The sequence below is a fragment of the Odocoileus virginianus genome, chromosome 24 (genome assembly GCF_023699985.2).
Source record: "Odocoileus virginianus isolate 20LAN1187 ecotype Illinois chromosome 24, Ovbor_1.2, whole genome shotgun sequence".
Classification (NCBI taxonomy): domain Eukaryota; kingdom Metazoa; phylum Chordata; class Mammalia; order Artiodactyla; family Cervidae; genus Odocoileus; species Odocoileus virginianus.
In genome coordinates, this window is record NC_069697.1 from 378809 (window position 1) to 955524 (window position 576716).

Below are 576716 nucleotides of genomic sequence, written 5' to 3' on the forward strand. Positions count from 1 at the left end.
TTACAGACTTAAGATGGCTTACAATGTTTTGTATATTTTAAAAGCACCTACATTGCCTGCTTCATTTGTACCATTCCTCTCCTTATTTACCTTATATTAGCCATTCTGGCTTTCATTCATTCATTCCACAAATATTTATTGACATACTATAAAAATGTCCAAAAAGAATAAGGACCATGCCCCCAATAAAACAAATGAATATAGAATCTGTAATACAGTGTCAGGTAGAGACAAATACTATAAAGAAAAATAAAACAGGCAAGAAATTACAGTTGGCAGCAAGGTATGTTTTTAGTTGGAGTGCTCAGGACATCTGAGATGTTCTGGTTTTTTGTTTGTGTTTTGGTGATTTTTGTTTGTTTGGTTTGTGTGTTTTTTGTTGTTGTTTGCCACAGAGCTTGTAGGATCTTATTATAGTTCCCCAGCTAGGGATCAAACTTGGCCCATGACAGCGAAAGCACTGAGTCCTGACCACTGGACCACCAAGGAGTTCCTGAAAAGGTGATTTTTGAAAAGACACCTAAGTGAGGTGAAGGCACAGCCATGCACAGACCCTGGGGAACAGCATTAAAGGGAGACCTTGGGGTGTGCACTGCACGTTGTGAGGAACAAGATGACTGTTGGGGACAGATGAAGAAAGGAGAGAGTGGCATGAGATAGTAAATGAAAAGTAGGCAGAGCCAAAAAATGTAGGACAGAGTGTGAGTTGGGGTTCAAATGTCACAGGAAGTCATTCCTGCTGAACGGTTTTGAGCAGGGGCGTCCCAGTATCTGATCCATGCTTAGAAGTTACACTTCACTCCTACTTGCAGAACAGATTGAGACAGTACAAAGGTAGAGACAGAGAAGTCAGAAAGCTCTTGTTTTGGCCTCAAGGTGGTGATTTAGACCAAGACAGCTGAGAAGAGCTGTCAAAAAACAGCTACACTTACATGCACAGTATAAATGCATATCCAACAGAATTTGCTAAGGGAGAGAACTAAGACATGAGATCAAAAGAAGAGTCTAACACCCAAGATTTGGGGGACTGAGCAATAAAGTATCTGTGATGCTAAAATGCCAAACACTGGAGGAAGAACAAGTTTTAGGAGAAAAAGTCAAGAACTCTGTTGTATCCTTGGTGAGTTTGAGCTTTCTATTAGACACCCAGGTGGAAATATCACATTGACAACTAGATGGATGAGAATGGATTTCATGGGAAAATGGGGACTGTGTTGTAAATCTTAGAGTTATCTTCTATGTTTTAGTCCCTCACATGCAGCAGCTTCTGCCTCTACTCCTTTGGACTTGCTGGTCTCTCTGTCTGAACCTTTTCTCACTTACCCCTCATTTCACTGGCTTCCATTAGTCTTTCAGGAATTTTGTTCAAATGTCATTTTCCCCTGGAAGAAATCTTCCTGGATTCCGCAGGCCAGATTTAACCCCTCTGTAAAATGATCTCCTAATACCTCATAACTTTTCAACATAGTATGTGTAATGCAAAGTCGCTTCAGTTGTGTCCAGCTCTTTGTGACTCTATGGACCGTAGCCTGCCAGGCTCCTCTGTCCATGGTGTTCTCCAGGCAAGAACACTGATGTGGGTTGCCATGCCCTCCTCCAGGGGATCATCCTGACCCAGGAATCGAGCCTGTATCCCTTAGGTCTCCGGCATTGACAGGCGGGCTCTTTACAACTAGCACCACCTGGGAAGCCCTCAACATAGTAGGGATCACAATTATTGGCAAATAGTTATTTTGGAGACTAATAATTGTCTTGCCTTTGCCTTGTTTCTGTTATTGCAAGGATATCTATCTTATGCACTTGTAAATTATCAGCACCTAGTGTAGTGTATGTTATGTAGCAAGCACTCAATAATGTTTGTGGAATTAATTAATGAGTTAATTAATTAGTTCCAGAGAAATCTTCCTCCATGACCACTTCATTGGCCCTCCACCTTTTCTCCAACATATGAAAACATATGTTCTTACTGCCAACCACACTTGAAGCTTACTCTCAAATATTTTTAAAAAGCCTATGAAGATGTAACTCACTGGGAGAAGAGAAGCCAGATGTGCAGAGTTGCTTTTAGGTCTAGAACTACATTTAAGGCCAATTTTTTGGAAATGACTGATAGGATTGTTTTTCAGAAAACAAAAGTTCTCATTGATGCCAAGAAATAATCAGAGAGACAGATTATCATGTTTCTTTAGTACCATAAAGTACTTTTACAATTAAAAGTAAATTGTGAAACTGAACCTGTAACCATACAAAAGCTTTCTGACAAATGAAGTATAGATCGGTGTTTTTCTGCTTCATCATAATGAATTGCAGCTAGAAAGTTCAAAGACCAATCAAGTCATGTGTAATTTACTACACTGCCTTAGCTCATGTTGGGGGAGAAGTGTTCAACTGGAAAACTAAAGCATTTAAACATGAAATTGACTTTTAAAAAATCTGTTCAGAAATCTTTTTAGCATCAATTTAGAAAGGGATCTAGAAAAAGCTGACTTTGTCCATCCAACTCAAATATAAATTTATTTTCAGATGAGAGTGTTTGAATATATTCCCCTGTTTTTCCACTTTACTTTCCCCATCTTTTACCTGAATAAGTCATTTATTTCCTTGGAATTTCAAATAAAGTTCTGGGAACATCTGAAAGAATCTTACGAAGTCATGCACATGATAAACTTTGAGTTTATATCTCTCCTATAGTGCTTGTTTCATTATAACAAATAGGTAAAACACACCAGTGGAAGACTACTGTATATATTTGTCTCTTGGAGAGGACATCTCCAAAAGGACTTAACTTGAGAATATTAGACTTCCTGTTCTCCTCTTCCTAACCTAACTAACTAGCTAACACTTTTCTCAATATTGTCACCTAACACTGCTGATAGATAAATAATTTAAGGTGAAGTTGTTGCTAAATGAGATGATGCAACATCTCATTAGAAATATTTTTTTACATATCACATTGCATCCAAGTAAATGAAACAACAAGAGCAAAATTACTACCCAGATACTAGGCAACCACATAACCATAATTGCATGATTTCAAATAGAATTTTTTCTAGCAATCATGTACCTGAAAAAAAATAGTTTATCTATTGTTTACATTGCCTTTACTAGTTGACAAGCATTAGTAAGTGAGTTTAAGCTAGACTGAAACTATGAGCCTAGAGTCCATAAATGCCATGTTCACTGCAGTATTTTTAAGGCCTAACAAAGTGCCAGGTAGTTAGTACATGTTCAGTAAACTACCATTATTCACACAAATAAAAAATGGAGAAAATATAAAGCATGGTTGGAGACAGTTGTAAAGCCTCATTTATTTTTTAAACCAAGTGACCTGAATTATAATCCCTGTGTTTCTTTGGATGAGATTTAAGAAAGTAACTTTACCTCCCTGAGCTTCTACTAACTATACCAAAGTTCTCTTTCAGGTCTGCAATTTCATTACTGTTTAGTCGCTAAATCGTGTCCAATTCTTTTGCAACCCCACGGACTCTAATCTGCCAGGCTTCTCTGTCCATGGGATGTCCCAGGCAAAAATACTGGAGTGGGCTGCCATTTCCTTCTCCAGCAATTCCACTGTATTAGATGCCATTGTCTACAAATTTCTTAACTTTATTTATGGGACCAAAATATTACAAAAGCAATGGAAGTTCATTGTGTCAAATTAAACGATATTGTCACATGAAGAGAAAAGTAATACTCCCCCTCTTCTCTTCTTCCTCTCCTAAACCCTGGGGCCACAGCACGAATTCTGAGGAATAAATTCTCCCACATCTGCCTGTATTTATAAGCATAATTTTCTCTGGGTCACTGTCTCTCCAGCCCAGAGCTGAAATACAGACACATCATCACCCTTCTCCTGGTCTGTTGCCTCCTTTCAGATGTCACCTCAGTTGTTAGCTCCTCTGTGCATCCTTTCATGCCTCCCTGAGTAAACTCCTGTTTGTACTGGACACTGATAGTTGTTGATCCAACTCTAGTCTCTTTCTAACATGGTCTTATGATGACATGGCTAGGAAAAGCCTTGCCCAGCTCCCAAGATGAGTGAGGTGTGCCCAGGTGACTACACTTTCTCATATGCAAGTTGAAGCATAGTGGAGTATATGATCCCCCAGTCCTCATCTCCACCCCTCAAACCCACCCATCTTTTCCATCTTTTGAGGTTACAACTATTCCTTCATAGACTGCCATCAACTCTTTGGAATATCTTTGAAGCCCTGTTGCTTTTGCATGCCCAGCATTCAAGTGCACTTATTTTAATAACCCTGATTTTCATTTGGAAAAATATTTCTCTCCATGATCTGGATGGACCTGACTCTACCTTTTGGGGTCCAGAGAAGTGGTACAAGACATAAACCTCAGTGATAAGCCTTCTCCATCAGTCTGACAACAAAAATTAATTCATGGTTGGGCACTTTACCAAAGTTATTCCACCAAGAGGACATGCCAAGAGTTCTGCTGGGGTTCTTAGGAAGAGGTGCTCTTTTGCTGCCACTGTTACTCAGGTGGCACAGCATAAATAAAAAGCTGACTGCCAAAGGTTACTTTTGCCACAGTGTGGATAGACTGTCCCAACTCCCAAGAAGGCAGAGCCAAAACAGTGCAGAAGGACACTCATGATAAGTCATTTGAGCATCTGATCAGCCTAAAACTAGTAGCACTCTTTACTTTGCAGTGGGCTGAGCCAATAAATTCCCATTCCATTGTAAGCAAGTTTGAGTAGAGTTTCTGCCGTTTGTTATTGGGAGCCTGATTCATAGGCTGCTCCAGCCACCTCCACCAGTAAGTCCCACATCTCTTTGATTTTACCTTACTGAGGGCAGATATTACATTCTATCTGTTTTACCCTCTTTCCCAAAATTTTAAGTTCCATGAAGGTAAAGATGCCTTATTCTTCTTTGGTATTTCCCAATGCTTTTGTGTACTACCTAGTACTTAATAAATTTAGAAAAACTAGATGGACAAAACAGATTCTATGGCACCCAGGAGACTGACTGAGGAAGGAGAAAACATGGATCCTTTCCTTAAGGAGTTTATAAACTACTATTGATTATTCCCAGATGGAGGCATATTCATGCTAATTCATTAGCTTCAGTTATGAATTTGAGAGCTATTACTTATGTATTTCTACGGGATGGTTCTACAAATATGTCTTCTATAAATGATACTAACTCCATTCACCCTTAGATTTTTCCATCACTTTATCTTTAGGGGCTGGCTTGCCTGCTTAGTTGAATTCTCTCCAGATATCCTTCCAGTCACATGATATTAATCCACCAGTATCAGAGAAAGGCTTCAGGGGAAGGGAGAGTGAAAGAGGAGGGAGGAGAGAAGACAGGGAAAGTGAAACCACATGAAATGGGCACAGTACCAAAAACATTTTTGAAGTCTCTGGTGAAACTTTTTCTGGCATCACTACATAACAATAGCACATCATTTTCATTAACTTGAACAAACAAAACCAAACAGAGATTAAAAACCAGTGCAGATGTGATATAACTCTCCACTTCTAGCCTGGTCTGGGTAGCCGCAGGGAGACACTTCCCTTAATAAGGCGGGACGTGTCCTTCCAGTCCATCCCCGGACAAATAGCACCAGGCAGCAGATTACAGTCACAAACACACGGGTCTGCACTGGGTCATGTGTCCTCATCCTGCTTCTCCCCACAGCACTCCTTTCTGATGGCTGACGCCATCCTGGTGTGCCCTCTTCCTCCCCCACCTTTTCATTCTTTTTGTTGCTGACCTTCATGATGCTCCCCATACCTGAAACGTGTCTTGTTCCTTCAGTGCCAAGCAACTTTCCCTCCTTCCTCTCCTATCAAATATTTCCTTTGACTGAGCCTTCCAAGGCTGATCTCATGGCAAACCATGTTCGCACACCCTGAGTAGCTTTATTGTTATGTCATGAATCATGACCATCTGAATTTCATTTCCATTTCCTTGGGGGAAAACCTTGTCTGGTGTGTGTTCCACACAGCCCCACATAAAAAGATGGCACTCAATAAATAACAAATTGTGATGATAACAACACCATGAGCATACACTCCAGAAATAATCCATAAAGAATAAATGACTGTTGGACCTAGCCCTTGGTCCAAGAGCTGAACTCATCTGACTGTGATGGGCTTTGGTTTGAGGGTGTCTCTCATGCTATTTATCAGTGGATTACCAACTGCTAGTAAGTAGCACATGGCTCTTCAGGATCCCAGGAACTACAGAGTAAACACCTAACAAAACACCTTCAGGGAATCTTGGAGATGTTATTTTCCTGATAAAGAGTAGGAAATCCAGGGAGACTACACTGCTCTTAAAAGACAGAAGATCTCATGAATACTATACCAGAAGATACTGGTTCTAGGTCTGCTTCTGACATTCACCACGCAAGACCTCTGAACCTGGGAAGTGCTCCCAGTTTTTAAAAAACTGTTTCTTTCATATGAAATGAAAATAACCTTTTCCCTCATCTATAGGGTTGGATGTGAATCAAATAAGATAACTAGTGTGGAAGAGAAACAGCAGCTAGCACCTCACATTTAATTGTATAGTCATCAAATGCCATGTACTATTGGTAAAAAGTTTATATGGATTATTTAATTCAATTCTTATAACAATCCTAGAAATCAGTTATCATTTCATCTCCAATTTTAGAGATGAAAAATACTGAAGCACAGAGAAGACCAGTAATTTTTTCAGTGTTTCACAGCTAGCAGGTGATAAACCAGTTATTGAAGACCAGTTAGTTTGAATTTAGAGGCCACTCTATGATATATTATCTAACACAGAAGTATGGCAAAGTGAAGCAATTCAGAGGTGGAAAACATTATTTAAATGACTCTGGAATTGTGAAGGATTGTTATTTGAACTAACAAGTGGTGTTATAAAAATAATTCATGAGTATACATATAATCAATTCTATCTTCATCTTATAAAAGAAAACATCTTATTGGGATGCATAAGATAAACATGATCTATGGGATGGTATCCTTTGTACTTAGAATATACTCTACTTCTATTAATTGCACATAGAAAGAAAAAGAAAAGAAATAAAAGATCTAAATACTGCATGTGACTCACCTGCCTTGTACTGAAAGAGCACATGCCTTTGCAATGAGAGACACGGATTTGTTACTTTTGCATCAGCCTTACCCCAGTGAAAGCATCTCTCACACTGTGTGTGACTTTAGGATTTAGAGATATGCATTTTTCATGTTCATGGCCCCTAAATATATGCCAATTCTTTCACCTGGTGTTCGTCAAAGGAAACCATGACCTGTTCCTACCCTAAGGGAAAACTTGGCTATTGCTTGAATTTCTGAGAGATATTGTTATTTTTCAATATGGAACCTTCCTAGGGGATTCCCCAAGGTATTTCAGCTATGTGCAACAGTCACATGACTCACTGAAGCTAGACTATAACCCCAGGTGAAAGGGAGGGATAAGCCATGTGTGGTGGTGGCGGTGGTGAAGAAGGGAAGTGCTCTGTACTGGTAAGCAGTGGAATAAACAAAATATTTTTGAGTAAGAGAATTCATTTAGGAAGAATATCTTTTTGAATGAATGACAAAGTACCAAATACACCTCAGTTTCTTATTCTCTTCTTCCTTCACTCTTGTGTACAGGAATAGTCAGTCATCAAACAGTACTCTTCTAGGTCTACACTGTCCTAGAAAAAGATAGCCATGAAAAAGGCAGGCAAAATACTTGCCTGCAAAGAACTTAAATTGTTGAGGAAAGAGAACAGAAAATTGATGTAATAAACAAATAACATAATTTCAACTTCTGACAAATGCTACTAAGAAAATAAAATACTGTATTTCATCAATTTTAAAATTGAATTTTTCCCATTTCACCATTTCTGAGATTTGAAGGCATCTTACAATCTGATAGTATATCTGAGTTTTATAGACAGCATTTTTTCTTTCTTGGGGTACATAAATATGTCACATTTTACAACCAATGACAACTTAGATTCGGTGAAAACAATACAAAATGTGGGCACTTTTGCAGAACCATTTTTTATATCCATGATCATGTAACAAATTAATAATTTGACTATTTCCAACATTAAATAGGTAAAGTGTGCCAAATAACCCTGACAATGAAAGGGGAATGTTTCAAATTTTTAGAAAAATTTGTACTTCCTTTTAACCTTTTAGTTTTTGGTGCGCTTCTTTCTAGCTTGTGTTAAACTTTCCTTAACTTTTCTTTTGAAATACCTGTGTGTGTGTGTACATATATATATATATATATATATACACTCTAACCAAAAGATTGTCTTTCCTTACATTTAAGCTTTTTATCTTTAAAAGTTTCCTTTCATAGTTTAGTTTACTTTTAAAATAGAAATTCCACTCAACCTTTTTTTTTTCTTTTCCCTCACTTCTTTTAGTCAGAGTTTATTTCCTCTGGACTTTTCTGAATGCGTATCTCTCCTTCTCACAGACTTACATGCAAATCTTCTTATCTGTCAGTCTTCTCAGTCTGCCTTTAACGCATCCCTACTCCTCACTTTCCCTCCCAGCGACCTGTGGTGACGGAGGTCTGACGCCAGCGGATACTGCATGGCCAGAGTAGCTCTGTGTGCTCCCGGACAGTTTCAGGCTTCCCTTCCTGACTTACATTGACATGTCAGCACATGCTAGGCCTTGGCATTTTTCTTCAACTATAAGTCACATATTTTAGCAATTGAAGTTACAGCTAGAGAAATCCTTTCTCCCTTCTCCTAATGTTTCCATGTGGGAACACTTCTCTGGAGCATGAAAGGTATTATTTAATGTCTAGCCCTCCTTCCCCACCCTGCTTCCCTCCCTCCTCACCAAAGAGAAGAAATGGTTTAACTGGATAGCCAGTCAGGGAGGGAGGACTGTACATGCTCAACGCTACCCTGCTGGGTTTCCCCTGAATTTCCTTACAGAGGGCTTACCTTGGGTCTGTTCCCGAGACAGCCTCTGACTCTGGGTGGGGAAGCTTGTAACCAAGTGGTTAGCCCGTCCAGTTGAGCATTGGAAATCCAAGCAGGTGCCGCATCACGCGGCCTTTACCAGTGGAGCTGATGTTTCGATGTGTGTCTGACACATGTGCTTTATTTTTCAGTTGGTTTGGAAGTACGGCAGATAAGAGAGGGTTTGATTTTTGGTCCCCAGACACCCCTTCTCATACTGCCAAGAGGTTTAAGAACACAGATGACGTAATCAGAAGAAAGGATTTTGGAAAATCAGAGGTGTTCAGCCCGAGGGGATGGTAGGTCCTCATTTCTGGAGATGTCCAAGCAGAGAGAAAGGAAGGCTAAGGTAAAATTTATTACGTCTCTAAATGAGCAATTTTTCCCATCCAATCCTTACAGCTGCTCTTGGAGTTGGATGGCATTTAGACTGTTCCACAGTTGACAAAATGGTGGCTCAGAAAGTTTGCTTCTTTAAATCCTACAGATGATAAGGAAAACGAGATTGCATCAGTCAGCTCCGGCTGCCATAACAAAATATCAGGCTGAGTGGTTTAAATAGCAGAAATTTATTCCCACAGTTTGGAGGCTAGAATTCCAAGATTAAAGTTACACTCAACTTGGTTGCTGAGAGCTCTCTTCATAGCTTGCAACTGGCTGTCTTCTTCTTATACTCTCACAATGCCTTTCTTCAGTATGTTCACATAGTTGGGGGGACTAAAGGAGTGAGGACAGAGAGAAAGATGGAGAGAGAGAGAACAGCAAATCTCTGGTGTCTCCTCTTATAAGGACATTAATCCTATCAGATCAGGACTCCACCCTTATTACCTCAGTTAACCTTCATAACTTATTCAGAGGCCCCATCTTCAAATACACCCACATTGAGGTTAGGGCTTTAACATACGAATTTGGGGCGATACAAGCATTTGATTCATAACAAAGATTCCAAATATCTCAGATTCCAAAACTAAAGAGGAGAAAGTAATTTGAAAAAACAACTAAGTAGAAATTAAAGAATTTCTTTTAATGAGATCTGAATATAAAAAAGAAGGAAGAGGTGGAATGGCTCAGAAAAGCTTGAAGGTTCTTTCAATTCTGCATGTCTCTCTATTTTATAATAAAGAAATCCAAGGTCCGAACAAACCTGTATCTCACTAAGTGAATTTGCAATTCCTAGTTCCAGGAGCCCAAGAAGAAGTCCATATCAAATGGACTGACTATGAGGAATCCATTCTTCTGCTGACAGGATTCCACACCCATATTTCATTTAAGTCAGTCTTGGCTTGTTCCCTTGGCTACCCCTCCTCTTCTGTGGCAAACTCTTAGCATTTGAAAATAGATAATGCCTCTTAAGTGGCCTAGAGTCCTTTGACCTTTTGTCAGAAAAGCTCTGTCCCTCCTGTAAGAGTGAATGTCAAGTATTCCTTGAAAGACCATTTCCCCACATTCAGTTACCTTCTAGGGGCCTTTCAGACTTCAATAGGTTGAGCTCACGACTTTCCCTTTGTGACTACTTCAAATGACCTTTTCCTTTTTATAAACTGAATTTGCAAGTAAGTAAATTCTTGATTCCTCTCCTCCCCATTCCCTGTGAATTAACAGTTTCACTCTAAGAATTTTACTTGTAAATTTCCTCACCCAAGGAGTATTTGTTTCGTGTTTCCATTTACAAATTAAAATTTTAATTTACAAATTAAAGTGAGGCTATTAAGGAAATGGGCTTGCCTGGTGGCTCAGAGGGTAAAGCGTCTGTCTGCAGTGCAGGAGACCTGGATTCAATCCCTGGGTTGGGAAGATCCCCTGGAGAAGGAAATGGCAGCCCACTCCAGTATTCTTGACTGAAAAATCCCATGGACAGCGGAGCCTGGTAGGCTACCATCCATGGGGTCGTGAAGAGTCGGACACGACTGAGCAACTTCACTTTTAATTTCACTTTCATTAAGGAAATAGACTGAAAGAACCAGCTGAAGGAAATGTAAAAGCTCTCAAGAAATGTCTTGCGGCCTGAGAAGGGAGTAACTAAGAGATGATGCAGATAACAGAGCAGAACCAAACATCACTAGCAAAAACGGTTGTGGGAGTAAATAAAATGGCTTAGAAAAGGGATTAGGGAGTTTCCCACAGCCTAAGCAAGCCCATTGCCAGCTACATCTAAGTGTCCTTGGTCTTTCCTGAACATATCTATATGTGCTTGCTAGTTGTTAGCTGCTTTCTGGTAAGGGACCTTGATTTATTATAGGTCCCTTCTAGAGCAAGCTTTATTTCAAAACTTTTCTCCTACTTCCTTCTGCCTTAGGTAGTCTAACTATTAACATACCCAGAAACATTTGAAGAGACTCTGAATTCCACTTATCCCTCTCTCCCCTGGACCAGATCCTGGCCCAGGTCTGTATGACTCTAGAATCTACATAAACTAACAAAGATCTAAATATGCTCAGGGGGTCCAGAATTTTCCTAGAGCTTACAAATGGAATTAGAAGATGTACTCCTAAAAATTCTGAAAGACCAATACTTTCTGCAGTAGTTTTAAATATACTGACCTTCTGGGACAATTTTATTTAAAACTCCTTGTTTGACTCTTATCTTTAAAATAATGAGCTCACCAATTGTCTTAAAGTCCACATATCTGTAGCTTCTCTGGCTGAGTAAAACGGATGGAAAGGGTACCATTAACCAACTCAGCCAGTCAATATGTTAATATTTCTGGGGGCAACAGTACGCAAGAGCATGAATGTCTTTGAAATCACTCACACCTGGACCCTAATCCCATAACACACTGGTAGTACCATCTCTGAGCTCTGGGACTTGGGTTTTAGTTGTAGTAATATCATTATCTCACAATAACCCTTTTATTTATATTTTATTGTTATCCTCTTTTATGTATGGAAAATAAAATTAAGGCTTAAAAGAAACCACCCCAAAATGGTTTCATGAAGAAGATTAGAATTGAGTATTGAGTAATGAATAAAATAGAAAGAAAACACTTGCCTAGAATTATTATGAGCCAGAGCCCAAAGACAGAACCCAAGAAAGTATGTTGGGAACATCAGATTGCATTTGTTGGTGCATAGGGCTTGTATAGAATAGGGGAGCTCAGCATTTAAGGTGTATAAGTATTACTTGAAGAACTTGAGTTTCAACTTTAATAAGCATTCAGTTTTATTTTGGGACATGTGATCCAAGGACCATACTTTAAGAATGGGTGATAATATTAGGAGATAAGAATGGAAATTTCGATTTTGGAGGCTCTTAAATGTCAGAATGAGGAGATTGAGTTTATTCTCAAAGATAGAGAAATCAACTAAATAATTTTGAATAGGAGAATGGCATGAGTCAAGCATTCGTTTTTACATAGGCAGATACCTCTATGCTTCAGACAAAGTCTTATCTGAAACCTTCTCAGCACAAAGAGAAAATCTGAAGTTAGCATTTTCTCAGATTTATGATCGAATCTGGGCTTCCCTGATAGCTCAGATGGTTAAGAATCTGTCTGCAATGCAGGAGACCTAGGTTTGATCCCTGGGTCAGGAAGATCCCCTAGAGAAGGAAATAGCTACCCACTCCAGCATTCTTGCCTGGAGAATCCCATAGACAGAGGAAGGAGCCTGGCAAGCTATAGTTCATGGAGTTGCAAAGAGCTGGACACGACTGAGTGACTAACACTAGTACTATGATCAAATCTATCTTCTTTAATTCTCTAGTTACCTTAAAGCTTGTTTTTAAAATAAAATGACTGAAAAGCTAGTTTAAAATTGTCTGATTAGATCTCTATGCTGTGAGCATTATAAATGGAAGACATGATAAAAATGGTACATTTCAAGTAAATTATTCCTCATAATTATGTGTTTCTTTTTTATTTATTTTTTCTAATTTGAAAAGTTCTTTTTCAAATATAGTCAATATTGGTCTTTCTGATCCATCTTGTTCATATAATTATCATACGTAAGGGCTGAAATTCATGCGTAGACAGGCAGGAAGCATGATTAGAAATAATGACATTGTTTCCACAAGCCACTCATGAATACCAATCTTATAACAAAGTATTCTCTTATAAAATGTTATAAAATATATCTAGAAAAATTTGTCTATTGAACAAAGAAAAATAACATATAATGCTATAATATTTTCCTTCTTTGTTTATACAACTTCAAAACAGACGATACTTTCATTCCAGCCCAAGAATCTAAAATACCTGATCTACTTATATCACTTAGAAATCATTTCAGTCCTAGTTAAATCACACAGAGTCTGCACTGATCTCTTCAATAGGATACTTTTTGTTAATTTGGACCTCACTCTTCTTTTCTTGATTTATTTTCTTTCTATAATAAGTCCCAGAACGATAATGCTGGGTCATGTGCCTTGATCTTAAATTGATGATCATAGGTCAAAAGTTCATTGAAGAAAGAAAGGCAACATTTGCAGATGAAATCACACAAGTTGATGAAATTCATAAAGAGCAGCTGTTCTTCAAATCATCAGCATTTCCCCTAAGAGTCACCCTCAATTTTTTATCCTGTGGGATGGATGGTGGCCCAAGTTTTGTGCTTTGGTGTGTATTTAGAAAGTTTCCTGTGTGAACTTGGGTAAGATTTCAGAGACATGTACTTAATAAGGCACTGATTACCTCAGTGAGTTCTGTGATTTCTTTAGGAAATTCTTGATGAGACCAAAAAAAAAAAAAAAACAGACACACATACACACACCTCTGTTCCTTCATTGCTTGTTTACATGGCCTCTTATTTGACTTTTATTATCAATTTAAAATATCTTTCTTTTTTTTTTTTTTACCTTTCCACAAACCAGTAAAAATTGCTCTGCTCTGCAAGAAAGAAAAAGAGACTGAGAGTAAAGCTAGATGTGCAAAGATTGAGCACACACTCTAGAAGATCTCTTTGTTGTTGTTTTTTTTTGAAGTAATTAAATTGTTTCATTTATTGTAAATTTTATTTTAAACCTTCCCAATTATCATCTTCATTGACAATATAAACAGGACTTAATGCTGAGTTGTTATTAATTTTTTGGAGGCGGGAGTGGGGATCGGGATGGGGAACACATGTAAATCCATGGCTGATTCATGTCAATGTATGGCAAAAACCACTACAATATTGTAAAGTAATTAGCCTCCAATGAATAAAAATAAATGGAAAAGAAAAATTAAAAAAATTTAAAAATAAAATAGAAGATCTCTTTGGTCTTATCTCTACAGGATACCCTTTCCTAATGTTTTGAAGAGTGCCTAATAGAAGCTCACAGCACATTATGTTTACTAGTATTTGATGATGATCCTTTCACAGCTAAGAAAGTAATGAACAGTCTTGCACAGTAGTTTGTCTGATCCAAAGTTGATGAAAGTTGTACAATTTGTAAAGATTTTTTTTGGAAGAATGCCCAAGGGAACTAGTGAGTGTCCACTCTACTTAACTCATTTTTTTCCCCCTAGCCATTCCCCATGGCTTGTAGGATCTTAGATCCCCAATGAGGGATTGAACCCAGGCGCTCAGCAGTGAAAACAGAGTCTTAAACACTCAGTTCCTCCATTCTACTTAACTCTTAATGACAACCTTTTTTACCCACAGAATTTATATCGTATAGGCTTAAAATGGCATAGAGTTATTCTTTTCTTCAGGAAAGAGGAATATTATGGCCCTTGGCATGCATGCTGTTGTGTCAACTCTGCAACCCCATGGATTAGAGCCCATAGATTATCCCAGCAGGAATACTGGGGTGGGTTGCCATTTCCTAGTCCAGGGGATCTTCCTGACCCAGAGATCAAACCCATGCCTCTTGTGACTCCTGCATTGGCAGGTGGAGCTTTTATCACTGAACCCCTGGTAAGCTCTCTTATGGCCCTTAAATCCACTTTATTTCAAAAATAAAAATTGGTACAGCCTACAGTGTTTAGAATAGTTCTGAGATGGAGAATATGATGTTTCCTGCTTTTTTTTTTTTCCCCCTTAAAAATGATTTTAACTTGTGGATATTTACACCTGGGAATGCTTTTCCCACTAATCAGCCGCAAAAGACTATGAAGTTGGTATTTCCAATTTACTGTCAGACTCCGAACTGAAGTGGCATTTCACACATAATGTAGCGGTCTTCCTTGATGCAAAGCCTCCAAGCAGAGCTTGGAAACAGGCCAGCACATCTGCTATATATCCCTGGATATATCATCACCATCTAAGTGGAGATACATTTTGAAACTTGAGCATTTTTAGAATAAGTTTTTTCTTCATCTCTTCTTTAGAGATTAAAAATTGTTTCCTTGTCATTATACTTCCAGATTGCCAGACTGGAACATTCATACAATTTGATTTTTTTTTAATATTTTTAAATTAAATATCAGGACAAACATCTATATTTTTGCATCTTGTTTCAAGTTCTATGAGACATCAGGAATTTTATAGAAAGTGTTATTTTCAAAATTTTGTGTCAGAATTAAAATATGCTCTAAAATATAAAGTAAATCCTTTTGGTTCTCTTCACATGACAGATTTCCCTTTTCCTTGTGTGAATTCAAGGGACTATCTCTTCTTCCTAGTTCATGACAAATGAAATATTTGTGTAAGTCACTCAGTTTTGAAGAGGATCTTTAAACAAAATGTTTAACTCCCTCCTATAAACCAGTAGGAAAAAGACAGAAAGCTTGTTAGAAAAATGGGCAAAATTTTGAACAGATATTTCACAAAAGTAGATTTTCAAATGGCCAATCATTGAATACACAAAAAAGTGCTTATATTAGCCATTAGAGGGGGGAAAAAGTGAGTTAAAGCTACAATGAAATACCCATGCACACTAGCCAGTATGGCTAAGACAGATGTCACAAGTAATGATGTGAAGCAACCAAAATTCTCACATTGCTGTTAGGAAGGTAAATAAATAAAAATACTTTATAAAATGGTTTGGCAGTTTTCTAAATCTGAATATTTGTATTTCCTACAACCCAAGAGCTTCCTACCTAGGCATATGCCTAACAGAAATTCCTACATATGTTCACCAAAAGACAGGTACTGAGTCTTTTTAGTGGTACTATTTGTACCAGTCCAAACCTGCAAACTATCAAGGTTTTTCAATAGTAGAGTGAAAAGATAAATTGTGGTATTGTCTTACAATGAAAGTCTAGCAGGAGTGGAACAAACTGTCCTCAACTATATGCCATGATATGGATGAACCTCACAAACAATGAACACTCCATAACTCCATCTGCATAAAGTACCAAAGATGGCAAAATAATCTAGGGTCCTAGAAGTCAATGTAGTGGTTACCCTCGGAATTTTATGACTAAAAAGGAACACAAGGAGAGACGCTTATGGTTTGTGTACTTTTTACGAGTTACTTAAACTCCAACATAAATTTCTTTAAGTGCTCTGATTGTTTTTCCTACCAGGTCTTGTTCTAGGAATTTAACCTGAGGAAAAACATTACAATAAAGTTCGAATATATATCCTACAAAGGTGTTCATTATGACATTAATTTAAATTGAAAAGCTAAAAACATTCCAAATATCATATAATAGGAAATTCCTTTAAAATTGTGACATATTAAAAACTGAAATACAGTTAGCTTTTTAAAAATATGTTTGAGATAGCTATTTATTATACATAAAATATCTTGAAATATTAATTAGTGAAAATAGGTTGTATGAGTACATTTGATATGTCAGTCTAATGGTATATGACCATCCTTCCAGGCATCTACTAAGTGTTTCCCTTAAAAACAGACAAGGAGGGAGAACAAGATAGTGGAGGAGTCGGTGGAAGTGGAGTACATCTCTCTCCATGGATACATCAGGAATACACCTTCAGACACAGAAGTGCATGCAGAACACCAGCTGAGCATGGACAGGAGGACCTGGCCAGTGGGAAAGAGTATACAGAACCACGTAAAACGTGGTAGGAAACAGGAACGGGGGGAAAAACAGGAGTGTTAGTAGGACTGGACCTGCCCTCAGTGGGGGGGAAACTGAAGCAGGAGTCCGATCCCCACATCTGGGCAATTGTCTGAGTCAGAGAGAAACATTTAGGGCTCGGAGTGAAACAGCTTATCTGAAGTGGCATAAATAGAATGAGAATTAAACATTCCTTGCTACAGTCATACATACCCTGGACAGGGACACAGTTCCCCTGGAAGGCGCAGCAGCTGGGAGATGGAGTTTAAGAAGCACAAGGAGCAATCCCAGGGTGAGGGCTGCTGTTGACTGTGAAGAGACAGAACAAGGGGATGTTGTGGGTGGGGGACAGATTATGGTGGGACATACCTGTGGAGGGAAGCCAGGCCGCTATGGAAGCAAGGCGATACCGCTGAGTCACGTGTAGGGGTGGAGCCATCACCATAGTCTCTCTCTCCCCATGCACCAACCTTGGCAGCTGAGCAGTAGGGAGGCTGGCCCATCAGACGCCTAACACACTGAACCACGGAGTAGGACCCCTCCAGGGTGTCCCTTTAAGTGCCTGATGCGCTAATCCTCAGAGTAGGACCCCAGGCAAGGGGGCCGTCTAAGTGCCTGAATGGGCAGAGCTATGGATAAAGACTGGCCAAAGAGGCCTTCTGATCGTCAACTACAAGAGGCTTGCAAAAAGACTGACAGGGCCATGACTCCTGAGGCAGAGGCAGTCCGTGTCGCCTCACACTTGGTGCTGCCAGGGTCCATGCAAGCCAAGCAGCTGCACCGCCTTCATTCTCAAACCTCACTGGGGCAGAGCTGCCCCAGGAAAAAAAAGACTTGCATCCAGGCACACAGGGTCACTTCGGTCATGTCCAACTCTTTGTGAACTTGTGGACTGTGGCCTTGCCAGGCTTCTCTGCCAGGGTTCTCCAGGCAAGAATACTGGAGTGTTTTGGCCAAAACTGATTGCCACACCTTCTAGAGCACTATATTTCCTGCTGTCCTAGCTGCCAACTCCTCTGAGTACCTGGTGCTGACAGAACCCCTGCAACCCAAGTTGTTGCACCAATTTCACACCTGGCCCTCACTAGAGCAGACCCAAGTTCTCCAGGGCAGTCTCAGGAGCAAACCCTAGTGGATAACCCACATGCACAGGTGGAAATAAAACCACAGTTGAAACCCAAAGGCAGTGTGGCTAAGGAGGAAGACCCAAAACCTTCCCACCAGCTGTACAAGTTGCAGATTAAATCCACACAATCAACTAGGCAAACTCTGTGTCTATGGAATATATAACGATAACCCTATATGCAAAATAGAAAAAGAGACACAGATGTACAGAACAGACTTTTGGACTCTTTGGAAGAAGGCGAGGGAGGCATGTTCTGAGAGAATAGCATTGAAACAAGTATACTATCAAGAGTGAAACAGATCACCAGCCCAGGTTGGATGCATGATACAAGTGCTCAGGGCTGGTGCACTGGGAAAACCCAGAGGGATGGGATGGGGAGGGAGGTGGGAGGGGGGATCGGGATGGGGAACACATGTAAACCCATGGCTGATTCATGTCAATGTATGGCAAAAACCACTACAATATTGTAAAGTAATTAGCCTCCAACTAATAAAAATTAAAAAAATAAAAAATAAAAATAAAAAAAGGACATTGAAAACTCTCACAAAAGAAAACACAGTAGTTCTGATAGATGTGGAGATTTTAGGCAAGAACACACAGGAAAAGGACCAGGTCAGAATCTGTGCAGCCCCCACAGCAGGTCCATAGACAAGTGCAGTGTTGGAGGGCATCCTAGGGAGGTCAGGTGGACCGTGACTCCCAGCAGGGAAAGGACTCTGACAGCACTGACTCAAGGAAAACAAAGGCAGAAAAATGCTACACAAGTGAAGGAGCAAACTGGAAACACAGAAGTCCAAATAAATGAAGAAGAAATAGGCAAACTACCTGAAAAAGGATTCAGAATAATGATAGTAAAGATGATCAAAAACCTTGAAAACAGAATGGAGAAAATGCAAGAATAAATTCACAAAGAACTTGAAGAATTAAAGAATAAACATACAGAGACAAACAGCACAATTACTGAAATCAAAAATACTCTAGAAGGAATCAATACCAGAATATCTGAAGCAGAAAAATGAATCGGTGAGGTGGAATATAAAATGGTGGAAATAACTTCAGAAGACCAGAATAAAATAAAAAGAATGCAAAGAACAAGGATAGTCTCAGAGACATCTGGGACAATATCAAACACACTAACATTTGAATTATAGGGGTCCCAGAAAATGAAGAGAAAAAGAAAGGGTATGAGAAAATTTTTGAAGAGATTATAGTTGAAAATTTCCCCAACATGGAAAAGGAAGTAGTCAATCAAGTCCAAGAGGTGCAAAGAGTCTGATACAGGATAAACCCAAGGAGAAACATGCCAAGACACATACTAATCAAACTAAGAAAGACTAAACACAAAGAAAGAATATTAAAAGCAGCAAGGAAAAAGCAACAAAGGAAACCCCATGTATTTAATAGCTGATCTTTCAGCAGAAACTCTGCAGGCCAGAAGGGAATGACAGGATATATGTAAAGCACTGAAAGAGAAAAATCTACAGCCAAGATTACTGTACCTGGCAAGCATCTCATTCAGAATTGATGGAGAAATAAAAAGATTTTCAGACAAGCAAAAGTTATAATTCAATACCACCAAACCAGCTTTACAACAAATTTTAAACGGACTTATATAAATCTTGACTATATAGTCAAGAAATACAACAGAAGAAAAAAGATCTAGAAAATTCACCCCCAAACAATTAAGAAAATGGCAATAGGAACATATATATCAATAATTACTTTAAATGTAAATGGATTAAATGCTCCAACCAAAAGACACAGACTGGCTGAGTGGATGTAAAAGCAAGACCTATATATATGCTGTCTACAGAAACCCACCTCAGACCTCAAGACACATTTAGACTGAAAGTGGGAGGATGGAAAATATATTCCATGCAAATGGGAAGCAAAAGAAAGCTGGAGTAGCAATCCTCATATCAGACAAAATAGACCTTAAAATAACAAAGAGTACAAAAGATAAGGAAGGACACTACATAATGATCAAGGGCTCAATCCAAGAAGAAGATATAACAACTACAAATATCTATGCACCCAACATATGAGCACCTCAGTACATAAGACAAACACTAACAGACATAAAAGGAGAAACTGACAGTAACACAATAATAGTAGGAGACTTTAACACCCCACTCACACCAATGGATAGATCATCAAAACAAAAAATTAATAAGAAAACACAAGTCTTAAATGAGATGGACCTCATTGATATCTTCAAGACATTCCATCCAAATGCATAAGAATACACCTTCTTCTCAAGTGCACATGGAACATTCTCCAGCACAGGCCACATCTTGGGTCACAAATCAAACCTCAGTAAATTTAAGAAAAATGAAATCATATCAAGCATCTTCTTCGACCACAATGCTATCAGACTAGATATCAATTACAAGAAGAAAAAAAACTGAAAAACACAAACACATGGAGATTAAACAACATGTTTCTAAATAATCAAGAAGTTACCAAAGAAATCAAAGGGGAAATCAAAAAACTTCTAGAAATTAATGACAATGAATACATGACAATGTAAAACCTATGGGATGCAAAAGAACTGCAAAAGCAGTTCTAAGAAGGAAATTTATAGTAATAAAATCTTACCTCAAGAAACAAGAAAAACATCAAACAGACAACCTAACTTTACACCTAAAGCAACTGGAGAAAGAAGAACAACAACAATAACAAAATAATAGAAGGAAAGAAATCATAAAGATCCAAGCAGAAATAAGTGAAAAAGAAATAAAAGAAACAATAGTAAAGTTTAATAAAACTAAAAGCTGGTTTTTTGAGAAAATAAACAAAATTGACAAACCTCTAGCCAGACTCATCAGGAAAAAAGATAGAATAATCAAATCAACAAAATTAGAAATGAAAAAGGAGAGGTTACAACAGACAACACAGAAATACCAAAGATTATAAGAAACTATTATGAACAACTATATGGCAATAAAATAAAGAACCTGGAAGAAATGGACAGATTCTTAGAAAAGTTCCATCTTCCAAGACTGAACCAGGAAGAAATAGAAATTATGAACAACCCAATTACAAGCACTGAAATTGAAGCTGTGATCAAAAATCTCCCCAAAAACAAAAGCCCAAGACCAAATGGCTTCACAGGAGAATGCTATCAAACATTAAGAGAAAAGCTAATGCCTATCCTTCTAAAACACTTTCAAAAAATCACAGAGGAAGGAACACTTCCAAACTCATTCTATGAGGCCACCATCACGCTGATACCAAAGCCAGACAAAGACAACACAAAAAAAGAAAACTACAGGCCAATATCACTGATGAACATAAATACAAAAATCAACAAAATTCTAGAAAACAGAATTCAGCAACACATCAAAAAGCTCATACACCATGATCAAGTTGGGTTTATTCCAGGGATGCAAAGATTCCTCAACATACAGAAATCAATGTGATACACCATATTAACAAATTGAAAGGTAAAAATCATATGATCATCTTAATAGATGCAGAAAAAGCCTTTAACAAAATTCAGCACCCATTTATGATTAAAACTCTTCATAAAATAGGCATAGAAGGAACCTCAACACAGTAAAAGCCATATATAATAAGTCTACAGTGAACATTATTCTCAAAGGTGAAAAACTGAAAACATTCCCCGTACTATCAGGAACAAGACAAGGGCGTCCACTTTTACCACTGTTATTCAACATAGTTCTCAAAGTCCTAGCTACAGCAATCAGTGAAGAAAAAGAAATAAAAGGAACCCAGTCTGGAAAAGAAGTAAAGCTCTCACTGTTTGTATATGACATGTTACTGTACATAGAAAACCCTAAAGGTAGTTATCAGAAAGTTACTAGAGCTAATCAGTGAATTTAGCAAAGTTGCAGGATACAAAGTCAATACACAGAAATCACTTGCATGTCTATATACTAACAATGAAAAATCAGAAAGAGCAATTAAGGAATCAACCCCATTCACCATTGCAACAAAAAGAATTAAATATCTAGGAATAAATTTACCTAAGGAGACAAAAGAACTGTACACAGAAAATTGTGAGACACTAATGAAAGGAATCAAAGATGACATAAACAGATGGAGAGATATACCATGTTCCTGGGTGTGAAAAATCAATACTGTGAAAATGACTATACTACCAAATGCAATGTACAGATTCAATGCAATCCCTATCAAATTGCTAATGGCACTTTTCACAGAACTAGAACAAAAAATTTCACAATACATATGGAAACACAAAAGACCCTGAATAGCCAAAGCAGCTTTGAGAAAGAAGAATAGATCTGGAGGAATCAGCCTTCTGACTTCAGATTATACTACAAAGCTACAGTCATCAAGGCACTATGGTACCGGCACCAAAACAGAAATATAGACCAATGGAACAAGATAGAAAGCCCAGAAATAAAATAGAAAGTCCATATATGCATACATATATGCACCTATGTGCACCTTAATTTTTACAAAGGAGGCAAGAATATACAATGGGGAAAAGACAGCCTCTTCAATAAATGATGCTGGGAAAACTGGACAGCTACATGTAAAAGAATGAAATTAGAACACTTCCTAACACCACACACAAAGATAAACTCAAAATGGATTAAAGACCTAAATGTAAGACCAGAAACTATAAAACTCTTAGAGGAAAACATAGGCAGAACACTCCATGACAAAAATCAAAGCAAGATCCTCTATGACCCACCTCCTAGAGTAATAGAAATAAGAAGTAAACAAGTGGGACCTGATTATACTTAAAAGCTTTTGCACAGCAAAGGAAACTATTAAGCAAGGTGAAAAGACAACCCTCAGAATGGGAGAAAATAATAGCAAATGAAATAGCTGACAAAGAATTAATACCCAAAATATACAAGCAGCTCATACAACTCAATACTAGAAAAACAAACAACCCAATCAAAAAGTGGGGAAAAGACCTAAACAGACGTTTCTCCAGGGAAGACGTACAGATGGCTAACAAACACATGATAAGATGCTCAACATCATTCTAATAATGCTCAACCATTATTAGAGAAACACAAATCAAAACTACAACGAGATATCACCTCACACGGGTCAGAATGGCTATCATCAAAAAGTCTACAGACAAATGACCCAGCAATCCCACTTCTAGGCATATACCTTGAGGAAACCAAAATTGAAAAAGACACATATATCCCCTTGTCCATTGCAGCACGTTTTGCAGTAGCTAGAGCAGGGAAGCAACCTAGATGTCAACTGACAGATGAACAGATGAAGAGGTTGTGGTACATATACACAATGGAGTATTACTCAGTGATAAAAAGGAACGCATTTGAGTCAGTTCTAATGAGGTGGATGAACCTAGAACCTATTATACAGAGTGAAGTAAGTCAGAAAGAGAAAGGTAAATATCACATTCTAACACATATATATGGAATCTAGAAAAATGGTACTGAAGAATTTATTTACAGGGTAGCAATGGAGAAACAGACATAGAGAATAGACTTATGGACATGGGGAGAGGGGAAGAGAGGGTGAGATGTATGGAAAGAGTAACATGGAAACTTACATCACAATATGTAAATAGTTAGCCAACGGGAGTTTGCTGTGTGGCTCAGGAGACTCAAACAGGGGCTCTGTATCAACCTAGAGGGGTGGGGTGGGGGGAGACAGGAGGGAAGTTCAAAAGGGAGGGGACATATGTGTACCTATGGCTGATTCATGTTGAGGTTTGACAGAAAACAAGATTATGTAAAACAATTATCCTTCAGTTAAAAAATAAATTAATTTTTTAAAAAACAGACACAGACTCACAGATATCGAGAACAAACTAGTGGTTACCAGTGCAGAGACAAATGAAGCAGGGTGTGATAGGCAAAGGGGATTAAGAGGTACAGACTATAGTGTATAAAATAAAAAGGCTAAAGATTTCGCTGATGGTCCAGTGGCTGAGAATCTGCATTGCAATGCAAGGGACACAGGTTCGATCCCTGGTCAAGGAAGTAAGATCTCATGCCACAGGGCAGCTAAACCTGCGTGCTGTAACTACTGAGCCCTTGAGCTCTGGAGCCCAAGCAACCACAAGGAAAGATCTCACATGGCACATCTAAGATGTGATGTGGCCAAATAAATAAATATTTTTAAATAAATCAATAAGCTATAAGGTTATATCAAGTAGCATAGGGAATACAATCAATATTTCATAATAACTTTAAATGAAGTGTAATTTATAAAAATGAGTCACTATGATTATAGGCATTTTTATTTTCTTCTTTGTAAATTTTCTGTTATTTTCAAAAGTGCATTTTTGTTTCTTCTTTTTTAAAAAAAAAAAAAAATTAGAATAGTACAAATCCCAGAGCACTTACTTGCAATGTTATAGAAGACAGATAGAAAAAGAAATTTCATTATTTATTATTTTCACCAAGCATATTCATCAGTGCTTATCAAAAAGGATTAAAGAAAATTTATTTTTTGCATCCTGGAACCTATGATCAGAGCCGGCTGACAATAATGTGATGGATATATGGATGTAAAGTAGAAACATATAGGAAAATGGACACTGGACATAGAAACCATGTCTGAAAAACATACCTCCACAAAACTCTCCCCTCTCCCCTTGGAACTCTGCACACTCTTCAAAGGCCAGTTTAAGTTCCAAACTCCTTTATGAAGGACTTCTGGACCAAGCTACCCTGAATGATCTGCTCTCCCTTTTCCAAACTCCAGCTTCATTGTAAATCACTACAACTTGTTCAGTTCTTCACAAATTCTACCTAAGCTGTCTTCCCAATTAGACGTTAAGCTTTTTGTGAGCAGGGAGGGCCAAGGTACACTTTGACTTCTGAGTATCTTCTTGCCTCCCTCCGCAACCCCCTGTCTCAATGCTTCATTTTACAAACAAATTATGTGTTAGCATTAGTGCTCATTGGTGAATCTTAGTGAAGTCTTCCATTAACACTGAGTTCTTGAGGGGGAGAGCTGCAAACTCAATAGGAAGGAAAGGATGTAAGAAGATCATCAGGATGAATTCTCACCATAGTTCTAATAAAGCGACTGCTTCAATAGAGCAGGACCAAGAATAGAGGCCATCAAATCATTTTAGAGAGAGTACTGCTCTTTCCATTGACAGGAAGGGCTGAATACTGTGGGAAGGCCTTGAGAGGCTTCTAAGACTGTGTGCCTTCATGCAGCACTGAGCCCTACACCCAGCCTGTAGGTGACAGAAACTAAGAGAACAGCTTCAGATGGAGGGAATCCATCCATAGTAGCTGGATTCCAGCTCTTTTACCTAAGTCACTCCAGGTGGATTACCATAAAGGAATAGTCCTAAAGAAAGTCAAAGCTAAACTGTCAGGTAAGGTGTACAGGATCATAAGTCTGGGTGAAGTTGCTAATATTAAAAACTCTAGACACCATGGCTAGGAAAGGTAGGAAACAAGAAATGAACCAAAAGAAGAGTCCTTCAGACAACTGAATTTCAGGGGAGGAGATTCAGGAAAACAAACAAAATCAGGTGTTAACTAGTCAAAACAACTACATATACAGTGTAAGTATCACATTAAGCTTTAATGCTGAAATTAGGCTCCAGGAGAAGTGAAGAGGGGACAGGGATAGAAAATGAGTGGGGGGTTTGGAGAGGGGCTCAACATGAGGCTAGACCACTGGATCAAAGTTCCTGGGCCTGAAATACAAAGTTCTTCCAATAACTTTCTGCCTGACCCAGGTTCTGTTTCACCTGTTCCCCTTCTTTTGTTTCCTACATTTCTTTATAACCAAGAGCTATCAATTTGCTTGTGTTGTATGAACCCAACCACTGTTGGAATTTTAAGAGAATAACGAGAAACCTTTTCTGATTTCCATGGTTCAAGGTCACAAGCTTTTTTTTAAAAAATGAGAATTTCAACGTGATTATGCTTGTATTTGCCCATTCCAGTATTCTTGCCTGGAGAATCCTGTGGATGGAGGAGTCTGGTGGGCTGCTGTCCATAGGGTCGCACAGAGTTGGACACGACTGAGGCAACTTAGCATGCATTCATGCATGCATTGGAGAAGGAAATGGCAACCCACTCCAGTATTCTTGCCTGGAGAATCCCAGGGATGGAGGAGCCTGGTGGTCTGCCATCCATGGGGTCTCACGGAGTCGGACACGACTGAAGCGACTTAGCAGAAGCAGCAGCAACATGCTTGTATTTCTTCACTGAAAAAGCTGAGAAAAGAAACTCATGTGTTTCTTTTTCTTTTATGGCTGTTTATTGATCAAAGTTCAGCTCCTATTCCACTAAAAATAAAGTCAGCCTTCCTAAAATCTTTATCACTTGCAGGTTCTGCAAGTGACCCACAGTGAACCAGTTAGTAAGTGCGGATGGAGAATTGGAAGAGAAGGGGTATAGGTTTATAAAAGTGTCTCTTGGACTTTAACTAGCATCAGGCTACAATAAAATGTTAATGAAAATGCATTAGAAGTAACAGGACAGTAATAATTAGCCACATGAAATGACACTGAGTTATCTAAAACAGTGCCCACCCTGATCCATCATTACACCTGCACAGAGAGAATAAGTCAGATGGAAAAGACCTCAAAGCATTGCTGAAGGTCAAGGTCCTAGGGTAAACCACAGAGAGCAAAGAATTCCAGAAGATAGTGTGGAACATCTGCATGAGGTCAGATCTGGGGAGGTTACAGAAAGCACATTTCCTTGGATCCTGTCTTCATTTCTTTGTTCAGATGCCCCTGAAAGAGAAGTGTTTGGAGGATGATCAGAGTAACACAGGCTCTGCTGAAGATGTAGAGGATTTACTTTTTAGTAAAGTTCACCAAAATAATAGGAGTAAGTTGATGATTATAGTTTTCTCCCATCACTGTGCATTTCTATGTTTATCCACCACCATACTGCACACAACACTGACTTTTCAAACTCTGAGAAGCAGATTTTTGAAATCATCTTATCTGAAGTGAAGGCATGAAATGAAATGCTTTTGTAGCACAGATGAGAAAAGTAAGATGCTTTTTCAAAGGCACTCATGCTCTGGTCTGTCACAGTCATGTTCAAGAGTTCAGGACTCTTCATATAAGAAAGTGACATTTGTTTTCCTAACCACAGGAGGAAAAATCCTAAAGATGGGAAACTGTCCCCAGGGATGCCAAGTACCGGTAAGGCAACATGGCAACACACATAATGCAAAAAGCAGGTTAAATTTAGTAATGGATGAACATCAAACATTTTCTAGCTCTGTTTCAATTTAGATACTTACTCAAAGCATGTCGAAATGATATAAACCTTGTGAGCCTACATAGTTGACCTTAATTTTTTTTTTATTGAGCAGTTTTTCTTCACAGCATTCACTCTGTCTCTGTCTGTTTCTTCTTTTCTCGCCAGTCTTTGCTTCTCTGTATATAAATCTGGAAAGTAAAAGTCAAGGACTACACAAATATGAAAATAAACATTTGCAAAGTTTATAAATATGGTTCTGTTACATGAAAGTGGGATTCAATTTACATTTGGCCACTTTTTCTACACCATTGTATTAAACCCATTTCTCCTCATGCTCACAAGGTGGGGAGCCAACATGCCCAAAAAACATCTCAATTGTCTGCCCAGGACACTTTGTGGGTAACAAGGAAATATAAGTCATTATATTTGATAAAATAATACCTTCTTTTCAAATTTTTCAAAGTTTAATTTGCTTATTTTTCCAATATTACAGTCATATGTATAAGAACACATATGCATGCTCCTCTTAAGAGTAATGTGAAGAACAGAAGTGGAGAAGGAAATAGCAACCCACTCCAATATTGTTGCCTGGAAAATCCCATGGAAACAGGAGCCTGGTGGGCTACAGTCCATGGGGTCACAAAGAGTTGGGCGTGATTTAGCAACTAAATGATGAAAGGACAGAAGATTTGAAATCAGTTGCCACTTAGTTTCTATCTAGTAAAGTGTTCCCTTCAGTAAATTTGGAAAAATGTTAACCATCAGATGCCCTTAAAGTTAAAATAAGAATGTAGAAATGCTAGAACCTGAAAGTCGAACTGGAAAGTTTTGAAGAAAGTTGTTATGCCAAGTTTAAATATAAAGACAGAGAGTCTCAAGGATTTTCTCTGGAATCATAGTCCCCAGAAAACCTAGACAAAATCCTCCAAGCTTTTGAACTTCTAATCCTGGGCCCTCATTCAATACCTAATGCCAATGTTTTGAAATGTGCCACATGAATTATTTACTCAGTATAGTTCACTTACTAGAAATTACCTACCAAGAACAGAATCAGAAACAGAAGGAAGAAAGGAAAAGGGAAATCAAAAAGCAAGTCTCTGAACAACTCAAAACCAAGATTCTAATTTCATGCACATTTCTTAAAAGAGAGCCCCTAAAGCCTTCCCTAAGACTATTTATCCTTATTATAGAAGTCTAACAACATTAATGATATAGTTTGCCCACTCAGACTAAATTAGAAAATAGAAAAGGAACTCCTAGACACAAGGAACTTAGAGAAGATATTCACTATTCTTTGACAGCTGGGGCAAAGCTGAGGCTCAGATGTGCTTGATTTTTAGGTGATGCTATCACTGGTATCTAACAGAATTCCAAGATTTCAACTGTATAAAAGTTTGTCATAGGAAGAACAAAGGCTCTCACATAATTTGAGATTATGTTAAATGTGAAAGAGAACAAGAGTGGATGCTCACAGAATTAAACTTGCATGGGACCCTTGCATGGAAAAAAAACTATTCTTTTCAAAGGAAGTTTAGAAACAGAACATGATGTGTTGATAAGAAGCAGTTATTCCGGGGTAGGACATGAGAACTGCATCTAATTCCTCCCATTCTATCCCTGAAAGGTTATAAATTCAGAGGTCCTAGCATCTCTGCTATAGGAACCCCAGGAGATGGCTGCTAGTTAAAGACAGAAAGTTAAGGGCCTGAGATCCAGAGGCCCATGAACCTGCAAGGTACTTAGAGGAGTAATAGTGGAGAGACCATCCCAAGGAGATTCATATCAACTATTGTTTGACTCTGCTGACTTGATTACTTCAGGAGAGTGGGATGTTTGTCTGTTTTGTTTACTATGTAGCCCAAGTCTATAGAAAAGTGCCTGGTGAGTAGTAGGTATTTAATAAATGATGATTTTGATGGATGACTCAATTAACAGACCTGTGTAGGAAATACAGGCAATGAGTAAACCCACAGCAGACAATCAGCACAAGAGAAAGTGACAGCAGCTGGAACAGTGAGATGAAGAAGCCGGGAGGAGCATGATGCTATCTAAGACATCCCTCTCTTGAGGGAAAGAGCTGAGATTGGCCGACTGTCTCAGCTGACAAGTGGGAACTACTGATTCATCAGACTTGGATACAAATGATTAGAATGACCTCATTTAAGATCTACTACCTTGTGGGATTCAGGGGACATTCAGGTTATAATTACAAACAGCATTATGCATATCAAATGTTCTTAAGGCTTTACTTCATAAAAATTGAATTTTTAAAAAATTTTCTTGATGCTACATAGATTATAGAGTATAGAAAATATCTATTGTGCTCATGTTGCTTTCGAAAATCCGTGATGTATTTTAGAGCTATTTTCTTCGAAAGTACCTAAAATGTAAAGATAGTAAGGCTAGGTTTTTGTTTCTTCTTCCTTCTATGAATATATCAACCATATACAGTAGAGAAGGGGCAATGCAGAACCATAGAATCAGTTCTCTGTCTCAGTCAAAATGCACGTTGCAATTAAGCATATTCAGCCCAGAGGCACCTAGAATGAAATCCTCAGGAAAGAAAACATGCTTAACAGTCAGACACAGTGGACCCAGGAAGGATGAAACAAGGAGATAACTTCAAGATCTTGCCAGAAAACTGTAAAGGTAAAGGCAAAAAAGCTGCAAACACTGCATTCTAGTAGCTTCCAAAATCCAAAACTAGAACAACTTGAACAAAAAATAATGATGGGATTGGACAATATGTGAAAGAATAAAATTGACATTCATAAGTCCACACTGATATAAATACATGATTGATTAGATAAATAAAAGACAGTAAATATATATTCTAAAAGAATTTAAAATACCAAATGTAAAAAGAGTGAGGAAAATAGAAAACCACCATTAGAATACCACAGTATAATTGCTGCAGGCAAGATTCATGGATGAATGCTAAAATTAGTGGGTGAAACTTTTAGGAGAAAGAGGATGTTTGAATAGCCTCAGTGTGACTCCCCCAAAATATATATTAATTACTGTGGTGGTTTTAACATATGTCCACAAATTCTTTGATACTCCTCTCTCCAGATGTGGAGCTTAATTTCTCTCCCCTTGAGTGTGGTCTGAACTTAGTGACTTATTTTCAAAGAATAGAGTATAGAAAGGGAAAAAAAATAGAAACTTCTTATTGGAGAAGGCTGACAAGCACCATTTTCACAACATTCGTTGCTGTTCAGTCATTAAGTTGTGTACAACTCTTTGCAACCCCAAGAACTGCAGCACATCAGGCTTCCCTGTCCTTCACCATCTCTTGGGGTTTGCTCAAACTCTTGTCCATTGAGTCGGTGGTACCATCCAACCATCTCATCCTCTGTCACCCCTTTCTCCTCCTGCCCTCAATCTTTCCCAGCATCAGGGTCTTTTCCAGTGAATTGACTCTTCGCATTGGGTAGCCAAAGTACTGGAGCTTCAGCATCAGTCCTTCCAATGACCATTCAAGGTTGATTTCCTTTAGAGTGGTCTGGTTTGGTCTCCTTGCTGTCCAAGGTCAACATTACTAGTGATGAGCCATGTTGCCATGTGAGAAGGGCACTTCACCTCTGGTATTCTTTCCTAAAGTGCGTTCAGTTCAGTTCAGCTGCTCAGTCATGTCCGACTCTTTGCGACCCCATGAATCACAGCACACAAGGCCTCCCTATCCATCAGCAACTCCCAGAGTTTACCCAAACTCATGTCTGTTGTGTCAGTGATGCCATCCAGCCATCTCATCCTCTGTCATCCCCTTCTCCTCCTGCCTCCAATCCTTCCCAGCATCAGGGTCTTTTCCAATGAGTCAGTTCTTCGCATGAGGTAGCAAAAGTATTGGAGTTTCAGCTTCAGCATCAGTCCTTCCAATGAATACACAGGGCTGATCTCCTTTAGGATGGACTGGTTGGATCTCCTTGCAGTCCAAGGGACTCTCAAGAGTCTTCACCAACACCACAGTTCAAAAGCATCAATTCTTCAGCACTCAGCTTTCCTCACCGTCCTACTCTCACATCCATACATGACCACTGGAAAAACCATAGCCTTGACTAGATGGACCTTTGTCGGCAAAGTAATGTCTCTGCTTTTAAATACGCTATCTAGGTTGGTCATAACTTTCCTTCCAAGGAGTAAGCGTCTTTTAACTTCATGGCTGCAATCACCATCTGCAGTGATTTTGGACCTCAGTCTAATCATGAGAAAACATCAATCAGACTCAAATTAAGGGTCATTTTATGAAACACTTTTTAAAAACACCAAGGTCATTAAAAGCAAGGAAAGACTGAAAAATGGACACAGATTAGAAGCAGCTAAGGAGATAAGAGTAGTAAATGTAATTTGATATCCTGGTTAGGTTCCTAGAGCAGAAAAAAAGGACATTAGTGGAACAACTGGTGTAATCTGAATAAAGTTTATAGTTTAGCTAATAGTCTAACATCAATGTTAGCTTTGTTCATTTTGATAAATATAGCATGGTTACTTAAGATGTTAACATTAGAGGAAGCTGGGTGAAAGGTATATGGAAACTCATTCTACTATCTAAAACTTTTATGTAATTCTAAAATGATTCCAAAATTAAATGAGTGTTTTATAATTTTAAAAGATTAAAAATAAATGCCAGGAATCAGAATAAAAAATAAAAATCATTCATGTAGAAAAATGTGTTAAAACAAGTAATAAGAACCTACTGTGTAGCACAGAAAACCCTGCTCAATGCTCTGTGGTGACCTCAGTGGGAAAGACTCAAAAATAGCGGGAGAGAGGGGGGATATATGTAAACATATAGCTGATTCCCTTTGCTATACAGCAGAAACTAACACAACATTGTAAAGCAACTATACTCAATAACAAAAATTTTAAAAAAGAAAAATAAATAGGCTCAGCTCTAACATTAGAGAATTGAGGTTGAGAAATCTCAGAGAAGGCAACGGCACCCCACTCCAGTACTCTTGCCTGGAAAATCCCATGGATGGAGGAGCCTGGTGGGCTGCAGTCCATGAGCTCAGGAAGAGTCAGACACGATTGAGCGACTTCACTTTCACTTTTCACTTTCATGCATTGGAGAAGGAAATGGCAACCCACTCCAGTGTTCTTGAGTGGAGAATCCCAAGGGCGGTGGAGCCTGGTGGGGTGACGTCTATGGGGTCGCACAGAGTTGGACACGACTGAAGCGATTTAGCAGCCGCAGCAGCAGTAGCAGCAATCTCAGATAGACTCTCAGGCTTTTGGCTTTTTGTTGCCAAATAATTATTTACATTCTGAACAAAGGCTAGGACAGGCTAGAGAGTGGGTCATAAGTCTGCTAAATCCTTATTATATGCCTATAATGTTGAGAAAGGGCTTCCCTGGTTGTTTTGTGATAAAGAATCTGCCTGCCAAGCAGGAGATGTGGGTTCAATCTTGGGGTCAGGAAGATCCCATGGCAAAGGAAATGGCGTCCCACTCCAGCATTCTTGCTTTGGAAACCCCATGGACAGAGGAGCCTGGCAGGCTTCAGTCTATGAGTTCACCAAAAGAGTGAGACACGACTTAGGGACTAAACATAGCAATGTTGAGAGAAGAAGCCAACATCCAACTGATCTAGAGTGTTCTCCTACCTAGCTCATTTGTCACTCGAAAGAATGGTAAAGTGAAAAGATCACATCATTTAGAAATACAAAAAATGGGTTCAAATCCTAACTCTCAGTAGGCTTTCCTGATAGCTCAGTTGGTAAAGAATCTTCCTGCAATGCAGAAGCCCCCAGTTCGATTTCTGGGTCGGGAAGATCCCCTGGAGAAGGGATAGGCTATCCACTCTGGTATTCTTCGCTTCCCTTGTAGCTCAGCTGGTAAAGAATCCACCTGCAACGTGGGAGACCTGGGCTCCATCCCTGGACTGGGAAGATCCCCTGGAGAAGGGAAAGTCTACCCACTCCAGTAAGCTATTTAGTTAAGTCAACAGACTTAAAGCACTATCTATATTTTTCTCATCTGCAAAACTTAAATAATAATAATATCTATTTTATTTACTTCTAAAGGTTTGAGGAAACTTTAAAGAAACTATGTAAGTCAAAAGACTTGGCAAAATACACCAAATATAGTCCTACAGAACCTTCTGCATTCTCTAAAAAGATTAAATTATAAACTGTATACTTTTAATGATCAACATATTTTAGTCATACTATGGGATATGGGAAACTTTCCCATAATAAAGAGATTAATTAAACATAAAGTCTTCCTTTTCCATGATGCCTAAAACAGAGAGCTTCCTAAACTGGGTTCCAAGTAGACTAGAAGAACATACAAGTTACACTACATTCACTTCGTTTCCTGGGATTTCATCATCTCAGTATATAACAGGCAAAATGATAAGTTCTTTTCATTGCCTCACCTGTAAAACATAGAGATTGGTAGGTGATCTGCAAAAATCTTTCCAGTTCAAGAGTTTTTAGGATGTCTATATTATTCCAAATGAGTGATAATTCAAGAAAATGCTTCCCAGGAATATAGTTGGGTATAGGGAAAGAAATTTATACCATCTGTAAGCTTGCTGTAGTTTTCAACACATTACCCATAAAAAAAAAAAATAGTCTTTGTAGTGAACTAACACACCCCAAGGAAATCCTGAACCCAATAATCTTTTTATCATAAATTACAGTTTCCTGCTCAGATTTTTGGAGAACTATCATCCACAATGGTCAACCACCAACTGTCAATATTCTAACCAACTATTAAGCCAGGATAAAAAAATATCAGTGTGTTTGTTCTTGCCTCAGATATTACAGCTGAATTCAGTACATTCAAAACTTCCATTTATGTAATTGAATATGTGTGTATGTGTTTTCTTCATGTTAAGGCCTCTGAATTAGGTGAAATTCTTACTAATTGTCTTCAGGCATAAAAAAATTGCCTAATTGACTCCAAATAGGCAAAACTCAAAGCAATCGACTCATTTTTTTCCAACTTTGACTACTTCATAGGAACGGAACTTGCAATAAATCTAGTCCAAATAAATCTATTACATATCATTCCAAAATAATTACCCAAGCCCAGCTCAAACTCAGTTCAATTGACCAATTCTTTTATCTCTGTGCTGTTTACACAAATAGTATCACAATCAGTACTCAGGGTTTGGCTTGAAGGCTGCCAAAAGAATAATAATTTTTTTTTAAGGTAAAAATTCATATTTGACTCCACTTTTACCAGCTCTGGAGTGCTAAAAAGAACCTTCAGGATACATGACTAGATGTTGCCTTCTGTTTTGTGAATTAGAAACCATTTAACTTGTAAAAGAGTCTTTCTACTCTGTTCAGACTAGCTCAGAGGTATGTATCCCTGTAAACAGCCACTTTTTGGCATGGTAAAAAATAAACAGATAAAATATTTTTTGGCATGGTAAAAATAAAAGTATCAGATGGGGCATCTCCAATCCATCAACCTTAGGGAGCATTTCAATTCATGCTAATTCATGAGCTTGGGCCTATTCCTCACTTAAGTCAGATATACTTTAGGATTCATGTTTTTCAGATTTGGGAAAGGTAATAAGAATCATACATGGAGTACCATCCCCAGGGAAGTCAGGAAACACACAATCAGTTATATGATTATGACTTCAGTGAAATACATGAATAACCACATTCAGTAGAATAAAGACTATTAATAGCTTCAAGTCAATTCAGGACAAGTTTTGTAATAAAATTAATTATGAAAACAATTCACTTTCAAGAATTTTTTGGATTTGAAAATTGGGACTCATGATTATGGACCTGTAGTGGAATTAGGGTTTGAGTGTAAGAAAGGAAGAAGGAAAGAAAAATCAGTTTGTTTTAGTGTCTTCCTGTCTAGAAAAGAAAAGACTTCTCCATTTTCAATAGTTAAAAGAATTTTTTGACAGTTCATCCTCTCTAACTGAGACCTCAGCTTCTCACCTTCAAAAGGATCCTTGCAAGTAGATAGCAAGCATCTGTGCTTCCAACGTAGACTCTACAGTAATTTACTGCTTCCAAACTCCATCCAATTTCTTTTATGATGTTCACAGTTTCAGAAGACAGCTCTGCTCAGGCCTGAAATAGCAGCCCACCTGGCTCCATTTATCCCCCTTTCATACTAAGGACAACGTAACCCAAAACCTTTATCTTCAAACTTTAAAGATTTCACACAGGCCATTTGGGAAATTTATTGTCATCTTACAGAGACTTGTCTTTTTCATTCAGTGTACCCTACTACAGAAACCAGCTCAGTACCTGTCGGCCATCTGGGCTCTGTGTACATACCAGGCCAAAATTTCCAGATTTCCTTCTTTGAGTTTGCTCTGTAGAAGACAAATCCGATTAGGTAAAAAATAGTGCTGGAAGATTTACAAGCCATTATTCTGAGCACAGATGACATTTTCTTTAATAAGAGTTCCCAGTCTAAATAAGCTTTGAACTTCAGATCTGCCTGGGTGCTGGGGTTTGTTTGCAATAGTCTTGTAATCAATATGACGACACCTTTGGCTGAGACCCAGATATTTTTAATCAGTAAAGCTGTAGTGTATGAAACCAGATTCAAATGGCCCTTCCTTTTCTATGTCAGAAATTTCCAGGAACTTAACCTAGTGATTTTAGGACAGAATAAATAAAAGTAAACCAAAGTTTATTGTATCATTATAGTCAGCATCTACTAGCAACTTGAAATCTAGCAGATTCTTCTAACAATAAATAAGGAAATGTTTATTTTTTGAGAATATATAGGGTTATATGATGGTGATAGATGGGGAGAGTTCAGGTTCTGATCAAGCCATGTTATTATTTTATTAACAGTTATTGTTTCCTCCTGGCCACTGTTTCTCATTTCTACCTGTTTATCAGTATCTTTGGAGAAACTCTAAAAAATATCAGTGCCTCACTCCACAACAGAAAGTAAACCAAACACTCTAGGTGTGGGTTTCAGGAGTCTTTACTTTTTAAAATTTTCTTGGTGATTCAAATGTGTTGCCGATTTTGATAACAGCTACTCTGAACCATTCGTTCATTCAATTACTCAACAAGTGTGTATTGACTACCAAATATATCTTGGGACTATTCTGAGCACTGGAGATTTAGAGGGAAAAAAAAGGCTAGAGGACTGTCATCAAAGGTCACAGCTGATGTTTAGACAGAGAATAGGACCCAGGTCATATAGAATCTTGAAAAACTTTGGATTTTATTCAAGGTGCAATGGAAGGCCATGGATGGGGTGGGAAGGGAGAGGGTTAAGCACAGAAGTGACATGATCTGATTTATATTTTTCAAAGATCACTTTGGCCACCCCCTTGGAGAATATCCTTAAAATGATGAGGTTTGAGGACAAAACAAACCATGAGGTTTTGAGGACATGACAATAGAAACTATTAGACATTTGCTTTTATTATTGCCTTTGTCTCAGACCAACAGAGTGGTATACCTGCTGTTTTAGAGTTATCATTCCTCTGGGCCATGTTTACATGAATTACTCAGACACTAGCCCATTCAATAAGCTCCCAGTATTTAGAGGAGACTACACATAACTTCCTCAGCTACTAGACAGAACTCATTTTCAGAGCACAGCTCACATTTCTCATCTTGATTGTGCATGACTGACTGCTTCCCAGCCCAAGCGTTCACTCAGTAATAGGAGGGAAAAAAGCATCTAAGAGATAACTCTCCCCAGGTGAGGCTTTATATGCTCATAGACTAATGATTTCTCCTTGCCAAATATTGTTCAGATTATATGTTCATTCAATGATATCACAGCAGCATCATCTTTCTAATTTTTGCAAAATGGAGTTGTGTTTACTCCATTATACTATATCCTTAAAAGCACTTTAAATTTTAATTATTTAAAATAAATGCTTAAAATATGTATTATTGTGATCATAAGAAGAATAAGCCTCCTGCCTAGTTTGATTCTATTTTCATCCTAATTATATAGAATGCTTATTAAGCAAAATATCCATGCAAACTAGCTTTAGCTGGCTGCCCAGTGAGTATACATTTACTTACATTTATTTACTACTTTTATCATTCATTAATTTATGCTTTAACTTATGAATAAGTAAGGAGAAAGTCGATATGTTATGGAATGTGAGCCCCCAAATACCTCCTTTAAGCATGGTGCCAAAAACACTAGCTATTCGTTTGTCTGGGTCTCAGTCAAGTATTCACTCCACTTTGTAGAGCTCTCAGCTTTCTTTTCTGACACCTTAAAAGACAAAAACTAACAGCTGATTAAAAGCAACAAATGTACATCAGGCTCAAACAGCAGATGCATACAGCTACAGGGTAAGGGGACAGTGGGGGAAAGGGCACTGGAGAAAGCGTTCTGAAAGAGTATGGAGAGCAGTGCAGATGAGTGAGATTTCCAACAGAAGAATGAGATTTCTGATCTCACAGTTATGTCCAAGAGGATCCCTATAGTCCTGCATTTCCGTTGTGAGTCAGAGCATAATGTTTCAATTCTTAAAAATATTAGCTTGTCTTTTCATCTGACGCCACCCATTGATAAGACTACTAAGGGAATTAATGGAATTATTCTTATTTCCTGAGCTTTTTGTCCCCTCTCAAAGGGTCAAGTTCCTAGAGGATGGTAATAAATGAACCATGATAGAGCAGTTTATGGAAATTTTTACTTGACCTGTAACTTAGCTTTATAAATAATTCTAAATAGTCATAAAATGACTATGCTTGAAGGATAATTGCTCATTGAAATAGCAATTCAGCAAGAATATAATATCTAAAAAAAGACTTTCATCTAAAATTATGGTTTCTAGCTATCATTTTTGTATGTTTGGCTAATTCTATAACTTGATTTTTTAGAAAGTATACATTTTGCATATTTTAAAGGAACAGGAAAAAAATATTTACTTTAGTGATCCAGGATTTTTAATTTTATTTTTTATGAGACAACATAGGAAGAGGACCCAGGGAAAGAATTATTGAATTGGAAGATAAATGTAAGATTTTATAGTATAGCTCAGAGAGTTAAAAGCAGAGAGCTGTAAGAGATTCAGTTATGTGGAAGCTATGCTGAGAAAGCAAATATATATATATAGATATAGATGTATACACACACACATAAAATAAGAATCATAGAAGAAAGATGACTTGATAATTTAATATCTGAAGCAGGACATATTACAGAGTGAGATGAAAGATGCAATGAGAAAATTAAAATTGTAATCTTGAAACATGTATTTATTAACCTATAAATTGAAGTGAAGTGAAAGTAGCTCAGTCGTGTCCAACTCTTTGCAACCCCATAGACTAGACAGTCCATGGGATCCTCCAGACCAGAATACTGGAGTGGGCAGCCTTTCCCCTTCTCCAGGGGATCTTCTCAACCCAGGAATTGAATCCAGGTCTCCTGTATTCTTTACCAGCTGAACCACAAGGGAAGCTCAAAATTCATTTCTCTTTAATTACTGGTCTACACACTAGTTCTATTCAATGTATTTTCAAAAATAAAACTCCTTTAAAAAACTAAATAACATATAATAAAGAAACAACATACAGCTGAAACCATCTTAAAAAGTCAAAAGAACATACTTTTGAGGGGATATGTTCAGAGAACTCTCATCCTAATTCTTTTCCCTCCGCTTCCCTTCCATACTCTCTATGGGCAATCATTTTCATTAGTTTCTATTTTATCCTTTGGTCTCCTTTTCCACAAATGAGTGAATGTGTATACATATCCCTATATATCCTTATTTTTTATACACAGAAGTATGACATCGCAATACACACTGATTTTCCCTTAACAAGATAGCCTGGAAATCAATTCATAGCCAGGAATCAGCTCACAGAGATCTTCCTCATTCTTTCCTTACAGCTGCATAGTACCTCATAAGTGGACCTAGTTTATTTAACTCACCTCCTTTATTTGGACCCCCAATCTTTTGCTATTGCAAATAACACCAATGCACAAGCTTTGTGCACATGGTTTCACATTTGTGGAGGTGGAACTACAAGGTAGATTGCTAAATGTTGAGACTACAAGGTCAAAAGTTAATCAGAGACATAGCTTTGTCAGATATTTCTAAATTCCCATCTGCAGAGGTTAGACATTTTTGCAAGCCTAAGCATTATATAAAAGGGCCTATTTTTTATAGTGCTGCCAACAAAACACATTATTAAAGCTTTCAGATATTTGTCAACCTGCAAGGTGAGGAATGATTTCTTCAGTTCAATTCAGTTCAGTCGCTCAGTCATGTCCGACTCTTTGCAACCCCGTGAATTGCAGCACGTCAGGCCTCCCTGTCCACCACCAACTCCTGGAGTCTACCCAAACTCATGTCCATTGAGTCGGTGATGCCATCCAACCATCTCATCCTCTGTCATCCCCTTCTCCTCCTGCCCTCAATCTTTCCCAGCATCAGGGTCTCTTCAAATGAGTCAGCCCTTCACATGAGGTGGCCAAAGTATTGAAGTTTCAGCTTCAACATCAGTCCTTCCAGTGAACTCTCAGGACTGATCTCCTTTAGGATGGACTGGTTGGATCTCCTTGCAGTCCAAGGGACACTCAAGAGTCTTCACCAACACCACAGTTCAAAAGCATCAATTCTTCAACGCTCAGCTTTCTTCATAGTCCAGCTCTCACATCCATACATGACCACTGGAAAAACCATAGCCTTAACCAGATAGCCCTTTGTTGGCAAAGTAACGTCTCTGCTTCTTAATATGCTGTCTAGGTTGGTCATAACTTTCCTTCCAAGGAGTAAGCGTCTTTTAATTTCATGGCTGCAATCACCATCTGCAGTGATTTTGGAGCCCAAAAAAATAAAGGCCGCCACTGTTTCCACTGTTTCCCCATCTATTTGCCATGAAGTGATGGGACCAGATGCCATGATCTTAGTTTTCTGAATGTTGAGTTTAAGCCAGCTTTTTCACTCTCCTCTTTCACTTTCATCAAGAGGCTCTTTAGTTCTTCTTCACTTTCTGCCATAAGGGTGGTGTCATCTACATATCTGAGGTTATTTTTATTTCTCCCAGCATTAGCACTTTTAAGTTGTAAATATTTTCTCCAGCTTATTCTTCATCTTTTGACTTTAATAGTGGCTCACTTTTTTATACTACTTCTTACATAGACAACAGTATGGGTATCTCTCAGGCCAAAATTCTTTACTTTTAAGCAAAAATTAGATGTATTAATTTTTACTGCTTCTGTATTTTATGAAATAGTTTAAAATTTTTTTTTTTACTTCTAGATTATTAAAGAATGGAATGCTTCTTTTTGCTGCTTATGCTTTCTTTTTTAAGATTCACTTAGAATTATTATGATATAGTGTGAAGATATACTTTTATTCTTTATCAAGTGCTGTCCAATTGCTCCAACAGAATTTACTAAAACTCATTTTTCCCCATAAACTAGTCAGATGGACTTCAGGGTGTTTATGGAATTTCTATTCTATTTGCATCATATTATCAATTGTTTTAATTATTACTCTTCATTTTGCTGCATAGTTATTTTTTGCATATGAATATTAGACTAATTCATCAGCTCAAAAAAATGCTTTTTGATATTCATATTCAGATTGCATTAAATGTGCCTACTAATGAGGTAATTGACATATTTATAATATTGAATCTTCTACTCGAAGAACAAGAGTTATATATTTTTTCAAGCTTTATTTGTGTTTTTCAAGCATTTTCAAGTTTCTTCATACAGACTTTAAACATTTCATGTGAAATTTAGCCTTAAATATTTTATCTTTTTTGTTTCTATTATAAATGCAATCTTTCACTCTATCTTTTAACCATATTTGTTATTGTTGTTGTTTAGTTTCTAAGTTGTATCCAGCTCTTTTGCAATCCCATGGACCATAGCCTGCCAGGCTTCTCTGTCTGTGGGATTTTCCAGGCAAGAATACTTGAGCCGGTTGCCATTTCCTTCTCTAGGGTATCTTCCTCATCCAGGGATCAATCTCTTGTCTCCAGCATTACAGGTGGATTCTGTACCATTGAACCACCTGGGAAGCCCCTTTAACTACATATTGTTTGTTAATATGAAGACTAATGGTTTCTCTATTCTCACATTTTATAGTCTGTTTCCTCTGCAAATTCGGTTACTGAGTATGCTAGCTTTAGCACTGATTTTCTTGAGTTTCTTCATTAAGTAAGATATTGAATTGAGGGTACCAGCTAAGGGAATATCCACAGACTTCTATTTTATTATGTTCTGTTTTTTTCAGGAAAGGGTATTTAACTTTACTCAAGGAATTTTTTGGTGTCTATGGAGATAATTATATGATTTTTCTCATTATTCCCTTTGTAGATTAAATATTTGTATACTGTATACATTCATGCATAGACTTACGTGTATGTCTTTCGTTAACCTGATCAAAAGCACACACATACACACACAAAGGAACTGACCAAATTAAATATCAAAGTCGGATCTGTCTGAATCAAAAACTAAGAGAAAACATCTACCTCTCCAGATGGGAAAGAAAGTGGTGATTACAGGCAGTTATATTTCCAAACATAAAACTTTATTTTAAAATGCAGCTGTAAAAATTATTAAATAAAATTAATAAACAATATATGATTTTTGATAAATAATTTTGTATGTATACAATGGAAAACTATAAAGCAATGAAAAATAATCATCTACAACTACACTAAAAAGTGTGACTTAATTTTATAAATATAATATGGAGTGATAAAAGGCAGACAAAAAGTAGTATATCCTGATAAATTCCATTTACATCAAGTACAAAAAAGGGAAAAATGAATTATGCTGTTAGAAGTCACTAATAGCATCACCTTCATGCTGATGACTCAAAAGGAGCAGAAAAGGAGCTTCTGAATTAATGGAAGTAGTGGAGTAAAGTTCTGTGTCCCAATCTGAGTACTGGGGTGTTCAGTTTCTAAAAATTCTTTGAGCTGTACACTTACTGATTTTTTTGTCTAACAAAGTACTTAAAAGGTAGAGACTTAAAAGAGCAATGAACAATTATTATACAATTTCTTTGGGCTAGAAATTGGCAAAAGGCTTAGCTAGGTAGTTCTGGTTCAAGATCTCTCATCACGAGAGTTAAGCTTGAATGCAATAGTCGTCTGAAGGCTGGATGGGGCTGAGGGATCTGCTTCTAAGACAGTTCACTCACAGACTGTTGGTGAGAGGCCCCAGTTCCTCACCACACAGGTGTCTCCAGAGAGATGCCTGAGTGTCGTCAGAATCCAGCACCTGGCTTCTTCCGGGTATAGTTCAGGGGCAAAGAGAAAACCACCGTCTTTTTACAGTCTGCTTTCGGAAGTCACACACTGTCGCTTCTACAGCTTCTATTCATTAGAGCTTTCTATTCATTTCTATTCACTACATCCCCACAATCAAGAGGAGCAGAATAGGACTTTACTTTTGGAGAAAGGAGTAGTAGAGAATCTGTGGACTTGCTTTAAAAGCCTCACACTTGTAGGGACTTTGGGAAGGTCATATAGACACCGCCATATTTAAAGTGGAGAACCGACAAGGACCTGCTGTGTAGCCCTATGCCCCGTGGACTCTGCTCGATGTCATGAGGCAGCCTGGACGGGAGGGGAGTTGGGGGAGAATGGATCCGTGTATATGTATGGCTGAGTCCTTTCATTGCTCGCCTGAAACTACCACAACATTGTTAATCGGCTATACTCCAATATAAGACAAAAAGTTTAAAGTTTGGGGAAAAAAACAAACTTACACTTCTAGTTGTTATTTTTTGTTTTTTTTTATATATATATACCATTCTTTGAGTAGATGGTAAAACAATACAATTTTAAAATAAATACTTTTTCAACTTATACAAGGCTGTATGCCAATTATATCTCAATAAAACTGGAAATATAAAGGCTTTAAGCCTAAAAAACAAATAAAATTTTTAAATAAATAAAAAGCTTCTTTCAAATGAGCACTGTTACGGAGAAGCGCTTCTTCCCCATATCTGATATTTCTTTCATATTTAGGGACCCGTTAGTTTAACTCTGGAGGGCTCTCTGCATGCCATCCCCAGCCCCTCTTCAACATCAAGCTATCCTATGCCATCCCCTCTCCAGAGAAGGTAGAGTGATTCATCTGGTGGTAAATTAGAAAATAATACACTGGGCCTCCTTGGCTTAACTCCTCCTTTTCCCCTTCAGAAGCCAGCATTCATCTCAGCTTACTTCATGGCTGTATTTTATAGTTTGGGGAATGTTACCTCAAACCCAACTTTTGGTGTATGTGCTTTGAACACTGAGAAATAAAACTGGGAGTAGAATTTATAGACCCAAATAGCACATTAGAAGTTTTCTTATAGGGCTTCTATTAATGGGCCATGGATTGAAATGTGTGGGGAGAGAATGCTCCTTTGGCAGTTCATAAAACCGTATTACAGTATGCCAAGAGGGTTTTTACTACGGCATGACTGGAATTCAACTGCTGCAGCTTGACCTTGGCAGGTGGTTACCACTTTTGGCAATATTGTCCACAGGTTAGTGGCTGTTTCATAGAGGCAGGACAAGTCTTTGGACCATGGAGGCCTCAGCAAAGGCGTGGGGGTGGAAGGACCTGGTATGGGCTGAGGAGGTGCAGTGTGGATCTCAGAAGAGATGTTTGCCATCAGCCCATCCTAAGCCAAATGGTGGAGGTTTTATAACACAGGCTGCTGTGCTTACTCCACAGGCACACCTGAGACAAGGATTCAAGTCTAAAGAAAAGACCGTCATTCCACGTTAGACAACAGAAGCCAGAATAATGTTTGCTGCTTTCTTCGTTATTATTTATTTATTTTTGTCTGTGCTGGGTCTTCCTTGCTGCAGGGGTTTTCTCCAGTTGTGGCCACTCCCTAGTTGTGGTACATGGGCTTCTCATTGTGGTGGCTCCTCTCGTTGTGATGCACAGGCCTCAGAGCTGATGGGCTTCAGTGGTTGTGGGGCATGGGCTCACCTGTTGCAGCTTCCAGGCCCTAGAGCACAGGTTCAGTAGCTGTGGTACAAGGGCTTAGTTGCTCCGAGGCACATGGGATCTTCCCAGACCAGGGATCGAATCCACATCTCCGGCATTGTCAGGTGGAGTCTGTACCCCTGAGCCACCAGAGATGCCCTGCTTTCAATGCAAGATTTCTTAAGTTCTTTGAAAGCTACCAAACACTAAGGAGATTATAGCTATGAATTATTAGAGTGTCTGTAGGAAGGCAGTCATTCCACATTAGACAATAGAAGACAGAATAATATTTGATCAGCTACCCCAACTTTCACTCTGAAATAAAGCTGAGATGGAACCCATGGAAAAACTAATGTTGAATTTATAAAGCTTATCCACAGGCTCAAGAGCAGAAAATATTTAGAAGTTACTGGGCACATTTCAAGGTGACATTTAGAAGTTACTGGGCACATTTCAAGGTGAGGTGACATTTAGGAGTTACTGGGCATATTGTAGGTGCATGCAGGTGCTCTGATGGGAACGTGCTTGACAAAATTTTTGGAATTCAACAGCACACAGAAAAGATACTGAGCAACTAACACTTTCTTTCACTTTCCCTACTTGTCAAGTGATTAAGAATTCACCTTCCAAAGCAGGGGACAGATTTGCTGTCTGGTCAGGGAGCTAAGATCTCCACAGACAATGGAGCAACAGAGCCCACCTTCTAGAGCCTGCAGTCCACAACCCAGAAAGCCCCTGTCCTGCAGTGACAAGCCCTTGTGCCTCAACTAAGACCTGATGCAGCTGAATATATAAATAAATAATTTTTTTTAGAAAGGATACTAGGAGCAGAAACTGGTTTTCGCTGAATTCCTCTAAGGACATGGCTCTCAACTGCACTGCACATCAATTAATTCAAAATCTCAAGGGATCGCAGCCAGGCATTGGTACTGAGATATCAACTTGGAATAAAGTCTGCAAAGTGCCTAGCCTCGAACCTGACAAATAGCTGGTGTCTACTAGATAGATGATGGTGCCTGTCCCAGTTTCCACCTCTGCATGATGTTGTCTTTACTTTTCCTAGGATGATTGGGTAAGTTTCCCAAAGAATTTTAATTATTTTACCAACTTTGTTTTCACAACAGGTAATTCAACACTTCAGTTTAATCCAACCATCTCAGAAAAGCTTATTTGAATAACTATTTTTCTTTGGAGATGTAGCACCATTCTTTCTTTTTCCCCTTTCTCAGTTGTTTAACCAGGACATACATTACTACCATTTAACCATAAAAATATAGGATAATTATATATAAGAGTAATCTGAGCATAAGGAAATAGCATGTCTGCTTTATGTGTCTCAAATATTTCTGTTTCCAAGATATTTTTAGACTTTATATGGCTGGATGCTGCCCAGGAAAGTTGGTTATTCCACCAGAAATTTGCTCTTTCTATCTAAGGATTTTTAGATCTTTAGATCTTTGGGAAGTACTTTCCAAAATCCAGAATTTTAACCACTGGGGGATAATAAATGAGGATAAAAATGGTATTGGGATTTTATCCAGCATCACACAAAGCCAGGCCCACAGCCTCACAGCTCCAGCTTTCAGACCTATGAGACTGTGCTTTTCCCAGGTCACCTAGTCTTCACATCTTAATGCTCTTTATACACATTTGATACTCATTTTAATTCTTAGTACTTATTGGGCTTAGTTTTCTTTGACTTGCCTGTCTCTAGATAAGGCTTTCTCTTTTGGTTATGAAAAAAAAGAGGTTCAATTGCCAATTATTACAGCTTCCAGGTATGAACTTATTAATGATTTCTTGCATGTTTATGACATTCCTGACCATTTCCATTTGAAATGTTGCTGTGACACTAACCTGTTTTCCAAAATTGCAATTTCTTCAGAGAACAACATGTTCTGTTGGAATCACTTGAAATAATGTCACAAATTACTCTTGGAGCCAGGTGCAATGTCATGTTCACCTCAGTTTGTTATTGCTCTTGGCTTTGCCACAACTGAGGCTCAGATCATATTAAATAGACACAACTTATTCAGGTCTCGCCTTACCAGCAAAGCTGACTGAGGTTTCTCTCCATTTGATGCATGCCGTTTAACATCACGATGAGTGCTGGATTACATCCCTTTTCATTCACTGTCTTTCATTCCATGCAGCTCAATTCGTGGCCTATTATTCCTTCCTTGTTTTCTTGGTTCTGTAATTTAACATGATCACTGGATAGCAGTCTTGGAAAAAGATTTTGAGCAAATTTATCATTCTGTGGAGGAGCTGGTGTCAAAATCCATTTCAAAAATTCAGATCTTTGAAGACGAATTCCATGATGGCTCCAAACTTTCTTTGAAGTGTAAAGAAGCTTCATAATCAAAACCAAAACTTGGTAAGTGAGTATTTAATGATAATGCTAGGTTTACTTATTCTTATAATGATGATATTATAGCTACTAACACTTACTGAGTAGTAACTGTAACATATGTTCGAAATATTTTGTATGCATTGATTGCCTCATTTAATCTCACAATAGCCAACTCCATGGCTTTCAGATGAGGCACAGAGAAAGTAAGTAACATGTTCAAAATAACTCAAAGACTAGACATTGAAGCCATGATTGGAACTTGGACATACCTGATTCCAGATTCTATAGTTCTTAATCACCACTCATTGCTATAAGAAAGAGGAGATCAAAGTGATCAACTAAACAAACTCTTCTCAGGAAAGAGGACAAGATATTTTAATCTCCAGGTATCTTTTGGAATCAAGTTAATTGGTTGTAAGTCATAGGATCTGTCAACTTTCATTTATGTATGAGGCAACTTTAATGTTTTTAAAAATGCAAACACTGTATCTTATTCTTTCATTTAATAAACATTAGTTGGATAAGTGTCTGTCAGGAGGTACCATGCTATGTGTGGGTAAGTCATAAAGTTAAAAGACACATTTATTGCCTCAGTTGCTTCCTATAAGATAAAAGTAGCAGGCACGGAAACAGAACCTTGAAATACAGAGTGATAAATGTTATGATGGGGGTGTTCACAAAGCATAAAGCTGAAGGAAAGGAGACCACTCCATCTGGCTTTGTGGTAATATGTCAACATACTCTGATGTTCACTAGTTACCCTCAACAATGTAAATACTCTGGAAAGAATCTAAAACTCTGTTTCTTAAACAAATGAGTTTTCCAAGAGATATACCATAGTGTTGTAATTTAAGAATGTAGACTGTGGAGCCACGGTAGCTGGATTTGAATCCTGACTCCATTAATTTTAAGCAACTTACTAAACCTCCCTGTGGTTCAGTTTCCTTATCTATAAAATGAGGATAACAATTTTAATAATGGAATTGTTGTGAGAATTGAATGAGTTTTTAATAATATATGTGAATTCTTTAGAGCAGCATCCCCCAACCTTGCTGGCACAAGGGACTCGTTTCATGGGAGACACTTTTTCCAGGGACAAGGTTGGGATTTCCAGGGACCATGGTTTCAGGATGATTCAAGCACAATGCATTTATTGTACACTTTATTTCTATTATTATTATTACATTAGCTCCACCTCAGGTCATTAGGCATTAGATCCCAGAGATTGGGGACACTTGCCTTAGAGCATTACCTAACATATGATAAGCACTGTATTACTAACTATTTTTATTATAATTATAAATAAAATTGATAAATATAAAAATCTTTATAAAGTAAGAATGGATAACTTTCTTCAAATGGACTGGTGCTATTAGTGACAGTATGTACTTCAGTTCAGCTCAGTCATGTCCGACTCTTTGCGACCCCATGGACTGCAGCACGCCAGGCTTCCCTGTCCATCACCAACTCCCAGAGCCTGCTCAAATTCATGTCCATTGAGTCAGTGATGCCATCCAGCCATCTCATCCTCTGTCATCCCCATCCCTTCCTGCCTTCAATCTTTCCCAGCATCAGGGTCTTTTCCAGTGAGTCAGTTCTTCGCATCAGGTGGCCAAAATATTGGAGTTTCAGCTTCAACATCAGTCCTTCGAATGAATATTCAGGACTGATTTCCTTTAAGATGGACTGGTTGGATCTCCTTGCAGTCCAAGGGACTCTCAAGAGTCTTCACCAACACCACAGTTTAAAAGCATCAATTCTTTGGTGCTCAGCTTTCCTTATAGTCCAACTGTCATATCCACACATGACTACTGGAAAAAACCATAGCTTTGACTAGACAGACTTTTGATGGTAAAGTAATGTCTCTACTTTTTAATGTTGAGACTGTAATATAATCTAGGTACCTTGCCAGGGTCTGGGGAACAAATTCAACTCAGGAACTTGGGAACACTCAATAAGCTTATAATAAAAAGAAGGGAAAAAAACAAGGTAAGTGATATATAAATAAAATGTGCGATGGGAAAATGCAGATGAATGGGAAAATTAATTCAGTCCTGATAGATCCATAAATGCTTTGCTGACATTTGAGCCAGACCTTGGAAGGAATCTGTGGGCGTCCCTGATAGCTCAGTGGTAAAGAATCTGCCTGAAATGCAGAAGACCCCAGTTCAGTTCCTGGGTCAGGAAGATGCACTGGAGAAGGGGAAAGCTACCCACTCCAGTAATCTTGGGCTTCCCATGTGGCTCAGCTTGTAAAGAATCTGCCTGCAATGTGGGAGGCCTGGGTTCGATCCGTGGGTTGGGATGATCCCCTAGAGGGAAAGGCTACCCATTCCAGTATTCTGGCCTGGAGAGTTCCATGGACTGTATAGTCCATGGGGTTGCAAAGAGTTGGACATGGCCGAGCCACTTTCACCACACTTCACTTTGGAAGGAATCCAACCAAAGAGTACTGAGCTCATTCCAGGATTAGGAAGCAGCATGGCAAAGAAGTGAAAGCATAACAGAAGAACAAAGTTGAAGGCTTATGGGCTACTAATGAAACAGTGTATGGAGATGAGCAGGGAAAAGGGGAATTAGTTTTTACCAAAAGACTTGTAGTCATGTCCAAACTAGGGAGAGTGCAATGAAACATGATAACATCTGCATTTTAGAAATATTATTCCTGTGGCACAATGAGGAATATATTTGAAGACAGTAGAAGGTAGAAAAATTCATCAAGAGATTGCTGCAATGGTCTTAGTGAGAAATGATGATGACTTCAACCAGGGCCATGACTAAGGAAAGAGGAAGAGAGAAGATAGAATAAAAGTACCAACAAGGCAGAGGGACCGATTAGACATGGTAGATAAAGAGATGCACTGTAGGGTGTCTAGAAGCACCCCTGTCTTCTGCCCACCAGATGCCAGTCACACTCCCCTTCCTACCCAGTTGGGGAAGCCAAAAACTGTCTTCAGGCAAGTGGCCCCTAAGAAAAACTGCTCTAAAGTCTTCTCTGTCTCTAAAACACAATGAATATTTATCGAAACAGAAAGAAACCAGGGAAATTTGTGTAATTTCACATGAAAATTTTAAATCTTAGTTATAATTTCCACAATTCTCATGCCCTTTATCAAAAAGTTCAGCACCCATGTGCTTGCTTTTTAAATCTCCTATTGCTATAGTAGTCTTCTCAGTCCAATCCTTACCTTGCAAAGACTAGGTTTGTATCTGTGGAAACTACAATTCCCAAGCTCCCTTGCTTTCTGGCTTCACAGTAAGGGAAGAAACCAGGGCACTTCCCTCTTTCTCTGTTCTGACAGCAGCTGTTGAGTCACCTTCATGTCTCCTACTCCTATCAGACAGTCCTTTTTCTATGTCCCTGCCATGGTTCCATCTTCCACCAGGTAGCCCAAGATTCTGGCTTCTGGTTACAATTTCTCCATCCCTCTAGGTCTACAAGTGGTAGCAATATCCTACTGTTCTGAGTCTCTGGTTTGCCTTGCCATCCCGTTTGACTTCTTACTTCTATCACCCACCTGTGCAAGCAGTTGCTATGCACTAAATTGTATGCCCCTCCAACCCCAACTTCGTATGTTTGTACCCTAACCCTCAGTGTGGCTGTATTTGTAATAACAAAGTAATTAAGGCTAAATGGGGGCTTCCCAAGTGGCACTAGTGGTAAAGAGCCTGCCTGCCAATGCAGAAGATATAAGAGAAACAGTTCCAAACCCTGGATTGGGAAGATTCCTTGGAGTAGGAAATGGCAACCCATTCCAGAATGCTTGCTGGAAAATCCCATGGACAGAGGATCCTGGCAAGATACAGTCCATGGGGTTGTAAAGAGTTGGACGCAACTGGAGCGCCTTAGTATGCATGCACAATGTTAAATGAGATTGTAAGGGTGAAGCCCAAATCTGATAGGACTGGTGCCCTTTGATGATGAGACACTAGAGAGATCACTCTCTCTTGCTGTCATGTGAGAAAAAGTAAACAGGTGGCCAATTGTAAGCTAGAAGAGAGATCTCACCAGGAACAGCATTTGCCAAGAATTTGATCTTGACCTTCCAGAATTGTGAGACTATTAATTTCTGCTGTTTAAGTCACTTAGTCTATGGTATGTTGTTGTGGCAGCCCAAGTTAACTAAAACAGAAGTTCCCATATTATGGGAATATTTCCATTCTTTAAAATAGCTGTGCCTACCCTGACTGATTATGCAATGGAAGTGACAAATAGATATAATGGACTAGATCTGATAGAGTGCCTGATGAACTCTATGTCACGGAGGTTCGTGACATTGTAGAGGAGACAGGGATGAAGACCATCCCCAAGTAAAAGAAAAGCAAAAAAGCAAAATGGCTGTCTGAGGTTATCTCTGAAATATTTCTATTTCACAAATAGCTGTGAAAAGAAGGAAAGCAAAAAGCAAAGGAGAAAGATATACCCATTTGAATACAGCATTCCAAAGAATAGCAAGGAGAGATTAGAGAGCCTTCCTCAGTGTCAATGCAAAGAAATAGAGGAAAACAATAGAAAGGGAAAGGCCAGAGATCTCTTCAAGAAAATTAGAGATACCCAGGGAATATTTCATGCAAAGATGGGCTCAATAAAGGACAGAAATGGTATGGACCTAATAGAAGCAGAAGATAATAAGAAGAGGCAGCAAGAATACATAGAACTATACAAAAAAGATCTTCATGACCCAGATAATCACGATGATATGATCACTCCTCTAGAGCCAGACATCCTGGAATGTGATGTCAAGTGGGCCTTAGAAAGTATCACTACCAACAAAGCTAGTGGAGGTGATGGAATTCCAGCTGAGCTTTTTCAAATCCTAAAAGATGATCCTGTGAAAGTGCTACACTCAGTATGTCAGCAAATTTGGAAAAACTCAGCAGTGGCCACAGGACTGGAAAAGGTCAGTTTTCATTCCAATCCCAAAGAAAGGAAATCCCAAATAATGTTCAAACTACCACACAATTGCACTCATCTCACACACTAGTAAAGTAATGCTCAAAATTCTCCAAGCCAGGCTTCAGCAATAGATGAACAGTGAACTTCCAGATGTTCAAGCTGGTTTTAGAAAAGGCAGAGGAACCAGAGATCAAACTGCCAACATCTGCAGGATAATCAAAAAAGCAAGAGAGTTCCAGAAAAACATCTATTTCTGTTTTATTGACTATGCCAAAGCCTTTGACTGTGTGAATCACAATGAACTGTGAAAAATTCTGAAAGAGATGGGAATACCAGACCACCTGAGCTGCCTCTTGAGAAACCTGTATGCAGGTCAGGAAGCAACAGTTAGAACTGGACATGGAACAACAGACTGGTTCCAAATAGGAAAAGGAGTATGTCAAGGCTGTATATTGTCACCCTACTTATTTAACTTCTATGCAGAGTACATCATGAGAAATGCCAGGTTGGAAGAAGCACAAGCTGGAATCAAGATTTCCAGGAGAAATATCAATAACCTCAGATATGCAGATGACACCACCCTTATGGCAGAAAGTGAAGAAGAACTAAAGAGCCTCTTGATGAAAGTGAAGGAGGAGAGTGAAAAAGTTGGCTTAAAGCTCAACATTCAGGAAACTAAGATCATGGCATCTGGTCCCATCACTTCATGGCAAATAGATAGGGAAACAGTAGAAATAGTGGCTGACTTTATTTTTTTGGCTCCAAAATCACTGCAGATGGTGACTGAAGCCATGAAATTAAAAGACACTTACTCCTTGGAGGAAAAGTTATGACCAACCTAAGCAGCATATTAAAAAGCAGAGACATTACTTTGCCAACAAAGGTCCATCTAGTCAAGGCTATGGTTTTACCAGTAGTCATATATGGATGTGAGAGTTGGACTACAAACAAAGCTTAGCACTGAAGAATTGATGCTTTTGAACTGTGGTGTTGGAGAAGACTCTTGGGAATCCATTGGACTGCAAGGAGATCCAACCAGTCCATCCTAAAGGAGCTCAGTCCTGGGTGTTCATTGGAAGGATTGATGCTGAAGCTGAAACTCCAATATTTTGGCCACCCGATGCAAAGAGCTGACTCACTTGAAAAGACCCTGATGTTGGGAAAGATTGAGAGCAGGAGGAGAAGAGGATGACAGAGAATGAGATGGTTGGATGGCATCACTGACTCAATGGACATGAGTCTGGGTAGACTTCAGGAGTTGGTGATGGCACGCTGTGGTTCATGGGGTTGCAAAGAGTCGGACACGACTGAGCAAATGAACTGAACTGAACTGACCCTAACCGACAAAGTTCTTTGTATTGTTGATACCATAAAATATTTAATAATAACTATCTTAATATGTGTCTAACTATGCAAAAGGTATATTCATATTCATTTACTAATATATTTCTTCCAACAACACTGTAAGGTAGGGCAAAATGATATAACGTGAGGAGCACAAGTTTTGAGACACTTAGATTGAATCATTACTCCTCCATTTATCAGCTGCATGACCCAAGAAAAGGTAGTTAATCTCATTAGGCCCTGGTATCCTCCTCTGTAAAATGGGTCTGATAGTAATATTGTTACTGAAAGTGGGGTCCAGCTGCTCACCATTCAAAAGCCAATAACGAGGCCAGGTTGGTGGAAAGGGAAGTTTACTTTATTTTGGATGACAGCAACTGGAGTAAGGGGAGGTCAGATAACTGTCCAAAGGCCAACTCCCTTCCACCAACTAAGAAAGGGTAAGAGCTTTTATGTACAGAGGGAGGGAACTACATTCAGAAACAGGATAGTCAGCTCTGACAGTCATCTTTAAATTGGTCATCAGTAGTCTGACCAGTATCATCTTGATTGTTTTAGATACAGTTAATCTTTAGTTTCAGCATCTGTTTTTTTCCATTTCTTGAGACCAGTACTTGGAATTGTGGAGGCTTATGTTGTGGCTAGGGTTTCCCCAGTGGCTCAGCGGTAGAGAATCTGCCTGCAGTGTAGGAGCCACAGGAGATACAGGTTCAATCCCTGGGTCAGGAAGATCCCCTGGAGGAGGGCTCTCTAATATTCTGGCCTGGAGAACCCACTCTAATATTCTTGCCTGGAGAATCCTATGAACAGAGGAGCCTCAGTCCATAGGGTCTCAACGTGTTGGATGAAACTGAAGTGACTTAGCACATAGCACATGTCATGGCTACAGTCTAGTCATCACATAGTTAGTTTCTTCCACCTGGTGGGGGTTTCAGTATCCAAAGACAGCTTTCAGGATATGGCTTAGAATATTACCTATAGCCCTTGAAAAGGAACTAAAGTTCCTTGACTTTTTGCTTCGTGACTACATTATTATTATTATTATTTGGTCTCCTTTGACTGTTTTCCTTTGTTTCCACGTGTTCTCATTTCTCTGATTAAACTTATTCTTTGACTAAAGTTTTCCACAGACAAAATGTAGGCAGAAGAGATGGGGGTCTTCATCCACTTCAGTACTAACCTAAGAATATTTTTAGGCAAATATTTTTAGGTGTATAATAAGCTCTCAATAAAACTATGTATTATTTTTAGGGGCTTCCTAGGTGACGCTAGTGGTAAAGAACCCTCCTGCCAATGCAGGAAATGTAAGAGATGTGAATTCAACCCCTGGGTTGGGAAGATTATTTTTAGCTACAATTTGTTGAGTGCCTACTATGTGCTAAGCACTGGGATAGGTACTAGGGACATATAGACAAATAAGAAACAATCACTGCCTTCAAGGAGCTGCAGTATAATTCACAAAGGCAAACACATGAACAGGTAATCATAATAAAATATGACACTTTTTTTTAGTAGAAATACAATAGGAAAGCCAAATAGAGCATGATCTACCAACAGGGTTTGAGAGACAATTGTCAAGACAATTGAATCCCAGTTCTGCCAGTTCCTAATGGTCTGGATCTGGGAAAATTACCTAACTACTATAAGAATATTTTCTTACCTACAAAATGAGGATGATAATAGTATCTACTTCATATGGATTTGGTGAGAAGAAAGAGATAATAAAAATAGTTTTTGGTGTATATAAATAAATATATTCATATAAATAAATAAATTATATATATATATATGAATATATATATATATATATATATATATATATATATATATATATATATTCATTCCTGGGAAATGGCCTGCTCAGAGGAGAGTTACAATTGTCATCAATAGGGAAGCAAACAATTGGGCTGCCTAACCCAGACCAGGGCTCTGCCAAGATCCTACACCTTGCTGGCTACTCTGATCTAGTTCATCTACTTCCTCTGCCTCCTCCTCAGAATAGGAGACTAAATCTATCATATTTTCCCACTGTGAGTATAGATTAGTATAACCACTTAGAAAATATCTTGACAGAGTCTATGAAATCTAATTACAATATTTGTATGCAAAGCAATTCCACTACTGCATGTCTACCTAGAAATGAACATATATGTATCAAAAGACGTAAAAGAATGTTTGTGCTGTGCTTAGTCACTCAGTTGTGTCTGACTCTTTGAAACCTCATGGGCTGTAGCTTGCCAGGCTCCTCTGTCCATGTAGATTCTCTAGGCAAGAATACTGGAGTGGGTCGTGATGCCCTCTTCAAGGGGATCTTCCCAACCCAGGGATCGAACCCAGGTCTCCTGAATTGCAGACAGATTCTTTATGGTCTGAGTCACCAGGAAAGCCTAAGAATACTGGAGTGGGTAGCCTATCCCTTCTCCAGGGGAACGTCCGCACCCAGGGATTGAACTGTAGTCTCCTGCATCACAGGTGGTTTCTTTACCAGCTGAGCTTCCAGGGAAGCCCCAAAGGAATGTTTATAGCACCTTATATGAATATATCACAGTGTATTTATCCATCCTCACATCCACAGTGTATGGGCACTCAGTTTGCTTCAGATTTGGTGAATAACAACTTTAGTCACAATAGCAGCAAACTGGAAGCAAACCCAATGCCCATCAACAAGAGGACAGACGAATACACTGTGATATATTCACATACCATGAGAAACTACATAGCAATGAAATGTTGTTGCTGAACCACGAAAGACGCTGGGATTCTTGGCCTCCGGAGGAGAATTCAATCAGGAGCCAGTGATGAGGTTTGATCACTCAGAACTTCTGTGTAATAAAGTTTTATTAAAGTATAAAAGAGATAGAGAAAGCTTCTGACATCAGAAGAGGGCAGAAAGAGTGCCCCCCATCCCCACTAGTCTTTAGCCAGATGTTATATAGCTACTAGCAAGTTGTTAATTACAGAAAGGAGATGTCTCAAAACTCAGAGTGGCACCAAGCCCCTCACCCACAACATGAAATTTGAGATAACATTGGTGCCAGGTGAGTCATCCTAGGCCATTAAACAATTGTTATGAATCTTGAAGAAAGGCAGGTTTCCAAGTAAATATAGTTTCATTAACATAGATTAGGAGAACAATGTATGAGTAAAACATACTGGTTTGTTAAGTAGGTTCTGAGTCTTTAGGAGGAACCCACTTGAAGACAGGGTCTAGGGTAAACACATAGTTCATTAACATAGCTTAAGACAAACATTTCTATAAGAAAAACTGGTTAGCTCAAGGTTTGAGAAAAGTTAAGTTCAGGTGAAGCCGGGTGTCGTCATGGCAACACAGAATTTTAAAAGAAAACTCTTTTTGAATTTGTATAGAGAAGGGGGAAAAGTCTTAACACTTGTAATTTGTTTCCTCCTGCCACTTAAGAGAGATAAAAAAAATGCATAACACTTGTAGCCTGTTTCCTCTGTTTGGAGACCCCTGGCCTTCCTGCCTATTACCCTCTCAGCAATGAGAATAAACTGTTAGGTAGTTAGAATAGGGAAAAAGAGTCCAAAATGGCGTGGCTAAAAGACCTGGAAGGGAAAGCCCGCGAAAATAAAACAAAGGAAGGTCCGAGGACCGGAGTGAGAACCTCAGGTAAAACCAACAATGCTCCTGCCTAAGCCCACTTTACATAAGACAGGCCCAGGGACAGAGAAACATTTAAAAAGAGGAGCCAAATCCCTCGTCGCTCTCTTTTTGCTCCCTCTCCCCCGCGCGATGGGGCGATCTTCTCTTCGCGTCTTTGGATCGACGTGCCCTCACGCCTCACAGATGGATTTTCCTGCTATTATCCAAATAAACAGAGCTGTAACACTGAGCTGTAACACTGATTTATTTAAGAGCTATAACACGGTCCGTTCGAGACCTGAGAGCTATAACATGGTCTGTCCTCCGAAGCTGTGACCCGCCAAGGGGCTTTAATGTCCGTCACTCCAAATTTTTGTTGTGACGAGACAAAGAACCGAAGAACATACACTCGTGTGACAAAACTAAAGTGACATGAAACAATGTAGACGAATCTCACAAAATGTTGAGCAAAAGAAGCTAGAATGCAGACTTTACTTTCTATTTGTAGAAAGTTCAAGAAGGAGCAAAATAAATCAATGGTCATAGAAATTAGAAGAATGGTTACCTTTGGGGAGGCATTTGCTGAAGGGTGGTGGTGTATTGATAAATGTTTAACAACCAGTACTCCAAAAAAATGCCCTGATCTTACAGAAATTCTGTGATGTAAATACTTAAATACTCCCACAATGGTGGATTTCAAGGTGCTAATGTGATGTTACTAAGCATGAAGATGGGAAGAGATGTATATGTATAGATTTTGCTCTGACAAGTGAGTTGTCAACTACAAACTGGCACTTACCAAGAGCACTGCCAACGACTGAACAACAAAGGCCTTAGCCATCTGCCTCCATGGAGAGTGAACCCCGGCTGCTATAGCTGTTGACCTTCAACAATCCCTGAGGGAGTTCAGGGTGGAGTGAGGCACTCTGTGCTCCAGGGAATCTGGTGGGACACGTCTTTAGATGGTTGGATGTTTTTAGGAACAGATTTTATGATCTCAGTCCTTGCATCTCCTCATATCTAGAGAAGCACTAAATCCCTTCATGGTGATATCAGATCCTCATGACTAACAAAAAGCCTTTTGTAAAATGAGTGCTTCATGGTATTGAACTCCCCCTTCACCAAAACCTTATATATTGACTTTCCCCCACTGCCGATTTGGAGCAGTCTCTCAGAGCTATCTAAGATGCTGCCTCCTGGGCTGCAGTCCTCATTTTGTCCCAAATAAAACTTCACTCACAACTCTCAAGTTGTACATCTTTTTTAGTTGACAGTTATGGTGACCACGAAGGGACCCAGAGTGGACTTCCTTCCTTCACTGGACTCCACGAGGAACTGGAGCTTTGGTACCAGCAGTGGCCGCTTGTGCCCATCCGCCTCTTCAGGGAGTGCAGACAAATTTGGGTAAGTCTCTCCTGGTCTTGAATCTCCTGTACTGGTTGAAATTCAGAGTTTTATTTGTCAGTGGAGCAGGTTACCTGCCCCCTCCTAGTAGGAAAGATACTGGGGTGGGGGGGGGGAACAGGTGAAACATCCGGGCCATACCCACACATGGTCTAGACATTGAGTGGGGTTCGGTTGGAAGATACTGAGGAATTCCCACCTAGTCCAAGGAAACTGGTAAGGGGCTGGCTGAAAGATGCCAGGAGAATTGCCCACCCAGTGGAAAGGTACTGGGTAGGGGGGCTCGATTGGGAAAAAAATCAAGAAATACCTGGGGCTCAGCTGAAAGATGCCAAGGTCTCTCTGTTGGAGGGGACTGAATGGTCTTGGCTGAGTAGTTAAGTAAGAGGCTGATCTGACACTTCTCCCCAATTTGACTGCCTTTATAGAATTTGTCAGGATAAAAGTGAGGAAAATACATGACAGCTTTGCTCTGAAGAAAAGGGACAAGGCTCCTCCTGGCCGGTTTCGGTTTTCTCAAGTGACTGAGAAATTTACGGGTGTGATGGAGGCCTCGTCCTCATACCGTGCAGTGGTCCCATAGGGAAAACCATTCATTAATTAAAATACTTGCTCATCCTGGGGTCGCACATAAGAACTGGCCATTCAGCGACCTGAGCAGCCACAGTGGTCTTAGATTGCTGGAGGCAGAATCCGAGACACGTAAGATGAGCTGAAACGACTCTGGGGTGACTCCTGGAGGAGTTACACTAACAAGCAGCACATAGGCCCACTACACAAGTTCACTGTTGACTTGTATCCCTGACACATTCAACTTAAAATAGGAAACAGAATCTCTCAACAGAAACAAACTGGTGTCAGAAAGCCAGTCTCTGACTAACACTCTAGCCAGATTCGTGTACAATACATACAGAGCTCATACTTGCAAGTACCTAATTAATTGGAGAAATTATACAAAAAGAGATTTCAACCTAAAATGGCCAAATTGGGGTTGTTTTGATATTCTAAAATTGATATTTTTGCGTGCACAATTAGAAAAGGCCGGCCGTGCTTTGACTGGTATCTAGAAGCTTCTAAAACAGGAAATGATAGAGTACCTTCTTCACAGAAAATCAACAAGAAATTGCTTAAAACTATCAGAACTAAAAAGGCTGCTAGCACTGACTTTGCCAGGTCACAGGTCTAGTCGAACTGAGAAGTCACGTTTGGCATTTATGCCACTTGGCTTTTGATTTCTTGGCATCACTTTACCATCTTTTGGGGGCACTCTTTCCATTTGGCTTTTGAGTGCCAAATTTGGGGCATCTCTTTGCCTTTTGTTTCATTTGGAGTGTGACTCCTGGCTGGTAAAGTTCTGGTTTGGTTTGGTTTGTTGGTTTGGTTTGAGTGCACAGACATCTGGTACAAACTGTTCGAGCTAATTGCTCGCTCAAAGGTTGTACACGCCACCTGGGAACCCCTTGGGGAAATTTTTAAATGACTGGTCAATCTATAGCTATGATCCAATGACAAGAAAAATGGCCTAAAAATATTAGATCTTTATTGACATAGGATGGGAAAATGGACTGAAGTTCCCTTACGTCCAGGACTTCCTCTTGTAATCAACAGCCAGGGGCTGATCCAACTAAGACGCCCTACTTCCCCAGAGGGATAATCCCTGCTGGGACCAATCTGCCCTTGTTATTAGGGCCAAGTTGAGCACTATCTGGTCTAAATTTCGGCTATAAAACTATGGTCACAAAAAAATACAATTTTTGACAATGTGGTCACATTATTTTTAGACTCCAGAGGAAGCTTGAAGAAAAAATTCTCTCTCTAAGAATTCTTGCCCTGAGGAAATAACTCCTCTTATACCTTTAGACCAGAGCTCTCTGGATCACTATCTAGACCATATCTAATTCCTGAAACCAAAAGGAACAAAAAAGGGGAAGGAAGTCTTTTAAAATCTTACTCCAACAATTTTTTATTCATAACTAAATTTGGGAAACAAAGCTATAGGATTTCTTGTGTCTTTGGATGTACGTATGTCTCAGTGTGTGTCTCTCTTTTTTTTTTTTTTATAATATTGCTGATTGTTGAGATCAGTTTGTAAATGAGCTCTAATCTAATTGGCCTTTTAAAAAAAAAAGTAAGCCCTTACAAATCAAATAATTCTAAATACAAGAGAAATTAACCTAAATGAATTTCAGGTTCATGTGAAATAGGAAATATTTAGTGTTAAATACCTGTTATTAATGTTTATTTGTTGATCTAAATAATGTAGACATGTCTAGGAGTAATTAACATTAAGCAGAATATTTTCATTGTACCTAGGTTTAATATAAGTTAAATATTATTACTGGAGAAGGAAATGGCAATCCACTACAGTATTCTTGCCTGGAGAATCCCAGGAACAGAGGAGCCTGGTGGGCTGCCATCTATGGGGTCACACAGAGTCGTTCACGACTGACCCGACTTAGCAGCAGCAGCAAATATTACTTTACCTGTTAAAAGTTTGTCAACAAAGAAATTACCTCAAGTGAAGAAACTTCTAAAAGAAATGTAAATGAGATTTGAGCCTTTAGATACTCTATTAAAAATAATTATGCTCTTTAGGAATATGTGTCTAAAATAGTCTCTCCAGATTGGGGTAACTTGAACTTCTAAGGGTTGTGCTTAACTAAAAGTTGGAAGTCTATTGAATAGCTAAGTTACTGACACATTTACTACTAAACACTGATTACCTCTTACAGAGAAACTAAAGAGATTTGGGATTAAAAATAAGTGATGCTTGGTGCCATCCTCAAATGTTCTAAGAAGACCAAGGTTTTAGAAATTACCACTGGTATTTATGCTCACCAATCTATAAAATGCTAATATAAAAGTCAGTTCTTGGTTGCTTAAGGGAAGTAGGAAGTGTGTTCCCAGTAAAGAAAAAGACTTTGAGAAGGGGGGAATTCACTTAGATCTTTCAGTCTGAGACTTCTACAGTCTCAGCAAAGCAAAAAAGTCTATGATCAATTACGGTTATATAAATCATCAGGCCAAGTTTATTGTGGCCAGATCTATATTACAAACAAGTCTTAGTTTGGTTATATTTGGTAAAAACTATGGTGATTTTAGGGAGAAAAAGATGTTTCAATGAATGTTAAATCCCAGTTAGTTAATGGAGGATAGTTCTATGTTGTTAAGGTATATTAATGTAAATTTAATTGCATTATTAAAGGACACTCAGGGTTGTTTCTTTTTTTTAATTTTAATAAGCTATTATATTTTAGAGTAGCATTTTTTTCTTTTTTTAATTTATTTATTTTTTCCTCATTTATTTTTATTAGTTGGAGGCTAATTACTTTACAATATTGTAGTGGTTTTTGCCATACATTGACATGAATCAGCCATGGAGTTACATGTATTCCCCATCCTGATCCCCCCTCCCACCTCCCTCTCCATCCCATCCCTCTGGGTCTTCCCAGTGCACCAGCCCCGAGCACTTGTTTCATGCCTCCAACCTGGGCTGGTGTTCTGTTTCACCCTTGATAGTATACTTGTTTCAATGCTATTCTCTCAGAACATCCCACCCTCGCCTTCTCCCACAGAGTCCAAAAGTCTGTTCTGTACATCTGTGTCTCTTTTTCTGTTTTGCATATAGGGTTATCGTTACCATCTTTTTAAATTCCATATATATGTGCTAGTATACTGTATTGGTCTTTATCTTTCTGGCTTACTTCACTCTGTATAATGGACTCCAGTTTCATCCATCTCATTAGAACTGATTCAAATAATTCTTTTTAATGACTCAGTAATATTCCATTGCGTATCCAGGGTTGTTTCTGAAGCTTATCATAGTAGTCTTTCTTTAGATGAAGACCAGATGCCTCACACATCACCTGCAATCAAGACTGGAAGATGTAATTTAAGGAACTGTTTCCAACCTGAATGGGAGGACCTTTCTATCAGGCACCCTTAATTAGCTCATGCCCAGTGAAATCGAAGGGAAATTGACTCTTGGGTTAATTCCCACTTCCAAAGACCCCTAAGCTGGACTGGGCTATAGAGAGGCCTGCTGGCATCAATCTCACCTTAAAACAATGCTCAGAGGAAACTACACTACACAAGGACGAGAAGATGACATCAGAAGTAGACAGCTTGCCCAAGATGCTGGTCTGACTTTTATGATCATTTATAATGTTTTCTTGATTCCTTGGACCTAGGCCTATCAATCAAATGTTTTCTATCATGGACACGATTCTATTCTAGGATAAACTCAATCCAATTGTTTGGTTGCGTCCAATTACCTATGTCTAGTACTTCTAGGATAACCTTGGTGGATTTCTGTTCTCTAGGGATACCCACTAGGAAATTTATTTTAGATGAATGTTCAGTCCTGTTCTATCTTCATGATATTACTAGATGGGATTCTCTCACCTGGCCAGTTAATAATACCCGCTCTGGGAATGCTGGCCATAGATTTAACTTTTCTCTTACTGTCATTTAAACTCAGTTGGAGTGATGAGGTAAGTCTCAATAAAAAATTAACTTCTTATTTATTTAAAGGAAAACTTCCACAGCTATGGGGAGAATCTACATAGTCAACACCAGGCTATGGTCATTTAGGTTTAAAGTTTCCTCTATGTTGGGAACAGTTAAATCATACTAAAAATGGTCAACCTGGTAATTATGAGACAAAGGTGGGTGCTTTATGAACTATACCTATTATTACCCTTAGAGTGGTTGGTAGGAAATTCAGTGGATTTGTGGCACTAATTCATGGCCTTCACATCTACAGGGATGGATACAAAGGTGTAGCCTGGGATTCCCATGACTTTAAGGTCAAACATGTTAACAAATTAGAGGTGACCCTAGTCAATCTACCACTGGTATGATCCTAATGGGTCAAAGTTCTGTATTCTACTAGTATGACCACTTAGCATCTTGTGTGTATGGTGTGCCTTTAGTGGTCTTGGAGGATGTAATTGACCATATCTAAGTCCATCTCATGCGAAGAGTTGAGTCACTGGAAAAGACCCTGATGCTGGGAGAGATTGGGGGCAGGAGGAGAAGGGGACAACAGAGGATGAGATGGCTGGGTGGCATCACCGACACAATGAATGTGTGTTTGAGTGAACTCCGGGAGTTGGTGATGAAAAGGGAGGCCTGGCGTGCTGTGATTCATGGGGTCGCAAAGAGTCAGACACAACTGAGCAACTGAACTGAACTGAACTGAAGCCTTAACAACTTTCATAAGCTTTAAATTATAGTAACTGGGCTATTAGCCTATTGAATTCTGTCTCTATAAAGAGAAAGGTAGTGCTATGCAATTGCAAGACCCTTGACACCTTAGAGCATCTCAGGGAGATATCTGTGCTATAATTCAAAATGAGTGCTGTATTTTCATACCTAATAAATCCTTTAATGTAAAACATTTGAACCACATAAAAAATCAGATTTATGCTTTAAGTGACCCATTCCCTAGTCTTGATGATCTTTTAAAAAAAAAAACTGGTGTGGGAGGCTCATGGCTAAAATATTTATTTTTAATTCCCACTAGTGTTATTAACTATGCCTTTTGTATTTTGCTTGTTTCACAAGATTCTTATTGTATTACCAAGTGTGTGACTGAGCCTCCAATGAAAATGATGACTAGACTTGAAGCAATTGATCAAATGTATAGCTCGATATATGATGAATGATTGTAATAGTGTAACTCTAGGTATGAAAAGATGCAACAAGAGGGAATACTTTCCTGGACCATAAGTAGAAGACAGTTGTCCAGAGATCTTTGACTACTAAGACCTAGTCCAGTAATAGCACACTGAGTGTCTTATCAACAAAAACCTTCTTCAAAACTGGGAATGAGCCTTCGCAGCAACGTGGGACAAAATGGTCATGAAATGCCCCCCAAAGTATGGTTGGATTTCAGACCACAAGGGAGCTGTGTCAACTAGAAATTGGCACTTACCAAGAGCACTGCCAATGACTGAACAACAAAGGCCTTTGCCATCTGCCTCCATGGAGATTGAGCCCCACGCTGCTATAGCTGTTGACCTTTAACAATCCCTGAGGGAGTTCAGGATGGAGTGAGGCGCTCTGTGCTCCAGGGAATCTGGTGGGACAGGTCTTTAGATGGTTGGATGCTTTTAAGAACAGATTGTATGATCTCAGTCCTTGCATCTCCTCATATCTAGAGAAGCACTAAATCCCTTCATGGTGATATCAGATCCTCATGACTAACAAAAAGCCTTTTGTAAAATGAGTGCTTCATGGTATTGAACTCCCCCTTCACCAAAACCTTACATATTGACTTTCCCCACTGCCGCTTTGGAGCAGTCTCTCAGAGCTATCTGAGATGCTGCCTCCTGGGCTGCAGTCCTCATTTTGTCCCAAATAAAACTTAACTCACAACTCTCAAATTGTACATCTTTTTTTAGTTGACACAGTGAAAGCCGGCTTTAGCATGCCCCAAAGTGGAGGGTAGCATGAAGGGCGTCTGGGGTGCTGGAGATGTTCTGTATCTTCATCCGGACAGTGCATACTATACAGGTAGTGAATACTTGAGATTTGTACACTTCGTTGTGTATATGCACATGTGCATGCATGCTAAATTGCTTCAGTTGTGTTCAATTCTTTGAGACTCTATGAACTTCAGCCTTCCAGGCTCCTCTGTCCATTGGATTCTCCAGGCAAGCATACTGGAGAGGGTTACCAGGCTGCCTCAAGGAGATCTTCCTGACCCAAGGATCGAACCCACACATCTCTCATGTCTCCTGTATTGGCAGGTGGGTTCTTTACCACTAGCACCACCTGAGAAATTCTTATTGTGTGCATATTATACCTCAATATAAAATAAAATGCAAAAATGCTCATGACAATTAAAAAGATAAAAGCACTTGTAACTATGTCCCAGAGGAAAATCCACAGACATACCAGCAATTCACTGGCTGGAAAGGAAGCATCTTCTTGTCCTCAACAGAGAGAAAAAGAGACCCCATCAGCAAACCCTGGCAAGACTAGCAAACTAATGGCAAGACACCATTAGGAAACATAGACAAGATGTGATGACTTTTTGCTTGGCCACTCTCAACCTTCCAACATAAGGCTTAATTCAATCTTACCACCAATGGTTAATACATCTCGAGAGAGTGTTGCTTCTAAAAAGCCTAGACACACAGCCCTGACTAACTATGGCCCTGTTACTCAGAGATTATTATTCCACTGGGTGGCTCCAGATGAATGTTTTAAGCTGTATTCAGAACCATCTGAACACAATAATCAGACAGGATTGCACCACAGTAAAGAATATTACTTTTATTTTGGGGGGAAATGCACAGTCATATAATTTCCTTGTGTCTCTGAAATTTTAAATATGTTCAATATGACAGAAAGATATCTGTGATCCAGCTAAAAGACACATTTTAATAGGAAAGCTGCTCTTAACATTGCACTCATATATTTAAAGTAACAACTCCACAGTAAAACTTTAAAGGGGTTTGACCGATGATGGCTTGACACATCCACAGTTTTATTTCTTCCTCATCTGGCAGTACAGAACAATAGAAAATATCAGACCAAGTACCTAGAAAATAAAATGACAGGAGGAATGTGGAATTTAAGTGAAACACTAGAGATATTACAAATAAAAAGAACACTATTTATGAAAAAATTCTGGCTACTGACAATTCTAATATTATTAATCTAAGTCATCTCTTGTTGGGAGTCTAACATTGAGAAAGCTTCTGAGTATTTTTTGTCTTAATCAGGGTTTTCAGCTGGCAGTCTGCCTCTATCTGGCCCTATTTGATCATGCAATAGCACTGCCACTGGAGCAACCCAACCTTCTGAAACACACACCCTTCTGTAGGTCATGGCCCTGGAACTCCAGGGAGCTCAGGCATCTGGGGCTAAAGACACCGACTGCTTCTATCATTTGGTTTACATCATCCACCTAAAAATCAAGGAGTCTAGAATTTCTCTTGCTACATTTTTAGGCATCTCCAAGAAGAATGGGGTGGGGGGGGATAACTTTTTTTTCTTAAAAAGCTTCTAAATCTAAGGGGAATAGCAACATTCGGGAATTTCTCTTGAACTGAGATTGCACAGCTGAAAATCTGGGGCACAATTTCCATCTTATTAAGTGCTTCCCCCAAGAATAAGGGACCTCAAAACAGTGCCTAATTGGCTCTGAAGTTGGTAAGTGGCATGCTGTGGCTTTGATGCAGAAATGACAGAAAGGACCTGTGTGTACTGTGGATGGAAAGTTTTGGCTCCACCAGCCTCCTCCTCCGAGAGGCAGAGAGAGGGTGAGACACAGCTTTTGCTGAGTCATCTCCAGTGCTCCCACTGTACTAAGATGTCCTGCTCACTATTCCTTTCCTGGAAATGCCCTCCAAATGAGAACTTTTGCCCAATATATTTTTCATGCAAAAAAAAAAAAAAAATCAACACCAATTCTCTGCTAGGTTAATAACTTTCATTCAGAAAGTTCTAAAAGTCATTCTTTTAGAATGACTTGAGAAAATGTTACAATGTTACAATTTAGTCTTTAGCTTTGCTCCCAAGCCTTAAATCTGGGAGACAACTACCAAGAAACAAGAAAGAAAATGTCCAAAACACTGGGATGAGGCAGCTATCACATTTTGCTGTTGCAAACTTGACATAGAAGCTGACCATGCATCAGCAAACTAGACAGTTAAATCACACTTTCTTGCATTTCACTGCCTCTGAAAAGAAAACATATCATTGTTCACAAAAATAGGCAATAATTAGGAGATTCATCCTACAGTAATGTACACTAAGACTCAGGATAATCTTGTTAAGTAATAGGCACAAGCTCCTATATTCTGAAGTCATCTAAAAAATGTAACATTATTTTTTGCTCTTATTTAACTGCTCCATTCCTGGAACCTCCTGTTGGTATAGCTTTTAGCCAAAAGTGGTGACTATCAGTGTCAATGGATTTTTTTCTTTTCTTTTTTCTTTTCTTAATTAAAGTGAAGAGAGAAAGTGCTGATTTGTATGTGTGTGTGTGCTTGTAAGTTGCTATAGTCAAGTAAGGAGAGATCATAGTTTGGCTGTTTTACTCAATAATGAGAATTCCAATGTCTAGTGGGCCTTAGGAAGCATCACTACAAACAAAGCTAGTGGAGGTGATGGAATTCCAGTTGAACTACTTCAAATCCTGAAAGATGATCCTGTGAAAGTGCTACACTCAACATGCCAGCAAATTTGGAAAAACTCAGCAGTGGCCACAGGACTAGAAAAGGTCAGTTTTCTTTCCAATCCCAAAGAAAGGCAATCCCAAAGAATGTTCAAACTACCACACAATTGCACTCATCTCACACACTAGTAAAGTAACTCAAAATTCTCCAAGCCAGACTTCAGCAATACGTGAACTGTGAACTTCCAGATGTTCAAGCTGGTTTTAAAAAAGGCAGAAGAACCAGAGATCAAATTGCCAACATCTGCTAGATCATTGAAAAAGCAAGAGAGTTCCAGAAAAACATCTATTTCTGCTTTATTGAATATGCCAAAGCCTTTGACTGTGTGGATCCCAATAAACTGTGAAAAATTCTGAAAGAGATGGGAATACCAGACCACCTGACCTTCCTCTTGAGAAACCTGTATGCAGGTCAGGAAGGAGCAGTTAGAACTAGACATGGAACAACAGACTAGTTCCAAATAGGAAAAGGAGTATGTCAAGGCTATATATTGTCACCCTGCTTATTTAACTTATATGCAGAGTACATCATGAGAAACGCTGGGCTGGAGGAAGCACAAGCTGGAATCAAGATTTCCAGGAGAAATAACAATAATCTCAGATATGCAGACGACACCACCCTTATGGCAGAAAGTGAAGAGGAACTAAAAAGCCTCTTGATGAAAATGAAAGAGGAGAGTGAAAAAGTTGGCTTAAAGCTCAACATTCAGAAAACTAAGATCATGGCATCTGGTCCCATCACTTCATGGCAAATAGATGGGGAAAGAGAGGAAACAGTGTCAGACTATATTTTTGGGGGGTTCCAAAGGCACTGCAGATGGTGATTGCAGCCATGAAATTAAAAGATGCTTACTCCTTGGAAGGAAAGTTATGACCAACCTAGATAGTATATTAAAAAGCAGAGACTTTGCCAACAAGGGTCCGTCTAGTCAAGGCTGTGGTTTTTCCAGTAGTCATGTATGGATATGAAAGTTGGCCTGTGAGGAAAGCTGAGCACTGAAGAATTGATGCTTTTGAACTGTGGTGTTGGAGAAGACTCTTGAGAGTCCCTTGGACTGCAAGGAGATCCAACCAGTCCATCCTAAAGGAGCTCAGTCCTGGGTGTTCATTGGAAGGACTGATGCTGAAGCTGAAACTCCAATACTTTGGCCACCTGATGCGAGGAGTTGACTCATTGGAAAAGACCCTGATGCTGGGAGGGATTGGGGGCAGGAGGAGAAGGGGACGACAGAGGATGAGATGGCTGGATGGCATCACCAACTAGATGGACATGAGTTTGGGTAAACTCTGGAAGTTGGTGATGGACAGGGAGGACTGGCATGCTGTAATTCATGGGGTGGCAAAGAGTTGGACATGACTGAGCGACTGAACTGAACTGAACTGAACTGATAGATAAAAAATAAATCATCTTAGGGACTTCCCTGGTGGTCCAGTGGCTAAGACTCAGGGCTCCCAATGTAGGGGGCCCAGGTTCAATCCTTGCTCAGGAAACTAGATCCCACATGCAGCAACTAAGACCTGGCAAAGTCAAAGAAATTAATTTTTAAAAATACAAAGAAAAGAAACAAAGGAACTTTTCCAATAGGCAAAATAGAGAGAAATAGGCTTATTGCCAGCATCATTTGGTTTTGGTCATATATTGGATGTAAAGAAAGACAGCTACATCTACCCACCAAAAATGCTTCATATATGGACCTACTCATTTGGGCTAGAAGGAGGTCTGGAGGAGGGTATGGCAACCCACTCCAGTATCTTGCCTGGAGAATCCCATGGGCAGAGGAGCCTGACGGGATACAGTCTGTTGAATCACAAAGTGTCTTACATAACTGAAGTGATTAGCACGGACAAGGAGGTCAGGCTTAACAGCCCAATTTGCTGCTCATAGTTCCAACCCTGTGTCTTATGCTTTGGCTGGGAAAGTCCACCAGTAACCCAAATGACAATCTAGGATACTAAATTGCTTCAATCTCTGCTAAAATTCCTCTCAGATAGTGATGTGGCACAAGAGAGGTAAAAACTACCAGAAAACCCAAGGAGAACATTGGGCAGCATTTGTGAGAGTGAAGCAGAAGTCACTTCATTGAGCAAATCAGCCTGCAGAAGTGTTAACTAGGGAGACACCTTACACCGTTAGGATTCTTGCCAAGACCCTGACCTGGGTTGTGAGTGAATTTGACTCACTTGATATCTAAATTAGTAAGATCTAATAATTGATTCCAAAACACTTCCCTGAAACAGTTTTATTTCATCTTTTTGCAAAGAATTTCAGGTCACATAAAAAAAAAAATTCCTTCAGTTTCTGCAAAAGTCCTGCCAAGAGGGCCCATCAGGATAAAAACCTATACAGAATTCTTTTTTTCAAAGTCAATAACCAAATTGATGAGAGCAAATGCAGTCATCTCAAGCAAAGCTTCCTCAAAAGCTTTCTCCAAGTGAGTCCATAGTCCTTACAGTGAGAAAATCAAAGCCAACTGTCTAATTTTTAGAACTTGTTAGATTTCTCTATAACAGAATAGCAGGAAAATAGCTCTCCACACTTCTGAGCTCAGTTAATTTTCTGTTTCAAAATCAGGAAGAGAGATTAAAGAATTGTCGTTTGTATTTTCATTTTGTTTGGTGCTATTTCTTCAAGTGAAGAAACATTAACTCTGTGCTAGTTTTCAATGGGAAAAGAATAGCTGGGACTAAAAACTGTGTGGAAACTAATTCCATTTTCTCCCCCAGGAGAGAAATCATTCAAAAATAATAGCTTCAGCCCTGCTGAATTCCTAAGACTATAATCCCCTCCCCAGACCCAAGGATGATAGATGCAGCTGCTGGGCCTTAGGCACTTGGTACCCAGTGCTTTTCTGGAGCACCTGGTTTGTATTTGGCTCTTCATACATTTGTTAGAAAAATTAATGAACAAACAAGGGAATAAACAAAGAATGAATAATGCAAGATAATACTGTACCTCAATAGCCGCCAGTCCAAATGCTAGTGCAATAACTATGAAAAAACGTCTTGAAAATATGTGGCTAATCGAGGCAAAGCATGACTGTTAAAAACAAAATATGAAAAATTACTTTTTGCCAAATTTTGACCTTGTTTTAATATGTACAGATTTTTATTCATTGGGTTGACTTTTTATGTGACTACCAAGGAATATACTCAACAAAAAGGAATTGGATTATTCCTATTACTCCAGCTCCTACTCCGTGCCCCTAAAAGGTTGTGACTGTTGTAATTTGTTGATACATTGGGAAGCATTTGAGGAACAAAGTTATGCTTCAACTTCCTAATTGCTGAATCTAGGACTATTTAGCTATAAATATTAATTTTATCCTAACTTCTGATTGTTCATTTCAGAGCTATTATCACCTTGACAGTGTATCTTTTAGGTTTGTAACCTGCAGCAGAGAGTTCCCTAGTTGAGGTCTCAGCTATTTATAGTGTAGATTTTCATTTTTAAAACAAGTTCTTTTTCAAAAATTCCTTAACATGTCTCAGGGTTATTTTTACCTTAAAAAGGAACAAAAAAAAGTCATTATATCTACTGTTACAGTCTTGCCTTAGACAAAAAAAAAACGAATTTAGACAATTGTCTCTCTGCCACATTTTTAAACATTTATTCAGAGCAGCATGAAATATCAAACCCAAATTATTTTAGTATAGTTTTGAGTCAGGTTGATTGCTCTAGCTTCACTCTTCTTTCTCAAGATGCTTTGGCTACTCAGGGTCTTTTGTGTTTCCATACAAATTGTGAACTTTATGTTCTAGATCTGTGAAAAATACCATTGGTAGTTTGATAGGGATTGCATTGTAAAGCAATTATCCTACAATTAAAAATAAATTCACTAAAAAATATTTTAGGCCAGACCTAAAATTTTCAGCAATTGTAAATTATGTGAATAATTTCTAAAATGGAAAAATAATATGCAATATAATAGTGGGATTGTCTGTATTGCTAGAAAATATATTATTCCTATGATAGTCTTATAAGTGCAAAGGGTTAACAAAATATTGCTGTTTGTTAAATAAAATTTCTCCATGTGGTTGAGTAAAACAGTTTTTTTCCCTGCATTCCTGAATGTAATAGGTTTCTCCATTCTCCTCTGATTCAAAATGGTAAACTTTAGAGGAAATTATTATATCATTCAAGATAAACTATGAGATTAATGATATCTACTGAGTCACATTCATTATATTTTAGGTGTTTTCTCCCTCCTTCCCCTCTAGATAATCAGGTTATCTTGGCAAAAGGGAAGAGGGAAAATGTGAATTATGGACATTCCAGATTTCTTAGTTTTCCAGACTTCTTTCAAATGACACAAGGCAGACAAAAGTATTTTGTGACTTTATGATCTTCCTTTTGGGAAACTGGTGCAACCATAAGCCTATCTTCAGCTGAATTATGTGTGAATTTGGAGGGAATATCTATTATTTTTCAGGATAATACTAGGGCTTTTCAAAATCTATCCTCAGGAAAGATATCTTTAGTTGAATCTTTAACAGGACACAGATAGCAATCTACAATTTAATTTACTAATTCCCTCACTAACCTAAGAGGAAACTGCATTTGTTAACATCATATTTATTCCCTCTCTTCCTTGTGGAGATTTTGTCACTAAAATTATGTAGAGGGAAGGAGAACAGAGAGGAGTATAAAAATTAATAATAAAACACTTTAGTCAGATCACTTTGGTAGCTCTGTAACCTGATGGATAATTTATCCCCCAATATGTTACTTCAAATACTTGGAACAGCAATTTCTCTTCAGAACAGTCTCCTTAATTTTGATAGAATTATTGGGTTGGCCCAAAAGTTCATTTGGTTTTTTCATAACATCTTGCAGATGTTACAGAAAAACTGGAATGAACAGTTTGGCCAACCTACTAGTAAAAGGGCTGTGATAGTCAACAGGTGAGATGTTTCCCCTGAGATACTTTTTATTTCCTAATGTATAATTAACCTCAGTAGCCAGTACTCAACCAATGCTAGATTGAAAATAAATCTTTAGGTATTACAGAAATTAGCCCATTGAAATATAATATCTTCCATGTATGTCTTTCCCAACTAGACCTTAATCTCCTAGAGGGTCCAAAAGCATGTCCAATTCTAGCAAGGGTCTATCTGACACATGGTGGTGGTGGTTTAGTCACTAAGTTGTGTCTGACTCTTGTGACCCCACAGACTATAGCCCACCAGGCTCCTCTGTCCATGGGATTTTCCAGGCAAGAATACTGGAGTGGGTTGCCATTCCCTTCTCCAGGGGATCTTCCCAACCCAGGAACTGAACCCGGGTCTCCTGCACTGCAGGCAGATTCTTTACAAACTGAGCTATGAGGGAAGCCTACCTGACACCAAAGAACAATAACAAATAAATGAAACATTAATATCAACTGTCATTTTTGTACACATCCATCCAAAGTTTCTTCCAGGAAGAAGGAATAAATTATGTAAAACTCTATGGTGAGGGGTAGATGTCATGTCCTCCAGGAAGCTGTATCTTGAACCCCAAAGACTGAGTTAGATGGGGTTAGATGTCTTGTGCCTGTCCCTATCTAAGAAATACCAGTAGTTCATTGGATTAAAGTTGCCTATTATTTTTCTCTCTTCCCTATGAGAGCATTCACTTCATGAGTGCAGACACTGCAGCCTATTCAGGAAAGGATATCCAGCAGCTGATAAAAGGCCAGCATATAGGAAGTGGTCAATAAATATTTGATGAATTAAGCAATAATAAGGAATATGACATCCATGTATTAACACCTACAAGTAACATAAATATGTCATCTATAACACATGAAAGACAAACCCAAGTTTTCATTGACTTTAAAGGTATGAAGCAACTTCTCAACTGGAATAATAATTAGGCAAATTGGTAGGTACACTTAATATTCAGAGCTGAAATTTCTAAAGCCCAAGTTATTTTTCTGCATTCAATACAATTACTTGAGAAAGGCAAACTTTGATTAGAGAAAGAAAGCTTTACTTTGGAAATTAAAGTAAAAATATACATTTCTAAAGCATATGTTAAAATAGAAAAAAAAAATAGTGGAGAAAAAATGATTAAACTCACCAAAGAGAGGACAAATGAATTTTATCTGTTAGCTTGTACTTTGCCTCCCCTTGTAGCAAATTGATTCTTTGATCTAATAAAGTTGAGTTTAAATGATGCCAAACTTATAGAAGAAATAAAATACTTTTATTTTTTATATCTGCTTTTATCTTTTAAAAAGGATTTATTTTTTATTTCCCAGGGAAATTCCTGGGACTTTTATATCAAGATTCCCATTGTAATTGCTGCAACATAATATTTTATAGAGACTTTCATTGTGAATAAAATAACAGAACCACTTACTGTGCCAAACTGAATTTGTTCTCACCTGTTTGTAAATAGTTTTTCCACTATACTTTGTACAAGAAGGATCTGATTCACCTGAACATTCACATGTCTTGTAATAGTGTTGAAAATTACTTCCCCAATCAGAAGCTCCATTGACCAAACCACAACATTTTAACTGTTTGATGAAAAGTAAATGTGAAAAACAGTCACTAGAGAGGATAAAAACACTATCAACACATTGAATCATATTCTTTTGAAATCATTATAAAGATGTTTCTTATACCAGAATATTATGTGAGTAACCTCACCTACCTCCCTGAATGTAGAAACAAGAATGAAAGAATATTCCATTTTGGACTTCATATCAACAGAGGAAAAATAAAGTTTCAGGTCCAAAAGTCTGAAGAATTTGGAAAAAAATATTAAGCACTCACCTTCTACTTTTTAATGACAAAAGAGATGCAGAATCAGATTTATGTTTCTTATATCTTAGGAAATAAGCTTCTAGAGAACTCATAAGAAAGTTGAAGTTTCTTTAAAGCACTTTTACTTAAAAAATATGAGAGGTTTATAAGGTGAAATTCCTATCTCATGACCTTTGATCACCTTTGGAGGAAAGAGGGAGAAGAGTGAGAGGCATCTCAAAACCCAAAGAAGATGCTCACTTGGCCTTCCATGAAGTTGAATTTTACATAGACATTTGTAAAACAGCAAAGAGGGGGAAATGAAGAATGAAATTCTTAGAATAATGTCAGGAAGGGTAAGGCTTAAAATAAACCAAACATTTGGTTGTTTTTCAGTCGCTCAGTCATGTTCAACTCTTTGCGATGCCATGGGCAGCAGCACGCCAGGCTTCCCTAGCCTTCACCAACACCTGGAGCTTGCCCAAACTCATGTCCATTTAGTCAGTGATGCCATCCAACCATCTCATCCTCTGTCATCCCCTTCTCCTCCTGCCTTCAATCTTTCCAAGCATCATGGTCTTTTCCAATGAGTTAGCCACCTTCATATCAGGTGGCTAAAGTATTGGAGCTTCAGCTTCAGCATCAGTCCTTCCAATGAATATTCAGGGTTGATTTCCTTTAGGACTGACTGGCTTGATCTCCTTGCAGTCCAAGGGACTCTCAAAAGTCTTCTCTAACACCACAGTTCAAAAGCATCAATCCTTCTGCACTCAGCTTTCTTTAGAGTCCAACTCTCACATCCATACATGACTACTGGAAAAACAATAGCCTTGACTAAACAGACCTTTGTTGTGAAAGTAATGTCTCTGCTTTTTAATATGCCATCTGGGTTGGTCATAACTTTCTTTCCAAGGAGTAGCAAAAATAAACAAATGGGACCTAATGAAACTTAAAAGCTTTTGCACAACAAAGGAAACTATAAGCAAGGTGAAAAGACAGCCCTCAGATTGGGAGAAAATAATAGCAAACGAAGCAACAGACAAAGGATTAATCTCAAAAATATACAAGCAACTCCTCCAGCTCAACTCCAGAAAAATAAATGACCCAATCAAAAAATGGGCCAAAGAACTAAACAGACATTTATCCAAGGAAGACATACAGATGGCACAAAAACACATGAAAAGATGCTCAACATCACTCATTATCAGAGAAATGCAAATCAAAACCACAATGAGGTACCATTATACGCCAGTCAGGATGGCTACTATCCAAAGGTCTACAAGCAATAAATGCTGGAGAGGGTGTGGAGAAAAGGGAACCCTCTTACACTGTTGGTGGGAATGCAAATTAGTACAGCCACTATGGAAAACAGTGTGGAGATTTCTTAAAATGCTGGAAATAGAACTGCCATATGACTCAGCAATCCCACTTCTGGGCATACACACCGAGGAAACCAGATCTGAAAGAGACACGTGCACCCCAATGTTCATCGCAGCACTGTTTATAATAGCCAGGACATGGAAGCAACCTAGATGCCCATCAGCAGACGAATGGATGAGGAAGCTGTGGTACATATACACCATGGAATATTACTCAGCCATTAAAAAGAATTCATTTGAATCAGTTCTAATGAGATGGGTGAAACTGGAGCCCATTATACAGAGCGAAGTAAGCCAGAAAGATAAAGACCATTACAGTATACTAACACATATATATGGAATTTAGAAAGATGGTAATGATAACCCTATATGCAAAACAGAAAAAGAGACTCAGATGTATAGAACAGACTTGTGGACTCTGGGAGAAGGCGAGGGTGGGATGTTTCAAGAGAACAGCATTGAAACATGTATATTATCTAGGGTGAAACAGATCACCAGCCCAGGTTGGATGCATGAGACAAGTGCTCGGGCCTGGTGCACTGGGAAGACCCAGAGGGATCGGGTGGAGAGGGAGGTGGGAGGGGGTACTGGGATGGGGAATACATGTAAATCCATGGCTAATTCATTTCAATGTATGACAAAAACCACTGCAATGTTGTAATTAGCCTTCAACAAATAAAAATAAATGGAAAAAAATAAAAAATAAAAAATTGGTTGAGGAAGCAAATAGAATACTATTAATATTGAAGTTCATGAGAATGGGTATAGAAAAGTGATTAAAGATACTGATGCCTAAAAAAAAAATAATAATAATAATTTCATGGCTGAAGTCACTATCTGCAGTGATTTTGGAGCCCAAGAAAATAAAGTCTCTCACTATCTCTCATTGTTTCCCCATCTATTTACCATGAACTGATGGGACCAGATGCCATCTTCATTTTTTTAATGTTCTGTTTTAAAACAAATTTTTCACTCTCCTCTTTCACCTTCATCAAGAGGCTCTTTAGTTCCTCTTCACTTCCCACCGTAAGGGTGGTGTCATCTACGTATCTGAGATTATTGATACTTTTTCTGGCAATCTTGATTCCAGCTTATGCTTCATCCAGCCCAGCATTTCTCATGATGTACTCTGCATGGAAGTTAAATAAGCAGGGTGACAATATACAGCCTTGATGTACTCCTTTCCCAATTTTAAAACAGTCTGTTGTTCCATGTCCAGTTCTAACTGTTGCTTCTTGATCATACAGGTTTCTCTGGAGATAGGTAAGGTGATCTGGTACTCCTGGCTCTTGAAGAATTTTCCACAGTTTGTTGTGATCCACACAGTCAAAGGCTTTAGCATAGTCAATGAAGCAGAATAAGATGTTTTTCTGGGATTCTCTTGCTTTTCCTATGATCCAACAGATGTTGGCAATTTGATCTCTGGTTCCTCTTCCTTTTCTAAATTCAGCTTGAACATCTGGAAGTTCTTGGTTCACGTACTGTTGAAGCCTAGCTTAGAGAATTTTGAGCATTACTTTGCTAACATGTGAAATTAATATAATTGTATGGTAGTTTGAGCATTCTTTGGGATTGCCTTTCTTTGGGACTGGAATGAAAACTGACCTTTTCCAGTCCTGTGGCCACTGCTGAGTTTTCCAAATTTGCTGGCATATAGAGTGCAGCACTTTCACAGCATCATCTTTCAGGATTTGAAATAGCTCAGCTGGAATTCCATCACCTCCACTAGCTTTGTTTGAAGTGATGTTTCCTAAGGCAACTAAACATGGGCAAACACTAAGAGAAATTGTGGTCATGTTTGGGAAAGGATAACAAGAAAGCAATAAGCCCAATGACTCTTAGTAATGGGTTATAGTATTATTAGATGAAAGTGAGAGGTAATTCTCTCTCATCTTGTCATATTTGCTCTAATTAGAGACTAAACTTTTCATGCAGAAAAGAAGAAAAAAATGCTTAAGAAAATAGAACCAAGACTGGGTGGTTTTCTAAGGCTCAGATGTATTGCCATACAAGGATATCAAAAGGACTTTCACTTACTGAGTGACTATGTTACTCACGTTCCTTAAACCTCTCTATGCCACAATTTCTTCATCTGTAAAATACAGATAATGATAGTTTTTAATGATAGTCTAATTTATTCATAGATTTGTTGTAAAGATAAAATTAGAATATCCATGTGAAGATATGAAGTGTTTAGCCCAATGCCTGGGCTAGAAAGTACTCAACATATGTTGTCATCACTGTTGATTGTGTTTTGCGGTGGTTGTTGTTATTGCTTCCTTTACACTCTCACATGAACAGGATCTGTTCAACACCAATATGAATACTTTAGATAACATTATGGAAAATACCTTTTCAACTCTATAGTTGATATAGAGATGGGAATAATGATTAATACACTTGAGTACAAACTGGAGTTCCAAAGATATTTCACACAATGGCCTTCAGCAGGTCCAAACTGTAGCAGATATAAAGCCTTATGATTTGGCTCAAAGATTCACTTGCACAAATATATGACTCATTAGATATTCACATGACAAAGAGTTGGAGATTTCAGGTTTCAAGGTCAATCAGTATTAACAAAGAAAGAAATCTTGAAACACCTTCTTTCCTTGCTTCCACAGTAGACACAATCAATTGCTCACTCTTTCTGATTAAATAAACTTGAATTATATTAACTGATACAGACACAGCAGATCAAAAAGAATATAAATCCCACTATAGACACTCACAGATCAATCCATTTTTGGAATACAGTATCCCTTAAGACAGCATAGAGATACACAGGAGACAGAGCAGGAGGTAGAAAGGCTAGACTTGGTTTGGAATCTAGTCATGAGATCAGGTGTGGGAGCAGCTGGGGAAGAAGTTGGTTGGGATGTATTGAAATTGTAATAGCATTGGATGAACAAGGCACTTCTCAGTGAATGATACAAATAGCCATTTCCAAGAATCCAAGATGGGCATGTTCTACTAGTATATTAGCAGAGAATTTGTGTGGGAATTCCCTGAAAACCAAAAAGAAAGTCACTTAGTAACTACAAATTATTTCTGTGTGATGGGACCCCAGGCCACCCAGCCAGAGTTTTCTTTTTCCAAAGAAGCATTACTGAAAAATAGAAAAGAAAGTCCTGGTGGATATATGTTGTAAAACAAACAAAAACCAGAATAGACAATTCTGTAAAAGAGAACCACAGTCCTGTGAACCCAAGAAGCTTCAGGCACAGAATTCATGCATGGAAATAAGTCAGAATTGTGCTCCACACAGGGAGCTCAGCTCAGTGCTCTGTGATGACCTGGAGGGATGAGGGGTGTGAGGGACATGCAAGAGCGGAGGTATGCATACAAATAGCTGATCCACTTCACTGTACAACAGAAACTAATACAGCATTGTAAAGCAATTATTTGTTGTTGTTGTTCAGTCGTTAAGTCGCGTCCAACTCTGTGCAAGTCCATGGACTGCAACACCCCAGGCTTCCCTGTCCTTCACTATCTCCCAAACATGAGTTTGCATAATCTCATGTCCATTGAGTCAGTGATACCATACACCCATCTCATCCACATCACCCCTTCTCCTCCTGTCCCCAATCTTTCCAGCATCAGGGTCTTTTCCAGTGAGTTGGTTCTTCACATCAGGTGGCTGAATTATTGAAGCCTCAGCTTCAGTATCAAAATATCTGACAGTAAGTGTATTGTCTTCAGAAGAAAAGTATAAATGTACATATATTTTTTAAAAAAGAATTGTGCTACAACAAACAGAACATTTAGAATCCCATGGATGACACTAAGACCTTGGATACCAGGGACAACATGCGCCAACCCAGAGACCCCGTGGTTACCAGTAGTATATTTCATCCTAGATTAACAGGGAAAATCAAGGATGCTTGGCCCCTCCCAGTGGAGAAGCTGAGTTGCCTAAATTCTTCCTGCTTTTAAATCTGGATTAATCTGGACTCTAAAGTAGGAATTATCCAGGAGGAGAGAGGATCAAGGAATGCAGCTCTGGCTGAGCTAGGAGGAACACAACACAGAGGAAGATAAACAGGGACTAACTCATATCAGGTTTCAGCTCCTGGAAATGATGCTTTAAGCAGAATTTTTACAAGCTGGAGTCTATCCAAATAGGAACTGGGGTCTGGGGGAAATGTCATCTGATAAATAGTTCAAGAAACCAGGGATGTTAGGATGCTTTGACTTGAAAATCAAAGCTCTTAGAAGTCATACAAGAAGCCAGTTTCAAAGAAAAAGTTGCAATATGTAGAAGTAGATTTTCTTTTTCCTCTGAAACTCCATGAGGAAGAACTAAAACTAAATTATATAAATTCTATATATATAGAATTAAGAAAGAACACACTAATCATCAGACTTAGATGCAAAGGGAATGGGATGGGATGGGCAAAATGGGCAAACTGTTGGCTCTTCCATACTTAGTTAGAAGGTGGATGGACATAAACACAAAATACTTCAGTTAATGATGTGTGTGCTCAGTCACTTCAGTCATGTGCGACTCTTCGCGTCCCTATGGACTGTAGCCCAACGGGCTTCTCTGTCCATGGAATTCTCCAGGCAAGAAAACTAGAGTGGGTTGCCATTCCCTTCTCCAGGGGATCTTCCCGACCAAGGGATGAAACTCACACCTCACATCTACCTGCATTGACAGATGGGTTCTTTACCACTAGTACCACCTGGGAAGCCCCAGTTAATGACAAGTCAGCTTAAATGTCCTGTAAAATCCTGCTCTACTCTGAGATTCTGAGGGTTTCTATGATATACATGAAATAAATGCTACATGTCATTAATATGATGGAAATTCTGGGTAAATAAACTGTAGAGGGGAGGAGTTTCACAGAGCGATATTTCAGTGAAGTCTCAAAGTTCAGGTAGTATTTGTAAAGAAAGAACAGACTTTTGGACTCAGTGGGAGAGGGAGAGGGTGGGATGACTTGAGAGAATAGCATTGAAACATATACATTAACATATGTAAAACAGATAGCCGGTGGGAGTTTGATGTATGACACAGGGCAGTCAAAGCCAGTGATCTGCAACAGCTGGGGGGATAGAGGAAAGAGGGGGATTCCAAAGGGGGGGACACATGTATGCCCATGGCCAATTCATACTGATGTACGGCAAAAACCATCACAATATTGTAATTATCCTCCAATTTTTTTTTAAAGAAAGCAAGTCAAAAAAAGAAAAAGAAAAGTAGTAAGTACATTCCAAGGATGAGGCAGAATTATTTAAGACATCCTGAGTAGACAAGCCTGGTTGGACCACAGTGCTTTCTGGAGTTGTCTTTAGTAAAGTTAAAATACAAGGTAGGAGCCAGATAGTGGAATATCTTCACCTCTGTCCAAATCTTGACTTTACCCTGAAGACAGTGAAGTAACCAAAGTAAATACATACATACATACATACATACATACCTAGGGGGAGGGTGCTAGCCTACTGATTAAAAAGAATTAGTGAGTCAGAGAGATCTGCATTCACATTCCAACCCCATCACTTGTTAGCTGTCATGCCTCTCTAAGTTCTAATCCCCTCATCTGTCTATTAAAGATAATGCTGCTGCTGCTGCTGCTGCTAAGTCCCCTCAGTCGTGTCCGACTCTGTGCCACCCCATAGACGGCAGCCCACCAGGCTCCCCCGTCCCTGGGATTCTCCAGGCAAGAACACTGGAGTGGGTTGCCATTTCCTTCTCCATTGCATGAAAGTGAAAAATGAAAGTGAAGTTGCTCAGTCGTGTCCGACTCTTAGTGACCCCATGGGCTGCAGCCCACCAGGCTCCTCCGTCCATGGGATTTTCCAGGCAAGAGTACTGGAGTGGGGTGCCATTGCCTTCTCCGACAACAAACAATAGCTATAATTGTTTTTAAAAGAAGTGGGGCATGGAGGCAGAGAAAGAGAGAAGGGAAATTCCAAGCATTCAAAACACACTATCCTTTGAAATGGTAAATAATAAAGCAATTATTGATTTCACTCAATCAAGACTTAATCTATCATAAACATATCCTCTTAATATCTGTCCTAAACTGCCTCAGAACTTCATAAGAAGCTGGGGGAAAAATTAGAAATAGTCCCAGATTCTTCTTATTGCATAGTGACAGAATAATTGGTCAAAGTATGCAAAAGGGAGACATTTTTCCAATTCTTAAGGAACACACCTGTCAAAAATTAAGTAAAAGGAAAACTGTGTCTACTCTCCAAATAACCCACAAGTTCTAATTACCTCTCCTTGAAGTTCAGAAAAGACTTTCTGGAATACTCTTTCATTTTCATTTGTTGAACTCAAAAGACGTGCATTAATCATGAGAGTCTTATTCAGAGTTTGTTCAGTCTGAAAATTGAAAAGTGCTGCTAAATGATTCATGCCAGGAGGTAGCATGTCAATTTTTCAGACTTTTCCAAAACTGTCAGGTATAATAAGTGTACACACCTTAGATTTGCTAGTAGTTGCTAGGATACCTGCTGCCACCTGCAGGAGTAGGATCATAAGCAGTCCTATGAAAAACTGGAAAAAAAAAAAAAAAGGAAAGGAAAATATATTCAATATTATCTGCATTACATTCTGAAACCATGTGGGGATATTTTGGACATGATGCTTCTTTCTGCAGTAGGGATCCTAATTACAGTAGGAGTATTAACCATGCTCTTCATTTATTCCACTCTCCTCCTCAAGAATCAAATTTGGAGCCATTACTGCTCAGAAACATTTGCTCCAGAGACTGACTAAGGAAAATGATTAAAACTAAAATTGAATCATAGGATTGTAGGTATCAATACGATGTTGAATGGAGAGAAGTTCAAAAACTGAAATGAAGTTATTTGAATATGATTTTTTTCTTCATCAAATACAAACTCAAACTTCAAGACAAATTTCAAAACTGACTTCAAAACAATGTCTCTATCACTATGAGAATCACCTGCAGTCTTTTTACAAATATAGTCCTGAAACCTGCCTCAGATATACTGAATTCGAATTTCAGAGGTTCCCACAAATGAGTTTTTCATAAAAAGCTCAAGTAATTAAGTTCTCAAAATGCAAATAAGGCCTTATTAATCAAAAAGCAACCACCAAGGATGATATTAGAGTTCCATTAAAGCTCTTTCATTGTAAACGCTAGAGAGTTCCAGAAAAACATCTACTTCTGCTTTATTGACTATGCCAAAGCCTTTGTGTGGATCACAACAAACTGGAAAATTCTGAAAGAGATGGGAATACCAGACCACCTGACCTGCCTCCTGAGAAATCTGTATGCAGTTCAGGAAGCAACAGTTAGAACCAGACATGGAACAACAGACTAGTTCCAAATCAGGAAAGGAGTATATCAAGGCTGTGTATTGTCACCCTGCTTATTTAACTTCCCTGCAGAGTACATCATGAGAAATGCCAGGTTGGATGAAGCACAGATGGAATCAAGATTGCCAGGAGATATATCATTAACTTTAGATATGCAGATAACACCAACCTTATGGCAGAAAGTGAAGAAGAACAAAAGAGCCTCTTGATGAAAATGAAAAGAAAGGAGTGAAAAAGCTGGCTTAAAACTCAACATTCAGAGAACTAAGATCATGGCATTCAGTCCTATCACTTGATGGCAAACAGATGGGGAAACAATGGAAACAGTGAGAGACTTTATTTTGGGGGGGGGGGGGGGCTCCAAAATCACTGCAGATAGTGCCTGCAGCCATGAAATTAAGAGACACTTGCTCCTTGGAAGAAAAGTTATGACCAACTTAGCATATTAAAAAGCAGAGACATTACTTTGACAACAAAGGTCCATCTAGTCAAAGCTATGGTTTTTCCAGTGGTCATGTATGGATGTGAGAGTTGGACCATAAAGAAAGCTGAGCACCAAAGAATAGATGCTTTTGAACTATGGTGTTGGAGAAGACTCTTGAGAGTCCCTAGGACTGCAAGGAGATTCAAATAGTCTATCCTAAAGGAGATCAGTCCTGGGTGTTCATTGGAAGGACTGATGCTAAAGCTGAAACTCCAATACTTTGGCCACCTCATGCGAAGAGTTGACTCATTGGAAAAGACCCTGATGCTGTGAAAGATTTAAGGCAGGAGAAGGGGTTGACAGAGGATAAGATGGTTGGATGGCATCACTGACTCGATGGACATGGGTTTGGGTGGACTCCGGGAGTTGGTGATGGATAGGGAGGCCCTGGTGTGCTGCAGTCCATGGGGTCACAAAGAGTCTGATATGACTGAGCAACTGAGCAGAACTGAACTGAAAGCTCTTTTACTGTGCCTCATAATAAACCATCAGTTAAAAAATATTTGTTCAGGGACTGACACAATACTTCTTTTATTAGAGAAGAAACAAGTTCAGATGAACTCTGATAAACTCTTATGTCAGATTTCTATCTAATAAATACTTGAATTTAAAATTTTTTGTTCTATATCCACTTATTATTGTCTACTGTGTAAGTGTTCAAAGTGAATTATCTGTTGGTTATCTCAACCCAAATTATCCTTGAAGATTTCTAAAGGACAAATCTGATTATCTCATGTCCTTACAATTTTCTTAGCATGGACTGTGATTTGACACTAGTCCACACTCAGACCCACCTTCCATCATTTACTGAAAACAGTCCTTACACACTCTAGCGATACCCAAGACTTTTCAGTTCCCCAAAGATGCTAGCACTGTACTGCCAGGCTCTCGCCATGGAAAGCTCATCACACCCTTACCCATACAAACACCTTATCCATTTTCTGCTTCCAGCTTGAAAGTTCCCTCCTTTATCATTGCTCTTTTCTTCTTGGACCACCTTGCCTGTAGCTAATTGTTTACTTGTTAGTCTTCCTTAATGGGTTCCATGAAGTGATGGGACCAGATGCCATGATCTTAGTTTTCTGAATGTTGAGCTTTAAGCCAACTTTTTCACTCTTCTCTTTCACTTTCATCAAGAGGCTCTTTAGTTCTTCTTCACTTTCTGCCATAGGGGTGGTGTCATCTGCCTATCTGAGGTTATTGATATTTCTCCCAGCAAACTTGACTCCAGCTTGTGCTTCATCCAACCTGGCATTTCTCATGATGTACTCTGCAGAGAAGTTAAATAAGCAGGGTGACAATATGTAGCTTTGACGTACTCCTTTTCCTAGGACTGCAAGGAGATCCTAACAGAACTAGTCCTAACAGAATCAGTCTGTTATTCCATGTCCAATTCTAACTGTTGCTTCCTGACCTGCATACAGATTTCTCAAGAGGCAGGTCAGGTGGTCTGGTATTCCCATTTCTTGAAGAATTTCCACAGTGTGTTGTGATCCACACAGTCAAAGGCTTTGACATAGTCAATAAAGCAGAAGTAGATGTTTTTCTGGAACTCTCTTGCTTTTTCAATGATCCAACAGATGTTGGCAATTTGATCTCTGGTTCCTCTGCCTTTTCTAAAACCAGCTTGAACATCCAGAAGTTCATGGTTCATGTATTGTTGAAGCCTGACTTAGAGAACTTTGAGCATTACTTTACTAGCATGTGAGATGAGTGCAATTGTGCGGTAGTTTGAGCATTCTTTGGCATTGCCTTTCTTCGGGATTGGAATGAAAACTGACATTTTCCAGTCCTGTGGCCACTGCTGAGTTTTCCAAATTTGCTGGCACATTGAGTATAGCACTTTCACAGCATTATCTTTTAGGATTTGAAATAGCTCAGCTGAATTTCCATCACCTCCACTAGCTTTGTTCATGGTGATGCTGCCTAAGGCCCACTTGACTTCACATTCCAGGATGTCTGCTTATAGGTGAGTGATCACATCACTGCGATTATCTGGGTCATGAAGATCTTTTTTGTACAGTTCTTCTGTGTATTCTTGCCATCTTTTCTTAATATCTTCTGCTTCCATTAGGTCCATACCATTTCTGTCCTTTATTGAGCCCATCTTTGCATGAAATATTCCCTTGGTAGCTCTAATTTTCTTGAAGAGATCTCTAGCCTTTCCCGTTAAATTGTTTTCCTATCTTTGCACTGGTCACTGAGGAAGGCTTTCTTATCTCTCCTTGCTATTTTTGGAATTCTGTATTCAAATGGATACATCTTTCCTTTTCTCCTTTGCTTTTTGCTTCTCTTCTTTTCACAACTATTTGTAAGGCCTCCTCAGACAACCATTTTGCTTTTTTGCCTTTCTTTTTCTTGGGGATGGTCTTGATCTCTGTCTCCTGTACAGTGTCACGAACCTCCATCCATCGTTCATCGGGCACTCTGTCTATCAGATCTAGTCCCTTAAATCTATTTCTCACTTCCACTGTATAATCATAAATAATTTGATTTAGGTCATACCTGAATGGTCTAGTGGTTTTCCCTACTGTCTTCAAGTTAAGTCTGAATTTGGCAATAAGGAGTTCATGATCTGAGCCACAGTCAGCTCCCAGTCTTGTTTTTGCTGACTATATAGAGCTTCTTCATCTTTGGCTGCAAAGAATACAATCAATCTGATTTCAGTACTGGCCATCTGGTGATGTCCATGTGTAGAGCCTTCTCTTGTGTTGTTGAAGAGAGTGTTTGCTACGACTAGTGCGTTCTCTTGGCAAAACTCTGTTAGTTTTTGCCCTGCTTCATTCTGTACTCCAAGGCCAAATTTGCCTGTTACTCCAGGTGTTTTTTTACTTCCTACTTTTTCATTTCACTCCCCTATAATGAAAAGGACGTCTTTTTTTGGATATTAGTTCTAGAAGGTCTTGTAGGTCTTCATATAACTGTTCAACTTCAGCTTCTTCAGTGTTACCGGTTGGGGCATAGACTTGGATTACTTCTCTCATGGTACCCTCTAACTTGAGATAATTATATTAGCTTCCACAACCAAACTCTCTAAATAAAGTGAGAGAGTTACGTCAATCTTCACAAGTCCTTCTGACAGATAATGGGAATGGGAGATAATCCTCCAAAGTCTGAAGGTTGGGTATTGGGACGTGCTGGGAAAACTCACCAAAATCATCATGAACTGGTTTTCTTTTATGGCACCACAGCATCCCAGGAAACCCAGAATCATGATGACAGCACCCACAAAAATTAGCATATTCACAGCAATAAAGGGGCTAAGGTTAGCATCCCCAGGAACAAGAATCTGAAAATGAAAAAGAGATTAATGACAGAAAATTCCTTTTCTTGATGTTTGTTATTCAACAAATATCCACTGGGGAACTACTATGTGCCAGACCCTGTTATAAGACATGGAGATGCCATAGTGATGTAAACAAGCAAAAATTCATGCCTTTAAGGAGCTTACCTTCTATTGAGGTGTTACTTATCCAATGTTTCCAATTTTATGCCTTTTGAAGCTTTATATTGGATGGTGGATAAAAGAAATGCAATAGGCTTTTCAAACAAAAATTTTTTAAAGTTTAGAAGGATCAGTAGTTTTATCCATGATGTGATCTTTGATTTGTGTAGTTTGTGTTTTATCGGAGAAGGCAATGGCACCCCACTCCAGTGTTCTTGCCTGGAGAATCCCAGGGACGGTGGAGCCTGGTGGGCTGACATCTATGGGGTCGCACAGAGTAGGACACAACTGAAGCGACTTAGCAGCAGCAGCAGCAGCATATATATGTTTTTATGGTAGTTTAGTTAAATTATAAAGCCTAAGTTCCTCAAACTACTGATAGACTCAACAGTATGAATAAATCTCTAAAACATTATGTTCAGCTAAATGTACCATATTCAAAAGAGTGACTGCTGTATAATTCCATTTATATGGCAATCAAGAATAGATAGATCTACGCAAAAATAAACAAATGGGATCTCATCAAACTTACAAGCTTATGCATAGCAAAGGAAACCATAAACAAAACAAAAAGACAATACAAAATGGGAGAAAATATTTGCAAATAATTCGACCTACAAGGGATTAATTTACAAAAGATACAAATAGCTCATGCTATCAATGGCAACAACAAAAACAACCCAATCAAAAAATGGGCAGAAGAACTAAATGGACATTTCTACAAAGACATAAAGAAAGCTAACACGTATGTGAAAAGGTGCTCGATATAGCTAACTATTAAAGAAATGCAAATCAAAACTATAATGAGTTATCATCTCATATCAATTAGAATGGCCATCATGAAGTCTACAAAAAAGTGAGGGAGAGGGTGTGGAGATAAGGGATCCCTCCTACATGGTTGGTGGGATATAAGCTGCTGCAGTCACTATAGGAAAGCGTATGGAGGTTCCTGAAAAACTAAAAATAGAGTTGCCATATTACCCAGCAATCCTAGTCCTAGGCATATATCCGGGTAAAACTATAATTCAAAAAAATATGCATCCTTATGTTTAAAGCAATTCACAATAGCCAATACATGGGAACAGCCTAAATGTCCATCAACAGATGAATGGATAAAGAAGTTGTGATGTATATACAAAATGGAATATTATTCAGCTATGCATTCAGGAATGCATTTGAGTCAGTTCTAATGAGATGGATGGACCTAGAGCTTATTATACAGAGTGAAGTAAGTCAAAAAAAGAAAGACAAATATCATTATTAATGCATATAGAGAGAGTCTAGAAAGATGGTACTGATGGTCCTATTTCCAGTGCAGCAAAGGAGATGCAGACATAAAGGACAGACTTTTGGTCACAGTAGAAGAGGGAGAAGGTGGGATGACTGGAGAGAGTAGCAGTGAAACATATACATTACCACATGTAAAATGTAGAGTCAGTGGAATTTGCTGTAGGAAACCCAAAGCCAGCACTCTGTGATAATCTATCCTTCTAGAGGGAGATAATCTAGCCTTGGAGAGGGAGGTGGGAAGGAGGTTTAAGAGAGAGGGAGCGTATGTATACCTATGGCTGATTCATGCTGATGTATGGCAGAAATCTTCACAATATTGTAAAGTAATTATTCTCAAATTAAAAATAAAATAAAATAAAATAAATTTTAAGATATGCTCTGTGTGTGTATATACACACACACCCACATTCATACAATGCTACACACAAATACACACACACACATACTCACGATAAGGAATACTACTCAACCATTAAAAAGAATAAAGTAATGCCATTTTCAGTAACATCAAAGAACCCAGAGATTATCATAGTAAGTGAAGTAAGTCAGAAAGAGAAAGATAAATACCATATCATACAACTTATATGCGGAATCTAAAATATGACACAAATGAACTTTTATGAAACAGACTTAGAGACATAGAGAACAGACTCGTGTTTGCCAAGGGGGAGGTGGGGTGGGAGGGAATGGAGTGGGAATTTGAGGTTAACAGATGAAAACTACTATACAGAGAATGAATAAACAACAAGGTCCTACTGTATAGCACAAGGAACTGTATTCAATATTCTGTGATAAACCATAATGGAAAAGAATATTTTAAAAGAATGTGTATATATGTACAGTATAATTAAATCACTTTTCTGTACAGCAGAAATTAGCATAACATCATAAATCAACTATATTTTGATTTTTAAAAAAATATCCAGATGGGGAATTTAAAAAAAGAGTAGGTAAATCCAACCTATGATGATAGAAATCAGAGCAGTGATGGACTTTGAGCAGAGTATCAAGTAAAGAGGGAACAGACTGCAAAGGGATATGAGGAAACTTTCATGAGTTAATAAAAATTCTTTTCATTTTGATTGTAATAGTGATTACAGAGGTCTATACATTTGCCAAAACAAACCAACCATATTTTAAACTAAGAAAATAAGTCTAGTTCCTGATATTCCATATCAAGTCTATCTCGTTCCCAGGAAGTATAGTCTATAGAGTCTTCCAGAAACTCTTTTGCCTGACTATTTAGAAATGGGATATTGAGGAAAATATCTTAGGTCTCTTTATGATGGGCCGGACTACCAATCCTACATAATTTGGTCTTCTCTTCTCCACATCCATAACCTTCATCACTATCATAATACCTAGCCTCAATCTATCTCTTGCTCTACAGATATGACCAGAAGCAAATCACAATGAAACAATGAAACTCTGTGCCTGTGTTACATATGAGTGCTGTGCACAGCCCATTCATCTCTCAGGAGCTTTATCTGCTGGGTTATTTCTAGGCAGACCACTAGTTATTACACTAGTTAAGAGGCTGCCTTCTGGGATCTGGGGCACAGCATGCAGATGTGTGCCTTTAACAGGAAATATGAAGAAACAAACAAACACTACTACTCATGATCTTTACATTTTTGAAGACTTTTAAAATCAATCCATAGCCTAGACAAAGCCTTTGTTTGACAATCAGAAAGAAGGAATGTGCTGAAGATTTAAGTACACTAAAAACAAAATCTATATTCTATTCAGTCTTTATAAATTAGTTTCTAACCATGAATTAGTTTCTAACTTTACTGGGGTCAAGTTTCTCGCTTATGAAAGGAATTAGGCCAGCCTCTGTGAATACCCAAAGCTTTCTTTGAAATTAAGAGTTGATGCTTACAAATACTGTTTCAATTTGCATACTTAGAAAGCTTGGTTATGTCCTAAAGATTTTTTTTTGCCTCTTTTTCAGGCTTTTCTGGTTTCTTTTTCTTTTTTTTTTTAATTGGTTTGCTTGTTAAGATTGGAGCTAAGAAGTCAGTTTTGTAGTAACCAGGCATGGCACCTGAGTGAAGACAGATAACAACCCAAAAAAGCAGCACCAGGAAACCTGGTCTACCCACTCACCATCAAAGTTTGCTTCATGACATTGTAGCCAGTCAAGAAAACCTTAAGCTATCCAAGACAGTTGAAGCTTCACCAGCTGTTATCGGTACTTTGGTCAGACAACACAGATACAGAAACAGTAGGTCAGATAGCTGCCAGTGAGACGTGAAGAGCGTGCTGTTGCCGTTGTTCAGTCATTCAGTTCTGTCTGACTCTTTGCGACTCCACAGACTGTAACCTGCCAGGCTCCTCTGTCCATGGCGTTTTCCGGGCAGGAATACTGGAGTGGGTTGCCATTTCCTTCTCCAGGGGATCTTCCTGACCCAGGGATGGAACTCACATCTCTTGAGTTTCCTGCCTTGGCAGGCGGGTTCTTTACCACGGAGCCACCTGGATAGTGTGGCCAGCGCTTATGTGGCAGGTAATGAAGCACTTCTACGAGCCTGATCTGGGCACAGTGACCCACGGCCAACGTGGCCAGAAAGCAATGTGCTGGCTACCTGATGATGACTGCTTTAAGACCAGCCCAACAAGTGGCTATTCTTATTTAGAAACAAAATGAACATTTGAGTTCAGGTGTTTGTTTCGGGGAGAGATGTGTGTTCACGGTGGCTCAGTCGTGTCTGACTCTCTGCGACCCCATGGACTGCAGCCCACCAAGCTCCTCTGTCCGTGCGATTCTCCAGGCAAGAACACTGGAGTGGGTTGCCTTTTCCTCCTACAGGTGATCTTCCTGACCCAGAGATTGAACCTGCATCTCCTGCATTGATTAGCAGGCAGATTCTTACCACTGTTCCACCTGGAAGCAGTCAGGGCAGAAACAGTAGAGTTTTAAAAGCTGTCTTGGAAGAACACTGTCTCTGTGTGTCTTTGGATGAGGGGGGATTTCTATAGGAAAGGACATGACAGAACCTTGAAGAAGAAGGCTAAGGGTCCTCTTTCAATTATAAGGGATCTCCTAGGATGGCTGCATGTTACACTTTGCCTCATGCAGGGCTGAGTTCATCCTGAGGGAGAACAAGGCATCTCTAGGGGACACTTTAGCACCCATGGCTTTGCTAAAAGATGTGCACAAAGACATCCTGGTGTCCTTCTTTTCTGTGTTTGCTCTCAGGTCTCCCCTTCTAAAACTTTTCCTGTTTTTCCACTAGTAAAATTTGGTTCTCTGCACAGTCTTGATTCTTTGTCACTGACTTTGAATAAATATACGTCAAGCTGGTTAAAGTTGTCCTGGAAGATACTGCCTTTTGTTTAGGGATAGAGACAGAGTGCAAGAGTCAAAATATAACTCAAGATGATGTCTAGCTCTATTAGCTCATTCCTATCCCCAGATTTGGAGTAACACTGTCTTAAGGACAGCTCTTTAATACATTCAGTGTGTGTGATTTCTGAGACTAAACACCAAGTTTGTTTACCAGAAGGACTGGGGGGAAATACAGCATTTGCATATCTACCAGAAACACAACAAAATTTTAAAATAAAAGACAGGTTGCACACACATCTTTAAAAAAGGCCAAATCACCCTCTAAATCAATGGGTGTTCATGTCTAAGCTTATTTATGAGTTCCCAAGTCAGACATCAGCTTCTCAAAGATTCTATGCATTTTTGAATACTGTTCTTGGCTCAAATTTCAGAATCCTAGGACATAAAGAAGTCACCATTATATTTATCAGCATAAAACAAAGCCCAGATGGAATCAAATATTACCGACTCATTACCACAGTTGTCTCCCTCCCAGTGTCCTCACCATGGCAGGGCTCAGGACGAGCACGTGCCTAATCACCACTGTGCTTTTCTGGGTTCTCTAATGGTAGAAAGCAAATTTTAAAGGAAAGGAAAGAAAGGGAAAAGAAAGAAAGAGGGAAGGAGGAAAGAGAAAGAGGGAAAGAAAGAAAAACAGGAGAGAAACAGTGAGAGAGAGAGAGAGAAGGTGAGAAAAAGAAAAGGAAAGAAAGGTCCAGAAAACCCACCCATTTTAGGAAAAGAATCAGAAGAGATGTCAACCTGCTTTTTCTTTCAACTAGGTTATTATGTCTAATAGCATATAATTGCACCATGGTCAAATAAGTTTTAATAGATAATGCATTACCTGAATTTTTGTTTTAAGAATATCTTAATACTTATTAGATAGGAACCGATATTCCTCTTAAAGAGGAAACTTTACTTGGGCAAACACTTTGAAATGGCCCTAGAAGTAGAAAATGTGAGATTGAACAGTGGCGAGAATCCAGATAACAGAGCACAGGGTAACTGCCCTGCAAGATGTAAGAATCATAATCTCAAGGGTGGAACATCCCTAAGAAGAAGGGAGACAGGAGAAAGGAAGCAGGGAAGTCAGGAAATGGTGCTGGCACCTGTGCTGACTAAAATTGACAGAACAACCCCACACTCTTTCCACACTGTGACACTGGTACAAACAGAAACCATGTGTATGGAAATCAGACTAGAGCCAGAATTAACTGTATGAACTAAACTTCCTCCAGACCTGCAGAAATCCTGATAAGTGCTTTGGCAGCCATGGAATGGCATGTGGTGGGAGAAACGGGATCCTGCTAATCTTATCTTGATGTCAGAAAGTGGGACATCACCAGTCAACTGCTCTGTTACATGGCTATGACCAGCCTTTTACTGTTATAAGGGATTACCCTCAACACCAGCTGCCCCAAGTCATTACAACTATCTTTGAATTTTGCTGCCTTTAAAACAGTTTAAAAAAGAAATAAAACAGATTCAAGTAATTCTTCTCCAAGAGGACATCTTACCATCTTTCCTTTTGGAGCAACACCTCACCCTGGAAATCAGCCAAATTAATTGTCAATATCTTGTACAAAAATTTCTCTTGGTTAGACAGGCAAAGCAATCTATATCCTGCAGATAATTTCAGGCCGCACTTTAACAAATAGCAAAGCAGGCTGATTCTACTTTGGCCCCTTCTCACCTCTCCTGTCAATGCAATCTTCCTGTTTGGGGAATAACACCTTCTCCGTTCTCCAGAAGGACTCATTAATGCCTAACACAGTGCCAGGCATAGAGTGCATAACCTTGATTAATTAATTATAAAGTCATTTAGCACAAATAATTCTGTGAGGCAGTTTGGAAAATGCCATAAAAACATTTTATTATTACTATCGTTACTTTCCTCACTATATGAGAAATAAACTACTTTGTCAGTGGTGTAACATAGTTATTTACCTCTTGACCAATTTTCCCTGCTCGTATCGAAATAGCTATGGAAAGGATAATGGCACCACATAGCTGCAGGAAAAAAAGGGGAAAAAAATGTTAGAATGTGTCTAAGATAAACTAAAACTCCAATTCCATACAAACCTAGCCATCTGGTTACAATGGTTTATCATTAATTCTACCATTATAACCTAAAAGACATAAATGAGGAATATTCATGTATAGATAGTTGCTTGAATGTTCCATGTAGTTGCAAAGTTTGATAAGAATAATCTGTTTCCCATCCACAGTCATTCATAGGTCTAGGACAAGAAGTCATCTTCACTATGGGGGACAGGAAAGATGGTTTTCCATATTTCAACTCTGTTTTTGCTGGATTTTAGCATGCAAAGGGCTACCAGGTGGCTCAGTGGTAAAAAAAATAATCCACCTGCCAAAGCAGGAGACAGAAGAGATGTGGTTTCAATCCCTGGGTCAGGAAGATCCCCTGGAGTAGGAAATGATTACCTGCTCCAGTATTCTTGCCTGGAAAATTACATGGACAGAAGAGCCTGGTGGGCTAGAGTCCATGGGGTCACAGAGAGTCAGACATGACTGAGCACACACAGGCACACTCACACAACATACAAAAGTTATGCCATAACAATTTTAAGAAAAAATATCCTTATTGGACCTCTGGGCTTGTCTCTCAGAAGCTGTCTTAGACCTAAAAAGAAGGGTGTAACTGATCATCACCAAACATTCCTACAAGATTCAAGCCAGATATACAGGTGACAGTAGAACATTTGACAAAATTTGCAGTTAAGCAACAACAGTTTACAACACTGTACCCAAACAAACTCTTAAAAATAAGCTCTTTTAGGTAGTAAAGCTTACCCAGAGAAGAGGAACAATGAGGAACAGTATTTAAAGTCTTAAATTCCTATAATGACTGTACCAGATTATTTAATTTGGACCAAGGCCAACACATAAAATGTGAAACACATTTTACTTTAGTGTAAGAAAAAACCTTGTCTTTTAGGTTTGGGTTTTTTGTTTTGTTTGTTTATGATATAGATGTTGTAGCCTTAAAAAAATCAAAGATCTATTATTAGACAGAAATGTTAAGAACAAGCTTGATAACCGACAGACACAGCAGTAGACCTTAGAGGAGTTTCCAGACTATTCTGGCCTCAAGGTGCTCTGACAGAGAAATGTCTAAGTCCTCCAAACCCTGTGACCTGGTAGCATCATTGTTTTCAGGCACGCTTGGGCTCCAAACCGCCAAAGAGCTGTTTCACTTAATGGCTTCTCATTACATTTGGTGTGGAAGCAGACTCAGGGCTTTGTGAAAGCAATAGTAAGTGCAATGAGTGGCTAAACCTATGCTCCCTAATAGATCTCAAAAATCATCTAGATTCAAACATTTCATTTCAACAAAGAAACTGGAATCTCCCAAGAGATAACTGTCGCATGGCGAAAATCTAGCACCACTCCAAATTTAGTCCTGCCCTTACTTCAAAACAACAAACACAATGGAAAAACCAAAGCTTTCTACTAAAGAACTCTTTGCCAAAGCCCCAAATAACCTATACAAGTTAAGTATCTTATAGGTGTGCACACGCACACACTGTAAAACACTAAACATTGAGAAAACAGCTTTAGAGTCTGAAAACCCTTCTTACTGCTTTTCCTTCTCTCTGCTAAATCCTAATTTCATTTGCAGATGAAGACCAATGCTCATTTTAGCTGTTCTCGTTAATAAATAAATCTGTAAGAATTTATGTCAAATGATAATGAGACCCTCTGGGATTTTTAGTAATTTTATAACAGTTGGATTTTTGTTTGTTATTTCAATTTGTTGACTGATATTTTTCTTTCTTTCTCTTTTTCTCCCTTTCACAGGTAGATTTACATTAATGGTCTTAATAGTCACTCTGACTTTCAGCTTTAACTGAAAATAACATTAATTATATGAATAGTTATGATTAGATTTACTTGACTTTTTAAGGAAATTATGCATGAGAAAATTTTAAGAACTGTGTCATAATTTATTAATTAAATTAATTAAATGTAACTTTTATATCAAGAACAATCAATCTAGAGTCATGATTGATACTAACTTGTTTTACCCCAATTGTTATAACACTGACCTTAAGGTTCTTAGAGCCCTTTCTCCAGTTTGACTTTAAGCATTCACTCTTGATCTTTTTATAATGTCTTAAATAATTTGGAGTATGAACTAAAAAATAAGCATCCAGGTCTGTCCTCCTGTCTGTTATTAAGGTTGTAAAAGGAAATGAGGTGATATGTTGGGCCCCCAGGCCCCTGAAGTGGACACTGCAGGACTTACTAGGCCTTCTTCACCCACCTCACCCTCCTTTTTGGTTTCTCTCTGAAGAAAGTCATTTTTATTGCCACTCAGCTCTCCTGAGACATCTTTCTTTTTATGAAATTAGGATGCAGTTGGTCTGAACCAGCATTCTAAGAGATTAGGTAATTGACACTTGGTTACAAGTATGCTATGGACTGAGTTATGTGCCCCCTAACTTTCTGTGTTGAAACCCTAATCCCCAATGTGGCTATATTTGGGGTATGTACCCAAAGTGGAGTGAACACCTCCCTCTAGCCCCACAGATTCCTTGTCCCATGAGGATGGAAAAGGGTAAGAGTAGGGCTAAAATACCATCACCTCAGATTCCAGTATTTTTAAATTAAAAAGCAATTTGATTGCTGGAGTTGGAAAAACAGCATTAATTGAATTATTATTGTGTGTCAGTCCTTAGTCACAAGCTTTCATAGAGTAGATTAGTTAATCTTCACCACTGATCCTACCACATAAAATTACCGTCATTGAACAAGTGCAGAGACTGAGGCAAAGAAAACTCAAGCATAGGTCTTTACAACTGTTGCTGTTACACAAGATATCTCATCTAGAGATTATAGGTCCCACCACTATGCTGATGGGAAGAAAAAGGCCTTTTCAGGGAAGTTAGAAACATCTAACTGAAATCCATAACTACAGAAAGACTTCAATATCAGGTAAACAGGCCACAAAGCAATGTTGATTCAAGATTTGCATCTCAGTCTGTTAGTTTCTTCAAAATCTACTTTCTTTCCATTCTTCTAACTTATGATAAAAGAATTTCTGCCTTACCATAATTCTTGCCATCTTATTTCTTCTTCTGTTTCAAAATCCAACATTAGAACTTACTTCTCACTATGCAGAGTGGTTTCATATCGCTATCTCATAAAAATGCCTATATGATAATGGCTGAAATATCTGTTCCTTAAACATTTATTCAGCATTATTCTGAGTTCCTTGTATATATGAACCCATCTAAACTTTACAACAACCCGTGAAGTTAAAACTATTACTATTCCCATTTTATAGATAAGGAATTGTAAAGCTCAGAGCGGTTAAACAATTTCCCCAGAGTCACAGAACCAGTGATGAAAAAATTGAGGTTCAACTCTTGACCTCTGGGTTCCAGGACCTTTGTCATTGTTATAGTTCCAAGCTAACTGCATAGTGGTAGGCAACCATTATATTTTCAAAGTTCACACGTTTTCGTCATGGTCAAGTTGTAACTTGGGGGACTTCATCAATCAGAATGAAATATAATCGCACCTTATTTTTCAGGGATCTCCTCTCATAGTTACGTCTATTCTGCTTTGTTGCTGTTTAGTTACTAGTCATGACTGACTCTTTGCAACCCCATGGCCTATAGTCCACCAGGTTCCTCTGTCTATGGGATTTCCCAGGCAAGAATACTGGAGTGGGTTACCATTTCCTTTTCCAGGGGGGATCGTCCCAACGCAAGGATCGAACCTGCATCTCCTGCATTGGCAGGCAGATTCTTTACCACTGAGCTACCTAAAGCCCCTACTCTGCTTTAACTGTTTTAATGGCTCTCAGCACATCCAATCTACAGGCCCAGGTACCATAAAAAATGCAACAATGACATTGAAATGTTGGTTTCTGAACTCTCTCAATTCCTGACATCCTTTTGCTCTCTCCAAAACTTTTCTTGTGTCAACTTCCTTCAGCTGCTAACACATTTGGTTTTACAACCTGGCTCCTCCTTCTCACCTTCCCCCATTTGGGTTTAGTAAAGTTACTTCACTCTGCTTTCTTTCATGAAAAGCCAGCCTTTATACAATCTTTGCCTCTGGCAATAATTTCACCGTATCTGTGTGCTACAGGCCCTGTGTTCCATGCTTCTCGTCATTATCATTGTTTAGTCACTAAGTCGTGTCCAAGTCTTTTGTGACCTTGTGGACTGCAACCTGCCAGGTTTCTTCTGCACCAGACCCATAAGATACTCCAAGCATCCAAAACACTCCTAAGCCAGACTTATCTAAGAGGGCCATAAGAAAATGTGGGCAGTTTATCTGTTTCAACACAAGACTCAGAGAAATAGGTTTTATACCTATGATTTACGTATTCTCTACCATACCTCTCATTCACTCTAATTTGCATCAAACTCTAGCATGAGTGATTAAAAATGATTTTTACTTTCACTTATTTTTTCTTCAATTACATATTCTAACCAATAGAAATCACTGCCTACTTACGTGACATATCTCAAGTTCTCTTACAAAAGAAAGTGGTATGTTAGCTTAAATGACCATATGCATATCTTGGAGATATTTCAACATCTGGCCCTGCTTTACAAAGGCTTAGCTTAGTGAAAGTTACACCAGAAAGAATGCATTTGAAAACACAAGGTCATGGATATCTACAAGAAAACCACATCAGTGGGACTGTAAAATATTTGCTGAAGTAAACATTAGAAATGTGACAAATTGCTAATTTCCTATGAAGGATTGTAAAACTCCAGCTGAGAACTCTGGGTTGGGAGTATGGGGAAGACTAGAATAGGGATAGTCCCTAACCTCACAGACTCCTCCTGCTCCAACTTTTGAAAGAAAATATTGATGTCACCTGTTGGCTGACAAGTTATTATCAGCCTTTATGACTGTTGGGAAGATCCCCTGGAGAAGGGAAAGTCTACCCACTCCAGTATTCTGGCCTGAAGAATTTCATGTACTATAGTCCATGGGGTCACAAAGAGTTGGGCATGACTGAGCGACTTTCACTTTCACTTTTCATGACTGTTGCTCTTACTCAAGATACCTAAAGATTATAAATCCCACCACTATGCTGATGGAAAGAACAAAGACTTTTAAGGGAAGTTAGAAACATCTAACTTAAATTCACACCATCAGAAAGACTTGATTATCAGGAAAGCAGAGATAGAGGTAACCACAAAATAATCACAGCTTTCCAGGAAAGCAGTGACAATGTTCAGGTACAGCATGTACAGATGTCTACAGCCCACCTTGTACACTCATCTTAAATTTATAATCCTGAAACTGTAACATATCCATTTCCTAGACCGTCTTTTTCATTTCAGTTTAAAATTCAGATCTCTTTCAAATTCCTGATAAGCAGTTTAATGAAACACTGACTGCTATGTATTTACACTCGTCATCAAAATTTTGTGTGCTATTTTTATACAACAGGGATATATTTTGACTATAAAATTTTGACTTTATAATTTGAGGACTGCTACTAGTTTGAAGACTCTGAGACATGTTATTAAAATAGAAGCATATTTATTAGCATATTTCTACTTCAGTTTGTTTAAATGGCCCATATATATTGTGTATCATAAAAAGACAGTGGTTGCAGCTTTTTAAAAACAGGTATCAGGACTTCTTGGAGAAATAGCTGATTCCAGGTCTGGGGCAGGAAACAAGAAAGTGAGCCTGGAACATCTCATCATCCTAAATAGTGAAGAAGTTATCAAAGATATTAGGGCCATGTAGAAAGGACTCAGGAGCCAAACTGAAGATGCTCCCATTGCCAAAAATGGAATAAATTACACATCAGTGAGGATAAGAATGGTGATAGTATTTAACTCTATTATTTTTTTTTAAAGTCTTTATTGAACTTGTTACAATATTGGTTCTGGTTTATGTTTTCATTTTCACAAGGCATGTGGGATCTTAGTTCCCTGACCAGGGATCGAACCTGCACCCCCTGTAGTGGAAGGTGAAGTCTTAACCACTGGACCACCAGGGAAGTCCCTAACTCTTATTATTTTTAAGGATATTTAAAAAGCTACTTGCTTATTACTGCTGTATGATACCAGAAAATTAACTCATCATTTTGAAATCTGTTGAGTAAAGAGTAAAAACATTTATGCTGCCTTTCTTAAAAAATAAAAACTGGGCACTAATGTTAACCAATTAGTAAATGCTAAATCTCTCCTTGTTGAAACTATTCCAGCTAATAAATAAAGGGAATAATAGATATAGAATATCACCATTCTGAGACGGTTAATGAACTGACAGGTTTAGGTTCTTAAGCACCAATAGTTACTAACATCACAAAAAGTGAGATGGTCAGACAGTATATACCTTTTGATGAAAGAACAAAATATCACTTATAAATTAGTTATCCCCTATATACCCCAAATAATAACCTGAATCTTATCAAATTGCCAAATGCAACTACTAAGTTAGAGATAATATAGAAGACAAGGGAACACATTAAATTATATCATGGATATGCAAACAGCAAAATCCAGATCATGGAAAATATAAGACAAACCAAACACGCAACTATATAAAATTTCTGGGAGAGGAGGGGGGGAGATGAACCTAGATGGAGAACCTAAAGATGAAAACTGACATAAAAGATATATCAACCCATCACAGTGTTTGGACTTTGTATTCAGATTCAAAGAGGAACATTTGTGAGGAACTGGAAATTTGAATCTTGAATAGATATTTGATAAGCAATTTTAAAACTCTTATTAATTTAGTGTGATAGTTGAATTTTTTTAAAAAGGGAATTCTTTATCTTTTAGAGATATACATTAAAGTATTTACAGATGAAATGGTATATCCAGGATTTGCTTCAAAATAATATGCGGAGGGGAAAGTACTTGAGAATATCAAGGGGCAAAGGCTGGCCATGGTTTCATGGCTCTTGGGCTTGGCTGATGGGATTGATTACCCTTTTCTATTTTGTGAATGTTTGAGGTTTTCCATAATAAAAACTTAAAAGCAAAGCCAGCCAAAGTACATAGGCATTTCTTTGTTTATATTCTGCTCTCAATATTTAATCAATTTTAAATATTTCAAAGGGAGGAAATTGATCAGAACAAACTTCTAAAATCTGGCGTATATTCATGTGCCTTGTTTAGTATTTGCAAAAGCAGCCCATTTTTCTAAAGCAAAGAGGAAGCACAAAGAACAAAACTTCTTTATTCTATTTATCTATATTCTCTCTTATTTACTTTACCAATATATCACTTGTACTCATTAGGACTACTGACACTGAAAGTCATTCTGGGCAGTGAGACTGTATGCCTCTACTTAAATTTAATTAAGAATATCATTATTTTAATAGGAAATAGAAATTTACCAACATGTAGCTACCAACTGCCTATTTACCAGGTGAAAAAAAAAAACAGAACTTTCTTCTGCTTATACTGTATAAGTCATTTTTTAATACAGTACACAAAACAATTATTTAATTTAAGCATTTTGGGCTATTTATACTGACTTCAGTTAGTTAGTTCAATTTCTCAGTCATATCCAGCTCTTTGTGACCCCATGAATCGCAGCACGCCAGGCCTCCGTAACCATCACCAACTCACGGAGTTTATTCAAACTCATGTCCATCGAGTCGGTGATGCCATCAGCCATCTCATCCTCTGTCGTCCCCTTCTCCTCCTGCCCCCAATCCCTCCCAGCATCAGGGTCTTTTCCAATGAGTCAACTCCTCGCATCAGGTGGCCAAAGTATTGGAGTTTCAGCTTCAGCATCAGTCCTTCCAATGAACACCCAGGACTGAGCTCCTTTAGGATGGACTGGTTGGATCTCCTTGCAGTCCAAGGGACTCTCAAGAGTCTTCTCCAACACCACAGTTCAAAAGCATCAATTCTTTGGCACTCAGCTTTCTTCACAGTCCAACTCTCACATCCATACATACATGACCACTGGAAAAACCATAGTCTTGACTAGATGGACCTTTGTTGGCAAAGTAATGTCTCTGCTTTTCAATATGCTATCTAGGTTGGTCATAACTTTCCTTCCAAGGAGTAAGCATCTTTTAATTTCGTGGCTGCAATCACCATCTGCAGTGATTTTGGAGCCCCCAAAAATAAAGTCTGACACTGTTTCCACTGTTTCCCCATCTATTTCCCATGAAGTGATGGGACCAGATGCCATGATCTTAGTTTTCTAGATGTGTTGAGCTTCAAGCCAGCTTTTTCACTCTCCTCTTTCACCAAGAGGCTTTTTAGTTCCTCTTCACTTTCTGCCATAAGGGTGGTGTCATCTGCATATCTGAGGTTATTGATATTTCTCCTGGCAATCTTGATTCCAGTTGTGTTTCATTCAGCCTGGCATTTTGCATGATGTACTCTGCATATAAGTTAAATAAGCAGGGTGACAATATACAGCCTTAACGTACTCCTTTTCCTATTTGGAACCAGTCTGTCGTTCCATGTCCAGTTCTAACTGTTGCTTCCTGACCTGCATACAGGTTTCTCAAGAGGCAGGTCAGGTGGTTTGGTATGCCCATCTCTTTCAGAATTTTCCACAGTTTATTGTGATCCACACAGTCAAAGGCTTTGACATAGTCAATAAAACAGAAATAGATGTTTTTCTGGAACTCTTTTGCTTTTTAGATGATCCAGCGGATGTTGGCAATTTGATCTCTGCTTCCTCTGCCTTTTCTAAAACCAGCTTGAACATCTGGAAGTTCATGGTTCACATATTGCTGAAGCTTGGCTTGGAGAATTTTGAGCATTACTTTACTAGTGTGTGAGATGAGTGCGATTGTGTGGTAGTTTGAGCATTCTTTGGCATTGCCTTTCTTTGGGATTGGAATGAAAACTGACATTTTCCAGTCCTGTGGCCACTGCTGAGTTTTCCAAATTTGCTGCCATGTTGAGTGTAGCACTTTCACAGCATCATCTTTCAGGATTTGAAATAGTTCAACTGGAATTCCATCACCTCCACTAACTTTGTTCATAGTGATGCTTTCTAAGGCCCACTTGACTTCACATTCCAGGATGTCTGGCTCTAGGTGAGTGATCACACCATCGTGAAGATTAAACAAACTTAATGGCACCATTTATATTAAAATGATGACATCAGTTTTCTAACATCCCAATCCATACCTCATTTTTCCATTTTTTAATGTTAGATGCTGGTTATCAATCTGTTATTTCTTATGTCAGTAGATTTTCAAGAGAAATGTAAGAGTTGGCTAAAACGCAAACTTTACTGATTAAAAGATGAGGTGATAATACATCAAAATACTAGCTTTAAATTTCTGATTCAAAAGTAGTGAGGTAGTTTAATCTTTCCATGAATAAATAATTTTATTGTTTCTCTCTCAAGTTTAGAAAGACCATTGTTTCTTCTTTGGACCTTTGAAAATGATCCTCTTCTGATGTCTTTACACTCTACCATTCACCTGTTTCAACCCCAGGTGTAAAGGTTAGAATTATGGAATTGGGCTCCAGGCGGAATCAGATCAGATTTTTCACAGAGTCCTTAAACTGAGGATGACTGTGTGATGTACAACTAAGAACTGTCCTTTAGTTAAGGGATATTTTTTCCTCTGTGATTGTTTTATAACAATATCAAGACATTTATGAAATGTTTATCCCCACAGAACCTGAGGTGCATTTTTTGGGGTCATTGTCTCATTTTCAATTACTGAAATAACCAAAGAAAGAACAAACATGTTCAAACAAGTAAATGGAAAATATATTCTCCTCCTCCTCTTATTTCTCTAGTGCAGTCTGTTCTCATTTATGCAATTTGTATCAAGATCCTGTTTCTTGCATAAAATTGACAATTACAAGAAAAACACTTACCCAGAACACAAAGTTGAAGATAAACATAGAACATTTTATACAGACGTTTACACCTGCCATGTTGGAAAAGAATCAGGAATCCTGATTCTGTGAGTTTAACTCTTTCTTCTAGGATTGTTCTGTGATGGCTCTGGAGTAATTTGCCAACAGAGATTTCTGCACTCACAGCTTCAGAGAAAAAACAGAAAGCAAAGAAGTGGAGAGGGGAGAGTGATAATCTGGTTATTAAAGTGGATAAAAAAAATTAACCCACACATTTAAATATCACAAGGATTATCTCTAGGCAGGTGTGTTCTTTTGCTTGCAAGGCTCCTGGGGTATTAGGTCAGAATATTTATGATCCTTTCTCCAAAACTGCCTCCCCTAAAGTAACTGCTAGGATAAGGGAGAGGGGCTGGAGCAGGGACAGAAGGGCACGGCCATGCCACAATGCTGCTGGGTTCAGACAGCACAGCCTGACTTCCCCTGCCCCTACTTCCACTACCGTGAAAGCAGGTCATTTTGCCCTGAGATAAAGGGACATTGTGTCACCTCATTTTTGCACTGCCTTTTCTCAAGAGTACAAAGCTTGTTCTCGATGTAACAAAATGCATTTAGAAATCTGCAAAGTCTTCAGGCTTAGCTACAGCAATCCTTTATCCTTAACCCCAGAAGGGTGAGAACAACCGTTACCTAGACCTGCCTTCCAAATCTTCAAAATTTAATTCAAAACAATTCCATGAAGCTGCCTTAAATGCATTGCTGCTAAGGGAAATGGCGGGGGGGGGGGGGGGGGGGGGGGGAGAAGCGGCCCTGTCCATCCTAAGACTGTTCAGCTTTTTAATTTTTATTTCTTTACAAAGTAAAATGGAAAAAGTTCTCTGACTGTCACTACTGTGGTCATTTTCCAACATGTAGCCATTCTGATAGCTCAGTTGGTTTTAAAGGTGGGACCTATACTTCTCTTCCTCTGGAAAACTGTATCTAACAACACTTCTCTCCACTAACTCAGTTCTGTATACCCTGGTCCTCTTGAACAGAAAATTGAGAGTAAGAAGGGAATCATAGTTCAGTGATCATAGATTGTACAATTTGTTTCCAGTACAATATAAAAGGCAGCTGTCACAGGTAAAAGCAAAATTGCCTGCCCTAATCAGGGAGGTGTAGACTGCTTTTGTGTAAATAGTTTGGGTCATGCTAATTTCCACATCCTGCTTCTAAAGGGGAGTTCTTTCTCCCCCCAGTCAAAGAACTCTATACTTCAAAAGATTGTTGGGGAAAATTATTCTTTTAAATCTTTGTGAAGTTCTGTACATTAAGCAAGCATGGACTTCTTAAAATTTTGATGAGCTAAAAGAATATTTTTCTAATTTTTCAATGACATACAAAGATGCCTTTGAAAAATCACATTTCCTAAATATCAAATCTTTAATGTAATAGTGGCAATAATATTTGGAGTTAAGGCCAAATTTAGGGTTTCTTAAAAAAATAATGAGGGCTTCCCAGGTATACCAGTAGTAAAGAATCTGCCTGCCAGTGCAGGAGATGCAAGAGATGTGGGTTCAATCCCTGGGTTGGGAAGATCCCCTGGAGGAGGAAATAGAAACCCACTTCAGTGTTTTTGCCTGAGAAATCCCATGGACAGAGGAGCCTGGCGGGCTACAGTCCATGAGGTTACATAGAGTAGGACATGACTGAGCAACTGAGCACTCACACACGAAAATGCTGGCTTAACATTCAAATGATCATGAAATTATTGGTGTCCTGAGCTGTTTTCTCCTAGAAAATAAAAATAACTTCACAAACTTCTACTGAGATACAAATGTATACAGAACTATCCACGGCTGAAAGAAGAGAGTTGTTGACTGAATGAAAAACAAATGGATTTTAGTCCTAGAAATGATTATCTATCATTTAAAGGTAAAATCAAAAGAAATGTATAGATTAAAATGCTGTTTTGTTGACAAGAATGTATTGAGAGTACCTATCAACTTTCAGTTTGAAATGGATTTTTCTGTGGATGCTGAATCTCCTTTAATATGTATATGTATAGATAGTCTTTGGTTAAATTGCTACTGAACCCTGAAACAAAAAGAAAATTTATGTGTGTGTTTATAGGAAAATTACTCTGTGTAATAGAATCCTCAGTCCAATACAAAATCTATATGAAATAACTCACTGTTTCTGTCTTAGTAAATTTGATAATCACCATTTGCCCAGGTCAAATGCTACACAGTCATTTTGTATTCCTCTTTTTTGCCTCATATCCAATCATTTCCCACAGTCCGTTGCACTCCTAAATTACCTTCAAACCTGTTTCTTACTTCTCATCCTTTGCCACTGTCATTCAACTTTTTATCATCTCTTACTTGAGACATTTCAATAAAATCATAATTTGTTTTTCTATCAGTCTCATCCTTCTCCAATCTGTCTTAGCATGCCAGAATTTTTTCTCTTGTCTTTCCATAATTCCCTTTATAAAATACGTATTGCCATGTACTTTCCCTGATTAAAAACCATTCTAAGGATGGCTTCCTGTTACCTACAGGATACGTTTCAGACTTCACAGAATGAGACTTTCTCCTGCTCCTCTCTCCCTAGGTAACCTGCACTCCTAGACTCCATAGCCTCAGAATTATCTCACAGACCTAGTATATACCTGGGGATGTTATGCCTCTGTGCATGTTGTTCCTTCTGCCTGGAATATTCTTTCCTACCTCCTCTACTTGATGAGGGCTTCCCTGATGGCTCAGATAGTAAAGAATCTGCCTGCAAGGCAGGAGATTCAGGTTGGGTCCCTGGATCAGGAAGATCGCCTGGAGGAGGGCATGGCAACCCACTTCAGTATTCTTGCCTGAGAATCCCCATGGACAGAGGAGACTAGTGGGCTACAGTCCATGGGGTCACAAAAGAGTCAGATACGACTGAAGCAACAGCATGCAGGAAGCCCTACTCGGTGAGTTATTGCAGCCACCTCTTGGTGCTCAGCTTAAATGGCATTTCACCTATGGAAATCTCTTCTTTATCCACTGCCCCTACTCTGGGAAGACCTCCTTGCTTCTCAGTTGTTATGCCACTAAAATTTGAACAAATCTTTAGTCTAAAATCACTATCCTTTATAACATTGATTTTTATGCATGAAAGGCCAAGATCCTGACATTTATCTCTATGCCCACAGCAACTAGCATGGAAAATAAAGGGATGTGTGATTACAGCCAAGACTTCTAGAAAGTTCAACTGGGACTCCTTCATAAATTTCAAAGGAACTACCAAGATGCTTCCTCTCCTCACAATGAAAGTCAATTACCAAGTAAATTATTTCCTTTATTTCAGGACTTGTCAGCATCTCAACTTGCTAATGTTCAAGTAGGTGATAAAGTGTGTGTGTGAAGGGGGGTGGGCGGGTGTGTGGGGGTATGTATAGGTGTGCTCAGTTGCTCAGTTGTGTCCCACTCTTTTCAACCCCCTTCTCTGTCCATGGGATTTTTCCCAGGCAAGAATACTGAAGCGGGTTGCTGTTCTCTTCTCCAGGGGATCTTCCCGACCCAGGGATTGAACCCATGTCTCCTCCATCTCCTGCACTGGCAGATGGATTCGTTACCACTAAGCCACCTGGGAAGCCCCACAAAGTATACACATAGCAATTCTCAAATGAATGTGACCTCAGAAAATATTTTTGAAAGACATATATGTAGATCTATGTAGAAACAATGATCTAGATAAATCCTCACATGAGAAAAGGGAATCTCAGAGAGACTGAGTAGCCCAAGCTCACAAAACTGGCAGAGCTCTTTCTAGAAGTGAGGTCTCATGGTGATCAGATCAGTATTCTGTCCACTTGCATAAATCATCTCTTGGGTTACATAGAGTGATTATGAGTCAGTTAGCACCTTCGATCTGGAGAAATTGTCATATAACACAGTTAACAGTGACAAGCAGTGGGTGCGGGAGGGGGTGGGAGTGTCACTAGTAACTCTCAGACCCAGTGAAAGGCCAGGTCTGAAAGGAGAAGCAATGAATAGTGGGATATCACAAGAAACAACGGCTGTAGGGCAGAAGGGAAAGTCTCAGTAAATTTAGATAAAGTTTTCCTAACACTCTAATCATGTCAATTATTATCTCATACAGTGACTGCATAGAGTAAAGCAGGATGAGGATTGAAATCTGAATAATCATGAAGACTCTCCACAAAGCAGTTGTATTAAACTAGGTTTTCATAGCATTATGGGAACCCTGGCACAGAAAAAAGAGAGATTCCCTGTGTTCAAAGCAGAGAAAAGGGCATGAATAGAACAGTCAGATACCCTATACAGCATTTCCTGTAGGTCATCAAGCAAATTAGGCCTACATTTGGGATGTAAACCAGAAAATAGACATTGACAAGAGGTCCATAATTTTATCACTATGTTTCCTCTACAACATATGCCTAATAATTCATTCAACCAATGTTTTGAATGTCTTCTATGTCCCATGCATGATACTAAGAGCTGGAAGCACTGCAGCTTACTAAAAAAGATAAAAATCTCTGCCTTCATGGAAGATTATATAGATATATGTATGTATATATAGATACACATATACACATATATATAATCTAGTATTATATATATTATATATGTAAGTATATATATTAATATATATACTGAGTAACTAGATATTTTGGTAACAATAGTTTAAAAAGAAAGTTTTTTCCTCATTATGATGTGAGCAAAAACAGATGCTCTTTGTTATTATTTTTAAAAATAAATTAGCATATTCAGATAACTTACTATCTAGTCATTCTTTCAGCAAATATCTGTTGAATACCCACTATATTCTGAGTTCTGGGGGGTGGCACTGAACACAGAAATGCTCCGATCTCTTGGATTTTACACCACCAGAGAGGAAGACAACTTCCTCTTTACATTTTTGCTTCAAAAATCTAGTTAATCAATACATCTGTCAGTGGAAAGTGTGAAAGCGTTAGTTGCTCAGTCATATCTGATTCTTTGGGATTCCATGAACTGTAGCCCACCAGGCTCCTCTGTCCATGGGATTTTCCAGGCAAAAATACTGAAGCAGGTTGCCATTTCTGCTCCACAGAATCTTTGCAACTCGGTGATCGAACCTGGGTTTCCTGCATTGTTGGCAGATTCTTTACCATCTGAGCCTCCAGGGAAGCCCCTGTCAGTGGGGTGGGTACTGAAAAACCAAACCATGTGTTGTAGATAAAAGATTACATTATTTTCTTCATCTTATACAGCCTCCCATTATCAACATCACTCTATACTACAGGGTCATATTTGTCATTGTGAGTATTCAGTTCATTTCTCAAAGGCTGATAACAGTAGCAAGAAGAAAAACACTGAATTTTCTCTTCCTTGTGACTGTGCTTAGGTGTGAGTGTGCAAGTGCATGCGGTGATGAGGTCACGCATTCTAAAAAGAGTGAAGAGAAAGTTTTGGTACTCTTTAGCACTTCATTTGAAAAACCTTTTTTCTTATTTTTGGAAAATCGAGGTTGCTCATTTATGGGTTTTACGATCCCTTTTATAGGAGCAGAAACTTGGCTCTTGTCCTCCGATCTGATTCCAGCATTCTAGAGACCAACATTCCTCTTATGCTTTCATTTGAACACAGTGCTCTATGCTTCCTATCCTGTGTGCTTATGGAGCCTGGCTTATAAAAACATTCTGCATATTCTCACCAGGAACAAGAAGCATCTGGAATTAGAATAATCCCTCGTCTTTGTAGGACCTTCTGAAACCACCATATCTACTTGCAGTATTAATTCTAGCTCAAAAAAAAAAATCTAGTGAAACTGTCATTGTGAAGTAGCAATATGGTTTATGAAGAATGGGTACTAATATTCTTCCTCTTTTATGGGTATTTTTATTCTAAAATATTCTGGATTTTCACCTGGACATAAAATTAATAACCAATAAGGGTCACATAAAGAAAAATATGAAAGTATGTATTAGAATACAGACTTTGGATCACCAAAATCTATTGTTTTTAAGTAAAGATTGAAGCAAAATGGTACTGTAATTAAAAATATGTTTTCTGACCATGATGGATTAGAGATGCCTATGATTTCTTATTCACAGAGGATGAGATGATTGGATAGCATCACCAACTCAGTGGACGTGAGTTTGGGCAAACTCCAGGAGACAGTGAAGGACAGGGAAGCCTGGCGTGCTACAGTCTATGGGGTCGCAAAGAGGTGGACATGACTTAGCAATTGAACAACAACAACAACAACAATGAATTCTTATTAATCCTCACTGCAGTGTTTTTATTCCTTTTATATTTGTAAAAATTACAGCACATTGACAAAAAGGCCAGCTACTGGGTGGGCTTGGGGTCTGGTCTTTGGCCTGGCAGCTCCCTAAACTTTGCCAGCCTTTCCTTAAGTGATCTGCTTCTTAGAGCAGATTCCCTTTAAATTATCTCACAGGAGTCAGAATGCCAATTTCTTAGTTTATCGTAAGAAATATCCCCCATCAAGCCATCTAGCAAGAGATACAGGCTGATCATAAAATCCTCTCCCATAAAGAAACAGCCTTACAGATACAAAGAACAAACTGGTAGTTACCAGTGGAGAGAGGGAAGGATAAGGGGCAGTGTAGGGCTAGGGGGCCAAGTGGAAACTACCAGACATAAAATAAATCAGCTGCAAGGATATGTGTGCAGTGTAAAAATATAGCCAATGGTTTGTAATGACTATAAATGAAATATGACTTTTAAACATTGTGAATCACTATATTCTACACCTGAAACATATAATATTGTGCATCAGCTATTGCTTGCTGTTTATTTGCTAAGTCATGTCTGCCTCTTCTGTGATGCCATGGAATCTAACCTGCCAGGCTCCTCTGTCCATGGGATTTCCAGGGCAAGAACACTGGGGTGGGTTGCCATTTCCTTCAGAAAGCAACAGAGAAGCCAGAGCACACACAGGGGTTTTCATGGGGGAAGGAGGAGACAGTAAATTCAGTAAAGGAGGCAGTAGACATATTGCCAAGATTTGGTAAGCTGATGGTGAGTCTAGAACCATCCCAGGAATCCAAAAACTAAATCCACTGAAAGACACTCTTCTCCCACAATATGGCAGTAATGCACCACCGTATTCCTTCTCCTCCAGGTGGCTTGCCCTATACTCTTCAGTTCATGCCCTGTCTTGTGATCACAGTCTATCCCTAGATTAAAAGACATCAAAATTGACTAGGTATCTATTTACCAAACTGGCTTCTCAGATCATGCTAGTGGTAAAGAATCTGCCTTCCAATGCAGGAGACATGAGACTTGGTTTTGATTCCTGGATGGAAAAGATCCCCTGAAGGAGAAAATGGCAACCCACTACAGTATTCTTCCCCGGAGAATCACATGGACAGAGGAGCCTGGCAGGCTACAATCCATAGGGCAGCAAAAAGTTGGATATGACTGGAGCAACTTAGCACTCACTCCCTCAATTACAATTCAGTCCAGCTTCCAAGATCACCTTTCCATTGCATTTTAGATATTTCAAAAATTCATTTAAACATGACTGCTTTCTTGGTCCACTTCTATAGATTTTACTAGCGGATTTCTCAGAGGTCTATCTTATCATTCTTCTCTCCAACCTGGGATGTAGGCCCTTGTATGGATGACATTCAACAAGAGAATAAAGAATGCAAAGCACAGCTATGTAATCACCAGCCCAGGATCCCTGGATACTCCATTTTTGTGCTGAATATTTGCCTGGTTGTTTGCTTTTTAAATGTATAGTTTAAATGCCAACCTACTTTCCCATGAGGTCTTCCTGAATCAGCCTTTGTGTGGACAGTTCACAGGTACACATTAGCTTCCAGTATAATTAGGCTCTTGGGGTAACAGTGGTTAAGAAGTAGGGAAGTTACTGGAGGCCACCAACACAGAATTTAAAAAGAAAAAATAAAATAAAATAGGGTGGGGATAAAAAAAAAAAAAACAGAATAGGCTGTCTGATACCAGCATATTTAATGCTGGTATCAGACACCAGATTCTCAAACTAAAGGAGCCAAGAAAATGTGACACAGGCTTCTTTTATGACTAGTCAGAAATAAACATAGACATTTTACCACATTAGGATCTCACAATTAACTAATTCCAAATTAGAAAGGTTTATTCAACCTCACACAGTGGGAATGAATTGCATGTCTATTCTGCTTCCTAGGAGGCAATACATAACAGGAAATAACTATAAGAAGTCATTTATCAGGAGATCTCAAACTTCCATTTCACGTCTTTATAAGAGGCAACAACATGTATCCCTTATAAGCACAGGTAGAAAAGAATTCAGACTCTGGTTTGAATTTTTTTTACCCATGGAGAGTCCTATTTAGATTTTCCTTGTACACTTGGAAAGCCTTTCTTAATGTAAGAAGGCAAACAAAATAGATATCCCAGGAATTCTATGGCCTAACACCTAGAAACAAGAGGGCCTGGCTACGTTTTCCTTACTCTTGGCCCATATGAATGGATCACCCTAATTTCAATCCATATCAAATAAAAGTACACTATTCAAATGCTATCTTTAAGGATACAATAACCAAATGAAATCTTTCCAGAAATGAGCATGGAATATGCCATTTCTCCTAGAAATCTCCTCTAGCTCCTTTTTTCATTTATACTCAGGTTGTACTGTGTCCTTCCTTGAACTTCCAAGTACTTCTCTTATTTATTAACAAAGTGCCTGATTCAAAAAATGCTTCAGTCATAGGCCACCCATGTGAGGAGGTCAAAACTTTTTTAAATAAGCTACTCTTGGGGTCACGCGAGTGCCTGTGGATAAAACAAAATCAAGGGACTGCTTCACTTTACGTGAAGTCATCATGCCAGTGCTCAGTCTCTAAATCGTGTCTGACTTTCTGAAATCCCATTAACTGTGGCCCACCAGGCTTCTCTGTCCATGGATTTTTCCCAGGCAAGAATGGGTAGCCATTCCCTTATCCAGGGGATCTTCCTGACCCAGGGATCAAACCTGCATCCCCTGCACTGGCAAGCAGATTCTTTATCACTGACCCACCAGGGAAGCCCTACATGGAGTCAAATTGACTCCTAATTCTACCTACATTAATCACTAAACTTCCAAAAATATTCCAAAGGAAAGGGTACTGATTGTTTTTAATGGTGGAAAGGACCCAAACCTTCTCTGCATGCTCTACTGGAAGCTTCAGTGAGCCAGAGAATTACTGTAAGTGTTCTGCTCTCTTTCCTCTTCACTCTTCATGCTTTCTTGGATGTACAAGTGTGAAGAGGTATTGTTAAGCCAAAAACCCTGGCTTAGCCAAGGCCCATCTGAAAGGAATGTGCAAATCTGGGAACATATTCCAGTATTTCTAGCTACCAGTACAGGACCTGATGTATATGCAGTATCAGCCAGAAATATCAAGTTTCTCAAGAACCACTGAGTCGCAGCCAATCCCGTAAAGAGCTTTCAGGAAATAGTTCATAAAACAATTCTCTGTGCAGTAAAAGATTATGTCATCCCCAGGCTTTGAACCCTCTAATGGATTCCCATCACAACTAGAATGAAATCCAAAGCCACACAAGATGGGCCCTTGGCTGCCTCGTTGGCCTCATTTCCTCCTCCCTTTCCCCCTCACTCAGGCTGCTCCAGCCACAGTGGACTCCATGCTGGTCCTTGGGCTTGCCAAATGTGCTCCCAACTGAGTGCCTTCCCACTTCCTCTCCCCTCCGGGGAATCCTCTTCATCTGCAGAGTGAGATAGCTCTCCTCTCTACTCACTGGATTACATATTTCTTTGTCTGATTGAAATTTTCCTTTCTGGAATGGAAACTTCAGAATATCGGGAACATTTCTGTATGTATTGTTTATTACATGTCCCTGGGGCTCAGAATACAGTTCAGTTCAGTCTCTCAGTTGTATCCGACTCTTTGAAATTCCATGGACTGCAGCACACCAGGCTTCACTGTAATCACCAACTCCCGAAGCTTGCTCCAACTCATGTCCATTGAGTTGGTGATGCCATCCAAATCATCTCATCCTCTGTGGTCCCCTTCTCCTCCCACCTTCAATCTTTCCCAGCATTAGGGTCTTTCCAAATGTGTCACTTTTTCACATAGGGCTTCCCTGTGGTTTAGTAAAGAATCTGCCTGCAGTGTGGGAGACCTGGGTTCGATCCCTGGTCTGGAAAGATCCCCTGGAGAAGGGAAAGGCTACCCACTCTGGTATTCTGGCTTGGAGAATTCCATGAACTGTATAGTCCATGGGGTCACAAAGAGTTGGACACAAGTGAACGACTTTCACTCTCAGACTATAGTAGATGTTCAGTAAATATTTATTGAGTGAATGACTAAACAGCAAGTTACCTGAATACACTAGCTTATTTTTTAATAATAACAAAGATCATCTGTTGTATTCACCATTACCTTCTTACTACCTAGCACAGTGACTGGCACATTTTAATACCCATATGTGCCAGGATACAACACTGCAAAAGAAAAATGAGGCTGCTCTTATGAACCTTATATTCCACCAACTTGAGGCTGCAAACAAATACACAAATACATCCAGGGATCAAACCAGTGTCTCCTGTATAGGCAAGAGGATTCTTTATGGCTGAGCCACCAAAGAAGTCCCCTTTAAAGAGGTAGTTAAGGTAAAATGGGGTCACTAAAGTGGACCTTAATCCAATATGATTAATGTCCTTGTAAGAAGAGGAAATTAGGACACATACATGGACCATATGAAGATGCAAAGAGAAGACCACCTACAAGCCAAGGAGAGAAGCCTCAGAAGAAATCAACATACCGATATCTTGACCTTCGCCTTCTATCCTCTAGAATTGTAAGAAGATTAATTTCTCTTAAGTCACCTGGTCTATAGTACTTTGGTATGATAGCCCTAGCAAGTTAACATGAGAAGTTTTAAGCAGTTAAAGTGACATGATACAGTGATCCAGGAAGAAAATGATGGTGGTTTGTCTAGGTTGAACATGCAGAGGAAGAGAAGCAATTGGATTCAAGATTTGCTTTAGAGCTAAAATCAGTGTTGAAGGTGAGAAAAAGAGAGGATCATAGATGCCACTCAAATCCTACTGTGAACAACTTGGTGGTAGCAATGTCACCAAGATGGAGAAAACCCCTGACCCCACCAGTTTCCCCTATTAACAGCATCTTGCTTTAGTGTGGTACATTTATTACAATTGATGTGTTAACTATTAACACATTGTTAATAAGTAAAGCCCATAGTTCACATTAAGGTTCACTCTTTGTGTTGTACATTCTATGGATATTAGCAAAAGTATGACATATACCCAAACCACTGTTCAAGTATCATGCACAATAGTTTCATGGCCCTAAAATCCCCTGTACTCCACTGACCCACCCTCTTTCTCTCCCCCACTCCAACTCCTGGCAACCACTGATTTTTTACTCTGTGTATAGTCTTGCCATTTTCAAAATGCTTCAGAGTTGGAACTATACTGTCTGAACCTGTGGCATAATAAGAAATATGTGCTTAACTTTTGTCCCAGTTCCTGGCAGACAACTTCCAAAACCCCTAGAACCTTCAGAAGAATAACAATGTCTTTTGTATGCTAATAAAATGACTGGTGACTGGGGGGCCCTAAATAACTTCAGGATGGTAGCTGGTTGCCTGAGAGACTAAGGCTTGATTGCAACTTTCAGCCCCGCCCCTGACCTCTGGGAGGGAAGAGAGGCTGGACACTGAATTGATCATCAATAGCTAAGTATTTAACCCATCATGTATATCTTATGAGACCTGCGTAAAAACCCCTAACTAATGATATTGAGAGACTCTAAATTAGTGAACACATTGAGGGGCCGGGTGGGTGACTAGAGCAGGCCTGGAAGCTCTGTGCACAGCAATCCCCTAGCACCTTCTACTGTATATCTCTCCCATTTGGTTGCTCCTGGGTTGTATCCTTTATGACAAACCAGCCATTTTAAGGAACGTGCCTTCCTAAGTTCTGTGAGTCACATAAGCAAATTATAGAACCTGAAGAAGGCATGTGGGGACCTCTGTGAGACTGTGTCCTTAACCCCCAGAGTTTGTGCTAACTTTGAGTAGTTGATGTCAGAACTGAACAGAGTTGTAGGATATCTCTGGTGTCAGGAAAGTTGGAGAATTGCTTGGTGTGGGGAAGAAAAAAGACCATTATTTTGTAACAGAAGTGTTGTGAATAAAAGCAATTCAGAGTACCCTTTTCAGAATGACCTCTTTCACTTAAGAATGTGCATGTACATTTCCTCCATGACTTTTCAAGGCTCAATAATTAATTTCCTTTTAACAGTAACTAATATTTCATTTTAGTTACCATTAAAAGGACAAAGCTAGTGGAGGTGATAGAATTCCAGTTGAGCTATTGCAAATCCTGAAAGATGAAGCTGAGAAAGTGCTGCACTCAATATGCCAGCAAGTTTGGAAATCTCAGCAGTGGCCACAAGACTGGAAAAAAATCAGTTTTCATTCCAATCCCAAAGAAAAGCAATGCCAAAGAATGCTCAAACTACCACACAATTGCACTCATCTCACATGCTAGTAAAGTAATGCTCAAAATTCTCCAAGCCAGACTTCAGCAATACGTGAACCATGAACTTCCAGATGTTCAAGCTGGTTTTAGAAAAGGCAGAGGAACCAGAGATCAAATTGTCAACATCTGCTGGATCATTGAAAAAGCAAGAGAGTTCCAGAAAAACATCTATTTCTGCTTTATTGACTATGCCAAAGACTTTGACTGTGTGGATCACAATAAACTGTGGAATATTCTGAAAGAGATGGGAATATCAGACCACCTGATCTGCCTCTTCAGAAACCTATATGCAGGTCAGGATGCAACAGTTAGAACTGGACAGGGAACAGCAGAGTGGTTCCAAATCGGGAAAGGGGTATGTCAAAGCTGTATATTGTCACCCTGCTTATTTAACTTATATGCAGAGTACATCATGAGAAACGCTGGTCTGGAAGAAGCACAAGCTGGAATCAAGTTTTCCAGGAGAAGTATCAATAACCTCAGATATGCAGATGACACCACCCTTATGGCAGAAAGTGAAGAGGAACTAAAAAGCCTCTTGAGGAAAGTGAAAGAGGAGAGTGAAAAAGCTGGCTTAAAATGCAACATTCAGAAAACTAAGATCATGGCATCTGGTCCCATCACTTCATGGGAAATAGACGGGGAAACAGTGGAGACAGTGTCAGACTTTATTTTGGGGGGCTCCAAAATCACTGCAGATGGTGATTGCAGCCATGAAATTAAAAGACACTTACTCCTTGGAAGGAAAGTTATGACCAACCTAGATAGCATATTAAAAAGCAGAGACATTACTTTGCCAACAAAGTTCCGTCTAGTCAAGGCTATGGTTTTTCCAGTGGTCATGTATGGATGTGAGAGTTGGACTGTGAAGAAAGCTGAGTGCCAAAGAATTGATGCTTTTGAACTGTGGTGTTGGAGAAGACTCTTGAGAGTCCCTTGGACTGCAAAGAGATCCAACCAGTCCATCCTAAAGGAGATCAGTCCTGGGTGTTCATTGGAAGGACTGATGCTGAAGCTGAAACTCCAATACTTTGGCCACCTGATGCAAAGAGTTGACTCATTGGAAAAGACCCTGAAGCTGGGAGGGGTTGGAGGCAGGAGGAGAAGGGGACGACAGAGGATGAGATGGCTGGATGGCATCACCGACTTGATGGACATGAGTTTGAGTAAACTCCAAGAGTTGGTGATGGACAGGGAAGCCTGGCGTGCTGCGATTCATGGGGTCGCAAAGAGTTGGACATGACTGAGCAACTGAACTGAACTGACTGAATATTCCATTGTGTAGATATGCCAGCTTATTTATTCATTCTCCTATCAAAGGATGTTTTGATTGTGTCCAAATTTTGGCAACATGAATAGAGCTGCTATCAACATTTATGTACAAGTGTTCATATGGACAGGAGTTTTCAACTCAATTAGTTAAATACAAGGAGCATGATTGTTGGATCATATGGTAAGAGTATGTTTAGTTTTGAAAGAAACTGCCAACTATCCTCCATAGTAGATCTACCATTTTACATTCTCAGCAGCAATGAATGAGAATTGCTGATTCTACACATCCTTGCCAGCACTTGGTGGTGTTATTCTGGATTTTGGCCATTCTAATGAGTGTGTTGTGGTATCTCACTGTGTTTTAATGTCCAGTTCTTTAATAACATATGAGTCCTTTTTCATACCTCTATTTACCATCTGTAGATCTGTTGTGAGGTGTTTTTCAGATCTTTTGCTCAGTTTCTCTTTGGGTTGTTTGTTTTCTTGTTGCTAAGGTTTTAGAGACAGTCATTTGTCAGATAATGTGTTTTGCAAATACTTTCTCCCATTCCATGGCTTGTGTTTTCATTCCCTTAATCCCATTTGCCTTTTTTAATGAAACAAGCATCATTGCATGGGAAACCGAGACTCAAAAATATTATTCTTAATTCTTTCTTCCAGTTTACTGACACATTTTGTTAATTCCATCTCTGAAAACTTCTAGCCTCAAGTCCACTGCCAAAACCATATCATACATTATTAAATTACTACATTAACTCGCTCCTGGGATCTTAACATTTCAGTCTGTGAAGGTTCTGGTGTTTTACCCTACTTTCAAACTAACAAACTAGCCTATTGCAATTGAATGGTTGCTGTCAGAAGACATGAGACTCCTGAATCAGAGACAAATGTCTTTATAACTCATGGCACAGCACCCTCTATGAGCCTCTTTTTCATTGGTTCTTTTGGATCCCCAAGTCCCAAAGGAGAAATGCCCAGCAGTCTAGGTGGATGTTGAGGATAGTTAGTTTATATCACACTGAGAGCCTCAGGTTACGATATCCCAATTTCTTAAAATCTTCCTCTTTAAAATCTCTCCGCCACAGGGGAAATACAGTATCTATTTTCCAAGGACATTCTTGAAAACCTATCCAAAATAAAAGTTTTCAGTGTCTGCTCAGAAGATATGCAGCACTGTGAGAGACCCGTGGAGAATTTTCCCACAATGTAATCTTCATCTCTCTACTTTATGGTGAGCAGTCAGAACAAGTAATCAATTAAAAATTCCTTACATTTAACAAAAATAGCTTTGATAGTTCTGTTTCCTAAATAAAATATAAATTCCTCATATTCAAGGCCCTTCAACACCTTGAAGAGCATTAAAAACCCTTCAACACCAGTCTCCCAATCTCCCCTTCTAACCTTAATTCCTAAGACTTCCCAATGTGTGCCATCCATGCCAATCAATAAGGACTTTTTCTGACTTTACCAGCTCTATATATCCTTTTATTCCTTCCATTCTTCCTGCCTCAAACATTCTCCCCATATCAATAATCATTGATAGAGTCAGGTCTGTTCAACTTTTAACTCAAATGATACCTCTCACATGACATGTTTTTAAAATGGATCTTTTCCTGTGAGGATGTGGAGTAAAGGGAACCCTCTTGCACTGTTGGTGGGAATGTAAACTGATACAGTCACTGTAGAGAGCAGTATGGAGATTTCTTTAAAAACTAGGAATAAAACTACCATATGGCCCAGCAATCCCACTACTGGGCATATACTTTCAGAAAACCATAATTCAAAAAGGCATGGTACCCCAAAGTTCTCTGCAGCCCCATATACAATAGCCAGGACATGGAAGCAACCTGTCATCTGTCAATGGACAGATGAATGGACAAAGAAGTTGTGGTACATATTAATATATACAATGGACTATTGCTCAGCCATAAAAAGGAATGAATTTGAGTCAGTTGAACTGAGGTGGATGAACCTAGAGCCTATTATACAGAGTGAAGTCTGAAAGCAGAAAACAAATATCATGTATTAACACATATATATGGAATCTGGCTTCCCTTGTGGCTTAGATCATAAAGAATCTGCCTGTAATGCAGGAGATGTGGATTCAACCCCTGGGTCAGGAAGATCCCCTGGAGAAAGGAATGGCAACCCACTCCAGTATTATTGCCTGGAAAATTCCATGGACAGAGGATCCTGGTGGGCTAAAGAGCTGGACATGACTGAGTGACTAACACTTTGTGGACTCTAGAAAAATGGCACTGAAGAATCTATTTGAAGGGCAAGAATAGAGACACAAATGTAGAGAACAGACTTGTGGACCCAGCAGGAGAGAGAGAGGGTAGGATAAATTGAAATAGATGCATTGATATATATATACACTACCAAGTGTAAACTAGATAGCTAGTGGGAAGTTGCCTTAAAAATAGGGAGTTCAGTCCATTTCTCTGTGACAACCTAGAAGGGTGTGATGGGATAGGTGGGAGAGGCCTAAGAGGGAGCTGATAACCATATACTTATGGCTGATTCACATTATTATACAGCAGAAATCAACACAACATTGTAAAGCAATTCTTTTCCTTCTCATCCCTTACAGCATTTTCCCCCATAACTCAATTTAAGTATTCTCTCTTAGAGTTAGTAGTCCATTTGCATTTTCTTTCTACTAGCATGCAAGCAGCTAGGGTTTATATTCTTCAACTTCATGTCTCTCATACAATGATCCATATCTACTGAATATTAAATGCTAATCAATAAATAGATATTGTGATTTTTGCTTTTCCCTAAGTAATGGGCTTCTGCTGTGGCTCAGATGGTAAAGAATATGGCTGCAATGCCAAAGATCCAAGGTTCAGTTCCTGGGTCAGGAAGATCCCCTGGAGAAGGGAATGGCAACCCTCTCCATTATTCTTGCCTGGAGAATTCCATGGACAGAGGAGCCTGGCAGGCTACAGTCCCTGGGGTCTCAAAAGAGTCAGACACAACTTAGCAAGTCAACAACAACAATGAAGGAAAAGGACAAGTTGTCGAGAATGTCAATGATAGTAAGAATCTACTTTGAAGGTATTTCTTGGGAGGTAGTGTTTCAGTTGATGTGAAGAAATAAGGAGTTAGTCATACAAAGAGTTGACAGGGGGATTATTCAGGAAAAGGAAAGTTGTTTTACTTCTTTCACAAGATAGCTACATATAAAGTGCTCAGCACAAGACTGCTTTTTGTAAATTCTCAGCAAGTGATCATATTTGTAATTCCTAAGACTATTGATCTTATTCTCTTGGTAGCCAGTCCATAAAGACCTGCAGAACACTGACTAATCTTCTAAACCCTAACAGACACTCAAAAAATAAGCACTGGCAGTTACATCTTTAAACAAGAGGGAAATACATAGAAAATTTTACAAAACAAAATCTCATGAGAAATTCAGCTTCCTTTCTCTCTTTTTTCCTTCATTAATCATTTTCTAGATTTCTATATTATGAAAAACCTCACTAATGAATACAATGATAATTAAGGAATTCACATTTGTCCTGTAAAGCAAATGAATAATGTAATCAAAATATAAGGAGGTAGAATGTTTAATTAAGGAAACCTTTTGTTTCTGAGTATTTTGCAACCACATACATTTGCATACAATCAATGTGTTGATTACAAATGATAAACTTTTTCCTTAAAGCAAGTACATTAAGATCTTACTCTTTAACTCTTGACCTTCTTAAACTTATCTTTCTTGTCAAAGTTTGCCATAAGTAAGGTATATCACTGAGACAGATTCTTTTCTTTGATTAGTCCAAATTATTATTTGTGTGGCCAGTCCTAAATTGACCTGCTTTCCTTTCATAGACTTTTGTAATCCATATTTTGTCATTTTCCAGAAGTTAGTGGATCTAATTAAGGTATACTCTTTTATGGTTAAATGATTTTTTAAATTGTTATAATTTGATGAAGATTGAAAGGGTGTTCAAGATGTAATTTTCCTTCCTTTATTATTCTGCCAAATCTTCCTTTCTATAATCCTCAAGACTATTTCCACATCTCTAATTCCATATGCCCAGAGCCCCATAAGGGCCCCATATAGTACTCTACATACCTTAAAAAAAATTGTCTTTGTTCCCAGCCTCATGGCAGGAGATGAATTGCTAAGTTTTAGCACCAAGATCCTGAAGTCAGGCCTCTCCTTGGACAAAAGGTTTTAAACTTGACCTGAATGACTAATGTGTTCTATTAATCTTAAGTGATAATATTGATGTCCCATATGAAGGACAGCTTCAGATCATCTCTAGAGTGTGTCTTATTCAGACCATCATGTAAACTATTTTAAAATATCCAAGATCATCATTAGATAAGACAATCATCCAAGACAACTTTTGGTTACTGTTAGAGCATTTTTTAAAAAATAATGATGTCATGACATTCATGTAGCTATCAAATAAGCATGCATTTAGATTTCAATTAATCACTAATGAAGGAGTTGGTAAGAGGTTACAAGCAGCTTAAAAAAGACTCCAAAGACCATATGTAGGTCAAGAGCATTGAAATGAATGTGCAAATGGAGGCAAAGTTAGCTACTTTCACAGTGAAGGACAGGAAGGTAAGAAAAAAACAGTTTCGGAGGAAAGATGAGTTTAGTTATGAAAATTTTAAAGTTGAGGCTAAAACAAAGATCAGAAAGTTGGATACCAAAGACTAAAACTCAAGAGAAAAGTCAGCAGTGATAGAGATTTATGAATCTCTCATTGTAAGGAGATAATCAAAACCATAAGAAAAAATAAAATGACCCCAGACAGGTAAAAAGTCAAAAGAGAAAAAACAGAGGTAAGAATGTTGGGATACTTTAACATTAAAAGTATGGACTAGGAAAGAGGACCCTATGAAAGGATGAGGGATGAGGAGAAGTAGGGGATTCAAGAGTGAGAGAGTTGCAAATCCTAGGGAAAGGGATGGTTTCAAAGACAATGCCTGCGTGCATGCTAAGTCACTTCAGTCATGTCCAGCTTTTTGCGACCCTATGGACTATAACCCACCAGACTCCTCTGTCCAGGGATTCTCCAAGCAAGAATACTAGAGTGGGTTGCCATGCCCTCCTCCAGGGGATCTTCTTGACCCAGGGATCGAACCCATGTCTCTTAGTTCTCCCGCATTGGCAAGTGGGTTCTTTACCACTAGCACCACCTGGGAAGCCCTTCGAGGATGATAAAATGGCTCATTTCAAATGCCACTTGTAAGACAAATCCTGTGGAGGTCTGAGTCATCAGTTTCCTTACCAGGGAGGTTTTGGTAGTGAAAAGTGTGGTTAGAGAAGTTACTTGAAAGGCAAATAGGGGACTTCCCTGGTTGTCCAGTGGTTAAGACTCTGTGCTTCCACTGCAGGGGCATGGGTTTTGACCCCTGGTCAAGGAATTACGATCCCACATGCTACATGCCACGAGGCTCAGACAAAATAAAAAATAAATAAAGAAAGATGAGTAGGAATACCTGGTTAAAGGTAGCAGATAGAAAATATTCATGTACTCTTGTTCTTTCTTGAATTCACCAAGATAACAATAAAGAAATTTTGAAACCCATTAACCTGTGGAGACAAACCCAACAAGCAAGGAGGGAACAAAAAATTTTGGAATCTGGAAAACTGATGGATGAGTGGCAAATGGCTACATGATATCAAGAAAGCTGAATCCTAAATCAACAGTGAAGACAGTTAAGAAGCCAATCATTTCTTTCCACAGACCCCCTATCCAAGTATTCTGGAAGTAGTGGCACCAGATTCTAATGCTGCTGAAGTTTGTCTCTTCCCAGGTGGTACTAGTGGTAAAGAACACCTGCCAATGCAGGAGACACAAGAGACATAGGTTCAACTCCTGGGTCAGGTCCAGAAGATCCCCTGGAAAAGGAAATGGCAACCCACTCCAGTATTCCTGCCTGGAAAACTCCATGAACAGAGAAGCCTGGCGGACTACAGTCTATGGAATTGCAGAGTCGGACACAACTGAAGCAACTAGCATGCACATGAGGTTCAAAAGAGAAGAATCATTTGAGGATTTGTACAGAAAAGACTCCAAGGTGGCTACTCTCTCCAGTAGACAGACTTCACCTCTTACAGAAGATTAGAAGTTTATAGTCTGTAGAGGGTGAAAAAGTTCTTGCACTAGAAGATGCCAACTCAGTCATTGGAAGTGTACCCATACTGAATTCCAGGTGAGTGGGAATTGGGACTTAAAGGAGGACTTTTGAATACCAAATATTGAAATCTTCAGCCCTCTTTGACAAGTCTGTCCCCATAAAACTGGCAGCTAGAATTACAACTTCCATGCAGGAGATTAGAAACAGCTTTCCCAGAGACTCCAGCCAGCACAAGGGAAAAGTCCTAAAGTATGGATATCAGGAATTCCTGAGGAAACAGGCAGCCACATCTCCACCATTAAGCTTATTGTCCATGATGCAGAATGCACACCACCCTTTCAGATACTTTCATCAGCTTTTAAGTTCTTCAACTTAAACATAAACATATAGTGGAGGATCCCCAAACAACTAAGGAAAGCCACTAACATGAAAGGCAGAAAACAAAACAAGCAGCAAATAAATCAGCTGTGCAGGGAGGTGAAAACCTGAAAACACTAATGTTCACATGTCAGAGAAGCAAGACGTGTTACCCTGGAACATGAACAGAAATGCTGCAGATAATCAAAAAATGAGAAAGAACTCTTGGAAAAATAGAAAAATGTTTGCAAAAATGAACAAAGGGAAATCTTAGAAAAGGAAAAACTAAGAAAAATGAGGAAATCTCCTAATAAGTAGATCAAAAGGTAACAATAAAATAAATTGGACAGTCAACAAGAGAAGTTCAACATCCAAATAATAGAAGTTTCAGAAAGATTGAATAAAGAAAATGGAGGAAAGAAAATCATCAAATAACAAATTCAAGAACACGTCCTACATTGAAAGCATCCACAGAGTGTCCCCCCAAAATACAACAGATAAAATATTCCATGTCAAGGCATATCCTGAGAAATTTTAGGACACTGTTCACAAATATATTCCTAAAAAGTAGCTGTAGAGAAAAATAAAATGAAAATATAAGCAGGGAAGATGAAGAGGGCATAGAGGAGGACGCTGAGCTCATTTCCCCTGAAAATACATAAAGAATACGACCATATGAGGAGAATTCTCACTGAAAACAATCTAGAGACTGGCAGAAACTCTTCTACAACCAAGGCTGGAAGGAAAGATCCAAATAGAGTATGTTGGGAAGCATGGAGAAGTGACCTAGTCAGGACCCACACACTTAACAGGGGATACGGAAGAGGAGAGAAGTATTAGGGTATCAGATATCCTTCCTTGTGTGTGAGAAGTTTGAGTCACTTTTTCAGTTCAGTTCAGTTGCTCAGTCATGTCTGACCTTGTGACCCCATAGACTGCAGCATGCCAGGCCTCCCTGTCCATCACCAACTCCCAGACTTTACTCAAACTCATGTCCACTGAGTCGGTGATGCCATCCAACCATCTCATCCTCGGTTGACCCCTTCTCCCACCTTCAAATCTTTCCCAGCATCAGGGTCTTTTCCAGAGTCAGTTCTTTGCAGCAGGTGGCCAAAGTATTGGAGTTTCAGCTTTAGTATTAGTCCTTCCAATGAATATTCAGAATTGATTTCCTTTAGGATGGACTGGTTGGGTCTCCTTGCTGTCCAAGGGACTCTCAAGAGTCTTCTCCAACACCTCAGTTCAAAACCATCAATTCTTTGACACTCAACTCTCTTTATAGTCCAACTCACATCCATACATGACTATTGGAAAAGTCATAGCCTTGACTAGGCGGACCTTTGCTGGCAAAGTCATGTCTCTGCTTTTTAATATGCTGTCTAGGTTGGTCATAACTTTGCTTCCAAGGAGTAAGAGTCTTTTAATTTCATGACTACAATTACCATTTGCAGTGATTTTGCAGTGTGTCACTGTTCCCATTGTTTCCCCATCTATTTGCCATGAAGTGATGGGACTGGATGCCATGATCTTAGTTTTCTGAATGTTGAGTTTTCAGCCAGTTTTTGCACACTCCTTTCACATTCATCAAAAGGCTCTTCAGTTCTTTTTTGCTCTCTGCCATAAGGGTGGTGTCATCTGCATATCTGAGGCTATCGATATTTCTCCCAGAAATCTTGATTCCAGTTGGTGCTTCATCCAGCCCAGCACTTCTCATGATGTACTCTGGAGAGAAGTTAAATAAGCAGGGTGACAATATACAGTCTTGACGAATTCCTTTGCTGATTTAGAACCAGCCTGTTGCTCCATGTCCAGTTCTAACTGTTTCTTCTTGACCTACATACAGATTTCTCAGGAGGCAGGTCAGGTGGTCTGGTATTCCCCTCTCTTTAAGAATTTTCCACATTTTGTTCTGATCCACACAGTCAAAGGCTTTTTCATAGTCAATAAAGCAGAAGTAGATGTTTTTCTGGAACTCTGTTGCTTTTTCTGTGATCTAGCAGATGTTGTAAATTTGATCTCTGGAGCCTCTGTCTTTTCTAAATTTAGCTTGAACATCTGGAAGCTTCCAGTTCACATACTGTTGAAGTCTGGCTTGGAGAATTTTGAGCATTACTTTGCTAGAATGTGAGATGAGTGAAGTTTTGTGGTAGTTAGAGCAGTCTTTTGCATTGCCTTTATTTGGGATTGGAATGAAAACTGACCTTTTCCAGTCCTGTGGACACTGCTGAGTGTTTCAATTTTGCTGGCATGTTGAGTGTAGCACTTTAACAACATCATCTTTCAAGATTTGAAATAGCTCAGCTGGAATTCCATCACCTCCACTAGCTTTGTTCCTGGTAATGCTTCCTAAGGCCCACCTGACTTCGGGCTCCAGGATGTCTGGCTCTAGATGAGTGATCACACCATCACGGTTATCTGGGTCATAAAGATCTTTTTTGTATGGTTCTTTGGTGTATTCTTGCCACCTCTTCTTATTATCTTCTGCTTCTGTTAGGTCCATAGCATTTCTGTCCTTTATCGAGCCCATCTTTGCATGAAATGTTCCCTTGGTATCTCTAATTTTCTTGAATAGATCTCTAGCCTTTCCCATTTTATTGCTTTCCTCTATTTCTTTACACTGATCACCAAGGAAGGCTTTTTATTCTCTCCTTGCTATTCTTTGGAACTCTGCATTCAAATGGGTATATCTTTCCTTTTCTTCTTTGCCTTTCACTTATCTTCTTTTCTCAGCTATTTGTAAGGCCTCCTCAGACAACCATTTTTCCTTTTTGCATTTCTTTTTCTTGGCAATGGTCTTGATCCCTGCCTCCCCTGTAAAATTTCATGTACCTCAGTGCATAGTTCTTCAGGCACTCTGTCTAACAGATCTAATCCCTTGAATCTATTTCTCACTTCCCCTGTATAATCATAAGGGATTTGATTTAGGTCATACCTGAATGGTCTAGTGCTTTTCCCTACTTTCTTCAATTTAAGTCTGGATTTGGCATTAAGGAGCTCATGATCTGAGCCACAGTCAGCTTCCGGTCTTGTTTTTGCTAACTGTATAGAGCTTCCCTATCTTTGCCTGCAAGGAATATAATCAATCTGATTTCAATATTGACCATCTGGTGATGTCCACATGCAGAGTCTTCTCTCATGTTGTTGGAAGAGGGTGTTTGCTATGACCAGTGAGTTCTCTTAGCAAAGCTCTAGTAGCCTTTGCCCTGCTTCATTCTGTACTCCAAGGCCAAATTTGCCTATTACTCCAGGTATTTCTTGACTTCCTACTTTTGCATTCCAGTTCCCTATAATGAAAAGAACATCTTTTTTGGGTGTTAGTTCTAGAAGGTCTTGTAGGTCTTCATAGAACCATTCAACTTCAGCTTCTTCAGCATTACTGGTCTGGGCATAGACTTGGATTACCATGATATTGAATGGTTGCCCCAGAAATGAACAGAGATCATCCTGTCATTTTTGAGATTGCATCCAAGTACTGCATTTCAGACTCTTTTGTTGACCATGATGGCTACTCCATTTCTTCTAAGGGATTCCTGCTCACAGTAGTAGATTTAATGGTCATCTGAGTTAAATTCACCCATTCCAGTCCATATTAGTTTGCTGATTCCTAAAATATTGATGTTCACTCTTGCCATCTCCTGTTTGACCACTTCCAATTTGCCTTGATTCATGGACCTAACATTCCAGGTTCCTATGCAATATTGCTCTTTACAGCATCAGACTTTACTTCCATCACCAGTCACATCCACAACTGGGTGTTGTTTTTTCTTTGGCTCCATCTCTTCATTCTTTTTGGAGTCATTTCTCCACTGATCTCCAATAGCATATTAGGCACCTACCAACCTGGGGAGTTCATCTTTCAGTGTCCTATCATTTTGCCTTTTCATACTGTTCATGGGTTTCTCAAGGCAAGAATACTGAAGTGGTTTGCCCTTCCCTTCTCCAGTGGACCACGTTTTGCCAGACCTCTCCACCATGACCCATCCAGTTGAGTGGCTCTACACGGCATGGCTCACAGTTTCATTGAGTTAGACAAGGCTGTGGTCCATGTGATCAGATTGGTTAGTTTTCTGTGATTGTGGTTTTCAGTCTCTCTGCCCTCTGATGGAGAAGGATAAGAGGCTTAAGGAAGTTTCCTGATGGGAGAGACTGAGGGGAAACTGGGTCTTCCTCTGATGGGTGGGGCGATGCTCAGTAAATCTTTAATCCAATTTTCTGTTGATGGGTGGGGCTGTGCTCTCCCTATTTTTTACCTGAGGCCAAACTATGGTGGAGGTAATGAAGGTAAATAGCGATCTCTTGCAAAAGGTCCCATGCAGACACTGCTACACTCAGTACCCCCAAGCCTGCAGCAGGAGACTGCTGACCCATGCCTCCACCAGAGACTCCTGGACACTCATGGTAAAGTCTGGGTCAGTCTCTTGTGGGGTCACTGCTCCTTTCTCCTGGGCCCTGGTGCACATAAGATTCTATTTGTGCCTTCCAAGAGTCTGTTTCCCCAGTCCTCTGTAAGTTCTGGCAGCTCTATGGTGGGGTTAATGGTGACCTCCTCCAAGAGGGTCTATGCCATACCCAGGTCTGCTGCACCCAGAGCCCCTGCCCCTGTGGCAGTCCACTGCTGACCCATACCTCCTCAGGAGACACCCCAAAACAGTTCTGTCTCAGTCTGTGTGGAGGTCTCTGGGTCCTGGTGCACACAAGGTTTATTTGAGCCCTCTGAGCATCTCTGGCAGGTATAGGGTTTGATTCTAAATGTGATTTTGCCCCTCCTACCATCTTGTTGGGGCTTCTCCTTTGCCCTTGGATATGAGGTATCTTCTCAAAGTCACTCAGCACCATGAAGCCACTTATTAGGTACCCAATTTAAAAATGGGCAAAAGACCTGAATAGGCATTTTTTGGAAGAAGGCATACAGATGGCCTATAATTACATGAAAATATGTACAACATTGCTAATCATCAGGGAAATGCAAATCAAAACAATGAGATATCAGCTTTCACCTATCAAGATGGCTATTTTCAAAAAGACCATAAATAACAAATGTTAGCAAAAAGGTAGGGAAAAGGGAACCCTGGTACCCATGATGGGAATTTAAACTGGTGTAGTCCCTGTTAAAACAGTATGGAAGCACCTCAAAAAACTAAAATAGAACTATGATATGATCCAGCAACTCCACACTTGAGTGTATCTGAAAAAAAAAAAAAAACCCACTAATTCAAAAAGGTTATTTGCAACTCGATGTTCAAAGAAGCATTATTAACAACATCCAATATATGGAGGCAACCTAAATGTCCAATCAACAGAAGAGTGGATAAGGAAAATGTGAGGTATACACACATATACATATATGCATTATATACACATAAAATGTATATAATGGACTATTATTCAGCTGTAAAAAAAAAAGAAGAAAAAAAAGAGAGAGAGAGAGAATGACATATTGCCATTTACAACAACACAGATGGACCTGGAGCATATTATACTCTGTAAAAATAACACAGACAAATTCTGTATGTTTTGACATGTATGTGGAACCTAAAAAAATTGTTTTAAATAAATACAGTATAACAAAACAGATGCACAGTTACAGAGAAGGGAGAAGGAAGCAGGGAGGGTCATATAGGAATAGGGGATTAAGAGGTACAAACCACTGTGTATAAAATGAATGAGATACAAGGATGCACTATACAGCACAGGGTGGATAGCCAATATTTAATAATAACTTTAGATGGAGTATAATCTATAAAAATAATGAACATAAATGCAAAAATCCTTAACAAAATTCTAGCAAACAGAATCCAACATCATATTAAAAAGATCATATATCATGACCAAGTGGGCTTTATCCCAGGAATGCAAGGATTCTTTAATATCTGCAAATCAATCAATGTAATACACCACATTAACAAATTGAAAGATAAAAATCATATGATTATCTCAATAGATGCAGAAAAAGCCTTTGACAAAATTCAACATCCATTTATAATAATAATAAAAAAAAGAAAAACCCTCCAGAAAGCAGGACTAGAAGGAACATACCTCAACATAATAAAAGCTATATATGACAAACCCACAGCAAACATTATCCTCAATGGTGAAAAATTGAAAGCGTTTCCCCTAAAGTCAGGATCAAGACAAGGGTGCCCACTCTCACATAGTTTTGGAAGTGTTCGCCACATCAATCAGAGCAGAAAAAGAAATAAAAGGAATTCAGATAGGAAAAGAAGAAGAAAAACTCTCACTGTTTGCAGATGACATGATCCTCTACATAGAAAACCCTAAAGACTCTGCCAGAAAATTACTAGAGCTAATCAATGAATACAGTAAAGTTACAGGATATAAAATCAACACACAGAAATCCCTTGCATTCCTATACACTAACAATGAGAAAACAGAAAAAGAAATTAAGGAAACAATACCATTCACCATTGCAACAAGAAGAATAAAATACTCAGGGGTATATCTACATAAAGAAACAAAAGACCTATAAATAGAAAACTATAAAACACTGATGAAAGAAATCAAAGAGAACACAAATAGATGGAGAAATATGCCGTGTTATGACCCACCTCCCAGAATATTGGAAATAAAAGCAAAAATAAACAAATGAGACCTAATTAAACTTAAAAGCTTTTGCACAACAAAGGAAACTATAAGCAAGGTGAAAAGACAGCCTTCAGAATGGGAGAAAATAATAGCAAATGAAGAAAGAGACAAAGGATTAATCTCAAAAATATACAAGCAACTCCTGCAGCTCAATTCCAGAAAAATAAATGACCCAATCAAAAAATGGGCCAAAGATCTAAACAGACATTTCTCCAAAGAAGACATACAGATGGCTAGCAAACACATGAAAATATGCTCACCATCACTCATTATCAGAGAAATGCAAATCAAAACCACAATGAGGTACCATTACACACCAGTCAGGATGGCTGCTATCCAAAAGTCTACAAGCAATAAATGCTGGAGAGGGTGTGGAGAAAAGGGAACCCTCTTACACTGTTGGTGGGAATGCAAACTAGTATAGCCACTATGGAGAACAGTGTGGAGATTCCTTAAAAAACTGGAACTAGAACTGCCATATGACCCAGCAATCCCACTCCTGGGCACACACCAAGGAAACCAGATCTGAAAGAGACACATGCACCCCAATGTTCATCACAGCACTGTTTATAATAGCCAGGACATGGAAGCAACCTAGATGCCCATCAGCAGACAAATGGATAAGAAATCTGTGGTACATAAACACAATGGAATATTACTCAGCCATTAAAAAGAATACATTTGAATCAGTTCTAATGAGATGGATGAAACTAGAGCCCATTATACGGAGTGAAGTAAGCCAGAAAGATAAACACCAATACAGTATACTAACGCATATATATAGAATTTTAAAAGGTGGTAATGATAACCCTATATGCAGGACAGAAAAAGAGACACAGATGTATAGAACAGACTTTTGGACTCTGGGAGAAGGCGAGGGTGGGATGATCTGAGAGAATAGCATTGAAACATGTATATTATCAAGTGTGAAAGAGATCGCCAGTCCAGGTGGATGCATGAGACAAGTGCTCAGGGCTAGTGCACTGGGAAGATCCAGAGGGATGGGGTGGGGTGGGTGGTGGGAGGGGGGATCAGGATGGGGAACACATGTAAATCCATGGCTGATTCATGTCAATGTTTGACAAAAACCACCACAATATTGTAAAGTAATTAGCCTCCAACTAATAAAAATAAATGGAAAAAAATTTTTAATCTATAAAAATATTAAAACACCAAGTCATACACTTGAAACTAATATTGTAAATCAACTATTGTTTAATAAAAGTAAATAAATAAACAAAATTAAGTCACAAAAAATCAAGGATTAGAATATCTTTGGATTTCTTAGCAACACAAAAACAATGGCAGAATGGTTTCAAAATTCTAATAGAAAGTGACTTCTGATTCAGCATTCTACATAGAGACATACTACCAACCAAGTGTAATGAAAGACTACAGAGATTTTTAGACATGCAGGAAACCAAAATATTTACACACATCCCCTATGTACCCTTTCTCCGGAAGTTACTATTCTACCAAGAAGAGGGTATAGAAACAGGAAATCCACCTCAAGGGTTAGGCAGAGGAAATCGTGAGTGATGAGCTAAGATGACAAAAGGACAGGCATGTCACAACCAGTCAAAACTGGAGCAGGTCAGAAGTTGCAGTAAAGAAGTCTGCAAAAGGTGAAACTGATAAAATACCTGGTGTGTCTTGAGGGATTAAATCAGTTCATAGAAAAACTAAGCAAATGAAGACAAGAGAAATTAACTCCATGGAATATTTAAAAGAGTGTGCAGGAAAGGACATCTAATCATGTGAGTCCCCTGTGAATGACATTTAAAAGTCATAGCCATGTGACACCAAAATTGGTCTTTAACTATATAGGAAAGGGAATTCTTGGAAGTACGTGTGTGAAGAACAGAGTTAGCAATAGAAGAAACCTCATTTTTCATAGAAGTGGTCAATAGATAGAGCCTACAATGTAAAAATCAAGGAGTAGTATGCTACATAAAGATATTAAGAGTAAAAAACAAAAGAAATAAAAGTGTACTGCCTATGGTCTGTCAGAGAGGCAAAGTCTGGGGTTTTGTTATAAGCTTTGGAAAACTATCTGACCCCTTAAGCTGAAATTTTAATCAAATTTTACATTTTGGTAAAAATGTAAATTCAATTTTTTTAAAAAGTGAGTTGAGGACATTGAGATAATTACACATGAGTTTTGGATGAATTCAGTGGGGGAAGAAAAAGTAAGAGGGGTAGGTAGGTAAAGAAAGACATGAGAAGTTTTTTTAAAATATGGAGGAAGTGAGACTTCCCTGGCTGTCTGGTGGTTAAAACTTTGTCTTCCAATGCAAGGGGTGTGGGTTAAATCTCTAATCAGGGAACTATGATCCCACATGCTTCAGGGAAAAAAAAAAAAAAAAAACCTAAAACATAAGACAGAAGCAATATTGTAACAAACTCAATAAAGACTTTAAAATGGTCCACATTAAAAAAAAAAAAAAACTTTTATTTAAAAAAAAATAAGGAAATTCTTGAGCATTTACATGAGTCACAATGTCAGAGTCAGAAAATGGAAAGAAGTCACAAGTATAAACGAGAGAGGAAACTGTAAGGGAACAGGGTCCTCCCCTTGATGGAGTAGGGAGAAATGACTTGGAAAGCACAACTTTGCACAGAAGAGGGGACACCTCTTCTGAAATTTGAGGAGGGGTGGGAAAGTGTGTGTGGATAGACAAAAATGAAGTGATCTTGGGAGGGAAAAGCAGGAAGAATTCAACTTTCAATGAACTATGAGATTTGAATTTTCACTAGACATTTGAGATACTCTTTCTAGTATCCAAAATCAGTCTCCACTTACTTTTGTTTTTATGTTGTGTAGTCAATGGATTTGGTGATCCCTGACCTTTTTAAGTCACTCATGCATCAGTGCATGTGGGATTGCATTCATGCATATACACACACAGGGCTTCCCTGGTGGCTCAGAGGTTAAAGCGTCTGCCTGCAATGCGGGAGACCTAGGTTCGATCCCTGGGCTGGGAAGAGCCCCTGGAGAAGGAAATGGCAACCCACTCCAGTATTCTTGCCTGGAGAATCCCATGGACGGAGGAGCCTGGTGGGCTACATTAGTCCATGGGGTCGCAAAGAGTCGGACACGACTGAGCAACTTCACTTCATACACACACATACCTCTTTTACTTACTGATAGGCACCTGCTTCCCAAGAAACTATGCTCATACCATAGCAAAGAAGGTTTTGGAATTTTCTTGTAATTGAAAGAAATCTATTCCTGTTTGCTTCTCTTAAGGATACAGCAGCAGTGGTACCTCGTGGCAGCTACCAGCTTAACTCTACATTTAATTTAGGTATGGCAATTCAACAACAGGTTCATCAAGTTACATTCCCCCTTGCATCTCTAGAGACATGTTAATAGATCATGCCAACAACGGTGTCAGTGTCCTGTAAGATCACATCTTCCAAATGATAAATCATAACGTGGGAGCAATAAGTAATCAATTGTCTCCATCCTATTTGATGGTGTTAAATTTTCAATTTCAGCTTTCTCACATTTATGTGCCTTGTAAAATCCCTGGTTGCACTTCAAACACAAATAACTATCATTAATGGAGAATTTATAATGAGTCAAACACTGTTTATCTATTCATGTCAGCATTTTACATTCATTAACTTATGTTATTCTCCTAACAGCCACCCTAGAGCAGAAGTAGAATATGTACTGGCCTCACTTTAAGAAATGAGATGTGCCTGAGCCAGGATTCAAACCTGGGCATGTCCCCCTCCAGAGTCCTAAAACAGTCCTAATGCCTCTCTTGCTCCCAGCATGCCGGGGCAGCAGCGGGAAGTTCAGGCTCAAACCTGGGCAGTGGTCCACTGGAGATGGCCATTTCTCCTTTTTGCTTCACAGCGTATTTGATACAAGCCTTTAATAGAGCTGACATCTGCTACAAAGCTTATATAAATCCTCCCTCCTATTATAAACATTCTTCCTGAATTCTTTAGGGCTTGGAGATGACTCATGTGTATTTGTGTGTGTGTGTGTATACATGTATGCCCATATGCCAGAAACTCTATGTTACTTTTTCAAATTTAGCAATAACATTATGAATTATAGAAGTTGGTGCAAAAGTAACTGCAGTTTTTGCACTGTAGAAATGTGCTGTTTGATACTGAAATACATTCTTAAATAAATGTGGTTATGTTATACATCACTTTAATGTGCATTTCTGGCTTATGTTTTTTGTTTGTTTTGGTTTTTGCTAATGACTTGTTGCTTTTTTATATTTATTTAAGACTATGAAAATGATGTTAGACAAAAAGCAAATCTGAGCAGTCTTCTTACTTGAGTTCAAAATGGATTGTAAAGCACTAGAGACAACTCACAACATCAACAATACCTTTGGCCCAGAAACCACTAACAAACATACAGCACAGTAGTGGTTCTAGAAGTTTTGCAAGGGAGACAAGAACCTTGAAGGTGAGGAGCACAGTGGCTAGTCATCGGAATTTGACAACAATGAATTGAGAGCCATCATTGAAGCTGATCCTCTTACATACTACACGAGAAGTTGCTGAAGAGCCAACATCGGCCACTCTATGGTCGTTCGGCATTTGAAGCAAATTGGAAAGGTGAAAAGCTCAATAAGTGGGTGCCCTGTGAGCTGGCATCCAGTTGTCATCTGGAAGTGTCATCTTCTCTTATTCTACCCCAAAACAAGGAACCGTTTCTCAATCGGATTGTGATGTGCAACAAAAAGTGGATTTTATATGACAACCAGTAACAACCAGCTCAGTGGTTGGATGGAGAAGAAGCTCCAAATCACTTCTCAAAGCCAAACTTGCACCCAAAAAAGGTCACAGTCACTGTTTGGTGGTCTGCAGCCCATCTGATCCAGTACAACTTTCTGAATCCTGGTGAAAGCATTACATCTGAGAAACATGCTCAGCAAATCAAGATACGCCAAAAACTGCAGTGCCTGCAGCCAGCATTGGTCAACAGAATGGGCCCAATTCTTCTCGACGGCAATGCCCACACAGTCAGTGCTTCAAAGGTTGAACAAACTGGGCTACAAAGTTTTGCCTCATCTGCCATATTCACCTGATCTCTCACCAACTGATTACCACTTCTTCAAGCATCTCAACAACTTTTTGCAAGGAAAATGCTTCCACAACCACCAGGATGCACAAAGTGCTTTCTAAGAGTTCATCAAATCCTGAAGCATGATTTTTACCCTACAGGAATAAACAAACTTATTTCTCATTTGGCAAAAGTATGTTGACTGAAATGGTTTCTATTTTGATTAATAAAGATGTGTTTGAGCCTAGTTATAATTATTTAAATTTTATAATGATTTAAATTTCAGGGTCCAAAACCACAATTACTTTTGTACTAACAACTCAATTTGTGATTATCCGTGGTGCTATGTTTTATGGAGGAATAACTGGGGTTCAAAATGGCCAAGTGATGTCTTGCTTAAAGCAACTTAGAACTGCTGAGCCTAAGAGTTTGGGAGAAAATGCAACATAGAACCACCACCTTTTGAGCCCAGCTCTGAATACAAAAGCTGGGAATACAACAAAATGTAGAGCTGTATTCCTCTTATCTGTTGCTATTATGCAAATGGCCCAAAGGTGATGAAGAGATGTAAATATTTCTCATTAATTTTGTTAAAGACCCTTGATGGCATTGATTTAAGAAATTACATATGTATACTATTAAATGGAGACACACAAAGTGAATCATTAATGCAGGAAATGATAGGTTATACTCAGCTCATTATTGTTTTATGATAGAGGAACAGAATGAGAATGCTCATTGAACATAAATATAAGATCATACAAAAATTACTCCTTCATAAGTCTCATGTTGCACAGCACAAGGCTCAACAGTCCCTTGGATGCTGCAAACAACTGTGCTTGGTCCTTTTAAAAGACAAAAGATTTCCCTGAACAACTTCATTTCTTTCCTGATAAAGCAAGAGTTTCTCTGCTTGGCAATATTCAAAGGACAGCCTGTTCTCACCAAGAACCAGGAAACAATGCTCTGTTTTCTATGGAAAACTGGCCTCACAAAATTATCCTGACCTTAAGATTTTTTGAAGTAGAATCAATGTGAAAGCTGTCCTTGGGCACCTCCTTTCCCAAAACAAAAGTTTCATGGGAAATTTCCACTACCTGAACTGTTTAATCATGATTTCTACTTTCCTCATATCTTTTTCTTATCTGTTGAAAGAGCCCTTATGTATTTCAGTTGGAGCAGACAGAGGACTAGTATACATGAAGTCACTGTAATAACTCACACCCTCAGGAGTTGGAAAAGTAGAATTCACTTCTTTTAAAAAATCACATAAAACTATATTTTCCTCCTATAACTATCTGGCTGTTTACTCCAAATCTAAATATACTAAGGACAGCAAAAAATAGAGTATGTTTGTGCATGCTATATGCACCATCTTCAGAAAGCTCTGCCTACTTTAACAGACATTTTTTTTCCACAAGATTCCAGAAGCTATACAAGCCTATCTTGTTAGAAAATAAAAAATAAATTTGCACACTGATGCCAGCTAAACCATCAACTTTAAAATACAAAATAGTTCCACTCTCAATTATGCAAAACATCCCAAATATGAGGCTGTCACACTCAAGGGAAACCCTCAAACTTAAAAATCTCATCACTTGTGTGACTTTCAGAGATTTGTACTCTTCTCTCATTTCAAACTACATCATATGTTACAGTTTTATCAAAGCAGTTTGTTTCATTTAAAATATCTTCAAGTAGCTTAGCGAGAGCAGCTGCAATGCAGGTCCCTCCTCTCACAGGAATGCTACTGAGTGTTCCTTTCTGTTCTGTCTTCAGACTAGACTTGATTAACCAGATTTCTGGTAAGTCTGCCCAGGCATCTGTCTCCATGTTCAGAGCTAATTGTTGTTTGTCCCAGGTGAGTATAAGAGTGGATAAACAACATTAGTGTACTTTTTATAGGGAGAACAAACAAGTTTTAATAGTTAGAAAGGAAGGGAGGAAAGACAGGAGGGAAAGAAGAAGAGAAGGGAAGAGAGAGGGAGAGGGAAGGAGGGAGGAGGGAGAATTTTTTCTAAGAGATTGCCCTGGTTGCTTTTTATGGCATAACTAATCAGCATACTTAGCTGTATTATCATTAGCATTAATCAGTTACCCTGGGACAGGAGTCAGTGTAGAGACAGGAAGCTTCCATTTGCTCTGCGGGCTTCAGTATATGAAATATAGTGATGCTATCTGACATACATTATCTATTGTGACATCATTTGGCCAATGAGCCCACACTCTTCAAGTTGGAACCTGGAAAGTGCCACCTTGAGCCCTCCTCCTGAGCAACCCCGCCCTGTTCCAACCCACCCCACCCCGCCCAGTTCCACCATTATTTGAATAACCTTACTCCACTATGGTTGTTTCAAATTGGTTACAGTTCAACAAACTATTTTCTGCAAAAAACCAAGACATATGGACAAAAGTAAAAGAACAAACTAAAACATTTTAGCTGTTAAGATGAACATGCCTCTCTGGTAGCTCAGTGTATAAAGAATCTGCCTGCTATGCAGGAGACCCAGATTCCATCCCTGGGTCAGTAAGATGCCCTAGAGAAGGAAATGGCAAACCTTTCTGGTATCCTTGCCTGGAGAATTCCTTCTGTCCTTGGGGTCACAAAGGGTTGGGCATGACTGTGCTATTCACACTTTTACTCTAATAAACTAATCAGATGTTTGCTCATACATTACACATAGAATCACCATCAATAAAGCAGAACTGCCAAGACTGAATCCTGAAAATTAAAGGAAATGTTGACACTAAATTTACACACATTTTGAGTGTGTAGCATTAATCTTTTAATTCTTTTTAGTTTCACACATCTGGTCCTCTTTGTTTTCCTGTGAATTTCTGTATATAAAATAATACAGGTTAAGGTCAGAACCTTGACATTGTTCCTTTGAATTGTCTAGGATGCAGCTTTGCACATGTGCTTCTTTATTGGGGCAACATATCCCGAAGAGTGGGGCTTCCCTGATGGTTCAGTGGTAAAGAAGCTGCCTGCCAATGCAGGAGATACAGGTTCGATCCCTGGGTGAGGAAGATCCCCTGGAGAAGGAAATGGCAACCCACTCCAGTATTCTTGCCTGGGAAATCCCACGGACAGAGGAGTCTAACAGGCTACAGTCCCTGGGGTCGCAAAAGAGTCTGACAGGACTTAGCGACTAAACAATTTAGAAGAATAGAGACTCATCATCTTCAGGAAGAATGCTTGAGTTATAAAAACTAGTGGTGCAGAAAGTACAGTGTCAAAATCCATTGACTCTAACTCACACTGCCACAACCACTGGTAGCAGAGTATACTTACATGGCAGCCGTTATCACAGGGGTATCATTGCACAGTGGGGCATCCTGAGTGTCTCAGACGGTAGAAAACCTGCCTACGCTGTATACACACATCCTATATTTTAAGAGGGTCATGTCTCTGAGGAAACAGGAATCTCTGTAAAGCAGAAGTGTATGCATCTGTGGTTCACTGATTGGGGTGAAAATCTCAGGGCATAGATGCCTTCAGTATTAGTTCTAAGCTTCATCCAGGGACAGTCTCATCTCAAGTAAAAGGATTCCCCCAAGAATCTTTTAATTACCCACAGATAAAGAAAGTAGATAGATTAGACCTAATTTAATTATCTAAATGCCTGTATATTGCTTTTCCAGGGAAATGAGTAAAAAGAAGAACCCCAGGCTGAAAACTATGAACACATTCTTCACAATATTGTACATATGGCAGTCCCATTCATGGGTAGCAGCGTACTGCAATGAGGTGTCAGATTCTGGGTTTCTAGACCTGGTTTTCCCATTCAGTAGCTATATGCTGTTAGAATGGTTGTCTAAATTCTCTGGGCCTTCATTTGTTCATATTTTCCAAATGGATAGGAACTGCGTGTTCATCTTGCTTTGTCCTGTAATCATAATGGTTTTTAAACTCAGTCACTGAAATGTATACCGAAGGGAGAAATTACATTGTAAGACTGTTATAGCTCCTGCTATTTCTGTTTCATTATTCCCAGGCAAGGCACTGAGAACATACCACTATTACCAGGTAACCTAGATGGCTCGAGAAGCTATCTTGTCCAGTATTAATATCCACTGATGCAGTTAATCAAGGCAGCAGAACTTCCAGAGAAAACAGATGCCTACAAGGGAAAGATGGCATGGATCTGCCTAACAGTGATTTCCAGGCAGCTCTCCTGGTGGATGCCAAATGAGTGACTAAATTGGGATTCAGCAAACTTTCCCTGTGGAAGGCCAGATAATAAATATTTTAAGCTTTGCAGGCCTTTGTCAAAGCTACACAACTCTGCCATTATTGTATAAAAGCAGTCATAAACAATAGGTACATGAAGAGTGTGGCTCTGTTCCAGTGAAACTTTATGGTCACTGATAATTAAATTTCATAATTTTCACATATCACGAAATATTCTTCTTCTTTTCTTTTTTTCCCCTCAACTGTTTAAAAATGTAAAAGTCACTCTTAGCTCTTTGGTTACAAAAGCAAGCATCCCCAGTATTTGGGCCAATAGCCTTAGTTTGCTGATCTCTAGATGAATGTTAGGAAATCATGGAGGCTTTTCCACTAGCTCTGTTGAGATGTCTGTCTGGGTTACACTGTGTGGTTATTCATTGTTCTCAGCACTGATTCCCCTGGAAGGGATGGTGGCAAGGGATATTGCGCCAAGTGAATACACTGAGAGAGAAACCAAACCAAACATCTCACACGTGGCACCAAGACAAAGGTGAGCAGTGAATACAAGTCCGAAGCCAGGTGACAGGTGCTCTGATCTCTGATCCTGCCTTCACCACAGAATCACTATGAGACTAAAGGGAAGATAATAGTGGGCATCACACACAGTGCCATGTTGATGTCTGCGCATGAAACACAGCATTCTCCCCTCTAACAGAGCTTATCTAGTACCTCGATCACCTGCTCCTGAACTGGTTGCGCAGGTGTTGGAGGCCCCTTGCCCATTACAGAGGGGAAAGTTCTGTGTAATACCACGAACACTCAGTCTTACCTCTAATTCCCTTTGGAAATTGCAAATACTTCTCAAAAAAAAAAAAAAATCAGTAAGTCACCAATGTTTGTGTTGATCAGATTATTTTACTCAGGGCTTAGAGCAAACATAAACAGGTGGTAGAGGCCTGGGGTGAACAGACATTCAAGGAGAAGAAAAATGTCAACAAGAAGAAGGAAGTACCCAACTTCATCAGTTTCATAGTTCAGACTAAGCGGATTCTTGTCACTAAGTAAATTCATAACATTTACTGAGCTCTTCCTCAATTCAATTTGGAAACTAGAACATTTACCTTCATGATGCTTACAAAACAGAAATATGATTGAGCATTATCCCTGTGCTAATAATAGCCAATTTTAAACTAAAAGGTCAATTGGACTCTAGTAAGAAAGTCAAATTTAGTTGGGAATTTCAGAAGTATCCAATTTCATTCAAAATAGCCTATATTCAAATCTGCAGTATAGTGATACACTGAGTTGACTGCCTACCAGATCCTTTGCTTATATTTTTTTTCTCACATTTGTAACCAGAATACATTGGTTGTTCAACACTAATGTAATGGTTGTGATGGTCAATCAACTATGTTCAAGAAAAATACATAAAAGGAACAGTCCCAATTTAAGTTTGGCAAGATTTCCTACCATTTGCTTCACTAATATTTTGTGGTAGGAACAAAGCTCAAGAAATTCTCTGCGGAACACTCAGCTCATTAAAATATGCAATAATTATGCCACTAACAGTGGCATATACAGCCATTACAGCCATTATAATGGCCATATACAGTCATTAATATATTGCCACTAACAGTGTTGGGAAGGCAGATTGATTGGAAATGTCTAAAAAATAGGGGGCAACATCAGGGATGCAGTAAACTCTAGAGTCTGATGGGTCCAGATCTGAGTTCTAGTTCAACCATCTACTAGCGGTGTGACTTCACAAAGTGATGTCCACTTCCCAAGATTCAATGTTCTCATCTGTAAGACATGAGTAGGAATTCGTCCCTATAGGTGTTGTGAGAATTCCACGACATGCTGTCTAGAAGAGGATTCAGGAAAGCATCAGGCACAAAACAGCCTTCCAATCAGTATCAACCTCTCTGAAGAGATCAGACTGTGTTGGTCAAGTCCTGTAAAGTCAGAATCCAGGGCACAGTCATTGGCTTCCTGGTAAACTGAGATTATACAACAAACCCCTGCTCCCAGACACTGAGAAACCTGGATTCACTTTCCTGCTTCTAGTAGGAACAGATTTAGGGGATTTTTTCTGGTAACTGAGGACCTAGCAGTGACGGTGCAGATCTGAATCCTATCACTTGTAACTTTGCAAATTTTTTAACCCCGTCTATACCTCAGTCATGCATGTACAGTCTCTCAGTCATATCCTACTCTTTGTGACCTCCTGAACTGTAGTCCACCTGGGTCCTCTGTTCATGGAATCTCCAGGCAAGAATACTGGAGTGGGTTGCCATTTCCTCCTCCAGAGGATCTTGATGCAGGGATCAAACCCACATCTCCTGCAGGTCCTGCATGCGGCAGGCGGATTCCTTACTCCTGAGCCACCTGGGAATTCCTTCTATGCCTCAGTATAATGTCTTTAAAATTAGAATAATAGTAACACCTAATTCTTACGCTATTAGCATTATTGTGTAGAGATACACACACAGAGGAGCCTGCAACGGCTACAGTCCACGGGTAGCATAAGAGCCACATGACTTAGTGGCTAAACAACGCACACACACATACACAAAAACACACACGTAACACTAATTCTGTGTAAGTTTAGTAACAGTAATTCTATATAAGCTTGTAAGTATTAGCTTTACAATTAGCACTGACATTCTGGACATTAAAGATAAGTATATATAGAAAAAATACTGACGCTAAAAGATTGAGAGGATACAGGGAGTCAGCTAAATGCACAGAGAGAAAGCTTTATTTATTTACAAAACCATTATTGAGTACCGTAAGGTACTAGGCACTGTCCTTGTTTGCTATCCTCCTTCTAAAGGTGAGGGGAGACTTCACCTGCAAGATATACTTTCAAAATTATTCGCTTGTTTAAAAAAATTTACACTTTATTTATTTAATGATTGATGGCTTTTTGGCTGCACTGGGTCTTCCTTTCTGTGTGGGCTCTTCTCTAGTTTCCCCGTGTGCAGGCTACTCTCCAGTTGAGGTGCACCGGCTTCTCACTGCAGCGGCTTTTCTTGCAGTGGAGCGTGGGCTTTAGGGTGCTAGGGCTTCGGTGCTTTCAGCACAGGGGCTCAGTAGTTGCAGTTTTCAGGCTGCGGAGCGCAGGGTCAGCAGTTGTGGCGCAAGGGCTCAGTTGCTCCACAGTATGTGGGATCTTCCTGGATCAGGGATTGAACCCCATGTTTCCTACACTAACAGTCAGACTCTTCACCACTGAGTCACCAGGGAAGCCTTGTTTTAAAATTTTAAGCAAATCTCTTTGTAAAGGTATGCTACAGCCATTTGCTTCTTTCTCCGAAAATCTGAAAGAGAGAGAAAAACAATTCAATCCAAGGGGGTTTTTTCCATAGTTCTGATCCCCTTATAAATTTGTTCCTTTGGTTAGTTCTGCAGGAGCCCTCTCACCTCTCATCGTAGATTCTGAGAGAAGGTTGCATGATCCTTACTGTGTCATAGGAGATGCAGCCTATTAAAGGAAACCTTGTTCTTAGAAGCTGCACTTAAATGTACCTTCTATAAATGTTGTACTTAAGGCAAGAGATAGCTCTGAGCCAAAAAGAAACTGAGACAGTTCCCCAATCCTAACTTATGATGATAGACTCCTAATGCTGGGAGGATAAATTCCAGCTGCTATGAAGTAACAGCAGCAGACTAAGTCTTTAAAGAAGCTGTCACTTAGGTTATTGTTTTTCAAGGATGGGGAGAGATGGAGATGAGGGCCTTTACAATATGTGTGACCCAAATCAATACTCAAGACTTAAAATATTTCTTTTTTGACTAACAGTGACTAATAAAAAGTGAAATGTGAAAACAAATGCTCTGGGGTCAGGATTCGTATTGGTTTCCCAAATGTAGAACCCTCTGGTGTTGGGCAGCTTGGGAAGTGATGCCCTGAGACTGCCGGAGCCACCCTCCACGGCCCCTGAGAGAGGACTCTGTGCCCTCCTCTGCCCCGTGGCGGCAGCCAGGGCTGAGGTTCCAGCTCTGCCGTATCAGATGCTTGCTTTCTGATGATCTGTACACCACTTCCCAGAGTGCCAGGCCTTCCTTCACCACAGCACCCTGCCCAACACTATCTCCTCCCCTAGGCTGAAGACAATGTTCCTGGGTATGGGTTTAAATAGGTCAAAATATAAAAGAGCTAGTTATACCCTTCTAGCAAGAAAATGACTCATACTTTCTCTTACTTATATAGCTAAGGTAAACCAATAAAATGTTTTGCACAGATTGAGGAAGATTTGCTTCATTTGCTCTTCTGCAAATAACAATCAAATTCTGAGGGAAAAAAAATGTCACCTCTGTAGATCTCTGGTTAGGCACTCACTCACAATTAGAAAAGGCTTCCAGCTGACCCAAAAGAATTCAATTTTGGAAAATTACTAACCATGTAGTAGCTACTGAGCTCTCGGAGTGCATTTTAATGTGCTTGTTTGAAAACAAACCCTACCAAAACCCCAGTTTTCTTTGTTTTGTTTATTGTTTCTCCTTGAAAATGTTGCATTAAGTTGACAGGATAACAATGTCCATGATATCCCAACAGTGAAAGAATATGGTTTAGAAGTCTTTCTATAAAATCCCAACAGAAACTGGGTTGTGAATATTGACTTATGTGCAAGGATCTCCATTTGGAAAGTAATGGAGAAGCAGTAGAGGTATTTTAAACAAATGAATGAGTAAATTGGATTGATTTTACTATAGTAACTAGTCAAAACTAGTAGAGAAGAAGGACTAGAGAGGGCAGCAGGAGGCTGAGAACAAGGTCAGCAATTTAAAGGCTATTTCTCAGGGACTGGAAAAAAAAAAATCAGTGCATATTTAAGAGACATTTCAGCAACAGCACCTCCAATATGCAGTTCTCATTCTAACTGGGTCAGGATTGAGAGGAAAGGAATAGGCCTATGAGGAAAACCACACTGATTGTAAATATTATTCAGACTTAGAACTGGGGGAGGGGAAAACTGATTGGCTTTCCTGAGCATATTCTCCAAAAGTAACTCTTATGCAACTGCAGGTAGACTGAGATGAAAAGAATGAAGACAATGCGATGTCTTTGTGGTCACACATTCTGTGACCACACCTGGAGGCAGGTAAAGAAGGTAATCAAGCCATGGTCCCTTTTTATGCACTTGATTCCACACCCACAAAGGCCCAGGCTTCAATGCTTCCAAACTCATTTTATCTGATATCTAAACTTGTCTTGGTCTATTTCAAGGCCAGATTAATTTATTAATACCATGGTAACAAGCAATCATCCATCTACAGATAGAACCCTGGTTTGGCTGGGGGGGAGGGGAGACTCATGAGGTTCAATGAAATGAACAGGAACAACCCAATTTAGTAACAGCGAGCCAGACAGAGGTGATGTTTCAGAAGGGAGGCGCCAATGAGGAGAAGCTCAATTGCTATAGTTTGCAATAGGTGTAACCAAAATTATCCTGATATTTCCTTGATTCTGTGGGCTGTGGGATGTATCACTGTAATATCATTTTTCAAGATGGGGCATAAAGCCACCATATTAAATATATACATTTGTAAGATATTTTCTAATTTCAGAAGCAGTTTTTAAAACATGCATTTCAGAATGAAGAAATAAAGTAACTGCATACATCAAATAAGTGATTGTTACAGGTGCCATGGAGAATTTATTCACTGGTTCATTCTCTCATTTACTGAGTCTCTTCTGTATGTTTGGTACATGCTGTGATCTGGAATTACAATGTTGAACAAAGCAAAAATCCTTGCCCTCAACAGAATCTCAGCCTGGGGGTGGAGATAAGCATGTGAACACATTCGAAAGGGCCATCGTAAAGAACCTCCAGGAGTCAGTACAACACAGTGATTCACAGCCTTGAATGGCAAGGTTACAACCCACGCTGTGCCACTAACTAGCTGAGCTTTAGGGTATTACTTAACCTTCTGCCCCTGTTCAGCATCCATAAAATGGAATGGTAACAACCACACTTATGTTTATTAGACAGTAGGAATAAGTAAATTAGTTAATGAGTTAGAAATGCTTAGCATGGTCTTGGACACATAATAAAAGTTGATTTCTATTCTTGCTATGTACACACAGGATGCAGAATTGTGTGGGAGAAAAGACCAGGGAAGTTTACCAGACAGGTGCCAGAGCCCAGCATTGAGGGACTAGGAATTCATTTGGCAGATAAGAAAGACTTCTGGGTCTCATTTTCTAAACATGTCCCATTTTAGGAACCAAAGTCAGAAAGCGGCTTCTGGTTAGCTACCTCGGGGTCAGATCATGAAAGAATTTTGTGCCAGCTCCGTTTGGTTAGCAGTTTTGTCTAGTCAGGACAAGCAAAGTTTTGTCAAATTAAGCCAGAGGAAACAGCTGAAAAGAAGAAGACAATTTATTGACAGGTTGTGGATAACAATGAATAAGCAAGTCATTGAAAGACTCCATGACAGCTAAGTAATTTCAGATAACTGGAGCAGATGGTCCCATCTTCTTAAAGTGCCTTAATCTAGAATATGTGTCAGCAACAGAATCTACAATATGTGCCTGAAACAAACCACTTCCAACAACTTTCAGTCCTTCTTTCTCTTCACTCAAAATTGAAAATGTTCAGGCCTGCAGGCATTGGACCTGGGTATTTCCCCAAAGTAACATGAGTGGTGCGACTCCCAGGAAAGTCAAGGATGGATATTTCCTGGGCAAAAAAGAGACACACAAGAGTCTCACAAGCTCTGCCAAGGAGTTTGGATTTTTTGTGTAGGCAGAGGGAAGCCTGTGGAGGTGTAAAGATGGAGATGATCCACACATCTGTTCTCTTCAGGAACACAAGACTCGACTCTGGAAAGTGTAATGAATTCCAGTGAGCCAGCACTAACCCCAGGACCCAGCCTCACCCACAATGAGCAAGCACCAGTCCCAGGATGCCTCGCCCACTAGCCCTGGGAATCCCAGGTCCTACAGCCAGAGACCCCAGGACCCAGTTCTGCCCACCAGTAGGCAGACACCAGCCTCAAGACCACCTCAGCCCTGCAGCCTGCTGTGTCAGGACCCAGTCCACCCACCAGCAGGCCAACACTAGCTCCAATACCAGCTTGAACCCCTCAGCCAGCCAGCTCATCAATGGGCCAGCTTAGGGACACCACAAATCCTCCAACTAGCTGTATGAGGAACCAGCCACACCCATTAGCAGGCCAACACTAGATCCAGAAATCTCAACCCGACAATCACCCACATCCAAACCAGGCTCCTCCTAGCAGTGAGCCAGCACTAGTGTTGGACTAGCCCACCCCCTCCCTGGGCTCCACAGCTAGGCATCTCATGACCCAGCCTTGCCAATCAGAAACCAACAACCTCCACCCAAGGCACAGTATGGAAAACAACCAGTCCAGGGCCAGCCACCCACAGTAGTCAGACCACCACAACAGAAGAGGGCAACACTCAGTCCACAGAGCGGACACCCCTAGAGCATGTAGCTCTGGTGACCAGAAGAGAGAGTGTTGCTGGGGCAAATAGCATGTCTCCTACAGAAGGCCACTTCTCCACAGTCAAAAAATGTAACCAAACTACCACAAACATAGCAATAAAAACGAGATAACAGAGGAACATGTTCAAAGAGAAGGAACAAGACAAAACCCCAGAACAACAACTAACTAAAGGGCAGCTAGGCAATCTACCCAACAAAGAGTTCAAAGCGATGATTGTAAAGATGTCCAAAGAAATCAGGAAAAGATTGGATGAACAGAGTGAGAAGTTAGAATTGAGTGAGAAATTAGAAGAGATTGAGAGTTGGAAAATATAAAGAAGAAACAAATAGAGATGAAGTATACAATAACTGAAATGAAAAATATATTAGAAGATATCAACAGTAGATTAGATGATACCAAGGAATAGATAAGCAAGCTGGAAGACAGAGTAATGGAAAACACTGAAGCTGAATAGAAAAAAGACAAGAGGAAAAATAAAAGGAAATGAGAACAGTTTAAGAGACATCTGAGACAACATTAAGCATACTAACATTTGCATTGTAGGGGTCCTAGGAGAAGAGACAGAGAAAGGGGCAGAGAATATACTTGAAGACATAATAACTGAAAACTTTCTTAACTTGGGAAGGAAAACAGAATTCCAGGTCCAGGAAGCACAGAGAGTCCCCAACAGGAGCAATTCAAAGAGGCAGATTATGATGTATAAACTTCCAGCTGCTAAATAAATGAGTCATGGGTATGAAATGTATAGTGTGAGGGATATAGTCAAAAGTATCTTGCTATGGTGACATATCATAACAAGACTTATGGTGGTGATCAGTTCAAAATGTACAGAAATATCAAATCACTATGTTATGTAACAGGAACTAACATAATATTTTAGGTCAATTTTACTTCAATAACAAACTCATAGAAAAAGATACTGCATTTGTGCTCATGACAGGTGGGAAGTGGGGCAGTGGGGGGGCGGTGAGGATAGGGTGAAAGCAGTCAAAAGTTACAAACTTCCAATTATAAGATTAATTAGCATTTAGGGAGGCAACATGTGACATGATAAAGAAAATTGACCTTGTCCTGTGTTACATATGAAAGCTGCCAAGAGAGTAAATCATTAAGAGAGTTCTCATTACAATTTAAAAAATCTATCTCTTTAGTTTTATATCTATATGATATGATGAATGTTCACTAAACTTATTGCAATAATCACTTCATGATGTATGTAAACCAAATTATGCTGTACACCTTAAATTTATACAGTGCTGTATGCCAACTATATCCTAATAAAACTGGAAGAAAAAATAGTTAAGTCAGAATGCAGTGTCTGAATTTCAGTTCTATAACCTGGCAGAGAATGCTCTAATTTCTATTTGACATCATTTATATACAAGTACTGTACTTATACAGCTGGATTAAAAAATAGATACAACTTTTTTGCTGAAGGAGCTCACATGTAAATGTTTCAACCACTTCAAAGTTCTTTAAATTTCTATATAATTACTTAGCTGAAGATTTCTCACATTAACAAATTATTAATGTGCTATTTATCAGGTCCCGGATAAGACTATTCCCATCTGTGTGAAACAAAATGAGCTACATAAACAATACAAAGGTAGATTTTCTTACTAGAGTTAGAATCAAAAACTCCACTTCTCATGTAAATGGCAGAAGAAAACAAATATTAGATAGGCTAATAGATCCCAAGTAATTTATATTTAGTTTTTTATTGTTTGAGGAAAAAGATTTTCTTTCTACCTGTACCCTATTCCTCCATTCACCAGTAACTTTTTACATGCTTCAGTTAATTTAGTTATCGGATGTATTAGAGGCTTCCCAGGTGGTGCTAATAGTAAAGAACCACCTGCCAATTCAGGAGACCGTAAGAGATGCTGGTTCAATCCCTGAGTAGGGAAGATCCCCTGCAGGAGGATATGGCAGTCCACTCCAGAATTCTTGCCTGGAGAACCCCATAGACAGAGAAGCCTAATGGGCTACAGTCCACAGGGTTGCAAAGAGTTTGACATGACTGAAGCGACATAGCACACATGCACGCAGAGACAGGAGAATCAAGTGATTAAAAGTTAGGATGTCAATATAATGTAGTATCAAAACCAGAGCACTTTGGGGAGTGAATAAAGTCACAGTAATTACATTGGGACAACAGAAGTACCCTGAGACCATCCCAGGCAAATTGAAGCATTACAGTCACCCTATTGAAAACTTGTGCTCCGAGGTCAGAGTTTGTGGGAAGGGAGGAACAATTGAAGGATTTTGAGTAGTGTTGTTAAATGACCAGGACTTCAGGAAACGTAGTCTAAGAGTGAATTATGGCTAGATTGGAGCAGAGACAAACTGAGGATAGAGAAGCCCATGAAGATGTAACTAGGAAGGAAATAATGAAAAGGTGAAGCTAGGATGGTGGCAATAAAGAGAGAAAACCTAGGAGAACAAGATGGCAGAAGAGTAGGTGGACGTGGAGTACATATCTCTCCACAGATACATCAGAAATACCAGAAGTACACCTTAGACACAGAAGTGCATGCAGAACACCAGTTGAGGTGTTGACCTGGTCAACAGGAGGACCTGACCAGTGGAAAAGAGTATATAGAACCACGCAAAACTTGGTAGGATGAAGGAACTAGGAGGAAAAACAGGAGTATTAGTAGGAGTGGACCTGCCCTCGGCAGGTGGGGGAACTGAAGCAGGGGTCCAATCCCCACAGTGGGGCAATTGTCTGAGTCAGAGGAGAAACATTTAAGACTGAGAGTGAAACAGCTGCTCTGTGGCAGCCTAAATGGAATGAGAATCAGACAGTCCTTGCTGGACCTATACATATCCCAAGCAGGAATGCCGGTCTCCTGGAAGGCGCAGCAGCTGGGAGATAGTTTAAGAGTCGTGGAGCAATCGCAGTGAAAGGGCTGCTGTTGACTGCAGGGAGACGGATCGAGGGGATGTAAGGGAGGAGATCGTGGTGGGAAATGCCGGTGTTGGAAAACCAGGCAGCCATGGAAGCAAGGTGATACTGCTGAGTCATGCGTGAAGGGTGGAGCCATCACCATTGCCGCTCTCTCTCCGCGCATGCCAGCATTGGCAGCTGAACAATAGAGAGGCTGGCCCACCAAACACCAACACATTGAACTACAGAGTAGAACCCCGCCCAGGGTGCCCCTCTATATGCCTGATGCGCCGAACAACAGAGAAAGTCCCCAGACAAGTGATCCCTCCAAGTGCCTGAACAGGTGGAGCCATGGAGAAAGACTGGCCAAAGAGGTCTTCTGATCGCCAGCTACAAGAGGCTCGAGAAAAGACTCTGGTAGGGCCATAACTCCTGCTGCAGAGGCAGTCTGTGTCCCTGCACACTTGGCGCTGCCAAGGTCCCTGCAAGCCAAGCAGCTGCACCACCTTCACGCTCAACTCTCACTGGGGCAGAGCTGCCACAGGAAAAAAAGAAAAGAAAGTCTTGTGTTTATGCACCTAGAGTCGATTCGGTCCCGTCCGACTCTTTGCGACCCTGTAGACTGTGGCCGGCCAGGCTTCTCTGTCAGAGAGGGGTTTCTCCAGGCGAGAATACTGGAGCGTATTGGCCAATACTGGTGGCCATACCCTTCTAGAGCACTATATTTCCTATTACCCTACCCGCCAACCCCCTGGGTACCTGGAGCTGCCAGAACCCCTGTGACCCAAGCAGCTTCACCACCTCCACCCCAGGCCCTCACAGGGCCAATCCAAGCCCCCCAGGGCAGCCCCAGGAGCAAACCCCAGTGGACAACCCACATGCAGAGGTGGAAATAAAACCAGAATTGAAACCCAGGGGCAGTGTGGCTAGGGAAGACGACCCAAAACCTCCCCACCCACCTTACAACCTGCAGATTAAATCCACATGGTCAACTAAGCAGACTCTGTGTCTATGGAATATATAAAAGGTCACTGAGAGCTCCCACAAAAGAAAACACACTAGCTCTGATAGCCGTGGACATTGGAGGCAAGAATACACAGGAGCAGGACCAGGTTAGACTCTGAGCTGCCCGCACAGCAGGTCCAGAGACCAGCACAGCATTGGAGGGCGTCCTAGGGAGGTGAGGTGGACTGCGACTCCCAGCAAGGAAAAGGATTCTAACAGCAGAGACTCAAGAAAACCATTCATTATTTTTAGTTTTTGACTTGTTCTGCAGAATCTTTTGGATTTTCTTCTTTTTTCTCTTTCAGCACCACCCCCCCACCCCCAGTGTAGTTGTCAATTTTTTTCTTTTTCCTCAGTCACATTTTTTACTGTTGTCATAAACCTCTGTCTCTATGTTGGGCTTTTACAGTTCTGTGGAGTTTTCCTCTTTTTTTTCTCTCTCTTTTTTTAATTTTAATTTTTAATTTTAAACCTATTATTATTTTTTCTACATTTACTCCTTTGTTTGCTTTTCCTACTGTTATTTTCCCTTGAAGTTAATCTTTAATATATATAAATCTTCTTTATCTACCTCTATTTAACTTTGTATATCTATTCTTTCTTTCTTTTCTTTCTCTCCTTTCCTCCAAACATATTTGTTAGTTTTATTTTCACTGCTTTATTCCTCAATCAGCACCTTGCTTTAGTTTTGTTTTCCAGTTTGTGCTTAAGTTAGTTTTGTTCTTAACCAGTAAATGTAATTTTTTGTTTCCTTTGTTCACTGGAACAACCTACTGTACTTTATTTTTGTTGGACTGTTCTCATGTTGCTCATGGGTGTATATGTGTATATTCCATTATTTTAATTATTATTTGCTTGATTTTGTAACTGCCATTTGCCTGGGGTTCGTCTTTGGTTTCTCATTTTTGGATACTTGTTTTACTCTCCCCTAATGCCATCACACACCACTTGTGGAATCTTTGTTCCTGACCAGAAATCAAACCAGAGCCTTTGGAGTGGGAGCAGACTCCAAGACCCTATATTGCCAGAGTACTAACCCTAGGGAATACCAGATACTGAGAACTCACACAGAGAACCACATCATCACAAGATGTGTCACAAGACCCAGCATCACCCAAACACCAGTAGCACCCTGTGCAGGATGCCCCATCTAACCAACAAACAAAACAAAAACACAAATACAGTCACCAGCAGACAGGATCACCACCTCACTCAGCCTTGCCCATCAGAGGAAAAACAAACAAGCAAAAACTCAGCACAAATCTCACCCTATACAAAGCTCACACAAACCACTGGACCAACCTTAGGAAGACAGAAACCAAAAGGAAGAAAGAATTCAACCTTCTTCAAGGAAAGAATTCAACTTTCCTTGAAGCCTGGAAAAAGGAGACTTCAAACACAATAACTTAAAAAAAAAATGAAAAGGCAGGGAAATACTGCACAAATGAAGGAACAAACTAGAAACACAGAAGTCTAAATAAATGAATAAGAAATAGGAAAATTACCTGACAAAAAATTCAGAATAATGACAGTAAAGATGATCAAAAACCTTGAAAACAAAATGGGTAAAATGCAAGAATCAATTAACAAAGACCTAGAAGAATTAAAGAATAAGCATACAGAAAAAAACAACACAATTACTGAAATTAAAAATACTCTAGAAGGAATCAATACCAGAATATCTGAAGCAGAAGAATGAATCAGTGAGTTGGAAAATAAAATGTGTAAGTAACTTCTGAAGAGCAGAATAGAGTAAAAAGAATGAAAAGAGCTGAGGACAGTCTCAGAGACTTCTAGGACCATATCAAACACACCAACATTTGAATTATAGGGGTCCCAGAAGAAGAAGAGAAAAAGAAAGGGTATGAGAAAACTTTTAAAGAGATTATAGTTTAAAATTTCCCCAACATGGTAAAGGAAGTACAATCAAGTCCAAGAGGCACAAACAGTCTGATACAGGAAAAACCCAAGGAGAAACACACCTAGACACATACTAATCAAACTAAGAAAGACTAAACACAAAGAAAGAATATTAAAAGCAGCAAGAAAGAAGCAACAAATAATATACAAGGGAAACCCCATATGTTTACTAGCTGATCTTTCAGCAGAAACTCTGCAGGCCAGAAGGGAATGGCAGGATATATTTAAAGTAGTGGAAGGGAAAAAATCTACAACCAAGATTACTGTACCCAGCAAGGATCTTATTCAAAACTGATGGAGAAATAAAAAAGCTGTTCAGACAAGCAAACGTTAAGAGAATTAAGTACCACCAAACCCGCTTTACAACAAAAGTTAAATGGACTTATATAGACAAGAAATACAACAGAAGAAAAAAGATCTACAAAATCAACCCCAAACAATAATAAAATGGCAATAGGAACATACCTATCAATAATTACTTTAAATGCAAATGGATTAAATGCTGCAACCAAAAGACACAGACTGGCTGAATGGATACAAAAACAAGACCCATATATATGCTGTCTATAAGAAACCCACTTCAGACCTCAAGACACATATAGACTGAAAGTGAGAGGATGGAAAAATGTATTCCATGCAAATGGGAAGCAAGAGAAAGCTGGAGTAGCAATCCTTATATCAGACAACATAACCTAAAAATAACTGCTTCTTCTTTTTTTTTTTTTTTTTTAATTTTTATTAGTTGGAGGCTAATTACTTTACATCATTACAGTAGTTTTTGTTATACATTGATATGAATTAGCCATGGATTTACATGTATTCCCCATCCCAGTCCCCCCTCCCACCTCCCTCTCCACCCGATCCCTCTGGGTCTTCCCAGTGCACCAGGTCCGAGCACTTGTCTCATGTACCCAACCTGAGCTGGTTATCCGTTTCACCCTAGATAATATACATGTTTCGATGCTGTTCTCCTGAAACATCCCACCCTCGCCTTCTCCCAGAGTCCACAAGTCTGTTCCATACATCTGAGTCTCTTTTTCTGTTTTGCATATAGGGTTATCGTTACCATCTTTCTAAAGTCCATATATATGTGTTAGTATACTGTAATGGTCTTTATCTTTCTGGCTTACTTCGCTCTGTATAATGGGCTCCAGTTTCATCCATCTCATTAGAACTGATTCAAATGAATTCTTTTTAATGGCTGAGTAGTATTCCATGGTGTATATGTACCACAGCTTCCTCATCCATTCGTCTGCTGATGGGCATCTGGGTTGCTTCCATGTCCTGGCTATTATAAACAGTGCTGCGATGAACATTGGGGTGCATGTGGCTCTTTCAGATCTGGTTTCCTTGGTGTGTATGCCCAGAAGTGGGATAGCCAAAGTAATCCTGAGAAAGAAGAATGGAACTGGAGGAATCAATCTGCCTGACTTCAGACTCTACTACAAAGCCACAGTCATCAAGACAGTATGGTACTGGCACAAAGACAGAAATATAGATCAATGGAACAGAATAGAAAGCCCAGAGATAAGTCCACGAACCTATGGTCACCTTATCTTTGACAAAGGAGGCAAGGATATACAATGGAAAAAAGATAACCTCTTTAACAAGTGGTGCTGGGAAAACTGGTCAACCACCTGTAAAAGAATGAAACTAGAACACTTTCTAACATCATACACAAAAATAAACTCAAAATGGATTAAAGATCTAAATGTAAGACCAGAAACTATAAGACTCCTAGAGGAGAACATAGGCAAAACACTCTCCGACATAAATCACAGCAGGATCCTCTATGACCCACATCCCAGAATTTCAGAAATAAAAGCAAAAATAAACAAATGGGACCTAATGAAACTTAAAAGCTTTTGCACAACAAAGGAAACTATAAGCAAGGTGAAAAGACAGCCCTCAGATTGGGAGAAAATAATAGCAAATGAAGCAACAGACAAAGGATTAATCTCAAAAATATACAAGCAACTCCTCCAGCTCAACTCCAGAAAAATAAATGACCCAATCAAAAAATGGGCCAAAGAACTAAACAGACATTTCTCCAAGGAAGACATACAGATGGCTAACAAACACATGAAAAGATGCTCAACATCACTCATTATCAGAGAAATAACTGCTTCTTAATGAGTTAAATTCAACCATTCCAGTCCATTTTAATTCCCTGATTCCTAAAATGTCAACATTTGCTCTTGCCATCTCCTGTTTGACCACTTCCAATTTGCAAGAGATTACAAGAGATAAGGAAAAACACTACATAATGACCAAGGGACCAAATCAAGAGGAAGACATATAATTGTAAATATCTATGCACCCAGCATAGGAGCACCTCAATACATAAGACAAACACTAACAGACATAAAAGGAGAAATTGACAGTAACACAATAATAGTGGGAGACTTTAACACCCCACTCACACCAATGGACAGACCATCAAAACAGAAAATTAATAAGGAAACACAAGTCTTAAATAATACATTAGATGACATAGGTCTCATTGATATCTTCAGGCATTCCATCCAAATGCAGAAGAATACACCTTCTTCTCAAGTGCACATGGAACATTCACCAGCATAGACCACATCTTGGTCACAAATCAAACGTCATTAAACTGAAGAAAATTGAAATCATATCAAGCATCTTCTCTGACTGCAATGCTATGAGACTAGATATCAATAACAATAAAAAAAAAACTGTAAGAAACACCAACACATGGAGATTAAACAAAACATTGCTAAATAACCAACAGGTAAATGGCAACCCACTCCAGTACTCTTGCCTGGAAAATCCCATGGACAGAGGATCCTGGTAGGCTACAGTCCATGGAGTCAGAAAGAGTTGGAAGGACTGAGCGACTTCACTTTCACTTTCACTGAAGAAATCAAAAGGGAAATCAAAAAATTTCTAGAAACAAATGACAATGAAAACACAACTCAAAACCTATGGGGTGCAGCAAAAGCAGTTCTAAGAGGGAAGTATATAGCAATACAATCCTACTTCAAGAAAAAAGAAAAGCATAGAATAGACAAGCTAACTTTACACATAAAGTAACTGTAAAACAAAGGGGGGAAAGCCAAACTTAGTAGAAGGAAAGGATTCATAAAGATTCAATCAGAGATAAATGAAAAAGAAATGAAAGAAACAATAGTAAAGATTAATAAAACTAAAAGCTTGTTCTTCAAGAAGATAAAAAATTGACAAACATTTAGCCAGTCTTCAGTATTCTTACCTTGAGAATCCCATGAACAGTATGCACAGACAAAAAGATAAGATACTGAAAGATTAACTCCCCAGGTCGGTACTCCGGTATGCTACTGGAGATCAGGGGAGAAATAACTCCTGAAAGAACGAAGAGACAGAGCCAAAGCAAAAACAACACCCAGCTGTGGATGTGTCTGGTGATAGAAGCAAGGTCTGATGCTGTAAAGAGCAATATTGCATGGGAACCTAGAGTGTTAGGTCCATGAATCAAGGCAAATTGGAAGTGGTCAAACAGGAGATGGCAAGAGTGAATGTCGACATTCTAGGATTCAGCGAACTAAGATGGACTGGAATGGATGAATTTCACTCCGATGACCATCTACTACTGTGGACGAGAATCCCTTAGAAGAAATGCAGCAGCCCTCATGGTCAACAAAAGAGTCCGAAATGCAGTACTAAGATGCAGTCTCAAAAATGGCAGGATGATCTCTGTTCATTTCCAAGGCAACCACTCAATATCATGGTAATCCAAGTCTATGCCCCGACCAGTAATGCTGAAGAATCTGAAGTTGAATGGTTCCCTGAAGACGTACAAGACCTTCTAGAACTAACACCCAAAAAAGATGTTCTTTTCAGTATAGGGGACTGGAATGCAAAAGTGGAAAGTCAAGAAATACCTGGAATAACAGGCCAATTTGGCTTGGAGTACGAAATTTAGCAGGGCAAATGCTAACAGAGTTTTGCCAAGAGAATGCATCAGTCATAGCAAACACCCTCTTCGAACAACACAAGAGAAGACTCTACACATGGACATCAACAGATGGGCAGCACAGAAACCAGATTGATTATATTCTTTGCAGCCAAAGTGAAGAAAGCGGGGAGAACCACTAGACCATTCAGGTATGACCTAAATTCAATCCCTAAAGATTATAAATGGAAGTGAAATAGATTAAGGGACTAGATCTGATAGACAGAGTGCCCGATGAACTATGGATAGAGATTTGTGACACTGTATAGGAGACAGGGATCAAGACCATCCCCAAAAAAAAGAAATGCAAAAAAAAGCAAAATGACTGTCTGAGGAGGCCTTACAAATAGCTGTGAAAAGAAGAGAAGCGTGTAATGGTGGTTTTGATTTGCATTTCTCTGATGATGAGTGATGTTGAGCATCTTTTCATGTGTTTGTTAGTCATCTGTATGTCTTCTTTGGAGAAATGTCTGTTTAGTTCTTTGGCCCATTTTTTGATTGGGTCATTTATTTTTCTGGAATTGAGCTGCAGGAGTTGCTTGTATATTTTTGAAATTAATCCTTTGTCTCTTTCTTCATTTGCTATTATTTTCTCCCAATCTGAGGGCTGTCTTTTCACCTTGCTTATAGTTTCCTGTGTTGTGCAAAAGCTTTTAAGTTTCATTACAACTGCCATACGACCCAGCAATCCCACTTCTGGGCATACACACTGAGGAAACCAGATCTGAAAGAGACACGTGCACCCCAATGTTCATCACAGCACTGTTTATAATAGCCAGGACATGGAAGCAACCTAGATGCCCATCAGCAGACGAATGGATGAGGAAGCTGTGGTACATATACACCATGGAATATTACTCAGCCATTAAAGAGAATTCATTTGAGTCAGTTCTAATGAGATGGATGAAACTGGAGCCCATTATACAGACTGAAGTAAGCCAGAAAGATAAAGACCATTACAGTATACTAACACATATATATGGAATTTAGAAAGATGGTAATGATAACCCTATATGCAAAACAGAAAAAGAGACACAGATGTACAGAACAGACTTTTGGACTCTGTGGGATAAGGCGAGGGTGGGATGTTTCGAGAGAACAGCGTCGAAACATGTATATTTTCTATAGTGAAACAGATCACCAGCCCAGGTTGGATGTATGAGACAAGTGCTCGGGCCTGGTGCATTGGGAAGACCCAGAGGGATTGGGTAGAGAGTGAGGTGGGAGGGAGGATTGGGATGGGGAATACATGTAAATCCATAGCTGATTTATGTCAATGTATGACAAAACCCACTACAATATTGTGGGGTAATTAGCCTCCAACTAATAAAAATAAATGTAAAAAAAAAAAAAAAAAAAAACAGGAAAAGAAAAGAAGAGAAGCAAAAAGCAAAGGAGAAAAGGAAAGATACACCCATTTGAATGCAGAGTTCCAAAGAATAGCAAAGAGAGATAAGAAAGCCTTCCTCAGTGACCAGTGCAAAGATAGAGAGGAAAACAATAGAATGGGAAAGACTAGAGATCTCTTCAAGAAAATTAGAGATACCAAGGGAACATTCCATGCAAAGATGGACTCAATGAAGGACAGAAATGGTATGGACATAACAGAAGCAGAAGATATTAAGAAGAGGTGACAAGAATACACAGAAGAACTATACAAAAAAGATCTTCATGACTCAAATAATCATGATAGTGTGATCACTCACCCAGAGCCAGACATCCTGGAATGTGAAGTCAAGTGGGCCTTAGGAAGCATCACTACGAACAAAGCTGGTGGAGGTGATGGAGTTCCAGCTGAGCTATTTCAAATCCTAAAAGATGATGCTGTTAAAGTGCTACACTCAATATGCCAGCAAATTTGGAAAACTCAGCAGTGGCCACAGGACTGGAAAATGTCAGTTTTCATTCCAATCCCAAAGAAAGGCAAAGTCAAAGAATGCTCAAACTACTGCACAATCGCACTCATCTCACACGCTAGTAAAGTAATGCTCAAAATTCTCCAAGCCAGGCTTCAGCAACACGTGAACCGTGAACTTCCAGAAGTTCAAGTTGGATTTAGAAAAGGCAGAGTAACCAGACATCAAATTACCAACATCCACTGGATCATCAGAAAAAGCAAGAGAGTTCCAGAAAAACATCTGTTTCTGCTTTATTGACTATGACAAAGACTTTGACAGTGTGGATCACAACAAATTGTTGAAAATTCTTAAGGAGACCACCTGACCTGCCTCTTGAGAAATCCGTATGCACCTCAGGAAGCAACAGTTAGAACTAGACCTGGAACAACAGACTGGTTCCAAATAGGAAAAGGAGTAAGGATGTATATTGTCACCCTGCTTATTTAACTTATATGCAGAGTACATCATGAGAAACGCTGGTCTGGAAGGAGCACAAGCTGGCATCAAGATTACCGGGAGATATATCAGTGCTCTCATATATGCAGCTGAGGCCACCGTTATGGCAGAAAGCAAAGAAGAACTAAAGAGCCACTTGATGAAAGTGAAAGAGGAGAGTGAAAAAGTTGGCTTAAAGCTCAACATTCAGAAAACTAAGATCATGGCATCCGTTCCCATCACTTCATGGCAAATAGATGGGGAAACAGTAGTAACAGTAGCAGACTTTATTTTGGGGAGTTCCAAAATCACTGCAGATGGTGATTGCAGCCATGAAATAAAAAGAATCTTACTCCTTGGGGAAAAAGTTATGACCAACCTAGATAGTATATTAAAAATCAGAGGCATTACTTTGCCAACAAAGGTCCATCTAGTCAAGGTTATTGTTTTTCCAGTAGTCATCTATAGATGTGAGAGTTGAACTATAAAGAATTCTGAGCGCCAAAAAATTGATGCTTTTGAACTGTGGTGTTGGAGAAGACTCTTGAGTCCCTTGGACTGCGGCAACTGAGCGACTGAACTAAGCTGAACTGAACTAACCAGACTCATTTAAAAAAGAGAGAATAATCAAATCAACAAAATTAGAAATGGTTAAGGAGAGGTTATAACAGAAAGTACAGAAATACAAAGGATTATAAGAGATTATTATGAACAACCTTATGGCAATAAAATAAATAACCTGGAAGAAATTACAGATTCTTAGAAAAGTTCAATCTTCCAAGACTGAATCAGGAAGAAATAGAAATTATGAACAACTCAATTACAAGCACTGAAATTGAAGCTGTGATCAAAAATCTCTCAAAAAACAAAAGCCCAGGACCAGATGGCTTCACAGGAGAATTCTATCAAATATTTAGAAAGAGCTAATGCCTATCCTTCTAAAACTCTTTCAAAAAGTTTAGAGGAAGAAACTCTTCCAAACTCATTCTACAAGGCCACCATCACCCTGATACCAAAACCAGACAGAGAAAACACACAAAAAAGAAAACTAGAGGCCAATATCACTGATGAACATAGATGTAAAAATCCTCAACAAATATTTAGGAAACAGAATTCAGCAACACATCAAAAAGCTCATACACCATGATCAAGTTGGATTTATTCCAGGGATGCAAGCATTCTTCAATACACAGAAATCAATCAATGTGATACACCATGTTAACAAATTGAAAGATAAAACCATATGATCATCTCAATAGATGAAGAAAAAACCTTTGACAAAATTCATCATCTATTTATGAATAAAACTCTTCAAAACATGGGCATAGAAGGAACCTACCTCAACATAGTAAAGCCCATATATGATAAGTCTAAGGCAAACATTATTCTCAATGGTGAAAAACTGAAAGCATTTCCCTTGAGATCAAGAACAACACAAGGGTGTCCACTTGTGCCACTATTTAACATACTTCTGGAAGTCCTAGCTATAGCAACCAGAGAAGAAAAGAAATAAAAGGAATCCAGATTGGAAAAAAGAAGTAAAGCTCTCACTGTTTGCAGATGACATGATACTGTACATAGAAAACCCTAAAGATAGTATCAGAAAATTACTAGCACTAATCAGTGAATTTAGCAAAGCTGCAGGATAAAAAATCAATACACAGAAATCACTTGCATTTCTATATACTAACAATGAAAAATCAGAAAGAGCAATTAAAGAGTCAATCCCATTCACCATTGCAACAAAAAGAATTAAATATCTAGAAATAAACTTACTTAAGGAGACAAAAGAACTGTATACAGAAAATTATAAGACACTAATGAAAGAAATCAAAGATGACATAAACAGATGGAGAGATATACCATGTTCCTGGGTAGGAAGAATCAATATTGTGAAAATGACTATACTACCAAATGCAATCTACAGATTTAATGTAATCCCTATCAAATTACCAATGCCATTTTTCAAAGAACTGGAACAAAAAATTGTACAATTAATATGGAAACACAAAAGACCCTGAATAGCCAAAGCAGTCTTGAGAAAGAAGAATGGAGCTGAGGGAATCAATCTTCCTGACTTCAGACTATACTACAAAGCTACAGTCATCAAGACAGTATGGTACTGGCACCAAAACAGAAATATAGATCAACGGAATAAGATAGAAAGCCAAGAATAAACCCATGCACCTATAGGTACCTTATTTTTGACAAAGGAGGCAAGCATATAAAATGGGGCAAAGACAGCCTTTTCAATAAATGGTGCTGGGAAAACTGGACAGCTACATGTAAAAGAATGAAATTAGAACATTTCCTAACACCACACATAATGATAAGCTCAAAATGGATTAAAGACTTAAATGTAAGACCAGAAACTATAAAACTCTTAGAGGAAAACTTAGGCAGAACACTCGATGACATAAAACAAAGCCAGACCCTCCTCCTAGAGAAACAGAAATTAAAAAAGAAGTAAACAAGCAGGACCTGATTAAATTCAAAAGATTTTGCACAGCAAAGGAAAGTATAAGCAAGGAAAAAGACAGCCCTTAGATTGGGAGAAAATAATGGCAAATGAATAACTGACAAAGGATTAATTTCCAAAATATACAAGCAGCTCATACAACTCAATACCAGAAAAACAAACAACCCTGTCAAAAAGTGGGGAAAAGACCTAAATAAACATTTCTCCAAAGAAGATATAAAAATGGCTAACAAACACATAAAATGATGCTCAACATCACTCACTATTAGAGAAATGCAAATCACAACTACAGTGAGATATCACCTCACACTGGTTAGAATGGCCCTCATCAAAAAGTCTACAAACAATAAATGCTGGAGAGGGTTTGAAGAAAAAGGGACCACTCTTACACGGTTGGTGGGATTGCAAATTGATACAGCCACTATGGAAGACAGTATGGAGAGTCCTTAAAAAACTAGGAATAAAACCACCACTCCAATCCTACTCCAATCCCACTCCAATCTCGCTCCTATACCCTGAGGAAACCAAAATTGAAAGAGACACAGGCACTCCATTGTTCATTGCAGCACTATATACAATAGCTAGAACACTGAAGCAACCTAGATGTCCATCAACAGATGAATGGATAAAGAAGTTGTGGTATATATACACAATGGAATATTACTCAGCCATAAAAACGAATGCATTTGAGTCAGTTCTAATGAGGTGGATGAACCTAGAACCTATTATACAGAGTGAAGTGAGTCAGAAAGAGAAAGATAAATACCGTATTCTAACACATATATGGAATCTAAAAAAAAATGGTACTGAAGAATTTACTTACACAGCAACAGTGGAGAAACAGACATGGAGAAAAGACTTATGGACATGGGGAGAGGGGAGGGGGTGAGATGTATGGGAAGGGTAACATGGAAACTTACATCACCATATGTAAATAGATAGCCAATGGGGATTTGCTGTGTGGCTCAGGAAACTCAAACAGGAGCTCTGTATCAACCTAGAGGGGTGGGGTGGGGAGGGGGATGGGAGGGAGGTTCAACAGGGAGGGGATATATGTATACAGATGGCTGATTCATGTTGAGGTTTGACAGAAAAGAGCAAAATTCTGTAAAGCAATTATCCTTCAATAAAAAATAAATTAATTTAAAAAAGAGAAAGAAAACCTATATAAACAGATCAGGCAATTAAAGAAGTCACACAAGTTGTAAACTAGTCCTAGTAGTTAGAAAATATTGATCACATCTCCAGGGTCTTGACAGGTGAAAGCTGGTCATAGTGAAGCACTTGCCAATTCGAGAAACAAATGGGAGCTCAGAATCCAGGGCAAAAGATTTAGCTCCCTATCCATTTTCATGCTTCCTCTTCATGTCAGTGTCAGGATGACAGGTGTGTGCTTCATCCCAAGGAGATTTAGAACCCTCCATAGACCTTTTGCTATGCAAGGCATATGTAAGCCAAGACTTCTTTTACTGTAGGGTAATAAAATGGTACCAACAATTGCTTCAGACACCACTTGGTGGCACCAGCACTTTGAAATGATTGAATGCAACCTGCTCCTCTTCATTACACTGCAAACTTTAGGCTCATAAAGGTCTTCAGCCAATCTTCAAGGTCCAAATTTTTCAGCATTATTTGACTTCTTCCAGCATATTCACATCCTCTTTTAATCTTAATCTAACAGAGATCCAGAAAACTGAAAGATAGAATGCTTTATTTTGATAATGATCTATTATTTCAAAAATTCTTTTGCAAGAATTATGCATACGATTTTGCCTAAATGTGGCCACACTCAATTTTTCTTATATTAGCCTCTTTTATATTTTTCACATGCCACCACTGCAATCATTCCCACCTCCTTCCAAAAAACCTAGTGTGTATTCATCCATTTCCATCACCATACAAGCTTATACAAATATGTGTATAGAGAAATTATAGAGGTTAAATGTATACCTATAAAAGTTTTTGATCAACAGTTTATAAAATGGGCTTATGTGACATACTTTTCTATACATCTTGCTTTTCTCCCTCACCACTCTCTGATGGAAATTCTTCTAAACAACTAGCATTGCACCAATTCACTTTTTTTGAAAAGAAATGTTGGTTGCTCAGTCATGTCTGACCCTTTGCTACCCCATGTTCTGAAGCTTGCCAGGCTCCTCTGTCCATGAGATTTCCCAGGCAAGATACTGGAGTAGGTTGCCATTCCCTTCTCCAGGGGATCTTCCCAACCCTGGGATTGAACCCAGGTCTCCTGCATTATAGGCGGATTCTTTACCATCTGAGCCACCAGGGAAATTCCCATAATATTCCATGGTATAGACATACCTTAATTTATTCAACAACAATCTCTTACTGAAGGGTATTCAACTAGTCTCAGGTTTTGTTTGTTTTGTGACAATAAATAAAACTGCTGTAGAAACCTTGGGCCTATATCTTATATACTAGTGCTTTAGTCTCTGTTAGTTAGATTCTGAAGAAAGAAATGCTGGACTAAGGTTAATGATGTATTTATAATTTTAAGAAATGTTGCAAGACTTGTTTCCAAAATAATCTGTATAAAAGCCCCATTTCCACCAGGAATATATGAAAATGCACTTTTATTCACATCACCAAGAGCAATGTGTGTTTTTGCTTTTTGCATTTTTCCTGCCTGATGGATGTAAAGAGATATCTCATCATTGTTTTACTTTTTGTTTTCCCAACTAATTGTAATTTTGAGCATCTTTCCATGTGTTTTGGCCATTTTGATTTGATTCTTCACAGATTTTGCCCAAAAGCAAGGATATTTTAGAAGTACCTTTGCTTAGTGAAGATAGTAGAAAAATATTGCTAATATATTTTAGAAAATAGAAAAATAGGATTTATCATAGTCATCAATATCTATATGTGATGTCTAACCCACTAACTAAAAGCACTGAGATGTCAGAAAATAACCTTGTGAGTACTATTCAATTCTAGAATGTTTATTCTAAGGGCAGAAGATGGTTTGGTTTTTTTTTTCATAAGGGATTGTCTACTTCTTAGTGCCTCATTTCTGACTGGGCAATGTATTACTATATATGCTTAAATAGGATTTACTATTAAATAGAACCAGCCCCATTTATTTGAGTGTCATTCAGAATACTTTAAAAAAAAAAAAGGAGAACAAAAATAAGTAGGGAAAGAAACCATATTTTTAAGCTTCTAAGAAGGTTTTATAAACAATGGAGCCCAGAGAACAAAAAAAAAAAGTCATAAAATGACTTGACAGTGTCCTTTTAAGTGAACATATGTGAGTTTTATCCATCCACATGTGATCACATATGCCTTACATATGCACAGCCAACTGCTAACCAACTAGATTGTTCAATGTGTATGTTTACTGTAAAACAAGCTGAAAGTGTTTGGTCTCTTTGTTAGAGAAACAGCTCATAATTTCAAGTATACAAATGTCAGTTGTTTTTCATTTCTTTGTCTTCCAAGCCAAATGAGCTGCTGATGCTCAATTTGGCAGCATCCTAACTGAGGCTGACTCTCGGCCAGCCACAGAAACCCAGCCCTGAAAGTTCAGGAAATTTTTACAATAAGTTTTTTCCTAATGGCTCCCTAAACCATAGAAAGTTTCTTTAGAGCCTTAGCCAGTTCTTCCCTGCCCAATATCCCAAAGAATAATCACTAACATGGTTTGAATACTAATGGATGGAGTTAGGGTGTGAAATGAGGGTATCAAGTCATCCAAATACTTTGGTCAAACTCTTTCAAAAGAGTTTGTTCACAGAAAACAGAGATTATTTCTGTGATATATCAACTTTATCTATGAGCCCTCAATATCTCATCTTTTATTTCACCCTTTACAACATTGCCCCACAGCTTAAAATGGTGAAATGGGTTTGAACTAATTTCCAATTGAGGATAAAGCCTTTGGGCCAATTATACATCCACTTCTATAATTACTGTATTAAGCCAAATTATCACTAATATTCTCTAATGCTAACATGAATATTCTCTGAATAGCAGGAAGAAAAAGCCTGTAAGGAAGAAAGCTGTAATGAAATGAGTTTGTGCTCTGGAGTGGGAGAGTCTGTATCCAGTTCAGGCTCTGCCATTCCCTAGCCGAGTGGTAAGCAGCTTCATGCCTCTAACTTCAGCTTTCTCATCAGCTGGATGAGAATAGTGATGCTGGTTTCCTATGTTTCTGGTGAAGATGAAATAAAATAATTTATGTAAAAGGACAATGCACAGTACTGGGAATGTAGTGAACACTTAGTAAATGTGAATTTCTTTCCTCTGTATTCCACCCTCCACTCCGTAAAAGAGAGAGACATGAGAACCAAGAAAGTTTCTTGGTCAAGGAGATAATCCAAGGTCCCCAATCCCAATGTTGGAGGAGGGAGAGGCTGAATTCAACCGCAAAATTTCATTTAAAATGTTAGTTTTTGAGATCATGAATAGAGACTAGACTGAGAGACATGTTATGTGTGTATTTACGCAAATACATACTCATTTGTAAAACACATACTCATTTACTTAGCACCTTCTGTATGTCTAGAATAGTGCTTGGCATTAAGTCAATGTTCATAAATATTTTATAAATGAATGAATGCTAAAGCCTTAAGGCGCCATCATAATTTTTTCCTCAGTGGTTAGTGATGATGTCCTGCTTTCCAAGGCAGAAGTATGGGTGTTTGTTTTCACTGACTTATTCAGTCCCTGAAAAACACCTAGAAGTGTTCTGTCCACCTTCCAGTTTGCAAACACGGGCCCCTTCTACATCTAACCATTTCTCATTCCCTCTTTCCCTCCTCCCATTCACTCTTCCTGAAGCTGTCCAATATTTCACCAGAACTAAAAAAATAAAATTCCTATCGCTGCAGGTGTCCATGTGTTTGGGGCAAAATGAGCCATGGCTGACAATTGTAAAGAAAGAGTGAACAGCTGTTTGCATCTGGATAGAGGGTAAGAAGGAGAGGACAGCTGTGGCAGACAAGAAAGTGAGCAAGTGAGCAGCTGCGGGTAATTCACAGTCTATCAGACTGCCCAGAATAATCGAAATCCAGAGGAAGCATGCCAGACTCAACTTAACTGCTTTACTGTATCCTGCTCTTCATTAGATCTTACTTGTCCTTCATCAGCTACATTGCCATGAGAGCCTCAGAAGGGCTTCCAGCAGGAATATCAGCCCCAAGCTCCCCATCCACAACCCTTGGAGAATCAAACCAAGAGACTTGAAATGGCACAGACTTTTCTTCCAGTAAGTCCATATTTATTAATATTTTTATAAGAAGAAAAAGTCTATGGTAGGCAAGGGTTGTTGTTCAGTTAATAAATCATGTCCAACTCTTTGTGACCCCATGAACTGCAGCACACCAGGCTTCCTGTCCTTCATTATCTCCATGAGTTTGCTCAAACTTATGTCTATTGAGTCAGTGATACCATCCAAACACCTCATCCTCTGTTGTCCCCTTCTCCTCTTGCCCTCAATCTTTCCCAGCATCAGAGTATTTTCCAGTGAGTCAGTTCTTCACATCAGGTGACCGAAGTATTGGAGTTTCAGCTTCAGAATCAGTCCTTCCAATGAACACCCAGGACTGATCTCCTTTAGGATGGACGGTTTGGATCTCCTTGTTGCCCAAGGGACTCTTAAGAGTCTTCTCTCCAGCACCACAGTTTGAAAGCATTGATTCTTCAGCATTGATTCTTCAGCATTCAATCTTCTTTATGGTTGGCAAAGGAAGGAATATTAACTGAAATGTATCTAACATGAGATGGAGCAAAAAGAATTCTTTCTATATTACAAGAGATAATGGTCATTTGGAAGATGACTCCACATTTTAGAATTTGGTTGCTTTTTAGTCACTAAGTCATGTCCTTGTCATACTGTTCACGGGGTTCTCAACACATGAATACTGGAGTGGTTTGCCATTCCCTTCTCCAATGGACCATCTTTAGTATTACTGTGATCAAAGCTAGTGGAGGTGATCCAACTGATCTATTTCAAATCCTAAAAGATAATGCTGTAAAAATGCTGCACTTAGTATGTCAATAAATTTGGAAAGCTCAGCTATAGCCACAGGACTGGAAAAGGTCAATTTTTATTTCAATCCTAAAGAAAGGCAATGCCAAAGAATGTTCAAACTACCATATAATTGCATACATGCTAGCAAGGTAGTGCTCAAAATCCTTCAAGCTAAGCTTCAACAGTATGTGAACTGAGAACTTCTAGATGTACAAACTAGATTTAGAAAAAGGCAGTGGAACAAGAGATCAAATTGCCAACATCTGTTAGATCATAGAAAGAGCAAGGGAATTCCAGAAAAACATCATCAGCTCTTCATATCAGGTGGCTAAAGTATTGGAGCTTCAGTATCCGCCCTTCCAATGAATATTCAGGACTGACTTCCTTTAGGAATGACTGGTTTGATATTGCTGCCCAAGGGACTCTCAAGAGTCTTCTCCAGCCCCACAATTCTAAAGCATCAGTTCTTCAGTGCTCAGTCTTCTTTATGGTCCAACTCTCAAATCCATACATGACTACTGGAAAAACCATAGCTTTGACTAAACACATTTGCCATCACTTCATGGCAAATAGATAGGGGAGAAAGTGGAGACTGACAGATTTTATTTTTTCAGGCTCCGAAATCATGAATGCAAAATGTACACTGTGATTGAAACTTAAGTAAAAAGATAAACATAAGACAACATTGTGAAAAGATTTTTTTTTAAGTAGAGGAAGTCAAAAGAGGAAACCAGAGAGGGAATTTTAAATTTCATTTCTTTTATTTTTATTTTATTTTATTTCTTTTATTTTATGCTGTTAAATTATATAATACAAAAGATGTAAGTAATAGGTGAATTATCATAAAAATTACTGACAAAATCACTAAACTCTAAGCCCAAGAAGGATCCGGTCCTTCCCTGTTTTTTATCATTTTTAATCTCCAACGCCTGCCACAGTGGCTAAATACCAATAAGTATTTGAGGAATGAAGAAGTAAATGAAGTGTGTGAATCATATACATTTTTAAACCATGGTTGTAAAGGAAAGAGTGAAATCTCTTCTACCAAAAGCATGTGTGTGACTGAGAAAAGAAGGTCTGCTCTACTCTAAGAATCAATTAGAAACATCTCAGAAGGCATGCACTCTCAGTGTTTTGAAACTGGCTCTACCTGGGTGAGATATGTGGCCCTAATGAGTTCCCATGTTCTGAACTGGAAGAGACAGAGAAACTAATTAGTCTCCAAGTATGCCCCCAATTCTCATATATGATTCTACAACCTAGATTAAGAGAAAAGAGCGAGTGAGTAATTGCCAAAGGACTAGTGTCCAAGCACTTCGTCTTCAATTTACCAATCAAGAATGGCCTGTGACAAGGTTCCCAGATGTTTTGTGCTTCAGGTGAGTAACCTTCCTCAAAGCAAATTTCATTAATGTTTCTATCCACAGCTCCCCTCTCAGGTCCAGGCTTTGCTCCCTGGTCTGGCACTGTGAGAAGTGCTTGAGCTTTAAACAAGGTGGAAAGAATGTGAGATGTCATCCATTCTTAATTTTACTGTCCGGTACTCCTGCAACAGTAGACTTCAAAGTTTAACGACTTCTTACTGTGTTAAAGGCTGCCTCTAAACCAGGCTTGTCCACTCAACTGTTCCCCAGGGACATTGTGAGGGGTTTATCATTCCAGTATTAACATCTTTATACAAAGTCTGTTTTCCAGATATTTTGAGACTTCCCCAAGTCCTGCTTATATAAAGTGTGAATGTTCCATATTAACATAAGTGACTCCAGCACTCTTGAGCATGGGGTAACTCAAGACCCTGACAAACTTGTATGTTTTCCAAAATATGTTTGCAGCATTTCCCTCTTGCCTATAAAGCAGCATTAAAGGAAATACCTCTCTCCATAAATATTAACTGTCAAGTACTTAAGTGACTTGCACTTCATCATCATCATCACCAAAATCATAAAGTATCTCTTTTGTCCAGGGCTAGGATCACAGTGTACTGGGCATATTCCACAGATATTTGCATTAAGAAGATGCACTCACTGGGGGTTTGTTTTTATCAACCTTTTCTAAAGGTTGAAATACGTCGCTTCCAAATACGATTTCTGTACTTGAAGTGTGATGGCTAATTTTTGGGTCAATTTGACTGGCCATGAGATGCCCAGATACTTGATCAAACATTACCCACTGTCTGCAAGGGTTTTTTGAATGAGATTAACAAATCGGTAGACTGAGTAAAGCAGAGTGCCCCCCATAGCATGAGTATGCCTCATCTAGTCGTCGAAGACCTGAAGAGAATAAAGTCTGAGTCTCCCTTGAGCGAGGATTCTTCCTGCTTGAAAGCCTCCATATGTGTGTTGACTTCTTCCTGCCTTTGAACTGGAACTGAAACACTGGCCCTCCCTGAGTTGTGAGCCTCCTGGCCTTCAGACTGGAGCTACACCGTTAGCTTTACTGGGTCTCCAGCTTCACCCACTCACCCTGCAGGTCTTGAAACTTGCCAAGCTCCATTGTTACATGAGCAATTCCTTGTAATAGATCTCTGTCTCTTTACCTACACGTCTTACTGGTTTTCCTTCCCTTGAGAACACTGACTAGTAGAGCACATAAGAATCAACATATTATTCAACATGGAGGATTTCATCTATTGATAGAGGATTCTGTGAACTTAGAGTCGGGGGCACCAGGATTCTGTCTCCCCATGCAAATAACAATAGCACTGGCAGAATCTCTTGGATGGACTTGAACTCTGGATTCTGTTGAAGGCTTGCAATTTCCAGAGGAAGCCTTGGATGGTAAATTACAGTTAATTTTGGTCAATTTCAGCTCTTAGCATAGCAGCAGCTATCCATCCTCCACTCCCAGCCCCATGGTGGGCAGCTGTGCTGGTGTTCCTGGAGCAACTTGTACATAGCTTACAGGAGTCAGAGAAGTCAAAAAGGACCCAGTCCTATAAATATGGGAAATCTACACTGCTTACTTTTGGCTGTTTCTGATCACAGAGGGGCACACAGAAAGGCAGGCAGCTGCCGCACACAATGTTGCAAACCCCTCCAGCTGAAGTGAATTCCAGGGTATTTAAAGGCCCAGTTTTCTGTCCCCTCAACCTCATTTTTCACTTTTCCCTCTTTTATAAGCCAGACATTAAAAATGAGGACATTCAAAAATCACTACGTATATACGGAAAAATTAGACAGTGACCATACATACCCAGGAAAAGTATCAGAAAAGACCTGAGAAGATCTTAGGTTAACAATTCAGCCTGATCCTCAGCATAGAGACATTTGACACAATTTAAAAAAAAAAAAAAAAGAATGACAATAAGCAGCAAATCCTGGGGAAGAGGGATAATCTTATTTCTAGAGTTATCACATTATTAGATTCAAATGTCCAGTGTGCAACAAAAAAGGCACAAACACACAAAGAAGTAGGGAAGTATGGCTCATTTAAAGGAGAAAAAAAGATAAATCAACAGAAACTCTCTCTGTAAAGACCTAATGGCAGATCTCCAAGACAAAAACTTTAAAACAACTGTCTTAAAATGCTCAAAAACTAAAGGAAAATGTAGAAAAACTCAAAAAGATGACGTGTGAACAAAATGGAAATATCATTAAAGAGACAAAAAATCTAAAAAAATATCAAAATGAAATTCTGGAGCTGAAAACTACAGTAACCAAAATGAAAAAACTCACTACAGGAGTTCAAAGGCAGGTTTGAACAAGCAGAAGAAAGTATCAGCAAACTTTAAGATAGGATAATAAAAATTGTCAAATATGAGGAATAGAAAAAAAAAGGATTAAAGAAAAGCAGACAAATCGATCTATGTTACTGTAAATGGCAAGATTTCATTCTTTTTATAGCTGAGCAGTATTCCATTGTGTATACAAACCACATCATCTTTAAGCACTCATCTATCAGTGGACATTCATGTTGCTTCCATATCTTGGCTATTGTAAATAGTGCTGCAGTGAATATGGGGATGAAGATAACTTTTCAAGTTAGTGTTTTTCATTTTTCTTTGGATAAATACCCAAACATGAGTTGCTAAAGCATATGATAGTTCTATTTTTAATTTTGGGGGGAATCTCCATACAGTTTTCCATTGTGGATACATCAATTTACATTCCCACAAACAATGTATGAGAGTTCTCTTTTTTCCACATCCTCTCCTACTCTTATTTCTTGTCTTTTTGATAACAGTCATTCCAACAGGATGTCTCCAAGATGATATCTCACTGTGGTTCTGACTTTCATTTCTCTGATAATGAGTGACATTGAGCATTTTTCACGCACTTCTTGCCATCTACATGTTTTCTATGGAAAAATAGGTGAAGAGGATTAGGAGGTACAACTACCAGGTATAAAATAAATAAGTTATAAGGATGTAAAGTACAGCACAGGAAATATAGGCAACATATAGCGCCCAGGTGGCGCTAGTGGTAAAGAACCCGCCTGCGAATGCAGGAAAAGACATAGATACAGATTTAATCCCTGGGTAGGGAAGATTCCCTGGAGGATGAAATGGCAACCCCTTACAATATTCTTTCCTGAAAAATTCTGTGAACAGAGGAGCCTGACAGGCTACACATGGGATTGCAAAGAGTTGGACATGACTGAACACAGCAGCACAAGCACAATATCCAATATCCACATGGAGTATAATCTATAAATATATCAAATTAGTACATTTCACACCTGAAACAATATAATATTTTAAGTCAACTCTATTTCCATAAAGATAAATATAAAAATAAAATTTAACTCTGACCAATTAAAAGAAAAAAAATGCAAACAGAGCCCAAGGAAACTAAAATCTAATCCACTAAAACTAAGATGTGCAAAACATATATAGCATCTTTATTTTCCTATCCTTATAACTTAATCTCTTCCAGATTAAACAGTCTATATCTGGCAAATGGTCAGTCTTTCAAACTTCCTCCTTCCCTCTCACTCTTACAACATGTGTCATCTCGGGCTGCATCAGCAGTGATGTGACTTCGTTGTGATAAGGGGTGGAATGATGGGGCATCTTGGATCCCATCCACCAGCTGAGTTCTTGCTAATTTCTATTGTGTGGCTATATCTATATCCCGATAAATCCAGAGCTGTTAAAGTGGAAATGGACCCATCTCTCTTTGGGGCACTGTGCCAGCATTCACTGCTGAAGTCAGGAAGAGCAGACAATTATCTCTAACGGATCCCCCATTATGCTCTTTGTCTAGTTCCCAAGGCTCCACACAATCTAGTCCCACTCCATTACCTCTTTGACCTCTTCCCTCTTGCCTCTTGCCATTGCCTAGTCTTCCCTAACTGCATTAAATTAACCTCCCTGTTTTTCCTAGTGCATTTGGCATGTTTCTATGTCAGGGTCTTTGTACCATTCTTCCCTCTGTTTGGGAGTCATGGCTTGCTTCCTCACTGTTTTCAAGCCTTTGTTCAGATGTCACCTTCTCTATGCATATACCTCAACCACCTTATTTAAAACCAAACACTGCTCCTGAGCTCCCACACTTCCTTGTTGCTTTATTTTATCCATGACAGTCATCACTATCAAATATATCATATGCTTTATGTATTTGTTTGACTTATTATCTGTTTCCCTCCTCATGAATGTAGGCTCACTGTAGAGATTAGGGTTGACAAATAGTGCAGAGGATTCAGAATCCTCTGATTCAGGATTCCTTCTCCATGACCCTAGGGCTTCTCCAGGACCCTAGGACTTCTCCATGACCCTAGGCATAGATGAAGTGCATCTACACCTTAAGTAATGATGAGAAATGGATGGTACAATAAACACCTCATACGATTTTGGGTGGAATCTAGTCAGTACCAAGCCACTCGCCCATCCATTCATGTCCTCCACTTTTTTGATTCCATAACTGTCCTCTTTCAGTCTCTACTGGCTTTTATTTTAAAACTCCAAAGGTCCTAACAAATGACATAGCTATCTTTTTGTTGTTGAAAATTTATTGAGGACCTACTCAAATTTTTATACTAGTGAAGGTAACTCTAGCTGCTATAATAAAAATATTTCAACCAAATAACCTTATTTCTCACTGAGACAATCAGTCCAGTGTGGTATATGTGGCTGACAGTGGGTTTTATCCTTAGAGGGATTTGTATATCCCATCTTATGACTCTACCCTCCCTATCAGTTGCTCAGCACCCAGCTGGAAGAGGAAACAGAGGGAGATATAGACAGAGCAGTTGCCTAAACACCTTGACCACACACATCACTTCTGCTCACATACTATTGTTCAGGACTAGATGATGAAATAACTGGATGCAGGAAGCCGTGGAAATTACAGTCTCTGCCTGAGCATCTCTTTCCCCATGCCATTTCTGTGCCATAGAAGGAAAAGCACAGATCTTGGGCAGTTAGTTGTTTCTACCATGGATACTGCACGACATGTAAGCAGTTTCACATATAGTGCTTCATTAATTCTCTCAACATCCTTATAAGTTATTAAGATTATTCCTATTATTCAGAGGAGATTGATACCTACAGATAAAAGTTGAATTTCTAAGGTTTTAGAATGTGATTCCATTTGAGGAGATTTGCATTTTTAACTGAAATATAACTCACATACCATACAATTCACTAAATGAATTTAAAATGTACAAATGTACATTTTAATGTACACATTTAAAATGTACAAATCAATAGTTTTTTCAGTATGTTCACAGAGTTGTGCAACCATCACCATGATCAATTTTAGAGTATTTCAATCACCCCAAAAGGAAACTTTATACTCATTAGCATTTCCTTCCCATTTTCTCCTCAGGCCCTTCAGCCCTAAGCGACCACTAGTCTACCTCCCGTCTTTATAGATCTGCATATTCTGGACTTTTAATATAAATGAAATCATGCAATATGTGGTCTTTTATGACTGGCTTTTTCCACTCAGATTAATGTCTTCAAGGTTCATAATTGTTGTAGTAAATCAGTAATTTATTTCTTTTTATTGCCTCCAAATACTGCATTGTATGGATAAAGCACAAATTTGCTTATCCATTCATCAAGAGATAATTAGCCTCCAACTAATAAAAATAAATGGAAAAAATAAATAAATAAATAAACCTAACAATTAAGAAGACATACCTTTAAAAAAATTTTTAAAAAAGAGACAGACACTTGGATTCTTTTCACCTGTACCTATTATAAATAATGCTGCTACAAACATTTGTAAACAAGTTTTTATGTGAACACACATTTTTAGTTTTCTTGGGTATATACCTAGGAACAGATTTGCTGGGTCATATGGTAATCTATGGGCTTCCCAGGTGGCACTAATGGTAAAGAACACGCCTGCCAATGTGGGAGACATAAGAGACTCGGGTTCAGTCCCTGGGTCAGGAAGATCCCCTGGAGGAGGGCATGGCAACCCACTCCAGGATTCTTGCCGGGAAAATCCCATGGACAGAGGAGCCTGGCAAACTACAGTTCATAGGGTGGCAAAAAGTCGGACACAACTGAAGCGACTGGGCATGCACACATTCATGGTAATCTACATGTAACATTTTGGGAATCTGTCAGGCTGTTTTCCAAAGTGGCTGTGCTATGTTACAATCTCCCCAGCAGTGTAGAGAGGTCCAGTTTGTCCACATCCTCCCCAATACTTGTTATTATTTCTCTTTTTTATAGTGGGATTTGCATTGTGAAAGATGACTACTTCTGTCAACTTCAAGATTAGAATTACAGTTCAGTTCCCTTAGTAAGAAACTAGATAAGGAAAGAGAAGCCTAGGGGAAAAAAACTGTAAAGGGTTTGTCTCCTGAGCACTGACAATTATTTTGAAACTGGTCATGCAATGGTCTGATCAGCGTCATCTTGATTATTTTAAGTACAGTTAATCTTCAATACCAGGGTCAGTTTTTCCCCATTTCTTTGAGGTCATTTCTCAGGATTGCGGCAACTTGTGTTGTGGCTACAGTCTGGTCATCATGTAGTTAACTTCTTCCACCTGGTAAGGGTTTCAGTATCTATGAGACAGTCCACAAACCTGTGGCCTTTCTGATCTTGTAGACAATCTTCGACCCTTGTGTACGGGAGTTAAAAGCTTTATGACAAAACTATGCTTATGTGGATAAAAACACTCATTAAGAAAGTATTTTTAGACCCACTTCCTATTGAGCTATTTTAATTCTTTGATAAAATTTTTATTCCCAGACATTAAGATATTTCCATTTATTTTTTCCATTTTAATGTTTAATTTATGGAAATTTTTTTCATTGGGATCAATTATTTTCCACATAAGGTTTAAATGAAAATGTTATCCAATGTGGTTTTTTCTTCTTATTGCTCATATCAAATTTTTACTGATTATAGTTTCTGCAATTGCAAGCTTTCTTTTATAGCTATTATTTGTACCAAATCCAATTGTCTCAGGTCAAATTATTCATACCTAAACTTAGTCAAAAAATTGGATTCTTCTGTCAATTTTAGGCAATAATAAATTTTAACATATGCCAGTGTAGTTGTTGGCAGTTTTATTTAGTGTTGATTACTTCTGCCAAGTCTAATTTTTCCCTATTTAATATCTGCATGTTTCAAAATGAGCATAAAGGCATGATTCTTTGGCCAGATTTTCATCTATAACAAATTTTATCATGTGTAATTTCAACCACTGTCATTTTATTTTGTACTGCTTATTCCTACTGATAATATTCAGTAGGAGATGAATAAAAGACTGATAATTATTGCTTGTTTTTTTGGCCATGACATGTGAGCTCTTAGTTCCCTGACCAGGGATGGAACATGTGCCCTCTGCACTGAAAGTGTAGAGTCTTAACCACTGGACCACCAGGAAACCCAGGACTGATAGTCTGAATTTTCTTTCTCTTTAGCTAACTCATTAGAAAACTATGAGAAGTTTCCTTCAGCTACACTACATCAAAGTTATTCTGCTGAGGGGAATTTCTCTGTATGGATGACTTAATTCTTTACCATATTTTTAATGAAGCTGAGTATTCCATACCAACAACTGATGCTAATGGCAGGGCAATGAGCAAATGGTGGGGTTATAATATCCTTGAGTCAAGAGTCCCTGGACCAGTATAACCCAGAGTCACAAAATTAATCTGCTCAACGTGTTTATACCAGATTCATCATTGGAATCAGCTGGGTAACTTCTTTAGACAGTTTCCTAACCTACCTCCTCTATCCCTATCTGTTCCAAGTCAGCAAACTCTCATGTTACATGTCTGAGATGGGCTCCCAGCCACTGGAATTTTTAAAATTTCTTTAGTGACTCTCATGTCTATCCGCAGTAGTCTTCCGGGCTAAGCCATACCCAAAAGTGGGTTGTCCACATGAGCATATGTCAGAATACATTTCTAACTTACCAAGAAAGAGAAATAAGACATAAGGAGGAAGAGGAAACTGCTGGTATCCAAGAATCAGTGGACAGGCATGCTCACTGGAGGGTTTGGTAAAGATGGAAGAGGCACCCAGGCAGCGGTCCTCAATTTGGAGGTCTAGAGAAGGAGGCGAAAGTGAAGCTGGCACCATTTGGCACTGAGTTCTCAGCCCTTGGGCACTGGTGAGTCATCCTCCTTGTCTGGCTCCCACTCTGTTTTGCCTGGTTGGGAGTACACTCCACGGCTGGCGAGACAGTGCCCTGCTCAGAGACTAAAGCGTCAGGTAACCTGCTACAGTGGGTGTGAGTCTCAGTTTACAATTCAAGATGGCAAAGAAATAGAATTTCATTTTCAACTTGTTTTCTGTTGTAGGAAGATGATCATTCATTGCAGGAAGAAAAATAATTTCAGTCAGTTCAAGGTTTTCCTTCTCTTGCCCCAAGGCGGGCCTGAAGCAGGGTAGTGGACCAGTGGTGAGAACTCTTCCCAGAGAGCCAGACCGGCTGCCAGGCTTTGATTGAGACACCAGTTTTGTTCATCTTCTTCCTCTGAATCTGTTTTGGTGTTTTCCATACCAGCAAGAGGTGCTGAAGCTTTTAGTGCCAAGGTGATTGAATGGAAGGCTATTATGTCACCTGCAGAGGTGGATGGATTCTCACCCAAAGCTGGTTTGGTTCTGATATTGGTACTGATGCTGCCACATACACACAGACACATATACACACACCAAAAGGGTACAAAAGACTTATTACTTACATGATTGAGGTGTCTGGGGAGAACAGGACAGGCTTCTCAAGTGAGACTGAAATAAAAAAGAAATGAGAATGGCCTGGTTTTTATTGTGGGGCTGGGCAAAAAATCCCCATGTAGCAAGGGCTTATGGTTTGACTGGCACCAAAAGGTGAATACCCAGGCTTTCTTATCAGCTTGTCCTAGTGTGAGGCTGAAGAGGAAGAGGAGGAGGTCAGGCTCAGAAGCTGTCAACAGTCAATATATCAAAATATGAAGTCAGATTCTTCATTAGAACAGCAATTGTCCTTGATTTCATTTGTCCACTCAGAAATCCCCTGAAGCAACCAGCATCTTGCCTGGTCCTTGGTATTTAAGAATAATTATTATTACCGTTGGGACTTTCCTGGTGGCTCAGATGGTAAAGAACCCACCTACAATGCAGGAGACCCAGGTTGGATTCCTGGGCTGGGAAGATCCACTGGAGTAGGAAATGGCAACCCATTCCAGTATTCTTGCTTGGAGAATTCCATGGACCGAGGAGCCTGGTGGGTTACAGTTGATGGGGTCACCAAGAGTTGGACATGACTAAGCAACTAACACACACACATTATTACCATTATAGCTATTGATTATTTATAAAGTCCCAGGAACTCTTGCATTTTACATGTATATTTCATTTAATCCTGACTGTAATTTTATGAGACGAGTATTATTATTATCGCACTTTATAGATAAATAAAGTGAGGCACAGAAGTAATGGCATCTCCCCGCTGCTGGACTCTGGCTCTCTGTCTTCAGATTCTGTTGTCTAATCTCTCTTTCTTGTCTTCCAAGCCTTTCTCAACCTTCCATCACAGGATAAAGCTGAGCTGCTTTGGTGCACAGGAGGTTCCCAAAGCTTGTCTCTACCACCAGGGCTCGCTGCTTCCACGTGACTCTAATCCTGGAAGCAGGGGTCTAATCCCACTCTCCAGAAGTGGGTCAGCCAGGATCCAGGCAGAAATCAAATGGCACTTTCAGACTGGGCGATTTAAGGAGAACTCATAAAATAATTGTTTGCAAAAATATTGGCAGAGTTTAGGAAAAGGAACAAAGAGCAGAACAGGGATCCATCACCACCTGACACCCCAGCCTGATCAGATGGGAGAGGAAGTGGTTACGGGAACCAAGAAAGTGAGCTGTGGGGAGAGGGCCATCTGAGAGGAGTGTGGCCTTTAGTTGAGGAGCACCACAGAGAAGGAATAAATATCCTGACCTTACTTTCCTCCTGCTCTCCAGATCTCTTGCCAACGTCTTCTACTAGCAAAACCCATTGGAAGAATGGAGGGAAAGGAAATTGTTGACACAGTCCATATGGATAGCCACCCAAGACACCAGGATGGCTATGAAGGATGAAGGATGAAAAATGGATCTATGGAGTAAAATGGAAAATGTCCATCAGAGGCTTACTGATATCTATGCCTTTTATATATACATATACACATATATATATGTGTGTATATGTATATATATGTATATATACACACACACACATATACATGAAGATGGAAGTAAGTAGAAAGGAAACTTCTCCCTCCCTCTCAACTTCTCTCTTTCTCTTTCTGCTCACTCTTCCCATTTCTTAGAAACCCATTGAACTGCCAGTAATACAGTGTCTGCCATATATTGGCTTAAACATGAAAAGGTTTATATAAGTAGTTAAAAAACACAATAGGCCACCAAGTCTCCATCTTTCGGCTCGACCATCCCGGACATTTTGGCTTTCATCCTCACTTAGTTGTCTCTGGTTAGGATGGCTGCTCCTCCCAGCAGCACATTGATGCATCTGTATAGTAAGCCAACAGAAGAATAAAAGAAAAGGAGGAAGACAAAGACTCCCAGAAAGGCATCACTTATGTCTCATTGGCTAGACTGTGTCTCCTAACAACCTTGGATCCTTGGACTACAGGACAATGCAGTTCCCTTGTGAAATGTAGTAGAACATAATACACTGAGAATGTAGTAGAATAAATTCCAGCAATTCCCTTTATTATAGTTTGGAGAATTAGAGTTTTCTTCAAAAGGATGGAAAGAAAATAGACACTGGGTAGGCAGCTATTGGGCTTCTCCAGCGGCTCAGAAAGAAAGAATCCACCTGCAGTGCAGGAACCACAGGAAACTCGGGTTCAAGCCCTGGGTTGGGAAGATTCCCTGGAGGCAGGTATGGAAACCCACTTCAGTATTCTTGCCTGGAGAACTCTATGGACAGAGGAGAATGGAGGGCTATGATCCATAGAGTTGCAAAGAGTCAGGCATGACTGAAGTGACTTAGCATGCATGCATGCAGGCAACTGTCAACACCTGATATACTTAACATTTTTATCTATATTTTTTTAAAAAATCTTCTTGGCTCCCATAACTCTTTAGGTCACTGGAAATCAAACCTAAGAAGAGAGTTACAGACTCTGGTTTGGAGGGTGTAAGGAAGGAGGGAGAGAAATAGATAGATGTATAAATAGATAGAGATATAAAGTTGAAAACATAACTGCTCAGCTATGACATATTTCTTAGACCTTTTTGCAGCCAGATGTGAATGTTTACCATCTTCTCACCTACTGAAGTGCTTAAGACACAGGAACGTGCTCTTACACAGCTCCTTCCCTTTCCTACAGTCTAAAAGCTACAGCCTGTGACCAGCCTCTGCTATACTCTAGGAGATAATGGATCACAAGATGGCATAACTTTATATGTCTACATGAAGCAGAGATATGGCCAAACCTGGACTGTTAAATCCAAGACTATTATGAGAAAGAGATAAGAGTTTCTTTATTCTACAAGCGACTTCCTTTTGAAGTCTCTATGTCACAGCCTCAAATACCTTCTGACCCAAACATGGTTGTCCAGGATGGTTACTACCTCATCCAAAGCCATGCCTGGGTTTATTTGTGATATTTTCCCAGGCTTCCCAAAGTCAGTGGTTAAGTTATCAGACCCTTATTTGCTTGTCATTACTTATTTTCCAAGGACTTCCTCCCTTTTCCAAGCACTGTTCCATCCTTATCCCATCTACCAAGTTCAGATGGAAAGAAGGAGGACTACTCTTGTGGATTAGCAGCCATTCTTTGGGCATTCTGGATGTTCTCGGGAAGGATGAAGATAAACAAGATCTAAAGTCATGTGTAAGAGGGACATAGAGCAGCTAAATAAGACCAGGACATGTGAAGTCTACAGTAGAAAATTCTCACAATCCTTCCTCTAGGTCGCTGGGGAGACTGAATCTCATTTAACCATATCTTGATTTGTTCCGTTTTCTAGGTCTATATCACTTGAGGTAGTTATAGTCGCAGTGTGCATGTGTACTCAGCTACTAAAGTCGTGTCTGACTCTTTGTGACTCCATGGACTATACCCTGCCAGGCTCCTCTGTCCATAGGATCTCCAAGACAAGAACACTGGAGTAGATTCTACTTCCTTCTCCAGATAGTGATGGTGGTTTTGTCTCTAACTCACGTCCAACTCTTGCAACCCCATGGACTGTAGCCTGCCAGGTTCCTCTATCCATGGGATTCTCCAGGCAAGAATACTAGAGTGGGCTGCCATTTCCTTCTCCAGGGGAATCTTCCTGACCCAGGAATCAAACCCAGGTCTCCTATGTTGCAGGCAGATTCTTTACTGACTGAGCTGTGAGGGAAGCCTTTCTTTCTCCAGGGGATCTTCCCAACCTAGGGATTGAGCCTGCATCTCCTGCATTCTCAGGCAGATTCTTTACTGCTGAGCCACCAGGGTTTGTATAACACTTGTCCATCCTCCTGATTTATCCAGAGAAAATTGTGAAAAAAAATAAACTTTAAGAATCTCACAGATGGTTATGAAAAATAGGAGAGGAAGATGAAGAAGGATGTGGTTGTTCTTTACTCCTAGGATACAGGAGGGCTTAAACTAAAGATATTCAATGGAAACTGTCTGTTCTGAGAAATGTCCAAAGATCAAAGGTGAAAGCTTGGAAAAGCTATCACCTTCATGATGTCATCTTCTGGAAGATTCCAAGGGAATCTGTCTTGACTCTGCTGTTGACATAGAAATCCAGGAAATAAATATATGATAACATTTTTACTGGAGGCGGGGATGCAAGGGTTGATCCTCTCTAGTTTTTTACAGTGTTTGTGATTCACAACACTTGATATGAGCCTTTTTAATGACATTTGAGAAGTCTTACGTGGCGGTTGTTTTCTGTAATCCAAGACTTGAGACTGAAGGGGTTCTGGTACTTTTATCACTGACAGAAGCTGCTTGGACCTGTTGATGATCGAGTATGCTGCCTTCATCCCCTACAGTATTTTGCCATGTTCAACTGTAAAAGAACAGCCAAGTTAGGGGGTGAAAACCCAACATGCAATGGGCCTCTAGAGACAAGTTCATATGAAAATAGTCTTTGAGTTCCTAATGGCATGAGAACTAAGGGCAAAGCCTTAACCTTGTCAACTAAAGTTCTTCAGATAGTTTTACAAGTCTCAGTTTGTACCTCAATCACTAGACAAATAGGTGGGTATTGCCAAGTGGAAAACACAAAGTCTAAAAGTTTCTTTCCTACTATCAAAGGAGTTGCTTTGTGTCAATGAAAGACTTTCAGAAGACCAGAAACACAAACACATTGGTAAAGACATATTCATCACCACATGAAGGAAATAACTGAATGAAGTCCATTTGTAGATAGATTTCCAGAAGCTCCTAAAGGTTTTGGCTTCTATTTATGCCTCAGCTTTACAATTTTTCAAGATGGTAGATTTGACAGATGAGAAATACAGCAAAGATATACTTTAAGATCTTATTGAAATGTCCCCATCACCATTTATTTTTGATAGTTTTAAAACTTTCCTTTCCGTAGTGGGTCACAGCATGTAACACTTTTTAAGAAGATTCATTTCAGCATCATGGAGACTATGATTGGTCAAGAGGCCATTTTTGTGCCACCATAGCTTTCTGGGAGAAGAAAACAATTTGATTTTTCCAAAACACTTCTTCAGAATCAAATGCTTAATACTACAGTCAACATCTCATGCCAATAGTTAGAAGTTAGTTTTGGCTTTGACTCTTGGACTTGCTGGACAGCCTGGAGGTGTTAAAGCAGCTCACTGAGTGCAGTAACCTGCTAAAGCATTACCCTTTGCTCCTTGAGTCTGTGTTTTTACTGTAGGGCTCAACCCTAAGACAGCCAATTCCTTTGGCAAAACCAGGTATCTAATGGGACCCTTATGTGGCTGCCATGCTTAATTGGAAAACCAGATGCAGTTAAGAAGCAAAACTGCTTCCAAAGCATATCAAAATCATGAATTACCCCCCAAAGCTTATGTTATATGTATAGATATTTGCTCTCTTATCTCTACTGAACTGACAGACTGTAGTAAGTGCTACAATTTCATCAACTTCTATAGATTTTGCCTCTGGTAAAAGATAATATTCAAGTAAGTCTGAGTGAGTTGCAAACCCATACTAAGTTTGATAACTTCATTGTTCATTTCTCAGATTGACTCCTTCCAGGAAATGGCACCTCACTCCAATATTCATGCCTGGAAAATCCCATGGACCAAGGAGCCTGGTGGGCTACAGTCTATGGGGTCGCAGAGTCAGACACGACTGAGAGACTTCACTTTCACTTTCATAACCAGTTCTAAATCTAGGTTGTCTAAAAGAATTTTGAGGAGATCAGAGCGAGGCAAGGAAAATATCTGAATAAGTGCATGACATGGTGAGGTTCTTCTTCTCTGGGGAAAGGAAAAAAGTTGAAGGGCTTTGGGGACTACAGAATGGGTAGAAACATATGTGAGTGAGAAGAGGACAATTCCATCAAAGGTCAGTCTAGAGTAGAAAACCACTGTTTTCAATAAAGAGTAAGATCTAAAAGACATGAGGGACCATAAGGTTAAATGGAAATCTTAAGACTAAGTCAGTAGAAACCTCAGTTAACTTTGCTGCTATTGCCACCTAATATGAACAAAGAGGGGAGGTTTTGCTGTAGGATAAAGTGTAGAGGCAATTTTAAGTGATGGGTGTCTGAAACCCATTATGCTGTTAAGTTAGAATGCTCCAAGCTTGTCTTTGGATCTTTCCTACACAAACAGAAAGAAAGTTCAGTTCATTCACTCAGTCATGTCCAACTCTTTGTGACCCCAGGGGCTGCAGCACACCAGGCCTCCTTGTCCATCACCAACTCCCGGAACTTGCTCAAAAAAAACTCATGTCCATCAAGTAGGTGATCCCATCCAACCATCTCATCCTTTGTCATCCCCTTCTCCTCCTGCCTTCAATCTTTCCCAGCATCAGGATCTTTTCAAATAAGTCAATTCTTTGCATCAAGTGGCCAAAGTAATGAAGCTTCAGCTTCAGCATCAGTCCTTCCAATGAATGTTCAGCAATGATTTCCTTTAGAATGGACTGGTTGGATCTCCCTGCAGTCCAAGGGACTCTCAAGAGTCTTCACCAACACCACAGTTCAAAAGCATCAATTCTTCAGCACTCAGCTTTCTTTATGGTCCAACTCTCACAACCATACATGACTACCAGACAAAACCATAGCATTGACTAGATGGACTTTTGTCAACAAAGTAATGTCTCTACTTCTCAATATGCTGTCCAGATTGGTCATAGCTTTTCTTCCAAGGAAGAAGTGTCTTTTAATTTCATGGCTGCAGTCACCATCTGCAGCGATTTTGAAGCCCAAGAAAATAAAATCTGTCATTATTTCCATTGTTTCCCCATCTATTTGCCATGAAGTGATGGAACTTCAATGCTATGATCTCAGTTTTCTGAATATTGAGTTTTAAGCCAACTTTTTCACTCTCCTCTTTCACTTTCATCAAGAGGCTCTTCAGTTTCTCTTCTCTTTCTGCCATAAATGTGGTGTCATCTGCATATCTGAGTTTATTGATATTTGTCCCATCAATCTTGATTCCAGCTTGTGTTCCATCCAGTCCAGCATTTCACATGATGTACTCTGCATAAAATTTAAATAAGCAGTGCGATAATATACAGCCTTGATGTGCTCCTTTTCCAAATTGGAATCAGTCCATTGTTCTATGTCCAGTTCTAACTGTTGCTTCTTGAGCTGCATACAGATTTCTCAGGAGGCAGGTCAGGTGGTCTGGTATTCCCATCTCTTGAAGAATTTTCCACAGTTTGTTGTGATCCACAATTTGTTTGTGATTCCTTGGTTACTCCAAGGAAGAAATGATGGGTTTATAGTAGGAAGTGTAGGTCTAGTATCAAAAAAGAAAGATCCTATTTTTTCTTCACAATTGCATGGTAATTTCATCTTTGTGTTTTAAGGGCAATTTTAGAAAACCAGAGGATCTACTTACTCAAAGACAAGTCACTGTGTTAAACAAAGTTGGTTCTTTGTCACTTTAGATTCTGTCTTTCAAGTTAAGGCAGAGCAAGGGCTTTTTAGTGTTCTTTACCTTTATAGTATCCACAGGTATCTTTGTCTAGACTAGCTATAGAGATGTTTTTGTTCCTGGATTTCTCTAATGGCTTATCCAAAAAGATATTAATTTGATCTGTAATTTTGTTTTTCTGAGTCAAAGTATCTTCAAAGGGCTCACTGAGCCCTTATAATTCAGAGAAAGCAGTGTATACTATCTCATATTCCATTTCCTAACTAAATCTGTCACTTGAGGTTTAAGACTATCAGCAAAGAAGTAGTTAAGGCAGTTGTGATATCTTCATCCCTATGGAGAAAAGAATATTCTAGAATAGGGTAGTTAAGCTGTTTCTGAAATCAAGGATGGATCTATTTTCTCCCTCCTTACATAACTGGATTTTTGATGAGTGAATTTTGACAGAAAGACCTCAGGAATAGCTGCTAAGAGATCTTATCCTACTTTTATACTTTTTATAAAAAATGTAACTATAGTTAAATTTTGTCCCGTTTCTCGTATCATTTCAGTAATCAATCCATCCTCTTTTTCAAATGAATTTCTACCACCTCTGGTTTCCCACAAAGAGATGAACTAATTTATAGAGATCAGGGAAGCCCAGACTATAAATTCCTAAGACAATGTTTAAAATCTTCAACTAACTTCTGTTTCTTCCCTAGGAAGAATCAGCAAGTCCTTTGCTAAATTATGAAAATTTGTTTTAACCAAGATTTAAAACTGAAGAATGATTTCCATCTACACTAAAAGATATTGTGAGGGGATATTCTCCACTGAGAAGACTATATTTAGAAATGGGTTGTAGAGGAGAAGGGTGTTAAGGGAAGGTGCAAGAGGAGGAGGAGGAACAGACCAGGGAAAAGAAGAAGTTGGGGGACCAGGAGAAGAGTCAATTTAAAGATGGAGCAGAAGTGGAAAAAGCGAGCTTAGTTTTGATTTTGAGGTCCTCCACATTTTTATTAGCTTTTCCTAAGGAGTCCTTAAGAGATATAATTTCATAACTTTACTGTCTTTTAGAGGGCTTTCTTCTTTTTTTTTTTTTTTTTTTTGGTCTTTAAGAGACCTCTTCATATGAGTTAAAAACTTGTTGACCATTGAATATTTGGAATCTTTGAATCTTTTCATTCACTGAAGTTCCAAACTACTTCCAAATGTCCAGTGCTACTGGCTTTATAATGTTAAACCTATATTCAAGTGGCCTAAACAAACTAATGAAACCTCCTTAGCACTATGGCTCTACCATGACCACAAGAACCTCTGTGAGCAGAATAAATCAAACCAAGAGAGGTACACCAAAGATAAACAAAGAATAAAGGCTTAAGCAGTGCTTCAAGACCGAGAGAACTGGACACTGGTGTGGTCCACAGGAGGACTTACTCCTCTATGAATGGGCCTGGCAGATCAGCAAAGGGGCCTATCCTTCCTGAAACTTAGCAACAAAATTATAGATGAAATCAGCTAGACAGCCATTAGGAAAGGCTCTCAAGGAAGGCTCCAGAGGAGCATTCTACTTGGAGAAAGATGGTGGAAAATTTTCCGTGGTTTTAGCAGGAGAGAGTTGGCCGAAGTTCAGCTCAACTTAGCAGAATAGGGGTTGGCTGAAGTCCAGCTAGTTTCGGAAATGGGCATAGAGGGATTGTTCTTGCGGAATGAGAGCCATTGTCTGGGCAGCTTGTATTTCACTAAGTGAGGTGAAGAGGAAGAATTAGGGGTGAAAGTCACATGTAAAGGGGGATGGGAAGGAACAGTTGTGGGGTGAGAATGGGGATGCAAAGACTCGTAAAGGTCAAAGGGGAAAGTTCTCCAGTCTCAAGTCATTCGGGGTCTCTTACATACAAAAGCAGTAAAACTTGTTTTCATGGAGGCCTTCAATGCCTTCATTCAAACTGATTTCCAACAATGTGACCATGTCAGGGAGGGCAATGTCTTGTAACAGAATACCCTTGACTAAGTCTCCTGAGACTCCTGGACTAGGCTGTGGAATGGGGGCTTCTGGGGAAATAAGAGGAACATTTCCTTCAATGCCTCTTCTTTTTACAGAGGAGAATTCAGATTTGTGAGGAATTTTGCAGGGTAGGATTCAAATGGAAAATGGTAAATCCAGTGGATAAATTCCTCCAGGTTACTGCATATCCAGATAAATGTGAAAACCTTTTAGAATTCAGCAGTGTTCTTTTATTCTGTCAAGATCCCAGGATAATGAAACATAATTTTGAGGAAGAGAATTCAAAGTACTCGGATGTTTGCTTATTTTGGTTCAGGGGAATGCTGGCACCCTTAGGAGACCAGCGCTTAAGTATGCGACATTGGAATGGAAGTCGAGTAGAAAAAAGCATTGGTTCTTCTTACATAAATTTCAGCTGAATATAACTTTCTCATGACATTTTAGCCTTTTTCCCCCCTCACATCTTGGATAGAAATAAGTGAAAAGACAGGACCAAAAGAAGGGATAGTATTAAAGAGATTTTCCAGATGCTTTAAAACCCTTTTAAAATGCTTTTAAAAGCATTCAATTCTGGTTTAACATGGGGTATAAGTTAGTCCACTTATTTTTTTTTTCCTCCGAATCATACAGCTGGTTCTTGAACTGAATGTTCATCTGTGCCCTTGTGAACAATTCCACTGCAGTCAGAGGTGAAAATACTGGAGCAGCTTCCACAAATCTGAGTCACTGAAGGGAATTCGTGTTACTTTTGTCCTTTTCTCCTCTTCATGATTAAAAAAAATTGTAATAAAAACATTGTTTTGCCATAATTTCAAAGAAAGTCATAACATTGATGGATCTTGGCAGAGTGGATCATTTAAACAACTACTTATTCCAACTTTGCCACAGATGTAGAGTAACAGGCTGTAGGTGTTACTTGCCTGTACTCGAGTCTCATGAAATATAAAACCTATTCATTACTAAATTTAAGTCTTGTATGAGGTTTCTTTGAACTTGTTTTTTCAGTGTGCATGGAATGTATAAAAATCAACTTTGTCCAAACTGTTTGTTTAATTGCTTTCAACTGGTTGTTGAGTGCACCATGTACCAGGCATGACAGTGTTTTGTGCTAAGAAAGTATTGTTCTGAAAGAGCAGGAAAACAATACTGTTGTCAGGGTTTAATACAAAATTCATCAGGGCCAGAAATTCATTATTTCATTCTTTTTACTGTGAAAAGATTTAATGATAAATGTTTAAGCCTAAGGTTGTTTCTTTCAAGATACATATCTTCTTCTCTTCCATTAGCCATTCATTCACCTACTACATTCTGCTAAAGGCAGTGTAGAACATTTTCAGTTGTTTCAAGAATACAAACTGTAGAAATTCTAATTTTTACAGTTATGCTTTTGAAATTATCAGAGAAAGGTAACTTTCCTGTACTTAAAAGGAAGCGTCTGCTTAAGGGAACTCAATTTAACAAGCTTGTGTTAAATAATGTGACTGGCATTTTGTAAATTCTGTAAATACTTCAAAGATAAGATTAATATATTTCTTTATGAGTACAGGGATACTTAGGAAAAAAAGATATACAGGAAATCAGAAAACAAAATGAGACTACAAAATTTCAAATCTGGGATTCAAATAAGTCTCCCAGTAAAATTGTTACATAAATAAATTTTATCTTCCTTTGCTCTCCTTGTCCTTTTTAATGCTATTTTCTCTCAGTTGTGGATGCACTTATTCAATCAGTTGTATAAAGTAATTCACACTAGGGTAACTTTGATTGAAATCTCTAAATATTTGTTAGACATCTCCTCATGGCCCAAACTCTGTATGTGAGATAATAAGCTTTCTCTCTTTGATCTTCAGACTTCCCCCTAGAACATCAGCATTATCTGTGAACCTGTTAGAAAGGCAGAATCTCAGACCAACTAAATATGAATCTGCATTTAGACATATTTTTCAAATGATTTTTTTAAACACATTAAAATTTGAGACACAATGGTCTGGAGCAAAGATTCTCAAACTTTAGCTTAATCACATTCATCTGGGTGGTTTTGTCATGAGGTCTCCATTTGAAGAACCTCAGGTTTAGAGGATATAAAAGAAATCTTTGCCTTTAAGCATTTTATAACATAGCTGGGGAGCAAATTGATCATGCATTGAATAATTAGAGAACAGCTGAGTGCTAATCTGTGTGATTTTGAGTTTAACGCAGTGGAAATTTGAGAAGGGAAAGATTTGTGTGGAGTTGAGTTGTCAGGAAAAGTTCCATTGCCTGGGAAAGGATGAAATTGAGAAAGGCAGAAAGTATGGCAGAAAGTGTGGCCAACTGGCAAGAAAAGATTCTGTTTCATCTCAGATAAACTAAGCTAGAGGGACTGATGGACCAAATCGTTATTGAATTTTTCAGTCTCTCAGTCGTGTCTGACTCTTTGTGACCCCATGGACTGTAAGTGTTCCAGGCTTCTCTATTTATGGGATTCTCCAGGCAAGAATATTAGAGTGGGTTGCCATTTCCTCCTCCAGGAGATCTTCCCAACCCAGGGTTCAAATCTGCACTTCCTGCATTTCCTGAATTGCAGGCAGATTTTTTTTTTTTATTTACCACTGAGCCACCTGGGAAACCCCGAATGGGCCAAAAGAAAGTTCATATCCCTGACACTGGAAATACATAATTGCAGTGCAGCTCAAGCTAAGAATTAAACAACTACTCATACCAAGGGCAGAAGCCTTACCTTATTCTTCCATCTTCAGTGCTACTGGTATACCCAGCACACAAGGAGGTGTTCAATAGCTTTTTGCTGACTTCATGAATAAATGAATTTAGATTTGCTCCCTAAAGCTATGATTCTTCACAAATTTTCCCACTTAGATTGCATTTAAAGAAGACAACAAGAATAACCAAAAAGCTTAAGCCAAAACTATTAACCTTTAATAGTGGATTTTCCAGCCCTGAGGAAGCCAAAAGAAAAACAGTTTTGGTGGGAAACAGTTTACTTCCTACATGTCCTATGAATAAGGCTATCATAAAGGGAACTGTGTATACATTTCATTTTCTTGTTTTTCATGTGTTTCATTAGGAGAAAAATTGTTAATGTTTAAGAAAAATCTTAAACACTCCCAGAAAACCTTTTAAAATGAATTTGAACCTTGTGATATTCCCATTATCATTACTGAACAGCATTGGGTGCTACTGCCTGCAAAGTCTCCTTCTCCCAGCCAAGAAAAACCTGCTTATTGTGGGAAGTTTTATAGAGGGAAACACAGTTTCTAGCCAATTCTTCTATAACCATCTGTCATATCTCTTGATTTCCAGTATTTCTTTTTGGAGCCTAGTTTGTATAAACAAGGTTGAGTTTGTTTCACTGCCTCCATGCACAACTGAAGTTGGTGTCAGGGTTGGAATGCTCCATTGCTGTTTAACTAATTGTTCAATCTCAAGGTACTATTTACTGACTTGAGGCTCTTGGGATGTGACATTACATTACATCCAGATCACTCAAAGTAACTTTAAAAACACGATCCAGCTTTCAACAAAGCAGAAAAGAGGTAGAAGAAGGAACCATAGCACCCTCTCCTCCACTGAAATGTGAAGGATGAATTGCACATGCAAAAAGTCATGTTGAGATTTATGCTTATTATTTTATAAGCATGCTGTAGTATATAAAATAGGCTTCCCAGGTGGTGCAGTGGTAAAGAATCTGCCTGCCAGTGCAGGAAATGCAGTTTTGATCCCTGGGTCAAGAAGATTCCGTGGAATAGGAAATGGAAACCCACTCCAGTATGCTTGCCCGGAAAAGTCTACAGAGAGAGGAGTCTGATAGGCTACTGTCCATGGGGTTGCAAAGAGTCAGACATTCTGAGTGACTGAGCATGCACGTGCAAGTATATAAAATACTTATGTAAAAAATAAATTAAATTTAAACCTTTTTAAGGAATTTCTGATTCAGTAAACAGCTTTCCCCTTTACTCTGTTGTGATCAGACAGTTGTCATACAACACATACCATATATTCCAACCATACGTAGAAATGACTATCCCACTTGTGTCCTACCTTCTGAATCAGAATCGCCCACTCTTATAGCTTTGGAAACCATTATGAAAAATAAATCCATGGCTTTTTAATACAATACGGGGGAAAAGTGAAGAAAAAATAAAACCAGCTTAGGGGAGCTGATCCTATTTTCCTCATCAAAATGAGGAAATTTAGATTCAGTCCTAGATCCTAGATTCAGTTAGGTTAGAAAAGCATCTTCTTTTTAAAATACAAATACCATTTTGAAGGTTATGTGACTGTTTTCCAATTATGTTTTAGAATGATTTTCTCGACCCAATTGCTTTCCTCTTAATCATTGGCTGGGTGAATTGCACTCAGAACTGGGAGTTTTGACTGAAATGACCATGGCACACGGAGCCTTGGTAAGGTGAGGGGAGGGAGCAAATGTTAATAGCATGTTGCAGTGGAGCATTGAGGGTAACACAGAAATATCAATACTAATGACTGAGGCTAGACAGGAAATTCTATATTGTCTTCCTATAGAAGACAATGTGAAACAGTGTCAAAATTAAATGTCATGTGATTTAAATTTTGCTTTGCTAATCCAGAAATAGGGAAAGAAACTTTTTTGTCTTTCTTCATATACTCCAAAGATACTCTATCTTGGGATTCACAATTCTTGTTGGTGGTTTAGCCTTGGAGAAGGAAATGGCACCCCACTCCAATATTCTTGCCTGAAGAATCCCAAAGACAGAGGAGCCTGGTGAGCTACAGTCCGTGGGGTTGCAAAGAGTTGGACACAATTTAGCAACTAAACCACCACACCACTTCAAAGATCCTTTCTCTTGGGATCCACAATTCATTAATAAAAGGATTTCTGTCTTGCCTGTCTTTGACTCATAAGTGCTCAAGTGCACAAACAATCCTTTTGAGTTTGCATTTCCAGACAACATGCCTGTTCCCTATCTAAACTACCTTAAGTGCAAAAAGCTCCCTCTCCACAGATTTCACGGTTCGCTTTATTAGGAACACATATACATAAAAGTGGGGAAGAAAACTGCTTGGATGCAAACACAAACTTAGAAATTCATCAGTGACACTATCTCTATTCTGATTACAATGTTTGTGAGATTAGATTCTATCATGAGTTTTTCATCACTTCCCGAAAGGTCAACAAAAGGTCATGTGCTGTTCTCAGTTTAAGAACTAAAGCAATGCAAAGGTTGCAAAATTCCAAGAATGATTAAAATCAGTGGCATTGCTAAATTAAAAACTAAATCAACAGGAGCCTATTGTACATGAACCAAGGTTCCTCCCCACCACTCCACCCCACCCCAATCTTTGAAACATATTGAACCAAGTCATTTGGCTCAAGAAATCATGGTACTATTCATGCCTTATCACTAGGGAAAAACTAAAGACAAACTTTGTTCTTCTAAATATCAGAAGCCCATTTTGTACCTTGTTAGAAGACCTCACTACACACTACAGAATGGATTGCCTGTGGCTTACTGCCCATTGCCTATTTAGTTGAGCTAAATTGAAAAGACCAAGAAAACCCATTGTTGCATTATTTTAGAGTTCAACAAAATGCAAACTAGGAGCTTCAGTTCAAAGAACCTTAGTGTTCAGAAAATTAGTTAATATATAATATATATAATATGAATAGATACTCATGTATAATGCATTATATAAATGCATATAATATATATTATAAAATCGGGTTAATAAATACAACTCTTAATTTCCTGTCTTTAAGAAATGTGATTTCTGGTTTGACCATGCAGCCTTCAAATTAGACTTACTAGTCACATAATTACTTTAGCCAGCCAGCCATTTGGGCTGTTCATATGATGGAAAACAAATGCTTTGTATGTGAGTCTTTTCTAGTTTTGACAGGATAGACCAAATAATTTTTTTTGAGAAATATTTCATTGTGGGCTGCAGTTAGGCAATAAGAACCCAGCCAGTCACCCACATTCACTGGCATGCACTATGCCCTTCCCAAAGTCATTTGTTTGCTTTTATGAAAGCAGACTGAAAATTAAATCCAAGGAATATTAAATTATTATTAATGAGGACATTTGTGGGACACTAAATTAAACCATAACAGTATTCTACAAGGTTACATGATTATGGAGAGACAGAGAGAGAGAAACAATTGAGCTAGTTTAACACTGTTGATGTTTAAAGCTATCACAACCAGTTTCAGAAGCATACATTATGCTCCAGGGTCTAGTGTACCTGAGAACATGATACTCCCAATAGGAATTTATTTAGTTTCCAAATGATCCATTAAGAAAGTTATAAAGTACAAGAAACGTTCCCAACTACTGTTTAGCAAACAAAATTTTTAGTTCTTGTCAGTGAGTCCAAAAGACACTAGTCTATATAACTATAATAAAAGTTTTGTTTTCCAGAAACTTTTGCCAATATCTTTTATATCTTATTTTGTTTACCATACTTTTCAGGATTGCCCAAGTTCTTTGCTTGCTGCACTTACTTTTCCCCTTCAAAAAAAACAGAGAGAATCATCTCCTCCAAGAAAGAAACTTACTCCCCTCCAACAAAGACACTGACATCTTATGCACACATATATTTTTTTGCATCTACTTCTAAAGATGTGTAAAACTAGACCATAAACTCATTTATCTGTTAGGGGTCACATATGTGAAAGATAGTAAAGATGTTCCAAACTTTCAGCATTTTAAAATCACCTCTATGTGATCTACTTATGTGTATCCCTTGGAGATAGCAAATAATTGGGTATTTTTAAAACATCTTTGTTATGATTATCAATGAAATCATTTTTTAGAGCTAACTTTTTAAAAATATATTTATTTATTTATTTTTGGCTGCACTGGGTCTTCATTGCTGCACATGGGTTTTCTCTAGTTGCAGCAAGTGGGGGCTACCCTTCCTAGCGGTGCACAGTCTTCTCATTGCAGTGCGTTATCTTGCCACAGAGTATGAGCTCCACGGAACATGGGTCCAGTAGTTGTGGCACATGGGCTTAGCTGCTCCGCAGCAGGTGGAATCTTTCAGGACCAGGGATCAAACCAGTGTCCCCTGCATTGGCAAGCAGATTCTTAACCACTGGATCACCAGGGAAGTTCCCATCAACTAAATCTTGGACCTCAATTTAGGATTATGATTGTTAGAATTGTATAATTAGACCCAACAGTCTCTCATCCATCTGGGGAATCTCAATAGATAACCTAAATTCTCGTTATTTAGAATGGCTAAAAATTCTCTCAAAGCAAACCTCTATTCAACTAAGGCCAAAAGAAATACAAAAATTTACTTTAAGATGGCAATGCATTATAACAGATTTCCAAGAATGTTATTATATATGGCTTTTAAAAATCTATAGCTGATTCCTTCCTGCCAACCTGTTTTTACTTAAACAAATGGCACCCTCACTTTAGCTACTCAAGTCAGAATCCTGAAGATCTCCCTTTGCTGCCCACATCTCACCCCCAGGACCTTTGGATCCTATCCCCTAAATATTTCTGGGATTTGTCCACTCATACAAAGCCCATCCAGGCCATCATTGGCCCTTACCTGTATTATTCCACTAGGTCTGCTCTACTTTTAGCCATTCTCCACACAGCAGTCAGAATGATCTTTCTAAAGTAAGCTTTATCATGTTTCTTATCTACTAAACAACCATTAAATTACCTCCCATCGTCTTTGTAATAAAACCAAACTCTTTAACATGCCTAAATCCTTCCAACTTTGCCTTCTTCTGCCTTTTCCAGTCTCATCTGCTGGCTCCATTCTTCCATCCCACCACTTTATCCAACTACAATTGCTTGTTCTCTGGGAAGCCCACTTAGTTCCATAATCTAGCACATATCATATGTTTTTGATAACTGCTTGTTTAATTTTCTGTTTCTCCTGAAATACTGTAGAAGCTACAAGAGAGCACAGACTGTGTCTGTCTTTGTTTAAAGTTGAATCCTCAGCTCCCAGTACTGAGCCTAACAAAACATAAGTGCTAGATAGATGCTAGTTGAGCATTAAGAATGAGGAACACAAAACACAAAGAAATAGAAAAGAAGGCACAACCAATTGGGGGGAAATATTTGATGTCCCAGATGTACAGAACAGACTTTTGGACTCTGTGGGAGAAGGCGAGGGTGGGATGTTTAGAGAGAACAGAATCGAAACATGTATATTATCAAGGGTGAAACAGATCACCAGCCCAGGTTGGATGCATGAGACAAGTGCTCGGGGCTGGTGCACTGGAAAGACCCAGATGGATGGGATGGGGAGGGAGGCAGGAGGGGGGATCAGGATGGGGAACACATGTAAATCCATGGCTGATTCATGTCAATGTATGGCAAAAAACCACTACAATATTGTAAAGTAATTAGCATCCAACTAATAAAAATAAATGGAAAAAAATAAAAAATAAAAAAAATAAAGTGGAAAAAAAATATTTGATGCCAATATCATAGACAAAGGGTAATTTCTTTATTAGCTAAAGACATGTAAATAAGGAAAGTGTCCAATATGTAAATGTGTAATAGTTCACAAAAAAAATGTAAACAGGACTCACTAATAACCATATGGGGAACTATTTAACCACAGTTCTGTGAAATATCCTCTTTTCCATGTGAAATGATTGGGAGATTTTGTTTTCTAAAGCTAGCATCTTAGCAAGCATGTGATGAGAGGAATAATCTCATATAATTTCTGTGGGAGGTATAAAATTGAAATGTTTTTGAAACAAATTAGTTAATATGTAATTTTAATGGGTATATCCTTCCTAAACAACTATAAATATAAGAGATATATAAAACTACAAAAAGCAGAATTATTTTCAGCAGCAAAAAATAAGAATTTAAGTACTCAGTAAAATGGACTATGTAAGGCAATGTAAACTCTAGTTAGACTATTATATATAATTATTTTGAGAATGATTAAGAAACAATAGAAAAATGAGATTATGATATAAGTAAAAAAATATAAAATTTTAAGTAAAGTATGAGTAACTACACAAAAACTGTGCATAAGAAAGGGCTAACAATATTTTTTTTAACTAGCAGTTAAACAGAATAATTAAGCAGAATAATTATTTATTCTGCCAATTCAGTGAAAACAAAACTTGTGCCTGAATTAGCCTTAAATTTCTACTTTACTTGTACACGTGAGCTGGTCTAATAATTATATCTTTGTTAAAAAGAAATAAAGATACTTTCCATTGGCTTTGCCTTTGCTATTTTGATGGGTGTTCTGGGAGGAATAAGAGAAAGAAATAGTCACAATGACTCGAAATTATACCATGTATGTATGTTTCCTTTGCATATTATCCTTATTATTCTTAAAAGGATACTTACTCAATATAACTTTTGAAATATATTCGAAATATATTCTTTTGAAATATCATAAAAGGCATCGGATGTGTTCCTGACAAACCATTCTTATAATTCTTAAAGAAAACACTTAACATTTGAAAATATGTGTATTGTTATATGGTTTTAAATAGGCTATTGCTTATGCCTTTGTAAAAGGATAATACAAATTGATAGGAAACTTAGCTACCAAATTACAAAACCATAGGAAAATCTCACAATGTGTATTCAAAGGGATTGTCCTTCAAAAAGGTATTGTGTAAAAGCAGATGTCAAGATGGGATTCATTATACAGAAGATCAAACAGAGGAAATATCTACAAAGGAAAATGACATAGGGCTCCAGGGGAGGCTCAGAGAACTGTCAGACCAGGATGCAAATCTGACCCCTGTGAAGGAAAGAGGGAAGGATGTGAGGTTTGTAAGAAGCATCTCAGTTGTGTGTGTGTGTGTGTGTGTGTGTGTGTGTGTGCGCTCAGTTGTGTCCAACTCTTTTGCAACCCCATGGACTGTAGCCTGCTAGGCTTCTCTGTCCATGGGATTTCCCAGGCAAGAATACTGGAGTGGGTTGCCATTTCCTTCTCCAGGGGATCTTCCCAACCCAGGGGTCAAACCCATGTCTCTTGCATCTTCTACATTGACAGGCAGATTATTTACCACTGTGCCATCTGAGACTGCAGTGCAACTTGAAGGAAGTTCAGCAAGGTTGCTGGGAAGTCCTTGAGACAAAGTCTTCCACCAGAGAGTCCTTTCTTTTCCGGGAATGTCCCTGTCCTAGTAATCCTACAATGTTCAGTCACAGACTTGAAATAGACCATGGGAAGTGTGGCCCTTGCATCACAGCAGTGGTGAATTTAGAATGTGGCAACTGAGACCATCTGCAACTGGAGCTCTGAGAGTCTCTTTTTCCTGGCTGCCACAGGTAATATTTGCTTACACTCAGAACAGAGCATCCTATTTTATAATGAAGGATCTATTTCAATGTCCAATGTTATTTGATGGTATTTTTTTAAATGTATGGTTCATTTTTGTCCTATTTCTATTTATTTATTTAGGCTGTGTGGTGGCATGTGGGATCTTAGTTTCCCTACCAGGAATTAAACTCATGCCTCCTGCTGTGGAAGCATGAAGTTTTAACCACTGGATCTCCAAAGAAGTTCGATAGGTTTTTTTGATATGAAATGACCATGAGTTTCTCATGCCAACAGCCTGGGAAACACTTAGAAAAGCATGTATCTCCACTGTTTTGGTGAGGAAACTGAGACATAGAGAAGCAAAAAGACTTACCAAAGTTAAAAACAAGCAATAAATCAGAATGCAAATCACTGTTATTTTCGTATAAGAAAGCCCCTTCTCTTTTATATCCATACACATAGAGATATAATAAAATTTGTAAGATGTTGGCATAGATAACGTAAATTTCCAAGACCAAATGGCTCCCAAGTTCACTTGTTCTATAAGGATGGAGATTTCACATTTAAGCATATTTATTTCCAAATAGAATCAAAGGACCCAGTGTCTACTCATATAAGTTTCCTGAGAGAATTGATTTTTCACCTCTTATCTTCTGATTCAGCAAATTAGGGAGAAATATTAATATTTTCTTCATTAAGTCTTGAGAGTACATACTCAGTTCTGAGTTCAGCCAAAGAATTCAACCAAAGAAAAAGAACCAAATGTGCCCTTCTGGCCACTGGGCACAAAGAAAGTATTTAAGGCCTTAAAACCAACTCCTAGCTACAAATATCTGATCTAAAACACATAGAAAACAGATTTCTCGTTTGATTCTATACATGCTAAGACCCAAATTAACCTTAAAAGTAGAATGTTTTCCTCTGCCCAGCTGTTATGAGACTGGTCCCTTCTACTTTATTAAGCCAAATTTTTAAGTGAACAAACTAAGGACATTTGAAAACTGAATTAAATCATTAATGCATATTAGCTATACCTTTCTTTCTTGCTATTGTTTAGTCACTCAGTCATGTCCCATGACTGCAGCCTTCCATGGACAGAATCTCTGTCCATGAGATTCTCCATGCAAGAATAGTGGAGTGGGTTGCTATTTCCTCCTCCAGGGGATCTTTCAAACCCAGGGATCCACATCTCCTGAAAGTCTTCATGATGGTCTATTTGTCAAAAAGAATTTGCTTATGCTCAAGAAATAGTTAGTTGATGTGAGATGCTTATATCACTTCAAATCCCATAAACATGAAGAAAGAATTTTACTTTCCAACATCAAGGACATACCTGTCCCAACATACAAGTCTTATCAGAACCAGCTCTAACTTAATCATCTCTATTGATTGCTGCTTTTAGTTCCAAATATTAGGATTTGGATATTTCCCAGGATCTTCTGAATATTACATATCAGGTTTGGGTGCAGAAAGGGTGATGTATGCTAAATTTACTTAAAACATCACTTCCAAGGCATCACTTGAATGACATCCAAGATTGGTTTGTCTTGGATTTTTTTCTTGTCTTGAACAATCCATAAGTTTTGTGAGGTAGCTACATGGATTCAAAATGATGACTACACCAGTAATCTCCACTCAAATATGTTATTTAAAAATAAAATAAAGTTCATTGCCATAGAAAATTTCTGTTTCCCCAGACTTTGAAAAATGAAATCCTCTGCTTATTTATGACAACAGCTATAGCAATCCAAGTTTTAGGGACCATCATCACTAGATTTTAAATTGAGCCTGAAAAAGCCTACCTCAAAGACCTCTCTTGGGCAATTTAGTAACTTTATCTATTTCTACTCTAGCCATCTATATAGCTAAATCAGAGCAAATCCACATCATTTGACTCTACTGATGAAATGTAACTGCCAAGGGTGTTCATAATACTTGATCATCTAGAAGGAAACAGAACATATATTCCCTGGTAAATATTTATTAGATCATTGGCATTTTTGCATAACAATTTCATACAAACATAACTATGTGAATGAATGAAAATAAATTTAACTTTCACTCAGTTAAAAAAAAGGATTCAATAAAGTAATTTCAAAAGTTTAAAACAATGATTTGTCTTCATTAAGTCAAAATTACTCAAATGTATTCAATTTCAAATCAACCAGGGGTAAAACAATCAGAGAGTTTTGGAGCTTGAAAAACATAAGAGGTTGCTTTAATACAGATACAGCTTTACATGTGTGTAATAGAGACTCAAGTTAATGTTGTCTCAAACAAGATGGAAGTTAATTTTTCTCCAATACAACCCTGCTGAAGCAGGCTAAGTGCTAGGTGACTCTGCTCTGTAAAGTATTTAGGGACCCAGGATTCTTCACATTCTTCATCATTACTGCTCTACCTTAATCAGTGTGATGTCTTTGTTCACATGGCCCTTGATTCAGTTCAGTTCAGTTCAGTCGCTCAGTCATGTCTGACTCTTTGCGACCCCATGGACTGCAGCACGCCAGACCTCCCTGTCCATCACCAACTCCCGGAACTTGCTCAAGCTCATGTCCATTCAGTGGGTGATACCATCCAACCATCTCATCCTCCGTCGTCTCCTTCTCCTCCCGCCTTCGATCTTTGCCAGCATCAGGGTCTTCTCAAATATGTCAGTGCTTCACATCAGGTGACCAAACTGTTGGAGTTTCAGCTTCAGGATCAGTCCTTCCAATGAATATTCAGGGTTGATTTCCTTTAGGATGAACTGGTTTGATCTCCTTACTGTCCAAGGGACTCTCAAGAGTCTTCTCCAACACCACAGTTCAAATGTATCAATTCTTCAGCACTCAGCTTTCTTTATAGTCCAACTCTCACATCCACACATGACTACTAGAAAAACCAAAGCTTTGACTAGATGGACTTTTGTTGGCAAAATCATGTCTCTGCTTTTTAACATGCTGTCTAGGTTGATCATAACTTTTCTTCCAAGGAGCAAACATCTTTTAATTTCATGGCTGCAATCACCATCTGTAGTGATTCTGGAGCCAAAAAGAAATAAAGTCTGCCACTGTACCCATTGTTTCCCCATCTATTTGCCAAGAAGTGATGGGACCAGATGCCATGATCTCAGTTTTCTGACTGTTGAGTTTTAAGTCAGCTTTTTCACTCTCCTCTTTCACTTTCATCAAGAGGCTCTTTAGTTCTTCTTTGCTTTCTGCCATAAGGGTGATGTCATCTGAATATCTGAGGTTATTGATATTTCTCCCAGCAATCTTGATTCCAGCTTGTGCTTCTTCCAGCCCAGCGTTTCTCATGATGTACTCTGCATATAAGTTAAATAAACAGGGTGACAATATACAGCCTTGACCTACTTCTTTCCTGATTTGGAACCAGTGTGTTGTTCCATGTCCAGTTCTTGACCTGCATACAGATTTCTCAAGAGGCAGGTCAGGTGGTCTGGTATTCCCATCACTTTAAGAATTTTCCACAGTTTATTGTGATCCACATAGTCAAAGGCTTTGGCCTAGTCAATAAAGCAGATGTTTTTCTGGAACTCTCTTGCTTTTTTGATGATCCAGCCCATGTTGGCAATTTGATCTCTGGTTCTTCTGCCTTTTCTAAAACTAGCTTGAACATCTGGAAGTTCATGGTTCATGTATTGCTGAAGCCTGGCTTGGAGAATTTTGAACATTACTTTGCTAACATGTGAAATGAGTATGATTGTATGGTAGTCTGAGCATTCTTTGGCATTGCCTTTCTTTGGGATTGGAATGAAAACTGAACTTTTCCAGTCCTGTGACCACTGCTGAGTTTTCCAAATTTGCTGGCATATTAAATGCAGCATTTTCACAGCATCATCTTTTAGGATTTGAAATAGCTCAGCTGGAATTCCATCACATCTACTAGCTTTGTTCATAGCGATGCTTCCTAAGGCCCACTTGACTTCGAATTCCAGGTTGTCTGGTTCTAGGTGAGTGACCACACCATTGTGATTATCTGGGTCATGAAGATATTTTTGGAAAGTTCTTCTGTGTATTCTTGCCACCTCTTCTTAACATCTTCTGCTTCCGTTAGGTCCATACCATTTCTGTCCTTTATTGTGCCCATCTTTGCATGAAATGTTCCCTTGGTATCTCTCATTTTCTTGAAGAGATCTCTGGTCTTTCCCATTCTATTGTTTTCCTCTCTATCTTTGCACTGGTCACTGAAGAAGGCTTTCTTATCTCTCCTTGCTAGTCTTTGGAACTCTGCATTCAAATGAGAATATCTTTCCTTTCCTCCTTTGCCTTTCATTTCTCTTCTTTTCTCAACTATTTGTAAGGCCTCCTTAGACACTTGTTTTTCCTTTTTGCATTTCTTTTTCTGTGGGATGGTCTTGATCACTGCCTCCTGTACAATGTCACGAACCTCTGTCCATAGTTCTTCAGGCACTCTAACAGATCTAACCCCTTGAATCTATTTCTCACTTCCACTATATAATTGTAAGGGATTTGATTTAGGTCATACTTGAATAGTCTATTGGTTTTCCCTACTTTCTTCAATTTAACTCTGAATTTGGCTATAAGGAGTTCATGATTTGAGCCACAGTCAGCTCCTGGTCTTGTTTTTGCTGACTGTATAGAGTTTCTCCACCTTTGACTACAAAGAATATAATCAATCTGATTTTGGTATTGACCATCTGGTGATGTCCATGTGTAGAGTCTTCTCTTGTGTTGTTGGAAGAGGGTGTCTGCTATGACCAGTGTGTTCTCTTGGAAAAACTATGTTAGCTTTTGCCCTGCTTCGTTCTGTACTCCTAGGCCAAATTTGCCTGGCCCTTGATTGCTCATCATCAAATCCCTATTTCAGGTGTAATCTGAATTTTGTACACATTACTCTGCTCCTATCCCATTGGCCAGAATTTAGTCACATGACCATACCTAGATGCAAAGGATGCTGGGAATTGTAGTGTTTAATCTTAATATTCACATGCCTAGCTAGAATTCAGTTACTATGAAAAAAAATGGACAGAAGATACTCGAGAGGATTAGCTAAAAGACTGTGCCTCAGAGGTGATTTTAGATCCTAATATATAAAACAAATAAAAACTGAGCTTTGATTAAAGGTGGTGAGGTGTTAGACCCCTGTTCCCTGCCTCTTGATTCCTCATGAGGGTCCTTTAATGACCAGGGCCCTGTAAGACACATCTGTAAACTGTTGCTCTAGACCAGAGATGGAAAACTAAAATGTCAGAAAAAGGTCAGAGGGGTAAAGTGAATAAAAGCAGTATATTGAATGGGTCCAGGGACTGACAATGGGACAACCTAAAGAAACATTCCCAATTAGAATAGAGGGTTCTGACACACTCAGTACCAGCAGATTTTTGTCCATAAAACTCTGGATCCTGCTTACCAGACCTCCAATTTTTCAAGAGAAGCTTAGAAATCTATATTTTAGTGAAATGTCCTGCTTTTTTAATATTGGTTACCAGTTACATCTTATCATATTTCAAAGGCTGAAAGTACACCTGCAAGCCAGATCTACTGAAGGGTCACTGAATATAATTTATAATCATCTAAGCCAATCAGGTTATTCTCTAGACAAGGAAACAGAGGCTTTGTGTGTTTGAGTAACTAGCTCACAGTAATGTAGCCACATCTGGTTAGGTTTCTTTGTCTTTGAATTTAGTACTCCTTACACAATACCATCATAAAACGCCACAGTGATGTTCAGAATAAGCAAATAAGAAAAAAAAAGTGGGGGGGTGTCTTTAAAAGCAATCTAATTCTATGCTACAATTTAGTGTTTGGCTTTGAAATAAAATATTTGACAGCAAATCAAGTGTGTGTTCTTTGTCCCTTTCCCTCTCAATCCCATAATTGAAAGTAAAATCTGTTCTGTTTTCTACCTTCCTGGCCTGGATTTGCCAGATCCCTGGCTGCCAGATTGGGAACACCCGAGGCCAAGTAGCGTCACAGATACCCCTGGCATTCACCCAGTAGCCAGTCTCCCCTGACTCCAGCATGGCCCATGTAATCGCACACTTGTATCATATCAGTGGCAGATTCATTGCAAAGCACATTTTTCACTTTTATATGTATTTTTTTCTGTATGCTGTAAAGTTAAATGGCTAAAATGTTTTTGGCCAGAAGTTTTAAATATATGGAAATGGATAACATTTACCTTCTAAATGCCTGAGTAGGACTAAATTGTTCACAGATTAGTTATACTGTACTTTCATAAGATTTTTTATGAATATTTCTATTCCTTAGAAACTTCCTACAGAAGAATCTTATACTGAGAGTGTGTGTCCAGAATGAAAAATTCTCTCATACATTATTTCTACCTTGTGATAGGGTCTTTTGAGTCCAAAACTTAGATGAAGGAGTGTGCTTATTTTCTGCCTTTATTCCTAAAATCTTTTGTTTAGATCAATCTTTCGAACACTTAAATTAGATTTTTTTTTTTTGGTCCAGTGAATGTTATCCTAAATGTATAATAAGGGGAAATGTTGGAAATATAAGTAGTCTATACCCAATAATAATTCAAAAAGAGATTAAATTCTCAAATTTTCATTTTCTTTCATTTAAAATCATTAGGGCTCTTTTTTTTAACCTGAGGTTTTCATGGTTTCTGTGATACTAGCAGTTAGCAAAAGTAATGTCTTTAGGGGGCCAACCTCAAGAAATAAGAGCAAAGGGGTGGGTTTGGTTTGGCTGGGAAAATACATTATTTTTCCATTGCCTATTTCTAATGTCTTAAATCATCAGATTTTATTAATAGAATAAATCGAACCACATGGAGCAATTCCAGTATCTCTGTTGGAAAAAGACAGACGCAAATGTACAAAGTTGCTCTAATTCCTGGTCACTTTCTGCAGTCTTTTTTTTTTTTTTAATCTTCTATCTTTCTTTCTTCTTTCTTTCTTCTTTACCTCATCTATTTATTTTCATTAACTTCAACCTAAATATGAAAACATTAGATTTTTACTACATTTAGGGTAAAAGCTTGTTGTCTTTTTAAAAAGGGGATTCTTCCATCCTGTGCTAAAGAGAACATCCCAGCTAATGTACAGGTGGCAGCTTTCATTACATTAAACAGGGAGCAAAGTTAGGAATGTGATAGAAATATAAAATCCCAAGTAATGAGAGTCAGAGAGGAAGTATTACGTAGCAATGAGGCAAGAAGGAAGACGATTCAGAAAGCACAGGGAAGGGCAAAAGTGGTTTTAAAATGGTTCAGTGTGAATTGCTTCATGTACATGGCACTGAATCAGTTATAAGTGAATGGGTTTAAATAAACCACTAATGATTGAACATTCTTCAAATGAAATGGGTCTTCCTTTGCCTCAACATCACTCACCACCTTATTCAGTGACAAAAGTAAAAAAGTGAAAGTTAGTTGCTCAGTCATGTCTAACTCTTTGAGACCCCACAGACTGAAGCCCACCAGGCTCCTCTGTCAATGGAATGCTCCAGGCAAGAATACTGGAGTGGGTAGCCATTCCCTTCTCTAGGGGATCTTCCTAACCCATGGATCAAACCAGGTCTCCCGCATTGCAGGCAGATTCTTTACTATCTGAGCCACCAGGGAAGTCCACCAAGAGGGTCCCAAATATAAGAGGTAAAGAAGGTAAGAATTAATCAACAAGTCCATAACTTAGCAAAGACTCCTTGGGTCTGGTTTCACTCGCCTTACTGCAGTATCCGCTTTTTAAGAATACAGATAAACTGAGGTAGTTATATTTATGAGAAGGAAGCAAAGAAAAATTATTGAGAGTAGTTGCAAGGGCAGAGTTGGGCAAGGGAAACAAAAAAGATAGCAAAGATGAGAAATAAGCCACAGAAAGGAAACTCTCCCTCTCACTCTCTCTCTCTCTCACTCTCTCTCTCTCTCTCTCTGTCTCGTTCTCCCCTCCTCTCCTCCTCTCTCCTCTTCATCCTTGCCTCCCTTCTTTTTTCCCCTCCCTCCCTTCCTTTCTCTCATCTTCCATTTGCTTGACCTCCTCCTCTCCTTTGAAGCTCCCAAGCATTTCCCTCCATGTAATAACCCAGATCCTTAGGCAGCTCTTGTTCACTCTTTTGCTCTTTTCATTCTTTACTTATGAGTCACAGTACTTTAGAAATAAGGAACAGGAAGAGAGATAGTTTTTCAAAATCATAATCTTTCATCTAAATTCTTATAATTATTAACTGATTTCTCTGCCACTCAGGTGGCCTCTGATTAACCTGTCTGCCACTCCTCTGCCAGAAAGTGCAAATAAATCACATTGTTACTACACCAGAAGTCTTTTTTTTTTTCATTTTTTTTTATTAGTTGGAGGCTAATTACTTTACAATATTGTAGTGGTTTTTTCCATACATTGACATTAATCAGCCACAGACTTACATGTGTTCCCCATCCCGATCCCCCCTCCCGCCTCCCTCCCCATCCCATCCCTCTGGGTCTTCCCAGTGCACCAGCCCTGAGCACTTGTCTCATGCATCCAACTTGGGCTGGTTATCTGTTTCACCCTTGATAGTATACTTGTTTGAATGCTATTCTCTCAGAACATCCCACCCTTGCCTTCTCCCACAGAGTCCAAAAGTCTGTTCTGTACATCTGTGTCTCTTTCTCTGTTTTGCATATAGGGTTAGTGTTACCATCTTTTTAAATTCCATATATATGCGTTAATATATTGTATTGGTGTTTATCTTTCTGGCTTACTTCACTCTGTATAGTGGGCTCCAGTTTCATCCATCTCATTAGAACTGATTCAAATGAATTCTTTTTAATGGCTGAGTAATATTCCATGGTGTATATGTACCACAGCTTCCTTATCCATTCGTCTGCTGATGGCATCTAGGTTGCTTCCATGTCCTGGCTATTATAAACAGTGCTGCGATGAACATTGGGGTGCATGTTTCTCTTTCATATCTAGTTTCCTCGGTGTGTATGCCCAGGAGTGGGATTGCTGGGTCATATGGCAGTTCTAGTTCCAGTTTTTAAGGAATCTCCACACTGTTCTCCATAGCGGCTGTACTAATTTGCATTCCCACCAACAGTGTAAGAGGGTTCCCTTTTCTCCACACCCTCTCCAGCATTTATTGCTTATAGATTTTTGGATAGCAGCCATCCTGACTGGCGTGTAATGGTACCTCATTGTGGATTTGATTTGCATTTCTCTGATAATGAGTGATGTTGAGCATCTTTTCATGTGTTTGTTAGCCATCTGTATGTCTTCTTCGGGGAAATGTCTGTTTAGTTCTTTGGCCCATTTTTTGATTGAGTCATTTATTTTTCTGGAATTGAGCTGGAGGAGTTGCTTGTATATTTTTGAGATTAATCCTTTGTCTATTTCTTCATTTGCTATTATTTTCTCCTATTCTGAAGGCTGTCTTTTCACCTTGCTTATAGTTTCCTTTGTTGTGCAAAAGCTTTTAAGTTTCATTAGGTCCCATTTGTTTATTTTTGCTTTTATTTCCAATATTCTGGGAGGTGGGTCATAGAGGATCCTGCTGTGATTTATGTCAGAGAGTGTTTTGTCTATGTTCTCCTCTAGGAGTTTTATAGTTTCTGGTCTTACATTTAGATCTTTAATCCATTTTGAGTTTATTTTTGTGTATGGTGTTAGAAGGTGTTATAGTCTCATTCTTTTACAAGTGGTTGACCAGTTTTCCCAGCACCTCTTGTTAAAGAGGTTGTCTTTTTTCCATTGTATATTCTTGCATTCTTTGTCAAAGATAAGGTGTCCATGGGTACGTGGATTTATCTCTGGGCTTTCTATTTTGTTCCATTGATCTATATTTCTGTCTTTGTGCCAGTACCACACTGTCTTGATGACTGTGGCTTTGTAGTAGAGCCTGAAGTCAGGCAGGTTGATTCCTCCAGTTCCCTTCTTCTTTCTCAAGATTGCTTTGGCTATTCGAGGTTTTTCCATAAAAATTGTGAAATTATTTGTTCTAGTTCTGCAAAGAACACCGTTGGTAGCTTGATAGAGAGTGCATTGAATCTATAGATTGCTTTGGGTAGAATAGCCATTTTTACAATATTGATTCTTCCAACCCATGAACACGGTATATTTCTCCATCTGTTTGTGTCCTCTTTGATTTCTTTCATCAGTGTTTTATAGTTTTCTATGTATAGGTCTTTTATTTCTTTAGGTAGATATACTCCTAAGTATTTTATTCTTTTTGTTGCAATGGTGAATGGTAGTGCTTCCTTAATTTCTCTTTCTGTTTTCTCATTGTTAGTGTATGGGAATGCAAGGGATTTCTGTGTGTTAATTTTATATCCTGCAACTTCACTATATTCATTGATTAGCTCTAGTAATTTTCTGGTAGAGTCTTTAGGGTTTTCTATGTAGAGGATCATGTCATCTGCAAACAGTGAGAGTTTCACATCTTCTTTTCTTATCTGGATTCCTTTTATTTCTTTTTCTGCTCTGATTGCTGTGGCCAAAACTTCCAAAACTATGTTGAATAGTAGTGGTGAGAGTGGGTACCCTTGTCTTGTTCCTGCTTTTAGGGGAAATGCTTTCAATTTTTCACCATTGAGGATAATGGAAGCCTTTTGAGATGATTTCTGAAGGTGTACAGGATGCTGTCACCTTAATCAATTGAGCACCAAATCCACTCCTCCACCTCCAACTATCCCCAAATACTCATTATCATTCCCCAAACATGTCATGCAGGCCTTTGGGCTAGTGTCTTTGCACACACAGATCCCTCTGTTTTCCTCCCCATCCTCCAAAATTCACCTGGAGGGACTTCCCTGGTGGTCCAGTGGTTTAGAACTCGCTTGCAATGCATGGGATGCAGGTTCAATTCCTGGTCAAGGAACTAAGATCCCACATGCCTCGAGCAACCAAGACCATGCGCCACAACTACTGAGCCCAAGAGCCACAACCAGAGTCCGTGTGCCACAATGAAAGTGCTCACATAACACAACCAAGATTCCACGTGCTGCAACGAAGCCCTGAGGCAGTCTAACCAATTGACTAATTTAGAAATTCACCTGGAGCCGTCCCCCTGCAGGAAGTTTCCCCTTACCCATATGACTTAGTTCTCTCCACCTGTGTCACAGCAAATTTTATATGCAATTATAAGAGGTAGATTGATCTGTCTGTCTCCTGATATACCAGACCCTAAGCAAGGAAGCAAAATGTCAGCAATAAGGGAGTTGTTTGGTGGTGAGAGATGCTTTTACATAGCGTGGAAGAGTAGAAGCTCCCATCTCCTCTCATACCAGTTCTAACAGGTTATGCTCCCATGCACACATCACCTGCCTTTCTGAATCGACCTCAAGTTCATCATTTCTAAAGCTGAAAAAGCCTGGCTAATAGTAAACACTCCAATATATGATGATAGTTTTGCGTCTCTGTTTATGTCTATAGCTATGAATCTGTGTTTATATCTGTAGCTATAGCTACATGTAAATCTATGTGCCTGCCTCAGGCATGCACAGAGCCTAAACGTTGTCACTCTTCCTGCAGGCATACCTGTAGGCAGGCTTCTCTTAGAAATGTGCTCTAGAAACCAGTTTTAGATAAATGTATCAAATATTCTTAAGACTAAATATGCTCAACAGATACAAACAATGTTGGAGATTTGAAAAAGACCAAGCCAAATTTTTCATTTTATTCAGTAGAGTCTTATATTTATGTAAGACTCTACATCAATAGAGTCTTATATTTATGACCAGAGTGACTATACATCCTAGTTTGCTTGGGATGGCACCAGGTTACACCTTTCATTCTGTCATATTTTTTACCTATTGTTTTATTGGAGTATAATTGCTTTATAATGATAGTTTCTGCTGTACAACAAAGTGAATCAGCTACATGTATACATATATCCCCTCCCTCTTGGAGTGCCCTCCCACCACCACCCTCATCCCACCCCTCTAGGTCATCACAGAGCACCAAGCTGAACTTCCCGTGCTATGCAGAAGCTTTCCACTAGCTATCTGGTTTACATGTGGTAGTGTATGTCAAATCTAATCTCATATCTGATACTAAAAATATTTAACAACTGGTATTGGGCTTCCCTGGTGGTTCAGATGGTAAAGCGTCTGCCTGCGGTGTGGGAGATCCGGGTTCGATCCCTGGGTCGGGAAGATCCCCTGGAGGAGGAAATGACAACCCACTCCAGGACTCTTGCCTGGAAAATTCCATGGATGGAGGAGCTTGGTAGGCTACAGTCCATGGGGTCGCGAAGAGTCGGACAGGACTGAGCGACTTCACTTTCACTATGGCACGCTGTGCTGTACTTAGTTGTTCCATTGTGTCTGACTCTGCAACCCCATGGGCTGTAGACCTTCAGGTTGCTCTGTCCACAGAGATTCTCCAGGCAAAAACACTGGAGTAGGTGGCGGGCACTGGCCAGTTAGAAAAAGAACACTGTGATCAGGCAGAATGCTCAGAAGCCACAAGTAGAGAGACCACATAATTAAATGTCCAAATCAAAACACTTTGGAGAGTGAAATAATGCACTATTAAAAAGCATGCCAGATTCACCTCTCTTCCAGCTGGACCTCATCTCTTTCTCTTCCTTTTTGCAGGTTCTATCATTGTTGAGAGTATTTGGCCCTTACTTTATTCCCTTTCTAATTCTATAGGAATTTAAAATGCTATCCTGGTCATGCCCAGTTGTCACAAACCATTTTTCTTCAAAAGTGGAAATTCTAGCTATTGTCCATCTTTATACGAACATCCTCCACTGATTTGCAGAAGACTAGGTTAAAAATGTCTTCTACTTGGCCAGCCCTAGAACTTCTTCACAGAGTACATTTCCAGGTAAGGCAAGCTAGGGAAATTAAGTTCTGTAGTTAAAAAAAGCATATATCCTTGCCATATCCATAAAGTTGACCTCCTTAGACTAAAAAGTTAACGAGAATTGTACCATTCAATCATTTGGCAGGGAGGAAATATTTTCTACCACAGAATTTCTAACGGAATTCATGTCAACTGGATTCATATGGTAAGAAAAGCTGTGCATACAGTCAGAATAAAGTCCTTCCCAAGAATAACATGATCTTGAAATAGAGCATTTTAACCTCACTAGAAAGTTTAAAAAGTTATGAGGTTAGAGCAGTGAGTAGCTATTGGTGTCTATTCCTTGATTTTCTACAGATAAAGATAGAAGTTAGCAGTTCAGGCTGGGGCTTAGCTAAGTAATTTTGCCCTGAAAGGTTTACACAGCTCTGTCTATTTATTGCCATTCATACAGAATACATTCTGATAAACACAGTAGGATCTAGGGAATAAGTGTTGAATAGTGATGAGCTAACCCAAGTTCAAATAAGAATAATAGCTACTATATATTCAGCACTTACCACATGCATTGGCAAACCATGTAATTCAATCTCCACTCTGAAACTGAAGCCAAATCTACATGTAAAACAATTGCTTTGCAGTATGCAAACTTTGATGTCAGACAAATGGCATATTAAGAAGCATACAATGAAAGATTTCTATTTGCTTTCAAGTAAACAAAATGTCAGATACTGCTGTGATCACAAAAGTCAGTGAAAACAAATCCTGTTTAATAATTTTTCACTATATGCTTCCAAGAGTAGGACAGTGAGGTAGTTAGAGGGTTCTTTAAAAGAAGATTTCTTAATAGCCCCAGTCAATAATGACAGGTTTAAATTTCAAAAGGGAATCAACAATTAAACCAAAGAATTTTTTCTATCCCCTAGTACATCTGTCTCAAAATTACACTTCGGGATGTATGCCTTAGATTTATGTTGCTTAAGGTGTCAATGTGCTAACTTTTTGCTACATTATGAGATAAAGATCTTACACCAGAATATAAATCAGCCTGCTCTCTTCATTGAGAACATCTTGCAACCAAAAGAAAAAGTCAGCTGAATTGAACAGTGTGTTTAGTAAAGGAACTGGTCTACATTCTGGTGCTAGCTGCTGATTTTATTGCCACTGGTGGCAAAGTCCCAGACTGACAGTAGCTTGCACAGCACAGTTTCAGGGTTGCATTGTGAAATATGAAGTTTTGTGTCTGTTAGAAATTATATTCAGCTGCTGATGAGACCCAGCTACAGAAACTTTAGTGAATTAAGAGATTCTTCTCTCACAGAAAACATGTGACAGACTATCTGAGACATGGATGTCCATCACAAGTTTTCTATCAGACCTACCAAATCATATGGTGAGGTGGGCCCAGCAGCATCCCATAAGATGCAAATGGTACATTTGGCATCAGGTCTTAACAAGACACCCAGCAGCCACCCCAGTCCCATGTGTTATGTACCACCGTCACACCAGTACCTCTCTTCCAGCTCTTATCTGTGGCTCCGTGAGGAGTCCATTATGATCAACTAATGGCCAAGCTTATTTAGAGGAGGAAAATGGCCACCCTTGGCAGCCTGGTCAACTCCATATGTGAGTATAAGCCCAAAATGGGTAACTGCTGCTCTATTGCCCGATTCAGAGCAGCCCTGAAAGGAAGTGGGGCGAGAAACCCTCCCAATAGATAGGGTTTTAAGCAATCCACCTGGTCATCCACTTTGTGTGGAAAGAGAAGGGCTGGAGTCAAGAATAAATACAGCATAAAGAATATATAGTAATATGGAAGACACAGAGGTTTGGTAAGAGGTGTGCACTTACCGGAATGGGGAAAAGTACTGCACTTTACCCATCAGAGAAGGTGACAAAGCAGTAGATGGAGTGACTGCAAGGCCCGTCAGCAGCCTCTGCCCTTAACCACGCCAGTCTCAGCACAAGGAGCACGTGCGCAGGACTGCCGTGCGATGAGGAAGAGGCCAAGTCCCGCTGCACGGGTTCCCTCTCAAGGGGACTGCTGCAAGCTTTGCTTCTGATGAAAGTCCAAACCTGCCAGCAACAGAGACAAATTCTGAGCCACCAATTTGGCACCAGTTCTCCAGACCAACTTGGTGCCTAGTTGATTACACTAGACTCCTCTCCCTGGAAAATGCAGTAATTTATCTTGACTGAAATCAACACGAATTCCTAACATGGGTTTGCCTTTCTTGCCTGCTGGATGTCAGCCAACGTTGTTATCCACATGGTTACAGAGTGTGTGACCGACTGACCTGGGGTCCCACATGATGTTGAAGGGGATGAAAGGACCCAGTTAAAGGGAACAGAATTAGAAGACAAATGATCATGGCATCTTCTCTCTATATACAAAGATGCTTAAACTGTCTACTGTCTGCTGGACCAGTACACATGGGGATATCAGTGTATATAAGACAGGACTTGACTCATTATTCTCTGTAAATCCTCTATGAAACCTTTCTCTGATGGTTGTGCCTCAGCCAGAGCACTTTCTATAACACATCACTTTACTTTCATTGTTCTCTTCTGAACACAGTTAAGGTGTCTGTCATTATTCCTCTCTTCTTATCTTTTTTTTTTTATGTGGACCATTGTTAAAGTCTTTATTGAATTTATTACAATATTGCTTCTGTTTTGGGGGTTTTGTTTTTTTCTTTTTGGCCACGACAGGGGTGGAACACACACCCCCTGCATTGGAAGACAAAATGTTACCACTGGACCACCAGAGAATCCCTTCTTTTCCTATCTTATCTTACTCTCATAGAATCTTGTCTTACTCTATATAATACAGTTCTTGGAATTCATTTCCCAACATAATGGGGCTTCCCAGGTGGCACAGTGCTGAACAATCTGCCTGCCAATGTAGGAGATGCAAGAGACGTGGTTTGGATCCCTGGGTCAGGAAGATTCCCCTGGAGAAGGAAATAGCAACCCACTTCAGTATTCTTGCCTAGAAAATCCCATGGACAGAGGGACCTGACAGACTACAGTTCCTGGGATTGCAAAGAGTAGAACTGAGCACACACAATGTTGCCAGCAGTATTGAATTATAGCAATGTCCTTTTGGTTCTTCTAACAACTAAAAATAATATCAAAAAGTAAAAGCATGTTTAGCAGATTGTACCTTCTAACAGGTTAGTGATTACAAAATAAAAATCAGATTGAAGCATCACACTGGGGAAATTTTTCCTATACCTTCTGTTCTCCAATCCCTCTGAATAACTGTTCTCTCTTTAATTAATAAAAATATTTTCTTTTTCCATTAAAGAGATCTTTTCTCTGCTTTTACAAAATACAGGCAAGATCAATTGGTTACTTCTGATTTTTTCATCCCTTTATCTTATGTTTTCTATTTAAATGTTAAAAGCCTAAAATAAATACACTCCTCCACAAAGCAAGATTTTTTTATCTTTTCATTAAATGCCACTTTCCCTGTCTGACTTGACATGTACACACTATTATATTTAAAATAGATAACCAACAATGACCTCTATAGTACAAGGAACTCTGCTCAATAATCTGCAATAACCTATATGGAAAAATAGTAGATACATGCATATGTATAACTGAATCACTTTGCTGAATACCTAAAACTAATAGAATATTGTTAATCAACTATGCTCCAATATAAAATAAAATGTTCTTTAAAAATGCAATATCACCAATATTCTAATCATATGCGAAGTTAACCAACTTCTCAGTATTCACATATTCACTTCTAAAGCAAGTTCACAGTAGTGTCATTTATCAACATTTGACTTCTCTCTGCTCCCAGAAAAGAATTTTCTACATCTGGTTGTTCTATGCCCCCGATTCATATTTCCATTGCCATCTTCTGTCTTATTCGGCCAGCTTAGAACATCACAGTGCCTTTCTACCCGTGCAAGAAACATTGTCTTCCCATTTCTCTAATATGCACTTTTTCCCTTTTAATAAAATCTTGGCCTGTTTAACTGTATTTCTGGAACATCGAGTCAGAAGTTCTTGTTATTTTTTTCCAGCTATTTCTTCCAAAATATATCACATGTTACTTTACTCTCGAAGCTTACATCATCTTCTTTCATCCCTTGCAAGGAATGACTACAAATATGCCTCTTGGAGTAATTCTTAGTTATTTGATAATCAAAATTCCCATAACATAATCCCCAAGCAGCCCATACCAATTTATCTTCTGAATCTTTTTCTGACAATAAAACATTGCTGAAACAATTCAGTGATGTCTGCTTCACAGCTTCAAATAGGTTTCCCTTTCCCATTTGGTCTTCCACTTTCTTAACTTAGATCTCAAGAGGAATAGGAGGGATCTGAAAGAAAATTAACCCCTATGTCCCAAAAACAGATGAACCTTAAATAGTCCAGCAATAAACGGGATATTTTAAAGAAAAGAGTACACTTTCACAGATAAAGCATTAATCATTTGAAAAATATTAGGCATCTGGCATGTAAAATATGCATGAAATTAGCATCCACCTAAATTGGACAAAAAATTCTTAGAAAAAGCTGAAAATGCTGTAGCAAAAATAAAAAATAAGATCTTCCATAATTCATCAATTCCAACAAATAGATTTTTTGGAAGTTTATTTTTAGTGAATTGTCCTATTTCTTGTTTGGAGAAATGTCTAACCTCAGTTGCTTACACAGTCTTCAATTAAGGCTTCAGGTTTGTGGATGGACACTGCAGATGGTTTCTGATCCAGGACCTTAGTCTATACCTTAATGCTATCCTACCTGGTGGTGCTTTTACTTATGTCTTTCTCTCAAGATTTTAACTTCTGTGAAGGTTGGAGATATATGCCACATCTCATAACTCTTCATATTCTTATCACCTTGCACACATATTTAGTAGCATGTTAGCTATTGAGTGATCAAGTGAGACCAGGACACCAATCCAACCACCTCATCTTTGAAGGGGTGTTTAGGCAAACCCTCTAAAGATATTCCCTCCTAATGCTGGCTCAAAAGTTTCATCTTTGTGTGTGAAAGACATATTACTATTACAACTACATTGAGAGTAATCTGAAGCTGAATAAAATTTTCCTGCCCTATTCTAACCCCAACAAACTTGACTAAAGTCTGTTCCTTTTCTTAAATGGAAATTGAAAAAGGAACCATATATTATCCTGCCAATTATTGTATAATTTTATAAAATAAACTTTGAGATTTTTGTTACCATTATTTTCCTTTTAGTAGGAATTTGAATTATTTGAATAACCTGTTCTTTCTGTTTTGCAATGATGCAAAGCCAAACCAGAAAGCAGAGCTTTTCAAGCTATGAACCTAGTCTACCGGCTATTTTATTATATCAGACATGCCTCCACCCTTCCCCCAGATTTTATAACTAGTAGATGAATTGCCTTCACCTCTGACCCTCACGGGCAAAGGTCCTCCCATATCTGCTTCCTTACTTATATCTCAGATGTCCCATGATTACCTCCTGGATGTCCCCTTGATACTCAGCTGGGGAAGTCTCTAATCTGATCCAGCTTTGTGCTGTTTCTTGAAACTATTTATTAGGTTGTTTTTAAAGCTTAAACATACTCTCTTGTGAAATCTGATTAATCCCCATTGTTCTAAGGTATATCTTGTTTATATGCTACCATAGCATTTTTCATATTACATTTTGGTTACATTCACATTTGACAGCCCCCTCTATTTTCTGAACATTCTTTTTACCCCTTGCCCTTAAACAGACAGTGGTCCCTTATAATGTATGCATTTTTTTTTTTTTTGCCATTTATTTTTATTAGTTGGAGACTAAATACTTTACAATATTGTAGTGGTTTTTGCCATACATTGACATGACTCAGCCATGGATTTACATGTGTTCCCCATCCCGATACCCCCTCCTGCCTCCCTCCCCATCCCATCCCTCTGGGTCTTCCCAGTGCACCAGCCCTGAGCACTTGTCTCATGCATCCAACCTGGGCTGGTGATCTGTTTCACCCTTGATAGTATACTTGTTTCAATGCTGTATAATGTATGCTTTTATACTAGCAAAAGTCATCTTTTCTGGACATCCCCAAAGCTCCTAGAATGTAATCTAATCAAATCCTAAACTACTAGAACACAAGCTCCATGAGAGCAGGGAGCTTCCCTGCATTAATCCCAATATCTAGTTTACAGAACAGAGCAATGGTCAGCACTAGTCTCAAGAACATTAGTGGTACAAAAGAGTACTTGATTAATATGCAACATTATGAAGAGAACCATGTTATATCCATTTCTTTAGATGTTTGTAAGTCATAAAGACCCTGAGAAATGGAGTGTTTCCTGCCATATCAGGAAACAAGGACGTCACAGTCATCAGTGACTGCATTGCTGGCCTCCCATGTGAGCCCCCAGGGCACTCAGGAAGGAGAAGAATACATGGGACCTGGGAGCCATCAGGCTGCAGCCGTTCCCTATGGTGAGCCCCAAGGGAGTGCTCAGGATGTGAGAAAAAGACCGGATACTGGCCCAGGATAGCTGAGATGCATATGAAAGGAACAATTCCAGTGAGTCCAGACTCACACCTTCCCAAACTTAGAAAGGTGCTAAATTCCCTAACTTGAGATATCTGGTTTTCTTTAATTAATAATAATCTCTTGATGTTCAGACTACGTGCCCTTTGTTACAAAACTTCTATATAACCTGGCTCACTCCCTGTCTGCTTGGAGCAGTTCTGTCAGGGTCACTTGCAATGCTGTCTCCTGGGCTTGAAGTCCTAAAACTTCCCACCAAATAAAGCACAACTCAATTTTTAGGCTGTGAATATTGTTGAAGTCAACAACCCAATAACTCTTTCACAGCCCACAGACAGAAAACTGCCTAGGATTTAAAATTTTTCCATCACTGATAGTTTTTATTCATGTGGTTTCACAAGAACACTCTTATTTTGATACTCAAACAATTGTCATTTTTTAAAGCTTTATGGGTTCTGGATTATCTGCTTGCAAAATGACTGCTGTATCCATCTAGAAACTCAAGCAGCTGATGTTATCTTGGGTATAAAGAACAGTCCTACAGGATGACTTGAAGAATCAGACCACTCCACCCCTAGATGCTTCCTATATTCTCCAAGCAGTTCAGATTATTTCCTGATGTGGAATGTCCAGGGATGCTTGTCTGCATGGGCCCCGGAGCTCTGCAGGGAAGAACTTAAACCTGACCAGCTATTGGGGTTTGGACATGTCCCTTTATGTGGCACGAGGAATCCCTTAAAGAAACCAGACTGAAGGAAGAGAAAGTGGAGCACTGGAAAAAAGAAAAAAAAAACTGCCCCAGTGGAGATAAAAGCCTGGTCAAGTGGTCAGAGTGAGCTTCAAAGAAGTTGGCTTCCACGGACTGTGTTCGATCTGCACCCAGGCCTGTGTCTGAGCCTGGCAGGAGGGGAGCAACGTGCCTGAGGGTTAAAAGCGAGTGGGCAGTGAGGGTGAGAGCAAATCAGTGACTCACTGAAACAAAGGTTCGTGGACAGCAGGGCAAAAGCAGAGAGCAGCAATCAGACAGAGAGCCTGCAGCAGTGATTATGGGGGACACCCTGTTTGACTTCTTGGGGAAAGCTCAATGAGGTGAGAAAGATAGAATTTCCTACCAAACAAAGCTCAGACCATTGTTCCCACCTCCCACCTCCAGCTAGAGGAAAGAAAAGTTACATGAGTCAGAAGCAGCAAACTGAACAGAAAGGGAAAAAAAAACTTTTAAAAGTGTAAGTCATGTCACCGGATCAGCTCCTAGCAGTCTTTCCCAACAAAAATGTAAAAGGAAAATGTAAAAAGGAAAACATCTATTTGAAAGCCTCTGTGTCACGTAACATCTTGTGAAGGAAGGTAAGGGAGGCAGATGGTCTAGACTAGATGGAAATAGAAGTGTGGCCCCAGGAAGGTGCGCTCACCCTCAGGCTATTTCAGCCTGAGTGTGTGAAAGGGAAATGCCAGTGAAAGGAGTGACTGAGCTACTCACCAGCACCTTGACAAGAGCTGGGGTATCCAAGAGAGAAGTCCACTCCAAACTCAGTAACTGCAGGGGTCCACTGGGGCCAGAGGAGCAAAAGAGGAAACGGCGCTGCCAGAACCCGGTGTGGGGGCCTCTGAGGCCGCTGAGAAACCCTCCCTGCCAATGCCGCACTGGGCCCCGGGGACCAGCACCTCCTCAAATGCCCGCTGCTGCTGCCGCCCTTGGAGCCACATGGACCAAGAATCCACAGCCCACAGGGGACTTCTACTGCCAGAGGCACCTGCCAGAAGCCAGGAAGAAACGCACGTCCTTCCCTCTTCCCAATTCCCAATCACTTGCCAGTATCTCCCATTAACAGAACTTAATAGGAAGGCAACCAGCAAGGGAATCTGGGGAAAGTAGTTTACAGACTTTCAGACCCCAAAGTGCAGAGTATCAAGAAGGCAAGGGGTGAGACTTAGAAGCCAGACATTCTAGCAACTAAGTCAAGCATAGTTTACATTATCAAGAGAAGTTCACTTGCTTTCTTAGAAACAAAGAAAAAGAACAGTTGGCTCAAAATAATAGTCAATTTTTTAGGCTTTTTCTCCCAGAAAGATATATACACATATATGTTTTTTCCAACTTTATTGAGATACAACTGACACAAACAATTGTATAAGTTTAAAGTGTGCAACATGTTATTTGATATATTTATAAATTGCAATATAAATTACATTTATAAATTTATAAATTATTCAGTGGCACTAGCAGTAAAGAAACTGCCTGCCAATTCAGGGGACTTAAGAGATGTGGGTTCAATCCCTAGGTCAGGAAGATTCCCTGAAGAAGGGATTGGCTACCCACTCCAGTATTCGTGCCTGGAGAATTCCATGGACAGAGGAGTCTGGCAGGCTACAGTCCATGGGGTTGCAAAAAGTAGGACATAACTGAGCGACTTTCACTTTCACACCATTCTATCACATAGTTACATTCTCTCTCTGTTTTTGTGGGGGGATAAGAATATCTAAGATCTACTCTCTTAGAAATATTCGTACAATATTATTATCTATAATCACCATCCTGTTTATCAGTTTCCTAAACTTGATAATCTTATAACTAGAAGTGTGTATCCTTTAAACAATATCTGCCCATTTTTCCCACCCCATAAGCCCTGGTAAATACCACTCTACTGTTTCCAGGACTTTGGGTTTTTTTAGATTTTTCTTATATCTGAGGTATAATTTATATCTCATGCATATAAATGAGATTATACAGCATTAATCTTTCTCTGTCTGACTTATTCTACTTAGCATAATGTCCTCAAAGTCCATCCACGTTGTCCCAAGCAGCAGGATTTCCTTCTTAGGGCTGAATAATTCCATTGTGCATGTGCCTGTGTGTGACATTACAGTATCTTTATTTATTCCACCTGTTGACCGACACTTAGGTTGCTCCTATATATTGGCTATTGTAACACTGCAATGAACATGGGACTGCAGTTATTTCTGCAAGATTCTGATTTCAATTTCTGTGGATATGTACCCAGAAGTGGGATTGCTGGATCATTTGGTAGTTCTGTTTTTAATTTTTTGAGGAATTGCCACACAATTTTCCATAGCAGCTCTATCAATTTTCATCCTCAACAGCAGGGCATAAGTGTTCCCTTTTCTCCATACCCTCACCACTTGTTATTGCTTATCTTTTTTTATAATAGCCATTCTAACTGGTGTGAGGTGATATCTCATTGTGGTTTCAATTTGCATTTCTCTGATGATCAGTGATGTTGAGCAGTTTTTAATTACCAGTAATTATATGGCTTAGTTGAGAACTAGCTTTTATACTTTCCTCTATCTTCTACCTCATCATAGAACTTAAAAAATATCAATATAAGCTGTATTTATCCACATATTCTCTTTTATCTAAGATTAAATCAGGGTCAAAGATGATGTAATTTATTATTCTACTTATTATCCTGAATTCTCAAGGTCAGGCCAAAAAATTGATGTATAATGTCAAATTTTTTACTCACACTAATAAATACTACTTAAGTAATTATATGAACAAAGTATAGATATTTAAGAAAGTTAAAGAAAATTTTCTCTAACTATATAAACCATTAGGATAATACGTTTTCAATTTTAAAATCCTTAGCTACAGTATAGACATTGACAACTTTCTAACATCATTATTGAATGATAGAAACTTTTTGAGACCTCTTGTTGACACTTTAATTTTCCATTCAAGGGTGTTTTCATCAAGTCTGAACTCACATATGGCAGTTTCTTCCTAAATAATTTTGAAAATGACATGTTTTACCTTCTCTTTTGACTTGTAGTAAAGGCCTAAAATACCCATAAATGAGGGGTAATTAAGGAGTAGCTCTTCAAAGACTTAGTGCTTTGCCTTGAATGCCACCACGAGGTTGAAAAAGATAACGATCAGGACTAGGAACTGCTGGATTTGGGGACGAAAATCCACTGGTAAGTGCCCAGTTTCTGTGGAGTAGCAGACGTGACAGTGAGAATGTAAGTGCTAAAGTCAGACCAGCCACGTTTGAAATGTCCTCAATATTTTCAAGTTACTTGTTTCTCTGTGTCTCATTTTCCTTATGTGTAGAGGTAATAATACCTAACTCAGGGTACGTTAAATACAGTGACACATTTAAAGCTCTTGAAACAAAACACAACAAGTAGAAAGCGGTCATTAGAAGTTTATTGTCATCAGTATTAATGCATTGGGTTACAGAATAGTCATGCGCTGCTGTTGGAAGTTCCGAGATGCTAACATTCAGTGATCAATTTGGCATTCACTTGTTAACTTAGTAATCCTGAGTCTGGGAATTTATCCAACAGATAAGCCTGCTAACACAGAATGGCACATACACTACTGGTAACTGCAGCACTGTTTGAAGACAAAGGTTAGAAAAAACACAGGGGACCAATTATATACACCACCTTGTATAGCCAAAGGAATACAAAGTCACTTATACAAAGGCTGAGAAGGCCTTCAGTGTTCTGATCAAACAATCTCCAAGATACATCATGAAGTGTAAAACTCAAGGGGCCAACAACCGTGCTTCTTTTTCACTTAATAAAAGGAGGACATCCCTGGCAGTCCAACGGTTAAGAATCTGACTTGTAACACAGGGGACATGGGTGTGATCCCTGGTCGGGAACTAAGATCCCACATGTGCTGTGTGTGCTTAGTCATTCAATCATGTCTGACTCTCTGTGACCCCATGGATTGTAGCCCACCAGGCTCCTCTGTCCATGGGGATTCTCCTGGCAAGAATACTGGAACAGGTTCCATGCCCTCCTCCAGGGGATCTTCCCAACCCAGGGATCGAACCCAGGTCTTCCACAAGGCAGGCGGATTCTTTACCAAGGTCCCACATGCCAAGGAGCAGCTAAGCCCGGTGCATAACTATAGAGCCCACACACCACAACTAGAGACTCCGTGCTTCACAACAAAGGTCCCCCGTGACACAACAAAGATGCTGCATGCTGGAAATAAGACCTGATGCAGTTCAATAAATAAATCAATTAATTGAAATTTTAGAAGAGAAAAGGAAAATAGAAGAATCATTCTTCAAAAGGGATTTGTTACCCAATCATGGAAGTCATTCAGTGATCAAAATAAATTCTCCCACAGCAATATTTAGAGTAATTAAACTATGGACTACAGCACTGGCATCTGCCTGAGACAAGAGTTAATTATTTCCATCATGAAGACAGCTTTCTTTTGGTCTCCTGATATTCCCTCAATCTTCCTTCCTTCCCAGTTCCCCTTCCCCTTCCATCCTTTCCTTTTCTGCTCTGTTCTCTTAACTCTTCTCTTATGCACTTTCTTTTCCCTTTGACCCTACTTGTTCCTCGCACCCACAGGTATGCCCAAGCCATACAACCAACACTCAGGACCAGATTCCTAATCATCCCTACCAGAGCATCTCATCCTATAAATACCACAGCAACAAAAGCCTGGCTTTAACTTTCCATATTGATCACTTTCACATCAGATCTCTAAACAACTAATTATCCATAAAACATGTTCATCTTAAAAGCCCAAACCTGGAAGTTATTCTAGCCAACAGCAACACCAGCTAGTTCACCATTTGAGGTTCAGTAATTGTGTTCTTAGTTTAGCTCTATTACTTAACGCTTACAATTAGCTGAAAACTCATTCCTGAGACTAAGGGCCACAGGAAAAGGTGTTACTTGCACATGATGCTCATTTCCTCACTGAACAGACTTTCCTGTTTCCAAAGGTGATGGAAGAACTACTTTGGAAGAACGAGTTTTGCAGATGAAGTGTAACAAATGTTAAAAGAAAAGCCACATTGCCCCTTAGGTTTGCCAAAACCTGTTAGTACACCCAGGGAGCAATCCAAGGCACAGACAATATCTTTACCCAACAGATTTTTCTTAGCCCAGGTCCAGGTAGACATTTACCAGGAACAATATTTGCTCATCTCTATCTTATCAATACAATTTTTCATGCTCTTTTTCTAGAGGATTATAAAAAGAATTACATTCAGATTAATGGGAAGACCGTCAAAGTTGGTGTCTGATAATATAGGTTTTGACAGAAAAAGAGACTCAGATGTATAGAACAGACTTGTGGACTCTGTGGGAGAAGGTGAGGGTGGGATGTTTCAAGAGAACAGCATCGAAATATGTATATTATCTAGGGTGAAACAGATCACCAGCCAGGTTGGATGCATGAGACAAGTGCTCAGGCCTGGTGCACTGGGAAGACCCAGAGGGATTGGGTGGAGAGGGAGGTGGGAGGGGGGACCGGGATGGGGAATACATGTAAATCAATGGCTAATTCATTTCAATGTATGACAAAAACCACTGCAATGTTGTAAAGTAATTAGCCTCCAACTAATAAAAATAAATGGGAAAAAATATATATATAGGTTTTGAGATCAGACTTACTGGCTGCATGATTATATGAAAGCTACATAACTCCCTTGAAATTCAGTTTCATCCCAAAATGGTGATGAAAATGATTTTCATATCTACAGACTTGTTGTGAAGATTATATGAAAAATAGGTCAAGTACATGGCAGAGGATGTGAACAGGTGGCTTAGCGGTAAAGAATCCACCTGCCAAGGCAGGAGATGCAGGAGATGCAGGAGATGTGGGTTCAATCCCTGGCTCAGGATGATCCCATGGAGGAGAAAATAGCAACCCACTCCAGTATTCTTGCCAGGTAAATCCCATGGCCAGAGAAGCCTGGCATGCTACAGTCCACAGCATTGCAGTCAGACACATCTGAGTGATTGAGCAATGTGACATTTAATGGACACTTAAAATTAGCTACTAATACTATTATTACTTTTTACAACCCAAATGGGTGACTATGTCCTTCTCACTAGTGATACCCCTGAGCACACATAAGTGCCCATTTCACCACCATGTGTGTTTGTGAGTTCAGTTGTGCCCAACTCTTTGCTACCTCATGGACTATAGCCTGCCAGGCTCCTGTCTGTGAAATTGTCCAGGCAAGAACACTGGAGTAGGTTGCCATTTCCTTCTTCAGGGATGTTCCCGACACAGGAATCGAACCCATGTCTCCTGTGTCTCCTGCATCGGCAGGCAGGTTGGTTACCACCAGCACCATCTCAGCTTACACCAAAATCGGTATCTTATTCTGTGTGCTCATCTAATGGCAAACTCTTGCCAGAATCGCCTAGGAAACAGAGCAATCCTTCTCTCTAAAGAAGCTTTTCAAAAAATATCAAACTTGCAATACACAATTCTCATTTTAAAAAATACAGTCTTCCCGGATGTCATCATTAAATCTTGTTCCTCACTGTCAGACTAGCTCTTCTGTAGGTGTTTAAATGATAAAATGCCACAATTTTTTAAAAGAGCAAAACAAAGGAGGATGAGGGGGGAGAAAGCAATGTTTAAGAGGAGTAAGAGCAAGAGAATGAGAGCAAGAGAATAAATCAATTTAAAATGTCAAAACTGGGGAATAAAAGGAAAAGCAGCTCTGCTGAATATAATCCAGACCTGTGAGAGCATTATAGGAAAGGAGAAAAAGATAAACCCCTCAATCAAGCTCCAATCATGCCCTAGCCCTGGCTAGATCCTATGGTCGATGGACGTGTTTACAAGAAATGTACAAGTCTGCGTTAGTTCCTAATTAGGTTAGGATGGCTGCCAAGGAAAGTAGTAGTGTTTTTAAATGCAAGGTTTTGGTTACAAATGGCTATCAAAAGCCTTGACACGTAAGTGGCCATGACAGTAACTGAACCCACGTAATTGTTCCCCCAAGGTTGCGCCAGCAACTTTGGTTTCATTTTCATGAGGGCCGTCCCTCCAAGAATCACAGCATCTAGAAGGTGGTACAGTGTCAACTCATTAAATTAATTGACGTTATTAACTTGGGTTAGAATAAAGACAAAATGCAAATGATTTAATAATAACTGTGGGCTTTATTATGCTATTTACTTCTACCACTCACCTGGTAAGAGGGTCCTTTGATAGTACTTTCTTTTAAAATCTCTGATGTGGACTCAGGAAGGAAAAAAAAATTAACTGTTTCTGGACAAAATGTGCACCATTTTTTGCTCCACAAAAACCACTCTAAGAAATAAAATAATTGACTAAATTTTCCAAATCAAGTTAAACTGGCCTTTCAGTTTAACTTGCTTTTATTAGCCAGGTAAATAAATAATAAAAGTAGACCATTTGGAATCATCATCAGTGGCACTGTCTCAAGTAAAAGGTACAAATGGAATTCTTGCAGATCACAAATCTAAATGCAGTATGTCTTAGAATCCAACAAAACGTCATCAAGAGGTTCACAGAATCCACTTTTCCACTCCACTGCCAAAGAAAAAAATGGGCAAAGTTCAAAGTGTCTGGAGAGCAGAGAAGTCCTTTTGAACCACGCTTGCCAATTAGCACATTTATTTTGCCTTTAATGAGTCCTAAAAATATTTATTGAAAATGGCATTTATTGTTAAAGAAAATTCCTTCTTTCCTTCAGCAGAATTCAGTGCTGGATCAAAAGTAGCAAGTGGAAATAACCTGCAAAAGCAATGCACCACTATTCTCCATGCCAGAATTACATCAGGAAGCCCACTGGAGTGAGTGGTGCCTTTCACTTAGGTACCTTGTCAATAATATGAAAACATGAATCTCATTTCTAAGGAATACACCTAATAAAATGTTATAGAAATCTACCAAAGACAAACTCAATTTCACAGCTCTTGGGAAAGACAATATGAACTATGTGATCCTACTGCTGAAGAAAGTGACATGATTATTCTTTACCTAGAACAGTGGTTCTCAACCAGGGGTTATGTCCCTCAAGGGAAATTTTGGCAATGTCAGAAAACATTTCTAGTTGTACAACTAAGGGTTGTGATGCAACTGGCATCTCATGGGTAGTGACCAGGAATGCTATTAAACATTCTATAATCCATGCATGGCACCAACACCCCCACAGGAAAAACAAAACAAAAATTAACTGACCCAACATATCAATAGTCCAAAGAAGAAAATCCCTGAGACAACATTCTAGAACTATTGTACTAAAGTTATGGGAATCCAATAATTTCACTTTTATTTTTTCAGCTTCATCATTCAGATCCTCAAAGCATTATGTTAAGATCAACAACAAAATAGCTCACACTTACTGAGCAGTTTCTTCATACCATGTGCCTTCCTAAGCATTTTCATATATCATTTAATCCTCCCAACAGTCCAAAGAGCCATAAACTGCTATCATCATTTCAGTTAAGAAAACTGAGGCATAGGGAAGATATGACCCACCCAGGACACACAGCTACAAAGGAATTAGATACACACCCAGGCCCATCTGACTCCAGAAGCAAACCCGTAATCCACCATGCCCCACAAGACAGCCACAGAAGCAGAAACCAGAGGAGAGAGCTTAGAGACAATTTCCTAAAAGAGAAAAAAAAGATTTTTTTTAATGAGCAGCCAGATGAAACTAAATTATACTTAGACAGCTCCCCAATACCAACACTTAATCCACAGGAGCCCAGCCCCTCTCCTTTTTTTTTAACACATGAGAATGTCTAGAAATGGCCCAAGTTACAAATATTGAATTAGTTCAGTTTCCATCTGGGTGGTTCTCCAAATCTCTAGCTTTATTTTATAGTAAAAAAAAAAAAAAATCTGTTTCTAAACTAATTCAGAGCTGACTTGTATATATAAAAATAACTAATATTTTCCATGGAATCTTGAGGCAAGGTTTTTGGCCTGAATGATGTTGAGTGGGTGGGGAGCAGCAAGCGAACTGTTCCTCCAAATATTTTGCTTTGTGTGGGAGGCCCGATTAGAAGCACTCAAAACCAGCTTTGGCATGGTACCCCAACTTAGGCTAAACAAGAGAGGAGGGTGGGACCCTAGAGCCACTAGCATTTGAAACACACACACACACACACACACACACACACACACAACTGTAACTGTAAATGGAAACAGCTAACTTGCCATCTGTGATTATGTGAAGTCACCTTAGTCATGGGTATGGGGCAGAATCAGGGATGGAGGGAGCATAGACAAGTTATGTAAAAGGAAAACAGTCAAAAATATTCTTCATAAGAAAATACCTAGTAGTTGTTGTTATCTATCTGGTAAAGAACACCCAGAGAAGATAAAGAGTAGCGTTCAACACCACAGCATTGCTAGGCCTTCAACTTGATGGCCAATAAACATAAAATAGTGGCAACTTTTAAGGTGTTGTATCAGAGAAATAAACAGGGTTCATTACATTGGAACTAGTCTGAGACAAGTGTTCCTAAACTATGTAGGTCTACTTGATCCCAAATGGATTTTCATCATTCTATGAGTGTTCTACCAAAGTCCTGATTCTATCAGCATGTCTTTTGCATCCTTCTATTATATCCCTCTTCATATAGCATTGATTTGCTAGTCTTCTTCCTTAGGCTGTGAGCCTCCTGATACCAGGGACTAGACCATGTTCATAATTTATCCTCAGGTCATAATGTATTGACAAGTGCATAAATATCATAAATATTGACAAGTGCAGCAATGTCATCTTGAAGGGACATCCTAGGGAAATGCAACCAGTCTATTACTGTTAAATATTTTCTATTAATCACTTGGATGAATATAGAAAGCTCGGTAATATTTTTAAATGGCACAAGGAGGACAGGTTTAGCTAAATATATTGTATGACAGAAATAAAATTTTAAAATACTTCTAGAGGCATGACTATTAGGCCAAAACCAACAAGAAGCAATTTAGCAGAGATAAATGTAAAATCTTGCACTTGGGTTCAAACACTCAGTTGCACAAATACAAGCCAAATTTGTCTTAGTTTAGTAGTATTTTATGTGACAAAGAATGCCAGGGATTTCACTGACGAAAATTTCATATGAGCCAAGTGCATGATTTGATGGCTAGAAAAGCTAGTGTGAGTACAGGTTGCCTTAGCAGAAGTGAGTTATTTATGATATTCAGTTCAGTTCAGTTCAGTCGCTCAGTCATGTCTGACTCTTTGTGACCCCATGAATTGCAGCATGCCAGGCCTCCCTGTCCATCACCAACTCCCAGAGTTTACTCGAACTTATGCCTATCGAGTCGGTGATGCCATCCAATCATCTCATCCTCTGCCGGCCCCTTCTCTTCCTGCCCCCAATCCCTCCCAGCATCAGGGTCTTTTCCAATGAGTCAACTCTTCGCATCAGGTGGCCAAAGTACTGGAGTTTCAGCTTCAGCATCAGTCCTTCCAATGAACACACAGGACTGAGCTCCTTTAGGATGGACTGGTTGGATCTCCTTGCAGTCCAAGGGACTCTCAAGAGTCTTCTCCAACACCACAGTTCAAAAGCATCAATTTTTCAGCACTCAGCTTTCTTCACAGTCCAACTATCACATCCATACATGACCACTGGAAAAACCATAGCCTTGACTAGACGGACCTTTGTTGGCAAAGTAATGCCTCTGCTTTTTAATATGCTATCTAGGTTGGTCATAACTTTCCTTCCAAGGAGTAAGTGTCTTTTAATTTCATGGCTGCAATCACCATCTGCAGTGATTTTGGAGCCCCCCTAAAATAAAATCTGACACTGTTTCCACTGTCTCCCCATCGATTTCCCATGAAGTGATGGGATCAGATGCCATGATCTTAGTTTTCTGAATGTTGAGTTTTAAGCCAGCTTTTTCACTCTCCTCTTTCACTTTCATCAAGAGGCTTTTTAGTTCCTCTTCACTTTCTGCCATAAGGGTGGTGTCATCTGCATATCTGAGGTTATTGATATTTCTCCCAGTAATCTTGATTCCAGCTTGTGCTTCTTCCAGCCCAGCGTTTCTCATCATGTACTCTGCATATTTATGATATAAGCCCGTCTAATTGGGAACCAGTTTGGTATGGCCATTACCGATGGTGTAACAAATAAAATAAGAGAGATAGAAGGTCTGTTGCACTCTATACGGTCATGCCACCGAGTGCTCTGTGCTCAGCACTGAGTACCACATTTTAAGAGGTACATTGGCAAACCCAAGTATCTGAAGATGCTGCCAACTGGAAAGAGCTCCAGAAAATGGATTCTATGCTCCAATTCTGGGCAGAGGAAAAAAAATCATAATTTTTTAAGCTGGAGAAGGAAAGGCTTTCTTTGAATGTTTTCATGGTTGAGATGTGCCCTGTTCTCTGTCTTGTGATCTTCACAGCTAGGGCCCCCGGGGCGTCATTTTTGTTCATTCATTAAGAATCTCTAACTCACACTATGTAAAAACATGAATCCAGTCTCTACTAAGGGAAAGCATAAAGAACCTTGATTTAATGGCTCACTTGCTTCAGTGTCAAGTAAAATTGTTGGTGATCTCACAATAAGTTCATGGACTCTGATCCCTGTGACCAAACTATAGCCGCATTCCCCATTGCAGCATCTGAATCCTTGGTGTGTTCTGCATGCTTTGATTGTCTTCCTGGGGATGTTATCGCCTGTCTGCCTCCCTTCCTGGATTTCCGAGTTTAGTCCATTTACAGGTTCCCTGTGACTGTTTTGGCATAGACATCACCTTAAGGACCTCCTCCCTAGGCAACTGTTGATCCTGGAGGCTGTTCCACGGTCAGACTTGTAAACACACCTAATCCCCAAGCCCTATAGGCTCCCTTCCTACACCCATCATCTGCATGATTCAGAAGATTGAATAGGTCAGATGTAGAGAAAATAAGGTGACGGTGCTTTAAATACAATTACAATGAATATGTTTCAAATAATCAGTCTTGAAAAAATCCCGATAGGCTTCCTTTTCAGAGAGGAAATGAGTCCTCCTCAGGGGTTCCCATGAACCTTGGGAGTGATTGCAACAATGCCATGAAAGGATTTTTGCATTGTTACCAAACTGGGCTGGATTGAGTCTAAGATAGAGTCTCCCAAGCTTTGGTGTATTAACTATCAGCCAGGAAGCATATTTTTAAAAGGAAGAAGTTCCAGAATTCAGTGGGTGCAGACTGGAGTCCAAGAATCAGCATTTCTGACAACCCATCCCTTCTCCAAATGATTTCAATACATGTGAAGGTGGGTCACATTGTTTAAAACACTGTTCAAAGGAGAGTAGCCAACATTTACTGACTGTGCACTCGATGTTAACAGCTTTGTGTATTTTTTCTTAATTACACCTCAAATAGTTCTGTGGGAGCTGTGGCATAATTATTAAAGACCTGGGCTCAAGAACTAGACCATTAAGATTCTAATCTGACTTCTCTACTTCCTAAAATTTTCCCCATCTCAAATTCCATTTCTGCAAAATGGGGTTCATATTAGTAATGACCTCATAGAGCTATGAAGATTAAATCATTCAGTTCATATAAAGTACTTAAAATAGTTCCTGGCACATAGTAAGCACTTAACATTACTATTCCTGTGAGGCAGTACTAGAGTTCCCCCATTAATACATAAGGAAATTGAGACTCAAGGAAATGAAGTCAGTTTGCCTCAGACCCCTCGCTAGCCATGACTTCAGTCTATCTGTCTTCAAAGATTTTCCATTATATTGTTCCCCCCAACTTTGAGAGTGTATGACCCTACCAGCCAAAGAGATCATCGTTGATAGGACTGGTTGGGAAACTGATTCTAAAGATGGTGCTATTCCTATGGGGATTAGACAGACACTTATCTCAAAATCCACCAGGAATGATTTTACAAATGAGAAAACTGAGGTTAAGAGAGTGAAATGATGATGACAAACACTCATTCAAGGGTTTAAATCTGAACCTTTGTTTCTTCTGCCCCCTACCATGTGGCTCTAACCTACAGTGAGTCACTGCCTAGAAAATCCTTCTCATCCTAGTAAACATGAATGTTTTCGAAACAAAAGTAGGAAACAAAAGTGGAATTTAGGATGAAACTCGTTCTTGTACAAAGACACTGCCACCCCAAACATGGAAAGCGCATATTTCCAGAAAAATATTTATTTGCTATCCCATAGGCACAGCCTGGAAAACTGCTAACATTTGACACCTTGAAAGTAACCTCAAAAGACAGCACCATGGGAAGAGAATCTATCTTAAAACAAGGCAAATATAGGAAACTGGGCATAGAATGAATTGCTTCTTGGACACACACAACCTTGTTTGAAGCCTTGTCTCTGCCACTTACTAGCAGTTTACTTGACCTTTCTGAAATTCTGTTTCCTCATTTACAAGGAGGTAATCACACCTATCTTGCAGAGGGTGAGGTTTCAAGTGGCATCATTTAAGCAAAGCCCCAGAACAACAATTGTCACACAGAAAGCGCTCAGTGATCATGACCACAAACCTGGACCTCTAAACTGCCACAACAGGGAAGCACAGTGTTCATCTCATGTTCCAGAGAGCAGGGAACTTGTGTAACCATGTGGGCAGGGAAAAGGAGGCTCTGGATGCTAGCACAGAGGGAAGAGAGAAAAGTTCACAGTCTGCACACATTGCACCAAACCTTAGACAGAGCTCTTCTGAGGAAATAATTTTGAGAACCTAACATTACTATGGTTCTTTGCCCAAGTCAGTATCTCTTTGTAAAATTCTTAGTATGACGGTCTAAATAACACGCAATTGTTTCATACAGTCTCCTCTAGGATGAAGAACTTGTCCTACACATCTCTCTATTCCTAATGCTGGTTCATGGTCAGTTCTCAATAAAGGTTTTATTGAATGAAAGAATAAAATGTGAATAAATGAATCAATTAATGGCATTCAGGTTTCCACAAAAGAAACAAAACATAAACAAGTCCTCAGAATGAATACACTAAGGAATTTTCTAATTCAGAGAACAGCAATTTTTTTCTGTAAAAAACCACATCATCAAGGTTCTAAACTTTGAGGAACATATAGTCTCTGTCATGTATACTCAACTTCGCCATCATAGCATGAAAGCAGCCATGCATGCTATGCATACTAAGTCGCTTCAGTCGTGTCCAACTCTTTGTGACCCCGTGTACTGTAGCCCACCAAGCTTCTCTGTCCATGGGATTCTTCAGGCAAGGATACTGGAGTGGGTTGCCATGCCCTCCTCCAGGGGATCTTCCTGACCCAGGGATCAAACCTGTGTCTCTTACATTTCCTGCATCGGCAGGCAGTTTCTTTACCAAGCAGCCATAGGCAATGCAAAAACAAATGAATGGGTCTGTGTGATTTATGGATACTGAAATTTAAATTTCCTATCATTTTCATGTGTCATAAGATATTCTTTTAAAAAATATTTTTCAATTGTTTTAAATGTAAGGACCATTCCTAGCTCATGGTCAGTATAGAAACAGGCACACTGTCCTAGACTCCAGTCATTTCCACAAGCACCAGTAAACATTTCCATGCAAAACTGTTTCCAATTAAGAAAAAAGGGCTGAGTTTAAAGTCATTTCTTCAGTGCTCCTAAATATTTTTTTAACACCCATGTTAAAAAAAAAAAAAACTCAAACTCAAAATACATACAAATGGTAGCTTTATTCTAGTTTTCAACCTCCAATGGTTGATGTGATATGCCTGCCTTGTGATATAGACACATGAGAGCCTTTACTAGAAATATAAGTAGAAAAAACACACTCTAAGAGATATATACCCTTAAATATAAACATTTCTTCTAAATGATCATTTACTGGGAAAGTCAAATGTTCCATGAATATAAGGGTAGCTAGGTATCCATTAGGATCTTCTTGAGGGAGCCTAAACTTCATGACAAGCTGTTCATTTTAAGCTCATGCATAGAATCTAAATGAATTACCCATCCACATTTAGAGAGTTCAGATAAGCATCCATATGGTTTCCTATACTGCATTTCTGTTATCTCTAAAATGTCAGTACAGGAAAAAACAGGAACAGGATATCTGTGAGATTTAAATCTCTGCTAATCTAGTCAGTTTGTACATTGGCTATAGATAGCAAACTGAAAACCATAACTATGAGTAATGAGACAATCTTTAGGCATTTTAAAAATCAAACAAGTAGAGTCTTATCACATGTACTCACTTTTATTTTAAAATAGCATTATTTATGGCCTGCCGGGGGGAAAGGCATAATCTTAGAAAGGCTAATCTTAGTACCTAAAATTTAGAAGGAGAAAGGGAATTTTATTTAGAAGATCATCTGGGGCTCATCCCAAATTTACCACTGACTCACCTGAATGCTGGCGAGTTAGAACTTCTTGAATCATAATCTTCTCATTGTTAACTTCTCATGATAATTATTTTGGTTAACTTCTTGTGATTCAGAGAATACTTTAATACTGTATCTGCTGAACTGGATAAGAACCAGAGGTTGTATTTGACAGAAGACTCAGGACCAGTAATTCCAGATCCCCACCACTAGATAAATCAACAGTCAGTCTTCAAGGTTCCTGATTGTCTGTTTCTTGCTTTTTTATATATACTAATTCATGTTGGTCATGAATACATAGATGTAGGATGTAATAACTAACACCGAATAACTAGTTACCTAGTTTTGGACTTCCCTGGTGGCTCAGCTGGTAAAGAATCCATCTGCAATGCAGGAGACCTGGGTTCAATCCCTGGGTTGGGAAGATCCCCTGGAGAAGGAAAAGGCTACCCAGTTCAGTATTCTGGCCTGGAGAATCCCATGGACTGTATAGTCCATGGAGTGGCAAAGAGTCAGACAGAATCGAGTGACTATCACTTTCAATAAATAATTATCTAGTATTTAACAGTGTTAGAGCTATGGTCTATAGGAAGTCAAAAATACATAGGATTTTTATTATCTCTTCCTTCTCTTGGTTCCTGAAACCCCTTTAGAGTACCTGTTCAGTTTGTAGCATTTATTCTTTTACCTGGAGTTCCTAACTTTCTAAGAGGCCTAACATCTTAAAATGTTTTACATGATCTTTTGTCAATGAATAAATATCCATTTTGTTTGGTTTTTACTACTCTATTCAAAGTAGTAGTTGCTCATTCTAAAAAGCAAACAATATAGACTGCAAGGAGATCAAACCAGTTAATCCTAAAGGAAATCAACCTAAATATTCATTGGAAGGACTGATGCTAAAACTGAAGCTCCAATACTTTGGCCACCTGATGCAAAGAGCTGACTCATTGGAAAACACCCTAATCTTGGGAAAGATTGAAGGCAAAAGGAGAAGGGGGCGGCAGAGGGTGAAATGGTTAGGTAGTATCACCAATTCAATGGACATGAATTTGAGCAAACTCCAGGAGATAGTGAAGGACAGAGGAGCCTGGAGTGCTGCAGTCCCTGGAGCTGCAAGAGTTGGACACGAGTTAGCGACTGAACAACAACAAAAATCCCCCAATCGATCCCGTCTCAAGAGATTACCAATGTTTTGTGTGTGGTATCTAATCTCCCAAACCTGTCTCTGCATGCATTAAGGCATTCACCAACATATATATCTACATATTGATTTTTGCTTACTACATTTTTTTTAGTTTGGATTATCTTTTATATATTACTCTGCAATTTGTTTTATTTCACTTAAGATGTATCTGGGACATGCTAGCAGATGAATATATATTATATACACACATATATATAATTGAGTTGACCTTATTCTGTTTTGATATCTGCATAATATTACACAGAGTGGGCTTTTAAAATAAATATTTTCAATAATTCTCTAAATGGATAGACTTCAGGATTTCTTCCCAGGTGTTTCCTATACAGACATCCATATACAGTTTACCCTTGAATAACCTGTGGTTTGGGGCACTGACCCTCCTTGCAGTAAAAAATCTGCATATAGCATATATATAGCCAGTCTTCTGTATACATGATTCCCCCATAAACTCAGCTCCATATCTGTGGACTCAGCCGCAGGTGGATCACATAGTACTATAGTATTTACTATCAAAAAAAATCTGTGTATATGTGGACCTGTGCAGCTTAAACCTGCAGTGTTCAAGGGTCAACTGTGTATGTTTCCTTATGCAGTTGGGCAAATATTAATATTTCTCTTGGACATAATCCCAAAATATGAATTTACTGACAAATAACTTTCCTAAAGATTAAATGAGCTCACTCCAGGTATATGTGAATATTATCAAGCTCTTTAATGTTTTCAATTATAATTGGTGAAAAATATTTCATTAGTGCTTTATGATGTATTTTATTCATTAATAGTAAGTGTGATTATATTTTAAAGTATTTATTAAACATTTGACTTTATTTCTTCCATTAGGCTTTTTGCCTTTTTGCTAATCAATGTGTAGCAACACGTTAAAGGTTTGCAACAATAACCCTTTGTCATTAGTATTGAAAACATTTTCTCCAAAATTTGTCGTTTGACTTTTCTAATGATATAGTTGAACATATACAGAAATTTAATTGTTTTTTGTAGTCAACCATTCAATTCTTTAATTCTTTTAAAATTCAATTTTGTAGTCAACTATTCATTTCTTTAAGGTCTCTGAGGCTCCTTCTTTCTTGATTTCCCCTTTCCTTTGTTTTCACTTTTCTTTTCCTCCAGTTTTATGACTGACATAGAGCACTCTATAGGTTGCAGTGTACAGCATAATGATTTCACTTACATACATCATGAAATGATGGTCACAATAAGTTTACAGAACATTTGTCATCTCACAGAGATACAAAATTTTTAAAAAAAGAAAAAAATTTTTTCTTGTGATATGTGTATATGTATAGCTGATTCGCTTTGCTGTACACCAGAAACTAACACAGCACTGCAAATCAACCAAAAATTTAGTTAAAATAAAATTAATTTTTTAAAAAGTCTGCCAGTGAGAAAGAGACTCACTCAAAGATACACGCCCCTGGATGCCAACAAATCAGCAACAATCTCACTTAAGTAATTATGCTTAAAGAGATGATGTCAACCTACTTATGCTTCTCAAAGTAAGCCAATGCCGTTCAACACTACATAATATCAGCAGTCTACTCTTCTCAGGGAGACTTTGAAAGCATAGTTCTCCCCTTATAAATAAATTTAGCTGCCTTTTTATTTCAAGTATTAAGAAGTGATCTCACCATACTATGGTGTCAATAAAGATTTATTTGATGCTAACTACGAGACTAAAAAAAATAAAAAGATGGTAAGGCAAGTTTGCTGCTCCTCTGTGAATTTAAAATAAAATGTACACTATTTCTAAATGTGTTTACTGTCCCTAAATATCCTGAAAAGGCAGTGAGGATAGGAATTAGGAATAAGAACAATATATAAATCTGTACAAGAAAAAAAATCTCTGAATTGATACCTACCCAAAATAATTCTAGTTTATCTATCCAAATGTTCATGATACCTATGATTCTAATCAGCTGACCTCTAGTACACCTTTAAATCCTTTTGGGGACTAGACAGATGAGTAAGAAAAGGAAGGGAAAAGGCGGATATAAAAGTGAAAATTAGTAAAGGAGAAAGAATAAAAAGAAGAGGAAGTAAGCTCTGACAAATTATTTATGAGAAAGGCAAGCTTCAGTGCATCTGTAACCTGAACACAGTGCGGGGTTTTGTTTGCTTGTTTTTGCTTCTCTCATCTCCCATATCCTCACTCCTGGCCCTAACCGAGTACTCTCAGAGGTTCTCTCTCTATTTCTTCCCCTTGTCTTAACTGAGGACCTAACTTTCTCTCACTTTGCTGTCAACTAATCCCCATAAGAAGATTATAAAACTTTTGTTAAAAACATTTATTGGGCATTCACTGTGTATCAGGCCCAATACTGGGTGTCATTCCTCCCAGAGAGATTCTTAATGACCCAAGGCACTTAAAGTCCAAAATAATAAATCCTTTGGTGAAATTTTAAGCCCTAGGATATCTGATAAGGCATGTATTTGGGACCAGGGAGCCATACAAATATCCATGATAGTATTTGCAAACTTTGATAAATTCTTATAAGCCTTTTTAAATTTCAACTTACTCCCACCTTTCCCATCCTCAAGATGAGACAAATTATACCTTTCATATTTCTCTGTGTCTTTATATGGAGGGAGGGATTAAGTTTACCGCAGCCATTGCAGGAAACAATGGATTTCACTAATCTATCCGTTAGTCACTATCAGAAATAAAATGTAGACAAAATGAGTCTCCATGGTTTCATATATTTTGTGTTTTATGACTGCCATTATTCTCCATGTAGAAGAAGAGTTATAGCAGCTACATCCCTTGACTTCAACTTTCTTTGCATAAAGATTTAAAAATCATGATGATACTAATACAGACACAGTTTTCTAATTCTGCCTGCTAAACTACTGCTAAATTTAATACCTATATGATGGTAAAGTTTTCTTCACCATGAAAATGTTGGTTGCCATTGTATTTAGTAAGAAATCAGCCCCCAAATTTGTTTACTTTTAAAACTGGAAGGGAATTCATTCAAAATTGCATGGGCTAGGGGCTTCCCTGGTGGCTCAGGGGTAAAGAATTCGCCTGCCAGTGCAGGAGACACGGGTTCGATCCCTGATCCAGGAGGATCCCATGTGCTGGGGAGCAACTAAGTCACAACGATTGAGCCTGTGCTCTAGAGCTCAGGATCCACTACTGTTGCAGCCGCTGCTCCCTGGAGTCCGTGCTCCAGGGAGAAGCCTCTGCAGTGAGACGCCACGCCCGGCAACCAGAGAGCAGCCCACATTCGCTGCAACTGAGAAAGCCTGGGCGGTAATGGAGACCCAGCACAGCCAAAACAACAAATAGACAAATTTTTCAAGAGACTGTGGGGGTTAGAATCAAATTAGTTTAAATACATTCAACATCTGAGTACCTAAAATTTATCTCCTTATTTAAAATATTTGCTTTCTTAAGCTGCATGTACTAAATAAGTGAATTATTTATGTTTTCCCCTAATTTTTCAGTAAAATAGGATGTATACGTTCTTAAAGTAGAAAGTGATCTCCTGAGTTCCAACAGTTTTGCCCCTACTTCTTAAGTTTTCATAGGCCAGGTCCAAACAGACTCTCTGGCATCACCTAGCATCTCTTTTTTTCCCTTAATTTTCTCCTTTTCTTTCCTTTTTTTTTTTTTTTTTTGAAGCATTGACAGAACTGGTGTAATTTTCCTCGTACAAAATTGAACCACAGTAAACACTTGTGGTGTGATGTTTGTGTATTTACATATTTTTATTGCTTTTTTAATGGAGCTAATTCCATTGTAATAGTACCCTAAACTAGAAATTACCATGTCAACAATAAACTGTTTACATAATAATGTTGTTGGAAGAACCATTCATTACCACATGCTCTCATTAGCGATACAGCTCTAGGCAATCCCTGAGGTTCTTCCTGTCTCAGTTTCTCCATCTGTAAAAGGGAGATAATAATTCCCTTTTATAATAATTCTGCTGCGACGGACCGCGCACAACCGCAGCGGCTGCAATGGACTGCGCACAAGCGTGGAGGAGAGGAGCTACTCCACGTTCAAGGTCAGGGCGGCCGTGAGAAGATACGCCTCGTCCAAGGTAAGGAGCAGTGGCTGCGCTTTGCTGGAGCAGCCGTGAAGAGATACCCCACGTCCAAGGTAAGAGAAACCCAAGTGAGACGGTAGGTGTTGCGAGAGGGCATCAGAGGGCAGACACACTGAGACCATAATCACAGAAAACTAGCCAATCTGATCACAGGACCACAGCCTTGTCTAACTCAATGAAACTAAGCCATGCCGTGTGGGGCCACCCAAGACGGTCGGGTCATGGTGGAGAGGTCTGACAGAATGTGGACACTGGAGAAGGGAATGGCAAACCACTTCAGTATTCTTGCCTTGAGAAGCCCATGAACAGTATAAGAAGGCAGAATGAAGGATACTGAAAGATAAATTCACCAGGTTGGTAGGTGCCCAATATGCTACTAGAGATCAGTGGAGAAATAACTCCAGAAAGAATGAAGGGATGGAGCCAAAGCAAAAACAATACCCAGGTGTGGATGTGACCGAATAGAAGCAAGGTCCGATGCTGCAAAGAGCAATATTGCATAGGAACCTGGAATGTTAGGTCCATGAATCAAGGCAAATTGGAAGTGGTCAAACAGGAGATGGCAAGAGTGAATGTTGACATTCTAGGAACCAGTGAACTAAGATGGACTGGAATGGGTGAATTTAACTCCGATGACCATTATATCTACTACTATGGGCAGGAATCCCTTAGAAGAAATGGAGTAGCCATCATGGTCAACAAAAGAGTCTGAAATGCAGTACTTGGATGCAATCTCAAAAATGACAGAATGATCTCTGTCATCTTTGTTTCCAAGGCAAACCATTCAATATCATGGTAATCCAAGCCTATGCCCCAACCAGTAATGCTGAAGAAGCTGAAGTTGAATGGTTCTATGAAGATTACAAGACCTTTTAGAACTAACACCCAAAAAAGATGTCCTTTTCATTATAGGGGACTAGAATGCAAAAGCAGGAAGTCAGGAAACACCTGGAGTAACAGGCAAATTTGGCCTGGGAGTGTGGAATGAAGCAGGGCAAAGGCTAATAGAGTTTTGCCAAGAGAATGCATGGGTCAGAGCAAACACCCTCTTCCAACAACACAAGAGAAGACTCTACACATGGACATCACCAGATGGTCAATGCCAAAATCAGATTGATTATATTCTTTGCAGCCAAATGGAGAAGCTCTATACAGTCAGCAGAAACAAGACTGGGAGCTGACTGTGGCTCAGATCATGAACTCCTTATTGCCAAATTCAGACATAAATTGAAGAAACAAGGGAAAACCACTAGACCAGGTATGACCTAAATCAAATCCCTTATGATTATACAGGGGAAGTGAGAAATAGATTTAAGGGATAGATCTGATAGACAGAGTGACTGATTAACTGTGGACGGAGGTTCATGCCATTGTACAGGAGACAGGGATCAAGACCATCCCCATGGAAAAGAAATGCAAAAAAGCAAAATGGCTGTCTGAGGAGGCCTTATAAACAGCTGTGAAAAGAAGAGAAGTGAAAAGCAAAGGAGAAAAGGAAAGATATTCTCATTTGAATGCAGAGTTCCAAAGAAATAGCAAGGAGAGACAAGAAAGCCTTCCTCAGCGATCAATGCAAAGAAATAGAGGAAAACAACAGAATGGGAAAGACTAGATATCTCTTCAAGAAAATTAGAGATACCAAGGGAACATTTCATGCAAAGATGGGCTCGATAAAGAACAGAAATGGTATGGACCTAACAGAAGCAGAAGATATTAAGAAGAGGTGGCAAGAATACACAGAAGAACTGTACAAAAAAGATCTTCATGACCCAGATAATCACGATGGTGTAATTACTCAGCTAGAGCCAGACATCCTGGAATGTGGAGTCGAGTGGGCCTTAGGAGGCATCACCACAAACAAGGCTAGTGGAGGTGATGGAATTCCTGTTGAGCTATTTTAAATCCTGAAAGGTGATGCTATGAAAGTGCTGCACTCAATATGCCAGCAAATTTGGAAAACTCAGCAGTGGCCACAGGACTGGAAAAGTTCAGTTTCCATTCCAATCCCAAAGAAAGGCAATGCCAAAGAATGCTCAAACTATCGCACAATTGCACTTTCATCTCACACGCTAGTAAAGTAATGCTCAAAATTCTCCAAGCCAAGCTTCAGCAATACATGAACCATGAACTTCCAGATGTTCAAGCTGGATTTAGAAAAGGCAGAGGAACCAGAGATCAAATTGCCAACATCCACTGGATCATCAAAAAAGCAGGAGAGTTCCAGAAAAACATCTACTTCTGCTTTATTGACTATGCCAAAGCCTTTGACTGTGTGGATCACAATAAACTGTGGAAAATTCTGAAAGAGATGGGAATACCAGACCATCTGACCTGTCTCTTGAGAAACCTGTATGCAGGTCAGGAAGCAACAGTTAGAACTGGACATGGAACAACAGACTGATTCCAAATAGGAAAAGGAGTACGTTAAGCCTGTATATTGTCACCCTGCTTATTTAACTTAATATGCACAGTACATCATGAGAAATGCTGGGCTGGAAGAAGCACAAGCTAGAATCAAGATTACTGGGAGAAATATCAATAACCTCAGATATGCAGATGACACCACCCTTATGGCAGAAAGTGAAGAGGAACTAAAGAGCCTCTTGATGAAAGTGAAAGAGGAGAGTGAAAAAGTTGGCTTAAAGCTCAACATTCAGAAAACTAAGATCATGGCACCTTGTCCCATCACTTCATGGGAAATCAATGGGGAGACGGTGGAAACAGTGTCAGATTTTATTTTGTGGGGCTCCAGAATCACTACAGATGGTGACTGCAGCCATGAAAGTAAGAGACACTTACTCCTTGGAAGGAAAGTTATGACCAACCTAGATAGCATATTGAAAAGCAGAGACATTACTTTGCCAACAAAGATCCATCTAGTCAAGGCTATGGTTTTTCCAGTAATCATGTATGGATGTGAGAGTTGGACTGTGAAGAAAGCTGAGCACCAAAGCATTGATGTTTTTGAACTGTGGTGTTGGAGAAGACTCTTGAGAGTCCCTTGGACTGCAAGGAGATCCAACCAGTCCATCCTAAAGGAGATCAGTCCTGGGTGTTCATTAGAAGGACTGATGTTGAAGCTGAAACTCCAGTACTTTGGCCACCTGATGCGAAGAGCTGAAAAGACCCTGATGCTGGGAGGGATTGGGGGCAGGAGGAGAAGGGGACAGTAGAGGATGAGATGGCTGGATGGCATCACCGACTTGATGGGCATGAGTTTGAGTAAACTCTGGGAGTTGGTGATGGACAGGGAGGCCTGGTGTGCTGCAATTCATGGGGTTGCAAAGAGTCGGACACGACTGAGCGTCTGAACTGAAGTGAATTCCTCTATGGCTCAGACAGGAAAGAATCTGCCTGCAACGCAGGAGACCTGAGGTCAATCCCTGAGTTGGGAAGATCCCCTGGAGAAGGGAATGGCAACCCATTCCAATGTTCTTGCCTGGAGAATCCCATGAACAGAGGAGCTGGCGGGCTACAGTCCATGGGGTCACAAAGAGAAGGACACGACTGAGTGACTAACACTTTCATGTAAAGTGTATTAATAATTCTTAGGAACAAATGGGATCAAACACAACAGTGTAGCAAAAGCACTTTGTAGATGTTTAAAACCAGTAAACACAAATGCTGTTTTCTAGTGCACATTAGGGACTTTGCCACAGGGACTCTACAGGAGAGGGATTAAAAGACAAAATTCAAATAAGACTAAACAGAGACATCGTAGCTTCTCTCCTAGCTAGCCTAGAAAATTAGTTATACAGCCACTATTTTGTTAACTGTATTAATGAGGAGGAATTCGGATAGGAAGGTCCAAGAATGTCAATTTGCATTAGGTCAATTTGTCACTCCAGACAGATATGCACTGAAAATTTCAGGAAATATACATCCTGTATTCTTGAATTTCTGATTGAGACATTATAACTCATTTTATATGGCCTTCTCACCAGCAGTAATTATTTTCTTATTTCTATTTCATTTTACTACTGTTTCAAACTTATTATCATACCAAATGCACCTTTATCAAATTCTTCCTACAAAATTCCATGTCTGTCTGTTTCAGCTTCCACAGCACATTTTTGCAAGTTAAGTCAATGTCTACATCAGCCCTTCTATTATAAATTTGTTTTTTAGGAGTTCAAACTCATCCATAAAAATTGACTAAGACTGAAACTTGGCAAACAGCTTAGAAGCACATTTTGTTTTTACCAGCCTTCAAGAAAATCCATATGGCTATTTCTAGATTCCTGTATATCAGGCTCAAACAAACATATCCTGGCCAACACAAGACATTTATTTAAACTAATTCACATCAAAAACAGGGGTTTTTTAATGCAATGTTTCCATGACTGGCTCTCATCTCTCCTCCGAGTTCTTCAGCCACCACCCTGGGTGGCTGCCTCATCACCTGGTATCTGGCCTATCTGACACCTGCAGCCTAACCTTGGAACCATGAGACGCATGGCTAATGTTGCATGTTGTCTTAGGGCTGCGAGTTTTCTGGAAGCTGCCAGCTGAATTGACACATCAGAGAATGTCCTTGGCTCAGCCCTGTTCCCCCTCTGTCCTACCCAAATGCATGCCCATTTAGTACCGCGGTCACCTCCGTAAGCCCCTGGAGGCAGCATTTGGAACACCTGCTTCTCATAAATGGATGTTGAGTTTACATCCATTTATGATTAAAACTCTCCAGAAAGCAGGAATAGAAGGAACATACCTCAACATAATAAAAGCTATATACGACAAACCCACAGCAAGCATCACCCTCAATGGTGAAAAATTGAAAGCATTTCCCCTGAAATCAGGAACAAGACAAGGGTGCCCACTCTCACCACTACTATTCAACATAGTTTTGGAAGTTTTGGCCACAGCAATCAGGGCAGAAGAAGAAGTAAAAGGAATCCAGATAGGAAAAGAAGAAGTGAAACTCTCGCTGTTTGCAGATGACATGATCCTCTACATAGAAAACCCTAAAGACTCCACCAGAAAATTACTAGAGCTAATCAATGAATACAGTAAAGTTGCAGGATATAAAATTAACACACAGAAATCTCTTGCATTCCTATACACTAACAATGAAAAAACAGAAAGAGAAATTAAGGAAACGATACCATTCACCATTGCAACAAAAAGAATAAAATACTTAGGAGTATATCTACCTAAAGAAACAATAGACCTATACATAGAAAACTATAAAACACTGATGAAAGAAATCAAAGAGGACACAAACAGATGGAGAAATATACCGTGTTCATGGATTGGAAGAATCAATATTGTCAAAATGGCTATTCTACCCAAAGCAATCTATAGATTCAATGCAATCCCTATCAAACTACCAACAGTATTTTTCACAGAACTAGAACAAATAATTTCACAGTTTGTATGGAAATACAAAAAACCTCGAATAGCCAAAGTAACCTTGAGAAAGAAGAATGGAACTGGAGGAATCAACCTGCCTGACTTCGGACTATACTACAAAGCCACAGTCATCAAGACAGTATGGTACTGGCACAAAGACAGAAATATAGATCAATGGAACAGAACAGAAAGCCCAGAGGTAAATCCACGAACCTATGGTCACCTTATCTTCGACAAAGGAGGCAAGGATATACAATGGAAAAAAGACAACCTCTTTAACAAGTGGTGCTGGGAAAACTGGTCAACCACTTGTAAAAGAATGAAACTAGAACACTTTCTAACACCATACACAAAAATAAACTCAAAATGGATTAAAGATCTAAATGTAAGACCAGAAACTATAAAACTCCTAGAGGAGAACATAGGCAAAACACTCTCCGACATAAATCACAGCAGGATCCTCTATGACCCACATCCCAGAATTTTAGAAACAAAAGCAAAAATAAACAAATGGGACCTAATGAAACTTAAAAGCTTTTGCACAACAAAGGATATTATAAGCAAGGTGAAAAGACAGCCCTCAGATTGGGAGAAAATAATAGCAAATGAAGCAACAGAAAAAGGATTAATCTCAAAAATATACAAGCAACTCCTCCAGCTCAATTCCAGAAAAATAAATGACCCAATCAAAAAATGGGCCAAAGAACTCAACAGACATTTCTCCAAGGAAGACATACGGATGGCAAAAAAACACATGAAAAGATGCTCAACATCACTCATTATCAGAGAAATGCAAATCAAAACCACAATGAGGTACCATTATACACCAGTCAGGATGGCTGCTATCCAAAAGTCTACAAGCAATAAATGCTGGAGAGGGTGTGGAGAAAAGGGATCCCTCTTACACTCTTGGTGGGAATGCAAATTAGTACAGCCACTATGGAAAACAGTGTGGAGATTCCTTAAAAAGCTGGAAATAGATCTGCCATATGACCCAGCAATACCACTTCTAGGCATACACACTGAGGAAACCAGATCCGAAAGAGACACGTGCACCCCAATGTTCATCGCAGCACTGTTTATAATAGCCAGGACATGGAAGCAACCTAGATGCCCATCAGCAGACGAATGGATGAGGAAGCTGTGGTACATATACACCATGGAATATTACTCAGCCATTAAAAAGAACTCATTTGAATCAGTTCTAATGAGATGGGTGAAACTGGAACCCATTATACAGAGCGAAGTAAGCCAGAAAGATAAAGACCATTACAGTATACTAACACATATATATGGAATTTAGAAAGATGGTAACGATAACCTTATATGCAAAAAAAGAAAAAGAGACTCAGATGTATAGAACAGACTTGTGGACTCTGTGGGAGAAGGCGAGGGCGGGATGTTTCAAGAGAACAGCATCAAAACATGTATATCTAGGGTGAAACAGATCACCAACCCAGGTTGGATGCATGAGACAAGTGCTCAGGCCTGGTGCACTGGGAAGACCCAGAGGGATGGGGTGGAGAGGGAGGTGGGAGGGGGGACCGGGATGGGGAATACATGTAAATCCATGGCTAATTCATTTCAATGTATGACAAAAACCACTGCAATGTTGTAAAGTAATTAGCCTCCAACAAATAAAAATAAATGGAAGAAAAAAAAAAAGAAAGAAAGAAAAACCTGCTTCTCACCCCTGTAGGCAGAGCTGTCTAATCTGACAAATCATGTCATGGCTCTGAACTGATGGAAAGAAGTCTCCACGGGTCTCTCTTGTCTTTGCATATCTTGCAAATGAGGCATCGACTGCTCTCTGTTCCAGATCACCTTTTCAAGGATGTTTATATAGTGAAAAACCTTGGAAGGCAGAGATAGGGTCTGCCTTTGAGAGAAGGAGCATGCATGCTTACTTTGCAGCATTATAAAAGATAATGTCTCACAAAATAAAGGCCAAGCATGCTTGCTGCCCATTATGGTAGACTCAGGCTCCTAAACTCCTAAACAGGAGTGGTCCTCACCTGCCTCTCCAAGTACCATCTGGCCTTCTTCATATTCACCCTGAGGGAAGTGGGCCTTGAGGAAAGTGAAAGTGTTCATCACTCGGTTGTGTCTGACCCTTTGTGACCACATGCACTGCAGCCTGCCGGGCTCCTCTGTCCATGGAAATCTCCAGGCAAGAACACTGGAGTAGGTTATCATTCTCTTCTCCAGGGGATCTTCCCGACCCAGGGACTGAACCCAAGTCTTCTGCTTTGCAGGCAGATGCTTTACCCTCTAAGCCACCAGGGAAGACCACATAAATGCTGACTCTCCTGCAATTCCCATTACTATGAGTCCTTTATCTCTGATCCCATCTCTTCTGACAAGATTCATGAAACTCCAGCAGGTTAACTTGTTAGCTTGCAAATAGGATGAAAGACTCTTAGAAGGAAGATGAAACTGAGAACACATAAGCTGTCTCTGCCACTAGAATGCAAGCTCCTTCCAGGCTGAGACCATGTCTACTTTGTCATTTAATCATTCAGTCCATACCCAACTCTTTGTGACCCCGTGGACTGTAGCCCACCAGGCTCCTCTGTCCATGAGATTTCTCAAGCAGGAATACTGGAGTGAGTTGCCATTCCCTTCTCGAGGAGATCTTCCCAGTGCAGGGACTGAAACCACATCTCATGCATTGGCAGGCAGATTCTCTACCCCTGAGCCACCAGGGAAGCATATAGCTTTATTTTACTTATCACTGTATCCCCAGAACTAAGGTCAGTACCTAATAAACAAATGCTGCTCAACAAATATTTGTTGAGTCAGTATGTGGCAGAGATGGAAATTCAAAACTAAGGAGGAGCAATCCTGGAGGACTTCTTGGTGACAACAGGTTTAGTAAAGGAAGTGATGTTTAAGGAATGAACACTGATTCCTCCTCTAACCTACTCTCTACTCCACTGTGAGAATTTGAAACTATCATTCAGAGACACTTTTAGATTGCTAATAGAAACACATCTTATAGTGTTCTATAGCTTTTCTTCTTTGCCTCTACCGGATCATGCAATGTAACCTCAGAGATATCGTATCCTCTGTGGTTCTCTGCGTTTGAATCTCAGCTTCTTAAATGTTTCTGCTCTCCCTTCCCAAAGGGAAAAATTGGACCAGCAAAGTGAATGACAGCTCCTTTATCCCTTATCTTAAATACGGATCTGTCAAGGGACAACCAGGGTATATTCCCTTAAAATACTGAAATTAATTTTTCCTGAATTTTTCCCAAAATTTTAAAAAAAGTTTCCCCCCCATTGGTTCTTTGATTTGATTTCATGACAACATGCAATTTTCTATTCTATTTCCAGAGAAAGGTTTTTAATACCTAAGAGTTTAGAAGGCCCAAGGCTAATTTGGAGACAGTTTTAAAACTGAAAGGGCCAGCGTGCCTATGTTCTGGAGCAGCAGGCAAGTTGGGCAGAAGAAGAGAGGATGGGGGTGAATGGTGACTGCAGAAGAAAACGACAGAAAGCAAGGACCTGCCTGGGTCTGAGCCGGGATCCTGGTATAGTCAGCACAAAAGCCCATGAGGAAACTTTAAATCTCAGATACAAAACCTTGCGAGAATCATATGGTCGTTGGATCGAGATGTTCCTTAGGATTCATGATGCAGAAAAAGCAGAACTTGTTAATAAAGCTCTGATAATCCTTTGTTTTCCTTTAAACTGTTTCAGAAGGCTTCCACTCTTCCCATTATTTTTAGTCTCAGATGGAAAACTTTAAACACTCACACTTCACTGCCAACCTACAAACAAAAACCAATCATAACATACAAATGGCTAGGGAGTCTGTGGACGTCGCGGGGAGATGAAAAGTCGACAGTTTTACTTACCAATTAGTCTCAGGTTTTACATCTTTGCCGATTCCAGCTTCAGAAGAGCAAATTCCTAACAAATGGGTTTGAAGAGTTTGAAAAGTTTGACTTGGATGTCGTGTTCATGACAGTGAAGGATTAATAGCACTTGACCTGCAGCGAGCACACGTCCAGGCAGGTGGCAGGCAGGATCCCACCCTGCAGAGCCAGCACACCTCAGCGAGCCCTGCTTACCCAAGCCCTGGCCTCCCCTCCAACGGACACTGCCAGCTGGAGCAAACTGAGCCAGATGGTGTGATGGTTTTCTAACGAGGCTAAGCAGGGACAGAATGAACCAAGCAAATTTTCTCTCATGGCCAAAGCAAAGCTAAATTACAAACTCAGACCTCCAGAGGTGAGAGGCTTATGTACTCACCAGCTGCCACTTCAGCCCTTCACACGAAGCCTCAGAGTGTGGCCATGCGCTTAGAACTCTTAAAACCGGTGCCAGGAGTTCCCTTGAAAAATAGCTTTTCATTCTGGGCAGTGAAGCAACCTCTGGGTGTGAAGTCACGTCTGAGGTTTACAAACTATTACTGACATGGATAAAATGCAACATTTGTTACCCTCCTTTCAGTGTCCTGTAGGGTACTGGCACTCATTAAATGCTTCCTAAAAATATCATTTGGCAAACTTTTGTGTTTTGTTTGTAAAGGCTTAAGTACATCATTGAGAGCGTCATTTTAGAAGGCTGCTATAAAAATTTAAGAATGTGTATTCATTAAATCAGTTTGTTTCATTTTAATTAATCTGCAGAACTCTTTCTCTCTGCCCAAAAGCACAGCTTATATTCCAAAGGACTGCTTTTGGAGCCTCCCTGTACCTCTAGGGGATTCCACACCTCTCTCAAATGGAGCCAAGTTTGTAGGTCCCAGTATCAGGTTTCCTCAGATAATGTTTGAAACATAAAGGGCAAGCCGTTTAAGAATTCTTCAGCAGGATGTTTCACCAATTAATCTGTCAGTTAGATGTGCTTGCCTACATTCCCATCTGGTGTCTTGAGACTCCAAAAGCTGTCTACTTCAGGTATAAGTAGAAATGAGAATTGACTAGACATGCTTTTTGAACCAGGCTGAAAGGAAAGCTAATGACCACCTTGTTTAACTGGGGCCAAAATTACACTGAGGAACATTGCATTACAAGTCTAGGGATCCTCAAAAGAAAACATCAGTGGAATAGAAGAATTCCTCATTGCTGAACTCTCTTTTCAGCCCTATCCTAACCCAGACAGCCAATATAAAGCAGAAGTAAGAATAAAGAGACAGATTAAAAAAGGAGAGAAAGAGAGATGATGGGTTGAAGAACTGTTTGCAGAATGCCTTCACTGAGTGACCGTCCAACCCCTTCCTGTGTAGCAGAGCCATATGTATTCAAGCTAAAGCAGAAAAGCATGCTGTGAAGAAATTGAGCTATCTGCTTTAAAGGAACTAAGTCTTCCAAGTCAGATACTGGAACCATATAGTAGAGCCTTCATTGTTTTGGCAAGTCTTGTGAGTGTTGGAGGAGAGAATTCTACTTTCTTTCGAACCTAAAGTGAGATCAACAGTCAACAAGCTGTCCATGTTACACAGAGCTCAGTCACCTCTCTCATTCAGGAAACAGTCTGGGAAAGACAAACAACAAAGTGCTTATCTGTATGAATCAAACCTTAACTCTGCATTCGCAAATATGCACAGAAAACCAAGGTCATCAGACTTGTGAGGAAGACCAGCAGCACCAAAGAAAAGGATCAAGCTGAACGAACAAAACTGACCCCAGAGGAAACAAAAGTAATTCAGACCAAATCAAGAGAATTTTTAATTAATATTGTCAATATCAAGAAACGTTTTATAACAAAGAAAAAGCTTAAAATTGAATAATGAGGAAGAAAGAGCACTCGGAAAATAATAATCTGACAGCCAAGATAAATTTTCACTAGAAAGCTAGAATAAAAAGCCAAGGTAATATACAAGTAAAGAAAAAAAAGGTATAACTATTAAAAATATGAGAAAAATGAAAAAGATATAGAATCAATCAAGGATATCCAATTTCCACTTAATTAGCATTCCAGAACAAATAAAACATAAAATCAAGAGAAAGAAACAACTTAAACAAAGAAAAAAATGCCAGAACCAAAACAAAAGTCTTCAAATTAAACTGTATCACCTGCTGCAGAACAGGATAAATGAAGTCACACTGATACCTAGGCACATTTCACAAAACTTCAGAAGAGTAAGACTAATAAAATGACCAAAAATTATCCAGAGGAACAAACCCACAAGGAAGAAAAACATCACATTTCTCATTAGCCACATTGCATGCTGGAAACTAATGAAACAACGCCTTCTCAGATAAAATAGAAAATTATTTTCAACTTAGAATTCTGCACCTAGCCAAAGTTCCAATCAAACTGTAAAGAAGTTATAAAGACTTTTTGTATATACAAATAATCAGTAGGTTTATCTACCTTTCTGTGAAAAAAAAAAATTACTTGAAGATAGATTACAGTTAAATTAAAAATGAAACCAAAAAAGGAAGACATAAAATCAAAAAGAACCCAGAATGAAGCCTAAGACCCATATAGATGTATCTAGCAAATAGTAGAATTATTGAGAAGAAATTGAATTATTCTAGGAACACAGTTTATAAAGCAGAAGTTCTTTTCTGGGGGGAAAAAAAAACGTGAAAGGCATTGAGAAACTCTAAGAAGAATTTAAATCCATAGAAGAAATTTATGATGCAAGTAAGAAGCATATTAAAATGCCACTGTTTGGGAATTCCCTGGTGGTTCAGTGGTTAAGACTCTGCAGTGCCACAGCTGAGGGCCCGGGTTCCATCCCTTGTGAGGGAGCTAGGATCCCACAAGCCCCACAGAGTCACCAAAAAAAAGTCATTTTGGGGAGCAATAAGCATCTGAGAAAAGACAACTTACTTGACTTTTGCGCTCAGAGCTTCCAAATAGTACAGATTTAGGGATATAAGATTGTGTTTCTTTTTCTGTGGATTTTTACACAGAGAAATATTTACATAATTGTCATATTTTAAATGCTTCTTATCAGTTTCCATTTTAAATTCAAAGAAATGACATGAAATCTCTATTTATAACAATGGCAAAGAATTCAAAAGTTGTAAAACTTAACCATGTAAAGTACTAGTACAGTTGGCTGATTTTGAAAAGAGAAAGGAAAAGAGATGGAGGAGGGGAACATGTAAACACACCAAAGTGTTTATCTTGTATAGTTGGAAGGAGAGAGAAGTGTCTTAACAATGATCAGGAGACAACTTAAGGAGTGGGGAGTGATCGGATACAAATTTAACTAGAAAGTAAACAACTAAAGGTATAAGCATAATCTTTAACACTGATAATTCATTATCGGAAAAGACAAATCCAGAAATGGTCAAAATGACTTTGTCTGAGATAGCAATTCTCCAGACATGGTTCAGGGCCCATGGAGCCCACAGACTTTTTTCAGGGAATTTCCACAAGGTCAAAGCTATATTCCTGATAAAACCAAAATGTTGCCTTTTTCAATCTTACTTTAACATCTTCGCACAGTGAATTTCTCTAGAGGCCACATGATGTGTAATATCACGACAGACAGAACACAGAAGCAGAGGTGAGGATCCTCATCTGTATTCATCCAGACATTAAAGAGATGTACAAAAACAAACAATACCATTCTTCTCACTATTATGGAAGATCTTTTTTGATATTTTTCATTAAGTGGTATGTCTAATGTTAATATGCAATGGGTTTATCATTAATGTTTAAAATGAATTAATAAATATTTTACAACTTTCTCAGTTTCTAATATGATAAACATTAATATGACTAGCATATTAGCAAATGCTCTTTGGGGACTTCAATAACTACTAGGAGTCTCAAAGGATCCTGAGCTCAAAAAGTTTTTCTCTGAGGAGTAAGAGAAGAATAAAGAAAGGGAAAACTTCCCATTTCCATGTAGACATTTTCATCCATTTTAGCTATTTGTGTGCACATACATTACTTTTTTTAATTGCAATATACTTAATATATAACATTATATGAGTTGCAGGGTACAATGTAATTATTCAATATACATATATATTGTGAAATAAACACCAAAGTCTAGCTACTTTTTTAATATTAATTTATTTGACAGTGCTGGGTCTTAGTTGTGGCATGCGGGATCTAGCTCCCTGACCAGCCATCAAACCCCGGCCCTCTGCATTGGAAGCATGAAGTCCTAAACATTAGGTTGTCAAGGAAGTCCCTCTAGTTACTTTTTAATAGCAATTTCTAAGTGTGTTAAGGTAAGAGAGGCACAAAAATAGTAACCTCACATTGATGATAACTAAAAGAAAGCTAGCATTTTCAGGAAGTGAACGCATTTTTCCCAGCAAAGATTATTACACACTGAGACCAACCAACAGATTTTACCTGTGGAAAACCTTTATATGGTCCCAGACAAGCCATCTTCTTGTAGACCTTCAGTATATTTCTGGGTCGAGAAGAGGACTTGGCTAAATAGCTCTGGAGACTCCTTAGAAATCCCAGCGTACAGTGTTCTTCAGAGTGTTAAGCTGATCACCACTCATGTTCAATAACATCAATTTAATATCTCTTTCTAAATTCTTTTACAGCATATTGGTGGATGCCACATAAACACATATGTAGACAATAATGCTATGTTTGTAATGCCAGTTTTCTTTCATGAAGCTTAAATTGTCTTACGAACACCACCTCAGTCCAATTTCTGGTCCAAAAATTATACTTGTCCAGAGCCAGAATATATACTTTGCTCATGATTCCCTCTCTCTCCTCTCTCTCTTCCTAGGCTTAAGTATGGTCTTTTACAGATTGTTAAAAATAAAAATCATGATTCTTTTGGAAATGTCAAGATTTCCTAAGTAAAATCTATTATGCTATTTATTGCCAAAGTCAGGGAAGCCAATTAAACTGCAATTTTTGTTGGCTTTAGGAATGCCAGAAACTGGAGCCAAGATTATATTTCAGCAATCTAAATTAATTTAGCTTTAAATGGCTGTTCAAAAAGAAAGTAAAAAGGAAAACCTTGGTGACTCTGGTGTGTTGTCTTTGTAATCCACATCAGGTCACAAATGTTTTGTTTTCATATCATTGGTGAGCATTGTTTATGCCATGAATAATGTTTATACTTGTTTGTCTTGCCTTTTCAAAAGACCACAGACAAAAAGCAAGAGTGACAAGAAGCATATTAAGAAATTATGCAACCAAGGACTTTGTATTGTGAGACACATCTAATCTAATTCTGAAGACAGAAAGTATGCTCTCCACTAACATTCAATATGAAGATATCTTTGGACTGTGTGTAACTATTTAGAAGCTTGAAATAATAAGTCATTTCTATTGAAATGATTTCTATGGGCTAGTCACTGTGCTAAGCAGTTTATACTCATATTTCATCAGTCCTAACAACCCCCCTACTTTAGATATTATCTAATATTATTATGCCCCATTTGTATGTAAATGAATTGAAGATTACAAGAGGTTAGTAATTTGCCCAAGGTTTCAGAACTAGTCTGTGGCAAGGCTAGAACTCAAACCCAGATCTGCTTAATTTCATAGCCCATGTCTTAACCACTTTGCCAAATATGAAGAGCTCACAAAGAGGTTATAATGGCATCCTACCAATATGAGACAATGAACCTTCAGTTTCTTATCAGCCATCATTTAGAATGGGCACTTTACTATGAGCCCAAGACATAGAACATCTGTCATTTTAAGGAGCATTTAATGTCTACTGTATTTACGACGCTATACTAGAAGACACTAAGCGAGGAATCGGAGAAACAGGTAAGGCAGCTGATCGGACTGCAGTCTAGTGAGGGTGAAAGTCAGCCTAACACAGGGTAGAATTAAGGAAGCAGAGAAAGAGATGCAAGCTCTCAGAGTGCAAAGGGAAGCTTCATAGTTAGATGTTTAAGCATCATCTCAAAGAATGAATGGGATTTTTTTTTTAATGTAAAGAATCAAAGATGGGCACATAGACTGAGACCTAGGTGTGATTAAAGGCGCAAAGGAGACAGACACAAGGAGACCCACGGGGCGCAGATGGTTTGGCTGCATGTGTTGAGACCATGAGGCACATAAAGCTAGAAAGATATTTGGGATCCAGATTTAAGGAAAATTTCTATGCCTTCATAAAGAAACTGGTAATCTCTTCCAGGGGAATAAAAAGCAAGGAGTTTGCATGAAAGGGAAATGAATTAATGACATCAGAAGCCATGTTACATTAGCCAACATAGGAAATGATGAAAGTCTAAACTTCAGAGTGACTGAGAATAAGGTAAGGAGAAGAAAGACAAGAAGTCAGCTAGTGAGATATGGGGAAAGAAGCAGATAGCTCCTTGAAGTAGACTAGAAAATAAAATGAGAAAGAAGAAGAAACAGTATAACAGATGTGGTTTGAGACATGATAGTCTTGAGGTCCCTAAAGAAAATCCACGCAGATATCAAGTAACTGTTGGACATTTGAGCCTAGGAATTGAAAGAAATGCCAATGCTAGAGGTATATGCTAAGGAATTATCATTAGCATGAGGATGACAGGGAGGCTATTAGGTAGGACTTGAATGAGAAGAGAACAGAGGGTAGAATTCTGATTAACACTAATTTTTAAGGGGAAGACAAGAGAAGTGGAACTGGTTAAGATAACAGGGCAGGAGACAAACATCAGAAAACTGTATCTTCATAGAAGGCAAGAGTGAAGAATATTTTCAAGAAATGGTGAGTTATCACTGATATGCTTTTTGGAGATGAACTAAAATGAGACTGAGAAGACACTCAGAGCCGAGACGGCCCCATCAGCTCCATGCTGTTTCTCATGCTCTTCTCATCTGCCGTCACCACTCTTCTCCCTTGCTGCCTGCAGGTATCACTAAAGGAGATGCACAGTTTCACTGGTCAAAAAACATGTGTTTCTGAGTGATGATGATGACATTGATTGCTAGCATAGGAAGCATTATATCCAGGATCTGCTTCTGATTTAGATCTTAGGAGTTTAGGAAGAGTCATTTTCTTCCCCAGTTGGACTTTTGTTCCAATACAACTCCCCATTGAGTATCTATTATAAGCAATTTGCAATTTCTCACCTGATCTTGGCATATGTTAAAGCCAGAAACAGATTCTCTGTGCTTCTAACTTAAAAAATAAGTATTTTCTTCTTATGGTGAAAGAGCTATATGACATATTCTACTTTAAATTCAATCACTCATTCATCAACAAGCATTTGTCAAGCATCTGAAGTGTATACGACAGGGGTATAGTCATAAGTTGAACAAAGCTCCAGCCCATGTGGAACTTACATTCTAGTGGCTGAGACAAATACTAGATGAGTGAGTGGATACAGCTGTGTAATCTCAGACTTCAAGTCATTAACTGTTCGAGTAGAAACAGTAAAGCCAATAGTGTGGTCTACAAGGCAAGGCCTCCAGTCTGAGATTTGGAGAGGGAACATTCCTGGCAGAAAGAACAGCAAATGCAGTCTCTGAGGCTCAGCACGGGATCTTGGCGCATTCAAAGAATAGTATTACCTTTGGATATATACCCAGCAGAGGAATAGCTGGATCATATGGTAGTTGTATGTTTAGTTTTTGGAGAAACCTCCATAACGTTTTCCATTGTGACTGCATTAATTTATATTCCCACCAACAGGGCACAAGGATTCCCTTTTCTTCACATCCTTGCAAACATGTATTATCTCTAATCTTGATAATAGCCATTCTAACAGTTGTGAGGTGATATCTCATTGTGGCTTCAATTTGCATTTTCCTCATGATAAGTAATGCTGAGCATCTTTTCACATCCTTGTTGGCCATCTGTATGTCTTCTTTGAAAAACATCAATTCAGGTCCTTTGGCCCTTTTTCAATCAAGTTATTTGGTTTTGTTGCCCTTGCTATTTGAGTTGTATAAGTTCCTTATATAATTTTGGATGTTAACCTCTTATCAAGTATATGTTTTGCAAATATTTTCTCCAAGTCCATATATGAATGTAGTTAATAATATTGTATTATTTACAGTTGCCAAGATAGATGCTAAGAAATTTGAGAATTGTGTATTTGAAATTTGTTACTATACCATACATATACAAACACATAAACGGTAATTATGGGAGGTAATGGACATGTTAATTAACATCATTGTGGTGATTATTTCATAGTGCATACATATAATAAATCATCACATTGTACATCTTTAAGAATCATGTTGTACAGTGTAAACACATACAATTTCTATTTGTCAAAGAACAGCAGGTTCTTCTGCAAGCTCAGTAGAAGCTGAGAAGACATGAAAGACTCAAGACCGATTAGGGAGCACTTCCTCCAGTGCTGCTTTTATGTATTTCACTAGCAAAGATGTCAAATTCTTCAGATTTTCTTTCTCAATAGAAATTCTGAAAGACAGAGATTCTTAGAGATCTCTCATGTCTAATTCATTTATCCAAACAAGTAAGGGAGAAAGACTCAGGATTCTTTTCTTTGGGCCCCACAAGTAAAGGATGGTTAATTTGCTTTAGTATTAAAGTCTGGTGAAGAACTATTAACCTTTCTTTGGAAACAGCATGCCTGAAAAAAAGATGCCATCAGAAAGAAAGGTCATGTTTATTTACTGCCTTTTTAGCCAACTTTTAGGGCTTCCCTTGTGGCTCAGCAGGTAAAGAATCTGCCTGCAATGCAGGAGACCTGGGTTTGATTCCTGGATTGGGAAGATCACTTGGAGAAGGGAAAGGCTACTCACTCCAGTATTCTGGCCTGGAGAATTTCATGGACTGTATAGTCCATGGGATCGCAAAGAGTCAGACACAACTGAGCGACTTTCACTTTCACTTTTTTGGACTTCCCTGATGGCTTAGAGGGTAAAGTGCCTGTTCGCAATGTGGGAGGCCCGGGTTCAATTCCTGGGTTGGGAAGATCCCCTGGAGAAGGAAATGGCAACCCACTCCAGTACCCTTGCCCGGAAAATCCCATGAACAGAGGAACCTGGTAGGCTACAGTCCATGGGGTCACAAAGAGTCAGACACAACTGAGCGACTTCACTTCACTAGCCAACTTTTACCCTTGCACAACCCTGATGCCTAGTTACTTTTGGCACTGTGTCCCTGATCATGGGTACTGAGCTACACACACTGTATATTCATAACTGTCCAGAGAACAGCTAACCATTGACCACTTCAGGCTACCTCCGTGGCTCCATTTGAGAAACTGCTGACAGGTGGGAATAATTTAGTACCTGAGGTGGAAGCACAATTTGCTAAAGAGGAAAGATGTTTTCATTCTAAATAAAGACAGTGTATGATTTACATTTCTTGGGGTATAGATATCTTGTTATATAATGCTTAGGACTATAAGGAAGACTGCTGCTGCTGCTAAGTCGCTTCAGTCGTGTCCGACTACTAACCATTAAAAGAGAATGACCTTAATGGTGGTCATGAGGGATTAAAATTCACATTTCCAAGTTTTCTCATTACTGCCCAAAGAGAAAAACTCAAATTTACTCTTCAGAAGGCAAAAACAGGTAAAATTTCTTATGCAACTGTCAGGGAGAAATCATGCAGAGACAACTGAAACATTTTAGTAGGAAAGGCATCAAGAAATACTGCTGAGAGTTAGTAACCAGCTTTATTCCCTTACAGAAGATTACCTGTCTATTTCTCTGTTTTAGACTTGAGGAATATATCCATAGCCAGATCTGTAGATATAAATTAGTGTTATGAAAAACTATTTATGATAGACTTAAAAGTGTCTTTTCCCATTGGACAAATATGTATTATAATATGAATATTAAAATATTAAATTTCCAAAAACAGAAAACTGAAATACTTAAAATATAATGAACACTAAAGTATTTAAAATATAATTACATACAATATCAAAATATAACTATATAGAGAGAGATATATATAAATCTCTCTGTAAGTGTGTATATATATATATATATATATATATATATACATATGCATAAATATATGGGATTCCCAGGTGGTGCTAGTGGTAAAGAACCTGCTTGCCAGTGTAGAAGATTTAAGAGACACTGGTTTGATCCCAGGGTGGGGAAGATCCCCTGGAGGAGGGCATGGCAACCCATTCCAGTATTCTTGCCTGAAATATTCCATGGACAGAGGAGCCTGGCAAGCCACGGTCCATAGGGTTGCAAAGAGTCAGACACAACTGAAGCGACTTAGCATACATGCACATAAATATGTACATATATATATTCATATACACTGAGAGTGTGATCCTACATAGGACATAAAAAGGAAATAATAATAGTTCTTACTGAAAGCAGGATTTCGTCTGACAGTGTATATGACTTGCAGTTCAACTCTTTGCCTTTTAAAAACATAATAATAATATCTCTTCCATTTTTACAGCCTTTGCCCTTTTTTGTACATTCACTGTTAAAGAATGAAGGAGAAAAGAAAACCACAGAGGGCAGCTGAGGCTTTGATTCTGTGCAGTATGGCAAAACAGCCCATGATCTACACAAGAAAGGAAAAATCAGTTACAACTAATTCTATCAATTAATATGGCCATCTCCTGTCATACAATATTCAGTTCAGTTCAGTCACTCAGTCGTGTCCGACTCTTTGCGACCCCATGGACTGCAGCACGCCAGGCCTCCCTGTCCATCACCAACTCCCAGAGTTTACTCAAACTCATGTCCATCGAGTCGGTGATGCCATCCAACCATCTCATCCTCTATCATCCCCTTCTCCTCCCGCCTTCAATCTTTCCCAGCATCAGGGTCTTTTCCAGTGAGTCAGTTCTTCACATCAGGTGGCCAAAGAATTGGAGTTTCAGCTTCAGCATCAGTCCTCCAGGACCGATTTCCTTTAGGATGGACTGGTTGGATCTCCTTGCTGTCCAGGGGACTCTCAAGAGACTTCTCCAACACCATAGTTCAAAAGCATCAATTCTTCAGCACTCAATTTTCTGTATAGTCCAACTCTCACATCCATACATGACTACTGGAAAAACAATAGCTTTGACTAGATGGACCTTTGTTGGCAAAGTAATGTCTCTGCTTTTGAAAATGCTGTCTAGGTTTGTCATAGCTTTTCTTCCAAGGAGCAAGCGTCTTTTAATTTCATGGCTGCAGTCACCATCTGCAATGATTTTGAAGTCCAAAAAAATAAAGTCTGGTGGAGAGGGAGGTGGGAGGGGGGAACGGGATGGGGAATACATGTAAATCCATGGCTAATTCATTTCAATGTATGACAAAAACCACTGCAATGATGTAAAGTAATTAGTCTCCAACTAATAAAAATAAATGGAAATAAATAAATAAATAAAGTCTGTCACTGTTTCCATTGTTTCCCCATCTATTTGCCATGAAGTGATGGGACCGGATGCCACGATCTTAGTTTTCTGAACGTTGAGTATAATATTAGAACATCTATTTCCATAAGTTCCTAAAGGGGAGACCTTCCATTTCTCTCATTTCCTCTGATAACCTAAAACAAACAAACAAAGCAAAACAAAACCCACACATTAAAAAAGAAAACACTAAAAACAAAGCAAAAACACAGAGAACACTGCAAAAAATAAGAAAAAGTTTATTTGGAGTCTTAAAAGTTGCAATTGCGGAGATACAGGTATGAGTAAAATTGAAAGAATGTTCTGGGGAAGAGAGAGAGTCGGGGGCTTATAAAGGCAGAAGTCATGAGTTTGTATTCTGACACAAGAAAGGAAATATTTGTCCTTAAGAGATAGGCTGTCATGAGTTACTTAGGGTAAGGGTTTGGTAAGTATCTTGGCTTCTGGAACTTTGGGCAGATGTTCTGGAAGCCTACGTTGAGACAGTAAGTGATCCAAGGTCAGTTTTCATCTAAGCTGAGATGTGCCTAAGTCATATTTCCTCAGGGGTCTTGTGGCTCTGTTTTAGAGAGCTCTCTTAGTACCAATTCCATTTTTATTTTCCTTTGGCACCTTCAGGAATGAAATGGGCATTCAACACATATGTGATTTCCATGTCTGATTAGCAGGAATAAATGGACCTGTTAGGTGTGCCCCATACAATGGAACTATTAGTTATGATCAAAGTGAATTAATGAGCTTTTGTAATCTTTTATGTTCAATATTATGGCCCACTTTACTCCTGCAGGATAAAATTGATTCTTTGCAACACTGAAAGAAGGAAAGCCCTTCAGGTTAAAGTTTAAGAAAGGAGAGTTTTTTTTAATCTGAGATAGTTCCTCCAAGCTCAGAGTCTCCAGAAATCTGGTAGGTATTCTTTGCCTCATATACTATGCCTCACTGAAATCAATTTTAAAATATTCACTGTTTGGAACAGTTCAAGCTCCTTGGAGTGTTGGATTGCAACATGTCATGAGAGGGAGCAGAGTTATCTAGAAGAGAAAGGCAATACACACCAAACCTGTTTCACAAGCCAGAGCTCTGGGAAAGAAAAAGGAGCAAGGAGTGTTGACGAGAGATTTATCTTGTCACTCAGATTCTCAGCAAAAACAGTACAAAGGGAACGTACAGACTTACAAAGAAGTAGAAATATGTTTAGTGACCTCTCAAAGTAAATATCTCAAAATACAAAATAAGCAACTAGAAAATAAATTATCAAAAAATATTTCTTAATGAAGTTCTTGGTTGATCAGTAAGTTCATGTGTTTTAATGAAAACTAAGAAATAATATAAGGAGTTTACAACAAATCCTGTATTTTGAACATAGTAAAATCTAGGCTAAATATAGATACCTATAAATAAATAACCAAACTATATTTTTAAAGTCAGAAATATTCAATTATTTCTTTGTTAAGATGATCAACAAATAAGCAATATTTCAAAGAATTAGTTCAATCGTATTGTTAATCCCTTAAAAAATGAAGACCTGTTTGGGATATATATTTCATAATTAATGTTGTGCTATTGGGCTAAGTATTTTTCATATAATCTTTAATGTATATTATTAATACACAGGATGACTGTTAAAGTTTTCAGAGAACTGTCCTATGTCCCAGGAAGCTCCTTGGTCCTGGGATGGCTGTTTACCTACCACTAACGTCTGTATTGTAGCATCTCTATATTATCTCAACAAAAATTTTAGGTTTCCATCAGAAAATTGGGTTAAACAAATATCTGGAGCCTGCATCCCTCTCAGGGTAAATATGTAGACTATATCTATGGTTGGATAACAGAACTAACTTAGGTTGACAGGAGTTTAAGGTAAATTTGGAGAGTAAGAAGACAGATAATGCTTATAAAGAAAACACATGAATTTCCACAGTAACATTCTTTCCATCAGTAATCATAAACTATACTTTAAACTGAGAAAATGTTAGTCCCAGATCCTTTAGCATGGGAATCACTAATCTTAGTAATATGGAAAGAGCAATGAAAGCATGGAAATTTCCATAGGAATATCAAATTTTCCTCAATCATATTGATTTATTGAAATGCTTAGCAATGGGCTTCTAAAATATATTCTTACCACAGGAGAGTCCCCAAAGGGAATTACTTAGAGATCAAGGTTATTCATTTTAAGTGAATTTGACAATAATAAACTGTTTAGTAGTTTTATGGTTAACAGAGACAATAATTTCCAGAGAATTTTTGGACCCCCAGCTAACAAGCATAGCCAAATTTTTTGAGAAGTCTAAATAATGTGCAATTTCTTCAGTACCTGATGCCAGTGAATCTATTATTTCTCAGTTTAAAGCCTTTGTTGTATCTGCTTTTCATTTAAACTCAGGAGAAAACATTTTGTTTCTGGAATTGTTTCTTGGAAAAAGGAGTAAGGCATTCAGTACATTACCAAAACCTAGGGCTTTATTTCCTTCCCTTGCTGCATCACCATCTATTGCTGCCTGAAAATACCCCACACATGTGGTCCTGTCATTTGGCAATGAAAGCCTCTGATCCAGCAGTGATGAAAGAGCCATGTTTGAAAGAAAGCAATCCAAGATAATTTCACTGCTAACACTTAGAGAGGGTCCAAATAAACTCGACAACACATCCAATATATGAGGTACATTAATAAGGAGAATACTCAGGATCACAGGGCATATTTCAAGCAAGCATTTTTCAAAATGAGAAGCTTATGCCCATGAGAGTAGTGAAGCCAAAGGGACATAGAACCAAAGGGACATCTGAGGTTGATGTGAAGGACTCTTCAGTCAGTTCAGTTCAGTTAAGTCGCTCAGTCGTGACCGACTCTTTGTGACCCCATGAATCGCAGACTCTTACTCTAGCACTAATCTGCTTTTAATTGTTAACGTGTTGCTCATTCTAAGCCAAACAGATATGGCAACATTCGGAAAGAAAAAAAGACTTCCAAACTTGAATTCTGTTTTCCCCAGATAAATAAAATAAAATATTATTCATTATGTGGTTTTTAATTTTTTTTTGGTCCTTCTGTTGTTCTTTCTATCCTTCTTTCAAATACTTGCAGAATGCATTTCCATGTGACTCTGTGACATGCTCAGAAAACACGGTAACTCTGGGACCTAAGCAAGGAAGAGCACAAATTTTTATTGAGTTTCAGCTTTCCTCGTGTTCCAAGGGAAAGACATATGATTCAGCTTTATCACTCATATGTAATAAAAAGTCTGTACTAAAGCCAAACAATTGTGGGAAAATGTATGTTTTAAATACAGTCTCCTGAACACTACACATTTAATTCCAGTAGTGATACTAGCATCTCACTCATTAGTCACTCAGTCAAATGAGACTCTTTGGGAACCCATGGACTATGACCCGCTAGTCTCCTCTGTCCATGGGATTCTCCAGGCAAGAATACTGGAGTGGGTTGCCATTCCCTTTTCCAGGGGATCTTCCTGATCCAGGGATCAAATCTAGGTCTCCTGCACTGCAGGCAGATTCCTTACTGTCTCAGCCACCAGGGGAGCCCCAGTCTAGTATTAGTAACAGCCTAGTACTAGTGCTAGCCCAGCCCCACACTGGTAATGTAAGAACTAGTATCTTACATTAGTTCTACAAAGCACATATATATGCATATATACATATAATTTCATCTGATCATGAAATTCTTTTAAATAAGTAGAATAATATTGTCTTTATTTCATAAATGAGGAAAATTGAGATTCTCAGATTCCATACTAAGGACACCTTTTAACACTTAATTCAACATCCATTCCACTACCCCATCATACCACTTTAACTAGAGTAGCATATATTTTGAGTGTCTACCATGCACTGGGTATTGTGCCAGGGAGCTGTGAATATAGTGGTGAACAAGAAAACCTCAAACTCTGTCCTCAAAAGAGTTTTAATAAAAATTATCATTTGATAATTTATACAAAATCAGTTATATAGTGACTAAGTCCCTTGAATGGATAGAAAATTTACTGACTAGACTGGAATGTATAACCCCAGAAAATCATCAAGATTAGTTTCTATATAAGTATTAATATAATTGGAAACATATTTATGAGCCTGAATGAATCCCCAAATTCAGATTTTTTTAACACAAAAATGTGTTTTTCTCTCATGCATAGATTCTGAGAGAGGAAAGAAAGCAACAGACTGCATCAGACTTCAGTTCCCCTTCTTGGAATGTTCCCTGGCTTTGATACAGATGTTTCAAAGTCCTACTTCCAGGCAGAACAATATGACTGAGAGGTTGCCTGTCATGTCAAATTATTGAGATTTGAATTGCAGATTCTCCAAATTAACTAAGCTTCTGATCTTCTCATGCGTGGAATGGGAATAATAATGACACCCATCTCTGGCTGTTAAATAAGGTCATCTATGTGAAGTCCTTAGCCCTGCACACAACTTACAGTAAGTACTTAATAAGCCTAGCAGTTATTTGAACCTACAATTTTTGTCCTACCCTCCTATGTCTTTAGGCTTTATGACTATGAGTCATTACCCATTGGAAACCACACAGTGATTCACATTGCTTGTTTTCCATTTTAAAATCATTAGTGACACCACTTATAAACAAAGGAGACAAAGAGTTCTAGATCTGGATCTAGACATAGATATGTCATACAAGATCACCACCAAGTTCTAAGTAGTCCCTCAACCTAATAAGATAAAACCACCCATCAACTAAAACCATATGCACATTCTACAGGTATAAAGTGATAATATATAACCTAATGATGTAGAATCTAGAAGGAATACAGAAGAATGTAGTTCTTTTGACCAATATCATTCATTTTGATCAACAGAAGCATCATTTCACAGAATATATAAATTCTATCCCATAATTGCCAATAACATAAGTCATCATAAGTAGTTTACTATTATTAGCGATTTATTAGTAACTAACCTCACAAAGAAACTAATTCACTTCTTAATTAATCAAAGAAGTGAATCTTGCCTCAGATAAGGAAAAATATTACATGAAAATTGGGTGATCATTGCTAATTCATATTCATTTTAATGGATTAGTGTTTAATCTTATCTGACGCAACCAACATAAGGCTACATGTAGCATTACACTATAGTCACATCCCCTGGTGAACTGTATGGATATCTTTCTGTATGGATGGATTCACAAAGCAGTTACTGCCAGTACTTCATTACTAGTGAACCTACCACAGAAGAAGTATTTCTTGAAAACACAGTACTGTTCTATTACAAACATTCTATCTCAATTTTTCTGATGATTAAAGGGGATTTTAATTATACAATCAATGAGAACATAGATAGGAACCATCTGGACATACTTCTGTTTTCTGCCAAAGAATTTTCTTTTGTTTTACATATCAATGACTTAAGCTAACAAAGAAATTTCAGTGCCAGTCATTTGTTCTTGGCAGGGCTGGATCTTTTTTATATTATGAAAGATCTTTTAAATTTACTGATTAAGAGTCAAATTATCCCACATGGTCAGTGAATTAACCTCAACATTTTCCTACACATAAAACTAAGAACAAAGGATATTTTTAATTGCTTGGTCTTTAAAGCACACAAACTTTAAATCATTTTGTACTTCAATGTTTTTACTAATCAGGGTGGTCAACAGTCACAAACACTCTCTTTTTTAAGATACTGAAGGAAAATGATTAACCAGTAAGGCACTAAAAAAAAAAAAAAAAATGCTGTTGGTTTTAAATGTAATAAAAGAATGGAGAAGGACATAGCATGAAAGAAACAAAGAGAGCCTTCCAAAAGTTATATTGCTATAATATTGAACAACCAGTCTGCAAGAAGTAAATCTTTAGGGAACTCTCCCGAGGACAGACTGCCAAGGGGTCTAGCTCCAAGTGTGAGAAGCAAAAGTGAACTACCTGAAAAAGCAAATGAACTATTAAGTTAGAAACTAAAGTTCACTTCTGCCATTGCTCTGAGAATGGAAGAAAAAGTGGCAGGTTGGTTATGGACTCTGCCACATTTCTCTGTTGAGCACCACTTTGACTTTGACTTTGAAAGGTGGGTTTCGTTTCTTAAATCTACTCTCTGTAAGGAATTGCACAAAATAGAAGATAGGTCCTTCCATTGGCCAAAGAAGTGATAAGATTTTTTTCAACATTCTATAGAGGCATTTCTATAATGAGCAGGATTTCTTGATTTAATTGATGGGTAAAGAAAGCCAGTAGCATATGGGACTTGAAAATTTAGTGTGCAAAGAATACTAAAGAATTACATTACCATTTACAGTAGGAAAAGAAATCACTGATTTGAAAGTTTGATTCACAACTGTATATTTTAAGATTTATATATTTATATTTATTTTTATTTATTTCTTTTCATTTCTACTTTTAGGCCAGTTCACTCAGCATGTGGGATCTTAGTTCCCCAACCAGGGATCAAACCCATGGCCCCTGCAGTGGAAGCATGGAGTCAACCACTGGACCACCAAGGAATTCCCTCACAACTATATATTTTAGAGATAAGTTGTGGAACTAACACACAAAAGTCTTTCAAAGATATCTTAACAATTTCTTTGGAGGAGAGGAAAGAAATGGAAATTGATATAAAATTCATGAAAGTGTCAACAGCTCTGAAAGGAAGGAATTTGACCAAGAAATATTTTCTCCCTTGGGTACTTCTTTAAAAAAACAACAACTGTGATTTGTTTGGGGCTAGGAACTACTATGAAAATTCACAGAGGAAAAAAAATCAAGGAAAGAAAATTACTTTTTATCTATTACCAAGCTAACATCACTTTACTATCTTCATTTTTTTTTAATTCCCAATTTAAGATATTCAGATGAACTTCTTTGCTCGCTATTACTTTCAAAAGGTGATTATTCAGGTCATTACTGAAAGTTAAGGTAAAATAGAATTTAATGACCCAGTATGTGAGGTGTGAAGATACATTTTTTTAAATTTTGTAAGGATTTTTGACAAAGAGTGTCAAAATTAGTGAACTTCCAACAAACATAATGCAATTATTTTGTCTTCACCTTAATATTTATAGATTCTTGATGATTACCAGATTTTAACTTGTATAACTCCCTGCAAATTAAATACAGTGTATTGAAAGGGATAATGTATGTATTTTAAAATAAACACATTTTCAAAAAGCCACAAAGTAAAGTGTAGTTTAGAGCTAACTGCTGAGGGAACACTTGAAACAGTCCTATTAAAAACTGTAAATGGAATGGAGATGAGAGGGACATGTTGGGGGAGGGGCATGACTTTTTTGGCCATAAACTGCTTGCTATTGGGAAGCTGGCTCTGAGTCTTGCCACCTTGGGTAAATTATGCTATAAAATTTGGTCTCTTCCTCCTTCTTAGAACCATTTTGAGGGATTTCAGGAAGGAGAACATTTTCCTCTACCCTTCTAGGTTCTTCCGGCTGGCCTTCGAATTAAATGAGACAGATGAACAAGAGAAAATTGGACAAAAATTTAGTAACACACATGGAAGAGATCCAAGGCAAACTGAATAATGCCAAAATGGGTGAAACTTTAACCTTAAACATCATATCTTCAGCTAAAACCAGCAGAGGGTACTGGGAGTAGCGATTTGGGACTTCAAAGCGGAGGAAGGCAATTGGCATGGAGATGGAAAAGGAAATGCTTGAAAAATAAATGTTTCCTGGTTCCGGCAGAAACAGTGGGACACAGAGGAATTTTAAGATACTTTGCTGGACTCCTCCTTGTCTACTATAGTTCAGTTCACTTCAGTTCAGACACTCAGTTGTGTCCAACTGTTTGCAACCCCATGAACAGGCACACTAGGCCTCCCTGTCCATCACCAACTCCCGGAGTTTACTCAAACTCATGTCCATTGAGTCGGCAATGCCATCCAACCACCTCATCCTCTGTCATCCCCTTCTCCTCCCACCTTCAATCTTTCCCAGCATCAGTGTCTTTTCCAATGAGTCAGCTCTTTGCATCAGGTGGCCAAAGTACTGGAGTTTCAGCTCCAACATCAGTCCTTACAATGAACACTCAGGACTGATCTCCTTTAGGATGGACTGGTTGGATCTCCTTGCAGTCCAAGGGACTCTCAAGAGTCTTCTCCAACAGTTCAAAAGCATCAATTTTTCAGCACTCAGCTTTCTTCACAGTCCAACTCTCACATCCATACATGACTACTGGAAAAACCATAGCCTTAACTAGGCGGACCTTTGTTGACAAAGTGATGTCTCTGCTTTTTAATATGCTGTCTAGGTTGGTCATAACTTTCCTTCCAAGCAGTAAGAGTCTTTCAATTTCATGGCTGCAGTCACCATCTACAATCATTTTGGAGCCCAGAAAAATAAAGTCAGCCACTGTCACCCCATATATTTGCCATGAAGTGATGGGACAAGATGCCATGATCTTAGTTTTCTGAATGTTGAGCTTTAAGCCAACTTTTTCACTCTCCTCTTTCACTGTCATCAAGAGGCTCTTTAGTTCTTCTTCACTTTCTGCCATAAGGGTGGTGTCATCTGCATATCTGAGGTTATTGGTATTTCTCCCGGTAATCTTGATTCCAGCATGTGCTTCCTCCAGCCCAGGGTTTCTCATGATGCACTCTGCATATAAGTTAAATAAGCAGGGTGACAATATACAGGCTTGATGAACTCCTTTTCCTATTTGGAACCAATCTGTTCTTCCATATCCAGTTCTAACTGCTGCTTCCTGACCTGAATACAGGTTTCTCAAGAGACAGATCAGATGGTCTGGTATTCCCATCTCTTTCAGAATTTTCCACAGTTTATTGTGATCCACACAGTCAAAGGCTTTGGCATAGTCAATAAAGCAGAAATAGATGTTTTTCTGGACCTCTCTTGCTTTTTCGATGATCCAGTGGATGTTGGCAATTTGATCTCTGATTCCTCTGCCTTTTCTAAAACCAGCTTGAATGGAAGTTCATGGTTCACGTATTGCTGAAGTCTGGCTTGGAGAATTTTGAGCATTACTTTACTAGCGAGTGAGATGAGTGCAATTGTGCGGTAGTTTGTGCCTTCTTTGGCATTGCGTACTATAGTTAGGTAACACTATAGTTAACTTCAATGATCGCTCCTTTTCTAGAAGGGCCCTCCATCTAAACTCTTTTTAAATTTATTTTTTAATATTTATTTTTATTTTTTATTTATTTATGCATTTGGCTGTGCCTACTCTTATTGCAGCACATGGGATCTTCAGTCTTCACTGCAGCATGTAGGCTCTTTAGTTATGGCATGCAAACTCTTCGTTGCAGCATGTGAGATCTAGTTCCCTGACAAGGGATTGAACCTGAGCCCCCTGCATTGGGATCACAGAGTTTTAGCCCCTGGGCCACCAGGGAAGTCCCTTATTCAAATCCTCTGCCGCTGTCCTCGCCACGCTGACAGTGATGAGTGTCCCCGCCTGTCAGGGGGAGACCAGGGTTTGACTCCCTGGCCCTTAAAGGGTTTCCCTGGTGGCTCAGCAGTAAAGAATCTGCCTGCTAATGCAGGAGACACAAGAGATGCAGTTTCAATCCCTGAGTCAGGAAGATCCCCTGGAGCAGGAAATGGCAACCCACTCCAGTATTCTTGCCTGAAAAATCCCTCAGACAGAGGGGTCCAGGGAGTCGCAAAGAGTTGGACATGACGAGAATGTACCTTTACCTTTAGGCAACTAAGGAAGAAATAAAAATAAAGATTTCCTGAATCTTCTGTCCCTTAGAAACGATCCTCAGGCTAAGGAGACACACACACATTTTGAAATGTAGCAAAGTTCATCCCCCTACAGGGTTAAATAAAATTATACATGCTATACATTTTATATAATATGTATAATCGTATATGTGTCACCTACCTACCATAGCACTAGGCACAAAAAAGATGCCCAGTAAACATGAATGCTACATCCCCTAGACTAAAGAAGGGAAGTAGAAGAAAGCCGTGAAGGGACAGTGGAGAATGCAAGTGTGTGATGAGCTGTGAGGTGTTGCAGGAGGCCCACTTCCTACAGCCACCAGCCGTGTGCCCCCTGGCAGGTCACAGAAGAGCCCCTTCAGAGGATGGCCCAAAGCCGCATGCTGTTGCAGAGGCAGCTGCCTTCAGTGACTGGAGGAGGAGGCCTCCAAAGGCTCAGCTCAGGTCATTCATTAAGTGCCATCCCAGCTTCAGAATGCCAGGTGGGAGCCGCTGGGATTTCCAGTACCAATGCATCACAGATCAAATGCTCCCACTGCCCAGCCCAGCTTCCCTCCTCTCTTTATAGATGCAGTTCCTGACAACATTCCCAAATAAACCTCCTGCCGGCAAATTTTCAAGTCAGAGTCTATCTCCCTGGAACAAAAGAAAACAAGAGTGAGAGGCAGGGTATGGGTTAGTTCAATGTAGAGAAGCAGGGATTTTCTGAGGTTATGAATGATTAATATTGTAATTATGCAAGATCATTTGCACAGTTTCTGTCTTCAACTACACGTGAGATTGATCTTCCCCAGTGGTTCAGTGGTAAGGAATCCACCTGCAATGCAGGAGCCACAGGAGACACTGGTTTGATCTCTGGGTCAGGAAGATCCCCTAGAAGAGAGTGTAGCAACCCACTCCAGTACTCTTACTTGGGAAATCCCACGGACAGAGGAGCCTTGCAGGCTACAGGCCATGGGGTTGAAAAGAGTCAAACATGACTGAGAGCTAACAAACAAGTGAATAATTTACCTTCCCAGATTCTATCCATTCTACAATATACCTATTCTGACTTTACAATATACCTATTCTGACTCACAATAAACATACATATTCCAGTAGCCATATCTAGCCTCTAGGCCTTTATCATCATGCCTCCTAACCAGTTCCTAGACATATTGTAAAAACTATGTTGAGTGGTTAGAACATCTAGGCCACACTCTCCTGTCTGGGGAAGATGAGGGCTCTCCACTTCCTCTTTGTTCAGCCCTGACATTCAGGACAAAGCATCCCATCACAGCCAAGAGTTATGGGCCTGCAGAGAAACAGAAATTATTCCTGCCCAGAAAAATAGGCTGGATCTCTTGAAATAAATTTGTAGAATCCCATACTGAGACTTAAGGCTTACCAGGTGGTTCAGTGGTAAAGAATCTTCCTGCAATGCAGGAGACCAGGGTTCAGTCCCTGGGTTGGGAAGGTCACCTAGGGGAGGAAATGGCAACCCACTCCAGTATTCTTGCCTGTGAAATCCTATGGACAGAGGAGCCTGGTGGGCTACAGTCCATCAGGTCACAAAGAGTCAGACAAGACTGAGAACATACACATACATTGATATTTAAACCCATAAACTCTAATTTCCAGCAAGGGGCACACCCCCTCAATCACTATCACTGTTTGAATAGAGAAATGTTGCCACATTTTATTTTAGACTTTGAAATACAATAATTAATATTTAATACTTATGAAGGGTGAATTTAACTCAGATGACCATTATATATACTACTGTGGGCAGGAATCCCTTAGAAGAAATGGAGTAGCCATCATGGTCAACAAAAGAGTCTGAAATACAGTACTTGGATGCAGTCTCAAAAATGACAGAATGATCTCTGTTCGTTTCCAAGGCAAACCATTCAATATCATGGTAATCCAAGCCTATGCCCCAACCAGTAATGCTAAAGAAGCTGAAGTTGAACTGTTCTATGAAGACTACAAGACCTTTTAGAACTAACACCCAAAAAAGACGTCCTTTTCATTATAGGGGACTGGAATGCAAAAGGAGGAAGTCAAAAAACACCTGGAGTAACAGGTAAATTTGACCTTGGAGTATGGAATGAAGCAGGACAAATGCTAACACAGTTTTGTCAAGAGAACGCACTGGTCATAGCAAACACCCTCTTCCAGGTGGTCAATATCGAATTCAGATTGATTATATTCTTTGCAGCCAAATATGGAGAAGCTCTATACACTCAGCAAAAACAAGACCAGGAGCTGACTGTGGCTCAGATCATGAACTCCTTATTGCCAAATTCAGAATTAAATTGAAGAAACTAGAGAAAACCACTAGACCATTCAGGTATGACCTAAATCAAATCCCTTATGACTATACAGTGGAAGTGAGAAATAGATTTAAGGGACTAGATCTGATAGACAGAGTGTCTGATTAACTATGGATGGAGGTTCATGACACTGTACAGGAGACAGGGATCAAGACCATCCCCATGGGGGAAAAAAAATGCAAAAAGGCAAAATGGTTGTCTGAGGAGGCCTTACAAATAGCTGTGAAAAGAAGAGAAGCAAAAAGCAAAGGAGAAAAGGAAAGATATTCCCATGTGAATGCAGAGTTCCAAAGAATAGCAAGGAGAGATAAGAAAGCCTTCCTCAGCGATCAATGCAAAGAAATAGAGGAAAACAACAGAATGGGAAAGACTAGAGATCTCTTCAAGAAAATTAGAGATACCAAGGGAATATTTCATGCAAAGATGGGCACAATAAAGGACAGAAATTGTATGGACCTAACAGAAGCAGAAGATATTAAGAAGAGGTGGCAAGAATACACAGAAGAACTGTACAAAAAAGATCTTCATGATCCAGATAATCACAATGGTGTGATCACTCACCTAGAGCCAGACATCCTGGAATGTGAAGTCAGGTGGGCCTTAGAAAGCATCACTACGAACAAAGCTAGTGGAGGCGATGGAATTCCAGTTGAGCTATTTCAAATCCTGAAAGATGATGCTGTGAAAGTGCTGCACTCAATATGCCAGCAAATTTGGAAAACTCAGCAGTGGCCACAAGACTGGAAAAGTTCAGTTTTCATTCCAAGGCCAAAGAATGTTCAGACTACCACACAATTGCACTCATCTCACACGCTAATAAAGTAATGCTCAAAATTCTCCAAGCCAGACTTCAGCAATACGTGAACTGTGAACTTCCAGATGTTCAAGCTGGATTTAGAAAAGGCAGAGGAACCAGAGATCAAATTGCCAATATCCGCTGGATCATCAAAAAAGCAAGAGAGGTCCAGAAAAACATCCATTTCTGCTTTATTGACTATGCCAAAGCATTTGACTGTGTGGATCACAATAAACTGTGGAAAATTCTGAAAGAGATGGGAATACCAGACCACCTGACCTGCCTCTTGAGAAACCTATATGCAGGACAGGAAGCAACAGTTTGAACTGGACATGGAACAACAGACTGAAAAGGAAAAGGAGTACATCAAGCCTGTATATTTTCACTCTGTTTATTTAACTTATATGCAGATTACTTCATGAGAAATGTTGAGCTGGAGGAAGCACCAACTGGAATCAAGATTGCTGGGAGAAATATCAAAAACCTCAGATATGCAGATGACACCACCCTTATGGCAGAAAGTGAAGGGAAACTAAAAAGCCTCTTGATGAAAGTGAAAGAGGAGAGTGAAAAAGTTGGCTTAAAGCTCAACATTCAGAAAACTAAGATCATGGCACCTGGTCCCATCACTTCATGGCAAATAGATGGGGAAACAGTGGAAACAGTGACTGACTTTATTTTTTTTTTTTTTTTTTTTTTTTTTTTAAATTTTTATTAGTTGGAGGCTAATTACTTTACATCATTACAGTAGTTTTTGTTATACATTGATATGAATTAGCCATGGATTTACATGTATTCCCCATCCCAGTCCCCCCTCCCACCTCCCTCTCCACCCGATCCCTCTGGGTCTTCCCAGTGCACCAGGCCCGAGCACTTGAGTGACTGACTTTATTTTGGGGGGCTCCAAAATCACTGCAGATGGTAACTGCAGCCATGAAATTGAAAGATGCTTACTCCTTGGAAGGAAAGTTATGACCAAGCTAAATAGCATATTGAAAAGGAGAGACATTATTTTGCCAAAAATGGTCCATCTAGTCAAGGTTATGGTTTTTCCAGTGGTCATGTATGGACATGAGAGTTGGACTATAAGGAAAGCTGAGGGTGGAAGAATTGATGCTTTTGTACTGCAGTATTGGAGAAGACTCTTGAGCGTCCCTTGGATTGCAAGGACATCCAACCAGTCCTTCCTAAAGAAGATCAGTCCTGGGTGTTCATTGGAAGGAGTGATGTTGAAGCTGAAACTCCAATACTTTGGCCACCTCATGTGAAGAGCTGACTCATTTGAAAAGACCCTGATGCCGGGAGGGATTGGGGGCAGGAGGAGAAGGGGCCAGCAGAGGATGAGATGGCTGGATGGCATCACCGACTCGATGGACATGAGTTTGAGTAAACTCTGGGAGTTGGTGATGGACAGGGAGGCCTGGCATGCTGTGGTTCATGGGGTCACAAAGAGTCAGACATGACTATGCGGCTGAACTGCACTGAACTGAATTTCCCAAAATTCCAGATCCTTTTGTAAGTAGAAAAAGAAAATGGAGAAGGTTAAACATTTCATCAATCAGGATATTTGATTTTTGTTAAAAACACAACCAAAAAACCTCTCAAGACAAAGCAAAGGCAGGAAGCCAACTTGAAATGACAGCAATGAGTTCTCTCTGTGCCAAGATTAAAGGCCAGGGTCCTGAAACCAGATAGTCTGCCCAATTCACCAGGCTTGATCTTTTTAAATAACTTTAATCTGGTAGGATGTTGTTTCTCTTTCTAGGCCTTTTACGAAGTATTGACTAGATTTTTCCCAGATCAAGTGAAGCCATTTGTTTAAATTAGTCATCCTTATTTACTAGAAACCAATTGATATATTTCATCAAGTTTGATATTGTAAGTCAAATTATGAACAAGTGAAACTAACTTAATTGAAGAAAATGAGATCTTGCATTCCTTGACGATTTGATGAAATTGAGTTGTTCATGTTCTCACTTTCTCTCCCAAGCCAAAGCATTGCATTGAGGTCATTTGTCCAAGCCACTTTAAAATCAATTGTTAGTCATTTCACGAATGCAGCCAACTTAGCCTCTCTATGTGTCATATAAGGAAGTCAGGAATATCTTTAGCACCAGTTTCCCAGAGATGGAAGAAGCCCAGTGTTCCTCTCTAGTAGGGTACTGTAGTAAAAAGCCAGATGCATCCTCTATACCCTTGCAGGGTTGGCAGGCTTCCACAGATGCAGTCTTGGCAGCACAGAAGTAGTGATGGATTCACCATCCTATGCAGACCAGAGATTCAGTAAGGACCACAGCCTCCCTAGGGACCCTCTACTGTACAGCCCCAAGTTAATAGCAGGCTTTCTCCTTGTGGTTCAAAGCTACAGGGGCAACACCAGGGCAGCTTAGTGATAGGGTGGTGGCACCGTCCCTTGATTTTGTCTTTCAAGATGGGAACCTTGATTTTTCCCAATTAAAATATCTTCCAAGGAGATAGTGATCTGGCTGAGATATTAGTCACTCCCCACTGAGTAGAAAGGCTATTTTAGAGGTGCTGAATTTCTGGTTGCAGTCTCTGCTATTCAGTTCAGTTCAGTCACTCAGTCATGTCCGACTGTTTGCGACCCCATGGACTGCAGCACATCAGGCCTCCCTGTCCGTCACCAACTCCCGGAGTTTACTCAGACTCATGTCCATTGAGTTGGTGATGCCATCAAACCATCTGATCCTCTGTCGTCCCTTTCTCCGCCCACCTTCAATCTTTCCCAGCATCAGGGTCTTTTCAAAAGAGTCAGTTCTTCACATCAGGTGGCCAACGTATTGGAGTTTCCGCTTCAACATCAGTCCTTCCATTGAATATTCAGTTCAGTTCAGTTCAGTTCAGTCACTCAGTCGTGTCCGACTCTTTGCGACCCCATGGACTGCAGCACGCCAGGCCTCCCTGTCCATCACCAACTCCCAGAGTTTACTCAAACTCATGTCCATCGAGTCGGTGATGCCATTCAGCCATCTCATCCTCTGTCGGCCCCTTCTCCTCCTGCCCCCAATCCCTCCCAGCATCAGGGTCTTTTCCAATGAGTCAACTCTTCGCATCAGGTGGCCAAAGTATTGGAGTTTCAGCTTCAGCATCAGTCCTTCCAATGAACACCCAGGACTGATCTCCTTTAGGATGGACTGGTTGGATCTCCTTGCAGTCCAAGGGACTCTCAAGAGTCTTCTCCAACACCACAGTTCAAAAGCATCAATTTTTCAGCACTCAGCTTTCTTCACAGTCCAACTATCACATCCATACATGACCACTGGAAAAACCATAGCCTTGACTAGATGGACCTTTGTTGGCAAAGTAATGTCTCTGCTTTTCAATATGCTATCTAGGTTGGTCATAACTTTCCTTCCAAGGAGTAAGCGTCTCTTAATTTCATGGCTGCAATCACCATCTGCAGTGATTTTGGAGCCCCCCAAAATAAAGTCAGTCACTGTTTCCACTGTTTCCCCATCTATTTGCCATGAAGTGATGGGACAAGATGCCATGATCTTAGTTTTCTGAATGTTGAGCTTTAAGCCAACTTTTTCACTCTCCTCTTTCACTTTCATCAAGAGGCTTTTTAGTTCCTCTTCACTTTCTGCCATAAGGGTGGTGTCATCTGCATATCTGAGGTTATTGATATTTCTCCCGGTAATCTTGATTCCAGCTTGTGCTTCCTCCAGCCCAGCGTTTCTCATGATGCACTCTGCATATAAGTTAAATAAGCAGGGTGACAATATACAGGCTTAACGTACTCCTTTTCCTATTTGGAACCAGTCTGTTGTTCCATGTCCAGTTCTAACTGTTGCTTCCTGACCTGCATACAGGTTTCTCAAGAGGCAGGTCAGGTGGTCTGATATTCCCATCTCTTTATCTGCCATTACTCTTCCTCAACACTTCTAAGTTTAACCCACAAAGACACTATAAGCACATCATCGGAAAGGGATATGCTTTATTTGTTCTGCCATGTTGGAAATTTTGTACTGATTAAGTCACACAGTTTCAGCCTGTCACCTTGATAACCAGCACTGTTAATGCACAGCACAGTTCACTAGACTATGTAACCATAGCCTAACACAGTTCCATGTTCATAGTCTGGATGCTAGTAACTAGAGGGAAGATAACTGTCCCATATGAGGATCAAGAATATGGTCTTGGCTTTTGGACTCTGGGAGAAGATGAGGGTGGGATGTTTCGAGAGAACAGCATCAAAACATGTATATTATCTATGGAGAAACAGATCACCAGCCCAGGTTGGATGCATGAGACAAGTGCTCGGGCCTGGTGCACTGGGAAGACCCAGAGGGATCGGGTAGAGAGGGAGGTGGGAGGGGGGACTGGGATGGGGAATACATGTAACTTCATGGCTGATTCATGTCAGTGTGACGGAACCCACTGCGATGTTGTAGAGTGATTAGCCTCCAACTAGTGTAAATAAATGAAAAAAAAAAGAATATGGTCTTGGGCTTGTTAACATGCCGTTATAACTACTTGAGCGGGCCAGCAAAAAATATTTCTTAACCAGTTAAAAACTTTTTAGTACCTATATATAATATTATATATATGACACAGTGATTTTTAAAAAATGTATAGCCCTGATGTTTTTGTGTCTTGTCTTTACTTTCTCCACTCTGAATTTACTGCTTTAGAAAGAACCTAGTCCTGGGTCAGCAAACATTTTCAGATATTAAGTATTTTAGCAAAAGACCATGCAGTACCTGTCTGTCCTCACCACTCACCCTGTCATTGTAATATGAAAGTAGCCTGATCAGTATGCAAACAAACGAACGTCTGCATCTCAGTGAGTGGAAGCTGCTCAGTCGTGTCTGACTATTTGCGACCCCATGGACCATATAGTCCATTCTCCAGGTCAGAAGACTGGAGTGGGTAGCCTTTCCCCTCTCCAGGGGATCTTCCTAACCCAGGGGTCAAACCCAGGTCTCCCACATTACAGGCGGATTCTTTACCAGCTGAGCCACTATTTACCAAAATAGGTGACAGGCCAGATGTAGCCTGATCTAAACCAAAGGTTGATGAAGTCAGGAAACTGCCTCTCCGTGTGTCCCCAGCACCCGGCACACAGTGGGTATTCAAATCTGTTAACCTATATGAATAAAAATAGATTTCAAGAACCAAGAAAGGATCCTAGATCAATTGTAATAACAAAATGAATCACACCTAGCAGTGTGGAAACAAAGTAACTTGCCAGTAGAGAGACAACTGCTGAATAATTGAAACTCAATTTTATTTCACACCCAGGATTAATCTCTGGCTTTTATTCTTGATTTATCCACTGGATTATCTTTTGGGAATTTATTCTTGGTTCAAAACACCATTAAAAGATGCATTAAACTTGGGCTGTGGCCCTACATACATTTGCTCCTTTAAAAAGTGCTCCAAGTAGAAACAGACATGTTGAAGAGCTGCTTCTTTTCCGTGTGTTCCCACTCACACATTGTTTTAATTTTTCAGCTTCATCAAGTCAGGTAGCTGCTGCTGCTGCTGCTAAGTTGCTGCAGTCGTGTCTGACTCTATGTGACCCCATAGACGGCAGCCCACCAGGCTTCCCCGTCCCTGGGATTCTCCAGGCAAGAACACTGGAGTGGGTTTCCATTTCCTTCTCCAAAGTCAGGTAGGCTGCCACCTAACTGATTATTGACAGTCTTCAGTGGTTTTAGCTAAAACTTTGGCAGTTGATTTTTTTAATGAAGGGAGCCAATGTTCTAATAAAATTCAACCCTCTGTACCTAGAGAAATTATTCAGTTTTTTAGAACTTGCTTTCAGACCAACTTATCCCAGAAAGGCTTCATATCTTCCCTCTCTTTCAGAAATTCTTCCTTTTTGCAGTCAACCGTTACAGCTGATAACTTACTGGCTATAAAAAGAGTTTTTAACTTTCAGTACAAAATAAACAAAGTGACATTACAAATAAGACTTATGAAATGATAAGCACCCTACTTTTAAAGGCATTTACACAATATCCTTATCATAAGATGCTCAGGGGGCAAAATAAAGGAAATTAGAATTATAATCACCCAAAATAAATAATTTGCCCATCTGGTTAAAAAGAGAAATGCTGGTATTAAAGATTTATAACAGAAATTCATCATAAGAAGAGACCTGTGTAGTTTCTTTACTCAGCTTAGCTTTTTTAAAATGACTTTCTTCCTGCTCCACTGAGGTAGGATTGACAAATAAAAATTGCCTAGACTTAAGGTCTACAACTTGATAATTCGATACACATATACACTGTGAAATGACTACCACTATCAAGCCCATTGGGCTTCCTTGGTGGGTCAGTGTTAAAGAATTTGCCTGCCAGTACAGGAGACATGGATTCAATCCCTGGGTTGGGAAGATCCCCTGGAGAAGAGAATGGGAACCCACTCCAGTATTCTTGCCTGGAGAATTCCATGGACAGAGGAGTCTGGCCGGCTATAGTCCATGGGATCACAAAGAGTCAGATACAACTCAGCAACTAAACAACGACAAAACCAAGCTCAGTAACATGTCCGTCACCTCCCATAGTAGCCCTATTTTTGTTTGTGGTGAGGCCCCTTAAAAGCTATTCTCAGCAAAAGTCATGTATACATTACATCATTATTACCTATAGCCACCATGCAGTACATTAGAGCCATAGAACTTATTCATTTTTCCCCCATGGAAAGGCATTTTATTTTAAATATAACAGTATGTACATGTGAATCCCAAACTCCCAACCTATCCCTGCCCCCCCAAGAGAAGGAACTTAGGGTTTACTTAGGTAACCCTAAGTTCCTTCTCTGGAGAACTTACTCATTTTATAAGTGGAAATTTGTACCCTTGACCAACATATCCCTATTTCCTCTACCCCCCAAACTCCTGGCAGCCACTATTCTACTGTTTCTATGAAGTCAACATTTTTAGACTCCACAAACAGAAGTTAGTGTATTTGTTAACAACAACAACAATAAAATCTCAATATTCAGGGGCAGAAAAAAAATATACCTATATACCTGACTTCCTTTTTTTTTTCCATTTATTTTTATTAGTTGGAGGCTAATTACTTTACATCATTGCAGTGGTTTTTGTCATACATTGAAATGAATTAGCCATGGATTTACATGTATTCCCCATCCCGGTCCCCCCCCCCACCTCCCTCTCCACCCGATCCCTCTGGGTCTTCCCAGTGCACCAGGCCCGAGCATTTGTCTCATGCACCCAACCTGGGCTGGTGATCTGTTTCACCCTAGATAATATACATGTTTCGATGCTGTTCTCTTGAAACATCCCATCCTCGCCTTCTCCCAGAGTCCACAAGTCTGTTCGATACATCTGAGTCTCTTTTTCTGTTTTGCATATAGGGTTATCATTACCATCTTTCTAAATTCCATATATATGTGTTAGTATACTGTAATGGTCTTTATCTTTCTGGCTTACTTCGCTCTGTATAATGGGCTCCAGTTTCATCCATCTCATTAGAACTGATTCAAATGAATTCTTTTTAATGGCTGAGTAATATTCCATGGTGTATATGTACGACAGCTTCCTCATCCATTCGTCTGCTGATGGGCATCTAGGTTGCTTCCATGTCCTGGCTATTATAAACAGTGCTGCGATGAACATTGGGGTGCATGTGTCTCTTTCAGATCTGGTTTCCTCGGTGTGTATGCCCAGAAGTGGGATTGCTGGGTCATATGGCAGTTCCATTTTCAGCTTTTTAAGAAATTTCCACACTGTTTTCCATAGTGGCTGTACTAATTTGCATTCCCACCAACAGTGTAAGAGGATTCCCTTTTCTCCACACCTTCTCCAGCATTTATTGCTTGTAGACTTTTGGATAGCAGCCATCCTGACTGGCGTGTAATGGTACCTCATTGTGGTTTTGATTTGCATTTCTCTGATAATGAGTGATGTTGAGCATCTTTTCATGTGTTTGTTAGCCATCTGTATGTCTTCCTTGGAGAAATGTCTGTTGAGTTCTTTGGCCCATTTTTTGATTGGGTCATTTATTTTTCTGGAGTTGAGCTGGAGGAGTTGCTTGTATATTTTTGAGATTAATCCTTTGTCTGTTGCTTCATTTGCTATTATTTTCTCCCAATCTGAGGGCTGTCTTTTCACCTTGCTTATAGTTTCCTTTGTTGTGCAAAAGCTTTTAAGTTTCATTAGGTCCCATTTGTTTATTTTTGCTTTTGTTTCTAAAATTCTGGGATGTGGGTCATAGAGGATCCTGCTGTGATTTATGTCGGAGAGTGTTTTGCCTATGTTCTCCTCTAGGAGTTTTATAGTTTCTGGTCTTACATTTAGATCTTTTATCCATTTTGAGTTTATCAGACTATACTACAAAGCCACAGTCATCAAGACAGTATGGTACTGGCACAAAGACAGAAATATAGATCAACGGAACAGAATAGAAAGCCCAGAGATAAATCCACGAACCTATGGTTACCTTATCTTCGACAAAGAAGGCAAGGATATACAATGGAAAAAAGACAACCTCTTTAACAAGTGGTGCCGGGAAAACTGGTCAACCACCTGTAAAAGAATGAAACTAGAACACCTTCTTTTTTTTTTTTTTTTTTTTTTTGGTCATACCATGTGGCATGCAAGATCTTAGTTTCCTGACCAGGGATCGAACCCATGCCCCCCTGCACTGGAAGCCCAGAGTCTTAACCACTGGACTGCCAGGGAAGTCCTCCCTTTCTTTTTCTGATCTATCTTTTCAAAAAAGTCTTACTACAATGCCTTTCTTTTCTCCAAAAACAAATTGTATCTAGAGGTTTCAGAATATTAGTACTGCCCTAAAAAAAGAAAAAGATGTATCTACAGTATCTTACTTATCCTCTACTAGAGCCCAGATATGCCTGGTTATCAAAATCATGAAATCATCCAGTTAGTCTTTAGAGCGTGCAGATGGCTGGCCCCACTAAAGGGTCGGGCTGAAGGTTCTGTTAGTTTTGATTTAGACAGTCTTCAGATAGTCCTCACAGCGTTTCAGATTTGGGAACCCTTGCACCAGAAGACTCTCTCCCAGCAGGACTGCTGTATCTGGTACACACTTTTATGATTCAAAAGGCCCCAGATTCCTTTTCTCAGCAGTGAGCAGATTTTCTTTTCGCCCTTTTGATCTTCACTAAAAATTAGGTGCCAGCAACAAAATCCTATTTACTCTTACTGTAAGCCCAGCATCTGTCTTAACAACCACAGACCCTCTTTCATTTTGTAGCCATTCCAGTCTTTGAAAACAAAGGCTGATGTTCACACACAGAAGTATACTTTTCAGAAAGCCACAAAATAAAGTGACTGTTTCTTGTTCTGATTGCAGAAAAACCATATGTCAGTTTAAATATCTTCTGCCCTGATTACACACATCAGTATGTGAAAATATTTACGGAACCTAAGTATAGAACTCAATGTAACAATGCGAAATCCCACCCACCACACTTGTGAAATTCAGAAACACAGCACTGATAATTAAAATGAAGAAAAACAAGAACAACAAATATTTGCTGAGTGTCTCTCTGTGCCAGGCAATGGGCAGATGAACAGAAACTTTCATTAAAAAAGACAGCATTTTAGTAAGTGATTTCAGCGCCATGATCGTTGAATTCCTTCATTAATATTTCCCAGCAAGTATTTAAGTTTCCCCAAAGAAACTGTATTTTAGCAAAGAAATTTTTTTAGATACGGTAACAATTGGTTTTTTTTTTCCTATATTGCTGAGATTTTAAATTTTTTTTTTTTGGCAGATTCAACAAAACTGTTGGCTTAGGTTCATTTTGTATACAGCTGATTTTGTATACTTTTGATAGTTCAATTACATGTCCAACAATAATACTTCTTTTTTCTCTATGGAAAGTTTAGCATGAGTTCTTGTATTTTAGAGTTTCTAGACTTCACTTAGGAGAGATTTTAGATATTAAGTGAGCTCAGTTAGAAACTTAATGCTACATTTCCAAAGCAAGGTTAAGGATGAAACTAAGACAGCAGCAATAAAAGGGGCAGGGGCAGTGAAGAAGACAAAGAGTGTTAAGCATGTCTCCAAGATTATTTCTGGTTGTCAACTTGGAAGAATTGTGATGCTGTATCTACCAAAATGGAAAACACATAAGGAGCCAATCTGGTGCTGACACAAAGGAGGAGAAATGATGACTTCAGTCATAAATGCATGGCATGTCTAGTGCCAACAGGACCAAATGCCTTCAGGTGAACTCCTCAACTGGTAGAAGAAAATAACACCCCTAACTGAATTCTCAAGAATAAGGGTCAAAGAAGATACATACAATGCTCTAAAGGATTATGTATCAGGGGCTTCCCAGGTGGTGTCAGTGGTAAAGAACCCACCTGCCAATGCTGGAGACATAAGAGATGCAGATTCAATCCCTGAGTCAGGAAGATCCTCTGTAGTAGGAAATGGCAATGCACTCCAGTATCCTTGCCTGAAGAATTCCATGGACAGAAGAGTCTGGCAGGCTACCATCCATGGGGTCACAAAGAGTTGGACCTGACTGAGCACATGAAGACGTTAAGTATACATATCAAGTATCTATTTGCCACAAGGAAAGGAGGTATTTGTTTGCTGCATAACAAAAAAACTATATAGCTCAAAGGGTTTAAATAATAAGTAATTTTTTAGTTCTGGGTTCTGCTGGTGATTGAATGGTTCTTCTGGTCTCAGCTAGACTCACTCATGCTCATATAGTCAGGTACCATCTGTTTGGCCTGGGTTAAAGTTTTGGCTGTGACAGCTGGGCTGACTCAGCACTGCTTGACGCAAGGTCTCACCCTCCAACAGGCTCATTCTCAAGGCAGTGGGAAGGCTTAGCAAGGGCGGGTGAGAGCTCACCAAGCCAACTGAGGCCTGGCTCAGAACGGGACACAGCTTCACTTCAGCACATTCTGCCAGCCAGAGCAGCTCAAAGGCCAACTCAGATTCTGGGAGCAGGGAAATGGATTCTACCTCTAAATGGGGAGAAATTCAACACCATAAGGCAATGGGTACGAATCAGGGAGAGGCAGCGAACTGGAGCCATTTCTGCCATCAGTGTATCAGACATCAAAATCAAATTTTTCTGATACAAACTGTTTTCTCATCTTAGAGAAGGTGAATAAGAGATTTACAAAAATTTCAGAGATGAAAGGGAATTGAGCTATTAGGCTTTCAAATCCTTTAATGTACTCAATGTGGAAGCACAAGGAGGTCTGCTCACTCATAATCAAATAGCTAAATAGTTACAAAGCCAAGATAAAAAGTTTTTCTAAGTTCTGGAACTATGCCTTTCCATCACACCACACCCCTAGTTCCCTGGAGTGTTCAGCCTCTTTAAATAACATGGTAGTAATAACTTTTTAATCAGGATGTGCTTTTTTTTTCAGAACAACTTTTGGAAATGTGTATTTGTTTAACACAGATAATGAAATCCTCAATCGCAAAAAATACTCTGAACACAAGGAATTCTTTACAAGTGATTCTATCCATCCATTATCCATCATTATGAAGAAATATAAAGATAATAGTGATTAAATACAATGACTAAATACTACTGAGAGAAAATTATATAAATGGGTTTATTGTGATTTATATAATAAGTTTGACTCAGTTCATCTTGAATTAATAATTTCTTAAAAGGTAGAACATTAAAAAAAAAAAAGGTAGAACATAAACCATGCCACTTATTTAGGGCTTCTCAAAACACTTCCTAATCCATAAAAGTTACTCTCATGCTATTTGATTTTTCTAGTTTATTTTCCTTTTGTAGTAATTAAGGAATTCTTAGTTAAAAGCAAAATGTAAGTTAATAGATGGCTTACTTCTCATGCATAGAAAATTAATTTAAGAATATAGAAATTTTACTCTTTTCTATTTTTGTACACTTTACTATATTTCATGACCAGCTTTTATAAACCAGCTTTTATAAATGAAAGCTATTGAAAATGGCTTTTTTAAAAAGTGCAAATAACTAATTAACTAAACAGTAAATTCAGGAAAATGATTAAATAAATTCTGGATCTTCCATACCAAAAAAAAAGAAAGAAAGAAAATCAAATCAGAGAGTAGTGAAAATGCCTTAAAGATAATGTTATAATCAAAAAAAGAAAGAAGAAAAAGAAATAAAATGTTTAACTAGAACACACTTCAGTCAGTTCAGTTCAGTTCAGTCGCTCAGTCATGTCCAACTCTGTGACCCCATGGCTGCAGCACACCAGGCCTCCCTGTCCATCACCAACCCCTGGAGCTTGCTCAAACTCATGCCCATTAAATCGGTGATGCCATCCAACTATCTCATCCTCTGTCGTCCCCTTCTCCCCGTGCCTTCAATCACACAGTTACAATTTTTAAAATATGTACAATAAAAAGGATGTATAACAAAATATGCACAGTGTTTTCTTTCTTTGGATGAGAGAACTCTAAGTGATTTATATTTTAATGTACTTTTAATTGATCAAAATAATTTAAAAATTACATTATTTAAATGGTTAGCAATTGAAAAACAAGAAGGAAAGTAAGCCATGAGATTAAAGTGATTGCATATATTTAAAATGCAAACTTTTGAAGATAATATATTTGGGTAGAATAAATACTAACAAAACATTTAAAGTTGATCATCATATTTTTTAATCATCCTACACTCAAAACGCATCTTGAGACCATAAAATTAGAATGTATGAGGTAACAATCCCATTTCAAAGATAAAAAGTTGATTCATACCCAGAAAGATTAAATGACTAACTTTTCCAATAATATATAACCAGTCCACTGTAGAATCAAGACTCACAATCTAGTCAAGCTCTATTTTATCATTCTGTCTCTCTAAAAAATGCTAAAAGAGACAATAAATTAAAATGCTGAGAGTTAACAAATAGTGTCTTACCAGGTTTTTAAATATGTGATTGTCTGGCTCATCTTCTCTCATTTATGAGTTCGTCTCTAGGAATAGTCAGTCAGTTAGTTCAGTCTTTCAGTCATGTCCGACTCTTTGAGATCCCACGGACTGCAGCAAGCCAGGCCTCCCTGTCCATCACCAACTCCTGGAGTTTGCTCAAACTCATGTCCATCAAGTCAGGGATGCCATTCAATCATCTCATCCTCTGTCATACCCTTCTCTTCCCACTTTCAATCTTTCCCAGCATCAGGGTCTTTTCCAATGAGTCAATTCTTCTCATCAGGTGGCCAAAGTATTGGAGCTTCAGCTTTAGCATCAGTCCTTCCAGTGAATATTCAGGACTGATTTCCTTTAGGACTGACTTAACTTGATATCCTTGCAGTCCAAGGGACTCTCAAGAGTCTCTCCAATACTACAGTTCAAAAGCATCAATTTTTCAACACTCAGCTTATTTTAAAATGTTCTCACATTTTCAGATTTGCATATGGACAAGACAATATATTTTAAATTTTTTTATTTTACTAGCTTGATCTCATTTCAGATATTTTTGCTTTTGATAAAAAAAACCCACAATTTCCTTCAGTCATGTTAGTTTAGGGGAAAAAAGTAACACAGAAAGCTAAGAACTTAAACATCTATTCCTTTATCACTAGTAAGTGTATGGCAGTAAGTACCACAGAGCAAGTCTTGTCATTGGTGAATTTCTAGCTTATTGAAATAAAAAGACGCATATGACATGGTGCCTGATTTCAAAGACCTTATTGTAAATTAGAGACAGACAGATACACAAGCAACTAAGAGCAACAGGAGGTTGTAGTTACTTATAAAGATGTCGTTACAAGCTTAAAAGAGGGACTAATTATTTCTACCTTGGGGGATAAGAGGTAACATTGTCAGGAAGTGCTTTGTAAAGTCGAACTTGGGCTGAAAATTCCTCAAAAAAAATCCAAGTTATAAAAAAAAAAAAAAAAAAAATCTTCCTCTTTCCTGGCTGGAACCATGGAGGGTGCAGAAGAGAAGAAAAAGAAAGTTCCTCCTGTGCCAGAAACCCTTAAGAAAAAGTGAAAGAATTTCGCAGAGCTTAAGATCAAGCGCTTGAGAAAGAAGTTTGCCCAAAAGATGCTTCGAAAGGCAAGGAAGACACTTATTTATGAAAAAGCTAAGCATTACCACAAGGAATACAGGCAGATGCACAGAACTGAAATTCGAATGGCTAGGATGGCACGAAAAGCTGGCAACTTCTATGTACCCGCGGAACCCAAATTGGCATTTGTCATCAGGATCAGAGGTATCAACGGTGTGGGCCCAAAGGCTCGAAAGGTGCTCCAGCTCCTTTGCCTCCGGCAGATCTTCAATGGCACCTTTGTGAAGCTCAACAAGGCATCAGTTAACATGCTGAGAATTGTGGAGCCATACATTGCATGGGGGTACCTGAATCTGAAGTCTGTAAACGAATTGATCTACAAGCGTGGTTATGGCAAAATCAACAAAAAGCGAATTGCCCTGACAGACAACGCATTGATTGCTCGATCTCTTGGGAAATACGGAATCATCTGCATGGAGGATCTGATTCATGAGATCTATACCGTTGGAAAACGTTTCAAAGAAGCAAACAACTTCCTGTGGCCCTTTAAATTGTCTTCTCCGCGAGGTGGAATGAAGAAAAAGACCACCCATTTTGTAGAAGGTGGAGATGCTGGCAACAGGGAAGACCAGATCAACAGGCTTATTAGAAGGATGAACTAAGGTATCTACCAGGATTCTTTTTGTAATCTGGTCCGTTAATAAACAATTGAAACAAACAAACAAACAAACAAAAAAACCCTAGCAACTAGGTTTGAAGACTTTACCAATTCAAATGACCATTCTATGTATTAAGAAGATAGCAAGAGATATTTCATAGAAGATGTGCACGCTTGCACAATAGCTTTAGTCATGTCTGACTCTTTGTGACCCCATGGATGGTGGCCCTCCAGGCTCCTCTGTCCATGGGATTCTCCAGGTAAGAACACTGAAGAGGGTTGCCAGGCCCTACTCCAGGGGATCTTCCCGACCCAAGGATCGAACCCACGTCTCCTGCATTGCAGGCAGATTCCTTGCCACCAGCTGACCCCTTCATAGAAGATGGTTCCCCTCAAATCAACATTCAATCATCTTACCTAATGTTCACAATTTTATAAACATATATACTTATGAATCGAAAAGTATGTGATCAGCTCTATGCTAAGTGTTATGGAAGGTACTAAAATGAGACATATTGCCATCCTGTGAAGAGACAGGCAATATTGTTATAGAGTCAATATATGAACATGTGGGAATTAGTGTACTAGAGAAATTCTAGCACATTTAATACACACAAAAACCAGCAATATTATAACAAATATACCTTACAATTCTGATGGCCTAACCTAATAAAAGTCTATTTTGTGTTCATGTAAGAGTGCATTGTGCACATTCGTGGTTTGAAATTAGCTTCCCTCCATTTGATGATTGTATAATATCGCAGGCTTGGCATATGTTTTGTGTGGCTAAGCAGCCTGCAGGAGCCTTAAACTGACACTAGCCCCTCCCTCCAGCCCATGCCTGAGACAACAGCCCATAGAGTCACAAGTAAATGTCAGTTCCTGATATGCTCCCCAACCACTTTGTAACAAGCAGTCTCACCCACTCTTTGCCAGTCTGAACTGTCGAACCTGGTCCCAGCCCTGGAATCCCAAAGCACTCTACCTGTAGACCCTAGTAAAATCATATGCCCCCAATCCTACTGTCTCTGCCTGCGCCCTTTCTTGGCCTCTGCACGAGGTGCTTGAGGCAGACCATGCATTGACAGTGCTTCCAGGAGCTCTGAGCGGCAAGTTCCTCTCCTCCAGTTCCCCTGTTGTCTTTCTGAATCAGGGCTCATCATCCAACACTCCAATTCCACATAACAAACGTGAATCCTTAGGGCCACAACAACAATGCAGGAGGGCAGGCTCTTTCCAGCTTGTCTCTCTGTCACTTGCTGGAGTCTTAGCATCTTCAGATGGTAGCTGGTGGATGGGGGAAAGAGAATAAAGAAGGCACACCACTTCCAATCTCCTCAGTCCAGAAGTGAAGTAACTCACCTTCCCTGCTATCCGCTGGCAGGAACAAGGACACAGTCCCACCAACACCTGGATGGCTAGCTAGGTAGCTGCTTCCCAGCAACGACTCAACAACAGGAGAGGTGGAGAACAAATTCCAGGTGGATACCAGCCAATTTCTGCCATAGATTTTGCTTGCACATGGAGGCTAGATTTTTTTTTTCTGTCACATTAAAAAAAATAGCTGTTTGTAGATCTCATCTGGAGCTTTCCCAGTGGCTCTGCAGTAAATCATTTGCTGGCAATGCAGGAGACACAGGTTCAATCTCTGGGCCAGGCAGATCCCCTGGAGGAGGGCACAACCCACTCAAGTATTCTTGCCTGGAAAATCTCATGGACAGAGGAACCTGGTGGGCTACAGACCATAGGGTTACAAAGGGTCAGACATGACTGAAGTGACTGAGCACACGTGCGTGATCTCATCTGTGATTGTTAAATAAACTTGGTCTTCACTAACACTTCTCTTCAAGTCTTTAGATTACCTATCAAAATGCATATGCGTCTGAAACTAGAATCCCTCCAAGCCATCAATTCAAATTAATTATGCTTACATTTTGCCTCTCAGAACTACTTCATAGTTGACAGCACCTTATGTGAAATCATTTCAGCACATGAGCAAATGACACTCTTTGGGCAGCTTATTCATTCATTTAATAAACATTCATGGAACACCTATCATGTTCTAGGACACACAATACTTAGGAGACAAAGACAAGCTAAGATATCCAGGATGGCTAGAGAGAGAAGCTGAATTCTGTAATTAAACTGAGATTCTGTGAAGTAACAAAAACAATATGTTAAAACAATCTGTTACAAATTTTTAGATTTGAGGCCCCAAACCACGAAAGTACCTAGACTACCCAACATGGCAGAGCAAAACCTGTAGGACAGAGATGGGTAAGAGACGAGGTTAGCCCTGAGAAAGAAAAAGGTAGTCTTCACAGTTACACCAGATGTAGATTTAACAAGAGGCCATGATCAAAATGCTGGCTCAAAGGTAGCAAGATGGAAAACTGGCTGAGTGACAGTGCTCTTCGTGGAACCAGAGAAGTTCTATAAATGATAGCATTTTAAAAGAGGATGTAAGTTTTAACAGAGTCTGTGAGTTTGAAATACCTATGCATATCCATGTAAAAATTTATCTGGGTGTAAGGGAAATTATACATGCAAAGAAATTAAATGCAGTCTAAATTCCAGTCTCACTCTGTTTTTCAAGTTGCTTTCTTAAATTAGTGTGCATGTGTGCTTAGTCGCTTCAGTCGTGTCCAACTCACTACGACCCTATGGACCATGGCATGCCAGGCTCCTCTGTCCATGGGATTCTCCAAGCAAGAATACTGGAGGGGGCTGCCATTTCCCCTCACCTAAATTAGTGCACAGGGGAAGAAAAGAAAAGAAAGAAAAGGGAAAAAGGAAAGCCAAACAAAGGCAGATAACATCATTGTGTCTTTATAGTATTAGATCTGGCAAGATTTAGTCCTCTTTTTCAGAGGCTCTTGCATTTTGCAAATCGTCTACTTTTTATAACAAAATCATCTGGCCTGGTCTTCATTCAAACACTGACACTTCATCTGATATCTTGAAATATAAAAAACCATACAGTGTTTTAGGGAGGGACCACCTGATTCTTTAAAACCAAATAAAATAAAACAAAGGTGCCAATTTAAGGCAAACCTGGATTCATTTTAGGTTTGGTGTGAAAACTGTTAGGTGCGGTGGTTCCGCTCTATTTCATCTCCTGGAATTTACACTCTGATCACTGTGCATTGTTTTCAGTTTTTCAAACCTATATATACCAGGATCAAAATTCAAGGTGGGAAAGGAAGTAGCCTATATTAATGACATTTTTTAATGAATGTAATTTAAACTTTTCTTAGTCACTCACATTTGCACTGGTTTATTTTGTAATCGTTCCTAACAGCAATAAACACTCATGTAGTACTTAACAGTGTGGGATACTGTTCTAATTCTTCACATATATTAACTCATGGAACCTTGACAACAACCCATGAGGAAAGGACTCAAATAATCACCATGTTAAAGATGAAGAAACTGAGTCACAGAAAGGTTAAGCAACTTACAGAGGGTTCCACAACTGGCAATGGCAGAGGTAGACTGTAAACCCAGGCCATCTGGGACTTTCCTGAAGGTCCAGCGGCTAAGACTGTGCTCCCAGCGCAGGGGCCCCAGACCCTGCATACCACAACTAAGACCCAGCACTGCCAACTAAATAAATAACAAAAGCAAAAACCTAGGCCGTCTAGCTTTGGAACCTGGTCTCACATCTCTTCTGCTGTATTGTTTAGCCCACTTTACAAATAGTATGTCTCTTTTATTGTCTTTCGTTGTTTGAAGATTTGTTCTGAGACCCCTGGGGCATAAGATACAAGACTGCTTCTTCACACAGTATGTTCATCCAAACTGTCCTTGCCAACTAAGCCAGATGCCAGCCAGTAGTCACCATGATCCCTTTGCTTTTCCAATCATCTAATTACAAAAGAGTGACTGCTGAGAGTTAATAGACCTCCTCCACTGGGAAGGAAGTAGCGATGGGAGAGCAGGGAAGACTCCACCTCACAGCTGCCTTCCTTCCTTCCACCCAGGAGTGCTGAGGAGTTAACAACTGCCTGTGGAAGCAGGTAAAAAGGAGGGTGAGGAAGGCCGCACAGTTACCGTGCTGGCAGCTTTGTGCTGAGAGTAAATAACTATCACCTTTCACGGAGGGTAGATAACCTACCTGAGATAAAGGAGTTAGTTCAGTTTAACTTCAAAGCCCAGACATGTTCCTTCCACAGTGTGAAGTGCAAGCTCAGAGGGAGAAGACAAGTTCCTTTTGATACCTGTTCATTTCATTGCGTCTTAACGGTTCTTCTATAAAAGCAGCATATTGAATAATTTTCAACATTGGTTTCTGGTTGGTATTACTACTAAGTGCTTACTATTCTTTATTGCAGTTCATGGCATGCAGAATACTGAAGAGTGGCTTTATGAAGTAATCTCTAGGGAGCATAAAGTGAGCAAACACTAGGATAGTGATATAGCAATAATAATCATATGTCTTAGTAACTGCCCAAATTGACCTAGAATTTTTTTTAATTCTCTCTCAATGCGAATCTATGTACTTGATTGACAGATATTTTCATTTAAAATAATCACTTAAAATTTGAAATACCTATGCTTATTTTCTCCTGATTAAAATATAATGGGAAAGAGTTGGAAACCTTTCCTTAAAAAAACAAGCAAATAAAAAGAATCAGTTTTTAAATTTAGCAAAATGCCTACATAGGGTTGTTGTGAAAATAAGTGAAATAATATGTTTAAAGGGCATTTAGTATGATGCCTTATGGGTCATAAATGACCAATAAGTGGTAGAGATTTTTATTAGGAAAGCACTGTAAAATTAAAATATTTAAAACTTCAAAGCTCTACTGACCACCAAATTTATGGCTTCATAAAATGTTTTCATAGTATTTTAACCAATTTAAATTATAACTTTTAACTACTTTTTATGTAAATAACACACTAACCAAACTTTTCTATTTATTTTTATACACAAATCCTTGAAGTATTTTTCAAATATTTCTATTGCCCATATCTATAAAATAAGTGCTTTTAATTCATCATTGGTACACAAAAGTGATAGCAAAGAATTCCAACTGGTCTTCTTCAGAAGAATATATCCTCTCTTTCTGCATTTTTAAAAAAAGTTTACAGATTCCAAAAGAAACTTCTTTCTATCACTTTTTCCTGTTCTCTGAGGCTATTAATATTCAGAGAATGCTGGTTTTAAAAGTAAGGTTCTGGACACATTTGTAAGCAAACTTATTCTTGTAATGCAATCATTAGAATCACAAGAATTACAGTGACCACACACATGCATCAAAACCATTGTGGTTTGTGGGCTGTCAAAAACACTTCTAAAGAGAAGAGAAAGAAACGAGATTCTGTTGCATTTGTGACCTCTAGAGGCCAACATGAATGTGATATATTTTATTCATTCAACAGGCCCTCAAAGTACAATCTTCAAGAGTTTAAGATTTATAGGCTTTAGAAAATAGAGCAAATTCAAGGGAAGAGAGGTCCCATTTTAGGTGGATATGTTGCCTTGAACTAACAACCACAAACCACAAATTGAAGTTTTAAATAATAATTGGAAAAAGCCTCAAACTCTTGGAGAACCTTCATGGAAAATGAAAACCTTGCCTACTTCATGGTGGAGCTGTCCAGACTAATTACTTATTGTGAGTAATCATCACACTGAGGATGAACATGGTGAAACGCACCCATTGGACCTTGGAGGAAAAACTGGAATCTAGTATTTGCTAGTTACATATCCTGGAAAAATCATTAACCTCTGAACCTCAATGTCATCATTTGTAAGTTAAGTATTCATAATAAAACCTACCTTGCAGTGATGTTTATAGATTAAATGAGATAACATATATTCAAACTATATCTTGAAAACTGCCAAATATTAAATCTGTAACACAAATTTCATTGTCATTTTATTACTATTTGCTCAGATGTTTCCTTTTGTCTCTAAATGATAATACTTTTTTACCACAGTGATAAAACCAAAACATTAGTCTGATAAAGATTTCTTTATATTCAAAAAATTTTTGAAGTAGAACTTGCTACACTTCCTCACTACATTGTGTTACTTGCACAAAAAGTCCTAATAACTGAATAGAATAAAGCATGGAGCAGCAGTAAGTTACCTGCCCTATTAGATTATTTCCCTTTGTCCTAAATAATAATGGTATAACCTGTGATATGTTAGGGCATTTCTTCTCAACATGCTCAGAAGTAGTATCTACTCACTTCCCCCCACACATTGCCAGTGTGTTCAGGAACTTTCAAGGGCCAAATTTTCCAAGTGAGTCCCTTTCACAGTTGGAGTGAAGTCTGAATTGTTACATTTTGGCACGTTCATGTAGCCCACCTATCATATAGGAAAGGTTGGATAGACAATAGCTAAATACGTCGTTCCCTGGTTCTGTATTTATTCCCAAAAAGCATAGGTCTAGTCACCGATCCTTTACTGCAAACCTTCTCCCATACCACAGAACATGAGAGAAATTCACTTGACTATTACAATCACGTCGTCTCTAACCTCAGTACCACTCCCAAACCCTCATCTATTAGCTGTCTCTCATGCCTCACAGCTTGTTGTTAAATCTCCACTATCTACGTCAAACATCAGACCTCCTCTACTAAAATCTGTCTTCTGTTGTTCTCAACAACTAATTTAACTTACAGATGCCTTAACATAGGAACTCATAAACTTCCTACCATCTCCTTACCAGTGAATTTTAACTCACAACCGTTATTCCATTCTTCCGTCCTATTTCAGTGAATTAGGTTATCTTCTGCCTGAACTGAGCCGAATCGTCACACCGTACCCTAGATCTATGTTCAGTCACAATTAAGTTCAACCACAAGGGAAGGAAATACACAAAATGCATTTCTCTTTTGCAAAAGCTAAGACCTTACATAAGCAAATCAAGACTAATTTAAACAGCTCTCCAATTGTTGCAGGAAGGGGGACCCCTTCCAGGGCCTGAAACTGGGCTCTTGTCTAACACTCGGAAATAAATTGTCCAAGAAGACACATGTGCTGACAAAGCAAGAGATTTTACTGGGAAAGGGCACCCAGGTGGAGAGCAGGAGGGTAAGGAAACCCAGGAGAACTGCTCTGTCACATGGCTCACAAGTCTCGGGTTTTATGGTAATGGGATTAGTTTCTGGGTTGTCCTTAGCCAATCCTTCTGACTCAGAGTCCTTCCTGGTGGTGCACGCATCGCTCAACCAACATGGATGCCAGAGAGAAGGATTCTGGGAGGTGGTCAGACAGATGGTGTCTCCTTTTGACCTTTCCCGAACTCTTCTGGTTGGTGGAGGCTTATTAGTTCCCTGTTCCTTACCAGGACCTCCTGTCATAAAACAACTTATGCAAATGGTTGCTATGGTGCCTGGCCAGGGTGGGCGGTTTCAATCAGTGTGCTTCCCCTAACACATTCATGAGAGATATGGTTCCTTTTGACATATGTGTCCATTCTCAAAATACGGCTTCCACCTCATGGTCCAAGATAACTACTGAACTCCAGCCAATGTGCATGCACTCCAGCCAATACACAATGCATCAACTTCTCTCTCATTGGCCAGAACTTAACCACAAAGCCCACACAGCTACAAAAGAAGCTAAGAAACATATTCTTAATATGAACAATCACATGAACACAGCTAAAAACCAAGGGAAGCAGAGTGGAAAAATGGATATTGAGGGAGAAGAAATAGAGTCAACTAGAGTCCTCTCCTGCTTTCTCATACTCCTCATTATGCTCACATGTTCTCTCTCCTATAACTTTTAATTCTCCCTCTAGTGAATCTTTCCTTTAACCCTTCAAGCATCTTTCTAAACCTTGTGTCTCTCTCTACTGCCATGTTTTCTTCCTCTTCTCTACCAAGACTTTTGAAGACTTTGCTCATTGTCTTCACTTGCAGCATTCACTTCTCAGCCCTCTGCTGTGTTCCCCCAAAGATATGTTGAAATCCTAACCCCTAGTACCTGTAAATGTGGTCTCACTTGGAAATAGGGTTTTTGCAGATGAAATGAAGTTAAGAGGAGGTCATACTGGATTAGGGTGGGTCCTAAATCCCCTGGTGCCTCAGGCAGTAAGGAATCTGCCAGAAGCAGGTGACCTGGGTTCGATCCCTGGGTTGGGAAGATCCCCTGGAGGAGGGCATGCCAACCCGCTCCAGTATTCTTGCCTGGAGAATCCCTGTGGACAGAAGAGCCTGGTGGGCTATAGCCCATGGGGTCACAAAGAGTCAGACATGACTAAGCACAGCACAGCATAAATCCAATAACTGTTATCATTATAGGAAGGCCATATGGAAACATAGCAACACTGAAGAATACCTAAAAAGCACTATGTGAGGATAGAAGAAGGGGTGTGTCAACAGGCTGGGGCGCACCAAGGATTGTTGGCCACCACCTACAGCTAGGAAGAAGGGAAGAAGGATCCTCCTTGGCAGTCTACAAGGCCCTGCTGACACTATGATTTCAGACCTGTAACGTGTAGACTTCTGATTTACTCTCTACAGTGAGACAATAAAGTTCCGTTATTTTAAGCCATTGAGTTTGGGGCACTTTGTTATGGCAGCCCTAGAAAATTAACACAGCTCCCAGCCACTGCACTGAAACAACCTTTGACTATGTCATAATGGGCTCTTTGTAATTCAGAGGGCAATTTTTAAGACATTAAAATTCTATCTCTCTATAGCGTTGGTATATACAAAATGTTGTACTCCCTGCCATTGAAATCCTACTGGTTTCTTCATAGCTTTCAGGCTCTTCTACCTTTAGAAACTTTCCTTTCTAATTCTTCTTTTCTTCATACCCTAAGTATTCCTGTTACCTACTTCCAACTTAATATGTTAATTGAGCCAAGATATCCTTAACTCCCCTGATCCTGCTCCCAAATTCCTAGTGAAATGAGTAGAACAGTGTGTGCTTCAGTCATGTCCGACTCTTTGAGATCCCATGAACTCCTCTGTCCATGGGGATTCTCCAGGCAAGAAGACTGGACTGAGTTGCCCGGCCCTTCTCCAGAGAATTTTCCCAACCCAGGAATCGAACCAAGGTCTCCTGCACCGTGGGCAGATTCTTTACTGTCTGAGCCATCAGAGAAGCTCCCACATTTTAAAAATCTATTTTTCAGCAAATATTTAGTTTCTATCACATTCCAAACACTGTGCCAGTATGGAAGATACAGAGATAGATGGACAAGGTAGACCAAGGTAGACTGGCCTCACAAGCTTTATCCTTGCAGGGTTGGATAATAAACAACCGAAGAAATACATAAAGCAATTACAAGTGTCATACACAGCATAAAGGAAATAAATAGGATGATGAGATAGAGCAGGAGTCAAAAGAATGTTTTCTGTTGATGGTTATATAGTAAATATTTTAGGGTTTGCAGGCCATATGACCCCTATTGCAATGACTCAAGTCTGCTATCTCAGCACAAAAGAAGCTACAGGCAATATACACATGTATAGGTATGCCTGTGTTCCAATAAGCTTTTTTCTACAAAAACAGGCAATGTGCTAGAGTTAACCTGTGAACTGTAGTTTGCCAAACCTTAAGAGAGAGAAAAAAATTGGGATAGATCATTTTTGATAAAAGGGTCAACAATGGCCTCTTAGAAGTGGCATTCGATTTGAACCTGAAAGGGAGAAGGAGCCACACCTCCCTGAGTCTGCCAACCAGTCTCTGGATTAGCAAGGACAACAAACAAGTGTTTCATTCTTTTGTTAGCATCTGAAAGATCTGAATGATAATCCATATAATCTACAAAATTCGTAACTTCAAATGGTGGGGAAGCATCATCTCCAGTGTAGGAATTTGCAAAAAAGAGAAAGACCACTCAACTTAAGACATTATTTAACAAGTGCTCGGGCCTGGTGCACTGGGAAGACCCAGAGGGATCGGGTGGAGAAGGAGGTGGGAAGGGGGACCGGGATGGGGAATACATGTAAATCCATGGCTAATTCATTTCAATGTATGACAAAAACCACTGCAATGTTGTAAAGTAATTAGCCTCCAACTAATAGAAATAAATGAAAAAAAAAAAAAAGACATTATTTAGTAGTTTTAAAGAGGGCTGGGGATCTGAAGCACTAGATAAATACTTTTCTTTAAACAGACCTTCTGAAATAAATGACAGCATTACAAATGTCTTACCTGTATTCTAGGCAAGAGTGGAAAATACAGTATATCTATAAAAAAGGAATAATCTAAAGTATGTAAATATAGTTTCATTCAAAATCATTATCACCACAAAGGTATCAAATTTTATAGGAGGTTAATATAGAAAATTGAATCTGTGATTTTGTTCTTTAAGATGCAAAAACAACAGACATGGAGAGCAAGTCCACAAGATACAATTTTCTTGTAATAGGAATTCTATGTAGAAATAGAACATATAAAGATATAATAAACATCCTTAGAAATTGGAACAAGTTTGCTTTAGGAGGAGGTTTATTTCAACAGTCCAAATGGATTAATAAACACCAGGTCAAATTCACGTAGAAAGAAATAAACCTAAAAAAAAAAAAAGAAAAAAAGAAATAAACCTAGACATTTGCTGATAAAATCAATGAATTTGAGGTCTTTAGGAAAAAGGAAACTATATATACCCAGACCAGATAAGGTATGAGAGGTAGGGAAAAAAGAGAAAATGCACAAAGAAAGAAATGTTTAGAAACAGACATCTCTACAACACTGCAAGCTTTCAATGCTTCTAAAGATAAAGACTATGATCCATGGATTCTGAATTCACTCAAATTATCACTCACATCAACAAGAAGATTTTATAAAGATTCAGCAAGTATATCACTTCTGTGAAATACTTACTGTAAGAAGCATCTCAACCAACTGAGACTTGAATCAAAGTATTTTAAGGATGAAAGAAGCAAAACAAATAACTCAATGAACAACTGTGATGTTTTGAAAGATGGTTGCAACATTACTTCCCTTCCCCCAAACTCTCCAGTAATGTGGCCTTGAGGCTGTTCTCAGTTGATGAGGTAGAATCTATTTCTGCACAATCATGTATCTGGGTTAGACCTGTGATTATTGTGGCCAATAGAAACTATAAACTTGACAGTATGCTATTTCCACACAAAGTCCTTAACTGATGTGGCAGCTTCCACTTCTTTCCTCTTGGAGCTCTGAGCTCCCTGTAGGAAGGTTCAGGAGTTTCACCAGAGAGAGGGGCTACTTGGAGGCGCATGAATCACCTCAGACACCTAGCCTCACTGAGCCTTCAAATGACTTCAGCCTCCAGCCTCTAACTGCAAACACATAAGAGACCCCAGTGGGAACCACACAAATGAGCCCCATTAACCCAGAAAACTATGATATAATAACAAATTGGTAATTTTTAAGACACTAACTTTTGAGGTGGTTTGTCACATAGCATTAGATCCTGAAACAAGGAGTGAAACACAATGTATTACCTAATTGCTGTTACTATTATCATAAAATGTTCAAATGTATTTTTTAAAGTCTTAAAAGATATGATACAGGATGCTAAAAAATAAGTAGTAATATTCTGAATCTAAAAATCCCACGTTCTTTTGATAAAAATTCAAAAGTGGGAGGAGATGAGAGAAGGAATTAAAAGTGTAATGCATTCTTCTACTTACATGGAAGATGAAAATAGTTACTATTTCATTACTTACATTAATAAAGAAATTAATAAACAATTTATTTTCAAAAGGAAAAAAGTTTTATTGTGTTTCTAATTAAAACTCAGTAAATACTCGTTATAAAAGATTTACCTGATACAGAACGGTATAAAGAAAGAAATAAATACTAACAATTTCATTTTCCAGAGATACTAGCAATATCCATTTGGTTCATAATCTTAATTTGCATTTTGTATATTAATTAAGGGTCTGTTTAACACGATGTTAAAGGACATATTTAAACATGATTCCACAAATACTCCATCTCTATTTAAAGAAATTTTCAACTAGCTAGCATCTTTCTAAAGCATTCATTAGTAAGCATTTCCTGAGTGCGTGCTAAGTCACTTCAGTCATGTCCGACTCTTTATAGCACTATACACTATAGCCCGCCACGCTCCTCTGTCCTTGGGATTCTCCAGGGAAGAATACTGGAGTGGGCTGCCCTTCCTTTCTCCAGGGGATTTTCCAAACCCATGATCAAACCCGCATCTCTTACATCTCCTGCATGGTCATCCCCATAATCAATACACCTCTCAAAAGTAAATGATCTCTTCACTCTTCACCTTATATAATCAGAGAGAGGGATGGCAAACTGTGTCATTAATACTATACCTGAGAGTTTAGCAAACTCTCAAACTATGATGAATTACATTTGGTATGGTTTAATTGCAGCAACACAGTTCAAAAACATTCATTCTTCAGCGCTCAGCTTTTAAACTGTGGTATTGGAGAAAACTCTTGAGAGTCCCTTGGACTGCAAGGAGATCCAACCAGTCAGGTCTAAAGGAAATCAGTCCTAAATACTCATTGGAAGGACTGATGCTGAAGCTGAAACTACAATACTTTGGCCACCTGATGCAAAGAACTGACTCCTTTGAAAAGACCCTGATGCTGGGAGGGATTGAAAGTGGGAGGAGAAGGGGATGACAGAGGATGAGATGGTTGGATGGCATCACCGACTCAATGGATATGAGTCTGAGTAAGCTCCGGGAGTTGATGATGGACAGGGAGGCCTGGCGTGCTGCGGTCCCTGGGGTCTCAGAGTTGGACTGAACTGAATCACAGCACAAGTCTCGAGCTGTGTCATTGAGTGTAATACTGCTTTGAAATAAATAGATCATGTTATGCCAAACAAACCAATCTTGTTTGATAGTGATGTAGAAAGATACCTATGCTCATTAACATTGCCATTTCCTTCTCCAGGAGATCTTCCCAACCCAGGCACTTAACCCTGCATTGCAAGCAAATTCTTTACCATCTGAGTCACCAGGGAAGCCCCATTCTAATTGGGGATCATTTTAAATTTAAGAAATACACTAAAATCACTATTTCCCTGTATTTGCTACAATTCCAATCCAATTAGATGTTCTAAGAGTAAAAGAAGTCAGTATTCAGTAAGTTTAGAAAATTCTATCACAAACAGTACTGAAAAGATTGTTCTCATTCATGTCTCCCTGTTTCCCTGAGGGAGTTCCTCTGAGGGATATATCCAGCCACAGAATTGTTATGGCAATGAGTTTGTACACATGCAGTTTTCCTAAATCTACCTTATGTCCCTTAATCTTCAGAACGGCTGCACCAGGCTATACCTCATCCAGCAGTGATGAGGGGTTATTGATTCCTACTGCCTCGGCAGTACTTGACATTATTCAACTCTTTAATCATTGCCATTCTCATGGGTAAAGTTTTAATGTGCAGTTATCCAAGTTGGAGCAGGAAATGGAAACCCACTCCAGTATTCTTGCCTGGAGAATCCCACGGACGGAGGAGCCTGGTGGGCTACAGTCCACGGGGTCACAAAGAGTCAGACATGACTTAACTAACTTTAACTTCTCTAAGTTGAGTTTCTTTTCATATGCTTTATAGATATTTTAGCTTTCCCCTTCTGTGAATTGTCACTTTATGTTTTAATCCTTTATTGATTGTTCATCCCAAACCTCTTCTCCTATTCTATTGATAGTGTCTTACATGAAACAGGAAATCATTAATTTTCATGTCATCTATTATACCAGATTTTTATGGTCTGTGCTTTTTTTCACCTCATTTAAGGAAGTCTTCCCACTGTTTTTATGAAGACATTCTCCAACATCACTTTATAATAGTTGTTTTGCCTTTTGCCTTTAGATCTTTACTCCAACAAGAGATTATTTTTGTACTATGCCATAGAATGAGTTTGGGGGCTATTTTTCTCCAAATATTTTGTCAGTTTTCAAAATTCCATGTATTAATAATCTATCATTTCCTCAATGATCTACCAACAGTTCAACAAGTCCCCATACACACATGGATTTGTCTTAGATTGTCTCCTATTCTTTGTCTATTTGGCCTTTCTAGAACCAGTATCTGGAGTAGGAAACAGCAACCCACTCCAGTATTCTTGCCTGGAGAATCCCTCGGACAAAAGAGCCTAGCAGGCTATAGTCCATGGGGTCGCAAAGAGTCGGACATGACTGAAGCAACTGAACACACACACACATACACACACACTCACACACACACACACAGAACCAGTATCACGCTGAATTACTATAGATTGTTGTTACTGTTGTTCAGTTGCTAAGTTGTGTCTGACTCTTTGAGATCCCATGAAGCTTAATAACATATATTAACATCTGGCAAGATATTCCCCACATTGTTCCTCTTTCTAAGAATCAGTTTAGCTATGTGTAGATTTGCATGTACCCAATTCACTGCTGGGGCTTCCCCGGTGGCTCAGCGCTAAAGAAACTGCCTGCAATGTAGGAGATGCAGGAGACGAGGGTTCCATCCCTAGGTCAGGAAGATCCCCTGGAAGAGGAAATGGCAATCCACTCCAGTATTCTTGCCTGGAAAATCCCATTGACAGAGGAGCCTGATAGGCTATAGTCATGGGGTCACAAAGAGCCAGACACAACTGAACAATTCACTACTGATGGGTTTTTTAAATTTTTATGTGTTTCTTGTTTTCATCTTTGTTTTACTCAGGTACAACTGACATGTAACATTATCTAAGTTTTTTCCTACTCAGATCTACTTTTGTGTTCTTTAAAGTTTTAAAATATTATCCATAATAACTTGCATTTTAAGTCAGTTCCTAGACATTTTATTTATTTCCTTTTGACTGTTGTAAATGTCATATTATGACCTACTATATTTTCTAACTGGCTGTTGGTGTAAACAGATTCTGTTGGCTTTTACTTATTGATTTGTGCTCAAACAACCATTCTGAACTCTCTTTTTAGCATTAATAGCTTGTCTTGATTCTCTTGGGTTTTCTATGTAAATAATCAGTTCATCTACGCACACTGACAGTTTGGTTTCTTCCCTTATAGTCTTATCCCTTATTTCTCTTACTTCTCATCTTCATCGGCCAGGACATGCAGTCTTTTGTTGAACAGAAAGAGACATAGCAGGTATCCTTGTTTGTTACTGACCTTAAAAGGAAGTCTTCTAAGATTTCTCTGTTAAGTATGATGTTTGAACATTCTTACCAGATCTGCAACTTAGGCAATACAATATCTAACGGTATGTTTATTAATAAAGAAATCTGAAACTTTATTTTGGGAGATAGAATTTCTTGCCAATATAACAGTAAGCTCCAAACTAAACTAAAAATTTGAACACATTATCCAACTTAAAATAGTTTTAATTGTGCTTTTACCTCCTGGGTTTTCTCATTTCCCTTTGCCAAATTTTGATCAGGGGATAGAGAAACAATGTCAGCAGTCATCTGCAAAAAGGCTAAAATAATTTATGGTTTGAACTATGGACACAAGTTCTGCACCACTGTACATAGGTGTGTAACTAGTGGAACTGGTTTTTACTATTATATATTAAGCTTTAATATTCACATTTTTGAGGAAGATCAGTATTTGAATACTATATGTATCCAGGAACTAACTGTGTGATTCTAAGCAAGTTACTTAATCTCACTAAATTCACTTTCTCCTTCTGTAAAATGTGTATTATATACAAGCCTGCTCATAGGGTTGTTGTAATCAGATTAATAAATTTATCTCAGAAAACTTTTGTGAAAATTGTATGTTTTTGTGATGACAGCATTTACAATGATGCTTGACCTAATGCTATTATTATTTCACATACATTTTACTTGAATCTCATAAAAACTCTATGATGCCAGCAGAATCTGTATGAATGTATACTTTTTACTTATATTACAGATGAGAAAAGTCAAATTCATACACAGGACTAATATTCAATAGGCATACAATGGCATATTCTTATCAGGTATTTAAATGTTGAGACAATTCCATATAGATTTACTGCCTAAGCACTCCAAGTATTACAAAACACCCCCCCACCCCAATTCTCCACCTTCTCCCCGGAATCCATGAACTTCTCCATTGATCTAGCAGTTAATAAGTTATACATATCTAGCAGAAGTGCTCAAAAAAGGCTTGTTTGTGATCATGAGTTCCAGATTATTGAAAATTTTTTAACATCATCTTTGTTTATCCTCTAAGTTTCAAACTCAGCTCTTCACAAAACCAAGTTCTAATTTACATAACAGACTATATAAGGAGGAAAAAAATGGACCATAATTTCAACGTATAATCTTCTCATAAGTAAAAAAAGTAAGAGAATCCAGGAGAAGAAAGAGAATGTTAATTAGTTCAGTTCAGTCGCTCAGTCATGTCCAACTCCTTACGACCCCATGGACTGCAGCATGCCAGGCTTCCCTGTCCATCACCAACTCCCGGAGCCTGTTCAAACTCATGTCCATTGAGTTGGTGATGCCATCAAACCATCTCATCCTCTGTCGTCCCCTTCTCCTCCTGCCGTCAATCTTTCCCAGCATCAGGGTCTTTTCAAATGAGTCAGTTCTTCGCATCAGGTGGCCAAAGTAGTGGTGTTGTCAGCTTTGGCATCAGTCCTTCCAATGAATATTAAGTACTGATTTCCTTTAGGATTGACTGGTTGGATCTCCTTGCTGTCCAAGGGACTCTTGAGAGTCTTCTCCAACATCACAGTTCAAAAGCATCAATTCTTTAGCGCTCAGATTTCTTTATGATCCAACTCTCATATCCATACATGACTACTGGAAAAACCATAGCCTTGACTAGATGGACTAGAGAATGTCAATAGTGCCTTTCTACTGATGGAATTAAATCAACCAAATCATGTTTTAAAGTTTGATTTAGTAAGGACTGAACATTAATAGAAATATGTATATGCCATATTATTATATCATCTCCCACTTGAAATTATAAACCCTTATAAATCAAACTGAAAGTGTAAGTGAAAGTCACTCAGTCATTTCCAACTCTTTGAGACCTCCATGGACTATACAGTCCATGGAATTCTCCGGGCCAGAATACTGGAGTAGGTAGCCATTCCCTTATCCAGGGGATCTTCCCAACCCAGGGATCAAACCCAGGTCTCCCACATTTGCAGGTGGATTCTTTACCAGCTGAGGCAGAAGGGAAGCCCAAGAATACTGGAGTGGGTGTCCTATCCCTTCTCCAGGGGATCTTCCCAACCCAGGAATTGAACCAGGGTCTCCTGCATTGCAGGCAGATTCTTTACGAACTGAACTACCAGGGAAGCCTTTTAGAAAGCAAGGATCATATCATATTTTCTTATGTTTTCTCATGAGGCCTAGCACACTCAACTATGTTTTACTATAAAATATGCTATGTCTTTAGCTGCTGTCAGATGTCAACTATAAAAAAAAATGAACAGGTGAATTAATTAATAAATAAACTAGCAAAAGAAGCTAATTAATTATGATGAGATTTCTGGGCCAGCCCGATTTAATTGCCCAGTTAAATTCAATAAGTATCTATTGATCAACTACTCCGAGTCAGACACATAAACTTTATGAAAATACAAGACCTACAGTGTAAAACCAAATAATCTAATCAGAATTCTCTATTGGGTATTTTTTTAATGCATTTCAAGTTCCTACATCTTTGGAGTATAAAAACACATCCTTGCTAATTCCCTATTTGATATTCAATATTTCCATAAAAGAAAGCAACTTTCCATATTTTCAGAGCTATTCCTCAGGAAACATACCTCTCCTCTCTCTCTCTCTCTCTCTCTCTCTCTCTCTCTCTCTCTCTCTCTCACGCATACAGAGAGAGAGAGGGAGAGAGAAAACTAAAGGGAAAAGATACAAAAAGGTATCTATTGGTTAATCATACCTAAAATTCATGCTGATGCTGCTCACATCTTTATTTGGCAATGACTTCATTCTTAATAAATAAAAGATACTTTCAAACATATTTAAAACAGGAGGAACAGCCCTTCCAGGAAATTTAATGCCCTCTTTCATCTACCTCAAAAAACCAGTTTAAAAAAGCAAGCACTTGCCAAACAAACCAACAAGGAATTGTACCTGAGGTCCCAACACCACACAATCAGACATCTGAAATGCTGCAAACAGCTCTTCCACTAAAACAAGCTACATTGTCACCATTAACAAGTCATCAGTCAATCTGCTGAGAGCCATTTTCTATATGATTTCCTCTCTGAAGGCATGAGGGTCACATAGCACCACTGCATTAAACAGCTATGGGAAATCTGAACAATGTTTAAGATGGAGAGTATGACTTGGTGTATAACTTCCCATTTACAGTTTCATCTATCAGACTAGCTTACCTGGTATTCTCATCATCAGCATCAGAAGTTCCATAAACATATCATAAGTAATACAAGGTTCTATGTTTGCAGTTTGCTTACAATCACATCAGAAAGAAATTTCATGGGAGCTGCCTAGTTCCAGGAGTCATTTATTCTCATTAGAAAACTGAAGCCAGCCATGATATGAACAGAGTTGACAATCACTGCTTGAGAGAAACTCAGAACAATTGGGATGTCATTTGGCTGACTCAGTGGATATTGGGGTGGAAATTAGCCTAGACTTAGCTTATCCAGGTGCATCATTTCACTTTATTCCAGCTAAATCTTAATTTGTAGTGAGATTTAAAGAAAAACTGCCTACTCCCTCAGAAAGTTGAGGGGTATCTAAACGCACAGCTTGTCCGTTCATGTGTGGAACTGCAAGACTTTTCTAAAACCTCTATTTGGTGCTGTAAGGATATGAGATATTTTTCTTGGGTCTCTAGTTCTATAATCTGTTTCCTGAGAATCTTACCACAGCCAATTTTCTCATGAGAGAAGCTCAGTTTCAGGGACTAACAAAGCTCAAGAATCAAACTGAAGTCCAAGGTAAGCAGTCATCATAAAAAGAGTATTGATTAATAGATCCTTAATTCATTTTAAAATTACTGGCAATACAATTTGTTAATCACTTTTGTGGTAGCTACCAGTTCCTTAGTTGTATTCCTGAAAAAACAGTACTAGTGCAGTTGTTCTTAAACTTTTTAATAAACATTGAAATTACTTTTATGTTAAAATAAGTACAAAATAAATATTGAGCATTGCCACAATGCCTCCTAGGACTCCAACATGGCTTTCAGTGTAGCAATGTTACTATTTTTTCTCTTAGTCACAGATTTCTCCTTCGCCATCAACTTTGCTGATTCCTTCTCAACTTCCTGATCTCTTAACACTTAACAGGAGCATTGCAGCATTCCACCTTCATTCATCTCTATATACATCAATTACTTCAACTTTCAGGGCTTTAAAGACCATCAGAAGGCCAGGGATGCCAAAATTTACTAGTTCTAAACTCCAGACTCACACAACCAAATGTTTTCTCATCACCTCCATTAGACTCAGTGCCTGACAGTCTAAGCTGCCTGCCTCCCAACCCCTCCCCTCAGAGTCTCGTTATCTCTGTGGATAGCAACTTCTAGGTGTTCAGGCCAGAAGCCTTGGAGTCATTTTAATTCTCCTCTTCCCTCGCACCCAACATCAGAGATTTTTCTCAGCTTCACTTTCCAAACACAGCCAATGGAGAAATACTCGGCAGTGGAAAGGGGCATGCGTGCACATGTGTGTGCACACACAAGCACACACATAGCACAGGTGCACAGGGGTGAATCTCAGAAATATTACCCCAACCCAACAAGTTAGACACAGAAGAACACAGTGTAGTTGGACACAGAAGAATAGAGTGTAGTTCATTTATGTGAAATTCAAGAACTGTGAAGTTAGACACAGAAGAACACAGTGTAGTTAGACACACAAGAATACAGTGTAGTTCATTTATGTGAAATTCAAGAACTGTGAAGTTAGACACAGAAGAATACAGTGTAGTTAGACACACAAGAATACAGTGTAGTTTATTTATGTGAAATTCAAGAACTGGCCAACCTAATTGATGGTGACAGAGATCAGAATAATCATTTCCCCTGGAAAGCTGCTGAATGAATTGACTGAAAAGGCACAAAAGAAGGTTAGAGAAATTGAAATGTCCTATAGTGTGATCTAGGTGGTAGTTATAAGGATAAATATACATGCTAAAATCAACCACACTGTTCCCTTAAAATTTATCAATTTTATTTATAACCATCACAATATTGTGAAGTAATTATCCTCCAATTAAAACAAACTAAATAATTTTTTAATATATTGACCATTAAAAATGTATAAATTGTATTGCATATTAATCATACCTCAGGTAAGTAGTCACATGTGTGTAATATGTATTACACCTTCTAGTGCCTTAGAAGGGTTAAAAAGTTGAAAATTTTTTGAAAAATTTAAATATGTGGTTCACAGATCCTCCCCAGCCAGCCCAACAAAAGCTGAAAATAAATATAGGATTATCTAGGAAAGATCTGTGGAAGAACCTCTTGCCTCATGGAATAAATTCCAAGACATACACTAGGAGACTCACAAGATTCTTAAGAATTTTATACAAACAGAACCAATTTGGACAAGCAGAACCAGTTCGAACAGAGACAGGACAAAAAAGAAGTTTTCCACAAGCAGAAAACAGACTGATAAAACTATTCAGTTCCAAGTACATGCTACCCTTCATGAAAAAATAAAGACAACTTCAAAGGTGGAGCCAGAAACCTAGAGGGTAGAACCAGAAACCACGTGGATCGTTCTGAGGTCTTAAAACATAATGTCACCTATGCTCCTGGATTCAAAGTTGCTTGGGGCTGGTAATTCTTTTTTCGATTTTTCTCACCCTTTGAGTGACAAGGTCTGTAATTTCTGCAATGTCTTCCTCACAACAGTATTTTGGCACCAGCTCATTGTTTCTTGAGTTTCACAATTTCATACATAGAGAGAAATTATGCCTCAGAATGGATTATAGATGAGTGTCTCACACATCTGGTTAGATTATGAGATCTGGGACTTTAAGCTAGTGAAGTTAGAGGAGATTAGATTACTTAGACTTCACTTGCTGCTGTAATACATTGAGATACTGGGAAATGTTGGGATTGGGTGAATGCATTTTGAATGTAGGTTAGATGTTAATCTTTAGGGAGCAAAGGGTAGACTGCAGTAATGCCTCCCCCAAAGATGTCCATGTCCTAATCCCTAAAACCTATCAATATGTTAAAAGGGTGTTACATGCAATGACAAAGGGAACTTGCCAATGTGATTAAGTTAAAAGACTTTCAGATAGAGAGGTTGTCTTAGATTATCCAGATGTACCCAGTGTAAATATGAGAGGCCTTATAAGTGAAAGAAATAGATGAGAAAGATTTAAAGATGAAGGAAGGAGCCAAGGAATACAGACAGTCTCCAGTAACTAGAAAAGGCAAGGAAATAGATTATCACCCAGAGTCCCCAAAGAGAGAGTGAAGTCGCTTGGTTGTATAGGACTCTACGACCCCGTGGACTATAGAGTCCATGGAATTCTCCAGGCCAGAATACTGGAGTCAGTAGCTTTTCCCTTCTCCAAGGGATCTTCCCAACCCAGGGATTGAACCCAGGTCTCCCACATTGTAGGCAGATTCTTTACCAGCTGAGCCACAAGGGAAGCCCAAGAATTGGAGTGGGTAGCTTATCTCTTCTCCAGGGGATCTTCCCGACCCAGCAATGGAACTGGGGTCTGCTGCACTGCAGGCAGATTCTTTACCAGCTGAGCAACCTGGGAATCCAAAAGGAATGTATTAATAGTCCTATTGACACCTTGATATTAGCCCAGTGGGACTTCTTACAGAACTATAAGACAATCAGTTCCTGTTGTTTTAAGCTAGCAAGTTTGTGCTCATTTCTTACAGCACCAGTAGAAAACCAATATACCCACCTAGAGTTTATTTTCAATCTGACAGCCAGAGGGACCCTATTAAAACAGAAATCAGATCATACCACATTCTTAAAACCCTCCAGTCCAGTAGCTGCTTTCCTTCTCATAAAGAACAAAAGGCCAAAGACCATATGATCCACCCCTCACCCTACTCGCAGTACATTCTGTCTCCTCTGTCCCCTTCCTCACCACACACTCACCGTGTACTCACGGCTCCTTCTCCCCTCCAGGCCTATCGGAGCACATTTGTTTAAAATGTCTTTCCCCCAGATTTTCCATATCTTTCTTTCTCAACTCTTCAGGTCTTTGCTCAAGTGTCACCTGCTAAGTGAAAAATTTCCTTGCTACCTTATTTAGAACCAGTCCTTCCCCACCCCAGCCACCAGCACTATCTGCTCTCTTTTCCAGCATTACTTTTCTTCTTTCTTTTATCCTTCTAATCCCCTCCAAACATACTATAGTTTACTCATTTTGCTCATAGTCTCTCTTCTCCCACAAGATTAAAGTTCCCTCGGAACCAAATACCACCCTGCATATAGAACTCAACAAATGTTTGTCACAAACATGAAGTCAGTATATTATCTTTAGCATTTATGATATGGGACTTCTACAAGAACTTTCTGAGCTCCTTGTGGGCAAAAGACAAATCTTGTACTGCCTATGGAAATATCTCTTCCCCCATCTCAAGACTAGGTATTAAATGTATACTTACAGCGATTTTTATGTTTTTATTGTGATAAAATATACATAACATAAAGTTACCATCTTAGCCATTTTTAAGTGTACAATTCCATGGCATTAGTACACCCACGTTGTTGTGCACCTGTTAGCACTGTCCAGGCTCACAATTTTTTATCTCCACCAGCTGAAACTTTGTCCTCATTAAACACTAACTCCTCTTGTTCACCCCAGCAGTAATTATCCTTCTACTGAAGGTAATCATCCTTTCACTATTTACCTCTATGGATTTAACTACTTTGGATGCCCCATCTAAGTGGAGTCATACAAAGTCTGTCCTTCTGTAACTAGCTTATTTCACTTAGCATAATGTCCTCAAGTTTCAGCCATGGTGCACATGTATCAGAATTTCCCTCCTTTTTAAGACTAAATAATGTTCCACCTTATGTGTCATATTTTGCTTCTCCTTTTGCCCATCAGGGGACTTTTAGGTTGCTGCCACTTTTTGGCTATCGTAACTAATGCTGCTATGAACATGGGTGTACAAACATCTGTTACAGTCCCTGCTTTCATTTGTTTCACATGTATACCCAGAAGTGGAATTCTAGATAATACAGAAATGTTTAATTTTTTGAGGAACTGCATACTGTTTTCTACAGCAACTGTACCATTTTATATTCCCACCCCTAATGCACAAAAGTTCTAATTTTTCCACAGTCTTGTCAACACTTACTATTTCTGTATGGTTTTTTTTTAAATAATAGTCATCTTCATGTGTGTAAAATGGCATTTCATTGGAGTTTTGATTTGCATTTCCCTACTGATTAGTTGAACATCTTTTCATGTATTTATTGGCCATTTGTATCTCTGTCTTGGAGAAATGTCTATATAAGTCTTTTGATCACTTTTTAATTGGGTTGTTCTATTGTTGAAGTGTAGAAAGATCGTCACAAATTCAAGATATTGACCTCTTATCATATGTATGTTTTGCAAATATTTCTCCCATTCAATGGATTGTCTTTTCACTCTGTTGATAATTTCTTTGGATGCACAAAAGTTTTTAATTTTGATGAAGTCCAACTTATTACTTTTTATTTTGTCTCCAATGGCTTTGATGTTACATCCAAGAAATCATTGCCAAAGCCAAAGTCATGCAAATCCAATAGCATTTGCCTTGTGCTTTCTTCTAAGTGATTAAAGTTTTAGCTCTTAAATTTAGGTCTTTGATCCATTTCAAGTTATTTTTATATATGGTGTAAGGTAAGGGTTCAACTTCATTATTTCCCATGTGAATATCCATTTTTCCCAACATATTTTTGTTGAAAAGACTGTCTTTTTATCTTGGATAGTCTCAGCATGCTATTTATGTCATCTTAATTAATCCACTTTACAATAAATTATACTGTAAGTATTGAATAATAAAACTACAGACCGTATAATAAATTTATTTTTACTTTTGAATGGATACAAGCAGCAACTTGCATGAACAGAGTCGAAAGTCACTCTACTATGCTGCTTCACAGACTAACTTCTATAATTATTTGACTTTAAAAAGTGTAGCACATTTCATTACATATCATTAATCACATTTTATTACAATCACCTAATTAATACAGAAAACTTTTGAAGATTATAATAAAATAGAACAAATACTTAAAGAAATGTCCTTAAATTTAATACAGGAGAAATAAAATCTACTTAACATAGGGAGAATAAAAAGTAATTCAAGTCAGTTGTCTGAATTCCTGGAGGAGTTAAGACTTTTATTTCCTTAAGGTCAGCCTAAGAGTTATCCTGATTTTGTGTTTTCCTTCTTAAATTTTTCTTGTTTTATGACTTACCCCTTCTTGACCCTTCCTATCCTCAGAGATCTCATTAAACTTATCAATCATAATTCAATGCATTCTAGTCACTAAGTTATCTAAAGAGAAGTAGAGGGCCTTATTGTGCTCATAAAAATAAAGCTACAATGCATAAGCCTAAATCCCTGTTACTTGTAATTGTTCATTTCTGCTCAATATTCATCTATGATTTGGTCAAAAATACAGATAAAAGTAATGGTGATAACAGAAACAGTAGTATAAGTGTTCACAGAAACTTCAGCAAGTTATTTGGCTGCAGCGCCCCCTGTCTGTCGCTCAGTCATGTCTGACCCGTTGTGACCCCGTGGACTTTGGCCCACCAGGCTTCTCTGTCCATGGAATTCTCCAGGCAAGAGTACTGGAGTGGGTAGCCATTCTCTTCTCCAGGGGATCTTCCCAGCCCAGGAATTGAACCCGGGTCTCCTGCATTGCAGACAGACTCTATATCATCTGAGCCACGAGGGAAGCCTCAGTAGTATAAGTAGAGGGCGCTCACATTCACTGAATGCTTATAATGTGCTAAGAACTTAATCCAAAATGTCATTTAACCCTCAAATTAACCACATGAGATAGGTGAAATTATCAACCCACTCTAGAGTTGAGGAGACTGAGTTTTAGAGAGAATTTCATGCCCACATACCTTATAGACTAAATAGAAGAGACAGTCTTCAAGTCCAAAGCCTGTACCCTTACCAATTACATCAATATTTCACAAGCTTTAATCAGTCAGGTATAACTTGCACATATTTAAAATATCTCTATGCATTCTGTATTTCTATATTATTATTATATTTTCATTTAAAAATCAACTTTTTTAAGAAAATTAAATTTTTTTTATTTTTTTAATCTTTTTTTAAGAAAATTTTTAAGAAAATTAAAGGTTTAAAAAGGAACAAGATAAAAGTCTTTAATACTACATAAATGCCTGCAAAGACTTAGTATGAGAACTTCTCCCCCTTTTAAATGAGAGATTCAAAGTGTTAGGTGTTATAAGTGTAATTAGTGCTAAACTAAGTCTTTCTTTTGAACTAATCAGAAGAATCAAAAGAAAATTCAAAAAGAATGATTTACTGTCTTAAAGTTCTTTAAAGCTTATGATCATATCAAACAGAAGGAGGGGTCCTGCATGAGAACCTCCTGCTGGACCCTGCCGCTCACCTCGAGAGACAATTCATTGCCCTTGGTTGTATCTAGATATGCTGTGATGTCAGCAGCAAGTTCACTTGACGACCAAACAACTACATAAGCAAGGTCTCTGCAACAGGAAGCTTCTCCAAATCCCCATGTCTACTAGAGACAACAACAATTGAGGAAAGAGTCTGATGGAGGGAAGAAGCAAGCTGACTTCCAAAGTCACATAATAAGGGGTGGGAAACTAGTCTAATACAAGACCCAAGCCTCTTTAAAAACAAATGGAATTAAGAATTAAGGTAAAGAATTCCCTGGTGGTTCAGTGAAGAATCCGCCTTGCAATGCAGGGGACAGGGTTCGATCTCTGGACGGGGAACTAAGACCCCACTTGTCACAGGGCAACTAAGTTCATGTGCTGTAACGAAAGACACAAGGAAGACCCCACATGCCACCTGCCACAGCCTAAATAAATAAATATTGCTTTTAAAAAGGCATTAACATACAGTAAGGTCCCACTTAATGCCAGGATTTAGAAGAAAAATTTGTGAACTCTATATCGTAATAGGTTCCTGCAGATTTCAAAAATTATAAATATATTTAAAAATCTATACTTTTATCTTCATAAAATTTCCAGTTAATAATTTCATAGACGCCATATCTTCAAGCACCCTAGGTATAAAGCTATGCTACAATTTTTAACAAAAGGAAAGTCTGATTCATTTAAAAAACCTGAGTCAGTACTGGCATCAATAGCTGAGAATTTCCTTCCTGCAGGCCAACCCAGCTGCAAGTTTAGAAAACCATGCTGTTCTCCATCCTGCCTCCAGGAATCCTCACACCAGCACCCACTGAAGTACATGTGTCAAGACGCTTCAGGAGTATCCAACTCTTTGCGACCCTGTGAACTGTAGCCCACCAGGCTCCTCTGTCCATGGGATTCTCTAGGCAAGAATACTAGATTGAGTTGCCATGCCCTCCTTCAGAGGATCTTCCTGACCCAGGGATCGAACCCAGGACTCCTGCAGCTCCAGCATTGCAGGCAAATTCTTTACCGCTGAGCCACAGGGGAAGCCCCAGCCACTGGGGTAACACAGCAGGATTTCTACAGTCATTCTGCCTTTCTCTGCCCTATGATTGTGGCCAGTATATTTAAGAACCTATCAACTGAAGTGACAATTATCCAGAAAAAAAAATTCATATTTCTTGTTTATAATTTGTCTTGTTGAATTTTAACTATGAATATTAGTCAACTTCATCACTTAGTGGCATTTGTAGCATCCATATGTGTTGAAGATTTTGTTTAAAGACTTTTTAGAAATTGTACTAATTAATATCAATAGGAACAAACCTAGACTTACTCATTAAAAATAAATACATAAAACAAGCACTAGCCAATGCTAGGATTTTTTTTTCCTGACAATTAAATTATTATAATCACTCAAGAGCAGAGGAATAAGTGAAAACTATAATTCCATTTAACTAAATGTAGAACACAAGCAGTTACCTAAAAGCAAATGTGCCAGTGGGGAGATGGGTGCATTTAGCCCAACTAGAAAGTATACTATCTGGAGCCTCACCTAGAGAATAGGTATCTTGGGCAAAAAGGGGCAGGTCCTAAAGTGCAGAGGGAGGCCATTCTGAGGTCTGGAAGACAACGCCGACATGGTGGCGGGTCCTGAGACGAAGACAGGAGCCCAGCGCGGCCTCCAGGAGTTTATAACACAGAACTGGAGCAGTGGCCGAATGTAAAAGGAGCCTCTTTTCTGAGTCCACAAAACATGGAGCCACCTGAAGACAACCTCAGTGAAGGCAGCTGCTGTCCTAAGGGTGCGCACAGTCTGCAGAGTGTCCTCTAGCGTCCAAAGGCTGTCACTGCAGTTCAAACAGAGACCTTTCTCCAGTCACAACCACATCAGCAGCCCCCGCCCACAGCCTGATACTTGCTAGTCCACCTGGTGACTAGTTTCAAGTTTCCACATGATTTTCCACTCAATCTTGATATCAGTAGACAAATCAAACAATGGAATTGAAAGCATCCCGATTTAGTGACCAAGAGCAGGCAACAGAGCAACCAAGCATACGGTCTGGAGACGGACAGCCTCGGGGGGTAAACCTTGCAGGGAAAACTTGCTGACTTTGCAGTCACGCATGAATGAAATAACCTCCTTGCTTCTCAGTGGACACACCTGCAAAGTAGGGATAGCAACTTTATCACCTCATAGAATAATAATCCTGCGTTCATGCTAAGTCGCTTCAGTTGTGTCCGACTCTTTGCTACGCTATGGACAGCAGCCCACCAGGCTCCTCTGACCATGGGATTCTCCAGGCAAGAACACTGGAATGGGCCGCCATGCCCTCCTCCAGGGGACCTTCCCTGGAGATCAAACCTGCATCTCTTAAATCTCCCACGTGGACGGATGGCTTCTTTACCACTAGCACCACTGGGAAACCCATAACAATCCTAGGAAGCAATAAATGTTATTAATCAAACCTGAGCCACTCTACCTCAGAATCTTTCTCTTATATTATTTTTTCTATTTGTAAAGCCACTTTAAGCATGTGCTTGCCACTATTATTTGCAGCCATTATCCTTCTGATAACACTGTTATAAAGGAGTGTTTCAATTATAATTCACAGTCTTCCAATGGGCTAGATTTTAGCATGCTACAGACTGTTCAGTTACATAAATCATCCAACTCACTAGTTATACAAAGGAGAAAATCAAGGCCCAAAGAGATTAAGTGTCTTATCCCAGGTCACACAGCTGGCAGAGCTGGGACTGTCTAAAAAACAATGTGCCTGGTTCCTAGTTCAGTGCCCTTTTAATCACGTAGTTCATCTCATTCTTATTCTCCATCCATAAAAGTCAGCACAAATCACAGTCCAAATCAGAGGGAGCAGAGATACCAACTATTTCTGCAACACATCTTCCAGATGTGACAACTAACCACTTTTTAAAGGCAGGTAGTGGATTAGCCACAAGGTTACAAAGAAAAGATATTGGAAGAACTACTGTGAAAGCAAAAGGAGAGTCAGCTCATGGACAGCTATAAAATCCATGGAATTCTCTAGGCCAGAATACTGGAATGGGTAGCCTTTCCCTTCTCCTGGGGATCTTTTCAACCCAGGGATCAAACCCAAGTCTCCCGCATTGCAGGCAGATTCTTTCTGTGCCACAATGGAAGCCCGAGAGTACTGGAGTGGGTAGCCTATCCCTTGTCCAGCAGATCTTCCCAACCCCAGGAAACAGGCCAGGGTCTCCTTCTCTGCAGGCAGATTCTTTACCAACTGAGCTATCAGGGAAGCCCCAGCTCAACAATGTCTGAAATTCATTGATCAGACCTTGATACACAGAAAAATACAAACAAATGGAGGAACCATTTTAATGTGCTTACTTACTAACCAACCATGATGCTCCCTCTGCCTGCTTCCCTGTCCTCAGTCCAGCCCTGGGTTTAACGCCCTAGCCCTACTAATACTAGTTCTTTCATTAGAACCAGGCTATCATCCTGCCTTCCCTCCAATTTACATCCTGCTCTCTCTTCTTCTTGAGTCTGGAGAGTGAGGAATAGAAAGATGACATTTGGTATTGCTCTGAAACTATCTTTACAGAGACCTTCAGATGGAAAACTCATTGTCATTCAGGTCTCAACTGGATGTCACCTCCTCCTCAGATGAGTATTTTCTCATGATAACCTAAAGCAGCCCATTATCATCTTATCACATTATCCAATTTTATTTTATTCCAGTACTAGTTAGTACCTTCTGGGATCTTTTTCATTAATTTTTGTATTTACTTCGTCTTGTTTCCTCCAGCTAAAACGCATACTGTTAGATACCTTGCTGTCAGCATGTTAAGGATTTAAAGCAGTATCTGAGAATAAGTACTCAGTACATGTTAGCTGAGCATTGCCTATGTTTACATTGTTAATTCCAAGGCCAAGATTAAAATTCAGATGTCTATCCACCAATTGTTTTCACTGCATTATGACTTCTAAGTGGAATATAATAAATTGGAATATAAATCTTGGAATATAATAAATTTGAAAATGTGCTACTTACTTTACCCATATTGATCTCTTCCTATAAATTAAAATTATACTTATCTTTTAAGGCTCGTTTTATTTTCACCGTGGTGCTTTTTTTAAATCACACAATCAAATTTACTCAATCCTTTCTCAGTAATACTATAACATCTTCATTACATTTCATTTTTGAAACTTATCTTGTTTTTTATCTGGTTCTACTGACTCTTAGCTTCTTTTTTTAATCTAGACTATAAATTGTCTGAAGACAGTGAAGATGTCTAAGCTTTTTCCACTTCTCCCTATGCCTATCAGACTGCCTTGAATATACAAAGCGAAAGTCAAAGTCACTCACTTGTCTGACTCTTTACAACCCCATGGACTACACAGTCCATTGTATTCTCCAGGCCAGAATACTGGAGTGGGTGGCCTTTCCCTTCTCCAGGGGATCTTCCCAACCCAGGGATCAAACTGGGGTCTGCTACATTGCAGACGGATTCTTTACCAACTGAGCTATCAGGGAAGGTATTCAATAAATTCTTGCTGAATTATTTTTTCTTCATACAAAGATTTTATTGATTTCCATAGATGTAGGGTGGTCATAAAACCATAAAAATCACTCAAGGAGGCAGAACAACCTGTTTATTGACACTAAATAAATAAACACTAAAAAAATTCCCTGATATTTCCAGGGAATATATTGGAACAACTAAGGTCCAAGGCAATATTCCACACATTCTAGAGTGAATTCCATGGAGGAATAAACTGTATCTCACTGACTCAGAACCTATAAACATTTTTCAAATAATATCTACACAGGATGTTGAATTCCGAACAACTTTTGAAAACCACTAATCATTCACATTCTTCTCCAAATGTCACACAGTGTAAATCTGATGGATGTTTTGTGACCTGATGACATTTGTCTCCATTTCTGAAGGTATTATAATGGAAATGCGGTCTTCTATCATCCTGCTACAGTTGGTATAAATCCACTAGATACTTTTTAAAAATATTTTGGGAATACACAGTAATGCAAACCAATGTCTGCCTGTCCCAGCAGGAGATAGTAAAAGACTTTACAAAGACCAGATGGGATTTAACAGCTTTAGTAAAACACAAAATGCTCCAAGAGTGCTAAGTCACTTCACCAACAACTCAAAATAAATATATTTGATTTCCATTATACATATTTTTCTTTCTTAAGAAATTCTAAAATTTTCCAATAAAAGTTTTATCATAATCCTTTGACATTTAATTCCTCTTAAAATTAAATTAAAATTACATACCCTTTGTATACTTTGTATACAGATTATTATTTGTGAATATATCAACAACTTTCTAATTTTACCACAAGTCTAGAACATATGGAGTTCAAAATAAGCATTTTCTTGATTTCAACATTGAAATGCTTGCTTCACCAGAAATCCAACAGTCTAATGTGGCTTTTTATTTTTGTTATATCCAACCTTGTAACTATGCAAGAGTTGATATTTTGACAAATATTTTTAAAAATAGTAATTGCCAATCACTTAATAAAATATGACCTAGAAAGACAATACTACCTAATTTTATTTTAAAAGATGATTTTCTTGGATTTTTCAAAGAATATAAGATTGTGATCATAAAATGGAGTCAATTTTCTATTCACAGCAAGCAGAAGCACAGATAACCCTACCCACTCCAGAACACTCACTCATGCAATTGGATTTTATTGTGTTTTACTCAAATGACAAGCACCCAGGTTGAGGGTAAGAAGAGACAGGATGTCTACAAATGTTCTCTACTATTGCTTTACTTAGATTAACATGAGAAAATGAATTGCTCTGCCCAACCACCTCTTAGAAATGGCTGCAGTCTGGACGAAAGCTGAACGGCAACCTGAGATGAGAGTTTAGCTGCATATAATACAGTGAGCACATAAGCCACAAAGAAACCATAGGCAACGCAAGAAAAAATGCATTCGGGTGGCCTACCCGATGGACCACGCCTCACCCAAGAGCAGAGATGCTGCTTTCCACTCTCTGAACCACCCTACTCATCTCAGATAAGGAAACAATTCAAAGCAACAAGAGGCTGTAACAGAAATCAGAGCAACAGGAGTCAGACACCTGTTAGCTTACTTGATGACAATTCCCAAACCAAAGAGGTCAAAGTCTTGAACTTGCTCAAACACGGGGTCAAGAAAGGGTCTCTGCTCACAGAGAATGAATGTCACCAAAACACAAATCTAATTATGTCACTCTCCTGCTTAAAACTCTCCACTGGCTACCCTCTGACCTGAGGAGAAAGTTCACACTCCCTAGAATGCCATCCAAAACCCTCCAGGACTTGGGCGAACTTATTTCTCCAGCTAGTCTCTCAACCTTCCCCCTCCCCCGTCCATGCTGCTCAACAGCAGGCAATTCCTCACGAACACACTAATCCTCCAACCTAGCACACCCTTCCCTCGCCTTCTCCTGACATTTCTGTCCATAACCCAGGGCTCCACTTAGCGGGCAGCTCCTCCAGGAGTCCTGCATCCCCAAGTCTTGGGAGAGCAGAAAACCCTCCCACCAGCTGCTCCCAGTGCTCCAGTCCACATCCCATGGAGCTCACTGCATTCAAATTGTAGGGCAGGCTGTCTTCACTGCTGCCCTGCATTATTTAATCCTTCTGAAAACTAATGAGGTAGGCCTTATGGTGCCATTTTACAGATAAAGAAATCAAGACTCAGAGATAACTTTCTTGAGGTCACTTAGCTCATGAGGGGAGAAAAACCCTATGTGAGTCATTACGTGCGCAGTCGTGTGTGACTCATTGCAACCCCATGGACTGTAGCCTGCCAGGCTCCTCTGTCCATGGAAACTGGAGTGGGTAGCCATTCTCTTCTCCAGGGGATCTTCCCAACCCAGGGATCAAATCCAGGTCTCTTGCATTGCAGGCAGATTCTTTACCATCTGAGCCACTAGGGAAGCCCAAAACACTGTACCTTCCCTTAACTATCTACTATTCATTCATCCAGGATAGACCATTAATCCAAACATTATGAACTGTTATTGTATTAACTGAAATCTAGAGAAAGTGCTTGGACCTGTGACACATAGTATTTTCTCAATAAATATTAGCACTTCATCATTATTATTAGCTTTAGCATTAGCATTATTACCGCTTAGTCAAAGTTCATCTCTTTCAAGGCAAAACTCCAGAAATCCTGCCAAACTCAGAATCTTTCTGAACAACGGAATCAATCATTAAGTGACAATTTTCTCAAACTACTTCCCCTCCTTTCTTTCCTTAGAAATCTTCAAAACCAACCTGTAAAAAAAACACAAAATGAGGTTGCTCTAAATGAAATCTCTTTTCTTTTACTTCCACCAGCAATCATTCTTTGGTTATTGACGGCTACGTTAAAAAGTCTTAAAAAGTATGTGTTTCACATCTTTGGTGTCATTATTCTATCGCTGTTTTAGTGTGATATCCATCTTGATCCTTTTGGCTTGACCTAAGCCCATTATATATGAGGCCAAGGTACAATGAATTTTTACAAAACTCTTTATTTCTTTAGGGCTGTGAAACTGAACCTTGTCCCAGTGGCAGCAGCATCTATTTAAAGACAATCTGATTTTGTAGGAACTTAGATGGAAAACAATGAAAACAGGAACTGTCTGCTATTAAATATGTTTCCTGTAACCCAAGCTCAGTAAATTGAGTCTCTTGGTTTTGCCGTTGTTCCACCTCTGGGAGTCCTGTTTAAATCAACAGGATTTTGTGAGTACAGATCAATGGCAGGATTTTCAGTTTCACAGAAAAACAAAGTTTCCAGGAGAAAGAATAGGCCAATACACAGCAAGCACAGTGTCTTAATTGCAAATGCTCTTTAGAGCTCTGAAAAATCGCGTTAGTTCATTGACTCTCGGATTCACTCCTCTGCGTTGAGAACTAAGTGCACAATTTAACATACTTGGCATTTTCTTTTTGAGGGTGACCCAAACTTTGAAAAGTCTCTTGCATTACAGGTCCAAAGAGCCCTCATAAAAAAATAAAATAAAACCTTTGGTTATCACCTTATTCACAGTAGCCGATTGGAGTTGCAGTTTATAACTTTCAATTTCCTGAGAGTAAATGTAACATATTTAGCCGTAAAAAATTCCAGTTAATAAATGATTATACAACTTTTTCTATGAGCTCCCATATATTCGAGATTTAGCTTCTTGATTTAGAATTCAGAGTTTTATCTTAGATTTATGGGTAAAAGAGTGAAGAGCAAAACCTTGGCCACATCGCTGAAGACTAGACATTAGACATCGGCTCCAGGGAGAGCTCGTGGGTGTAGCAAGGGTAAGTCTTAAATGGTGCAAGCAGGGGAATTGGACAGGAGAAAAGCAAGCAAAGAACTGAGGAAGTAATAGAATGGTAGTTTAAGAAGAGGGTGAAACACAGGAAAAATATTGAGGTACCATCTTCCTCTATTAGTATCTATGTAAAGATGAAAAAAGCACCTCATTCCGTGTCTAATCTCAACCCTATACTGGAACTCCTCAGCCATCAAGGAATGAATCCCAAAGTACTAGGCATTCTCCATCCCTTCTGTCTTCACAGTCTCCGAGAATCTGACAGAGCAACAAGATCTAGGAGATGATCTTGGGCTACTGACTGATTTCTAGGCTCCTGGAAACCTCAGGAGGGACCAGAGGGCTCGGCTCAGTGCTGCCTCCCTGTCCCTCCCAGCACAGAGAACATGCATCACCATCTCCATCCTCCTCTCTTACTTCCATGTGCAAAATGCTCAAGGCTCTCATAACGTAGGCCTAGTATCCTCACAGTTAAGCTCAAAAAGCTTTACATACATGGAAACCATGCATTTTTCTCTGAGTATCATTTTCGTCTCTTTTGTGCCAAGAACTTGAGATTCATACTATCTTTCTCTAAATTTCATTAATATAATTCTTTTAAAGTACAGAGGAAAACAACAGATTGACCATTTTAATGGTGCAAGCATGGTGATTTACATGCATCTTTCCAAGTTTTCTGAGATGCAGGAACTTATGCCTAAAGGAAGCTATATAAATAATCTTTCATATCTAATGGATTGACAGTTAACATGGACTGCTGTGGCTTTCAGTGCCTCAGGACACAACTACCTTGAAAATTTATGCAAATTTGGGGTATATACACATTTTAGTATTTTATGTAGACAGGACTCATTGCTTTTATAAAATTGTAAATATGGTAGATGGCCCCCCAAAACAAGTTTTAGAGGAGTTCTATTAATAAGTAGTGCAAATTTTTATTTCATACTATTGTTCAGCCCTTCAATGCCACAAAATATTTGCATGGTTGAGCACTTTGCCTCTGAAGATAAAGACACAAACTGAAGATTCTGCTGATGTAGATATTGATACAATAACAGCCATCTTGATTGTTTATCCTATTCTCTTCCTGCTTTCTAAAGGAGCCCCTATTTAATGAAGTGCCCATTCCAGAAGCAATCTCTACACCTACAGACCTACTTGTAGTTCCAGTACCAGGTTCAAGGAATAATGTAAACTCAACAATAGCCAGTATTTACTGAGAGATCCTGATGTACGTACTGGGCACCCTACAAATGATTTTCTTCTCACTTGGTCTCCATAACAATCCCATTAGATTACTCTTGTTAGTATCCCCATTTCACATGTGAGAATTAGAAAAATATTAGTAAATCTTTGCCCAAGGTTATGCAATGAGAAAGTGGTAAGATCAAAATCTAAACCCTGGAGACTTCCTTGGTGATTCAGTGGTAAAGAACCTGCCCACCAACGCAGGCACGCGAATTCGATCCTTGATCTGCGAGGATACCACACACACGGCAGGGCGACCAGCCCACGTGCCGCAACCACGGAAGGCTGTGTGGCCCACGACCTGTGCTCCGCAGAGAAAGGAGCCGCCGCAGTGAGAGGCGCCGGCCCGCAACCGGAGGGGAGCCCTCACTCGCTGAAACTAGAGAAACGCTGCGCAGCAACGAGGACCCAGCGCAGCCATAAAGAAAGTTATGTTGCAAAAGAAATCTAAACCCAGACGATCTGACTCCAGAGTCAACACTCTAAACCACGGTGATACGCTTCTCCGGAAGTTTTACGGTAATTTCATTGAGGAAACTTGGGTTTATCATCTTGACCTAATATTTCTGAACTGAGCAAGAACTTTGACATTATCTCACTCATCTTTCCAGGCGGGGAAATCTAGAGACCCTTCACAGCACTAACGGAGAAGAAGAAATAGATGGGGCAACAATAAAAGCAAATGGGCACAATGTAAAAGTACATAAGTACAATAGAGAAGTGTGTAATTGATAAAGGGCATTTATTAAACTTTTCAAATCTATCCAAAAGCACATGTATGTGAGAAAGTAAAACGGTACACCCATTTTGGAAAACAATTTGACAATTCCTCAAAATGTTAAACAGATATGACCCAGGATTCTACCTTAAGTATATAGCCAAGACAATTGAAAGTACATGTCCACAAAAAGACGTGTACACTAATATTTAATGTTCCTAGCAGCACTGTTCATATGCCCCAAAGCAGAAATAACAATCCAAATGTCCATTAATTAATGAATAGGTAAATGAAGTGTGGTGTCTATAAAATGGAATACTATTTTCCAGTAAAAAGCAATGAAATATTGGTATGTGCCACAATGTGGGTGAACGTCAAAAACTATGCTAAGTGAAATAAGACAGTCACCAAAGACTACATATTGTATGATCCTATCCATTAAGAAAATGCCCAAAATTGTTGACAGAGACAGAAAGATTAGTTAGCGATTGTCAGGTGTTAAACGGAAGGGAGAGTTGAGTGAGGAATAAGGAATAATAGCTAATGGGCAAAGTTTTATTTGGAGGGTGATGAAAATGTTCTATAATTAGATTCTGGTGATGGGTGTGCAGCTCTGTAAATGTACTAAAAACTATTGAACTGTACATTTTAAGCAAGTGAACTTTATGGCATATAAATCTCGACATCTGTGCTTCCTACCTGTACCACGGGGAGCGTAGCGGCGCTGGGAAAGGTATTCCATCCCCAGCTTTCAGCAATACCGCTTGCCCTCTCGTCCTCCTGTGTGTTAGTCGTTCAGTCGTGTCCAACTCTTTGTGACACCATGGTCTGTAGGCCGCCAGGCTCCCCTGTCCATGGGATTTTCCGGGCAAGGATGCTGGAGTGGCTAGCCTATCCCTTCTCCAGGTGATCTTCTCGACCCAGGGACTGAACCCTGGTCTCCTGCATTGCAGGCGGATGCTTTCCAGTCTGAGCTACTACGGACTCCGCCTTCGGTCTTCTGTAAAAACATCACTCACCACCAGCAGGGGGCACTCAAACGATAGATTTACCCAGTCTCTACTTCCACTCACAAATCACTGTGAGAACAGATTTTCAAATTCGGAGACAATAAAAGATAGTTGAGTTTGATCCCTGTTTATCCCCACCAAAAGGAGTGAAAAGTTGAACATTCACCTCTTTAAAACAACCCCACATTGATCCTTTTGCACATCTCAGCTTTTCAATTACATAGTTTTCTTCATAACACAAAAATATCTAGATTATAATAGGAGAGAATGTGATGTTTGATCCAATACACCTGTTTTCTTTCCCTGTAATTTGCTTTCGAGGCAGTCAATGAAATCCAACAACAGAACAAAGAGTTAGCATCATATTCATAAAATCTCTTCATCATTACACATTACCTACATGCATATTTTGTCTTTGTTCCAGACCTGGAATCTAGTCATCTCTAACATTATCACAGTGCTTAGAGTTTTATTAGTGCAAATTAGACACTAGCTATTTTTACTGTATTCTAGGCTACAAAAACAGCTTTTGAAAGGGCATTTATTTATTCAAGAAATTTTATTGAATATCTACTATTAGCCAGGCAGTGATGGGGAAAAAGCAGGTATAGAAACTGTCATGGTTTATGTTCAGGTGGGGGTAAAGGTAATATTAAACAAACATATAAGTAATATTTTGCCAACAAATGTCTGTATAGTCAAAGCTACGGTTTTTCCAGTAGTCAGTGAGAGTTGGACCGTAAAGAAGGCTGAGTGCCAAAGAATTGGTGCGTTTGAACTGTGGTGCCAGATAAGACTCTTAAAGCGTTCCTTGGACTGCAAGGAGATCAAACCAGATCAAACTAAAGGAAATCAACCCTGAATATTCATTGGAAGGACTGATGTGAAAGCTGAAGCTCCAGTGCTTTGTCCACCTGATGTAAGCAGCCAACGCATTGGAAAAGACCCTGATGCTGGGAAAGATTTGAAGGCAGGAGGAGAAAGGAATCACTTAGGATGAGATAGTGGGATGGCATCACCGACTCAATGAGCAGGAGCTTGAACAAGCTCCGGAAGATGGTGAAGGACAGGGAAGCCTGGCGTGCTGCAGTCGATGGAGTCACAAAGAGTTGGACACCACTGAGCAACTGAACAACAAAGTAATATTTAATCCAAAATTATAATAAGTATTTTGAAGGAAAAGCACAAGGTAATTAGAAAAATGATACCAGGAGTGTCTAATTTAGATTGGGTGGTCAGAGGTCTCTGAGGAGCTAGTACTTCTACTGATGATGAAAGAATGTTCTAAACAGAGGAAATAGTACCATGTTCATCTTGAGTCAGGAAAAGACTTGGAGGAGCTTCAAGAAGGCTTGGACTGGAGCCTAATGAGCAAAGGGAACATGGTGCTAGAAGAGGTTAGAGAGGAGGGCAGGGGCCAGGCCATGTAAGAGGCTATAGGAAGGAGGTTGTATTCTACTTTAAATATAATGAGAGCCATTGAAGAATTGTTACCACACAAGTGGGTTGTCAGAGTTGTATTTTTATTAGACCACTCTGGTCATAGAGTAGAAACTTGATTAAAGAGTCTCAAAAGTAGAAGCCGGTGATGCATGCTAGTTGAAAGAAACCACCCATTTTGTTGTGAATGGAATGTGACATTCAGGGCTGGTGGGAAGTTGCAAGAGGCATTCTAGAAAAACAACGGCAGACCCTCGGGCCCATTTCATGGCAAGCTCCAGAATCCACGGCATAATCTCTGTACCCTCGTTCTCTGCCAACACCAATCCTAGCCACACCTTCAGTGAGAATCAGCAACTATAAAAAGCACACCCAAGCAAAGAGCAATGCTGCTTTTCCCTCTCTGAAATGATGTAGAGCCAATCTTAATAAAGGAGAAGAATTGATGTACTTACATTTCCCAGAGAAAACATGTCTAATTTAAACATGTATACGTGCTTCCTAAAATCACAAGCACTTGTTGCACCAGCTGTTAGAATTACAATGGTGCATCAAATGAGGGTAATCAATTTTACACAGATGAGGAAAGATATAATATTTCAAGCCAAGCTTTGGAATTAACGAAATTTACATGCATGTTGTAGTGGAAAGAGCATGGAATGTAATTTCAGAGGACGTGGGGTCAATCCTTACTCCACCACTTACAAGTTGTTTCTTTGAGCAATTTACTCAACTTCCCCAAACCTCTGGTTCCCTGAGTATAAAATGTAGATAATAATGATATCCATCTCACAGAGAGGTCATAAACATGAAATGAGCAAATTCAGTGCTCAATTACTTTCCATATCATTAGTTTAAGAATATATAAACTACTGGGTATATAATAAGCTACAAGGGAATATTGTACAGCACAGGGAATATAGTAAATATTTGATAATAAGTTGACTATAACCTTTAGAATGTGAATCGTTATACTGTATAACTGTAACTTATATAATATTGTGTATAGCTATCCTTCAATTTAAAAAAAGAGTGTATTTCCAAAAATTTAATCAAGTTCCTCAAAATAAAACATTTGTAGAAAAAATGGGCATCATTCTAGAAAATTACTTTCTCTTCAATAACATTTTTGGGTTTATTTTACTTTTAATTTTTATGGGAGTATAGTTGATTTACAACGCTGTGTGTTTTATATGTACAGTAAAGTGAATCAGTTATACATATATCCATTCTTTTATAGATTATTTTCCCATATAGGCTTTCAATAGTATTTTAACATGATTGACAGTATCAATCAAATTCAATAAATAGAAATGTTTTGGGTAATTCTCTGCATCAAGAAAAAAATCAAACAATTATCAAAACAACTGGTTATAAATTTTCAGTATTGCAGAAGTGCTAGATATTGAAAAATAAAGACATGAAATAAATGGAATAAACAAAATGAAAAAAAATAGTTTGTAAAGAATGAGGCTATTAATTTCCAAAAGCAATAGATACAACTTAGAAACAAAATCATTGGTCAGCTTAAGGGTATTATGAAAATACTTCCAATACCTGAACTCTATCACTTACTTGTTACATGACTTTTGGAAAGTCCCTTAAACTTGGCAAACTTGAATTTCCTCATTCATGAAATGGAGATAATAGCATCTAATTCATAGGTTTATTGTGAAAGTCAGATAAAATCATTCCTCCAAAGCACTTTGGCACAGTACCTGGCACAAGTAGGTGCTGAATAAATGTCAGTTGTTATTTTTTGTCTCCATATCTGAAGGCCTGTTTTAGGTCTTTTGCACAAAAAATAGTTTTGAGTGTTTTACCTCAGATATTCTTGCATAAGATAACTTCTTTTTCTGTTTCAAATAGGATAAATGAATGCAGCCCAAGTAGACTGTTCCTATTTACTCCATCAAAACTGCTCTTGCTAAAATTTACAAATGATCTGAGCAATGCCAAACCCAATAGACAAATTCTCCCTCTGCATCTTAAATCTATCAGGAGCATATTCACTGTTGATCACTCATTCCCACTTGAAATATCTTCTTCCTGTGACCTCCAGAACACTGTTTTCTCCTGATTTTCCTCCTCCCATGCTGGCCATTCTTTTTCCTAACCTTTGCTGATAATGCTTCAGCACCCCAACCTCTATAGTAGAGCTTTTGTAAGGTTGTTTCAGAGTATGTCAAGCTCAGTCTTTGGATCTCTTCCCTGTTCTATCTGCACGCTCATGATCTATCTCCAAACATCTTGTGGCTTTTAATGCCTCCTGTGATCTGAGGTTTGTGATAGACAGGGAGGCCTGGCGTGCTGCGATTCATGGGATCGCAAAGAGTCGGACACGACTGAGCGACTGAGCTGAACTGAACTGATGGTCTGACAAGTATCAGCTTTAAATGTCCAGTCTAGAATTCTTCCCTGAATGCCAGACATATATATTCAACTACAAACCCAATGTTTCATTTAGACATACAATATGCTCTCAAAAGGAACATGCCCAATTCCAACCTTCTCTTCTTTCCCCAGACCGTCTCTTTCCCACAGCGTTCCCCACATCAGTTCATGGCAACTTCAATCCTTCCAGTTGCTCAGGTCAAAAACCTTGAATTCACAAAGCCCATATCTAACCTGTCAGCAGATCCTATCAGCTCTGCTTTCAGAACATCTCCAGCATCAACCCCTAATCCAGCCACCTGTCCTCACTTCCACTGCAAGTATCCTGGCCCAGACGTTACTCAGCTTACAGCAGCCTTGCTTCTGCCTCAGGGCCCTTGAGCCACGCTGGGCTTCCCTCTGTCCCTCAGACATGGTGGGCCTGCCCCTGCCCACTCAGAGGCCTTGCATATGCTGTTTCTTCTTCCCAGAAAGGTCCTCCTTCCCAGAAAGTGCCGATGCCTGCATGACCCACTCTCCTACCTCCTCCCGGTCTTCTCCAGATGGCTCCTCGCAGTAAGCCCTCCCCTGGCCATTCTACTTAAAACTGTGATTCACCTTCCCTTCCCTTACGCTCCCTACTTCTCTCTTCCTGCCTTATTTTTGAAAATTACCACCTGACATTCTATATTTTTTTGCTTCCCTGGTGGCTGAGCTGGTAAAGAGTCCACCTGTCAATGCAGGAGATACAAGAGAAACAGGTTCGACCCCATGGGGCCACAAAGAGTCAGACACAACTGAGCATGCATGCACACACAGTCTATTTATTTTGATTCTCTACATGTCGATTTGCTCGTTGTCTGCTTCTCCAGAATGTAAACTCACTCTGGGATGTAAGTTGCAAGAATCTGTGTCTATTTCGTTTGTTTGCTGTGCCTTCAGAACCAAGAACACCATCTTGCCATAGCAAGCACTCAATAACTATTCATTGAATACACGAAAATGATGAAGGGATGGTTTTCCAAGGTCAAGGATGGAATGTGCAAATTAGCCTCCTAAATATAATTGAAGTCTTAAGGCTTTTGGCATTTAAGTTGATCAATTTTAAATTTTAAAAGCTTGTTTATGAAATAAAATCTATGATGTAGCACATATAATAGTTGGCCCAACATCCTCTGTTTGTGTATACTCTGTGTATAAATTTATACATGTATACATGTATATATATACACATATATGTATATTCATACATAGATAAATATAATCCACCAGGCAAACACACTTCTTTTACAGCATCTTACTAAGTCTAGTTTACACATCATACCAGCACTTAAATCTTGGTAATACACTGTGCTTTTTCTTTTAACAATTTCCATCCTTGTTTCTCTTTGCCATAACAACATAATACGTGTTTTGCCAAACAGCACTTTTGGGGAATTATAGTTAATGTACACAAGAATTTAAATTAGAAGTCAGAGAGCCATTCCCCTTTTTCCTAAGAGTTTTTAATAAAATGAAGACAATCCATTTCTTCATCTTAGAATCTAGAACCTAAGTGAAATAGCCCACAGAAGAAGAAATCACAAGACATGTGAAATTCCTTCACAATTTTTTTGTTAGTCATACTAAAGGGGTTTTAGTGTCTGGTTTTGATTTTTACTACCCTCTAGAATGTCAAGAAATCCTGATTCTTATAAAAAGTCATCTTAGAGCAATAGCCTGTCAATTGACAAAAGGACTGATAGTCTACCAGTCAGAGACAGTAACTAAATATTATTACTACAGTAAATGTTTTCCTTTACTATTCTAAATTTACCACTTAAAGAACTACTCTTTTTAATACTTTTCCACCATAGACTTTTTATAACTTTTTAAAAATTTCCTTTGTCTTACCCACATTATGTAAATAAACAAAAACTTTACATTTTAAATGACTTTTAGTGAATAAAGTTGCCTATCATGATAGTTTCTAAGGAAAGACAAGTTAATTTTAGAAATCATATTATATTTTCCATTTATACCTGACAATAAGCTAGGTTCTTTTTTTTTCTTTTCAAAATGATCTCTTCTTTCAGTTTTTCTCCATTTCCAAACTCCATGATATTCACTTTTTCTTTCTTTGTAACTAAGACACCTCTTCCTCTGAAAAAGATTTGCCAGATTTTTGCCACATGTTCTGTTCTGGGCTATGAACACGAGCTCAGTGGGAAGGTTGAAAAGCATTTGGAAATAAAATGAAAAGCACATTCTCACAGGTTTGAGTTTCATGGAAAAGCACAACCTCTTCTGACGTTTCTTATGTAGACAAATAAAGAGCACCAGCCAACATTAGAAGTCAACATTAATGTGGATCACCAATTGACTGTCCACGGGGACTTGGCAATGAAGCAGTCACTCAAGTCATTTTTTAACACTGTAGAAAACACTGATCTTGCTTGTAAGAGACTTCAACTGAAGTCTTCATCAGTAAGTGTCTGAGGAAGTTCAGCTACTTAGCATAGCCCCCTGTCCCCATGACACACACCGTTTTACAACATTCAAAGCACTCCCAAAATTGAGGTGCTAAAGCCCTTACTAATATGACTCCCTCCTCCACTGTTTTTGTTTGCCACTAGCATGAATGAACCTGCAGCCAACAAGCCACCACAATTATACAGCTTTATAAGCAAAGGAAAAATAAAGAGAGATAAAAAAATGCCTAAAGGAAAAAGGTGAACGAAAGTAAAACTGTCCTCCTAAATGAGAAGGATAATAATGTTATTAGTGTTTGGAATAGTGTTTACTTCATCTGTCTATGAAAAGAGAGATTACTAAATAAATTAATAGCATAAAAATCATTCTAGACAAGGTTGCTCATTTTTGCTTGCCATTTTATCTTATTCTCTCATTGGTAAATCCTGTTTCCCAAAAAGATCATTCATGGCTCTCAGGTCAGTTTGTAAACAATTTTTTATTTGTGGTGTGTCTGTTTTTAATCAAAGTCTGTCATTCCCACTAGACCATAAGCTCCAGGAGGTCAGGGATCGTTTCCACTTTACTCACCATTCTAACCTCAGCACCAAATACAGTGCCAGACCCAGTAACTTCTCAGTAAATATTTATTCAATAAATAAGTAAATATCCCTTTTATAGGACTCTTGGTGCCTGGCACAGCTTAAATCTGTAATAGTAGTCAATAAATTCTTATTGAATTAGATTAAGAAGATAGCCTTAAGGAAGGTGGTTTTGGAATTGCAAATTTACTCATAAAACCACTGAAATAATAATTATATGTTATTTGTAAACTTCCTTCAGGCATGTGCTTAATTCAATGCAATTTTGTTAAACCCAATTCCAGTTGTAGCTTTCTTTTTTGTCCATACTCTAAATTAGCAAACATATTTCTTTTCAACAAAAAGTGTGTGAGTCAGACTTTTCTCTCCTGCAAATGAGTTATTCCCCCGAGCTATTCAAAATTATTAGACAGCGAGGTTATGTCAAATTCCCATTGATAAGTGATAACCCTTAGTATTGGAAACTACGAATATGTAAGTGTAGACAATAGACCATGATTAACCAACTAGGTAGCAATTGCTCAATAATCATATTTCTCCTGCATATTCTTTCTGGCTAAGCCACTGAACCAAACAATGCTTCTGATCACAGAAATGCAGCCTCAGTGCTTCCCGGACGTCTGCTTCATACCCACAATGACATCAACACACGTGCCTACAGTGTTTGACGCTGTGCCCACCCAGTCTCCTGGTGGCAGCCTCTCTGGGCTTGCTTTCAACGCCCTTTTTCTTTTTTCTTTTCTTTTAAGACTTATTTATTTTTGGATGCGCTGGGTCTTCGTTGCTGTGTGCAGGCTTCTCTCCACTTGCAGCAAAAGGCGGCTTCGCTCCAGTGGCGGTGCGCGCTTCTCCCCGAGATGGCTTCTCCTGTTGCAGAACACAGGCTCTGGGACATGCAGTCTTCACTAGTTGTGGTGCTTAGTGTGGAATCTTCCCAGGCCAGGGGTGAAGGAGAGCCTGACTGCATAGGCTCAGGGTCAGGGTCAGCTTGCTAGAGGTCAATCCCGGATGGAACATTCGCCAGCTGTGTGGTCTTGAGACCCAGTCTCCCCATCTACACAGGCATATCTCGTTTTATTACACTTTGCAGCTATTGCATTTTTTTTTTTTTTTTTTTTTTTTTTACAACTGAAGGTTTGTGGCAACTCTATGTCAAGCCAGTCTGTCAGCACTGTTTTTCCTACAGCATTTGCTCACTTCATGTCTCTGGGTCACATTTTGGTAATTCTTGCAATATTTCAAACTTTTTCATTATTGTTATGTTTGTTATGGTGACCTTTAGAGATCTTTGATGTAACTGTTGTACCTGTTCTGGGTGTATCAACCATGCCCATTTGAGAAGGTGAACTTGATTGTTAAACAACACAGGATTTAGAATATTACATAAATCTAGTTGGCAAAGCAGCAGCAGGATCTGAAAGGATTCATCCCGGTTTTTGAAAGCAGTTTTACTTGTGGGTAAATGCTATAAGCAAACAACAATACATGCTACAGAGAAACTGTTCATGAAAGGAGGAGACAACTGATGCTTCAAATTTCACTGTTGTCTTATTTTAAGAAATTTCCACAGCCATGCCAACCTTCAGCAAAACCATCCTGATCAGTCAGAAGCCATCAACACGGAGGCAAGATCCTCCACCAGAAAAGATTATGAATCACTGAAGATTCAGGTGATGGTTACCATCTTTTAGCAGTAAAGTATTTTTTAATTAAGGTATGTACATCAACTTTTTAGACATAATGTTATTGCACACTTCATAGACTACAGTATGGTATAAACATAATTTTTATATACTGGGAAACCAAAAAATTTGTGTGACTTGCTTTATTCCAGTCATCTGGAACTTAACCCACATCTCCAAGTAATATGGGATATCTACAAAGTGGAGAAGCAAACAGCATCTATCTCACAGGGTTGTTTTGAGGATTAAATGAGATAAAGCTTGTAAAATGCTTAGAACATTGCATAATGGATAGTTAGTAAATTTAAGATATTTATCTACCACTACTTCCTCCACAATTTCACCAATTACCATACTGATATCCATCGCCTCTCAATATCAGTATCAACCATGACCATTCCGTCACCTAGAATTCTCAAATACAAGAGCATCCAGCCCTTCCCTCTCTGAAGTACCAACCTGAATACCCAGTTAAGTCCTGGGCCACCCAAACTCAAAAAACAAAAATCTGGACTCTTCTTTCCCAAATCTGCTCATTTTTGTAATAGCACCACCTTTCTCCCAACCAATCAGCTTGGATACTTGGTCTGCTGTATTCTTCTAGCTGGAATACCCAGCATGTAATAGAGCCCAGTAAGTATACACTGAATCGGTAGTCTTTCTGCCACCTTCTCCCTTCAGTTGGCCCCAGACACTAAAGCCAAAGTTAGCTTCCTAAGGCATAATTCCTTTCCTACCCATCCATCTACAAAGCATCTGAACTTCAGTCTTCTTCTAACTTTCAATTTTATAGCTTTGCACAAAGAACTTTCTAAAGCCCAAAAGTAACGCAAATTGAATTAATCACAATTTCCGAAATAGGTGCTAAGATTTTTTGCCACCATCCCTTTGTTTATACTGTTCCCTGCTTTAGAATGTCTTCCTCCAATGTCAAATTACTACCCTTCCTCTAAGACCCATCTCAGATGCAGTCTGCTCCATAAAGCCTTCCCTGATTCTATGAATAGCAGGACAAATCCCTCCTGCCTCCAAATTCCTATCACCTCTGAACTTCTAACAGCCTTCCCACACACTGCATTCTATTATGGTTCTTTGTCTAAATCTTGAATTCTCCTTGCCAAAATGAGAGGTCAAAAAGTGTGTACTGAACAGGGTCATACTTAGGGAAGTTTTTCAAGTTATTTGAGTATCAATTTCCTCACCTGTGGGATGGAGAGAATTAACTACCATGAAGACAAAAAAAAGCTAATGTTAACAAATAGTATTAATGGAGGATAATATTTTCCCAAGTGGAAAACTACCACAATTTGGTAAAAAATATATATATGCAGTTAGAACACTGAAATGAAATAGATAAAACGTTAACAGCTCTTGTCTTCAAGTGACAGGTTTTAATTCTGTTCTATAATTGCTTGTTTTCAATATTTCTACAACTATTTTGTATTTCTCTTGTAACTGACCTAGCAGAAAAACATTTATAGAGTGTCTTGTTCTTGCTCAGTTGCTTCAGTTGTGTCTGACTTTGCAACCTTGTGGACTGTAGCCCCTCAAGCTCCTCTGTCCACAGGACTTTCTCAGCAAGAATACTGGACTAGCTTGCCATTCTGTCCTCCAGGGGATCCTCCTGAGCCAGGGATTGAACCCGTGTCTCCTGTGTCTCCTGCATTGCAGGCAGATTCTCTACCATTGAGGCACCAGAGAAGCTTGAGGCTAATACATTATGGCCTGATAATACAAAAAGGATCAAGAAAAATGTTTACAAAAGGAAATTTTAAAAAATTACCTGGATAGTAGCATTCACAGAAGAGGGGAAAAGGCATCTATGTCTTCAAAATGCATCAAATTTCAGCTGTAATGTGACTGGGAAAAGTTCAAGTAGAATAGAGAGCCTCTGAAATCACTTGCCAAAAATATTTGCCATCACAATTGATTAGGATATTATCACAGCTCCTAAGTCTTGGGCTTTTTGAGCCTTGCATCTGATCCATCAATGAAACAGAACAACACAAACACAGAGGCCGTTGCATTAAGCCTGTAGTCAAGAATGAATTTATGGCTCAAATCAAAGACTTTACATCAAGAAAGATTTGAATCTGCAAAAGTTCATGTTATAGTCAACACCCTTCTGAAAATTTTTCTCAACTGAAAACCTGACATGCCCCAAAACTAAATTTACTATCTTCTTTTCAAAACCTGATCCTCTTCCAGGGCTTAAAAGTGTAGTTTTGGAGTCCAATAGGCCACAGATACAATTTCAACTTTGTCACTTACTTGCAAAGAGGTTTTGGAAAGTTATTTAATTTCTCTGAACTTCACTTTCCTTATTTGTTTAAGAGGATCCTTATATTTACCTTATTAGTTGTTGAGAGGAATAAATTTTATGAAATGCATTTAAGTCACTTAGCACAGCACTTGGCACAAAGACTCAAAAACGGTAAAAATATTTTTCAGTGAATAATTATCTTCTACCTAGTCTCCAAGGCTAAAGGCAGCAAAGACATTACAAGCATTCCATTCCCTCTGGGTACCACAGACACCAAGTTCTGCCCATTCTGCCCCTGAAATATCTCAAGAACCTGCTTTGCCATGTCCAGTGCTCCATGCTGATTGTGGTGTCTCTCACCTCTTGCTCAAATCTGCATATACTCAAATCAGCTGTAGCTTCTGACTCCTGCTCCTGCAGTGCTGGAGCTGACTTTAAACTTCCTCTCGTTCCAAAGGCAAAATGTGACAGCATCATTCCCCTGCTTAAAGATGCCCTGGTCCCCTCTTGCACCCAGAATCAAGCCCAAGCATAATAAGATGGCACATCACGCCTTTTCCACAATCTCTCTGTCTTAGTGTGTCTTTCCAGCTTCCCTTTCTGCCAGTTTCCCAAGCCTACACATCTTCACCCTAAACTAGAACCGGGCTAATCACCACCTAAGAATCACCTTTTGTCCTCATCAAACTCCCAGGGATGGCCTTTCACTCTTCTTCCCTAACAAACTCCTGCTGAACCTTCAAGAACTTGCTTCAAACATCACCTTTTCTATGAAGGCTTTCTGTGAGGCAGAGTTAGTTCCTCCCTCTTTTTTACCCTAACAGCATTTTTTTTTTATCCCTTTTATTATCCTACATTTTACTTATCTGTTTTCCATGTCTATCTTCTCAACTCAGTGGTGAATTACTTGAAAGCAGGTACCATATGCATTTATCCCCATGTTTTCAGTGCTTGGTATCTATTGAATGTTCAGTAGATGTCTGCAGATAAATACATTCTAATTAAAACTAATAATTTTCCAGTAGTCATGTGCCAATGTGAGAGTTGCATCATAAGGAAGGCTGAGTCCTGAAGAATTGATGTTTTTGAATTGTGGTGCTGGAGAAGACTCTTGAGAGTTCCTTGGACTACAAGGAGATCAAACCAGTCAATACTAAAGAAAATTAACCCTGAATATTCATTGGAAAGACTGATGCTGAAGCTGAAGCTCCAATACTTTGGCTACCTGATGAGAAGGACCAACTCATTGGAAAAGACTCTGATGCTGGGAAAGATTGAGGGCAAGAGGAGAAGGGGGTGGCAGAGGTTGAGATGGTTAGATAGCACCACCAACTCAACGGACATGAGTTTGAGCGAACCGTGGGAGATAGTGAAGGACAGGGAAGCCTGGTGTGCTGCAGTTCACGGGGTCGCAAAGAGTTGGGCACTACTTAGCAACTGAACAACAGCTACAATTAAAACTGGGAATTGAGGATTTATTAAAACTAAAAACTGAGGCCTAATAAATGTAACTTGGACTGTTTCACTAGCAAATGTCCCTAACCAAGGTAATCTCAAAATTTTGTGAAACTCTCTACTTTCCTGTGAAACCACAGTAAATGTTCAAAGTACCATGTCATTAGCAAAAGAAAAAAGTGAAAAGTCTATTTGCCTGTTTCAATCCTCCTAGCTCCATAGAGTTGAACAAATTTTCTCAAGAAAAACTTCAAGAAAAGAATGGAAAGCTCCTTCTTATTACCATATATTAAGTGTTTACTGCATGGAAGGCCCTGTAATGCATCAGGTCTCATTTTCTAGCGAGCTCTGCGGACATGGTACAACTGTCCTTATCTTGCAGATGAAAAACTAGGCCTCACAGGTGAAGTTGCTCCAAGCCCCACAACTTGTAAACGACAGAGCAGGGATCTGAAGCCTGGACTGTGAGAACTCAAAACCCGTGCTGTGCTGCCATGTCATGCTCCTCTTCTCATTGCTGACCTAGCCAATGACCTTCACACCATCCCACCCACTCCCAGCGATCCTGATGCGAAGTTAGAGAAGATGGGAGCAGGAAAAAACAGAAAGAATGTGAATGAAGGAGAGTGAGAGATGGTAAGAAAAGGACAGGGATCACCTCTTAGAAAATGTATTTAGTATATTAATGTATTTTTAAAGCTGCAATGAGATTATTTTTCTGCCAAGTACAATCTAAAATTTATGCAAAAGGAGAAAGTCAATGAAACTTACAATCAAAATCTTAGTCCTTGTTAAAGAAAAATTAAAATTAACAGGCTCTTTTATTAATCCACAAACCTAACAACACTCAACAAAAAGTTTCTGTAAATTTTAATTGCAGCAATCTGGGCAATGCTTTATTATGACTCATTGACTTGAGCCACAAAGTTTGTGCAATATAGTTTGCCCTGCTTTATGAGACTGTAACTGCAGTGAAATGCTACTATGTGTACTCAATTAAAATGCACTAGACTTATCAAAATAAAGCATTTGGGGAAATAGTGTGCTCTGTATTTGTTTGCTTTCCTTTATAAATTCTGCACGTCCATGAAATAAAACCCATAAATTTGTTCTTCTGAGTGAGCTGAACAATTCCTTCTTCTTATTTTTACTATCTGTTCAACACCTCTGGTTTTTCTTTCCCGAAATGTTTCCCAATTGTTATTAATTCTCTAGTGTTTGAGAGAGAGCAAGCTCCTAACATATAGAATGGTCTCTACTAGCTACTCTACAGATAGATGAGTACCCAGAGGAAGAGACAGGAAGCTGTGCCCTGTACTCTGCAAAGGGGGACGTGTCTAGCAATAAGTGCTCACTCACCTGAGCTGACCACTTCACTTTGGGTTTTACTTGCAATGGAACTTCCTACCCTTGCCTCATCCAATGCCTTTCTTCTAAAAACCATTTATGAGATGGCTATTGCAAAGTTTATTGATGATTTATAGGTGTATAATCCCTTTGCCAAAAATCTCAAGGTCACAGATGCGGTAAATGCAGAATATGGGGTGATTTTAAATTTGAGAATAATAGCCCATACATTGTCTAAAATATTTAGAACAATGGCCCCATGTATTACATAAAACTCCCACTCGAGTCTGAGGAAGCAGCCTGCAATCAACCACATCAACACTTCTGCAGCAAACTGAGCAAATAACATGAAAAGGAAAAAAAAAATATAAACAAATTCACATCCGTTCCATTCACACTGTGCTATGAAATTCGTTTCAGAAAACCTTTCCTTTTTCAGAGCTCACTGGGTTTCAGAATTGCAGTTGAGAGACCAGGATCTGAATATGCTCTAGAAAGAGGCCTTGGGAGAGGCATCTCTGCCAATGGGAACCTGCCAGGCTCTCATCATTTGAAGCAAGGTGCAGGCTCTGTCTGAGCATGTGGACATGACAGATGGTTAAAAATTCTAAAAGTGTAGTTCTAAAGAAATCATGAAAAGAGACATCACAATGGGTATAAGGAAGAGTTTGTCTATATACTAAGGGGATATTCAGCAGAATTTGAAAAGCATAGGAATAAACAAGAAAATCATTTAATTGTGTTTTATTCTTTTTTCCTCATTAATCTTATTCTTAGTTTGAAAAGAAAACCTCCTCCTGGTTTACATGTGAGTTTGGACACATGTTTCCAGAAAGTAGGTGGCCCACCAGCAGACTATGTTCACCGTCACACTCGAAATAAAACGAGGAAATAAAAATGAGCTACAGAATTATAATATCATGTACCACTGTCCTTTCTTTTAGCATGTTGTAAACATGTGGATATATTTAAAGGTTTCCTTTATGTTGGATAATATCAAAGACAGATCCGATTGATATTATATAATAGGCTGCTTCAAAGTAATGAATTAGCTGAATGAATGCTTTCTTGCTAAATAAATAATTCCGAAAGAAAATAGATCTTTATTCTTAAATCCCCCTCCTTTCTCAATTAATTAGACTTTGTTGGTAAAAGGAAGTGAAGAAATTCAGCATAAGCCTGATTATATCATGAATGTAAAATGAGCAGGACAAATAATGGGCTTTATACTCTTTCAAACAAGTTAAATAAGTCCATAATAGCCCACCAGTTGTGTAAACACAATTTCACTATACTTGTAAAAGAAATATTGACTTACCTGTTAACTTAAATTATCCTGGCATGCTTCAACTAAGCTTATTAGTAATTCATGTGGTGTACACGAATGTTTTTAGTTGTGGACTTTTATCAAAGATTAAAGAATTAGGAAATCATCTGTTTAGCAAGCCCAGAAACATGTACCAGACTGTACTTTATCAGAACTGACTTTAGGAACTTAGTCTAAGAGACACAAAGGGATTACAGTCCTGGCCTGAGATATTCCCATTACACACCAACTGATTAACAGTCAGATACCTTCCAAAATCATGAATAATACAAACATCTCACCCAGACAAAACACCAAACGGCTCTACTTTATCCTACTAACATTATTACATGTAAGGGGTGGAGCTGTTCTTCTCTGATATATCACCACTATGCATGTGTGTAACTGGTTGTTGAGAGAAACTAGAAATATATATATTTTTTAAGGGGGGAAAGTTGAATATATATTTGTCCCTACTGTTCACATAAAAACATACCATTCTCTGCTCCAACTGGTTCCAGGGACAGTCCAAAAAGACTATCGTTGTTTTCTTTACCAAAATATGTGAATTTTTTTCTCAATAAGACAGTAACAAGTCTAAGATTCTATGCAGCTTAAGTCTCTGTATGTTTAGAATTTCCAAGGGATTGGGGAAAGGGTACGGGAGCTTCCCAGGTGGTGCTAGCAGTAAAGAATCCACCCGCCAGTGCAGGAGATGTAAGAGACACGAGTTTGAATTTCATCCCTGGGTAGGGAAGATCCCCTGGAGAAGGGCATGGCAACCCGTTCCAGTATTCCTGTCCACTACTAGAAACTACTACTCAGAGGTCCAACTAGAACTTTCTTTTTTCTTTGTAGTACACAGGAATCTGCTTTGCTGTATTTTCATTTTATTAGCTAAGGTAAAGTAATTAACATATGTGTATTCAGACAATAAAATTACTATTAGAAGAACTATTCTTATTTTCAACTCATACATTTTAAGGTCTGCAAGACCTTGAATTTCATCAGGTCACACTCGAGTATTCATGCTTCCTGGACTTCTATGTTTTTACTAAGCATCTCTGATTGCAAGTGATCACAGAAAAGTCCTTACTCATTACCTTAACCAACAAGACAAAACAAAATTGACTGGTTCACCCAATTGGGAGGTGATGGTGTAGCAACAGCTTTTAAATCAGACATTTAAAAGAGGACCTTAGGATTTTGCTTCTCTCCTTGCTAAAGTTGATGCTCACTTTGTGGTGAGCTCTCTCCACAAGGCAGAATGACAGCTCCCTTGAGCTCCAGGCTTCCTTGTCCTGAACTCATGAGGCTGGACAAGAGCCTCTCACCCCAGGGTTCGTGACAAGCCCTCAGATGGATTCAGACTGCTCTGCTGGGGTCATACACTTACCCCTGGGTCAGGAAACTGGGACATATGATCGACAGTTCTACCAGAGTCACCTAAGGTTTGGGAAGTGTTTCCCAAAGGAAAAGTGTGGCATGCATTAACCAAAAAGAAAGAGGAGAAATGTTGGGCATGTGGAAAAAAAGAAAAAATATTCATTACACCTGGCTTTATCCAGCATAGCTGTCTTTCCCCCTTGTAACTGAGTCAGGAATCCCTCTGCTTTACATAAACTTGTTAACAAGCTTCAATCCCTGAAGAGAATAGGAAAGGCACAAACGCGGGTGGGAAATTCACTCTACTCTAGGCCAAGTTTCAGACATTTCCATGTTTAGAACTATGTAGGTGAATAACAATCCTTTTTTACAGAGACTTATACAGGCTCATTCTGTTGCTTCCGATCATACACCTAAAACTGTCAGAATCTAGATTCAAATCTAGTTCTACCTGATTCATTCTATGACCAAAGTGCTATACTCTTTTTGGAACCCTGAAGTCACAGAAACTATTGACAAAAGCCCTTAGTAAGATGGTGGACACGATCATATTTGGATACCTGTGTTGATAAATCAGTTAGTCCGTAAAAATCGGTTAAGTTTCCACAAACGTGAGTCCACTGTAAGAGTTCTCCATGTAAAGACAAGTGGCCTAGTCCCTGTCTCCAAAGCTATCACAATAAAGTTGGGAAAGCAAGACACATATGCATTCAAGAAAATTTTAGGGCTCAGTTGTGTGATATTTAGAACATACACTTTCAATGAGATTCCTAGAATTTCTGTGCAGAGTCTGTGATCTTCCTTAGACTGTAAGCTCCATGGAAGAGCGGCAACTGGGCCACTGCTGTATCACAACTGTAGCTGTTCTACAAAGATTTGTTTCTTGATGACTAATATAGACTATGGTTACAGAAGGTTTTAAAGAAAGAGTAAGTCTTGAGTTGCTTTCTTACAAAATAAGTAATCTGGGGCTAAGTTTTTTTAAAGGGAAAGAAAATGAGTTATTAGTAGACATTCTATAAATGTGGAAGGCATGGCTAGGAGAAGCAAGAATAAAAAAAAATTAGCAAAGGCAGAATGGATAAAGAAGATCTATCACAGCATTGTTAATCGGCTATACTCCAATATAAAATTAAAAATTAAAAAAAATAAATAAGCAGAGGTACGGTACTGGATGTGATGTGCACAGAGACAGGTGAAGGAAAGAAGTAGGCCCTGCACTGATATCCAGAATCCAAGGTTCACTCACAGTTTTCAGCAGCCACTGTCAGATGTTCCCAAATCTCTGGGCTGCAATATCTTTATTTGCAAAATGAAGAAGATGGGGTATGTATAAAGCTTAGCCACTCTCTCCTTCCATCCAATCCAGGAACTCAGAATAGAAAAGAGCATGTTCAGAACACCGATTTAGGTCCAGGAATCTATATATTTTTTAATATATAGACGTCAGCCAGGTTTTTAATATAGGACGTCAGCCAGGTTTGCGGACCACTTCTTAAACAAAAGAGAGGAAATAGACACAACGACAAAAATCTATCCAGCTGTAAAATTCAGAAGTTTATATGGGAAACTCAGCAGGATGGACTAAGTGGAAGAAGGCTGAGTGGCCTTAAAAGCCATAAGCGTTCTCCACCTTCATGAAACAAGCAGGCATTGTGCCCAGAGTGAAAACTGTGCATTTTTGTGAGTTGAAGTGGCAGGCTTGGGCCGTAACTTTTTTCAGCCACTCACTAGGGTCTGCAGACGTCGGGCTCTGCACCGAGGCCTTCTCCCAGGAATGCCCTGCGTCCTTGTCCTCCTTTCTCCTGCAGGTTCACTGCAGGTCGCTTTTGAAGAATATGAGAGCTCACAATTTGCACTGACAATGGTTCTCACATCTGGGTGGGACTGCACTTATTTAGAAAACCCTGGGACACTTTTAGGATGAAAAGGCAGCCGAACAAAAGCAAACATCTGTCCCGCATTGCTTCACTAAAGGTGACTTCCAGAGGATCCTAAATCACTTTTTTTAAAAGTCACTTGGACATCTAACCCCATGGGTTAGACAACACTGGAGTGCTTGCTCACGAGCTGTATTTATTTAGCGATTAGCCCAGCGTTTCGATTTTAGGGCAAAAAGCGAGCCAGATCGGGCGGCTTGAGGTAAGGATCCAAAAGGTCACCCATCTTTTGCCTGGGGACGCTTGCCTCCTTACCCTGTTAGTGTGACTATTTTTCTGGATTGGATTTTTTTTTTTTTTTTCTTTTTCCCGCTTAGGTACTCCATGTAGCCCCTCCATTCTCGGAAGTGGGCTTTGGGGAAGCGTGCAGCATCCTTCGGCCCCTGCGAGTCCGTCTGTACCCGTCTGAAGCAGGTCCCTTTCGGCTCTCGGCTCCGGGCGGCCCGGATGCGGGAGAGAACGGAGGCAGCCGGGGGCGGGGCGGGGAGCGGGGTCCCGCGCCCCTCACGCGGTACGGAGCGCCGGGATCCGCGCCGGGCAGGCAGAGCCAGAGCGCCAAGAACTCGGCTGCACCTCGCGCCGCCAGCCGCCTCCCGCCGCGGGGCCGGGGAGGGAGGAGGGGGTCGGAGGAGGGCGGCGGGGCCGGGCGGGGGCCGCGGGCGGCCGGGCTGCGCTGACGTCACCGGGCGCGCGATTCGGGCTGGAGCGCTTTAAAACAGGGGCGTGCGAGCGGAGATGCTGCTCCGCGCCGAGCAGGCCGCCGGCAGCAGCAGCGCTCACGGCCCCTGCAGCGGCTGCAGCCGCTCCTGGACCCCGCGTGGCGGCAGGGACCCTGCCGGGCCCCGCGGCCCTTCTCCTCGGCGGCCCCGCGCTGCCCGCGCCCGCGGAGCCGCAGAAGCCCGCCGAGCTGCGCCTGGCGCGCCACGGTCTGCAGCCCGGCCGACCCTCCCCACTCGCCGCCGCCGTCCCGCTGCCCGGGCACCATGGACACCTCCTCGGTCGGTGTTCTCCTGTCCTTGCCCATCCTGCTGCAGCTGGCGGCCGGGGGCGGCTCGCCCAGACCCGGCACGCTGCTGCGGGGGTGCCCCGCGCGCTGTCAGTGCGAGCCGGACGGCAGGATGCTGCTCAGGGTGGACTGCTCCGACCTGGGGCTTTCGGAGCCGCCCTCCAACCTCAGTGTCTTCACCTCCTACCTGTAAGTGCGCCCCGGCTCTGCTTCGGGAAGCGGCGGAGGGAGGGAGGCAGGCTGGCCCTCCGCGCGCTCTGGAGGGGGCGGACGAGGTTGCCAAGGGCGTCTTGGTCAGGCGTGTTTGGGCCCCTAGGAAACGCACGTGTCTTGGGGCAGCGCGCCCACACTTCCTGGGACCCGCAGAGAAACGGCGGCTCCGAGTGCAACCCCGGGGAAAGCGCCGGTGCGCTGCAGCTTTGCGGCCCAGTCTGGGCAGGTCGCCGCGCGAATTCCTGCGAGTGCAGGCAACTTGTCTGCAGTGTGGACATCTGTGCCCCTGAACCTGGGACCCAAGGGTAGGCTGCCCAATTGGTCCCTGCCCCAACCTCCGCCTCCTTGTCCCGTCACGTTCCGCGAAGAGATGGACTGGAAAAAGTTTCCCCAAAGGAGAACTCCAACTTGTCCAGCTCCACAGGCACTTACTCTTCATCCCTTAAGCGGTCGCGTGATGTAACCTTTTTCTGTTCTGTTGTTCTGTTCTTTCTACCCCCCCCCCCCCGCCTTTTTTTTTAATGAAGTGATTAAAATGTGGCAACCACTAGCTGCCAGAACGTTATCTTTACCTTTGGCTGCCGAGCCGCCCTTTGAAGTGCCCGCGGCCACTATGTAATCTTTAACCATCTCCTCCTCCAGGGGAGGAAAGGGAAGTGGGCTTAAGGCGGCGGAGCGGGTAAACAGCGGCGCCCACACCCAAGCGGAGACTTGAAGCTCTCTGTCATCCCTCGAGGATCCTACCACCCCGTCTCCCCCCTCCATCACAGCCTCCAAAGCCCCAGTTGCGGAGGCGAGGCAGCGGCTCGTTCCTTAATTTTGTCTCCGGAAAATCCGGGCCTGGAGGGTAACAGGTGGCTGGGTGGATGAGGTGACCCAAGGGGACCCCGATTCTTGGGAAGCGAGGCAACAACTGTCCATCTCCCTACCTGAGGCTCGCTTCCTTCGGGCAGAGAGACCAGGGGTCGGGACCACTCGGGAAAAGAGACACTCGCGACCGCGAGGCTACACGTCTGGGTTTTGACTCCAGGCACGCCGGTGAACCCACCCCAAACCCTGGCAGTCCCAGTTTCGGCTTCTCTGATGTGCCTTGGCAGGAGCAAACTGGAATGTTTGTGAACTCGGTCTTTCCTCTGTTTAGTTGTTTTCTGGAGGGAAGAAACATGAAGAGGCTTGCACAACGCTTTACACTAGATAGTGATTCTTTTCCTAGAGACAGAGTGAAGAAGAAGAAAAAAAATCTTTTTTACTTGCTTTGATTTTGTGTTGAAAGGGAGGGATTATCCTGCTAGATTTTAGTATTCGTAGATGGCAGCTCCCCTCCTCACCTACCATAAAACTATTTTGGCTGCTTTCCTTATCTGAAAAGATTATAGAATTAATCTGTTTCCCCACAAGGTTTCCCTTCAGGTATTGCATGATGCAGTGATATTTTTACAGCAATGGAAATCCACTCCCCCCTAAGTGATCATTCTCTTAAGAACTCACATTTCCTCCTCCTAAACAGCTCTCTCTACTACAAAGCACCTACTTACCTCCAGTCTCTGGACTTAACTGCTGAGTTTAGTGTTTCAAAAATCATGTATTCTTCTGCATGGTGCGTTTCTGCTAGTGGTTGGCAATTGCATTCAAGAGCCTAGAACTGGTCTTGCCGGTCACCCTGAAGAAATTGGTTATATACAAGGGAGGTGTGCAGTCCCCCCAAACTCTTAACTATGTAAGACTTACAGTTGTTAGAAAACTCCTTAAGCATACAGAAAATAAATGTCAGGACTTTTTTTTCCTCTCACTCATTTGTTAGGCTTCTGTTACTAAAATTTGGCATAAAATACTGCTTCCAATCATTTCCCACATACCTCAAATGCATTTAACTGCTTCCTCCGTGTGCTGGGGAGATCTGACTGCCACTGTTTCCTATCTGGCTATCATTATAGATAATCCCTCAGAGTTAAGATACCATTAGGAAGTAAATTGTCAGCTTTTTCTTGTGCTGTTTGATGACAGCCTATATCTGGCCTAAAGTGAAATTTCTCAGTGTTCTTTATCATATTAAAAGCCAACGTGTCTGTGAAAAGTGTCACAGTGAATATCAGATACTTGCATCTAATGGTTAACTTTTCAGGGAATGTGAGGGCTAAATGTAGAAATCAACCCTGAAGTGAATAACCAGACTGATGTTGTCCGTAATGAACGGTTTTAGAATCTGGTCTCCTTATCTGAGACAGAACGCCAGAGGCCCCTGGAGGCTCTGCCCTCGTGGTTGAGGGGTTTGGGTTTGGGGCTGTTTGACAGCCTCCGGGTTCTGCTGGCCTGAGGGGCAGAAGTGCCCTCTTTTGGTCACACCTAGAACGAAGTGACCGCTTCTCCGCTTGTGCGCTCACACCCTGAAAGAGAAGTCTTTATTTATTCACGTCTGAATAAGTAAGCTTGTGTTTTACTGGTTATATTATTTTAAGAGATAACTTCTTTTTGCTCTTGAAAAGGAACATGAAGTTATAGCCCGGCTCCACGGGGGGCCCAGGGGTAATGATGCTTTGGTGAGAAAGTTGCTGTGTGCAAAGACTAATGTGAGTGAGAGGCCATACTACTATCTTATTGTTTGTACTAAGTTATCACCATTTCTTTGAGTCAAAATGTTATCTCTTAATCTTCCTCCCCTCCCCAGAAGAGAACAAGCATTCCATTTTCTTCAAACAGCTTGATGATGGCAAGTTGCAGCTGTACACATATGGCAAATAGATTTGCCACAATCTGATAACTGGTTAGTCCAACCTGTAGGTAAGGAAAGTTTCCTAAACCCTATTTTTGTACAGTTTTATAATCTTTCTTCCCCAGAAAAGCTAAACGTGAAGCCAGTCCAAACATTAACATTAACTCTCTTTTCTTACTGAACTGCATTCTCCAGTGGATCTGTAATTGGACCACTGAACATGCATGGTGGAAGCACTGGAAATTTTCAGCCTTAACCTCTCTCTCTTATTCTCTCTTCCGCTAACTATGTTCACCCAGAAGAAAATAACACACCAAGAATAAGACATAAAAACAGACAATAACTGTTTCCAATGTTTAATACATCTCAACCTACCAGTAGTGATCTGTCAGAAATGAAGTAGTTCTAGCATCTAATTTTATAGATAAGTTGTTCTAATGCATCAAATTGGACATTTTTCCTAATAGGGTCTTAGAAGTAAGCTCCATGTACTACTTTGATGTATCTTTCATCCAGTTAGTATAGTATCCAAATAGAAAACTAAATCCTAATGAACATCCTAATATAGTAAATATACTTTTCTTTATTCATCTAGAACAGTCATTTTATTTTTAAATGAAAATTGAGTTTTTTCCTGCAGTTGCTTAAAAACATGAACATTTCAGCCACAGGCAAATTCATGTCACATGAAACAAAGTTATCAGGAGAAAGAATTTTTTTTTTAATTTTATCAATTTGGTTACTTTTCTATACTTTTCTATCAATTTGGTAACTTTCTAACAAAATTTAATTTTACACACAATTGGTAAAACTAGTTTTAATAAAAACCAATCAAAAACCTCCGTTATAACTAATTAGCCATGGCCCTGGTGTCATACATATATTCAAAGCATTTAAGATACACTTTCAAATTTAAAGAACCTTTTCAGAATCTTCCCTGAAAATTGTTTAATATGTTTCTACTTCCCTTCAAGGAAAGAAAACTATTTTAAATGAAGGAAATTTTTGTACTTTAGAGATGGTTACAAAAGCCTTAATTGTTACCACAGTCTTAAAATTTAGATCAGTTGCAAACTATAGTGTGCTCTACAACCTACTTGCAAAATTCATTTAAAATATAATGATATCAGTGACTTTTCTGCATTTTAATGTTCTTTCTTTTTCTCCAGGATGTCTGGGTTTTCCTGGTAGTGTTTTTGTTTGTTATTGAAACTAATTGACTGAGTTAGTCTGAGTGATTTTTTTTTTTTTGAGATAGTGTTTCTAATTCAAGCAATCTTAATTGTATAGATTTACAAAAAATATTTTACTGACTATGTTCATCACATACATGGCAAAGTTTGTGTGACAATAATGAATTTTTACATATAATTAGCATAATCTTCAAGCAGATCTTCAATCTTTTCTCTCTTTACACGTTTTCTTCAAAGTAAAGGTGGAGTTCTGATCAGCAACAAAAGTGGCAATCACGAATGAGTTATTAATAAAAGACTGGAATAAAAAACTAACCTTTGTAATTAAATGAAAGTATATTTTAATAATGAAACCGTTCCTACTTGGATGTGCTTGAAAAAGCTTAGAAACACAAAACTAGTCTATAATTTCTCAAAGTCAAGTTTTGAACTGAACTGTTTGATAGTTTTTAATCTCCAAAGCATGTAACTGTCAAAGGTATAGACATAATATCCAAGTAAACAATTAGCTGTCATAAAATTAAAGACATTGCAGAATATTTACAGTTTTACAACGGGCACCTAATATCTACTTACTTTAATAAAACATTTTTATATTTCTTCTATTGAATTTATACATGTAAGTCATTTTAGCTATAAATTTAAGTATGTTTTCCATTAAACCAAATCATATACCATAAGTTAGAAATGAAAAACAGTAGTGAGCACCGCATTGAGCAATTTTGTGAAGTAATTCTTTTGGTTTTATTCACTTATTTATATAAATTTAGAATAATGCTAGATGGAACATTTCCTTGTGAACACCCCACAAATGGATATTTCTGGTAAATTGAATTCTTCATGAGAAGGCAAATTCCTTCCTATGAGATTCAACGCCCTCACTCCTGTTGCAATGTTTCCCTTATACAGTCTCATTTTGTAGTAGAAAGATGAATCAGACTGGCATTAGAGTCACAGCTGATAGATTACTTATCAAAAATGACAAGCTGATAATTTAGTCCTATTGCTATTTTTTATGTGTCTTAGAATTTCATTTGTTAAATTACCCATGAATTCCAACCTACTACAACTCTTTGATTCCCAGATTCTATCAGCTTCAATCCACAGTTTTACCCAGTCCTCATAGGTCCCAACTACATAGTCAGTCTCACCATGGAGTTCCTTAGCTCTGGGAAAAGGAGACACTGCGTTGGCTATAGGTGGGATGTTTCATAAGTGTCTTCATATGCAAAATTATTTTGTTTCTCCATAAATATCATAGTAGGAAGCAGGTTCATTCTTAAAATCTCTGGCATTTTTTCCCACTTCTTCAAGTTAATTTCTTTTTTGCACTAAGTCCAGTGAAAATGTCTTATTTGAAAGTAGTAGGTAGAAGAATGTTAATCATTTGATTTCAAAAAAATGGAATAATGTTATCTAGCAGTAATACTAAAAGATGGTTAACAGGGTGTTTGAATTAGAAGGTTAAATTTTTTAATTAAAAAATCTTTACTTTTAATTGAGATATAATTGATCTATAACATTTGTGTCAGGTATACAACATAATGATTTAATATTTATATCAAATCATGATATGATAGCCATGGTAAGTCTAGCTAGCATCCATTAACCACAAACTGGGTTAACTAAATATTTTTAAGATATTTTGGAAGCAGGAGTCCTTTCTCATATCCTTATTCTCAATATTTAAGGTGAACCAACACATCATTTATTTGATAAGATGAATTGACATTATTTATTTGATTCAGAGTGGAGAATTATTTCAAGGTTTTATCTATTCAGTATTTAAATCTCAATATTTAATATGGGTCAGGGAAGCTGGAATTTACTTTGAATATATGCAAAAGAACCATCCATTGTCCATGAAACCATCTTCCTTAAAATCAGATGGACTAATTCTCCAGGAGGTAATGATGGGCTCTCTTTCCTTCACGGTTTATCTTCCTCCCTAGACTGTGAGCTCCTCCAGTCTAGGAAATTTTTCACTTTATTTCCCAAGTGCTCAGACCAGTACCTGGCAATTAAGGGATGTTCAGTAAATACTTGTAATGTTGACTTGAATAGAATTGGCTGAACCAGCTGCTGAAATCCTAATGGCTAAAAGGGCTCAGAGAAAGGTGACAGTTACTTGTCTGCAAGTAACAGAACAACACAAATCTGCTGGTGTCCCACAATTACAGCTCAGCCCCGTTGGAAATATAATTAAATTGTAGTTATCTTAAATGATGCTATGAGTTAACAGACAGACCAGAATTTACATGTCTAAATTACTTTATTATTGTAATAACAATAATTATAGCAGCTGACATTTATATTATTCTTTCTGAGTGTCCGGCATTATGGGGCTACTTTACCTAATCCCATGCCCCACAACAAACTTTTGACACAGGTATTATTCTCATACCTGTCTCGAGTGGCCTGTTAGCTTATTGCAAGAATATTTTCAAGGCTCAAAATGTTTCAGGGCCTCTTTGAAATTATCTTTAGGGATAGTTTGTCAGGAAACAAGGAAACCAGCCTTCTAATGTTTAGTTATGCCTCACAGTAATTGCAATTAGTGCTGAAATACTTCAGCACAGTTTTCTTCTTAGGAACATAACTTATGAAGCCCTCACATGAGAAATATTTCTTCAAGGAATCCTAGGAAATGTAGTCTTTGGTTTTTTATAAGATGAGAATAATACTATATAGCTTAGGGCCAATATATTAAGTTTAGTAGCTACCTTTTCCTATATCCACAGAAACTATTGCCCTGGTCTCCAAGTCAAAGATAAATCGTGGTGGTGCCCAAGTATTATAAAGAGTGAGCAACTGACTAATAACTTCCAAGTTGAAAATGAAACTCTTTTTTTCTGTGGCCAGATCTATGCATCAACTAAAGTAGCTAGCTTCTTTGAAACTATTTTTCATTTCTGAGAGATGTGAGAGAGGTGTATCCATATAGCTGATTCACTTTGCTATACAGTAGGAACTAACACAATATTGCAAAGCAACTGTACTCCAATAAAAATTAATTTTTTTAAAAGAGACATGAACTTTCTTAATAGGCCAATTTTATTTAAGTTTGTGTTTACCTTTAAAACTGGTGAGATAAGATGAATTGACACATCATTTATTTGATTCAGAATAGAGAATTATTTCAAGGTTTTATCTACTTATCGATCACTATGTAAGCTCTGCATGGTTTAACAATTAAGCCAGTGAGACAGACTTCTGTGTAAATTAGAAATCTGGATAAGACAGAGAAAAGTCCCTTCCTTCAAACAAAGAAGAACTGAACTATCCATTTAGTTTCTTCAATCATTCAATTCATTTGCTGCTATAAACCTATGTGTTAATCATTTATTATATTACAAAGTTGACATGAAAAACCAATAGCTGACCAATTAATTATAAAGCATATTCAGCATAAAGAACACCTCCTCAAGTAAGAACTGATGTTTAGAAAATTTAGGTTACTTTGAGATACAATCTCTAAAAACTCTTACAACAGTATGCTTGACTTTAGTTTTCTATGAGCAATAATAATTTTAAAATTATAGCAGATACAAACTACTATATATAAGATAAGTAAGCAACAAGGTCCTACTGTATAGCGTGGGAGCTATATTCAGTATCTTGTAATAAACCATAATGGAAAAGCATATGAAAAAGGATGTATATGTAAAAATTTATTCAGCAATCCCTAATTGTCAAGTGTCTCATTTTTAACATATGCACATTTTTTCCATGTTCATTTCGTCCTTTGCTACAGGAGTTTGACTTCACCTCCTAACAGAGACCGTGATGGTCAAGGAGAAAGAAAGTCATCTCACGTGCATGTTACACACACACACACACACACACACACACACACACACAGCAACACTCCAATAAGAAACAGTGTCCTTTGCGCCACTTGCTCGGTGGAATGGGTGGAAATGATACACATTGACATGTCATGGCAGTGGAGGGCCAGCCCTTTCCAGGGGGGAGACCCAGACTCTGCCTGTGAAGGCACCTTCAGTTCGCTTCAGAAGCTGAAATGCAGAAGACAATTGTCCTGGCAATGGGAGCCCAGCTCCAGCTGAGAACGTGTGCACCGATCTGACCTTGCTCATCAGCCTGCCAGCTGAGATTAAGCTTTCCTCAAGTGGCCCCTTGTTAGTCCAGCCTTTTCCCCAGTGTTGCTCATCTTTCACTACTGGAAGCCAAGTGTTTCAAACTGTTACTCAATTTTGCAGCCAAATTCCTTTATTTTCTCCTCTGCCCTCTCTCTGTCTCTCTCTCTCACACACACATACACACCAAATGATGACTAACCTTACATGCATGCTTTCCTTTCCAAAGTCCACATTAAGAAGAGAATCTTAAGAATTTTTATGTTTCACTAAAAAAAAAAAAAAAACTAGTAAATATTCTTGTGCTCCTTTTTTTTTTTTTTGAAACCTTGATTAAGTAGAACAGGGACCTCTACAAAAGATGTCTCTGCAAAAATAACCTTCCTTTGATCAAAAAAGCCACAAAAGTGTACTTCTCAGGAAAGTACAAAACCACACATGATCTCAAGTGGAAAAAATATAAAGAATTTGCTGAATTTTTAACCTTAGCACATAACAAAGATATTATTTTAAAGTTGGTTGGTTAATGTGGGCTGTGTTAGAACTTTCATTGTGTTGTGCTTGGGTTTACCCAATGTTATTTTAATGAGTTTATTGGTTCGACACACAAGACACCACATGGCGCTTAAAGGTTTTAGGTTATAAATTTTCTTGTGAGGCACTTACTTGAAGGAACTCTGTTACATAACCCATTGGTCTTTAAATCTATCAGCATAAAAATAACCTTTCACTTTTTACATACATAGAAGATTATTTAGCTATAAAAACCAATAAAAATTTCCATGGAAGGAGCTACATTCCTTAATCATCTGTTATGTGTATAAGTTAAGGTTTTCACAATAAGCATTTATTTCTCTGTTGAATGACTCTACAGAATGAGTTTGGAGTCTTCCAGTCTTTACTGGAAGAAGAAATCTCCCTCTTTATTTTCTCTTCTTATTTCTTGTCCTGAAGGGACCCTTAGACCTGCCTGCATTTGGCCATAGATGTACTCTATAATTAGTGGTGTTAACTGCCCAATAGAGTAAAACCTAGAAAAAAATAGCCAGAGAGATGGAAAGAAGAAGTGGGGAAATCAGCCACTCGAAGAAACAACACAGACAGAACAGAGACACAGCAAGCCCTGAACAGACATTCAGCCTCGGATGGCACTCTTCTCTATGTTTCTCCTCTCCATCCCCCTCTATCAGACAGTATCAGAGCAGGACTGAAGGACATGTCTCCCTTAACGCAGACACTCTCCCCCGCCAGGACTGCAATCTACAAGATGCAGGGAAGTTTAGAAAGAAGAATCCGGGGATTAAAGTTATCAACCCGAAGTGCACCACAATTGGGGTCTTTGCTTTTAAATTGAGGAAGCCACGTTACTGTCCCTGTGGTGGGAGACCTGAACTCACTGAAGCCCCCGTTCCCCAGCAGCTGTTGTTCTCTGGGGCTCTGTGCAGTGGAGTCCAGGCAGAAGTTCAAGATTTTTTTTTCATTGAGTCTTCAAGCTCGAGTAGCAAAGGACGTCCCAGTTAAACCAGACTCTCCCAGGGTGTAAGCCAATCTCCTTTGAAGATCTCAGAAGTTTTAGCAACATGATTAACTGACAGTGCGGATCCTCCTTCCACCCTGTAGCTGCTGGCCTTGAGCATAAAGTCCACTGCCCCAGGGTCTTGTAACAGTGAGAAGTGTCAGATGGATACAGTCTGGTCCCGAATAACTATTACATAGTAATTTGAAGTCCCCTTTCCTTAGCAGTAGGAACTCCTCAGAACACAGTTAATTGTATAAAGGGAAAAGAAAGACTGATTTGGGGAGATTTGTGTTAAGTACAGTAAACTTAATTCAGAGGTTGAGCGAATAGCAAACTACATTTAGAGTAAATTCTACTGTAGAGAACTAAAAGGGTTAATCTTTTATCCACAAATTACCAGAATCACTAAGCTGTGTACCAGAGGTCACAGTACATAATGCAAAAGTGAAATCTAATCATGACTGCTAGAGCATATCCCTAATTGCCCAAATAAACAGAATTAAAATCACTTGGATGGATTGCAGAGGTTTTTGAGGAGTCAATAGCTATATCTAACCATAGGCTTTAGAATAGAAAAGACCTTAGAGTTGCCCTAATCCAACACCTTCGTTTTCACAGATGATGAAATTCATGTTCATAGAGGTAAACAGCATGCCCCAAATCACATAGCTGGTGAAGACGGGACTGGAACCCAAGTCTCCCAGAAACTCCAGTTGAATGATTCTTTTTTTTTCATGTTTTTGCTCCAATGCCAGATACCCAGGTGAATTCTAAATGCTCCATTAGTTCTCTAGATGTTGCCAAGTATCCTGTTGTTTATGCATGATATATGTTCGTTTTTACGTGTGTGCTTGAATCTTAACCCAATAAGATTTTGTTCCATTGCAGATACCAATAAAGTTGTCTCTCTCTCACCTAAAAATCTGTATGGCAGAGAGAAACAATCAGGTTCAGTTTAAGGAATAAGCAGTGTCCCAAGTTTCAGTTCATGGTCAGTAAACATGTCTTTATTGTCATTTAAATTTCACTCGGGATTTTCACTTGACCACATTCGGGTTGCCTTCGGATCTGTTGTGCCTGCTCCCTCTCTCCTCTAGCCCTGAAACTCAGGCTCTCCTCATTTTTGTCGCAGTCTCCTGTCTTGGTCTGCAAAGCCCCACAACACACATGGACTCCCTGCCGCCCCATGAGTCTGTCCAGGAGGCAAGTCTGTCCATGTCCTCCTCACCTCCAGTGCTTCAGTGATTTCCCGTGGCTCTCTCAGTAACGTTTAACTCCTTAGTTTAACCCACAGAATCACCTTGTCACGCCTCATCCCCCACCGCCAGCCCTCCCCTCCTCAGCCCCTGTGTTCTCCAGTCTCCAGCCATGTCCAACCACATCCTGCCGTTTCCATGTCTCAGGCCTCCAGGCTCTCAGATGTGTCTGCCTCTGCTTGGATGCCTTTCTCCTCCTTCATCTTCACAGCTTCTGTGAGTCTTCCATATTCAGCATCACCTCTAGAGAGTTTTCCGTGACCCGGCCGTCTCTGGTGCTCCGCATCGTGCTGAGCCCAGCCCTGTCCCAGCACACATCTCTCTGATGACCGTGCTCCATCTGCTTGTCTGTCTCTCTCTCCTTATACCCCTTGATTCTCTTAGAGCAAAGAAGAAAGGAGTCTCCCTGCATTAGAACACAGAATCTCTATGTACCAACCATGGTTTTCATTTTCTCTATTTTATGATGTTTTGTTATCTTGGGCCCTTGCATACCCAGGAGGGACCGAAGGGCTATCTAATCCGGGAGATAGCAGCAGCAAACGCCCTCTAAGTGTGCCTTTCATGTGCAAACCAGGCAACAGAAGCCAGCACCCCATCACCTTCTTTATCAGGCTCTTGCAGGGATTTTTACCCTCTAGGTCAATATTTCCTGCCCTAATCACCCCTGGGCCAGGTACCAGATAACTCGGGGCAACAGCTACACCTTGAGCCTGATGATATTATTCAAACTAGCTGATTTCAAGTCTGCTTATCCTGCTCATTCTTCCCATGGGAACCACAGTAAAGGCTCTAGCCCCTGCTTTCTTCCCTCTCCTCTATCCCCCGTGTGGTCCTGACCCGATATGTCCGCCTGCTTTTGGGAACATGCATGCTAAGTTGCTTCAGTCCCATCTGACTTTGCAATGCTATGGACTGTAGTCCGCCAGGCTCCTCTGTCCGTGGGATTCTCCAGGCAAGAGTACTGGAGTGGGTTGCTATGTCCTCCTCCAGGGGATCTTCCGACCCAGGGATCAAACACACATCTCCTGTGTCTCCTACACTGCAGGTGGATTCTTTGCCCCTGGAGGAACGGGAAGCCTGGCCACCGTGATGACAAGCTGTCTTTTGCTAGCAATCATCTTGCGTTCTAAGGGCGACACCATACCTGAATAACATGAAAACCTACATCTCCAAACCCCTTTTGCCCTGCATGCCTGTGCCTGGTCAGCTTCAGAAGCAGCTGCGGCTAGGGCACACTTGAGGGAGAGTCGCCCAGTTTTCTCTCTGTAGACGACCCGCCCTATTCCCTTAAACACCGCATAAGGCTTGCCTGTCATCCACGCCTAAGATATAAGGTGCCGCCAAATGTGTAACAGGGAGATGAGCTGATAGAATCTCCGGTATAATCTTTTAATGTGGTGCCCAAGAAATCCTTCCCTCTAAACTTGGCAGACTGCATTGTTTGTAAAGTCCCAGGACAGACAAAAAAAAAAAAAAATCAGAACACGCTCTTTAGGGGAGACTTCCCTGGTGACCAGTGGCTGGGACTGCAAGCCCCCAGTGCAGGGAGCCTGGGTTCGGTCCCCAGTCAGGATCCCACATGTCGCAGCTGAAGAGTCCGCCCGCCACAGCGGAGACATCCCCAGTGCTGCAACTAAGACCTGGCGCAGCTGAATAAATAAAACATTTTTTGCAGTGCTTTTTAACACACCTACCTCCAATGTTTTCATATGAGTCTCATAAAAGTTATGAATACCCCTATTTTAGAAATGAGAACATCTTTTGACAAAGCTCACAGCCTCATCTTGAATAACCTTAGCAGCTTACTCCAGATCTCAGTTTTCTCATCTGTAAAATGGCAACAATAATGGCATTTACCTTACTGGATTGTTGTGACAGCTGGTGAACTAACGCATGTAAAGACTTTTCCATAGTCGCTCACATGTGGCGCATGCATATAACATTAAGTGCTGTTGGTTTTGTTGGGCATGGTGGTACAGTTGGTATAACACTAAACCCATGTTTTTCAAATATGCAGTGTCGCCTCTTATTGTTATCCACCCCCAAAAAATAGCTGTCCATGGGCCTAAAATGTTACAAGTGTAACTGCAGTTTTCAGAAAACAATATTTTTTAATGTTAAAAACAAAGAGAAGAACAGGGTGCCTACTAGGTACAAGAGTAGGCGAAGCTTGAAACGAGTAAGACATCACCCACTACCTGTTCAAGTAAAAAGATTTCTATGTATGGATTTGGCTATGCCAAGTCTTAGTTGCCGTATTCGGGATCTTTAGTTTGCAGCATGTGAGATCTAGTTCAATGTGGATTGAACCCAGCCCCTGCATTGGGGGCTTTGAGTCTTAGCCACTGGACCACCAGGAAAGTCCCCAAGTAAAAAGATATTGACTTTCAGCTCCGATTTTTTGTATCAATAGAGAAAAGCTTCGTGTACTGCGTGGCGTTCCGTATTTTCACGTGTGTGTCAGTGCTGTAGACCCTGCCCGAGCCCCCAGGTGGGCCACTGACCGAGCGTGGGCTTCGTTGCAGATGGTGAGCAGACGGCCCAATGTTGGCGGTGCCTCCTCCAGCATGATGTCGGGGATGGCCCCCCATTTGTGGTCCTGGGTTTGAGTTGCTTTTATCCGCTCTTTCTTCTTGTCACCCATCCTCACAATCTTCCCTGAGTATGTGGGGGAAGTTGAGTTTGATAACTTCTTGGGCATTCAGAAGCTCACATCCCAGCAGTGGTCTTGCTATGGCAGAAGGGGAGAGATGATGGATGCAGGGGACTTGGAGGAGACAGGGAGCGCAGCCTTTCCTCAGAGCCAAAAGACTCAGGGAAAAAACAGATTGTCAACACAACAGACGTGGAAGTTTTTAATATTAACAACTGAAAAAATAATTCTACTCTAAGGAGATAAAAGCCGATTTAAGGAATATGCTTATGTCTACCTGAAACTATCTTCAAAAGAGTTGAACTTTCCTGAGGAATTTCAGTAGCTGTCTTTGGTGAAGAAGCAATTGGTTCAGTGCAACAAATTGCAGGAAGGATCTTTGCAGTCAGTGATGACAATGAGACTAAAATTATTTCCTAGGGAATCTTGGATACCAGTGACGTGAATCTGGGAGTGGGGGAGGGACTCAAGGTTAAATAGGGGTCAGAGCACCACCAAGCTTGTGTTTAAGCTGGAGGCCTCTGGAATTAGGCCCAGTGATCCCCAGCAGAGAAGGGAGATGGGCGATGGGTGGGAGGTCACTGGACCAGAGAGTCTTTTAACTCTGCCGGATGAGCCCATGTCTCCATCTCTCCAGATGCTGGGCAGCTCTCTGCAGAAGGAGCAAGCTGCTTTACCACTGACCAGTGAAATCAAGAGAGCAGGTCTGAAAAGAAAAAGGGAAATCTCCCCGTAGGGATACTTTTCTCTCTTGCAATATGTGAAAAGACGATGCTGGAATTCTCAAGTGTCTACTGAATCACTAAAGTAAGAAACTGATGTGTTTTGCAGCCCCAAAGCCAAAACGAGAGGAAATTTCAGACAGACATTATGTGTTATCCAGCAGTACAAATTGAAGAAGTGGGATCCATCAGCCCAGCTTCATTAAGCAGTTTAAATAATCACTAAACCAAGGGGGATTAGAAGGCAGCAAAAGTCGAACAATTTCAAATGAAATGTCAGAAGGGTCTATCTCTTAGGTAAAGCAAAGTTCTTTAGGTGGAGGGGGAATAAGAAGAAAGTGATAGTCCAGAGGAAACTGTGGCAAATAAGAAAAGAGTTTTTAAAGTGGTGAGGTTCCCAAGTGGTTCAGTGGTAAAGAATCTGCCTGCCAATGCAGGAACCACAAGAGACGCAGGTGTGATTCCTGGGTCAGGAAGATCCCCTGGAGAAGGAAATGGCAACCCACTCCAGTGTTCTTGCCACGGAAATCTCATGGACAAAGCAGCCTGGTGGGCTACAGTCCATGGGGTCACAAAGAGTCGGACACGACTGAACTCCTGAACATGCACTCGCAAGAGAGACTCCAAGGTGAGGTGAATTGCAGGATCAGAAGGAGAATGAGACCTGAGAACAAACTGCCCAGTGTTGCAGAGACCCTGGCTACTGCCTCTACTGTGAGGTGGACTCAGCCAAAGGGTGGCATTTGGTCCTTCAAGGGCCTGCACACACATACACGGGCACATCTCTGCACTTACACAATGGACACTCATTTTGAAAACAACCTCCAAATCTCAAAATACATGTATCTACTCTATCTAGAAGGCAACTGACACACGGCCAGGAGCTTGGAAATCAGTGGCGTCACAGTGCAGCAAAACCAAAGAAAGCCAACCATAACTGGAAAAAACACATGTACCCAATGTTCATTGCAGCACTATTTATAATAGCTAGGACATGGAAGCAGCCTAGATGTCCATCAACACATTAACGGATAAAGAGGCCATGGTACATATATACAGAGGAATATTACTCAGCCATAAAAAGGAACTCATTTGAGTCCATGCTAATGAGGTAGATGAACCTAAAGCCTATTATACAGAGGGAAGTAAGTCAGAAAGAGGAAAACAAATATCACACATTAATGCATACAGGTGGAATCTCGAAAGATGGCACTGCTGGACCTATCTGCAGGACAGCAGTGAGGACAGACGGGGAGCAGACTTGTGGATGTGGGGCGGAGCAGGGAGGAAGGAGAGGGCAGGACGCATGGAGACAGTGGCCTAGAAACATACACACTAATGCACGTAAAACAGATAGCCAATGGGAGTTTGCTGTGTGGCTCAGGGAACTCAAACCAGGCTCTGTGACCACCCGGAGGGGTGGGATGGGTTGGGAGCTGGGAGGGAGGCTCTAGAGGGAGGGGACATACGTGTATCTATGGCTTATCCATGATGATGTATGGCAGAAGCCAACACGATATTGTCATTATCCTTCAATTAAAAAAAACTAAGGAAAAAAAAAACTGAGCCATGCAGAGGAGCGGTGCTCTAGAACTCTAGATTGATGGTTCTCAAGCTTGTCAACAGCTCAGCTTCACATGAGACCTCATGGGAACTATCTCCAGGCCCAGATCACACACCAAGCTAAACTAAATCAGAATCTCTGAGTGAAGAAGCTAGGCATCAGAATGACTTTTCACTCCCCAAGGCAAATGGGAGGTTCCTACATACCCACAGTCAAAACCGTTTTGTGCAGCAAATCTGGGCTTCCCTCATAGCTCAGTCCATAAAGAATCCACCTGCAGTGCAGGAGACGAGGCTTCGATTCCTGGGTCAGGAAGATCCCCTGGTGAAGGAAATGGCAACCCACTCCATTACTCTTGCCTGGAGAATCCTATGGACAGGGGAGCCTGTACAGTTCAGTCCATGTACAGTACAGTCCATGAGGTCTGTCGCAAGATTTGGACACGACGGAGTCACTTTCACTCACTCAAGGCAAATGCAACGGGCAGTCACTTTTGAGGACCCCTGGTCTAGGTCTAGCTACCCCACTCATGAACCATCAGATCTCCATAAGAGGCAGAAGCTCCCTGCCTCGGTTTTCACATCTGTGAAGTAAGAGAAGCGCGCACATGCTCAGAGCTTGCTCCTAGTTCGATCATCCTATGAATCCATCTGCTTGACATGAGAGGGTATTGTCCTAGGGCAGGTGGACCAGTCTTGTAGAAAATGGGAGGTTTCTACACACCCACAGTCAAGCCCATTTTGTGCAGCAAATCTGGGAACATTGTTTACTCTCCCGCAGTGAGCGTTACTTAAAATGACTTTATTTGTTTTACAGTTTAGAGGGCCTCTGTAGGTAGCCTCAGGAGCCTATTCATTTCATTAACATTAAATCAACAAGCAGACCTTCTTTCTGCCTCTCTCAAGCAGGATTAATGGATTTTGGCATGATTTGTGCATCTAGCAGCAAAACCTCGTGCTGAGAGGGCTAGCAGGCTTGACTAATTCCCAGCAGTGCTAACTTCATAAACTTACTTTAAGCTTTTAACTTTGACTGAAGATTAAAGGTAATGACTTCACACTGTTACATGTGAATGCAAGATATTCAGGATGCATAGAAAAACTATACAAAATGACAAACTATTTGATGAACTAACATTATATGTGTTTGCATGCTTATGTATGTGTATAGCTATATGGTTTATATGTTCATGAAAATACCCAATTCTGTGATGTAAAAAACGATCTTCTAAAACACTGAGATCCACCTAATAAGTAATCATTACACTAAACAGGTTATTGATAGATGCATATGAAAGTGTGAGCATTAGAAACTATAATTAGAGTATCATAAATACACTAATAAAAGGCCCAATGTTGTGAGAAGCTGTAACATGATGGACTGTTGACTATGAATAATTTTCTAAGAAGCAAAATGATTCTACTCTCTGAGACCAGTTATCACCTATAAAGAATCCTCCATACAACCATGCTTATCCTCTTTTTTCTTCCAGACAGTCTTAAATTCAAAATTCAGAGAGGTCTGCCTGAAGAAAAGAGAGAAAAGAGAAAAATACAATATTTCCAGCCCATCTGACAAGACTACATAAAAAGCTTTTGATCAAAGGGTCTTAAGTACACTTTACTGGTGTGACAAACAACATTTTTATCCCTTTATTAGATTTATTTTCTTCTGAAAACTGCAGTGACCAGGGTATGGTTTGTGAAAGAAGGCTGGCAGGGTTGTGTTCTTTGATTCCTAATTAACACCTTCAGTCTCAAAGGAGAACCAACAGAAATACCATAAAGTGTTGCAGCTGCATTGTGATTCCGCTTGGTTGGTTTGCTAAAAGTCGGCTGGGCATCGGCAGCTGCAATAAAGAGAAAGCTCAATGGATGTTTTGTATTGTGCCCACTGAAGTGAAAGAAGGCAACCATTTTAATTTTCAAATGGGCAGCTGCAGAGGGAGGTTTAAATGGAGCTAAATACAAGATTTACTGTTAATTTATAGTAAATAAAGAAAATAAAATCCAGCTTTCAAGTTTTTATAATCATATAGGAATTTTAGTGAGAAATTACGAAGGATGATAATTTTGGCGCTTTTTAGCTACTGACTGGAGGAATTTGGCAACACGGAATCACATTCATTATGAAAAATCAAAATAGGTTTTTGGAAAGAGCCAAACTTTTAGAAATTGACATCTCCACTTTGAGAGGTAGAAGTTTCCCTTTCCTGTCTTTCGTCATGTAACTCTTTCGTCCTACTTCATGGAAACCCTAAATTCACCCAGATCAGAATTGAGTAAGATTCCCTATGCACACACCCCCACCTCACTTTTCTTTAAGAGCGTGGAGTTGAATTTTGGCTTGAGTAGGAAGGGGAATAAAGGAGGCATTTAACTCTGGTCAGATAAATCTCACTCACATTCAAAAATGCAATTAAGGAAATATGTAAATCTAGATGTTTCATCAAAATGCTAGCTAAGGGGTGACTAGTTCTTTTCAAACACAATGACTGAACTAAAGAACTTTAGTGTCTGTGTAGGAACCATTGTCCAAGCTGCAGTCCCTGTTGGTAACAGAGTCCGGCCTGGCCGTGGGAAATACCTACATATTTGACACAGGCCCTATTTCTGAGAGAAAGGGGATGGAAGAGAAAGTATGGCGATTTTACTGTTGCATTCTAATCAGCCATGATCTGCCTAATTTGCTTTGATCAGGAAGATAAACTAATTTTTCTATGGGCTGGATAAAAGTAATTAGCAAGCCAAAGCTTTCATGTTATTTCAAAAGAGCTAAAGTAAAGAGGATCAGAAATTGTAATGGTGGGAGCTAAATACATCTTTTCGGTTCATCTGAGAGCATTGTTAGTTCAAAATAGAATACTGACACAGAAGAGGAACTCTGGCTAAAGATAGTTTCATGGACTGCACAACCATTGTAAATCCTGGGGCCTACAGTGCTATGTAACTAAACAGAATTACAAAGGGTGATTTATAATTGGTATCTGTCATATAGCCCTGTCCTTTTGTGAAGAGACCTTTACCTTCATGTGAAAAGGTAGGATTATTGCCTTGTCCTGAAAACACTGTTGATTTTTTCCAAAAGCTCTGTATTTAAGTTGTTTAAGTGGTTGGAGTAGTTGGATGTGTTTATTTGAACTGTAAAGCTCTGCTTCTCTAAAGCATGCAGATACAACCTACTTGGGATCTTACAATCCTGGATATACTAGAGTGAGATTTGAGATCAAACTGAAAAAGCTACTCAGGAACCTGATTCCCCAGATGCTTAAATTTCACAGGCTGGTTCACTGGTTTTTGTGCCAGTTACCAGCTTCAGTAATGCCGCGTCCTCCTCTCCTGTTTGTTTGTTTTTTTTTCTAAACACCCAAACACATGTAGTTATTAGATGAGAAGGAAAGATTTTGGAATATAGGATTTAGTTTCTTTTAAAAAAATCCACTATTTAGTGTTACATTTTCTCTTGTTGATGTGACCTTTGTATTACTTCCTTTTCCAAGCTGTTGTACTAGATATGGTATCTGTAACCTTACTGTAAACTTAATTGCTTTTTTGGTTACTAATCTCCTTTGCTAGGGTTCTTAGATACCACAGTATGCATTTCATGTCAGACTCATTGTGTCTTTTAAAATAGGTAGATATTTTTCAAAGGATCTCTAGGTGAGGTTGGAGCTCACCAAGTTTCAAAGTTATATAGAAACGATTGTTACAGAACAATTCCAAAGGAAACTAAAAAAGGAGAGCACTATTCTAAATTACTCAAAATCATTTGATTTACTTTCTCATGTCTTCCCCTTAGTTTGGACAGCTATAGTCAGCAAACATTTTAACTCTTTATCACTGTCATAGGAGTTCTTAATAATAGCATTGTTTAAAAATGCAAACAAGTCTGTTTTTACTTTGTGGCTAAATATCACAAGATCTAGAAAAGAGGGCAATTGTTAGGACTAAGAATTCAATCTGCGGTGTGGAGGGGATCTTAATAGTGTCAGTCCCATGTTCCCTCCATGGGCTTCTCAGGTGGCGCTAGTGGTGAAGAACCAGCCCCCAGGTCAGGAAGACCTCCTGGAGAGGGCACGGCAGCCCACTCCAGTGTTCCTGCCTGGAGAATCCCATGGACAAAGGAGCCTGGCGGGCTGTTGTCCATCGGGTTGCAAAGAGTTGGACTCGACTTAAGCAATTTAGCATGCACACATGTTCCTCCATATTCATTCATTCACTCACAAAATAATATTTATCAATTGCTTATCCTCTGCTAAAATGAGTATCACAGTGCCCAAGATGAACACAATCTCTGCCTTTACAGAGGAGACAGATATTAGGAAAATACTTATTAAATGTATCTTATTAAGATTATGAAAGTGTTCTGGTGGAGCGCATGAAATGAAGACCTTCTAGAACTAACATTCTAGAAATGAAGCACAGGCTGGAGTCAAGATTGCCAGGAGAAATGTCAATAACCTCAGAGATGCAGATGATACCACCCTAATGACAGAAAGCAAAGAGGAACTTAGCCTCTTGATGAAGATGAAAGAGGAGAGTGAAAATGCTGGCTTAAAACTCAACATTCAGAAAATGAAGATCAAGGCATCTGGTCCCATCACTTCATGGCAAATAGATGGGAAAACAATGGAAACTGTAACAGACTTTATTTTCTTGGGCCCCAAAATCACTGCGGATGGTGGCTGCAGCCATGAAATTAAAAGACGCTTGCTCCTTAGAAAGAAAGCTATGATAAAACTAGGCATGGTATTAAAAAGCAGGGACATCATTTTGCTGACAAAAGTCCATATAGTCAAAGCTATGGTTTTTCCAGTAGTCATGTATAATTGTGAGAGTTGGACCATAAAAAAGGTTGAGCACTGAAGAATTGATGCTTTCCAACTGTGGTATTGGAGAAGACTGTTGAGAGTCCCTTGGACTGCAAGGAGATCAAACCAGTTCAGTCCTAAAGGGTATCAACCCTGAATGTTCATTGGAAGGACTGATGCCGAAGCTGATGTTCTAATGCTTTGGCCACCTGATGTGAAAAGCCAACTCACTGGAAAAACCCCTGATGCTGAGAAAGATTGAGGGCAGGAGGAGAAGGGGACAACACAGGATGAGATGGTTGGATGGCATCATCGATGCAATGGACATGAGTTTGAGCAAACTCCAGGAGATAGTGAAGAACAGGGAAGCCTGATGTGCTGTATTCCTGGGGTCACAAAGAGTTGGACATGACTGAGTGACCGAACAACAAGAAATGAAAGAATCCATCCAATGTCCATTTTAGTGCAGACATCAGCCTGGGTTTACTTCATGTAAAGCACAGACTGCTTGACTTGCAATTTAATGCCCAACCATGTTCAATGCACAGGCATTGAAGGTCCGCAGACCTGTGGAAAAGTAGAAGTGGAATCAGATGTGGGGAGGCGAGGGTGGGGAGGGAGCGCTTTCTCCATATCAGCTTCATTTCTCAGGGGTCATCTGGCTCCACATCTTCCTCCTCCCTTACATAGTGGCTGCCATGCCAATCTGCCTTAGACTCCACTTCCGTTGCCAGTTGTTAAAGAGGGATGATTTTCTTCCTTCTCCACATTTTTTCCCACTCTCCAAAATAAGAATAAATAATGAATGGTTTCTCAATGGTGCTCCCAACTCTGCTTTGTCTTGAAACTTAGCCCCACCCCCTTCTGAGGCCACTGTTGGCTCTGCTGAAAGCAGGATGAAGACAGATCTGACCCCAGGAACTGCTCCTTATCAGTTCTCATTTGGGGGCCATAATCACAGCTCATACACCTTTTGTGGCCATGAGCACTGCATCTGCAATCCACAGTTTAGCTTTATCTAGACCTCCAGACTTCTGGTGACCCATGAGTCCACCCCACCGCCACCCCCGCCACTCTGCCTCCCTCTCCTTCAGGTCTCAGAAGGGACATGTCCTGCCTCTTTGCCAAAGCTACTCCCATCTTGGATTTCCCTCTTATCTCCTGGGACCCATGCATGAGTTGTTTATCGAGCAGGCATTTATTGAGAATATGCCATGCAAGGTGCTTTGGAAGAACACAAAGACAATATTCAGGTCACTTTCTTCTGTAAGTTTGAAATCAAAAAGGTTGGTTTTCTTCCATACTATATTAAATTTGGTAGCCAGCCACGTTACCTGATAAAGGTAGTTATTATGAAGGAATCCTCTGTTTCTCCCTACTATCTATTTATCATCATGTTCCCCACTGCCTAGCACAGTACCTGGCACCTAGAGATGTTTTATAATATATATTTTCTATGGGTGGAATGAGGGGTTCCTCCCTTTGTTCTGCTATTTCCTCAAACTGTTTTTGCCTCTTTCTGCTTCCTCTCACTGCCAGAATTCTTGAATGAGGAGGATATATATTTCATGGCCACCCACTCACTCTTTCACTCCTTTTGAAATCAGCCTGCCACCCCCACCGTTCACCTGCAGCCGACTTCTGAGACACCACCGCAGACGTCCTCCTGCCAAATCCAGCGATCTTCGCTCAGGCCAGTCCTCCCATCTGCTGTGCTGGAGTGGGCTCTGCGAGCCCCCCCACCTCCCCGGCCACAGGCTAAGCTCTCCACACTTCCCACCTCCAAAGGCATGCATTTTGGAATCTGCCAGGCCCAGTTTCCTTATCTGTAAAATGGGGCTAATAAAGCCTATTATCTCTGTCTGGCCCACACACAGACAGCTTCCTAATTGTTCTCCTTACTTTCCTCACATGAGCTACTGCCAAATTTGTCGTGCTAAACTTCCCTGTTCAGAAAGCTCCAGCAACATCCAGAGACTGGAAAGCTCCCATCCCATCGCCTTGCACACGATGTCTCCACAGGCAGCTCGATCAGGCCCACTTGTGCTCCGTCAGCAGGAACCCTGCAGGAATGCTTTGGGACCAAGCAGATGGAGATGGTCCCCTGGATTCAGACTGGCCTCCTGGCCCTCATTTAACATCTTTTTATCTCCCGTATCTTCATTAACAAATTGAAATATTAGATTAATGTAAAGCTGAAGTGCCTCTTAGCTCTAAATTCTCTGATTTTACCTTTAATAAGTGCGACCTTACTTCTCCACACTTTTCCGCTGTTTCTTGTTCTTCAGGCGGTGGGGCTGGACCCCGTCTTTACTGCTCGCTCCTTGTCTTCCTGCCTCCATAGCTCTGCTCTCATCAGTCTTGCTGGCTGGATTGGCTGTTTTTACATCTCCACCATGAAAATGCTTCCTCCAGGCCCTTCTCAAGTGCCATTTCCAGTTCCATGGCCGGGAGTAATTGTCCCACGTGACGGATGCCAGTTGTTCTCTTTTATGAGGCATTTTTCAGGCATTCGGGCTTCCCGCTTAGCTCAGCTGGTAAAGAGTCTGCCTGCAGTGAAGGAGACCCAGTTCAGTTCAATTCCTGGATTGGGAAGATCCCCTGGAGAAGGGATAGGCTACCCACTCCAGTATACATGGGCTTCCCTGGTAGCTCAGACGGTAAAGAATCTGCCTGCAATGCAGGAGACCTGGGTTCAATTCCTGGGTTGGGAAGATCCCCTGGAAGAGGGCCTGGCTAGCCACTCTAGTATTCTTGCCTGGAGAATTCCATGGACAGAAGAGCCTGGAGGGCTACCGTCCAGGGGTTGCAAAGAGTCGGACACGACTGAGTGACTAAGCGCAGCACAGCACATGACTGCATTCGTGTTAAGTCCTGCTTGGACCACAGCAGCTTCCTCTGCGCACTTTCCCCTGCCCGTCTCACCTCTGCACTTTGGCCAATTCTGTCTTCCTCTGGACAGTTTTGCCTGTGCCACTCCTTACACACCATTGCCTTAACATTGTCCAGTGCCTCAGACCCAACATCTTAATCCAAGACTTCAAAACACTTCACCAGAATGTCCCAGACAACTGTAAACCTCTCATCTGTCAACCACTCTTCAGGGCACACTTAAGCCGGTATAGCTGAAGCTGTATGTGGAGGCCAGTGTGCTGAAGGGGCTTGAGTGTTTCATCTTCAGTGTCATGGACTTGGATAACGCATTTACATATTAGTAAAAAATGAGCAAAGAAGCAAAACTGTGCTGAAAAAGACAGCAGCTGTGGTGATAGTTTATTAAAAATCTGGTCACAGAGTCATGGCAGTAGCACACTTAATTAAGCCACTGAACAATAGAGAAGATTAAATTCCATAAATATTTGAATGTATTTATACTCTAGCTCAATAGTTCATAATTGGGGCAGAAATCAGAATCACTCATGGATTTTTTTTTTAAGTCCACATTTCTGGTGCCACCCCCAGAGACTGTGGTTTGGTAGATCTGCAAAATGAACCTGAGCATCTTTTTTGAACAGTACCACATGTGATCAGGATCTCTGGACCACACACCTCCAGGAATTGTGCAATGCATGGCTGCGGAGCACTAGGCAGCAACCTAGCATAGTTCTGGCTTCATATTCTCTTAGCCTTAGTCAAGGGCTTTACCCAGACTTTAGCATCAGAACATTTAAGTGAGAGTGCTATGGACCCCATGGACTGTAGCCCGCCAGGCTCCTCTGTCCATGGGATTTTCCAGGCAAGAATACTAGAGTGGGTAGCCATTCCCTTCTCCAGGGGATCTTCCTGGCCCAGGAATCGAACCCAGGTCTCCCTCATCGCAGGCAGATTCTTTACTGTCTGATCCACCAGGGAAGCTCTGAACCATTTAGGTTAGGGATAAATTAGCAGTTTGGGATTAACAGATACACACTACTACATATAAAATAGATTAATAACAAGGACCTACTGTTAGCACAGAGAGCCATATTCGATATCTTACAATAAACTATAATGGAAAAGGATCTGAAAAGAGTATATTTCATATATATATACACACACATACATACAACATTGTAAATCAACTATACTTCAGCTAAAAAAATAGAGGAAAAAAGCTAAGGTTAGGATCTTAGCTTTGTCACTTAAATATGTGACTTTGAACAAATTACTTTATCTCTCAAAACCTCAGTTTCTACATCCGTATACAATGATAGTAATCACTCTAGAAGAAAATAAAATAGATGGAGTCAACCAAGTAGTCAGGATGGCACCTAACTTATGGAAAGCAGTCAATAAATGTCAATTATGATGACGACAATGATTTTTAAGTCTCTCTCTTCAAACCTCTAATTCAAAATTCTTTCACATAGTACTGAAAGAAACATTAACACAAGTTAATTGATTACTCAACTTGAAAGAATTACTGTGTTGCATTTCTTATTTCTCTGTAGGTTATTCCTTTTTGGATTATATTTTGTGTATGTAATACATATGTATGTGTGCATGCGTGTGTGTGTGTGTGTGTGATCTCCAATACAATGTGATCATATAAAAGTTTTTGACCTTGTCTGGCTTTTAGGCCAAAAGTGTTTGGATGCCTTTGTTGCCATATGTAAAAGCAAAGCGCTGCATCAGAGGTGACTTGATGGCCCTTTGAAGTGTGAATCTTTGGCCAAAATGATATAGACGCCTTTGCCAGAATACATTATTATATAGTGAGCTTAAATACTAGTTTAGAAAAGATTATCTATATCATGGTTTTATATTTTATTTTGCTTCACAGTTACAATTGTAATTAAATATTATTTGCATTATGATTAATGTCTGGTTTCATGACAAATATATCTCAATTTAGATTCTAAATTGATTCTAAGTCAGATTCTAGAAAGACAGGAATTGTGTAATATCCTGTGAGCCTAACACAGTGCCTGCCACACAGGGGGTGTCAACAGGACTTGTTGACTGAGAGGTAGAAAAGAAGATGAGAGAAACGGAGGAGTGAATCTATTATTCCCACACAGAGTGGTTATTACAGAACCAGAAGCAATGTACAGAATAAACTTTGAACTGCAAGTGAAGTATTCAAAAAAACTAAGATCACTTCAACCAACCAAAGTTTACAGTCTAGCTAGGGGCATCTGACATATTCAGAAATATGTACCATCCACTATACTTAATAAATGCGTTAGGAAGATGATGACTATTCAGAGGGGTTAATGTAAATAGAGGAGAGGTGGGGCTCCAGACTGATGCGGAAGATAGAATGAAAGAGATGAAAAAATGAACAACCAAATTAAGAAAAATCAGAATTATGTCCCATAAGTTACAATTATGGCCCTCCAGCAGACAAATGAGAAACCACCCTAAGTCCACATTAAAGTGAATTTTAACAGGCCAGACAGCATGAGGATATGTCCGTTGTTTAAGTACATTCAATATCATAATTGTTTTGATTTATTCTGGTAGTGGTATTTAATTTGAAATTCTCTGAGCATTAAAAATTGGCATATGATTTTTATGTTCAGAAAAGGAGTGTAAGTCAGAAAAGAAAAGACTTGCTGGCAAGCAGGCTCAGAGCTGGCGATGTGAGTACAGAATGTTTCCTGGGGCATGCCCTCAGGACCATCCCTATAGGGACAGAGAGAGGTGAGGGAGGCAGGAGTGGGCAGAGGAAGGAGCTGAATTCAGATAAGGCTGTAAGCAAGCCCTCGGCCAAGCCTCCAGGAGCTCTGACCCTGGGGGAGGAGGCCCTTCAGAAGTGCCCCTACACACCTCACACCAACCAGTTATTAGATGTAGGTTGCTTCCTTCCAGCCCTTCCTCACCGCTGGACTGTGACCTTGGGCAAGGAGGATCATTCTAATTGCTCAGCAGGCTGACTCAGCAGGAGCTCTAGCTGTCTGGAGGAGCAACTCAGTCTGGAAGGGGGGCATCTGAGCTGCACACCTTAGTATCCCCTACAACTGGTCAAGAAGGATTTTGTCTAGAAGAGGGAGGCAGTAGGTCAGGCTGCCATGTTTCTTAGCACAGTAATCAGAGTTGACTTACCACAATGAAGCAGTGCTCCTCTGAGAATGGCCAGCCCTCAATAGGATCTTGGAAATTATTTTAGACTTTAATTCTCCTTCTCTTCCTTCTTTACTTTCTTTCTCTTCTCTTGCATAAACTCCTTTAACTTTCTAGCCAGTTCCTTTCCTACCTCTATCACATATATACATCACGTGTATATATATGCTTCCCTCATAGCTCAGTTGGTAAAGAACCCACCTGCAACGCAGGAGACCCCAGTTCAATCCATGGGTTGGGAAAATCCCCTGGAGAAGGGAAAGGCTACCCACTCCAGTATTCTGGCCTGGAGAATACCATGGACTTAGTCCATGGGGTCGTAAAGAGTCGGACACAGCTGAGCGACTTTCACATTATATATATGCAGAGTCTCCAATTCTTTACCAGCTGAGCTACTCAGGAAGCCCGTGTGTGTGTGTGTGTGTGTGTGTGTGTGTGTGTGTGTACACACACATTTCTACTGTCCCAAATAATGTTTATGCTCTTTGGCTTTTCTCAGTCTTTTAAACAAAACTCTGTCTCCTAGGATTCCTCAGACAGCTATGTATATAATATATATATATATATATATGTTTGTGTTGTATGTTAGTCACTCAGTCGTGTCTGACTCTCTGTAACCCAATGGTCTGTAGCCCACCAGGCTCCTCTGTCCATGGAATTCTCCAGGCGAGAATCCTGGAGTGCATAACCATTCCCTTCTCCAGGGAATCTTCCTGATCCAGGGATTTAACCCGCTTCTCCTGCACTTGCAGGCAGATTCTTTACCGTCTGAGCCGCCAGGGAAGCCCAAGAATGCTGGAGTGGGTAACCTATCCTTTCTCCAAGGGAACTTCTTGACCCAGGAATCAAACCACAGTCTCCTGCATTGCAGGCGGATTGTTTACCAGCCGAGCTAGCCAGGAAGCCTATATATATGCATTTCTAAGGTCCCAAATAATGTGTATACTCTCTGGTTTTTCTCTGTCGTTTAAACAAAACTCTGTCTCCTAGGATTCCTCAGACAGTTAGAAAAGAGCCTCAAAATATTACCAGACTAGCCTAGCTTCATCTCCCAACCAGCTGCATAAACTTCCTCTCTTCCTGTATTCTCCTGGTCCACTGGGTAAGCCTTCTGCCAGTTAACACTCAGCAAAAGTATGTTTCTCAGTTCCTCGATTAGAAACTTACCTCAGAACCCCCTTTTCAGGTAATATAAACTGATTAACTGAAAATGAGAAAACAAGCAATCTCTGTAATCCACAGTATAAAGTGAAAGTCGTGTCCGACTCTTTGCAACCCCATGAACCACAGCACACCAGACATCCCTGTCCATCACCAACTCCCAGAGTTTACCCAAACCCATGTCCATTGAATCAGTGATGCTATCCAACCATCTCATCCTCTGTCGTCCCCTTCTCCTCCCTTTTCCAATGAGTCAGCTCTTTGCATCAGGTGGCCAAAGTATTGGAGTTTCAGCTTCAGCATCAGTCCTTCCAATGAACACCCAGGACTTATCTCCTTTAGGATGGACTGGTTGGATCTCCTTGCAGTCCAAGGGACTCTCAAGAGTCTTCTCCAATGCCACACTTCAAAAGCATCAATTCGTCTGCAGTCTGCACTCAGCTTTCTTTATAGTCCAACTCTCACATCCATACATGACCACTGGAAAAACCATAACCTTGACTACACAGATCTTTGTTGGCAAAGTAATGTCTCTGCTTTTTAATATGCTGTCTAGGTTGGTCATAACTTTCCTTCCAAGGAGCAAGTGTCTTTTAATTTCATGGCTGCAGTCACCATCTGCAGTAATTTTGGAGCCCCCAAAAATAAAGTCAGACACTGTTTCCATTGTTTCTCTATTTCCCATGAAGTGGTGGGACCAGATGCCATGATCTTAGTTTTCTGAATGTTGAGTTTTAAGCCAACTTTTTCACTCTCCTCTTTCACTTTCATCAAGAGGCTCTTTAGTTCTTCTTCACTTTCTGCCATAACTGTGGTATCATCTGCATATCTGAGGTTATTATCCCGGCAATCTTGATTCCAGCTTGTGCTTCTTCCAGCCCAGCTTTTCTCATGATGTATTCTGCATATAAGTTAAATAAGCAGGGTGACAACACACAGCCTTGACGTACTCCTTTTCCTATTTGGAACCAGTCTGATGTTCCATGTCCAGTTCTAACTGCTGCTTCCTGACCTGCATACAGGTTTCTCAAGAGGCGGGTCAGGTGGTCTGGTATTCCCATCTCTTTCAGAATTTTCCACAGTTTATTGTGATCTACACAGTCAAAGGCTTTGGCAAAGTCAATAAAGCAGAAATAGATGTTTTTCTGGAACTCTCTTGCTTTTTTGATGATCTTGTGGATGTTGGCAATTTGATCTCTGGTTCCTCTGCCTTTTCTAAATCCAGCTCAAACATCTGGAAGTTCACGGTTTAGTATTGCTGAAGGCTGGCTTGGAGAATTTTGAGCATTACTTTGCTAGCGTGTGAGAGGAGTGCAGTTGTGCCTGCTTCAGGGCCCTGGGCCTGTGGGTGTTACCGAGGCAGTTAGCTGGCAGCGCTTCTTCCCGGGCTGGGGAGGCAGGGGTGCCCACTGAGGGGAGCCTTCGCGTGTTTGGCCTTTCAGCTTCCACTTCACTGGGTTTTCTCAGTTTCTCTGCTCTGACCTCACCCCCATCTCCTGTCCTTTCCGATTTCTTTGTGTCAGATCACTGTCAGCGACCCGGGGAAATGGGCAGACAAGGCCAGAGAATGCTGCCTCTGACCCTCGGGTGCCCGGGGCAGGACAGGGCCAGCAGGAGCGGCTCACACGGCTCGCTGGGGACCCGTGAGCAAGCCGGGGACCGTGCGACCACCCTCAGGTCTCAGGGAGGTGAGCGCAGGACGGGCCACAGAGTACAGCGCGGTGCTTCTCATCCACACTGCGGCTGGGCAATATTTTAAAACTGCGTGCAGGTTTTTACCCTGTTAGGGAAGCATTTTGAATATAGTCTTTTTGGAAATGTGTAACTCTTCAGGCTGAATACAATGGCAAGATGCATAGGAGAATGAATGTGGAAAAACAATGATAAGCCTATTCATGAAATTCTGATTCATAACGTGTATGTGTCTGTGACATTTCAGAAGTCTCAAACAATCTATATATTAACATAAAAATGAAAAAAAAAATCTAAACATCTTTCAAAACCTTTAAGTGTGTATACAGACAATGTTGCATTAAACTTTCACTACTAGGGTGCTATGCTCAGCCCTATATTAATAAAAAGGTAACTGAGAAAGACATTCTATGTGCACAATTGCCTGGTAAGAGTTTGTCTGATTCTCACTGACAAAAGAAATAGAGGTACTTAATGACACAGGAATACGTGAGGAGGAAGGCTTACTTCTTTTTCTGGGCCACATGTTGTAGCAATTCAGCAAAGATGTGGGGGGAAAGAGGCAGGAAAGAGAAAGCTCAAAACGTCCACACACCTCAAAACCAGAGGCTACCAAAGAGATCCTCCTATAATGAGAGGATTGCCTTTAAATCCTTTCCAAAAGCATATGGCTGACTTTGAAAGCCAAAATGGCATTTGTCAACCATTGGTAAGTCTTTAAAATTGTTTCTGCAAACGGGCCAACTCAGTTTCGGTTTTTCTCATTAATCTTTAGGTGGGAGCACTGAAAACCTTTTCCGAGCCCACATAATGCCTAGATTAAAAGGCTCGTTCAAGACAGGAGGCTTCAGCATTCACCTTGGGCACATAGTCATTTCTCCAGGGTATTCACGCGCTGTTATTTCAACTCTGCAATTGTGCCCCAAACAAGACACTTTTTGCCACAAAGCTTTGAGTCGAGACATTCTTTAGTGAATACTGAAATCATGCCTTTCTGTTTGTCACAGCTTGTTATTTTTTATCTAGTGCAATCAGTTCAAATAGAAGCCTTAGACTGAAAACTTTACAACTGTTACTATTTAAAACAGTTCATTTTCCATGTGCACTGGTAGTCTCTCTCAAATTGTGTGTCCCTGTCTAGGGTACTGCCTCACTTAGCAGTTCATCATTTACAGCATAGCTTCTGGAGAGCAAACATAGAAACCAAATAAATGAAGGCTAAAGCATGAACAATATCTGATTATCATTTTTAAAAATGAATAACACCTAGTGAAAAATAATCTGCTTATCATACATTACTATTACATAATGTTCCTTGGTTTATGTAATATTTTTAAAAGTATTTATCTCAATTTTAAAGAAATACAGTGAGAATTCGTAAGAATTCAGATAAGGCTTTGTGAGACCTTTGGATGCAGTGGTGCTATACACATTTGAACAAAATACTTCACTGGATTTTTATGAGGTTAAAGTACACCTGGGGCTTCCCAGGTGGCGCTAATGTTAAAGAACCCTTCTGCCAATGCAGAAGATGACAGAGATGCAGGTTCGATCCCTGGGTCGGGAAGATCCCCTAGCGGAGTGCCGGCAGCCCACTCCTGCACTCTTGCCCGGGGAATCTCATGGACAGAGGAGCCTGGCGGGCTAGAAGCCATAGGGCTACAAAGTAGTCAGATACAATTGAAGCAACTTAGCATGCAAAGTACACCTAATTAGGGATTTCACTTGCGGTTCATCTCTAGAACTTACAGTATTGTCATGAAAATGACATGAACAGAATAGTTTATAGGCACAAGTAATCAGAAGTATGGCAACTAAAATTTATGTGCACATCATTTTCATATAACCTGCCAAACTGGTGTCAATTATTCTATTTTTTCAGGTCCAGTGGAAAATATCAGCTTTGATTGCTATCATCATTCCAAATAATTTTTGATGTTAGTTATTATACTGATGTCACTTGCAGATAACACTCTACTTAGGAAACAGCACCATTAACTGTCAAACAAACAAAAGCACTTTGATTACCCCAGGAAATATCATGATAATCAGAGCCACAATTGAGATAACAACCAGCCATTCCTAATGCAGATGTTGAAGCTGACGGCAAATGGGAAATGCACAGTACCTTTTGTACTGAGCCCCCTGGTATTTACTGTGCCACCACTCCTTCAGGCAAATTCACTCCAAAGACACTCCACACCAGTGAAGTCTTGAACTATCCTCTCTCACGTATAGTTACCTTTATCACCTTTTACAGTCATTTATTTGTTAACTAAAACTTCAGCCTTCTGAAAGCAACTGAAGACTGTCATCACAGCTGATATCATTAAGACAAAATTCATATCTGAAAATTCTTCTTGGAGTCCTGGGGAAAGCATAGACTTTGGAATCAGACAGGCCTATTTTCAATTTATCTCTTCACTATTTGTTAGGCTGTGACTTCAGAAAATTCTTTAACTATCTTGATTCATTTACTTAAGGAATAGAAATAGCAAAGCTCCCTGGTTTAATATCAGGAGTAAGTAAGATAACATATGGGCAGTCTGGCCCATCATAAATGGTGACTATTTTTGTTTAAAAAAAAATCTGGTCTGCATTATTTTTCTTTATGCTTTCCTCATCCTCCAAGTATTCAGACCCTGCCTCAAATAAGTATTTTGGTAACTCTCATTATCACTCAAGATTCAATGCAATGTTAAAATTAGTTGTATTCTCTGTATTTCCAAGGAGGAAATATTTCCAGCTTCACTAAATAATAGCTCCCCAAAGAACCTTAGTTACAGTTTAAATTTGGAAAATCTGAAAATGACAACCAGACCTTAGATAACCAAGAAAGCCTTTTAACTTTTCAATTCCTTATAATTTCCCAAATCTTCCTTAGCTACAACCCATAAAAGGCCAGGGCAGACAGAGGAAACTGCTAATCACATGTAGAATCTACTACTTTTTTTTCTGGCAGGTAACCCAAATGCAAAAATAGTATCATCATGAAAGAATCATAGATGCAGAACATCCTTTGTATTACTTCATTTTTATCCCCAAAACCAAAGTCATGATTTAAAAGCTTAATCTGCTACATTTACTTTCCATTTCTTCATTGTATTCCCTTTTAAAGGTGTCAACACAAAATAATTTTTCTCTGCATGATACTGTCAGTTCCACACCACCTAAGATTTTACCAAGAAAGAAGAATTACTGCAAGCTTAGTAAGAACACCTACAATTTTTAAAACTCCATTAATAAAAGAAAAACATTGCTAGAATGAAATGAAGGAATGGTTAAGCCCTTTCAGAGTTGATGATACAGAAGTAACATAAATTCATAATCCTCTTTGCTCCTTCAATTCTGTCCCCTTGATTCATAAAGGATTATACCAGTATATTTTGTCTTCATTAAAAAATATGAACAAAAAATGGTTCTATTTAACCAATAATCCTCATAGCAGTCTGTCTAGGTGCTGTAATTCCTGACTTCCCACTTCTCCATAAAGGCACAGGCATCACTCGAGTGCACCGGCCATCTAGTTGGCAGCCGCCTGCCAGGCCTCCCAGGTGCAGCGCTGGATAAAAACTACCTCACTCAAAAGAAAAAAAAAAAAACTACCTCACTCTGTTCAGCTCTAACAGTGTGCTAGACACTGCCAGGGGAGGAGCCCAGAGCAGGTGCAATTCCTGCCTTTCAAGAGTTCATAGTTGAAGACCAACAAAACATCTTTGCTGCTGGCGTTTCATTGAATTATTTTTATTTAGATTTTTTTCTGAGTGGTTAGGAAGTTGCCTTTTGATAACCTCTATACTGTGGATTATTTCCCTGGTGGCTCAGATGGTAAAGCGTCTGCCCGCAGTGCGGGATACCTGGATTCAATCCCTGGGTTGGGAAGATCCCCTGGAGAAGGAAATGGCAACCCACTCCAGTCCTCTTGCCTGGAAAATCCCATGGATGGAGGAGCCTGGTGGGCTACAGTCTTTGTTTTCTACAGCTGTAGTTCTATTTCCGTTTTGTAGACAAGTTCATTTGTACCCTTTTTTTAGATTCCATGTATAAGTGATATCATATGATATTTATCTTTCTCTATCTGACTTACTTCACTCAGTATGACAACCCCTAGGTTCTCCCACATTGCTGCAGTGACATTATTTCATTCTTTTTTATGGCTGAGGGTAACTTGCTTGTAAGGAGCAGAGTAGAAGGCATCTGACCCCCAGGTCACCAGAATCTCCCATGTACAAGTGTGCCCACATATATATACATCACAAGTAGGGTAATTGTCTACAGACAGAACTGCCTGAATGGATATGATGGGTTCCACAATGCTTTCCTTATTTAAACGCATCTCCCACATCAAACTGCCACAACAAGCCTTCCTGTCTTGTCTGGGATTTTACAATAAGAAATATTCTTTTGAAATGGAAAAATAGGCAGAGCTTTTGTCTCAAGAATGCTGCTAAACAAATATAACCTGAGAAAGGATAGGCCTGGGGGGTCTGTACCACACAGGCGAGACGCTTGTCTCTCAACACCAGCATTATGACACTATTAAGAATACTGGCTAAACCAGTGCTTATAACATCTGATTTCAATCATCGTAGTCAGTAGCAAAAAATGTGTTACACATGGCATATGCATACCGCAGCATGAATTGATTGTATGAAGCACATCCTATGATCAAAAAGGGTGATGCAAAACTAATCCTAAGTGAATAGCAGAATTCACTTGGAACATCTGGGTGCAAACTTTATGACTACAGGTCAAATTCCCTCTCTTCTTGAGTATTCAGTGAGTCTACTGGTCGAGACTTCAGATGAAATACACTATATTATAAATAATTCATACATGAGCATAATCACATTTTAGCTTTCTCACTAAATCTCTGCTTTCAAAGAGATTAACAATCTAGGCAGAAAGATTTTAACAGTGTCTATGTCTTAATGCATTCCCACACTTTTCATGGACCTGGCATATAAAAGGTTCTCAATAAATGTTGGTTGAGTCAATAAGTGAATGCATGAGTGAACAAATTATGACTTGGGGAGAAATTATACTGAAGTGTTTATAAATTAACATTTATTCAATACTTTTTAAAATGTTCATTATCAATTTGTTGATTGATATATGAACGAACTTTGAATGAACTAATGCGACTAATGTGAATGAACAATGTGGGTTTTTAGAAAGAGACTGAAAAGTCAGTAAGTTTTCCTCTAATTTACACTGTTTTTATTTTAAGAAACATTTAAAATTCATTTTAAACTGTTTTTAATATTTGATTTAAAAAGAAGAGTAAGTCGGCTATGATAATGGAAGTCACCCTTGACTTTCAAAGTATAATTACTCAGTTTTTCAAATTACTGGTGTTATTGTGTGAAACAAAGTAATTATAAAACAGTCGTGTAGCTTTAGACCCTGAAGTGATGCAGTTGGTGTTCATCTCCAAGTCACACCAACCTAACAGATAAGGCCCGACTACAGTCACTTACAACAGAGCCAGGAAATACAATGTGACTCTTGAGTGTCAAATATTACTATACAAGTCCCATACACTAAAGCCTCTTTTAAAAAAAAGGAGCCTTTCAAAACACTCTCTGGCATAAATCACAGCAGGATCCTCTATGACCCACATCCCAGAATATTGGAAATAAAAGCAAAAATAAACAAATGGGACCTAATGAAACTTAAAAGCTTTTGCACAACAAAGGAAACTATAAGCAAGGTGAAAAAAGACAGCCTTCAGAATGGGAGAAAATAATAGCAAACGAAGAAACAGACAAAGGATTAATCTCAAAAATATACAAGCAACTCCTGAAGCTCAATTCCAGAAAAATAAATGACCCAATCAAAAAATGGGCCAAAGATCTAAACAGACATTTCTCCAAAGAAGACATACAGATGGCTAACAAACACATGAAAAGATGCTCAACATCACTCATTATCAGAAAAATACAAATCAAAACCTCAATGAGGTACCATTACACGCCAGTCAGAATGGCTGCTATCCAAAAGTCTACAAGCAATAAATGCTGGAGAGGGTGTGGAGAAAAGGGAACCCTCTTACACTGTCGGTGGGAATGCAAACTAGTACAGCCGCTATGGAAAACAGTGTGGAGATGTCTTAAAAAACTGGAAACAGAACTGCCATATGATCCAGCAATCCCACTTCTGGGCATACACGCCGAGGAAACCAGATCTGAAAGAGACACGTGCACCCCAATGTTCATCGCAGCACTGTTTATAATAGCTAGGACATGGAAGCAACCTAGATGCCCATCAGCAGATGAATGGATAAGAAAGCTGTGGTACATATACACCATAGAATATTACTCAGCCATTAAAAAGAATACATTTGAATCAGTTCTAATGAGATGGATGAAACTGGAGCCCATTATACAGAGTGAAGTAAGCCAGAAAAAAAACACCAATACAGTATACTAACACATATATATGGACTTTAGAAAGATGGTCATGATAACCCTATATACAAGACAGAAAAAGAGACACAGAGGTATAGAACAGAGTTTTGGACTCTATGGGAGAAGGCGAGGGTGGGATGATCTGAGAGAATAGCATCAAAACATGTATATTATCAACTGTGAAACAGATCGCCAGTCCAGGTTGGATGCATGAGACAAGTGCTTGGGGCTGGTGCACTGGGATGACCCAGAGGGGTGGGATGGGGAGGGAGGCAGGAGGGGGGTTCAGGATGGGGAACACATGTAAATCCAAGGCTGATTCATGTCAATGTATGGCAAAAGCCACTACAATATTGTAAAGTAATTAGCCTCCAACTAATAAAAATAAATGGGGAAAAAAAGAAAAAAATTAAAAGGCTTTGACTCTCTTTCATATTCTATTTGTTGTTTTTACATATAAACTTGATAAGCTTGATTATTTAGCCTCTGAATGCATGTTAAATATAAATTGCAATTACATAAAAGCTAAACACCAAGACATATTTTGCTTTTTATTGGTAGCTGCAAGATTTATCAACTGATAGTCCAATCAATATCAGCAAGTAGACTCCCAAATTAGACCCCCAGGGACTTCCCTGGCAGTCCAGTGGTTAAGACTTTTTCTTCCAATGCAGGTTCAAACCCTGGTTAGGAGCTAAATTCCCATGTGCCTCAGGGCTAAAAAGTGAAAACATAAAACAGAAACAATATTGTAACAAATTCAATAAAGACTTTAAAATGCAACCCCCCACCCACACACACAAACTTTAAAAATAAAAAAAACTATTAGATCGCCCAAATAAAGCAAATCTATCTTCTATCATTTGGTGTACAGACAAGGAATCCTATAGACATCACTCAATAGACAAAAGATATTACAGCAGAAGGACTGCCATTATGCTGGCAACCATAAATATCAATAAATAATTTAATTCTTCTTAAGAATGCTTTATAGAATGTTTAAAAATTTAAGGTTTATATCCGAAATTTCAACATTTTAAAAAGTTAGGCAATTTAAAGGCTGAGATTCAATTTATGTGGGAAACCGATATCTAAATAGAATATATATTCTAAAATAGATCCAAACTGGGGAGAAATTGCTCATTTTTCATTTAAGGATTGTAAATGAGTGGTTTACTTCCAAGATCTTTTAAAACAGTAAATTAATAAAAATACTACAAAGAAACATATGTTAATGCACTCTAGATTATGTCCTTGCCTATGTTCAGTTCCACATGACAATGTGTGGAAAAATCAATTTACTTAACTTTAAACTTTCAAGTTTCCTTTTAGATGATGTTAAAACTAAAAACAGTGTGGCAACTGAGCATCTACAAAAATGAGGCTGATAAAAAGTGAATTATATAATGCTTGACTTTGGAAAAGGAGGAAAAATACATCATAGCATAGAGTTACTTTAAAGCTTTAATGTTGGCCAAGGGAGATTAAATTGCCTTTGGGGTGTACAGATGCAGAAGATTCCATTGGTGTGATTTTCAAAGCAAAGACAGATGATATTAGGAAATAAAGCATGAGGGCTTCTGCTTTAATCTGTCCACATTACTGTTTTAATCTATGACTAATTGGAATTGCACATAAGTTCAGGAAGATTCTTACAGCCTGTCTGAAGCTAGGAGACATGTAAGGCTTTTAAAAATACATCTAGGAAGATTGCTTGACCAAAAAAGCAAGAACGTGTGAAGAATTGTTCTAATGAAGCTGACAGTGTGTCTAATTTGAAATTAATATGGAATATGCACCAAAAAATAACACAATAATGTACTCTATCAAGAAATAGTGAAAATAAACTAAAATATACTACATGATCTCCACAAACAAAACATCACTCCCATTTAAAATCTTTAAATAAAGGAAAAAGAAATACCACCCAAGAGAATTACTAAATCCAAAGATGATGTCATTTCTCTGCTTAAAATCCTACAGTGGCTCTCAGAGCCTCCAGGATACTCTGAGCCTCTCAACATGAGAGGCCAATATGAGGCCAATATGAGCCTCTCAATATGAGGCCAGCTTGGTCTGGTCCTGGCCCTTGAAGCTTTACAGGTCTTGTGTTGGGTCTCGTTGCAATGCAAGCACTCCACTCAACTATGCCAGCCTATTTGTAGTTTCTGGAGAGCAGCCTGCTCTCTTATGCCAGATGCTTTTGTGCATGCTGTCCCCCCCTAAAGTTCTTCACCCCTCCCTTCATCTCAGCCAACACATCTCCCTAAGACCCACTTTAAACATTGGATGCCTCTGAGAACTGTGATAGTAAAAACATGATTAACTGTTTAATGTAAGTAACAAAAAAGTTCTTAGTTTGGTGAAAGAAGAGATTAATTCCCAACCAGCTAAGATCTGGGAGAGATTTTATGGGGAGAGTTATGTTAGATTCATTGGCCTATGAAGCTTTTAACATTTTAATTTTACTTAAAAAACAAAAGCTTTTATTCTGTATATCTCACTTCCTCCTTGGTCATTTTACTCCTACCTTGGGACCTTGAGAGTTAGCTTAGAAGTGCTAATAGGATAGAAAAATCACCAGTGTGTCAACAATTAAAACATAAGACTGCTCTATGTAGGAAGGTTGTTCTCTTTGAGCAGATGGTCAGATGGGGCTCACTAATTAATGAGAGAAGAATAGGACACTGTCCAGCCACCCAGATCAGTGGGTAGACAATGGAGATACACAAACCCACCTGTTGGAACTCCAGCCACTCCCTCTGAATGCCCACCTTACCTTGTCTTTCTTTCGACACTAAAAAAAAGCTACTGAAATCTCATCTTCCTCAAGAAGCCCTCCCAACTAATTGAAAATGTGTTGACAGCTTTATGGACATGAAGAAATAAAAGACTTGTTTTTTGGAGGCATCCAGACTTGTAAGTAAGATCTCTCCGGGTTAATTACTTAACTCGCACCCAAGTTGTCTCTACTCTGGGATTCAAGCTTAACTGAGGAAGAGCTTATTTACAGGGAGGACCCAAGATCCTTGAAGGATGAACGTAAAAGGAATTGTGCCCACCTGTAAAAGTTTGGGTCAAGAGCAGTGGCACTGTCAATGGTGGTGGCAGGGGCCAGTGGTAATAAGAGAGCCCTGGATACTTCTTAGTCTCAGGTGGAAAATATCTGGGTTGAGCCTCTGGGGCACAGTTGAGTGATCATTGATAGCATTTTCACATATCACCCTGGCAAGCCAGGGCAGCAGAAGGGGTAAACAGTAGATATCAGACTATGATCAAAAGAACTAGTTCCTGGCATGCAAATGAGTCATCCCAGCCAAGGCCGGAACTTCTAGAATGATTTGGGAAGAAAATCTGTTGGGGACCAAAGTTCCTCCGTATGACTAGGAGAAAAGTCATGAAAATAATATATCATGACTATTTTTAATATCAGGCTGTTATGGATTGTAAGAGTGAAATATTATACCTGAAACAAATAATATTTGAATAATTGGTATGTGGCTTCAGCTTAAGGGAAAAAAATACCAAAAACACAAAGCAGATTAAATCCAGGTTTATTTCAAGTGGTAGAAAAGTAATTTAAAAAGCATAAACCTACAAAAATAAAGAGAACAGGAGAGAAAATTATAATGGGAAGGATGTGTTAACAAATGTGTGAAGTGAATTAGCAGAGAAATGGCATGAACTAAGTCAAGAAGCAAGTCAATTCTTGTGTAAAATCCTAGAAAAGGTTTGTTTTTTGTTTTTCGGGTTTTTTTGGCTGCGCTGGGTCTTTGTTGCCGTGAGTTTGGTGCAGGGGCTTTTCAAAGTGGTGCTTCTCTGGTTGCAGATCACAGGCTCTGGCCGCCGCTGCCTCAGTTGCAGCATGTGGACGCAGTGGTTGCAGCTGGCCCCTTGGTCGCCCCACAGCATGGGGCATCTTCCTGGGCCAGGGGGTGAACCTGCGTCCCCTGCATGAGCAGGTGCACCAGCGGGCAAGTCCCTGGAAGAGCGTTCTTTTTAAGGTCAAGGATTATTGAAAATAGGGAGATTCACTGAAAAGTTTAATAATAAGCTGTTCGGCGTCTTCTTAGCTCAGACAGTCAGACATCTGCAACATCACCATGCAAACCTCCGGCACAAGGAGTAACTGGTAGAAGACTGGAAAGCTGCAGTTTGCAAAGAGTGACTCTTGAGAGACTCGAGACTCTGAGGTAGGAATGGTTGCTTCTGAGAAGTGGGAATCAGGAGCAGAAAGGGCCATGGGGGCCTGAGGGCTTAGGTTTTGTGTTTCTATTTGTTTTTTTCTTTATAAGGCTTGTAGTTGTTTATATGTGTGTGAGTGTGTATAAATGTATACAGGCACAAACATATGTGTGTGTAACCATTTTTGATTTAAAATAATATTTAAATGTAATTATAATTTAAAGTAAAATAAGAATAAAAAGTTTCAAATTCATGAGCACACATTTAGAACTACACACTATTGTATTAATTCATAAAATCCTTCTCGTGTCATTGTTCCACAAGTGGTGCGGGGGATTTCTCTCTTTTTTTTTAATTAATTTATTTATTTATTTGGCCACACTGGGGCTTAGTTGTGGCACGTGGGATCTAGTTCCCTGACTAGGGATCGAACCCAGGGACTCCTGCATTGGGAGCATGGAGCCTTAGCCACTGGACCATCAGGGAAGCCCCGGATTTCTCTTTTTAACAGCGGCCTCCCGCCACGACGAGGAACGGCCAGGGGCCGTAGTAAGCCTGCCCTGCAGTCGCGCAGGCTGCGGCTGCCCCGGCGCCAGGGCGCCCGCCGCGGCAGCGTGGCAGCCGCCGGCAGTCTCCGTGAGCGCCCGCTCTCGGCTTCCGCGGGGCAGTCAGGTTCGGGACGCGCTCTCTCCTCCTCGCAGCTGGTGCGCCTTCTTACCTGGGTTGATCTTTCAGCCTCATCACCAACGTGTGCTCATTGCGTTCCCGTATCTGCCTCAGTCCCAGTCACAAGATGCATTGTAAACATACAAGTATGGGTTTTACCTTTGTAAGATTTCCCCGTTCTTTTCTCTTCCATTTTTTTCAGTTCATAATTGTATATTTGATAGGGCTTGCACTAACATTTTTTCATTTCTGATTGTATATATAGTCAGACTTGATCTAAAAGACTCTGTTACACTTATTTTTACATTTCCTCAAGCTTTGCAACTTATTAACCAATAACAATGAATGATTACAGCTTTGGTTGTTTTTAAAAGTTCATCAGTGACTTATTCGCTCTTGAGAGGCTTGGAAGCATATCAACGAATGTTCTGTAGCAGTTGTTAAGGAAAGGCAACAATTGCTTTTATGACTGCAATACTTTAGAAGGTAAATGGATAAGCCAAGTTATTGGTAGGTAAAATTAGGTCTTATGTATTTCTCAGATTAATTCAGTCCTTGGTCTTTGCCCTGTTGAATGAATGTCTGAGTTTTGTCTCTCTTCTCTAATTGTTGACTTTGCTCCCTCTACTGGAATCTTGCTTAAACTGATTGGAAAAAGTTTATCTGAAATTGAATAGTTTCTCTTTAGAGTTGGTGTATCAGCCTCAGATTGAAATGAAGACTAGGAAATTATTTCCAAAGCATAATTGAAAAGTGACACTGTCACATGGAGAAATTTTTGTCTCTCATCTATCAAATGCAAGCCAGTGTTTAGGATTATTTTGGTTTAAAGAAAAGGAATGTTTAAATCAAGCTCTTGGGTAATTTAATTCAGTTCAAACCTTGCAGCATTCTGGCTTTTTGGAGAATTACATTTCTGTTCTGTTATTACTACTTTGTCATGAGTTTTAAATGCTTTAAAGCATTGCAAAAATGACAGGAGTTGATTAAGTATATAGTAGGCACTTCAGAGGATCTCAGAATACATTTTATAAACATTGCATTCTCATTCTCCATATAGCTGAGATAAGAACAGTAAAGATTGTTTCATTTAATGGGAGAAAGCCTTCAATTTAGAGAGAAGGGGATGTGTCTATGCAGGCTCACATACTACTCAATAGCAAAAGAATAGAATGTATGCCAAATTCAGACTTAAATTGAAGAAAGTAGGGAAAACCATTAGACTGTTAGGTATGACCTAAATCAAATCCCTTACAATTATACAGTGGAAGTGGGAAATAGACATAAGGGACTAGATCTGATAGACAGAGTGCCTGATGAACTATGGACGGAGGTTCGTTACATTGTACAGGAGACAGGAATCAAGACCATCCCCCAGAAAAACAAATGCAAAAAGCTGGAGATTTAGCAGCCCCCTGCCCCCATGGCATTCAAGAAAGAAGGACAGGAAAATAAGTGGAGGCATGACCATCAACTATTGTTCAGTGAAAAGAATTGTGGTGGGAGGTGGCCATCGGGGCCAGTGTTCCTGCAGGGAGGGGAGTAGGAGGAGGGAAAAGAACGAGCAGAGAGAGGAAAGGAGTGAATCGAGATTGGAAGGTTGAGAAGACTTATCTGAAGAGATGCTTCAAAATGAAGAGGAGCAGCCTGTGGAGGGGAGGGTGAGGTGCAGATGAGTGTCATGGGCCTGAACACATGGAAGAGACCCGTGCAGGGGGCGTACTTGGGGTCCGGGAGGAGCCGCCCCGAGACACGTAAAAGCTAAGCGGGTGAATGAGGTGAGTCAGGTTGAGCATGGACGGGGAGGCAGGGGCCAGGCCACCCGGGGTCTTTCAGCCAGGCTAGGGGTTTGGATTTAACCTGCGAGCAAACTGGAAGGCACTGGGGAAACTTCAGGCTGTCCCAGGGAATTCTCTATTTCTGGTTTGAAAAGCTACATTTTGCCACCGTGTGGAGCGTCTGTAGCGGGGCTGGGAGTAGAAGCAGGAAGAGGCACTTAGGAAGGAAGGATGGGGAGGATACAGGCAGGCCGGCGTGGCTGGGAGGGGTGATGTCAGCATCCTCTGCACAGGGCCTTGTGCCCGCACTTGACTTGCACTTGGTCTTCATGCCTCCTGCAAAGCCTGGTCATAGGAAATCACAGGACAAGTTTCCTCCAAACAGAAAGTTCACTGGAGATATATCTTGTGTCAATCTAGAGGGCAAAACCTCAGGACGTCTTGGGAGAATAAAAGGCACTCTGGTGTGACTGGAATATAGCCTGTTTGAAGGATTTAGAGGGACTCTGCAACCCCATGGACTGTAGCCCACCAGCCTACTCTGTCCTGGAAGGCAAAAATACGGTACTGGGTTGCCATTTCCACCTCCAGGGGATCTTCCTGACTCGGGATTGAACACAAGTCTCCTGCATCTCTTGCATTGGCAAGCAGATTTTTTACCCCTCTGCCACCTGGGAAGCCCCGGCACAGCACACAAACCTAATCAAGTGGGTCAGGACTGGACCACGGAGACTGAAGCTGGGACAGCCAAGAGCAGAAGCTAGAACTTGGGTTCTAGTGCCCTGTGTAGCTGCTCAAGGCTGACCCCACGTGCTTTGAAGTCAGGCGGACCAGGTCCAGACCCCAGCTTGCCACTTACTGCCAGTGTTAGCTTGGGAAAGCTAAAGATAAGAAAACACAATGGGAAAAGCTAGTTTGGGAAAAAGAAAACAAGGAGTCGATACGTTGAGTTTTAGGTGACTATCCAATTAACTACATGAAGTTCAAATATAAACCTGTTAGAAACAAACATCTGTAGTGCAGGTACAAGTCCAAGACTGAAATTGTTCACAGAGAATAGAGAGAAGTAGAAGACATAGTGTATTGCTAGATTCTTAAACTTTTGTGTTTTCCATCCCTAAAGGATGGAACATATGAAGTTCTTCACTAGCTTAAGGGGAAAATTTGGTTCCAAATTGGTTGAAAGCTTTGGGAATATCTAGAACTATTACATTAAATGAACAAAGAGCAATGTGATTGATGATGATGATAATGATGATATAATTTTAGCTCTTAAATCTGCTTTTCCATATCATTGCCAGCCTCATAGAGTCTGCTTCCCCCAGGTAATTTGATACTATGGACTTCAAAACCAAACCGAACCAACAAACAAAAACCAAGATTGTCCAAATAAAGAATATTTTCTTTCTGATTGGTACCTTTTCCTTTGAGGAAAAAAAAAAAATCTAAACATTCACTAGCTTTATGGGCTTCTGATTCTGATTGTTAAAAAGGTTTTGATTTACTGTTGGTAATTTTTTCTTTGTTCATTTGTTTTTATTTTGTTATGTGTTTGTTTAATTCTCTATTTGAAGGCGTGTTCTGAGTTCATGAGGTTTTTAGGTAAGTGATCTACCCAAAAAACTGTATCTCTTCTCTTATTACTGACAGAGCTCTGAGGCTCCATCTTTTCAAAGCTTCTATTAAGAATTAATGCTAAAAAAAAAAAAAAGAATGCTAATAAAGCAAAGGGACCAATAGAACATAAGCTTACTGTCTCTAAACAGTAACTTTAAAGAGATTTTTCTCAAGATAATCCTAAATACCAATAAGCTAACATTTCTCGACTCTTAATACATCTGAACAAGTAAGAGTTTTCATTTGTAAAACCATAAAGGGGATTCTATGTTATAGTAATAATGATAGCAAATATGTGGTGCTTGTAACATGTCAGGTATTGTTCTAAGTATCTTACACATATTAGCTCAATGATTTCTGACAGAAATTCCATAAAGCAGATACTTTTATTAGGTCCATTTCACAGATGAGGTAACTGAGGCACAGAGATATTAGATAACTTGCTCAGGGTTACTCAGTTCAAAAACAGCAAAGCCAGGACTAAGGCAGAATTGCTCCAAAATAGATGCTTCTAAGTGTTACACCATCAACTATCTCAAAGAACAACTTTGAGGCCTCAGAAGAATAATACTATTAGAAGAGGAGCAAGGAGATTATTCGCTTTTTCCTTAACATATCAATGCATACTTTCACTTGTTACAACAAGTAAGTTTTAATTTTAGTTTGAATGTCATCCAAAAAGATATTTTTCTGGTACCTCATGAGAAAAGAGTATCTTGATGGTCAGGAGTCCCAGGAAAAGATACTCAACTCTCTTAAACATGAAGGAAATGATAACTAAAACCACAATGAAATACCATCATATATACATTTAGCCAAAATGACTAAAATTTAAAGCAAAATAATACCAATTTTGGTAATAACAAATGGAAACAATTGGATATGAAACAACTAGAATTCTCATACACTACTGGAGGAGTATGAATCAACATAGCCAATTTAGGAAACAGTTTGGCAGAATTTATTAAAGCTGAACATACATATACACCACGACCCAGATATTCCACTCTTAGATATATACTAAACAGATATGCACTTGCATATCTGTTCAACTAAAGGCATATTTAAGAATTTTTTATAGCAACATCATTCATAATAGCCACAAGCTGAAAACAGCCCAAGTGTTTGTCAGTAGTTCAGCAGATAAATTGTAGTATAACAATAAAATGAGACACTATATTGCACTGAGAAGGAATTAACTATTGCTACATGCAACAAATGAATAAATTTCATAAGTGAGTAAAAGATGCTAGAAAAAAACACAAAAAGCTATGTTCTGTAATACTTAGTGAAAAGAAGCCAATCTGAAAAGGCTACATACCCATGATTCTAACTCTGACATTCTGGAAAATGCAAGCCTTATGAAGACAGTAAGAAGATCTGTAGTTGCTGGGGGATGGAGGGATGAATAGACAGAGCACACAGGATTTTCAGGGCAGTGAAAACACCCTGCATGATATTATAATGGTGGCTTCATGTCCAAACCCATAGAATGTAAAGCACCGAGAGTGGGCCCTAATGTAAACTGCAGACTTTGGGTGATTATGGCGCATCATTAGGTCCATCAGTTGTAACAAATGTACCACTTCAGTGGGGGACGTTATGATGGGAGATGCCATGCATCTGTCAGCAGAAGGGACAGATATAGGGAATCTCTATACTTTCAATTTTGCTGTGAGCCTAAAAATGTAAAGTCTTTAAAAAAATACTATGCACTCTGTGATTCCATTTGCAGAAACATAAAAATCAAGAAAACTAATATAAAGTGTTAGAAGTTAGCAGATTGGTTACTTTTGGGGGGAGCAGTGGGTGGAAGGAATCATGAGCCTCTAAGGTGGTGGCAGTGTATTTGTTCTCAATCTGTGCTGGTTTACAAGGGTGTGTTCCCATTGTGAAAGTTCAGTAGGCTGGACAATTAGGATTTATTCCTTTCCTCATATATGTTATAATTCAGTAGAAAGTATTTTTCAAAGATACATTGTTCTAAAGTTAAAGACAATAATATGGAAAAGTATCTGGACATAACATTATTCATGCCATCATAAAATGTGACTCAAGCCTGTACCTTTCTCTTTGAAGTTCACAGGAGGGCTAATCTCTAGAAACCTATTTAAAAAGTGATCAATTTTAAAATGCCAAAATGGTTCCAGCCTGGATACTTTGTTCACAAAGGTGTCTGGCAAAAAGCTAAATGTTATTGGATCTCCCAAAGCAAATTTAATATGATTGTCATTAGAAGAAATAGGAATTGTGTGGTTCTGCTAAAGAAGAAAATACTTGTCTTCAAGTGTGGCAGAGATTAAAGAACCATGTGTTGTCGTTTTCTTCTTTGTTTAATAGTCACACTACAAGGAATGACCTCTGTGTTCACTGGTTCATGTATCAGGTCTCAAATAGAGACAGTGTGCCTGGATTTTAAGATGGTGGACTAGGTACCTGCTATAGTCATGCATCCCACAATGAATCCATACAAATGATAAGAAAATATTTTTCAGGAGAAAAGGAAAAGTTGAAGGAAGAAGAGGAGGGGGAGAGGAAGGAGGAGGAAAAGCGTGGGGAGAGGGCGGGCAGAAGGAGAGAAAGAGGAGGGGACGAGAGGCATCAGCGTAAAGGTGCCTGAGCATGAGAGAAGGGGACCTTCAGTGTGTGAGCGTCTCTGAGGAATCCCTAGGACAGAAAACACAGAGGACCGACTGAAAAGGGAAACCACAACCCTAATTATGAGCAAAAATCATTGTGAAGATGGGGCACAACACAAAGTGGGTTTTGTTTCCAAAAGTGTTTTATACCAGAAGGATTACATAGCTCACACTTAGGAGATCTGTATTCTTTTGATGAGAAACTTGATTTTAATAGATGGGGAAGATCATCTGCTCACTCATAAGACAGATGCAATACAAGAGGGTTCAATTCAACATTCACTGAGTGCTTTCTACATGGAAATACTGGGCTAGACATTAGAAGGACTGTGATAAAAATAATGGCTGCTGATCATGAGGAATACAGCCTACTGCAGAAGGTCAACATGTAATCATAGCACTCCACTATGATCTCGTTAAATGTGTGAGGGTGATATAGGATGACAGAGAGCAGATCACTTACACTAATCTCAGAGCTGAGGTAGATCTCCTGGAGGAGATGACATCTACTCAACCTGAGTCTTGAAGGATAAATTATAATCAATATGCCCAAGTAACAAAGGGTAGATGTGCTACAAAACTGGATCTCATTTGGAAGGTGAGAGGGAAATTGAAAAGTTTTAAGAAGGGTGGCTAATTCTGCATTCTTAGAGAGTTCACTCTAGTTATCATTTGGAGGTTGGGTCTCAAGGAATAAGAAATAGGAATCTTCTAGAAGCAGGCTCCCATGGAGTTAGGAGACAGTTTCAGATGACTGGCTCTGAGATACTAAGGGCAGAGTTGGAAGAGAGAAAAAGGAATAGGCAGAGAGAATTAAGAAAATGGCAAGGCTTGAATAGTGTCTAATATTTGGACTATTTGACAGGAATATGGTGGTGGTATTAGCTAGAAACTGGCCCCACAGTGGGGAAAAATGAGTTTGGAATAGAAAATAGTTATTTCCATTTTAGACATGGTGCATTCCATTGCTAAATGGAATATCCAGAAGGAAATTAGATATATGATTCTGAAGGAAAGAGATGAAGAGGAAGAATATGGCTTTGGAGGGTTATGGGCATCTAAGTAATACTTAAACTCATGAGAGTAAATTCAGTTCAGTTCAGTTCAGTTGCTCAATCGTGTCTGACTCTTTGCGACCCCATGAATCGCAGCACGCCAGGCCTCCCTGTCCATCACCAACTCCTGGAGTCTACCCAAACCCATGTCCATCGAGTTGGTGATGCTACCCAGCCATCTCATCCTCTGTCGTCCCCTTCTCATCCCACCTTCAATCTTTCCCAGCATCAGGGTCTTTTCCAGTGAATCAGTTCTACACATAAGGTGGCCAAATTATTGGAGTTTCAGCTTCAGCATCAGTCCTTCCAATGAATATTCAGGACTGATGAGAGTAAATACCAGTCAGCAAGAAGAAAGGGTAGGGATTGCAGAACACTAGGCCCAGGGTAGAGCTCCAGGGAACCCTGCCACTTAAGGGGTAAATAGAAGACAATGCCTCAAAGAGTCTATGAAGCAGGAAGCTGGGAGAGTATGAACAGAATCCTGAGAGAATGATGCCTTGGAAGCTGTAGAGTATAGAGCTTCCAGAAAGAGAGTCTGGTGCGGGGGAAAGGTTCCGGCAGTCATGTGCCCGTCAGATTTGACAGCATGGAGGTCACTTGTTTCTGTGGTGGGAGCAGTTTCATTGGAGTGCAAGGATGGAAGCCTGTGTGTGGTGAGCGGGAAAGGGAATAGGAGGCAATTAGTGACAAGAAACAGCCCTAAAGGAATGAGCAAGATTGGGTAGCAGGTAGAGGAAGACAGGAGCCAAAGATCTGGGTTTCCTTGTTTGCTTTAGTCATAGAAAGGATTTGACTGTGTTTATACATTGGAAGGGAAGAGAAAGAAGCTGAAAATGCAGGAAATAAAAGGAACTGTTCTGAAATAATGTGCTGTAGCGTCCTCAGGGAGGAGGGTGGCATCCATGAGTGAGAGAAAAGTGTGGGTATCATAAGCAGGGGACAAGAGAGAACAAAAAAATTTGGCCGATTTCATGTTGGGTCTAAAGAATCCCAGTTATTTCCATGAAGTCAGAGGGACAGTGCCCGTGATGGGAGTGGTTGTTGATCAGGAGGTTTGAGGCCAGCAGGGAAGGTTGGCAGCAGTCCCCACAGGAGTAAATTGAGCCATAGCAAATAGCAGGACTGTGCAGCAGTGTTGAGAGCCCACAAAGACCATGAATTTATAGTAACTAATCTGCACGTTTGTGAGTTTTCCTTTTCTAGTAGCTCTCAGTGCACTGAGATAGTAGCAGAGAGGATGAATTATGGTGTTCTCCCAGAGCTGGGGTTTTGCCAGTAGTGTGAAACAAAAGACGGTGGAGAGTGATGGTGAGATAGTGATCCAGGAGATCGAAGTGTGATCTTAGGCTAAGACACGGCTTTGATCTTGGAAGTATCAAAGGACTAGAGGTTGAAATAGAGAACAATGAAGCTCGAAAGAGAAGAGGTTATGTCTGAAACACAGGCATCTATTAAGACAAGAGTAGTTATTTGGAAATAGGGTAATGCATTTGAAGGAAAAAGAATCACATGTGCAAAGACAAAAGCAAAGAGGAACAGAGAGAATTTCAGTGTAACTGGAACACATGTTACATAAAGTAGCATGAGATCAAGGTAGAAACGCGCTTTAGACCTAAGAAAGTTGGGACACTGGCTCCTCTAAGCAGCCTGGAGTCAGTCCAAGTTCTCAGACAGGGCTGTCTAAGCTGGCTATGGTTGTGCAGGTCATGCCCAGCACAGGGACTATCCAACGGGGGTTGAACTCCAAGCCAAGCTCTCTTTGCAAGCCAGGCAGCCCACTCTGTAGCTACTTCAGAAGGAGGAAAATGATCTTTTCTTTAATTTACCACCCTCCCCTCCTAGAGGGGACACACTTCTCCAAATCATCCCAGGGGGTGCCTTTCTCATTGGTTAGCAGCGGCTGAATGGAGTGACATGCTTGGATGGACTTTTCAGGGTGACCTCTCTGGCCCTGGTGTGGGTGACCTCTTTGGCCCTGTTGTAGATGACCTAGAAGAAGGAGACACAGTACACAGGAGAACATGACAGTTATCACCAGGCCAGGGACCTGACCAAAGATAGAGCAGAGAGAGAAGTGAGGCTAGATCCAGAAGCAAGCTTTGTAGCAGAATTAACTTTGAGTACCTTAGATATCTTACCTCAGATATGCAGATGATACCATTTTAATGGCAGAGAGTGAAGAGGAACTAAAGAGCCCCTTGATGAAGGTGAAAGAGGAGAGTGAAAAAACTGGCTTAAAACACAACATTCAGAAAACCAAGATCATGGCATCTTGTCCCAACACTTCATGGCAAATAGAAGAAAAAGGGAAAACAGTGACATATTTTCTTTTCTTGGGCTCCAAAATCACTGCGGACGGTGACTGCAGTCATGAAATCAAAAGACATTTGCTCCTTGGAAGAAAAAATGTGATAAACCTAGACAGCATGTTAAAGAGCAGAGACATCATTTTACCAAGAAAGGTCCATATAGTCAAAGCTGTGGTTTTTCCAGTAGTCATGTACGGATGTGAGAGTTGGACCTTAAAGAAGACTGAGTGCTGAAGAATTGATGCTTTTGAACTGTGGTGTTGGTGAAGACTCTTGAGAGTCCCTTAGACTGTGAGGAGATCAAACCAGTCCATCCTAAAAGAAATCAACCCTGAATATTCATTGGAAGGACTGAAGCTGAAGCTCCAATACTTTGGTCACCTGATGCAATGAGCAAACTCACTGGAAAAGACCCTGATGCTGGGTGAGGGCAAGTGAAGAGGATGCTAGAGGATAAGATGGCTGAATGGCATTACTGACTCAGTGGAAATGAGTTTGAGCAAACTCAGGGAGAGAGTGAAGGACAGGGAAGCCTGGCATGCTGCAGTTCATGGGGTTGCAGAGAGTTGGACACAACCTGGCTACTGAACAACAAACTTAGAGACAGCAGAGAAGGGGAAAGACTCGAATTTATTCTCCACTATGTTCCCAGACCTGACCACAGTGATTGCTCAATTTTGTGTGCATGTTTAAGTCACTCAGTCGTGTCTGACTCTGCAACCCCATGGATTGTAGCCCACCAGGTTCCTCTGTCCATGGAATTTTCAAGGCAAGAATGCTGGAGTGGATTGCCATTTCCTACTCCAGGGGGTCTTCTTGATCCAGGGATCAAATCTGTCTCTTGCATCTCCTGAATCAGCAGGCAAATTCTTTATCACTGAGAAGCCCTAATGCTTTACCTAATTCTTTACCTGAGAAGCCCTAATGCTCAATTAATAGTTTGTCAAATGAAGAAAAAATAATAAAGTTGCAAGCAACAAGGACATTTTCAAGAGAAAGATACTATCTGCTTAGGTGGAACTCTACAGAGGAAACTGTACCTTCAGTAAGCCTACTAAATTTTGAGTAAGTTGTAGAACTGAGAGTACCCATCTAGAAATTTAGAAAGAGTTACTCCTAAGCAATGTTCACCGCCTTGACTGAATATTCAAATAACCTGAGAAGCTTTTTAAAATCCCAATGCCCATACTGGACCAGCTGACTCAGAAACTCAGGGGATAGGATCCAGGCATCCATATTTTTTAAAGCTCCTGTGATGATTCCAATATATAGTCAGCTACTCTCATGGAACTCTGCGAATCCTCTTCTAGATATCTAGATACGGTCACTAACACAGCATAGACAAGACCTGGGTCAGCGGCAGGGCAGAATAGTTTAACATATTTGACAATTGTCATTGTGGCGATGACTCCTCCATTTCTGATGAAATCTTTCTACCTAGTGATCAGTTCTTCAAAATTCACTCCAAAAAAAATAAAGTAAAATAAAAATAAAAAAACAAAATTCACTCCAACATCTTGGCAAAAGATGGAAAAAAGTAAAGAAATGAATTACATTGCTTCACTGATTTTAGGAAACTAAACTGTGGGCCAAATGTGCTATAAAACAGGGGCTTTTTAATGATAGTTTAAAAGGGGACAGATACAAACACAGATAAAGGACACAGAGAAACTTTTAAGAACTCTTCATTCTTCTATGGTTGTATGTATTTCATGTGAGTCAGAAAAACTAGATACTATAGAAAAATAAAAGGAAGAGTTTGAAAATAATTTAAGAGTAAGAGAGAGGATATTTCTGTATAGAGAGGAAAGTTTGTAGGAAGAAAGGAAAATCAAAAATCCTAGGGCAAGTATCGATCTAATCTTCAACCCAGGGGCTTTCCCACTAAGTTCTGCAATGTGACTTGGAGAACTGTCACCTCTATAAATGTCATTTTCTTCCCTTACAAACAGGTGTCCACGCCCTGGTGAGTGCAAGCCTTCTCTAGCAGCCAAACATTCTCATTCTATTATGTTTTACTCTAACTTGAACAGGCTAAAAGTCATTTAAGCCGTGCCCTTCTTGACATGAAGGAAAGCACAGCATTACTCACCAAAAGGACAGGTCTAAGGCCCTAACCCAGAACAGGGTTATTTTTTTACCAATCCGCAACAGATAAGGATTTGAGAGTAAAGGTTTAGAAATGCTCACAGTAATTGCATAATCTCTGTCAAGTCGCATAACAAAATATTGAGGCTTGTATTTTGTGTGTCTTTGTGTTTCTATTTGACTTCTCTGGTAAGTAATTTTACAATATTTTCTAAAGATATAAATCCACAGTAAACTAGAACTTTTTTAAGTTGGTCTTTTACCATGGATAGCTTGGAAGCACTCAGTTAGACCAGTATTATATTTGAACATCAAGGCAAAAGTTGCACACAGAAAAGGTGAATGCTGACAAGCTCATTTTTACCCTACCTGCTTTGAATGTATATTTTAGAGACCTATTTCATTTTACTCTGAATCATTATTTTTTCTGCTATAGGTTTATCTGCATTGTTAGCGGCTCTTTAAAGGAAAACAACCTGTATTAGAAAACACATGGCAAAGAGTTGTTTTAGCAATACAGCGGTTGCTGAGTAGGCTCAGAGGATTGGTCCCAGGGCCCCTGCAGATGCCAAAATCCGAGGATGCTCGAGTTTCTTAAAGGGTTTGGTCCAATGAAAACCGTTGGCCCTCCGAATTTGCCCCTGCGAAACCCACAGATATGGAGGGCCAACTGTTATGAGCTCCTTTTCTGAACCACAATGTCAGGTAGCAGTTAGAAGTGATTAGCTCCTGTTGGGAGATGGGGTACTCGCCTTCCCAAGAAGCAAATTCAGTCATTCTCCCTCCTGACGAGAAACAGCTTTCCTTGGGTATGAAACCGTTAATGTAGGGACGTGAGTGCGTGCTCACTCGTGTCTGTCTCTTTTACGACTCCATGGACCTCAGTCCGCCGGGCTCCTCCTCTCTGTGGAACTTTTCAGGCAGGAAAACTGGAGTGGGTTTCCATTTCCTCTTCCAGGGGATCTTCCTGACCGAAGGATCGAACCCGCGTCTCAGACGTTGGCATTGGTATTCTTTACCACTGAGACATCTGGGAAGCAGTGTGGGGCACCCTGGTTTAAATACAAGGAAGCCTGCTCAGGGAGGTTCATTTCCTCAAGACCGTGCAGCTAGCGCGCAGGGAAGGCAGGATGCAACCCGAGAACCTGGCCTCTTAACTACGCCTGCACTCTGCCGCTCCGCCCTGAAAACTGCCCCGGGAGGAACCCTGAGCATGAACACTGATGCAAGCTTCACTTTCAGGCGCCTGAAATAGGGTAATACATAGTAAAATACTGTGGAGTGCTGATGAATCTCCTTAATATGTAAATGTCCTTGTTCTAGTTAGAGCTTCCTGCACATAGACAGGCTCGACGTTTGTCCCTAACCGATCTGCACATCACACAAGGAAATACGAAAGGAGAGGAATGTCACTGCCATCCACACCAGCTTCTGGAGACTGGTTGGAGCTAAGTTACTAATAAACATGCTCGGAAAGCAAATCACCCGATCCTTTTAGGAAATAAGTGGGATGTCAGCTAAAAGTAAGTGAATATCCCTGAGAACTAGCAAGCCTTTGCAGAGATTATAGAGTCATTGTAAGGAATTCAGAAACTGTATTGGTTAGGTTAATACATGCCTATTCAGTGAACTCAACAACCTTGCTACTTCAGAGAAATATCCGCACTGGGAACTAAAATTGCTAATCAGTTACTTGCCTCTCTTATCTAAACAATGTCAGGAAAAATATTCAGATTCTGAATATAGGGGCAACATAAATTTTTAGTCTATATTTTTAGCATTGTTCAGTTTTGCTTGAGAATATAGCGTCTTACTTGGCTACTGCATTGTTATTAGCATATTAAAATTAATAATTCTGGGGGTTTTGCCATATTCTGAAACATTTAGCAAAATATTTTACAGTCCCCGTATATACTCATGATTTTTTAAAGGCACAGAGTGAATGATCCTTTAATTCTTGGCATCCCTGATTAAAAGTTAATATTTGATAAAGGCATCAAGCTATCAATACTGAAACCTGCTGGTTAGGTGCAACAGGTGTGGTCTCTTCAGTAACAAAAATAACTCAGATTTTTTTTAAAAGCTCCTGGGTGAAATTGGCATAGGTGGTCAAAAGATACAAATTTCCAGAGAAATAAGTCCTGGGGATATAATGTACAGCATAGTGGTTGCAGTTATAATACTTGTATAACAAATATTTGAAAGTTGCTAAGAGAATAGAGCTGAAAAATTCTCACCACAAGAAAAAAATTTTTGTAACTCTGGTGATAAATGTCCACTAACTTACTGTGGTAATCATTTCACAATATATGCATATATCATGATGTTGTATACTAAAATGAATACAATGTTATATGTCAATGAAACAATTTTTTAAATAATAAAAAGAAGCTCTTTATTTTTATCTCAAGATAAACTTTATGCTGTAGACCTGCTCTGAGACAATAACGGTGTTAGTTCTCAATCAGGTTTGAATAAGTCATTTTTTAAAAATTCAATTTATATATATTTTTTAATTGGAGGATAATCACCATACCGAGGTGGTTCTTGGCACTCATCAGTATGACTCCATAGGTGTCCGCTCCATCCTGAACGGCCCACCGGCTCTGGATGCCCTGCATCCTACATCAAACTCCCACTGGCTACCGATTTTATATATGGTACTGTATATGTTTCAGTGAGACTCTCTCAAATCGTCCTATCCTCACCTTCTCCCACTGAGTCCAAAAGTCTGTTCTTTAGAGCAAGTCATTGTTTAAGTCTACCTTCAGCTGACTGTTTTGTAGTCTTAGCTGGTCTTGAGTAGACTCTGTCTAGCAGTTGATCTTTTGGCCTCTGAGATGCAGATGGCATATGCCAGCGATGCTGTGGGATTATGTGAAAGAGAGTAAAGAAATAGCAAAGTAAAAATGGAATAAAATCTAATTACACGGAGTTTCACTTAAAACAAAAATTGATTGAGTTCCGCCCAAAGTGGCTTCTTGCTTCCTGTGCCAGGAACTACTGTGCAGACCCAGCAGGAAGTGTGCTCCAGAGCAGGATCGCATTACACCCTTGTTTTATGGTTCATTTCACTTATTTAATGCAATCTGAGAACCTGCAAAAGGAACACGTTCGAAGGAGGGGATAGGCTTTTTGTCTTGTTTTATTTTGTTTTAAGCTTCTTTGAATCAAAACATTTGTTTTTAAAAGGTGCTTATAGTCCCAGAGAAACAGGACTTCAAAGTTGCATGGTGAAGACATTTTTCTTTGTCACAAAATGTAAAGCAGGCCCCGACATTGAGTTACATCTAGGGTTGAGTTATGTCTGCTCCCTCTTCGGTGCTCCTCGGGTCATTTTAAATGTGAAGAATTACAACCATGCCCACGAATGGTCTGAATCGTGTTGAATTCCGTATAAGCTCCTCCTAGGGTCTCTGATTTGAAGGTCCATGATGTTGAGGGGATGTGGGAGGAAGGAATCTATTTAAGATGCAAAAGAGCAATTCATTTGTCAGGCAGAAGAACGAGTTCCTTTGGCTGTCTGGCTTGAAAATGTGTGAGCTGAAGAGCTGGATCTCCCTGTGGTGGCGAACGCTGCTCCTCACGTGCTGCCTCTTTTCCCCTCAGGGACCTCAGTATGAACAACATCAGTCAGCTGCCCCCGAGCCCGCTCCACAGCCTTCGCTTCCTGGAGGAGCTGTAAGTATCACCAAGAGTCGTGGTGCGTCCAGTCACCGCTGGACATGTTCTCATATTTGTCTCTCGTATTTACTCTGGGAACCAGATAAAACAAAGCAAGCAAGCTGTCAGCACCACCGACTTTGGCCCATGAGGAAACACTTAGTTGGGAGGGGAAAAGAATCGCTTAGGATTCTGGAAATCAACTTATAAAGGAGTTTACCATAAGGCTACAGCTTTCTAAGGTGACACTGAGCCAGACAAATTAAAATTCTAAAACAAAGGCTGTTTAAAAGAGCTGGATGGCTCTTTGGAAAGAGTTAAGCAGCAGGATATTAAAAGTTTGAATACTGGTTCATGTTTATTAAAATAGCAAGTGAAGCTATAATCAAAACCAAAACCTGCCTCTTGGTTCAGCTTATGACAGGGAGAATTGAGTCCTCATCTCATAGCACCAAAACTTCTTGTTCTAATCACTTTTAATTACTATTTTTCTACTTTTAAGTTTAGCTTCCCTGAAGGCTTGAACAGAAAAATATGAAATTCACAGAGAACTTAAAAGTGGTCTTTCCCAAACTCATTGTTAAAAAAAAATAAAATTCTTTTTTTTTAAAACAAAAAAAAAAAAAAAAAAGGAGAGAGCTAAAATTAGCTAATGATACACAGAGGAATCTTGATTAAGTCTGGTAATCACTTTCCAGAAGATGAAAAAGAACTCTATAAACCAAAATCTGCATTTAAAAATTCTTTTGATCCTCTTACCCTTTTGAGGGGCAGGAACTAGGGGGGATGTACCATTGTAGTCTTCATGAAGAAAGTTTGGCACCATCAGCTAAATAAATCCTCTGACTGTTGATTAAAGGAATTGTTTAGTCAGTGGCCTCTTTTGAAAATACTTCCTTTATAATTCCTAGTCAGGGTCCAATTTGAGGAGTAATTTAAATTGTTGATGCACCACACCATCCACCTTGGGAGGTTGAAGAACCATCCATCACAACTAGATTACAGTACATCGATCATATTTTTCCAAGAGGATAGTATTCTCGGATTTCTCCCCTTTAGAGCTGGATCTGTATGTATTTTTGATGGCATTACCTTTTTCACAAATGCTATTGTTTTACTACTGAAATCAACTGAATGTGCCCTGATTGTTATCGAGGGGTATGGTGGGGACGCTTAGATTATTAGATTGTACAGCAAGTTTTTATTATTCAGAAAATGGATTTTCACTTTGGGTTATCCAGGCTCTTCTTTTTCTGCTACTATTTTCTCTCTGGCCATTTCTGTTACTAAAAAATTAACACTCATCAGGACTGGGACCATATCTGTCCTATTCTTTGTTTGCTGGTATGTAACGAATAATCAATACATTTTTGATGATTGAATGAATGAACTAATGAGAAAGCAAAACGTGTAAAAGAAGCTGCTTGTTCACCACGTTAAAAAAAAGTAACAGATTTAGTTGACATTAGCCATTATTTTTAGAGTTTTAGTAAATTTCAAACATCAGCCTTTTTTTCTTATTTACATTCTTTTCATCTGCTCTCCATCACCATAATTTACATGCAATACTTAGTCTTGTTTATCCCTATATTTCTAAAATATGCATTCCCAGTGCTTTTCTCTTTAATTGCTTCATAATATGCAATGGCAAAAGGCTTCCATTCTCCCTCAGCACACACCTCAACTTTAGACCACAAGCCAAATCAGTAAATAATCCACTTCCCCAAGAACTTAGTAGAGTCCTTCCCTTGATGAGCCAGCTCACTCAGAATAAGTCCTCTTTCTTCATGCATGCTGCATGCTCGGTTGCTTCCGTTGGGTCCGACTCTTTGCAACCCTGTGGACTTAGCCTGCCAGGCTCCTCTGTCCGTGGGATTCTCCAGGCAAGATACTGGAGTGGCTTGCCATGTCCTTCTCCAGGGAATCTTCCTGACTTGGGGATCCAATCCACGTCTCCTGCATTGCAGGCAGATTCTTTACTGCTGAGCCACCAGGGAAGCCCCCTTTCTTAATGTGGTAAATGTTATTTCTCATCTAAGACCAGTTCTTCAAAAGATAGTCGAGAAAAAAATGGGGGGGATATGGTAAAAGGGAGAAGGAACTACAATTGAAAAGGCTGTTTTTCTGAATTGTCTTTTTTTATGTCTCTGGAAACTCCATCAAGTATCTTGATTATGGAATCATAGAATTTCAGAAGTAGAGGAGCTCCTTCAAAGACTATTCATCCCATTTTCTCCTGTTCAGAAATTCTCTTTGCTGAGCTGGCCAGCTTGCTGAATTTAAAAGCAAGATCAGTTTCCCATATATAATTCCATGCTCCAGTTAAATGATGTTTTGAAGATATCATTATTCATTTAGTAGCAAAAGCGGATAGTATTTACAGAACCTGGAAAAATGATTAACTCTGCTGGTTTATTCCTTTTCTCCCAAGGCTAACTTGAGGGTACTGTGGGTTTACACACACACACATACACACACCCATGGAGCAGAGCATTTTGATTATGCTTTTGTTATGTGCTGATTATTTCTATTAGACTTAGCTGTGGTTAAGTATATATTCTCTTGTAGAGTGTAATATTTTTTATATAATAACATAATGACAACAATAATAGCTTACTCTGTGACAGACACTGATCAAAATCTTTTACACGTCATCCCACTAAGCTCTTTTAACAACCCTGTAAAAGTAGATATCATTATTGTTCTCAGTTCAAGATTTTTTTTTAGAGTACAGAGAAAACAGGAACTTACCCAAGATAATGGAGTATGTATCAGAACTAAGATTCAAACTCACTTTCAAAGCCATACTAGGAAAGCAGAAGGCTGTGGAATTGTGTGTGATTCATCTGTGCATTTCTTTTCCCTGATAGTACTTAGTACAGTGGTTTAAACAGCTGAACACTTTAAACTGCTGTTAAACCGAGTTTCATAATGATAGGTGTGTTCATCTGTTTGTGTCTGGGTATATGTGAGGGCCTGAAAAAGAAAGAATGAGACAGAAAGCAAGTAAGATCTGCCTCTCCATCAGGGAGAGATTGGATATTCAGGTTATTCATTCAATATCCTCAAATACTGGCTTTGAAAAAAGTATTTCAGGAGCAGAATTTCACCAATTTCACATTACTCAACAGGAACAAAACCTTAGTTATTGTTTTTATATATGCATACATATATTTAAGCAGCATGTTTTACATAGTATTCTGCTTGAACTAATAAATTACCATCCACACAGCTAGATACCTAAATGTCATTTAGATACCTAAGTGTCGTTTAGGTGTCTGTCATTGTGGTTGTGTGTGTGTATCTTTTGTTGTGGCAAACTGTTAAAATGTTAAGCTGTTCTGAAAGTATTCTTTCATTCAATTTACTCAGTTCATCTCTATGCTTTATTCTTTATACATTCATTCAAAACTGCTACTGATATTCTAAGTTAATAATTGAGAATATTATATTAATAATATAATGAAAGTGTTAGTCATGCAGTTGTATCCAATTCTTTGTGACCCCATGGACTGTAGCCCACCAGGCTCCTCTGTCCATGGGATTTTCAGGCAAGAATACTGGAGTGGATTGCTATTTCCTTCTCCCGGGGATCTTCCCAACCCAGGGATCAAAGCCAGGGTTCCTGCATTGCAGGTAGATTCTTTACCATCTGAGCCATCAGAGAAGCCCCAATAATATAATAAATAAATAAAATAATAACATGAATAAAATTCCCACTACAAAACTCAAATTATTTTAAAAAATCACTATTGATAGTGAAGTTACCACCCTTGCCCTTAGCTCTAACTGCCTAATTATTATCTCCCTGATATGCTCCATCTAACTATGTTATAAACGGTGTAGACAGTCATGGTTTATCTCTCATCTACCACTGGTGCCATATTTTAAAATCCTCTAAGAATCAATAAAACTCCAGAGGTATCACTAACATATTTTTAAAGTATTGTAACTCTGGAGAAAGTGACTATGTGGAGCAAATATTTAAGAGGAATTAACGTCATCACAACTCTCTTTCTCTTCCACCTGACATTCTGGAATACTTACTACCCGTGTCACAGGCTCATATGTTGGTACATTTAAGTCTTGTTTATTATTCATTATTTATGTTTTATGAATCTGCAAGGTCACTAGACATGCAAGGTCAAACGCCCTGCTATTGCAACATGATAGCACAAGGAAGAAAGAAAGCCTTTTTCTTAAAAAAAAAAAAAAAAAAAATCTGTGTGTGGCCAGCCCATGCGGTGTTGAGAGGAGAAGACAGCACCTAGAGGGAGAAGCAAGCCCCGACACCCGTCCTGACTTGGCCCCTTACTACCTGACAACCCACCTGACCTCCTGGGCCTCAGGAAAGTACAGTGAGAGCAGCCTTTGCCTGTGTTTTGAGATTCTGAGGACCAAATGAAATGATGATGAAGGAACTGTGGTAAACTATAAATTACATATTGAGTTATGTTCCTGAAATGAAAACACTTTTAAGAAAATTCTCCCTCCCTTCTTTCCTAATTCATGAGCTTGATTTTGCAGTAATCCCAGGGATTCAGGATTTGTGAAGGAAACGCTTTCTAACTATGAGGTTTAATGGATGTAGACAATCAAAACAGATAGTTTTTTGCCAAATTTGAACATCCTGAGCAATAGTTGCATTTCTCTCCAGTGTCTCTCTCCCAGTTCTGTTCCTTGCTCTTTGGACAAATAATAGATCCTGCATTTGGTCCACCAGAGTGTGGTTCAGATTTTAGAAACTAACAGATTGTGCCTAATGCTGACATGTACACCTTCCTTTAAACTTAGATCAGTAGCTTGATTAAAGCAGAAGGAAAAATGGATTGTTACCATTTTAAACAGTCTAAGTTAAAGGCCTTTGTTTCCAAGTGCTATTTAAAATCTTCCCAGATTTGAATACTATTGGAATCAAATACTCAATTTAGGAAAGAAACCTGAGATACTCTAGGAATGTTTGTTTTTAAGTTACTATTGTTCCCTGGAACTGTTTGCTCATATTATGGTTGGCCTTGAAGAATCTCCATATAAATAGTAGATATCCATTATTTCAGATGAAATTAGTAATGAGAAATACCACCAAACTTCCTGAAAGCACAGTCTATGCTTGTTATTTCTACTTGTTATCATCACATTGCTGAAAATAGTGAGAGCTGTCCTGCCTGCTTTTTGAGATATTTGTTTGAGGATCAAATGAATGGTTGATGAGAGAATTTGGGTAAACTCTAATTCACCTATTGAATTGTGTTAGTAAAGTGAAAACACTGCCTTGCCTATAAATAATCTTCCTGACCCTTAGCCTTATCATAATGTTCCATCTCTCCTCTTCATAGAAATTGATTACAAATACTGCCTTTTTACCTTTATCTTTAACAATTATATTAAAAAATTTTAAGATTTTAAAAGATAACTAATGAAAGAAAAAACAAGTGCTGCTTCTTTGAATCTCTTTTTTTGTCTAGCATTATTTTATTCTCTTCCAAACTTCTATTCATATAGATGAGTACAGACATTTAGATGTCTGTCCATGTGTAAATATATATGTGTGTGTATGTATATAGACCATTGTTTTGGCAATTAGGACACTGTTCCCTTCCCATATTAGGGAGGTTTTCACCTATAATCTTTTCAAATATTTTTTTCTGGACTCTTTCTGGTCTTCTGGAGCCCCCTATAATTTGAAGATTAGTGCATCTAATGTTGTCCCAGAGGCCTCTGAGACTGTCCTCAATTCTTTTCATTCTTTTGTTTTTATTCTACTTCTTGGCAGTTATTTCCACCATTCTATCTTCCAGCTCACTCATTTGATCTTCTGCCTCAGTTGTTCTATTATTGATTCCTTCTAGTGTATTTTTGACTTCAATTATTGTATTGTTCATCATTGTGTGTTCTTTAGTTCTAGGGCACTGTTCTTCAAGTGTCCTACCTCTCTGCTTTCTTTTTTTCCGTAGCCTTCTTTTCTCCCCCACCCACAATGCCTGTGAAATATAGACATTCCTTAGATTTCTGCACTTATTTTTGTTGCCTCCTTTCTCAGTTTTCTTCATTCAGTCAACATGTGTTTATTGAGCCAATGGGAACCTAAGACTGAATATGATTTGCTACATTTCATGTAGTCAGCAAGTCCTCACCCAGGGGAGCTCATAATCTAGAGAGGGAGGTAAATAATAAGCAAGCAAACAAGCACATACGACACTTGCCGATTGTGACAGGAGAGATAAAGAACAGAACACGGTTAACTATGTAGAGAGTAAATAACAAGGGATAACAAAGAAGGAAAGGGTCTCAAAGAAAGTGACATCTGAACTGAGATCAGGAGGGCTCGGGTGAGTCGGTGGTCTGAGGACCTGGGATAGAATGTTTCTAGTAGGAAAATAGGGTGAACAGAGCCTGAGGTAGGAAAGACTGTGACATGTTTGTGGATCTGAAAGATCAGTGTGGCCAGAATAGAATGAGACAGAGGGGAGGTGACAGGGGATGAGGTTGAAGAGGAAGACAGAGGCCAGACCATGCAGGACCAATCAGGCTGTGTATAGAATTCAAATAAGAGCAATGGGAAGTCTGTGGAGGATTGTGTGCAGATAGGGTTTAAGATTAATAACAATGTCTCTGATTTCTGTATGCAAAATACATTGAGGAATTACAGAAGCAGAGAAACCTGTTAGAAGGCTGCAGACTCATTTGGAGATAGCTGCAGTTGTCTGAGAAAGAAACCCAAGATTTGGACTACCTCCATTATGTAGATGATACCCAAATCCATGTTTCTAGTTCAGATCTCTTTTGTCTTTGAGTGGTTCTCAAAGTGTGGTCCCTATACCAGCAGCACTGGCACCATATGTGAGCTTGTGAGCAATGCAAACCCCAACCTGTGTGGCCTGCCCCAACCTAGTGAACCAGGAACTCTGAACTCAGGACCGTGCCTTTAACAAGCTCCCTGGGTGATTCTGAAGCATGAGGAAGTTTAAGGACTGCTACCCTAGGCCAGCAGTGACATCAGAATTGCCTACAGTGCTGGTGAGAGCACACGTTGCTGGGCCCCACCACAGTTTCTTCAGAAGGCTGAAGATAGAAGGAGAAGATGTCAAGAATTTACATTTATAACAAATTCCCAGGCTATACCAATACTGTGAATCTAGGGACCACACTTTGAGAATCCTCCACTTCCCAAGTGAGACCTCCACCTGCCCCACCAATGCCTTAAAACTCAGCAAGTGTAGAACCAGATTCATTCATGCACACACACACCACCCCCCACAACCAGCTGTTTTTCTGCCTTTCCTTCTCGCCATCAGCATCTTATTGTCCAAAGTTGTGATCAGTGTGGCTGTCACTGCTTTGCACCTGTCATTCTTTCTCACTTCCTGTATCAGTCAGTTTCCAAGTCCTGAAGCTCATAATTCCATGTTGTCCTTCTCATTTGTTCACTCTGTTTCATCGCCACCTACGTTAGGTTCTTACTCTCTCCCCTGGATTACTGTTCAAATTGGTTAACTAATCACCCCTCCTGGCTCTCCCAATAATTGACAAATGAATCATGTCTCTCAGGATGGAGACCATGACGGTCTCTAGGTGATCTTATCAATCTAAAACTCTAAGGACTATTTCAGAGTTTCTTTCCTTGCACAGACATTAGAAACACCCAGAGCATTTTTAAAACTACTAATTACCAGGGCATATTCCCAGAGATCGATGGGTCTCAGTGGAGACACTGACATCATTTTTTTAAAGCTGTCTCGGGACCTAAGACCCACTGGGATATGCTGAAGCTTTACAACTTCAGGAAGAGCCAGGCACTCATCACTGACTGGATGCAGGGACTGAAAGGAGGTCTGAAGGTGAGAAATGACTCTGAGTGAGGTTCTAACATTAGGTGCTGGGAGATGGGCGAGGCGCTGTCAATGGAACGGGGAGATCAAGGGGAACAACTGGGCGTTTGGAGGTGAGAGGTTGCCTGGGTCTGGGTATAGAAGCGCAAGGTACTAGCAGAACATCCACATGGAAATGCCACTCCCGAAGTTGGAGTTGAGTCTGAAGCATCTGAGTCTGTTCCAAAGGTGACTGGAGAGTTGTTTATAAAGAAGTGATCATGGAAGGTGCTGGGGCAGATGAGGACCTTGAGGGAGAGGGTAGAGGCTTTGTTTCCCAGTGTGGGTCTCCACCCATATTAAAATAACCCAGGCTGCTTCTTAAAAATGCAGATTTCCGAGTCATTTTCCTCCAGAAACTCTGATTCACTAAACCTGAGTTAGGTCCTGGTGATCTGAATATTTGATGACTTCTAAGGCAATGGCCAGAGAAGGCAATGGCACCCCACTCCAGTACTCTTGCCTGGAAAATCCCATGGACGGAGAAGCCTGGTAGGCTGCAGTCCATGGGGTTGCTAGGAGTCAGACCGACTGAGCGACTTCGCTTTCACGTTTCACTTTCATGCATTGGAGAAGGAAATGGTAACCCACTCCAGTGTTCTTGCCTGGAGAATCCCAGGGACGGCGGAGCCTCGTGGGCTGCCGTCTATGGGGTCGCACAGAGTCGGACACAACTGACGCGACTTAGCAGCAGCAGCAAGGCAATGGCAAAGTTTTAGTGCCACTTCTGTTGTTGTTCAGTCACTAAGTGGTGTCCAGCTCTCTGCAATCCCATGTAATGCAGCAGGAAAAAAGACAAGGTGCAAGGACAGAAACTTGAAGAACTTCTATGTTCAGAGGATGAGCATTAAAAGAGCGGCCAACACAGAGAAAGACAAATATAATATCGTATCATTTATATGTGTAATCTTTAAAAAGTGATACAAATGGACTTACATGCAAAACAGAAATAGACTCGCAGACATAGAAGGCAAACTTATGGTCACCAAAAGGGAAGAAGGGGAGAAAGCGATAAAAATTAGGAGTCTGGGATTATAACAGATACATACTACCATATATAAAAATAGATAAACAACAAGGTCTTACTGTATAGCACAGGGAACTATATTCCATATTTTGTAATAATCTATAAGGGGAAAAAATCTGAAAAGGCTACATATATACACATATGCATGCACGCTAAGTTGCTTCAGTCATGTCTGACTATTTGTGACCCTATGGACCGTAGCCCGCCAGATTCCTCTGTCCATAGGATTCTCGAGGCAAGAATACTAGAGTGGGTTGCCATGTCCTTCTCCAGGGTATCTTCTAGACCCAGGGACCGAACCCAGGTCTCTTATACTTCCTGCATTGGCAGGCAGGTTCTTTACCCCTAGTGCAATCTGGGAAGCCTATATATATATATATATATATATATATATATATATGAAGGAAATGGCAATCCACTCCAATATTCTTGCCTGGAGAATCCCATGGACAGACAGAGGAGCCTGATGGGCTATAATCCATGGGTTTGCAAGAATCGGACACGACTTAGCGACTAAACCACCACAAACATATATATATACACACACACACACACACACACGTGTGTAACTGAACCACTTTGCGGGATACCTGAAATTAACACAACTCTGTAAATCAACTATACTTCAATTTAAAAGAAAGAGGGGTTTGCAAGAAGAGAGGGAAGCAACCAGTCCTAGTCGTGAGAGCAAAAAGACTGCAGATTGGGATCCAGAAGGCAATGGGAGAACTTTGAATGAGAAACGGGGAGCATCAGTTTTCTACGGCCAGTGCCTCAAGTGATGCGCCCGTTCACGTCCTTGTGCTTTGCTTTAGACTGGTTGCTCCTGGTCAACCCAAGCTCCAGACCAACCTACTTTTAACCAAAGTCATGTTTAAAACCTCAAATGTCAGAGCCAAAATGCAATGGTTGAACCAAGTTGTGTGAACTTTTCTATGTAAGAATGAGCAAATAACCTCTCATAGCCTCAGTTGCCTTGTAAAAGGGGAATAATCTTATCACCTCTTTAATGTGATTTTTAATAATTAGCACAATGTAAACACACTCTACATTGTGCCTAGAACTCATAAATAGTTTTACAAAAGGTCTGTACTATTTGTGTGCCCTAAGAGACTGTATGTGGCATATGAAAGTGCTCAAATACACTGCTGACTCCAAATCTGAGGCATGATGAAGAAGGAATATTCAGCTATTTCTGATCTGGTTATGTAATGGCTAGCCAGCCATCTTGTAATAGTTACGCCAGACCTGAAGCAACTCTAGCACTATAGCCAACTGTCTTTAGAAACAAGGTCAAATGATTGATCCATCAGTAAATTATTGATTCCACTCCCTGCTTTGGACAGGTGACAAGATTCTTGAGTCAAGTCAGGTAGACTGCATAAATGAATCTTTATAGATACTGTCGTACAGAATATAACCTACAGGAAAGTTGGCTGAGGTAATTAAGGAATACTTCACAAAGAGTTGAAAATTGAACTTCATTGGACAGAGAAGCCTGGCAGGCTACAGTCCATGGGATCACAAAGAGTCGGAGCACACACACATACATACTCAGGTTGGGGGCATGCCAGGTGGTGCTAATGGTAAAGTATCTGCCTGCCAATGCAGGAGACACAAAAGATGCAATTTCAGTCCCTGGACTGGGAAGATCCCCTGGAGAAGGAAATGGCAATCCACTCCAGCATTTTTGCCTGGGGAATTCCATGGACAGAGGAACCTGGTGGGCTACAGTCCATGGGGTCACAAAGAGCATACACCACGCTCTGGCTACAGAAACTATAGGGCCACATGGCTACAAATGGATATCCCTGTGGACCTGAAGAGTTCATTTATCAGGCCAGTGGCCTCAGCCCTTAAACCTTGAAATCTGTTTTTTTTCATCTCCTGTAATAATGGAAACTGGAGCTTCCCTGGTGGTGCAGTGGTAAAGAATCCACCTGCCATGCACAAGACAGAGGAGACACACGATCGATCCCTGGGTCTGGAAGATTCCCTGGAGGAAAAAATGGAAACCCACTCCAGCATTCTTACCTGGAAAATCCCAAGCACAGAGGAGCCTGGTGGGCTACCATCCATAGGGTCACAAAGAGTCAGACACAACTGAGCACACACACAATAATGAAAACAAAATGGACAGTTCATAAATACATAGTTAATGAAGGGATGATTTGTGCCTGGATTTGACCAATTAGATATGCTTAATTTATTGGGGAAGAGAAGGTTTTTTAAGTGGCAATTTCTTGAGGCATATTAAGATACTTTTTTCTCCAATGGGAAGAAAAACAGTTGGTAGATTGTCATAATACTTGTATTCAAGTTTGCTGAGTAGGCTTCAGCAAATGTTACCACAGACGAATGCCAGAAGGTTAAATTCTAAGTGTCTGGGCCCTTCCAACTAGCACGGGCATCTTAGGAAGGAGGATGTGCCGAAGTGGACTTAGAGTGATGATGCACTTCTACCAGCAGAGGCAAGATCATGGGATTACATGGGGCTGGGTTTCACCCAACTTGTGTCTCACTCGTCAGTGACCCAGACTCTTGGCTCCTGCATACAGGAGCCCAAAGTCACTAACTTTGTTTCAGGATACTTTTTTTTTCAAGTGGGAATATTTTGACACCTCAGAAATTTTATGTGTAAGTGATAGCTGAACTGTAATTATTCAGAAGAGTGAAAAGAAATTGAGAAAGAACAGAGCCACTAAAAGTCATATTGGAAATCACAAAGAAGGAAAATAGTATCAGAAAACTGGAAATAGGCAGCTCTTAGGAATGGGGAAGTGGGGAGCATGGGGTGGGAGGGGAACTATTACCATTAAGCCTGATGCTGCTGCTGCTGCTAAGTCGCTTCAGTCACGTCCAACGCTGTGCGACCCCATAGACGGCAGCCCACCAGGCTCCCCCGTCCCTGGGATTCTCCAGGCAAGAACACTGGAGTGGGTTGCCATTTCCTTCTCCAGTGCATGAATTAGCCCTCACCAAATTTCTGAAACAAATTAATTTAGCATGTATAGAATGTATGCCTTCTAGATCTCATGTACTTTGTAAAAGATGGAAAATGAAGCAGTAATTCCTAAAAGCCAAAATGAAATTGCTAAGTAGTCTGAAATGTCTTCTTTTAAATCATAAGGATTGTCGTATTCACTTACCTCTGAAAATACTACCCAGCCAAGGGGCCCTGTGTTGGCCCGTGTTCCCTGCACAGTCATTCTCCTGAGTCCCCATCAGAGAGTGGACTCGGGCACCCCTTCCCTCGCGGTGCCCCCTCCAGTTTGTACACACACCTCTTCTCTCCAGACCAGCGTCCAGAGGGAAGAAATCACAGCCCATGTCTGACTGCATTGCTCTCATCCCACCATTTTACAAAATGAAGCTACCAAAAGCAAACAAACTTAGATTCCTTCAGAAACTAAATTACTATATAGGGTCAAAGAAACATACATTCTCAAAACTAGTTTAGTTGGTTGTTACAGCACCCAAACATCTGCTTCAAAACATCTGCTTTAAATAAACATTTGAAGAGGAATGTGTCTACTGTAATGTATTGATTTTTTTCCCCTTCTTATGGCAGTTAAGTCAGTGAAACTAACAGTGGTAGGATAATGTGAATCTTCTTTATGGAGAAGTATCTTTAAGGACAAAAACATTTTTGTATCATATAAAACAATATAAAGGTTTTTTCCTATTAAAGTGAAGTTGCTCAGTCGGGTCCAACTCGTTGGGATCCCATGGAATGAGATTCCTCCGTCCATGGAATTTTCCAGGCAAGAGTACTGGAGTGGGTTGCCATTTCCTTCTCCAGGGGATCTTCCCAACCCAGGGATTAAACCTGGGTCTCCATCATTGCCATCTGAGCTTCCAGGGAAACTCTTTTTCCTATTAAGTTGTATCCTATTATAGAAACAGAGGTGAAAGAGACATTTCTATGAAATAATTTTAGAAACAGAGGGAAAAATTAAACCTTCCAACCAAACAGTATGTGGGTCTCTATGACTGGAACATTGTTGCCCAAAAATATGTCTGTTCAAATCTTCACAGGAAAGATTTGGTGCAATTCTCACTATTTGTGTATTCATTTATATAAAAAAGATCTCCTATAGTTTATATGTATTTCATTTTTAAATTGCTAAAACCACCCCTCATGGTAAAGAAATGAGAGGAAGAATGCAATGATTTCTTAAGTTGTGGTTTTTGACAATGAGATATGTCTCCTACCAGCACAGAAAATAGCTAATAGCCTATCATAAATTCCTTTAAGACAGACTCCCCTGATAACAGAGGTCAGTGGTTCCACAGATTAGTTCAGAATACAGTCTGAGGTTCTGAAAGTCCTTGCCCAGAAAAGAAAAACAATTCATGTGAAGTGAGCTATATTTCAGGAAATGTAACAGAAAGGTATTTACCCTAACAATAATTTAAACTAATGAAATAAATAAATAGAACAATTTTACCTTCTCCTTTTCATTTCCAAAGTCAAATGACCCAGAAGCCATCAAGCTAAGAACCTGATCACAGAGCAGCAGTGAGAGTTGATAAGGCCCCAGTTTCAGGCTCTGTTCTAGAACTCAAAAAACGTACTATTCAAGTCATGACCATGGACAGGATAGTTAAGAACATTTTGGCTGAAATAACAGTTCCTGGCTAGTTTTAGTCTGATCAGTTAAGCCACCTGTGAGCGTCAACCAGTCTGAGTCAGTTAATTCAATAAGCAACTCTTTATAGCATGTGCATGCTTGCTAAATAGCTTCAGTCATGTCCAGCTCCTTACAACGCTATGGACTGTAGCTCGCCAGGCTCCTCAGTCCACGGGATTCTCCAGGCAAAAATACTGGAGTGGGTTGCTTGTGGGATTCCCCTCCTCCTAGGGATCTTCCTGACCCAGGAATCAAACCCAAATGTCAAGCCTCTCGCACTGACTGGCAGATTCTTTACCACAAGCGCCACCTGGGAAGCTCAGTCTTACACAAATCATGTCCTTCAGTATTATGTATAGAACTTTGGATAACTAATCAAATGCATGCGCTTGTATAGAATATGACTATAAACATGAAATGTCGGCTACCTACATTTCGCCTTGATACTAACGGCTCGTCAGGTGAGATTTTCCCTAATTTTCTGCCCCATACCGCCCACCCACCGCGGTGGCCGCTCGGCACCCGCCGCTCCTGTGTGAGCTGCTCTAGTCGCCTCCTGTGTTTCTAGCTTTGTCCCCAAAGTCTATTCCCCCTTTGAGAGGGTCCCATCAGAAGGTCCCTTCTAAAACACAGAGCTGATCGCGTCTGTCCCCTGCTCGGAGTCCCGCTGTGGCCGCCGGAGCCCCGTGGCGGGGCCCTGGACGGCCCTGCAGCCTCGCCTGCTGCCTCCTTCCCCTGGTCGGCCTGCTCCGGTCACGCCGGCCTCCTGGCAGGTTCCGGGGCGCGCCGGGCGCACTGCCTCCTCGGGGGCTCCGCACGCCTGTTCCCTCCACCTCGTCCCTCCGTGGAGAGGCCCTCTCGGCAGGGGTCTCCCCGCCGCTGACGTCTGGCCTGTAATGATGGCCCACCTCCCCGACGGCCACTGCCCACGGTCCCGTCTGCTCCCTTGCCTAGCTTTTGTATTAAAAAACGTTTGAAGGTGAGGTTTTTTTTTTGGGGGGGGGCGTATAGTTGATGTACAATGTTGTGTAAGTTTCAGGTTACAGCACAGTGATTCAGTTACGCATATATATATATCTGTTCTTCTTCAGATTCTTTTCCCATGTAGGTTATTTTAAAATAGTGACGGAGTTCCCTGTGGCATACAGTAGGTTCTTGTCGATTATTTATTTTATATGTAGTAGTACTAATTTATCCCTCCCCTCACCTCTACCTTTTGGTAACCATGTTTGTTTTCTGTATCTGTGAACCTGTTTCTGTTTTGAATAGTATGGAAGTTCCTTAAAAAATTAAAAATAGAACTACCATATGATCCTGCAATTCCACTTCTGGGCATATATCCCAAGAAAACCATAATTCAAAAACATACATGCATCCCTATGTTCACAGCAGCAGGACTTACAGTAGCCAAGACATAGAAGCAACCCGAATGTCCATTGACAGATGAATGGATAGAGAGGTTTATATACATAGTGTAAGCTATTAGGTGATTTATTGTAAAATAGGTCATTTATTATATTTCTCCTTTTGCCTGCTTTTGGATGAGAGATTTACAGAAATTTTTTGCAAAACATGACAAAACAAGGTTCTCTAGAGTTGCTCTTGGCATTTGTGGTCTGAACATAATCATATTGCATTTTTACAGCTAAACGAATTCCATAAGAAGAGAGCCATACTAACTCTCTGTCCTCTCTCCTTGAAACCCACAGACGTCTTGCTGGAAACGCTCTGACATATATTCCCAAGGGAGCATTTGCTGGCCTTCACAGTCTTAAAGTTCTGTAAGTAAACCGAGCATTGTTTGTTATAGTTCTGACTTTAGTGTCAAGTGGATGCTAATTAATTTGTAAATACTGAGTTCCTCTAATAAACCATTTAGAGCCATGGGATAATTTATCTAAATTCTACTCTGTCTTCATTGGTATCATAGCACCACGTTGTATCTGGCTTGGTTCATGTGTGAAAAAAACCTCATCTGTCCTTTTCTTACCTTAATATCAAAAATGTGTTTGCCCCTAAATAACCAGCTTATCAACTCCAACTTGTGAAAGAGTATTTCCTTTTCTTTTTTGTGCTGTGAAGTTGGGGAGAGCTTCTTGAGTCATTCTGATTCAAGTAAATAAATTGCTATTGTGATGACATAATGAGATTACAGCCTCAAACCATTTGCAGAATTTGTTTCCTTATAATCACTGAATAAAGATCAGCCAAAAAATCAAGTTTATGATTCACTTGTGAATAGATGTAGAAAAATCTAGTGCATAGTAGTAATGTATAGTAAATGCATAGTAATAATGAGTAGCTTTTTAATTGAAAACCGTTAATTCATTGAGACTTGTAAGAAATGGGCTTTCTTGCTATCTAATGTCCAACTTCCTAAGTTTCTATCAGAAAACTCTTTATTATTGGTACCTTCTTCTTCTAGTACCCATTGTTTAATTTTTCAGTTTATTCTGTGTAGGAAGAAAGGGAACATTTTAGAGGAAATAGATAACACAAGTTGAAAGCTCTACCAAGTTTTATTTCAGAGAAAATAACCCAATTTGATTTCCTTTCTTTTAGATAAATGTTATGAATGCTAGAAAAGCATTTGATATATTTCTGCTTAATGGAAACTGCATTTCACTGACCTGAGGGATACACAGGCTATTTTTTTTTCTCAGGCTATTTTAAAAAAGCAATTTTGTTTACATTTAATGTTTTGTTAAAAGTTAAATTTAAAAGCAGAACTATTATTTAGTCTTGATCTACTTAGCTGATTGGGTTTGGTCTCCCTACCCTTGAATTATTTTTACTACTAGGTAGGAAGATTTTTAAGTTGTCATACAGCCAAATCCTAATGTTAATTCATCATAGGGTAAAATTTAGGGCTGTAGCACTGATTCTAATGTGACTATATTTCCATGAATCCACCAAAATATTTGGAACCATTCAAAAATGCATTAGATACATCAAGTTTAGATAAAACAGCTAAGCTGTTTTTCCTATATTGAGCTGCTGCTGCTGCTAGGTACCACTAAGTATTTTGATGACTTGTTAAATTATATTAGAATCAATTATTTTAATCACTTAACAGAATATATATTGTATACGCTGAACTAGAGTGTGTGTGTCTACCTGCTCACACTCAAAGTGTCAAGTATCACTCAAAGTGTCACTGAACAAATTATTGCTGGACATTCAAAGATCAATAAGTATGGCCATGCCCTCAAAGAGCTTACAATCTAGTGGTAGATTGTGGGGTCAGGACAGTGTGACCAAGACAGACAAGCAGATCACCCTGATTCTATGGAACTGCAAGGAAAGGACTCTATCTAAGTTTGATGGTTCAGATTCGACTTCCTCGAAGAGGTGTTTCTCCAAAGAGATGAGCTGGGACCCAGACCCTGAAGCACAACTAGGGACTAACCAACCGCATCAGGTGGCCGATCGAGGGGGTGATATGCAGAGAGACACAGAGGTGGGAGGAACCGAGGGGAGCAAACAGCCCTGAGCAAGTGGTGCTTGAGCATTCGGGACGGAGTGGTGGGAAATGAAGAAGAGAAAGGGTCCTGGTCACAGGGATCCTGTGCCTCATGTCAGAAAAGCGTGGATAGCTCTATGTTGGGCAAGATGAGAAGTCAAAACAGAGATGGAAACAAGGGGCTGACACTTCCTACTGCCCTACAGCTGGATCACTGTTGATGTGAGGGTGATTCAGAAGGAGCAAGACCCCTACCAGGAATTGTATTCACTCTTCCCCTTATTTTACTAACTTAAAGACAGCAAGCAAATTCAATTGTTAAATATTTGGAAAGGATTGGATTGGCAAAAAATTTCATTTGGATTTTCCCATACGATGCAATGAAGAAACCCAAACAAACATTTTGGCCAACCCGATATTTAGTGTTAGAGCAATGGTTCTCAACCATGGTCATTATACCTGCCACAGAATGTTTTGGAAATTTGGGGAGGCATTTTTAGTTTTCTAGATGACTCGCTTGGAGTCAGTTGTCCTGCCATGTGCCGCTCAGCCCAGCATAAAGAATCCCTCTGCATTCCTTTTGACTTCTGGCCGTCCCTCCACACCAGACATCAATCAATAACACTTCCATGGGCTTCCTGGTGGCTCAGTGGTAAAGAATCTTCCTGCCAGTGGAGGAGACACGGGTTCAATCCCTGGTCTGGGAAGATCTCACGTGCGCGGAACAGCTGAGCCTGCGTGCCAGAGTTACTGAGTCTGTGCCCTACAACCTGGGAGCTCCAACTACTGAACCCCCACGCTGTGACTGGAGAGGAGCCCCCACCCCACAACCAGAGAAAGGGCCTCAAGGCAGGAAGAAATTAAATAAATAATAGCGACAGAAAAACTGCCAGATGTAACAATACTGAAAGGTTTTACAAAAAGTTCTGCATGAGTGTAATAATCTGCATTTGAAAAATTAAATGAAATAAATATAGTCTCTCAAAAGTCACTGGAAAATTAACACAGTTTGTACATCCTGTGATTTCTACCCACATATGTGTTTGAAAATGATATTAGTCCCATGGCTAATTCATGTCAATGTATGACAAAAACCACTGCAATGTTGTAAAGTAATTAGCCTCGAACTAATAAAAATAAATGAAAAAAAAATAGATTTTGTTTCCACCAAAAAAAAAAATAAAATTATATTAGTCCAATAGAATTACCTCAGAACTCACAAAACAAATTAAAGATATATAACTGTGACGTTGTAAAACATCTTCTTAAAAATATTAAATTTGCAGAGAAATGTGAAACACAGGGTTCCCATTGAATTTCATTAACAAAGTTTGCTTTATAAATATTTCACACTATGGCCTTTTAAAATGTTGGGGGCACAAGCATACAAAATGTATGCTTGATGACTATATAATGATTTATTTTAGGGTGGCCTATTGCATTTTTAATCTTACTCTTCCACTATCCAGGAGGGTCTACCACCCAGCTTCTATGAAGGCAGTATCATGACTGTTTCTTTTTTCCAATTTAGCCTCAATTCACTGTTGTCTGTGGTGGGATTTGCCCTCTAGGTCCTCTTGAAGGACTAATGAACAGATGGTCACCTCAGCATGTGATGGAACTTTGAGAGAGGGTGGATGTTCTCTGTGGCATTTTATCTTGTAAAAGAGACAGGATTATTTTGATATCACTCTTGTCGATAAGAAGCATTCATTTGTGAGAGTCTCCATGCTCATTTGTGAAAATGTAATATGTCTTGGCATGTTATCTTTATTTTAATAAAAGTTATGTTCTTCTTTACCATAAAATATAAAGTAAGCATATTCTGTTATGTCTTAACTGTAGATTTTAGTCGAGTATCCATTTAGACCTCTACTCTCATTTCCCTGTTCTTGTACGGGATAACTTCTGATTATGTATTTTTCTCATGTCCAACCATCTTCATTAAAAACAGAGGCAAGAATCTGACTCTTTTGTAGAAAGACCTCCTAGGATAGTCACATCTGAGCATCACATATATAATGATACATACATCCCCTTATTATAAATTAATTTTATTTCTCCTTTATAGTACAGTTAAAGCAGTACATTATGTTGGTTTTTTCCTTTAAAATGATGTGTGCAGATAGCTCTATTTTTATGAACTTTATCTGAACATAAAAGATGCAACATTGCAAAATATTTGGTTTTAAAGGGAAAATTGGGTCCAATAAAGGTTGAGAACCACAGTGCTAGAGGTAAAATGTTGAATAAAGCAGACTTGGTCCTACCATTGTGGAAACTGACTCAAATGTTTTATGAAGTCCAAAAGTCATTGGAAGAAAGAAATAATTGATTATACTGTAGCATGGTGAGAAAGGTGGTATACAAGTAATATTCACCTGGGGCCCTGACCAATATAAGGAAGGTAAACAGAAGGGCAGCTGGTAAAAGGAGGAGAAAGATAGTAGTAATCCAGTCCTAGAAGATGGGAAATGAAGACCCCAACAGCTCTCCTTGGTGAGAGCTGTTTTACATCAGAAATCTTATTGTGAGCTCTGGAAGATCATTAGAATTTAAGATGACTATCCCTGTAAATATACGCCTTCATAAAAATTAATTATTGGTTTGGGATTGCAAAATACCCAGTCCCATGGAATTCTGAACCAGGCTCCCCTCAACAAAGGTTCATTCTCTTGGGTAAGCCATTCAGTCAAGCAACGGCTTGCCCTCCTTTGCCGCCAGCACCAGAACCAAAGCCACATGGAGAGAATGGATAAAACCAACCGTAGGAGTGTCACGATTAGCCAGTTCTCTCATTCCAACAAAAGAGCCTGGAAACTACTTGATACCTAAACACAGGGCAAGTAGGCAGAGAGAATGCCTAAGGATCAAGCCAGTGTTACAAAGTCCCCTTTCAACATATAATTTCATCTTCCCTACTTCACTGTACCTGTACCTGATCTTATTTAGTGCTGTTGGTTAAAAAAAAAAAAAATGAAACAATTGATTGTTAAAGTAGTTTGGGGATGCTATAATGTAATTGTGAATATTTTTAAACTCCTAGGGGAAAGAAATTAAGGAAATATGAAGTCATCCTTTGTCTCTAGAGAAAGTGTTCCATTTTCTTTTCTTACCCATGTGTGAATGATAAAAATGAAGTTGTAAGTACCTAAACCCTTACTCAGTTCATGGTAAATCCTGCTTATATTGACTGCACTGAATAAACGATTATTTATAAAAGAAATTCAGCAGCTGTGTTGTGAATGCACTCTGTTTTAATTGCACTCCATAGTGCTATAAACCCTTTGTTTTGTCTCCCACTGGAATATCTTAAACAAAAACAGAATTTTCTAATTAGCTCACTGGAGACTTGTAAGTCTATAATGGAGATAATTGACTTTTGCTTTGTCATTTGAAAGTAATTAAACAAAAGTTCTTTATTTAGGGAGAGACCAGGACTTAAGTGATTTTTTTTTTATTGTATTTTTGGTGTTTTACTTATAAATATGGTAGAAAATTAAATTGCAGGGAGGTAGCTCGGGGTAGTTTTAAAAGTCATCATTAGTAAAGTTTGTTTAAGTTCCATTTTCTGAAGTCAAATATATAAAACTACTGAGAAAGTCTGCAACTATTCAGTGAGGAAAAGCCATTTAAATATCTCTTATCCTCTACTCCAATTTTCCAATATTTTAGAAAGACAACATTATAAAAGTTTCACTGTTTGGTTAGCAAAGCATAGGAGGACAATTCAATACATACTTTGAGCCAGTAACATTTTACCTACAAAGCTTAAACATCATTTAATTCCATTATCTGTATCTTATCATTTAAAATTAGCACACAATTAATGAGGCATTTAGAAAACATTTTTGTCAAGTTAAAATTATATCATATATCAAAACTGCTTGGAAAGGTATAAAATAACATAGAAATGTAAACTTTTAATATTTAGGTAAATTATGCAAAGTACAGCATTTGAGCTACAATTTTCCCAATTCACTAACCAATAATTAAATGTAAGGTCTCTCTAAATCTTGACCTTGTTCTTAAGGAATCAATATATTTTGAGACTTTTGATTTATGAAATGTTAATTGAATCCAAGATTAAAATAATGAAATTACTTGTTTAAAACTACTGGATTACAAGTGACAGAATTACATTTCTTAGAAAACTGAATCTTAGTCCCAGTGAGAAAAGCATAAATTTTATGATCTACAAATGACTCAGATGGTGAAGAATCCACCTGCAATGCAGGAGACCTGGGTTCGATCCCTGGGTTGGGAAGATCCCCTGGAGGAGGGTGTAGCAACCCACTCCAGTATTCTTGCCTGAAGATTTCCCACGGACAGAGGAGCCTAGCAGGCTACAGTCTGTGGGGTCTCAAAGAGTCGGACACGACTGAGAGACTAAGCACAGCAAATATTTTTCACTTCTTATTCCATGTGAGGTTACATTTGCATATGTGAAAAAGTGAATGTTAGTTGCTCAATTGTGTCTGACTCTGTGATCTCATGGACTGTAGCCCACCAAGCTCCTCTGTCCATGGAATTTTCCAGGTAAGGTTACTGGAGTGGGTTGCCATTCCCTTCTCCAGGGGGTCTTCCTTGAGAACTTGTTTGGAGGTTCTAGCAGGGGAGTGCAGCTACTCGTAAACCCTTGACCGAAGACCAGTCCTCCTCTATCGGGGATGATCGTCCTCTTCGACCGAGAGCGCAGCTTCGGGAGGGACGCATATGGAGCGGTGAGGGAGGAAGGAGACACCCGCCTAGCCAGCCAGATCAGCCGAATCAACCCTGGCGATCAATGGGGTGACAGATGTTGCAACCAGATCGCCCTCACATCCTCCAGGGGGTCTTCCTGACCCAGGGATCAAACCCGGGTCTCCTGCATTGCAGGCAGATTCTTTATCATGCAAGCCGCCAGGGAAGCCCTAGCATATATAAAAGTATAATAAATGTCTTCATATTTTAACCTTCAAACACCCTATCAATCAGATGATATCATTCTATTCCCATTGTACAGATTAAAAAAAAAAAAACTAAACACCAAGGGTCAAGAAGATTAAATGGTTTGTTTGCCAAGACTCAGAACTTGGACCTCATCTCCAAGCTCAAGATAGCCTCAAGTTCAGATGAACATATTCTTAGAAATACTTAGCAAAGTATAGGGTGGTTCTTTGTGTGCAGTGCCTTGCCTCGCAGCACCAACATCATCTGGGAGTTTGTTGGAAATGAAAATTCCCTGGCCCCTACCCAAACCTACTGAACCAGGAACTTTGAGGGTGGGACCCAGCAAACTGTTCTAACAAGTCTTCCGATGAATTCTGATGACCCCTAAATTTGAGAACCACAGGCATAGAAATTTCTTTATTGGTTGATTTTATTTTCTCATTAATTAAAACGTCACATCCAGTACAGCCTCACTATATCATTAGTTTGAAGAAGAGGGTTAACAATTCACACAAAAAGGGCCAACCTTTATTGAATGCTTACCAGGCAGCAGGTATTGTTCTATGTACTTTCACTCATTAGATCATCACAATAAGCCCTGGGAGGTGGGTATTATTACTGATCACTGAGATGTGGAGAGAGTGAATGATTTCCCTGAGGCCATGGGGATTCTGGCAGGGAAGAGGTAGTCAGATCCAAGAACCCAGGCTCTTAATCATACTGTGTAAGACATACAACCTGAGAGTGTGTACATTTATTCCTCAAGAGAATGCTGCAAGAGGCAGTGGAAAGTATATCAGGCTTTGGAGTCAGAGTGCCTGCAAAATTAGTGTTATAAACATTTATGAATAAGGTAGCAGAGTATGACATCTAATGGAAATTTTTCCATACTGTTTCCCACTAGCAATGATGTATTTCACTTCCTCGTTGCCAGGTGTTTCCATTCTGTAGTCCCCATGTTCTGAAAAGAACTATTGCAATAATTCAGAAGTGCAATAGTTACCAAAAGTGTTTAATTTATATCAAAATATGACATGTAAGAAGGGGGAATATCTTTAATAGTCTCCTATTGTTATCCTTCCCTGGTAGCTTAGCTGGTAAAGAATCTGCCTGCAGTGCAGGAGAACCAGTTTGATTCCTGGGTTGGGACGTTCCCCTGGAGAAAGGATAGGCTACCCACTCCAGTATTCTCAGGCTCCCCTGGTGACTCAGATGGTAAAGAATCTGCCTGCGATGAGGGAGACCTAAATTCAATCCCTGGGTCGGGAAGATCCCCTGGAGGAGGGCATGGCAACCCACTCCAGTACTCTTGACTGGAGAATCCCCAGGGACCAAGGAGCCTGGTGGTCCACGGGGTCGAGAACAGTCAGACACGACTGAGCGACAAAGCACACTGTTATCCTTACTTCCATCTTGTCTAATCTATTTGTCGCCATGGTGATCCACTAGAAACACGAGTAAGATCACATCATTTCCGCTCACGTAAACCCTTCAGGGAGAGTTTCTCACCACCTTAGAATAAGCCCCGTGAGTCCTTCCTAAGACAGCCTTAGCTTGGCCCCCGTCTCTCACGCTCACTTACTCCTCCTGGTCACACTGGTCCTTGCTGCTCCTTTAATAAGTCAAGCACTCCGGCCTCAGGGCCTTTGCACCTGCTCTTCTAGCTTCCTCAAAAACTTCCTGGATGTTCAAATGTTTTGTTCCCTGACACCATTCTGGTATCTCCTGAAAAATCACCTCCTCAGAGAGATCTTCTTTTGCCACCTTTCAAATTAAACTCTCACCCCCTTGTTACCATCTATGCCAAATCCACGGTGCTCACTTTGGCCACACGTATACTAACATTGGCCCAATACAGAGAAGGTTAGTATGGCCTGTGCACAAGGATGATACCCACATCCACGCTTTGCTCTCTGTGTGTGGCACCTGTCACCTGCCTCAAGTTATATACTCGTTTGTTAATTTTTAATTATCTGTCTCTCCACAGAGGACTTTCAGCTCCCCACAGGCCAAGGTTTTGTCTGATGCTCTGTCTGCTGTTTCCCTGACACCTAGAACAGTACCTGACATTGTTATGCCAGATATTGTTAATTATTGCTGTCATTAATGTTTTTCTCCATTTGTTTTGACATGCAGTATGCTACAGAACAATCACCTGAGACAGGTCCCCACAGAGGCGCTGCAGAACCTGCGAAGCCTTCAGTCACTGTAAGTATAGCTGAAATTCCAACATGTTCTCTGGATCAGTTTGGGAAGGAGCACTGAAATGTCCAATTGACCATTTTAGTAAATTCCTTGGCTAGGGGCTGTGCTTAAATAAGCTGCAAGTGAGGGTTTCCTTTAGAGCAACAACGAAGTTGTTCTTTGCACCCTCGTTAAACAATATATATGGAAAACACCCATTTTGGGGTTTGGCGTTTCAGGGCAGAGACTTAATCCGAAGACCTGAAATGAAAAGCCTCTTATATATGTTGGTATCAGGGCTTCCCAGGTACCTCAATGGTAAAGAATCCGCCTGCCAATGCAGGAGACACAGGAGATGAGGGTTTGATCCCTGGGTCAGGAAGATCTCCTGCAGAGGAAATGTCAACCCATTCCAGTATTCTTGCCTGGAAAACCCCATGCGCTGAGAAGCCTGGTGGGCTCAGTCTGTAGGATGGCAGAGTCAGACATGGCTGAGTGACTGATCACACACAAATATGTTATCACAGGACAAAAATATCCAGGACTACACCCCCCCATACAAGAGTTAAGTTTCTGAATTTAAATCAGGAATGATACTTTCTCCTTTTATTTAGAAAAGTGAGAGTCAAAATCTAGACCTCTTGGCATCATCAGTTTATTCTATGTTTAGATAATCAGAGCTGCCCTGTAATACAATTTTGCTGAGTCAAATAAAGGCTTAATTTTTTTAAAGTTCATTTTTAATTGATTGATTGCTTTACAACATTGGTTTGATTTCTGTCACACATCAACATGAATTAACCACAGGTGTACTTTTGTCCCCTCACTCTTGAATCTCCCTCCTTAATTTTTTAAGTTCTGTATGTGCAGCAGGGGACCTCAATTCAGGAAGCTAAGATTGAATGGTATGTCTTGAGGTCATACCAGGCAGGTCTACAAACCAGAACGTCCTTACCACCCCACACAGGGAGGCAGACTAATTCAGAGAGCCCCACAGATAACCACACACACCCCAGATTCACACACTACACACAGGCACACTAATAGTCCTTGCTCTGAATCCACTTTTCCATCAGGGGTTTCCACCCTCCTCTGATTTAAAGCCTCTGAATGAACAAAAACTGGTTATTCCTCACAGATAGCACTTTCTTACCAGCTAGATGTTTTGGAGCTTGAGAAATAAGCAGTTGTTTACAGTGACTGTTTGACAACACTGCCATGAGTACTTGATCAGTCAATCTCCACCTCATCAGAATGTATGTGTTTACAAACATATTGCATGATTTCCAATATCCACATGTGTAATATATGCTTTCATCTTACTTACACTGAAAGTCCTCATCTGTCAAACAGAATACTGATTTCTGGTCTAGAAGGATGAGGGAAATAAATGTATAAAAAAAAGAAAAATAAATATTGCAGACTTGAGTTGAACATCATGGTAAAGAATCCATTGGTTAATAATGACAAATAGTTTGTGTAATGCCTTTTACCAAGGTGACTCAAGAGAAGGAGGAACATGAGGTGACACTTTGTTCCTTTGATCTTCTTTTTTTTTTTAATGAAAGTAAATCTGTGCTGGAGACCATTTTAAGCTTTTGATTCCAGTCAAACAAAGTGACTTCCTAGGTTTTCACCAGCCTAGAGGTAAACAAGCCTGCAAGAGCCCCTTTGTGGCTGGGGATGGGCCGACTGCATTTTTAGGAGCTCTATAATGACATCACTGTATTGCCCCCTCTTTGTTGCACAATCCTCTTCCTGGAGGAAAGAAGCGGCCAGAGCAACAGAGGGCTGTCTGGGTTGTCTGTGTCAGGGCACAGGGTCTGGTGGTGAACTGAAAAGCGAGATCATAGCAGAGGCCAACAGGAACTTTAAACAGCTGTGAGGCAGGCAGAAGATGGAAGGATAAGGGTTTGTAACCAAAAGCCACCATCAGCTGAAAGAAGATCACAAACGGAACACACTCCAAAGTGAGCTCTTTGAGAAAGTGAGAACCATGAAGCTCTTGTTCACTGAAACTGCGCGGTGCCTCTCTGATCAAGGTGTTCAGATTTAGTTTCTTACCTTCCGCTATTCACTGTTCACCAGGTGTCTCCTGCACTTGGTGTCCAGTTCACAAAAACAATGGCGTTTGAAACCTTGTAAGTATGTGTTCCCTGTGAAAAAGCCGAGGGTTGACTTCCTAGTGGGATGCTGGCACGTCCAGACAGGCGTGGGGATGGATGGCTGGCCCCAGTGCACGCTGGACCGTACCGCTGGTTATGTGAGGTTTGTCTCGGTCCGTTTGCCCAGCACACGGCAGACCACGGAGGTGCGGGGTGTTGGCAGTGTGCTGCGATGACACTTGTCTCACAGTTTTTGTAACACTTTGATACAAGCATTAAGGTTGGACAGAAGAGCATTATAAACTTTAAACGCCAGCCACACAGACACAGTATTGAACCAACCAAAGGCGTCCCCTACCCAGTTTGGAGATTTGGGCTACTGTGAGCTGTTTTAAAGTTTTACTATCCCAGATTCACGATGTTCTTTTGTGGTGGTTGTTGTTTTTAAATTTTATTTGTTAATTGAAGGATAATTGCTTTACAGAACTTTGTTGGTGTTTCAATGGTATTTCTCCTGCTTCTTTCAAAGCCCATATTTTGCATTCCAGTAAAGAACCCGCCTGCCAATTCAGGTGGACATAAGAGACATGGGTTCGGTCCTTGGGTTGGAAAGATCCCCTGGAGGAGGGTATGGCAGCCCACTCCATATTCTTGCCTGGAGAATCCCATGGACAGAGGAGACTGGCGAGCTGCAGTCCATAGGCTTGCACAGAGTCGGACGTGACTGAAGCAACCTAGCACTCGCACACACGCAGTTACACACATAGCACTCAGGAACTAATATGGGGCTTCCGAGGTGGCACTAGTGGTGAAGAACCCGCTGGCCAGTGCAGGGGACATAAGAGACTCAGGTTCAATCTTCGGGTCACGAAGATTCCCCTGGAGAAGGGCATGGCAACCCACTCCAGCATTCTCGCCTGGAGAATCCCATGGACAGAGGAGCCTGGTGGGCTACAGTCCATGGGTTCACAAGGAGTCGGACACGACTGAAGCGACTCAGCGTGCACGCCCGCATGAACTAATGTGAAATGAAAGTCAAGAGCCTTTTATTCACAAAGTTGGCTTGTTTGTGCTTAGTTGAAGTAGCTCACATCTACCTATTGAGTCCTACTGACAGTCTGGGGTAGATGAAGTGAGGAGGCCACATGCGTATTATCCTGCTATTCAAATGTACCCATAGAACAGAAGCATCAGCACCTCCCATGTAGACTTGGCTTCATTGAATAAACTTAAGAAACTTGATATACATGGAAACTGGTAACCTTATTGCAAGGAAGAAACAAATTGTACTCATGTTTCAAGGGATGTGATTTTCACTGGTTCCATGTAAACAACAAATAGTTTGCCTTGTTCACAATGAAAACACACAGGTACATTTGTGTTCTCTGAGCTCTCCTGATGCTTACAAACTGTTCAGCTAAAGAGTGAGAAGGCAAGTCCGTGTACCCAAGCCCAGCAGTCCGGAGCCTGCCTCTGTACAATACGTGCCTTGTACACTAGGTTTCTGACATGGCAGTGACTGCCCAGACACCAGTTGGACTTTTTTGTAATGTAATCAAATATAACTTAATTTCCTTTCTGTTTTTTGGAAAGGAATAGGAAATGTAATCAGAATTCACAGTGAACTGGATTTCACTAAGAAACTTTTGGCATTATAGTCACTGGAAGACTAGGATCAGATTGCAGTGATTTGATGGAATCTCAAAGCTTAACCCTCCCACATCCTCACAAATATTGTTAAGAAATAGATCACTGAAAAAAAATAAAATCATTGCTTCATTGGCTGACAGTCATTAATGATATGCAACCATCTCCCTGTCATTAGCGAAAGTTCAGGGTGATCAAAGAAAATGACATATTCATGTCTGTCCGGCTAATATTAAATAGTATTAAGTACTATACTATAATATCTGTTGATTTTCATGCCAACTCTGCAGTAGCAAAACTAATTGTGGAAAATGCACAATCGTAAAAATCATGAGCTGGTAAATAGAAAATGAAAGGAGAATTAGACATGTCTTTAGTATTGTCTCTACTCTCCAATTAGCTGACAATCATCTTTAGAGTACAGACATTATTTTAAGACCTGAACTGCTGCTGCTGCTAAGTCGCTTCAGTCGTGTCCGACTCTGTGCGACCCCACAGACGGCAGCCCACCAGGCTCCCCCGTCCCTGGGATTCTCCAGGCAAGAACACTGGAGTGGGGTGCCATTTCCTGCTCCAATGCATGAAAGTGACAAGTGAAGGTGAAGTCGCTCAGTCGTGTCCAACCCTTAGCGACCCCATGGACTGTAGCCTACCAGGCTCCTCCATCCATGGGATTCTCCAGGCAAGAGCACTGGAGCGGGGTGCCACTGCCTTCTCTGTTAAGACCTGAGAAGAGTCTCTAACTCTTGCTGGAATATGAGCTGCCTGAGCATCTCATTGTGACAGCGGCTTAAGGGCTATCGACACCCTCCTCTTTGAACACTGTGAAATGTCACTAACTTCCCCTTGACTCTTCAGAGTAGGGTTTTGCTACTAATAAACCAAAAAGAGAGTCAGCAGGAAGAGGAGGAGGTGAAGAAGAAGAGGCAGGGCTCACAGTGCTGAGCAGAAAGGAAGGCAAGCCTAGAAGCGGCAGCAGATCCCCGGTCAACAGCCAGGAGCCTCTTGGGTTTCAGCCTGAGGATAAAGGAAGTAACAGAAGACAGGGAGGTGTAAACAGATGAAAAGAAAGCAAAGGGAGGTAACCAAGCGGATAAGATTAAAAGATCAAAAGGGTTAAAAAAAAAAAAGCAATGGTTTTAGTATTAATGACATTATTCCTTCCGCTAAAATAGTGTACAGAAAGAGGAGTTTTAAGCTTACATAATTAAAATCCACCATGGTCTTGGTTTTGTTTTTCACCACAAGGCCTATACATTAGGTCTACCTTGGGATGGAGGAGCACTGAGACATTCTAGAGACTAAGACTTTTGTCTGTTGAGCTATCTGGAGTTCATTTCACATGCCACATGTAAACCAGCACCCAGTAAATTGTTCTGAGGAGAAAGGGTTTTGCCTTATCCCCCTCCTCCCATTTAAACATCGGGAGAGGGGACTGCCCTGGTGGTCCTGGGATTAAGACCACACGCTTTCAAGGCCGGGGTGCAGGTTCAAGCCCTGGTTGGGAGAACTAGGATCCCACATGCCACGAGGTCAAGAAAAAAAATTAGGAGAAAATTATTTTCAAAGGCAAAGCCCTTTTTCCACAGAAAGAGAGAGCTCAAATTGGAGCCTCAGAATCAGATGAAAAACAAAAGCAAAATGTGAGCACTTTAAGCAAGACCCGAGGTGTGAGATACTGTGATAACTGCTATTACAGGTTATCTACCAGTTCTATAAGTCACAGATTTGACAATCATATCAGATAGGTAAATAACTAAAAGAGAACATAGATGTTGTGGAATGAGAAGTAAAATCAGCTCTTTCATCTCGTGGTGTAACATAAAGTTTAGCTTTGAAAAGTAGGTTTGAAAAGTAGCAAGAAGCTAAAAGGATGCCGACTCTGGGAAGGCACATTGTGAATGGGACAAAGTGTCCCCTTTTCTGGAATAATGGGGGTTAGATGAACTGTGAAAAGGCACATAAAGAAGCACTCAAGTTTAGGAACAAGACAAGGATAGAATTAGAAATGCCCAAAAACCGTTCATATTTATTCACATTCTTACCTACATCATCTCACTTCACCCTAAAATCAACCTCATGAAGCAGGATCTGAGGTCACCCCTTCCTTAGTGATGAAGGAGGAGAAAGCTCAGAGATGTCACTGAACCTCCGGAAGGCCGTTTGTCTTTTAACAGAGTCAGGTGAGAGGGGAGTCTGAGGTGAGACCTCTGGCCTTTCCAGCTCTAAAATCTTCCTGTTTTATCACTGTTCTGTCATGCCTTCTGAGAGCATCCCCTGCAGAGAACAGGCACACGAGAAATGTGTAACAGGAGGGAAAGGGGCCTGAGGGAAACCCAGAGCCGCTCTCGGCGACTGGCTTTCCTGCTGCTCTTCTGAGCTATATATCCCACTGTTTCCTTGAAGGGTTTAGAAGCTGATCTACAAGATTTAGCTTTCCCATTGTTTTAACCCCACTGCAAGAACTCCCCACTTCAAGAGAAGGGTTCAGAGAAGAGTAATAAAATTAAGTCTCAGGTTGGGGAGATTTGGATAGGCGGGAGTAACAAGTTGTTCCTGAAGACAAGGTTCGGAAGCACTGTGGGGGCTTCCCTGGTGGCTCAGTGGTGAAGAATCCACCTGCCGACGCAGGAGACACGAGTTCAATCCCTGGTCTGGGAGGATCCCACATGCCACAGAGCAGCTAAGTCCGGGCACCACAACTGCGGAGCCTGTGCTCTCGAGCCCCGGGCTGCAGCCACGCGCTGAAGCGACCGAAGCCCACGTGCCCTGGAGCCCGCGCTTTGCAACAGGAGAAGGCACCGCACCAGAGAGTAGCCCCCGCTCCCCGCAACCAGAGAGAAGCCCGCACAGCCGTGAAGAGCCAGCACAGCCCAAGGTAAATAAGGACGGAGCTGAGGGAGGGAGTTGAGTGGGACACAGAACTAAGGAAAAAGTTTGGCTAGATAAGGTGGATACGCTCTGAATATCAGAACCAGAAATTGGGATTTGAAAGGCATGGCAACGTGGAAGAGCTGTGGGCTCCTAAAGGGCATGACATAGAGCCCCGTTTTAGGGAGACTCATCTGGCAGCAGCCTTCAGGATTAATTGAAGAGATAAGAGATCAAAGGCAAAAGGACCAGCTAGAGGCTGTTGCATAATACAGGTGTGAAGAGATAAGACACTTTACTAGGCAGTGGAAATGAACAATCTTGGAGATGAAGATAAATGGAGAAACCTTGGAGAATGATTGTCTGGAAAGCAATGGGAGATGTAAAGATGACCCCCAGATTTCAAACTCTGCTGATAGCTGGGAGACTAATGGTGCCCCTGACAAAAAGGAGGTTTTTGTTTTCTATGGAGAAAAATGAAATGAAAGAAGTTAATACTCATGGTACTTTCATTCTGGGTCATCTTCCTATTAAAAAATTCACAGCAGTGGTAACCTCTGAGAAACTGAGCAGCTTCATGTAAATTGACTTTAAAATATGTTCCTAATTGGAATCTTGTACTTCCCAATGATTACAGAGAGACAGGAGCTTGATTCTGTTAGACACTTCATCCGGTGTGAGATCACTGGTCTCATTCACTTTAGAGACAAGTCAGCTGACTAGTCTCTGAATTATTATACATCCATAAACCTGTACACCTTCTCTCTCCCCAAGTTGCAGAGATGGAAAAAACCTTTTTACCTTTTCAGAGGTAAGTCTAAAGCAATAACTTTTCTTCCTGGTTTACATTAAGTTTATCAATAAATAAGATGGAGAATAGGAAGATAGAAGCAGAAATTCCCATATAAGCAATCATGGTGTTCATATGAATTCAAATGCTTAGTATCTTCCTAGGTTATAGATGGTAAATTTCATTAGAAAGTTGAATTCCACATTGTCATCACTTCATAAATATTAAAAAACAATAACAAAAAATGACTCATTTGATTATGAAGAATTCATATAAATCAATACAATCTATAAGAATTCATGTGGATAAAATTCTATCTTGATAGTATTATTATCAAAATGATCTGGCAAATTCAATTCCAATGACCGACTGGTTCCAATGCAATAAAATTTCTAAGCAGTAAAATTTCACCATAACAAAGACTAGAGGGACTTAGATAAATTGTATCATATACAAGCTTAGAACTACATGCTTTTCATTTAGTAGCAAAAGTAGGATAATCATTGAAACTGCTCTCATTTCTTAAAATGTTATAAATGAACTAAATCACTGTGCTCGTTTGACTCCCAGGAATTGTTCAAAGTGGTCTCCTCACAAAATATACAAGAGAGTTGATCATTTCTTCAAAAGAAGAGAAATGCTCGTCCAACTATAAAACAGCTATGTCAAATGCTGTGCTTCATAGGTCCGTTTATTGGAAGAGTCCCCATAAGCTGTATTAAACCTTCAGCTGCAACATTCTTCACACCTTTGCCTTTTTTTCCCTTGAGTCATCCATGTTAATAATTGACAATATTACAGTCATCTCAGGTGAGAATTAGTCAAGATCAATGGCTTATCTTCTGACTAACGCTTTCTTCCTTGCAGTTAATGGGTTATCAAAGATATTCTCAAACAAAGATATAAGTTTGTGTTATACACTGGACAAGGTATATCTTGTACATATACAAGATACATGTAAAGGTCTATTTTCTAGAGAAACAATAGCTGGAGTGACCTCATCAATTCACTAATCCCTACCATAATGCCATCTATAAAGCAAAAATTCCTTTCAGGAGTGTGGGACAGATTAACATAATGTTCCTTTTAAAAGAGAAGAATTGCAAAATTAAGCTTTTTTGCATGGAAACAATAGGGAAGAACTTCAGAGAGAAGGCAAGAAAATAACTTTTTTTTTTCTTTTTCCTGACATTAAAAAAAATTTTTTTTTGCCCATTACCTTTCAGTTCTTCCTCACATAGGATACATTGATATTACAGAACTGTATTCACAATGAACATGCAGGTCTGTTTTATCTTTCATTTATGTAATACTGGCTAGCGTTCACCCCTGCACAGTTCCAGCTGCCCAGCTGCCCGGAACACTGAGCCCCATAGCTTCCTTGTCTTCCTTTCTGGTCACATCTGCCCAGTCACCCTGTTTGGTCAGGCTGCTTACTTACTTACTGTCCTTCACCCCAGGCCTTCCTCCGCCTTTCCACACTTCTAGCACACATCCTTTCTCGCCCGATGATGGCACCCACCGTGGTCACTTCCTGTCCCCCAGCTCCTCCTGCAATCAGCTATCGGAGTGACCTTCCCACAGCACACCCATTACTAGGGAGTACACACCCGCCCCAGAGGAATGTTTTTACACAGGTCTTAAAGAATGCTTGGTGGGGGAGGCCAAGACATTCCTCACAGGGAAGTAACCCAGAAATTTCATGGGACTTAAGTTATCCCGACTCCAAATGCTGACCTTGGATATTCACAGTTATTGAAGCCTGTCAGGCTGAAGTGGACAGTCCTGACCAGGTGCCAGTGATGAGAAGACATGACCTAGGGCCCTGAGAGACAGCCCCCTCGGCCCAGCAGTTAGTCCAATAAAACCCCTTTAGGCACTTGTGGAGCTACCCGCCAGGCCTCCCCCCAGAGAAGAAGCTGTTTCAGCATACACCCAAAAGTCATATTTCTCATCAGTAACATTGCAAAGGCTCATATTAATAAAAATTGTGTTCTTGCAACAGATGATATCTTCTTTTTCCTCAGCCACTTTAGCCTTTGAGGCCTTTTTCGACCTTTTAACGCAAAAGATTTGTGTATCTCCTTTTCTCTGTGAGGGAAGCCTTCCTGTAACACCAATCAAAACATGCCATTTAAGGATGTACAGTGAGTGGAAAATCAGTCGTCCTGCCAGTTCACATGACCAAAAAAAAAAAAAAAAGGAATCTATTATAGAGATATTTGACGTTACAAATGATTAAGGCCTTCAGAAAAAGAAATAAAACGAACTTTGGGAGAGCAGGGAATGATGCCACTTCCTAAATGTGAGACTTTTTCTCACATAAAAAGCCTATCATTTGTAAAGTGCTTTACCACTTACAAAATCCTTCCACATATGTTTTTCTTATTTAATTCCCATAGTAATTTTGTGATCTGTTGTGATACTGCTTTACAGATATGGAAATTGACCCTTAGAGAAATTAATCGGATGCTCCCTGATCTCGAAATTAATAAGTAACAATCTTGAGTTAAATCTGTGTCTTATTTCTCCTAATTCAGTGCACTTTCCAGTTTCCCATACATTCATTATGTAGGTGGTTCCATGTGACTTAAGAAGTAGAGTAAAATGTTATTTTATCTATCTTTTTCTGTAAGTTATAAGGCACAAATGGTGCATACAGTGAGTGTCATTTCCCATATAGTCATTACTTTTCTTTTTTGTTAATTTTTTAATTGAAGGATAACTGCTTTACAGAATTTTGCTGTTTTCTGTCAAACCTCAACATGAATCAGCCATAGGTATGCATATGTCCCCTCCCTGTTGGACCTCCCTCCCATTTCTCTCCCCATCCCACCCCCTAGGTTGATACTGAGCCCCTGTTTGAGTTTCCTGAGCCACACAGCAAATTCCCCTTGGCTATCTATTTACATACGATAATGTAAGTTTCCATGGTACTCTCCCCATACATCATACGGCATTTCAAGATCAGAGTTAAGAGGTTTATTTGTCAGAAAGACGGAGCCATATTAAAGTGTTTTATTTTGCTACACCTAACTGCTTGCAGGCTTTATGCTGCTTCTGCCACATTATCAATGGATATTTCAACACCAAGATCATTGCTAGAAACTTTCTCTGACAGTATGCCATCTACCACATGTCATCACTTCTCCTTTGCCTTCAGAATGAAGATGTAGTATTCAGTAATGTAACAGGAACAAAACCATTCGCCCTTTGTGATACTGACACACACACACGTAATGATAACACTGAAGGCTGGAAAGGAAGGGGGACTTCTATTACGTCTGTTTGCAGACACCACTGCATTATTTCTGTTACAAGGGGTGAAAGAGTAGTCTGCATGTCTCAGAACTGAAATTTACTGACAGGTGGCACTCATGTAACCCATGTTTGACTAAGGGAAAAACTGAGTTTCTTCTTTTTTTCTGACTGGTTTCTATGTCAAAACACAAAAACACCAACTGTTAACCCACCTCCAGCAATAATAACGTAAAATCATTCAAGGACTTTATAATTTACGAAGTCTTGTTGTATTCTTTTCTTTAATCATAACGCCACCTATTAGAGGGGTTACCCTCAACTTATAGATGTGAAAGCTAAGGTCTGTTGACTTGGTCATGGTCATATAGCTGTTATTTGACTTGGTCTCAAAATTTCTCATCCCAAATCTCTTCACTTTTTCACAGATTCTGAGATGACTGAACACACGCACACATACATTCCTTGTGACTTTCAGGAAATAGGAATGATGACAAAGAAAGCCTTAAAAGGTGGAGTTATACACATAGTTATTTTTGCTGCTCCTGACATTTCTTCATGTGTTTTCATGGCCTGCGTAGTGGTGTTCTCCTTAAACTCTAGCACTTCAATATTGCATTTTTCAAGCATATGAATGGACAATGCCCAGCTGCCCCTAAAGACCAGGCTGACATAACATGAGCTCTTTGTTTGCTCAGGGAGTCGGCGCAACTTGTGCCCTGCCAGCTGCTTTGTCCAGTCTTAACCTTGTTCTGTAAGAACCACCTGTACAAGTGGTTGAATAATGAATTCCACACTCCAATTTGTCTTGAGATATTCTCTTAAGATTAAATTGGATACTACCTCTGAGCATGAATAATATACCACTCTCTGAAATAGATTTGGACCACTGCAGCCAAGTGGACACGGACTTCAAAACACTACAAGGAGAAGGAGTATATTTATGGGGAGCTTCTTAGACGAAGAAACTGCTGAGACAGAGAAACATTTAGTGCCGCACTCAGGATGCCAAGCGATGCATCTGGGTGTGTTAGAGCTTGGAATGTGAACAATTGCCCGGGCCTAGTCATTTCATTTCAGATAGTACATTGCTCTAAGATTATGGTGTGAAAACTAGATTATATCCTTTTTACTGGGGGGAGAAATGATTCGTAAAAGAAATGTATCCAGAGAAATGGGCTTTTTAACTTTGGGAACTGATGCCAGAATCGCTTGAGATCCTGCAGAAACTTTGGTGGTAACTTAAATATCGCAAAAGACAAGTTCGTGACTCAATGCAGAGAGAGCCTTTTCTGTACATGCTCCCCCTTTGCACTGAACTTGAAGGTCAGTCCTTTTCAGGACTTAGAAGCCACTGATAATTTCACTGCATAAGCCACTGGCAATCATCAGACAATATGTCAACAAAAACTTGGAAATTCATAGTATTTAAATAACATCTTCATCCTGTAATCAGTGCAGTCATTGAGGAGAGTTTACATATGTGCTTTACTCCTAGTCAAGCAAAAACAAGCACCTCCTCATGCCCTGATGAAAGCACACCTTATCTGAACATGAGCCAAGCATGTTGTTGCTGGACTGAGGGAAAGGGACCATGCTGGGTTTGCCTGGACGTTTTCTGTTCTGCTTGTAGGCAGAACCTTGAGATATCTGGAAGCTGCGAGTCTGCTACCTACAGGGATGGTTATTCCCCTGGAAATTTGATTGTGAGTGGACTGTGGCATCGGACTTGTTTGTTCCAAGTGACCTTATCTCAGCATCAAAACTTGACCTGGAGGGGTGGCGGGGTGGGGGGAAGGGAGGAAGGCTCACGAACGAGGTACCATAGGTAAAATTACGGCTGATTTGCATTGTTGTATGGCAGAAACCAACACAACACTGGGGAGCAATTTTCCTCCAATTAAAAAATTAAATTAAATTTAAAAGCTTGGTTCAGGGCCCGGAGGTCATGCTTCCCCATTCAGTCGGGGGAAGCAGGGGTCAGAGCAGGAGTGGAATGACATGTGTGACCGAAAGTGGGGAAGCCACTTTTCATGGAGAGGCACTCCCTCCCTGCTCATGTAGCAGCACTACAGAGAATGCTGCTTTTAAGCTGTTTAAATTTGGTCTGCAGGGGATTATTTCATGATCCTGGAGTGCTTCCTGCATCTGTTTAGTCTTAAATGCTTCCTAAAACATTTTTCAAAATCCAGTCGTGATGTTCTAATCCTTCCTAATACATGCACTGCTTAAAATGCAACTCTTCTTTTTTAAATCCTAGCTTTGAAAATGCAAATAAATGTGTGAGTCTTAAGAACAGATTGGAAAAAAAAAAAAAGAGTGAGGGCTGGTGGATGCATAACTGAATGTCGAGGGTCCTGTGGTTCATGCACCTTACAGAAAACTTCAGTCTGTGTCTGTCTGGTCCCTTCAGTAAGAAAAGCTGAGGCGTTGCTGTCACGGCCACTTCTAGGCTGGATGAGGGTAAAATGAATGTTCTGCACTCCCTCTACTGGCTCTGAAACAGCAGCAGCTTATTAACTGGACCTATTTTTAGACGTATTTCCCCATTAAAAAAAAAAAAAGTGATGTGTAGAAAAAGCAAGCAAAAACTGGGAAAGCTATTTTACTATTCATTTAAAATGTCAAGGAAAGCAAACATCTGCTCAGTGCCGTTGGTTAGGATGAACAAGAAAGCCTGCTTGTTGTAGGCCTTGCAGCAAAGTACTAAGCGGCGAGGGGCTCCTCCCCATCCCTGAAGCGTATCTGTAACAGCCTTGTAAAAATTGCTCATGCGTGTGTGCTAAGTCAGTTCAGTCGTATGCGACTCTTTGCGACCCCGTGGACTGCATTCTGCCAGATTCCTCTGTCCATGGGATTCTCCAGGCAAGAATACTGGAGTGGGTTGCCATGCCCTCCTCCAGGGAATCTCCCTGACCTAGCCTTGTAAAACTTACTCAGTCCTTTTCAAATGCTAAAATAATCTTTCCCCACAGCTCAATGAACCAAAATAAGTATGTTTTGTGTGTTCACAACAGTCCGGGAAGGCAACAGCATTTGTCTGACTTGGTTGATGTGGGAAGGAGCAGTGGGGGTGTCTTTCTCCTAGTGTCAGAAAGGAAAGCTAAAGGATCATCAGCGGAAACACCACAGCCCAGGGGAGGCCACTGCCTTGCCGGAGGGCATGGTCCGCCCAAGCCTGGAAGAGTCACAGCCCTGCGGGATTCATAGCAGCGGTCCTGCTCGCACCCAGAGCAGAGGCTGGCAGGAGGCAGACGCCCCAGAGGTCAGGGCTCCTGCGGCCCCAGCCCTGTCTCACTCTTGCTGATCGGCATGTCGAGGTTCTCCTGCAGAGCCCGTCTTCTGCCTGGGCTCTGCTCTATGCTTTCCACTCTTTCTCGCTTGCCTCCCCAGGCGTCTGGATGCCAACCGCATCAGCTCCGTGGCCCCCAGCTGCTTCCGAGGCCTGCATTCCCTGAGGCATCTGTGGCTGGACGACAACGCGCTGACGGAGATCCCGGTCCAGGCTCTCAGAAGCCTGTCGGCGCTGCAGGCCATGACCTTGGCCCTGAACAAAATACACCACATACCAGACTATGCCTTTGGAAACCTCTCCAGCTTGGTGGTTCTGTAAGTTTTATTGAGTTTTTCTCCCACTTCTCTCACAGTTTCTAAATTCACCAAGACCTTGTAATTCTCTGTGGGACCTTGACCTTAAAATGATAGCACTTCAGACTTTGAAGAGGGACATTTTAAGGGAGGAAACCCCCCCCCCAAAATGACTCATAAATGTTCTAATCGTGTAAAAGAATCAAACAACATTTATCAAGCACCTGGTAAGTGCTAAGCACTGCTAGGCATCCAGAAATAACAAAATATGACCCCTATCTCAGGGAAACCATTGTATATTACACGGGTAATCACCACACTGTATAGTTAGTCCCATGACCAAAGTTAATAAAAATCCCTTATTTCTGATAGTAATTTGTAATGCAGGTCAAACTGAAATATGCCCTTCTTATTATTTAATAAGTACCTCTTAAACCCCTTCCAAAGTAACAGAAGCAAGGGACAAACCCTTGACAACAAGTTATGCATTTGTAAGGCTTTTTGCCTTTGAGGTCTAGATTTCATTATTTTAAGTAAACTAAAATGGTTCTCAAGTAATAGTTGGAAAAATAAACAGTTCAAGAGGGCAGCAATATGCCCCACATGTACAATACAGTAGTCAGTGCTGACAGAGGACAGCAGGAGCTGCTTGAAAGGCTCACAGATTAGCTTTCTTCGAGGAAAGAAGAAAGGCACTGTCTCTGCCTTTGCTCATGCCTGCCTGCAGACCCATGGGCTTCAGCCATCCCACTTTTCCTGAAGACGGGTCCGCCTCGCACTGCGGCGTGTGCTCTGAGGGCTGGCCAGCCTCTCATCCATCTGTTTAGGTTCCCCTCGTGTTGCCTGTAAAAGATTCTCAATAAGTATCACATGGATCTAACATGATACCAGCATATATTTATTAGAATAGCAACCTTTGTCTGAAAGGATTGCAAATGTGGGGTGACATTGACAAATTTCTATACTGAAGTTCATATACAAAGGTGATGCTTCTGTTCCATCAGAAGCTGGGTAGGTGCTTTAATTTTTCCCTCCACTAGAGGGAATGAATTTACAGAGATTCAGCTCTTCTCTTTCCCTCTGACCTCCTTAAGCCCATTTCCCAAAAATCCCTCTGGGATGTGGTCCAGTTTTCAGTCATGCACACAGCTGTTCTCACTGGCCCTGACCTAACCGACTTATCACTGAGCCAAAGATGATAATTAGACACATTTATACTACGACAAGATAACTAATCTCCTTGGGCAGTCAAAAAATCTGATCTCCATTCTCTGTGGATGAAATTGTTGTTTCCTATTAACCTGTGGCCCCACCCTGGCAATGCAGCCACAGTAAGCCATCAGCTTTGATAGAAGATTTGCTGCGTCCACCTCGGACCTCCTCCTCTACATCCTCCATTTGTTGATGTTGGTCAGAATCTCTATTTAACATTCTATATTCCAAAGCCATACTGAGCAACCTAAATTTAATTTTACCAGCCTTGTTGCTAATCCCACAATTATTATTCACTCCATGATATCTCAAACCCAAAAGGTAAAACTGTGACTGTGAAATTCTGTGGTATTCGTCTCTGATAAGAGTGAATGGGGCATAAAGCCTTTAAAGCAAGCAAACAGAAATGTTAAACAAAGCATTTCTTACATGTAATTAGTGCATTCTTTAGAGTAAGTGTTCTTGGATTTCAGCAATCAAAACGTTTTGCCTAAATTTCCATGTGCAATCCGCCTTCCTGACTGTCTGTAATGTTCTCCTGCAGACATCTCCATAACAATAGAATCCACTCCCTGGGAAAGAAATGCTTTGATGGGCTCCACAGCCTAGAGACTTTGTGAGTTGACCTTTTATTTGTTTCCCTTTTTTCAGTGTTTTCATGACTATTTGGAAGGAATCAAAATACCCTTAAAGTCAAAATTGCTATTTGGTTTGGTTAATTGCTTGAGCTTTAAACATATTTACAGTGGCTTTATCTTACGCCCCTATACACACTCTACAGAGCCAAACAATAAAACTGAGATTTTATTTTAATCTAACAAGAGTAATAAATTAGTTGGAATCATTAGATGCTAAATGAGATGTCCTCTACTGAGCAGGGCCTGTTTGCTGAGGGATGTGTGCTCTCTGTCAGGGATCAGTTCAGTATTGTCACTCCAGGCTCACCATTCATGAGTCAGGCCCTCCCCACTGAAGGAGAGGGTGCAGACAAGCAAGTGCCAGACTCTGTCCAATCAGAGGAACAGGCATCTCATCAGCAAACAGCGGAGGTTCCTGCAGGAGCAACTCAAAAGTCTAAAACGTAATAACACCTACCCTTTATTGAGTGTATCTCTAACCAAATATTGTACTGAGCACTCAGCACACATGGTTTCAAATCAATCCTACAACCATCCTATGAGAACAGATACTATGACCCCTTTTTAGACTCCAGGACTTCCCTAAGGGTCCAGTGGTTAAGACTCCACACTTCCATTGTGGGGGACTCAGGTTCAATCCCTGGTCAGGGAAGTTCCTCATTCTGAGTGGTTCAGCCAAAAAGAGAGAGAGAGAGAATAAGATAACCATTTTTAGGCTTCAGTATAGAGGCAGACATCCTGGAATGTGAAGTCAGGTGGGCCTTAGAAAGCATCACTGCGATCAAAGCTAGTGGAGGTGATGGAATTCCAGTTGAGCTATTTCAAATCCTGAAAGACGATGCTGTGAAAGTGCTGCACTCAATATGCCAGCAAATTTGGAAAACTCAGCAGTGGCCTCAGGACTGGAAAAGGTCAGTTTTCATTCTAATCACAAAGAAAGGCAATCCCAAAGAATGCTCAAACTACCACACAATTACACTCATCTCACACGCTAGTAAAGTGACTCTCAAAATTCTCCAAGCCAGGCTTCAGCAATACATGAACCATAAACTTCCAGATGTTCAAGCTGGTTTTAGAAAAGGCAGAGGAACCAGAGATCAAATTGCCAACATCCGCTGGATCATCAAAAAAGCAAGAGAGTTCCAGAAAAACATCTATTTCTGCTTTTATTGACTATGCCAAAGCCTTTGACTGTGTGAATCACAACAAACTGTGGAAAATTCTGAAAGAGATGGAAATACCAGACCACCTGAGCTGCCTCTTGAGAAACCTGTATGCAGGTCAGGAAGCAACAGTTAGAACCGGACATGGAACAACAGATTGGTTCCAAACAGGAAAAGGATTACATCAAGGCTGTATATTGTCACCCTGCTTATTTAACTTATATGCAAAGTACATCATGAGAAACGCTGGTCTGGAAGAAGCACAAGCTGGAATCAAGATTTCCAGGAGAAATATCAATAACCTCAGATATGCAGATGACATCACCCTGATGGCAGAAAGTGAAGAGGAACTAAAAAGCCTCTTGATGAAAGTGAAAGAGGAGAGTGAAAAAGTTGGCTTAAAGCTCAACATTCAGAAAACTAAGATCATGGCATCTTGTCCCATCACTTCATGGGAAATAGATGGGGAAACAGTGGAAGCAGTGTCAGACTTTATTTTTTGGGAGCTCCAAAATCACTGCAGATGGTGATTGCAGCCATGAAATTAAAAGACATTTACTTCTTGGAAGGAGAGTTATGACCAACCTAGATAGCATATTAAAAAGCAGAGGCATTACTTTGCCAACAAAGGTCCATCTAGTCAAGGCTATGGTTTTTCCAGTGATCATGTATGGATGTGAGAGTTGGACTGTGAAGAAAGCTGAGCACTGAAAAATTGATGCTTTTGAACTGTGGTGTTGGAGAAGACTCTTGAGACTCCCTTGGACTGCAAGGAGATCCAACCAGTCCATCCTGAAGGAGATCAGTCCTGGGTGTACATTGGAAGGACTGGTGCTGAAGCTGAAACTACAATACTTTGGCCACCTGATGCGAAGAGTTGACTCATTGGAAAAGACCCTGATGCTGGGAGGGATTGGGGGTAGGAGGAGAAGGGGCCAACAGAGGATGAGATGGTTGGATGGCATCACCAACTCGATGGACATGGGTTTGAATAAACTCCGGGAGTTGGTGATGGACAGGGAGGCCTGGTGTGCTGCGATTCATGGGGTCGCAAAGAGTCGGACACGACTGAACTGACTGAAAGTTATTTTATCAACATGACATAGTCAGCAGCAAAACTGAGGCTTGCTTCCTTCCCTAATTTGACTCCAAAATCCATGTTTGGGGCTTCCCAGGTGGCTCAGTGATAAAGAAATTGCCCGCCAATGCAGGAGACGAGAGTTCGATCCCTGGGTCGGGAAGATCCCCTGGGGAAGAAAATGGCTACCCAATCCAGTGTTCTTGCTTGGGAAATCCTATGGGCAGAGGATCCTGGTGGGCTACAGCCTGTCGGGTCACAAAGACTCAGCTTCAGACATGATTGAGGCAACTTAGCATGCACACAAAATAAGCCACACAGAATCACTGAATCTACGACACTGGCTCTAACCCAGACAGCAGAAGGCCATGACCAAAGAACGCCTCTCCTGTGGCCGTAGAGCCCGTTCATTTGCATACAGAATTTAGCGATATGTACCTGGTCAGCATAGCATCTAACCGGACCTGCATTCACTCGTTTCTGAGGGACCGAACAGCTGTCCTTCCAGGGTTACTAAGTCACTGTGTTTCCTCTTAGAAGGGAGGACGCCTCCTCATGTGGAGATGCTGAAGGTGAATGAGTCCAGGCAGGACTTTGAAGTCAGCTTAATGGCACAGGCAAGCTGTTCCGGTCAATCAGCTGCTTGGAAAAATTAGAAATTCTCCCTTAATTACACAAGGGCTGGTCTGGGGATCTTAGCAATGGAAAGCACCTTCCAGTCCTTTTCAACTCAATAGGAACAGAAAACAAGATGGGCTTTGATAGGTTATTTCCATAAATAGTTTTTCTTTTTTTTTTTTCCTCCATGTTTGAGATGAGGACCCAGGATTGCAAATTCAGGCAATTCATGCATTCAGGGCGAATTCATATAAGTCTCAATGTCCCCTCTCCCCTCACTTTGCCCAGGGCTCCAGAGGATAGGTAAAATAACCAATTTATTCCCAACATCTTCCTTTCCCTCACTAGAAATCTGAGTAATTTATAAGGATCCAATCCTCATTTAATCAAAACAGCATCTGGAGAGACTTACAAACAGGAAGAAAATTTATGTCCACAAAAGACACAAGTTTCCTGCCTGCTGTATAGCTTAAGGATGGTTTGTGCCAGACAAGTAGGAATCTTGATTCATGTTTAACTCGGTCAAATTATCTCTCTCTTAAAATTAAATAGCAATTCTTCCCCACAGAGGAAGATCTAACCACATCTGATTGCCTGACCAAAAGGTTTTTCTGCGTCATCTGGGAAATCTGCCATTCCCAGAGATCAGGAGGCAATTACTTTTTCATATGGAGATGTAGATCAGAGGTGGAGTAAGTCTATAAAGCGCTTGTGAGTAATGGAATTGAAAAGCCATTTGTGTCATAACAGAGAAACGAATGACTTGAGATTGATTGTCTGGTCACTCCCTGTCCGTGCATGAAGGATGGTAGAGCTTTGCCCCACACATCAGGAAAACGAATCCTTATTTGTAACTGTGTGGAGATTCTAGACGCGATGTCCTTCTTCAGAGCACCCTGTACCACATCAGCGTCTGCACAAGCAGGCTGTCACCCTGGACTTCAGGCTGGGGGAAAGGCCAGAGCTGCGCCCGAGCCAGTAGTACAGCCTCCTTCCTAGAGGTCCTCTCCGGAGAGCCTCTGAAAAGCGACCAGCAGAGTCAGAGGGTGGAGGCGGGGCCAGGAAAGCAGAGGCGCTCAAGGAGGGCACAGATTCACTGGCAGCCTGGTGAGCCAGGTCCAGGTAAAGAACAGCATCAGCCAGCCACAGACACCTGGCCACGTGTTCTAGACACTTGGACATTCACAATGCTGTACATGTCCTTTAAAAAAAAAAAAAGGTTTATTTTGTATTAGGGTATAGCCAATTAACAAACAATGTTGGGGTAGTTTCCGGTGAACAGAGGAGGGACTCAGCCACGCATGGACATGTTTCCATTTTCCCCCAGACTCTCCCCTCCCATCCAGGTGGCCACATGACATTCAGCAGAGTTCCATGTGCTATCCACAGTAGGTCCTCCACAGTTGGTCATCCATTTTAAATATAGCCGTGTACACATGTCCATCCCAAACTCCCTCCCTTTTTTAATGCCCACTGCCATTGACCCTTGACTCTTGGAAATTTCTCACAATCAGTCTAATGATCATTTCAAAGCAGATTCTTGTGGAATGATGGTGCTCAGCAAGCCAACAAAGTCTCTCTCCTTAAAGAGGAGGAATTGTTATCAGTGATACTGGCCCATTGGAAGATCATGTTAACGTTCCTTGTAAATATCATGTACATGAATTTTTTTAATGAAAACCTGAACATGCTATTTACTTATTTTCAGAGACTTAAATTATAATAATCTTGATGAATTCCCCACTGCAGTCAGGACACTCTCCAACCTTAAAGAACTGTAAGTAGGACAAATTTAGTGGGAGAACTATTCTTTGTGAATTTATTTTAAGATGTGTTTGACTACTGTATATAATACGACTAAGAAGAATTTGAAAGGTCATATAAAAATGGTTAACTACATCTAAAATGTATTTTAATTTGATTCTGTCACCAAAAATAGCAGATAATCTTTTAAAATTTATGATGGATTTCTCTAATATGTGTTTATTAGGGAAAAAATATGTATTTCTTTAAGCCATATTTTTCCAACATTTATATATGCTCTATAGGTATGTAGAGAACTATATTGGAAGTCACTGATTTGCTGAGCATATCCAGCAACAAACTTCTCTAGGTTGCATGAGTCTAGGACTAGATGAATATAGTGTACAGACTTAGTATAATGTTAGATGCCTTCCTATACATTATTCCATATTCCTTTAATGCTTCATAAATATTATTTAATTTTTAAAGAACCCCACCATTTTACTATGATAAAGCTAACTTTCAGCTATTTTCATATATTATCTTTTTACATTTATTATTTAATTACTTTTCTTTATACCTAAGCATATGAATAACCTTTGTAATGTTCTAACACTTGGAAAGAAAAATAAACACAGAGCCTCTTCTCTTGGCACACAGCTGAAGGAGGTAGACAGCAGGGCTTGTTTATAAGAAAAAGCCTCTGTGGGGTTCTTCCGCAGGACGCGCATGTGGGGCTAACCCAAGAAGTCATCACTGTCTGGCTCAGGCAGCCCCAAGACGGCCACTCTACTCACCTCCTTCAGCCACAGACCCACGTAGACCAAGACCACTGGCTCTGCCCCCTGCCAGTCAGATGACATCACACCGACAGATGAGAATCAGTTTGTTATTACAGACTCACTGAGCTGGGGCCCCTTTCTTCAGCTCAGGAAATTTTGTCCTCATAAGGAGATTACCTAAATCTCCACTTAACTGCAGCTTAAGTCAATTTTCTCTTCTCCTGGCTGCAAATGGGGTCAGGAGGAGTGATCATAATCCTTTCTCCAAAGATGGTTTCCTCTGTCTCAAGCTGTTAGACCATGATGCTCTATTGGATAGTAATGGATGGATTTTCTTTTTATAACATTAGGTTATAAGTTTCCATAAAGCATGGTTATTATTTTCAGATTCTTCATTCCTCATTCAAGATGACAGCTTGTGATTTCCTCTTCTCCTAGAGAGTGAGGGCGTGAAAGTTTCAAAATGCATGAAGGAATTTAACCTTATCCTCTGGTTACTAAAACTGCTGATTATTGCCACAGGTTTGGGGAAGGGACAATGAAATTATTTTACCCCACAGGTTATTTTCTATAAACTGTCTTTTCGTCTCTTTCTAGAGGGTTTCACAGCAACAATATCAAGTCGATACCGGAGAAAGCCTTTGTAGGCAACCCTTCTCTTATTACAATGTAAGTGGTCATAGTTCTTTTTGATTTTTCTATCCTGCAATATAGCATGCATTGCACTTTTAAGCATAATACAATAAATGTTCTATATTTGCCCAAGTTTTGTCTCAGTCACTGTAAAAATCCATATAAAGAAGTGTATATGGAGATGTTTTGCTAGTTTTTAGCTGAATGCTGAAGTTATATTAAAGATTCTTTTTCTAGGACCTAAAATGTGCATTGCCTTATGTTTGGTATCTTCAAATGCCTCATCTCACTTCACAATCATCTTATGAAATGCTTTTTTGCTTATCTCTATTGTCTAAGTAATAAAACTGATTTTTTAAAATGTCAATTTCAAGGTCACCTAGTCATTCAGAACTTGAACCCAAGAACTAGAAAAATAATTATTATATTAAATGTTCTCACCAAAAAAGATAAATATGTGATAAATAACTACATGGGGGGAATTCATTCACAATGTATGTGTGTGTGCATGCTCAGTTGTGTCTGATTCTTTGGGACCCTTGGACTATAGCCCACCAGGTTCCTCTACCCATGGAATTTTCCAGCCAAGAATACTGGAGTAGGTTGCCATTTCCTACTCCAGGGGATCTTCCTGATTCAGGGATTGAACCTGCATCTCCTGCATCGGGAGGCAGATTCTTTACCACTGTGCCACCTGGGAAACCCTCACAATATATACATACATCCAGTCGCCACCATGTAAATTTTAAATATACAATTTTATGTTTCAGTTAGGGCTTCTCAGGTGGCTCAGAGGTAAAAAAAAAAAAATCCACCTGCCAGTGCAGGAGATGCAGGAGACTTGGGTTCGATCTCTGGGTCGGGAACATCCCCTGGAAAAGGAAATGGCAACCCACTTCAGCATTCTTGCCCAAAAAATCCCATGGACAGAGGAGCCTGGTGGGCTACAGTTCATGGGGTCACAAAGAGTAAAACACAACTGAGCATGCACAATAATACATGCATGGGTGTGTCAATTATACCTCAATAAGCTAAAATATAAAAATATATATATATATATAGTATTGCATACAGTAGAGGGCCCTTACTGCAAGGAGGGGGAGATGAGAGAACTACTGTTTTATACTAAGTCTCTATACGCATTCATGTTTAAGTCCAAACACTGAGTTACTTTTATACAAACTAGGGTGTAATTCTAGAAAGGTGCCTATGTTCTAGAAATGTGTGTGTGATGATTTCTATGCCGTAATGGCATAAGATAGAGTTACAGCTTCAAACTATGATTAATTTTGTGTTTCATATTTAGCACAAACAAAAAATTAATCATGTGTAGGTATATATAGGAAGGTGAAAATATGTAAGTATTAGTCTGGCTCTTAATTAAAAGACAGCTGGCAGGATTGGGGCACAGTATTGGCCTGAAGTCATGGGGGAGAGGTCTGAAATACGGAGGAGGGGGAGTAAGAATAACTTCTGAACAGGACTTTAGGGGCACTTCTTGGCAGATGTCGGTTGTCCTGTGCCAACTTGATGGAGAGGCTTTCTGGAACTGGGTAGCATTTGTCACAAATGAGCTGGAATCCCAATTAGCCCTGACAACTGAGAAAAAAACATACCATTCATCATTTCTGAAATGTTCTGACAGTCTGTTGGCAAACTAAGGGGGTTAAAGTTTATTGCCAATAAACATTAGTTCTCATTAGAGAGTATTTACATACTGGAAGTTGGCAGATTGTATTGCCTTTCTTTGCCCCTTTTTTTTCTTGAAGCCACAGGACTGGTTTTTTTAATCACTCTTTTGATATGGTAATGACCCGTGAAGAGGACTAACAGTCCCCAGTATTGATTAGCGCTCCTATCCACTACAGGACAGCCGTGAATGTTTTCTCCAGGAAACATTTGCTTCTGCCTCTATTTCTAGCCCTTGCCACTGCCACTCCCGCCCACACTCCCCACCCTGACTCAATTTCTTTGTTTTTCTTGTCGAATTGGCTACCCAGGCTAATTTCTACCTCTGTAGACCCCATCCTATCCATAACTTCTTTCCATCCCCTCTGCCACTTCATTTCCCCCCTCTAAATCCTCTAGATTTTGACCAGTCTGAGACTCACCTGCCTGCCTCTACCACTAGCAGAGTGATCCCCCTGGAAGCACAGCATCCGAGTTGTCATTCTCTTGCTATGAAACACAGTCAGGGATGTCTATTTAAGTCACCTACTCCTTTTGCTGATATTCTCAGCTTTCTGCATGCCTCAAGCCAACCCTCCTGACCATCCCCCCAAGTTCTCTTCAATTACCCTACAATTACCAGGCAGTTCAAATATCACTACATTGAAAACATCCATAAAGCAAAATATTTTTTCAGTTCTAATGATGTGTTACCTTTTAGAGCAATAATTAAAATTTCAAAATCTAATGTTATAAACCCAGAGTAGCAAATTTCCTCTCAAATATATTTGAAGACCCCTTTGTGTATGTTGTAAGATTTGACCAGAGGCTACTGACCCTCATGTAAATATAGAGAATTTCATCTTTCTTTAGCTAATGATATAACTGCCAGCACCTTGGATAACATTTTGCCACTCAACAGATATTCTAGATATTGGAGGTAGAGGAAGAGTCTTAAGTGTAATTACAGTCAGTTCGGCTCGTGGTGAGGATTTCACCTGCAGTGCAGGAGACCGGGGTTCATTCCATGGATCAGGAAGATCCCCCTGGAGGAAGGCATGGCAACCCACTCCATATTCTTGCCTAGAGAATCCCATGACAGTGGTGACTGGTGGGCTGTAGTCCATGGGATGGCAAGAGTCAGACACGACTTAGTGACTAAACAACAGCCAGTTCACTTGCTTTGCTCCATAGTAGCTAACATTCATATCTGCCTTGTTAGAAATTTTCAATAGTATGGATTTCCTACCAAAAGCTTCATAATGTGAGTGAAATAGTTTTGAAGTTTACCTGAGGTCAAATAGTCAAAATTACATAAATAATGTAATTTTATTTGTTGCAATTTGGAAGGAATATTCATTTGTCATTCAAGTTTTATAAGAAGACATTGGTGTTTGGATTTTTTCAGACATTTCTATGACAACCCCATCCAGCTTGTTGGGAGATCTGCTTTTCAACATTTACCTGAACTAAGAACACTGTAAGTGTTTATTTCTCTTACTGATTATTTTCCCTTTGCAAGGTTGCTGTGAAGACGAAATGAACATTTCAAGTGTTTTGAAATGACCATAAAAATGACCCCTTCCTAGAATTTTCTCCCGGTAATATTCATGTACTCCTCCTTCTAGGACTTTGAATGGTGCCTCACAAATAACTGAATTTCCTGATTTAACTGGAACTGCGAGCCTGGAGAGTCTGTAAGTACTTGAGTAGGCTCTTGACTTTGCCCAGAATCTGCACTGCCCTTCAGGCCTGACCAGTCTTAGCATCAATGAATCAAAATATGTCCCTGTATGATGTCTGAATACAAGAATGATGTCTGGTTTGTGTTTCAACAGGACTTTAACTGGAGCACAGATCTCATCTCTTCCTCAAACTGTCTGTGATCAGTTACCTAATCTCCAAGTGCTGTGCGTATCAGTAAGGCAATAATGTTATGTAAACAGGGCTGAAATGACAGGCATTATTTCAATAATCCTTTAAAGGAGGAGAAAGTCCTTTCCTTGCAGGTCTTCAGGAGGTCAGGCATCCTTTGCCTGCCTTGGTTCAGAGAAGTGGCTCTTGGATATGACCCTAGTAATAATGGCAGTGGAGTGTTCCAGGTGGCTCAGTTAAAAAACAAACAAACAAACAAACAAAAACCAATGCAGGAGACGCAGGTTCGATCCCCATGTCAGGAAGATCCCCTGGAGAAGAAAATGGCTACCCTCTCCAGTATTCTTGCCTGGGAAATCCCATGCACAGAGGAGTCTGGCGGGCTACAGTCCATGGGGTCACAAAGAGTCAGATACGACTTAGCAACTAAACAAGAACAACAACAGCAATAATGGCAGTGGGCCCCTTGTCTGTAAGTCCCAAATAGCCTCCCATTAGCGTTTCAACTGGCACATGTTTCCTTTCAGAAAACGGATATGAACAAGTCAATGTAACTTCATTCCCACCTCCCTCTAAATCCTCTGCAAAGCAGGAAAAAAAAAATCATAATGAGAAACCCAATATGGATGCCAAAATAAAATTATCAGACCCACACAATGTTCTATCTAACGGGTGAACAACTTGCATGTGTTATTTCTGTTGCCTTGGGACTTGTTCTCTGCCCTCCCCACATTTTACAAAAAGTAGTTTATAGGCACTGGGAGAGCCTGGTTTTGACCTTCCATTTCTCAGCCTCCTCCTGCCGTGCTCTGTTCTCACCTCCTCCAGCACTGCGGGGATGTCATGAAAGCACCTGGGTCCCTCGCAGGGCTCTGTTCTCACAAAGAAGACTTCTGTGGCAGCCGCGATTCCAGCACAAGCTTTGTCCAGTAGCGAACGACAAGCAGCTCTACAGTGTTAAGTGGCAGCATGGGAACATTCTTCAGGGAGTGCATCACTGGGAGAACGCGTCTAGACGCCGGTCGGTGGGAATCTCGGCAGCCATCTTGGAATTCTGCCCGCCATACCTAAGACAGCCTAGACACATGCTCAGTTTAGAGGAAGCTGGCTGAGTGACAGGACCAGGATTTCGCCCGTTAAAACTGATAAGTCGGGAGGCAGTATTTAAATTGCATCTGTCGCCACAATGTCACACAGAATGGTAAAGCACCTGAGTCTACAGCTGCCTACACTGAGGCTGACTGGCAAGCTGGATAAGAACAAAGGCTCTGGGGTCTGTTGTGTCTGGCTCAAATCTGGCCTCTCTGTCTGCGATCACAGTATCTTGAGCGAGTTATTTATTCCTTCCAGGGCTCCATTTCCCAATCTATAAAAGAGGGGGGTAGCTACTTCCTTCAGGGGATCATCGTGAGGATTCAGTAAGTCACTGCAAGTCAAACACTTACACCAGTGACTGGAGCGCAGTCAGCTCGCCCAGGTGTCAGCACTTCCGTCATCTTTCTCACTGCCTTTCCAACATTGTTCTGTCCTGTAGTGGAAACCGTGAAAGGCCTGAGGGAATGCAACTGTATGAATGGCGGTATCTTGCTGTTTTCTTTCTTGATTTTTGGGTTGGAGGTTTTTTTGTTTGTTTGTTTGCTGTTTTCATTTTTTCTTTTTTTGGCCATGTGGCATGTGGGATTTCCTGGCCAAGGATAGAACTCAAGCTCACTTTATTGGAAGTGTGGAGTCTTAACCACTGAACAACCAAGGAAGTCCCTATCTTACTATTTTCAGAATATGTCAGTCTATAGTATTAATTTGTTCTTTATAACAACCCATATCTTCTCATTTAAGGAGAGAATTGAAAAAGGCATTAATGCTGCGTTCAGCACATCAACCAAGTAGAATTAAAGTTGAGAGCACAACCACAGGTCCTGACCCATACTCCGGTCTGCTGTATGTTCTGGAAGGAGAGGTCTGAGTGCTCCCTTCCTGTGGCTGAGTACCTGCTAAGTGAGGCAGCGTCACTGCACATGTGTGATCTTGCCTCCAAGTGACTTCTCTTCCATGGGAATGACTTGGCTATGCATGGTGTCCCCACTGACTAGCTGGTGATCTTAGTCATTTTTCTTTGTATGGGGATCAACACAATGTTTCCCTCATAAGGTGACCACTAGGATTAAACAAAATAATTCAGGTCAAGCTACAAACATGGTGTCTATATATAAGAAGTGCTTGATCAGTGTTAGCCATGAAAATCTTTAGGTGGAAGGTAGGTAGGAGGTGACGCTGCGTCTTTATGTAGAAGAAGTCTTCATGTGCCTCTACTGAGAGTCACACAGAAAAGATTGGTCCCCTTGCAGTCTGTGGAGATGAGCGAACCAATTATTGTCAGCTTTTATGTGTGACCACTTTATCACATTCACTACTTGTCAAAAATACACACGATATTGTTAATCAAGTGTTATTTGTGTATAGATGCAGAGTATTTTTTTCACCAGTTTGGTTTGGTCTTTTAAATCTCTAGTGTAAACTACAAATTTGTGTTTCCACACAGCTTTATCTGAATTATTCATGTGTAGTAAGTTGAACTGTACTTCTATTTAAATTCCATGTATTCAATAAATATAAGATAAAGTAATCAATTACAAGAATAAAATAATTTAAAATACACTCAGAAAACAGTATGGATTTTTTAAGTTGTATAGGGTGATTTGGTTTTAAGATTTAGAATCAGGCATGAAAATAAATTAGCTGATTAGCAGATAACTTTTAAAACATGAGACAAGATTTTTTTAATATATATCTGTTACTTTATCTACTAGCTTTCTTTTTTTAAGCTTTCTGAAAATTACCGTGGCTTGTTTTAGATTAGCTATATTATACTATAAATATGTCCAGATGTTTTTGTTATTCTGTAATTTGTTGAGTTTTGGCTGAAGACTTTCTTAGATTTTTCCCCCCTTGTAATGATTGATTTCAAAGTTAGTGCTGTGTTTTGAATTGTTGATGGGATTTTTTTTTTCCGTTGATTAGAAAAGAACCAACAGTGACTCTCTTAGCTGTAGAGATATAGCAGCTCTTAGAAACAGAGGCACAATTATTTAACTTAATTTGTACTCGTTTCTGTAAGATAATAGCTAGAACATTGTAGATCATCACTAACAAAATATAAATAAATTCATTAAATAAATTATTTAAATCAATTAAAGAAGTATAACAGTTACATTTCAGTTGACATCTGAATCTACTGCTTAATCCAATAATGCCTATGACTACCTGCTCCATGTCAGGGCTGGGGAAACATTCAGAGTCTGCCTTTGGGAGCTGGATCATCGTGAAGGGAAAGGGAGAGAAAAGCATATTTCCTGACGACTAATATGTAACAGATTTTTTCCCTTTTGTACCTTCTGTTTTTCAGAGACCTTTCTTACAACCTGCTAGAAGATTTACCCAGTTTTTCAGTCTGCCAAAAGCTTCAGAAAATGTATGTCTGTAAGAGTCTCTAAGTCACCAAGTGAAAACGAAGAGCCAAAACTCACATTTCCAGGGGTCATTGGTTTGCTTACCCTGTGGTTCACTGGGGAAGCACGTGAAGCTTGCCCTTCTTACACACATGACTGCATATGATGGCTGTAAAGTTGGGAAACATAGATAATATTATTTTACCATACATTACACTATAAGTAAAGCATTTATTATAGTTTCTTCTCCCTATACTGGTATAGTAATGACCTGGGTTTGTTTAAGCTCTGGATTTTTTTCTAAACTTATACCTTCAATGAGTGGCATTAATATCTTTTTTTTCCTGAACACAAGTGAAACTCATATGTATGGCATTAATTTTGAAAACTGGGGAACTTGAGTTTATTAGTATGTTTGCTTCACGATAACCACCTTCAGAGGAGATTCCATATTTGTCTTATTTCAGGTGCTACTGATGCTACTTCTGCATAAAATATTTTAGAATTCCTCTCTTAAAATTGCCTCCTGCGTTAGACATCTGCCTTTTTGAGTCATACTTTGGTTTTGATCAAAACAATATTAACCATCTATCCTTTGCCACTTAATTTTTCTCTGAATGCCTTTGGGCAATTAAGGGAGGGGAAGAATCCATCTTTGGAAGATAAACATTTGACACTCCTGAAGACCCTCAAAGAATATAAGAAAGGCTCAGAAGGCAAAACCTGGAGAGGCATCCTCAAAGTGTTTGAATGATGCTGCATTTGGAATGTAGCTCTAGGCTCAGCAGCAATCCACCTGTAATACAGGACACTCGGGTTTGATCCCTGGGCCTGCAAGACTCCCTGGAGGAGGACATGGCAAGCCACTCTAGTATTCTTGCCTGGAGAATTCCATGGACAGAGCAGCCTGGTGGGCTACAGTCCATGGAGTCTCACGGAGTCAGACATGACTGAAGCAACTGAGCATGCTCACCCAAAGGAATAATAAGTATTTGTTTGAAAGAGAGGCAGTACTTATTTCAGTGTATAAATTGTCATGTTCTTTTTAAAACAAAAAGAAATTTTTTCCAGTGGTCACTTGGCAGTCATAGTTCATGTGTTCCTTGATTGAGAGAAGGTACTCCCTTGTAAAATTTCTCTGATGACTTTTTGAAACCGATGACTCTGAAGTCAATCTCTGGAACCTGTCATTTCAGAGACCTGCGGCATAATGAAATCTATGAAATTCAAGCTGACACTTTCCAGCAGTTGTTCAGCCTCCGATCTCTGTGAGTACCGCCTCCCAGTACTTTCCCCAGCATAGAACAGTTTTTATCTCTTTTGGGTCTTCCTCTAACAGTTTCTTTTCAATGTATGCATGTACTGTTGGGTCTTTGTATGTGTATCTGCCATAAGAAGGCAAATAATTTGCTCATGACCATTTCCAGGAACAAGTTCAAAAGTAGTAAATTTGCAGTCTGCTCTTTGCCGGTCAGCAGACATGAGACTTAGATAAAGAGGAAGGAGGCCAAGCTATTAAATAGCCTGCAAAATGTGCTTCTTTCTCATCCAGGAATTGGCAGAGATTGTTTGGCATGCAAAAACAGGGTGACCACACAGTTCTTCCTGCCTGTTTTTCTTTCCTGGTCAGTTTTTCAGTGCAAGTCTCTCTGAGCACGTAAGAATCACCTGGAGGTGACTGTAAACAAATTCAGAGTCCAGGTTCTCACCTGCCTCCTGAGTTAGACCCTCTGGAGTGGGGCCTGGGAATCTACATTTTAACAAGTACACAAAGGTTTGAGCACACTGTCCTAGAAAATGCTTCTGTTGCTCAGATGACTAGGATTTGTAAATATTAAATTCTATTCTATGATTGAAAATACCACATATTAACTATAGGTTTTTTTTTTAAACTTAGTAATAGATTTTTTTTATGTAAGTGAGACAGTTAAAAAAAGTTTAAACTTTTCCATCCTGAAACTGGATTTCACTGTCATTTTGATGAATGATGGCAGTATGTAATGTTTAAACTGCAGGACATAAACCTTTTCTTTCCTCAAGTTTTTCTTAACATTTAAGAGACCATGTAGGTGATCACTTACCTAGAACCAGACATCCTAGAATGTGAAGTCAAGTGGGCCTTAGGAACCATCACTACAAACAAAGCTAGTGGAAGTGATTGAATTTCAGTTCAGCTCTTTTCAAATCCTAAAAGATGATGCTGTGAAAGTGCTGCACTCAATTATGCCAGCAAATTTGGAAAACTCAGCAGTGGCCCCAGGACTGAAAAAGGACTGTTTTCATTCCAACTCCAAAGAAAGGCAATGCCAAAGAATGTTTAAACTACCGCACAATTGCATTCATCTCACACACTAGCAAAGTAATGCTCAAAATTCTTCAAGCCAGGCTTCAACAGTACAAGGACTGTGAACTTCCAGATGTTCAAGCTGGATTTAGAAAAGGCCAGAGATCGAATTGCCAACATCCGTTGGATCATCAAAAAACCAAGAGAGTTCCAGAAAACATCTACTTCTGCTTTATTGACTATGCCAAAGCCTTTGACTGTGTGGATCACAACGAACTGTGCACAATTCTTAAAGAGATGGGAATACCAGACCACTTGACCTGCCTCCTGAGAAATCGGTATGCAGGTCAAGAAGCAATAGTTAGAACTGGAAATGGAACAACAGACTGGTTCCAGATCAAGAAGGAGTACGTCAAGGCTGTATTTTGTCACCCTGCTTATTTATATGCACAGTACATCATGAGAAACACTGGGCTGGATGAAGCACAAGATGAAATCAAGATTGCCAGAAGAAATATCAACAACCTCAGATATACAGAGTCATCTGCAACCACCCTTATGGCAGAAAGCAAAGAAGAGCTAAAGAGCCTCTTGATGAAAGTGAAAGAAGACAGTGAAAAAGTTGGCTTAAAGCTCAACATTCAGAAAACTAAGATCATGGCATCTGGTCCCATCACTTCATGCAAATAGATGGGGAAATAATGGAAACAGTGAGGGACTTTATTTTGGGGGGCTCCAAAATCACTGTAGATGGTGATTGCAGGCATGAAATTAAAAGATGCTTGCTCCTTGGAAGAAAAGCTATGACCAACCTAGACAGCATTTTAAAAAGCAGAGACATTATTTTGCCAACAAAGGTCTGTCTAGTCAAACCTATAGTATTTCCAGTGGCATGTATGGATGTGAGAATGGACTATAAATCTGAGCCCCAAAGAATTGATGCTTTTGAACTGTGGTGTTGGAGAAGACTCACGAGAGTCCCTCGGACTGCAAGGAGATCCATCCAGTCCATCCTAAAGGAGATCAGTCCTGAATATTCTTGGAAGGACTGATGCGGAAGCTGAAACTCCAATACTTTGGCCACCTCATGCCAAGAACTGACTCATTAGAAAAGAACCTGATGCTGGGTACGATTGAAGGCAGGAGGAGAAGGGGAAGGAAGGATGGGATGGTTGGATGGCATCACCGACTAGATGGACATGAGTTTGAGCAAGCTTCTGGAGTTGGTGATGGACAGGGAGGCCTGGCGTGCTGCAGTCCATGGGGTCACAAAGAGTCGGACATGACTGAGTGACTGAACTGAACTGAACTGAAGAGACCATACCCCCATAAAATAATACCATTCCTCAAAACATGTTAAATTCACCTTTAAGAATCACTTTCTCCCAGAATTTGTCTTGAAAACCGTTTTGCTCTGAATTTAATTGTGTTGCCCTTTCCTTACTTTCAGTCTAAAATCATCTAATGAGTTTCTTTTACTTTTTAAAATGAATGTCAAACAAAAAAATGCATTACCTACTTTTATAACCCACCTTATTCACCAGGTTGGAGTTCTGGCTGTTAATTTTTTAACAGCCAGAGTTAATTTTTAACTGTTTAAATTTAACAGCCAAAAGTTAATTTTTTTTAAAGAAGAACTTTTTTTTTAGTTGATATTTTTAATAATTGGGGAAGGAAATGGCAACCCACTCCAGTATTCTTCCCTGGAAAATCCCTTGGACAGAGGAGCCTGGTGGGCTACAGTCCATGGCATCAAAAAATAGTCAGATAAGACTTAGTGACTAAATAACAAAGAAATATTTGATAACACTGTACTGTATAATTGTATAATTGTTCTACACTTTGCTGAGAGCGTAGAACTTATATATTCTTCATCAAAGATCCATGGATTTACTCTCCTGGGTCACTGTCCTCACCCTCCTAACCAGCCTGTCCAACATCAGTCTCTACCCATTCATCTCATTCTCCAAAGAAAATCTTTCTTAAGAAATTGATTCATGTCACTTCCCTGCCTCAACAGTCTTCCCTTATTCCCCTACTGTCTTTAATACCAAGACCAAGCTTCCCAGCACCACCCTTAAGAAACTGATCCCAACCCCTGGAATACCTTCACCTCTGACCCATCAGCTCCCAGGACCTGACACATGGGCCACTGTTTCTCCTAGTCCTGTCACCCATTCCATTACTCCCCACCCTCAACATGCCCCTGTCTCCCCCAGAAGAACAAGATCTCCTGTCTTTGAACCTGCTCCTCTGATGTGCTTCGCACGTTCTCTGCTGCAGGACTCAGCGCTGCGCACTGCCATCAGCTAGACCACGCCTGGCCTGAAAGTGACAAGATTTTTTCATTTTCTTATCCCCAGGGTCTAGTGCAGTGGTTCTCTCATTATTTATAAGAGCTTTTAGAAAACCCGAACAAACATTTTGGCCAACCCAATATTTTAAGGATTCCAAACAAGTTCTGTGCAAAATATTGGGGGCTCTGGAGCCAGTTTGCCTAGATTTAATCTCAGCTGCTGAGTACTCTGCGACTTGGAGCAAGTCACTTAATACTGTGTGTTTTATTTCTCACCAGTAAAATGGGGCTAATGATAACACTTACTTTACAGAGTTGTGCTGAGGGTTGTGAGATTTTATGTGTAAAGAAGCTGGTGACCATACCGGCACACAGTAAAGACGCAGCGGTGTCGCTGCTGCTGCCGTCATCATTAGAACAAGCACATATGCTTTCAGGGTCACATACGTGAGCGCTCCCACAAGACTCAGAGGCACTTCTCACAGTCAAATCCCCTGGTGGCCCCAGTGGACGGACACCTCCAGGTTTGGCAAGCAAGGGACGAGAATGTAGAAAGCAGCAGCATGACGGAGACGGGGACTGAAGAGACAGGGAGGAAGGAAGGGTGTTTCCAAAACCCAGGAGACCTGAGGCACAGACAGGGCACACCATAGTTGAGGAAGTGCACAACTGTGCCAAGATTCCAAAACCAAGGAGCAGACTACAAGCCTCCAATTGCTGTCCTCCGGGGACTGCCACTGGGAATCCCCCAGAGAACCTTGGGGAGCCGTGAAGGTGCAACCTGAGAGATCAGGGCAGGAGAGGAGAACTGGCTCCCCTGGGCCTGTTGGGAGGATCACAATGCACAGGTTTATGACTAGGAATGGAATTACTGTCCTCTGAGCATATAAGTGCTGCACTCAATATGCCAGAAAGTTTGGAAAACTCAGCAGTGGCCACAGGACAGAAAAAGGTTAGTTTTCATTCCAATCCCAAAAAAAGACAATGCCAAAGAATGTTCAAACTATTGCACAATTGCACTCATCTCACACACTAGCAAAGTAATGCTCAAAGTTCTCCAGGCCATGCTTCAGTACGTAAACCATGAACTTTCAGATGTTCAAGCTGGATTTAGAAAAGGCAGAGGAACCAGAGATCAAATTGTCAACATCTGTTGGATCATCGAAAAAGCAACAGAGTTCCAGAAAAACATCTTCTTCGACTTCATTGACTATGCCAAAGCCTTTGACTGTGTGAATCACAGCAAACTGTGAAAAATTCTGAGATGGGAATACCAGACTACCTGACCTGCCTCCTGAGAAATCTGTATGCAGGTCAAGAAGCAATAGTTAGAACCGGACATGGAACAACAGACTGTACATCAAGGAAAAGGAGTACATCAAGGCTGTATATTGTCACCCCGCTTATTTAACTTATATGCAGAGTACATCATGAGAAATGCCAGGCTGGATGAAGCACAAGCTGAAATCAAGATTGTCAGGAGAAATATCAATAACCTCAGATATGCAGATGACACCACCCTTATGGTAGAAAGCAAAGAAGAACTAAAGGGCTGAAACCAAAGAGATGAAACTGAAAGAGGACAGTGAAAAAGTTGGCTTAAAACTCAGCATTCAAAAAGTAAGATAACAGCATCTGGTCCCATCACTTCATGGCAAATAGATGGGAAAACAATGGAAATAGTGACAGACTTTATTTTGGGGGGCTCCAAAATGACTGCAGATGGTGACTGCAGCCATGAAATTAAAAGATGTTTGCTACTTGGAAGAAAAGCTATGACCAACCTAGACAGCATATTAAAATAGCAGAGACATTACTTTGCCAACAAAGGTCTGTCTGGTCAAACCTATAGTTTTTCCAGTGGTCATGTATGGATGTGAGAGTTGGACTGTAAAGAAAGGTGAGCACTGAAGAATTGATGCTTTTGAACTATGGTGTTGGGGAAGACTCTTGAGAGTCTCTTGGACTGCAAGGAGATCCAGCCTGTCCATCCTAAAGGAGATCAGTCCTGAATATTCCTTGGAAGGACTGATGCTGAAGCTGAAGCTCTGATACTTTAGCCACCTCATGTGAAGAGCTGACTCATTAGAAAAGGCCCTGATGCTGGGAAAGGTTGAACTGGGAGAAGAAGGGGATGACAGAGGATGAGATGGTTGGATGGCATCACCGACTCGATGGGCATCAATTTGAGCAAGCTCCGAGTGTTGGTGATGGACAGGGAGGCCTGGTGTGCTGCAGTCCATGGGGTTGCAAAGAGTCAGACACGACTGAGCGACTGAACTGACTGAATGAGGTGGATGAACGGAGAGCCTATTATACAGAGTGAAGTAAGTCAGAAAAAAAAGTAAATATTGTATATTGATTCACATATATGGAATCTAAAAAGACAGGGCTTACGTACCTACCTGCAAGGTAGCAATGGAGATGCAGACATAGAGAACAGAGCTGTGGACACAGTGGCGGAAGGAAATGGGGGACAATTTGAAAGAGTAACATTGAAACATATAGGTTACCATATGTAAAAACAGGTAGCCAGTGGGGATTTACTGTATGGTGTAGGGAGGGTAAAGCAGGGCTCTCTGACACCCTAGAGGTGTGGGGTCGGATGGGAGGTGGGAGGAGGGTTCAAGAAGGAGGGAATATATGCTTACCTGTGGCTGATTCATGTTGATGTGTGGCAGAAGCTAACACAATATTGTAAACCAATTATCCTCCAATTAAAAAAAAAGCTTTCCAGCTTCCCCCAGCTTTGGGGGCACTTTCAAACAAGAATGTAAATGTCCGGTGAATACCATTTATCCTAAGTAACTTAGGGGCCCAACACCATGAATAAATTACTTTGCATTAGAGAAAAGTGGACAGTGGTCATTTTCAGTTTCCTCAAATGTCTACGCTTTAGCTCCCCTTTTGAGTCATGAATTTTAAAAATACAAATTTTAAGTCCCTTGCTCTTTTTTAAAAAGGTGGACATTCTTATTCTTGTAAATTACCTACATGTCGTTAAACATAGGTGTGGAGGAGAGGGGCCAGTGAATTTCTCAATAAATTATAGACTTTGTTATCAAAGAATTTTACTTCTAACATATACTAGCCCTTTTTTTCTTCATTTCCCAGTTAAGAATTTAAGTGTCTATTCTCTTTACCAGAAATGTTTTTGAAAGTATCTCTGTGTTTGTCTTAAGGTCTGACATGCATGGACAATATACACAAATTCTTTTTGGGTTTCATTACATATCTGGGGACATTTTATAACTTAAAATTTACTTGCCCGTCAAAAGAAGAGCTTCAGAAGTTCCAGTCTCTCCCGACCCCCACTCATCTTAGAAATGCCTTAATAAAATTTTACAAACATGTTAAAGTCAACTTTTTAGCAAGAAGAGAATAAAAACTAAAATATCCACCTGAGTGATTTTCCTGGATTGATTTAATAAACAAGGTTGCTTTACAATTCTCTCCTTAATCATTTTATACTATCCATACCTGCATCAGAGGATGATTTGATAAAAGTTAATTGTCCATGTCCTGAATGGAAGTTAAATTTTGTTAGAAGAATGAATATATATGGTAAAACTTCACAAGGTCTTCTTTTATATAATCTTCTCACTTGCCTTTTTTTTTTTTTAATAGGAATTTAGCTTGGAACAAAATTGCCATTATTCACCCCAATGCATTTTCCACCTTGCCATCTCTAAGAAAGCTGTGAGTATTTCATGACTTGTTTATGGCATGTCTTTTGATAATTGGGCACTATCTGATTAATCAAAAATGAATGTTGGTTTTGCTGGAAAAGCCTGGGCACAGAATGCTGAGTCCTCAGTGTCCTGCACGCAAGAGTGGGATCAAACCAGAAAGGAGCACCCCTGCTCCCTGTCCCCCCCAAGGCCGTGTGGGTCCTTATAATTGAAGATCTGGGTGACAGCTGGTTCTGGTTATTGAGGGGAGATTTTCCATTTTTGCAAGTTATCAGGTGGAATGGAGTAAGACATCAGTTCCTTTCTAAAGGGCTTTCATTTCACAGTTTGCCATACTGACTAACAGAAAATTATCCTGTCCATTTTTATCCTCCCTTTCCACCCCTTGCTTCTTCCTCTTCTCCACTCCCCTGTCTCAGAGAGAAAGAAGGAAATGGGTCAGACAGAAGTTAAAGAGAGGAGGAAGAAAATAAAACCCAAACCATGTTTTCAAATTAGATGTAGCACCTTCCACTGGATTTTAGATGTCCCCCCACCTCACCCCCCAGCAAATTTGAGGCACAGCAACCCACTCTAGTATCCTTGCCTGGAGAATCCCAGGACAGGGGAGCCTGGCAGGCTACAGTCCATAGCATCGCAAAAGTGTCGGACATGACTTAGCACGCAGCACATCTCACGCATCTGGCAAAATCAAGCTGAATGTAGAAATTACAATTTGGATATGATTAAAACATTTTTCTTTCTGCAATTCTGATTGCAGATAGAAAAGTTGTCAGGAGCTAAAACCAAAATGGTTCCTTTTACCATTAAGAGTAAGGACCCTGCTTAGAGGTTTTTATGGAGCAGTTTAATAATCTTGAGGTTGCTTTTTTAATGTAATCGTTATATGCTAACACAGACTAAAAGCCAATTGTTGTTTGATGTTTTGCAGGGACCTCTCGTCCAACCGCCTGTCGTCTATTCCTGTAACTGGGTTACATGGTTTAACTCACTTAAAATTAACAGGAAATCATGCTTTACAGAGCTTGATATCATCTGAAAACTTTCCAGAACTCAAGTGAGTCTGTCATTAAAGCTAATAAGATACATTTGTGGTCATGTGAAATAATAGACATGTTACAGTGGTTTTCAAAATTTATGGGACTCTTTTGAATTCCATTTCATGCCTTCATGTCCCCCACCTCTGGGGCATTGTTAGGACAAACCTGGAGTAGGAGAATGTGTCTTCCTGACTGCATTTCCTTTGTTTCTCAAAGATGCCTCCTGGAACATAGAGTTCATAGAAAGAGTTTGAAAACCACTGATCCATGAGATAGAAACTAGAACATGTAATTAAATAACATTATAACATAACTGTACTCCTGTTGACATTTTAAAATTCATCTTGCTTATGTATATGTTCTCATAAAATGTATTAAATTAATATTTGTTTGAGGAAGTAATGCTCTTTAAAACCTGTCACACTTATTATCAATAAAGAAGTCCCTTTAAAAATTTTATGTCCTTTACCACTGAGCCACCAAGGGAATATATATATATATATATATATATATATATATATATATATATATATATAAACCACAGTACTTTTCATATAATTTTAAAACCCCAAAACAGAGTTTAGAAAATAAAGGAAAAAAGTCTATAAATATATCTAAAAACATTTTGCTATTTCCTTCCAGATTTGGTTTCCAATGTATTTTTAATTGTTAGACCACAGTACGTATACAAACACATCACATTTTTGTCACTTAACACTATATGATACTATAAATACTACTTAACAGTGCTACAATTTCCCCAGCAATCCTTTTGTTTAAAAATGTTTTTATTATGGAAATTTTCAAGCACAAATGTAGAGAAAATAATAGATCCATTGAAACTCAGTAACTATCAACATTTCATGACAATAATTTCTAACTCCATTGTTATTATGAATAGCCCTGTAACCAACATCTTTATGCACATAGTTAATAATTTAGATTATTTATTAAGGCTAAAATCTACAGGCAGAAGTACTAAGTGAAAGAAGAGCGCTATATTTAGCAAAATCTGTTTCTTTAAGTGTGTGTTTTTGTTTGGTTTTGTTCATTCAAAGGGTTATAGAAATGCCTTATGCATATCAGTGCTGTGCATTTGGAGTGTGTGAGAATGTCTATAAAATTTCTAATCAGTGGAATAAAGGCGACAACAGCAGTGCAGAAGACCTTCATAAAAAAGATGCTGGAATATTTCAAGTTCAAGGTAAGATCAGCTATGTCACTGACAAAACTGTCAGAAAGGGGCTTGAAAAGTCACAAACAGATCATCTGAGCTCCAGACAAGCCTCTGTATAGTCACCCCAGCAAGATGAGAATCAGTCCTGCTTTTTAAAGAGTCTCAGAGAAAGAGAAAACTCCTTTAGGACTCAGTCTGAAATGTCATCTTTTCTGTAAGTGAATTCTTCATACTTATCATTAGATCCCTTTTAGCATACAGTGTCCTCTGGGGTAAATATTAACACTGATTATCAGTACTTTCATAAACTTTTAAGAGGGTCTCATCCCTGTGGATACCTTTTTCAAACATGCTTCTGAGCTTTTTACTCCAGAAGATAAATATTTTTATTCTTAAACCCGAGTAGAGTGGAAGATATAGACATTTTAGGTGCCTCCATATTTCAGCAGAAGAGCTTAAGAATCCAACTTCTTACCCAATTAATCCTAAAACATTCTCACCTCCTACCCCCCACAGGGCTATCTGTCAGGAAAGTGAAATGAGATAATGTCTGTAAAGCACTTGGCTTTCCTTGAAGTAAGACCTGACTTAAATAGACAACAATGCACCTCAAGCCACACCTGTGGTAACAAGCGGCTGCTTTTCTTTTCTTGCCAGCCTTGCAAGTTTGCACAGAGTCTAAACAGACTGGCTTTTCTTCCTCTGGGTGTTAATGATTTGTTGATTCCCAAGGAAGTATGCTTTGTTCTGTCTGCACATTTCGTTGACTTGGCTTCTTGCACATGTATCCGATTAAGGAGCAGGTATTCCAGCCCTTGGCTTTTTTGTTTCAGGCTATAGCATGTGTCTTGCTCTTGTTCTTGCTTTCATTTTTGCTTTTCCTGCCTCGTTCACCCTAATTTCTAGTATAATTATTCACCAACCCCTCCTCCCCCTCAAAAACAAACAAACAAACAAAAAAACAATTAGAATGTCTAAAATGTGCCAGGCACTGTTCTAGGTCCTAGAGGCACACAATGAACAAGAAAGAGGAGGTTCTTCGTGGAGTTTATTTTCAGAGACTATGATTCCCAATCCTGGGCTGTCTATTGGAATCAGTTCAGTTCAGTTCAGTTGCTCAGCCTTGTCTGACTCTTTGCGACCCCATGAATCACAGCATGCCAGACCTCCCGGTCCATCACCAACTCCCGGAGTCCACCCAAACCCATGTCTATCGAGTTGGTGATGCCATCCAACCATCTCATCCTCTGTCGACCCCTTCTCCTCCTGCCCTCAATCTTTCCCAGCATCAGGGTCTTTTCCACTATTGGAATTACACAAAAGTTTTTTAAAAACACTGATGCCTGAACCCCACACCAGACCAATTAAGTCAGTGTCTTGGGGAAAGCGTGTTAAATTTTAAAAAACTCCTGTTTCATGGGTAGCTGACCCAAGCACCAAGCAGTTATGTGATTTGTCCTCTGTTTAGCAGAATACCCCAGAAAGATGGAAACTTACTAATTCTCCCTCTTGTGTTCAGAGAACACAGTCCAGAACATCTGCACTGTAGCCATCTAAGCTAGAACATTGGATAAAGTGGTTCTTCACTTTAGACCCACGCTCTCTCTCTAATTTAGGTCAGAGCGATTTGGGGCCGTAATGAGCTGCAGGGAACAAGAACAGAATGAGAGCGCTCCAACATCATGACAAGGACCCCAGGGTCGGTTACCATCCCTCGTCCCCAGCCCTGCCGGGACAGTTGTCAAACAGTACCTTGAGTGGAACATCCCAAAGCAACTACATCAGCAACTTGAGAGAAAGCCCGGGGAGAAGTGGGACGTTTGCCCTTCAGTTTCCTCTGTGACATTTCATGTCTCCAGGGCAATCCAGGACTCTCCTCCCTGGGAGTTGGTCCCTCTAAAGAGAGACAGAACTAATCATTCCAGAATTTCTCATTCCTGCAGATGACCGTGATCTTGAAGATTTCCTACTTGACTTTGAGGAAGACCTGAAAGCCCTTCATCCAGTGCAGTGCTCACCTTCCCCAGGTGAGAAAGGCGTCACAACTGCCTCAGGAGTGGTACCCACCCATTCAGCTTCATGTCAAGGCAAAATCTGTGCCATCTTAACAGCTCATCAATATCCCACCCCATGCAGACATTTAAAATACAAATGTTCATTCCCTGGAGTTAGTCTCCAATCATAAACAGGATTTTTATAGGAGACTTTTGATTCAGATTAATGGAAATTAAAGAACCAATCATGTAGTTAGAGGTATATGTAATTTTTAAAATAATATGAGCACTTTAGCCTGAACTGGTATGCAACAGTCTTGCTTCATGTAATCACTGATTTTTGACAGTGATTTCTTAGGTTGTCTCTAAAGAGAACCTATTTGGTTAAAACAAATAATAGTTTTAGAGATAAGTAAAAATATTTATGTATGTTAATTACTTCATTGTTAGTCCCTTTCTCTGAAATAGGATAGTCCAGTGCGGGGGAGGGGGAAGACAGTGAGGGAGGGTTGATACTTTACTTTCAACAGTTTGGTGTTTCCTTGCTCCTAAACAGCAAATGTCAATCTAAACCTAAGATGACATTCTCATGAAATGCATACGACTCACACTTCCTCTTCTGACATCACAGAGTATTTCCCTAGGATTCTGCTTCCCTGTTTACAGAACCTTTTTGAAGCATTCTGGAAAGATATATTAATAATAAAAAGCCCAGGAGATCTGGCTTGTTGCCTGGCCCCCACACCACTGTATTTGGGGAGCCAGAATCCAGTAATGGAAAAACTCTCTGGCTCCATTTCTCTAGGCATAGCTTGAAAACCTGGGCACCTGGTACACTCATCCTTAAATAGTGGTTTAATGAAGGGGATTCCCTGGTGGCTCAGAAGGTTAAGTATCTGCTTGCAATGCAGGAGACCCTGGTTCAATCCCTGGGTCAGAAAGATCCCCTGAAAGGGAATGGCTTACCCACTCCAGTATTCTTGCCTGAAGAATTTCGTGGACAGAGGAGCCTGGTTGGCTACAGTCCACGGGGTCAGACTCAACTCAGCCACTAATACTTTCACTTTTTTCTTTTTTTTGCACTTAATAAAGTGGAGTGTGCCACAAGAGAACAGTGTGTTCCCAGGACTGTTACTGGCCTTTATCTCTTGGTGTCCCAATAAGAGAAACAAAAAGGGGAATGTGGCAAAAGTTGTGAACCCTCATTTGACACCCATCTTTTTCTTCTTTGGACTTCTAGGCCCTTTCAAACTCTGCGAATACCTGTTCGGTAGCTGGCTGATCCGAATTGGAGTGTGGACCATAGCGGTTTTGGCACTGACGTGTAACGCCTTGGTGACCTCCACAGTGTTCAGAGCCGCAGTGTACATCTCCTCCATAAAACTGTTAATCGGGTTAATAGCCGCGGTCAACATGCTCATGGGGGTGTCCAGTGCAGTGCTGGCTGGCGTGGACGCCTTCACTTTCGGCAGCTTTGCGCAACACGGTGCCTGGTGGGAGCAGGCGGTCGGCTGCCAGGTCGTCGGCTTTTTGTTCATTTTTGCCTCGGAATCTTCCGTTTTCCTGCTCACCCTGGCAGCCCTGGAGCGTGGGTGGTCGGTGAAATGCTCAGCGAAATTCGAAAGGCACACTCCCTTCCCCAGCCTGAGAGCGACCCTCGCGCTCTGCGCACTGCTGGCGGGGACCGTGGCCGCCGTGCCCCTGCTGGGGGGCAGCGAGTACAGCGCCTCCCCGCTCTGCCTGCCGCTGCCCTTCGGGGAGCCGCGCGCTACCGGCTACATGGTGGCCCTCGTCTTGCTGAACTCGCTCTGCTTCCTCGTGATGACCGTGGCCTACACCAGGCTCTACTGCCGCTTGGAAAAGGGAGACCTGGACGGCATGTGGGGCTGCTCCATGGTGAAGCACGTGGCGCTGCTGCTCTTCACCAACTGCATCCTGCACTGCCCCGTGGCCTTCCTGTCCTTCTCCTCTCTACTGAACCTCACCTTCATCAGCCCGGAAGTCATTAAGTTTATCCTCCTGGTGATCGTCCCCCTTCCTGCCTGCCTCAATCCCCTTCTCTACATCCTCTTCAATCCCCATTTTAAGGAGGATCTGGGGAGCCTGGGAAAGCAAACCCACTTCTGGACAAGATCGAAACACACAAGCCTGATGTCTATTAACTCTGACGATGTGGAGAAACAGTCCTGTGACTCAACCCAAGCCTTGATGACCTTCACCAGTGCCAGCATAGCCTACGACCTGCCTTCCGCTTCCGGGTCACCACCAGCTTATCCGATGACCGAAAGCTGTCATCTTTCATCTGTGGCATTTGTCCCGTGTCTCTAATTAATATGAGAGGAAAAGTTGTCAAAAATTGAAAACCCCAAAATATGAGGTTGAGTACATCAGAGCAGGAATCAAAAAGAACTGAGTTGAAATTCGATTTTTTTAAAAATCTCTGTGTCAAAAAGCTGATAATTGTTGATACTAGAGAGTGAAAAAAGAGTATAAATGCTGCTTATATAATTTTTTCACCTGTGGTAGATAGTGATACTTTTCTGGTAAGCCTAAAATGCATATATATTTAAAAAGCGGATTGAAATATCCAAAAAATTCTCCATGGTTTCAATTGAATTCTTTTTCAACTTACTTACTTACAAAAGAGATTTTAAACCAGAAAATCCCTTACAGTATGCTTGGAGATATCAGGAGAATAAGAATTTTAAATAGCCTACATTACTAAGTAATGGTTGTGACCAATAGGATTTCTTCTTAATGACCATGTGGAGATGTTTTAGTACTGCTTCACTTTTCCCAGAAAGGATCCTTCCAGGTCACCAATCCCCACCGTGAATGGATAACATAAGGTACTACTCATTCACTCATGTTCACATCATTTTTAGAGATGCTAGATTTTATAAATCAGCTCTAGATGATTCTACCCACAGTGGAATAAAATTGCTTACAAATATTTTGAAAGAAAAATGAACTTAAATTCTTAAATTACCATGAAAGCATTCAGGTACAAACAAGGTTTGGTTTCTCTAATTCATTTTAACTCTTTGGTGCCCAGAGATGAGAAGAAACGTCCATTGCTGGCAATGGATATATTTAGAAAAGATGGAAAGCAACCTGGGATTTTCTTACCTTGGTTGAGTGCACATTTTTCACGGGAGGTTTTATCACTTGATTCAAACTGATGTGTATCATAAGGTAATAATCAAATGCAGACACAACATAAATTAAATCCACTGATGTAGCGTATCTCTAGTAGCTTTGGCAACAGTGTCTAAAACCAGTTTTGACTCACCAGAAACTTGGTAACATATTCTCCTGTTTATTTAGCTTGGTTTTAGCTATGTTGTCTTTGGGTCAACCCACTTGATGTCAAGAACATGACTTCTCTGCTTATTCCGTGTTTAATATGTGTTAGGTATTATAAGAGGCAAAATTATTAAATACTAAAGGTCAAAGGATTAATTCATAACTTCTGTTATACTACATTAGCATCAATAAATCCAAACCAAAAGACTATTAGGTAGATTTATTTTTATATAAGCATGTTTATTTTGATCAGATGTTTTAACTTGGAATTGAAAAAAAATACATTTATGAGATGTTTTATAAGATGTGTAAATATAGAACTGTATTTATTACTACAATAAAGATTCAGTAACACTAAGAACCATGATAATAAACCATGTACAGTGGCATAGTCTTTCATATATATTATGTTTCTCTGCCCATTTTTCTTTAAATTCATTAACTGTATGTAATATATGTAAATGTATATAGTTCTTGTAAATAGATTTCAAACTTGCTTTTCTATTGGGTACAAAATAAATTTGTAATAAAATGTGTGACTATAAAACAAAATATTTTCAAGTGCTTTATTAAGTCCATACATGGACTCCTAAATACATGATCTCCTAAATGTTTTTGACTTTTGATGTATAAGAGTACATTTGCTATCTGAGTATTTTAAGTATTTTGGACTTGTTTTAAGAAGTAAATCTTTCACAAGAACAAGTAAAAATATCTTTACCAACTCCTGGATTGCTTTAATTATGACTCATAAGCTATTTTGTCATGACAAATGACTTGGTGAATTTCATTGTCTCCAGTGATAGTTTGGACTTTATAGCCAAAATCTACTTCTTTTGCAATGTAAAAACAAAAACACAATGAGAAAAAAATGTATAAAAAAACAAATCAATCCTAAAATCATTCAACATGAACATGGCTTTTCTATAAATTCTTCCTTTAAAGAAAACATATTTCATGACCATGTCAAGGCCAAAAGAAAACTTGTAGTTCTCAGGGCACAAAGAAATACACTATTCCAGACCCAACGAATATTCAGGGATGCTGGGCATGTGAATAAAGAAGCTTGGGGAAGGGCAGCCGCCGCCATGCTGCTCTGCGGTCTCGTCATCCTGGTGATCTGCTTCATCCTCTCCTTCTTCGCACTCTGTGGACCCCAAATGCTTGTCTTACTGAGAGTGATCGGAGGCCTCCTGGCCCTGGCTGCTGTGTTCCGGATCATCTCCCTGGTAATTTACCCTGTGAAGTACACTCAGACCTTTAACCTTCACCTCAACCCTGCTGTCACTTACATCTATAACTGGGCCTACGGCTTCGGGTGGGCGGCCACTATCATCCTGATCGGCTGTGCCTTCTTCTTCTGTTGCCTCCCCAACTACGAAGATGACCTGCTGGGCAATGCCAAGCCCAGGTACTTCTACACATCTGCCTAAGGTGGGGAATGAGCAGAAGAACATCACTGCTGCTGAGATAGATTCCAGAGAAAGAAACTGTTTTCCCCGGAATACTTTGAACCTGTTTTGGGGACAATGTTCATATCATTAAACTATGGTCAAAATGCTAAAATAATCTGGGGAAAGTGTTTCTTAAATGGTGTTATAGTTCCATATTCATCTTTTATATATGTTTTGTAGTGTTAAGCAAGACTTACTTCTTTTAATTAATTACCTAATTATTAAGGTGGCTAAAAAGTTCATTCAGGCTTGTCCATAAGATTGATGGGAAAACCTGAACTCACTTTTTGGCCAACTCAATACTAATATGCCAATGTTTCCTTGTATCTAACAATACCATTGATATTGCATTTGTAAAAGAATATGAGTATGAAAGTAACCACAAAATTTATAAGGTAAAAATGAGAAGGCTTCAAAGACTTGAGTACTCTGGTTAGGTTTATGTTTTTCCCAGATGGAATGGGTTGGGTCTATTAAGGACTGAGGAGAAGAAGATGATACTGGTAAAAATTGTCAGTGACTAAATATTGTAAAAGAAATGCAAAAAAATTTTTTTCCAAGCCTTTGGCTATTCAAAGAAGCAAAATTGGTTCCTACATGTATGTCATTTGTGAGAATTTCTAATGAATATCATGAATAATTGATTTGGGGCTAAGCTTTCCATTAACTTAATATGACATCTAGGAAAGTATTCTTTCATTGCCAAAACCTGTTGCAGTAGTAAGGCCTCCTTAAGCAGTGAAATCTTAAGATGAAATTTTCTCTTTTAAAGTGGTTCATAGGGTGGGGGTGTGGTAGAAAGCTACTAGTAATTCTGTGCTCTTTGGTGTCTATATGCTTTAGACCAGAGTAGACTGGATTGAAAAATGGACTGGTCTAATTCATTATGACCTTTAAGTAGTATTAGGTTGTTCAGTAAAGTATTAGGAGGACCATTCCCATCACAAAAGTAACATTAAACAGCCTAAAGAGAAGACATGGCTTGTATTTTTCATCTTTGGCTTGATGGGTCTCTAATCATGTAGACACAGCTTCTGATAGATTGCAACTGTAAGCAAAAGCTTAAATATGGTTCAAAACCTGGTTTCCCTTGGTAAACAGATTAAAAATATCTGATGTAAAACATTTAACAGGAGAATTCAGGAATGTGGGATTTCTCTGACTTGCAAATATGATATATCACATGGAATATTATTATTTTTTTACTATTGTACTTACATAATGAAAACCAATTCATTTTATATATCAAATTATTTTGTAAATTGTAAAAATAGCAGTTGCAGTTTTATTACGAACTTTTCTCAATAAACCAGGTGATCTTAAAAAAAAAAAAAAAGAAATACACTATTCCCCTTTTGTTCCTATCCCCCAAAACATAAGAAATGAAATTATTTTTCTAAACGCCTAGTGCCAGACCCTCCCAGCTTCAATGATAAGTCCTGCCGTGCTTGCACAAGTTGCCAAATGAAATCATCAAGTAGCTGGAGGCTCAGCAGCATTGCTAAGATGAGTCCATACCAATAAATCATGTGTGAAAGTGTTTAAAAAAAGAAATGAGCCCACATTGACTGAGCACCTCCAGCGTACCTGACACTGAGTTTCCCACCCATCTGTCAGACATGGGTGATGGATGCTTCAACCTAACCCCCTAACCTTTCGGTCTACCCTTAATTTCTCTTCAACTGAGGCGAGTAGTGTAGCAGTGCTAGTCACTCAGTCACGTCCGACTCTTTGCGACTCTATGGACTGCAGCCTGCCAGGTTCCTCTGTCCATGCAGTTCTCCAGGCAAGAGACTGGCGTCAGTTGCCATTCCTTTCCCCAGGGGATCTTCCCAGCCCAGGGATGGAACCAGGGTCTCCTGTATTGCATGCAGATTCTTTACCATCTGAGCCACCAGGGAAGCCCAGTCGAAGCAAGGGCCATAACATAATCTCACTCCTCCTGGTCCAGGCAGCAGATACAAAAGTCTAGAGCAATGGATCACAGTCTATCTTCTCAACATACTTGCCTTTGGGGGCCCAGGGTTAGAAGCATCCTGGCAGTCCACCCCCTTTCTCTTTCACTCAAAAAACACAAGTCAGTGGTGTGGTTTTCTTTTTAAAGGGCAAAACCCCCTACTCTGATTTATTTCTTCAAAAATCCACGAGCTCTATTAGTTTATTAGCAAAACCTCACACCGAACATGGCTCTGTTAAGTGTCTGAAAAAGGCTCTCCACTATAATCCATTAAATCAGAATGACCGGAATCACATCCACAAATAAATAAGTCTGCTTCCCTGGTGGTTCAGACATTGAAGAAGCTGCGTACAATACAGGAGATGCGGGTTTGGTCCCTTGGTCAGTAAGATCCCCTGGAGAAGGGAATGGCAACCCACTCCAGTATTCTTCCCTGGAGAATTCCATGGACAGAGGAGTCTGGCAGGCTACAGTCCATGGGGCTGCAAAAGAGTTGGACATGACTGATCAACTAATGCTACAGTGAGGAGGAAAGATATAATAAACTGTTGGCAAACTGAATAACAATAAAAACAAAAGAACACAAATTGGTGGGCTAGCCTAGAGTAAATGGTTAACATTTTTATGTTTTCAAAACAGATTCATTCATTCAACAAGTATCACGTGCTTACTATGTGCAGTGTTCTAGGCACAGAGGTAATAAAACATGGTCTAGAGTTTGTATTTCAGTGGAGGAGAGATAGAAAATAAGCAAGTATAAACAAGGAAATATATGATAGGAATATGAATGAAAGGAATGAAGCTAAACAGCATGACTAGAACGGTAAGTTACTCTAGATGCAGAGCTCAAGGAAACGCTCTTCGGAAAGGCAAATTTTAACTAAGAACTTGGGACTTCCCTGGGGACCCAGCATTGAAGACTGTGTGCTTCCCACGGCAGGGGATAAGGGCTCAATAGCTGGTCTTGGGACCACATGCAGTGCAGCCAAAAAAATTTAAAAATTAAGATCTTAGAGAGAAGTTACTTCTGCTTTAGTGTTCAATCACTTATGTCAATAAAGCTTATTCAGTTCCTCTATTTTTATAGCACTTCTTACAAACTGTTTTGAATGACATTTTAATATAAAAATATATTAGGTGTCTGTCATTGCACATAATTTTTTCTCACAGCTGTTACTGGAGAAAATCATTCTTACATAAAATAGGAAACATCTTTTTGTTTTGGCCAAAGGAGAAAAGGTCAGGTAGTAAAAGGTAATAAAATTAGTTACACCTTGTTCGTTTAGAACCGGAAAATCTCTAACATCTGAAAAAATACAATGTCTTTTTGTTGTTGTTTCATCACATTTAGCTCAGGGGCCCACTGGCCAACAAGAGAGTAAGTCCTAGGTAAATAAAGTGGGCTCCTTGTGACGATACAAGCCCCATTCTTGCTCTTCAGTGTTTGGAAATCTTATTTTACAGTTTAACTGTGTAGATACATTACCAGCACCTAAGGGTTCCCTTTTGTCCACATCCTCACGAACATTTATTTCTTGTTTGTTGTAAAGATATGAGGTGAGGGACTGACTTGGCGGTCCAGTGGCTTAGACTCTGAGCTCCCAAAGCAGGGGCCCGGTCCGACCCCTGGTCCGGGAACTAGATCTTACATGCCACAACAAAAGCTCCCAAGTGCCACAACTAAGAACTGGCACAGCCAAATAAGTGAATAAACTGTTTTTCAAGGCTGTGACGTGATTTCTTACTGTGGTTCTAATTTGCACCTCTCTGAGGACTGGTGGTGTTGAGCCTCTTTTTGTGCGCCTGTCGGCCATCCGTATGCCTTCCCTGTACACTGTCTATTCAGATCTTCTGCCCGTTTTTAAAAGTCGGATTTCTTGGGGGTATTTGTTGTTGTTGTTGCTTTGCTGTTAGTAGTATGTTTTGGATATTAACACCTTAGCGGGTAAGTAATTTGCAAATATTTTCTCCCGTTCAGTAGGTTGCCTTTTCATTTTTGTTGATAATTTCCTTTGCTGTCCAGAAGCATCTTAGCTATCATCCCGACTGTTTATTTTTGCTTTTATTGCCTTTGCTTTTGGAGTCAGGCCCAAAATCTCATTGCCAAGATTGATGTCAAGGAGTTCACCACCTGTGTTTTCCTCTAGGAATTTTATGGTTTCAGGTCGTATATTCAAGTGTTTAATCCACTTTGAGTTAATTTTTGTGTAATAGTGTAAGACAGTCTAGTTTCTTTTTTCTAAAGTTATTTTTAATTGAAGGATAATTGCTTTACAGTATTGTGTTGGTTTCTGCCAAACATTTGCACATGGATGTCCCAGCACCACTTACTGAAGAGATGGCTCTTTCCCCACTGGTTATTCTTGGCTCCTTTATCATAAATTAACTATTTATATATGCATGGTTTTATTTCTCGGTTCTCTGTTCATTTTATTTATGTGTCTATTTCTATGCTAATATCACACTGTTTTGATTACAATAGCTATGTAACACAGTTTGAAACCAGGGAGTGTGATGCTTCCAGCTTTGTTCTTCTTTCTCAAGATTGCTTTGGTTATTTTTGGGTCTTTTGTGGTTTTCTATAAATTTTAGGATTATGTTCTATTTTAGAGAAAAAGTGCTATTGAAACTCTGATATGGTATGGTAGTATGTACATTTTAACAATATTAATTTTTCCAATTTGTAAGCATGGAATATCTTTCCATTATTTGTGTGTTCTTCAATTTCTTTCATCAGTGTCTCATAGTTTTCAGTATACAGGTCTTTCATCTCCCTGGTTAAATTTATTTCTAGGTATTTTATTATTTTCGATGTCACTGTAAGTAGGCTTGTTATTAGATTTTCTTTGTGATAGTACATTATAAAGTGTATAGAAATGCAACAGATTTTGTATATTGATTTTGTACTCTGCAACTTTACCAAAATCAATTATTAGTTCTAACAGGTTTTTTTGTTTGTTTGATTTTTTTGGCGAAGTCTTTAGAATTTTCTATGTATAAAACCATGTCCTCCATAAATAATGACCTCTTCCCTTACAATTTGGATGTCTTTTCTTTCTCTCTGTTGTCTAATTGCTCTGGCTAGGACTTCTACTGCTGTATTAAAGTGGTGAATGCAGATGTCTTTGTTCCTAATCTTAGAGGAAAAGTTTTCAGGCTTTCACTACTGAGTGAGATGTATATCTATATATATATATATATACGATATACAATATAATTGTTTTGCCGACAATCTGAGACTACATTTTTAACTCCCTTTTTGCTCTCAAATAGGAAAGTTGGACAAAGAGAATGTCGCGTTCTAGGTCACACTGTCCTATGCTTCGGTGCCAGTGCCGCCATTTATCAGCTGGGTTGGCATATTCCTTAATTCTGGGTGGGTGTATTTTTAATGCAGCACAGGCATATCATTGAGTTCCTCTAAACAGACATTTGCTCATCTATAAAATGAATAAAATAATGGCATCCATCTCATAACTTACCTTGAGAAATTATTAGTGTGTAGTTGAGTTTTAATGTGCAAAGTGCTTAATACTTCATAAGTGCTCAATAAGTGTTTAACTATTGTTTGGGAAAGCCCAATAAATAGAATCTCCTTTCCTAGTGTTCTTTCTGAATTTGTTGAAAAACCAGGATGAACAGTAAGGCAGCTGGAAGTCAAACATCCCCTTTATTACTGAAAAACTGATAAAAGACAACACAACATTCATCTGCAGGCAAGTAAGCTTCCTAATATTTAACCGGAGAATTAAGCAAACTCATCCACTGAGTGACAGAGAACACTGAACCACCATGGACCGCCACACGTGTAGGAGCTTGTTTTTGTGAAATGACAGCACAGAAGAACGGAACCAGATGCAAGAGTCTTAAGGGCACTAACAGAGGGAAGAAAAAGTCTGAGTTCTTCTCCTACATTCTAATAAACTATGTCACCTTATCCTCCCTACAGGACAAGTCAGTGATAGAGTGGAACACTGTCAGGCACTCTAAAGAGCTCCTTCCACAAAGGAGGCATCGGGAAGAGAGTATAACACCCCTCAACCTCACTGTGCTGTATTCTTTTAACTTAGTCTGCTGGGCTTAGCCAGTAGGGCTATAGTCACTTGGAAGGGTTGCTGTGCCTTTAGAGGCGGCTCTCAGCTGTGTATTTGGGCAATTTTAGTCCCACCTTCACAAAGTTACTCCCCTAAAGCATCAACAGCTCCTAGAGGTATCTTTCTGGATTCACTTGGGGCAAGAGATTTGATCTCCAAAAGGATCTCTGATGCCATATTCTCCAAAGACCCAGTCTTTTCTCAGCTTTCAAATGCCCCAGACTTGATTAAGCCCAGCACGGAGTGAGTAAAAACATACACTCATCTGTGGATACAAACCTCTGTCAACCTTAGTAATCTGCCAAAGTCAAAATACTACATAGCTGAAGGCTTTACCTCATATTAGATTTCAAATGTTCCAATAAATAGCATCCTTTCTCTCAGCCTGAGTTCTAAAGAAGTGACAAGAAAAAAATAAGGTAGATATGGATCAATCTGTCACATTTTCTAATAATAAACTAATAGTGCAGAATGTATCTTAAATATCTTGGCAAATGAGTTTTCCAAAGTTAGCTATATTTTCTTTCCCCAATAAGTACTATACTGGATAACCAGTGTTTCCACATGAAGGCCAGGCTTTCTATAGTTACCCTATGGAGTAGCAGAACTGTTGGTTTCTGTGGACAGCCTAGGTCCAAATTTTAAAAGAGACGAAGAGGGGTTACTCAAGCAGACCAGATGTCTCTCCCAAACTCATCAATAGTCTCTATCACTCTTACTCCCCTGGGAGAAGTGAGTGAGTGGGCAGAGAGGCCAGAATAGCATCAGTAATGGAGCTCTCTCTGCTGAGAACAAAGTATGAAGACTGATGAATATGTTTGTATTGCTAATAGCTATTACTTTGCCATTAAATACATTAAGTGGTTGCATGTCTGGAAAAGCCAGCTCATAATAATAAGCTTTATTGGAGGCTTGATCATGCCTGGCAGTGTTAGGTGCTTTTCTGTACAATACTTGATTTAATTAGGAGACAAGTTTATGACGTCGATCCTGTTATCATCGCTGTTTTATAGATGAGGAAGCTGTAGCACAAGGTTTGATTAAACAAAGGTTTGACCACTTGCCTGAAGAATAGTGAAGCTGGGTCTCAGGGACATTTCTTTGTAATTTTCAAAGTGTGGTCCCCAGAAACTTGTGTGTGTGTGCTCAGTCACTCTCTTTGCGACTCTTGACTGTAGCCTGCCAGGCTCTTCTGTCCATGGGAATTTTCAGACGAGTATACTGAAGTAGGTTACCATTTCGTTCTCCAGGGGATCTTCCCATCCCAGGGATCAAACCTGCATCTCTGGTGTTCCTACATTGCAGGTGGATTCTTTACCGACTAAGTCAAACCTCCTTTCAGATCTACTGAATCAGAAACGGGTGTAGCCCAGCAATGTCTTTTAACTGGCCTTGCAGGTGACTCTAATGCAGGCTCAAATTTACGACGACTGCACTTTACTGTCCATGGGAGCTAGGTCTTAAGGAGGAAGTGAGCTGTCACTTCTAGGGCAAAGGACACCAGGAAACAACAGATAAAGCTATCCTGAGTGTAAAGAAAAGGGGAGTTGTGGAGGGAAAATTTTATTTCAAATTAAAGAAAAATGAGTGAAAATGTTGGCTAACATAGTGACAAGGAGAAATATCTATTAAACTCTCTAAACATCTCCATCCTTTGTTTACATTTGTCTACAAAGAATTTGTGTAGCACACATTTAGATTAATTCAATTATTCTATAAACATGCACTGAGCGGTTACTTTGAAGACGAATATAATATAGTGATTAAGCATTGAGATCCTGAAGCCAGGTGGTCTGCATTCAAATTCCCGCCCTAACATTTACTAGTCTCTGGCCTTGAGCAGATTTCCTTACTTCTTCAGAGTGCTCATCTATAAAACAGGGCTAATAAAACACCCACAGTATACTGCCAACAAATTTCATTTTCAATTAAATGTAAAAATCAACTAATTTCATTTTCCAATCAAATATAAAAGGGGCACAGAGATATACAAGTTACAGGAAAGGTTTTATTTTTGTTGGAGGGATTTGCATTTCATGTATAACTGATACTTATCTGACTAGCTCCTCAATTTTAAATCTTCATTCCACAGTAGAAAAAAAATCTCACTTGACATTTTGTTCAAAACTTGCTGACCACCGAGAGGCTTATTGGAAACAATGACAGAAAACTGGTCTAAAAGAAGGAAAAAAAAAAAACAACACCTTATACTTTCTACCCAAGTCTTTTGTCTTAACAACAGCAGATTCGGCCCTCTGGGGTATAGAGGAGTCTTTGATCAAAAGTAGACTAAATGTCATTGTTTCTGATTAACATAACTTTATTTTCAAATGGAAAAATGAGAATTCTTGATATGCTGCTTTGTTGCAGTAATTAGAAAAATACTGTGTAGTTGATTTTGCCAGCTACAATCTCTGGAATATTCAGAGGTTTTCCTCTGAATAAGTTTGTAATGAGGAAGAAATTAAAAAAAAACTTTTTTCAGCCACACTGCATGCATGTAGGATCTTAGATCCCTGGATGAACCCATGCCCCCTGTAGTGAAACCTCTGACTCTTAACCACTGGACCACAGGGAAGTCCCTAAATATTTTTTATGTATGAACTGGAGGTATCTGTCCCAGTCAAAATTCCATGTAGATGGACAACAGTAACACTTCTATACACTTTTTTTTAATTTTAATAGTTTATATAGACAATGGGATATAAAATGGGTTGGGCTCATCATATGGTTGGTTAAGAGCGAGAGATTGCATAAAGATGCACAGAGTTGAAGCACATGGTGTCACGTGAAGCAGAAGGATGAAGTCTCATTTCAAAGGGATACCAAAGTGACAGAAGCTTTTTTCACTATCCAAAGGTCTGTTTATAAGAGGAGTTGCAAAAGTTTCCCCAACATTTGGTGGTATTCATCTTTCACTGTGGCCAAACTTTGATGTAGGAAGGTTAGTACACTGGCAAGTATGGCCTGTTTAAAGGAGTCAATTGACTACTTTCAAGTAGCACACCCTTCCCTACCTTTAAAAAAATTTTTTTAATTTTTCTATTGCAGGATAATTGCTTTCCAGAATTTTGCTGTTTTCTGTCAAACCTCAACATGAATCAGCCATCGGTATGCATATGTCCCCTCCCTGTTGAACCTCCCTCCCGTCTCCCTCCCCACCCCACTCCTTTGGTAGATACTGAGCCCCTGTTTGAGTTTCCTGAGACATACAGCAAATTCCTGTTGGCTATCTATTTTACATACGGTAATGTAAGTTTCCGTGTTACTCTCTCCATACAGCTCACCCTCTCCTCCCCTCTCCCCATGTCCATAAGTCTATTCCCTGTGTCTGTTTCTCCATTGCTGCCCTGTAAATAAGTTCTTCAGGACCATTCGTCTAGATTCCATATATATGCGTTAGAGTACAGTATTTATCTTTCTGTTTCTGACTCACTTCACTCTGTATAATAGGTTCTAGGTTCATCCACCTCATCAGAACTGACTCAAATGTGTTCCTTTTTATGGCTGAGTAATATTCCATTGTGTATATGTTCCACATCTTTATCCATTCATCTGTTGATGGACATCTAGGTTGCTTCCATGTTCTAGCTATTGTAAAGAGTGCTGCAGTGAACAATGGGATACAACTGTCTTTTTCAATTTTGGCTTCCTCAGGGTACATGCCTAGAAGTGGGATTGCTGGGTCAAATGGTTTTATTCCTAGTTTTTTAAGGAATCTCTATACCATCTTCCATAGTGGCTGTATCAATTTACTTTCCTACCAACAGTGCAAGAGCGTCCCCTTTTCTCCACACCCTCTCCAGCATTTATTGTTTGTAGACTTTGGTGAGGGCCATTCTGACCAGTGTGAGGTGATATCTTATTGTAGTTTTGATTTGCATTTTTCTAATAATGAGCAATGTTGAGCATCTTTTCATGTGTTTGTTAGCCATCTGTATGTCTTCTTTGGAGAAATGTCTGTTTAGGTCTTTTCCCCACTTTCTGATTAGGTTGTCTGCTTTTCTGGTGTTGAGTTGTATGAACCACTTGTATATTTTGGAAATTAATCCTTTGACAGTTGTTTCATTTGCTATTATTTTCTTCCATTCTGAGTGTTGTCTTTTCACCTTGCTTATAGTTTCATTTGCTGTGAAAAAGCTTTTAAGTTTAATCAGGTCCCACTTCTTTACTTTTATTTCCATTATTCTAGGAGGTGGGTCATAGAGGATCTTGCTTTGATTTATGTCATCGAGTGTTCTGCCTATGTTTTCCTCTAAGAGTTTTATAGTTTCTGGTCTTACAGTTAGGACTTTAATCTATTTTGAGTTTATCTTTGTGTATGGTGTTAGGAAGTGTTCTAATTTCATTCACTTACATGTAGCTGTCCAGTTTTCCCAGCATCATTTATTGAAGAGGCTGTCTTTACCCCATTGTATGTTCTTGCCTCCTTTGTCAAAAATAAGGTTACCATAGGTACATGGGTTTATTCTGGGCTTTCTATCTTGTTCTATTAGTCTATGCTTCTGTTTTTGTGCCAGTACCATACTGTCTTAATGACTGTAGCTTTGTAGTATAATCTGGTCAGGAAGATTGATTCCTTCAGCTTCATTCTTCTTTCTCAAGACTGCTTTGGCTATTCAGGGTCTTTTGTGTTTCCATGTGAATTGTGAAATTTTTTTGTTCTAGATCTGTGAAAAATGCCATTGGTAATTTGATAGGGATCACACTGAATCTGTAGATTGCATTTGGTGGTAGTCTTTTTCACAATATTGATTCTTCCTATCCAGGAACATGGTATATCTCTCCACCTGTTTATGTCATCTTTGATTTTTTTTATTAGCATCTTATAATTTTCTGTGTACAGTTCTTTTGTCTCCTTAGGTAAGTTTATTCCTAGATATTTAATTCTTTTTGTTGCAATGGTGAATGTGATTGGTTCCTTAATTTCTGATTTTTCATTGTTGGCATATAGAAATGCAAGTGATTTTTTGTGTATTGATTTTGTATCCTGCAACATTGCTAAATTCACTGATTAGCTCTAGCAATTTCCTGATACTATCTTTAGGGTTTTCTATGTACAGTATCATGTCATCTGCAAACAATGAGAGCTTTACTTCTTCTTTTCTGATCTGGATTCCTTTTATTTCTTTTTCTTCTCTGATTGCTGCAGCTAGGACTTCTAAAACTATGTTGAATAGTAGCAGGGAAAGTGGACACCCTTATTCCTGATGTCTTGTTCCTGATCTTAGGGGGAATGCTTTCAGTTTTTTACCATTGAGAATAATGTTTGCTGTAGGCTTATCATATATGGCCTTTGCTATATTGAGGTAGGTTCCTTCTATGTCCATTTTTTGAAGAGTTTTAATCATAAATGGGTGATGAATTTTGTCAAAGGCTTTTTCTGCATCTACTGAGATGATCATATGTTTTTTATCTTTCAATTTGTTAATATGGTGTATCACATTGATTGATTTCTGTGTATTGAAGAATCCTTGCATCCCTGGAATAAACCCAAATTGATCATAGTGTATGAGCTTTTTGATGTGTTGCTGAATTCTGTTTCCTAAAATTTTGTTAAGGATTTTTGCATCTATGTTCATTAGTGATATTGGCCTATAGTTTTCTTTTTTTGGTTCTCTTTGTCTGGTTTTGGTGTCAGGGTGATTGTGGCCTCGTAGAATGAGTTTGGAAGTGTCCCTTCCTCTGCAATTTCTTGCAAGAGTTTTAGAAGGATAGGCATTAGCTCTTCCCTAAATGTTTGATAGCATTCTCTTGTGAAGCCATCTGGTCCTGGGCTTTTATTTTTTGGGAGATTTATGATCACAGCTTCAATTTCAGTGCTTGTAATTGGGTTGTTTATAATTTCTATTTCTTCCTGGTTCAGTCTTGGAAGATTGAACTTTTCTAAGAATCTGTCCATTTCTTCCAGGTTATCCATTTTATTGCCACATAGTTGTTCATAATAGTCTCTTATAATCCTTTGTATTTCTGCATTGTCTGTTGTAACCTCTCCTTTTTCATTTTTAATTTTGTTGATTTGGTTGTTCTGTTTTTCTTGATGAATCTGTCTAAAGACCTTCCCTACTTTTGATGCAATTATGAATGAAAGAATGGCTGAGAGTGTTCTGCATCCAATTTTTTGGAATATAAAGGCAATTCAACTGAATGGGCTTTCCAAGGGGTGCTAGTGGTAAAGAAACCACCTGCCAATGCAGGAGACATAAGAGAGCTGGGTCAGGAAAATCTCCTGGAGGAGGAGGGCATGGCAACCCATTCCAGTTTTGCCTGGAGAATCCCATGGGCAGAAGATAATGGTGGGCCACAGTCCACAGGGTCACAAAGAGTTGGACAGGCCTGGGCAACTACACATGCACACACATGAGATCTGCAAGTCATTGGTTGTTTCAGTTCCCTTCTTGCCACAGAGACCAAAGACACTCCCAGCTCTACAAGATACAGCAGAGTAGCCAGGCTCTAAGATGGTCTATCAGTGATCTCCACCTGCTGATATTCACACCCTTGTGTCATATTGTATAAAGGTTGGTCTGCATGACCAACACATGGCAGAAGTGATGGTATGTCATTTCCAGTTAGGTTATAAAAGACTGCAACTTCTGTCTTTAGTGCCCCCTCTCTGTTTTCCCCTCTCACTCACTCTGGTAAAGCCAGCTGCCACTCCACGAAGCCACTCACACAGTCTGTGGTGAGAAACTGAGGCCTGCAAACAACTGTGTGAGCAAGCTTGAAGGTAGATCCTTCAGTCCATATTACGCCTCAGATGACTGACTGCAGCCCCAGTCAATAGCTTGACACTGGGACTTCCCTGGTAGTCCAGTGGTTAAGAATCCACCTTCCAATGCAGGAGACTTGGGTTCCATCCCTACTCTGGGAACTAAGATCCCACGTGCTATGAGGGCAACTAAGCTCATGTGCCACAGACTACAGAGCCCATATGCTCTGCAGCTCATGAGCACCACAACTAAAGAGAAGTTCACATGCCACAGTGAAAGATCTCACATGCCTCAACCAAGATCTAAGTAGCCAAAAAATGAAAATAAGTAAATAATATATTTTTTAAAAATTAGCTTGATACAATCTCACAAGACATTTTGACAATACCTAGTTAAGCCACTCCTGGATTCCTGACCCACAGAGACTGTGATAGAATAGCTTGTGGCTTAAGGTTGCTTAGTTTTGGGGTAATGTGTTATACAACAATACATAACTAACCCAACTCTCCTGTGAATAAACAAGGAGATAGCACTTAAATTTCACAACCACTTAAAGATTTAAAACTTGGAGAGCCAGAATCCTTAGCATCAGTTTTACTGTAAAGAACACTGATAAGGATATAGATCAATGGTTAGTGCTACGTTTCTGAAACCTGGTAGGCATGAACCTCATCATGAGACAGAGCCTGAAGAGCCTGCGTGGCATGTAGCGCTGTGTTCCCAATATTTACATAGAGGTTCCAGTGATTTGGGACATTCTCCCACTCTTTTGTATTTCAAACAATGAGACCCATGCATTTTTCTCTAGCCTTAAGACTAGTGCTTCCCAAATATTAATGTGCATAAAATAATTCAGGGATCTGATTAAAACAGATCCCAGTTCAGTAGGTCTGGAGTAGGGCCTGAGATTCTGAGGGTCTAAGAAGCTTCCAGATGTTCCTGATGTGGTAGATCTAAAATCACACTGAGGAGAAAAGCCTAGATCACCATAATCTTTTTAGTACATTCCCCACAGTGGGGAATTTCCAGCTTTTTAAAAAGCCATAGTTTCCTTTCATCTCTTTGCAAGTGCTATTCTCATCCATTAGCACCATTTTGTTTCCAGACCTTCACTGGAATTTTATTTTGCCAAATAAACATAGGTCTAAACTAGTTTGATATACATATATCATAACTAGCTTACCTGATTACTCCACTCCCTGTCCCAACTTGTTCTTTGGGTCTTATGTACTCTTGGGCATTTTATCAAGTAATTAGAACCCCCCACCACAGCAACCACAGGCCTTCTCTTGTTATACTGAAATGCTGCCCTAGCCCACATTTCTGTGGCTTCTTCCCTCAAACTGCTTCTATAATCTCACATCTGCTGTAGGAGGCTAATGCTATCATGTATTCAGTGCTTCAGGCACTGGTCTAAGCCCTTAAACAATATGACCGTATTAGCCTCACAATCCCAAGCAAGATAAAGGGTGGTTTTAATCTCCTCTTACGAAAGAAAAGTTGACTTAGAGGAGTGAAGTGAACTTTCCCAAGATTACATAACCAGACCTTGAAGTCAAATTAAAGAGGCATTACTGCTATCGCTGTCTCTGAAGTTTGTCTTCTTTTTTCAGTGCCCCCCACCAACATATAGATATGCAGCTCTCTCTCCATCCTTTCTCCCACACCTCTCCAGTTCAGAGTTACTACTTAAGTCTATTAAGTAGCTCCGAGGACCTACCCCATTTTCAGTCTTTAGTGTCTTAATCAGTATTGCAATTTATGTTCTTCAGGCACAGAGCCACAAACGTCTAACTGAACGTGGTTAACCTATTGTGCTGTCAGAAGACAACTCTACTGAATCTCAGAAGCTCCAATTAAAAAAAAAAAGTGTATGGGGCAGATGGAGGTAGTTTATGAGAATAAAAAATTTTAAATACCTGAGAAATCCAGGGATTTCAGATACAGTGGATTGCACGAGCACCAGGATGCATCTCTTTCCCCTCTGAGCTCAGGTTTCCTCCTGGCCTCACGCCCAGCAGGCTTTCACAGCGCCGTGGTGAGGTGGTTCCAGGCTTACATTCTACTAGTTTAATGACAACAGCAATGAAAAGCCTCCTCAATAATTCCCTCAAAGGCCCCAGGACTGCTTCTGGGTGAACCAACTAAAGTCACTTTAAAGGTTCTAGGTTTCTGATTAAGGGCATCACTCAGAAGTCAACTTCCTAGGTTTGTCATTTACTACCTTTGTGTCTCAGTAGTTACTTAACCTCTTGTGACTCAGTTTATCATCTATAAAATGGGGATTTTAACATTTCATAGGGCTGATGTAAGAATTTAAGTTAATAAACCTCACGTACTGAGAAGTGTCTGATACAAACTAGACCTGGGAAATGTGCTTTCTGCTTTCCTATTTCCAACTAAAGATTTATAGAGTAGGATTTAAAACTGGAAGGCCTTTTAGTGGTTCACCATTAAAGTTTTAGAGATCAGAACTAGGTTAAAGCCACAAACCTTATCCTAGTGTGTTTACTCTGATTGTGGTGTGGCAGAGACGTTTAGCTGCCCCCAAGTATGTATTCTGTCCTTCATCCTTGAATTTTTGCTGTCCACATAGCCACATAAATAAAGACTACATACCTCAGCCTCCCTTACAGTGGTCTAATGTCTGAAGAATGGAAAAAAAGCAGATATGGTTATACTTAGCTTCTAGGAAGTACTCTTGAGAGAGGCGGTCTGGGAGGAAGGAGACAGTGGGACTGGTAGAGCAGCATTGACATGAACACACCAGCACGTGAAGAGCAGACAGCTTGTGAGAAGCTGTCACATAACACCCGGAGCACCGCCTGGTGCTCCGTGATGATCTAGGGGTGGGGGCGGGGGAGGCTCCGGGGGAGGCGAGAAACGGATCATTGTATCTGAGGTACACTGTTGTGTGGCACAAACCAACAACATTGTAAAGCAACTTTCCTCCAATTAACAAATAAATTTTTAAAAAAAAGGAAATCTGTCTTTCTCCTTGTTTTTTCCTGCTAATCGGAATGTGAACAGATGACTTGGGACTGGAAAAGCCATCTTGAATCAACAGGACCACCAAACTGTGTGCAATTCAGAAAAAGGCCCCTTCTCCCTACAGACCTAGGTGTCCAGGGGGTCCATGTGCGTCAATTAGAAAAAGGCCCTTCTTCCTCCAGACCGACTCAACCAGTGCCCTACGATGCTTGATACGCTAGCTGATCATTGGCTTAATTTCAGCCCCTATTTCAGTCTTTCCACCAGGTACAGGACATGACCAGCAGAACCACATGTGGCAACTCTCTTGGGAATGATCACAGAGTAACGAGACATGCAGTGCCACATCGGTCAGCCCCAATCCATCTACCAGGGTTTTTACTTAAGAAACTTCTATCTTGTTTAAGCCACTGCTATTTTCTTCTTTTTAAAATTTACAGTCAATTTTTAACTTCTTTAGTTATGTAATTGTTTAATAGTTGATATACAATGTTGTTAGTTTCAGGTGTATAGCAATGATTCAATTAAATACATACACATATACATTCTTTTCCAGATTAAGTTACTACAAAATATTAAGGATAGTTCTCTAAGTTATATAGTAGGTCCCTGTTGGTTATCTAGGCCGATGGTATTTCATCTGCCAGCTCTACCACAGGCATCTTGTTTACAACACACTGGAAGTCCCAGGTTTTACTCTCGGCAATTTGTACTCAGACTCCCCTTCCTCTGCCCCTCACCAGATCACACTGCTTTTATACACTACTGCATTAATCAGCCACCAAAAGCAAATATTACCAATTACCTCCTGTCTGTGCTCTGTGATTTTTCTCTCCACCACTGAGACCTGAGCTCCCACCAGATTTGGCCTTATTACAGTAAAAAGTAAAATCATAGTTAAAAAGAAAACAAGGCAGTTCTCTTAAAAGCATGTTCCTGGAGGGTTGTCTACAGGTTGGGGATCATGCAAACTTTATGCAAGTTCTCTTGCCTGATTAGGTCACTTTACTACTCCTGCCTGGAAGCATAAATTGGTCAATATCACCACACCCTTCATAAGCAATTCCAATGAAAGTGTGGAAAGTGTTTGGATTACTGACTACTCTTTGCACTTAAAAACTAGCAATGATTGCTCGGTCTAGACCCATCAAATGAACAAGTACTAAGTTAAGGAGTGGTCTTTATCCTCCATTACATCAAAGAACAAACCCACCCAATGTGCTGAGATTCCTCGGAAATGAAAATAGAATCTTCATGTTTACCCCTCTGACTTACCCCTCATGGATTCTTATCTGTTATTTTATGCCATAATGAGCCACTGAATTTAGATGGCAGTGATCTCTTGTGCTTTTCAATTAAAGTCAATGATTAACTCATTGTTACGGTAATGCACGCCAACTGATGATGATAAAGTTATGTTCAAAAAAAGCAAACTCTTACAGCATCCCTTTGCCCTCAAAATTTTGGAAAATATTTTTTAAGATAATTTCTACTATATGCTCTCTCAACACCTCTGAGGTAAGTATGCATATTTCCATATGTTGTATATGTAGGAATATGTAGGAACAGACAGGAGCAGTGAAATGGCCTGTCATGACTGCATAGCTACTTAGTGGTGGAGCTAAATCTAATATCCAGATCTTTTAGATACGTGCTTTTTTCATTACATTGCTTCACACTTCTCTATTTCCTAAAACTATCTTTCTGTAGCTCCATTTCAATCAGCATGAAGTGCCAAATACATCCACAGGCAGTCTAATTTGGACTGTAAGTTGTGCCAAGTTGAGTGTTTGTTTTGGCCTTGGCTGTAGATGTCCTGATTATCTCCATTAATGCAGACAGCTCACCTACTCTTCTATCACCCGTCCTAATTGGTTCAGCACCCTTAGGCTGCTGGCTATCATTCCATTTCATAAGGCTTACATCACTAGGTAAGAACATTTGCAAGATTTAATTTACTTGGTAGACCAAACAATGTTGTAAACCCACCTTTGATTTTGGCTGAAATGATAATTAATCTTGAAGCTTTCAAATTACCAAGTAAAGGGCAAATGCAGTATATTCTCTTTTAGAACAGCTGTGCAAATAGCCTTCATGTTTGGATTTAGGCTTTTACTTTATTGAAGATGGCCTTTAAGAGTCATTTGTTTCTCTCTTTGGGTGGGCTCCAAAATTTACTAAAGAGCCTTACACAGAAGCAAAACACTCATTATTCTACATGGTATTTGTGATACAATTGACTCATATTAACATTCTATTCACTGTCTCCTACCCAGTTGCATCTTTAAACTGGAGGAAAGCACTGAGATCCACCAGCATTCACTGTAGTCACATCACTTAAGACCAGTCGAATTGGCCTCAAATATTTCAGATCTTCTGCTTTCTTGTTGAAACCAAGAAGCACCTATTCCTTTTAAGATCATGCAAAATTTTTTGCTCCCCAACTATATTAATTTTCTCCTGGCACTAATGAGTTCCTATCAGTTAAATTATTTCTGGTATTGGGTTAAAATATGTCATCTGGAAAAATCAGTTTAAAGCATTGAAGGGTGGGCCATCTCCGGGTAGTTTTTCTATACAAATCATTCATAACAGATTCACAAAATATATCTTATAGCCTTGAGTAGCAATGAAACAGGGCTCTACAAGTTGTAATACTAATAAATGTTCAATGTAGCATTTTTTTTTCACACATTACCCAAAGTTAGGGGGGAAAGGAAAAAAAAAAGGCAGAAGCAGCTGCAACATCAATCTAACTTTCTATGTCAAGGCTGTTTAAATTGAGCTTGATACGGCTGACTCCACTCAGTCTTGCTCATCAGGATTTAGAAGCACAGAACGTCTCAAGAGGTCTCTCTTCCAGATCGACATGGCTGTTATGGAGTTTCACATCTTACCTGCATCGTGTCTAACAAATTGTCAGCTGTGCACAAAGCCAGAGAGGTTTTTAAGGAAGTTTTAAAAACAGCTTTCTAAACACTGCAAACTGTCGTATAATACTCAGGTATATAGTAGTACATGCTTTTTGAAAATAGTATTACTGGCCTCAACTTTTTCTCCTCCTGTTTTGTGACTTAGCCAATAATTCACTTCCATCTGGGAACACTTTCCCAATCTCCCCAAATTTCTCCAAATATGGAGGCTTTTTGGAAATGCTTTCTTGGCAAATACTCTTCTGCTCTGTACTCAGGGAACTCTTTATTTCTCCTTGTATTGCAAGTGCATAATACAGTGCTCAAATTGATTCTGGAATGAAAAAATGCCTGACTCTTCACTGTGGGTCCTCTGAAAATATGCTGTTGGGTCCCTCTTGTGAAGATCACTAAAGGAAAGTGGAGATAAATTCAATAGCCATTGTACCATCTATGAAAGACAGACACTGCTTTCTATTATCTACCTCAAATATGTCAGAGAAAAAAATGAAAAACTTTTCACAATTATTGCACGTATCTCAATCAAGTGTTACTGAGGAAGGCTATGTGAGTGCTGGTACAAGATGGGAATGAAAAACAGGATGGGGCCACGCATCCTTAGGGGGCTGTTCACTGGCCCCTGAATAGTGAACACACGTCTGAAGAATACCTCAGAAAGCCAAGGGATGTTTTTTGGTGATATACGGAATACAATCCTAAAATTTTTTTAAAAATTAAAAAGTCCTCCCTTTTCAGCTCAGCAATACCACCTGCATTAAGTACCACCACAGCTTGGAAAGACAGAGACCCAATTGTTAAACTGTGAAGGACAAAAAAGAATACAAAAAATATCCTTTAGAAGCCTGCCTTCTCTTGAAAAGCTCTTGTTCCAAAATGCTCTGTATAATTACTGTTAATTTGTACTAAGGGGCAATGATATACGGGCAGGCAATATCCTCAAATTGCAAGGTCACTTAAATTGTATTTTCCCATTCTTCCCTCGCACTAATGTTAACAGAGATGAGAGCAAGTGACTTAAGGAAACTATGACTTATCTGTGAATACACGACAGCTTTAAGCAGGAATACTGGCCCCTGTTTTGTATTATAGCCACGTGTTCCTACTTTTTCAACCTTGAAAAGTAAATATTTGCACTACAACCTTCAACAAAGGCCCTCCAGTTGCTGTCAGTCTTAGTCACCTTCTGTCTGCTTAGTGCCTTTAGCCCTTAGATGTTGCACCTGGAGATTCCTGCCTGCTTTATGATGTAGGTTTATATGCCCTTTAATTGAAAGCAAACCGCCTTAGATAATCCAGTGACAACAATGTCACAAGGTCCACTTTCCGTTAAAAGGTAAATAGAAATATTAGGCTGTTCCCTAAAATGAAGAAAAACACATAAAAATACACCGCAATCTGCCACACCACTTCCTTTATCAGAGATAAAACCCCATAGCCTAAAAAATCCCTTTTGTGTTTTCCCCCATGACAGGAGTGGGAGAGTGTAAGGAACTGCAGTTCTCAATGACTAATCTCTTCACCCTGTATAACATTCTTTGCACAAGCAAAGACTTCAGTCATACAGTATGTTAAATATTATATTCATGTTACTACAATAACTCTTATCAACTTTAACCCTAAGTTTTGTTTAATATTCTAATTATTACTTGTTGAAAACACTTCATCAAACAACAGATGAATATGGAAGGATGACAGGAACATACACCACACTCGTAAGCAATGTTTACTATTTTGGGGGGAAGGTTAGAGTGAGTTTATAAAAAGGTAGAGGAAAAAACATGGTATTATCTTTAAGGCAGTATAATTTCTATAAAATAGCTTCATGATTTTAAGTAGCCATATGACAAGTGATTAAACAGCTGCTTAACATATGCTAAGACCTCAAGCTAAGTCACAGCCTGCATGACTGTACACATGTGAACTGGGATCTCTGGGAGCTGGTACAGTGGACAGTCTGCATGGCTGGATGTTACAGTTGCACGCACCAACGCAAAGCATTCTTTTTTAAAGGGGAAAGAAAAAGAGGCAACAGTCGTGCCAATGGAATTGTTAATGCAACAAATGACAGGTTTTGAACCAAAGTTCAAAACTTAGCACTGTCTCTAAAAACTACTGAGATATTCAATCAATACCAAAAATATTACACTATGGGGGAAAAAAAAAACAGTATTTTTCCAAGCACCTAACAGTGCTTTTCAAATCATCAGGCAGGAAAAACTTTCAAGGTTAAACAGTTAAGTGCATAATTGGAGGAACACCCCTCAGAGATACTATCTTCTACTCAAATCTCTTTGGTTTTAGATAAAAACTATATAGCTTTTTTTTGGTTTAATGAAACATACTGGCCAAATGGGTTCTCTGCCTGACCTCACCAAACAGTACTTACTAGTGAAATCTGCACTGTCTGGTTGGCACATTAGTAGAGCCTCAAACATGGCTTTAACTAAGCATTATAAAAATGTACAGATGTATAAATTTCCCTAGTATTTCATGGGGCTGCTGCTCTGCCTTCAATGATTAGATTGTACTTGTAGCTGTTAAGACCACATTTGTGGCAGTGTGTGTGTGTCATTAACAATTTTTCATCAAGTGCAAACAATCCACTATAGACTGATAACAAAACAAAAAGTATCCTTTGTATGGAGTCATATTGATATTCAACATAAGATAGCAGTCATTAAGTAAGTCATTCACACTATAGTTGGGAAAACTTTCTAAATACTATCGGCTTAAGAAAAAGGAATGTTAACAGTAGTACAAGTCTATATGTTCACTGTCTTCACAACAGAAAAGGACCCACCCTTTTCATGAATTTGAAAAGACAATGGAATGTTTTTATGGGAAAGCATGTTCAGAATAAGAAAGTGAATATCCGTATCTCCTACTTCAACCCTTTCCCACCAGAATGTGCAAAGTGAATAAAGACAGCAACATTTTTCAAAAAGTTAACTTATATTAAAAATATTTTATAAACAATTTTAATACTACAAAGTAGTATTGCCATACAAAGCAGTTCGAATATTAACTGTTCTTTAAACTGTTAAACTTTATTATAAATTAAAATTTCTTTACAAAAAAATTGCACATAATATTTGACCACTCTTAGGTTCTGATGCACTGGCATTTGCAATAGTTTCTTTAATCTTCAAGTTAAACAGTCTCGGCAAGGAGTCCAGAACGTAGAAAGGGCAATAAACAACCCTGTTAGAGCATTCAAGTGCAACTAGCAGACTTGTGGCCATGGCAGTTACACTTTCCTTAAGATGGACTGCTTAAGTTTTAAATCCTGAAATGAAGAATCTCAAAAGGTTTAAAGAGGAAAAACTAAAAGGGACTGCCGGCTTTTTACTGTAAACACAGCCCTGGAAATTAAATCCCAAACAAGAATCTCTCAGGCATCAGAGAGTGTCAAGTGAATCAGGAATAGCACAACATAAAGGAAGGGGGAAAAGTAAAAAATAAAAACAAAAACAAAGCAAAATGAAAATAAATGTCAGTCACTTTGAGGAACTATACTTACGTACATGATGTTATGAGAATCTGGCAGGGCCTAGAAGCAGGCCAAACAGGAAGTTCATTTATCCAACCGAAGAGGGTCATGTTCATTGCTTCCGGTTTTGAGGATAGGATATTGTAGGGGACTTGATATGATCAGTAATGCTTGTCTGCCTTACACAGACCTTAGCCAGGGATCAGCCTAATCTTGAAGGATCATTCAAATAATTTTGGCAATTATTATAAGGACTTAGAACTGACTGCACCCAGTGTTCAGTGATTCTTGCTTTCTGTTTTGTAACTGTTTAAATTTAAGAGCTCATTTAGGCTGACTCCAATCTCTTGGCACTTGGAAACTAGTTTTCTCAGGTTATCAGTTTTACCTCCTTCTGATGCTTCAAACAAGAGTTGCTGTAAAAGACAGGGAAGCATAGAAGTAAGACTTAGCTAGATTTTGAGCATTACCACATCAATGGATATGGCACATGCAGAAAATTTATAGGAAAACTTCAAGATGAAATAAAAGATAAAAAGCATTACATCTTTCCACAGTGATGCACAAAGAGGTAACTTCTGTAAGGCTCTCTGATATAAACGGTGGACCTATAAGATAGATATATATACAATTGCATCAGGAAATGTGGTGAAAAGCCCCTTCATAATCCTAACCATCTGAATGGTACTTCATAATATAGTAACATTCAAGACAAAATGGTTATATTGGGTTTTGGAGTTTCCAAACGTGTGGAGTTCTTAGGATGTTAACCTTTATACTTTAATCCTTTTAAATTGAGACATCAACAAAAAGGGCAGAATAACTACTTAAAAAAAAAAAAAAAAGCAACCCATCTGATAATCATGGCTTACCTCTCTTTGTCCCTTTAGAACAATCTCAGCAGCAATGGCTCTAAGAAAAAAAAAAGGAATATAGAAAAGGGGAAAAAAAATTTATATATCTTTGAACAAAATGAAATACTACCACTGGCAGAATACTGACTGTGGGAATCTGAGAACAAAACTTCCTGAAAGTAACAGGCTAAACTTCCAAGGAGGGTAACCTATAGTGAAAAGAAAAATTCAACAATTTTTATCAACTTTACAATAATAAAGCAGACCAGTGTTCTGAACATAAATTAAGGTTCATGAAAAATACTAATAATCACTAGTAAAAAAAAAAAATACTTAGCACTAACACCTATAAAAGAAAGAAGACATCCAATTATAACAGGGGGAAAACCCTGCATTTCAAAAGAGATCACTCTTAAAATGTGTTTAACAGATTTGTTTGATAACAGTATTGTTATCCATATGTCTCCTTCAAGGAAAATTAATCTAAATTAGAGATCTCTCCGGGTGGAGAAACAGATGTCATTTCAGATTTACCTGTCTGGAGCAAACCTTATAAATAAAAGCAATTGCTATAAGAACATGTACAAGATTGCTGCATTACATTTTCCAGGTGGCCAGGCATGTTGGGATATTATATGTAAACATCTTGGCTTGAAGCTTCAGAATCTGAACATTGCTTTCTTCCCATTCATGTTGAAGGAGCCTGTAAAGTACATTCAGGGAAATGAACAAAAGCATTGCAAGTATGAGGAACCTCAAATGTGCTCTATGAGCAGAATGTTTGATTAGTTATAATTTTTGATCCATTAAAGTCCATTAAGGCTATTCAGCAAGTATTTGTAGAAAGCCTCTTATTAAAATTACCCTGGGAAAGAAACATGCAAACTAGCAAAAGGTCCAGTCAAGGTCCATACCATCTTCAACAAACTAATACATATTCCTACAGGATACCAAAGCACCTCTTCAAATTAACACTCTACATGCCCCTCCTTTAAGCCCCAAGTCTTCTAAAATAATGAATTGATATATTAATATGATTTTTTGGTATTTTTCTTTCTGTACTAAACAGAGTATACTTAATTTCCTTGAGCTAAAATGTAATAAGTATACTGACTAATTATTAAGTTCTCTATTCTGAAAGAAATAGGACAGGAATGACTATAAGGAAATAAGAATGATCAAAAATGGAGCTTCACCAACAAAACCAACAATTAAACTACCTATGTTCCAAAATACCCACCATTACAGAAACTAGTCAACTACCACTACATTTTCTATTTCACGTTTTACCAAAAGTGATGATTTATAATACAAATTTCTGTAATTAACTTTGGTAGATTAGCATGCTTACTGAGAATTTTTATTACAAAACACTGCAGTGTTATTTTGTTATTCTTGTCATAGTCTTAGCTTTTGAATTTTTTTCAATCTCTTACATCATTTTCCCACATACATGCTAAGCGGAATGTAAACATAAAGGAATATTTGATAACTACTTTAGGCACCTTGTGTGAGTGCATGTTCAGTCGCTAAGTCGTGTCCGACTCTTTGTGACCCCATGGACTGTAGCCCGCCAGGCTCCTCTGTCCATGGGATTTTCCAGGCAAGAATACTGGAGTGAGTTGCCATTTCCTCCTCCAGGGGATCTTCCCACCCCAGGGATAGAACCCGCTTCTCCTGTGTCTCCTGCATCGGCAGACGGATTCCTTCCCACTGAGACACCTGAGAAGTCCTTAGGCACCGTGTAGCCCGTAAAACAAGCTTAGAAGCGTAAGACACAACTGCTGCAGTGGAAATGATGGCACAAGTAGAAGCCAGAGCAGCAGTGCGCAGGGCACCTTTTTACATCAACTGTTCACGGTTCAAATGGACTTTATTCTATGAGAGCAGAAGAACTACAAACAAATGCTCTCAAAAAAAATCTAACTGAATGTATGAAATCCCTGGATGAGTGTTTCTCCAACGTCATTAGAGAGCTCTAACTCAGGAAACTGCATTTTAAATGAGTATCCCAGGAGATTCTGATGCATGCTAATATTTAAGAATGACTGACCTAAATGAAGTTATAGTAACTAAAATATATATGGATGACTGCTTTTCTCTTTCACTCTTGTCCCCTTATAATCTGCAGGTTTTTTTTTTCCCCACAAGGAAATAATTTATTTTTTCTTTAGAATTTGGCTCAGAACATTAACATAAAAATATTTACATTAAAATAAATTAAAATGTGATCACTTTAGCTAGTTGTAATAATTATGTTGAAATATATTAGCTTTTCCATGAATTTAATAAAAACTGAGATCTGGTTTTATAGATTCAGTACCATTCTTCCAAATATTTGGTATGAAACTTGATAGCAATGCAACTGTCTGGTATAGACAGTGGTTGTAGATTTCACCAAGGAACAACGGATGCCCCTTCACAGTACACTGACTGGCCCCAGACACTGGTGGCCAAGCCAACAAGCTTCCTTCCCAGGAATCAACGTGGAATGTTTCAACCAGGACCTGGAGATTATTTCAGAGCTGACAGAGTTCTAGGAATCAGCCAACCTCTTTTCACATTAACCCACCAGGAAGGAAGGAATTCAAATACAATAAACTTGATTCCTTCATATGTGAACAAGTGAAATAATATGTTGTAGAAACCTTCAAGTTTTCCTAAAATAATAAATCTTAAAAACATATGCTAATTTTTAGATTGTCTAAAAGCACCCATAAAAACCTGTCACTAGACGAAATACTATATTGGCAAAATTTCCACAGCATACAAGAATATTTTATTAAATTCACCACTGAGACAGTGTCAAGGATAAAGCAATTCATTTGCTACTGAGATACTGTGAAAGCTTTCAGTAGCCTGGAATAAATCAGAATATATTTGCACTCTGGAAGATTTTGATATGAATAGAGCTTGTGTAGCTTAGCAGAAAAAGCAGAGGGACCCGCCTCAAACCTTATCTTTAAGACTCATTAGCCACATGGCTCTAGGCACACCACTTAAGACTTAGTTTGGGGTTCTATAAAATGGGAATTAAAACACCTACCTTACTGGTTGTGAGAATTTAGAATAATGTATATGAAGCACCAAGTTCAGAGCCTGGCACACAGTAGGCACTTAATAAGTGGTGGCTATTAGTATTTCTTCCAGGCTGAAATTGATAGCAAGAACCTTGGCCTCTGTATCTTGACACCAGTACAAACGTGGAATCGTATTTAGCCAGAATCCAGATTCACAGATGTGGGCTCTGGGCAAAAGTGAAGTCGCTCAGTCGTGTCTGACTCTATGGGACCCCACGGACCGTAGCCTACCAGGCTCCTCCGTCCATGGGATTTTCCAGGCAAGAATACTGGAGTGGGTTGCCATTTCCTTCTCCATAATCTGCAGTTTTCTGAAGTGACCAGATTTTTACAATCACTTTTACATGAAAAACTACATATTGCTTAACAGCTCTGAAATTAAAGTGGAATGAGGAAATAGTGAAAGAACCGACTATTCTTAGTAAGTTTTCAAGAATCATTTTATATGAAGGGCCAATACAACTGAACTGAGAATTTGATTTTTCCTTACCTCAGTGCAAGTCCAGAATTAGTTGGCATAATTGAGCAAAACCGTTCCAAGGTTTTGGAATGCTGGGTCTTTGGAACACAGCTCAAATAAAAGAAAATAACCTGTAAAGGTTGAGGGGGGAAAGGAATGCAACAAAATGTGAAATCCAATTACCTATGTGTTTTTATGAGAAAACTAAAATGGTCTTTAAGACATGAATGTATAAATTATAATAATGTATGATGCTGTGAGTTACAGTTCCTATCATTAATTATATTAGTGACTTTCTGAGTTGGAATTAGGAAACATGATCCAGTGATGACAGCCATGGACTGAGAACACTGACAAGAAGCCTGGAGTCCGGGTTTTTATCCCTGAGTCTACCTTTACTTGCTGTGTATATCTGGGCAAGTCATAGGGCTAATAATACCTGCCACATCTTGCTCATGGAATGCCTGTGTATAAATGACTTAATGTCCACAAAGTGGTTTGAGATCCTGGGATAAAGAATGGCATAGAAGTACAAAGCACAGTAATTGGTTATCCTGATTAGCAACAAAACCAACCCACCAAAAAAATAAATATAACACAGAGATGTTTTAGTCTACACTGAGCTTTTAGCTTACACTGCACTGAATGATGGGGGTCTCTGAAAATAAAACAATTTTAAAACAACACTTTGCTTCACTGCCTATAAGATGATGACCTTATAAATATACCAATATTCAGATTCTATTTTTAAAATTCCAAATGTCATCTGATTTCAGCTTTCTTATGTCCCATGTATGCCTATATTTGCTTGACAAAATATTGATAAAAAAGGCAGCTACAACATGTAAGGACATTATTATTAATTTTAAAGTTACGGAGTTTTTCATTCAGTAAAATTTCCAATTACTCAAGAAAAATATTACTGATATTATTACAATTACTTCTTTTGATCTCTTTTTTAATATGTATTAAACCTTAATATCGCTTCACTTGTGCTTCAATGTTAAATTTGCTTAAGTAGAACATAATTAATATGGCACATTTATCTTAACTGAACTTTAAAGGTCTGTTTTGAGACTTTGAAGAGATAAATAGAAAACAAGGTCAAGAATAATAGTAAATGCTAGCAAAGTGGTCCTAAGAAAAGCTCTCCTGATATTAAACAGCAGTTTTGCTATCATTTAAGTACCCTTCTTTTGTACAAATATCCAAAGAAAAAAAGTTTTAAGCTCTTACCCTATTATGAAATTCATAGTTGGACCAATAATCAGCACTGCTAAAAGGAATGGGGTATCGGGCAGGGACTGTAACCAAACATCTATTCACTAAATCAGTAAAAAATTTGAATTCTTGGACTTTGTTTCTGGATCCAGCAGCTCTATTATTGGCAAAGACAAGATAACTGCCAAAAGAAAAATATTATAATTTAGAATAATTAAGCCAGTAATTCTCTAACAAGAAACCCAACCAATTTCCCTTATTTCAAATCCCATTCTTATTAAGAGGAACTAAACTTACTCCATCCAAATCTTCTGCACTATATCAGATCTCATGGCCACCCCTAATGCTGCCTCATATGCCTCCACTGTCTCTTTAATACTTGATTGAAGAGGATGAGAAAGACTGTTTGAAAAATGAAGGAAAACATTGTATGTCTACAGCTCAATTCAATTAGATAAAGGAATGACAAAGTATAAACACTACAGATATTATTACAATGGAATCCTTCTTTTGATCTTCTTTAATAATGAATAAACCTTAGCATCCCTTCAATTCTGCTTCAATGATTTTAACAACAGGTTAATTTTAATATAGTGTAATTCAGTAGTAAATAACAAGTGCAAGCCTCGTATGTATCATTTCTCTCCACAGTAGATGTCTCACCAGTATATCAGCCACAAATAAGGAACTTGGTGGTTAAACATTTCATCATCAAAATTTCCTTTACATAAACAGGCTGGAATGTCAAGTGGTCCTGGAATATTCAGGAGATACCTAAGGGAAAAAAATCATACTCTTTAAAATTATGCCTATGTACATATGGATTATTAATACTTTTTAAAAAGTCCTCAGTTTCAACTAAAATTTCCTTGAAATATTTTTATAACATAATGAGACTTTATTTTCGGGTGTATACCATATCATTTCTGGTCACATCTCTAGCATCATATATTTATTATCTTCCACCTACTTAAATGGGATTCCCTTGTAGCTCAGTCGATAAAGAATCTCCCTGTAATGCAGGAGACCCACGTTCAATTCCTGGATCAGGAAGAACCTCTCTGGAGAAGGAAATGGCAACCCGGCCCAGTATTCTTGCCTGGGAAATCCCATGGACAGAGGAGTCTGGTGGGCTACAGTCCATGGGGTAATAAGAGTTGAACACGACTCAGTGACTAAACCACCACCACCATTTACTGAAATAATTCTTCTAAAACAAATTTAAAAAATTTTTTAGCTCAAATTAAACCAACCACCATGATCATCTAATGAAATCTCATTAAAAATAGAGAACAAATGAGACTACCAAGTATCTACAATTTTTCCCACAAAATCTGTACATTCTTGTAAAGAAAAAATTCGAGTTACAAAACTTCATATCTGAAAGCTGTTTCCCCCTCACATAACATACATACAAATACCACTATACTTAATTTTAGACATATCAAAGTGTATTCTATAACATACTGGCCCATAAGGCACTTGTCAAAAAGAGGTCTATGATCAAATAAGACTTGAGAAATACTGCAAAATAAAGTCTGCTCTTAAAAAGCCACAATACTAAAGGATACTAAAAACTATCTTTTTGACTTTGCTAATTCAGGTTTCCCCAATATATTTGAATCTGTGTGTATAACACTACCAGCATCTTCAGGAACAATGTTTTTAAAGGAAATACACTGATTTCAACAAGAACAATCAACTGGATTTAAAAATTTATTTCAAGGGACTACATTTTAATGTATTAGAGAGGCTGTATGGGGTTTGGGGTGGGGAAGATTGAGTGGCGAGCCATAAGACAGGGAAAAAAAGGTAAACCTAGAAGTTATCATCCCAGCTTGGACATAACTAGCTGTACCACCATGAGCTAATCACTTAACTTCTAAGAGTATCAGCTTTCCTCAATTAAAAACTGAGGTAAACCCAGCAATACCACTTCTGGGCATACACACTGAGGAAACCAGATCTGAAAGAGACACATGCACCCCAATGTTCATCGCAGCACTGTTTATAATAGCAACGACATGGAAGCAACCTCGATGCCCATCAGCAGACAAATGGATAAGGAATCTGTGGTACATATACACCATGGAATATTACTCAGCCGTTAAAAAGAATTCATTTGAATCAGTTCTAATGAGATGGATGAAACTTGAGCCCATTATACAGTGAAGTAAACCAGAAATATAAAGAACATTACAGCATACTAACACATATATATGGAATTTAGAAAGATGGTAATGATAACCCTATATGCAAAACAGAAAAAGAGACACAGATGTATAGAACAGACTTTTGGACTCTGTGGGAGAAGGCGAGGGTGGGCTGTTTCGAGAGAACAGCATCGAAACATGTGTATTATCTATGGTGAAACAGATCACCAGCCCAGGTTGGATGCATGAGATAAGTGCTCGGGCCTGGTGCACTGGGAAGACCCAGAGGAATCGGGTGGAGAGGGAGGTGGGAGGGGGGATCGGGATGGGGAATACATGTAACTCCATGGCTGATTCATGTCAATGTATGACAAAACCCACTACAATACTGTAAAGTAATTAGCCTCCAACTAATAAAAATAAATGAAAAAAAAAATAAATAAAATCACGATGTCAATAAACTGGCAACCATCAGAGGACAGAAGAAAAGACTCAAGTCTGGTAAAGAATAGTGACCCCAAACTTTTTTTTGTCAAATTTCAAAACCTATGGCAGGTAAACCACTGACTTAACAAAATGTGGGTTATTTTTGAAAATACGTTTTTATATAACATTACGATACTGAGAGGCAGGATGCAGAAGGGGTACCTAAGAAAAGAAAACTGCATGCAAGCATTAGACTTGCACATATAAATCTAAGACTTTACCTTTGCTCAGTATTTTCTATAAGAATATTTTTTAGGAGATATTCAGCTTAGACATTCCTTCTCTCAGCTCTTTCTAACATAAAATAATAAAGTTCTATCATGATAAATATTTTCCTTTCAATGCTATTTTACTTAGGATCAGCAAACTACATCTATTTTCATAAATAAACTTCTATTGGAACATAGCCATGCCCATTCATTTATATACTGTCTATGGCTGCTTTCCTGTTATAAAAGCAAGGTTGACTAGTAGTGACAGGCCATATGGCTTGCAAGTCTAAAATATTTACTATCTGGCCCTTAAGTAAAAAAGTCTGCCCGATCCCTACTGAGAGATGAGGAGGAAGAATAAAAGAGAACTTTTTAAAAGCCTCCAAAAACCCCACTCTTTATGATGTGCTATGGTCTCTTATTGTTAGAACAAGAACTCACAGGGAAAACAAATAAAGGTAGTAAATAAAGAATTCTCGATAAGCTACTGAGTGGTAGTTGAAAAGAAAATTCGCTAAAGTCAGAAGTTGAAGCAGTCCTCTTCAGAATTTTTTTTCAAAAAGGCATATTATTTAGATTCACTTTAAGTCACCAATCCAATAATTTGAAATTTATTTTTCCATAAATCACTGAGATTATCTCAGGATAGTTTGTTGATATAGTATTAAGTGCTAAAGTTAACAATGACAATAATTAAAAGCAGAATGGATCACCATGGTGTTAATATAAAACTTCCTTTATAAGTGTTCTTAATACAGAGTATAAAGCATTTTACATTTTGTGTCCATTTTTACTAAATTTTATTGCTCTTATAACAGATCTATAAGATGGTATTCAAGTATCTTAAAAAAAAAAAAATCAAGTCTAAAATATAATCAATCCACCAAAAACTGGTAGTCTTTCCACTAAGCTACACCATTTCTCAGTCTTCTACAAACTTACCGAAACAGATCCAAGTTACTATACTTCTCAAACCCAGGTTTAAAGAAGGATGCAATAAACTTCCGCAAAAATGGAAGAAGATTATCTCCTCGATTCTATTTTTAAAAGAGGGAGGAGAGATATACATTAGGCTAATTAATTAATTAAAATCTTTTAAGGGAGGAAAAGGCCCACCGTCAACATCACTCCCAAAATAATGAGTAGATTAGGTTTTTTGAGTAGGTGGAAGCAGAGATGATTTGTATTTTGATCTCCAGACTGAACTAACCAATAAACAGCCTAACATTCAATATACCACAAGCAAATTCATTCACCAATTTCACCAATTAGCCATTAAGCTCTATTACATGTTTGGCTCTGTGCTAGGTGATGAGTAGGGGAGCTCCCTTCCCTCTAGGAGTTCTTAGTATAGTATATAAAGCAGTCATAAGCAAATTTACAATGTGATACAATGGCTGAACTATGGATGGGGTGTTCTGTAATAAAGAGAAGGAATACCTAACACAGTTTGTAAAGGGCAGACAATCAGTAAAAAACATCCTGGAGAACCTGATGCCTGAAACATCTTAAAGGACAAATGAATGTGAAACAAAAACATCATATTTAAGAATTATGAAAAACGAAGAATTTTTTTTTTTCTTTTTTTTTTACCTGTAAGATGAAGAATTTGCATGTATGATAAAAAACCTCTGCATTCTGAGGATTTTTTTCAAATGCAGTAAGCCACACTGCCCTGGCTTTGTCAAGCTGATTCATTTTCAAATATAAAGCAGCAAGGGATTCCAACAACTGGCAGTTCATGGGACATGATTCCAATAAACATCTACAAAGCTCCACTGCAGCCTCATACCTTCACAAGAAAAATACACATCTTAACACATGAAAAGTTGATTTTTAATATGAGGTTAACTGCTTGTCAATTAAGTTTTACCTCTCAAGAAGCTGGTGCAGAACAATCATGTTTGTGTAAAGTGGGACACAGGTCTCTACTCTTTCCTCAACAGTAAGGCTCTCATCTGTGCAAGCTTTCACCGCATCTACCCAAAAACATCACAAAAACATGAATCAAATACTAAATGAATTTTTCTTCTTTTGTTTGACCATATCTTATTCACCTTTATTAAGCTCCTGGCTTTCACGTAAAGGAGATATTTCAGCTTATCTCCAAACTCCTAAAACTGATCTCTTATCCTCACTTTCCTGTTAAGAATAAAACATCCATTATTAGCTCTTGCATCTAAATATATATCTTTGCATTTATACTAGATTCCTGAAAAATTATATCAAGAAAATTAAAGAATGAATTATCTTTTCATCTTTCTCTCACCTGCTTCAAGAGGCCTTGCTCTGCTAATGTACAGTCATTTAAACATAGCCCCCTAAACTTGACTTTTTTTTTCCAGTTTTCTGTCATGGTTAACACTTTCCCTATCTTTTTTTTTTTAAACGTCTTTTATTTTTTTTAATTATGAAAGTTTGGTAATACATTTGCAGGACAATTGGAAAATACAGAACAGAGTTACATATAGTTCTATATACTACAATTTTTTAAGTAATTAAGATTTTTAGTAGGAGTTTCAATATCAAACTCTCAAAAATTAATAGAATGAATATAAAGGCAAATAGAAGGATACAGCAGACCTGAAAAGCACTATGAGCCAATTCAGCATAATTAAGATTCATACAATTCTTTACTCTTTCAGAACACTTTTCCCTTTATGAAGAGTCCTTTACTTGATCTGCTTCTTAGAGAATAGTCCTCCATTGTTTCACTTTGCACCACTGTCTCCATTTCCTTCTTGCCCAATAGTGACATGACTTCTCAGATTTGCTAAGTTAAACTTAGCAGATTTGCTAAACTAAACTTCTCAGATTTGCTAAGTGAAAGCCACTCTGAAATAGCACTTGTGAAGTTAGCTTGTAAGTATCCTATCTAAATAAATCTATCTTTATATTAGCATTTGATAATGTTCTTCTTCTTCTTAATTTCTGCTTGCTTCTGCTTCTAAGAGATTGTATTTTTTCTTGGTCTCATTCAGTGACTTAATTCTCTCTTTTATCCCTTACTGCTGTATTTTTAAATCTCCATTTCCTTGAAGAAAGTATCTTATAGCTTCAACTACTGAATAACTTAGTGTGGGAGCACATTAAAAATTGCAAAATACTACATAACACAATAATTTCTGTGTTGGTAACTTTCAAATCCATTTTTCTCCCTAACTGTCCAATGAAGGTACACTTCCTAGTTTCCTCCTAGCAACAAGGGTTTCTACTTTGGTGACCAATTATCATTAACACTCTTACCAGCAGTCTTTCCAATTCACCAGTTTTCTATTAGCATACTTTCCTTTTCCTGGGCTCAAAACCCTGAAATCATCTTTGACTATTTTTTCTCTTCTTCCCTGACATTTCATCTGTCTCTTAGACATCTCCAATAAATACTCTTTCCCAGGTTACTTTCTTTAATGCCTCAGTTATGGCCACTGGCTTCTGGTTGGTTTTCCTACCTTTGGTATCATTTCTCTCCAGCACATTCTTTCTTTCTTAAAGATTCTCTATTGCTATCAAACCTACCACACAAAGTTCTTGAAAACCTAGTATCACTCCACTTATCTCGTTTAATTGCTACCGTTCTTTATCACAAAAGTCTCCCTTTGATTGCAGAAGGAAATGGCAAGCCACTCCAGTATTCTTGCCTAGGAAATACCATGGACAGAGGGACCCTGGCAGGCTGAAGTCCATGGGATTTACAAAAGAGCCAGACACGACTTAGCAACTAAACACCACAACTCATTTTGATGAGGACTTCCTTCTTCTAATTTCTTTTTAAATACCTTGCACCAATTCTTATCTACTTGTTGCTTTTTGTTTACTTACTCCCCCTAATAGGAATGTCCTTCTTTGACTTTCTTCTTCCCTAGTTTATTCAATGAACATTTACTAAGCACTCAGTATGCTGCAGAGACCCTTGAGAAACAGAAATAGAACAGAGTCCCAGCTTCAAGAACGAGCTTCACTATGTCAGTCACATCGTATCGAGCTTCAAAGTGCAGCTCCAAGTCCTAAGTGTTCTAAGAAGACACACTTGGTCGTGCCAACCTGCAATAACCTCTTCCCTTTAGGTTTATGGCCTGTACCATGTAATTCTCTAAATCACAGATCCCAGTCTCTTCTCTAAGCACCGAATTTAGACTATATGCTAAGACAGTTATACTTCTCACATGTTGCTTGATGTTGTATGTATAGATTTTATCTTCTGACTAGGCTATATACTTTTTATTAGAAGGGAACAGGCTTTATATCTTATTATTTCAAAGCAGGTACCTTGGTTAGTACAGAGAGGAATCAAACCCAACTGACTGAGGGAGAAAATACTAACTACTTGAAAAAATAAGGTATTATCTTTTAACTTTCACATTGATAGATTGCTTTACAAAATTTACCTGGTTCTGTGACTCAATCAACTCATTAAACCTATGTAAACATGCTGTATTATTTACATGCTTAGCTGAAACCCTTTGCCATAATCAGAAAACCTATGCAATGTAGTACAGTTCCTGGTTTTCACACATGACCGTGCTCACCTTATCTGATTTAATCTTTAAAGCATTTATATAATAAAACTACAGGGGCTTCCCTGGTGGTCCAGTGATTAAGAATCTGCCTTGCAATGCAAGGGACACCAGTTTAACCCCTGGTTCAGGAAGATGCTACATGCAGCAGGAGCAACTAAGCCCATGAAGCCCGCACACCTCAAGAAAGAGCAGCCCCCACTCACTGCAAGTAGAGAAAAGCCTGCGTGCAGCAACAAAGACCCACCACAACCAAAAATAAACATAAATAGATCTTTTAAAAAAATACATAAAACTACAATTTGTAATACATAAATTTGTTTCACTTTATTATGAAGAATAATAAGCAATAAGCTGATGTTCTAAATAATTTATAAACATTTATATTTACCTTCAAATACTGCTAACAACATGTCAGGATTAGTCTTTACATCTTGAACTGCTTGCCACGGCATTACAAATGGTTCTATGTTAACAATTCTTGAAGGATTGGCATTAGATGGATCATAAAATTTTGAAGGGAGAATGTTGAATTCAATAAGATGTATGTAGGCCAGCCATGCCAAACATCGATCACTTGTTTTAAGGTATTCAGCTACTATTCCATCATTAGCCAATTTCAATGCATTCTAGGTAAAATGGAAAAATAATCTGAAGATATTTTTTAAAATATTCCTAATAAGATTCAACTACAAAGGCAAAGAAGATTAGAAGTGTTTTATTTCTTTGGCATGATTCTTAAACAGCTAAGTCCAACTTCTGATAGTCACCAATTTTTTAAATGAAAAAACTCTTTAGAGAGATCAGTAACAGATTAACATAATTTTCACTATACTAAGGTTTATGACATAATTAATGAAAAGGTTAAATTTATTTGTATATTTAAAGTGTCTTAATATTCAAAATCTAGTCAGAATAAAAATGACAAACAAAAAACCCCACCACACCCATATAGAAGATTTTCACTATGGACTAATCCCCTTAATGATGTGAATCCCTGGAATATTGAAGTTTATTCTGGTGGATACTCAACAAGTATTCTTTTCATTTAAATCTCATAAATATTCTAAAGAGTGTTCTAAAGATTTTTATCCCTACTAAATAAGCAAAGGAGGAAACAGTCACAAACTTGCCCAAATTCACACAACTTACTAAAAAGTGGCAAAGATTCAAATCTAAAGCCTCATCATTAAACAATGCTAGCTCTACTGTTTTAAACCTTTAAAAAATTCTCTACAGAATGTCATTAAATGCTGTAATAAATGCTTACCTGTAAAATTGCAAGTGCACTCTGGCATCTTCCAGTAAATATGTGCAGCTGAACTCTAAACAAAAGAGCCTCTAAAAGTTGAAAGGACAGAGTATCTGATGCTTCCTTCTTGGCTGCTCCCATGAGAAATTCCACCATTCTCTCACATACGTAATCTTTTTCTTCAAAGGTGCTTTCCAGGTGCAGAAACTGTCCAAACGGATTTCAGATGATTACTCCTGCTTCACAAGAATAATCTAATACTACAGATTTTTCACATTTTACTAAGAAATTGTAATATATTAAAAATTCAATTTCTGCAAAAAGGATAATTACAAATCTGTATAAACCCATCTCCCAGTACTAGTGGATACTGGGATCAGGTAACAACTGAAACAAGAGGGATACTGTTGGAATTATCACTGAAGCCATTTCACCTTTGACTGAATCAATAGATAAATGGCAGCAAGACCACAACAGATCTTCAAAAGCTCATGTGCTTATGACCACATACAATTTGCACCACTCAGGTGTGTGACTGTATAAAAATTTCGAGAATAAAATTCATATAAGAAATATGTGACAAAATAACTGCAAGAATTAAGAAGTCCTTTAAAGACCAAACAACTTCAGGAAAAACATTACACACTATAACTTGAGTTGATCAACAGCGTTAATTTTGATATAAAGCTTCAGGTTAAAAATCAAGCATTTTCACTGTCTTAATCTATTCAGTGAGTTAGGAGAATAAGAAAGCGTTATGTTCATTCATTAAGGGATATCATGTTATCCAAATCTATCTGTTCCAAATTTCAGTTAGCAAGTAAATGATAGATCTGACAGCCACAGGGTTTATATGAAAGTTTATCTGAATCTAATAATTCCTGAGTTCAGCCAGTAAAACTTAACATACCAATGAATATTTAGAAGTGGATTAATTATAATTTTAAGCATAGGTAGGCAACATCCCATTTTCTCAGAGAATGAGGAAAAACTTTTTCATCAAATCTTTTTAATTTGGCAAGGTTCAATATTAGTATGATTTACAGATTATTTTCATAAGTAATGAGAACATAATAAAAAGACCAAAATGTTTTCTGGCCTTCATGAATATGTTAAAAAAAAAAAACTAAAGTTTTTAAAAATTATTTTCAGGTACTTAGCAAAAATTCACTTAATGTGCCCAAAATAAAATTGCTTTATGAATAGGTAAGTATGAAATGCTTTAAAATGTTTATCTTTTTTCATTACCAATAAAGTAAACAACAACAAAAAAACACCTCTTCACTAAATACTGTCTTCTTTTTTAGTTTAACTTAATCTGGACCCAGAGAAGTGGTTTTAAGGTTACTGGACAGTGAAAGTAAGCTTATTATTATATCTGTATGCAGACAAAACATATAATCTATGAAGTTACACATCAATATTTAAGATGGCCTGAAGAATTATTTGATAATGCACACACACACACAACTTTATTGTTTCTACTCACAGTCCAAAAGCTTTGATAATCAGGAGCATATTCAACAGCTGTTTCACACATTTCCTGCACCTCCTCCTTGGTTCCTCTTTTTGAGAACAATCTGAGATAATGACACCAAATTTCTGGATTGTCTTTGTTGTTTTCCAAAGCTCGAGCCAGAACATTTAAAGCAGAATCCAAGGACTCTGAACACAGCCTACGTATTTGAAAGAAAAAGCAGGAGCATTTTTTTGAATGCTTGAAAATACTTTAAAAAAAATCAGTCTAGTCTAATAAGTCAACTTTTAAATTCCATTTTCTTTTAGAACCTACCAAGAAGCTAGAATCCCCTATGATAAAGAGAAGTAGATTAAAATTTTATATCACATTTGTCCAAAAAATGTCCTAATTTTCCCATAAAGCCAACAATTCCTTTTTAAGTGCATGTTCAATGTGCATTTACCAGATAAAAATATGGTGTTGTAAAACTACTAGATCATCAACTTCAAATGTGCTTTCTGTCCATACTCAGCAATATCTCATGATTTACAGTGGTTCTCAAGGCCAGCTACTACCAGCAAAAAGTAATCAAGGCTTTCAATGTAAGTTGAAAGTTCTTTTCAACAGTCAAGGGTTTGCTGTCTCTTGGAGAAGAAAATTGTCTCTCATGATCCTATTCATAAAATAATGTACAGTTTTTGGGTCTTCATTCAGTAAATAAGTCAGAAAACAAAACATTTTTAACTCATCCCATTAACATGAAAATGACACACAGAGCAAGTTAAAAAGCACCATATTCAGGCATGTGTGATGTACTAGCACTTTGTAGTGCTACCTTAAAAAAGTTTTTATACCAAGTTTTTAGATAAAGCCGCCTTTAAAATCTAGGGCTTCCCTGGTAGCTCAGAGGTTAAAGCATCTGCCTGCAATGCAGGAGACCTGGGTTCGATCCCTGGGTCGGGAAGATCCCCTGGAGAAGGAAATGGCAACCCACTCCAGTATTCTTGCCTGGAGAATCCCATGGACATAGCAGCCTGGTGGGCTATAATCCACAGTGTTGCAAAGAGTCGGAAAAATAAACCTATTATAATTCCAAAATTATAGCAATAAATATTACTCCTGGTCATAAAAGATTATTTCTGCAAACCTATCAATAAGTAGGAGTCAGAAACATAATTATGTAATAGGAGTTGTCACTTTTGAAATAAATTAATATTTATCTTATGTGAATATACATAATGTAACACTAACAGAGAAAAGTCAGTCCACCAGAATTTAGACGTTCTCAGACAACCTTTAAATCTCTAAATGATAATTAACATGAAATTTAACCTGTTACACTGTGACTTTATCAAAATTTTATTAAGAGACCATGACTACCTGACTTATTAAAAAATGCAATGATTAATTCTTGGACCGCTCAGAATTTACTGTTTTAACTGATACTACTTTGAAGTAGCCTACTTAAGTTAAAGATTGTAGCTAAATTATTACCCACACACTGAGCCATGCACATAACTCAAGATGTAATCTTAAACTTTTTCTAACAGCTTTTAAACAATTAAGTACTTTTCGCTTTGTCAAAAAACAAAGGCTCCATTGATACTAGGAGGGAAACCTGATTACCAGAGATGAAATAAACCTCAAACATAAAAATATAAAAGTGCAACAGCTTACACAAAGATTAAAAGGAGACCTACCCCTCATTTTGGTTCAAGTACTTGTATGCAAGCTTGAGCCAAAGTTGTACATGAGAAGGATTTTCAAGCACACTTGCTTCTAAATTAGCAATGTCATCAGTCTCATTTGTAAAGTATCTGACATCATCCGGAGTGACAACTGTATCCAGAGCTGGAACATTTATTCGGTTCTCTGGCTGGAAGGCTATAAGGAAAAGTAAGTTAGCCTCACAATTTGTCTAATCCACAGACCTAAGGAAAAAAACTAGCTTCATCTCTCAAATAATTTTATCAATAAAAATCTAAAGCTTATAGCTCTAAACCAAATCAGTCATATAGATTATTGTCCAAATCAGGACACTTCTAAGAGTAAAAAGGGGTGTTAGTATAAAAATAACACCAGGACAACAGATACAAAGTAGGACTCTTCTGGGCAAATAAGAAGTATGACCTCCCTACTCTAAGGGTAAATGATACCAACTGATAATTCACATTCATTAAGTTTTAAGAGAAAATTATAATTTATGAAGATGATATATTCCACTACATTTAAATTAGAGGAAAAAGTGTTAATGTAAGTAAGTACATAAGAACACATCTTCTAATCTACAAATAGTACATAATTATGAAAATCTGAGATTGTAATGTAAGATGTGCTTGACAGTAAAGCACTCATTCATACATTACTTTGTTCACTCATTTAATTAATTCATTCTGTGAGCCTACTGCATGTCAGAAAACACAGACTTAAAGATTAAACAAAACAGAATGCCTGTTCTCAAGAAGGACACAGGCCAGGCAGTAGTTCTCAAACGGGAGCAGTCTCCCCACTCAAGTAGGTTTAGCAATATTTAAAGCCTTCACATTTACCAAAGGGTGATCCTTGCATTTACTGAACATGGGTCATGGAACAACATTCCTGCAATATAAGGGGTAGTCTTGCATAAGGAAGAACTATTTGCCTTAAACACCAAGCAGCATCACTGATTTTTAAAAATGAAAAATTTTAAAAGGCTAGTAAATTATACCAAGGGGTTTCCCAGGTGGAGCTAGTGGTAAAGAACCTGCCTGCCAACTCAGGAGATGCAGGAAACACAGGTTCAATCCCTGTGTCAGAAAGATCCCCTGGAGGAGGAAATGGCATCCCACTCCAGTATTCTTGCCTGGAGAATTCCATGGACAGAAGAGCCTGGCAGGCTATAATCCATGGGGTCGCAAAGAGCCAGACACAACTGAACAATTGAGCGTGCATCCACAGATTATATCAAAAGATTAGCAAAGTTTTAGACAAAGAAATGACACCACCATTTAATGATTCTGGATCTTAAATTACTTCTTACCATACTTAATTGGTCCTGTAGACTGTTCCTCATCACTACTGAAATTGTTCTCTGAAATAGGTTTTCTCCAAAACTTTGGCTTCCACTTTCTTTTATCTTTGTAGGTTGTAAATGGAGGTGCTAAAGTAGATAGGAGAAGACTATTATTTAACAGAACTAGTCTTTTACAGTTCTGAAAGATAACCAGTGTTCAAAAAGAGCTAAATTTATTCTATCATGTTACTCAGAAACGATAAATATATTTTTTATATAATGCCAAAAACTTGTTCTCATAAACTATAAGGTCCTTTCGTGTGAGAGAAAGATACATATACTTACTATGGCCTTTACTTTCATTGATATTGCTCACAAGGAGAACAGCCATCTGGTCCATTGACATTCGATCTTTGTTTACTCCAAAAAGTTTCTCAACATATTTTTCTGAAATTAGAGCAATGTTATCTTCATAAAAAGTATAAAAAACACAGATTACAGAGACGAGGCTAATTAAAGAGTATGAAGAAAAGAACAGTTTAAAAATTAAAGGTACTAGTCAAAAACATCTATGGCTTCTAAAGGGCAAGGCCTACATTATCTCAACTAAAACAGCAAACCCTACCATATCACGCACCCCAATTTGGGTTGAAAAAAAAGTAAACAACCTAAACAAGTGAAAATTAAGGTCCTTAATTAGGAATGATTAAACAGATTGTTTTGTTACAATCACTAAGAATTGTGATTATACTGAATTTAACGAATATCAATTTCCTTACTTCCAAAAGACTTGTAGTTTAAGGTTTAATATTTGGCAGTAAATCTGGGGAAAAGCTTAACAACATTTACACACAATGTCTGGCAGTAATCTACACTTTCTACAATGTCAAACTGCATAAAGTTCTTTTTTACTTCATTGTAGAATTTACCTACAGTCATCTCAACTTCCAATCCCCTCTATTTCTAAAAGGAATAGAGTCTTTTTAAATCATCAGTAGAAGTTCTGCAGCCATGTTAGCACACTCTTTTTAAACTGAAACAGTCAGATGAGCTCCGTGAAGAGTTTCCTACAATGATGGAAATGGGCCACATCTGCACTGTCTTACTGGTAAGCTACTGACCACGACTGAGCTCAAGAGTGGCTGCTAAGCACTTGAAATGTGGTCAGTGACTGAGGAAGTGAATTTGTATTTTAGTAACTACTGTATTGGACAGAGCAGACCTAGATAAGGTGTCACAGATAACTGTACTGAATTTTTATAGCTATTTAAAGATACCAACAACTGAGTATAAAACGTTTAAATTGCCTAAATTCAATTTTCACTTGGGAAACAAGAGGTCTTTAAAACCTGCTGCAGCAGCAATTTCTTCATCAGTGCTTCCTTCTGAACAACCAATCAAAGACAGATTATATGACAGAACATCCTGGAATAGCTGTTTTCGGCTAAGTGTATAGTCTTGTGTATGCTGCCTAAAATAACAACACAGAAAAGATAATCATGTATATATCAAAGCTAAATGACCAAGACTAGCTTTTAAATTATAAAACATTCACAAATATAAACTACTCACCACTGACAATCATCATCATTACATGTTCCTGTTAAATCAAAACGGCAGAAACACTGATCCGGTTCGATCATGTTACTGTATGATACTGAGCTTAGGGGAAGTTTTTCCTTGGTTCGATAGTATGGACTAAATCTAAAAAGAGAGGCACATTACGATGCTCCATAAACAATCCTCAGAAAATTTTAAATTTTTTCATTTTTTTTCTTTCTCAAAGTGTCGATACTTTGAGTTTACTATGTATTTAATTACTTAGTAGTAAAATTAACTCTAGAAAACAACTAGAATATCAAGTCACAAGGACAAACTACTTCTACACTCAGGACATAAAATACCTGAAATAGAAAACAAAGAACAAAAATATCCTAGTGTTTTCAAAGTAGTGTTTTCTTACCACATAATAAAATACTATATAACATTGGCATTTCTTCTACATATTACCAGCCACCCAGAAAACCAAAGAAAAAGTCTATACTACCTGGTAGGTGCTTTGTGATTTTATGATTAAATCATACCAATTTAACAGTTTCACAGATTCTAATAAAACCATACCAATTTAACAGTTACACAGCTTCTAAAGAGTCTCAAAAAAAACTAAACCTGCCAAAGTTAATCATCTGAAAATGTCAAATCAATTTTATGAAAGCTAGCTAATGTATTCCTTAAAGAAACAGTAAAATTAAAAAGCAATATTAAAAATTCACATAAGAATGTTAACTTTTCCTAAAATCCTTAACAGATAGTAATTCAAAATTCTCCACAATTCCATCAGTAGCCAGAAATTAGAATTTGACAAGAATTAATAAACCCAAGTGTGAGTTAACTCTTAGCTCCTGTTAGGTTCAAGTCCTACAACAAAGCACTTAAATCTTTTTATCTCCTAAAATGACGAGCTCATTTTTTCAGTGATTCAACTTTTTTCACTGCCATCAAACATTAAAGATTAAGATATTATTAAGAACAAGGAGCAATCCTGAAACTCAAGCTTACTGAATCTTTCTTCTATACCTGTAAGATTTAAAAACTAGAAGGGGACTATGGTAGGGTCTGAACGGACATGGCTTCACTTCTGTTGTTTTACTCTGTGCTGTCACAAAATCCACATCCACAGAAATCTCCTGCAAAAGAAAATAGCAATTTCAAAAGGCAAATAAGGCTAGGGTGAATTCTAGATTTCATAAAGAATATGAAATGTTCAGTTACCTGACCATGCAAAACCGTGTCTGAAATGCCTGTGGTGGTTTTTAAAATCAGTTGTTTTAAGCTGTCAGCTTTTGAATATAATTTCTGCAATTCACCAATTTTTAACCCTAGAAAAAGTTCTGGTTTTTCTACTGTATTCTTAGTAGGTTTGTTTATACATTCTTTGTTAGGTGTATCAGTGTGCTTAAGGTTAGGTTTAGTAAAAGAATTGGATTCTAAGAAAGATCTTCTTCTTTCTCTGTTTGAACCAGACAGAATCTCATCATCAACATCATTTTCTTCAGTGTCCAGACTTAATTTATCTTGAGTCAGATCATGAAGTGAGGGTTGAGGTAAAGAAAATTCAGGTTCTTCTTCCACAAGTGGAGCAATATTTTGTTGTTCCTTTGCTTTTAGGGCCCTGGCTTCTTTCAGTTTCTGAATTTTCAGGGCATATTCATATTCTAGCTTTTGTAACCGTCTTTTTTCCATAGCAATTAGTTCTGCTGAATGCCTTCTTGGACTTGATATTGGAGAATTGTCCAGTCTCATCATTTTGTTTGGCTGAGGGGAAAATGAAATCAATATTTTATATTGCTATGATTTTATAAACAATTTTTGTTAGGATAATTGTGCTATCCCAACAATGCCAATATTATAAAACTAAGTCAATAACAAGAATAAAAGTTTAACAAAAGCCTCCAACAGATTTGCTTAATTTGTGATATATAAAAAACAAAAAAATTAAAAATAAGCTTCCAAAAGTGTGGATGTCATTTAAAAACAAAGCTTTAATCTTATTCTCTTTGAACATGCAGGGAAAAACCTTCAATTTTTCATGCATCTCTTATCCCCAAAAGAATTATTAAAACCTTCTCCTTTTCAAACATAAAATATTTCTACCAACAACTTACTCCAAGGCGATCTTGTTCCAGTTTACGTTTTCCTATTTCTTTACTAGCCACTGCCTTTGCCCGAGCAAGTTCTTCTCCATACTTCAGAGTCAAAGCTTTCTTAATTGCAACACGTTGTTGTACCCTGTGAATCTGAAATAAAGGGTAAGTCTGAAAATGTAAATCTTAGGAGAGGCAATACCTTCTTAGACATAATAACTTTAGGGTATTCAACTGAAAATTAAAAATGTGCTAACATTATGCCTCAATGAAGAACAATATATAGGTTATATATTTTGATGGCTTTGGGGGTTTTATTAAAAATTTGGCCCATAAGAATGTATAGTAAACATGAGACTACAATATTTGAATTAAAAAAGAACACTACCTGTTCCTGAAGCTTCTTCAAAAACATTCTGTTGACACTGAGAATTTTCTCTGTTGCCTGAAGCTGCTCTGTAAGTTTTGTAATTTTTGTTTCAGCATTTCGAACAGATTCTTTCTTCTTAGCTTCTTGCTGTACTAGATTCTTCAAAACAGATTCATCTTTCATCAAGAGAATCCTAATTGGGAAATAACAAAATTATTAATGTTTTTCTAAACTAGTAGTGGACTAACATCATCAGAATAAAAAACTTACAAAGTAATAGCTCATTTTTAAAATTATGTTCATGATGCAGAGAGGTAAATATTTAAAAGGGTAAATATTTTCATATTCCTCAATCACATAAGTATTCAGATACACACTGCTAAATTTTATGAAAGCAACTAAGGGTTAATCTTTTCCTGGCTCCACCATTTGGTTTGTGGGATCTTAGTTCCACATCCACAGCAGGTATTGAACCTGGGCCCTCTGGAATGAAAGCACAGAGTTCTAACCACTGGACAACCAGGAAGTTTACAAGTCTGAGTAATGTGAATTATAGCTGAAAAGCTATCAACAGTAATTTCAACTTAGCCCTAAATAACTCCTAAAAAACCAGGACTTAAAGACATAAAATCCTTATGTTGGTTTCATTTATAATGTTCATTTATAATGTTTATTAAACACACAAATAAACATCTAATAAACATAAACAAGCACATTTAATTAACTTACAACTATGAACTTAAGAAGTATAAATCAGGACAGAAAGACAAACTTATGGATAGAGATTTCCATCTTTTCAACTATTGAATATTATGGCTAAAAAAAAAAAAAAAAGCATCTTTCCCAGAAAGATACTATATTTCAAACAGTCACAACAACTGAATGAATCATAAAGACAGAGGATATGTGATAAATATGTGATAAAGAGGATGGGGACTAGAAAGACAATTTTAAAAAATCTTTTCATTTGTTATGAAAGTTATTAAAGAAACAGAAGCTAAATAAATTTATTTTAATTTCCTTTAAAATATACATACCATACCATTTCCTTAGAGATTTATGGTCACCACCGTATTTCATCTATAAACCTTAATACATCTTAGTGTTACTGCATATGATATTCTGGATATGTCTTAAGGTTATTGCATATCATAGTTTTTATAATAACACAATATTTGATCATGTGTCTTACTGAACACACTAAGTAATGACTTATTCCAAACAATTAAGTCTACCTTTAACAATAAAAATATGCTTCCAATAAAGGTATTTCTAAAAACGTGCCAGAGGTTTTAAAGAAAATTCCAAAACAAAGAGCTTCATTTTAGCAATGAATAGGCCATTTTGAAGTCTTGGTATTTTTGTTTAAATATTAATACTATTATTTTATGTACTGTAAATGGACAATTCCACAAAATTATAGCCTCTCTAGGTCTACCATGTATGAAAGGATTAGTAATCATAGAGTGTACTTACTATTAACACACAGCACAAAAATACATCCTTCTAATATAGAACATTTTGATACATGCAGTACAACCAGATAATGAGACTCACCTATGTTTTTTAAGCTTTGCTTCTGCATCTGTAACCTGCTTAGTAACCAGTGCTATCCTGCCAATTCCGTCAATTTCTACATCAGAGTTTGCTGGGGATGATGAGCTTGTCTTCAGCTGATCTGATTTGATCAAACGCTGTTTCTCACGACTAAAATAATCAATAAAGGTTGATAAATTATTCCCTGAAAAACTGAAATTACTTTTTAAAGATGTAATCTTTCTCATAAAATAAAGTAAAATTATTAAGTGACTAACACTGTAATAACAATGATGACCAATATGCATGACCCAAGTTGGCATCCAAAGCTGATGGGGCAGTTCTCCTTATAACAGCATTTATCTATTTCTAGGTTGTCTGTATCTCAGTGCATTACGGACTGCATCCAAGTTTATAGATGATCATCTGGCTCCCCCTTCTGTGCAACTTAAAATGCTACTTACTTGGCAATCTCTTCCTTTAACAATCGATACTCAATCTTCTTTTCTTCAGGCAGAGCTTCAGGTGTTCGCATGGGATCATTCTCTTTTTCAGATTTTGGAGGTACTTTTGGTTTTGAAGCTTGCTAGAAAACATTTGAAGTCAACCAGATCAAAAACTTTCATAACCCCAACTTAGATCTATATTTTACATTATCCAGTACACATCTATATATTTAGAAATAAATATCTTGATCATTATTTTCTATTCCTTTAAAAAAAAACAATCCTGGCCTTTAACCACCAATTAACTGTACAATCCACTAAGCAGTCAAGACCTATGGTTTAAAAATAACTGAACTATTTCGTATCTAAACAAATGCTGCAAATACAAATAGGGACAAAAGTTGTACTTAGATCACACACTTCAGTAAAACTATTTTCTGGTAATATAACACAATCACAAACTAATAAATTTCCTTAGTACAGAGAACAATTATCTACACTATGTTACTATTTTGAAAGAAGGATTAGTCTGGAGACAAAAAGGGTTTCTAAATAGTTAAATCTATCTTAATTTATACACACTTCATAATATAAACTCAATGATACAAGTACAAAAAATATATCCATAAATTCAATATATTAAAAAATCTAAACCTCCAAGGTCTAGTTTTCAGGAAAAACAAGCAAATTTTAGTAATTGTCAATAAACCTTTCCATCTCTCATTACTGCACTTAATTACCTCAGCAGTTCGTCTTGCTTCTTTAATCATAGACTCCAATCCACCAAAAACACTATTAGTTGACTTGGACGCCTCTCCATCAGATTCACTATCATCGGAATCATTTAGTGTTACGACCACTGATTTATGCTTTGGAAGCTGCAAAGCCAATATATTTGTTATTCTTGACAACAAATGCATCACTATCCTTTTCTTAGCTCTACCACAATTAGCTTCACGACACTGAACAAGTCACTTTACCTGTATGAATTTAAATTCATAAAAATAATAGATTTCAAGCAGTCTGTGGTTCCTTCTGTTTATACTGCATTAATTGACCAACTTTGTCCCATTCCACAGATACACAAAAACATAAGATTCTATATTTTACTGATATACCAAAAACTTAAAATATCTATATACTAAAATGAAATATTCTAGATACTATCACCATCTTCTTCATTAAGTTTTATTTTAACCAACTTTCTATAAAGAAACATAATGCAATCTAGACTAACCTTTTAAAGTCAGAAAAAATGTAACTCCATATTATTACTAATAAAACTTTATGGCTTTCATGTGTATATAGAGGATATACAGAGGATATGTTAACCTAACAGAGGCAAGATTTCAACTTGGCTTTGCTTCATTTATTTTATGCATGCATGCATACTAAGTTGCTTCAGTCATGTCCGACTCTGTGCGACCCCATGGACAGCAGCGCACCAGGCTCCTCTGTCCACGGGAGTCTCCAGGCAACAACACTGGAGTGGGTTGCCATTTCCTTCTCCACATTTATTTCAAAGTCATTAGAAAACAAAGTAGAAAGAAACTGTCATTTCAATCTCCTTAACAAACAGTGAAAAACATTATAAATTCTTCCATTATAGTACAGTCATTAACTGCAAAAACATAAGCAAAGATAGGAAAAACAATATATATATATATATATATAAAAAATTTGCTGAAACTGACTCTAGAATAGATGAAAAATCTAAAAGGACCAATTTATATAAAACAAAACTTGAGGAAATGGCAAAAGAATACCCCTCAGATGAAAATAATGCTTTCCCAAAAATATTATCATAAATTCTACCAGTTTTCAAGTGAAAAACTGCTCCCATTTCACTATTAATAAATAAAAATAAATGTTTGTATATAATAAACTAGAGGCAGGGAACAGGACAGCAAAACTGCATACAAATTTCTCACAAGATATTTAAGTAAGAGTAGGCACTAATTATTTTGTTTTTACCGAGATCACAGTTCGTGGAAGACGAGGTCCTCTGTGAAACTTTGGGTTTTGTATCCTAGGCTGAGACACTGTATTAATACTGACTATGGACAGATTGCTTCTTGGCATAGGCTGTGAATTGTTCAGAACTGGAGGTGAAGGTGGGTCACTATTACTGGATGTTTCCTAAAGAAGGAAGAGACAGATATTAAGCAATTTTAAATGAAATTCCTGTCATCTTTAAAAGTACTGAGCAAATTAGTTAACAGACTTATCCCTACTTTACTGAAAAGCCCAAAAAATCCCAAACTAGCAGAGTAGTCCTACCTAAAACTAAGCTCAACAGCACCACCTAGAGGTTCAGGTACCTAAATTACCTCTGGCTTGAAAGCTCTTTTATTTGCTAGAGATTTAAGTAGCTCTTCTCGAAGCAGCATTTCCTCCTCTTCTTCCTCATCTGCAAAAGGTGGTTTTGGAGGTTGTTCCGGATCTTCAGGTGGAAGAGGTGGCAAAGGCGGTAGAGGAGGTAGAGGTTCAAGAGAAACACACAAGCCTTCCACATACGGCTGGCTCAAAGGCGGTACAGACTAGTTAATTCAAAAAAAAATAAAGGCTCAAAGGCGGTACAGACTAGTTAATTCAAAAAAAATAAAGGCTCAAAGGCGGTACAGACTAGTTAATTCAAAAAAAATAAAGGCTCAAAGGCGGTACAGACTAGTTAATTCAAAAACTAACAGTTACCAGGCAAAGTTTACTCATTCCAAGCGTTTATCGCTACAGCAATATCAAATTAGAAAAAGGTAAACATCAGGTTATTACTTTACTGTAAGAATAAGTGAACTAAGTATACTGGAAATCTGAAAACTAACCCAAATTCAATATTTAGCCAAGAAAAAGTATAATTTTTACAAAAAGTTAAAATCAACTGTAATTTAATTTATGAACTTCATGATAGAGAAATCAAATTTTACAGGATCTATCTCTCTAGATGACTACCTGAAAACAAACAGATATTTAACTAAAAATTAAAAATTAGGAACCAGAGGGATTCTCGATGGGAACAGTCTAGAGTATATCAAGAATTAAATGTGAGAAATCACCACCACTACCCGCATAAAATCCTTGTGAAATGGCTTCTTAAAGAGCATCTGTAAAGATAGATAATTTTACCCAAATCCCTGCATTCGCACACATTTTTGCTTCAAAGACCTTCCAATATTTCTCTTGGCACTTAAAACAATTCAAGGAAGAAAAAAAAATGTTTCTCACTCTCTACTCTAATGTTCCCCTCATCTCAAACTTCCCAGGAGGATGCCAGGTGTCTGCCTAGGAACTGTGAAATGGCAAAGCTCCTACTAACCCATGAAGACAGAAGCAGTGTGAGCTCCTGGTTGTCTCAATCCAGAGAAAACTTACACATCACTTTGTGACTCCCCCACTGCCTTTTTTCTTTTTCTAACAGGGGACTTAAAAGTAGGTTGAAAAGAAATCAACTTTTCTTTAACTAGTCAATGCTTTTCCTTTACTGAATTTCCAAATTAAAAACAACTATATAATCAAAAGACGAGAAAGGAAAAAGTTTCTAGAAGCACCTTAAATGCACTTAAATCCCAGTTACCCTCTAAAAAAATCCAAAATAATAGATAATTCTTATTCTGCTTAAGAATACATTTCCTGAGGAGCAAAAATAAACAAGGAAACATGCTAAGTATTGAAAGAAAGTCCAACATGAGACTAAAAATTACCTATGAAAAAATCTACCAGATTGATAGCCTGCCAATAACTAATATACCATAGATTTCATAGCTATTAATTCTGGCAAGCAGACTTTATGTTCTCAAACCTAACTACATGCCAGCTTTTCAAAACAAATTAGAAAAGACACAAGGTAACCAAACTTTCTTAGAAATCATACCAATCCTCACTTACAGAAACCTGAGGTGGTGGAGGCAAAGAAATAGATGGTGCTGGAGAAAAATACCCCAATGAACATTCAGAGAAGAATGGTGGTTGCACTGGTGAAGGAGCTGTTAAAAAAATTTTTATAGGAGTTTAATAACATATATTCAACAGGAATAAATTAAATTTATATTTTTGAACACATACAACTACATCTAAGTAAAGTACAAGTGAGATTGTATTAATCTCCAATAAAATACTTAACCTCCATGAGACTACCTCTACCTATTTATAATTGCTCTTATATCACTATAAAGTTAGCCATCCACTTAAGCTGATATTTAGTCCCTTGAAAACTTTTCTATCTTGTTCTACTTTTCACCCACTTGTGGTAAAAGGGAATAAAGCAGGAAAGGCTTTTATTGCTTTTTGGAAAAAAACATACTTTTTAAGAAATAATAAAACAAAAATTTCCCTTGAATCTGCCAAAGTATCATAACCAAAGGAAACAGTGATGCCATGACTCCATCCCTCCCTCAATGTGCAGAAAAGTGAAGAAGCGGACTATTTAAACTGGAGAGAAAGCAAGCAAGACTAGGAATGAAAAGAATTACCTATGCATTTAATCATTAAAGTATACTTTTTTTTTCAAATTTAGTAATTCTGAAGTAGTTACTGATGCATCTCAGTTAAATTGTTAGCACTTTTTCCTTGGTAGCAGATAAAAATAACTGCTTATTTGACCTTCAGTGGTTTCTTTAGACTCACTGAAATCTGACAGATTTGAAGATTACTCTTGCTACCTCTAAACCATATAACCTTAGGGAAACTTAATATTTCTTCTTTGTCCCAGTTGTCTTTCAAGTCAATGAGTATTAACCACATGACTTATATGGAGCTGATTTCTGACCCAAATGATGCCATTTGATTATATTTTTTTATATTATTTTTTTACAAAATTCTTCTAAAGGGTAAATCATAAAACTATTATAGAGTAATAATAATGTCAATATTTGAGAACTACAATGAATCATTTCCAAGAACTTAGAAATAATTAAAGGCTGATCAAAGAGAATTATGACATGAAAATACAAGATTATTAAATATGAACCTAAACATTATAACCTGAAAACGAGCTTTTGCTAAACATTACCAAATCATATAGATTCTGCCTTCTCTCTAGACACACTAAAGTGGAATTCTAGTTTCATCTGGTCTCACAATACAACCAGTGGAAGAAAAACACTAACCATATGACCTTGCAAGTAAGTATTCTAGTTTCTAGAACACTAACAGCATTTTGTTGTCTGCCCCATTCTTATCTGTTTTAATTAGTAAGAGGATAGCTTTAATTAGTAAGAGGATAGGTCTCTCACAGTCCATTACTCCTGAAAATCAACTAAAGCAAGTCTCTAACTCTCAGGGATGGCCACATCCTAAAATGTGCACTCTAACAGAGATATAGTCCTAACAATTATAATCAGCTGATCCTAAGGCACCACTAGTATCACTTTCCATCTCTCTACTCCTACAAAGTACCATCAGCAGAAGGAGAAAAGAAGCCTGAACAAAAGAAAGATCTTTTCTTTTTTTTACTAAAATGAAGAATGCCTTAGACATAAAGATATTTAAAAATAAAGATTTCTTTGTTCGTTTGTTTTTTAAAGCAGTGTTCTCACCTTTACCACAATATTCACTTCTTAGATCAAACAGTTAACAGCAGAATACTGCCTTTTTTAATTAAAATACCATACAGGAAGAAATACAAGAAAATAAAGGTTAATACTACAGTTTGAGGTTTGCTTTTGAAGTATTTAAACACCAAATAATGTCTTTGGTTGTACAACCTACCAGCAAATTTTACTTTCATTACACATTTCTTTCAATGTTTTGGGTAGCTTCTTGACCATTTTCTACTTAATAATTGTGAATGTACAAATGTTTTAAGTTTTAGCTCATACCTGGAGAATTGGTTTCACTATCTGTATCCATAGCAACTTCTTCATAGTTATCATATTGATAAATGCCGCCTCCACTATCAGTAGCTTGCTTATCTAAGGATCGTCTCAGGTCAGGATCTGAAGACTAATTATACAAGATTTATTTTTAGTTTCACAGCATTTTCTGTTTCAGTCTACTCTTAGGCTCGAAGTTATAAAACAATTAACAGTAATCTTTTACACAGAACAGTATAAAAAATCATGATGATCCACTTAGAACTATCACATCTGATTTGGGAAATTCAATATACACGATAGGTACATTGTGGCAGACATTTTATAACTGTCAGACAGAAAATGAAGCTAGAAAGTACTACATGTACAGATGAAATCCCCCAGTGAAGTGAGTCACTAAATAATCAGCTATTCCTCTAGAAAGTAAGATGACACCAAGATCAGAAATACTAATGGCCTCTCTCTGCAAATTAAGAAATCAGAGAAATGAATTCAAGTTTTATGTTATTAAGTCTTATTTAGAATATTGCCTGAATAATCCATTAACATTTCAGTTACGAATAAATAAATGATAACTGAAAACTAAAAACTCTTGGTCATATGCTTATATGCTGTTTTCTTTTTTTTCACTTCTTACAATCTCCACTGAGAGACAGTTTATAAGAAATTAAAACTTAACAAAACCTATCCAAATGAATACAAGTAATATACAATACTTTTCTATAGAAAGATTTCATCAAAGTACTTTTTGGAAGCTCAGAGTATGAATACTTATAAATTCCTTACTTAAATCTAACCCTTGACTCCCTACAATTAAAAAGCTCTTACTCTTTAAATATCCCTCTATTCTTTAATATCAATAATACACTTGCAAGTATAGTCTCAAAGTTCAGAATTCTGAAATTTGTGACTGCTAATAGCACCAGATCAATATTAAATCTCCAGTTTACTTCCTGACATGAGCCATAAAAGGGAACGACTCATCCAGTCATTATCAATGACTTATACATAATAAAGGTTCACAAATGCTTGATAACTGAAGTAGCCACATGCACTAAGGCTATTATGATATGATGATTTAACTTTCTTAAAAACAGTCCAAATCAACTAATTATGATACATTTCTAATTCTACATTACTAAAAATGGAAAATTAAAAGGGAATAGTAATTTTAAGAATAAGTCCTCATTGCAACTCAGGAATGCTTCTTTCTTCTAAATAGAAAAGGACACAAAAGCCAAAGAGAGGCTTTTCTAATCATAATTTTAGTATTATGAAGTATTTCTATTAAGTATTTAATAGAAGTATTTAGTATTAAGAAGTATTTCTTCTATTTCTAGCATCTGTAACTATAAAAACAATTCATTCTCAATTATAACCTACCTTCCCTTCTTCCCAAAGCATTTATTTATCTATAACGAGCTCTATCAAACAAAATAACTTAATACGTTTTCCTAGTTGACTGAATTTATGAGCTAATACAAGGATACTCAAACTTGAGTAATACTTTGATTTTGTATTTTTGAACTTCTTACTTTACTCCTTGATCTCCTCTTTCCACCAACCAATTTCATAAATCGATTGTACTGTTCTTCCTGATTTGAGAGATCTCGAATTTTTCTGATTTCTTCTTCTCTTTTCCTTCTCTCTTCTTCTTCAGCTTGCTTACGCTGATCCTCCTCTTTCTGTCTTTCCTGTTCTTTTTGCTGCTGTAGTTTCTTCCATGCCTTTGTTTGCTGCTTCCTCAATGCTTGTTTAGCTTTAAAAAATATAGAAACATCAGCATCTATTAGAGTTAGAATTTTCAAGATAGAGAAAACAAAGCTTTGATAATTATTTCAATCATTAAGTTCTGTTTATACAGGACTGTCCTTTATTCAGGGCCCTATATAATTTCCCAACTCAAAACTTTCTGAATTAAAATCTAGAAACTATACTGATATAGGAAATCAATTAAAAGAGTTTAATAGAAATGATCACCTGTAGTGCTAACTTTTTTGGCCGAATGTGTTTTTGTACTGGTTTTAACTTTTTGCTGTACAGTTTTCGTCTTAGTCAACTTTTCTTTACTTTCTTTCATCACCTGCTGTTCTTTCTGTTGCCATTTTTTACTGGCTGACTGAAGAGCCAAAAGACGAAGTTGCAGTTCAGATAACTCCTCTTCATCTTCACCAAGCTTCTTTAACAAAAGAAACAGTTGCCATTTAAAACTTCTATTATTTGACTTTAGACATATTACCAAATCAAAGCTGCTATAAGATCAGAATTTAAAGTTAGTTTTAAGACAAATACTTAAATGGTAAATACAAGTAAAATAAGGAAACTGAGTAACTTACCATAGCCCTATACTCTAACTCAGTTCCTATAATACAAACTGAAGATCAGTCTGTAGAGGGTGTATGTATACATGAGAAGGGCTAGAGGGGGAGGGTACAACTGACGACAAAAAAGTTTGAGACTGGCACTTAACTGCTTCCCAAACGAGAGTAGAAATTTGATGGCAGTGAATGCAAGAAGAAATCAACCCAGGGGAGGTAATGACCAAAGAACAAAGTGGTCCCATAATCATGGGTGTTCGCTAGCCTTACAAGTACTACACAGAACAGGCACAATGAAATGTCAAGATTCAAACTTGCAAACTTTTAAAAATATATTTTATAATTCTTCAAATCAGTTTTGAAGGAAAAAATATGTAAAGATTTGCTTATACTTGAGCATTCCATGTTCTAAAGGTACAGACATTTATCTGGTATCAACAATATTTTTAACACCCAAGACTTCTTCAGGGAAGCTAAAATAGGGAAATAGTTTAGGAATAAACGTTTGAGAACTTTTTTCCAATTGAAATAACCTTTATTTTTTCACTATTTTTTTTAGTTAATTTTCAAAATTATCTATTCTGTACATTTTAGCTAAAATGTAACAGAAAATGTCCGGCGACCTAAGCAAAAGTGTGAGATTGAAGTCCATGAGACTTTGGAGGGAGGGCAATAAGGGGGTCCTTTGGCATCCCCACTCCTTGAAGTTCAACACAAAGCTATGCATGTTTTGTCCCTTATGTGTATAAACAGAAAAGGAGGGAAAACTAAAAAGAGGCTAAGACTCAAAAAAATTAAGACTCACTTAATCTAATAAGTGAACTGTAATTATACTTTTAAAATCAAATTACATTATTTAATTCTTAAACATAAAGAAAACAGTAGAGTCTATCTAGTGGTTTAACATTCTACAGACTATTATAAATCCGTAACTGAACTAACATCATATATTTCGGTAGTTCTGTTTACCCAAACCAAGATACAGTTACTCTTTGCTTTCTTGGGAAATATATGTAAAAAATGAGCTGAAAAATTATCATGAGTCTTTTTTACTCTAAGTCATTTAAACATCAAATTCTACTGCTTGGTACTGAAGATCCAGAGTCATGCTATCCAAAAAATGGAACCAGTAAGTCATGTGTGGCTATTTAACTAAAATTCAATGAAAACTTTAGTTTCGCAGTCACACTAGTAACATTCCAAATGCTTAATAGGCACATGTGGTTAATAGCTACCATACTGGAGTGTAGATATAGAACATTTCCACTATTACAGAAAATTCTATTGGACAGTGCTGATCCAGAGTTTAACTAAAATAAAGCTATCATTACTGTTCCACAGAGACTTAAAAGTCTTTGATTATCTTTTGCTACCTGTACTTTTGGAATGAAAGAGACCACTGATACTGTCACTCAAAGCAGCTACTTGATCAGTAAGAAGAGTACTGAGGCTCATTCAAGCTCCTTGCTCTGATATCTAATTCTTATAAAACTTTAAGCAAGTCGGTTAATCCACACATCTGAACCTCAGTTCTTCTGTAAGAGATAATGTCAACCTACCTTATAGAGTTATTGTTAGGATATTCAAAACCATATATACATATATGCATGATTGCCTGTGGGTATATCTGTTATTTTATCACCCTTAAATTCAAGACCATCTCTTTCCTAAAACTTCTAAGCTGTTTTCATCATTTCAATTTACTCATAGAAAGAAACTGAAATCTTAACAGAAGAAACTGAAGATATTTCAGCTAATCTAATTCAACAAACAAAAGGCTTGGCCCAGTGAGTACCTATTAAACGTCAAACACAGTGCTTGATGCTCTTGCACTTTACCCTGCTGAACCTCACAACAATCCAGAGAACAGATGACATTAAACTCATTTTGTAGAAAAGAAAACAGAGGCAGGCAAAGCCTAAGCAGCTGACGCAAGACCACCCAGCTACTAAGAGGAACCAGTACTGGACTCCAGGTCAAGGTTTAACTTCAAAGCTTTCCCACACAGTGTAATCCTCCCATAGAAAGGACAGAAAATGCCTGGAAGGAAAGCAAAAGTTTCAAAACACAAGCAGAAAGTTCACCTCCAGATAACAAATAGCAGTTCAATTAAATATGTTAATTGAATCCAGTGAAGACAACGATATTCCAAGATCTCTCTCCAGATTTTATCTTTAAGGTTTATATCCAAATGGATGTACAGCAATGATGAAAAAAAAAAAAAAGTGAAAAACAAGACAGAACCTTCCATTCAAGAGAACAGAGTAAAGCAGAACAAGAATCAATCTTACAGAGATATCCAATCCCACAAAGCATTATCTTACCTTTTCAGATAGAATATCTGAGGCACTAATTCTTCTGGTTAAATTTTGTTCCTTATCTTCTAATCCTTTAAAATAAAACAGCATACTTTGAATGCTTTAAAAGACTGCTACAATCAATTTAAAATGCTACATGACATTTATACTAATAATTATTTTTAAAGGTCTCAATAAAGGGTTTCATTTTCTCAATCTCTCCATCAAAAGGAAAGAATGTTGCCAGAATGAAAATCTGAAAAAACTTTCATATCAGCTTCATTTCTGAAAGTTATAAGGCAAAAATAATTCAAAACATTAAAATATAAATTAAAACTGCACCATGATAAAAATGACTTCTGAATTAAAAACAATTATTTCAAATAAGAACAGAATTTAGAGTAGATAGGCAAAAAACGAAGCTTCCTTACTAAATAGATAATACAGAAGAAAGAATATATGATGATTAATTCAGACCTCTGAAGCTGAAATGAATTCAACCATTTAGAGATAGTATTGATTTATTTAAAAAAATGTCCTCAGGACTTTCCTGGTGGCCAAAATGTACTAAAAACAAAAAAAAAAAAAAAAAAAAGAAGAAGAAGAAATGTTCTCTATTTACCCAAAAAAGTATTTGTAGAAGTAGATTAAATGACAAAATTAAGTCCGTCCACACATCTTCCAGAATTCTAGCCTCGGACCCATATTTATGATTAAGCTATTACAAAATCTTACTTATACATGATCTAATCTGGGCTTTCCCTGGTGGCTCAGTGGTAAAGAATCCACCTGCCAATGCAGGAGATGCGGGTTCAACTTCCCAGGGCTTGGGAAGATCCCCTGGAGAAGGACATGGCAACCCACTCCAGTATTCTTACTTGGGAAAACCCATAGACAGAGGAGCCTGGGGGGCTACAGTATGGGGTTGCAAAGGAGTCAGGCACGACTTAGCGACTAAACAACGATATTATCTCCTCTATGACAGCTCTACAAATCATGCAATTAAGTTATAGTACCTATGTAACAGTACCGAGACTCTTTCATAGCTAAAACAGATTAAGTTAAAAACTAAGAAAATCTCTCAAGATGACACAACTGGATTTGCAAAGCTAGGATTCAAACTAAGCATAAATTCCAAATCTAGGTTTTTTTCCGTAATACCACTGCCAGTATTCCAAATATCTTAACTTGATTGCTCAAGATCTACTGGTAAAAGAACAGGCAATTTATTCAATACATAGAATTAATCAACTACCCTAAAAAAGTCAATGGAAGGCAACCACCAAACTCTGAGTTAGGTCAGTTCTGCCATATTGCTTGTTTTGGAAATACAAATTTGTTGCAACATGATTGACAGATTGGAAAATAATTTGAGGACAATACAAATTTCACATTTGCTTATGTACAATTTGTGTCCAAGAAACACTACAAGAATGCAGAAAGCTGCACCCAGGTGATCCTAGTAGGAGCCATGTAGGAAGATACAAACCCCACAGACTCTGAGCAATCTACCAGCTCTTCAGTTCACTGTACATATGTGATGAGCCACACCCATCCCCATCTGGTGTTACAGTTTGCTGTCCAATTTCAAATAACCTCCCTTGCTCTACTCACAGTAATTTGTAAGTAGAGCTGCTTCCACTTGTAACTTGTAGGCTGCTTCCACAAACACATTTTAGGTCTTTCTCAAGGTAAAGTGACATTATAGTATTTCAGGCATTTTTACCCATTTAATGTGTAAACTTGCACTATCATTTTTATTATATTGCAATCTTTTTTTTATGTGCCACTGACAAGGTTGTTGAGAGCCTTTTCCCCTAACATGATTTATTGCGTAATTCCAGTGTAGTGATTTTCAGGAATGCATGTCACCTTAGAGCAAAACTGACTATACTTCAAAGAATACCAGAATAGTAATAACTATTACATAAAAATTAACAGGAAAAAAAAAAGACAGACTGTCCATAATAAATGTAAAAAGAACTGAACTTTCATCCAACATGAGAGGAATCATTAAGTTAGGCGAGGCTCTCTATGAAAAGGTGGTAGCACCTCCCTGTAAGGGAAATAAAAGCAACTATCCACTAAGCTGGCAGATACCTAATGAGCACAATGTCACCTGAAAGACAAGCACAAACCATAAACTTCAGACCATAAATTCAGCTTCCACAAAGATTAATAAAAGCAGGTTAAGGTTTATTGACCAGATATGTGGTTTGGTCCTTTCGTCCTACCACTGTCATAGGTCTTTGCAATATTATTATATTAATTCCTACTCAATACTTCCAAAATGAAAATGGGTCTTGTGCAGCCATGTAGTATTTTTAAAATTATTACCTGAAATTCTAAACTGAGCAAGAGATAGTCAGGGGGTAGTTGAAACCATAATAACTGGACTTTCCTGATGGTTCAGTGGTTACAAATCCACCTGCTAATGCAGAGGACATGAATTTGATCCCTGGTCCCAGAAGATTCCTCATGCCGGGGAGCAACTAAACCCATGCATCACAACTACTGAGCTGCGCTCTAGAGCCTGTGAGCCACAACTGCTGAGGCCTGCGTGCCCGAGAGCCATGCTCTGCAACAAGAGAAGCCACCACAATGAGAAGCCCACACACTCCAACTGGAAACTCAGCCCCTACTCACCACAACCAGAGAAAGCCTGCACAGCCAAAAATAAACAAAAAAAAACTGTAACAAATGAGAACAACCAAGGAGAAGAGAACACCAAAGATATCAACAGATAAGAAGTTACAAAGGAAAAGTGTTATTAAAAAACAAACAAACAGGAAAAGTCAGAAGAAAGTTGTAAGAAATTACTGATGTGTATAGTATCATTGAAACCCTGAAATTTCAAGATTAATGAGAAAAGTATCACTGTAACAGATGTGTCTACTCCCTATAGAATACTCTCAAAGTTGTAGCCAGGGTGAGTCTTTGAGAATACAAAACAAATTATGCCAATCTTTTGCTCAAAATCCTGTTAACACCTCCTGTTTCACTCAGAATAAAAACTAAAGTTCTTGTAAGATACTGCATGATCTGTCCCAGCCATTCTCTCTGACCTCTTTTCTCCCACTATTCATCCCCCTCACTCCCTCTTCTTTAGTGGCACTGGCTTCCATATTACTCCATATTACTCCTCAAATGTGCCAGTACCCCTCTGCCTAAGGGTCATTACTCAGTGAGTCTCAAAGTTTAGCAGGTATCAGAATCAACAGGAGGGTTTGTTAAATACAGACTGCTGGGCCCCATTTCCAGAGTTTCCTCTTTAGTAGATCTAGGGTTGCTGTTGTTCAGTCACTCAGTTGTGTCCAACTCTCTGCAACCCCGTGGACTGCGCATATCAGGCTTTTCTGTCCTTCACTATCTCCCAGAGTTTGCTCAAACTCATGCCCATTGAGTCAGTGACGCCATCCAACCATCTCATCCTTTGTCGTCCCCTTCTCCTCCTGCCTTCAGTCTTTCCCAGCATGGTCTTTTCCAAGGAGATCTGGCATAGGGTCTGAGAATTTGCATTTCTATTAAGTTCCCAAATAAAGAAGGTCTAACGACCACAGTTAAAAAGCCAATACTCCAAGCTATCTATTCTCTTTGCTTGGAAACCTCTTTCCCACATGTATGCATTTGGCTATTCCCCCACCATCTTCAAAGCCTTTGTTTAAATCTCACCTTCAAATTCAGGCCTCTCCTGATCACTCACTAATACTGCAGCCTGTACCCACTGCCTCCATTCTAACTCACTTACTGCTATGCTTTTTCTCTCTCTACAACTGTTATTTAGTCATCATAATTACTGTTCCCTCTTCTTAAAATGCAAGCCCATGAAGGAATAAATGATTATTTATTTTGTTCACTGATGTATTCCCAAGAGCCTGGAACAAAGTGCTCAACTAACTTTTGAATAAATGGAAGAATGAAACAAAAAATGAAAGAAAATGAACAGTAAAATCTGCAACTAGGTTAAAGTAATCTTGCCCTGAGTAGTTTCAGTATTCTGGTAGGGGCAGACAAGCAAACTGCATTGAGTTAGGAAGGTATTGCATTGAGTTACTGAGATGTAAAGTGAAAAGAGTCAGTGCAGACTGGCCTGTCTGGTAGTCTGGATGAAAAGACAGAAGTTAAGGGACAAGGTAGAATGGGGAGGAGGGACTGTTCAGATTTGGGGATGGAATACACCAGTGTGTTTATAGTAAGTACTCCTTAAGAGAAAAGTGGTTAAAGAGGACACAGAATAAAAAACCTTTGGAGTAAGATCCCAAAGAAAGTGAGAGAAATTAAGAGCCAGGAATCAGGTTAAAACAAAGTGGCCATAAACAAAAAGAGGGTCACCACTTCCTCACAGTAGAGAACTGAAATGAAAATTGATATGGATATAAGCTGACAATTAGGGAGTGAAAAGTTACAAGTTGAGTGAGATCACCTGAAATAGGAGGCAACCTCACAGACTGACAATAGGGATAAATGTTGAGTAAATGGCCTGAAAAAAGAGAAATGGAGGGGAGCGGGAAGCTAACCCATAGCAACCAAAAGGTTTAATGGCAGAGCAGCAAGTTTTGCTGAAGACTGAGAAAGGAGTGCCTGTGTTTTAACACTAATCAATATAATTTGATTCAGATAAATTTCAGCTTTTTTGGTTTTCTTCCAATCCCTCTTTTACACTGCTGCCTGTTATATTTCTAAAGCAGACATCTGATCACATCATTTTTCTGTTTAAAAATATTTGATGGCTCATCTGAGGTTTAAAGAAAATCTAAACCCCTTAAGCAAGATATTCAGTGCCCTTTACAGTCCAATCTCAACCTGTACTTTTATAAATTTATATCCAATCACTCAACAAACATACATATATTTCACACTGCACCCGTATTAGATCAATCTCAATATCCTTTACAAGTTCTATAGGCTTTCAACTGCTCATTTGGTTCCTTCTGATGGGAATTCCCAAATGGAAAAGATACATCCTCCAAGACATTACCATCAAACATTACCATCACAATGAAAACTTTCTAAATCCCAATGAAGGTAGTTGTTTCTTGCATTACTGCAGGCTTTCATACATAACTCATTATATTCCATATTTGTCTATGTGTCTTCTCTATCCCACTGGGGTATAATCTTCGAAACTGCCTGTTTGGAATCATGGTGCTAAATTGAGGAGGAATAAACATGTCTCTAAGAATGTGTAATCAGAATCAGTCACCACTTGGGTTTGCAATCAAATTTACATCAAATGAGTTGCCTGAAGAGGTCAAATATAACATAGTCCCAAATCAAAAGTCTACTTAGCTCCTTGGCAGCAGCAAGAGCAAATCCTCTCTAGGAAATTCACCTTCGTACAGGCCACCAAAACTCCCTACCAAAATAATTCAGAGGACAATGAACACCTTACTTTAAAAAAAAAACAACGAACAAAAAACACTAAACATGCAAGAAAAGAAGGTACCAAAAAATGAGAACCAGCAGGGATAGCAAAAATTAGAAATTAGACTCAGATACCAGAAACTAGCAGACAAAGAGGAAAATCAAAACAAGCCCATAATTAAAATGTTTAAAGAAATAAAGATATATTTGAAAAACAGAAGAAACATTTTTAAAAATGACCAAAGAACAAAATAAAAATGAAACACTAAAACAAAAACTGTAACTGAAATTTAAAATTCAGTAAGTGGGCTTAAGGCCAATCCGAGAAGAGATAAAGAATTTGAGAACTAGGTGGACTGAAAGATACATCAGAGGACATTTTCCAGAATGTATCACACAGTTACAGATGCAAATTTAAGAGAAATGAAAGGTAAAGTGAGATGATTTAATAAAACATACTGATACAATACAGAGTTCAAAAAAAAAAAGAGAATGGGACAATATAAGAGATAATGACAATTTTCAGAATCAATGAAAACTAGGAGCAAAACAAGTCCCAAGCTGAATAAAAATAAAAAATACAATTAACATATCACAGTTTAACTGTAGAGTATTAAGACAAAAACAGGGTCTTTAAAGCAACTAGAGAAAAATGACAGATGACCTTCAAATGAGTAACTGTTAAGATGGACAGCTGACTTTTCAAAGTTAACAATGAAAGCCAGAAAATATCTTCAACATATTGATAATATAATTAACTAATCTAGAATTCTAAACGTGGGAAAACTGTCTTTTAAGGGGGGTAAACAGAAGTAACTTTTTCATATGGTAGACATACTACATGGAAATTCTTAAAAACGTATTTTATGCCTAAGTGATTCTAGACATAAAAGAATGAGTCAAGAAAGAGTTAAATACATGGCCAAAGTTGGCAAAAACTGTCCTTGTGTATCAGGGAGAGGGTAAATGCCTTGATTAACTTTAAACACTGGTAACAACTCATGTTACCATTCTTAAAGGAATCAAAATGAGACCAAAAACTTAATATCTAACTGTCAAACCAGTAAAAGAAAAAAAAATTTTTAAACAAACCAAAAAAAGTCAAGAAAGAAAAAAAGGAAATACAAAGATCAGTAATCATGAAAAAGTGTGAACAAATTATATTTGTCTTGTTAAAAGACAAAGATTATCAGGTTAAATTACAAATGAAATCGGTTCTATTTAATGTGCAAATAACCTTTGGAACAAGAAGATACAGAAAAGACCAGGCAATGACATACAAAAAAATACACTTCTGAAGAGAAAGACGGTGTGGCTGGCTATTAATTTGAGACAAAATAATCTTTTAGGCAAAATTACTACTAGACATAGAGGTCACTACATAGTAATAAGAATAATAATTCCCTAGCCTCAATGTGTTTAAAGTAAAAACTGAAAACCAGAAACCCACCACCATACTGGCAGATTTTAGCAAGCCTCTCAGTAACTGATAGATCAAGCAGGTCAAAACACTGTTTACATCTTCCTTCTAAGATGTGAACATAAAAGCCTGATCTAACAACCCAAACATTCCTTTCAAACACACAAAGAACTTATAAAAATTGGTCACATGCTAGACAATAATGCAAGTCTCTAGAAATATTTCAAAAGATTGGTACCACATAGGTCTCTGACAATGCTGACTGACTTACAAGTGGATAACAAAAAACAGCTAAAAACCCTACATTCTTGGAAGTTAATAGTTCCAAATAACCTACAGGCCAAAGAACAACAAAAATTAGAAAAATACTTAGAACTGAATGAAAAAAATTTACATATCACAAGCTGAGATGTAACTAAAATAGAAATCTTATAGCCCAAGTGAAAGCTGTTCAGTCGTGTACAACTCTTTGCAGCTCCATGGACTGTACAGTTCATGGAATTCTCCAGGCCAGAATACTGGAGTGGGTAGCCATTCCGTTCTCCAGGGAATCTTCCCAACCAGGAATGGAAGTGGGGTCTCCTGCATTGCAGGTGGATTCTTTACCAACTGAGCTATCAGGGAGGCAAAATTTATAGCCCAAAATGAGGTTAATAGAATTTTATACCACAGAGAGGCTAACAATTAATGAGTTAACAAGCAGGGAACTTATTTCTGAGGAAATTTTAAAAGGTATGGGGAGATAAAATTTATAAATGCTACAGATAATAAAAAGGTAAGACATTTAATAACTTAGTATAAACTGTTCAACTTACAGGAAATGAACACATTACTAGAAAATTACAGTTTACCTAAACTGCTTTACCCAGAAATAGAAAACCTGAACAGTCAGTAGTTTAAAACCTCCCCAGAAAAACTCCATCCTGCCCCAGATAATTTTACCTGCAAGATCTACCAAATATCCCAGGAATGAGTACAACCTGAAACCTATTTGAAAGAGGGAAAACCACTCAACTCATTATGAGCATTGTAACTTTATACTAGGCTCCCCTTTCCCCCACCCAGTAGAGAATCAGCCTGCAATGCAGAAGGTAAAGGAGGGGCAGGTTCAATCCCTGGGTTGGGAAGATTCCCGGGAGGAAAAAATGGCAACCCACTCCAGTATTCTAGCCTGAAAATCCCATAGACAGAGGAGCCTGGCAGGCTACAATTCAGAGTCACAAAGAGTTGGACACACTACCAACCTTATACTAAAACTTGCAAGGAAAAACAAGGAACAAAGCTACAGGCTATGAACATAGATGAAAATTTCTAAACAAATATTAGCAAACCTTTATTTATGAAGGTTTTATAACTGCTCCAAGCTGAAAGAACCAAATGTCCCTCAAGTGGGAAATGGATAAAAAAAGTGTAGCAAAGCCATACAATGGGACATTCAACAGTAAAACAGAATGAACTACTGATACATGTAACCACATGGATCAATTTCAAACACGCTAATCAAAGAAGCTAGGATTAAAAAAATGTTCTACATGACTCTATTTATATGACATTCTGGAAATGGCTAAAGTATAGGGTCAGAAAAACAGACCAGTGGTTACCAAGTAGGGTTGGTGGCATGAGGAACTGGCAGGACTTAATGGAACTGTTCTACATCTGAATAGTGATGGCTGGCAATGATTACCCAACTGCTTGCATCTGTCAAAACTCAAAAAACTACACAGTTAAATGGATAAATTTTTACTGCATCTAAACATACACTCACATAAAAGAAGAAAAGGAAAAATTAACAACCCATATCCATGATGTATAAAGATAATATATCATGAACTAGCTGGATTTATCCCAATCATTCAACAGTAGTTTAACTCTATAAAAATCAATTAATATAATTGATTACACTAATAAACTAGAAATTACACTAATGAACAAGAAAAATTAAATGCTCTTCTCCATAATGAAGAAAAAATATCTGATAAACTTCAACATCCACTCATGCTGAAAATTTCAAACAAGGAATGGGGGTGAGGTCTGAATTCCTACAATAAACTTAACCAACACTATGTCTAAAAGTAAACAGCAAAGAAGGGATATATGTATATGTATGGTTGATTCACTCTGCTGTACAGCAGAAATGCATTGTAAAGCAACTAAACTCCAATCAAAAAAAAAAAGTAAATGGCAAAAGTATCCCCTGTAAGTTAGGGAACAAAAGTGCCCATTACCACTTATGTTAAATTGTATTATTAGCCCTGATCAGCACTTAAAGCCAAAATGAAATAGAATTTGTCATCATCCAACAATATGACTGTCTATGTAGACAGTGCAAAAAGAATTCAGACAAAATATTAGAATCATTTCAATGAAGTACACTACCAAAATAACCAGTTACCCCTTTGAAGGAAATGTCATCACTAACTGAAATTTTAAATTCCATTACCTGGACTAGATTCAGTAGTGTCAGATTTCAGGGAAAGCTGTTTTGTTCCATCTTTAACTTTTTTTAATCGGTTCTTATCTCCTGGTAAAGTCAATTTTTGCCTGAGTGGTTTTAATTCAAATGCCTGAAAAGTTTTGACCTGTGTTTTCTCCTCAGGAGCTACTTCTTTACTTGAGTCTTTTATAATACTGACATTATCAGTGCTTGTTTGGTCCTCAAAGTTCAACGTTTTAGGATCTTCTTGCACATTCTCCTCTTTGCTACTCAAAGCCAGTTTTTCATCCTTATTGATGCACTCTAGTTCCAACTGTATTTGCTTATACTTCAAAAGTAAATCTTCAAAAGTTTCTTCCCCACAGTTTTCACTTTTTGATGAATAATTCTGTTTTCTTGATGGAGATCTTCCAAAACTTTTGGCTGAACAGTGTATTAAGGAAACCAGTTGCCAAAAATTTTCCAGTTAATTTAACAAAAACACATTAAGTTATGGATGAATTGTCTCCCTTTTTTGTGTTTTTCAAAGATGAATTGATATTTTAAAATTACTAAATTCCATTTAACACATGTGCTGTTATGTGTTAAGCACTTTCATTATGTGACCATATTTCAAATTTAACAAGTATTCATATCAACAGTCCACTTACAAGATCACCAGTGTCACTTATTACCCACAGTATCCACAGGAACCGCACCTAGTTAGTTTACAGCATCCTTCTGAAGGCATCAGGAAAGCCCATAATAAGCTGCTTGTTAAAGATTTGTTTCTGAAAGAAGAGGGAAGAAACTGAATGGTTTGTCACTGATGTTGATAATTTACACTTCAAATAATCAGAAGACGTTTCTTCTTTTTAATTAATTTCTTATCTCAAATTTTTAAAAATAGAGATAAAAAATAAACTGATAATAGTTAAGACTAAGTTATGAATAAGAAACACTGTATTGAAAACCTAACACATAGCAATCTTAGAACTCATCAAGTATACTAACATCCAAAATAGGTACAACTAAGACAATGAAACCATTTTTAAAAAAAAAAAACTTAAGTTGTATGCAAGATGTATCTTCTAAACTAATTTTTCCTTGAAGATAAGGATATCTAAAACCTGTTATTTTTGGTCTTTCTTTTCTTTAACATAGTGATACATAAAACACAACTTCATGGTTGAAGTGGCTACAAAGTTCCAAACTAAAATTTTCACTCAAAATAACTCACACATGTAAGAACTGTTCCACCTCACTTCTCCAGTCTAGAAATTAATAAAAGACAAGTATTTTATTTGGTTTTAACACAATAAGGCATTAACAGATCATTAAACTGGCTAGGATATAACATTACACTTCCCTAAATATAGTTTCTTCTGTGAAACAACTTACTGGACAGACAATCTGCAAAGATTTTTAAACTTCTCTAATAACCAATTTAAGAACGGGAACTACCACCAAGTATTTTAGAAACTAAATGATCATTACAACTGAAAATCTTTAAAAGTTCTGCAGCAAAATTGTTCTAGCAAGTCTTTGGTTTTCTGATCTCCTTTTTAGAGCTAGGTTTCTTGAAATAATACTGGTTTCTCATTACCTCCTCAACCAAATGGAATCTGGCTTCTGCTGGCTGAGTTCATCCATCGTGTTTTCAAACCTTATTCCATCTGATTTCTCTGTTTCTCTAGGTTTTGGGGTTTTTTTTGCTCTTTAATGAGACCTTTCTCTCCCAACTGCTTCAACAACAGTGCTCTCCAGTGAGGCCTACTTAGCCTCTCTCTTTCCCTTCTGAGCATTCCAATGCACTCTCATAGTTCTGCCTGGTGGTAGGTATTTGGGGTTCTATCTCCCACAAGCCATCTTCCATCCTATTGTTAATCTTTCTAGAACACAAATCAGATCTTATCCCTTGTTTTAATCTAAGAATAGAGTCCAAAATCCTTACAATGGCATATAATGCTTTCATGATTCCCTTCCAATCTTACCTCTTCCAGGTTTATCACAGTTTATGCATAGCTTTGTGTCTAGGCTTTTCTCGTCTTCAAATTGACCCCAATTCAAAGGCCCTCTGCTATGTGAAGCTAGATAATTACTTGCTCACCTACCCCACCATTACATACTCTTTGTACATAAACTTGGGTAATTATCTACATTTAAATCTCACTTTTTTAATGGAGTCACAGCAACTAAAAAACTAAGATTGGAGTCCCTGGAAACATTCAGAAAGAGAAAAGATTCAATACACTAACAAAAAATAAAATAACTAAAGGACAGGAAAAAAGGAAAATCAATTGAGCTATGACTAATTAATCTCCTTCAAAGCTAAATGAAGTCTCCTACTTCTACCTACACAGAACAGTTAGAATGAAACCAACACTTAAATTATTTAATATGAAATTGGTCAACATGGAGCTTCTAACTGAAATCCGGTTTATGTTAGCTATGACCAGATTTGAAAGTTTAAGCTGCAGCCATCCAAAGAAGACATATGCTAATACTGATCGACAAAGTGCCTATCAATAAGGAAAATTAAAATGAATGAAATGAAAATAACTATCTCCAACAGAATCTGGTTTATTCTATTTCATTAAAGCTGCATCTAGCATATTTTAATTATTACTGAAAAAGTTTTAAAAAATACTCACCTGTACTCATGCTACTTCACTTCTACATTACGGAAATAAGTCACAGAATAACTCTTATTCTTTCTTAAATGCAATACTAGTAACATAAAAATGTCACTATTACAAGCACACAGTGGAAATAAAAATTAAACTGAGTATAATCATGGTATTAAAGGAATTAAAGTAACAAAATCTTTTATTACAAAATTTGCTCCCGTTACATAAAAGAGGCTGGGAACTATGTTTCTCTTCACAAATTTTTATAAAGAATTCCACCTCTAGGATGTATTAATGTTACTTCACAAGGAAAACAATGAGCAGAGGATCAAAACAATCATCCCTGTGCAGGATGTGTGAAAAGAAAAACAGCAAGACAGATCATTTCTGATAAGTTACTACAGAAATCAGACTGGATACTTTCCATACTTGTTTCACAACACCATATGCCTGTTCATTAATAAAAACATCTAAGGTTAACAATTAATAAAGGTATATGGCAGAGGCCAAACTGATATCGAATGCATGGACAGAAAGAAGGCAAAAGAAGGAAGTAGGCAAGTCCATGCATCACCTCCTTCTCTAAAATAAAATAAACTAAGAAAAAACTTTAAGCTCCCATAGTACTTTTTACATACCTCAATTTGAACTTTTTACACTGAATATAATTAACATTTGTCTCTTCAACACACAAGTTTCATTTTTGTATTCTTTTTTATGCTTTTTTAAAATTTATTTTTTTATTGAAGGATAATTGCTTTACAGAATTTTGTTGTTTTCTGTCAAACCTCATTTTTGCATTCTTAAATAATTTACGAGTCTGTAATTAAACAGCCCTTCTGTTCTTAGGCTCAGAACCGACAACTTAACAAATCCTTGGTTAAAAAAAATATCTTGGGCTAAGGTTGTCTTATCTTTATTCAAAGAACATTTTCTTTTTAAAAGTTAAAATACCTATGTGATTTTTTTCCTGAAACAATCCTGGAGTGCTCCTGACCCAATTTGTGGCTGCGTAAGTTTTTTCAGAGCACTAGCATCAGAAGCTCCTCCTCATCTAAACTACATTTCTGGTCCTCTTTCTATTCTGACATCTGGCAAAGACCATTTGGTCTTAACTATTCTGTGAAAATAACGTTGTGTGTCTCCCCAACAAATGTCATTACATGTAAGTTTCATATATAATGAATATATTAAAAAATCACTACAGCATGGAAATTACAATCAGCAATAAGTATTCTCAATAAACTATTTTTATGCAGTTATCACGGAGACAAGACACAATTATCATGGAGTATGTCAAGACACAGTTCTACAAATAGTCTGAAAAAGAATATTAATTAATGTAATTACTATAAATATACAATCTGCATCACTTTGCTGTATCTTGAAATACATGCCCTAAACGTAAAAAAAAAAACAAAACTGTTTAAGGGTAGTTCTACAAACACATCTTAAAATAGCAAATCCTCAGATGAATAAACTCAGGAATGTTTAAGATAACTAAGAATAAGATTAGAGGGGACAAGAATCAGATATTTGCTATTTTCCTCCTTAACCTCTCCACTAGCTCCACCTCCCCATAAACCCCATGGTTTCCAATATATTAAAATAAAAATGCTGTTAAGTTTCATTCTCTCTCTAGTCCACAACTGTCAGCACTAAGAGTTATAAAAATGCCCAAAATATGAACATAAGAAATAGAGGAGTTAAGGAGGTAACGCTTCTGCCAAAGATACATGAATTTCAAACCTCTGAATTAACAGTTGGTGACACCAGGGTTTTTTTCCCCCAACTTTAAAACGCAGCAATGTATAAGAATAAATCAAGAAAAGTTTAAAAAAAAAATCACAAATAAAAACATTAGGACCCGGTGTATCGACACTTCATAATCTTCAATGTGGCCATGCAATACGATATAAGCAACAGCATTCCTCAAACTTTTTACGGCTAATACTTTTTTCTCCCTCTAACAATCTAAAACAACTTCACATAACGAAGTTTACTAACAAAAACAAAGGCTAATGAAACCTGGACTTGTGATGTAGTATTTCAAATCTGATTTCACACTTAGATTCCACTAGTTTGGCCCCCATCCAAAACAAGTTACTGTTAAAAAAGCAATATACCCAATCAAGCAATTTTAAGAAACAACGCGGCAGTTTGACACACCGGGTTGACCGAGGAACCACCTACGTTAAGTATATTGACACAATGACAAGTAAGCGGTTCTGACGGTTCAGAAAAGTTACTCATCTCACAGACCCAGAAATGACGCTAAAGGGAACTTTAGTGACACACCCAGGGCAGACCGCCACGTTAAGGATACAACTCTTCCGAGGTGGAGAGGGCTCTCGCCAGCTCTGACTGCTGCCGAATCCGGATCCCGCTCCTCCTCCCAGAGGTCTGCCCCCCGGCTTGCCTCCTCGCTCACCCCCTCCTCGTCCCCGACTCCAGCGACTCCCACCCCGGTAAGGCCTGCCTCGAAAACGGAAACGGTCCAAGGCGATGTGGCTCCGTTCCCAAAACGACGGCCGGGGGCTGCTTTCGGACAGGGAGCTGGAAGGCATCCTCACGGAGGGCGGGTGAGACCGGAACGGCTCTTTGGGTCGGTAGCTGCTATGTCCCCTGAGGTGGCCCCGCTCTGACGCGTGCCGCGAGCGTGAGAAATTCCTCAGCTGCAGCTGAGAAGAGGACGACGACGAGGAGGAGCCACCGCCTCCGCCGGATCCACCGCCCCGGGCCGGGTGAGGAGGCCTTCGCCGCGGGTACGGTAACAGCCCGCCGCCACTGCTACTGCTGCTGCTCCGGCTCCGTATCTGACTGTTATTATCGTCGTCGCTGATCTCCCCATCTTCAAGCTCCCCTTCTTCCTTAGGCGAGAGGCCACTGGAAGCCAGGGCCGGAGTATCTGCGGTCGCCATCCCGGGAACAGCGCTTTCCACACAACCTTAGCCCTCTATCCGGGGATCCGCCCGACTACTGCCTTCCTCTTCGGCTTCCTTCTTTCCTAACGGACCCGGTCGGTGCGGCCTTATCCTGTTTGGAGACCTAGCGGGCTCTGCTCCCCAACTTCCCCGCACCCCAGCTCTTTCTCGCCGGACCGTCGCAACCTCTTCCCTACCCTAGCGCCCCCTTGCTCCTCCGCGATCGGGGCTCTTCCGCTTCGCGAGAAAGTGGCTCTGGAAGTGGCTCTGTTCGGCCGTCACTTCCTGCTGCACGCCGGAAACAAGGCTCCCAATTCACGCGATAATAATTAGGAGAGCGCGATGCTCCCTGGGAGTTGTAGTCTTTTTTATTGCCGCTCGCTTTGAGGTTTTCCTTCCAGTCTGAGGCTCGTAGCTATTCCTGACTGGTCTTTGGGGGTTTGGGGTGCGTGGCGGCGTAGGCGGGCCTGTTTTTAATCCCGGCCTCAAGAGAGTTTCATAGTAATAGGGGGGATAGGAGGGCACACCTCATCTAATTGCTCGGTGACCCGCAGCTAAAGAGACGCTGTAGTCCCACTCCCTTTCCGGAGCCGGGGAGAGGGCGGGTTGCGTCCGCCATGTTGGTGAAGGCAAACGAGGGCGACTGGAGCTCCAGGACCGTCGGCTTTGCTGGCTCTAGTCCGCCATATTAATAAAGAGAAAGGGCAGGTTGACCCCTCCCGCCCCCCACCCGCCACACACACACACACACACACTTACACACGCGCGCGCGCGCACACACACACACACACACACACACACACACCCCTTCTTCCCAGCCATCTCTGGCAACTCAGCTCAGTGGGCCCTTCCCCAGCCTCTTTTGCCTAGGGTCCACCCGAAGGAAACGTAGCATCCCGCGCCTCAAATCAGGCTTAAGACAGCGCCGAATGAGGTGGAAAGGGAAATGCCGACCAATTGCGCCGCGGCGGGCTGTGCTACTACCTACAACAAGCACATTAACATCAGCTTCCACAGGTAACCTGGGCAGGGAGTGGGGCTGACGGGAACGGGAGTTCCTAGACGGTATCACTTGTGTGAAAAGAACAAGAGGATTCTACCAGTTCTGACTTAGCTATTGGGTAGCAGGGACGCGTCGTTTTTGCGTTTTATGTTTCTCACATCTGTCCAGTTTTTCTCTCCCTTCGGGGAAGGTTTACTCAAGTTCTGTACAGTGATTAGTCCTTCTCTAGAAAGTGACGGGAGGATACCTTAATTTTCTGCTCTTTTTATTTCCTGTGTATTCGACCAGGTCTTGATGTTAATGACGCCATGAGAGGAAGCGAGATCTTCCTTTTCAAGTCAGCAATCACCTAAAAAGCCGACTACGTTCCTGTTACATAGTCAGTTCTCACTAGCTATATTGACATGGGAAGCGTTTAAGATTTCTGATAGTCACAGGCAGTAACTGCGGAGGAATTGTCATTAATAGCAGTAGAATTAAGCTTTGTGAATGAAAATGGAAAAGATAAGCTTTCTATTATTACTGGAACAGAGTAGTATACAAAGAACCCAGGTTACATTCTTCGTTCATTTGCTGAAGCGCAGTCAAAATTCTTTAGTTCTGTCAAACCATAACTCTGGAAAGCACGTTGAATACTGCATGAAATAATGACTTGGTAACATTTGCCTTCTCTGCAAGTGCCTGCCATCTGCTTGAAGAAAAGAAATATTCAAAAACAAAAGAAGCATTCAAGAAGTTAAGTGCAAACAGTTCTTCATTTACATAGTTTGCAACTTAATAAGATCTTAGAATTGAGAAAATTATATCCTTGACCTTCCTTCCCACCTCATTATGACTAAATGTACCCCCTATTAAAAGTTGCCACTTAAAATCCTTGTGGTGTTTATGTTTTTCATGTATGTCATGCAAATGTAGTGCTTTATTCATTGATCCATCTAATGTATTAAAAAGCAGAGATATTACTTTGCCAATAAAAGTACCTATAGTCAAAGCTATGGTTTTTCCAGTAGTCATGTATGGTTGTGAGAGTTGGACTATAAAGAAGCCTGAGCGCTGAAGAATTGATGCTTTTGAACTGTTGGAGCATCAGTGCACTGAAGAAGACTCTTGAGAGTTCCTTGGACTGCAAGATCAAACCAATCAATCCTAAAGGAAATCAGTCCTGAATATTCATTGGAAGGACTAATGATGAAGCTGAAGCGCCAATACTTTGGTCACCTGATGCAAAGCACAGATTCACTGAAAAAGACCCTGATGCTGGGAAAGACTGAGGCAGGAAGAGAAGGGGAGGACAGAGAATGAGATGGTTGGACGGCATCACCAACCCCATGGACATGAGTTTGAGCGAGCTTGGGAAGTTGGTGATAGACAGGGAAGCCCAGCATGCTGCAGTCCATGGTAGCACCACGGGGTTGCAAAAAGTCAGACACAACTGAGTGACCGAACTGAACTGAATGTGTCCCAAGCTCTTAGCACCTGACATGGTGCTAAGGATCCAGAAGATTCTTAACCTTCCTGGACTTGGAATGAGAAAGACAAACATAAATAATTATGGTTAAATGCCACAGAAGAGACTTTCAGGGAGTCCTAACTTAGCATTGGAAAGTCCAATAACACTTCTCAAAGGATGTGAAATGTCAAATGAGACCAAAAGATGACATAAATCTGGTCCTGTACAATACTTTTAAGGGTATTCTATTTTATCCAGTGAGTTCTTGAGTAGCTATGGAAGGCTTACAAAGAATGAAGTGATTAGATTTCCATACTAAAAAGTCCTCAGGCTGCAGTGTGGAGAATTAGAGTGTTACCTAAAGTGCTGGTTAAGCATCATCATGAGATGAATTTGCTGAGAAAGGAGCTTATTACAGAATGTTAGCATACCTACTATTTCACAGGGAAATCCTGATGCAGCTCAGTGGAACTAAACAATGTACTTCTGATGCTGACATGATCAGCACTAAATTGATAGAGAAAAAAGTTAGGACCCTGTAATAAAATAAGGGAGACTCCACCCAGTGGCCTAGAGTAGAGTGGAACTGAGAGTAGGGACGGGAAGAAGTGGACAGATTTGAGAAATGTTTGAGGAGAAACTACTGTATATGGCAATTTGATTTGGAAGATGAGGAAGAGGGTGGAGTCAAGGCACCAACAATGAATGTTTAGGAGATGTGTGGTGGTACTCTAACATATGTACCTCCTTTCCATGTTTGACCATTTGCTTGCTATGAAATTAACATACTCATGTGTAACCTTAGAAGTTTAGGCCTTAAGATAGCATTATTCATAATAAAATTAATTCCTATTTCATAATTAACATTTAATTCACTCCTTTCCTAGGACATTGGTAGACTTCTTTATCCCCATATACAACTTACATTGCCTAAACTTACTGTCCCCATTTTTCTTCTCTCTTCCTCAGCCCATTCCAGACTGTCTCCCCAGTAATCTTTTGAAACTGTTCTTGCTAACATGAATTGTCACTCCTACATCTTTTTTCATGGCTTGTGATCATTTCCTCCCTGAAATACTCTCTACTTTGAATAATTTGACACTTAATTTTTTGATTTTCATCTTACTTCCTTGGCCTAACTTCAGTCTCCTCCACTACTCTACCACCTAGCCCATTCTTATCAAAAGGATTGCAGCTGTTCCTGCGGTCTTGATTAACATTTATTTGTTGATGCCTCCTAAGTCAGTATTTCTAGTCCAAATCTTCAGTGGGTTGTAGACCTTTAGATGAAGTGTCTCAATTATTTCCCCGTCTCTTCAGTTCCTCACATTCAGTATACTAAAGCTGTACCCTTGAACTTGTCGTTTCCTCAAAACTACATTTCCCATATTCCCTTTCTCATAAAAGGAAACACCAGCCACCCAGAAGCTGGGAGGTTATCCTCCCTTGACTTCTCACCATTCCCACTCGATTGAAGTATTAAAACAACTTCTTAACTGGTTCACTGCTTCCATTCATGTCCTTCTAACTGCTCTTTTATAGTAAATGGTGTGTTGCTAAATGTTTGACAACAGGATCTCCGGGGAAGGGTGAAAGCCCTGATTTGTAGTGTTTGTCCAATTTGCAGGATATAAATACTCCAACCATAACTGGTTTTAAGCTACCAACATGATATCACTGATCATGGAGTTGGGAAGAAATGTACACTACTGCTCTATTCTGTATCATTTATTTCATACAGGTTTCATACATGTAAGTAACCTTAAGAGTGTAGACAATAGTAAAATAACTAGGTGGTGGGTTTTTAATATATATTACCTTTGTTTTTAATCTACTTAAATGCAAACTTACATAATTTTTAATCATGGCTGTGTTTAACAACTAGTTAAAACATTTTCTGTTAACAGTCACCCCTAAATTGGGCTCTTGATGACTTACCAATGCCATTTTGGATAAAGTTCAAAATCACTCTTTATCTTAGCAGGCCCTCCATCATCGTTTCATGTCATAACACTTTCCTATTCCCATGATACTCTAACATTCTTCACTACTACCATTTCCCTAGCTAATTCCCATACTCTCTTAAGGTCTCTTGATGAGATTAGCTCTTCCTATTATGGTTCCATGCAATCCTGTACTTACTCTTTTATAAGTTCATATAATTACACTTGTAATTACATTTGTAATATTGAGTTGGCCCCAAAAGTTCATTCAGGTTTTTCCATATTGGAAAAACTATGCACTGGGTTGGGTTTCCCTGGTGGCCCAGATGGTAAAGAGACTGCCTGCAGTGCAAGAGGCTTGGGTTCGATCCCTTGGTTGGGAAGACTCCCTGAAGAAGGGAATGGCAACCCACTCCAGTATTCTTGCCTGGAGAATTCCCTGGACGGAGGACCCTGGATAGCTGTAGTCTATGAGGTTGCAGAGTCGGGCAGGACTGAGTGACTAACACACAGACACAAACACACACACATTTACTCACATTGTCTCATTTAATTCCTAGAACCACACTAGGTACCGTTATTACTCAACTTTATGGGTGATAAAACCGAGGCCTAAAAAGGTTAAACAACATCCTTAAAGTCACCCAGCTATTATGTGAAGGATCCAGGATTGATACCTGGTTTGATTCCAGAAAAACTGTTCTCAGCCACTCTTTTCTGCTCCATCAAATTATTTGGTTCTCTACCTTCCTCATTACAGTATACCCTCAAAGAAGAAGGACATCATAAAGGTAGGTCAGTTTTATTTACCACCATGTCTCCAGTGCCTAGGACAGTGCTTGGAATGTTAGAGACATTCAGTTATTTATTAAAGACCCAAGCAAAGTAGCACTGTGTAAAATACTGAGTGATTTTCCAAAACATCTAATGTTTCTGAAAGCCTGCTTCTATTTTTGTGTAGGCAAGAATATATTCATCTATTAACACTACTTCACTTATTTAAAGCTAATATTTACAGGATTTATTATTACTTAAACTCAGCTTACAGGCAGCTTCACTCACCCTTTGGATTTGCTGGGAAAAATCCAAACAACATGTGAAAAACATAATTAAGGTTAATCTTTATAAAACATCCAAAATCAAATATAAAATTGTTGATTATTCTTAATTTATTTCAACACAGATAATCTGAAGATTATTTAGTAATGCCAAACTAACTCCACTAGTTTGTATATTCGTTGATTCACTCAGAAAAGTTCATTCAATGCTTACTTTACAGGATAAAGTAGTGAAATAAACAGCTTCTAATCAGGAGAAACCTGTGATCTAGTGGTGGAGATAGAAAAGTAAACAATTAGAATACAGTTATATTCGTGCTATATGATACAGGAACATGTAACCGAGTCTTCTGATCATGAAAAACTTGTTAAGAAAATGGGATTCCTAAACTGAGTATAAAAAGAAGTAGAATTTGATGAAGCTAAGGTCCAGTTGGAGGCATTGATTTCATTATTTAAAAAAAAGCTAAAGAGGGGTGTGAAAAATAATATCTGACAGTCTTCATATGTCTGAAGAGTCTTATACAAATGCTTAAACAATAGTACTGATAATACTTATTTTATTCTGAGCCTTTATTGAGGGCCCAACAAGAAGTGTGCTTATGAATTAACAGCTTAATTTTTAGCTCAGTCCTCAGGAGAATTTTCAAGTCATTAAATATTGGAACAGAGCTTTGAAGTGAGAATACATTATTGTTAAGAAGTGAGAGCTAGCAGAGTAGATTAATTCTCCCATCAGAAGTGTCTAGTGGTGCTCACTTCGGCAGCACATATACTAAAATTGGAATGATACAGAGAAGATTAGCATGGCCCCCACGCAAGGATGACATGCAAATTCATGAAGCATTCCTTATTTTTTAAGGCATATATATGGAATTTAGAAAGATGGTAACGATAACCCTGTATGCAAGACAGCAAAAGAGACACAGATGTATTGAACAGTCTTTTGGACTCTGTGGGAGAGGGCGAGGGCGGGATGATATGGGAGAATGGCATTGAAACATGTAAATTATCATATGTGAAATGAATCGCCAGCCTAGGTTTGATGCATGAGACAGGGTGCTCAGGGCTGGTGCACTGGGATGACCCAGAGGGATGGGATGGGGAGGGAGGTGGGGGGGGGGTTCAGGATGAGGAACACATGGACACCCATGGAGGATTCAAGTCAATGTATGGCAAAATGAATACAATATTGTAAAGTAAAATTAATTAGTTAATTTTAAAAAAAGACGAAGTGTCTAGTGAAATAGGGAAAAAGTACCTTATGAAAACATAGAAACTGTAGAGTGATAAGTGTTGTCTTCAGATTAGGGTGTATTTGAGGTTGTGGGGAATGGGGACATGAGACAGCAGGTGTATAAGTAAACCTGGGCTTTCATCTCTGTGCCCCTCCCTGCTGGTAATTTGAGCAACTCTACTATATCTAATATAGCCAAAGCTGTTCCTAGTGAATCTTCAGCTGGGGGCTTCAGGGCCACAGGGTCTTCTAACATAAATTTAATGGTTCTTTTTAGGCAATGAGTTCATAATTCATACTTTAAGATAGTCAAACTAAAGAGTTCAAACTTACTGCATGTAAATGTTGATTCTTCTATTTCCAAGTCAGTAAACACTTTCAGGGGCTTCTCTGAAAGCTCAGGAAAGCTGAGGAATCTGCCTGCTATACAGGAGACCGTGGTTCTATCCCTGGGTCAGGAAGATCCGCTGGAGAAGGGATAAGCCACCCACTCCAGTATTCTTGGGCTTCCCTGGTGGCTCAGCTGGTGAAGAATCCACCTGCAGTGCAGGAGACCTGGGTTCCGTCCCTGGGTTGGGAAGATCCCCTGGAGCAGGGAACAGCCACCCACTCCAGTATTCTGGCCTGGAGAATTCCATGGACTCCGTAGTCGATGCGGTGGCAAAGAGTGGGACACAACCAAGTAACTTTCACTTCACAGCACAGCTACCATCAGAATTTTTAGAAGTCCCTTATATTTTTCTCTTCCTTAGCAGCTGTACACTGGGTGATATCACTGTATTTTATATTTGAAATAAATATAAAAGGAAAAACATTCCAGCTGGCTTGTCATCAGCGTTTTACTTCTTGTAGTAATTATGCTTTCAACTGTACTACATAGCTTAAGAGTTCATTTTTCAAAAATACATGCAGTTTAACTTCATGGAAGTAGTATAGTATAGTATTAATTTATATGTTCTATATTTATAGTAAATAAGCACATTTTTGTTGAGTCCCAACTATTTGCAAGGCAATACCTAAGTGGTAAAGATAGATTAAAAGATATAATGATCCGTGTCCTCAAGAAACTTACCATCTTTCATTTCACTGGAAATTTTTTTAAAAGAAAAATTAAAAAGCATGTGGTAAGTATCATAATGAACACAGAGGAAGGAATACCAGAATCTGTCTTGATAAAATTTAATTTGTGGATTATCTGAGTTGTCTTGACCATGTATATCAACAGCAGATCAAATCATTGTGAAATTATTCCTGCTTACAGTGGTTCCACATAAATTTGATATAGATCAATTTAGTCTCATTTTTTCTCTTTATTAATTTTTAAGAACTTATAAAGATGAACATGAATTGGTTTCTGTTCCAGTGTTTGGATATTATAAATTTTTAATTTGTTATGTGAATGGAAGACATTTTAAACTGTCACTTTTCAAAATTTCTTTTGACTATTTAGTGCAACCAGAAGTGTGATAGTTGGAATTTGAGTTGCCCCCCGTTTTTTTTTAAGGTTTCCTTTGGATCCTAAAAGAAGAAAAGAATGGGTTCGCCTGGTTAGGCGCAAAAATTTTGTGCCAGGAAAACATACTTTTCTTTGTTCAAAGCACTTTGAAGCTTCCTGTTTTGACCTAACAGGACAAACTAGACGACTTAAAATGGATGCTGTTCCAACCATTTTTGATTTTTGTACCCAAATAAAGTCTATGGTAGGTAATGCTACTTTTCTTTAACTCCATTTTTACCATTTTTAGAATCCATCCCTTTTTGTTTGTAAAATGGAATGATTCAGAATATACTGAAATTAATATATAATACTGTACCTCAAGGAAGTTGGAAAATTGCAGTAAAGATGCAGGCTAGAATTAGTGCTCAGATCTCCTGATTCTATTATTCTTTCCCCAATCCAAACTGTTTTATCATATTGGAATTCTACATTATTGTTAATTATTATCAATAACTGACCCATTGGTTAAACTGAAAAATCTTAATGAAACCTCTAGCATCATTCTGCCCTGGTTTTAGGATAACATACAAATAATGTGTGATAAGTGCTTTCACGGCAGCATACCCAAAGAATACCAGATTAGATCAAAGAATATAAGGTCAGAGGGAGGCGTAACAGAAAACTTCATAGAACTCCGGAGTTTAGGCCGGTTTTGAGGCTGGAGTTTGGAACTTAGGGGAGAGTTCTTGACCTTGCACAGGGCAGCTGCGTAGTACAATGAGAACAAAAATGAATGAGTGAGGGATGAGTGGAAAACAAGTATTAGCAAGTGATGTTTAAAAGGAAGGAGAAATTTAAGGTATAGTATGAATGTATTAAAGCAATGTTTTATCTACTCAAGGAAGATCTAATCAGAAAGGGAAAAACTAGCTGTGAAAGAAGGGTCACTGAAATGTTAAGGGGTAAAACGAACAAAAAAAAATGTAAAAAATTTAGCTTTGAAAAAGAGGACAGACATTTTTTGCTCTGAGAGAGGAAAAAAACCACTGCTTTTCTTGAGTTATTTTTGACAGGTAAATTTGCAAATCTGTGTGGTTAATATCTGAATGGGAGAGAAGAGAGAGGAGAGTGTGGTAAACTAATTATTAATATTAACATCACAGATATTAGAAAAGCTCCAAGATGGCAAGCATTTTACTTCTGAATCCTCAGAACCTCAAATAGTGCCTGGTACATAGTACACACTCATATGTTTGTTGAATTTGAAGTATACCTTGGTTTTGACACTTTGATCATTTATTCTTTCAACAAATATTTACTAAGCTTTGCATATGTCGAAATCCAAGTTAGATGCTGGGAATATAAAGATCAAAAAGGAGCCCCTGCCAATTCCTCTAGGCAGAAAGAATGCCAGTTTTAGATTTCATGAGGATAGGAACCATATTTATCTTACTTGTTCACTGTTGTGTTGTTTCAATAAATGTTTGTTGAATGAATGAAAGACACAAGCTTATGAAATTAATGAGATAGTCTGGGAAATAAAAGTTTTAATATTTTTGGAATGAAAATTAAGATGGTGAATGGCAGAATGGGGTGAGATCCTAAATGATATAATATGCCATGTAAAGATTTTTTTTTTGTTCTTTAGAAAATAGGGAGGCAAAGAAGAATGTAGCCAGTATTAAAATATCAAATCTATTAGAAAATTATTCTAATGGCAGAAAATAGATTCAGTTCAGTTCAGTTCAGTCACTGAGTCATGTCTGACTCTTTCCGAACCCATGAACCGCAGCATGCCAGGCCTCTCTGTCCATCACCAACTCCTGGAGTCCACCCAAACCCATGTCCATTGAGTCTGTGATGCCGTCCAACCATCTCATCTTCTGTCGTCCCTTTCTCCTCCTGCCCTCAATCTTTCCCAGCATCAGGGTCTTTCCAAATGAATCAGCTCTTCACATCAGGTGGCCAAAGTATTGGAGTTTCAGCTTCAACGTCAGCCCTTACAATGAACACTCAGGACTGGTCTCCCTTAGGATGGACTGGTTGGATCTCCTTGCAGTCCAAGAGACTCTCAAGAGTCTTCTCCAACACCACAGTTCAAAAGCATCAATTCTTCGGCACTCAGCTTTCTTTAGAGTCCAACTCTCACATCCATACATGGCTACTGGAAAAACCATAGCCTTGACTAGATGGACCTTTGTTGGCAAAGTAATGTCTCTGCTTTGTAATATGCTGTCTAGGTTGGTCCTAGCTTTTCTTCCAAGGAGTAAACGTCTTTTAATTTCGTGGCTACAGTCACCATCTGCAGTGACTTTGGAGCCCAAAAAATAAAGTCTGCCATTGTTTCCACTGTTTCCCCATCTATTTGCCATGAAGTGATGGGACTGGATGCCATGATCTTAGTTTTCTGAATGTTGAGCTTTAAGCCAACTTTTTCATTCTCCTCGTTCACTTTTATTAAGAGGCTCTTTAGTTCTTCACTTTCTGCCATAATGGTGGTATCTTCTTTATATCTGAGGTTATTGATATTTCTCCCAGCAATCTTGATTCCAGCTTGTGCTTTGTCCAGCCCAGCCTTTCTTATGATGTACTCTGCATAGAACTTATATAGGCAGGGTGACAATATACAGCCTTGATGTACTCCTTTTCCTATTTGGAACCAGTCTGTTGTTCCATGTCCAGTTCAAACTGTTGCTTCCTGACCTGTATACAGGTTTCTCAAGAGGCAGGTCAGGTGGTCTGGTATACCCATCTCTTTCAGAATTTTCCACAGTTTATTGTGATCCACACAGTCAAAGGCTTTGGCATAGTCAATAAAGCAGAAATAAATGTTTTTCTGGAACTCTCTAGCATTTTTGATGATCCAGCAGATGTTGGCAATTTGATATCAGGTTCCTCTGACTTTTCTAAATCCAGCTTGAATATCTGGATGTTCACAGTTCACGTATTGCTGAAGCCTGGCTTGGAGAATTTTGAGCATTACTTTACTAGTGTGTGAGATGAGTGCAATTGTGTGGTAGTTTGAGCATTCTTTGGCATTGCCTTTCTTTGGAATTGGAATGAAAACTGACCTTTTCCAGTCCTGTGGCCACTGCTGAGTTTTCCTTTTGCTGACATATTGAGTGCAGCACATTTATAGCATCATCTTTTAGGATTTGAAATAGCTCAACTGGAATGCCATTACGTCCACTAGCTTTGTTCGTAGTGATGCTTCCTAAGGCCCACTTGACTTCGCATTCCATGATGTCTGGCTCTAGGTGAGTGATCACACCATATTTGTGATTATCTGGGTCGTGAAGATCTTTTTTGTACAGTTCTTCTGTGTATTCTTGCCACCTCTTCTTAATATCTTCTGCTTCTGTTAGGTCCATACAATTTCTGTCCTTTATTGAGCCCATCTTTGCATGAAATGTTCCCTTGGTATCTCTAATTTGCTTGAAGAGATCTCGAGACTTTCCCATTCTATTGTTTTCCTCTATTTCTTTGCATTGATTGCTGAGGAAGGCGTTCTTATCTCTCCTTGCTATTCTTTGGAACTCTGCATTCAAATGGGAATATCTTTCCTTTTCTCCTTTGCCTTTCGCTTCTCTTCTTTTCACGCTATTTGTAAGGCCTCTTCAGACAGCCATTTTGCTTTTTTGCATTTCTTTTTCTTGGGGATGGTCTTGATCATCAGTGTCACGAACCTCTGTCCATAGTTCTTCAGGCACCCTGTCTATGAGATCTAGTCCCTTAAATCTATTTCTCACTTCCACTGTATAGTCATAAGGGATTTGATTTAGGTCATATCTGAATGGTCTAGTGGTTTTTCCCACTTTCTTCAATTTAAGTCTGAATTTGGCAATAAGGAGTTCATGATCTGAGTCACAGTCAGCTCCTGGTCTTGTTTTTACTGACTGTATAGAGCTTTACCATCTTTGGCTGCAAAGAATATAATCAATCTGATTTCGGTGTTGACCATCTAGTGATGTCCATGTGTAGAGTCTTCTCTTGTGTTGTTGGAAGAGAGTGTTTGCTATGACCAGTGCATTCTCTTGGCAAAGCTTTGTTAGCCTTTTGCCCTGCTTCATTTTGTACTCTTAGGCCAAACTTGCCTATTACTCACGGTGTTTCTTGACTTCCTCCTTTTGCATTCCAGTCCCCTATAATGAAAAGGACATCTTTTTGCGGTGTTAGTTCTAAAAGGTCTTGTAGGTCTTCATAGAACCATTCAACTTCAGCTTCTTCAGCATTACTGGTCAGGGACATAGATTAGAGAGGATCAAAATGAGCCCAGAGATCAATAAAGTTTTTAATATATTCAAGCTAGACATGAATGATATGGGTCTGATGTGGGTAGTAGCATTAAGAATGATGGGGAGATCCTAAACGTCCTGATAGAAATATTTAGGAGTTAGAATTAATATGACTTGATGACTACCTGAATGAAAGAAATTAAAGGGGGAAAAGGGTCCTCAGGTTTCTTATCTGGACAGAAATTTTCTAACCAGATCTTAAATCCTTGATTGTAAGATATGACTGTGCATAATTAATAAGTAAACCTATTCAGGAGCTTGATTCTTGGAAATGTTTTTATTAAGTAGGATCACAGGTGTGAAATATTAATCAAATTGAGAGAATAGTATTTACTTTAAAAAGAGATCAAATCATTATCACAAATAAATGTCTAAATGCATTCTATATTGGTCTTGGTAAGAATATTGCAAATAAATTTTTTAAGTCTATAGAATCATATTCAGTAATTTGAAAGAAACCTGGGAAGTGCACTGTTTGGTTCCAAAAAGAGCAGTTTAAGTACTGTTATCCAAAATTGGACAGAATTTGCTTATTTGTGATATTCCATAATTTATGTTCATCCCTCTAATTTTATTCGGTTCAGAAACTCAAGTCAAGGAATCTTTTGAAGAAAAACAACAGTTGTGCACCAACCGGACCATCTAATTTAAAATCAAGCATTAGTAGTCAGCAAGTACTGCTTGAACACAGTTATGCCTTCAGGAATCCTATGGAAGCAAAAAAGAGGATAATTAAACTGGAAAAGGAGATAGCAAGCCTAAGAAGGAAAATGAAAACTTGCCTACAGAAAGAACGCAGAGCAACTCGAAGATGGATTAAAGCCGCGTGCTTGGTGAAGAATCTGGAAACAAATAACGTATTACCTAAGGGCACATCAGAACACATTTTACCAGCAGCCTTAAACAGTCTTCCTTTGGAAGATTTCAAGATTCTTGAACAAGATCAACAGGGTAAAACATTATCAGTTCTCTAAATCTGAAACAAACCAAGAGTACATTCATTTAGGATTTGTTACTCAAACTTCATTCTATTCACAGGTAAAAATATTTAAAGAAATTATTCCAAAATTGAGTAGTTAATAGAGTTTTACTTGAAGTAACAACATTACTGTGTAATTTATGAAGACTTGATTACAAAAAAAATGGAAAACTTTCTATGAAACATTTAAATGAGAATAGAAGTGCCTTATTGTGAGAATTATGTACTTAAAATTTTTGCTAGAAAATTGAATATTTGTAGACTGTTTTCTGTTTTTGTTTTTTTAACCTCTTTAAAGAACAGCCTATTACAAGTAATGTTTTTAATTTATATTATAAAAAGTTTTTTTCCAGTACCAAAGTTGGGATATTACATTCTAAGTAATTTGCCTAGTAGGGATTAACGGACATATAACAGTAAAACTGCTCAGTTTTTATTAATTAAATTATTGGCACTGTGATTGGGAAAAATTATAGGGAAAAGCCCCCTGAAATACAGGGCAAATTATTTTATTTAAACTTTCTATATCTTTTTATCAGTAAAATAAGCTAATCATGGCCTCCATCATAACAAAATTAGCTTTTGCAATACCTTGTAAAATACTTTGAAAATAGTATTTTCAAATGTGAATGAAGTACCTTTGGGTTATCCAAGGATCTCAGACTACTAAAAACTGGTAACTGGTTATATTCACCTTCTGAGAAAATATGCTATGAAATAACACAGAGATTGAGATCTAGCTTTTACTTTAATTGAACACAAAGATATATGTATACCACATTTTTCTCATAATAAAAATACTACATTTTCAGTTTCAAAGTTGATGCATTAATAGGCAAACATACTACAAAGTTTCATGTTAGAAATACTCCCTCTGTCTCTACATATATTGATACCAAAATTCTTAAGCTTTCTTTTTTTCCCATAAACCCATAATAGAATTGAACTATGGAAAAGTACTTACCAGATTGTATCTCCACAGCTTATAACTTAAAATGGAATCAATTTATCTTACATATCAGTTTGCTTTTTATCTCTTTTAGTAAGAGTAAAGTAGAGTAACCATACTGCATAAAGGAGATGAAGTGTAGATCTCTACAAAAATACATGTGTCTCTGATAAAGCTATACAGGTGCTAATTATTTTACAACAGAGAATATCAGAACTCTTCTTATAGTTTCCACTTGAATGATTAAAGGGTTTGCCTTATTTTGCCAGATAAATGTTTAGTAAGAACACTTCAAACAGATTTGGTCAAATCATATAAAAATTTATTAATGTACAGGCAGGTTAACCAGGCCTAACTTGAGTTTCTGACAACACCATATGAAAGTACCATATATATAATCACATATTACTGTAAATCTTTCCCATAAGGTAATGGCTCCTTGATGATAAAATTTTTACAACATTTGCTTAAATCCTAGCAACAGTCTTTTTACATTATTTGCACCGTTTCTTTTAATAAGGAGTGCCTCTCAAGCAACTAGAGTTACAAAAGCAATGGTAGGAAAGATCTCTTTTAGTTTTCATCAGGCACTTAAAGTAAATATTTAAGAAACTCCTTTTATGTATAGTGTAAACCTTATTAGTCATGTTATCTTTAATACTGGATGTCACTTCTTGGAATTGTCGTTTCATGTTTTCAACTGTCTTTATATGGTTTCAAACATAATCATCAACACTTACTGACCATTTCCATACTTCAAAATAAGTTGGGTAAATAATCATTTAAACATAAACTATGTTTTCCAAATATAAATCCTCATATGGTTCACCACCCCTCCCAATACAAAGCAAAACACCGATGCAGGCTGCTTCCCATGCACAATAGTACCTTGATATCTTAATATAACATTTTTTAAATCACAAAAATAAACCATTATAAAATACAACAGACTTTTGGCAAATTAACTTGACTTCATTATTATTTGAGAGCCCTGAATAAACTACCACTCAGTAAATTTTTTGCTGTTTTTTTTCCCCATGTCATTTTCATGTTACTGGTCTGATAACATGCTACAAACTCTGTCTGCATCCAATTATTTTAACATATAGCCATCTACCTTAAAACTACTTTCATTCATAGAGAAAATTAAAGGAATTTAGTTTTACTTTAAGAATTAAAGGAATCTTTTTAAATCCTGTTTTCAGTTTGTTGATAAATTTATCACTTAGCCCACATATCATGAAACTCATCGAAACTGTAGTGGCCCTTTGTCCTGTGCTGTGCACATGTACCCTGTTTTATGTCCATCATTCATGCTGCGTCTAGTAGGCACTAACCTTTACAGAGAACCGGCCAAAGGCTAGGAATTTGATATAAAGTTGAACATGACATGAATTTTCTGCCCTTAAGTTGCTCAAAGTCTTTTGAGAGAAACAAATATTATTTATAATAATAGGATAAATGCTATGAAAGAGATGTGTGTGAAGTGCTTTGGTAAATGCCATTAAATTGGAATTTAATAAGAATATATAAACTTTAGACCTTTTTATAATAGTTTTCTTTTGAAATAAATGGATTTCTTCTTATAATGACTTACCAAAGGAGATTTTGTAGAACTGGGTTTTAAGGTGAATTACATAGTATTTATTTAATGAATTTTAAGACTTTTTCTCCCTTTAAAATGAACACTGAACAAATTTGTTGTTTATGATATCTTGTTAAAAGGAAAACATAACAAAGTAAAATATTATATCAAAGCCAAGATTGGAGTTTATTTGATGTTTGATATTTTTACTAAACAACAAGTGCTACTGTCACAAATTTTTTTAAAAATAGTTTTAACTCAGAGTCTTAAAGTTAACAATGCATTGTGGCAAAAAAAAAAAAAAACCACAATGCACTATGGCAACAGTTAGTTCTCTTACTTGTTCTTTACAAACATTCTTTGTGGTAGGTGGTGGTATCTCCAATTTATAGATGAAGAAATCTTTGTTAATGTAATTATTCAGACATTTATAATGTATCTGGCCTCCAAATCCTATTCTCTGACCTCTACATTATAACCCTCTGTTAAATACATCATTAAAATAGGGCAGGTCATGTGTCTTAAAAAACAAAAAATATTGTGTGTATAAATATAGATAGATACATAGATATACAGTAAAGACAGTCTATGAAGTCATTGTTGATCTCTTCTAGGTAGACTTTATAATGTTGGGGGTTTTTTTAATTTCACTTCTCAATGTTGGAATACAGGTAAATTGTAATTTGGGTATAATAGAGAAAATGGTTCCTCTTTATGTCAGATTATGAGATTCTTTTGGTATTTAGACAGTTGAAAACTAAAAAATTAAGGAATTTATAATATATTAAACAGTTGCATATTGTTTTCAAAAAAAAAATGTATTCTGAGTATGTTGATACCAAAAGCTTTTCTAAGGAAATTACTGTCATGCCTATTATTTCTAAAATATGTACATAAACATTTCTGTGGAAATCCTCCCCTTAAATTGAACCCCTGAAATACTTTAATAAAAGTCCCTCTCCTTAAATTGAAGCAAACTGTAAGCAAAATAAAGATATGTAAAGCCTAGAAGAGGAATTATCATTTCATTTTATGGCTCAATTATATCTAAACATACATTATAATTTATTTGCACTGTTTTAAGTACTGGTTATATAATCTACACCAGAAATATGAAGGGCTATAAAAATTTATGTCTCTCCTGACAATAATTTGAGGCTCACACACAGATTGTAGATATACTTGAAGATGAAAGTCGCTCAGTCGTGTCCGACTCTTTGTGACCCCATGGACTGGAGCCTGCCAGGTTCCTCTGTCCATGGAATTCTCAAGGCAAGAATACTGGAGTGGGTAGCCATTCCCTTCTCCAGGGGACCTTCACAACCCAGGGATTGAACCCAAGTCTCCTGCGTTGCAGGCAGATTCTTTATTGTCGGAGTGACCAGGGAAGCCCATAGTTATGCTTACTACAGCATTATTTGCATAACAAGGAAATAAGATATTATTTTTTATGATTATTAAATATTATTTAGTACTTTAATTTTAAAAACACTATCTTAAACATTCACTAAAAGACATTAAGCAAACGATAATGAACATGATTCCTGTCCTCAAGTCTGTAGGGAAAAGAATATTCCATTTGTTTATTCCTGCCCTACCATCTCCCTATTGCCCTTTTACAGTAAGTTGAATCTAAAACAACATATCAGTCTTTAAGTAGCTGCCTACGCTTTTAAAATTTGTGCTCCAAAAGCTAAAAAAAAAAAACTTTGGGTTCAACTTCAAGAACACAGATATGTGCCTGTCTTTTTCTATTTAGTTATTTAAGTATTTCAGTTCAGTCAGTCGCTCAGTCATGTCCTACTCTTTGCAACCCCATGGACTGCAGCACACCAGGCCTCCCTGTCCATCACCAACTCCCAGAGTTTACTCAGACTCATGTCCATTGAGTTGGTGATGCCATCCAACCATCTCATTCTCTGTCTTCCCCTTCTCCTCCCACTTTCAATCTTTCCCAGCATCAAGGTCTTTTCAAATGAGTCAGCTCTTCACATCAGGTGACCAAAGTATTGGAGTTTCAGCTTCAACATCAGCCCTTCCAATGAATATTCAGGACTGATTTCCTTTAGGATGGACTGGTTGGATCTCCTCGCAGTCTAAGGGACTCTCAAGAGTCTTCTCCAACACCACAGTTCAAAAGCATCAATTCTTTGGTGCTTTAGAGTCCAACTCTCACATCCATACATGACTACTGGAAAAACCATAGCTTTGACTAGATGGACCTTTGTTGGCAAAGTAATGTCTCTGCTTTGTAATATGCTATCTAGGTTGGTCATAATTTTTCTTCCAAGGAGTAAGCATCTTTTAATTTCATGGCTGCAATCACCATCTGCAGTGATTTTGGAGCCCCCCAAAATAAAGTCTGTCACTGTTTCCGCTGTTTCCCTATCTGTTTGCCATGAAGTAATGGGCCCAGATGCCATGATCTTAGTTTTCTGAATGTTGAACTTTAAGCCAACTTTTTCACTCTCCTCTTTCACTTTCATCAAGAGGCTTTTTAAGTATTTCAGACCTTGTTATCTCAAAATCCTCCATTCTCATGAATGTCTATTTTCATGGTCTTAACCACCAAATCTTTATATATTGGCTGTACTTTAGTTTTGTCATTTAGCGAACTCCTTTTAAGTATTAGCTCCGATGCTCCCACTCTCTGACACTTTCCTGTAACCTATCAAAGTGACATCAGCGCTTCTCTCCTTAAGTCCTATTTGATGCATAACTTGGATAAAGTCATCCTCTCATTATTGTCTACAAATCTATTTTCATTTTCTTTGTTTCTTCAAGGCTCTGTGTGTGTTTTGTTTTAGGTCTCAGGGTCTGACATGTATATGTGAAAGTGAAAGTGTTAGTTGCTCAGTCCTGTCCAGCTCTTTGCAACCTCATGGACTATCTCGCTAGGCCCTTCTGTCCGTGGAATTTTCCAGGCAAGAATACTGGAGTGGGTAGCCGTCCCCTCCACCAGGGGGTCTTCTAGACCCAGGGATCCAAGCCAGGGCTCCTGTACTGCAGCCAAATGTGTGTGTGTGTGTTGGTTTGGGCCTCGGGTCTGACATGTATGTATTAGCCATCAGCACATTTAGAGCTTTCACAAATTCTAAAGCACTCCTCCTTTGGCTTAGATTCAAAGTGATGGTACACAGAACGCACTGATATTTTCCTAGCATCAGTTAAGTGATTTTGCCAGCAGGATGATTTTTGCAGTTGGTGGTGGTTGTTAGTTGCTAAGTCCATGGGATTTCCCAGGCAAGAATACTAGATTGTCAAATGTTTACCCCAGAAAATGTTTATGTCAAAAACCACATAAGTAGGTATTTATATTGTGATATTTAAAGATTATCAGTCCAACAATGAATTTTCAGGCTGTTGCTCTGATTATAATGACAATTATCAAACTGTGAAGTTTTATGAGGTTATGAAATCTGTGGTAAAACAACTCTGTTGGAAGTGTTCAGTTTCTTAACTTCTCAGAGCCTTTACTGCACTCTCCCAGTCCTTTGAGGAAACAAACCTCATATCTGAACCTTAAGTTTTATCAGAGGTATTTTGGAGGGCTTCCCTCCTGGCTCAGACAGTAAAGAATCTGCCTGCAATGCAGGAGACCAGTTCGATCCCTGGGTCGAGAAGGTACCCCCAGAGAAGGGAAAGACTGCCCACTCCAGTATTCCTGCCTGGACAATTCCATGGACAGAGAAGCCTAGCGGGCTACAGTCCATGAAGTCCCGCAAAGAGTCAGACACAACTGAGCAACTAACACTTTCACTTTCACATATACATGTCAGACCCTGAGACATGTCAGACTTTTGGAGGGAAGGTGGTGGGGGAGGGTAGCATACATACTAATATCTTGAGCATAGTTTAGAAAACGCTTACCCAGAAATTCTGCTAGAGATGGCTTTTAAAGCAAATAGAAAAAGACTTTGTTGAAATATTTTCAGATTATCAAAGTCTATAAATATGATCAGATTGTAAAATGATGTTTCTTTTTAAAGAATATTTTAACTATGTCAGTTACCCCAAATTGTTTCAGCTTTAAGAGAGAATAATTAATTTTATGAAAAACAACAGCAATAATTGGACATCGGAATAAATGGAAGAGCACTATTCATTTGAAGAGTCAATCACTGATACTGTTATTATTTAAAATGCAAATTTCGCTAACATATTCATGAGCAAGAAAATCATCCCTGACATTCAGGAACTAGCCTGATACAGCTGGACTTGAATGTTGTCAGAAGATGGCCGGACACAGGTTTCCTATTGGACATAAAAATCTCATAGAACAGGATTAGGCAAGAACACCCTACGACCACACTGATGTGAAGGGAAAAAATAAGTAATACCAGTTCATAACTTTGTCTAAGCAAAGACAAAAACAAGGTCACGTATTAATAATAACTCTACCCAGTAGTCTAGCATCACTATGATTGGCCAATATGTTTTCTGAAGTAATCCAATTGTTTACCTGTGCTGAGCAGACCCAGACTACAGTGGGCACATAATCTCTGCATAAAGACTATATATGCATGTAGTAAAAGAAGTCCCTTACTATTTAGTCCTACTTCACAAGTGTGGTTCTCAGGTAATTAATCAAATGCTCCCCTGGTGGCTCAGCTGGCAAAGAATCCGCCTACGACAAATTGAGGAGACTGCTTGGACTCCTGGGTCAGGAACATCCGCCGGAGAACGGATAGGCTGCCCACTCCAGTACTCTTAGGTCTCCCCGATGGCTCAGCTGGTAAAGACTCCGCCTGCAACGCGGGACACCTGGGTTGGGAAGATTCCCTGGAGAAGGGAAGGGTTACCCACTCCAGTATTCTGACCTGGAGAATTCCATGGACTCTGTAGTCCGTGGGGTCGTAAGAGTTGGAGACAACTGAGCGACTTTCACTTACTTACCAAAGGAAAGCGTTTTAAATAGTCTTTGCATATAACACTGTGTTTTCAATAAGTAATTACTCTTAACAGGTTAAAACACATTTGGGTACTACGTCTGAAAATGAGTTGCTGCTGCTTACACTGTCAGCAATTAGCGGGGAAAGTTCAGAATATAATGTAATTATCAATTACTGATCAGCAAACAAAAATTAACTTCAAGTAAAATGTGAAGTCACAAGATTCAGACTTTTAATGGTGACAAGCTGTTCTGCTTTCTAAGTGAACTGACTGAATTCACAGACTTCAAATAGGAGACGTGTGGGAACAGATTTCCCACAGTCCAGACAGTGACTATTTGAGAGTTCAATAACAGGAGCTATGCTGAGCTATCTGTATATCCCCAGTGGCCAACAGTGTCCAGCACCTTACAGAACGACGTTGTTTTTAAACGACGTTCTCAGTCAAAATTCCCTGTCTACAGCCCAGTATATCCCTTTCCTCCTAAGAAGTCCGTTAATATTGTATGGTATGAACAATTCATCCGAATTTGATGCTTGACATGGACTTAACTGGATCTCAATCCACTTGCCTTCATTCCTCTTAGTCTCATGGTGGCGGGTTTCACTTTTCAGCGCTTGGGCATGACCTCAAACGCAAGACCTTTATAGGGTGTTCCAATTGCCTAGATTCTAAGAAGCACTGCTAACGCAAAGAGCACTATCGAAGGTACTCGCTTGCGGGATCCTCCAGGCCTGCCTGCCCTTGGAGCCGCCCTTTAAACGCTCGCGTGAGCGAGGCCACGCCCGCGGTGGCCGCGGAGCATGCGCGCAGGAGGCGCATCTCGGGCGCTGACGAGAGGGCAGGCGCGGGCGGAGCTCCGGGGCCCTGCGTCCGGCAGGCTGGACCAGGCCTCTGGAGCCGCGCGGGCGGCGGACGAGAGGGCAGGCGCGGGCGGAGCTCCGGCGTCCTGTGCCCGGCCGGCTGGATCAGGCCTCTGGAGCCGCGCGGGCGGCCGTGCGGAGCGACCACGCGCGGTCGGGCGCGACTCGCAACCGGGACCCCCCGCGTCCTAGTCCCGCGCCCCGCCCCTTCGCGCCGCGGGCGCACGGCCTCAGCGCACGGGCGGGCGGGGAAGGCGGAGGTCGCCGCCCCGAGCCTCTGGTTGGCTGCCCCCGCTTCCCTTTCCCGTGCGCGGCGGCCAAGTCCAGGTGTGAAGTGACCGAGCTCTGCGTGTAGGCGCTCCTCGCCTAAGCTCCCGTGGCAGAGCTCAGCCCAGCATTTAGAAACAGTTTCGGTTTATATTGTTTTCTGGACTGGTGGCAAATGTTAGCATTTATGTTCGCCTCTATACGAATGTTTTGCTGGCCACTTAACTGACTTTATTTTTCTCCGAAACGCGAGATAGTTTCTTCCCCAGGTGTTTATATCCTTATTTTTCATGCGAGATCTTGACGACAATACGTACAAGAAATACATAAAGATGATAACTAATATAGTTATATTGAGCCTGATCATTTGCATTTCTTCAGCTTTCTGGATTATGTCTATGACTGCAAGCACCTATTATGGTGAGTATGAATGTTCTAATTTGTCTTTAATCGGTGAAATTTAGAATGTCCCATTTTGAAGGCCAAAACTCATATCCTCTGAAGGGTTATAAACTGTTGTGTTTATTTAACTTCTGTGGCCTGACTTGGATTTACTAACATGGAAATAAATACACAGTGCCTTGAACGTTTTAAAGCTTTTAATAAATATTGCTTGTCATACTAGTTATACCTGTTCCAAAATATGTTTTATATTTTATGTAATTGTTACGTCTATCTTGGTGAAAAGCAAGTGAAGTGAAACATAATTTTGCAAAGCAATTGCAGTGGTACTTTTAATAAGAATATTCATAAAGTTCATCAGTTTCATGTGTCCGGTAAAAAAAAATGAAAATAAACGACACAGTGTTCACATTTGGAGATTTGGAAGATTTGCCTGCTGTTTGGTCACTGCCGAAGAGCAAAATAGTTTTAAAGCCTGAAGCCAATTTGCATAAATACGAGGTACTCTGAACTCAGAACTTCAGGTTTTGAAGCTGTTATAGAGCACAAGTATGCTTTTGTACAGATTCCTTGATAGCCCTTTATAAAAACGGAATACTGTTCAGTTGAAAGGAAAAGTGAAAAACAGAGTGAGAAAGTAAACTCTTTTACATAGTGTTAAGCCATCTTAGACCTTAGTCGTTTTGCAAAGAAATGTGTGAATAATCTAGTAAGTGTTTTCCAAGCTACAGATTGCTGGCTGTTCATTCATGATTCCCAGTAGGGGATGAGGGCTGGGGGAGGGAGGTAAGTACTAACACTGGCAGGTTAACTATGGCTTGAACTAAATAGAGTAAGCCAGGATTTGTAAATTGAAGTGGCCCCTTGGGACCAGGCACTCAATGCAGGTAAGTGAAGCTGTCCAAGGCTTTTCTTTGCATGTTAAGCACATGAGAACAGTTTGCACTTCTAGAAATAGGATTTTCCCAGTTTTTTTTTTAATGTTTCACCCTTTTTGTCTTGCATTTTCCTTTTTTTTATTTTTTAAAATTTTTATTGTTTTAGTTGATGTACAATATTATATGTTACAGGTGTACAATAAAGTGAGTCATAATTTTTAAAAGTTATGCTCCATTTATAGTTATTATAAAATATTGACTATAACATTTCCCAATTTTCAGTAGAAATGTGGGCACAGCAATAGTTCATGTTTTTTGTGTTTTTTTTTCATGTTTTTCTTGACTATAATCATTTTATATTAAAGGGGGGAGTTTACATGGTATCGCCATGAATGGTCTAAAGGAGGTTGTTTCTCTTCCCCTGTAGTCAGTTTTGCCTTGTGAGCCTGAGCATCCAGCTTTTAAAACAGGAAACAAGAGTCTGGATTTTTTTTATACTAAATTTCCTAATCTTTATTGACTCAATTATCTGAAAAAAATTATGCTTGCCAAAACAAAGGATGCAACCTTTGGGAAAATCAGTTGCTAATCTTTGAATCCTGAGGTGTGTATGTAGCCTGTGGGAATGTCACCTTTTTAAGAAATCTCTGTGAAAGGCAGAGAGAGGAATAATTGGATCCTGTTTAAAAAAAAAAAAAACTAGATCCTTTTTGTTCTCTGCATTTCTTGAGGTTGAATACGTGCCTCCTTTCCAAAGAACCAGAAATGCATTTCACATCTTCAAATATGTATCAAATACCTGTTATTATAAATAGTTGTAAATGGTTCTCAAAACTTAGACAGGACTTATTTTGTCACTCACCAGTAGGATTGTCTCTCTTGAGTTTCAACGTAAATATTTTACTTTGGTGGCTTCATCTCAGTTTCTCTGCTTACAACAGTGTTTTAGTCCAGAATACAGTTATCAAAGCTTGCACCCAAGACTAACCTGTGTAGGCTTGACGCAATTTATGCTCTACTTCTGTCATTTTTCAGGTAACTTTCAGCCTGTTTCTCCTTGGCGTTGGCTGTTTTCTGTTGTTGTTCCTGTTTTGATCGTCTCTAATGGGTTTAAGAAGAAAAGTCTAGATCACAGTGGGGCTTTAGGAGGTATGTTTTTCTTTTGAACGTTTGGCATATAATTGCTTATGTAATTTAAATGGGTGGTTTCTAAATTCTGAACATATGAAACTATAAATCACAATGTTACTTAGTGTAGACAATAATAAAGTTATGCCTTGCTCGCCATTCCTATTCTGCCAGAATTTCAGATACTAACATATCCTTTCAGTGTGACATCCAAATTGAACTTTGTAGTTGATAACAAGTAAATTAGTGTGATAGACTTTTGAGGACCTTGATTATTCAGCTTCTGATCTGGATTAAATTTTCTGCAGGCAGAAACTTGGGAGCATTTTACCTCAAGATAAAGTGTGGGAGCCAGTGTTAAGGATGTGCTCAGTCGTGTCCAGCTCTTTTCGACCCAAGGACTGTAGCCGGCCAGGTTCCTCTATCCATGGGCTTCTCCAGGCAAGAGTACTAGAGCCAGTTGCCACTTCCTGCTGCAAGGGGTCTTTCCCTGTCCAGGGGTTGAACCCACATCTCTTGCATCTCCTGCACGGCAGGCAGGTTATTTTCCACTGAGCCACCTGGGAAGCCCATTTTGGGACGAATAGCACTTGGAAATTACTATTAGTAGCCTCAAGTGGAGTGGTCCCAACTGAGTATTCTCAAATTTTCAGGATTGCAGTGAGGACAGGCCATTTATTTATTCTTCTGGCAGATATTTATTAAGCATTTACTGTGTGCCACTCTTCTAGAAACTGGGAGTATAGCTGTGAACAAAGGCAAGGTTTCAGATTTTATGGGATTTCTATTCTTTAGTACAGATAGATTAATAAAATACATAAACCTTTTCATATACTGATAAAGTTGAAAAACTAAAGATAATAAAGTGTGAATATTGGGGAATGTGGGACACTTTTCTGTGAATAGGCTCAGGATTAACCTTTGTGTTAAAGAGGTGGTTTTGAACTGGGACCTGAAAAAGTCAGAGATGAGAAGAACTGCAAGAAGCATGTTCCAGGCTTGACAAAACAAGCAGAAAGGCCCTGACATGTTCAAGCCTGGTTTGTTTGGGAGTGAGAATAAGACTCATTCGACTGGAAAAGTCATGAGAGAGAAACACTGAAGACAGATGCCATGGCCAGATAATAGAGGGTTGCTGAGCACAGTAAAGATTTCACCCCAAGCTAGGATCTCCCTGTCTCGAACCAGAGGAGTGACGGGACCTGATATGACTTTGGGATTTTCATATCCTGCCAACGGTATAAGCCCCGAGACATGAGGGTTCCCCTCAAATACGTCCTAAAGGCTGGGATCACCACACGGTGCTGATTCTTTAGAACTGGCAGGTCTCGAAGCCGCCTACCCAGCCTTCAAGAGGCTGCTGATCATTAGCCTTAATGTACTGTAAACGTGCTTTCTCTCCTCTGTGTTCACATACAGCAGAGATTTTATAATGTATTATGAACTAGAGTGGGCCTTCACGGAGGCAAGATAGTCTGATAGGTAAAAGAGCAAGCACTGGAATCAGGCAAGATGAGTTAGAATAATGGCTAGGAAAGTCGTGGGGCTTTGAGAAAGTCACTTAACCTCCCGGTACCTCAGTTTTCTCTTCAGAGAAGAGGGTTTTTAACATCTAACCTAGAAATTAGCATGCCATTGTAAGTCAGCTATACTTCAACTGTTTAAGGATTCAGAAGATGAATAAATGCTTCCTGTGCATTAAAAGAATCCAACCTAGAGAAGGGCAACACCATGAAAGTAACAGCTTAAGCTCCATGGCACCTCATTTGCAGCAGTACCTTTCAAAGTCCTAGGAAGGGCCCTAGCTTTGTGCTCTCACGGTCCTCTTGTTTTGTAAATTTTTCGGGGGTAAAAGATTTAAAAAAAAAAAAGTGAGCTTCAAGACCCACAAAATCTTGATCTACCTCTCATTTTCATTCTTAGAGTTGCAGCAAGAATAAAATAATTTCTGTGAAGTTTTTAGCTCAGTGCCTAGACATATAGCCAGCATGTATAGGGTGATTGCCACTATTAGGCACAGGTCCTCAGGAAATGATGCTCTCTCTCGTTCTTCAAAACTGAGACACACTCTTCGAGTTCTGTCAAGCAATTGAGAAATCTATTTTAGCACTTTGAAAGTACTAACTCATCTATAGCAAATGATTTGAGCAATCTCTGATTGAATATAATAATATAGAGTTATGCTTGCGAGAAATGTTTTTTGTCGGGGAGCCTTGCCTTGGTTTTCATTATTCTTGACCTGTAGGAAGAAGCGTCAAGTTCTTGAAGTGCTGTCTTCCTTTGACTTCCGTGCTGTTTATTATCCTGTTTTCTTTTACTTTTCTGCTCTCCACTTTGGTTTCCTTCCTGCTACCGTTTCCTTTTCTGCCTTCTAGGCCTTGGGCCTCTATTCCTCCCCTACTTGGCTTGATTTAGAATTAGAAGATACGTGATTGAATCCTGGCATTGCCACCTCTCTCTCCGTGAACTTGGCCATGGCACCTATCTCCTCCGAGCCTCACTTTTCTTCATGAAATAGGTCCCTGTGGGCTTCTTGGTGACGCTCAAACAAGAAAATGTGTGGGACACCGTATCTTTTTAATCTGTAAAGTCTTATACAATAAACTCCCCACAGACAGACTATACATATGCTTCTGTGTCCCATGCTTTTTTGAATAGTGCTGCACACTGTTGTAACAGTGCTTGGGAAATACATGTAGATGGATTTTAAAACTCCACTCTTTGCCTAGTCATTCATTCTATGGAAAGTTGGTATCTTTTTTGTTTGGAGCTTCTTTTCCCCTTAAGGATAAAAAACTACTGTTGATTCAAAGTATATCATCATTGTTGGTTCAAAGTATATTCAAAGATCATCATCATCGACTAAGTATGATATACTTAGTCACAGTCCTAACGTGTGACTGCAAGGCACTTAAACTTCGTCTTAATGACTATTCCCACCTGTAAAATGAGAAGGGATAATAATGTCTATAGCACTGACTCATCATGAGGAGTCATACATATAAAATGATTAGCATAGGACCTGGCACTTAAAATACATATTTTATAAATGTTAGTATTGTTTTCCTTCCACAATTACTATTATAGGGATTTTTACTCAGTTTTGCAATAGCATGTCTTTAGTGTGGTTGGAATTGAGAAGAGTTTCAGAACATCCTCAGGATCTGGGTATTTGGAGTGCTGTCCTCCCCTGAAGAGAAAGAATACCTCTCAAATAAGGAGAGGATGGCAGGCGGGCTTATGTGAGAATGTACTTGTAACCTGTAAAGCGCTGTGCAGGTGATCTGCTCCAGGGAAGTGCTGTCCGGTCTAGTTACTCGGTGTTCCTTTGAACATGTCTGTGTAGACAGATTGTCATCAATCTCTTGACAAGTTTAAATTTAATTTCACTTTTCAAGACTCTCGGGTTTAGTGATTTTTGCTTTTATAAATTCATTCCTACAACAAATATTTAGTTTGCCAGACACTGTCTTGGGCACTGAAGACTAGTGAACAAATCAGGTAAAAATTTCCATTGTCAAAGAGCATGCATTTCTAGTCGGGGAGGCAGATGAGAAGTAGGAGGTGTTTGACGCATTTAATCCCAGGAAGAAGATGCTGTGAGGGTGATGGGCGTGCCCAGCCAGTGGGGTGTTGTCAGGAAAGGCCAGTGGCTGTGCTTCATGTGGTCTCACAGAGGTGGCCTTACCTCTTTGGTTATCATAGTTCAGGTACGGTTTTCAGTCTTTTCAAATAGAAATCTCATTCTGTCAGGTACCCAGAATTGATCAGAGCCAAAGGAAATGGTTTATGTTGCCCACTGTCACAAAGGACTAATCAATGAGCCAGAGTGCTACTTTATTATTAATCTGATTAAATATGGAACTCCTGGGCCAACTGGGTGCATGCATCACTGTTCAGGTCAGGCCAGTTGAGAAGTCAGCTCTATGTAGAAGGTTGCTTTTCAGGTGGCTCAGTGGTAAAGAATCTGCCTGCCAGTGCAGGAGAATCAGGAGACATGGGTTCAATCCCTGGATGAGGAAGATCCCCTGGAGGAGGAAATGGTAACCCACTCCAGTATTCTTGTCAGGAAAAATCCTACGGACATTGGAGCCTGGCAGGCTATGGTTCATGAGGTCGCAAAGAGTTGGACACAACGGCACAGACACACCTTACTGAGAAACAAGTCAGTAATGCAAACGCATAGTTCAGAGAGTCCTCCTGGTATAGTGTTCAAGTCTGCCAACCTCTGGTTCTCTTGGCCTTCATATTCTATATTTTGGGCTAACCAGCCTTCTTATTCATTCTCACGGTCTTTCTCTAGGCAGTAGTATATTTGATATAATTGATTACATTTGAGTTTATTAGATTAAAAAATTCCAATTGTACCTTTCCCTTTTCTGCCTCCCAAAGATTATTCCCAGGCCCCTTTGGTTGCAATTTTAGGTAACTTTCAGCCTAAAGATCTCTTCAAGAAAATTAGAGATACCAAGGGAACTTCTCATGCAAAGATGGGCACAGTGAAGGACAGAAATGGTATGGACCTAACAGAAGCAGAAGATATTAAGAAGAGGTGGCAGGAATACAAAGAAGAACTGTATAAAAAAGATCTTCATGACCAAGATAATCACGATGGTGTGATCATTCACCTGGAGCCAGATCCTGGAATGCGAAGTCAAGTGGGCCTTAGGAAGCATCACTAAAAACAAAGCTGGTGGAGATGATGGCATTCCAGTTGAGCTATTTCAAATCCTAAAAGATGATGCTGTGAAAGTGCTGCACTCAATATGCCAGCAAATTTGGAAAACTCAACAGTGGCCACAGGACGGAAAAGGTCAGTTTTCATTCCAATTCCAAAGAAAGGCAATGCCAAAGAATGCTCATACTACCACACAATTGCACTCATCTCACACACTAGCAAAGTAATGCTCAAAATTCTTCAAGCCAGGCTTCAGCAGTACGTGAACCGAGAACTTCCAGATGTTCAAGCTGGTTTTAGAAAAGGCAGAGGAACCAGAGATCGAATTGCCAACATCCATTGGATCATCGAAAAAGTAAGAGAGTTCCAGAAAAACATCTGCTTTATTGACTATGCCAAAGCCTTTGACTGTGTGGATCACAGCAAACTGTGGAAAGTTCTTTAAGAGATGGGAATAACCAGACCACCTGACTTGCCTTCTGAGAAATCTGTATACAGGTCAAGAAGCAACAGTTAGAACTGAACATGGAACAGCAGAGTAGTTCCAAATCAGGAAAGGAGCACATCAAGGCTGTATATTGTCACCTTGCTTATTTAACTTATATGCAGAGTACATCATGAGAAATGCCGGGCTGGATGAAGCACAAGCTGGGATCAGGGTTGCCGGGAGAAATATCAATAACCTCAGATATGCAGATGATAACACTCTTATGGCAGAAAGCGAAGAAGAGCTAAAGAGCCTCCTGATTAAAGTGAAAGAGGAGAGTGAAAAAGTTGGCTTAAAGCTCAACATTCAGAAAACTAAGATCATGGCATCTGGTCCCATCACTTCATGGCAAATAAATGGGGAAACAGTGGCTGACTTTATTTTTCTGGGCTCCAAAATCACTGCAGATGATTACTGCAGCCATGAAATTAAAAGACGCTTGCTCCTTGGGAGAAAAGTTATGACCAACCGAGAAGCGGAGACATTACTTTGCCAACAAAGATCCATCTAGTCAAGGCTATGGTTTTTCCAGTAGTCATATATGGATGTGACAGTTGGACTATAAAGAAAGCTGAGCCCTGAAGAATGGATGCTTTTGAACTGTGGTGTTGGAGAAGACTCTTGAGAGTCCCTTGGACTGCAAGGAGATCCAACCAGTCCATCCTAAAGGAAATCAGTCCTGAATATTCATTGGATGGACTGATGCTGAAGCTGAAATTCTAATACTTTGGCCACCGGATGTGAAGAGTTGACTCATTTGAAAAGATCCTGGTGCTGGGAAAAATTGAGGGCAGGAGGAGAAGGGACAAGAGAGAATGAGATGGTTGGATGGCATTACAGACTCAATGGACATGGGTTTGAGTAAAGTCTGGGAGTTAGTGATAGACAGGGAGACCTGGTGTGCTGCAGTCCATGGGGTTGCAAAGGGTCGGACACGACTGAGTGACTGAACTGAACTGACTGATTCCCACTATCAAAGCTCTTTATAGACAGTGTTGTCTCAGTTCCCCAGATGACACCTGCCAGTTACAGAATTAACATGTTTTAAACTCAGAAGGTAGCCATAATCCTTGAGTCTTCACTTTCTTTGGAAGCTTCCCATTGTTACATGTATTAAGTCCTTAGCACTGAGGAACCGTTAGAGATGTCAGAGGTGGGTTGAAGAGGTGGAATAGACATGCGCTGCAGACGGCAGTTACTAATCTAAAAGTTCAGACATAACTGGGAGATACAAAAAATTCTAAGATATTTTTAGACTACATCAAAGAAATCATCCCTTTGAAGCATGTTGCCTTCAATTCATTTCCTCATTCTGAACCTATCCTCAACTTGAACATTGGTTGCTTCATGTGGTATTCTGTGGTTGAAGTAGAGGGCAGCGCCTTGGAGAAGCATGGGGCATGGTGGTGGTGCGGGAGAAAGGCAGTCTGACTGTTAGTTCACATACTTCCATATGTTTTGGCCTTCCTCTCCGGAACTTGTGTACTGCGTGCATGTGTGCTCATTTGCTTAGTTGTGCCCAACTCTTTGCGACCCCGTGGACTAGAGCCTGCCAGGCTCCTCTGTCAATGGGATTTTCCAGGCAAGAATACTGGAGTGAGTCATCATTTCCTTCTTCAGGGGGTTGGGGGCAGGGCCTTCCTTGATAGCTCAATTGGTAAAGAATGCACTTGCAATGAGGGATACCCGGGTTCGATCCCTGGGTTGGGGAGATCCCCTGGAGAAGGGAAATGCTACCCCCTCCAGCATTCTAGCCTGGAGAATGCCATGGAGTGGGTAGCCTGGGTCAGACATGACTGAATGACTTTCACTTTTTTCCAGGGGATCTTCCCGACTCAGGAATCAAACCCATGTTTCCTGCATTGGCAGGTGGATTCTTTATCACTGAGCCACCAGGGAAGCCCACTTGTATACCACTTGTGTAATATATTAAAAAAACAATTGAAAAGACTTTAACATTGGATAACATAATAATAATCATAATTGCAACAATAATGTGATTGTTGAGGTTTTACCACTGTAACTGCTATTTAATATTATTGCCAATGATAGTACTTAACATTTATTAAGGACTTCCTATGCGTTGGCTTATATAATAAGCATATTATTAAAATTATCTCATTTAACTTTTCACAGTAAGCCAGTGCGGTAGGAATTATTATTAATACACTGATGAGAAATAGAAGCTTAAAGTTAGGTAACATCTAATTTTTCAATAGTAAATGCAGCAGTTCAGGTTTTAACTTCAGAATGTTCAGCTCCAGAGGTGAGGCACTTTATTACTATTGGTACTTTATACAGCGTTATCCTGTTTCTTGCACTCTCAATTAAAATGTACTGAACTTAAGTAAAATGCCAATAATCAAGTAATTCAGTGACTGATGAATCAGTCTAGATCGAGCTTACCAATGGAAGGAATTACTTCAGAAATAGGAATCTGGGCCCTTGTTCTGTTATTTAATACTTAAATTATTAAATACATAGTAGCATACTTAATTGTTTAATATCTGTTCTGTTAGCAGTGTTTGTTGTGTTATTTAATAAAAGTCTTCATATAGCAAAACTGAATATATTTATCTTAAGAGTTACAGAGAGCAGAGACTGTCCACCATGCAGTTAGGGGTGAAGCAGTTGTAGTTAGTAATATTATCCTAGCGGGTGGCCTGGATAGGGCCACAGAGGATCACTGTGCCTGATTGTGCCCCTCACAGTCTCGGAAGATGCAAGGCTGGAAGGACTCGTGTATATGCATGAATATATATGCATGAGTGTATATTTGTATGTGTGTATTCACTTGCTTTGTCCACAAAAAGCAAATATATCTCAGTAGATATGGATAGACCATGAGCCTAGATTTTGACCTCTAATATCCATTCCCCACTTTCTCCAGAGCTCCTCGGAGAAATGGCTGCTTTCAGGGCTGGGGCAAAGTAGGTTTAAGATGAGCCCCAAGCATTCTGTTATGCCAGAAAGAAAAGAAATGCTTTAAATATATATAGAGAGAGATCATGTCACATGAATACAGTTTTGTCTATTTTGTGTGTTTTGTCTAATATTGGTATAGCCACCCCTGCTCTCTTTTGGTCACTTATTTGCATGGATTATCTTTTTCAGTTCTTTTACTTTCACCCCATTGTGTTTTTAGATTTAAAGCAAGTCTCTTGTAGTCAGCACGTAATTGGACCAGTATTTTTATCATTTTGCAGTCTCTGTTTTTTTGATTGGATCACTTAAACCATTTGCATTTAAAATAATTACTAATAAGGAGAGACTTACTTCTGTCATGTTGAAGCTTGTTTTCTATCTGCCTCTTTCTCCCAGATTCACTCTTGGATGGTCTATTTACTGAATTTTTTGTAAAGTGGGAAAAAAATCCCAGATATGAAGGGAAAATGTAAAAAATAGAAAGACTATGCTGCTGCTAAGTCGTTTCAGTCGTGTCCAACTCTGTGCGACCCCATAGATGGCAGCCCACGAGGCTCCGCTGTCCCTGGGATTCTCCAGGCAAGAACACTGGAGTGGGTTGCCATTTCCTCCTCCAATGTATGAAAGTGAAAAGTGAAAGTCGTTCAGTCATCTCTGACTCTTAGCAACCCCATGGATTGTAGCCTACCAGGCTCCTTCGTCCATGGGATTTTCCAGGCAAGAGTACTGGAGTGGGGTGCTATTGCATACTATTTGGTAATGTCTTAGTTGGTAAAAATGTACATATATTAGAAATGAACATTTCCAGTTTTAATATGAAAATAACTGAAAAAATTCATTCTTCTTTTTCACAGTGTTAGTGTATGGTCTAAGTGTAATTTTGTATATATGTGTTTCTTTCAGGGCTCGTGGTTGGATTTATCCTAACCATTGCAAATTTCAGCTTTTTCACCTCTTTGCTGATGTTTTTTCTTACTTCCTCAAAACTTACTAAATGGAAAGGAGAAGCAAAGAAACGTCTAGATTCAGAATACAAGGAAGGTAAAATGAATTATATTTAATGTCACTTAAATTAGTAACTTTTATTTCAGCTTAACATATCATAAACTTTTAATCAGAACCTATTTAGACTCATGAAACATAAATTTTATATGAGAATTACTTAAAGTAGTGGCCTGATATAGTTTATTATTACTTTACCATGATGGCAAGAACAGCAGAATTTTAGAAGTACTGAAGTCTATCATTAATTATTCTGAAACAATATAGAATGTGGGCAGTGTTATCATCCCACTGTTAGTCATTTTAAACATTGTGGTCATTTTCCTTTTCTTAACTTTCCCAGTGTAAATAGGAGCAGTTTCAGGTGGCTGCGTGTCTTCCCCCTGAGGAGGCATCCTTGTCCTCCTCGCTTTCTTGTTGCACCCTAGGTGGGCAGAGGAACTGGATCCAGGTATTCTGCAATGGGGCCGTGCCCACGGAGCTGGCCCTGCTGTACATGATAGAAAGTGGCCCTGGGGAGATCCCGATAGACTTCTCCAGACAGCACACTGCTTCCTGGATGTGTTTGTCTCTCTTGGCTGCGCTGGCCTGCTCCGCTGGAGACACGTGGGCTTCAGAAGTGGGCCCTGTGCTGAGTAAGAGCACACCAAGGCTGATAACGACCTGGGAGAAAGTTCCAGTTGGTGAGTCTTTATTGAAGCTTCTTTTTAAAAAAAAAAAACTGAACAAAGGACTTCCCTCGAGATGCAGTAGTTAAGACCCGAGGTTCCACTGCAGGGGATCCGGGTTCCATCCGTAATCAGGGAACTAAGATTCCTCATGACACAGTGTGACAAAAAAAAAAAAAAAAACCCTCTTGATTTTTTGTGTTTATTATTTAAAAGCCTTTTAAGAATTTCGGTTTGGCATCTCCCTTAGCAGTCCAGTGGCTAAGACTCCATGCTCCCAATGCAGGTCTGAGTTCAATTCCTGGTCAGGGAACTAGATCGTGCATGCCACAAGGAAGACTGAGGACCCCACATGCCAAAACTAAAACCCAGCGCAGCCAAATAAATAATTTTTTAAAAAGAGAGAATTTCAATTTTCCCCCTTAATTGGAAAATGACTATACGCTATTAAACTGGTGATAATAAGTAGTATTTGCAGGAAGTGTTGGTAACTCCTAGATAAATTGTATGGAAACAGAGATTGACCTGCGGGCTTATCAGTAGGAAGGGAAAAGGAAAGAAATGATAGAGTATCTCTTGGGAGCCTGTTACGTGGTTAGTGCTTCGGTGTGTATCTCATTTCCCGTTGTTGTTACCAACCACTGCTGCCGCTGTTAATAGTACTGCACTAGTGCTTTATCATCACCTCCTCCTCTCTTTCTTCTCCTTTTTCCTTCCTTTTGTCCCCTTCATTATCAGCAGCAGCAACAACATAACAATTAATACATTTGAGTACCTGCTCTGTGCGAGGCAGTGTTCTAACTGCTCTCCATTATTACTATTTACTCTTAATAATCATGTAAATCGATCCTTTTATTTTTTATATCACAAACAAGTAAACTAAGGCATAGAGAAGTTACCTAACTTCATCACAGTCACCAAGCTTGGAAATGACAGAACTGAGATTGAAACCAGGCAGCCTGGCTGTCCTCAACTCACTGCTGAAAATGTCAGGAATTATTGAGGAGAAATGCCTCTTTTCTAAGTAGGAGGGTCTTTGGATTGCATCAGAGTGAACCTTTTCTTTGAGTTGGTTTTGATTAGACAGATAACAGATGTTTTGCTTCTTACTTCCTGTGTTGGTTGATTCTTTGCCAGCTGATTTTCCCATGTTCTTCTTTAGGGACCAATGGAGGAGTGACGATGGTGGGCCTTGCCTCCAGTCTTCTTGGTGGGACCTTTGTAGGCATCGCTTACTTCCTCACGCAGTTGGTTTTTGTTAACGATTTAGACATTTCTGCTCCCCAGTGGCCAATTATTGCATTTGGGGGTCTGGCTGGACTACTAGGATCAATTGTGGATTCATATTTAGGAGCTACCATGCAATTTAGTGGTAAGAACATAACCTTATTATTGCAACTTATTGGTGTATTAAAGAAATGAGGACTTAACCACACACAGTAGTAGCAGCGCCTAGCTGCTTCAGAGAAGATATATTTTAGACATATCTTAGATATGTCATGTTATGGACAAAAAATTCTAGGACTGTATTTTTGACTAATTGTAAACAAGTTGTTTTAGTCTCTTTTCTGTGGAAAGCGGAAAGCCTGACAACAGAGATATTTAATGTAGGGTTGTTTTTTTCACCCACACTGCTTGTTGATTGCTAAAGGTAGTAGTCTGATCATGACACTGAATAAATGTGTCCTTAAAACCAAAAGAAAAGAGACAGGGGCTTCCTTGGTGGTGCAATGGGTAGGAGTCTGCCCAGCAGGGCCGGAGACACAGGTTCGATCTCTGATTAGGAAGGTTCCACATGCCATGGGGCAGCGGGGCCTGTGCGAGAGCCCTTCCTCTGCAACAAGAGAAGGCACAGTGAGGAGCCAGCACGCTGAAACGAAGAGACGCTCCCACTCTGCACAGCTGGAGAGAGCCCATGCAAAACCGTGAGGCCCCGTGCAGCCAAATCCGAAATAAATGTGTTTAAAAAAAGAGAAAGAAGTGGGAAAGAAATATGGAAAAGGAAAAAAGAGAGATAATGAAAACAATCCCCAAAACACAGATTGTTGAGGGAGCCAGAATAATAGGGCAAAGTCTCTAATACAATTTTGAATTTCTTATTCTTTTGTGATAAACTCACTGAAAGAGGATTACTCCTACAGAGCAATGAGTAGAAGCTATACAGGGAATGATCATGCAGGAGACAGATGCATTTGCTTATGGGATTTTCATCCCAGAGAAGCAGAATTTGGGAGTCAGATCGCTCTTATGCCCCTCTTTCTATTTGTTTTCCAAATCCATTTAAGAAATAATTATTCTGCTAACCTGACGCTACACAGATGATGTACTTTTGTACTGTGACGTCATGCCTGCTAGTCTTGCATCAAGATACATAAGCGTTTTCTCCAACATTTTCTGTGCTTTGCACCTAAGGCTCTCCTGTCATGTCAGTGTACCGACTTGTTCCCTTTGGTGTGTCTTGGCTCCAGCCTCTGACCAGCCGCATGTTCTCCTTTGATTCATGCAGTGAAGAGACTGGAAGTCTCCAGACGGTTCCCCAAACACAGTTCTCTTCATGCCCTAGTGTAATCTCTTTCCACCAACAAAACATCTGTGCTCTCAGCTTCATTAGTCTTATCTAGATGCTGGGAGGAAGCAGTCAGATTTTCATTTATACTAAAGGGTCAGTAACCATACACACATTACACCTTTTATGTTACAGAGCCTCGGTTTTATTCTAAACTGAGTTCTAACTTGGAAATTTCTGATCATATTGAGTAGGTTGGAAAAAAAAATGTGGGCTGGGGGGCAGATTGGATTCATCTCCGTGTGCCTCCTTTGTGTGAGCACCTTGCTGGGCCTTAGTGTCTATTGTAGAGGTTGCAAAGGTGACCCCTGCTTTCAGGAGCCTTCCATGTGGTCTTAGAGGGGAGCCCCCAGGAAGGCAAGCGCAGTCTGCCAGTTTCATGCCACCTCTGCTTTTCAAGGCCTGCCTTCTCCTTCTGAAAGAACTCCAGCATTGTTGAGAGACCAGTATTGAGGCGTACTGAGACCCATTTCTTCAAGGAAGCCTTTTGTAACCACGGGTTCCGTCTCACTCACCATGTAGGCTGTCCACTAAAGTCATCCTCTGAATGGCCGAGAATCTTTGCAGGGTTATCATCTTTAGAGCAGAAAGCTAGTT

General features: G+C 39.2%; 6 protein-coding genes, 2 non-coding genes and 2 pseudogenes across 12 annotated transcripts in view; 7 read left to right on the top strand and 3 right to left on the bottom strand.

Annotated features, from left to right (window-relative positions):
- Nucleotides 1–64876: 64876 nt before the first annotated feature.
- Nucleotides 64877–136665, bottom strand: TSPAN8 (tetraspanin 8). Its single transcript, XM_070454195.1, has 9 exons — nucleotides 136564–136665; nucleotides 102590–102757; nucleotides 92709–92771; nucleotides 85844–85981; nucleotides 81345–81419; nucleotides 81138–81245; nucleotides 73169–73303; nucleotides 69754–69837; nucleotides 64877–65159 (listed from the first exon to the last, which is right to left on the bottom strand). Exons 2-9 carry the CDS (start codon nucleotides 102647–102649, stop codon nucleotides 65106–65108), a joined length of 717 nt encoding a protein of 238 aa, XP_070310296.1. The 5' UTR covers nucleotides 102650–102757; nucleotides 136564–136665; the 3' UTR covers nucleotides 64877–65105.
- A 4856-nt stretch (nucleotides 136666–141521) lies between these two features.
- On the bottom strand, nucleotides 141522–341553 carry LOC139030790 (uncharacterized). 3 transcript variants are annotated; one of them, XR_011483167.1, is made up of 4 exons: nucleotides 341063–341553; nucleotides 210946–211170; nucleotides 176794–176839; nucleotides 141522–141962 (listed from the first exon to the last, which is right to left on the bottom strand). XR_011483167.1 is itself a non-coding variant. In XM_070454196.1 (3 exons), exons 1-2 carry the CDS (start codon nucleotides 341525–341527, stop codon nucleotides 210970–210972), a joined length of 666 nt encoding a protein of 221 aa, XP_070310297.1. In that variant the 5' UTR covers nucleotides 341528–341553; the 3' UTR covers nucleotides 141522–141962; nucleotides 210946–210969. The 3 variants fall into 3 exon arrangements, 1 of the variants encoding a protein (XP_070310297.1); XR_011483168.1 differs by lacking the exon at nucleotides 141522–141962 and adding an exon at nucleotides 170024–170991; XM_070454196.1 differs by lacking the exon at nucleotides 176794–176839.
- LOC139030899 (large ribosomal subunit protein uL30 pseudogene) lies at nucleotides 284221–284900 on the top strand (annotated as a pseudogene).
- On the top strand, nucleotides 340765–466493 carry LGR5 (leucine rich repeat containing G protein-coupled receptor 5). The gene is made up of 18 exons (XM_020904152.2): nucleotides 340765–341064; nucleotides 396876–396947; nucleotides 412168–412239; nucleotides 420990–421061; nucleotides 435102–435317; nucleotides 437053–437124; nucleotides 441714–441782; nucleotides 443128–443199; nucleotides 446240–446311; nucleotides 446460–446528; nucleotides 446670–446741; nucleotides 450110–450175; nucleotides 451349–451420; nucleotides 458360–458431; nucleotides 459356–459481; nucleotides 460523–460668; nucleotides 462585–462668; nucleotides 463876–466493. Exons 1-18 carry the CDS (start codon nucleotides 340853–340855, stop codon nucleotides 464961–464963), a joined length of 2724 nt encoding a protein of 907 aa, XP_020759811.2. The 5' UTR covers nucleotides 340765–340852; the 3' UTR covers nucleotides 464964–466493.
- LOC139030952 (U6 spliceosomal RNA) lies at nucleotides 420668–420774 on the top strand. Its single transcript, XR_011483388.1, has one exon. It is a non-coding gene; the product is annotated as a U6 spliceosomal RNA (small nuclear RNA).
- Nucleotides 466494–466587: 94 nt separating the features above from the next.
- Nucleotides 466588–468735, top strand: LOC139030791 (p53 apoptosis effector related to PMP-22 pseudogene; annotated as a pseudogene).
- A 20369-nt stretch (nucleotides 468736–489104) lies between these two features.
- Nucleotides 489105–539641, bottom strand: ZFC3H1 (zinc finger C3H1-type containing). 2 transcript variants are annotated; one of them, XM_020897480.2, is made up of 35 exons: nucleotides 538828–539641; nucleotides 533899–534315; nucleotides 524702–524766; nucleotides 522040–522235; nucleotides 521595–521818; nucleotides 520066–520189; nucleotides 518135–518232; nucleotides 516583–516792; nucleotides 516227–516391; nucleotides 514993–515130; nucleotides 514271–514392; nucleotides 513828–513977; nucleotides 512289–512463; nucleotides 511922–512053; nucleotides 511029–511571; nucleotides 510834–510943; nucleotides 509829–509960; nucleotides 509606–509727; nucleotides 508602–508703; nucleotides 508284–508403; nucleotides 506965–507148; nucleotides 505295–505481; nucleotides 503824–504012; nucleotides 502945–503182; nucleotides 499913–500018; nucleotides 499633–499831; nucleotides 498982–499076; nucleotides 495852–495962; nucleotides 495486–495590; nucleotides 495204–495369; nucleotides 493998–494098; nucleotides 491029–491130; nucleotides 490446–490485; nucleotides 490119–490181; nucleotides 489105–489989 (listed from the first exon to the last, which is right to left on the bottom strand). In XM_020897480.2, the coding sequence occupies exons 1-35, from the start codon at nucleotides 539420–539422 to the stop codon at nucleotides 489852–489854; spliced, it is 5964 nt and encodes a 1987-aa protein (XP_020753139.2). In that variant the 5' UTR covers nucleotides 539423–539641; the 3' UTR covers nucleotides 489105–489851. The 2 variants fall into 2 exon arrangements, with proteins under 2 accessions (XP_020753139.2, XP_020753138.2); XM_020897479.2 differs by having other exon boundaries at nucleotides 522040–522238.
- A 62-nt stretch (nucleotides 539642–539703) lies between these two features.
- THAP2 (THAP domain containing 2) lies at nucleotides 539704–556373 on the top strand. Its single transcript, XM_020897481.2, has 3 exons — nucleotides 539704–540442; nucleotides 547621–547816; nucleotides 552434–556373. The coding sequence occupies exons 1-3, from the start codon at nucleotides 540372–540374 to the stop codon at nucleotides 552821–552823; spliced, it is 657 nt and encodes a 218-aa protein (XP_020753140.1). The 5' UTR covers nucleotides 539704–540371; the 3' UTR covers nucleotides 552824–556373.
- Nucleotides 545631–545737, top strand: LOC139030992 (U6 spliceosomal RNA). The gene has a single exon (XR_011483422.1). It is a non-coding gene; the product is annotated as a U6 spliceosomal RNA (small nuclear RNA).
- A 4704-nt stretch (nucleotides 556374–561077) lies between the features above and the next one.
- TMEM19 (transmembrane protein 19) overlaps nucleotides 561078–576716 on the top strand; it is a 20053-nt gene continuing 4414 nt past the window's right edge. The window contains exons 1-5 of one of the 2 annotated variants that reach the window (XM_020907023.2): nucleotides 561079–561805; nucleotides 563701–563814; nucleotides 572787–572924; nucleotides 573314–573568; nucleotides 574716–574925. In XM_020907023.2, the coding sequence (XP_020762682.2) occupies nucleotides 561676–561805; nucleotides 563701–563814; nucleotides 572787–572924; nucleotides 573314–573568; nucleotides 574716–574925 (847 nt within the window). In that variant the 5' untranslated portion in view covers nucleotides 561079–561675. Of the gene's footprint in view, nucleotides 561806–563700; nucleotides 563815–572786; nucleotides 572925–573313; nucleotides 573569–574715; nucleotides 574926–576716 lie in introns of both variants that reach the window. The other variant, XM_070454197.1, reaches the window with a different exon arrangement.

Bases quoted from the DNA above. Each gene is read 5' to 3' on its own strand.
- TSPAN8 (XM_070454195.1), bottom strand. From the start codon at position 102,649: ATGGCAGGTGTAAACGTCTGTATAAAATGTTCTATGTTTATCTTCAAC. The intron at 73,304-81,137 runs GTAATTAGAACT...TTCATCAAACAG, and splicing joins TTTCTGAACTTCAAGGAGAG to TTAAAATGTTGTGGTTTGGT. The intron at 69,838-73,168 runs GTGAGAACAAAT...TGTTTTTAACAG, and splicing joins GAAAAACTATTTACAAACAG to TCATGCTTTGCCTCGATTAG.
- LGR5 (XM_020904152.2), top strand. From the start codon at position 340,853: ATGGACACCTCCTCGGTCGGTGTTCTCCTGTCCTTGCCCATCCTGCTG. The intron at 396,948-412,167 runs GTAAGTATCACC...TGAAACCCACAG, and splicing joins CTTCGCTTCCTGGAGGAGCT to ACGTCTTGCTGGAAACGCTC. The intron at 460,669-462,584 runs GTAAGATCAGCT...TCATTCCTGCAG, and splicing joins TGGAATATTTCAAGTTCAAG to ATGACCGTGATCTTGAAGAT.
- LOC139030790 (XM_070454196.1), bottom strand. From the start codon at position 341,527: ATGAAGAGTAAGTGCCTGTGGAGCTGGACAAGTTGGAGTTCTCCTTTG. The intron at 211,171-341,062 runs GTAGGAGGTGAA...TGTTGCTGGCAG, and splicing joins GAGCCGGGGCGCACTTACAG to GTTTGGACTTTCATCAGAAG.
- ZFC3H1 (XM_020897479.2), bottom strand. From the start codon at position 539,422: ATGGCGACCGCAGATACTCCGGCCCTGGCTTCCAGTGGCCTCTCGCCT. The intron at 505,482-506,964 runs GTAGGTCTCCTT...TCAAATACGTAG, and splicing joins TACTTGAACCAAAATGAGGG to GCTGTGTTCAGAGTCCTTGG. The intron at 490,182-490,445 runs GTAAGCCATGAT...TCTATCTTATAG, and splicing joins TTCTAAAGGGACAAAGAGAG to GTCCACCGTTTATATCAGAG.
- THAP2 (XM_020897481.2), top strand. From the start codon at position 540,372: ATGCCGACCAATTGCGCCGCGGCGGGCTGTGCTACTACCTACAACAAG. The intron at 540,443-547,620 runs GTAACCTGGGCA...TTTTTTTTTAAG, and splicing joins ATTAACATCAGCTTCCACAG to GTTTCCTTTGGATCCTAAAA. The intron at 547,817-552,433 runs GTAGGTAATGCT...TATTCGGTTCAG, and splicing joins GTACCCAAATAAAGTCTATG to AAACTCAAGTCAAGGAATCT.